This window comes from Microtus oregoni, unplaced genomic scaffold, assembly GCF_018167655.1.
Source record: "Microtus oregoni isolate MIOR12 unplaced genomic scaffold, Mior012 000005F_ref0000423, whole genome shotgun sequence".
Lineage (NCBI taxonomy): Eukaryota > Metazoa > Chordata > Mammalia > Rodentia > Cricetidae > Microtus > Microtus oregoni.
Genome location: NW_024543064.1, coordinates 45,616,598 through 46,104,184, shown reverse-complemented (window position 1 = coordinate 46,104,184; position 487,587 = coordinate 45,616,598). Strand labels below are relative to the sequence as shown.

The 487,587-nt window shown below is 42.3% G+C and overlaps 7 protein-coding genes, 1 non-coding gene and 1 pseudogene across 43 annotated transcripts; 5 read left to right on the top strand and 4 right to left on the bottom strand.

The window, feature by feature from the left end:
• The first annotated feature begins 24,959 nt into the window (after nt 1-24,959).
• Sgip1 (SH3GL interacting endocytic adaptor 1) lies at nt 24,960-221,486 on the top strand. Of its 26 annotated transcripts, XM_041651236.1 has the most exons (27): nt 24,960-25,098; nt 25,978-26,100; nt 113,111-113,174; nt 120,730-120,754; nt 121,740-121,823; nt 123,541-123,612; nt 127,247-127,303; nt 129,380-129,434; nt 130,250-130,425; nt 152,131-152,142; nt 156,578-156,589; nt 159,855-159,879; nt 160,812-160,863; nt 162,715-162,800; nt 163,430-163,522; nt 166,980-167,054; nt 169,179-169,676; nt 176,277-176,401; nt 177,358-177,484; nt 183,612-183,671; nt 204,260-204,371; nt 209,297-209,452; nt 211,496-211,628; nt 213,263-213,465; nt 213,954-214,018; nt 217,509-217,673; nt 219,760-221,486. In XM_041651236.1, exons 2-27 carry the CDS (start codon nt 26,091-26,093, stop codon nt 219,780-219,782), a joined length of 2,565 nt encoding a protein of 854 aa, XP_041507170.1. In that variant the 5' UTR covers nt 24,960-25,098; nt 25,978-26,090; the 3' UTR covers nt 219,783-221,486. The 26 variants fall into 26 exon arrangements, with proteins under 26 accessions (XP_041507170.1, XP_041507173.1, XP_041507172.1 ...); XM_041651239.1 differs by lacking the exon at nt 24,960-25,098 and having other exon boundaries at nt 25,720-26,100; nt 121,743-121,823; nt 123,544-123,612; XM_041651238.1 differs by lacking the exon at nt 24,960-25,098 and having other exon boundaries at nt 25,720-26,100; nt 121,743-121,823.
• Nucleotides 149,708-149,814, top strand: LOC121448994. Its single transcript, XR_005974454.1, has one exon. It is a non-coding gene; the product is annotated as a U6 spliceosomal RNA (small nuclear RNA).
• A 6,523-nt stretch (nt 221,487-228,009) lies between the features above and the next one.
• Dynlt5 (dynein light chain Tctex-type family member 5) lies at nt 228,010-250,954 on the top strand. Its single transcript, XM_041652954.1, has 5 exons — nt 228,010-228,226; nt 229,739-229,875; nt 242,096-242,187; nt 248,489-248,613; nt 250,244-250,954. The coding sequence occupies exons 1-5, from the start codon at nt 228,032-228,034 to the stop codon at nt 250,445-250,447; spliced, it is 753 nt and encodes a 250-aa protein (XP_041508888.1). The 5' UTR covers nt 228,010-228,031; the 3' UTR covers nt 250,448-250,954.
• Nucleotides 250,955-262,134: 11,180 nt separating this feature from the next.
• Nucleotides 262,135-265,351, bottom strand: Insl5 (insulin like 5). The gene is made up of 3 exons (XM_041651280.1): nt 265,332-265,351; nt 265,044-265,219; nt 262,135-262,358 (listed from the first exon to the last, which is right to left on the bottom strand). Exons 2-3 carry the CDS (start codon nt 265,216-265,218, stop codon nt 262,135-262,137), a joined length of 399 nt encoding a protein of 132 aa, XP_041507214.1. The 5' UTR covers nt 265,219; nt 265,332-265,351.
• A 6,975-nt stretch (nt 265,352-272,326) lies between these two features.
• On the bottom strand, nt 272,327-343,582 carry Dnai4 (dynein axonemal intermediate chain 4). Of its 3 annotated transcripts, XM_041652906.1 has the most exons (17): nt 343,073-343,582; nt 326,301-326,478; nt 319,642-319,826; nt 318,127-318,239; nt 313,682-313,838; nt 310,960-311,099; nt 304,225-304,356; nt 297,675-297,869; nt 295,996-296,225; nt 292,872-292,958; nt 291,152-291,303; nt 289,322-289,479; nt 288,880-289,001; nt 281,562-281,660; nt 280,865-281,091; nt 278,229-278,385; nt 272,327-273,567 (listed from the first exon to the last, which is right to left on the bottom strand). In XM_041652906.1, exons 1-17 carry the CDS (start codon nt 343,117-343,119, stop codon nt 273,517-273,519), a joined length of 2,430 nt encoding a protein of 809 aa, XP_041508840.1. In that variant the 5' UTR covers nt 343,120-343,582; the 3' UTR covers nt 272,327-273,516. The 3 variants fall into 3 exon arrangements, 2 of the variants coding, with proteins under 2 accessions (XP_041508840.1, XP_041508841.1); XM_041652907.1 differs by lacking the exon at nt 326,301-326,478 and having other exon boundaries at nt 343,073-343,581; XR_005974385.1 differs by lacking the exons at nt 272,327-273,567; nt 278,229-278,385; nt 280,865-281,091; nt 281,562-281,660; nt 291,152-291,303 and having other exon boundaries at nt 288,881-289,001.
• On the top strand, nt 283,044-283,692 carry LOC121448728 (annotated as a pseudogene).
• On the top strand, nt 343,353-396,562 carry Mier1 (MIER1 transcriptional regulator). Of its 9 annotated transcripts, none has more exons than XM_041652909.1 (16): nt 343,353-343,479; nt 344,499-344,599; nt 347,411-347,445; nt 357,546-357,570; nt 357,699-357,735; nt 361,805-361,950; nt 373,985-374,146; nt 374,739-374,871; nt 376,178-376,242; nt 378,686-378,758; nt 382,802-382,953; nt 383,564-383,645; nt 384,801-384,895; nt 387,951-388,078; nt 392,192-392,331; nt 393,158-396,562. In XM_041652909.1, exons 1-16 carry the CDS (start codon nt 343,419-343,421, stop codon nt 393,484-393,486), a joined length of 1,764 nt encoding a protein of 587 aa, XP_041508843.1. In that variant the 5' UTR covers nt 343,353-343,418; the 3' UTR covers nt 393,487-396,562. The 9 variants fall into 9 exon arrangements, with proteins under 9 accessions (XP_041508843.1, XP_041508842.1, XP_041508844.1 ...); XM_041652908.1 differs by having other exon boundaries at nt 347,372-347,445; XM_041652911.1 differs by lacking the exon at nt 343,353-343,479 and adding an exon at nt 343,713-343,780 and having other exon boundaries at nt 347,369-347,445.
• Nucleotides 396,563-404,738: 8,176 nt separating this feature from the next.
• On the bottom strand, nt 404,739-447,477 carry Slc35d1 (solute carrier family 35 member D1). Its single transcript, XM_041652472.1, has 12 exons — nt 446,784-447,477; nt 446,167-446,200; nt 445,979-446,065; nt 445,248-445,315; nt 443,334-443,405; nt 442,312-442,380; nt 439,545-439,647; nt 435,711-435,803; nt 421,629-421,696; nt 420,196-420,274; nt 417,058-417,140; nt 404,739-406,993 (listed from the first exon to the last, which is right to left on the bottom strand). Exons 1-12 carry the CDS (start codon nt 446,984-446,986, stop codon nt 406,885-406,887), a joined length of 1,068 nt encoding a protein of 355 aa, XP_041508406.1. The 5' UTR covers nt 446,987-447,477; the 3' UTR covers nt 404,739-406,884.
• A 12,599-nt stretch (nt 447,478-460,076) lies between these two features.
• Nucleotides 460,077-469,145, bottom strand: CUNH1orf141 (chromosome unknown C1orf141 homolog). Its single transcript, XM_041651148.1, is given in 4 exon segments — nt 460,077-460,847; nt 463,248-463,437; nt 464,782-464,851; nt 469,013-469,145. Coding segments are annotated over 4 exon segments (969 nt in total). The 3' UTR covers nt 460,077-460,271.
• Between the last annotated feature and the right edge of the window lie 18,442 nt (nt 469,146-487,587).

Genomic DNA, 487,587 nt, shown 5'->3' with positions numbered 1-487,587 from the left:
CTCTTTAGGGCTCCCAGATGTCCATGCTGTTTGTTTCCCTGAGCTAACAGGCAATGCTAGGAGTAAAAGATGCCTGGGAGTGGGTTGAGAGATTGTGCTAGACATCAGCCAGTGATGAGAGGACCGTGAACACGGCAAAGGAATCTGAGGGTGGGGACTTGATTATGTCATAGATATGTGCAGTGCCTCAGCCAGATGTGAGGACACGGATGGAGAAGATGTATAAGTGCCTGTGTAAATAGACACAATACAATCAAAATCACAGCGAACGATTATCTTATCCTGCTTAGAACTGGTATGACCAAAAAGACAAAACTTTATTAAGCATAAGTACCCAGAGAAAGGATAACTCTTACATGCTGTTGGTATGAATATAAATTAGTATAACCAATATTGAAAACATTATAGAAATTTGACAAAAAAAACCTCATAGACTACCATGGAGACCTGCAATTCTACTACGAGATATGGATCTACAGGAAATGAAATCCCTGGCTCAGGAGGATGCTTCCCCTCCCACATTTATTACAGCAGTGTTTCTAGCAAAAATATGTGATCATGCTGTCCATGAATGCATGGATAGAGAGAATGAGTATATTTACACAATGAAATATTGCTCAGCCACAGGAAAAATGAAAATTTGTCATTTGCAGGTACATGGGTGGAAATGGGAATAATTGTGTTGTGCGAAGTAAAGCAGGCACACAAAGACAAACGCCATATGCTTGCACTCATCGGTGGAAATGAGATGGTCTTGTGAAAGAATAGAGTGGAATGCTGCTCACTAAAGACTCAGAAGGGCGGGGCTGAGGGATGGAAGAAGTTAAATAAGGGAACTAATGCATAATAGGGAGGAATTATTTCATGTTCCTCTGTAGCACAGTAGGATTATTATTAGGTAAATTACCTATGATATGTTTCAAGATGCCTAAGATGGTATATGAAATTCCCAACATGTAAGTCTGGTTAATAGTTAAGAAGACGGTAGTGCTGTTCTGATTCCGTCAACACTCATTCAATTTTCACCCATGCATGCTGATGTGTGATGGATCCCAAAAGATGTGCAAACATCCCATTTACATGTAAGATAGAAAAAATAAAAATACACAATTATTAGTGATATTATAGGGCATTGCTAGACCCTGAGGTACATATCAGAAAATACTCAAAATGTACATATTTTGGCTGGTCGGTGGTGGCACACACCTTTAATCCCAGTAGTTGGGAGGCAGAGGTAAGTGGATCTCTGTGAATATGAGGCCAACCTATAGGTGTACAGAATGAGTTCCAGATCAGACAGGGCTGTTACACAGACAAACCCTGTCTGAAAAAAAAAAGAAAAAAAATCAAAAGACAGTGTACATATTTCATAGAAACCGTTAAAACCTTTACCTTAAAAGATTTTCAAGTTCATGAGTAGGGATTAGAAAATGGGGTTAAGAGAGTTTGGGGGAGGTTTTGTTTTTTAAATACTTGAGCTGTTAACTGAAAACACCCTTTCTTTTTGATTGTTTTTATTGAGCTATATATTTTCTCCATTTCCCCCACTTCATCTTCCCTCCCCTTCTACACCTCCCATGGTCCCCATGATCCCAAGAAAACACCCTTTCAATACACCGGATGGTATAAAACATTGTGCTTTGTACCCAGTGCTTTCCAAGATGGAACGCAATTCCCTATCCCCTTCTCTTGAACTTAAAAACCTTTTAAAGAAATAACAAGAAAAGTGTCCAGTATCATTACACCCCTGTTACACACCGAGAACTGCTTATGCCCCCATATGCCTACTGGATGAATGGCTTCCTTTACTGGATGTTCCTGTTTTATAATTTATTGTTTTCCCCTTTCTCGGGATAGACCTAGGTAGGATAAACCAAGGATCTAGACAGAGCAGAGAAGCAGGTGCTGCAACTACATGAGCTCCAGCAACTCTCTCTCTCCCCATCTCTCTCTTACACACACACACACACACACACACACACACACACACCCTTCTCCCATGCTTATACACACTCACATATATATATATATACCCATTCTCTCTGTCTGTCTGTCGGTCTGCCTGTCTCTCTCTTACCCTCTCTTTCACACACACACACACACACACACACAATTTTCTTATTGTCTCAATTTCTTCGCTTTAAACTCAGATCAGTTTATTCTATCACCAGAGTTTCAAATTCACAGAGATAATCTGATTTTATTCCTCAAGTAATCCTATAGGGAAATTATTTTCACTCTTGTTTTATAGAAGAGGAATATGAAACTGACAAAGGTTATTTCATCAACATTGAGCAACCTGCAAGCCCAGACTCAGGGTTGAAAATAGAAAAAGATGGATAGCAACAATAGCTTGTAGGAAAAACGCAGGCATCAATATAGTTCCTGAGACTGGCCACAGGAATAAAATAATGAGAACTTTGCTAACCTTGAATCCAAAGAAGGATTCCTGCTTTGACCTACAGACTTTGATTGCTATTGCTTAGATAAAAATGCCAATCACCAAAGTTAAAATCAAATGTACAATATTTGACCACACAGAGAAGTTACACTAAAAACCTTGACACCATTCTCTGGGGTAAGACTGTTTTATTATCCAGTGAGGTGACCCGTCTGTGGTCATCCAGCAAGACAGTCACTGAAGTGGCACTGGAACAGACCTCTCCTGCTGGTGCAGGTCGTGTTTTTCCTGGGTATCCTGCTCTCTGCCTTGCAAGAGATGGTATGATGCTATCCGGTGACACCCACATCAAATATTTACTGAGCGCCTATTGTGTGTCAGGTCCTGTGATGAAATGATAAACAAAAGATGTAGTGGTAAATAAAAACAGCAGCCTCTCCTGAGACTCACAGCTTAGCAGGAGTTAGAGACATCAACGAATTAAGTAAATGTATGATGATATGATGACTCGCTCTAGCAGGCAGTATCAAAACTGCACGGTGTTGTTCTGAGAACATAGTCAATCTAACCCAGTGGTGGATAGCCTCTATTCATTCTCGCCAGAATTCATTCTCATTTGTTTTAACGATAGCTGCTCCATTTGAGGGAAAATGGAATATCAAATTAGTTTTAATTTGCATTTTTCCTGATGGCTTAGAATGTTGGACACATTTATTATTGCTTATTATTTATGTCAATGTGTGTGTATTGTGTGTGAGAGAGAGAGAGACAGAGAGAGAGAGATCTTCTGGACCTGGAGATAATAGGCAATTGTGAGCTACTCAGCATGGGTGTTGAGCGTCAAACTCAAGTTCTCTAAAAGAATTTTAAGTACTCCTAACCTCTGAGCAATCTCTCCAAATTTATGAATACATTAAGAATGCTTACTGGTAACTTCTATATCTTATTTTGAAATTTTTATTCAGTTCTTAGCCTGAATTTTCTTTCCATTTCTTTCTCTTTCTTTCTTTCTTTCTTTCTTTCTTTCCTCTCTCTCTCTCTCTCTCTCTCTCTCTCTCTCTTTCTTTGTCTCTGGACACAGTTTTCCCTCCCTCTTCTCCTAGTCCCTTCTCTCTCTTCTCCTCTCACCCAAATCTACTCCTTCTCCATTTCCCTTCAAAAGAGAACAGACCTCACAAGGATGTCAATCAAACATAGGATAACAAGTTACAATAAGACTAGGCACATACCCTCATATCAGGGCTGGATGAGGCAACCAAGTAGGAGGAAAAAGTTCCCAAAAGCAGACAAAAGAGTCAGAGATAGTCCCCATTCCCAGTGTTAGAAGTCCCACAAAAACACCAAGCTATAAAACCCATAACATATACAGCTAGGTCAGACCCATACAAGCTTCCTGGTGCTTGATTCAGTCTCTGTGACCCCCTATGAGCCCTCCTTAGTTGATTCTGTGGGCCATGTTCTTGTGGTGTCCTTGAGCCCTCTGACTCCTACAATCCTTCCCCCCCTCTTCTGGAAGATTCCCCAAAATCTACCCAGTGTTCGACTAAGGGTCTCTGCTCCCATCACTTGCTGGATGAAGCCTCTATGATGACTATTATGTTAGGCTCTGATCTACTAGTATGGCAGAATATCATCAGGAATCATTTCACTGACTTTTTTTTTTTGTCAGTCGTGTTTGGTTCTATTCTAAGTCTCTAGGCTATCCAGTCTCTGGTTCGTGGCCCTCCAGGCAGTATCAGACTGTCGCATGGGTCTCAAGTTGGACCAAATGGCTGTTCCCACAAGTTCTGTGTCACCTTCACCCCAGCACATCTTGTAGGTAAGACCAATTGTAGATCAGAGGTTTTATGGCTGGGTTGGTGTCCCAGTCCCTCCACTGGAAGCCTTACCTGGTTACAGAAGTTGGCCGGTTCAGGCTCCATAGCCCCCCTTACTAGGAGTCTTCTCTAGGGTCGCTTTTGTACATTGCAAGGAATTTTCATCGCTCTAGGTTTGGGGTACATATCTAAACAGAAAATTCTCAACAGAAGAATATCAGGTGGGTGAGAAACACTTAAAGAAACGTTAACAGCCTTGGCAGTTAGGTAAATGCGAATCAGAACTACTTTGAGATTCCATCTTACACCTGTCAGAATGGCTAAGATCAATACCAAAAGTGACAGATCGTACTGGCAAGGATGTGGAACAAGGAAACACTCCTTCATTGCCGGTGGTAATGCAAACTTGAACAGTCACTTTGGAAATCAATATGGTGGTTTCTCAAAAAATTAGGAATTGACATAACTCAAGACCCAACTATAACACTCCAGGATATATACCCAAAATACATTCCGTCCTACCACAAGAATACTTGCTCAGCTATGTTCATAGTAGCCTTTTTCTGCATCTATTGAAACAATGATGTGATTTCTGTCCTGGAATTCATTTATGTGATTTTTATATTTATTGACTTATCTGTGTCAAATATTTTACTTATTGATTTATCTGTGTCAAGTCATCCTAAATATCAAAAATGAAACCAACATTGTCACTGCATGTAATCTTTTTGGTGTTTCTTAAATGTTATTTGCAAGTATTTTATTGAGAATTTTTGTGTCTATGTGCATAAAAGTAATAGGTTGATCATTTGCCATCTTGTTCTATTTCCTGGTTTTGGTACCAAGGCAACACTAGATTCAAACACACACACACACACACACACACACACACACACACATCGAGTTTGGAAACATTTATTTCTTTTCTTTTATATAGAATAATTTGAGGAGAATTTGATGCTAGTTCTTTTTCAAAGGCCTTGTAGAATTTTTCAGTGAGTCTGTCTGTTCCTCTGGGCTCCCTCCCCCCCCTCTCTTGTTTGCTTATTTGTTTTGGCTTTTTATGACAGGATTTCTCTGTGTAGCTTTGGAGACTGTCCTAGAACTTGCTCTGTAGACCAGGATGGCCTTGGTATTCGCTCTGTAGACCAGGATGGCCTCGAACTCATGGAGATCTGTCTGCCTCTGCTTCCTGAGTGCTGGGATTACAGGCGTCTTCACCACCACCCACTCTGGACTTTTTTTAGTCATGGGATATTGTTGTGGGTAGCAAGAAAGCCTTGAGTGAGTGAAGTCCTGGGAGAATGTGCATTGTGTGACATGGGTGTGGCTATGTCAAGAACCATAGCCTCAGACCCAGCCAAGTAAGGCTCAGGGGGATGGCAAAGTCTTCCTGTGATGTGTGTGTTGATGCTCATAGTGTGCTCAGAAAACTGAGAAAAGCAAATATGAGTAGATAAATACTTCTTTTCCCAGCATGAGCATGGCAGTTTCCCAGGGAAGACCAGCCAACTGTCTTGAGCCAGGGTCAGGGGCAGGTCACGATTTGTTCTTACTGGGACAAACATTTATGGACATGTGTACAAATATTCTTTCTTATTTGAGTGGTTCTGCTAGAACCATCATCTGTGGAGTTCCAGAACTCCTTATTTGCTGTGTGATTGTTCCGTGCAGGTATTGTCTCCAGTGAAGAAAACTAATTTACCATGAATCAATGTTAAGTTAGCCTCATTCCCTCAGTGTTCTCTTGGCTTGACATATTTCCCACCATCCCTGAGCAGCTTCCCTGCTCTCACCCTGCACAGCCTTCTGGACGCACGAGGCTTACAGAAAACATCAACATCAGGATGACGCCTGTTCTCTGAATTATCAATTAGTCTATTGTTATTGAAACATTATTTCACCCACATACAGATGCATGGATTTGGGAATCTCAGTGTGAAAATGAAATAGCTCATCTCATTCTATACCTAAAAACCCATCAAAAACAATTTTTATACTGAGAGAAGCAGGCTTCTCCAGGGAAGAGACCCACAATAGACTGACAATCCCAAATAATCAGTCATAAACACATTATACATATAAGCAATAAATACCAAATGAACTCTGAAGACTGTACTTATAAATATGTGGGTCATAACTCTCAATAAGAAGCCATGAATTTGAGGAGTCGGGAGACATAAGAGGAATTGGAAGGGGACAGGTGGAAACATTCTAAACACAGTACCCATGTATGATATTCTCAAAAAATAAGAGAAATACATTTTTAAAAATTTAATTCTCATTCTTGCCATTTTGGCTTATTGCTTTTTGTATGTTTGTTGGCTGGATGCCTGGCCAGGTTTCTGGTTGACTGACTATCTGTCTTTCTTGCTTGAAACAAAGTCTTGCTATCTTTGAAACTGGCTTCAAAGTTTTGATCTTCCTGCCTCCCGACTACTGGGGTTACACTTATACACCACCAAACCTTTTCACATCCATGAATATGAAATAATTACTTTGAATAAAATGCCACATTGCCCTCTGACTACCAAGAGTAGTTCATGCCAACAAATCACCTGCAAAATAAGGAGAGTCATTTCATTATAGAAGGAAATTCATTTTCTCCTGAAAAATGGGAGTTAAGGAATTCAGACTAGAACTTTAAATATTCAATTGAATACATTTTAATATCTCCGTATGGCGAGCAAAGAGGGAAAGCTAGAGAAATCTAATACAGACAGGACTGCTGATGAGCAGGGGCCTCCAGGAAGGAGATTTGCTAGGCAAAGAACTCAGGCAAATAAGCCTACTTTCGGAGGGCAAGCAACCAAGAGCGGTATAAGAAAGATGAAAATTCTGTAACCAAATCATCAGGTGCCAATAATGACTGCGTTCATTGTCTTTATTGTTTTGGCTTGCATTTCCATACATTAGCGGATTATTCTTTTCTTTTTCCTATCTTCCATCTCATGTCGCCTAATACTTTATAATTATATGTCTCTCACATATTTATTATTCACATCAAAGGATTTCAAAGGCACAAATGTAACATAGCTAAAGAGAGATAGAAATTATCTAGACATCCTACAAACAATGTGTGGGACTTAGTGTCTCTTCCTTGGGACAAGGGGGTGTCTAAATCTTTTATTGTTAAATGTCGGTTGCATTGTGTGAAGGAAAAGCACGATGTTATTTCTGTGATTATTATTCATGAGTTAAATATTGTCAAAAGAAATGGAGTAAATGCCAAAATTCCAAAGAGAGCTAGATTGCTGTTAACTTGACAGCAGCTTGATACTCATTTCCCTTTGTACCAGGGAAATGTGTTCCTAAAATCTCTTTCCCTGCATGGCTCTGGGTTAGAGTTTTCCGATACGAATTACTCAAGTGAGATGTGAAAGATAGGTGTTAAATAATTGAGGTTCGAGGAAGCTGGTGCTGTGTCCTATGCTAAGCGATCCCATACCGCCTCACAGGCTCTTTCCTAGCAGCGGCATTGGTTTGAACACTTTCCCCTAAAGACGTTCATTCTCTTCGCGGTCCTTGGTTTCCTCGCTGCAGCCATTTCCCAATTCTCCGATCTCCGGCCTCCAAATTATTTCCTCCACTCTCTCCATATTTGCATGTGCCCTATTTTCTTTATAAAGTCTTCGGCTCTCTCCATCTCTGCACGAGGCCCATTGTCTTTCAAGGCATGCCCTCTACTCGATGTGGAAGGTTCTGTTATCTTGAGCCAATCCCGTCTAATACAGTGTGTGGCCATCTGTTGCCGATTTATTTCAGTCCCCACAACCTCTGTGGATGTTGTGTCCAGCAATGCAAACCTAGAGGCAGAAAATGGGTGTGGGTGTGGGAAACTGCCTGGTAAGGGCAAAGTGAGTGTCTGAAAAGCAGACCGTATGAAGATGTTAGCAAAACAATGAACAGTAGATCAAGCACAGAGACCAGGATAAACGGAAGGTGGAAGGTGACGCTCCAGAATCCAGGGGCTGCCCACGAACTACAGAGCTTCCTACAAAAGAACAACTCCAGGCTTTACCTGCTGTTTGGAGTGAGCACAACCCCTCACATTCTTTACAGTGTTTCTCAAGTTAGACTCTCACTATAGGCACAGCTGAGGTTGCAGACGAAAGAGATCTAAATTGGTGGATTTAAATGGGGGTAAAATACACTCCCATCTATTACAGCCTAGAACTCTCAGGAGGGAAAAGCTTCTCACCAATAGGAAATTAACACACTGAACTATAGTCAGCAGATGCTGTAATGAAATCAGCACTCCATAGGTTACTTTAGATCACAAAAAGAAACAGTCAGTTCCCATCCAGTCCTCAAGTTTAATAATGTACACACCCAGCTGAACGTGCAGCGTTCCACTCCGTAGGATTGGCATCCCTGTGGCTGTTTTTCAAGCAACCTTGAAAGCGATTGATTCCATCAGCAAGACTCTTCTCCCACTCTGGTTTACAGAAGTCGTGATGTGGTTTAATCGTCACCTGTGCAAATGATAGGATTAGGGAACCTTGTGCCGGGCCCCTTTGGTGGCAGATCATTTCACTCTTCTTGTGTGCCAGCCTTGAGCCCTCCCGAACCTTAACTTTCAGTGGATAGGTGGCATGACTAATATTGTTACATCACGGTCACGCCTTGATCCATTTCATTAACAACTCTCAGAAATATGGTTCCCATATCAATGGTGGTAGGTTCCGCTGTGAGTTGGACTGGATATCCTTGTTCTTCTGAACCACAGTTACTCAATTTCCACGAAGCAGTTTCAGGGCTAATTCATTAATTCAGTTTTATCTGATCAACACATCCGCCTGTATGTATGTCACCCCCACACTGCATGTGAACATACGCATATGTGTGTCAGACTTAATTATAGCACACACTTCAAGGCTCTCTACTCCCAGCAGTGCCCCTCCTAATGGGATCTGTTGACAAGGCCCCTTCTGGGCTCTTGCTGACAGGGACAAGGCGCTTATGGCTTTTAAATGGAAAGGATTTGCTAACTAAAGCTTCCACCCAAGCCTTCACCCCTCCTTTTCAGAGGTCAGAGCGCTAAGGTTCTCGGTAGCTATGGCAATCCCAAGGTGAACTCAAAGAATATTGACATTCTAAGAGCTGATGGCTTGACACTGATCTAGTTAAACTCAGTTAGGAAATTAAGCTTATGAAATTATGTTTTCAAAATGAAAATGCAGAGTGAGAAGGCCTTTGTATTTTTTTTTCACAGCTAAGAAATTAGAAATTGTGTGTGCTTTCGAGGTCTATCATCACAGACTGATTATCTCCTAACCTAGACCCCAGCATCCCAGTGACACTGTATTTGTCAAGAGCCACGGAACTTTGTTTTCCTAGGTTTGTTCCGTGCAGCCTAAGCTCCTTAGCCAATAGGACTCATTGCATGTTCAACTGTCTTTAACTGTACTTCTGAAATTTTTACTTTTATTTTTTTGGACCTAGAGCATAATTTAAATTTTAATGGTCATTTTTTTAAAAGTGCAAATACTTGTGGAAAATACTACTCTAAGGTGGGGCTCCCCTTTTCAGACCCCATTCCTAAAAGGAATGCTTTGTCTACCGAAATCCTGATTGCTGTCCTTCCATTCATATCTATATTTTAGGGGAGTGTGGTTGGTGTTTTTGTGTTTGTTTTTTTCTTGGATTTTCTTTTTAGGTTACCGGTGAACAGGCGCCACGTCTTTTTATACATACTAAGAACTGCCTCCCACTGAGCTACACTATCAGCCCCCACCAGTGTCCCTGAACTAAGCTGACCCTTGATTCTCATTTTGGTTAGCAAGCTTTTAAAAAAGAGAGAGAACTTCAGGTTTGGTAGAAACTCTTTCGGAATCAATGGTCTTGGGTGGCTTCGGTCCCGTTCTCGTTCTCTGACCCACTTTCTGGTGCTGTCTGAACTGTGAGTTTGGAGAGCTCTTTCAGAATAAACGCTCTGGGATGGCATCCATCCCATCCTCACCCCCGACCCACCTCTAGTGCTGTCTGATCGCATCTTCTTGTTTTTGCCTTTCTTTTAGCTTCTGTATTTCATTTGTTTTTGAGTTGTTTACAGGTTCCAGTGTTACTGCATCTTAGACTCCAGCACTTCCTGGGGTGGGCTAATTTATTTAGTTTTTTTTTAAGTGACAGAAGAAGAGTCTGTGTTTATCTGAGCAGCATGAGGGACACAATGTCACTCAGTACAGTTTCAATGCATGTATGCCTTCTAAAATCCACGCTGAGATTCAATTTTCCCAAGCAGTAGTATTGAGAAAGATTATATCATACAGGCTCCTCCCTCATAAATAGGATTAAGGGCTTTAAAGTAGGCTTCACGCAGCATTTAAGCCATTCACCCGTCATTCCCTCCCATCCTATAATGGCGTCTTCTAAGGGGTCATCATAAAAACATAGCAGCCCTTGGCAGATACTGAGCCTGCTGTTGGTCCTGGACTGCTCAGGCTCCAGCTGTGAGAGGTGAATTTCTGTTGTTATGAATTATACCTGTGGTATTTCATCTCAACAGCCCAAGCAGATGACATTCCTCTAACCAAGAGTAATAAGAAGAACAGGCGCCCGTCAGTAAAGCTGGCTGCTTCTCTTCCGTGACAGTTTCATTATCTCCTGCACACAGGCTTTTCCAAGCAGAGGATATTTAAAGAACTGTAAAGACTTCCGTTTGATTTCCCCCGAAAGGCTGGGGAAATTCCAGGAGGAATAGAAATAATCCCACAAAATTATCCCTTTCATTGAATCTCAAAAGCCAGACCTAAATGGGTGGAGCTTTGCCTGGGGAAAACAAGAACAAAACCCATAAAGAACTATGATAAGCATGATTTTTTTTTTAAAAAAAAAAAGAAGTATTATTTTTTTACTGGATTTATATAACAAAATAAAGCACAGCCTATCTGTTTATAAAACAACTATTGTACACATAAATATATGTAATATATAGCATATATATTTGTGTAGGAAATAACTAAGAATTAGAATGTATGGTCCTTTCTTGTAGATTTTGTAGAGTAAAAGAGACTATGAAAAAACATCCTGCATCCTGACTTGACCCCAGGACCAGGGCTTGAAATTCCACCAATCCCTGAATTTGCTCCAGAATCACGCCACAAAATTCCACCAATCTTAAGCCACACTGGAAAACTCTGTCCCCGCCCCAAAGAGACACTATATAAGCTCTGTATCCTGCTCAGTTCACTGCTGCTTTTCACCCTAGAGACAGCCACCCTTCTGGATGCTTCCTTCCCAATAAATCTCTTTAATGAGGTTTGTTGTGCTGTGGGACTTTCACTGTAGCAGAGCCTAGCTGTCAGGATTTTCTCAGGAACTGGAGCGGAGCAGAGCTGTAACACTTTCACTAGGGAAACTTTCCCCTGGTGGAACAGAGCTGTAACAATTCTCCAGAGCAGAGCAATGCTAAACTTCTCTGGGAAAATCCTCCCCTACCCAAGCAGTTGTTACCCTTGTGCTGGGGAGATCCTGCCCTGCCCCAGCAGAATTGTTACACTTGCGCTGGGGAGACCCTCCCCAGCCCCAACAGAGTTGTTACACTTGCACTGGGGAGACCTTCCCTTGGAGCACAGCTGTTAAACTGCTATACTTACAGGAACTTTGTGGTAGTCTATGGCTCCTGACTGCCAGGATAGCTTTCCATCTGAGCTGCAACGCTTACAGGTTTCTTTTTCATTACATGCCTCCATGGAAAAATGGTTTCTGGCATGTAACCGGCTCTCAGACCTTAGCACAAGCGCTGCCATGACAGAAGTACCATTCAGGCCTTGCAACCCAGCATGCAGGCAGCACCACCTGCCAAAATGAGAACAAAGGCCTAATGTATCCAAGTCCATAGTTCTGGGGAAGTCCCTCAATGTACTAACCTGGCTTCCTGGCTTCAACTTCTGGATAACTGTTCTTGCTAACTAGGGTGTGCCAACTCAGGATGTGGTTTTCACATTTAAAAGCTCACCCTGAGAAAAGGATTGGAAACTGCACTTGGGTCCTGAACACCCAGCATAGTCATTGACCTGCTAATAAAGACTTTCTATTGGCTTGAACCTGTGGCTGAGTGGTCTTCTGTGGTGACTACCCCACAGCAATTCTCTACCAGTGCTGACTTTAGTCAGAATGGCAGATCAAGAGAGAGTTGCCTAACCCTAATTTGGATCAGTAATCCTTTGTATCCTAAGCCATGGCACTACCTGGCCAGAAAAAAGTTCTCTGACAATCAAAAAATTCAAGTAGGACATCAGGATCCTTTTTTTCCCATCAGGTACTCGGGTAAACATGACCACGGGGCATGGAGTAATCGAGAGATGACTTGGGCTGTGTAATGGTTAATTTTCTGTGTCAACTTAACTAGGTTAAGTTACACACAGACAGTTGGTAAAACATTATTTCTGGGTATGCTGATGGTAGGGATGTTTCTAGAGGACACTGGCATTTGAATCAGAGTAAAAACAGACACATCCTCACACTGTGGGAGGTGGCGTTAAATCCCTCAAGGGCCTAAATGCAACCAAAAGGCAGACGGAGGGTTCAATCTTTCTATCTTTCTCTTTACTCAAGTGGAGCATGAGTATTCTGCTGCCATTGGACACTGACTTCCTTGTCTTAGGGCTTTTGGGCTTATAGCAAACCATCACCAGCTTTGGGGGCCTCTAGATTACATGTTGTAGGTCCTAGGACTTCTCTTCCCACAGAATCATGCCTCATGTTCCTTCTTTCCACATGCATCTCTGTAGATCTGTATAACTATATCTCAACCTGTTTGGTTCTTTTTCTCTAGAGGACACCGATCTAGGATGTATATTTGAAAAACTGATCTAGTTAGTGCAATAGGAATGAAGGAAAGGTACTTGTGTTTCCATCCAGGTGAGGTGAGTGTCATGAGAAAATGACCCTGAATTAATCTATGGAGCTACTGAGGGCAAGTTTAGAGGGGATAACAGAAGGAAACGATCCTCCCTCTTTCCTTACTACACATTTGTAATGATCAGCTTCTAAGACTTGGAGAGGTGACTATAGGGGAAAAACTATGAAATACAAAGAAAATGCTTCAAGAATCAAAGTCTGTAGAAAACTATCTAAAATACATTAACTCTACACATGGTTTGTGTGGACCGGAGGCGGGTTGGTAAATAGATAAGGAACATATGTGGTGTGAAATGTTAAATAGAAGCAAAGACAAGATTCACAAGGTGTTTATCCATTGGGTGACTAAGATACGTAAGGTCCTGGCACTGAGAAAGCCAAGGAGCTGAAAGGTAGGTGTCCTGATTAGAGAAGAGATGTCCCAGTCACTGGTGAAAGGGGAAGTGGGCCATGGGAGGGAGCTGTGAGCTAGCTGCTGAGGTCACAGAGGGAAGTCTGACAAGAAACAGTGAGAGGCAGGGGAGAAAACCAGCTCTGGGACAGCAGAAGGGCGGGACTCTGGAATACTTTTGATTGGCTGCGGATGATTGGCACGGAAGCTAAGGTGGGAAACAAAATGGCGCCGGCCCCTTTATTTGGCCAACTGAGGGTGGGTCAAAATGGGGGTTCAGAAATTACGAGTGACTACCAGGAGGCTGGCTTTGGAGGAGAGGGGAAAAATCAATGGAAAGCCAGCACTGACAGTAGGCAAGTGTGTGACGGTGAGCAGGTGTGCAAAGGGTTATTAGAACGGTTGTCAAAACCGGAGAGGAAAAGGAGAATGGGAAAGGGAGAAGGGCTGAACAGGGACAGGCTTGAAAGAGTAGAGCATGGTGGAATGTTCCTGCAATCCCAGACTCCGGAGGCTGAGGCAGTGGGAGGACTGCAAGTGGCAGGTCAATTTGGGCAGCAGAAATGCTGTATCCAAAAATAAAAAATAAAATAAAAATAAACCACTGGAAGAATATTTAAAGCATATTTCTATCTCTTGTGCTAAAGGGCGGCTTAAGCTGCAGCTCTCCGGGAAGACTATAGTGTGTGCCTCCTTCACACACTGAGATGCCTTAGCTTGGGAGATCTGCAGGCAGTCTGCCCTTCCAGGATTACTTGCTTGCTCATTCGCCTCCCTATGCTACACGCTTCTTGAAGGGCTCATTTTTTCCCACCTTTGTGTCCCCAAAACTTTATGCCACAGGCTTGCAGAAGTCATTCTTGTTTGCATAATTTTATGTCTATACTACAGTTCCTAGCATTTTACTATATCTTCTCCCTGTCCTTACATGTAATTCAGCTAACCTTGCCAATCCTACAGTTTTACATGTCTATTCACTGGACAAAGCAATGGGTTTCATAATGACGAACTTGTTCAAATGTATCATGTGCTTTGCTCATATTCACCCCCATCACCCTCTCCTGACCCATTTCTCATACATGTACATGCACAATCATAATACATTTTAAAATAAATCATTACATTTTCCTTAACCAAATGTAGAGAAACATTGCTATTCCTGCATATTATAAGCATAAAATAATAATGAGATATTTTATATTCTGTTTGCTTTGTACTCTCTTCAAACCCAGAGTGTATTTTATATTTGCATCCTTCAGATTAAGCACTTTCCATGTAGCCAAGAGACTGCCATATGGTACAGGGAACTTCTAGATCTAGAATGAAGTTAGTCCTTGCTTGTCAGCGGCTTCCTCACGTGAAGGCTTCGGTTTGCATCACCTTCCACTAGCTCTGTTTAGGACATACATTAAATAAATTATTTATGAAAGCATGTGCTCATATCTTGTAATAAAAAACTCTTGAAAAAAATTAATTCTTCTATAAAAGAGACTCCAGGGACCCTCAACCCTTCCACAATGTGAGGACACATGAAATGGCACTACCTATGAGCAAACCAGAAAGCTCTCTCCAGACACACTCCTGGCACTGTGATTTTAAAATTCCAGCCTCTAGAACTGTAAGAAATCAGTGTATAAACCACTCAGCATGTGGTATTTGGCAATGGCAATGACATGGACTACACATGAGGTGAGAACTGCAAACATGACATGGGCTGCACATCAGGTGTGTACTGCAAACATGACATGGGCTGCACATCGGGTGTGAACTGCAAACATGACATGGACTACACATGAGGTGAGAACTGCAAACATGACATGGGCTGCACATCAGGTGTGAACTGCAAACATGACATGGGCTGCACATCGGGTGTGAACTGCAAACATGACATGGACTACACATGAGGTGTGTACTGCAAACATGACATGGGCTGCACATCGGGTGTGAACTGCAAACATGACATGGACTACACATGAGGTGTGTACTGCAAACATGACATGGACTGCACATCGGGTGTGAACTGCAAACATGACATGGACTACACATGAGGTGAGAACTGCAAACATGACATGGGCTGCACATCAGGTGTGTACTGCAAACATGACATGGGCTGCACATGAGGTGTGTACTGCAAACATGACATGGACTGCACATCGGGTGTGAACTGCAAACATGACATGGACTACACATGAGGTGAGAACTGCAAACATGACATAGGCTGCACATCAGGTGTGTACTGCAAACATGACATGGACTACACATGAGGTGTGTACTGCAAACATGACATGGACTGCACATCGGGTGTGAACTGCAAACATGACATGGGCTGCACATCGGGTGTGTACTGCATGACATGGAGTGCACATCGGGTGTGAACTGCAAACATGACATGGACTGCACATCGGGTGTGAACTGCAAACATGACATGGACTGCACATCGGGTGTGTACTGCATGACATGGGCTGCACATCGGGTGTGAACTGCAAACATGACATGGACTGTACATCGGGTGTGAACTGCAAGCATGACATGGGCTGCACATGAGGTGTGAACTGCAAACATGACATGGACTGCACATCGGGTGTGTACTGCATGACATGGGCTGCACATCGGGTGTGAACTGCAAACATGACATGGACTACACATGAGGTGTGTACTGCAAACATGACTATGGACAGTGCAGTGAATGCTTAGCTAGCTCACGTTTGTAACTTAATGAAGACCAGACAGATCTCTGTCCAGAGGTAAGATAAGAAGAGCTGTGTATTAACCTCCTGTGATCAGGTCTTCTTTGCAAGTGGAAGGAAAATCTAGATATTCTACAGCATATTTGTGGCATCCAGGTCTAGAACATTCTGTTGTCTGTGAGTTAGTCACATAAATCCATCTGCAAGTTTTTTAAATCTTATTTTTCTTAGAACTTTAATATATTTAATAAGTGCCATAGTAAAGAATTAGGTAATTACCTTTTCAAAATCTTTCTTTTCTGTAGCATGATGGTAAGTTTTATCAACTAGACACAGCCTAGACTCGCATGGGAAAGAAGTCTTTATATTGACTTGACCTGTGGAAATGTCTGTGGGGATTGTCTTGTTATTTGATATAGGAAGATCTAGACCACTATGGGCTATACTATTCCTTAGGCTGTGTGTGTGTGTGTGTGTGTGTGTGTGTGTGTGTGTGTGTGTGATGAACAATAGAAGAGAAGAGAAGGCTTCTGGGAGCAAACAAAGGATTTGTGCATTGCTTCTCACTCTGCAATGGACCATGACTGTGCCGATTTAAGCTCCTGTCTTGATGTCCCCACAATAATGAACATAAAATTGAAAGCTCAGGGAGCCCTTTCTTCCCTAAGCTGCTTTTCATAGGGGTGTTTTATGACAGTAGCAGTAATGAAACCAGGACAAGTAGTTTAATATTGTTAATTGCACTAGTAGATAATGCTGAGTTATTTTTATTATTCAGAGAATAGAATACATCGTGATATATTATGTCATGTTTTATGGATTATGTTGGCTGATAACTTATTTAAAATTTTTGCAATAGTGTTCATAAACAAGGAAAGTTATGGTCTAGTTTTATCAATTTTGTCACAATTCATAATTTACAAAGTGAATTTTTAAGATTTTCTTCTGTTGCCTAAATTCTTGAACTGTTAAAAGCTGCATCTGAGTCCACCATTCAGGGCAGTGGCTACCCCGAGTGCCATGGCAACCATGTGACTGTGGATCTATGCTCTAAGTACACTGACCCTATTGGTGTTCAATCCTGGTATCTGTCAAATCACTGAATATGCTAAAGTATTTTAAAGTGTTTAATAAGTATTATATGTTACTTACATGAATTCTTTCTGGTCCTTGTTTTGCTCATCATATCAATCCACTTTTCCTGCTTTATTTTCACTTTTTTAAATACATTTTTCACTCAATATATTCTTATTACAGTTTCTCTTCCCTCAGTTCCTTCCAGATCCTCCCTACCTCCCCATATCTTCACATATCCAACTTCATGTCCCTTTCTCTTCTGTCTCTCTCTCTCTGCATCTCTCTCTCAAGGACAGACAAAAAAAACAAACAAACCATAATTTTAAAAGGAAAAGCACAAGAAACTTATATACAAAAAACATAAAAACACAAAATCAGAAACCATAAAAATTACATATATGTGTGTGTGCATATATATAAATATATAAATATATGTGTGTGTGTGTGTGTGTGTGTGTGTGTGTGTGTGTGTATCTGTCTCCAGCGGGGCTGCATGGCTTCTCCTTGACTGTGCTTTCTTTCTCCCAGCATTCAGTTTAGTTTTCCCTGCTTAGCTCTACTCTACCCTATCATAGGCCCCAAACAGCTTCTTTGTTAACCAACGGTATTCACAGCATACAGAGGGGAATCCCACATCACAATAGACCTATTGTGTCTCTGTCTCATTCTTCGGTAACATCTATCCCCTCTGGCTCTTCTTTCTGTCTCCTCTTCTGCATAGTTTTCTGAGCTCCAAGGAAAGAAGTTTGATAAAGAAATTCCACCTAGGACTGAGTGTTCCAAGGTCTCTTACCCTCTGCACATTGTCCAGTGGTGGGTCTTAGTACTATTTCCCATCTACTGAAGGAAGAAGCTAAGACGCTGATCTATGGGTATAGCAGAATATTATTGAGAATCATTTTATTGCTATGTTCCTTTAACATAAGACTAGTATTTGGGTTTCCCCTATTCCATTGGCCTATCTATTCTCAGGTTCTTGGCTATCCTAGTGGTGTCAGGTGTCGGTTCTGTCTCATGGGGTGGCCTTAAGTCCAATCAGATGGTAGTTGTTTACTCATACAACATGTGTGCCACTATTGCACCAAGGTATCATGGAGGCAAGTGAAAATTGTAACTTGCAGGGTTTATAGCTGGCTTGATGGCTACCTTAGTCCTCTGGTAGCATGCAGAGTACCTTCTTGAATGAAGACTAGTCAATAGAGGTGAAGACACCAGTTTGACTTCTCCATGGTTAATGAAATATGTGTTGTCTTTGGCAGCAGGGCCTTATCCTCAGTTAGTGGAGAGCAATCAACAGCCTTGGCAACAGCCTGAGTTGGTTGGGGGTTTCCATGGGGCCCCTTTGGCAACAGCTCAATGAGATGTGACACATTCCTGGCACTGGAAGTCACCTGGTAGTGAAAGATGTCTAGTTGGGGCTTTCTCCCCTCTGTTATGTAGTGATTTCATTTAGATTTCTCTCATATACACATTTTAAGAATCTTCTACTGTAGTAAGCAGGTTTTCATATCACTCCTCAGATGACTCTTGGTGTTAGCTGCCCTTTCCATCCATTGTCCTCTCTTCTTTCCCTCTCCCATTTAATCCTCCCATTCCAGTCTCCCCTCTAAGTCCCCATAACTACTCTATTTCCTCTTCCTTGGCGGTCCTCCCTCCAGCCATCATCCTTTTCTCTACATATTATCTTTGTGATTATAAGGATTATAATATGCCTAGTAAAGGCATAAAAGCCAACACCCACACATAAGAGATACATACTATATTTGTACTTTTGGGTCTGAGTTACTTTACTCAGGATGATTTTTTTTTCTAGCTCCATCCATTTACCTATAAATTTCATGATATTTTTCCTTCCTTCCTTCCTTCCTTCCTTCCTTCCTTTTTGGTTTTTTGAGACAGAGTGTCTCTGTAGCTTTGGAGCCTGTCCTAAAACTAGCTCTTGTAGACCAGGCTGGCCTCAAAATCACAGAGATCTACCTGCCTCTGCATCCCGAGTGCTGGGATTAAGGACACGTGCCCCCACCGCCCAGCTCATGATTTAATTTTTTAACAGTCAAATAATATTCCATTGTTCAAATGTACTACATTTTCTTTCTCCATTCATCTGTTGATGGACATTTAAGTTATTTCCGATTTCTGACTATTGTGACTATAGCAGTTGCTGTATCCTCAGAACTATATCAAAATTTAAAAATTGATTTTTAAAAATTATCTTTCCCGTTTCCTTTGTTATCAGATAATTTCCACTGCTTTGGTGTACCTTAGCTGTATTTCAAAATGTAGGTCTTTATTAAGCAGTACAAGTAAATTAATATAAATTTATTCAGCACTCACAGAGGTATGTATACCTGGCTCTCTGGAGAGGAATGGTCCATTGAGCATGCCATGTCTTTAGACTAAGTGGCCAGTAAGTATGGAAAAGTTCAGTGCTCTGTCTGCATGTAGTGTGAGCATACCCATATAGTTCTCAAGTCTGCTGTATGAGGTCAGTGTGCCTTCTGTGAGGCTCTGTGACTGAGTCCTTTTGTACTTGACACACTGAGCAATGCCTGTGGGACAAGTTGCTTTGTTACATGGCATCTCGCTCACATCTGTTCTGAAAATAGCATCCATTCTTCCTTTGACACCCTGTCTGTCCCTCCTGTAACATGAGGGTTTCATATTCAGGGTTGTTTGCCATTGAAACTTGCCTTACTCTATCTTCCCCAAGGTTAGTCTCAATGCTGGACATGGGAGTAAGCCAAAGATAGTGTTAGTCTTACATAAATTCACCACGAGGTTTCATCAACATGGCTCCATGGATGGGTCCAGAGAGTGAACAATGATGGAAGCCAAGTCAATCAGAGTCCTTCCCTGGATGGAGATATAAAGGGGGGTGGAGAGAGAGAGAGAGAGAGAGAGAGAGAGAGAGAGAGAGAGAACTGAGTAGTTCCTTTACTGATTCTGTAATCTGGAAACTATACCATAATTTAAAATAGATACTTTTTAAAGATATATTTGGTCCTTTAGTACTTGGTTCTGGGAACAGTATCACGACATGTCTTGATTCTAGTTTCCCTGCAGCTGCTCTTCCTGTAGTTTGCAAAGCTACACAGATAAATTCCTTTTGTCTATTTTATTAATAATTCAAGTTGTAATTGCTTTATTCTGAATGGAGAATAGTATATGCATACATGTATGTACAATATACATACACACAGAGGTGTTCTATATGCTCATATGTGGATATGTTAAAAACAAACAACAAACCCAGCAGGATCTCCACAAATCTCTTCTGCTTTCCTCTCCAAGCAGACACATGAGTCTCTCAACATGGTGACTCACAGAACTGGGTCTCCTCAGGTGACAATGCTGACCCCAGTACTTGGAAAACATTTCCACCTTTACCGTCGTTGACTGCCTCCCAGGAGAGAGTAGAATGGAAAGAGTCAAGTGTTCTACTAAGATGAGCACCTTGAAGATGTACACATGTAGACCTGGACATCTTTGAATACTTTCTCCTTGGGTTAACATTTCTAACTCCTTCATGACTCACGTCTCATTCTTTTTTTTTTTGTACTTTTTAATTATTTTATTTTATTTTTTTTTTTGTCTGCATGTAGGTCTGTATGAGAGTGTTGGATCCTGGAGTTACAGATAGTTGCGAGTTTCCACGTGGGTGCTGGGAAATGAACCTGGGTCCTCTGGAAGAGCAGTCAGTGTTCTTAACCACAGAGCCATCTCTCCAGCCCTGTTGCTTTCTTTCTTTTTTTTTAAATTAGGAACAAATAATCCCCTAAAATACTAAAATTAAAAAGGAATAAAGAAACCTAACTCTTGAGAATGTGATAGGTATATGACTTCTTTAATTTATTTATTCATTCATTCATTTTGAGAGTGGGTCTTACTGTGTAGCCTTGGCTGGCCTTGAACTCACAGCTCCAGCCTCCTCTGTCTCTGGAGTACTGGAATCAAAGACACACCTATCACCCCAATTGGAATCTGGGACCTGGTTCTAAATCACAGAAAACTAATGAAGTATCACAATACGCACCTTATTTCAGCAAGAGAATGCAGTATCTAGTGACATCAGCACTTACGTTATTGATCTTTGACTCACTAAAAACATTCTGTGAGCCTAGTGTGACCCTGGTCTGTCTTCATCATCCGGGACAGGGCTCCCAGGCAGTGCTTGCGTTCTGATGCTGGCCAGCAGTTGAGCCCATATTTTCCAAGAACTTTTGGCTGCAATTTCAGATTTGTAAGAAACATCCTATCATTTCAGCAGCAAGAAATTCTTCTTTGGGGCTTGTCATCAAGGAGAAAGATATCACCCAAAGAGAGGAAATTCAGGCATAATCTAAAATGCTACTTATGTTCTTGAGCAAAATCTTGTTTCCCAAAAAAAAAGAAAGAAAGAAAGAAAAGAAAAGAAAAAATCTAGGAGGAAAAACAATTGAGGTATTAGATCTTTTCTGACAACATATTTGAGTAAATTTTCAATGTGAAACACAACTTTGTTCCTTGGATGTTCTTATAATTGGTAATAACATTGTCTTTTTAAAAAGGGCACAAGACAAGCAGCTGATAAAGCTGTAGAGAAGTGTATCTGGCCTCAGGACTGACCTGACCACTTTTGCTACACACCTTTGTGTTGGTCCTTCTAGGGCAATTGTATCTACAATTTTGTTTTTCTTATAAACATAACAAAGCTGTTGACCAAATATTCTGAATCAACATCTATTAAAAGAAGATATATAAATATCCAGGAAACAAATGAAAGATGCTCAATCCAAGTAATTATGAGGGAAATACAAAACCACTTAAAATTGTCTGTGAACAATAAGACAAAAGCACAATAGATGTTGATGAAGGGCAGAGGAAGGAGATCTCTTGCACTCTGATAGTGAAAATGCAATTACAAAAATGTTGCAAAGCTTGCTCAACTTTGACAGAGGACCGCCACAGTAGTTCTGCCACTGGGTATACATCCACAAAGAAGGAAACTAATATGTTAAAGAGACCTCCCCACCTACCAGGGCATTACTTTATTATTTACATATGGAATCAGCCTAAGAGCCCATCAACAAATGAGCAGATAAGGAAAATGTGTATACATATACAATGAATTATTCAGTAATAAAAATGAACTTCAGCTACTTTCTTATAACTTTCTTGCAGGGCATTAGATTAAGTGACATACGTCAGGCTTATACAGAAAGATAAACCGCACATATTTTCATAAAATGCAGAAGCTAAGCATTTGATTTGACTGATGTAGAGAGGAGAATAGTGTTATTGGCAACTGGAACGTGTTAAGGGTACAAATGAAGGGAAGATGGTTAACAGGTGCGTGTGGGAGCAGTTGATAAGAGTAACTTCTAGCAGTCTGTGATGCAGTCAAGCCATTGTGGTTGGTCATAGCTGTCTACTTCTAAACAGCTAGTAGGAAAGATCTTTAATCTCTCTCTCTCTCTCTCTCTCTCTCTCTCTCTCTCTCTCTCTCACACACACACACACACACACACAGATTTCTTGAGGTGGCAGATGTGTGAGTTACCTTGATCCAATCACTAAACATGTTAGATAAGTACTTACATGTTACATCATGCTTCATATGCTTCATAAGTATGCACAATGTTTCTATTTGCATTAAAACGTTCAAACTATATTCTGAACAAGAATCTTTGAGCTTGCTTTCTGTCTTATTGAGCTTGCTACAACCCTAAAACCAAGCTGGTGTGAGCTGTAGTGAGTGTGAGCGGTCTGCTCAGCTCCCTGGAGCCAGGGCTAGCTGCAGAGACTGATAAGCTCCGTCATTATCTGCCACTTTGCTCCACCTCCTGCATTTCCTGCTCCCACTCACCTCCAGATGCTACCTGACCATCCACATTCAGAGTTCCTTATTTTTTTTTTTTTGTTTTTGTTTTTGTTTTTCGAGACAGGGTTTCTCTGTGGCTTTGGAGCCTGTCCTGGAACTAGCTCTGTAGACCAGGCTGGTCTCGAACCTTATTTTTTATAGCTTCCACCCCAAGTTCATTCCATTTCTTTTCATCAACTCTCCTAAACTTCCATCCTTTTCGGATTTTCCCCAATGAATCTTGTTTGCCTCTACTTTCTCTTCGGCTGCTTTCAGGTATCTCTATCCAGCAAACTGGCCCTCTGCCTTGCCTAATCTTTCACCGCTGGTCTCAGGGCGCATGGCTCTCCCTTCGCCTACAATTCTCTGGCTGCGACCTCTGATACATGCACCAGCCCTTCAAGGGTCAATGACACCAATTCTGCAAAGCTAACATGGGGGACTTACAAGGCTCCAGACACAACACTAACCCTTCTGGTGACCCCAACCATAAAATCATTGCTTTTCAACCATTTTCATCGCTACTTCATAACTGTAATTTTGCTACTGTTATGACTCGCAGATGTAAATATCTGTGTTTTCCGATGGTCTTAGGTGAGCCCCGTGAAAGGGTCGCTCACCCACAAGTGGGGGGGGCCTTGACCCACAGGTTGAGAGCTGCTGGTTTATAGGCTTGTGAACTTGGTATTATTACAATCTCCATTTTATAGGTAAGAAACCAATGCCCAGAGTTGCATGACTGGCCTAGGTTTCCAGACCTCAGTGAAAAAGACACACAATTCCATCTCATTATGTTTAACACCAGTATGCACGCTGGTTCTTAGCCTTCACTAGAATAATTTGCTAAACACACACACACACACACACACACACACACACACACAGCCTTTATGCAATAACGCCCTGCAGTTTTTAGAGCACATCAAGTTGTTCTGAAGGCATGTTTTATTTTGTAATCTCCTTCCTTTTAAAACCCTCCTGCCTCATAGACACGGAAAAAGTCACGAGCAAGAACGTCTCTCCAGAGACTTTACTTTTGAAATGCAGAGGTCATTGAAATATGTGTCCTCCAGGGGAAACAATGATTATTTTTCAATTAAGAAAATCTTGTAAGTGGCTAAGAAACTGAGTTGCTTTTTGATTTTGACTAATTTGCTTCTTGCTTGGCCTCCTCTAGATGTGTTCTTTATTTTTTCACGGCCACCAGTATCCCATCTTCCCTTGGAAGGAATCCGGACTGTGTGGGTAATATTGACTGAAGGTGTTATAAACGCTCAGCGCTGTTGCTGTTGGAGACTCAGACCCGATCTTCAATAAGGGAATTCTTGTAACCCCAATCCTGCTATTCCCTGTTTTAAAAAGACCTAGCCTTCCGTCCCTCTTCATCTTTTTCTCCCTCCTTCTCATAGGCCTCCTCTACTCGATACCATTTATTTATGCTTGGCTGTCTGGTCTTGTTAAACCTAGGATCACAGAACAACGTGCCTGGGAGTCCCTTTGAAGGACTCACGGGTCTCTGGAGAGCAATCAGGTGACAGACCCTCAACTCAACCAGACATTGTGTCTGAACCGTTCCAGGGCAGGCGGATCCCATCCCAGCAAGTTGCCAAGCCCCGGGCTCCACCCATTCTTCCAGCGCAACCTGGAACGGTTGCCACCCTCTGGATTTCCTCCGGGGTTGAACGTCTGGGCTCCGAGGCGACTCAAGATCGCAGGAGGCGCGTCTCTCCTAAAACCCTGTAGTGGGGGCTGCATTTGGCAGCTGTAGCCAAGGCTGTGAGAGAGGCCCCTCACCTGGGGCCTGTGGCGGCCCAGCTCGGAGGGAGGACTCGGTGGCGGCGGGGGTGGCGGTGGGACCCGCAGCCCGGGGTCGCGGCTGCAGAGCCCAGAGCGTGGGAGGAGACAGCGGTCTTATGCCTGCGGTGGCCAAGGCTTATGCTTCTGCCTTCAGCCCCCACTCCCGCCTCTCGCCCCAGAAATGAGCTGGCGCATCGCCGGTTTGATTCCAGAGCCCGGATCGGGTGGGTTCTTTTGTTTCTTTGTTTTAATGACAGTTCCCAGCCCTTGGGCATGTCATGCGCAATTAATTTCCTGCCTCTTTTCAAGGCAGCTGGGGTGATTTTTTTTTTTTTCTGCATCATCCTTTGGGGGATGGTTGTTTATGATGTGACGTCAGCGGATTGATTTTTCTCTCGTGAATGAGAGGGAGAGACACACAGAGAGACAGAGAGACATAGACAGGGAGACGGGGCGCGGGGACAGGGGTGGAAGGAGAGAGAAAGCACCAGCCAGCCACAGATGACAGATGTGCGCAGAAGCCAGATGCTGACATTTCAAATTCCTTCAGGTCAAAATGAGGTTGGAATGGAAATGTAAAAGTGCGTTGCCAAGACCTGAAATTACTGAGAAGTTTTTTTCTTTAAAAAATAAATAAAAGAGAAAATCAAACAAACAAAAAAATTCCCTGGGCATCTCAGCTTCCTGGGCTCCTTTCTCTTTGGCGTCCCCAGTCACGGTGGCACACAGATCATCGGGCACCCCGGAGCCGCAATAGGCTTGCGGGGACCACGAGGAGGGGCGGGGGAAGTGCGTCACCAGGTGGGGAAGGGGCTGTGTTTTTGGAGAGGAGCGGGAGGCGGTGGGGGTGGCCAGGAATGGGGACGGGAAATGGGTTCCGTGCGCTCTCCGGGGGTATTGTGTCAGGAGATGCAGGCTGGCTACCATGTGACGCGGTCCAGAGCTGAAGGGATTGGCCGAGGCAGTGCAGGCGGTGCAGCTCGCCGGCTTGCTGTTCTCTGCCTTTCTCTCTCAGCATCTTCCTGGGAGCTTGTAGGTGAAGCAGCACCAGCAGCATCCATGGCCTGTCTTTCGGGTTAACACTGTCTCCTTTGGCTTGGCAGTAAGCAGAGCAGACCTCAGCAGCGGCATTGTGAGGACTTAGCTGGGACCTGGAAGCGTATCCTCCTGTGTTTTTTCTGACTCCTTGGAAATTAAGGAATGCAATTCTGCCACCATGATGGAAGGTAGGATTCCCACTGCTGTGGTTGGCTGACTCCAGGCATGATTTGGATAGACCAGTATGGAAGAATGCATGCAGCCGGTGACTGTGTCTAGAACCCGGCTGCCAGGGTTTTTGCGAGCAGCTAAGACAGCTTGATTGCCACCGGCCAGGGTTTAGACTAATGGAATCAAACCACAGGGATTCTGCCTAGCTCAGAGCTCCACAGCTCCCAGCTCCTTTGAAAGAGAAAAACCTAAGTGTTTGCAGGGAGCTGAGACAGCTAGGAAGATGCTCAAAGGCCAAACAAGTTGGAGCAAAAAAGATAAGGATTTGTGTGTGTGTGTGTGTGTGTGTGTGTGTGTGTGTGTGTGTGTGTTAGGTTCCTGAAAGCACACTGGTTAAATCTTTGCAATGGAAACTTGTTTTCAGAAATTGACATTAGACAGGAGAGGTCATGGGCCGAGTTTTCCACATGCTGTCGTTTTCAGTGAACTGTTTCTGTATCTCAGAAGATATTTTTATCTCTGGGGTTTGCATTATGATATTGGAGCAAGGGGTGCAACAAATTTGGTTCATAAACTGGAGTTTTCTGGGGGCTGTCATTACAGCATGAGGGCTCTAAGAAAAACACCTGGGCCTCTTGGCTCCTTCATCAGGATCATACCAGTTCAGAAAGGAGAGGGCCCTTAGCTAAACATCAAATGGTTATTTGCTGAGTATCTTAGTACATTTAACATTAAGTGTAAGGAGAGATATTTTCCTTGGGAGATGCTATTTAAACTAGGTATTATTCTACTAACTTGCCCTTTCTCGCCTGAGATAGTGACAGCCAATATCACCTCAGCAAAAGCAACAAATTGGTCAGAAAAGAATCACGGAGCTCTCTATGCTGGCTTCGATTTTCTGTTTTCTTACTACAGGATGGTGCAAAACTCCTGGCCTTTCCTAAGATGACAGGCAGAAATGTTGCACCCAGGCTGGGTTTTATAATACAGAATCCAGTGCATAATGGCTCTCAAATAAGCCATTGAGATGACAAGAGAGGCCACATTTAAGTCAAGGTCCTTCCTACCAGTTGTGGCTGGGCAGTGGACCTTAGAAATTCACTAAACTGGAATAAAAAGAAGATGGTTTCAGTAAAACCTGCAATGTAGCCTGTACTCATTTGGGGGAAATGAATCTCTCTCTCTCTCTCTCTCTCTCTCTCTCTCTCTCTCTCTCTTTCTCTCATATCATGTCAAATGTTATTAGTGTGATTTGAGGGAGTGAAGAATTCTGGGGCAGAAGCTCGCAGATTTGGGGAAGTGGCCTTAAAAGGAGTCAGGATATCATTCTGTTTAGAGCCTGCTCTCATTTTCAGAGAGCTAAGTGATAATTGTTAAGACTAAGGTTAAATCAGTTTTGGTTAATTCAAAATGAATTTAATCTTTGAATAGCAAAGCAAGACAAGCAGAAAGAATACAACTTACGTAGTTTTCAATTCAAAGCCCATATGACTTACCTTCATCGGAAAAAAATAACCTTGTCTATAGGAGTACCATGTTTTTTTCAGCTAAATTTTATGTGGGGTCTGCTAACATGCATCTGCGTACATTCCAATTCAATTCTAGCCTTCCATAGGGAACTGGAGGACCTGTCCTTTTACTCTCGCCTTGAAACTATCCCATGAGTTATCTGGGGCTGGGAGTGTGTCCTGCTGCTCATTAGTGCTTCTCCTGGTAATCAGGTCTGTTGTACCATCCGGAACGCCAGCTCGAAGCTCTGAGCTACAGCTGAGCTGAGCTGCAGAAACTGAAAGGGGAACTCTAACAAAGACTGGTTTTGGAGCCGAAGTAGCACCACGGCTAGCTTGTCAAATTTATCTCATGGAGGATGCTATCTTCGCACTGGTTGGGATCAGAGGTGAAACTCTGGGTACAGTTGTTTCTATTGAGCCTTTGGGGGAGCAAGTAGATGAGTGTGTCCCCTGCTTTCAAATTTCATGTGAAACCAATAAATGCTCTCTACCCATAATTCCTATCTCAATGGTCTCCTATTAATTGTTCAGTGACCTTGGAAAAAACTGGTAGGAACCTTAACCAGAAACCTATTGGCCTGTCAGTGGCCTTCCAACCACGTTGCCAGTCCTTTTTAGCCATGTCTGTGTAGATTTCTGGTGCTGCATCCCAGAACCCCTTCTCTAAACTGCTCTTACTCTGAAGATGTGATTTGGCAGTTATGTCCACTGAACTCGCCTCAACAGGAAGCCAGGCTGTTGCACACACCACAATCACCTTGGAAAGCGAAGGAGCCCCCAAAAGGTGCCCGGAATGCTGCCGTGGCATCTGTCTGCTAAAATGCTGGGGTGTCCTGTGGGTCTTGCACCACCGAACGTCTACGCAGTCTGTTCTCAACCAGTTCCTGTGTGCCACATACACACAGCCACTCTTGCATATGCAGTCATGCACATAAACACAGTGCTAAAGAGGGGAGGCGGTCGCTTCTCCTTCTGTGCGCGTCTGCGTGTGCATCGCTATCCTGCTGCAGTGTTCCTGTCCACTGCTTTGAGGAAGCTTGCAGGGTAACTTTTCCGTCCCTCCTCTGTTTTGTGGGAAACAAGAATAAATACGTATTTAGTCATAGCTCATGGTTCCGATTCATGCGTGCGTCTCTCTGGAACAGGATGTAGGCTTCCTTCACCCAATGTCTTTTGGAAGGCCTGGTCTTAGATGAGGAATGGTACCACCTCCCTCTTGTTCTAATACTGCCAGAGGCAGCATCGTAACTGCAGGCTCTGTTTACAGCTCAGCAGCAGTGTGTGTCTCCGTGGCTCTATTTCAATATCTTTGAAGAGACTTGAGTTGTTGCTTCCTGAATTCTCTGGTTTTTGCCAGCGGTGGGTCTTGAGTTGTTTCTTTGTTGAGGGAAACTGCATGATGCTGCTCGGATGCAGTGTGGGAGTGAGGGACGAGGTGGTAAGCAGGGGACACTAGAGCTATGGGTCTGTGCAGTGGTGATGCTAAAATGCAGTCAGTGTGCTTATGGCAGCAAGTCAGGTGCTACTCTTTGATAGGTTATTATTAAAAATCTTAAATGGGATTAAATAAAGTCTTTCCTAAGAGAACTGAAAGTAAGCTACAGTCCGTTGAAATCTTTTTATTTCTGAGGCCGGCTGTTAAGTACGTTTCTTGTCCCATGCAGAACTAATAAGTGTTCTATGTTTCGAATTCCATCTTCAGGCTCCTAGGTGCTGCTATATTCAAAACATCATCTTCCCCGTGCCAATGGGTTCATTCTGTAGGACGGCTTTGAAAGGAAAAAGCATGCTTGTGAGGATTTAGTTTCAATTCAAGGTGATGAGTATGTTTTAATTTATTTGCTACTCACAGGCATGTCTGCATAGGTGCCTCCTTAATCGAACATTTTATGATACGTTTTCCAGATTTAAAAAAAAAATTAAAAAGAAGGCATTGTCACAGGAAAAAAAATACCCACGGTAGAGGAATTTGAACTCAAGTCCGTTTAACAAAACTCATGATTTCAGCTTCTAAGAACTTTTTCCTTTTTCCTTTGTAGAGGAACAGGCATGTCTGCCACCCTGAAAAACAAGCCTTTGTTTCTGCAGTTGCATATTCTGTTCCTCTCTACTTAAAATATGACTGCTGGCAGAACCTTTTCATTCCTGATTAGTGCTTTTTATGCCCCAAATGATTACTTAGATGATTTTTGTCCAGTTTGAAATTAGCTGAACATCTGTTGCTGCAATAAACCTGTAAACTCTAGAAATGGAATTTTCTATTTGGAAAATTCTTTGATATGATAATAAAAAAGAAAGGGAACAAAGCCTTTTGAAGAAGAGTGCTCATTTTATAGTTAGCTCATAGGTTTTAGAGAGAGCGCCTCAAATGCTACTGATTCCCCTCCCTTAAACGGTGAGGTTACTTCAATAAATCTAAGCGTGCATCTGAGATTCTAATACTAACTCCGTCATTTACGTAACTTCTCTCCACCTTCAGGTGCAAGTTGGGAAGAGACTGTTAGTTCTTCTCCAACCCCACTGGGCAGCTTCAAATCTCTGAAAAGAGTGTGTAGTCATAGACGAGTCCACCAGCAGCGATTAGCCCAGCTTCTGACTGAATGCTAAATCCTTGCCATGAACACGACAGCTATCACAGCGACAGAGCAGAAGAGAGTGATGGCCTTCAATGTGTTTTTAATTTCAAGTATTGCTTTTGGATATTGCTCTGAGTCTTCCCACTTGGCTTATCTACGTCAATTATTAGCACAGGAAACTTAATTAGAAGAAAATGAGGAGCTAGAGACAAAATTTGAAGGCATTTCCAGAAACTATTTCACATATGAAGCTTTAGAGACTTGTGAAAATACTGTCGGTTTTCAATTATGTTCAGTTTGACTTTCTAGTTCCATTCTTGTGACTCTCCCTTTCTTAATTCCACTTTCTATTGGAACCACCGTCCAGTTGAAAGGTCATTCCATAAATTCCCAAATGGAATGAAGACAGGGAGAGATTTTACTGAGATGGCTAGAAAGGAATTGGAGATCATATTTAATGGGGTATGGTGTGTTTTAACTTCTCTGTCTTAGAACCCTATATTGAAAGTGGTCATATGAAGAGGTGGTCATGGACAGAAAGGAAGAGGAAGCGTGTTGAAGACAGGGTCCCCTGGGGAGGAAGCAGGGGTGGGCAAAGGCATTGGGACTAGTCTGTTTGTGCACTGACCATTCATATTACAATAGGTGCAGCAAAGCTTACTTGCCAATGGAACAGCTACTAAAGAGGTACTATAGATATGGAAGGAATGAGACTCTATTCTTGGAATCTGAATATTAGTTCATTGCTTCTGTAGGATACTAGAAATATTCTATATTTAAAAATACTTATTTATAATAGATAAAACATCTATATTTAAATACCTTATATCATGAACTTCCTTGTTTGAAATTTCCATCCCTTCCATTTCTCTTTGAATCCAGTCGGCATGAGCTTGTATGCTGTAGCCTGCTGTCTTCTTCAGGTTCAGCTAGTACTTCATTAACATTGATAATCATCCTAAATGCCTCTTAGTATTTAGAATAGACTTTTTTCTCCATTCTAGCTCTTGCTTTGCAAAAATCATTTTTCATAGCTTGTAGAATAACTAATTCCCTTAGGATTTCTGCAAAACCTTCACTCCTCATCAGGATTTCCCTTTTGTTCTTGTTATCCCCAAATGCCAAACACACTTTTTGGGCCACAAAGTCCCAACGCTGAAGTTAGGACTTGAAGGAAATCTCTTAAAGACAGATATCTGGTCTACCACGTTCACCTCTGTAGCTTTCATACCTAGTGGAGGCCTAATACGTTTATTCATATATATATTATATGAATATAATATATATGAATATATATATATATTCATATATATCCCTTAGAACTACATACTGTACATGGTACATGTAAAAAATAAATGATCAAATTTATGTTCTCACTAGAGACACGAAACTTACAAACACAGCACAATTAGGAAGTTAGACAGTCTTATAAAGTACTAAAAGAGGTAATTTATTTGAGACTATGCACTGAGCTTTAATCATTTGGGTAATTCATTCCAAAGAAATGAGTCCATGATAGAAGGAGACACATTGTGCTACACCTATACAAATAAATTTTGATCAATACACTGGATGCCTCCCTGATATTTGTGCTTTCCCTTCTTTCATTTTCCCTCTACCATTCCCTTCCTGTGTTCTTCTTCCTCTTTTCTGCTTTAATACCAAGCCTGGCTATGATGGAAACTAGCTTAAAATGGATAGATAAGTATCAGTAAGTATACATTTGAGCAATGTGCTGGTCTTTGCAATGATAGCATCATAGAATATGAGGTTTTGCAGATGCCAATTTATTCCTAAATAGAGAATTTTTCTATATTAGGAGTTTAGTGTATTCACCGAACTTCTGGAGTTTGGGCTTTTGCATATAGAGAGTTTGGTTCCAGAAGTCATACTTGAGTGTGAATCTAAGTGCTGGGACTGCTTGGCTGGATGCCTTGAGGAAATCGCTTTACATTCTAGGCTGTGTTTCCTCTTGACAGAATGGGATGATTGATCCATCCTATATCTAGAGTGCCCAGCTCTAAGAACCCATTGCCACTGCTGAATGATTGGAGTCTCCCACATTTTCTCCCTCCAAGATTGAACTTCAAGGCTAGACTCTTCTTTCTCCAAACTCAAGAGTGTATGCCTGGCACACAGTGAACTCAAATGCATTATTATAATACTTTTCTGTTGTTTTTCTGTACGCATGCCACAGGTTAGGTTTGCATCTTTGCTGTACTAGAAGACAAAAGCATCTATGTACCTGTCACCTATAGAGCCTAATATAGAACTATTTCTTTATCCATTAAGATTATGTATAGAACTAGTAAAAACATAGAGAACAAGTGTCTGGAGGACAAAGCCGTGAATGAGACATCTCTATCACACCTCTTCCCTCAAGAGTCAAGGAATATCACAAAGCCGTGAATGGGATATCTCTATCACACCTCTTACCTTAAGAGTCAAGGAATATCACAGAAGAGGAGGCAGAAAGAGACAGCGGTTAGGGAGTACCTGAACACAACTGTGTCTCCTGGACATGACAAGACCAATACATGGATGGATACACAGCAGCTATGGTTGCCTGTTGTTATAGTTTGAATAAGAGTGGCCCCTATAGACTCATACATGTGTATGCCTAATCTCCAGGGAGTGGAACTGTTTGAAAGGAATAGAAAGGTTAGGAGGTGTGTCCTTGTTGGAGGATGTGTGTCCTTGTTAGAAGAGGTGTGTCCTTGTTGGAGGAGGTGTGTCCTTGTTGGAGGAGGTGTGTCCTTGTTGGAGGAGGTGTGTCCTTGTTGGAGGAGGTGTGTCCTTGTTGGAGGAGGTGTGTCCTTGTTGGTGGAGGTGTGTCCTTGTTGGTGGAGGTGTGTCCTTGTTGGAGGATGTGTGTCTTTGTTGGAAGAGGTGTGTCCTTGTTGGAGTAGGTGTGTCCTTGTTGGAAGAGGTGTGTCCTTGTTGGAGGAGGTGTGTCCTTGTTGGTGGAGGTGTGTCCTTGTTGGAGGAGGTGTGTCCTTGTTGGAAGAGGTGTGTCCTTGTTGGAGGAGGTGTGTCCTTGTTGGAAGAGGTGTGTCCTTGTTGGTGAAGGTGTGTCCTTGTCGGAGGAGGTGTGTCCTTGTTGGAGGAGGTGTGTCCTTGTTGGAGGAGGTGTGTCCTTGTTGGTGGAGGTGTGTCCTTGTTGGTGGAGGTGTGTCCTTGTTGGAGGATGTGTGTCTTTGTTGGAAGAGGTGTGTCCTTGTTGGAGTAGGTGTGTCCTTGTTGGAAGAGGTGTGTCCTTGTTGGAGGAGGTGTGTCCTTGTTGGTGGAGGTGTGTCCTTGTTGGAGGAGGTGTGTCCTTGTTGGAAGAGGTGTGTCCTTGTTGGAGGAGGTGTGTCCTTGTTGGAAGAGGTGTGTCCTTGTTGGTGAAGGTGTGTCCTTGTCGGAGGAGGTGTGTCCTTGTCGGAGGAGGTGTGTCCTTGTTGGAGGAGGTGTGTTACTAGGAGTGGACTTTGAGGTTTCTCAAAGTCTTTCTGCCAGTGGATCAGGATATAACTCTCAGGTACTGCTCTAGCACCATGCATACTGAATTGCTTCCTGCCATGTTGATAAAGGACTGCCCCTCTGAACTATAAACAAACTCATAATTAAATTCTTTCTTTTATAGTAATTGCCATCATCATGGTGTCTCTTCACAGCAGTAGAACACTAACTGAGACAGCTGTGTAAAATCTGCACAAGATTAAGCCAATCAACATTTCCATACGTACGACTGTTGGATTTGTAGGAGGCTAGGTCAATCATCAGGTCAATACACTGAAGGCCTGATAACAGTGCCTCTTGAACTTATTCTTCCCACACTTTTAAGTAATCGGATGTATGTCATGTTCTTGTCTTCATTCATCGTTCCAAATCCACGGAGCTGAACATTCAGCTAAGCTTGAACCTATCCAATAAAGAGAGGTTATGCTCTATGATAAGAGTCTTTCAGACCCAGGATCGCTTGTCAAATGATGAGCTCTCAGTTGTGTCTCAAAGGCCTTTGCATAAGGGGGTAAGAAGGTGAGAAGCCACTACCCTTCACTGAGGAGTTACTGACAGTTCATAACTGCTAGGGGAAGGGAGTCGGGTTTCTTTAGGGGTGTGGTCCTTGGTTGGTAGACCATGCTCCAGTAGATGTCCCCACATCTGTGAGTATATAGACAGCACGATTTGGACTCATTGAGTTATTAAAATGATTTCTGTGTTTTGTTTAAGAGGATATGATGTTGTGAGTGGGGGGGGGTTGGAAATGGATGTGAAAGGAATTAGTGGGAGAAGCACTGAATGAATATGATCAAAATTCATTGTATGCTTGTATGAAATTCTGGAAGAATTAATAAAATTATTTTATTCTTCAAGCAATTCACTCAAATGAGCATATGGTTTACAACTTAGGTATTGGATGCGTACTAGTTGCCAGGCAACTTGTTCAAGGTGCAGTGCATTCATTGGTGAATGACACAACCCAAAATTTCTCCAGGTCCACTTGGAGCTTTCCTGTTAGTCTCAGATACTATACTTACACTAAAAACAAGAGGGGAAAGGAGCCAGCTATAGTCACTGTCTTTAGAAACCTGGAGTCTGGCATCATGCCTTGTGAGACACTACCTTCTCACACACATTGCAATCCCACAGCCTCTGTGTGTGGGAAAAAGAGCACCTGTAACCATCCTTATTACAAACAGGAACCGGGGCTCAGTGAGATGAAGAGGCTTTGCTAAGCAGAACAACTACGGGCATCATTAGCTAGATTTTGGCTTCCAGTCAAGAACTCTTTCTGTGTCTGATGGTGTGACTGGGAAGTCTGGGCCTCCAACATGCAAGCAGCAGGCTGGTGAGACTCAGTGTGGCATTTCCTCCCAACTAAGGAAGTTGGTTTTGTCACCTAGCTTTGGTCCTTGGAACCAGTCATCAGCTTGAAGAAGGCCCCTAACTTAGCAGCGTGCTCTGTTCCTTTCAGTAGCACTCATTGTCTTCCCTGGACTTGATGGTGACAAGGGTCACACTGTGGTGTCACTCTTCCCGGGGACTCTAAACTTTCACAGCTTGCATTCTACAAAACATTTTATAGAAAACCTGCTTCTCACCATGAACAAAAGCCCCTTTCTCCCTTAGCGGGACAGCTCAGTTTTCGCTGGCATCTTGTGAAAGCTTGGGCTATTATCATGAACATATGATAGTGTGCACCATCATTTGAAGGTTAAACCAAAACTGGTCCAGCCTCGTTTTATAGCTGAGGAAACCAACGCCAACTGCGGCAACTTATCCAAGGGTCTTTATTCTCTCTGGAAGATAAATGAAAGTTCATTTTAGTCATGATTCCGAAAATGTGGATAGACAAAGACGAGGAACCCATGGTGTCTTTCAGGTTCAAAGGTGCTGAGGCTGGTTGGGCGACTGCCAAAAGACACACAAATGAATGTGTCCCTGGGGTCATCGTTCTACTGAGCACACATACAATGTGGCCATTTATAGCGCTTTCCTCTGTGAGCTTATGCACCTGCTGTCAGCGCCTGTGAAAAAAATGGCAAGCCTTGAACCCCCACCAGCTGTGTGACCTTGAGTGAGTGCTGGCACTGCCCCGTACATGAGGTAGGAGCAGAGCTGGTCCCCACCTCCCAGAGTCATTTTTGAAAACAAGCTGAGATGATGAATATGAAAATATCCGAAAGAGGCTGGTGCGCATGCACTGTTTCTCTGGGCTCTACCCCTGAGGTTACTAGTTGATTTTCAGAGGCTTAATGCTATTTCTTGCCACTCTTCCTGTCATAGAGAAGGTGGCCTCACTGCCTCTGCAGACAGGCCTTATACATTTCTCCCTACCCACTTCTAATTTATTAGCATTTTCTAACATCCTTTATTCTGTGTCTCCATGATAGGCAGCTCTGATCTTGACTATGGCCGGCATCCTTAATCAATCCCAACAGTCTTTCTCTCTGGCTTCAACAACTATCTTGACATCTTCTTCCAGGACACTTGTGTGAATTGGTTGGAGCCAGCACATGTGTTTCCTCCCATGGCCAGTTTCCCGGAGTAAAAATAGAATGACAAAAACCAGAATGCGGGTGGTCTAGCCGTGCATTCCCACCCCACAGATGCTCACAGTGAGTTACTGAAAAGGAGATGAAAAATTACCCATAGCACGAACTACAGCAACAATGGCAAGAAACGGTCTAATCCTTCAAGCAGGGGAAGTTCTTGCTTTCGTGCTGTGACTTTAACCTTCAAGTCTCTCAGCTTCTCTTGTCCCTCGTGCAGGTGGTGGAGGTACACACCTAGTCACTAAACTCGTGTGAGTGCTTGGAGTCCTTCCTGATTCCTGTCCCCACCCTCTCATTCCCAATGGGTTCTCAGAGTTGTAGATAACCCTTCCAGTCTTCCGGTCCCCCCACTAACTCATCTGACCAGACTTAACCATGTTACCTCCAGTGTAGCCGGTCATGATGATTAGAAATCAGACCCTCCCTTCCTTTCTTAGCTGGCTTCTTGTGAAATAAGATGCTCCGTGTGAAGCTGCCCCTCGCTGCTCTGCCTGCGCAACACAGAACCTTTTGTTATTTTCTTTCCTTTACACACCGTTCTCCCCTTCCATTTATAGTAATAAATCCAAGTTGGTCCTGTGCAATCAAGGCCACACAAAAGTGCCCTCTTTACATACGAGAGTCCCCTTCTCCTTGCTGATGAGAGATTTCTTTTCAGCTACCAAGGCCACGGAGCGTGCTGGAGACTGCTGACTTTGGTCAGACTGACCTATGTCAAATCTCAAGTCAGTGACCTTGGGAAGAGAGCGTGCAGATCTGTTTCCCCATCAAGAATATGAAATTCGTGGTTGTAGTTATTTAACATGAAAAGTTTTAAGAATTAAGTCAGAAAGTATACTTTACTAAGAGAGACCAGACCAAACCATTGGAAAGAAGGAGGGGAGGAAGAAACGGAAGGAAAGAGTCAGGCGGGGAGGGAGGTGTTGGTTTCAGATTGGCTGATAAGGTTTGTGGAGACTGGCAGAATAATTCTGGGTCAGGCAAGGGTCAGTGCTGCTATAGCCTTTGTGCCCAATGTTGAGAGCCCAGCAAGTTTTAGACGCTGTTCTCTGTGGGCACAAACTTTTATACCAGTCCCGTTCTTCATATAAAAATGAAAGACTGTCTTGGCTAAAACCTGCCTCGCTCATTTTGATTTTCCCAGCGTGGGGTATATGTCAGCACTCAGGTAGTATCCGATGAATGAACGAGCACTGGGGAGGAACTGCAGACTTTAGCAGAAGCAGCACCTAGCGTGTAGTTATTCTCAGAGTCAAAGGACTTAGCCTATGCAAGGCATTTAAAAGATCCCGGGGGCCATAGTAAAGGCTCAGTGTCTGTGAGCAGTGACTCTGTTGGGTTTTGAGAGGCTTCTGTATCGTTTCGAGATGTCAAGTACTGGTTTGGATTGTGTCCTCTCTGCAGCTCTAACATGCCCTCTGCCATGGAGGATCCTTCAGGCTGAGAAACACACTCTGATCCTAGCAGCATGCAGGACTGTCTCACCCATGTCTGTCCAATGCTTCAAATAGTTTGCCTCTGGTTTTGAGTAACAAGTTTTCACTGTTTGAACATTTGAATAAAGACAACATCAAATCACCAAAAAAAAAATCACTATTATGAAATGTCAACCATTGATACAGCTTACCAAGTGTGGACATGAGCTCCGGAGACAGACAACCTGAGGTCCCGTAACTCTCAATGAGTCCTTCTGCAAAATGGTAAAGTAAGCCAACTACGTAAAACTTTGGGAAAATGAAATGGAATGGTAAACAATCTGCTCTTGGCACAGTATGTAACATACTAAGTACAGGCTCCATAAAGCATAGTGCTTCACTGCTTTCTGATCAAAATATATTTCTGTGTCAAATTCTAAATATACGTGTATATGTGCATACCTGCATATGCATACATTTGTGTGCATATATACATATGACATTTTCTCAATTAATTTGACTATAACCACTATTCTAGGCAATGTCTACATTTGGAAAGACAATGAGTTATAGAAGTGACTTCTCAAATTCAGATTCTCACATTTCCACGTTTATGGGAACTTTTTCAGGTTATTTAACTTTTCGATGTCATGGTTTCTTCTTCTGCTCAAGATAATCTCTACCTGAAAATTATTGTAAGGATTATATTAATTCAATATTTAACAGGTATTATTATTATTATTATTATGTTCCACACATGATCTTGAAGTAGTTTCCAAAAACATCCTTGTTCTTGTTGGTTGTTGATAAGTTACATCATTGATGAGTTATGTCATTGTTCCCCTGTCATGAGACACTTAGATGGTCAGCAGAAGCTTAATTTTTTTTTTTTTGTGATTGAGTTAAAATTGCTCATGCCAACAAGTTGTGTATTGCAATATGAATTTGTGGGTCTTGCTCAGTGGCCGATCAAGGTGAAGGGATAAAAGTTCTATATCGTGTTCTGCTCCTGGCTTTGCCCAGTGGGTTTAGAGAAGCCAGTTCCTGTGGAAAGAGAAAGAAGTAGAAAGAGAGTTTTGTTCCGGTTAAAAACTACTCTGTCTGTTTTGCGTTGCTCTTCATTAGTTGTGACATGAGTCCGAGTGTACTGACACTCCCTCTGCTGTCTGCGCATCTCGGGTGTGTGGCCACATCTCTGTGTTCTCATCCGTATCTTGATGACTATTCTGAGCATCCCTGACTTTGCCACCTGAACATTCGGAGAAAAGTACAAAATATATGGAAAATATTATGAAATGTGAAATATTTTAGAGACAAAATATAGCCTTGAGGGTACAATTTTCTATCATATATTGGAGGCTTTGTTTTCCATTAAAGGCTTAGGTTCGATATTAATAATTCTTAAGCTGTAATGAGTTTTAAGGTCTCTAATGAACCCTAGCTACTGGCAACCTTTCCCACATCCCCTGCCTCTTGGGCCTACAAACAGTCTTCATTTTTGGATACCAGGGGTTGTGAACCTTCCTATTGTGTTGAATAATTTATTAGATTGAGGGAGGCTATATATAACATTGCTAAGCAGGATAAAAATATTATTTCTAATAATGGCTGTTTAGTGAGACAGTTTCAAATACAGTTGGAAGTGTGTGCAAATAAAATGTACCTTGGCCCCGTTCCAAAGCCCAACACAGTTCTGAGTTCTACTTCAGGCTACAGGTAGAGCGGATTCAGTCTAATCTACTCACTCAGGATGCCAGATCCAATTATTCAAACTGGATTTCTTTCCCTGACTCTTCTCTTGCCTTCTCCTTCATGGTAGCCCACTTCAGTGTGGCTCACTGAAGACGGAGCTCAGTGGGATGCGTGTGATCCTTCAGTCGGGAATGTGTTCACCACACAAACATGAGGACCAGGGTTTGATCCCCAGGACCCAGACAAAAGCTGTGTTTGTCCTCTCAGCTCTCGATGTGTAGCATGCAAATCCTGGGGCGCCAACTTAACTGAAGTGGGGAGCACCCAGGCAGTGAGAGCACCTGTTCTCGTACACCAAAGTAAATGCTATATGAGGAACGCTACCCACGGTTGCTCTCCGGCCTCCACATACATGCATAGTGCAGCCACACACATGAACCTGCATACACATGAGCCTATGCATACGCACACATACAAAATGTTTCTTTTCACACTCCTGATCAGCTTTTGGTTTAGGTCCATTCACAGTGTCTTGGAGACAGTGAATAGCCACAGGTCTAGATGAGAAGTGTCCAGGATGCACAGATACACAAGATAAACAATAAGAAGACAGTTTAGCAAAACAAGTAAACAGAAACTTAACTTCAGGTGATGCAGACAAAACTCAATAAAACCCAACAGAATCCCATGCTGGGTGGTTGGGGAAGGACTCTTGGGCAGATGTGCACCAGCTGAGATGGCTCCATGGCATGACCTGTGAAGATCCAGGAAGGGACTATTTGGGAATTGAGAACAACAGACATGAGGGACTGGGCCCTCCGAAAATCAATGAGCAGAAAAGGAAGCCAGTCAGGACAGGGAGAGACAGGCTGGAAGATTGAGGTCAGGCCAGGCTTGGCGAGCAGTGGGAATGGATCTGGAATTTATTCTGAGGCAATGGAAAGCCACTGGCAGGGCTTAAGGAGAAGGTCATGATCTCATTTGCATCTTTAAACAATTACTTTTGATGTAGGATGGACTCCACCAGCTGCAGATGGCATCCTGGTTCTCTCTCTCCCTCCCCTTCCTCTTTCTTCCTTTCTAAAGGGTTTGTCTTCAATTTATGTTTGATAATAAATACCCCTACTTTATGTCTATTTGTAGGAAAGCTGGAAGAAATCGAAAGGATTCTGGCATCCCTTTCCCAGTCACTCACTGGCACCAGACAAGGTCTGGAGGGTGAAGGGAAGATTTAGTTCAGCCATTGAATAAGCTTTTTCTAGCCCAAATGTTTCTGGCATTGGGCATTTTCAGAGTCATGCTGACAGGTGAGAAAGAGCTGAAGATAACAGAGATTAAATATGCCATGTACATTTCTCATGTGCCCGTTCTTAAATGGCTTTGATGTCTTCCAGTCCTTTGATGGTCATTTCGATGGCAAATTGGTGAGATCATGGTTTCCATCACTGAACCTCTGTTCCTTGACCAGATCAGGTAGACAGAATAGCTTAAGATTTCTTGCTGTCATCAGAGACTGACCTCCCCATTTTCACTCTTCTCCAAAAGCAGTTCCATCGAAACCTCTGGTGTACCCTCTGGATGCCATCGGCTGAGATCCCTGCTGGACCTTTAGGTGCCCTCTTCTCCACCTCCTGTCTCCCCAGCTGTGCGCTGACCCATGCTGTCGAATGCATTCATATCCCACAGGGAATTGCATCCGACTCCCTCAAGACAGAAGTTGCTCCTTTCCCAGCCTCCTTTGTGCTAATTTCTCTAGTTTTCTTCTTCAATGACTTACATGGTAGAGCAGCTAAGGACCCAAGCTTGGCAATCAGTCAAATCCTGGCTCTGTGGCTTGCTGGCTATATGCCTCCAGGCGAGTCAAAACCTGTTCTCACACACGTGTGCATGCACACACAAGCACACTGCTGCTTTACTTAGCTTGCCGAGCTGTGCCAGACTCACAAGATTACCAGCAAGTGTCCACTATAGTTCCAAACACAGATGCTAGGTGTGTCTGATGAACAAGCATCGTGAGGCACACCTAGGGGAGTTTGCAGTTCTAGGACCCTGGCGCTAGATTAGTACCGATAAACTCAATGACTGTGAGCAAGAACTCCAGTCTCAGGTTTTTTACCTTATGGGTTGCTGCAGCATTTTGTGCTAACATAAACTTCTTAACAAAGCAAGGGGGAGGGCTTCAGGTACATTTGGTGATGTCTTTTTCAGTATTGGCTGCAATTCTCCAGTTGCGGATCTAACAATTATTGGGTGCATCTTCTTGTTTTGGTTGTAATAGAATTTTTATTGTATAGCATTCCATAAGAAATATAGTCATCATATAACATGAAAAATAAAGTCATTTTTGCTGTGTATTTGAAACATCTTACAGTTTGTGATGATAATATATCAATAGTTTTATTGTAGCTAAGGCTTAACTCCACGTTTCTTTCAAGATTTACTTTATTTTGTAGGTATGTGTGTTTATTCTGCATGTATATGCGCCATGCACACCTTTCCTGGGAAATGGGGCTGTGATCTGCTGGGAACTGAACCCAGTTCCTCTGCCAGCACAGCGAGCACCCTTAACCATTCAGTCATTTCCTCGGTGCCTTAACCCCACTCTGGATATTAATATTCTTAACACACGCTCCTTTTCCCACAACTACAATAGGAGGCGCATTTTAAAAATGTGTAAAAATATGCAGCTCTCTCCAACTTTATTTATAACAGCAGTTATGCTGTTTATTTAGCAGTAAAGAAAACACAACTCCCAGCGTTCCCTTTTACCTGTGTGCTATGTTTGTGAATTCATTAGCTGAACAGAAAAAAAAAAAATCAGTAGCATTGAATTCCACCTATAATGCCCATGTCCTTGAAAGGAAACCAAAGTCAAAACCTCCGTAGCCTCTGCGAGGGAAATTTCCCCCTCCAGAGATGACTCCCACTCAAGCCTGGTAGTAATCGCTCTCATCAGTGCACCAGGCCCTTTGTGAACATCTGCGCCCATGTGGTTTACCCAGCTCCCATAATAGCGCAATAACGGCTGGGTTTCATCGCTTTGATAAATAAGGAAACGGAGGCTTCAAGTCCCTTGCACAGCTAGGGAGTGGCATCTCTGGGATGTGATCTTTGACTTGTGTATACTGCAAGACATCCCTGTAGGCTGCCCTCCGGTGTCAGTCTTGCTGCCGCTGTTGTCCCTTGTCATGAGTCCTTGCTCATGGACCTCTGTCTCACCGTTCATCACCTGCCTGAGCTCTTGAGCCTGCCTGTTTTGCTGGCTGTGGTGTTTGGAGAGCCTTTGAGATGACAGTGTCTGGCAGCATCATCTTTCCCAGGACTGTGTTAGCTTTGCTACCTCCACCCACTCCCTCCTTCTTTACTATGCCGAGTGTCCCCCCCTCTTTTCTCTCTTCTGGCTTTTCCTCTGTTCTCTGACCTGGTTTGCATTGTGTAACCACTCCCTGCCTGTGCTAATGTTCTGTGGTCTCCACCCTTGCTGCTTGGCTTTAAGTTGGACCCCACTTAATGTGTTACCCAACTAGCTTAACTCTCTGTCACTACTTCATGTTTTCTTGGTTTTAAAAATCAACCTGGCAAAAACTTATGTCAGTTCAGAGATTGTTGGCAGGGAGACGATGACTTGATTTGTGTAAAGAGTTTAGCTGAGTGCCTGGCCCACAGTGGTGCCCAACTTATCCATCTTCTTTGCTTTGATGTTTTGATGTCATTTGAATGATGACTAGCCATTTATATTAGAAAATCCATTGTTAGGTTGAAGGAGCAATCCAGCCACTGCAAGGAAAATCTGTCTCCCAAGAAGAAAACATAAATCCTCCTTCAAGGTACTTCCCATTTCTTAGTTTCCCATCTTCCCTTGGCCACAGTGGAATGAGTTGGCTGGCCACCACTAGGACCTCAGAGGCCTGCACATCACCCAAGTTTGGTTTCACTCTGGCCCACATTCACAACACAAAAGTACAACCTACTTGCTTGGCTCTGGACGGCCCAAATCTGTGGTCCTAGGAAGCCAGGTAGAGATTGAGGACAAGGGGTGCCCTTCACACAGACGTCTTCCCACTCCTCTTCTCCCAGGCTGAGTTTCTTCATCTCTAAGATGACAGGATTGGCTATCATGGTTATGAAGTTGGGAGCCCTGGAAGTTGGCCCCTGAGTCTAGCAGCTCTGCTGTTGCTTAACTCCTGAGCATCCATCTTGTGCAGGGACAAGGCTCATTTACTCACTGCGGCTTGGCTTGTGCTGCAGCCGTCTGCAGCTCTGGCACCGAGTCACACTGCAGCCTACATTATCGCTCTTCTTGTAGCAAGCAACCATGCCTTATCCCATTACTACAAAGCAAATTCTCCAAGGAATTCCATGGTGCTCCAGGAATCTTCTGGAAGTTGCTTAATGTACGTGGCCTTATCCTGAACATTAAAAAAAGAAAGAAAACCTTCAGAAGAAAAGATGCTCCATGGAGTCCCAATGAGGCATAGTCCAGTAAGAGAGAGAAGAAATCCAACAGTCGTTGAGCTTTGTGGAGTCAAATGGGAATCCTTTCTCGGTGGCTCAGGGTCAGACCCTATGGCTTATGAGAATGTTCTATGGTGATAGTTCCATCTTCATCTCTGTTTACCTTTAACTGAGGAAGCCTGAGAGTCTATCTAAAGCCAAGTTACTGCTTTAACTAACTCAGCTGGTTAGGGTACTAAAGCACATTTTTTTTCCTTTTCCCTTACGTGATAAATCACCACGTACTATCTGTTCTCTCTTGAAAATGCCTCTTTCTGCTTCTGTCATCCCCACCGTAGAACTGGACCTGATGGCACTCCTAGGATCCTGAAATTGATTCTAAGGTGTCCATACTCCCAGACTCCTGTGTGTGTGTGTCCCTTTGTGTATATACCAATATATTTCCCACTCTTGTCTGAGTTCACAGTTATCTCTAGGCTTCCACGAACAAAAGCCATTTAGAGCAGGGGTTTTCAACCCATGGAGGTTGAGCGACCCTTTCACGGGGGTTATATATCAGATATCCTACATATCAGATATTTACATTAGGATTCATAACAGTAGCAACATTACAGTTGTGAGGTAGCAATGAAATAATTTTAGAATTGCAGGTCACATGAAGAGTTGTATTAGAGTGTCAAAGAATTAGGAAGGTTGAGAACCACTGACCTAGAGTCAACTTTCTGTCTCCTCACGGCTGCCATCCTCACGTTATCTCTTTACCAAGATGTTTGTTTGTACAAACGTCTTGATCTAATTTTCTGACACCCTTAAAGGCCCAGCTGAACTTCAGAAAAGAGCAGATGGCTCAGTGGTTAAGAGCATTGCCTGCTCTTCCAAAGGTCCTGAGTTCAATTCCCAGCAACCACATGGTGGCTCACAACCATCTGTAATGAGGTCTGGTGCCCTCTTCTGGCCTTCAGGCATACAGACAGAATATTGTATACATAATAAATAAATAAATAAATAAATAAATAAATAAATAAATAAAATAAATAAAAGAGCCCTGTCCCTCTTGTTTGCCAAGTGCCAAGGCCCGACCACAATTCCCGGCTCACAGGAGTGCTATGTAACTATGTGACTGTCAGGACTTCATTTCACCCCAGCCGGCATTCAGTATGGGATTCTAAGTGCCAGCATCAGCTCTGCAGGCTGAGTAGTTCCAGGGGGTGGCTTTGTTTTCATCTCCTTATGGGGCGCTAATATCAATGGCACAGAAGAAGTTTCCACAGGGGATGGATGCTAGCTGCGGCCACTTTCCTTTGGGATGAAAGGGCAGATGTATGGAGCCCAATCTAAACGTCCCAGCCATACTTCATTTATTGACCTGCTAGTTATAAGGTAGGTGATACTTTTTCCCATTTTACTGCTGAGAAACTGAGGCCCAGAAAGATTAAATTTTTGTTCAAAATATGAGCACTACAACATGGCTGACGCCAGAACATAAACCCAGAGATTGTGGCTATGCCATGTACCTTTCTAGAGTGCGGTAAAGCATAGGCCGTTTTCAAGCGTCCCAAGCCTTGCGGACAGCTCCAAACTCTGCTTCTGCAGCCAATGGGGCAGTTTTACCTTGTCCAGAATTCACAGCCCTTCAGAGTCATCTCCTGTTTGCTCAGTTTCTGGTGTCTGCCTAGCTGTCTACAGAAGGGTCTGTTCTTGTGTTTTAGCACTAAGGGATGAGAACTACACCCTAGCTAGAGCCCCTATCTTTCCACAGAAGGGAGCCATCCAGCCATGAGAAGCCACATGGCCGGGAGCAAGATGAGCTTTCTCTGAGAAAGTTCTGTTTCTAGGGGCTTCTCTGGCATGCCATCCCACGAAGCTCTTCACTGTGAGCCTCTGGTCAGCTGAATAAAAATGAAGTGGCCATTTGTGTTCCCCCACGGATTGAGCTGGCTTGACCTAATGTAGGTTCAAACTCACAAAAGCACAGACAGGCTCGCTTCCAGGCTTGCAATGGAGCTAGAGGAGGTAGGCTGTGTGCCCAGCTTCTTGCAAAGTATGGCCTTGGATCTGTGTCACTGGTACCCTTTAAAACAGAGGTGTCAGAGTCTCCCACGCCCATACCAAGTTAGGGAATTATTTGTGCAGACGCCCCGCTTCTGATGCCAACTGGATCTTGTCCAAAGGAATGTGTGGAGCAGGGTACCCTTCTCAAAGGCTGAGCGTATCCATCATGAGTAAGATGCTTTGTCAAATGAGATGTCTCAACTGTCCCCTTCTTGGTTATTCAAGCTTAACATTTTGCCCCATGAAAAGGCTTTCTTAGGTGAGCCTAGACCTTGAACATCTGAATGTCATGTATTGAAAGGAATGTCGGGTCAAAGCAAGTTTGTACTCCATTATTGTATGTTAAGGACTAAGTGTACTCCTTTCTTGCTATTGACCAGTCAATGTGTAGATTCCCCAGGACTCCTCTGGTACATGTTCGGTCCACACATCTCTCAGTGATGCAGGGTTCACTTAGAGGCAGAGCATGGTGACATGGTATCTCCATCTCATCATGCTCCGCTGCCCTCTGGGGTGGCAGTGAAAACTGAGGTTTCTCCTCTGACTGTCAAGCGTGAACGCTACTTCTTCATCAGTGGCGTAGCTTCTAAGTTTTCGTACAGATGGTAATGACATGGGGTTTATGGAACTGTCGAACTCCATATTCAGGGCAGACTTAGATAATCAATCATCTTCACTGCTCAAACGTAGCCGCACCAGAATCTTCTGTGAAGGTAAATTGACTTTATGCCCGCAGTTGTGAAGATGGCTCACTGTTGCTGGGTTCTGTGATCCTCTTTTTAATCTGAGCCTGATAGTGAATGCAGGCTCACCCATTCCCTCCTAGGTAATTTTGATTTCTTAGACAGAACTTGCTAGGCATTCCCTAAAAACGTCAGGGAAGTGGGCCACTGTGTTTTGTCTGCTTGCCTTTGGCAATGGGACTGAATTAGATATTTTGGAAAAAAAAATGGGTGAAGAAAAAAAAAGAATAAGGTCCAAAGTTCACCCAGGATAAAATAACCACGTGATAAACCAATGTCCACACAGGCAGAATAATGTGCCAACTAGAAGCTAGCTATTGGCAGCAAAAGTCAGACTATATCCAGTTTTTACTTATGAATTGGTAAAAGTTAGACTAATTAGAAAAAAATTACTAATGACCTGTGAAAGATAGATTTTTGTGGATTCAATATCAAGTAAGTAACATATTTGGCTCTGTCTGCCACAACTATCTACATCCCCCATATATGCCTGAAGTGCATGTTTGCCCACTGGAACATGTAGATCTGAAGATCCCCTTTATTCTGATTTACATCTTTAAAATTGTCCATCAACCTCACCTGTGGTAGAATTTGAATGAAGTGAATGACTATTGAGTGTGTTGGCTTCTCCGCTGACTTGGACCATGCATCAGTCTAAGACTTGGATCAAGGATGACTCTTTTAAAATGATGAGAAGTTTTCTAAACTAGAGGCAGGCAGCTATCTTTATCTCCGTTCTCCTTTTGCTTTGAGAGAAGAGCCGATTCGGGGGTCACATGAGCCTGTGAGGTTACACAAAAGCCCATACTTAGAGCAGCCCCATGTGTGCTTTAATCCTCAACAATTATCTTCTTAAAAGTCTAAGTCAGGGCTGGGGAGATGGATCAGTAGATACAGCACATTCCAGGCAAGCATGAGGACTGAAGTTTAGCCTCCCCCACCCCAGAGCCCAAGTACAAACAGGATGCGGTGTGGTGCGTCCTGCAATCCAGGCTTGCTTATGGCGAAATGGGAGATAGAGAGATAATCCCCAGAGGCCGGTGGCCAGATACCCTGTCGAACACAAGACACCCTGTCTAAACAGACTGGAAAATGAAGACACTTGGGCTTCAGGTGACTAGTCTCAAATTCCTACATGGTTTTAGAGTCAAAAGGGACCCAAAGGAAAGCGACCAGAGCATATCAGTGGCTTCGAAGGCCCTCCCATAAGAACTGAGGATGGAGAGGCAGAGCAATTTGAGCAAAGTGGAACGATGCCCATGAGGTATCTGGGAACTTGTATTGCTGAACCCCTTGTCCTCGTTGCACTTCCAGGGTCTAAATGTCCTAGGAAAATGCTTGCACACACTATTAATGTGTGCAAGATATGAGTGCCAACCAACATTGTCAAGATGCAGTGTCTCATGGCTTCATCTAGAGAGAAGCTGCAGGTTCTGTATTACTCGTAAGTTCACACTCAAGGCTGATGATGCGGATGCTTCGTGGTTCACACTTGGAGTACTAAGGCAATAGACTTGCTCGCTCTCTGATACTGAGGCAGATCCTGAATTCCTGTTTCATTTTGGCTTAGGCAGCACTACTGCCTTTCCTAGAAGCAGTTTGACCTCTCCTGTTTGCCTCACATTTATACCGACAGACGGCTGTACATAAGCATGCGTCCCTGTGTGTTATAACTTTGAATGTTCAGAACTGGCTTCAATCTGCTTGGAATAATGAGATGTATTATCTAACGCAACCAAAGGAACAGAGGGACTCAGATGGAGGCTTCAAGAGCCGTGAAGCGCACAGCTCTGCAATGTTATCAAAACCACTGCTTTCTTTTTCTCCCTTTTCTGCTGTCTTTGGCACTGTCGTATGTCCAAGATCATCCTAGCCATCACCTTCCTGTTAAACACCATCAGAGGCAGAAAGAGCCGTGTCTTTGGTTTCTGTTTAGGATCTAGATACTCATTTCGAAGCGCATCACTTCTCAGAGCTCCATGCGAAGGACACGAGTCTGTTCTACACCCATTCACTTCATCAGGAGAATGGGATGACTGTAACTATCTCAGTTCAAAGATAATCAGGGTGAGCACTGATGGTCCTTTCCTTACCTGCCTGTTGCCCAGCCTCTGGAAGACACCAGTTTACTCTCAACTTTGCCTGAGTCACTTCCTTTGATTCTAGGGAATGAGGGCATCTAGTACCTGTGTTCAGTTCACATTGTTAAAGAGATGATCTCCAGTTCCATCTATGCTGACACAGATGATGGGATTTCATTCTTCTTTATTTTTTAGTTGAATAGTATCCTATGGTACTTATGTCTTTATCCATTTACAACTGATGGAGAACAGTTGTATTCATTTCCTGGATACTGTCATTATATAGACTTGCAGATTTCACTTCCTTTGAATATATACCCAGTAATAGGATTGTTGAATCATATAGTAGTTCTAGTTTTAATTTTTTTGAAGAACCTCCATATTGTGTCCTATAATCCCGGTGGTACTATTGCCACGGCCCACTTGCAAGGACTCTGGTTTCTTCGCATCTTCTACAGTGTTTGTTACCATTCGTCTTTTGATAATACCTATTCTACCTGGAGTGGCATGCCATCCTGCTGTGGTGTTGTATTTCTCTGGCAATTAATTATCCCCTTTATTCTTTGGTTTCCTTATCTGTGAAATGAGGCTAAGAATAGCAATGCCTCTGTTTGCTGTTGTGAATACTGAATGTGTAGATAAACAGGGGAGCGCTTAGCATATAGTTAGTGCTCTATAAGTGTTCACCCATGTTTGTTTTATGTTTCTCATGACACGAAGACAATCATTACACACATTTCCTGTAGTCCCCAAAATAATCATGAACGATTACACAGTATTGTTAGCCTAATGGCTAATAACAGCTAAGAGTAATTGAACACTATGTTCTAGCCTTTGTCTTGGCTGCCTCCAGGGACAATCTCATAGGAGCTACCCAATAAATCAATTAATATGATTCTTCCACTTCTACAGGTGAGAAAATGGACGCACACAGAAGCCAATAAGTTTGCAATAACTGTTCTCAATGCAATTCGGAGAGGGACAGTTAGCACTCATCTCCTGAGTCACAGATTCAATCACATACTGCCCTCAATAGGAGAGTGGATAAACTCCCTGTTACTGAGTTGTTTGCTCCTGGGTTCCCAACCTCCATCTTGGCCAGCAAGCATTGCACTAAAACTTTGTCAGCAAGGCTGGAGAGATGGCTCAGCAGTTAAGAGCACTGGCTACTCTTTTGGATGATCAAGGTTTGATTCCCAGCACTCACATGGTGGGTCACATCCATAGCTCCAGTTCCTGGGGATCCAACACCTTCTTCTGGCCTCCATGGTGGTCAGGCATGCATGGAGTGCATAAAGGCGGGCAAAATAATGATGGACATCAAATAAACATTAATGAGTCTCAAAGAAAATTGAAATAAAAATCCTCTCTCAGAATAGACTTGGGAATGTAGGAGTAAATGACCACGAAAACACAACAGAACCTAAGAAATTAGGAAATTTGTTTTAAAGGATATTAATAATTGCAAGTAGGATTTAAAGTCTCTAAAGCACATTCATTTTTAATTGAACAAATTTGAGGCATTAATTGTCCTGCAAATCTATTCACTTGTAGATGAAAAGCAACACCCCAGTAAGATGCCTCACAATGGAATGGAGACACTCAGCCCCACGAATTGTCTCATCTTGCCCCTCTGTCCTGGTCTTTGACATGTCAAAGATTTACATAGCAGAGCTGTTTTATTCAAATGAAGCATCAGGGGCCATCCCATTGAATAAAATAGATACATATTTTTTGATGACTCAGTTCTGCTTTCAGCTTTACAGTAAACCTGCCATGAACATCGCTAGCTAAGTGCATTGGACTTGGGCTGTCGGGATTGCTCAGCAGCTGGTGGAGGTGTTGTAATGAGCCTGGGATGTTTCCCAGAACCCACCTGGTGGAAGGAGAGAAGTGATTCTCACAGGTTGTCCTCTGGCCTACACACAGGTGCTGTGGCATGTATAGTCTCTCCCCCCCTGCCCCCCAAAAAATAAACAACAAAAAGAGTGAAAGTGATATTTTAAAAGGCAAAGAAAACTCTGCCAGGCTTCAAATTTGCCCCCAGCTTTGCATTTGGCTATCTGCTCCTGATAAAACCTTGGGTCCCAGAGAGCAGTAGCTACTATCCTACACAGCTCTCTGATAGCGGTTAAGTGTGAAGGTTTCTCATGACCCCAGAAGCTCAGTCCTGCGCTAGCTGGCACAGTGTTGTGCCAGCCTGTCCATGCTAAGCCCTCAGACACGAGGCAGACACGAGGTACAGCAGAGATAGCCGTGAGCAGGACAACTGACAACTTAGACTCTGTGCCGGTGACAGTTTGCAATTGTCGCTACATTTTCCCAAGCGCGGTAGATATTACAAGAAATTTCAAAGCAAGTACATGGTCTACACAAGGGTTTCAAGGGGATAGGATTTATCTCCCTGAAATGGAGAAAAAAAAATTGTATTTGGTAAGAATTTTAGAGGAGATGGACAGCAGGAGGTCAGGCTCCTCAGCCTGAGCAGTCACCCAGTCACCGTTGGTGACCTGAAAGTCCAGTCAGGGCTCCAAGAAGGACAAACGCTTTGGCAGTGAGGAGGCCTGAATAGGTTCGGATCCACTTGCAACAGCAAATTCCAGCTTGACATTTGTTTTATTGTTTTCTTTTTGCTTTGATTAAAGGTATCTTAGGTCTTTTTAGATGTGGAAAACCAGCCCAAAGTGTGAACAAGGATAATGGGGGAGGGCAGTGAGAAAAAACTAATTAACTTGCTTTAGAAAATGAAGGATTTAAAAATCCAGGACTTGCTAGAAAGAAATGAGCTTTTAAAGGGAGCAGGGATCCAGGAGAGGGCGAGAGGCCGAAGGATGAGAGCTGGTTGGTCATGGTTGTCTGTGGTTATCTGCAGTTTTCTAGAACACTACAGTTCCAGATTCAATCTCAGAGTCTCTGCAGCCATTCCTTGTCTGCTAAATGCTGTTTCCCCAAGTAACACTTCCATATCTGGCATTTGTGGGAAATTGAAAGGGGGGAAAGGGCATTCATTCTGAAACATCAGCCTAATGGGGAAAACAAGAAAAAAAAAATCAGGACTTAATATAAATAGACAGTCTAACTAAACAAGAAGAAAAAGATCCTGGACCAGGGGACAGGGAGTGGAGGAGCATGGGGAGTACATCCTCAGGCTGGGCTGCCCAGTTCTGCTCCAGCTCTTCCTGCCAGGTAAGGCCCAATGCCTGTGCTGCCTCTGGGGTCATTTAGGGGAATATACCTTGTTGTAGCAGAAGGGGACTTTAGTGGCCCATCCCAAACCTTCTTTAACATGTTTGGTCAGCAGACCAGAGGGTGGGCAACTGAAAGAACAAGCCCTCCTGGTCCTGCCTCCCGTTTTTTACAGCTGCTCTGACTTTGCCAGGGAGGAGCTAGCCTGCAGGGTGTTTGGGAAAATCCTAGTGATTTAGTGGTCTCCAGTGGGCCCACTGGCTGAGCAGCTGGGAAACTGTGAATCACATTGGATGGAATGCTCTGTTTACTTCCTCTCCCCAGGGCTAAAGGGGAGCAAAGTTTGTTCTCCCCCTGCCCTGCTGGAAGTGGTAAATAATACGCTGGGTTTCAGAAGAATTTAAAGAGCATTTAAAATACTGGATTTTTTTTTTTTTTTCAGAAGAGGTGAGGAAAAGCAGGAACATCTTCTCTCTAACTTTAGTGCTAATCAGTACTTGCTGTCACTACATTGCCACATGAGGTCTGTTCTGGGGCAGCCAGAAAAGGAAGCCCATGCAGAGACTGGGACCAGAGACTGTAGTAACTCGGAAAACTGGCAGACAGCTGACTTCCTGGGCAGAAGCCTTGGTTTAAATAAAATTAAAGTCAAATCCAATAAACAGAAACTGATAAACCTAGAACTGCTCAGATTGACAATATCTTCGCTGTTTCTTGTGGTCATAGTCATGCAGGCACCTTGAGACAGATCCCTAAGGACATCATTGGGAAACAAAGCATTGCTCCTGACTGGCTCTAACAATGGCGACATTCAGGTTCTCTCCCCAGCTGCTAATAGAGGCATGTCTGGGCTTGTTCTTTCTGTAGCTTGCAGAAGTAGTTGAATGCTTTAGGGACTTAAGCCTCACCTGACTAGGATCTGCTTAGAAACAGAGATCAACAGCGTGAGCTGGAGCAGGCCATGGCTATTGGGTTGGGTATGTAGGATGGTCACTAAGGCTGAATTAAGGAATCCGTGTCTGATCTAAAGAAATGTACACGGCATGCAAGACAGGTGTCCAGGACACCCATTTAGTTACCAAAGTGACCTGGGAAAGGCATGTGTGAGGAGTCCTCTGCTGTGTGTGGTAGTGTCCTATACAAACCTAGATGCACATCCTGCCGCACACGAGAGCTGGATGAGGAAGACTCCCCATATGACCTATTGGTGATGCTGTGCACAAAACAATGCAAGATTAAAACAGACACAGGGAAGAGGGTGACATCAAGAGACTCCGTAAACACGAGATATATGATGCTGTTGACAATGAGACACTGCATCCTGCAAAGTGTTGGTGGCAAATGGAGTATGGTAAATACATAAGCCAGCAGCATGACATTTCTTAAGTGTGACATCCTGTGTGTGGCTGTGTCTGGGATGTGCACATACTGCTGGCAACACAATAGGCTTGTTCATCCCAGCATATCACAAACATAGGAGTGATGGGCTGTGTGTGGTATGGTATTATAATGGTATGATGTCAGCAGGCAACAGGAATTTTCTGGCTCCTTTACCACCTAACAGACCACCATCATCATATACGAAGTGTATAATTGTCCAAAGCCTCATTTTGTGACTTCAGATTATAATATTTATAATTCTATAATATTAATATATCTTATATTGGTTACAGATACACCCTTGGAATCCTAAAAATAAAAAAATAAAAAAAGCAATGCAAGTGGAAAATTGTAACATGAAGGGGCCTGCTTGTTGGGGTTTATGTCCTGCCCAGTTCCCCACAGCCAGCAAGCCCCGAAGAAAATCACACAAAGATCTCTATAAGTTATAAAACTGATTGGCCTATTAGCTCAGGCTACATATTAGCTCTTGTAACTTATATTAACCTATTGTTCTTATCTATGCTAGCCACATGGCTTGGTACCTTTCACAGCCGGGCAGGTCACATGTTGCTTCTTCAGTGGTCTGGGCTGAAATGGAGGAATGGGCTTCCTTCTTCCCAGAATTCTCCTGTTCTATTTCCTGTCTGGTTTACCTGCCTATACTTCCTGTCCGGCCAATCAGCATTTATTTAAAACATGATTGACAGAATACAGACTATTCTCCCACACCAGAAAACCATGCTGCATCCATTAATTACGTTTCATAAACACATTATGGAAGGAAGTATTGGGTTGGTAGGGGACTAGCTCTGAAGGATGGCATGCTTAGGCATCATACAATCTGCTAGCTGTGGGACAGTGGCCAGAAATGAAGCTTCTTATATCACACAATGTAAAGTTCCCCTGAGGACAGCCAGAGCTGGGCATGGAAATGATGCAGCGGTGAACACATTTCCAAAGACGAGCAAAGTCTGAGGCTGCTCTAAAAGATTGTTCTGGGAAGAATGTGCCAAAATGTGGGCCTAGAATTCTGAGACGTAAAGTATGTGACAGTGTCATTCCAAAAGTTTGAGGGCTCCAGCTCTTCTGAATTGAAGAAATCGTTTGATTAATTAGGGTTCAACACGCTGCTGGCCCCACCCCTTCTAGGCTCTGTGTAGGTACCAGGCAATGGATCTAGGAAGTATCAGCTTTGTCTCTACAGAAGGTAAAGTCTAGTCTGCCAAGAAACGTGTTTACCAGTCCTGTCGTATTGAACTGCTGGGAGGAAGCCGAGAGTGAGAGGTGCCAAGGGGGACCAATGAGAGTTCTAAGCTGTGCTCTAGTCCTGTTTGCGAGTCCACTAAGGCAAAAATTATTTTAAGTAATTTGATCTTGATTGTTATAGCTTCAACCCAGATTAGTCTTTCTGTTGGCTTGTTTTTCAATACAGGGTTGCTCCATGTGTCCCTTCCCATTCTTGAACTCACTCTGTAGACCAGGCTGGCCTTGAACTCACAAAGATCCTCCCCACCTCCCAAGTGCTGGGATTAAAGGCTTGTGACACCACCACCCAGCAACAAGTCTTTTTACTAAGACAGACTCATTTTAATGTCTCCATTCTGAAAAGAAAGCAGTCAGCTAAAATAAATGAATAAATAAATAAATGGAACAAAATCTTGGACTGAAAGTCAGTGTGGTGCCTCTAATTCCAACACTTGAAAATCTCAAGCAGGCCAGCCTGAGCTACACAGTGAATTTCAGGCTAGCCTGGACTACAGTGTGAGACCCCCATCTTCCCATCTTAGCAATATCAACAAACCCAAATACAAAATGAAATGGTGAGGAAGGGAAACAGGGAGGGAGATATTGGAACAAACAGAAACAGTCTTAGTTTTAAGATGACAGTGAGTGATTGCTGTGGTTATGAGTGGCCCACCTCAGCACACTCTTGCCGATTCCCTTGCCATTTGAATCTTGGGATCTCTTCAAAGATCAGTGTGAATAATGAGGAATCATTGTCCCTTGGGAGCCATCGGCTTTTTTAGATGATTCTCATTGCGCTTGCCATTCTGATTTCAGAGACATCTGGAGTAGCAACCATATATTGGAAAATAAAATATCACACTTTCATGTTTGCTCCAAAGCCATCTCTTTTTCCAGAGAAATAAATCCACTTGTTTCTGAGAGAAGAAGTATTTCAGATTTTAGAGTAAGAATGTCTGTGCTAGCCTAGAGCAGAATCTATAGCATTATTATAAAATAACATTATTTCAAAGAAAGAACACTGTTTGGCCTGTTGTAGCCCTAACCACACCTGGTAGTAGCTTGGTTTTCACCTGTGGGATTGTGATAATATTGATGATAAGATAGTTATGAAAACACTGTTCAAAATAGGTAGTGTCTTATTGTTTTTTGCCTTCCTAGGATACATTAAATCTTTTAAAAAATATTAGCATTCAGAATTCCACCACCGAAACTAGCTGATTCCGTGTATAGCGTAGAGCATGTGTTACAAAACTGGCTAAGTAGGACAGTCCATGGTACCTGTAAGAATAAAACACCCATAGCAATTGACTCAGAAGAGCATGTATACTCAGGTTGGCCTAATAAGAATGAATTTTGGAAGTTGTTTGGGAGCTATCAGAATGAGGTACCTGTCATTTTCAAGAATGTACACCTGGAAGGGTGTGAGTCTGAGGCTATACTCTTTGTAGAGGATGCTTGAAAATGAAGACACAAAAACAGGTGATTCAATTTCTTCTACAGTTTGTATACCTTTTATTTTGTTTTCTTGTCTTATTGCATTAGCAAATACTTCTAGTACAAAGTTCGAAGGGAGGGTGAGCAGAACCATCCTTGCCTTGTATCTGATCTTAGTAGAAAACTTGGAGTGTGTTACCACTAAGCAAAGTGGCTTGTTGACTGTGGGGTTTGTTTGTTTGTCTGTCTATCTATCTATCTATCTATCTATCTATCTATCTATCTATCTTATTGTTTTTATTGAGTTATATATTTTTCTCTGCTCCTCTTCCTCCTTCCCCACTCCCCTTTTGCCTTCTCCCATTATCCCCATGTCCCAGTTTACTCAGGAGATCTTGTCTTTTTCTACTTCCCATGTGGATCAAATCCATGTTTTGTAGATAGCCTCCATTGAGTTAAGGGGATGTGCTTTTAGTCCTAGTTTACTGGAGCTTGTTTTTCATGAATAAGCATTGGATTTTGATAGCTGTTCTTTCCAGATCTATTAATTTGATCCTGTGAGTTTTGTGTGCGGTGGTAATATTGTCTCAGTTTCTTACATACTTGGTATAAATTCCATGTGGAATTCTTTCTATACAGGGTCTGATTACATTTGCTATATTATTGAGGACTTTTGTTTGTTTGTTTTTCAAGACAGGGTTTCTCTGTCGCTTTGAAGCCTGTCCTGGAACTTGTTCTGTAGGCCAGACTGGCCTTGAACGCACAGAGTTCTTTGAGTGGCCTGTCTCTGCCTCTCAAGTGCTGGGATGGGCTTTTCATTGAGGATTTTTCAATTCTGTGTTTGTGAGAAATATTGATTTGTAGAGGTCTTTCTTATAAAGTCCTTGTCTGGGTTATTTGGTTGATTATAACCTTACAAATTAATTGAGAATCATTCATCTACTTCTATTTTGTGAAATAGATGGTAAAGAATCAATATGGTTTCTTTCTTAACTGTTCAGTAGATTTTATTAGTGAGTCTGTTTGGGCAATGATGTATTCTTTTTTAAAAGTTAATAATTGCCAGATCAATTTCTTTAAAATATACATACCTGTCCAGATTATCTTTATCTTCTTACTTGAGGGTTGGCATGTTACACGTTTGGCAGGACCAAGAGATTAATCCATTTCATCTTGGATATCAGAATTTGGAGCACAGTTATTCACGCTGTTCCTTTTTCACCCTTAAATCTGCCCAAGATGTTCTGTTTTACACTTGCGAATTTCGCAATTTATATTATCACCTTTTTTCTTATCCCTGTCATGGGATTACTTTTTAAACTTTTTAACTTTATTTTATTTTATCTTTTTAAAACCCTAGCTTTGGTTTTGTTGGTAGACTGTTTTCAGTGTTCCTGACCTCACCATGTGAAATTCTACCATTGGTCAAACATAGCTCCTCCCATTTTTATCATTCTAGGAACTTCCTGAAACTCCTCTTGGAGACATCCCCCTACTCCCCCCAAAAAAGCCACAAATGTTTTGTAAAATTGATTCTTTACCCCTATAATCCAAGCATGTCTTCCAAGGAGTAAAGTTAGATTCATTTGGGATTTTTTTTTCTTTTTCTTTTTCTTTTCTTTTCTTTCTTTTTTTCTAACCATTCTTAGACTGTATTGTTTGTGAAATTTATTCTAATGTTAAGCATTTGCCTAAGGAATTCACCATTGATTATCACTAGGGACAAACCAAATTTGAAGGAAAGTCTTTGTTGTCTCCCTAGCTATTTGATCTCTAGTAACTGTGTGAACACCCAACTGGTCCTCTGCCTTAGAATTCCCAACATCATATATCCAGCCACTCAAAAAAGCATTAATTTGTATATTTAACAAATATCTATTGCATATGTACTCTATACTAAGCATTGTATTAAGCATTAGGGACTCAGAATTAAGCAAAAATACCTATTTATCTACTGTTATAGAGCCTGCATTGTAGTCTTGTGACCTCATCACCTGCTAACTCACCTGGACCCTTATCATCCATGAAAACTTCTGGTAAATTTCCAATCTTTCCATAATTCCATTCCAGAATTAGTATAATTTATTAATAAAATATTCCTTATGCCCCTTTAAATAGGATATTATACTTGAAGCTTATATAGTTATTCATTCATTACTTTAGCAGTTCCGTCAACAAAACTCATCATCACACTTGCTAAGCAAGCAAAGCACTCTACCACGGACCAGCAACCTCAGGCCCTCAGGATTATTTTTGGATCTGAATCTGCCATTTTCCTACTATTCCTACCAGCTTTCCCATCTTTTTCTTCTCTCTTGCACTTCTGCAGTGCCCCCACCCACTGCTGCCTTGCATTGCCACAGTTAATCGTAACCAGGCCTGGGGTCTTGTCTTCTTGAAAACAACTCATGTCAGTCTTGGCATCACTGGGGACAAGTTAACTCAATGACAACCAGACTCGTGAGTCAGCTAGTCAGTATCTCTCTACAGAATACAATATAAAATATGCAAGGCCACCTAAGAAGCAGTCTTACCTTAAAAAAATAAATTGAGGGCTGGAGAAGATGGCTCAAGTTAAGAGCACTTGTTGCTCTTGTAAATGACCCAGGTTTGGTATATAGGTCCACATTTGGCAGCACATGACCTCCTGGTCCAGCTCTAGGTTACCTGATGCTTTCCGGCCTCCTCAGTCACTAGGATCATATGTGGTACACATCTATCATGTAAGCCAAACATTCTTAAATAAATAGATATTTAAAATTTTTAACTGAATCTATATTTTGGCCTTTTAGAGTAAACTACTCACTTAAAGGAAATAGAGACAAGCAAATGACACCAACAAGAAAGCAAACAGACAAAGGTGGCAGGCTGTTACACAGTTCCCATGGAATATACCAGGTGTTCTCAGTAAAGAGGAAGATAGAAGAAGGTTAAGAAAGGATAGCCTAAATTAAGATTTTCAGGACTTGTTACAACCTCATGCAACATGGACTGTAGTGAGGTCCTGAGCTGAGCAAGCATACTATAAGCCAGGTGAAATTCAAGACAATTGAAAGCAGGCCTGCCTGGTTAGATGATGCCAATAAAGTAGTGTTTGGTGTGAAAATAGGTCATGTTATGCAAACATCTGTCTGTGTCTAGAGGTCTAGGATCATGCGAGATGAGCTGAGAGGTTCCGTGTGGTCTGTGTACATATGAAATGTCACACGGACCCTATTGCTTTGCACAGTTATATACGTTAGTGAAAAGTTTAGCAAATAGAAACAAAGCAACTAATCAACGTAGGGAAATCTAGACAACTGTTGGGCCGCTGATTTGTACATATCCATTTTCTGTTATCCTTTTCCGTGGTATGTGTTCTATTTTAAAAGCTGTTCACTCATGTAATACTGTTTAAATCTGTTTCTAGTTTATAAGTTTAAATTAGCTGATGGGCTCACCACGCTGGTTGCTTTATAGATAGGCCCCATACTGCTTGTCACCCTCCTGCCTTATCCATGAATCTTCCTTATTGGAAAAACCCTCCTCTAAACGTGACCCATTTTCTAAACCCACCTCGTCCTTTGAGACTTCAGTCCCAGGAGAATCCCATTCCCCTAGGCACACATGCTAGAAAAGCAACAGCAAGTTGACTCGGCCATTAAAGATTTAATAATTTCAGAACAGCTGACATTTATCTTTAGAAAAATATCGAGGAGTGACTCCTTTAATGAACACTTTCCCCTGACCCAGCAATCCTTAATTTCTATTTAATTCCTTTGTGTTGATATGTTTGTATTAGATTTAATTCCCTGACTTCCTCCCCACGTGTGTTTTTACAGAGGTTCCTCCCAGGCTATTTGGTTACAGGGAATTAGTTTTTCCTTAACTCATGAATTAAAGATTTGAAACCATGTGTGAGATTTCTTTCCCCCTCCCCCACCCCCCATCCCCACTCCTGGAGACTTTGTATAGATCACTCTGACAGTGGTTTCAAGTTTTCTCAAGGTGTTCAGTGGCACTACCTATGTGTGGTGAGATCTGGAAAACTGTAACCCCCAAACCTTGAGTGTGAGACGATCCGTGGGCATTTAGCACGAGTGGAAAGTAACAGCCTGGGTGGGTGACGTTGAAAACTGATGGATGAGCCAGGCTGTGGTTGGTGACGCACACCTTTAATCCCAGTGCGCGGGAGGCAGAGGCTTCAGTAACTGTCTTCTTCAGTGTGGCTGTTTCAAAGTATAAGACATTTTACAGAAACTGAAGCATATCATGAAAGGTTACCCAGGAGATATTAATTCGCGACTGAATCAGTGTCCTGTGATGGATCCGTTAGATAGAATCTTATTCCCAACCCAAGCGAAGGAAGCATGGATGTAGGCTGCAAGGTGGGTCTGCCTTGAAAATGTGTCAAGTGCAAGAAGCTCCTCACAAAAGCCCACGTATTACATCATCTCATTTACAGAAAATGTACAGAGCAGGCAAACCTATAAAAGCAGAAGTAAGTTAGCACTGGGGACATGGAGAGAGACTGCCAATGGTTTTCTTGGAGTGATAAAAATGTTCTAGATTTACTTACACGGAGGCAGTGGTGGCACAGCTCTGTTGGTCTACTGGGAACCATTGATTTACAAACACTAATGATATATCCCAATAAAAACGGCTTATTTTTAAGCTTAGGCCTGTAGATTTTAGGACAACGCTAGCTAACGTAAAAACAAAACCTACATCTTTAGATGACTTTCCCCTTAATTTGATGTTTCTTCCTTCACACAATGAAGGCATTGCTAGAGTCAGGAGCCCCCCAGAGAGGCATCTGCAAACCCTTTCTACTTACTTCTAAAACCTCAGAGTTCTCTATGTTTAGAATGCCTATGAGGCCTCTGCCTTCATTTGGAAGGGAGAGAGAGAGAGAGAATCAAGAGACATCTCCATTTCTCTGCCTTGCCCAACGTGGGAGCAAACTTCTCAAGTGCCACTCTGCTGCATGGCACATCTAATTGAAAGACATTTGGAAATGGAACTGGGTCATATTCAGGAAGAAGAGACTCTTTCAGACAGTGACTAGCCAGTTCCTGCCATTGTGTTCTCACCTTGCACCTCCCCACCCCCCTCGCCCTTCGGCCCCTCTTCCTGCCTCCCTTGCAGGTGCTTATTCTTAGTGGTTTGTCTTAATCATCACCCAATAGCATTCTATATTTTGTGTATTCTAACCTTTATATATGGCGCACACACACATGCACACACACACATGTACATGCATATGTGCACAATGTGTATATGTGGTGTTTGATTGTCAGTGCCTTTGCTCAAAAAATGTATTTAGTGATTATATTTTTCGGTTCTTCAGGAATGCAAGGTTTTATCTTCTTTCATAAGCTGTGACCCTGGTCATTTAGTGTTGAATTTCCTTACAGTGAACATAGATCTAGCTCCGTACTTCCAAGTGTGGGCAGGTGTGGACTTTTAGAGCTAAGGATTTTTTTTTTTTTGAGATGTCTTTAAGAGAAGAGTTTATAGAGTTGCTACCCACAGAGCATTTGGGAAGTATGTGATCTCCATAGTTCTGATCGTACAATAGTACTCTAGGTTTCATCATGGATCTGGTGGGAATGAGAGGAAAGCGTTTTCCAGGAATTCTGAACGAGTTGCAGAGATAAGGACAGAACTCACTCCAAGCCATATGTGAATTCCCCTTAAGATTGCTACTTAAAAAATAACTTTTTAATAATAAATTAACTGTTGATCCTCACTACAATCCATAGAATGCATTTGCAACACCGCATTTCCTTTGGCCAAGGTTTCTCCTTTTCTAATTATCTGACTTTACATTTATACCCAAGTTGGATATTGCATTTACTTATATAGGCACCCAGTTCCAACTTGGTCTTCTATTTAGTTGTGAATGTGTCCCCAGAGCCTATCTACTGGTTGTGTTTAGAAATGAGCCTTTTGTGATTTTGGTTACTGGGGAGGGGAGAGTAGTCACTGACAAATCCCCCATGCTCCTGTAAGTGACCCTACTCAAACTCACCAGTACTTCAGAAAAACAATGAGCCATTTAAAATTAATGGGCAAATCTAGGCACGATGACACATGCCTGTGATACCACTCCTCAGGAGACTGAGGCAGGAGGATTGTCTGTTTTCAGACTTCCTGCACCATGTGGCATATCCCATCTCAAAACAAAACAAAAATGAATGAAAAGATCTTCAAAAGTTTAAAATTGGGCCCAAATACGCCTAGCATAAATTTGACTGTAATAATGTTGATACCGTGAAGCACACACGCATTCACATTCTGAACATGGCTCAAGGTGTGTTCTCCTGCGAGTCAGGTGAGTCACGGGTTCAGTTTTCACAAATCAGTAAGGTCTGGGCCGATTGCTCATGCCCCTTCTTTCTTCTGTGTGCACTAGATAGCCAGCGTCAGATGTCTGTGTACTTTATGGTAAGATCACATCCTGGGCTTTTTCTCTCCCCACAGCTAGACTCTGGAAAACTTCATGGTAAATAACATATATATGTATATGTGTAGAATGCATTCAGAAGCCTCAAATCCTTTTAGGGCCTTGGAAATTCACTTGCCTCCATTTTCAGTGTCTTGCGCCACCAAACCCAGGCTTCAGGGTCAGTTCCAACACTACATAGGAGCAATATGCATCGTGTTCAGTTTGCATGGCCTCTCTTCCTAAGATCATGTCGGGAGTGGAGCTGGAAATGAAGGTACAGAGGGGCTACATGGCCACTATTTGCTTACATTTTGTATCAGAAGGTCTGGAAGTTAACATTCACAGTAGCAATACGGAGATGGTGCTTGGGATAGTCCTTCAGGAACCACAAAGACGGCACTGTTAACAAAGAAAATGTCCTGTTTTGCAATTGCAGTTTTCTGCTTGTAAAACCAATGCTAGTACCGTAGTCATCAAGTTGGAATCAGTGAAGATCAGAGCAGATGGAGAAGAAAGAAGAAACCTTTCTCTATTGGGGGAAATGAAGGGATAACTCAGGCACTTCCCGCTGCTAAGCCCAGGCAATTTTAATCCCAATATAATGCGGGACTTCTGGTGTCAGCACTTTAAAATCTGGCTCCCCATTTAAAAGCTGTGTGAAACTATTTTGTCTATACTAATGAAGCCTCGGGGTCCTTGTCTATAAAATAGAAACCATAGTGTAGGACTACAGTCAAGATTTAAAGAGAGTAAAACCAATAGACACAGTAAACCACCCAGAATTGCAACCGATCCAGGAACTGCAATTCTCATGAGCCTCTAATACATATACACCCTAGATATTTCAGCCCAACCTCTTCTGCCTTTGCTAACATTGCTCCTAAAATCCCACTGTTGAAATCATTTTTTGTTGCGTTTCCTCCCCTCTGGCTTTCTGGCATTTCCTCTCCACCTCCGTAGGTTAGTTGCATGATGACCGCAGGGCAAGCTATTCTGGGAGTGTCCCTTTAGAGTAACTGTGTGGCACGTGAAGTTTGGGATCCACAGATCATTCCCCGCAGACTGCGGAACAGACAAGGAGGGAATTGTCTTGTTTTGCCTTCCAGCTGAGGGCCGCAGCATCGGCTGTGTTGTGCCTGCCGCTGGAGAGTCCAGCTGTGGTGAGGGAGCAGACCCGGGGCTGCTCCAGGTTTGTTGCTTGAGAAGGGCCTCTGGCAGCGAGCTGGGCATGCTCTAGTATCTTGAATACACAAGCTACCTGTTACAGGCTGGGGTAGCTTTCCCGCCGCAGGTAAAGCTCAAGTTGCTACTGAGACCATATCCTCCTCCTATCTCTGCTGATTAAATGCTTTGCCCATGCTTCAAGGTCCATTTCAACTATCAGTTCCTCATGCAGGCTTTCTTCATCCCTCTTGGTCTCCCTCCCCCCTCTGGTTATGGCGTGTGCTAGTAGAGAGGACTTGTATCCTTGAGCCTCCTTGACTGATCTGGCCATGTATCCGGGGGCCTCCCGCACATCAAAGAGCGCCTTGAAAATACCGGTGGCCCCTAGTCTGACTCAGATAATGTCTTTTGAATTGCTTGTTTCTTGAGGTGATGACCACTCTCTGGTTTCAATACAATATAATCTGATGCATAAACTGACTGTTAATTTTATCTATCCTGGCTTCTGGTTGTGACCACAACCACACAGGTCATGTGTAAACAAGGTACACAGAGGAAAGAGGCTGTAGAGCATGTCACCTGATGCTTATGACTTTCATTCATGTGTACTATCGTGAAAATATCCTTATTCTTCACCCTAGGTGAGAGTCCAGAGGCTTGTTTTTCCACGTGATCAGAGGATTAAAAATTTGAATTTGATGAGCTAATTCACTTAGCAGTGTGAAAAAACAATACCAGTGCAGGTGTGTGAGTACGTGTGTGTGTGTGTGTGTGTGTGTGTGTGTGTATGTGCTTGCAACCATGTGCACACATACACTCATGCATCCTCTGCATGTGCACCCTAAGGAGAACAAGGAGAACGAGAGATGTAATGAAATTGGCTCATTCTTAGGTTATACTGTGAAACTTCCTTTTCTTTCTTTCTTTTTCTGTTTTTAAACTTTCCCTTTGTGGTGATTTGAATTGGAATGCCTCCCATAGACTCTTATATGTAAATGCTTGGCCCATAGGGAAGGCCACTATTAGGAGGTGTGGCCTTGTTGGAAAAAGTATGTCACTGTGGGGGCGGGCCTAGAGGTCTCATTTGTGCTCAGTCTACGGCCAGGGTGACACACAAAGGCTATGGACCAAGAAGTAACACTCCTAGCTCTTTCTCCAGCACCATGTCTGCCTGTAGGCCATATGCGTTCCACACTGATGAGGGACTAAACCCCTGAAACCGTAAGCCAGTCCCAATGGAATGTTTTTCTATATAAGATTTGCCCTGGTCGTGGTGTCTCTTCACAGCAATAGAAACCCTTACATCATCCCCTTGATGAAGTCAGTATTCCAGACCAGTTTTTGAGGTTGAATTCTATGACATATTTACCCTCTCAGACCCACCCACTCTAACCAGGCATAATGGCTCACCACCTGTAATCCCAGCTCTCGGTAGACTGAAGCAGGAGAATTGCCATGAGTCTGGGGTCATCCTGGGTTTTGGAGTGAGACTGTCACAAAAAGTTCTAAACAATGCCATGGCACCACTTGTAAACTAGTGTGCCCTTCAGCAGGGTGCCAGGTCTTGAGGCAGCATGTGTCTTGTTGTCCATCAATGTTCTATTACCACACGTAAATCCCTGATGTGGGATTCCCCTCTGTATGCTGTGAATGTGTTTGGTGAATGAATAAAGAAGCTGCTTGGGCCTGCCACAGGGCAGACTAAAGTAAGGCCAGAATTCCAAGCAGAGATAGAGGAGAAAGTAGGTGATGTCAGAGAGAAGCCATGTAGCCACCAGAGGAGAAACATGCCCACGCGCCAGTACCAGTAACCACGAGCCTTGTGGTAAAATATAAAATAGTAAAACTGGGTTAATTAAAGATGTAAGACCTAGCTAAAAATATGCTTAAGCTATTGGCCAAACAATATTGCAATTAATATAGTTTTGTGTGATTATTTCGGGTCTAGGCGGCCAGGAAATGAACAAGCACTCTCTGCCAACAAATTCTTGTCATCTGCGGGGTACTGAGATGGGGAAACCCAGTGTGTGTGACCTGGATGATCTTCTCAGTCACTCAGGAGCTCCTACCCCTGAACCCATCTTGGGATGTGCTCCTTTAAAAGGCCTGCCTCCTCAATGAGGCTAATGAGCAACTGATGCAGAAACCAATGGGCTAAAAAGCTCAGGTCTTCCTGGTAGAAGTCGACTGACTGCTCAGGAAAACCAGAGGGAAGAGCAGATAACCCTCAACTGCAGGTTCTCACATACCCGGATCCAGGTCTGCCCCAGTTATGAATCATCTCATAAAGTGCTCATATGCAGATTCCTCCCCCAGGTGATGCACGGTTCTGACTTGCTTTTTTTCCTTCATAAATTGGTATTGATGCAAAAGGCATAAGCTGACTTGCTTAGAAACCTCACAGTCTCCTGTATGAGCCCAGCGACAAAGGCCAAACTCCACGCCATTAGCTGTACAAAATGACAGAGTGAGTGGCCCCGGGTAGTTGGTGGTGGTGAGGGGGGCCTTGAGCAGAGAGTGGAGAGAACCAGGAGAGGCTTCTTTGGGGAAGATGAAACCAATGATGCAGATACATCTGGAACAGGTGTTTTCTGTTCATTTGGAGGAAAAGCCAATGAAGGAAAACCTCGGGGAAAATGACTTCACTGGCGTATTTGGAGGTTTGAAGTTGTATGTTTGCTTCTGACAGGATTAGCTAAGGGTCTGTTGTGGCTGTTTATTTTCTTTAAAAAGCAAAGTAAAAAGAAGGGACTATGCTGTGCTCCATCCCAGTCCCTACAGTGCTCCTCCCCAAGAAGCACAGTGCTCAGCTCACCCACTTACCCTACTGCAGACATTAGTGCCTGGGGTTGCGCACCAGGTGCGTGGTGACAGATGTTAGTGCCTGGGATGTGCACTAGGTGCGTGGTGACAGATGTTAGTGCCTGGGATGTGCACTAGGTGCGTGGTGACAGATGTTAGTGCCTGGGGTTGCGCACCAGGTGCGTGGTGACAGATGTTAGTGCCTGGGATGTGCACAGGGTGCGTGGTGACAGATGTTAGTGCCTGGGGTTGTGCACCAGGTGCGTGGCGACAGATGTTAGTGCCTGGGATGTGCACTAGGTGCGTGGTGACAGCATTAGATGGTGAACAAAGAGGGCCTAGTACCAGATGCTTCTGAGGTCACATAAGAGGACAGAAATAAGCGCTTCATGGGCCAGAAAATGACATTTAGATTAGATTGCGAAAGGAGATGCCTCCTATGAGCCTCTCCTAGAGCATCCTTCTGGAAGTCTGTGTACGTGGCTAGGCTCCTGTCAACGCCACGCTCTTTTGCACACGTGAAACCACAACTCTGCTGAAGTCCAAAGCCACACTTGTTCTGACCTCGCTGGCTACTTGTAGTGCTCACGCCATTCTTTCTTTTTAATCTGCCCCGTCTTGGCTCACAGCACCTGGTCAGACGGAAATAAAGAATCCTTGTTCATGCTTCCAATATAGCCTCCCCTCAATAAAGTTTTATTGACTCCTAGGAACCTTTTTTTTTTCTATACTCTTCCCCAGTACAACAGGCCATTCTGTCCTTGCCCCTATATGGATGTTGTCACTATAGTTCCTTTTTGTTTGAGACATCTCGGACTTCTCCATGTCTCTTGTTTTGCACCCAGTCAACCAACTATCCTAGGACCTCTTGTGTCAGAGTATATACCAAATACATTCACCCCCCTACCCTGCCCAAGGCTTCACCCTTTTAAAACACAGTCTGTCCTTTGCTGGTTACTAACTCCCTAATCTTCTCTGTTTCCATCTATAGCCCAGCTTCTATCATTGCAGGCAAATGCATGACCTTTGTTAGGCTCATCATTTTTACATGATGGCCAGCCCATGCCCAGCTCCCTTGAAAATAGGTTTCCAGCTCACTGAAGAGGAGCTGGTGTGGCTTACACAGCCCAAGACCGTCTGTTGCGGACTCCTTTTTGTCCTGACCACAACCACATGTGGGTTACTGCCATTTCCTGGACCTTTAAGCGTGTTTCTGTCTGAGATGCTCTTAATTCTTGCTCTTCTAACTCGCCTGAGTCCCTGTTTCCCCAAAATGGTACTCACCTCCCACTCCACTTCCTTCCAGTCTCTGCTCAGAGGTCTCACCTGGTGATACACTTGAAACAGTAACCGCTTTTCTAATGCCCTTATTCCACCTGGAGCCGCACTTTTTCTGTCCACACTACTTCTTTCCTCCCGACACAACACATATTATTTTATCCATGTATCATTTCTCCTCTCATATACACCAAAAATCCTGCTTGCCACGGTGTCTTTAATATTCAGCGTAGTGCTTGCATAATTGGCTGACTGAATAAAATTACCCAGTGTTGCTATAGACTGCAGTCCCTTCTTTATATACTTGTTTGTGCTTAATTATATAGAAATTCCACTTAGTCATTTTACTTCCAGTGCCTCGAACGTAATAGGTACTTGGTAAATATTTAGATTCTGTCTTGTTAGGGTTTCTACGGCTGTGATTAAACACCATGAGCAAAGCAACTTGGGGGGTGGGGTGGGGTGGGAGGGTTTATTTCAGCTTACAGTTCCACATCACAGTCCATCACTGAAGGAAGTCAGGGCAGGAACCAGAGGGCAGGAACTGAAATAATGCTGTTTACTGGTCCCTCATAGCTGGCTCAGCCTGCCTTATAATATTACCAGTCCTGAGATGAGACTGGTGGCAGTGAGCTGCCTTTCACCCATTGCCAATTATCAATGAAGAAAATGTCCTATTGGCTTGCCCCGAGGCCAGTCTGGTGGGTGACAGTTTCTCAATTGAGATTTCCTCTTCGCAGATAAACCTAGCTTGTGTCAAACTGACATAAAACTAAACATAACAGATGGGTAGAAAACTACATACTACACAATGTTTGACAATCTCTAGCAAATTAAGTATCTGTATGCATATAGGCTAAAATCACAGTGGCTAGGACATCTATAAAAATGAACTGCTATAACCAATGTTTGACTGTTTCTAAATGTTTTGTTAGAATGTGGTTATTTCTTCATTTATGGGGTTCTATCAGTCTGAACATTTTTTTTAAATCCCACCATAAATACCAAAAGCATAAGAAAATAAATCCATGGGAAATTTGGAGAAATTTGATTTTTCTATTTAAAAAAATCATCATGAAGGGTTGCATCTTCTCTACAACTTAAAATGCTTTACCTGTCTCATCCTCAGCATTGCCCAAGGGGAGTTATGATGTGTTCCTCAGAAAAGGTCCAGTTGTAGGAGTTTTATCTTGTGTTTCTTGCCAATGAGTGCATATATCAGTAATGAATAATGTTAAATTTAAGTTTAGCATTGACTTACTTAACACTTCAGCATGAAAAACTACTGGAGACGTTATAAAATTTATCCAACAAGGGAGATTAGAATTTGCTTCACAAAGAATCAGTGTAGCCTGCCTCGGAAGCTGCTGAATGAGTACCCAAAGGAGGTGCATCACTGAAGTATTGCGTGTGTGTGTGTGTGTGTGTGTGTGTGTGTATGTGTGTGTGTGTGGTGGGGGAGGGCCAGGAGATAGGGAGTGGGAGGCCACAGTAGAAACATAGAAACAGAGCTGATGACTCACTCGCTCTGGTAGTGGGGAATTATAAGCCTCCAAATGGAAGAACATTGAACCGTGTCCCAGAGAGTGTCATGAGTGATTCTAAATCTCTTACATCACACAAAGAAGGAGTAACTGGCAGGTTGGTGTTGGCAGCAGGGTCAGAATCCAGGTCTCCCAACCTCCATTGAATGCTCTTTCCAGTCTACAGCCCTTAGAGCCGGTAATGAGGTTGTGCGTTAAGTGGAAACCTGGGAAAAGGTCATCTTGATTTTAAGAGGGTTCATAAATGCTTAATGAGGGTAAACAAACTCGAAGAGTTATGGGATAATATAGAACACTTACTGTGTGATGTTGCCTTTGGAAATGGGCAGCTTTGCAGAAAGGTACTTTAGCTCAGGGGAAAGGGAACAAAGATAGGCCCTACGGTTGCACCTCCTTCCCAGGACACTCCGGATGACAGGGGCTCAGGTCCCAGGCTGCCATGTGAATGGAGAGGCATTGCTTTCTGGTGATCTGAGGGAAGGTATTCAACTCCAAATGCTTGATTAACTGAGGGGAAGCACGCTTCACAGGCCAGAGATATAAAGGGCTTTGGCAGTTTATGTCTCTGTAAAAGCAATTAGCTCTTTCCAGTCAAAAACTAGAAGAGAGTAGAGACATCAGTTCATAGATGTGGCTGAAAATAATGACCCATCTTCCATAATCTAAGGGTATCTTAATATGATTTAGTCACAAAGTCTCATTCTTAAACCTTTTGATCCCTCTTAACGGTGTTAGCAGATGAACTAGGAAAAAAATCAATATAGCATGTTTATCTATCTATCTTACATACGTGTCCATGATGCATCTCACAGATCACATGCAACCACATAACGGAGCACAGCTATGTAGACCAAAGGGCAATCTTGGGCTTCATTCCTTCTCATGTACTGTGCACTTTGTGTTTTGAGACGGTCTGGGGCTAACCTGATTAGACCAGGCTAGCTGGCCAGCCAGCAGTAACCTGCCTGTGTCTGCTTCCCCAGTGCTGTGATTACAACCGCACAAAGCTACACCTGGCTTTTTAATATTGATTCTAGCATTGATCGTGTGTCCTCACATTTATACATCAAGCACTTTACCAAGTGAGCCATCACCTCCAGCCTGCATTGAAGAATGACTAATAAAAGTTCGGAGACTGATATTGGGATTCAGTCTGAATACCCAAAAAGCAAAGCAGCCAGCCACTGGCTCTTACCTCGACCTCAGTCCCAAAACAGCGATCCTGCTTTCAGGAATCTTAGAATGAGACTGTGTCTAAAAGCTTTGTCTCCCATTTTATAATCCTCTCTAGGGCTGGGATTAAAGGTGTGAGCCACTGGGATGAAAGGCATGCACTGCCCCGTTTCTATGGCACCTAGTGGGATGAAAGGTGTGTGTTACCACTGCCTGGTCTGTAAGGCTGACCAGTGGGGCTGTTTTACTCGCTGGTCTTCAGGCAAGCTTTATTTATTAAAACACAAATGAAATGTCACTACACTGCATCGTGTTTTGTGTACCTTGAGTGCATGATTCTCTATCATAAGTTTGTAGATGATTGACATACTTACAAGAAAATACAATTTAAATTTTGATTTATAAAAAATACAAATTGCCTAATATTAGTTAACATTAACTGTTGAAAGTGGAAGTCACAAAATAATCCTGCACCAGTTCAGAATTATGAATAATAAAGGATTATTTATTTAGGGGAAACTTACAGATCACTATCCTAGATCACAGTCCTCTGCAGGGACAGGAACAGTCTTGCAGCGGGAAGCAAGAGCTGGGAGCAAGAGAGCAAGCACACGCTTTACAGATGCATTTACAGTATAAGAGGCCACACCCAAGAGGGCTGGTATCTTAAAGACTATGGCTGAAGGAGCAGAAAGAGTCAGCATGAGGCAGCCTAGAGACACCTAATTAAAGGAGTCTTAACTGACTTTCTTTCCCAGGTTGGTCCATGGACAATCTCCGATGGACTGTTGTGGTTACCTTAACTGATGTAGGCGGGTCCAGCCCACTGTGGGCAGCACCATCCCTAGGCAGGTGGTCCTAGGCTATCCTAGAAAGGTAGCCAAGCCTGAGTTTGTATACAAGCAAGCGAGAGAGTGAGACAGCCAGCAGGCAGCATCCTCTGTGGTTCCTGCCTCACTTCTTCAGCTTCTGTGAGTTCCCTTGTTAGAGGTAACACTGCACAGGACAATAGCAGTCCTGCCTTTAGACTCCTGCTTGAGTTCTGCTGTGACTCTCTCGGGGAGGCACTGCGATCTGAGAGCGTAAGATGAAATGAACCATTCCCTTGAGTTTCCTCTTACTGCTCTGGTCGGAGCGTTTTATCACAGCAGCAGACAGGAAACTAGACAACCAGAGTAATTTTACACACACATAGTTGCACATGTCCTTAACACAACAAATGTCTGACGCATTTGACTCCCAAATACCTGAATTAGTTCGCCCTTTAGACACTGCCTCAAAGTTGTCTATCAAAAAGACAAGACTTCAGGATGCAAGTCCCCCCTAAAGAAAGCAGCCAGCTGTGATCACCTGCTAGAAAAGCCCGAGTGGTCCTGATGAAACCAGAGGATGGATTTTCAAGTGCTGGGCCATGAGCCCTTTTATAGTATAGAAAAGGAAGGCAGATGTATCCAGAACCGTCAGTTAGACTGAGATCTATTAACTGTTTGCACCTGGATTCTTTAAAGAGATTATTTACACATTCAAATTAAGCATTTTTGCTGAGTCCTGGGGACTAGGCCTCAGCAATCCCCTTACATGGAGCTCCTTAGTTGGTTCGTATGCTCACTCAGGTTTCGCAAACACTGGGGTTGACTATTTACTTCATAAGTGGCCTTTACTGTGAAAAAATTGACAGTCCTAAGCTCTATTTTCATAAATGAAGGCCAAAGCTTCTCAATTCATATTTAACCACATTTAAGCACAATTCTCTGAGCTCAAATAGATGTCACTGTGTTCCCTGGCGCTATGTCAGCTGTGTTCAGGGCTCTATCCTCTGGTTAAGCCATTGATTCTCAACCTTCCTAATACTGCGACTCTTTAATACAGTTCCTCATGTTGTGGTGACCCCAACCATAAAATTATCTTGTTACTACTTTATAACTGTAATTTTGTTACTGTTATGAACTGTAATGTAAATATCTGATATGCAGGATATCTGATATGGGACCCCTATGAAAGGGTCATTCACTTTAGGCCTTTTCCTTCCTGCTCTTTGTTTAATGTCTGCTAAATATTTCTCCGTTACATAGTCCTATACTTGTATGGCTGGTTTATATTGGGGTATTATCAGTAGGAAGAGAAGAATTTTCTTTAACCCCCTAATATACTGGTCAATAAGTCTTCATCACATGCCTTATCTCTAGTTAGTGATGTATTTTGGGGGAAAGTTGACTTGAAAGCCTTTCTTGGGATGAGTGGAACCTTTTGTGGAAGAGGAGTCTAAGCCTTAGAGGGATCCCAAGCTCTGCGTTTGAGATAAACCATTGAGTAGAATGAATAGGGCCCAATTTAGTCGCTGTTAAAGTATTTCCAAATTGAAGTGAAACTGTGGGTGGCATCTGTTTCTACTTAGACGATAAGATTTCCGAATTTATGAATTAAGTGTTAGTATCTTCATTTCTTCAATGCCTAACATGTGGTGCAGGCAGTAAAAGAGGAAGGAAAGTTTGTTAACATCAAGCTTAGATTTTGGAGGGAACATCTGCTGAGCAGATGTAGTTTGGACCGCCCACTGCCCAGACAAATTAACCTACGTTCCTTAAAGAGATGCACATCTCTGAATAATCAAGGTAGAAAAATTTCAGAGGGTAATTGTCGTCTCCGAAGCATGCAACAATTTCTGCTGCAACCTCTGTTAAAATTCTTTGAGTCCATATTATCTACCCAGATCCTATTTGATTCCCGTAGTGCTAAGCAGTTTTGTGGCTTGCAAGGTAAAACAAGCATATTTAAACTAATCTTTTTCCATGACAAAGAACCACTCAAGTCTATGCATTACACATCACCTTCCTTCATCGGGTTGTTCTGCAGGGTTTGCATATTGGTACGTGTCTAGCAATGTCTGAGATGTGATAGTAAGTTTGCAGCAAGATATGTAATAAATTTAACAGACAATAGCATCGGGACAATGAATGGGGATTGGTAGTTGCGTGTAGTAATATTTCATTTATATTTTAATAAATAAAGCTTGCCTGAAGATCAGAGAGTAAAACAGCCCCCACTGGTCTGCCTGACAGGCCATGTAGTGGTGGCACGCACCTTTAATCCCAGTAGCCACACTAGCTCGCCATAGAAACCAGGTGTTATTTATTGGTGCATGCCTATTATCCCAGCACTAGAGAGGAATACAAGACTGGAGGAGACAACTCTCAGACACAGTCTCATTCTGAGGATTCCTGGACAATTGCCAGTGGCTGACTGTTTTGCTTTTCAGATTGAACCCCAATATCCATCTCTGGGTTTTTATTACTCATGTTACAGTTGCCTGACTTTCTGGAGGATGTAAACCAACTTCTATTCACCCCAGATATAGTATAGATGGACAGTACCAAAAGAACAGTTATGTGTAAGTCTAGCTTGGTGAACCAGCGAGTTTACTGAGTTTACTTACAGCGTCATGAGTTAGGGTTCACTTTCAGGCAGCTACATCACCAGAGTCCACACAAGTGTGGGTAACGACTCAGAAGCCACACACCTAGACTTCCCCACCAACTTGTAGCTCCGCTACAGAGGCTCTCCTAGAACAACTGATGTACTGTGGGGAGAGACCTCTTGAGCCGGTGGGTTTCTTAAGTTCTCTGGGTCTTATGAGACTTTCTTCCCTTTGGGATGGAATGATTTAATTTGTAGAAAACAGTAATAAAAATTGAAGGTGGAGTTCAGTGGTAAAGCACTGGCCTACCATATGCTAAGGCTCTGAATTCCATCCCCAGCACACCAGAACACACACACACACACACACACACACATACACACACACACAGAGAGAGAGAGAGAGAGAGATCTGAAAATAGGAGAGAAACTAATTGGAAAGACAGGATTCATTAGAAAGGAAGCATGATAAAAAGTAATGAGTAAATATGATCAAAATACGTTGCATACATATATAAAGTTATATGAAACATGCATACATGTATAAAGCTGTAAAAGTAACAACAAAAACAAACAATAGCAGTAGGTAAAAAGCCTTTCTTCCCTGGAGCCCAGTTTCCACGCTCATGGGTATTTGAGCAAATCTGACAGATGACTGTATATAGGTGGAGTCCTTGCTTGTGAAGCTGTTTGCCTTATTTTTACATTTTTTCCCAGTGTTTCACATCATTGTAACTGAAGGTTTTTCTCCCACCCACCATCTCCTGAATGGCTTATTTTGGTTTGCTTAGTTGACGGCTAAGGTTTATCACTAACTAGCTCTTACATCTTAAATTAACCCATTCCTATTAATCTATGTATTGTCACGTGGCCGTGCTGTTACCTTGCATCTTGCTTCTTGGGCGGCTGCTGGCCTCTCCCAGACTCTGCCTTCTTTTTTCCTGTATCTTTGCTTGGATTTCCCGCCTGGCTCTATTCTGACTGGCTATTGGACAAATCAGCTTCTTTATTAACCAATGGTAGTAAAAGAGATTCACAGCACACGGAGGGGCATTCCACATCACATCACTGTTGGCTGATGACCAGGCTTACCGCTCCCCCAGTCCACCAAACAAGAGTAAGAAGTGCTGTAAATTTGATTTCTTTCCCTTGCAGTGAGTCCAGGCAGTATTATCAGGAAGCCTTCCCAGAACTACTAAGGGATGATTTTGTATTTTCTCTGCTGGCCCCTCCTTGTTCGTCATGGCATGCACGCCCTGTCCTCTGTTGCTTCTTGCATTCTTGGCAGCAGTTTTGTTTGTTTTCTTCTGCTTTGTTTCCCTTGTCTGTCTGCTAGAACCTTCCGGTAATTTCCAGGCAAACTCTGCATGAGCGAGACTCTGATACCCTACCTGTCCCCACAGCATCTTTGACACTTTCCCTCGTGATCCCTAAGACTACCTTTGTGATGTGAGCTGTCATAATCCTTCAGTTGTGGGAAATGGATCTAGAAAAATCGTTATGTTAATGTGGACCCCTGGCCCAAATGTCTGCCTGCTTCTACCTAAAGATTGCTGAATTTATGAACCAGATATTAGTATCTACATTTCTTCTATACCTAACATTTAGTGCAGATAGTAGGTGGAAGTAACTACCCTTGTGTGTGATGCTGTGTCCAGAAGAATTAGAAGGATCACGAAGTTTCCCATGGGTACCCAAAGAGTGGCATACACTGGAGAACTCTCAGTCTACTTAGTAATGTCTCCAAGAGTCGGACTAATGTTGCTCATGTCGAGAGAAGGCTAGCCCCTCCCTGTTCCTCTGTTTGCAGTTTCATCGATATTTGCTTCACGTATTTTGCAGCTCTCCTGTGTATAGCATTTCAGTGGCTGTTGCCCCTTTTGTGATTGCAGTTTTCTCTGTACCCAAAGTTATCACTTCCCCAGGTGCCAACCTTATCTCACGGCCACACAGTCTCTCCTGCTCGCCTTGGCTTCACATTTGCATAACGCGTTTTCCCATCTTTTTCATTTCAACCTGCACAATTATATCTGAAGTCGGCTTCTTATCTACAGCATGCAAATTGGTCATATCTTTAGCCACTTGGTCAATTTCCATTTTTATCATACATATTTAGCTCACTTACAGTTAATTATGCTCTTGATGTGTCACGGTATAAATATTGTCATTTTTGGTTGGTTTCTGGTTCTTTTTCCCATCTTCATGGGGGCTATTGCTTGAACATTGTTTTAGAATTCTGTTATTAGGTATATCTCTTTATATCATTTTCCAGTGGTCTCTTTAGCTATTATACTTTATTGCATAACTTGCCATAGCATGCTGGTGCTATCGTTTTGACACTCTAAGGGAAGTGTGAAAATTTTATACTCTGTTATGTTCTTTTACCCTCTCTAGTTTATAACAGAGTTGTTCTAAATATTTCTTAGATATAGCGTTATAACCACATAAAAGAGTATTATAAGTTTGCTTAATTGTAATCTGTATTGTTATATATTACATATCATAATATACTATTGCAGGCTATACTGCTCTGTTATAAGAAGTAATTTATGAAACTCGAGAGAAGATGGAAAGCGTTGAGTATGTATTAATATTTTTGCTTGTCATGATTTTTATTCCCTGCTGAAGCTCCCTGTTTTCTCTTCTACCATTCTTGGGAAACTATTAGTTGTTCTTTAGGAAGTAAAGGGTTAAAGTCTCAGAGCAGTGGTTTCCTTCCACCATGCAACGGTTTAGTTCTCCTTTATTTCTGAATGCCAGTTTCCCTGAGTGCTACATTCTGGGCTGACAGAGAACGTTGGTGGTGGTTATTTGGTGTTAGCACTGAAATCTATTTTTGCCACCTTCCTCTGGTTTCCATGATGTCTGGTGAGAGATGTGCTCTAATTAGAACTGTTTTCCCACCTAGGCAAGATGTCATGTATGTCTAGTTTCATGGACTTACTTTCGCATGTTCTTATAATTATTAGCTTTAGGAAATTCAGTTATGATGCGTGGGTATTGTTGTGGATTTAAGATGTTCCCTTTATAATTTTCTCAGATTCTTGAGTTGACAGTTTCTCATCAGATTTAGGAAGTGTAACTATTTCTCTGAGTACCTTTCCAGCCATGCCTTCTGTGTTTCTGAGACCCCAGTGTCACTACATAGGAGACCTCTTTGGTTATAGCCACATGCATCCTGTATGGTTGCGTTCATGTTTCTCCTGTCTTTGGGCTCTTTTTTTTTTCCACTCAGATTCAGGTGTTTCTATTCTTCCATTGTCTGGTTCTCTGATCCCTTGTTGCCATTGAGCCTTCACTGAGTTTTTATTGAAGTTACTGTGTCTTTAGATGAGGTCACCCGTATTCTCCCCCATTCCCTGCCTTGTCTGTATCACTTCCTTTGCGGCTCTAGATAAGTTGAAAACTTCCATCCAAAAGAGATCAGAATCTTCATTCAGATCAGATCTGACTGCTTCATTCTTGAACAGCTGGGCTCCTACATTCCTAGAGCTCATGTGTATGTTCCAGAACACTCCTAACTCCAGTTGGATTTCATCTTCTCCAGCGAGTCTCCTTTTGATAGTGAGACAACCATCCTGAGTAATTAACTATATAACATCTGCATGAAGTAAGCCCTGTTCTTGCTCCTTTGTTAATCTTCTTCAAAAAGTAAGGGAGGGGGATAGCTAGAAGTGGGAGAAGGGGGAAAAGAGCCCTGTAAAGCTTCATAATACTCATCCCTGAATTTTCTCCCAATAAAGGCAAATAATTTACTTAACCTTCACCAAGAAGCCCCAAAACTCATACTTCTTATTTTGTATCTGTTTTCTTAAAACAATAATAGCAACAAAACATTGGAACATCACTTCATCTGTATTAGACTTGAACTCAAATTAAATCTGCTGAAGTATTTGTGGCTTTCATTCTTTATTCGTTATTTAGATTTCCACTCTGTTTACTTCCAAAAACCCTCATTTATTTTTTATTAGAAAGTATGTTAGTTATTATCACTAAAAAACCTGGAAATATGGATAGATATAGCTTTGTATCCTGCCTTCACTCATTCTCCTGCATCATTTCTGCCCGCACAAGGGGACCCTCTCTATCTCTGAACTGTTGAGGAAAGTAGGGCCATGGTGTTTCAGTGTTCAAAGAAAAGACAGGTAATAATATTTGTCAATATTTGACTATAAATCCTCTAAGGTAGAGGTGTGTTCAGTCCAATAGTATGTTGTGCTTTGATTTTTATGGTAAAAGTACTAGTTAAGAGAGACAACTTTTGCTCTTTTGAGTTAACATTGCTTGCTTTATACGGTAGTCAAGTTTCTGAGTCTGAACCCTCCAAGTGCAGTTCCACCTCCACAAGTTTTCATTACTTTGTCATTAACATTTTTATATTCTTTCATAATTTTATACACAAATATGATGTATTATACTGTATTCACCTCCCATTTCCATTCTTCTTCCAAATGCCCTAGACTCCCAGAACATCTCCTTCCAATTTTGTCTTCTAATGATTTCTTATAAGCCACTGAGTACAATTAGTGCCTACAGTTTTTCACATAGGTGTGGGTCCATTCACGGGAACATAGGCAGCCTACTGTAGACCATGCAACTGAAGAAAATTGACACCACCGCCCCCCCCCCCAGGAACCATCACCTGCTGAAAGTCCCATGGTTAGCGGTGGGACCTCGTGAACCTTCTATCCATGGTGGGGCGTTGACAGGCTTGCTTTTGTACAGATTTTACATAGGCAACCACAGCTGCTGTGAGATCATGGGTGCAATGGTCCTTCATGTCCAGAAGACACTATATTACAGGGGTCCTCCCCAACCTCTAGATTTACTGCTTTGATATCACATTTAGTTTGTACCCGATTCTTTGCAGACTGTTGCATTCGATTTTGAGTTGAATATTTTCATAGATTGAACAAACCTTTATTATAAATCCTTGGGGGGTTTTAAATAGCAGGAGCCATATTGTCTTTTTAGTTCTAGAATTTTATGAGTAAAATTTGGTAGAAAGATATGGTGGTTTGAAAGAAAATGGACCCCATATGGGGGCATATTAGGAGGTGTGGCCTTGTTGGAGTTGATAGAGCCTTACTGAAGAAAGTGTGTCACTGTGGAGGTGGACTTTGAGGTCTCATATATGCTCAAGTTGTGCCCAGTGTCTCTGTTCGTTTCTTGTTGCCTGCCAGTCAAGAGGTAGGACTCTCAGCTCCAGCACCATGTCTGTCTGCATACTGCTATGTCCCACCACGATGATAATGGACCAAACCTCTGAAATTGTAAGCAAGTCCATTAAATGTTTTCCTTTCTAAGATTTGCCATGGTCATGGTGTCTCTTCAGAGCAATACAAACCCTAACTAAAACAAAAGGTGATAGATGAGGGAGGGAGAGGGAGGGAAGGAGGAAGGAACAAAAGAGAGAGGGGGGAGAAGGACCGAGAGAGAAGAGGGGGAGGGGGAGGAAAGAAAGGAGGAAATGAAGAGAAAGAGGAAAAGAGAGTATCTTATGACCTACCACAAACAGCAGAAGCGAACCTCCCTTCCTAACTTTAAGTTACTCCCGTGGTGAAACACAGAGTCCCTTGAGTGAACATTAAATTCTCTCGTGGTCTCTTCTACAGGGAAGCATGATGACATTCATTTTCTTCCCAGAGTCCTTGTAGCTAGATGAGATCTTTTTTTCAGAGTTTGTGGTTCAAAAGATGTGAAAGGTTCAGGAATTTCTGCTGCAGAGATTAGAGCCTGCCTATTTTAGACTTTCTGTTTTTCTTAAACCATTTGGACACATACATCTTCTCTGCCCTTAACCCCAATTTCTCTTGTTTTTGTAAAACCAAGAAAAACACATTATTTAAACACTGGACAAGAATAGTCATGAATTCCCCAAGGTTTGTGGCCCCTGCCCTGGTGGTGGGATTCCATGCTTCCTCAATATCTAGATTCCACAGCATACCTACATGGAAACCCAAAGCCCATGGTAAACACTCCCCTGATTAATGCTGCATCCTTTGGGTATAATGGCCATCAACTCCCTGCGGCTCAGTAAATAAGAACATTTGATAACATTCCTCAATCATAATATGTAAACAGACATATTATGGCTATGTGTCTGTGTGAGTGTATATGATGTGTGTGCCAATGCCTAAGGAGGCCAAAGGTTTCAAATCCCCTGGAGCTAGAGTTACAAGATGCCTCAGTGAATGCTGGGAACAAAACTCAGGTTCTCTGAAAGAACAGCAAGTGTTCTTGTTTACTCGAGAACCGTATCTTCAGCTCCTGCAGAGATTTTTCTAGCTGAATTGTGTTTAGAGGTCTGGCTATTTAACCTATGCCTGGCTATAAAATTCCAGCTTCTCCCCCTGTATATCCATGTCATACTCAATCCTTTAGACTTGGCTTGAGCCTCATAAACTGGACTGAACAATCATCCAACATCTTATTTATAGACCATGATGTGCTGTTTGTCACATGATAGTGTGCCGTGTATTCCAACTTTGCTTCATCTGAGTATGTCACCTCCTCATCAAGATTTTAAGTTCCTTATGGGAGTGGCTAGATTAAAACTACAAGGGATCTTAAGTACCAAAAAGGTCTTGGTGTCCCCTGCCCCTGTGGCAATTTAGAACAGAATAATGTTGTTGAACCCAATAAAGATGAGAAATTCTAGAAAGATTTTCCCATATTTGTTCTTGAAGTACCATTCTTTAAAAAAAAAAAAATGCTAAGATGGCTACTGCTAAACCCTTATTTGCTTGAAAGTAAAAATAGGCATCCGTACACATTCCAAGGAATAATTAGAATGTGCCCGCATCTGTCTCATTGGTTAAAGGAATTTTAAAGTTAACATCTGTAAGATTCGGAGACACATTAGGGGTAACTCATGTTTGAATTATTGGCTTTATAATGTGGGCTCTATATATCAGAACTCCTTGCACTCTGAAGCATATTCTGTTTCTACAGTTAAATGGCAATAATCCAATTGTCTCATTTTTGCAAATGCCACACAACAAATGCTTCTAAATTAGGGAGAGAGAGAAAAATGCTAAGTGTTTCAGGGGGAAATTTTATATGCTCTCATAGTAAAATCAAAATCTTACGTGTCTAATGACTTTTCTCTAAAGTCGAGCTCTGGTTCCACGATCTCAAGAGGAAGAGGAGGTCCCATCCCTCCATCTCAGAACCTCCCTGTATTCTGGACTTGGTACCAAAGCCCTGAAGCATCTTATTGAGACCTTTTCCCAAGTATGTTACCCTTTTCATTATAAGAAATCTTGGTTCAACTTGTTAACAAAATATTCTTGGACAATTAAATATTTAGGGTAAAAATCCATAAGATGTTTTGGGTGCAGAAAAATCTGCAAAAATGATAGGCAATGGGCACAGAGAACTCCCACCCCATTCTAACCGCTGCCCTCCGTTGCTGTCTCTCCGGTTTTGGTTGTTTGTTTTTAATAGATGCTATTTTTAGAGTTTTGTTTCAGGACAAAGTTGATCATAAGAACACATATCTCTTGCCTCCTTTTCCTTTCTACTTGTGACTTCTTCTATTATCAAACTCCTGAACCACACAAGGAAGCTGCTGGGTCTGATGAGCCTGTATGACTTGATCACTTCCGAAATTTGTCATTTCCATTACAACTTACTAGTACCATACATTCTGTGGGTTTTGACAAATGGATGATACTGGTCCACAACATAGAGCCATGAAGAATCATTTTACCACCTGAGAAACATAGCGTGTGCCCCTACTTCCTTTCTTTTTCCCTGGAAGTCATGATCATTACAGCCTCTCCAAGCTTGGCCTTTTCTAGGCTGTTCTAAGGCTGTAGCTGTGTGTTATGTCTCCTTCTCAGACTGGCTTCTTTTACTGAATTATGTGCACTGATGCTTTCCTCATATTTTCATGACATAATATCTCTTTTGCTTTCTTTAACATTTTCTGATGTACCACAGTCTTGATCTGTTTGCCTACAAAAGAACATTATGGTTGTTTTGTGAAGACAGATTGGGGCAATATTAATAAAGCTGCTATAACTATCCATGTGCATGTTGCATGTGGATATAACTTACTCAATGAATATTATTAATTTTAATATTACTTGTAATATTAATAATAGAGTATGTAAAATAATACCTTGTACCAAAGAAAAAAACAGATATTCTGATTCATATTATGAGATTCTTATTGCATCACCTTTTATGATATGAAATAAAAAATAAAATAGTTATGATTTTCTGATTGCAAGAATGTATCCTTCTTTCCTCAGAGTACAATGCAATTTCTTAAATATGAAGTTCCTTTAAAACCATCATATCTAGAAGTGAAGATCATTTATGGGATGATTTAATGGGAACAAAGATCTTTAGGGGGAAATAGAAATTATACCCATCAAGAACACCTAAATCTCATTCCTTAGAATTATTTTCTCTTACTCTTCATGGGCCCCATGAAGAAACTTGTTCCAGTTCATGTTGTAAATGTGGCTGTTTCCTCACCTCATTCATGTGCAAACATAGCCCAACACTTCTTTCTCAGAGATTCTGATTGGCGATGAGCCTGTGCTGGAGTTCCTTAGTACAGCTGAGGAAGGGCAGCTCACAGCTCCGAGGCGGCTTCAGAAAGCTCTCTGGCTCTCTGCTTCTCAGGTCCATCCTGGAACCTTGGACAGTTGGACATCTGTTGTTGTCACTACCCAGAGATGAGTGGCCTTGAGGAACAGGGAGGGGCTACGTACCCAAAGTCGTCAGCGCCTGTATAAAGTTGCTGCTGATCGCCTTACAGTGAGAAAGGAAGAGCCAGGAAGAAGAACAGATTATAGAGATAGACACCAGAGATTTCCATTTCCTAGTCTAATAAGTTCCTGAATTTCTCTAAGCCTCAGCCCTCGTTTATAAAATGGGACCCTGCTTCCCAGGCAGCTGCAGAGGGTCCCGGGAGCATCCCTGAAGTGATGTGTAAAGAGTTACTGCACTCTTCTTCTTGCTCACCGAGCCCTTGGCTATTGGAGGAAGGGTGGCTTTCACCTCCCTTGGTCAGTGCTTCCTGCTTTCAGAAAGAGACACTGTCCTTATACTTGCTGTTGAGAGACGAGCTCCCAGCTTAAGTCCTGCTGTTCCACCACCAGATAATTCCAGTCAATGCTCTTCTGCTCGGTTACTGGAAGTTTCTTGCCCCAACAGAGCTCAGAGAGGTCAGTTAGCCTTGTCTCTCTAAACAACTATGTTCGGTTTGGCTTTCTGTTTTTTCATTCCAGACTAATCCTTCACTTTGCCCATGGATGTGGCCTTTCTTTAGCTCCATCCACCCCACTAAGGACAGACACCTGGCACGGATACCTGCGGCAGACTTGAGGGTTCAGCTAGCTTCTGATGCTGCTGAGCCTGAACTCACCCTCCAAATTTTCTCCATTGCTGCCCTTGGGGCAGCCCCTGCCAGTCACCCCTAATCTGTACTGGAAGCAAGATGGATTTGCCGTCCTGGGAACAGGCCAAGATGACATCAGTGCCCGCTACTTTTAGCTCAAAGCCCGTTATTTCTCATCATGGTGTGCTGCTTCACCAGCCGAAGGTATTTTAAGGATGCCTTGCCAACCCTGCAGAGCATCACAGATGTCTCATGGTGAGCATCCCATTAGCAAACTCCTGGATTCCGCACTCAGGGATTGTGTGGATGGAGTCTGTACTTTGGGTGTTTCCACTCACTGGCTTCCTTAACCCCTTCAGAGGGTTTACAATAAGTAGGATTGGATAAACAAGCTCTGTGTGGGAGAGCGCGCAGTGACAGAGAGGGGTTACTGGTCCAACCACCCTGCACACACCTCATGGGACTGATACTGTGTTGAGGAAGCCAATCTAGGAGTTAGAGAGATGACCCTGAGTAGAAGCCCTTGGTCTGTAAACATGAGGACCTCAGTTCAAATCCCAGCATCCCCGGAAAAAACTGTGAGCATCTATGTGACCCCAGCATTGGGCATAGAGACCGGCAAATTCCCCAGGACCAAACCTACCCAAACAGGAAGAGGCCCTGACTCAAGGCAATACAGTGAACACCAATAAAAGACACTGAGGTTCTCCTCTGCCTCAAAGGCCGATCTTAGAAGGTTATTATTTCTGACATGGCAGCTCTTAGAGGCGGAGGGAGGTCCAGTGGCTCCCGAGCCGTTATCATAAGGGGAGCAGGAAGGTGCTTGTAGTCACTGAAGGGTGCCCAAGAGGTTTTGCAATGGAACTCCTGTATGATTTGACTCTTGGGGTTCATGAATATGTTGTAAACTGTATTTTAAAAATACAAATGGGCTGGAGAGACAACCGAGCAGTAAGGGGAAATTGCTGCTTTCGCAGGTGACCTGGGTTCCGTTCACAACCGTCTATAATCCCAAGTCTGGGGATCTCATGTCCTCTTCTGACTTCTGATGATAGCAGATACACCACAGTACACACATGCAATTAAGAAAATAATTTATACATAGAAAATTAAAATTTTTCAGGAAGTTTCAAATATCAAGTAAAAATACAAGCATGCATTGAAATATGCAAAATCTGACTAGAAGGGTAGATTGTGGAGATGCCAAGGTTTTGGTTGTAATTCTGTGCTGCATCTATAATAAGATGCTAGAATGGAGTTAGAAGGCTGGATAAGGTCTCTGCTACTTTTATTTTCTTTCTTTTTCTGTGACTATTGGTTATTTTTTTGTTAGAGCATTTCATGCATTTATATAATGGATTATAGCATTTTAGCCCCATTATCTTTCCTCCCCTCCCTCTCCCTCTGGGGCCCTTTTCTACCAAGTCTCCCTCTTCCTTTTATGCCTTCTCTTTGTGTGGCCACTGTGTTTCTTGCCTGATGTACACAGGAGGTGATCTGTTGGAGAGCTGGCAACTTTTCCGTGATGACACCGCTATAGAAAATGAACTTCCCCCTCCCCCAAACATCAGCAATTAAAAATAGATCCTCAAAGAGCGATGAAACCTCATGGCCTCTTCTGCTACCAATGGTGAAATACCTGTAGACCCGGTCCTGTGTAGACAGCTGCGGTGGCTTCATGAGTGAACCAGCCGCATCATGTTTGGAGGAGGTCTCATGGCCTCACACCTCAGGTTCTTTGGGTCTTCCATTCTTTCTGCTCCTTCTTTTAAGGTGTCCCTGAGCCTTGGAGGGGTGGGACAGATGTCTCATTAGGGGTGGGCATGCTCTACCCGTCACAGATTCTTTGATCAGTTTATAGGTTTCAGGTTTCTGTGTTAACTCTGACCCACTGAAAGGACCCAATACTAGTCTATGGTATAAACATGAGTCTTTAGAAGGCAGTTTGACAAGGTCTAGGTTACATCTAATGACTGTTCCAAACAAGTCTTCAAGCCCTTCAGTGAGTGTTGAGAGTGGTAACTGTGTTTTACAGAAGTTGTGTCTCAAAGTCTTTTTAGAACATCTGGAGATGTTGCTCCGCTCTTCAACTTTTACATGACTATGTCCTTAAAATTACCTGCATTTCTCTTTTCTTTCCCCCAAGATGTATTTATCCCTTCAAATGGCCCATGTCATCTACACTGTAGAAAAATATTGTCGTTCCAACACTGTTAGCCCAAGAACCTTATTTAAAACATGAAAGAAATTTCTAGTTTTTTTCTATTTTTAATATGAAACTAAAATAAGCCAGTAAAAACATGAGTTATGGCTCTTTATTTTCCCGTTGGAAATGGGAAAAGAGGGTGCTTAGCAGATGTAGCAAACATGGAACAACTGTACTGCCCGTCAGTGCCCAGCCCCTTGCGGAGGTCAGCTGTTGATCCTGGCATATGGTTTTCTGGAGAGCCCGGATGCTCCCTCTGAATCCTTCCTACCGCTCTCCGCAGGTCTGCAAGGCCACCACCAACAGTGAGTTACCACTGACACAAGATGGAGCCCCGAGCTCAGCACTGGTGCTGTCCTTCTCCAGCCCATCATGTGGGGTTCTCTGGCACACCCCATCAGCTGCCCTGGATGCTAAATTCTACTCGTTCACATTTTGGTCTTCTCCTGTCTTTTTCATTTAATTATATCATTCCTTAAAAAAAGAAAAAGGAGTGCCAGATGTATCCATGAACTCCAGATGTGACGGAGTTCAAATTATTTATAGACCAAGAAGCGGAAAGCGATAGAGCCGTAGCTTGGTGGTAGAACACAGAGATAGTATGGGAAAGGCCTAGGTGCAATGTCCAACACTACAAAAATAGGAGGAAGAAAAGAGGAAGAGGAAATAAAAGCAAGAAAAGAAGGGGGATGTGGTATAGAAAAGCAGCACAATCAATCCTGTGGAGGAAATCAAACCCAAGGCAAGCTTACGTTTAAAGCTCCCTGTTATTTCTCTAAGAGTCAGCATGTACTGGCAACCTAAGTGCAGAAGCTCATCAGATTTTTTGTTTGTTTGTTCTTTATTGAATATTTTTATTTATTTTACCTACCAACCAGTTTCCCCTTCCTCCTCTCCTCCTGTTCCCTCCTGCTCATTAGTTTCTTACAGTGCTGTCTCAGGTGACTGTCAACCTGGAAAAAGAGATGGGTATTTGTTTTTTCGAGACAGGGTTTCTCTGTAGCTTTAGCTGTCCTGGAACTCACTCTATAAACCAGGCTGGCCTCAGAATCACAGAGGTTCTCCTGCCTCTATCTCCCAAGTGCTGATATGAAAGGTGTGTGCCACCAAATCTGGCTAAGAGTTAGGTTTTTAAAATTGGTTTTCTTTGCTTTTACATTCAGAGAACATAAGTAAAAGGGATAAGAACTAGGAAAAAATAGAATGATTTATTTATCTGAAAATATTTATTTCCTCTCCGGACTATGGTCTGATCAAAAGCCAGACCTTCCAAGCTGTGGACAAGTTTAACCACATTTTCTTAAATGATTTCACATCCTAGCAGTCTGGGCTTTGAATGCTCACTGATGACCTGCGCACACCACAGAAACCAACATGGAAGTGAAAAGGCAGGAGGCAGAGTCCAGCAAGCGAATGCATCCTTCATTAAGAGTGCTTGGTCACAAATACAAAAGGTGGTTTTTCTTTCAGCTAGCATGTGTCATATTTTTCAATCAATTACTCAGCTCTTAGGACCCTATATAGTCACCAAGTCACTTGGTCCTCAGTGTCCAGTGAGCAGGAAGGACAATTAGGTATTTCCATTTCCCGTACACATCTCTTAGGCCCAGGGCTCTGAGGTGGCTAAGGCGCCCATATTACTGCCTGTACTCTTTAAGAAAAGTCCATAAGATGGGAAGGATCAATGTGTGCGTGTGTGTTCGTGTTGTGGTGCATGTGTGTGCACATGTGTATGGGGGGGGGGGCAGAGGTCAACCTCAGATTTTTGTCCTCAGCAAATATCCACTCTTCTTTATTTATTTCTTATAAGTATGGGTGTTTTGCCTGCAGGTATGTCTTTGCACCATGTGCATGTATCATGATGGCATCAGATCTCCTGGGGCTACAGTTATAGTTGTAAGCTGCTTTGTAGGTGCTCTGAAACTGCTAAGCCATCTCTATGTATTATTATTATTATTATCATCATCATCATCATCATCATCATCATCATCATCATCACTATTATAGGCAGTCTCACTAGGAAGCCTTGCCTGGCCTAGAACTTGATATGTAGACCACCTGATCTTGAACTCAGAGATCCCCCTGCATCGGCATCCCAGGTGCTGAGAATTAAAGACGTGCACTATCACCACCTGGCTCCACCCTATTTTTTGAAACAAGGTCTCTTGCTGGAACTTTGGGCTCCTAGGTTAGGCTAGACTGGCAGGCAGGTAAGGCTCAGGAATCCCCAGTCTCTCTTTCCCCGGCACAGGTACAGGCTGCCATGCCAGCCGTTTTGTGGATCCTGGGGATTGAATTCATAGCCTCACGCGTGCTGGCAAGTACTCTCTCTACTGAGTCATCCCCCCATCCCAATCAGCCTGATTTTACTCTCTCAGAAACAGACTTGGGGGTTTGGGTGACTAATCCAAGTCCTCACCCCTGGCAAGTGGCTGAGGCTTCAGCGGCTGGCTGCTGAAGAACTCACAGACCGTTGGGACTCGGAACTATGATAAATGGTGGCATCTTGGTGCCCCTCCCCGCACTCCCCCTGTGAAGCCATGCTTTCTCCAAATCGTTCGTCTTCTTTCAGTCTGAATTCGCAACAGGAAAAGGCAGGCTACCTACCCTCTGCATCCTAGCTCAGGAATGCGTGACTGGCTTCCGCGGTGACCCTCCAGATTCTGAGAGTATGAGAGGAAGGCACGGGGTAATACGGTAATAACGCATGGGCGGTCTGTATGGAACCTCAGGCAGTATTAAGACCCCTTCCGGCCCCATAACCAAGGAGATTCCCAAGGCCTCACAGAGAACGGCTCCTACAGTTTCCTGACTGAGCCTGCCTCTCGGGGAACTGGATACTTGAGATCTATTTTCAAGCTAGAGCAAGCTCCAATTTAACACTGCAGAGAGTCTGGATTTTCCCTTTAGCCCACACAGAGACGATCCTTGCACCATCTTCTTATCCTTCTGGGACAGATGCTGATAAATCCTGCACGTTAAAATCTGAAGTGCAAGCAAAACGCTGATAGAAGCTTTCCAAGACTTCTTGACTTCCATGGGAAGGAGCGTTTAAAACACAACTTCTCCCAGCTGTGGGCGGTTTTCCTCTGTGTTCAGTGTTCGTTCAGGTATTTTAACACATATCCTCATGAGAAGCACACTAAACAGTTGGTCTCTGTGCCTTTAGGCTCATCTTAATAAGCTAGAAATTCAACTTTTAAAAAGCTTCAATATGAAACTGTCCTTCTGGCTCACCTTTAAACTAAAATGTATCTCACATTGGTACTTTCTGTGATTTTAACCAATACTTCCAATATTTATGGACTATGCATGGCCAGTTATTCTGTTGGAAACTGAAAACCCAGAGAGCAAAGAGGCCCTCTCCTCCACTCAGAGGGATGCTGCCATCTGCTTGTGTTGTCTCAGGGATCAGGCATTTGCAAGCTCCTGAGGGTCTCAGTGGGAAGGGTTGATGATTAAGCTTCACCCTGACCATTAAGGATGTTTTCCAGGGGAAGTAGAAGGAAGCAGAAACTGGAAAAGCATGCTGGGAAGGATGGGGGAGGTATGAGGGATGCAGGTATAACCACATGGCCCAGGGAGAGTAGCAGAAGCAGCCAGTGGTTAGAAGCAGCTATGGCAAGAGATGCTTTCCAGGTCAAGAATAGGGACACACTTTACCGAGACAGAACTGGCCAGTTCAGGCAGAGGCATGGCATGTTCATGTATGCACAGTTGAAAAACATCTTTTGGCTTGGAGCAGGTGCAAAGCCCAAACCAGGAAAGACCCCAGTGGGAAATACCATTGATTGTCACCTTGTCACTGAATAGGATGGAATAACTAGCTGGATGGATAGTAGATTCTTATGATAAATTGTATATCAGAGAAAAGCTGTGCAAATAGTTTAAACATCATTGAACACATTCTTTGAAGTGCAGTCTTGACCAGCCCCACCAGATCTCTAACGGCTGCCTAATCGCTGCCCCCTTTGATGCTGTGTACGTGTGAGAAAAATGCACAAGACACCAGGGTTTAAGAGCTGAATAAACACACTGAACAGTATTAAGTGCACCTTTAGGCTCAGCCCTCCACAGCTGTCTCACCCTGAGGACCACACACACATTAGATCCAGAGTCTGGATGCTCAGAGGCCATTCTTTTATGTTCTTTCCAGCGACCATTGAAAGCCTCTCACCTTGTGTTGCCTCATCTATAAGATGTCAGTAATAATCCCACTTCATAGAATGGTGAGAGTCAGTACCTGATAATATTTCATCTGAATTTAATGTATAGTTATTTTCAATGTTGTGCGCATCATAGTGGCTTCGCAAGGCAGTTGGTTCTCGTCTTGTGCTTGCAAGGAGGAAATGCAGACTGTGTGATCATTCTGTGCCATCTTTTCTTCTGTAGGACTTTCAGGAAGATGACAGGCTTCCGGTGTGAATGAGCAAATGGCTCCCCCTCTTAGGCTCCCACCCTGTAAATACTATCGTCCTCCAGGCTTGCTCTTTCCTTGACTCTCAAGAGGAACATGGCTTAGAGGAGTGTTGTTTAACTTCTTCCTGTTGAACCTGGACTTAACCTCTCAAGGCCTTAGTTTCTTTATTTCTTAACTGGGGAATTATCCCTTACGGTGCCAAACTGAAAAAGTAAAGCAGCGTTTCTCAGTTAGTACATGGTTCACTTTCCCTGTAAATGGCACCTTTGTGATACAGTGTGTTCAGCACCCCTGAATAATTCCTTCATGTGTTGACAAAGGTGACCTGGGTGCCCTGTGAATAGCAGACTCGGTAGAACACAGACACAAGCTAGAACTTGGCTTTGGGCCTTTTACACCCACCGGATCTCTGGCAGCAACCGTGTTCTCAGGGGGAACTTAGCACCCCTAATGATTCCTCAAAGCGTCAAAGCTCAGGTGCTGAGAGGGAACCAGGCCCTAGACTTGACTCACATGACCTCAGCCTCCAAAGCACTGTGTCTGAAATGTGCCCCACAAGCTGTGTGTTTAAACATTACATCCCCAGATAATGGTGTGATGTGGGTTGTTATAGAGCCTCTGAGACACGGTGCCTAGCCGGCAGAAGTGAGTCACCCAGAGTGAGTCTATGAGAGTATAGCCAAATGATTCTGGTTGAGCTGCCTCTGCCACTGCTGCTGCCCCTTCTCCTTCTCCTGTTCCTTCTTCTCTACCTCCTCCTTTTTTTCCTCCTCCTCTTTTTTTTTCTGAGAAAGGGTTTCTCTGTGTAGCCCTGGCTGTTCTAGAACTCATTCTGTAGATCAGGATGACTTTGAACCCACAGAAATCTGCCTGTTTCTGCCTCCTGGGCCCTGGGATTGAAGGCATGCACCACCACCACCCAACATTTGGTGGCACTGTTTCTACTTCTTGATCAGCCAAGATGTGCACAGCCACTTCCCTGCACACACTTGCCAACTCAGACTGAGCAGCTCCTTCTGTCTTGTTTTCTCCATCTTGAAAGACTGACTAAAGTCTCCTGAGACTGTGAGCCAAAGTAAATACCTCCTACTTAAAATTGCTTCCGTCAAGTGTTTTTCATGGCAATGACAGGAGTAACTAATACACCGAGCCGTGGAGCAACTCCATCAGCATCATTTGGGGAACTTTCTGATGTAAAATGCCTGACCTCAGAGCTATAAACACTTAAAGGTGAGACACTGGAACACAGAAACTTCGACAGCTCCATGCATGATCTATACATCATAGAACAGAGAGTAGTGTTTGGTCCACTCTCATTGATATGAATACTACTACTACTACTACTACTACTACTACTACTACTACTATTAATATTAATAATAGTATATGAAGAGGCAGGTGATGGTACTAGAAATTTTCCAGAACCCAGGCATAGGAGAGTTCCTAGGACGCTTTAGAAGCATGACCAAAGGAAGCCCGCCGGGAGCTACTGATCTCTCTGAAATAGTATGCTGGGTTCTAATTGTTACCTGCAAGAAATAGTGGTCTTTGTGTGTATATTGCCAACTCCCCTTTACAAACATGTGTCAGAAAGAGACATGAGCAAGTTTACTTCACAGCTTATGAAGTAGGTGAAGGCTAAATGGATCAGGCTTCTTAGGTGAGAAACGAGAAGCTGCTGAATTTGGACAAGGGTTTATCTCTGAAGGAGAGAAGTAAACAGAATGTTTTGCCTTTCAAGAGAGGATCACAGGATTTTACAGGTTGCTTATGAGATAGAAGTGTTTTGTTCATTTGTATTATTTGTCAAGATTTTCAACAAAGTGTGATATATATGTTTTAATATAGTAATTCATAATCTTTACAGGCTTTGTCTATAAAATTCCATAGTTAGTGTGAGAGTAAGTTTGGACACTGTGGTTAGTGGCGTATGAGTGGCATCTCAGTCTTAAGAATGAGCAAGGAAAATTTAAAACTGATTGAAAGAAGATACACTGACATGATCTGTAGGGCTTTTGGATATGTACAGTCTGTGTATAATATAGAAGAACTAGCCAATCACCTTGCGCTACCCTGGACCTAACTGAAAAGAACCTTCATCACGAGCTTACTCTGGGGCTGAGCAGGTAGCTCAGAGGTGGACCACTTGCCTAGCATGGCTGAAGCTGTGGGTTCCATCCCCAGCACAAGGGTAGAGGGAAAAAGAAAAAAGGAGCTTGTTGTAAACTTTTAGAGCAGGAGAGTCTAATCTTTCATGGCAAAATATATCTGTGGAGAGATTTAGAAATGAAGGCCAAGTTAAACAGTAAAAAGAGCAATAAGGATTGTTATGACCTGTATCTAAAACCCCCAGGTCAGTTTGGGACCATGATGATATGGGGACTCAGAGTCTGCCGGACATTTGTGTTTCCCTCACCTCCCTTTTATTCCATACTGACCATAGAGTCAGCAACTCTGTAACATGAGTGAGAGCCACTGTAAAATAGCTTATGAATCCCCTTCACAAGTGCTGTATTGTTTGACCTTCTCAGTATCCTGGTAAGGTAATAGATTCTGTGTCCGGAGAATAACTCTAAGCTAAATCCAAGCTGTCAGAAAAAAAAAAAAAAACACAGTATTGAGTATAAAGGGACATTTTACTGCTAATCAAACTTGCTAAGACCATCCACCTTATTCCTTGGGTCTATTCCCAGCATTGTAACCTGTATGTCATATGTAATGTATTATTTTATGTAAGAAACCACCAGGCTCCAGAAGCCACAGAGTCTGAAATAATTAATGCTGGAGCAGCCTACCTTTCCATCCCGAGCATCCTAGACAATGGGACTCCTCTACTGGAGAGCAGGGTCGACAGCGTGGGTTAGAGCGTTTGAACTTCCCAAAATATCCAAAGTGAACTGCTTTATATGGTTTAATGTGAAAAAAAGTCCTAGATCCAGGCGCCTAAACCTGATTCTGAGCCCTTACTCTACAGCTGCCTGTTGTGTGACTTCGCAAGACCATGAGTTCAAATCCTTCTCCAAGAAATGAAGGGAAAGAATGCTGTTGCATAGAATGACTGAAAGGGCAAACTGTGTGATGGGGTAGACATCCACTGCATAAGTTATTAGCACTGTGTAACTATGTGGCCGACTTCACGGGCAGGGGTGGGTGTACCGTTTGTCTGTATGACCTGCCTGGCCAGTCCAGCCCTTAACTTCCAGCCACCCGTGGTTCTCCTCACTCCATCAACGCAACAGAGTCCCCTTTCTACCATGTCTCCTACACAATTATTGAACCCCCTTGTTTTCTGTCTGTTTTTATAGTACTGTCTATTTCAGGACACCCATAAGAACTCTTGACTGGATGATGTCAAGGTTCTCGAAACCTAGTTTTCACTCTTTACCCCATCTTCCCTGCTAAATACAAATCTAACTGGGGAAATCCTTCTTTGAAACCTTGGATGCACTTCCCAGGAACCTACAGGCAGAAGTCTGCATCACTACGATGGCATAAAGAGTCCCTTGACTTCTAATCTTTACCAAATTTTGCCGTATCACCTGTCGCTGTCTCCTTGTATTTTAATACAAAATAGCGAAGTGTTTTTCATTTCCCACATACGTCATCCAGTTCGCTGTGTGTGTGACTTTGGAAGACATCATCTGGGTAGACTTCAAAAGCATCCTCCTCCAATAACCTGTAACTCTCTGTCAATGATCCGAGCCCCATGTGTGGGGTCCAGGAGCTTAGGGCATTGAGCCAGGCAGGTGTCTTACCCACAGGGAAGAGAGAGGGTAGAGATGGACAGTTGCCAGGGAAAACCAAAGAGATGTAACATTCCGCTGGCACCTCCACAAAGAATCGTCACGTGTCACTGTTTTTGACTCAAAAGTGCTTGAATTTAAGGAAACTTATCACAGCCATTTCGCCGGGCTGGGTCTGGGGGGGGGGGGGGCAATCAGTGTAGATATAGGTGGGAAAAAAAGGACTGTGAGCTGACATATCCCAGAACTCTTAGAAAATAGAGTCCAACAACAATTCCCAACCCCTTTCTAGCCAAACTCAAGCTGATATTCTTGTCAGGGCAGTTTGTAATGGGTTCATATTTTTATCTAAAAGGAAACACAGGTGAAGGCTAATTTGGTGACTGAGGATAAACAGGAAGAGGATATGAAAATTTGCTGCCTGACACCACTGCCTGTCTCCGTGGTTCAATTAGCTGTGTTTTAGCAGAGGATGACATGCGTCAGAGTGTGTCTGGGTGCTTTCCATTGCTTTCTGCCTCGAGCCCATGTGACTCCAGTGTTGGAATCCCCCTAAATATTTTAGGTGGTGTAAGTCACCTTTTTCCTCCCTCCATGCAGATTCTTCATCTCAACATGCTTTGGGACCTCTCAGATATAATTAATTTCAAGATATGAGAACTATAGAGTTAGAGGCCAGCCTTTTGTCATAAAGCAACTTCCAAAGTTATTATCCAAGTCTGACATAGTGGCATACGCCTCTAATCCCAGCACTTGGGAGACTGAGGCAGGATTGCCATGAGTTCAAGGGCAGCCTGGACTACAAAGAAAGAACTCAACCACCACCCACCCTGACACACACTGTTAAGAATATTTCTTAGCAGAACCTCTCCGCCAATGTAAATAATTCCAATCAGACCAAATAAAAGATGCCCATGTTGAATGCATTGCTCCTGGGTGGTAGCCGGAAAGCATGGTGAGGGAAAGAGAGAGAGAAGGAGAGACCACGCCAAACCCGGCTACCATGTGTTTATTCTCTGGGGGGGCAGTTTAAGTAGCCTGTGGGAGTGGCTTGGATGATTAACTCTAACTTAGTGCATCCATTATTGACACCACATACTGTGTGTGTTAAGCCTGACTCAGACTCTGATTCCTTCAAGGTGTGAAGTCACTCGGTGACTATTTGATAAAGAGTCACCAGATGCTTGGTGCATCTGGGTCATCTCTGCCTTGATGGTTTGCTATGTGTTGTTACATGGTAGGCAAACGATGCATGGCTGTAGAATGAGGGACTTGGCATGACACTCACAGATCCATTTAGGAAGACTGTAAACTCCCTGGACTTAATATACACACATTGGCAAATATTCATTCATGCCTGTACTTCCTGAGGACAGAATGAATGATTTGTATTAAATCCTGAAGGGAGTGTGTGACCGAAAAGAGAATCAGAGCCACTGCTCCTTGGATGGACCTTGTCTGTTGTAGTGTAGAGACCACTTTCATGAGTGCGTCTTTCCTGAAATTTCAAGACAGACACCATCCAAATGACAGGACTGGACTCCTGCATTCGTATCTCTGAACTTTAATATTGGCATGCTGGGATCTGGGCTCTATAATAGACATTCCGAAATGCCTCTTAAAAGTTGGTAAGGCTCATTAGAGTTTGGAATCTGCTCCTAACCATAAACTCACCTCATTGGTCTCTAATACTTCAAAGCAAGTACTGCCGTTCCTGCAAATGACTAGCCCCAAGACACTGAGCTACCATGGTCTGGAGTTTCCTCCTGTGTTATTCAGGAAATTGTGCTTGTTATTTATGACTAGAACTTGCTGAATACTAGATAGTGCCCTTAGGCAGGTGGAAAACCTTGAGCTATTGGAAACATGGCCCCCTGCAATTGGGCGTTTGGTGAGTGTCATGGTGGCACCATTGTGCTGAGGGGTTTATGCTGGACACTGATGACAAGTGAAATTGGAAGGAAGAATCCAAAAGTCACTGTCACTGGAAAAAAAAAAATTCAGATGCTAAAGACCTGCAGTGACATCCTTTTTCCACTAGGGGACGCTTTTGCAAAGATGCCTTTTGGCCTCTTCTGTGCTTTAAGAGGAGAAGCCAGCCTGAAAGGTTAGCACTTGGTAAAAAGAGGATTTTTATATTCTTTGTCCATTTCAACCACTGACAGTTCTTGCTGTACTTTCATTTCCTTCTAAATTCAAATTTCTTTCTCTATAATAATTAGCAAGAAAATAAAACAGAGAAGATGGGGCCAGGAGCACTCTGGGGGTGTCAGCAGGGAGCAAGCAGACAGTTCAGTTCCTGTATGGTTGGGGTGTTGTGTACCCCAGCACTTTCTCCAGCCACTTGGCAAAAAGAACGTTAAGTGCTTCACACAGGCCTTAGGCCTTGAAGACTTCAATCTTCTGCAAAGTGGGTGCTATGATTTTTAATATGATGATGCATGAAAACAGTGGGGTGTGTCTGTAATAACTTAAAGGTTACGTGTTCTGTTTATAGTAACTCATTTTATTGTTTTTAGAGTACTTCTTGTACATAGGAATTGCATGTGTTGTGTTACATGGAGACATTTTCATACATGCATACATTGTACTGTGAGCATTCTTTGTTCACAGAAGTTAGTTCTGAAAAACTGAGATCCTTTTAAGGGTTCATTAGCCATAATAGAATTTCTAAAAGGCAAAGTGCATGCCACTAGCCCCTCCTTTCCACAGGTTCTGCATCTGGGGGTCAACCAACCACACATGAAAAATATGAAAGATGGCAATATAGTAACAAAAATAATGTTAATCAAAAACGGTATAATGACTATACACGTTGCACTTACATTATAGTGGATCCTCTAAGTCATTCAGAGATGATTCAGACTGTGCAGGAAGGTGTAGTAAGTTAAAGCTGATACACTATTTTAACAAGGCACTTGGGTGGGCATCTGTGAATTTTGATAGCTAAAGGGGATACTGGACCCAATCCACACAGACACTAAGGATGACTGTAAAGTTGTGTGTGTGTGTGTGTGTGTATGAAGTGTGTACATAGATAAGCTTTTATTAAGCTAAAGTCATCAAACAGTTATCAAACAGGAGAACTGTATGCATTATTTTTGTGCCACCAACTCAAACACTTGACAGAAACTTAAAGGCGGGATATTTATTCTGGCTCACAGTTTCAGAGGAATTCAGTCCATTAGAGTTACAAGGCAGAAGAGTTCCATCAGTCAAGACAATAATAGCATGTTCACAGGGCGGTCCATGGGAAACAGAAAGCAAGCTGGAACCAGAAGTGGGCGTGACCTGCGAAGACCAACCCCTAATGACCTACTTCTGTCTTTCAAAGGCTCCACAGCCTTCAAACTAGCACCACCACAAACTGGGGAGCAAGGACACAGAATATGAGCATGTGGGGGCATCCCAGAATCAAACTGTAACAACAGCTTGAGCCTTGTTTCTTCTTTGCTTTTGTCTTTTTGAGGTGGGGTCTCCCCATGTAGCCTTGTTGGGCCTGGGGCTCGCTCTCTCCACAAGACTAGCCTGACATCTGTGAAAATCCTCCTGTCTCGACCCACAGAGTGTTGGGGTAAAGTGTTGATGAGCACCACCATGCCCAGCTATCACCTTTGATGGTGAAGAAAGTCAGTTTCCTAAGTGTCGAACAACGCTCTTTATGTTTATCCTTATTTAGAACAATGGTTCTCAGTCTATGGCTTGCAGCCCCTTTGGGGGTTGAACAACCCTTTCACAGGGGTTGTATCTGAGATACCCTGCATACCAGATATTTACATTACAATTCATAACAGTAGCAACATTATAGTTCAGAAATAGCTACAAAAATCGTTTGGTGGTTGGGTCACCACAACCTTAGGAATTGTAGTAAAGAGTCACAGCATTAGGAAGGTTGAGAACCACTGGTTTGGGATATTAATTTATGCCCTAGGAGATAATTCACAGAGATTAGGGAGACAGCTGCTACACTCTGGGCTGGCGCAGGAGGGCATCAAAGCCTCTGATTGTCTAAGGTATGCAATGTGCCCCTTCCTCTTTGGCAGCTGCTAACCCACACATATTTCACTTTGCCCCTTTGCACCATTCTGATTCAGGGCTGCATTTAGAGTCTGCAAAGGGAGATTGACAAGTACAGAAAAACCAAGGGCAGGCTATGTGTCCTTAAAGAAAGGACCTGGTAGGAGTCTGATAAAGAAAATATAACCAAATTACTGAGACAGAGTTCAGCTATAATGGTACTAGCGTCACTGGAGTTATGATTCATGTTGTGGGGATAATGCTATTTGGCTAAATTGGGGTTCTGCCTGCTCTGCCACACATCTCAAAAGTAATGAGATATATTTAGCTTAGAAATAGACATAAAAACAGTACTAAAACCAAAACAAAACCTATCAGTATAGAGTTCTAGAGAAGACAAATATGTTGTGTTCTTTCTCTTCACCAGCCAGAAACGTTTTTCACTTTTCTGTACGTACTGATCATGCACACATGTTTGATGATGGAACATGATAAACACAGGATAAACCCGTCCAATGAGATGAGTGTGTGTAGATGCATGGCTTTCTAAGTGAGGGCCTTCTGCTCCAATCTCACTGGACTTGCTCATGCCCTACCAAGCCACACTTTGGCCTCTGTGCCAACATTCTATATATGGACTGCCTATAGATTGTGCCATAATATTTCACCTTTCTAGTGTTTTCTTGAGAAGTCCATTTCCAAGAACTTAAAACTGTCACTTGGGGTATGGATAAAATTTTCTAGGGAAAAGATTCAGTAAGCCATGCTACAAATGTGTGATGCTTTTAATTCCAGAAAGGATTTTTTTTCCTACTTTCAATTTTATATTCAGACTTGATTTCTAGAAAATATCGATTGTGATGAGCTATTTATGTTGCTCTGCTTGCTACATGCAAGAATAATTTGCTCTTTGTTGCCAACCCATGAGAAGAGATCTATCTTATGGATTTTACTTGGAGAGAGCAGGGCACAGGATCTACATGATAGAGAGCTGAAGACTGTGACTTGTGGTTTTTCATGTGAACATTTGTGGTCATAGAGACAGTCATCAGGATTGGTAGGACCTGAAAGCTAGCATTTCCCAGCAGCAAAAGCCAGATGGAACATGAGCACGTGGTTTGTGAGGGGGAATGGAACTCTCTCCTCTCTGCAGTTTAATGGAGAAAGACACTTTGCTGTTGGAGCCGAGTTGCTTTGTGTGTGTGTGTACCTCTGTAGGTTACTATTAATGAAAATAATAAAAATCACACAAATAAATGTTGACTTTACTCAGGCAGTTCTCTATAGATACCAATATAGCTTCTCATTTACTACTGTAGTCATTTGTTGTATATATTTTACAGTTACAGAAACTTAATTCTTAATAAATGAATTTAAAAGAAAATATCACACAGCTAGTCTGTGACAAAGCTAGAATCAGAAGCCAGATCTGATTGCAAGAGTGTAACAAAGGTGAGGAATTTGAGTTTAAGAGCTCTGATGGGATTCACAAGAAGGATTGCATGAGACTGCCACAAGTAACAATGTTACACATCCTGTCTCAACTGAAACGCTCTTATGAGCTAAGAAATGCTCCAATATTCAGTGTTTCAGTGGGGACTTGTGCTTCTTCATAAATATAGATCAGAATTCAAATGCTTGTTTTCAAATAATTGTGTATCACAGTACTCTGCTTTTTGATGAACTAGTAAACATTAGTGTCTTTCTCATCATAATGGCCACCATACAAATGAATTCCTGTAGCTTTTTGGTCCTAAAAAAGCTTTTTGGTCCTCCCTTACCAGTGGAGGGAATTGTTGAAGGTGGCTGCTTGTTCATCCTGGCTGCCCAGAACCAAAATAACCAAACAGAAACTATGCTAATTAAAACACTGCTCAGCCCATTAGCTGTAGCTTCTTAGTGGCTATCTCTTATACTATTTTAACCCATTTCTATTAATATGTATACCACCACATGGCAGTGGCTTACCAGCAAAGATTCGGCATGTCTGACTCTGGCGGCTTCATGGTGGCTCTCTCTGACTCTGCCTTCACCCTCCCAACATTGTTTAGTTTTCCCCACCTAGCTTTATTCCCCTAAAGCTCTGCTATAGGCCCAAAGCAGTTCCTTTATTAACCAATGAAAGCAACACATAGACAGAAGGACCTCCTCCACCATTTCCCCTTTTCTGTTTAAACAAAAAGGAAGGCTTTAACTGTAACATAGCAAAATTACATATAACAAAGCAGGTACCAGGCAAGAACTAAAATTACAATATTTATATCTACTTTATCTTTTATCATAACTAAGGAAAACTATAACTATAAATTTTTCAACTCCATCAAAGACTCCAGAAGGATTTACCTAAATAAACGGAGTGTATTGTAAGCAACTTCCAAAAAATCCTAGAATTGACAGAGACATCTCGCTACCTTGACAGTCACCCAAAGTTCTTCTGTACCATGGGGGCATCCATCTTTAGCCTACAGGCCCATAGCATCCAGAAGACTTTTCCATGAAGCAGGCAATTTCAAAGACAATTCTACCTATATTGGCAGTTTGTCTGTCACATTTTTCTGTGTCCTGTAGAATGTGTGGCAGACTCTTTCATGTAGCAGGAACCATGAAGGATTGTCTCACGTTTAGGAAAGTTCAGCAGTCATTTCTCTGTGGGTCCTGCATGTCCAGTTAAGTAGTTCAGGCAAGAGCAGTTTCTTACCCAAATGGCTAACCAACTCTATAAGGAGCCTCTTTGATGCCCATATTCCTCTTGAAGTAGATTGGTGCTGCCAGAAATAGGTGTGTCTCACTGTCATGAAAAATCTTAAGTTCTCGAAAAACCAAAAAAAAAAAAAAGAAAAATCTTAAGTTCTTAGACATTTTAAATGCCATATTCTGAAGATCCCTGAAAGATTTGAAGAATACCTATCTAACTGAAATATACCTCTATACATCTAGAAAATCTAACTAACATGACTACAAGCTTGACTAATATAGATGATTATCTATTAACCTATATTTCTTAATTATACAATACATTTTAAATGAACTACACAATCTTAATATCTTAATCAAGAGCAGAAATATACATATAACAAGATTGACCTTAAATTTTTGTTAATAAACCAAGATCTATACCAATACAAATCTCTATAGCATATCTCCCTTTAAATGTAAACAAACATTTATAGACAATAATTGGGAATATAGGCATGGTCATTTCTCTCCAAACTGCTTTCTGCTGTTTATTGTGCAAAATACTTTCTTTGTGGGGGGCGTTCATAGCAACCTTTCAGGGGGTCTTGTTCCATCATACCATATTGGTCTGGAAGCAATCCACAGGTTCTCATCTTCTGTGAAAACAAAGAAAAACCTTTTTTTCCAAAGTAACATATTCTTTAGACTCAAATTTTGGAATCAAGATACCTTTATGTTGGTTTAACTTAGCAGTCCATACAATGAAATGTCTTTCTGTACTCAGCTCCTTCACAGTCACAAAATTCAAAGATAACACAATAATATACATAATCCAGACTCTCTGTGAATTTTCCGTCTTTACGTGGCTTATTTTTCTTTAATCCTTTTAATCTATGACTGACTGTACTCTGTCTCTTTAAAGACTTTACCCCTTTTTTTAAAAAATAAAGCACTAACTTTATTTTATGAATTCCCATATACTCTTTCTTCTCTCTTTCAAGCCTATCTACATTTATCTAACACTATGATTTATCTGGATTTGTCTTTATTGCATATCTGTAATTATTTTCTGACCAGAAGCACTTCTTAAAATGCTAAGCACTCAAGAATCTAAACTGCGATATTACTAGGCTACATATGGTACTTCTTGCTTGCCATGCCCACTCCAACATGGTGGAGCTGCTCACTGCTTCCGAGAGCCACACACACTGCCCCACTTCTAGGCACACAGCCAGTCCAATTGCCATTAAGCAAGCTGTAGCACACTTCTCACAAACCCCATCCAAATACTTGGTCTCCTGAAAGAGCCAGTGGTTGCGTTGGCAGCACGTCCCAGAAAGCCTGCATTTCAAAACGGCATGGCTTTTTTTCTGCTGCTGAGTCAGGAAAACCTCTCTTAAAGGAGCTACAGCAGGCTTCCAGAAAACAGCACGAAACTGTGTTAAACTCTAATATATATATAGTCTCGAATTCCTTTTCAAGCCCTCTCAGCTTTTTACATGGATTTAGTTGGCCATGTGGGCACCAATTTCTTGAAGGAGACCATTTGTTCATCCCGGCTGCCCAGAACCAAAATAACCACACAGAAATTATATTAATTAAAACACTGCTCAGCCCATTAGCTGTAGCTTCTTATTAGTTAACTCTTATATTAATTTAACCCATTTCTATTAATATGTATATCACCACATGGCAGTGGCTTACCAGCAAAGATGCAGCATGTCTGGCAGCTCCATGGCATCTCTCTCTGACTCTGCCTTCTTCCTCCCAGCATTTCATTTAGTTTTCCCCACCCAGCTCTGTTCCCCTACAGCTCTGCTATAGGCCCAAAGCAGTTTCTTTATTAACCAATGAAAGCAACACATAGACAGAAGGACCTCCTACACTAGGGAATAAACATATTTTTGATACATTTTCCCTCTAAAGCTTTCAAAGACTTCCCTTTACATTTAAATTATAACACCCCAATCTCTACCCCCAAGAATTTTTGCCACAACCCCATCTCATATTACTCTCCAACACCATGCAGTTGTGTGTAGCTCTTACATGAAAAGTCAATCACAAGGTGCTAAAGTGAGGGGAAGCCACCCATTGACAAAGGGTGCTGAGGATTAAGAAACTGAGCTCTTATCTAAGTCACAGTTAGTAGAAGATGCTGCCACCAAGCTTAGAAGAGTCTCTGGTACATGATAGATGTCCCCCACAGGTCCTTTTTCCATCAGCCACTTAGAAGGTGGAGAGATCTTCAGATAATGATTACCCATACTCCGCACTTATATTACTATGCACACATACATACACACACACATGGATATAGGATCAGATAATCATTGATAGTATAACATGCATGTATTTCAATATTTATAATGCAAGATTTATACATAAAGAATATTTCACCCAAGAAAATGCTAAAGAGATAGAGTAATAAATATGAATGCCTATGAAAAAAGGTTCCATTTCCTTGGAAGACCACAAGAAAACAGGTTTTCATTGTAACTTCATGGGCTTATGGCATCCAACAGGAATAGCTTCTTGACAATTGGCATTTTATGTGGTTCCTGGAAAGATGGGACTGTCCACTTAGCCCACACAGGGAAGTGACCAACATGAAGATACCGCCATAGGCCCTCTTCGTGAACCAATGAGTTTTATTGAGTTTAGTTATCAGAATATGAGTGAGAGGTTACTTACAGGAGCAGAAATGACTCACTGACAGCTACACCCCTAAAGCTCACCCCAGCATGGGTGACAGCTCACAAAAGCTGGAGACCAGGAACACACTGTCTAACCTGCAGACACCTAGCATGTTGGAGGGCATCCAGCTGGTCTGAGTCTCTTTCAGGTCACCCATCTACTGCCTGCTTCTTCTGGAATGCTAGGCCGGCTTATGCTTCTTCCAGGCACCTGGGCTTGTCTGAGAGTGACTGTCACAACCATTACTGCTTATATTCTCTTGGAAAGGGAGGAGCCTAGAGAATCTGATCAGTTTCAGGGACTTCCTAAAGCTATTTTGAGTTATTTACTTCCTGTCTCATACCTTCAGAATGGAGTGTGTCATACTCCCTTAGAACATCCTGCTGTATCTCCTGTTGTAAACATCCTGTCCTAAAATATCCCATTGCTTCACTTCCCTTTTACATCCTTCCAGAAGGTTCAGAACTTTCAGAAATTTCCATCCAAGATGAAAGGACAGTGGGAAACTTTTGCACACATGGGATTTGTTACCAAAGGAGGGGGAGATAGAGGAAAATGATCTTTTCGTTATTAGTCTTTAAAACAGGGTCAGTCCACATGTGTACCTGGAAATCTTTAAGGCCTCCCAAGATAGCTTAATTGTATAGTCTCTCTCTCTCTCTCTCTCTCTCTCTCTCTCTCTCTCTTTCTCTCTCTCTCTCTCTCCCTCTCTCTCTCTCTGTGTGTGTATGTGTGTATGTATGTATGTGTGCAAGTGGACATGTATGTGCAGGTACACTAGATAGCAACCTCAAGTGTCATTTCTTAAGAACCATCTACCCCGTTTGGGGGCCTTGTTTGTTTTTGAGACAGTTCTCACCTAGGGCTCACTGCTTAGTCTAGAACAACTAACCATCTACCATCCTGAGGTATTATGCCATGCTGGGGATTGAACCCGTGACCTCACACTTGTACAGCAGACACTCAGCCATCTCTCTCCCCAGTCCTATTTAATTCCTTTTCAAATGTTTTTGTTTGTTTTTTTACCGCTGTGCATATTTATCTGGCAGCTGATCTTCTTAAAGAATTGTTCCATGCTCTTAGGTTTCTAATTTGTAAGCTAATCCCATTTCCTTTCAGAAGTTAGCTTCATACATCCTAAATAACTCTGGCCAGTAGCCCAGGATGTTTGGAATGTGTTAGCATCTCATCCCACATTTCCCTTTGCTTTCAGCTTCCTTCTGGGTAAGACAGACTTAACCACTTTTAACTGACCTCTGAGAAATTTATTTCCAAGCATAAAGTTGTAAATATGATGATCCATCTTATATCTACCAAAGGGCCTCCTTCCACTCTAGATGAAATGCCCATGGGCTACGGCTTACAGAATCCTTTTCCATTGGTGTCCAGTTTGCTTTCTTTTCGATTCTCTTTTTTTTTTTAACTTGCACAAAGTTGGCTTTCGCTTTTTCAAAAGGAGAGATTTGAGGAGTTATAATTCAATGAGTTTTTCTGTTTGTGCCTTGAAACCAGAATTTATCCAGGCAAAGCCTTAGGGATCAGTGCTGCCTCCGTGTCGCATGTCACAGATGGGTTGGGAGGGTTTGCAGGGACCGAGGAGAATCGACGAATGTGAAGGGACAGAGACAGACAAAAGAAACTGCTTTGTTCCTCAAGGCTCTAGTGGGCGGAGTCATATAAAGTGAGTATCTGAAGTGTTGCTCTCCAAGAGCCTGTGTCTGATGAAAAGCTAGAAGCAGGAAATGCCATATGCCTGGCACAGTGCCTCTTGGTCTGTGGGAGTAACACTTGATGGCTTGAAGGTCACAGTGCGAGGACTGGTTGATGAATAAAAGTTGCAATCAAGGCTGGAGACTTCATCCATGCTGTGTTTTCTAGCTCATCCAGGAATACACATTCCTTAACGTTTTTCCCACTCGTTGTTTATGCTGACTGTTAACGGGGCTGCATCACTTGAGAGTGAGTTTTGATTTGTTATGATTGTTGTGACCAAGGCAAGGTTGAGACTTTTAAAATTTAGATTGTTTTCAAATGGTTGTTGCTTTTAAAAATTATTTCCAGAGAAATAAAGCTACAGAGCTCCTGGCAGTAGTAAATCAGGTGTTGAATTGCCCGTGTATCGTCATTTAGCATACCTGAGTTGTTTAACAACTATCAACATGTCAAGATAGGAAAGAGAAATAAACACTCAGAAGTGGTGTCCAGTACAGTGCAATCTCTACACAGATTTCTTACAGCACTGAAAACTTCCAAAAACCCTTTGCGATTCTTAGCTGAGATGGAGACTCAGAGATTCAGCAGCCTGTTCCCAAAGGCAGCAAGGGTGAGTGTTGAACCTAAGTCAGGACTGGCAGCTCCCACTTCCTTCCCAGCTAAGCGTGCTGCTGGTGGGTCTCGGTGCTGTCCTGACAGCGTATCAGAAGTTGTCCGCCTGCTTCCAATCCTGATCACCCACCTCCCCAGTTCCATTAACCCTGGCACAGCAAATCTGACCTTTGGTCTCAAATGTTTTCTGTGACTTCTCTAACATGTCCTTCTATGTCACTAAAAGATCAAATATTTCTCTCTGGGGAAAAAGCCTTTTTAGCCACTTGAAGTTCTTCGTTGCCTTTGGGATTCTCCATTTCGGTGTCTCACTGTGCATTTCCAGATACCGACCTTGAACCTGCTGTTTGTTCTTGTCTGTCGGATAGTCATTGGGGTCTTTCCCAATGGGCTTAGCTCAGAATGCCATGTCAACAGGCTTTGCACTACTAAGTACAGAGTTCCCTGGGACGTCCTTTGATCACTGAAATGTCAAACTAGAACATTCAGACCAGAGAAGACATGCCTACCAAACTTTGAAAAATTCCTTTGGTTAAAGATGCAAATGTATAGATATAACTGACGGCCACAAGCTGGTACACTCAAGCTGGCAAGTTGAACACTGGCCTCAACTCCTGCTGCCTCCCAATATTCACTTTTAATAAACACTTCCCATGTCCTAGGTAATAAGTAAGCCCTGGGAATCAGAAATAACAAAACATCATAGGAAAGACTATCTTAAATGACCTGAAGAATTGGGGTAATATTTTTGGGAGGCGAAAACAGTCTGAATTGAAACAGTGCTTTTACTTAAAACAGAAGGGAGGGCTGGGAATTTAACTCCATGAAAGAGAACTTCCCTACCCTGTCTGAGGATTTACATGGAATTCCCAACCTTAGAGGAGATGCTGATGTGCAAGGCCCCTGAATTCTTCCTGAGACACAGTAGCCACCACAATGAATACACATTGCCATGCTGAGGTTGCCATCTGCATGAGGCATCATGCCCAGGGCAATTAAATTTGCCTGTTTTCTATTACTGAGACTAAATGCTTGGCCTGGGTTCATGCAGAAAATAAGTAATTCCATTACATGTGATTCACCTTGAAGCAACCCTCGACATTGATGAAGACTCCAGCTGAAAATTCCCATTCGTTACAGAAATAACCATGTTAGCCAACCTTTATTAGCTTCCCTCTCTTTACCGGGAAACACACAGATATTTCAACATGAAAATATAGTCTTCATGTTTAATTAATGCACGGCTCAACTTTCCTAGAAATGTCTTTCTATTACAAAAAAAAAATCACACTGGAGGGGACATTATTTTTGATAAGAGGGCAAAAATAGTTGTAAAGGCTAAGAAAGATTTTCCTAGGACAAGAGGAGCAAGGACTCAGTCTGACAGGGAGGTCTTTAGAATAAAGTTTCTCCTCATGCCTCCCATCCAGGGTGGAGAAGACTCGGAGATGAAAACAGACAGTGCAGGTCTTTGATTCTCTCTCCAATAAGCCCCCAGGATCCACCCATCTTCACCTCCTCAGCTAGGGTCCCAAGTGCATGCCCGGCTGGCTTGTTCTGTTTTCCTTGTTACTTGTTTTTGTCTTTGTTTTTGGTTTGGGTTTTAGTTTTTTCCCCCCATGGGTTCTAGAGATTGAATTTAGGTCCTCTCTTTACCAGCTCCCCTAGTGTATCCTCTTATAGCAAGAAGGTTCTCGTCTGTTTTAAGTTGTTCAGATTGTTTGTTTTAATTAGGTGGCAGGCGCTTCAGAAAAAAAAAAAAAACACCAATCAGCACAATAATTTCTGTTTCAAATTCAATTTTACAAAGCATTTAAAGAAAGGACTCACTTGTTTTTAATCTGTAATCCATCGAAAGGAATGTGTTTAAGGATAAAGGAGGTGACTCGATCTCTGGCTGTTGTAGGTAGTCTGAGGGGGAGAGTAGGAAGGGGTTCCCGGCCCCTGACCCGTGGATGGTGCAAATGCTGATCCACATGACAGTGCGCCCACCGCAAGACACACAGAGTCTTCTCTTCCACCCAGGCTGGGCAAAGCAAGTTTTAAAATGGCTCCTATCTGCACCTGTTGTGCCGAAGAGCCACGACCTGGGAAGAGACCTGTGCAAAGACTAATCCTTCAGACAATCTTAACGTTCACACCCGTGTTAGTGTCATCTTCAGAAGGACACTAGAGAATGGATGACTTAGATGACACCGAGCTAGTGGTTACTAATCCTCACAGGAGAAAGACTTTGACAACAGACCATGCAGGCATCGGGACTGAACTTGAACAAGATGGAGGGCAACATCACCCTGCGCCCCTAATGTGGAGAACATCTGCTATGTATCTAAAAGGTTGGAAGAAGCTGCTGACATGGACTCCGGAGACACAGAAACTTACCAACGTTGGACATGACACAGATACCAGTAGACAGTGTAGCTCAGTACATGATGTAACTCTAGGACAGCTCAGCAAATGATGGGCACAAGAGCTACAGGGACTCCTGCAAGACAAGGGACAGTTAGAATGTCTGCTCATTTTATGGTGTCTCGTCTAAGTGGTAAGTCCTGCAGGGGGTGTCTCTGTGCGACCAGGACAATGGTCAAGAGAGTCTCAGTAACTCATCCGATTACGTGTCTTTTTGATCAGCACTTCCTAAGACTCTGCACAGAAGAAACCAAAACAGCACCACGCCCCCTCCCCTCCCCGTTAGTGTTGGAGGCTTCATTGTGGTTGTTGTAATACAAGAGCACTGCCTGGCAGTGAACAGGCATGAGGTGGAGAGCCAAGTCCCAGTGAGTCTTTGGTGCAGAAAACGGTGCAAGGAAAGCAAGCAGGAAAGCACAAAGAAATAGAGGGCATGCAAGGTCTTGACCCAAAGGTGGAACAAATCATTCCGTTCCAACAGTAATGATGAGATGAGCCCCAAGCCAGGTGAGCCAGGTTAACTTCACGCTAGAAAACAGAGAAAGACCCTCACGCATGATGAAACTGACCTTGGCACATATGAATGGCGCTGAAGTTCTAGAAGGAAAGAAGCCTACAAATCTGAGCCTTGGGAGGAAGGTTTGGTGCACACAGACCAGTGCAAGAAGCAGAAGGAGCCACCGAAACAAGAGCCCCTGAAGAACCCTCCAAAGATACAACACAGTATGAGGAAGGGACATCCGTTAAAGTCCCAGTTCAGAATCAGACAGATCCAGCACCATCAGACGCTTCATAGCAGAGTTGCTGGGTTCTGCTACAGGAGGAAGGACTGATAGCAATCCTGATAGCCCTGGAGAGCAGAGCGGCCCACCTTGTCTGTAAAGGCAAGGGACCAGGAACTTGAGATCAAATTAGTAGTAAGACTGTTAGAAATACAACTAATACCAAGACTAAGCCCCCATCCTAAGTACCTGGCCTTTATCTCAGCAGGAACCATCAGCCAGAGACTCTGCTTGCAGTGACAGAGATGACAGTCAGGAGGACCCAGACCATATCCCAGGTGCAGGTTGTCAGGCAGGAGCTACACTGAAGCTACGCTGGTGATGGTTGCTTTGTTATTACCACATTCCAAATTCCCCTGTGAATATAAAAGAAATGATTTTATTTTGGATCCTTTGACCAGTTAAAAGGCTACCAGTAAAGATGGGTTATAAAGCCTATGCAACTTCATGGCCCCAACGTTTCCATGGATTCTCCTGTCTCTGCCTCCTAGATGAACAGTACTGTGTCTGGCTTTACGTTGAGTTCTGGTGATTCAGACGCCTCATAACTGCAAAGCAAGGGCTTTATCCACCGAGCCACGTCCACAGCCCATACAAAATACTTTGGAATTTTTGCCACATATAGAGAACTATAAAATGCCAGGTAATGTTTTTCCAAACATTCAGATGTGGGAATTTGCATCAATACCAATGCTCATTATAGTGAAAATGTTGGTTCAGATCAGTTTCTAGCTTGTCACAAAAACTGTTCATCACCACACTGTTGACAGATATCACACAGAAGTGAAACCAAGGCTTTCTGAGACTTTCCTTTCCTTGCATTTGAAAGGTCTCCTCTTAAAGACCATTGAGCAAATGGTTTTAAGCCAGCCCTGTCCTTCACTCGGGTGGAGTTCTAATAGTGTGGTATTTACCCTCAGAGCTTCTGAGACCAGATCAAAGGAGCTAGCAGCTGAGTAAAGTGTTTCTGGAAGCTTCACATATACCTGACAATGGAAAGTGCCTGTTCTCTGCAAATTTTCCTGGAAACAGGGACAGAGTGGAGGTCACAAATCTGTCACTGCTTCCAGAAGTGTTCCTTTTGTTATCACAACATAACATTGTTGTTATCTATGGGGGAGTATCACAATTGAACTTTTTTTGAAAAAAAAATCACCAAAAATTATTTCAGAACATTTTAAATAAAGGTATGATATTGAGTTGTTTGGCATATGCAGTTATTTAGGCCTGAAACTTCTGAGACATTGTACTTTGTTTCTTTCACGTTTTTCCCCCTCTCTCATTGCAAAATAGCCTGGCTTGAACTCTTACGTTTCTTTTCTGTTGAACTAAAATGCATATAACATCCAGTTTTCTGCTTGGGCCATTTTAGCACACATAATTTCTTAGAACAAACACCACTCCATCTATGACTGTAGGGGCTGAGATGGGGGTGGACAAGTGTGTGCATAATCTGTTCTCTTCTTCCACCTGAGCAGGGGTTCTGGGCAAGGAAGTCAGTAGGTAGAGGAATTTGCCTTGTGCCCTGTTTTCTTTGCATACTCCTCCTCTTCTCGAGTCTCTCCACTTGGCATGGAGGGGCCACTCGTTAATGCTTAGTTAACAGTTGACTGCTTCCTGAAATGTCACATACTTATATGTTCCTTTCTCTATTCGGTGTATACATATATTCTGTGTGTTAGAAACAGGACAGTCAGTGACACTAACGGTCCAGGTTGGCATAGGATTATAAGAGTGTGTGATTCCTTCTCTTACCATCGCTTGTTATAAACCCACGACTAAAACCCAAAGAGCAGAAGCAACAGCAAGCTCTGCAGCCAGAAACGATGCTGGGATAAAACTCTACGTCCCCCAAGTCTGCGCCGGTGCACTTTTTCCTGGAAAACAGATAACTTGGGACCATCATGACCTACATAGGTTCCTATGGGCTGCTGCTCAAATGAGTTAATGGGATGTAACAGTTCTGTTTCTGATACAGGAATCTGAAGGTTGTGGGTGCCGCCTGATCTGTTTGCAAGGGCATGCCATCTCCTATAGGTAGAGTTACCAGAGTAAAGAACTTGAGCATGTGACTTAGTGAGGGTTTGTGCTGTGCTCCTGAAGTCACCAGCAGTGACTCATGGGTACTGCAGTCATCATGAACCTAAAGCTAAACTGGAAGCAGCAAGAAGCTGAAGCCTGGGGTAAGGGGTAAGAAGAAAATGATGGTTATGTAACTGTGGCATTTGTTCCTGTGGGGGAATAAGACAGAGTGGAGAGGGGAGAGGGATTTTAACAAAGAAAAATGAAACAGAATGGGGTGGGGGCCAAGCGTTCCTAAATATTGTGAATAGTTTGAAATGTCAGCCAGTTCCCTTGTAAACTCATTATGTGACAAGGAATGGGGAAGAGTTTTGTGTGGGGAATGAGTTTTAAAAAGAGCATTGACATTTTAAAGACCAAAACATCTTAAATAGAATGAATATTAAATGCAAAAATCGAGCTGCGCTGAGACATTTTGGAAACTATATTTGAGTAGCATCCTTAGAGACAGCTAATGAGTGACTCAGAGTCTCGGCTGACTCACGGGCCTTGAGAAAGACGATAGCAAATGCCCGATCCTGTCTACTTCTCTGCTTGTTCTTCCTGCCAGACAAATCTTGCAGCTTCAGTGGCCATATTTTGGCTTGGTTGGTTGGTTGGTTGGTTGGGGTTTTTCATTTTGTTATTTTAGAGGAAGGGCCTCACTCTGTAGTCCAGGCTGGCTTCAGATTTCCACCAATCCCCCGTCTCAGCCTCTCAACTGCTGAGATAATGGGGATAAGCCACCCTGCCCAGCAATATCAGGTTTGTGGTTGGCTTCTCTCTCTCTCAACACAGCTTTCCCTACAGTTCAGATTGCATAAGCATCTGCTATAGGAAGACAGCACTTGCCAACATAAGAAAGCCAGCCACATGTGATCTGCAGACTGCATAGGAGACGGGAACACATAGGACATGGGGTGTTGTAAGGGGAGATGCCCGGCTAACTTAACCCCCAAAATAACCACACAAAAATTGTATTAATTAAAACACTGCCTGGCCCATTATCTCTAGCCTCTTATTGGTTAACTCTTACATCTTGATTAACCCATTTCTGTTAAATCTGTGTATCACCACGTGACTGTGGCTTACTGGCAAGATTCTAACCTACGTCCATCTCAGGCCAGAGATTCATGGCGTCTGCCTGTCTCTGCTTTCTTCCTCCCAGAATTCTGTTCTGTCCTCCCAGCCTACCTCAACTCTGCCCTATCAAAAGGCCAAGGCAGTTTCTTTATTCAACCAATGAAAGAAACACAAATACAGAAGAATCTCCTACACCAATGGGGACTGCGTAGGACATGGGAGGTCTCCACGGGTCCTTGACAAGCAAGAATGGAAGACCCAGACTGGGCTTAGTTCATAAGCATGGAAGAAAAGGGCCTTCTGGCCACACTGCTGTCTGCAGGGTGCTTTCTTGGAACATAACTTTAATCAGCAAATGTCACCTGATACCTCTGTAAAATGGGCGGGCAGAGGGGAGGGGCCACACATGCAAACTGGGCGGCCCTGGCTTCTAGGCTAGGAAGGCTCACGATCATCAGAGAATCTGAAATAGCTGATGAGCGGCATCATTGATATATTAACATGTACAAGAGCATCAATCAGATTGATAGGTCCTATCAGTGTATGACTTTGGGGCCCGCCCTTCACGGATGAATTGGAACTTGGAGTATTGGCAACATAAGCAGTGCTGGAGATGAAGATCCTGAGGAAGAGATGCTGGAGTCCCAGTGTGGGGTGTGCTCAGGGACTAGTTAATAGTCCAGCCTTCCCCATGCTAACGATGAGATGGAAGTGCAGTACAGAGAGACGGGGAGAGGGGTGTGCACGGCTCTCCTGGTATGGCTCATCTCTCCGCCTTTTAGGATTACCACGTCTCAAGTACAGATCCACCCTGGAAATGGCTATTCTAAAGCTGTGATTCAGTTTCTTGGCAAAGTCTTGATCTTCCCGATACATAGTCGTCATCTAAGAAAAGCCTGTGATCTTTCCCAGTTACCGCATCCTTATGTTGCCTATGAGTCTAAGAGCTTCCCCTGCCGCGGCCTTCACAGACACCTGTGGGAGCTTCAATAGTGAATCATATTCGCATATTCGCATGCCTAGACATCTGCGGACGCTGCTCTCTGAATACGCAAATTTAACAGCTTTGTGCAGCAACTTTCCCTTTTCATTTCAGGACTGGAGATTAAACCCCTGTGCCTTGCGACTCCTTGGGGGTCAAATGACCCATTCACAGGGGTCATCTAAGACCATCAGAAAACACAAGTATTTACATGACGATTCATAATGGTAGCCAGTGGCAGCCATGGAGTAGCGATGAAAATAATTTTATGGTTGGTGGTCACCACAACACGAGAAACTGTATTAAAGGACCTCAGTTTTAGGAAGGTTGAGAACCACTGCTCCAGGGCCTGGTCTGTGCTAGGCAGGTGCTCAACCACTGAGTCATACCCCTAATACCCGTAGTCTTTTTTTTTTTACCTTTTTTTTTTTTTTTTTTTTTTTATCTTTGAGACATGGTTTCACAAAGGTGCCCAAACTGGTCTTGAAATCACTCAGTAGCAAAGAAGGGGCATTGACTTTGAAGTCCCCGGCCTCTGGCTCTGGAGTCATGTGTGCAGTAGAGTTCACCAGGCCTGGCTGCCCCTTCCGGGATACAATAATCACCTGTGCTGCCGACTGCTTTCTGACCCTTTGCCATCTTCCCACAGGACTGAAAAAACGTACAAGGAAGGCCTTTGGAATACGGAAGAAAGAGAAAGACACTGACTCTACGTAAGTACTTTAGAGTCTACCTCTCTGGGCGAGCTTTGGGCTAAGACCCTGCTGTATCTGGTGCTTAATGAGTGACCCAAAGTCTCTTGATAGCATGTATTTGTTTTTCTGCGCTTTCCCCACTTCCATGTCAACTGCCAGTGTTCAGCACAAATACTTCTTAGACCTGTGCTTTTGAAGGGTTGAGATTTTTCGTTGTGTGTTCATTTTTTTTTACCATGTACTTTTTTTCATATCTAACCTGTTACTTCACGCAGAGAGGCAGAAGATGTGGCTATTACATTTGTCGAGGCTAAAAACACCTAGTGCACTTCTGGATTTATCAGCATGCCCTGACCCAAGAGAACAACGTGATCACTGGTAAAGGCAGGTTCTCTCTAGCCCAACCCACAAGTGTGCCCTCGGTGGCACCCAAAGCTCACTCTTGAGGTTCTAGGATTGGGCAGGCAGAACTGTAAAACCAACAGAATGGACAGGAACCTCAGTAAGAAACCAATGCCCCAAACAACTGTGGACGCTTTGATGCAGTTGAATGGTCATACTCAAGAAAATGAATTCCCTGCGTGCCCCTGAAGAGTTAGTAATGGAACATGTTCATCCCCCTGTGTTCTTATTTAACCGTAGTGAATGTTCATTCAGAGCTGGCCTGGACACAAAATCTTAGATGCGTTTTCAAGTTGTACAAGTAACATCACACATGTGGTTCAGTTGCCAAGAACATAGGATCGCAGCCCTTTCTCGGTGTGAGGAAAGAACCGGGGACCAGCTACTGTTGGCTGAAAAAAAAAAAAAAATGCAGGTCTGGGCTGGCCTGCCCTGTATCAAAATGGAATCCCAGGAAGATCCTTCTTCACCCAGCATGCCTGAAACAGAACAACCAGGAAAATAACAATTGTGCCCACAGCTGAAAGAAATGAATTATTTTCATCTTTAGCTGTTTTATTTAATCAGCCACATTTTCACTAAATATGAATCTTATCATAGGGCACTTAGCATCTTCTCATGTCCTTCCATGCAAGAATATATAACTCAATCAATGAAGACTTGCACAAATTAAGAAGTCTTTCCTACGACTAAACGAGGCAACATGGAACGTGCCTACCAGGCTCCTTCCCATTTAATGTCAGCTGTTTCTAGTCTCACTGGTATAGGCTGATAGTAATTAAAATGGCAATTAATTCAGATGGAATTTGATGAAAAGTTGAAGGTAAGAAAGTGCACATTCGGCCTGATGCTTCATGGCAGGAGGGCCTTGAGTCCGGACCCCTAAAAGATGAGACAGTGTCTTTCACACAAAGGCAGCAGCAAAAGTAAAAGCAGGGAGGTGGGAAATCTGGCAGGCACTCAGGACAGGGCAAATGGACAGAGAGTGTGCGTGTGAGCCAGAGACAAAGATGGAAGTAGAGGAGGTCAACTAGGAAAGGCCTTAAATTCTACGCCTTCTATCCTTGGCAGTGCCTCACCTTGAACCCCTGAAATGTAAGCCAAGGATGTGAAGAATTGAGAACGATTATCTTTCTGTCTAGTTGCTAGATGTCTTCATAGTTGGTGTTTCTTCTTTTGGTGATTATATTTACTGCCATCCTGGAGGGGTTTCTAACTTATTAAGTTAAGAATATTTTTCTGAGCATCAAATAACTTGCCTCGTTTCTTGATAAATTTGCCATTTTCTAAATTCTAACCACCAAAATAAATGCCTCCCTCTCTTTGAATACCTGTCTTCTTGCCCCCCAGTTCAGCCAAGAGTCTTAAGACCTTGGAAGTTATGCCGTCCTTTATGTGGGCCTCAGTTTCCTCCCCTGTGGCAGTGAGCTTTCTATTAGGTGAAGTCCACGTTCCCTAGGAGGCCAGACACTGAACGCGTGAGGCTGTCAGCCACGTGGGCCGACAGCTCCATTGGGTCATGTGTTATGTGGGGCATTGTAGGAAGCATCTTAGAGGAACAACACAGCAGAAGCCAAGCGTGTTGCTGTGAAGCCCTCTCCATAGCTGTACCAGGGACTTGGGATGTCTGAGAAAGGATCTCTCTTGGGGGGGGGGGGGGGGTAAATGAGCCTCAGGGCAGGCTAGGCTAATTTGCATGTAGCCAAATCACTTCTTTTCCATCACCAAGTCTATAGAAGTAAGTTATTCCTCATGCCTTCGCCTCGGATGCCCCGTGTCTCCTGCGGTCTTCTAACGAGGCATTACTTTATAGATTCCCAAGTGCCTTTCCTTAACTTCTCATCTGATTGCCAAATTACTTACAGGAGAGCAAATTAAGTGTAAACTGGTCCCCCCCAACAGTAACGGTTAACGGACACATTGTTTCAGGAAAGCTTTTGTTTCTTGTGAACCCCTGCTCTCTAATTGGGTCACGCATCATTCTTGGAAAAGGAATCATAAACACGAAGGGGTTAGCAAGAGCGCTTTGCCAGTTTGCTTTAGCTAATGCCTATGTCAGCCTGCAACCATTGAGACCTGGTTGATGCGATCCTTTTTCAGGAAGCTTTTCCAGGATGGTTGCAACTGGTGCAGGGTTGCTAAGCAACCCAGCTAGCATGGCAGCCAGCATCGACTTCAGCTGATTGAACCTTCTCAGAGAGAGTGGGTTTAAGAACCAGAGCTTCCTGATTTGATCATCATTACAGGGGCTGATAGAGAGGGGAAGGGAGGGAGTCTGTGCTAAGTGGCAGAATATTCAGCTGCACCAGTGTCCTTCATTCTCACATAATTCAATAAGTTTGGTGACAATATCTCACTTCTAAAGATGAGAACTCTATGCCAGGTGGGGTTAGCAACTTGCTGAAGGCCATGAAGAAACAAAGCCGAGAAGAGAACCATGCTCTGAAAAAAGGTAGAGTTGAGAAAGACTGTGACCCAGACAGAGAGTCAAAGAGAAATGGCAGTCGGGACAAGAAACAAACCTTTAAAACTAGAGGTCACACATCCATTTTGAATGACAAGGTTTAAAATAGAACTCATCCAATACAATGGATCTGTCACTTTAAAAAAAGGAAAAACTTATTAAAATGAAATACAGGTCCAAGACGTTGGTTTTCCTACAGATTGCTAAATAAATTTGGCATTGTGCAAAAATTGTGAATTCACAGCTGCCTCTGTGTGACCCGGTGAAGGAGACGAATCCGTCAATTCCTGAGAGAGAAGGAACAGAGGAACATCAGAAATACACAGAGGGAGCCATGGGGCAGCTGGAGTACGGACTGAAAGAAAGCATAGCACCGCATAGGAAGACGCAAGACATGATGAGATCCCCATGGGGAAGCGACCTGGAGCAGCCACCAACCAGCACCCAGACCTATAGAACTGCTGCTACTCACCTGGGGTCAGTAACACACCGCAAGGTGCTGGTCCCTGCTTGACAGCCTCCTGGGACTGGCAAGTTGGAGAGAGAAAGGATGGGAAGCAAAGTCATGGCCAAAATCTCAATAGACTATGCCTGGAGAGAGTCCAGGTCAGTGCTGCCTATGAGAGAGCCATCGGAAGTGTGGAATGGACGCCTAAGACTGAAATCAGGAGCAGATGGATAGAGAGCAGGAGCAAGGAACTCAGGACCGCGAGGGGTGCACCCACACACTGAGACATGGGGATGTTCTATCGGGAACTCACCAAGGCCAGCTGGCCTGGGTCTGAAAAAGCATGGGATAAAACCGGACTCGCTGAACATAGCGGACAATGAGGACTACTGAAAACTCAAGAACAATGGCAATGGGTTTCTGATCCTACTGCACGTACTGGCTCTGTGGGAGCCCAGGCAGTTTGGATGCTCACCTTACTAGACCTGGACAGAGGTGGGTGGTCCTTGGACTTCCCACAGAGCAGGGAACCCTGATTGCTCTTCGGGCTGATGAGGGAGGGGGACTTGATCGGGGGAGGGGAAGGAAATGGGAGGCGGTGGCGGGGAGGAGGCAGAAATCTTAAATAAATAAATAAATAAATAAATAAATAAATAAATAAATAAAAGACTGAAATCTCCCACAAGCACCGCAGGTGACTGGCCTGAGCACAAACCGGAAAGCAGCACCGCCACCTCCGCCAAGGTGAGCCACAGTGTGGGAACACAAGAAGGCGGAGCCAGGCAGTCTTGCCCAGCATTCTCAGGCATTCCATCAGGGGAAAGGCTGGATCCTCAAGGGAAGATAATGCCCAGCAGAGGCAAACACAAGCCTGGGCACGCCCTCCATGGCCTGTACTCATGCCCCTCCTGGATGCCCCAATGGAAAGTAGGCTCCCCTCAGCACACCAGAAAGAGGGAACTCCAACAGGAAGCGGTGTCCAGCACAGAAGCTGCCTCAGGAAGGGAGGACACTGAATTTGTTTGAATCACTGAGAATAGCAACCCACTCCCCGCTGCAGAGCTGGCTACAAGGAAGAGCTATCAACGGGGTGGGGGCCGCCATGTCATCCCGCCCAGGAAGAAGCACACACTGCGGATAGATTTCCTATTTCATTTTATTTTTCCTTGTTTTACTGTAATTCACATTTCCTTCCGTTCTTTAGTTTCTTTTAGTCTAAATCCTGCCTGAACAGGCTTTTGTATCTGTTCTCTTTTTCTGCGTCTCTTCTTCAGCATTCTCTTAATTGCTCCCCACACGTCTAGTCCACATGCTGTTGCTCTCTCTCCTGCTCACTCCTTCCACATCTTCCCTTTGACTTCCTGTTAGTTCTTGTAACCTTAAAATACTAGAAACTGCAAGCATCCTAGGGTCCCTGTCTCGGGACCTTATTGGGGACCCAACTGCTCTGGTTTTTAGTTTATTTTGTTTTTTACTCTATGAATACCAAGACTGCTGTAAACAGTCACTTCTGTATATGCAGTTTGCTTCCCCCCAAAAGTAGTCATGAGGGGGAATGCAAGCCGAAACAGGTGGCTCAGAAGACGCCCATAAACTACAGCCAAGAAGCCACAAAGGGCAAAGCAAACCCTGGAGTACCAAGAGCCCAGCAGATGTACAGAAGAGATCAAGGAAACAGAACGCGTGTGAGAAATCAAGCCGCTCTAACATAACTCCTCAGAGGCAGACAACAAGGTCTGGGCAGCTAATGTCAGAAGATTCTAGGCTCTTACTGTTTAACAGGAGCAGTTGCCACATAGAGGCCTCAGACAGCAAATAAGTGAAGAAAGAAAATCTTCTGCCTGCATAGACACACACACACCACACTAAATATCATATATATCACATAATATCAAATATTATATATATATATATATATATATATATATATATATATATATATATATATTCTACTAACCCCTAAAAGGCAAACACAACAAACTCTCATACTGCTTCTCTCATCGGCGACTCTTTAAAAACCAGGGAAGCATGGAATGATAGTTTCAAATCCCAAAAGTAAATCAGTGCCCATGAGATTGCTATATCAAGCAAAGCATCCTTCTAAAACTGATGGGGAAGTAAGGACATTTGAAGACCAGCCCCACTGAGGCAATTCATGACATCTATGCCAGCACCAAAGAAGAAGCTCAAAGCACTGTAATGCAAAGGGTGAGGAAAGATAGTCCCAACCCCAGGGGGACAGGAAAGAATAAAGTTGAGCATAGAAGTAGAGGGAAGAGGACTCCTTCACCACCCCTATCCAGGAAACCAGCAAGCCCCTAATCCCAACAGGAGAGAAAGAAAAGAACACCTAACAATCCAACACACCAGAAAATCATCCACAATATGACTGGAATTTCTAGACATTTCTCAGTAATGACATTTCTGTAAATAGCATCAACTTGACTGGCCAGAGCTGGAGAGACAGCTCAGCAGTTAAGAGCACTGACTGTTTTTTCCAGAGGACCCAGGTTCAGTTCCCAGCACCCACATGGAGATTCACGACCATCTGTAACTCCAGTTCCAAGGGATTCAAAACCATCATCTGCCTTCCACAGGCACTAGGCGTGCACATGGAACCAAAGGGCTCCTATACATAAAATAAAAATAAATAAATCTCTCAGAACAAAACCAGATCAAATCTTCTAGTTCTTGCTAATCGTGTAACTTTTAAGTTCCTTACTGTGAATTAAAGCCGCGTTCCCACGTAATAACAGTGGCTACCCTCTGGCTTCCCCCTCTGCCTTAGTGACATTTCAAAAACAGCAGTGACCAAGGCAACTTGCAAAAGAGCTATGGTTTCCAAGAGTTAGTGTTCGTGAAGGCAGAGCAAAGGTGGCAGGAGCAGGAAACTGTGGGTTTACGTCTTGAACCAAAAGCAAGAGGCAGAGAGAGCACTGGGGCGGGAGTACACCTCAAAGCCCCGCCCTCAGTGATGAGCTTCCTTTGGCAAGAACATCTCCTAAAGCTACCCCAAGAGCTCCACTAAATATTCAAACACCCGGGACTATGGGGAGGCATCTCATTCAAACCCCTACACCTCCCCTCACTTGTCAGTCCTGTGTTCTGCTGTAACAAAAACAACTTGCTTACACTGTTCTACCGTGCAGTGTAGCTGTGAGCAGACAGTTTGTGTTCCCGGTGAAGAAATGTCCGTGGGTGAGGAACAGCACTTTTGAATCCTCAGCAGCTGCCAGGAACTAGTACTTTTTCACTTTTTGTGCCAATCAGGTTAGATAAGGGAGCCCAAGGGGACAGAACATAGAAATGGTGACGTCTGAACCTCCAGATGCCCCTCACTCTGAAGCCCTTGCTCTAGGAGCACCCCAGCATGACACCACCATAGAACCGCTGTTCTGGAATTCAGCAGCAGAGGGCGTCACTTAGCACAATTCCCACCTCCACCTCCTGTCCTATCCCTGAAAGATAATACAGAAGTACAGAAGGAGATACAGGTTCTCAAATTGGTTGAAAACTACCAGGAAAAAAAAAAAAAGCTTTACCTCATGAAAGACATCAGGATCATAGCTAAAGGAGTATACATCTGCCTGTAGATAGATAGATAGATAGATGATAGATAGATAGATAGATAGATAGATGATAGATAGATAGATAGATAGATAGATAGATAGATAGATAGATAGATGATAGATAGATGATAGATAGATCGATCCTTTAAGTGGAGCCAGCAAGAATGGCCGAAGAAATTGGAAAGCTGCCTAAGCAGCTGAGTGAGTATACTCTTGCAGAGAACTAAATTCAGTCCCAGCACTAATGTCAGGTGGCTTACAACTAACTGTCTGTAACTTCAGGTCCTGGGGACCCGACCCTCTCTCTGGCCTCTACGAGCACCTGCGTTCACATTTGCACATGCCCCCAGACAGGCATGCACTTATGCACGTAATTTAAAATAAAATAAATCTTTCAAAAAAGAATGGATGGACCAGACTCTGATGAGATATGTGAGTCATGGTCCAGCACTGCCAGTTTGTGCCTTTGGAGTTCAGTTCTGGATGAGGGTTTCCCTCCTGACACACCTGTGCCTACCCCACACTCAGAGGTCGCTCAGCTTGGGAGTTTTTGTTTCATCTGCTGGGTTTACTGCAGAGGGAACACAGGGCGGCGGAAGATAACGGCTAAGAGTTCTTACTGTGTTCTGTCGTCACTGCAGCAGGAATGGTTCGTTTTCGTAATAGCTATCCATTTCTTTTCTGTTACAGAGGCTCCCCAGATCGAGATGGGATGGTAAGTATTTCAATGACCCTTATCAGCAGGATCTCACCTCAGTATCTGCTATACTTAGGTATCCCAAAGGCCAGTTTCTCCCGCCTCCTTTTTACCTCCCTCCTGCCCTCTCCCTTGCAGGAATTCTCAAAAACCCAACTATTTTCATTCTCTCTAGTAAACATACATGAGAAATCAGTGTGGTCCTCATCCAGTTAGACTTTATTGCGCTTACCTAAAACCCAGCGCCAGAGCCCACAAGCAGACTAGCACAAAGATGGCAGATCCAAAGCCAGAGAGCTAGCTACTACAGGGGCTGCGCTCACTAACTGCTGTTTCATCTCCAGCTCAGTGATATAAAGCTCATTATGGGAGAAAGTTCTCCAGTGGCACCACCGTTGTAGAGGAACTGCTTCCCAATAGAACTTTCCCCTTGAGGAGCTGGGCTGCAAATACATTTCCTATATTAAATTCAGAAATAGGGAGTGGTCTTGAAACTTCATGTGCCTGAAATTTACCGCCTGGAGGAGAAAAAATGCACCCACTGGTTTTCAATTTAGCAGGAAGTGTCTCCTAGCCGGCTGCCAGATTTTTTGGTTTTTAAAGAGGTCCAGGGTATGCCAGCTCGGAACGGTCCACGTCCGAGTCTACCCTGGCTTCTGAAATGACTTTCCCTTCCCATCTAATCAGCTGCCTATTCAGAAGGTTCTAAACAACAGCTGTCATCGAGGAGGAATGGACACACATTAAACTCCCTGGGGCAGAGTGAGAGCTAAAATAAACCCGCGGTTAAAAATATATATTTTGAAAACTGTTCCGTATGCAGTGTACCTAATGGGGCGCTAATTGCAGCCACAGCGGGAGTTTTTCTCCTGCACTTGACTTAGGAGGTTTCGGCTTTGGGGTACCTTTTGCGTTCATGTGATTCTCGCTATGAAATGCTTCTGAAAACGTAGAATGAAATTGGTCAGACTTTGGGGCCCTCTATAATCCAGGCTCTATCCAGCAGGGGAACAAAAAGGCCCAGAAGACCCAGCTTCTCCTCACCTCTTGCTTCTGGCTCAGAGCCCTCTCCTTAACTTTGTCTCAGGTACTCTCTGCTTCTGTGTCTTCTCTGCTTCGGGCTGGGTCCTCTCCCCGGGTCCTTCTGTCTTTCTGCCCACACCTTCACCAGGCTCCATCATCTCCTCGGCCTTTCCTGGATGCTACTCCTGGCTTTTCTCATTCTCACACTCTCTGTCTTGTCTTTTTTTTTTTTCTTTCTCCGACCCCCTGCTCATTGTCTCTGAGGCCCTGTTGCTGCCTACCTCTCTGGTCTCTGTTCTTCTGAGGAGCCCCAGCTTACACATCTACTGGATTCTGTACCATGGTACCTGTTGTTGAAGACGACCATGTACAATTCTCTGCAGACATGGGCCCAATGCCATGTAGGTCTCCTCGAGCCTTCCTCGAGCCATCCCAAGTCCTGTAAAAATCACTTAATTATCAGTTGTGTCATCCCCATTGTTAGTTAGAAATGCCATAAATATGTGTTGATAAGAAAGAGGAATTATTTAATTTCATTTCTTCCAGAAATAACACAAGATCTATTCTGGAAAAAGGCCACATTCAATTCAAAATAAGTGCATTTTCTCAACAACACGGTGAAAAAATGGAAATTACTAGCCAGAGGCAAGTTCTTTGGAAAATGTTCAAATTTCTCCCAAACACTTGGCCACCAAATTCTGAAGCCCAATGCTGTGGGCTAAAGTGAATATCTCTGTTATTGGTCTGTAGATGTCTCAGCCTGAATTTTTTTTTTCTGAACTCAAAATGAGTTTTTTAAGACCTTGGATCTATGGACTGAAACCACTTGGATCTGTTTGAGGCCCCTTGCAAGCCACCGCCTGCCATTTTGAGGCCCAGGGTTTGTGTTGACACTTTCACTCATATGAATCTACAAGCTACAGGTGCTGTCAGCAATAAAGAAGTTGGTACCCAAAAAGTCCATGCCAACACTTCAATGTAGCGATCCTTAATTTCAGTTCCTCAGCGCCTGATGGAGCCCATCACTGATGAGGCTGCATGGCCGGGCTGCATGGTATGAAGGTGGATGTGTTTTGCTACTCACCGGCTAAATGTACACCCATCCATCATGGGCAGACCTGTTTGTCACAATGTCTAGACCTCAGGTAACTGTGTGTGAGAACCCATTCTAACCCAGAGACAAACTCTAATTGGTCCTGAACTTTCCCTAAGGAGTTCCGATTCTCCACAAATATGCTGGGGTACCAGGGTCAGAGTCCCAGGCTGTGAGAGCTGTTCTGCTCGTCTCTAAACATGCAGACAGGAAAGGACACGGGTCTGGAACTGTCCTCTATGTGCCCTGTGGGTCTTTGTTGGCCTTTCAAAAGGCTTCAACAAGCGGAAAAGAGAGGAGCTACGTGTTCCATTCGTAGATTAGCGATGCAATCAGAAATGGCCCAGTCCCTTTCCGTATCGTCTAGGTGTCTGTTCTGTATTCGTAGGCTAAGTGCCCTCTGAACAAGGACCCAAATGGCCCCTGGTGCCCTGGCTCTCTCCCAGCATCTCCCTTTCTCTCTTGGCTTAGCCAAAGTGGCCTGCTGAATAGAGCCTCCTTTAGGGGGCCCCAAAGTCTGCTCTTTGCTTACAGAGCCCTGCCATGCTGGGCAGGCTGCACAATTTGGTCTAGAGGTTGTCTCGACTGTGATATGTTTGCTGACTCCATGTGATTCTTTATATATGTCTCGAAGAAGAAACAGATATCCTTTAACAACTTTTTTCTACATGAACACAATCAATTCCAGCAGCCCAGCCCACACGAGCCACCCTACCATAGCAAAGCAGAGTGTGCGCGGGAAGGAGGCAAGAAAGCGTCGGTAAGGACACAGATTTTAGTTTAAAATTTCCGAGGGGTTGTAGAAACAGTGAGTAAAATCTCCACCTCGAATCTGGAAAGCCCGATAGCACTACTTATTCACCAAGGTAACTGCAAATTACTACCCAGGCGTGGGTTTCAAATCAACCCTAACGACTTCATGTGCGGATTGATGTCTAGCTTCTCTTTTAAAGAAAGAGCAAGCCTCAAGGCTTGCATCGTCTTTTGTCTTAGACAAAGGACAGGGATTTCAGTGTCTCAGATTTTTAAAAGAATTTGTTGTCTGTAAAGATGACTTTGATTGTAATATAAATGTCAACATGAAATTTGAGTTGGATTGATCTTGGTAAAGTTAAGTACCATCTTTAGCAATAATATCAGGAGTTTGGCAGGACCGTCCCTTGTGGAAACTGGTAATCTTAACCAAAAAATCTAGAGTCAAGGATGCTGAATTTGGGTCAGACTTTGCATTAACTCCAACTATGGAGCTCTAAAAAGCTATTTAACTAAAATTCAGCCCCTTGGTCTCACCTGGTTTCAAATATTGACTAGCTACTCCTATTTAGTAACTGTGAAAGGAGCAACCCAGAGGGTGTTTTCCTCTTTACAGTGGCCAGTGCTGTCTTGTAAGATTGTTTCCAACGTGATTTACATCTACTTAGGAGAAGAGAAGATAATATTTTGACAGTACATCACATATTTTTAAGATCATTGTGTAGCTGTAAACTGACCTCACATAAAACAGGGCCATTCCCAGTGGAAACATAGAACTGTTGAATGTATAATTGAGAAAGATCATGATTGCAAACATTGATCTAGCTCAGTGGTTCTCAGCCTTCCTAAGACTGTGACACTTTAATACAGTTCCTCATGTGATGGTGACCCCCAATCAAAAAATTATTTTGCTACTTCATAACTGTAATTTTGCTACTGTTGTGAATCATAATGTAAATATCTGATATGCAGGATATCTGATATGGGGGCCCTGTGAAAGAGTTGTTTGATCCCCCTCCATGGGTCAGGGACCCACAGGGTGAGAACCGCTGGTCTAGCTCACCGCGTTATCTGAAGGTGGTCAGATAGCTAAAGTGAAATGCCTATTAAAACAAGATGATCTCCGTTCAGTACAAAAATTCAGGTTATAAAAGTTATACTAGATAGATAGAGAATTTTAGAAAAGAGAAACCATAGGGGGAAAGTATATCACTCAGATTCCACGAAGTAAAAATAATCAGTGTTTAGGTTTCCGTGGAAGCTGGGGCTCACTGCAGCCTTATGTTCGGCTGTCCAGTGTGTCCTCACCACGTCCCTCCCAGCTTTGAAGTCTTCTGCTGAAAACTGGGACAGCCAACCAGCTCTGAGCTGTGCCTGGTTCAGTCTCTAAAGACAAGAATGACTTCCCCTTGTGCTTAACCAGAAGAGTCCCAGTTAAAACCTGGCTGACCTTTAACGTGGTCGTGTTCACATGTGAAACAAAAGGTATTTGTTGGAGTAAATGAGCATGAAGGAGAACAAATCGCCAGTCTCTGTTATAGAGTTTCATGGGTACATGTGTGTACATGCACGCCGTGTGTGTGTGTGTGTGTGTGTGTGTGTGTGTGTGTGTGTCTGGAGTGCTGAGTATCTGACAAAAAGAATGTATTGTTACAATCTGTTGTTTGAATTAAGTATTTGTTTTTAAAATGCTTGTCATAAAATAAACAAAATTTTGAGGGTTTTCTTTTCCTTTGTTTCAATCTTCCATTGGTGTCCATAGAAACAAGGAAATATTTACTAGACCCAAATATAGAAATTTAGTATATTCTTTATGCAAGTGTTGGATATATGTTGTCAAGAAAAAAATATATCTATACTAACACATACATATATATGTATATATATATATATTTATCTGAACATGTAGAATATCTTGAATTTGAGGAACTTTAACCACAGAGAGTATTATCAGAGAAGAAAGCTGTAGAACTAGACAAACCGTGAATTCATTAATTTACCTAATTTCTTCGAGTTTATAATAACAATACTTTGTATGGAGGAATTTAGAAACTAGAAAGCAGATTGATGGCATTGTCACACTGATAACAATATCCATGGGTTTGTGTCTCTGGAGTCAGTTTAGTTTATTTGATTCCCTATTATTATAAGTCAGATTTTCTGTTGAACTTGGTTATATATGCTTTCTAAGGAGTTGAATCATCTTGCAGTAAAAACATACACAGACCGATTGGTGAAGCAGGAAGTACATCTATAAAAATAGGAGGCAGGAGAGATTATTGACACACTAAGTTGACCATGTTTTCAACAGTGGCATTGTAGTGGACAGGCAGAGCTCATGAGACAGGTTTGAGAGGCCTTTGACATACTGTGCAGACCGCCACTGAAGCTCAAACCTCGCGATGGCAGTCCTGTGGGAAGACCGAAATGATGCCTGCATAGAAGTCATCTTTGTGATAAATGGGGAGGTGATTTGCTCAGCGTAGGCCCCACGTTCCTGGTGGCAGTGATATTCAGTAGCAAGGGGAAAGCACATCACTTATGCCTCATGAACTATGCCCCTCACTGAGCCATGGCTTGTTCTTAGAATGCCCAGGCAACATTCCGTAAGTGTTAATGGATATTGATGGTTCTGGGTTTTCTATTAATCCTCTGTGCATATGCGAAGAGCTCCCTCCTGTTTGTCAACTTGGATTGCAGGCTACACTGTAATGCAAGTGGCCCTGTCCTCCAACCCTATGACTCACCAGACGTGTGGTTCCAAAGTCTGCTCGATGACATAGCGTCATTCTGTGTGCTAAGTGCAAGACCTTTTGTCGCTAACCTCGTTTGTGCTTTTGTCCGACAAAATAGAGATGCTTATTAATATTTTCCCAGAGGGCAACACATCCTCAGTCAAGTACTTGTGTTCCTATGTCACAATTCTACTGTGAGCCAAAATAAAACTCAGATAAGAAGCAGACCCATGCTCATTTCCTATCTTCTTGCAATCGCGTGTGCGAGTGGAGGCACGGGACACACGAAAAGAGAGGCCCGTTAATCTTCAAATTCTGTTTTCATAATCTGCTAAGAGGGGTCACTTGGGAAGAATAGCACCATGATTTCCAGTGACCAGGAGCTGAATGAACTCATCTAAAGACGATTCCATTTATATTTTATCAATTGAGTCAGTGGTAAAAAAAAAAAAAAAAAAGTAATTACTGACTCGGCTGAATGTTCAGGTATGTCGGAATTATTTATATGTCAGCAACACAGATGTCAAAGGTTATCCTTTAAAATTCCTATGTATGATTTTAATTCTCAAGATCTAGAAAATTCAACCCTCCAAGTCCGTCACGGGTAAAATCTGGACGGCTACCTATGCGTGCCCCCATGCCTGGTTTGCAGTCTTGTGAAATATGCACAGAGACTTCTCATTCAGCGCCATGGCAACTACTTCACCACCCAGTTACACCAATGCGCTTTTTACCATAGGATGCTCCAACCTTTCTTTCCAGTTCTGGATTTTGATAGCTCATTCTAAGTACAGATAAGACTTAGGCGATTTTCTCCTGTGGTGTCGGTTTTGTTTTGTTTGTTTGTTTGTTTGTTTGTTTCATTCAAATATGTCTCTTCTAAATTTATTTTCAAATTTATTACAGAAAAAAAGCAATGGGGCACCAAATGGATTTTATGCAGAAATTGATTGGGAAAGATATGTAAGTATGAGCATGTTTACAACCATTGGAATAAATTGATATTGTATGCACTTAGATACCTAAGAGGACATAGAAATACGTGTAAAACTACATTTCTTTTAGAAGTGTCTGCCGTGTTTAAGATGCAGTGAGTCATAGCACTAAAGTCTATCAAACCTGGCTACGATACCTGGCCCTCTAGGTACTCGCTGTTATGTGACCCATAATAGTCAGTGCAGCACCTGTCTGGTGCCGCTGTTGTGAGGACCCTGGGCTAATTGCTTGCACGTCCCAGGAACGTACCAAGCCCACAGCTGTATCCAAAAATACTTCTTCTCAGGTCAAATCTAGGTGATTCTCTTTGTAAGCAGCTTTGAATGTGGAGGCTAGTAAGTTAACTGCTGAGCCTGGATCACATGCTCACAGCTGTGGGGTATGAACTTTTCCCAGGTCACGTGATAGTCGGTTGATTCTCAGGGAGTGGAGGTAGATCCCGGCTGCGATCTAAAGTTCCCCCATAATTCCATTCACCATTCCCGTACACCTCACTAACCACAGCCGAGCGGTCAGGTCATTCAGCCTGGATGACCCGCAGATTTCTGATCATATGTATATGTATGTATACAGTGTAGGTCATTTTTGCCTCAGAGAGCTCACACTGCTGCACCCCAACCCACCCTTAGCAGGGTAGCCCACACTGTCCTTCCTTCGTCTTGGCTGAGGATACAGTCTCAAACCACATGGCGTCCAGGACCGAGTCAGACTGATGCGGACACGCTATCTGATGGTGCTCAGTTTACTTTCGAGTTATTGAGCTCAGTATTGCCATGTGGAGTTTTCATGTCCCTCAATGAGACTGTGTCACACGTTAATAATAGGAGCTAAGACATGAAATATGAACCTCACTACGCCCACTGTTGCTCTGTTTTGTTTTCTGTTTGTTTTTCTTTTCCAACTTTTTCCCTAAGAGTTAGCTTTTTGCAGTTAGATTCATCTCGCAGTCTTATCTGCCGGGGCTGGAGGGAGAACCTTTAGCTCTTCTTGAAACTTTTCTCCTCTTTCTCCTTCTGCCACCAAGAACTTACCATCAGTCCCTCCAAATGTCCTTGGTTCATCCATTCCACCACCAAAACTCGAGGCACACACAGCCTTAGCAATCGTGCCTGAGTTGATACACATATTTTAAATGAGTCATCCTTTCTCCTGACTCCAGTTGCCTTAGCAGTCAGTCTGTCCCCAGCCTGTTCAACTGTAAGAAACTTCAGTAGCCCTAGCAAGACTAAACCCCCACCCTGGCACACAGTCACTGTTGCCCAGACATCAGCCCCATCCCCACGGTATAGCCATCATCCTTGTTACTGTAGCCTTTGTCGCCTGAGTTCACAATGTCTGTTCCTGCCGTGGTATCTCACCCCAGGCTCTTCTCACCACTGTGGAGAGACCCCCACCTGCATCTCTATCCGCACTGAAAGGCTCCAGTAGCCCCCCATTTTTCTTATAAACTAAGCTAACTGTCCCCTCATTTTTAACACCTAACATTGCTATCTTGTGTTATTTTTCTTTATAATTTTTGCCTGGGAGAATGTGTTTTCATTTCCCTGAGGGCAAATAGTTTGCCTTTCAGTAGCCCACATTGCTTGGCACTGTCTGTGGCTTAGGGAAGACCTGATAAACGCACTGGAAATACTTTCTTCTGCCAACAGCAGATTGAGGTCCTTCCAATATCCTTGGAGAAAGATTTAAGCATAGACTGCCTAGCATTCACTTCCAAGAGCTAAATCCTCAGCCCCTTAAAGTAAGAGATTTGTCTATATTCTTAAGTAGAATATTCTAGAAGGAAAACAATTTCTCCATCATTTGAGGAAAATAACCACCTAACATACATAACATACATTTTTAACTTTTTTTTTTTTTTTTGGAAATTTGAAACAGGAGTACTGTATTTACATCATGTCCACCCTTGTCTCTCCGGCCTCCAGACTTTCATGTGTCCCCAACTTCCTCTCAATTATTCTTTTAATATTACTGTTACATGTATGTATGTGCATGTGTATACATGTATTCACACACATATGTATGTGCATTTGTGTCTTACAGAACTCTCCTGAGCTGGATGAAGAAGGTTACAGCATCAGACCTGAAGAACCAGGCTATATCCTTTCTTTTTAAATTTTTTTAATTTATATTGTCTCAGGAACCAGGAAGCTAAATTCAGGTCTCGCAAAGGTAATGAACTAACCAAAGCTATTATTCTTAGCCTCACAGGTGACTAGCCTAGAGGCCAGCCCGAGGGCTAATGAGTGTGCACAGGCCATGATCTGGTCAAGAAACAGAGAGAAAGCACTGGGATAGAGGAAAATGTGCAGTAAAGCAGCCCTCACACTTGTGACCCTGGCTTGTCTGCTGAACCCCAATATGACAGTGTCATTTACAGTGAATGGCAAAGAGCCTTCTCCATCCGACACTCCCCTGAAAGGCTCAAGCAGCCTTGTCTTACTCTGGCCAACTCCAAAGCACTTAAGACTATTGGTGCCCCTTAAAGTAGCCTTCCAGTGTGTGGAGACAGGGAAGTTTATGAGTTACTGTCTGTGCTCTGGGTGTGAGGCACAACGTTCGCCTGTCACAAAAAAGAAAAAGAAAAAAAAGAATGAAGGAGAGAGAGAGAGAAGAAAAAAGGAGAGAGAGGGAGGAAGGGAGGAAAGAAAGGAAGGAAGGAGAAAGAAAGAAAGAAAGAAAGAAAGAAAGAAAGAAGAAAGAAAATGTAGGATCTTGACCAGTACTCCTCAGAGTCCATGGTCCTTGGTCAGGTTTGTGAATAACCCTAACCTTTTCCTCCGATTCTGTTTTGCTTTGGTTTCCTGCCATCTGAGGTTCCTTTGGCTGTGTCTACCTGTAGCCATTCTTGTCTTGTCCTCACCAATGCCTCTCAGCAGAAGAAAGAGCTAAGTGTCCTTAACTGTGTTCTACCTACCAAAGGAAAGCACTTTTATTCTTCAAGCGAATCCGAAGAGGAAGAAGAATCACACAAGAAGTTCAACATCAAGATTAAACCATTGCAGTCGAAGGACGTCCTCAAGAACGCTGCCACGGTAGATGAGCTGAAGGCTTCCATAGGCAACATTGCGCTCTCCCCATCACCTGTGGTGAGTGGAGTCCTTGTGTTAAGCTTTGGTGAGGTTGGCGGAGAGCTGGGTTCTGCCACAGGTGCTACGGGCCTCCTGTGTCCAGTCTGGTGAGCTCTCAAGCCCCCGGGGGACTCACTCTTGCTCTCTTCTATTTCGGTTCCTGTGCCTTCCAAACTAGTAAACGAGCAGGGAATGGTGTCTTCTTTTGTTCTCTAATAATCATCGGAAAAAGAAAAAAAAATAAGAAAAAGATATTCCACACTTCTAAAAGAGACTTAATTTTAAAAGAATGTGAATTTCACAGGTTAAGGAGCAATGCTTTAAAAACACATCTTGGTTTCTGTCTTCATGAAAATACACAAAAGCCAAGAAAATTGCTTTTAAAAAATATTTCCCCTTGAGATGCTCCAAAATCATAGTAAATAAATAAAATCTCACTAGATTTCTCAAACTCAGATTCTTCATTATATTTTGTCCTCAAATTGTTTTAAATACTCTCGGAATTTAGAATCCTCATGCACAGCCCTTGCCTTATTTATATCATGTTAATTGGTCTTCCCCCATGATCCGGGCTTCCAGTTCCCATTCCTGCACTTCCTCAGTTGCTGAGTTCTGAGTGCTAATATTTTAAGTATTTTCTCCCTGGGGTTTGAAAAATGCCAACACTGTCTTCTAAGAATAGCTGTGAACACAGATGCAAGCTCACTAATAAGATTCTCTTGGCTTCTCCAGGGACCATCCCCCTCAATGGGCTAGTTAGTAAATGCTAACCACTTTCTAGGGGCTTCTAGAAATATCTCAACTAACCTCTGTAAAGCTATTGTAATTGTTTATCTTTTGAGAATAAAATTTTGCCCTCATGGGATAAAAAAAAAATTAAAGCAAAACTTAACAGTGGAATTTATCCCATATGTTGGCGACAATTAAAATGATTTCTAGTAGTAACCCACACGTTGCAAATGACTTCCCAGTATTTTTTCAGCGTATCTTCACCTGCTACCTTAACAAAAGCATGAAATGCCATTTCTTTCTCCTCTTCAACGGAAGGCACAGATTTTAAACTCACGTGCTGGCCTTTGATTTGTCGTCATGGGCGCCTTAGGTAAAACACCCCCTTTCCAGCTGACATCTTTCTTGCTTATCACCTTTCGCTTACTGAGTCACTGTGGTTCTTTCTCAATTGAAGAAAAATCTATTCAAATGTCAGAAACAAGTTTCTGTCCCCTTCTCTGTAGGGCATAATAAATTGAGTGGGTCTTTGGGAGTTGCACAAGAAGGGAAGAGGCAAGTCTACCTGATTAAGTGGATGACTGCACAGGGAAGTGGGCTTTCTATACGGATCCCAGAGCCATAGCTTAAAGTTCACTGAATCTAGGCCAGGGGGGATCCACTGTAAAATGGATGTGTGTCCAAATCACTTGGTGCATCTACTCCTCCAACCTGCTGCTGAGGCACAGTGAGAAAAGTGTCTGGAAGCCGGAAGCTTCCTCAGAAGCTACCTTTCAGGTAAGCGGCTCCCACCAGGTGGTTAAGGCTCAGAAAAGAGGTCCTAGAAACAGAGGAAAAGCAGATGCACACACACTGAGACCACAGTTTGGAGTTACATGGCTCCGCTCACAGGTTGGAGGGCTACTCTCCTGGCCTCATCCCACAGCCCAATTTGTTCCCTTTGCCATGGAATTTTCTTTCATAAGGGACACTCCTATGTATTTGTAATTTTGGTATTTAGACTAGGAATGAGCTCTTGTCACTCTTTTAGGGACAGTTTTCTAGTTGGGTTTTCTTTTCTACCACCAGCCCCAAATAATAACCCAGAGATTAATTATTAATTCTGAAAGCTTGGCCTCAGTTTAGGCTGTACCTACTAGTTCTTATAACTTAAATTAATCCATTTACATTCATCTACATTTTGCCTCGTTTTTTTTTTGTTTGTTTTTTACTTTTCTTTCATTCTGTTTGTCTGACTCCCTCCATGTCTCATTGGCATCACTCTCACATCCTAGAATTATCCCAAGTTTTTTCCTTCTCCTGCCTAGCTATTGGCCATTCAGCTTTCTATTACAGCAATCACAGCAACACATCTTAACATGGTGTACAAATATCCCACATTTCCCCTTTGTCTAAATAAAAAGGAAGGAGTTTACCTCTTTTTTAAAATTAATTTTTTTAAAAAAACCCTATCTTTTTTCATTTACATACCAACCCCAGTTCCCACTCCTTCCCCGCCTCCTGCACTCTCCCCATCTATCCTCAGAGAGGGAAAGTCTTCCCATGGGATGCCAACAAAGTCTAGCACATTGCTTTGAGGCAGGACCAATTGAGACTAGCAATTGTTTTTTAGTCTAAAAATAGATTCAATAATCTATGCTTTTTCCTATCACACCCATATCCCCCTTTTTTCTTTTCAGAAAGAGATCCTTGAATCCAATATTCTTTTTTTAATGTTTTCCCTGACCATGACCAGCAATAATTTGTAACCAATGCCCCTAAATGATGATAAACATTCATAATCCATTGAACAACCAAGGTACATCCCACCCTACCTCTTGCAAATGTGGGTATCATGTTATTAAATTGCTTCCTGCTATCTGGGGGCAACGGCATCTTTAGGCGACCCTAAGGAGATGGAGATAATGGTCGAGTCTTCGGAAACCTAGCTCTAACATTTGCTGTCCAGTCTTTGTGTGATGGGAAAGTATTGAGCTTATCTGAAGTTTTGGCTGCATAGTCTGTGAAACTGGACCATCTCAGCTAGCAGCTTTGAAGCTGTTCTGAATGCAGATTTTTGAGGAAACTGCAACAGAGGCATTCTGAGAGGCTGGATCGCCTGACTACTTCCCTTCATTGGTGTCTGGTCCTTTTTTTCCCGAAACACCTAAACTTTTAAAGGTAACATATATATCTGCATTAACACAAGGACAGAATGTGCAGCGTGCACAAGTCAGTTATGGATAATTTTTTGTTTTATGTTGGACAAGGTAAAATGCATCTATCAACTTTATAAGTCAGTTTGGACTGTATAACCAAATTATAAATTCTCATCCATGTCATATGAAAAGATGGCATGTAATAATCAGTCATAAGGACTCCGTAGCCAACAAAATTTAATCATGGCTTACCCAGTCTCAGAGCTGCTCCCATGCAGAGGGATCAGCATATACATCACCTGCCCTGTAGGCTGTCTTGGCTTCTTTTTTCATGTCTGTAGCCAAGATTTTTCAGGAGGCCTCCCCCAATTAAATCTGATCTTTAGTAATTTTGAGGAGAGCCATAACTTTTTGTTTCCGTGGGAAAAGGCCATAAACTTTTCCACAACACAATATATTTTATTTACACTTTGAATTTAATATGTTCTTATTAAAATAGATAGGGTGGTTTAAGTCAGCAGTTTCCATAATCCAATGTCCCTCGGTAGCTATTGCTTTTTGTACATTAGTGTTAAAAAGATGAAAGTCGAGAAAGCACCATAGGCTCCAGACAGCCTATCGATACTTCCCGTCTTTATACAGCTTTTTCCTTTTATATTGCTTTGCTCTTTCTTTAAAGGCTTTACATTTATTATTTTTAAACTATTTATTATTTTCTATGGCTTGACTATACCCATTTTCCTTTCTTTCCTTAGCATCTAAGCCCATGTTTAAACATACTGTACTGGTTTTAGAAGCTTTCTGGGTCTGGGCTTGGCTTTACTACATGCCTGCAACATTCTATGACCCCATGACAAATCTTAACCTGCCACGCCAGCCACCCCACAGGTCAGCTTTGCACGTGGCTCTGGGTCATGGCACTGTCAGCTGACTCTAGCGGGCAGCGACTGGGAGCCATGCCTCTGTATGCCAAGCACTGGCCACCTGAGAGACCAGAAAGCCATGTCTGACTCTATGTTTGTGTGTTTGGGACTTTTTTTTAAAGCCCTCTCAGGTCCTATATGGAAATATGTGCACTCACATTGGACTTCAGATGTAGTCAATCTTTCTTTTCCACTGACAGCCCCAAATAAAGATACAGAGACTTGTTATCAATTATGAAATCTCAGCCTTAACTTTAGGCTTGTCCCACTAGCTCTTGCAACTTAAATGAATCGATTTGTATTAATCTACATTTTGCCTTGTGGCTTTTTTTTTTAACCTTTCTTTCATTCTATATGTCTTGTTGGCATCTCTCTCACACACCTAGAATTATACTGAGTTCCTCTTTCTTTCCTGGAAGTCCCACCTATCTCTCCCGCCTAGCTATTGGCCGTTCAGCTTTTCATTACACCCATCACAGCAACACGTCTTCACACAGTGTGCAAATATCCCACAAAACAATTCTGAATGTGCATAAAGATAAAGGCTGAACCTGAGTGGTTTTAGAATCCATACCCTCTTCCAGATACTCCAGGAAGTCATAGGTCATATATCGCATTTCATGAAAATCAGATGAATAAAAATAACTTTGTAAGATCCAGACGGTGTCGTGATGGAGTGACCCATGAGCCTGCTACAGCTTTGGAGGTTTCCAGTGAAGCAGTCAGAAATCTGTACACCAGAGCTTTCTCCCAGTGTCAGAGAAGACAGACTGCCTAAATCAGTCAGTGCTACGCCAAAATCTCCCACTAAGGCTCTGTCTGGTATGTTACAAAAGCATCAAGCCTGGCATTAATAGGAAAAGATGGGGTTCTAAATGGGTCATAAAAGGTCTTCAAACCATTGAAGTTCTGATTTCTATTCATTTTAAGATTTTTATGTATTTTGTTTGCTTGTTTATTCTATTTATTTTATTTATTCATTATATTGTGTGAGTGTTTTGCCTGCGTGTGTGTTTCTACACCACATGCATACAGTGCCCCCAGAAGTCTAAAGAGGGATCAGACATTTTGGGACTGGAGTTACAGTTGCTTTGAGTCACCCTGTGGATGCTGGGAATTGAACTTGGGCCCTCTGGAAGAGCAGCTGGTACTCTTAACCACTGAGCCATCTCTCCAGTCCCAATTTTGATATTTTTTTTAATTAAAAGTTGTATTTCACCTTTTCGCTCATCTCTGAATCTGAGTTCCTTAAATATAGCCCACTTGATCTCTTTTCTTGGGAGTTTGTTTTATTCTGCTTATTTCTCCTCTACAAACTACCTAGCCAACTAGTTCAGAAAATAAGCAAAATAAAATAAGCAATATTATTGTGTGCAGATACATTGCACACTTCTCTGAAAGCCTTTCTTCTCAAAGCTTAAGCAACAAAGACAATTAGAGGTTTCTAAACAGAAAACTTTTTTAACGTTTTAAATTATGAAATAAAGTGACAGGTTTCCTTGTGTATTTTCAGACATTCGTATCCAAGTACTTTCTTGCTCATTCTCCCTCTCTCTCCTGTTCCTGTCTTGGTGGTCTCATTTCTTTCCCCAAATAGTTCTCTCCACTGTCTTCATGCCGTATGAGTTCCACCCACCACTTCAATCAATGCTCTTTTACGATCTCCCTGTCCTTTTCAATGGTTCCTTTTTTTTTACTTTTACAATCTACATGCACACACACACACATGCATACACACATGCACACATGCTCACACATGCACACACAAAACTGTTGTTTACATATGAGAGAAAGCATTGAGCATTTATCTTAGTCTTGGATTATTTTGCTTTACCAAAATGATCTTTTAGCTCTGTCAATTTTCCTGTGAATGCCATGATACCATTTACTGTTATGCTTGAATAAAGCTTCAATTATGTGTGTGTCCCACACTATCTTTGTGCACTGACAGTCATCTACGCTGGCTCCATTTCTTAGCTCTTGTGAACAGTGCGGCAGTACAGGTGTACAAATGTCTCGTGGTATGCTTGGAGTCCCACAAGAATACATCCAGGAGTCATCAAGCTGGGCAAGATGGTAGTTCTGATTTGGTTTGGTTAGGTTTGGTTTTTGAGGGACCTCCACATTGACTTCCAGAACAACTACAGCAGTTACATTCCCAGCAGTATCGTGTAAGAGTTCCTCTTTCCTCAGATAGCTATTTGTCTTTTGACCGGGGTTGAGATGGCGTCAATATTTTAGTTTTTAAACTTTCACAGCTTACTTATTTTTTTTACAATTTCATACAAACATTACGCACACACATACACACACACACACACAAAAACCTTTGACCAAAGTCTCTTTTACTATCCCACCGGCCCCCCTCACCCACCAAACCCTTCTTCTCAAGTTTGCTTCCTATTCTGTGTCTTCTTTGTGTGTGATGCACTGCATCTAATTACGGTTGCCTGCACAAACATGAGAAAAAGTTACTTGCCTGAGTGGTGCAATGGACTACTGGCTACAGGACTGAGGAGAACGGCTCCCACTTCCCTGTGCAACACTTAATTGTACTTAGCTCCTTTGGGAGGACAGGACCTTCTGGCCCCCTTGCCCGTCCATGATGGGATACTTGATGGACTTAGTCTTGTGTAGTTCAAGTGAAACAATTAAGGAACGTCCAGAAGACAACACTTTACGGCAGCACTTCCCATCCTCTGGCTCTTAGAATTCCTTCTTCTCCCTCTTCTACAATGTCCTTAGAGCCTTTGAGAACTGACCCCATTTAGACCTGAGCACTCAAAAGTCAGGTGATCTCTGCACTAACATTCACTCATTGCGAACAGAAGTCTCTAAGGCAAAGGCTGAGAGCATCACTGATCTGGGGGTTTAAACATAAATGTGTAGAGAACAGTTTGACACCATGTCTATTTAACTAAACTGCAGAGTGAGGCTCCCCTCTAAGGACCCACGATGACCCCAGCCATGACCACATTTACAGTACCAGGTATAACATCCTCCTGTAGCTTAGGCCTAAAATTTGATCAAAAACCAACCTACATGGCAAGAGACGCCCACTGGCATGACGATCATTAGGGTAACCAACCATTAGCTTCCAAATGGAACCTTTAGATTCTATATATTATTCCCCCACCTGAGGCATAGTTAGCATAAATTTTTATCCCATTCTGTAGGCTGTCTCTCCAGTCTGGTAAATTCCATTTGCTTGATGGATTGATTTCCATCCTTTTGACTCCTGTGGGGGTCCCTGCTAGTGAGGTATGCCTCTGGGAAACAATAAAAAATTAAACAACTCATACATTTTAATCCAGTTAGCTAATATGTATCTCTGTACTGAATGAGTTGGGGTCATTTATATTTAAGATTAATATTGGGAGATGTTTGCTAGTGTCTATAATTTCATTGGTTGTTTTTATTGTTTGGATTATTTTTTCTTCTTTCTTTTCTCCCTTGCTAGTGTAGAAGCTCACTGTTTTCCTGTGCTGGAATTGATAGATTTCCCTCCAACTGCTCCTTTATTGAGCTTTTCCTCTCCTGAGATTTATCCTTTCTTGTGCTCTTGGAGTTGAAACTCTCCTCTGTGTATAGCATTCCTTTAAGAATGTTCGCAGTGCTGGCTTGATGATTACAAACTGCCTTGTTTTCTCTTCCTCTCTGTATTTCTCCACCAGTTTTATAAGATTTCATTGCTGTGTTTAGCAGCCTTAGTTAACAGTTACTTTTGAGGCATGAAATAATCATCCTATCCTTTCCTGGATCAGGGTTGTTGTTAAAACAACTGGAGTTTCCTGGTTTTTTTGTTTTGTTTTGTTTTATATTTGCCTTTGTAGGTGTGTGTGTTTTTTTTTTCCTTACAAGATTTCTTTGCTGGTTTGATAATTTGTCTATAACTTTTATGAAGTTTTGATAATTTTACTATAATGTGTTATAGAGAAGTTCTTCCCCCATCATACAGCTTTGGGGTTCGACATGCTTCTTGTGTTTAGATGTCCATGTCTTTTTTCACTATAATTTCATTGAACAGACTTTCCATCTCTTCATTTTTACCTCAGCTCCATCCACCCCACAGACTGCCAGGTGACGAGATAGTGAGGTCATAATTTCTTTTTCTTGGTGGCATCTCAGTGTAATTATCTGACTTACCGCCCATTCTCTGTCTGGTAGAGTCTACTGGAGATACTTCCCAGTGTGCTCTTTGTTTGCTTCACTGTGTTTTTAATCTTTATCTTTTTTTTTTCAAAATCCCATTTTCCTTGTAGAATTTCTTTCACACTGCTGATTTTAATATGTTGCCGATTTTTCCTCCTCCATTTTGCCAACCCTTTTCTCTAAGTTGCTGATTTCACCTTCCTGGCTTCATCTTCTTGAATTCGAGTCTTTGCATACATCCTCTTTGAGACCAGTGACCACTATACTAGTCAACCTTCAGGACTATCATCTGATATTTTACCTAGTTCAGTATCTTCAAGTTTCGTAGTTGAAGAGATAGGATCTTTTGAAGGAGCTGTGTTGTTTTGCATTTTCTGTTTCTTGTTCTGGACTGTAGCTTGTTCATCTCTTGGCTTAGATTTCTGTCCATTTTATCTGTGGATATTCTTATTAAGAAGCTTGCTTTTGAAGGCTCAGTCCTGGGTGCAACCCAGAGAGGGAAAGAAACTGCTGTAATAACAGCAGCATAAAACCATGCAAGATATGGAAATATGCACAAATCAATTAGAATCCACTAATATATCAATAATAATACAAAAATTTAAAAACTAATACTAAGCATTCTCTAACAGTAAATATTATTTAGGATAAATGTGGAAATACTGAATGAGATAAAAGAAGGATACGGGGAAAGGAAAAATAGAACAGCAAGCTTAAATAAGGGGAGAGTGGAGAGAATAAGAGAAAGGAATTAGAAAAATGTTAAAGAAAAAGAAAAAACAACAACAAAATTTTTCAATAATAAGAAAAATTGTAAGCAAAATAAGCAAATATAAGAGGAATAAAAATATAGATGTATGAAGCTGGGTAGAGTGGCACATGCCCGTCATCTCAGCACTCGGAGGCAGAGGCAGGTGGATCTCTGAGAGTGTGAGGCCAGCCTGGCCTACAGAGTGAGCTCCTGTAGTAATAAGGGCGGCGGCGGGGCTGCGTTCCCAGCACCCCGGCCAGCTCCAGGACAGCTAGTTACACAGCGAGATGCCTTCTTGAAAAAGATGATGAAAAACAACAACAACAAAAAAAAAAACCCAAAAAACCACAAAAAAAAAAAAAGACTTACTTTCAATCCCCAGAACCTGAAGGTAAAAGGATAGCACTGACTCCCCATGGTTATTTTCTGACTTCATATTCATGCCACTGTGCATACACACACACACACACACACACACACACACACACACACACACCAGTAGCAAAACAGAAGTTGAACCTGAAAGTATATATTAAAAGACAGGGAGATGCTTAATGGGCAAGAAACAGAGAGGAATGAGATGCTGAGCTCTCAAAACATTGAAACTATTATAGGCTAGGGATGCAGGCTTCGTGTGAACACATGGCCCCAAGACTTTTCTGTGCTTCACACTGGTATTAAGCCTGTACCGGACAAGTGTCTGGTTCCACAACCACCTTCCCTTTTCCACACACCAGGGTCCTTTGCAAAGTGTCGGCAAGCTGGACACTTTCTCCCATCATTCCAAGACTTCCCAAAATAATACAGGCTCCCTGACTTGTGATGGGTCCCTTTTCTTAAACTCCCTGGGTAAAATGTTTATAAACAATAGGGACCCTGTCTAGATGGTACCCAGCTGTCATGGCATCATACAGAGTGGAATGGGCTTCCTCTCCTCTGCTGAACTCCGTTTTGGAATCACTCCCTCACTGAAACCTGTGAGTAGTTTTGGGATTGGGGGTAGGACTGCCAGCCTCTCTTCCCAGGGCAGCCTGGGCTACCTTTTAAGAGCCTTCTGCTTCCCCTCCTCCACTGGGGAACACAGCAAACTGATGCTGTCCCGAGCTTAGCTTCTATTCCCCACGTACCTGCTTTTCAGCTATCTTCACCTATGCTCCCAATGCCTTTGTGAATTTCCAAATCTTTTTCTCTTTGGAACAGGGTCTATTTTTTTCCTTCACAGACTCTTCTCAAGCAGGTTACAGGGAAGTAGCTTCTAATCTGCTGCCAGGCCTGGGAATCTGACAAAAACTAGAGTTTTAATGAGTAGTAAAATTCTTCTGTATCATTGAACACATACTGTATTTTTAATCCAGATTTCATCGTGTCCCTGGATTTTTATGTAAAATAGAAAATGTGATAAAGGGCAATCCAGGAATTAACTCCCAGGTGAGTGGTATTAATTCCCCTTCTTTTCCTGATACAATACCGTAACAGAGTCAGGCAGCCAATGAAAATCACCCATGCTTGTTTTGGATCTCACCTCTGTATAAGGTAGAGCACTGGGGTTGAGCTGCTTCAGCAGAGATAAAAGTAACAAGGCTTTAACAATAGAGAGGCTTTATCTCTCTCCTACATTAATGTCAAACATGCTAGACAGCACAGAAGGCTAGAGAGTTCTTCTCCCAAGCATCACTCAAAAGCCCAGGAACTTTGCGCATCATTGCTCTGCTTTCCTGGGTTGTTGCTACCTGACACCAAGCCCTTCCCTATTTAGATTTTGAGATGGAGTGGAAAGAAAATGGAAAGCACATGTTTCCCTTTAAAGATTTGACTCAGATAGTTCTCACATCATTACCACGAGATTCTGGTAACAATTCACTCCCAGGGCAGCTCTTGCTGCAAAGGAAGTCTGAGAAATGCAGTCTTCTCTTGGAAAGACATATGGCCGACTAAAGTTTGGGTTCAATTGCTAGAAGACAGGTTAACAAAGGCTAATCAGAAGAACATTAGCAGCTTCTGCCACTGTATCATAAGTGGTCCCAGAATATTTGGGAGGAGTCTGCTAGGAACCAAATGAAAGGGTAGAAAGTTCTTTCAAACATGACTCATCATCAGTTTTGAAAGACCAGTAAAGCTGTACTGCATGTTGGCTACTGTCAAGCTGAATAGAAATAAGACTCCACTCAGGCATCCTGTGTGGTCGGAATGCACCCCTCCAGCAACAGGAGTAACTCCTCTGTCTTCATTGCTTTGGGGCCATTTTATTTGAGGATAAGGTCTCACTGTGTATCTCTAACTGGCACGGAACCTACTATGTAGACCGAGCTTGCCTCAAACTAGTGAAGACTGCCCTCTTCTCCCTCCAGAATACTGTGATCAAAAGTATGACCACTATTCCTGGTCAAAGGAATACTCACTACTTCTTAGACCAGGGTATTTCATTGTTGAGCTTGTGTTATGATTTTTATCCTTGATTATGGTTGTACAAATATGTCCCTCCTTTTGCCAACTGACCTTGAGTTAAACACTTGAAGGATGCTGTGGACAGAGAGAGATGAATGATTTTGGGCATCCCTCAACAAACAGCCTGCGCTGAGCTCTGGAGACTGGGTGATGCTTTCGTGTTATGTGTTTGGCTGAGGAGAAACTGCTCTACCGCAGTATCATCTGGTACTCTTCTTAGGAGCCATGGCAAGACATGACCTTGATCAGCTCAGCTCTCTGCAGCAGAGGCAAATATTGAGGTATGCAGAGTTGTGAAGGTTGACTCAAAGTTGGTGCAAGCCACCCTTCTTCAGGAGAATGCATGACACATTTTGGTGTCCACCCCAAATCTCCTGCCTTTGACACCGAGCCTTATGAATCATTGTCATTCAATAAATACTTGTGAGTCAGCCAAAGTTAATGGGATCAGGCCAAGGATAGAGCAGTGTGGGATGCTGCAGCCCCTGCTTCTACACTCATCCACAGCTTATCCTCTCGTTCAAGCAACAATAATTCACCCAGCTGTGCCCTCATGCTGCCCCTCACCTACTTCCTTCACCCCCGTTAGAAGTCATCAAACAGAGCTGTATTTGGGAGACCTTAAGTGTCCAAAAGCCCTGGGAGAAGGAGACAGGTGGGAGTAGTTACCATGGCACCCAAGGCCTTTATTTCCATGTGCCTTCTAGAAAGTCTTCTGTGTAAACACTTGGCTTGAGACTGTGGGTCACTAGTGGGCACTGCAGTGGAAGCAAAAGAAGGCATGGATTTGGGCTGGGCTGGCCACTGTGTCTTCCTGTGTCTCTTGATATGAGCCCTAGGACTGTTACGGAGGGCATATGTACTCACCTGTTAAGCCAAGATGGTAATTAAGCCCTGCAGTTGTTTGGATGCTGACTTTATAGGCCTCTATCAGGGGCAAGTCTTATTTGGCATTCCGTTGTCCACGCTTAGTGGGAGGAGCTCGTTAATCATGAATAAATGACTGGCACACACAGACCCCTGGGGAGCAGCCATTGGTTTCCTTGTCAATATTCTACATTTTTCGTTTTGTTTCTCTCCCTTTTGAGAGCTGTGCTAAGCTTCCACATTTCCAATCCTGCCCCCAACAGCATGCTGTGCCTCCGTGCCCTGACCTATGTATGAGGCATTTATAGCTCCTGCCTACCTTGAACTTCCCTTCTTCAACAAATCTGATTTGACATCTAGAGGAACTTTTAAGTCCAATTTCTCTATTCTGGACAGATGAGATTGATTTTTCTTTCAACACACATAAAAACCGCACTTGCCACTGAGGGGGGAGAAGAGACGACCTACCTGAACTCAGGCAAGGTCTTCAAACACACAGTGGGGCAGTAGCTGCCCTGCCCTTTCCATTCCTCCCAAAAACAGACATGTGGGACAGCCCTGTGCAAACTCAGAGCGGATGAACACTTCCATTACAGTATATTACAAAGAGATGGCTTTGTTCTTTCTTTTAAGGACTTATTTATATTTTATGTGCTATGGTATTTTGCCTGCATGTCAGTGTAAGGGTGTTGGGTCCCCTGGAACTGGAGTTACAGTCGTGAGCCACCGCGTGGGCATGGGAATTGAACCTGGATCCTCTGGAAGAGCAGCCAGTGCTCTTAACCGCTGAGCCATCTCTCCAGCCCAATGCTTTTGTTTTTAAAGAGTAAAATAACATTGAACTTTAAGATCCCTTTCCAAACCATGGCAAAAAGCAGGGTTCAATATACAATGGAATTTTACTGAGTGTGGCTTTCTGTAAGGAAACTCGAGGAAAACGAATATAGACTTATTGTAATATTATCACAGTTGCTCAAATGAGTCACCTCTCTGCTAGTGATCCTGGAAGGTTCCAAATCTGAGTTTTGTTTCTTCACCCGTAAGCACAACAATTCTCATACTCCCTCTGGGGCTGCTCGGTGAGATGCATGAGTTGAGGGCTAATGAACACTCAGACTGCACATAACATTTGAGACAATCTCGATGCCATTAGAACTCTCTGCAGAGCCTAGAGCATGTTTTTAAAAATATCATGAATACTGATATTTAGATGGTACAAAACCTTGAAAGCACATAACATTCGAGACAATCTCAATGTCATTAGAACTCTCTGCAGAGCCTAGAGCATGTTTTAAAGAATATCATGAATACTGTTATTTAGATGGTCCAAAAACTCAAAAGTCATTTAGACCCACATTCAATAATTAATTAGCCTCAGCATCAAACTGGGGAAACATATTCAGAACTTTGCCTTACAGAGATTCAAGAAGCCTTACTAAATTGTTTCAAGTATGGTCCTTCTTCAAGAAGCTGTACTGGCGATTGACGCCCACCTGGAAAATAAACATTCTTACTCTTCAAGTTACTTCACTAGATAGTACCACTGTGCTGCTGTAGACACACACTGACATTCCCCCTTCTCCATACCACCTTCCCTCCCTGTGGTTTTCTGAAACTGTGGTCTGTCTCCCTCCCTCCTCCCAGGGTCTCTGGTGGGGAAGTCTCTTTCCTTCTGGAATGCACAGGGTGCAGCTTTAGCCATGCTCAGTAGACACTGGGAGACCGGTGGCTTCTGTGCAACATGAGAGCTTTGCCTTTCTCGTGTGTTTCTAAATTTACATTTGGTCTTCAAGGATCCAGGACTCAGGGCAGGTTTGCCCTGAGGAGGGTTGTTTTTATACATGTTTAGTTCTGTAGAAGGAGCGGCAGGCTATGGGCAGTGTTCCTGCCATGCAGCTCCCGGCCGCCTAGCTAGCTTATACCCCAAAATAACAACACACAAACTGTATTCATATAAACACTGCCTTGCCCATTATATCTAGCCTCTTCTTGGCTAACTCTCATATCTTGCTTAACCCATTTCTAATAATCTGTGTAGCACCACGAGGTGATGTCTTACCTGGAAAGATTCAGCATGTCTGACCTGCGTCCATCTTGGGCTGGAGCTTCATGGCTTCTGCCTCACTTCCCTTCTTCCCAGCATTCTGTTCTGTTTACTCTGCCTATCTAAGCTGATGTCCTATTGAAGGCCAGGCAGTCTCTTTATTAACCAATGAAATTAACACATAGACAGAAGACCCACCTACATCATAGCAATTCAGGGATTCCCCCACCCTCCAGGATTGAGACAAAACTTAGTTCACATTCCGACTCATACATGCCTTGCTCACCCCTGTGATCTTGGCCTCATCATCATTATGGGAAACACTGCTATAAGAGCAGATTGGATGTATAGCTCTACCCCAAACTGCATCTCCAGCTCATCCTTTTGAAGACTAAGAGCAAGCAAGAAGAGCACAGGCCATGAGTCTATGTCCTGGCCAAGTTATTTAACTCTAGGTTTCAGTTCTTCAGTCTGCAAAATGGGAACAGTAGTACTGACTTTCTTAGAGTTGAGGTCAGAGTTGACAGGAGGGGATGAGAAATGTCCCGGTGCACCTAAGGAGCCAGCTGGGCTCCCTGGGAAGTGGCTCTCCTCAACATCACTTTCCTTCTCCTTCCATTGAGAGACTAGTGGGAGGCAGGAGGAAATAAAAATAGCAAAGAAGGATTTGTGTGAAGTCAAGAAGAGGGCTCGTCAAATAGTTGAAAATAGGAGGCGGTTAAGTATAGGTTTGTACCTCCTCCTCCTCGTACCTTGAAAATTCAGTGATATGAAGAGTTAATGCATTACTGAGTGTAATTTGCTTTTTGAGTTTGGTCTTGTTCTTGGACACGTGCAATCCGTAATGGAGTGATTTATTCAGAAAGTATGAGTTGAGGGAGATAGCTTTGAACTGTAGACAGTCTGGTGTTGATGGCTGATTCCAGGTGGCCCACCCACCTTCCGCCCCCAAATTACCCTGCCAGAGAGCAAACTCCACAAATTTGCTGCTGCTTGGTAACACCACCCCCTTGCCTGTCCTCACTTTGGCAGAAGGTTCAGCACCCTATTGAGTTTAGGAGAAAACACAGAGTCATTAGTGGGGGAGGAGAAGCCCAGGCTCCTGCACACCAGGAGAGACTAAATACCGCGTGGTTCTAAGTGTCGTATAGACCTCGTGCGTGCAGGAAGCTGGATAGTCAATGCTCAGCTGTACCAGCTCATCTTACGGTCTTCTCAGTTTGGATTGGTTTAGACTGGGGCTAGCAAACATGGGGTACTATTGCTTCTACTGTCACTTCCAAACCTCTGCAGACATTGCAGAAGATCCCAGAGGTAGTTTGAGAATCTCCCTCTACATGGGGCTCCTAGAGCAGCCTAACAGACATAAGACAGGATTGTTCTTAAACGTCTTCTCCACATTTTAATAAACCACCAACTGGCCATAGAAGACAGTCTATGTCTAAAATGTGTTGGTTCTTTCCTTCATTACTAATTTTTTTTTCTTCTGAAAAATTCTGTGACTTCCATTCCCTGCCCCTTTTCACAGTGTCATTTCCCAAGCCACCATTCCTACCTTATGTTGATAAGGAGAAATCCTTGCATTGCTTTGTGTTTTGGTCTGAAGCATGAGGGAGGGATTTGGTATTCATCCTCACGCTCCTTAGTCAGTACATCCCCAGAGAACGCTGGTTGCACTGTCCGAATACGAGATCTTGTTTCCCTACACAGGGCTAACAGCTTTTCCTTGTAGAACTCCAGATTCTTCCACTTTGTTCCACTGACCGAGGCAAGCTAACCTGTTTCATCATGGTGAAGATGACCACTGACACATATTGACATAGAAGCATCTTAGACCAGGTGCACCAAGACTAGCAAAGTCTGGAGTGATATGCTTTGAATTAGGTCAATTGCAATTTTTTAAAAGGCTGAATTTTCTATCTTTCAAATTTTTCTTGGCTATGTCAGTCCTCCCTCTGTGGGGTCTGGAATCTGAGTTCATTTTAGTCGCGAATGGCCATAATCAGAGCACAGTGAACTCCAGAGAAGCAATGTGTAAAGTAACTTCTAGAGGGACACATCACTTGCTAACAGTTCTGGCAACTGTCCCTGCTCTCAGAGGAGGTAGGTTTAAGTCTCCCGCAAGGAGCCATTACCTCCAGAGCATGATGCATTGACTGACACACATAGTACATGTACTGAGTTTTCTAGAGAAACAGAAATGATAGACAGGATATATATTACAAAGAGCAACGTGTTAGTTTAGCGTTATGGGGAGGGGGTAGTCCAGCAATGGGTCTTTGCATGCTGGAGAGGACAAAAAACTCAGATGCCTCATCGATCCCAGTCTGGCCCTGAAGGCCTGGAGGGTTCCTTGAGAGTCATCAATGGCAGTGGATGCCAGCAACAGCAGTAGCAACAGTTAGATGGATGCACTCTCCAGCACGCAGCAAGGGCAGCCAAGCCAGCAAAAGCACCATTGTTTTCCCTCAGACGTCTTAACATCTCGGCTGCCCTTTGGAGGGAGAGTAGCCCCACTGCACCCCCAGTTAAGCCTGCTAGAAATTCCCTGCCAGACCCACTCAGAGGCATGTGTCGTTGTTGAGTCCAGACCTAACCAAGTTGACCACAGGAACCATCACAGAGCGTGCTCATTGATTGACTGGGTAAGTGGATAGTCCCACTACCAGAAATTATGTAGAACTTGGCATCTAGCCATAACATCATGCGACTTGTTTTGTTTTGAAAAAACAAATTTATGATTTCCAGTCCCACGTTTCTTTCCCAGTTTGTGCCATCCACGTTTCTGTCTCCACTTATGAAATGATGGCAGCGGGCATTCCTGGTGCCCTGACAGGTTCTGCAATTTTTCATCAAAGCTTGCCCATGTGTTTCCTTCCTTGAGACTTCTTCCTTTTAGGGCTTTTCTGCTCCAAGCCTGAATGCTGCAGTAGGAAATCTGTTTTCTCTTCTGAAGCCTCAGGTTTTCTGTTTGTGATCCTTAACACTGAGCCTTCGAGCATCTGGATTTTTGTTTTGTTTTGTTTTGTTTTTTTGAGTCCAGGTTTCTCTTTGCAGCCCTGGCAGTACTGGAACTCACTTTGTAGACCAGGCTGGCCTCAAACTCACAGAGATCCGCCTGCCTCTGTCTCCCGAGGGCTGAGATTAAGGGTGTGTGCCACCACTGCCAGCTTTGGAATTTACTTTCTTAAACCACAACAGTTTGTTTTATTTTTATAAAGTTTCTATAACATGTGCAAATGTATAAGATTCAGATAATAATGAAAAACCAAGTACCCATTGTTTATCCTGTGGGGCTATATGCTAGTGCCAAAAAAATCAACTGTGGCAGATGTGTTATTTTTAGATACAGGGTTTTGCTACGTAACCAAGACTGGAGTTGTGTAGCCCAAGACAGCCTCAAATCCACAGCCTTCCTTTGCTCCTGAATGCTAGGATTTAGACACGTGCCATCACAGCCACCAGGAAGTGTAATTTTCCATTGCTTTAGGAAGAAAAAAAAACAAGCATAGGGTATAACTTGCTCAAGTTGTATCAAAAGTAGGGCCACGTGTGCAGGCCTGAGCTACATGTCCCACTGTGGACAGCACAGACAGAAGGCAAGACGCACTGATCTTGTTTTGTCTATTTAAATAAAGTCCCTTGCCCACTGCTTACCCTGCTTGGAACCTGCTTTTGTATTTTCTAACATGGAGAACCAAAACAGGCTGCCCAAGAGCAATACCAAGTGGGAACATGTGTTACACCAGCGGGCTGTGTTTTCTGGCGTTGTTTGCTGCGTTAGTCTTTGTCTCTTGTTAGCCAAGGGCAACGGTTACTAAACACTCAGACCTGAGAGTCCATACATGACAGCTAGATGTCCATCACACTGGGACAGAGTGAAGCCTCTTACCAACAGCCTTGTGACCCTCAGAGCCAGATCCCACCCCCCACCACACACACACACTGGCTCCCAGCCCCCATTGTTACCATTCATCACACTTCTTCCTGTCTCCCTGTGACCTCTTCCCCAGATGGCTGTACTGTGTGCTTCTTTACCAGCTTTGGGTGTCAGCTCAAGTCACCTTGACCATGTTATTGAAATCATAAAGCACCCTAACTTCTTATTCCCAAGTGCCCTTATTTGCTCTGCCTTTTAAAAATGTGTTCCTCTTCTGAATATGAGTACCCTGTTTATTTGTTGTATTCATTAACTGCTTATTTTTTGTATTTATTATTTTGTCCCTCTTCTTTCCAAACCCTCAAGTCAGCTCATTGCAACGCTCCTGTTTCGTTGTTCACCAGTGTGCCTGGTCTAATGTCAGGTCTTTACCGAGTGCTCATTAGATGTCTATTAATGGCCAACTAAACCAAAACCTTTTCTATTTGCTACTTAAAGATACCCAACTGGTCACAAATAATAAGAAACGATTGATTTAAGCCAGACAGTAGTGGTGCAGTGCACACCTTTAATCCTAGCGCTTGGGGGGAAGGGAGAAGCAGGTGGATCTTTGTGAGTTTGAGACTAACCTGGTTCCAAAGTGAGTCCTAGGACAGCCAGGACTGTTACACGCACACACACACACACACACACACACACACACACACACACACACAAAACCTCTCTCTCAAAAAAAAAGGAAAAGAAAAAGAAAGAAATGGTTAGTTTAAAGTATAATCCCATTATTTAAAAGATTCATAATTCAGCCACCTTATTTTTAAAGCTAAGCACTTTGCAAAATCTTAAAAGGCCTGTGAGTTTAGATTTGACTCTGGAATATTCCATCCTGCTTGTGGTTTTTGATGCCCCACTGATCTTAAAATTGAGCTACCTGTTAGAAAAGCTTGCAAGTCAGGAATTGGATTTTCTTGGTCTATGGTACAAGAAAATTTCTGTTCCTTTGGGTTTTCTCCAATCTAAAAATTCACCTACTTTACCTCTATTTACGTGTGAGCCTATAACATACATCTCTCTCTGAGTATTCTTGCTTGCTATTTTTCATAGTTAAAACTTAGTGTCTGTGAGTTCGAGGCCAGCCTGGTCTACAGAGCTAGTTCCAAGACAGCTAAGGCTGCTAGTCAGAGAAATGATCTTAGGGGGAAAAACACACACACACACACACAAAAAAAAAAAAACCCTCATATAAATTTGATGTTATTTTATTTTAAACCAAGAGGTGTCTTAATTTCTTTTTTTTAACCCTGAACAGAATTTTCATAATTTATTTTTTTAACATACTTAAGAAACTCTTACATTAAGAGATGTTAAGTGGTGCTCGCTTCGGCAGCACATATACTAAACTTGGAACGATACAGAGAAGATTAGCATGACCCCTGCGCAAGGATGACACGCAAATTCGTGAAGCATTCCATATTTAAAAAAAAAGAGAGAGAGAGATGTTAAATGGCGCTAATGAGCGCTGACACCGCAAACCAACATGTTGACCGAAGGGGATTTAATCCATCTTATGTCCTGGGATGAGGAGGCATAGGAAGAACAGAGAAACCCATGTCATTTTGTTTCCATGTTTCCTCTCCTCATTTTCATTAAGCAAAACGCATTTGTTTCTAGAAACGACTGATAAATATGTCTTACAAAAAGAATGTAATCCCCTGCTGAAAGATTACTAGTAGAAGTTCACACTGTGACACTTGTCGCCCTGCTAGGGGAGGCAGAATGATTTACATTATCCTTGCCTTTAGGTATTTGGCTACACTGTTCTCCATCTCGATGCTAATCAGGGCGTGAACAATGGTTTCGTCTAGTTAGGGGACTTGGGTCCACCTTGGACCAAGTTTTTTGAAGTTAGATAGTCTGGGCTAGCCAGTATCAGGAAAAGCAATTACCTGTGCCATGTTCCAGGTTCAAGGCCCAGAGTGACTAGCCGAAAGGCATAGAGCAAAGATGGGCTAATTTGAGTCCATGGAAGGCGTGTGCCTCTTCCACAGCCGTGAGCCCTCTGTGGCTTCCTACTTTAACCCCACAGGTGTGTCTGTCTGTAGATGGAGAAGCCACACCCATCCTCTTCATCTGCCTGTATTTCTCACCACCTGTCTGTATCTGAAAATGGCACCAATGATAGACTCCCCTGGCCCCTAGCCCTTGGCTATTAGGAAGCATTTGTGTTTGCTGTAAGAGAAAGTCCCCCAGGATATGTGGTCCTATAATTAATCCTTCATTAATGTGTGTAAATCCAGACACCTCCAGAGTCTGGAGTCCCTAATAGGTGTTAGCATCCATGGTCACTAATGGCAGAGAAATGAACATTCAAGGAGGAGCTACGTGAAATACTGGAAAAACTGGTAAAGGCGCCATCTCAAATAAGGCCACTTATCTTGGCTATTCACGATTCTGCCTTGCTTAGAGAATAATTCTTATTTTCATATCTCAGAAGATACTGTGCCTCAAACATCTGCATAATGTTTGAAAGGATGCAAAAATGGATTTCATAAGCATGAGGGCAAACTAGACACAGCAGTGTGTTCGGGGCTAGAGGCTGTGAACATGTAGCCACTACTGGGAGTCCATTGAGGAGAGATAGCGGATGATACAGAACAACACAGGAACTGTGATGCTTACTGCCTGGATCTTCTTGTGTTGCCCGAGGCTAACAAATTCCAAGCAAATAGAAAGTGGTTGATTGTTGTTATTTTGAAGAAAGGAATGTGCTGTCATCAAACAAGATAAAGTGTGTGTGTGTGTGTGTGTGTGTGTGTGTGTGTGTGTGTAAGAGAGAGAGAGACTGGGAACCTTGGAAAAGGCTACATGGAAAAAAAGTTCTTCTAGCCTTGAAGAAGGGTTTGACTGGCTGAGAGGGAGAAGCCATTGAGGCTGCTGAGCAGAGAGAGAAAGCAGGAAAGCCTTGAGTGTGTGCCACACTCAAAAGGTATCAAGAAGGGTGTGCTGATAATATCAGACCTCCCAGGCAAACAACGGAGAAGAGGTGGGGGCCTGAACTCCTCTGTAGACCAGTCGGGGAGGCATTGTTCCAGAGTGGAGCTCACGTTCTGTTCTCTAAACAGTCACGGGTGGGGGGTGGGGGCGGCAGGGGCATGGAAGGACTTTTTTTCTTGGGAGGTGATTCTGGGGAGAGAATAAAGGAGAGCTGAAGAGACACAGCTGCAAGTTTGGAAGTAAAATCACAAGTTAGAAGAACACATCAAAAGTTCAGGGAGTACTGCTGTTTGCGAGAGATGATGGGTCTTTGCTAAGAGTTGCTGGGGAAATGAGCAGAAGAAAATGAAAGATAGGAGCAGAGACGAGCTGGCTGGAACCAGGAGGAACTGGGAAGAGACACCATCAGCTTCCATAGTGAGATTAGTTTCTGGAAGAGTCTCCAGTTGTTGCGTAATGACCATGCATAGCTGTAATGAATTAATGCCATTTTCCAGTTACTTCTAACATCCTGTTCTTAAGATATGAATCTGTTTGATCATTGTGAGTCACTGAAAAGATAGCTTAAAATGTGTTTGGATGGAACCGTGGAGCCATGACTCTGCCCCTCAGAATCCTGAACTGAAGACAGTAATGCAGGTGTGACCTTGTCAGACACAAACAGAAAGCGTTTGCGGAAACATTGCCTTGGTGGGCTGCTTTGATTGAGGTCCTTCGGAGTCTCCAATGCCTCTTCTTGAAAATACCTGTCACCTCTCTCATTTTCTCTCTGTTTTTCTTCCCCATGCCTTCGCTTTTAGAGGAAAAGTCCGGTAAGAGAAAACATATCCTGATGCTTTGGGCAAATTATTATGGATTTCATTCCCTCCATCTCAGTATCTAACGCCTGTTTAACATCAAAACCAAGTTTCCAATGCTAAGACCAAACTTTGTGAGCCAGGACAAGGTCACATGATGCCACTGGGGACAAGGAAGTCGGTTGTTAAGAGATTTCTTACCCATTATTACGGACTACAAGGGGGTTTTGTAGAGAGTTACAGGCATACAGCTCAGTACTTTCCAGCCAAGGTTTCATTGCTTACGGCTTCCACTTTGACTGGCCACGCTACCTCTGCATACCATGGACATTTAATTTTGTTTTCCTGGACGGCCTGAGAAGGAGAGGGGTGTTCAGCAGTGGATTTCAGATTAGTCTGTTTTTAGTCATTTTTATTGTTTCAGTAATTCAAAATACCCCCTCCTGGGGTTGCTGGGGATTGGAAAGAGGGATCTTTTTATAAAGTAGATACCACAGGCAGCATAATGGCTCAGTGGGTTGCAAGGGCTTGCTGCCAAGCCCAATGACCTGAGTTTGAATCCTGGGAACCACATGAAGGAAGGAAAAAACTGACTCCCACAAGTTAATCCTCTGACTTCCACACACACCATGGCATGTATGCACCTGCATGCAGACACACAAAATGAACATAATCAAGTCTACCTCACCTTCTGAGTGCTGCTTGCTAGTGCTGTGGACAAATTTTATCGAAAGCACAATCTGATACGATGTAATTACACCTTTATCTTCGAACAACATAGATGTCAAAACAAAAACTTCTTTTTAAAAAAGAAAAGAAAAAGCAGGAAGAGAAGTTTGTTCCCTTGTTTTGGTTGCCTGAAATATTGGGAACATGTTCCTAGCGTGCCTGGCCAAGACTGACGACGGTAATGCTAGTACAAAATACAAACACATTTTTTTCACATCAGCCCACAGTTAGAAGTTGGTTTATTCCACCGAGCTCAACTAGGGGGCTGCTGGAAGCATGTGCTTACCTTGTGCACCGGCTCTGTCTCTACTTCACGAGGAAACTGCCTCGAAATTCCTATGTTAGGAAGGAGGAATGGGGGACACAAAAGAATAAAAATGAGTCCAAATAATAAAATTTGCCAAAATGTGGCCAAGGTTTTGTTTCCAAAATTACAATCAGTCGAGAACAATCATAAGTGTGCGTTCTGTTGCTGTTCAACTGAGCCTCTGTGAACGTACGCGAGGCCACAGTCATGAGGTGGGCTGTGCACATCACAGCGCCAGAGCTCTCGGGAGTCTTTCCTTCCATACAGTCTCCTGGACCCTAGATTATCCTCTGAGCTAAGCAAAGTTGGCCGATTCTCATTAAAATCTGCCGGTGGCCTTTCAAAACTCTCCAGTGCTCATTGGTTCTCCTAGGAGGAGATGTTTCTGGCCTTACCGCAAGGTTACTTGGGTTTTCTCTTTCGCTGTGTTTCTGAGATATCGTGTAACTCAGATTCCTAAGCCAGCTCCGCTATGAATAAAACCGTGCTTACTAGCAGGGTCTTTGTTTCATCTCCCAAGTGGGATTGCAGAAGATTGTCTAACTGGATTCAACAGCTAACTGGCAGAGCTGACCTGTGGTTCACAAGAACCAACTGAAATATTGATACCTAACAAGGGTGAGGAAAACAGAGGCCTGCCGAGCACTTTATCCTGACTCTAACTCATTTAAAAGCCTGTCAGTCTGCTGGCCATGATTGTAGTAACAACTTACTGTTGATACAATCTAATTCCTAGAAAAGCATGTAACACGTGAGGACTGGAGACACGGCTCACTTGGTTAAATGCTTGCTTACCAACATAAGGACCTCCGTTAGATCCCCAGAACTCACATTAAAAAAAATTATTTTTTTAATCCACGCATGGTTGAATTCCCATGTAGTCACAGTGCTGACCTCAAAAAAAAAATCAAAATAAAGATTATCTCAAAGAGAAAATAAAATTGATCTTCAGAGCCTTCTCTAGGACACATCAGATGACCAAGGGGTTTAAATAATTAATGTTAATTAAGGAGAATTCACTCTGTGTGATACAGAGGCCTGCAATCAGGGACACATTAGCTACCTGCGGGCTCCAGGCAACTGAAGGGATGTTTTGTTTTGGCTTTTTTTGTTGTTGTTGTTGTGCAGTTATAATTTTGGCCCATATTTAAGAACGAGACCAATTAATTCACCTTTTTTTTAATCGAGTTACCCATTCCTCTCTAAAGAGGGGGCAACCATGAGGCCACCTCCTCACACTATAGGTCCAGTGGCCAGTGCAGCAGAGCGTGGTGAAGTTCAAGTGACCTCCTCCTACCCCAAGAGCATCTAAACAGGTGTCTCTGCTTCTAGAAAAGACCAGTTCCAGATCCTAAATTCATTTTCATCTTCGATGAAAATTCTGTAACTCATAAAACACAAACAGAATGCTAAGTGGTGTTTGAAATGGGAGGGGAAATGACAGAGAATGGAGTAAAGATAATTTTTCTCTTGCAATGCACGGATTGCACCGAGAGCCTCAGACAAGAAATCAACAGGTGAAGGCCTCACCCCCCACCCCAGCTGATGAAGGCTTTGCTAACCTTTCTGTCCTGCGCACATCTTTAAGGGTGGTGATAGGCATAAATCCGCTCCACTTGACTTCTAGAATTCTCTTGCTTCTAAAGATTTCAGGAGCTCTTCTTCACAGACTCGAAGTCGGCTGCATGTGTACGTGGCACAGCTTCGCGTCTTTTGGGTTCTTGTTAATCAGCCTGCGACTGTGTGAATTTGGATGGCTAGTCCTTGATGAAAAAAAATGGCAAATGAAGTTTCTCAAATGTTACCACAGGAGCTTGCCCTTTGCTAGAAAAATATAAGCATGAGCTAATTACTAAAATATGGATTTTTTAAACTCATAGAAAATTAAAATATGACTTAATTTGAGTGGTTTAATACATTTGGTAATATTTTGAAGGTGTTTTAATTTTAAGTAGAGCAAGTCTTAAGTTCAAGGGACTACCTCTGTCTGGCTGCAGTCTGCATTTTATTTTGTGTGATATATCATAATCTCATATTGGGCAAGAATGCCACTTATACTGCCTTATTTATAATATTTTGAATTTTTGTCATGTAACCTCCCTATTTCCCTATTTAAATAATTTTCATCTGGTCACTAAACAATATTGTGGCCCAAATAGTCATATATAAAAGTGATATTTTTTTCTTAAAACAGTATGATAATGTCAGCTCAAAGATACATACTGTTGTTCTATTACTAAAGTTGCATCCACACAAAGACAGGTTTATAAAAAAGGTGGAGTGAGCATGTAGTGGTACCCGCAATTAATAAAGTCTAAACGGGGTCTAGAGGCATCCTTTACAAGCCTAGTCCTGGAATTGGCCACGTCTAGACGATAGCCCCTGCCTCAGCCACGACTCCCTTCAGGGGTCTTCCCCCAGGGTCATTCTTGAAACCACAGAACCAGAGATCTAAAACCTGTTCCCGGTTCTGCTGACTCACTAACTGGGTCTCAGATCTCACTTTGAACTAAATGTTCCCGGTGGCCTCGCAGACAGAAAGGCCACAAGCTTTTGTTCCCACGATCAGTTTATCTTTGCCTGAACCCCTGCCTGTCCCCGTGTTTGAGCTCCTAGAGTTTACTTAGAAAGTCTTCTACTTTCTAAGGAGTCTTAAAAGCAACATTTTGCATAGCTACATCTGTGTCCTTTCTGGTACAGCTGAAAGATCCCAGAGGAGACTGTTGGGGCACACTGATGGCAGCTGTCGCCCAGGCTGGGGAAGTAAAGAAAGAAGTCGTGTCTGCATGGTGTATCCCCAGTTATCATCTGGTCCACAAGTGTTTATGGTTGCCAGACAGTTTTCACAGTTTCTATGTGTGTTTATCAGGGGTTATCCACAAGAAGGTTGCCCAAATCACCAAAGTCAGGTTTAAAAAAACTACCCCCTGAAATATACATTCTGAGAACAATGAAGAGAAAAATCCAAAGGGTGGGTTCTACTAATAGTAATACATGGCATCACTGGTGCTGGTGCATGCTCTTGTCTAAGGAAACAGACGTGTCCAGACTATCTACATACTATCTACATAGCCTACAAGTCCCCTCCCCAAATATTCTGGGAGAAAACTGCTTTTGACAAGACGTTATAACAAATCACCAATAAGGCTTCTGTGCATTGCTGCCTCGTTCTTACGGGCAAATACATAAAGCTCCGCCCCATTAGCAAAGCCGTGTATATGTCTCTCTCTGGGGTTTTCCCAAGTCTTCCGGGGCTTTAGGAGCCCTACTCAGGTGCCTACCGCCTTGCTCTGACCTGGTGATTTGGGGTGTATGTTGGTAGCTGTTTGGAAGCCTTCTGTTACCCACGCCTGTTGACTGATCCATCGTTCTCTGACTAGGTGTCTGTTCTCTCTTCCTTTTTGCTGACCACAGAGGCGCAGCCCGGTAAGAACTCTCAATATTTTAAACCTTAAACACGTGTAGAGAAAGGGAGGTAGCAAGACTGGTTTCTTATTACCGTGATGATCAATCACCCAGTGTCCAAGCAGCAGACGAATTGCGTTCACTGGTGGGAAGCTTCTGGCTGTCTAAACGGGAAGACATAGCTTAGAATTATCAGAGCATTTCTCTGTCACTGAATTAATGTTGCATAGTGTATATCTGCCGTGTGACAAAGGGGGTTGTGTGTGTGTCCAAGGACCAAAGTGTGGCTAACACAAAGTTAACAGCAAAGTGATGATGGTGTTGATGATGGTGACGACGATGATGAAGAAGAGGAGGTAGAGAAGTGTCTTCAGAAATAATAATAATTAACAACAATAATAATGTGGGGTTAGAGAGATGGCTCAGTGGTTAGGAGCACATAAAGAACTTTAGTTAGGTTCCCAAAACACACACTAGGCAGCTCATAGCTTCCTTTAACTCCAGCCCCAGGGAATCTGCCCTTTCCTTGACTCTGCAGGTACCTGCATTCACATACACAAACCCACACAGACACACAAACGTAATTTTAAAATAAAGTAATAAATTTAAGATAATAAAATAATATAAATGTAAATATTAATAAAACCGAAGAGAGGTATTTTTAAACGACATCACTTTTAAGCCCAAATTCAAAATACACCCTTGTTCCATAACTTACATTGGTCAGTACACACTGATTCATACTCAAAATTCACTCTGAGAAAGGGAGGTGCACTCCCAGGCTGTTCCATCATTCTAAATCCTGTCGCTTTAGACAGCTTTGACAAGCTATTCGTCCTGCTAGTCCACATTTTCCAAAGGGAATTAGTTTCCTCAGGTCGGAGAATCTGAAGAATTTAAAGTGTTACAGCAGTCTCTTGCTGTTTGGATAATGGCATCTACCTAATCAGTCCCTTCGAGAGGGTATGGCTGCCATGCTGGTGTGCGCATTTAATCCAGACACTAGGGAGAGTCTAAGGCAGGAGAGAAAGAGGAGGGAGAGAGAGCAAAGCTCTTTGAAATGTTTCTAAGCTTGTGCCAATCAAGAGTCATTACCACCCCACCCAAGTGACAAGCTGCTGGTCTTCTATTTAAACTGTGAGATGGCCTCTCCAGAGACAGCTAACCAGAGTATGATGATTCTGACCCAACTGTCAGGTGATTTCTCAGATTGTGACAACTCATGAGGAACGAATTCATTAATCAAAATGACAAGTAATTCACTACTCTATATATGTGCATGCATATATATATATACATATGTATATATATATATATATATATATATATATATTCAGCAATAACTAATAGAATGAAAAGAAGGTCACTTGAGGCTTCAGTCAATGGGCTTCCTTCCTGGATGTGGCCTCTGTGGTGACAGCACCTCACCCCACTTGTCATGCTATAGCCTCAGGTCCTCAGGGGCGGCTGTGCTACACACTCAGCTGACAGGGAGAGCCTCTTTCCTGTTTGGCTGGCTTGTTGCTGTGGGCCTTTTGAATCTATTCCTTAGTGATTGCTTTATTCTTTCCCATTTCCAAGCAAAGCAAGCTTTCCTGTCTGGCTGGCACTTACCTCACCCATTCCTGAGGTGTATGTGATGCTGTTGCAGGAGCTTCCTTGCTGCCTTCCAGTCAGTGATAACTGTGTGCGGAAGGAAGGGACGCACGTGGTACTTGGCGGACACCGAAGAGGTGTTATCGCTTCCTCGGATATTACGATTTTAGTAAAGTGAGCAGTGTAGATAGATCTAGAGGGCTTCGGTTTAGGCTCTGGTATCTTCTGTCTGCTTTATTGCAGTTCTCACAGTTCAAAGTGGGGCCCTGATCCCTCAATCAGCTCATGAATCTTGGAATCCAGTAGTTGCTTGAGTCCCTGTGTCTCTTCCTGCGTGCCCTAAAATAGTTCTCATGACTGAGGGCCCACAGTCCAGGGAAACATTTCATCTCTGCTTTAACAAGCCGTTCTCTGTCATCTGTCTATATATCTCCTATACCCAAACTCCCACAATGAGCAAAGCAGACTGAAGTCAGCGTATTTATTTTATTACTAATAATGTGATCATTCTCTATCCGGCACATAGGGTAAGAACAAACAAATTGCCTTTTCCAGGCAAAACAAGCTAGAAGATGTAATCTGTGCAACTGAGCCACCCACCAAGAAACATCTGACGGGGCTGCTCTGGCTCAAACTGTTCCTCTCATAAATGGATTCAAACTGGGGCTGAAAAATTCCGACTTGCCAGTTCTAGGAAAGATGAAGTACAACCCATCAGTCTTCTGCGGGTTGCTCGACAAAGCCCTGCACTGGTAGCGTTACTATGGCGAGAACACAGAACAGCAGCTATCCTGCCCCACAGTGAGAAAGGGTGGTACTGAGCGCCTCTTGGACCCCTTCCTTGTACCACTGCCCCCCCACACACACACTTTCAACTAAGGCAAGACGCCCTGCCTCATGATACCACCCTCCTGGCTTCTTGCTTTTCTAGAAGAATCCATGCTCAGAGCCTTCCCCAGCTTCTGACTTCCAGTTACGACTTTGAATTGAGTTGCTTTTCCTATTATCTGAGTAAGTTTGTACCGAGAAAGATGCCAGCCCTAGTAGTGACCTGCATGGATCATTCCTGCCAGGGCTGTTTGGGTTCTTCCAGAGACTTTGCAGAGATGACTCCTGATTGGCAACCTGGTGTCAGCAGGGGGCAGAAACCAAAGGGGAAGAGGGGAAGGGAGGCTGGAGCCTCTGGAATCCCTGTGTAAACGTTCCTGTAGGTAGGACAGGAGGAGACATCAACACTCCCCACGTACACCCTTTAAGTCCTATCTGTTCTGCTGTTTCTGCCAAGCATTTCAGGATCCCATCTGACTAGGGGCAGATCGTACTCATACATTCGAAAATTTTCAAATACCAAACATTTGAAAATTTGAATTTTCAGAAAGGTTTGGAGTCTTACATGCTAGAGTTCAAGAGGTTGTAACAGACCAATCTGTGTCCTTACTAAAGCCACCCAGGTAAGGAGCTTGCTCATTCCGGTGACTCTCCTTCTTCTCTGTCACCTTAGAGGAGCATGAGAAGCTAATGTGTGTGTGTCAACCTACAGGCTCCAACTTCAATGTGATTCTGAGTCAAATTTCCTTTTCCCAAACTGGGGTATCATTGAGTTCAGTTTAATTGAAATGACAGAAATAATACATATTGTGCATAACATATCTGTGGTCTTAAGCCTTATAGTGTTTATTTCTAATTCTAGGGTGCAATTAAAAGGAACTTATCCAGTAAGTATATCTTAGCTCCCAGCAATAGAGTATGGTTTGGCAGAAGGAAGAGTTCCTTGGATCTTGGAGCATAGTAGCATTCAAATTGCACAGTCTGGGAATTTATTCATAAGGCTTTCGAAACAAAACATTTACAGCAAAGATTTCTTATTATGATGGAGGGTATCGGTTCTGAATAATTAATGCTTAAATTCTCCAAACAAGTCTATTTTTAGAAAAAACACCAGGGTTTTCTTCCTGTGTTTGTCAGCTCTTGCTGTATCTTTAAGCTTAGAAGTGAATGTAATCAAATGCGTTTGATTAGACACACTGTAGCTAGCGGTGGGGAGAGAGGAGGCATGTCCAGGAGGAACTAAAGGCAGACAGAAATTACCCATTCTTACATTATTGGATATATAATGTTCAGTCCACCGAAGTAATATGACATAAGCGATCATATATAAGGCCTGATACCCCTCCTGCCACATAAAATGTACTCTAGGAAAATCTAAATTCCTTAAGTTGCACCATTTTTCTTGCCATTTCAAAAAAAAAAAAAGGCATGCTGACAGCTGGGTCGGCGTACTATGGACGTATGGCTTGGATTATTATCCCCCATGGTAACTGAGAACAAGAACGCATTCAGGCAATGGGCATTTGAAGAACGGTAGGCTGTTCCTCTGAGCTCTACAGTATACAAATCTTCCATTGTTGGCTTGTTTATGGTTTTTCTTTGGGTAATGAAGTTTTACAAATGCCAGAGAAATCCTGCCACAGATGACAGCTATATGCCTGTCACACTGCCAGGGGAGAGGGTTTGTTTTGAAGTTTTCACGTTAAGTTGCTTATTGATGAGGCTTAAATCTCTAAGTGTTTCCACACATAGCTCATATGTCACCCCAGAAGGGACTGGTAAAGATATGCCTACAAAGGTCTTTTGTCCTGTGTGTCAGGTGAAGAAGTCGCAAGGCCCAGGCGTTCCACCCCAACTCCAGAACTTACAAGGTGAGCATGGAAGATACCGGTTGCGTTTTACTCATCATGAACTCTTAACTGTTCCACAAATATCCTCCAGGCCTCAGTGGATGAAGGGCCTAACATGTGTGTGAGTTCATATATCTACAGCATGGGCCCAAACTGCTGTCACTTCTCACACATGCAGCTCAAAGGGGAACATTGGGTAAATTCCTGCATTTGTCTATGGCAGAATGTGCGCTCTACTTACTCACGGATCTAGAGTTATGTATAAAGAGGCTTTCTGATTTCTGGAATGTTCAGCTAAGATACATCTTATTGCCCTAAAAAAGAGAAGTCGGATAGATGGATATACTTTCATGATACATTCCAACTTCCCAACCAAGGGACCACTTCTATTTTGTTCTTACTCGCCCCCTCTGTCACAAATTGTTGTGTTTCACAGTGGCTTCTTTGAGTGTAGTATTGCACAAATAGTTACTGCTTCCCAAAGTGATAGTTACATCTCTTTAAAATTTGAATTATTTGTCTTCTCATCCTCCACTTGCTCCTCCCCTTTCCTATCCAGCCCTCACCTGCATGACATGCACACAGAAAGCATCAGGCTCCCAGGTGGGAGTCAGGTCTGGAAGGAATGGAGACAAAAAACAATAATAAAATAATAATCATCCATCTAGATACGTGGTCAGGAGGAGAGATGAGCTACCTCAATACCCTTTAAGATATACCGGGTTGGGACATCACTAGCTTATTAAGTAGAAAGGAGCAAGATAAAATTAGCAACTGAGTGGCCCAGTTGTTTTTTATTCCAATACAACTTCCTGGGCACCAGTTAAATAGCTCTGTGCTTGACTTTCGATAAACTGCATTAATTACAACAAGAAATATGGTGATGTCTTGTTTGGGTTTCTTTTTTTTTTTTTTTTTTTTTTTGGTTTTTCGAGACAGAGTTTCTCTGTGGTTTTGGAGCCTGTCCTGGAACTAGCTCTTGTAGACCAGGCTGTCTTGTTTGGGTTTCTATTCCTATGATAAAATACCATGACCAAACACAACTCAAGGAGGAAAAGGTTTTTAAGTCTCAGGTCCCAGTCTACCATCTTAGGAAGTCAAGGCAGGAACCTGCAGGCAGGAACTTAAGCAGAAGCCATGGGAAGTGCTGCTTACTGGCTTACTCCTTGTGACTCACTCAGCCTGCTGGACACAAGACCACCAGTCCAGGGATGGAACCACCCCCAATGGGCTGGGCCCTCACATCAATCATCAAGAAAATGCTCCCAACACACTTGCCTTCGGGCCAATCTTATACAGACATTTTCTCAATTAAGATTCTTTCTTCCCAGATGACCCCAGCTTCTGTCAAGTTGACATAGAAACTAGCCAGGACAGGTAATGACAAGTATAGATTTTTTTTAGGCCAGACATGTTGGCACACACCTGTAGTCCCAGTACACAGGGGGCAAAGGCATAAGGATCATGAATTTTAAGATAGCCCGGGCTTTATAAGAAGCTGTCTCAAAACCATAAAAAGTAAATATGTATAGTTTTTTTGAGTTTGTGTGACAGAAAGGTACCTTGTAATAAACTGTCATCTCTAATATGTCACTTCTGAGAGTAGAGACTTACCATTGTGTTTCTGTTGGAACTGCACCTAGGCCTCTGGTAGACATCAAGGTCTTATCTCCCGCCATGAGCCTTTTCAACATGGCATCTCCATGTGATCCCTTCTACGCCCAACAGAAGCCTTGCACACACGTGTGCATGCCTAAGTACACAAGTGCATATGCTCATTTAACCGAGGAAAGTATTTGAAATTTTGTGTATGGTTTCGAGCGTTCATCTTTGATCCTTCTCTCTCTCTATCTGCCTAAATGCATGTTTTAGCAAGAAGCCTCCAGATGACACGCTGTCCCTCGCTCCTCTCTTTGGTCCACCGTTAGAATCAGCTTTTGATGAGCAGAAGACAGAAGGTAGGAAACTCTATGTCTATAGCATGGCTTTGGAGTTACTTCTGTCAAGTGAATGGATGTAACTGTGTCTTGGGAACCTGAAGACAAAACACCCATACACATTAAATAAAATGATTACTTTTTAAAAATTTTTTCTGGTTCTCTTAAAATGTTCAGGAAGCATCTTTAGAATAATCATTCCTCTCTGTGATGGAGTGAAAGGTTAAGAGATTGCACAACCTTTAAGAATAGGAACCGCAGCACAGAATCCAGATGTTTTCAGAACTGAAGCATATGTGTAGAAGTCTTTAAATATACTGGCGAGCAACAAAACATGTTCACAAAGTAATTCCTAAAATGTCTGAATGGTACAGAAATAGTGACAGTATGCATAGTGGCATCCAGAGTGCCCTTAGGTAACCAACTAGGAAGAAAGTGTGGGCTCGCCTTTAATTTAGATCCAGGTACCTACACAGACACCCTTTTGCTCCCCCACACACCATGCTTCTGGTTCTGTTCTCAGCACACTCCCAAATTAAACTTCCAGGGTGACACAAGGCATGGCGGTCATGTAGGGAAGTTCAACTTTAATCAAAGTTCTAAATTCCTGTTTGAACTTACCCTGAAATTTTCTGTTTTTATGTTTCCAGTTCTTTTAGATCAACCTGAGATATGGGGTTCAGGTCAACCAGTTAACCCAAGCATGGAGTCTCCGAAGCTAGCAAGACCGTTTCCCACTGGAAGTAAGTGATGTGTCTGACTCATTTTACTCTCTGTCTGCATAGTAAAATTTTAGGTAACAGTTAGAATGCCTAGATAGATAATGTTTGAATTTAAAAAGAGACATTCTTATCCCACAGGCTAGATCAGGTTACCTAAGCTGGGGTGAAATAAAATAAAATCGTGTTGTGAGCTTTGAGGCAGCCCCTCTTCTGACATCTTACATGATCTTTTGTTCATCCATCCCTCACATATGACTATGTATAAGTCAGCAGAAGCTGAGCTGAAAGCACTGGGCAGCCACGCAACACAAGTACTGAGCAAGTCCGGCTGGGTCTCTACTAGTCCCAATGAACGCCTGAGATTACACGGGACGGAAATGACCCATAGACAGTAAAGACGACCTGGAAAGCAAGACAGGCTCTCTAGCAGAGAGATGGACACTGCAAGGAAACCAAGATAAATGTGTACAATGATGCTGGTTTCAGCCAAGGCGACTGGAGAGGGTCCTAAAAGGCCTCGGAAATCCTTCGCCTCTGGTGCATTGAACTAGCTGGGCTGATTAGGTTAGTCAAGCCAGTCACCCATGGATTTATGAAGTCTCCATCCATAGATGCCTATAGCCAGATGTGCATAGAAGGTACGCCTTAAAATACTCATGGAAGGAATGGATTTGAAGAGAAGATATTTGGGGAGTGAACGAGCATGGAGGGTCTTTTATTAAACACTGAGACTCACCAGCAAATACTCTCTCCATCCCAGCATCCCTGGGGCTTTGCTGTTGGTGTCTAAAACTGACCATAGTAATTAGCCCAACGGATTCAGAACTAAAGGCTCAAAGGCTATGTGTCGGGAATGTTGTCATGATAAGAGCATGTGATCCAGCCTTTGTAAAAATATTTTCCTCAAACACAGGGAGTTCAAGCAAGAGTCAGTAGCTTTTCTTCAAGTTCTGAACTTGGAATAGTGTTACAGAAACAGTTTGAACCACAGAAGGTCTGAGTGCTTCTCCATGTGACTGAAATATAAAGTCAATTTTTTAAAAAGCCTCTTTTTTGGACACCTTTCTATACAGATCTAAGCTATACAAATTATTCCTAGAAAATTCTTCTTATTAAATGGCAAGAAAATAAATGAAAGTCATATTTGTGGAGATAGAGTTGGAACTTTAGGGCAAACTGTAGATGCTATGTGTCCACTTATCATAGCTGAGGCTGCTGTTTAACCCCTGGACATCCTATAGTTATGCTTGCTTTCTGGTTGTAGTGGAAATTCACCTCTTTTGTTAGTCCTTATGGTATTATTTTATGATATCTAGTGGTTATTATCTCAACTTTTTTTTACAGAGGTGAGGTGATGAGTTACAATCGAAACCTCTGATTGGTTCTGAACTTGTAAGGAAAAGGATCTACTTGGGGAATAGTTTTCAACAGCTCGTAGCTAAGATTAAGGACCACTTATGAGGCTGGAGAGATGACTCAGTAGTTTAGAGCACTGGCTGCTCTTGTAGAGGACCTGAGATTGGTTTCCAGCACCCACATGGTAGCTCACCACCGTCTATAATTCCAACTCCATAGGATTAGAAGACACCCTCCTGCCAATGTCATGGGCATTCACATGTTGACCATACATGAAGGCAAACACTTATACACATAAAATATAAAATAAAATGATTTTAAAGAATTATTTATCCATGAGTTTTAAGATAGGAAGTCATATGATTATATGTGTGAGTGTGTGTGTACATGCATGTATGCATGTGCCTGTGCCTCTGTGTGTGTGTGTGTGTGTGTGTGTGTGTGTGTGTGTGTGTGTGTTAGGAGTGGAGAGGTGAGGAATGTCAGGAAGACACTCTTCCTGGGTTGTCAGGGGCTCTCTAGCCTTGGGCCCACCTGGCTCATTCTGATCTTAGGCTATGAAATATGGGCTCACACTCAGGCTCACAGTGAGGGAGGACTTATGGCAGCTGTGTGAACTCTTGAATCTACGAGACATGGCAGGTGAGAAAATACCATACATTTAAAGAAAAAATAGAATTTATTTATTGGAATAATAATTCCAAATTTCATCAATAAAATGAGAAACCCTATCCATACGAACAAATTTTTTGGTAGGGGACAAAATACTTTTTAGCTTAGGATTTTATTTCCTAAGAATGTTTGTTGGGAATGTTTATTCTTTAACCCATCACTTCACTTCTGACGTCCTAAGACATTCTGTCTTAGGGTTTCTGTTGCTGTGAAGAGACACCTTGACCACAGCAACTCTTGAAAACATAAACATTTAATTAATGTGGTGGCTTATAGTGACAGAGGTTTAGTCCATTACATTGTGGAAGCTGGAAGTATGGTGGCATGCAGGCAGACATGGTGCTAGAAAAAAACTCTACATCTTGATCCAAAGGCAACAGGAAGTTGACTGAGATCCTGGGCCACTGGGCATATCTTGAAATAGGAGACAGTGACACACTTCCTCCAACAAGGCTCCACTTACTCTAACAAAGCCACACCTACCAGTAATGCTATTCCCCATGAAATTGGTGGGGTGGCCAATTACACCCAATACATGCTATGAGTTTAAAAGCATTGTATTGCAAAATCTGTCCAGATACAATATAAGCAACATCATCCAGACTAGTTTTAAAACCCCTTCCTGTATCCCTCTCAGGACCATTGCTGTTTCCATGGTTACACCCTGGACTGGAGCTATGTTAGCAGGATTCATGATCAACCACTGTTACTCCAGAATACAGCCAATGTTTATTCAACAGGGTACCCCTTGCTCCTAGTAAATGAATTGAATTTAGCTGCGGCTTGATGATTGTTGGATAAATAAAATGTTGATTTTATTGCTATCTGACCTTTTGCAAAACTCCAACGGTCATAAGATGGAGGACTCTGAATGCATCTGTCTCTTGGAGTCCTAGTTAGAGTTGTCATTGCTGTGATGAAACACTATGACCACAGACAATTTGGGGACCAAAGGGTTTATTTCGCTTACATATCACAATCCATTGAGAGAAGCCAAGGCAAGAACTCAAACAGGGAAGGAACCTAGAGGCAGGAGCTGTTGCAGACACCATGAAGGAGTACTGCTTGCTGGCTTGCTTTGCGTGCCTTGCTCAGCCTGCTTTCTTATAGCACCAAGGACTGCCAGCTCAGGGTGGCCCCACCCACAATGGACTGGGCCCTCATACATCAAATTGCTAATTTTGAAAAGGCCCTACAGGCTTGCTTGTAACCCTATCTTACAGAAGCATTTTCTCAAATGAGGTTCCCTCCTGTTCAGTGACTCTAGCTTGTATCAAGATGACATAAAATTAGCCAGCACACTTGGCACTGCAATTTTAAACATGTAGACCACGGCTAGCCCATAACCGAGACTAGGTGTGTGAAGAAAAGCCCAAATCATGCTTCTTTTGGTTTTGTCATAGAATTCAGGAAGAATGCGATCACTGACACAATGCTTCTCTCTTTGCAGCGCCCCCACCTCTGCCTCCAAAATCTGTACCAGCCACCCCACCTCGAACAGGCTCCCCCTTAACAGTGGCAACAGGTAAACTAGATTTTTGCAGTTCTGAGATGATGTGGCAAACAGACCCATGGCCTTGGACGACAGCATGCCCCTGAGGCATTGGGAAGCGTAGGCTGTGCTCAGGTGCCCAGGGCTCGTGTTGGGTTTCAATGTCACGGTCACTTACTGTGCTGACTTGCCATAAGGTACACCCCCAGGTTTCACAGAGACATATAGTTTTTTTAAAAAATGTAATTTTATATGATGGGGGCTGCATTGATTATAAAGTAGAATAAAGTAGCCACAAAAATGAAAAGCCGTCTATTTAACTCAATCCCTCACTTTGTGGGCTCTCATTTGAATGACTTGAAACTGAGTAGTCTCGAAGTGCAATTCGTATCTTCCAAGAGCCAGTAGCCTGTCTGGTAGAACTAAGATTGATTGCTTAGGGTATATAAGCTTAAGTAGGTTCCAGAATGAGCAGTAAACTGTTGGGGGGATTGTTTTCCCCAGCGGTCATTCAAATACTTAATCATTTCACTGCAAAGGCTGTGATAATAATTATAAAATATGGCAAGAAATTGCTCTAAACTATTTTAGACATATCATTTCTGAGACAGAGCTTTTCCTTCCTATTACAATCAATACTATGCATTCATGCAATTTATAATCTGCCAGGTCTTCATGGACAAGTAATTCAAAGTGGTCATAGTGATTTTTTTTAAACCTGAGTCCTAGAATGTGGCTTTTGGAACCCTGTAGCAGCTTTAGGCCTGGCTGTTCCTGCAGCCTGGTGAGGCTGACAGAGACAGAATGGGGTATTTACCAGAAAAACAGAAAGTTGGGCCCAGTGGTTTATGAAATCTATACTGACTCAAGCCCAAATAGAGGGTCGTTGAAAGCATCATCAGTAAGGTATTTGCAGGTTCATTTGTTTGGAGACCCTGTGCCTCATGAATTATATTAGGTGCAAGGAAATCTATAAGCAATAAAATCATAAATTGTTGCCAGCCGTGCAAAAGGCTACCCCATTTATCGGTGGCTTTGCTACCTTGGAAATTATCTCCTTTCCAATCAGAACTATGGAAATACCAAGCCATTTTTTATAGCCCAGGAGTCACTTACAAGTAAGGTGAGGTGTGGGCGTGCTCTCCAGATATTTAGGTAGCAGTTTCTAATTTGAATAACCTGATTGTTGCTTTAAAACAAAAAAAGGACCATTTTCCAAATTGCAATTATCAAATATTTTATACTTCACTAAAGGATTCAGTTTTTTAATTTTCTCTCTTATTATTGATGTGTAGAAAAGAATCCACTGCTTATGTAAGCAAAACAAAATTCTCTGTATCATGCTTCAGAAAGAAATACATTGTAGTCACTACTAGTGCATTAACAAACAATCTCTGCTTTGTGAGAAAGGGAAACTCTAAAGATGCTTTCATGATTTTCCTCCTGTTACACAGGTATCCATGCAACATGCCCGATCAGAAGCAAATGCCTTGCTGTGTCCCCTGTGTGTGTTGTGTATGGAGTGTGCTGTGTTTGTACACATTTATGTGGGCTTATCTTCTTAATAATCTTTCTGTGTTTCTGGTGTATTTAAAGTAAATCTATAGCTAAATGTGATGTCCTTTTTTTTTTTTTTTTCAATTACCAGAGACTATCACTAGATTTTACCAAACTTTCTGTTTGGCATCCTAGACTGGAGAGGCTCTGTAAAGATTGGGCTAGCTTTCAGGGCTCAAATCTTGGGCTCTGTTAAGTGTATTCAGCAGCCCAGGTTTTCAGGACCGCCCTCCCCTGGAGCAGTTGCACTTCCAGAGCCTGAAGTGACCCTGATACTCCCGTTTCAAGATGATCAGTGCTGCTCCACTTGAGAGCAGAACTGTGCTCAGATTTTTAAACAAGAGTGAGGTGCTCTACCGCAGTCTCCTTCCATAGGAGTAACGTGAGCATAGAAATATGAGTCACTTATTGAAGTGAGTCCCTACCCTCTCCCTCCAGTGTTTAGCTCTGTAAAGGTCTTTCCGCATCATGAAGAATGCCCACTGGGGCATCTTACATGGTACAATATGCCTGCTAAGCTTTGCCACCACCCTCCTTCTAGCCCGATACAAGTAACAGTAAGAGTTAATAAAAATTTAAAATCAACTACTTTAACCACAGGAAATGACCAGGCAGCCACAGAGGCCAAAATTGAGAAACTACCATCCATCAGTGACCTGGACAGCATTTTTGGCCCGGTGCTGTCCCCCAAGTCCGTTGCCGTTAACACTGAAGAGAAGTGGGTCCATTTCTCTGATGCTTCCCCGGAACATGTTACTCCAGAGTTGACTCCAAGGGAAAAGGTGGTGACCCCACCAGCCGCATCAGACATCCCAGCTGACTCCCCAGCTCCAGGCCCACCTGGCCCCCCAGGCTCCGCAGGTCCCCCAGGGCCTCCTGGTCCTCGCAATGTACCATCTCCGCTCAATTTAGAAGAAGTCCAGAAGAAAGTCGCGGAGCAGACCTTCATTAAAGATGATTACTTAGAAACGCTCTCCTCTCCTAAAGAGTGTGGGTTGGGACAGAGAGCAACTCCACCTCCCCCACCACCACCCACCTACAGGACTGTGGTTTCGTCCCCCGGACCTGGCTCGGGCAGTGGTACGGGGACCACCAGTGGTATGTCTCACTGTTTGAGTGTGCTTGGTGTGCTGGGGAATGGCCGTGGCTGCTGCGCTGTGAGCAACACCCTCCTCCTGCCTGGCAAGTGGCTGTAGGGCTTCCGCCATTCCTCCTCTGGTCTGGTGTCCTGTGGCCCTGTGGCATGTTCTAGTCCATTGAATGCTCCAGTCATAGTCCAAGTGTGTGGATGTGTCTTGTCCTGCACTCCCAGCCCTAGGAGTGCCCTGACTTGTACCCTAGAGTTAGGAGGTACAGGGGTGGGGCTCTTTGTTCCTTATAAAGAAGGCTGTGACGTTGTTGTCTAGAATTCGGGAAAGTTGTAGAAGGATAGATGTCATAGCAAGTAGATTGCAGGTTAAATGTCTGAATTCTTTCCTTTTCTTCCCTACCCCCTCCGAGATATCTCACCAGGGCCCTATGGTTTATACATCAAAGTGTGGGGGAGGATATCCTGAGGTTTGAAAGGGAGCTACTTGAGAACAACCATTGGATGAGTGATCACTGGTACCTGGGTCACCTGATCAGGTCTCTGATCTCGTGTCAGACACTCGTCAGGCCACCATGCCACCTCTAGGTACGGTGATAGGCAGTGGGACTTAGGATGCAAACGCTCCTGTTGAATTTTTTTCATCTTTATTTGAAGCTGAATTTTGTGTTTTCTAATTATACAAAAGTAGGAACATTTGCCACTCATGCCAAGGAACTACTAAGGTTTTTCCAAAACCCTTTACTCCACCTTTGCTCAGTCACCTGGTCAGAGGCTCAGTGTCCTTTTCCTCTGCATGCGGGTTCAGTCTCAATATCTTCCAGGAGGTCGTGAGTGCCACGTTGATATTTGCTTGGAAAGAGGCCACCAAGTTTGAGGGACTTAGATCTAGAAAGTCACCGAGAAGAAAGGCATTTGCCTCCGCCCTAACCCTGTCGCTGCTGCCTCTTTACAGAGTGACTTCCAAAGCTTGCACTATGTAGGCAAATGCATCTGTGCTATAAAGGGAATGATCCTGATGACATCAGCACGGGCTGGGTTAACTGTGTGCTTAGCCCAGTGGCCCTACAAAGGAAAACAATCAATACTTAAGTTTGGGGAGCAGAGCAGTAAACAGAACCAGCCAGCGTCTTGCCATAAGAACCTTGAGAGCTTTTATTTTCCAATAATAGAACAACTAAATACATTACTTCAACCTTGCGACAGCCACCTGTCTTCAGTACTAAAATGTCCCCACTTTACAGAGGAAAAGAACTGTTTAGACAGTTAGCGGTTGCAGACTTGGCATTTAAACACTCAGATTGCATCCTGCCCTGAGCTGTACCTCTGATCACTACGTCCTTCAGGTACTTCTGAAAAGTTTGGTCACAAAAGAGACTGAACTCACCTCACTACTGACATCCCCTTGTATACCACACAGTGCTGGGCACTCTCCAGAGTGTTCTTAAAAGACCCAACTCTGCTTCTCTCTCCCATCCTAGAAGGCTAAAGCGGCTGCTCCCATACAATGTAACCTTGTAAGGGCTTGTCTGGGATAGAAGCTGTGTGCTTACCTAGAAAGAAAGTAAGCAACCTCCGACATCAACCCTGAGGATGCTAGCTGTCAGCTTCAATGAGGGGTGTGCCTCCATCCTTCCCTGATGTGCTCCTGATGTGCTCTCATTCCCGGGCTAGGTTCTTAGGGTTCTGAAAGGGAAGTCCAAGAAGTCGTCACCAGCAGCCCATGGTGGGCCATCATGCACTTCTCGAAGCAGACATCCACAGCCAGAGAAAATAGGGCGCCTTTGATCTTCACCTGTGTTCTCCCCGACCTGTCACCTGCCATATTTAAGTTAGCTGGCCACTGATCTGGTGAGGGACGGCCAGCTCCTCTTTCTGTTCGGGAATCTTTGAGAGTCTGGTTACTATTTCAGTGTGCAGGTTTCGTGTCCTTATTTGAACTTGATTGTCAAATGTTACCAACAGACACTGTTAATTCTTATGAAGTAACCTATAGAAAACTGCATTCAGCTGCATTGAGGGGTTAGATTTGTAAGTAGGAGACTGAACTTGACTAATGAAGCCCATGAATAAATAAAGTTTTATACTATCATCCCCTGAATTAAGTCCCGGTTAATGTGTGACTTCATCTTGTATTGGTGCCATATAGACAAACTGCCCCAAATGAAAATTTGGGATCTCAACCATACGGATGTTTGAATGCTGCTCTTCATGAGTCTTGGCCTGGTAGGACCAGCTTTTCCTAGACATCTCAGAGCATGTGTGAACATTCCCACTGTACACACAGCATGGGTGGCTGCCGCTGCGACCAGTGGCCCCACCCACAGCATGACTCAGAAGAGCTGCTTGCTGCTGAAACAGTTGGAACCTAAGAATTAGTGACTCTGGCTTCTATAAAGCAAAAAGTTCCCAAGCCTCAGCTAGAGCATGACTTCACTGGAAGGCAGGCATTAGTTCTTGGTTTCTGTAGACTATGTGCCCGGGCACAGGAGAAACGTGTTGCTAGCCTGCGCCAAGTGTAGATTCCAGGGAAGGAAGAGAGTTAGGTTCAGAGTGACATGTTCCAGCTCAGGGAACTGACACATGACACAGTGCTCAACTATATTAAACAACACACACACACACACACACACACACACACACACTCACACACACACACACACACTGACTTTGAACAACCTGGGCTTGTCTCTTGGTTCGAGCTACTGTAGCTATGATGAAACACCATAGCTGAAAGCAATTTAGTGAGGACAGGGTTTATTTGGCTTACATATCCTGAGGGAAAGAACTCAAGCCGGCAGGAACCTGATGCAGAGGCCATGGAGGAGAGCTACTCGCTGGCTTACTCCTCATGGCTTGTTCAGCCTGCTTTCTTATAGGACATAATACCACCAGTTCAGTGTGGTACCACCCACAGTGGGCTGAGCTGTCTCACATCAGTTACAAATAAAGGAGATGCTCTCCAGACCTTCCCAAGCCCAGTCTTATGAAGGCATTTTTCTCAGTTGATGTCCCCTCCTCTCAGATGACTGTATCTTGTGTCAAGATTACATGAAAATAATCAGAAGAGGTTGAAATGAGTACATTGATTGCTGACCTTAAGGAAAGGGTGATTAGCTTCATCTGACAGACGAAAGACCAAAGCTCAAAGAGCTAACTTGGCCCTGGTCACAAATCTTATGAGTAGCTGATGTCTGGATTTCTGTTCTGCCCTGTTCCCGCAATTGTTAAGTCCCAAAGAAATCACACAGAGGTCTATATTAGTTATAAACTGATTGGCCCATTAGCTCAGGCTTCTTATTAACTCTTAGAACTTATATTAGCCCATTATTCTTGTCTATGTTAGCCACATGGCTCAGAACCTTTTTCAGCAAGGCAGTCACATCTTGCTTGCTCTGTGGCTGGGCCAGAACTGCAGAGGAATGGGCTTCCTTCTTCCCAGAATTCTCCTGTTCTCATTGACCCACCTCTACTTCCTGTCTGGTTGTTCTGCCTATACTTCCTGCCTGGCTACTGGCCAATCAGCGTTTATTTAAAATATAATTGATAGAATACATTTCTACTCTGCTGCCTCCACTGCCTGCAACCCTATCCACAAACGGAAGGGCCAAAGCCAGTACACTGCAGGTTGAGAACAGTAAATGGGCCAAGAGCAAGCCCAGGTTGTCATTGCCTGGAGCTCACAATTTAAGCCTTAAACAGTGTTTCCCAGGGTATTTCATACCATCCTTCTTGAGGGTAAAATGAAAGGATGATTGAAAATCAGAGAGAATAGGGATATATAAATATGACCTTGCACCCATTACACCTGAAACCAGTGAGAAATGTCACAAAAGCATGCGGAGCATTGGTTTAGTTGTTAGGTGCTCACCAGGCCCTGCACATCCCCTGTTGCACCTTGTGGTTCTGTCCAACAGGGGTTCATCAATAATCAATGGGTCTTTTGTTTTTTTTATTTGGTTAGGGTTTGGTTTTTTTTTTTTTTTTTGGTTTGGGTTTTTGATTTTTTTTTTTTTGTTTTTGTTTTTATTGTTTGTTTGTTTTGTTTTGTTTTGTTTTTCAAGATAGAGTTTCTCTGTGTAACAGCCCTGGCTGTCCTGGAACTCACTGTGTAGACAAGACTGGCATTGAACTCACAGAGATCCACCTACCTCTGCCTCCCAAGTGCTGGGATTAAAGGCATTACCACTACCACCAGGCCATGTCTTTTAATATCTATGCATCCCTTGACTATCTGTCTAAATAATCTATTACTTCCATTACTTTGATAAGAATAGTATGATGTAAGAAAGAAGTCTATAAAGGAAAAGGAAAATAACTCACTTTTCAGCTAATAGCATTTTCTATTACTTTAGCTATACCTGCATCACAAGGCAGCTGTTGGCACCCTCTTTGGTATCAATTGCTTTGTATTATACAGCATCTTAGTGTTAAGCAAGTTCAGAAGCACGTTCAGTTTGGGTTGTTATCAGTACCTTTGCATGGTAGAGAGAGTTTCCGAGAGATAAAAGATCCCACTCACAGCTGAGTAAGGGAAATTGGGAGCAAAATTCAGTCTTTCACCCAGTCATATTGCCCTGGAGACTGTCCTTAGTCCAAGTATTCCTGGAAGAGGGGTCTTGAATTTCTCTTCTAAAGCTGGTGTTAGCCTGAGCTCGATTCAGAGGATAATAGGTACATGAACAAACATTTTGGAACACTCCTACAGCAAAATAGTCCTAAAGCTGAGTGAAACACCCCTGTGACCCCTCCAAAAATAATCCCATGAAACCTTCCTGACAAAACTGCACTGTTTAAGAATATATTTCCTATCTCTATACTCACAAGTCTGTCTTCTAAAAGTATGCTGTGTATAACATCTACTTAATACTCAAAAGAATCTTTGTAGTGGGCCTGTCAATCATACTTTGTTTTTAAAAAGAACGTTAACCAAATACTAAGGACATTTAGATTACAAAAGACGTACACATGCTGGAATAAAAACAGATTGTATACAAGTTGTGGCAGTCCATAGTCTATCTGAAGCTTCAGGAGATGTATATGCTTTGGGCTTAGCAAACCATTTGTGCTCTGTGATCATGGACAACTAAAAGAATGTCCATCTTCACTGAGGTTCAAGCAGGGTCTACTCTCAAGACTAAGCATGAGGATGATGCCACACAGGGAAAGTACTAGCTTAGATCCTGGCTCGGTAAAACAACGTAAGAGTAGAACAAAAGAAAGAATGCAGTTGGTACTAGCAGAGGCAAATGAGGGTATCAGGGAGGGGCAGTAATGGCGTCTTTACACTTAGGAGGTACAAACAGTGTCAGGACCCACTCAAGATTTCATTCTTCAAACAAGAGAAGCCAAGTGCACCCTCAGAGACTCTCTTAAGATGATACATGGTTCTGAGATGGGTTTTACCCTTCAGAGTCAAAGTTCTCCTGAGAATCTCAAAATCTGGACTGAGGTGCCAGTCTCGGACTCTAGTGGTCTTGGTTTTGGGTTTTGGTGCGTAAAGGAAGTAGCTTGAGGGGCGGGGATATGGAGATGGGGATGGATGGGTATAAAGACAGCTGGTAAGATGGGGGATGTGGAGGTGGCAGGGTGCGCAGGAACTGGTAGGATGGGGAATGTGGAAGCAGGGACATGTGGAGATAGTGAGTAGGGGGGGGGGTGTTTGGAGGCAGCTTGGGGATGGTTGTGGAGGCAGGAAAGTGTTTTTCTGAAGCATGATTTTCCAGCCTGCTGTTTCTAACCAAGTGAACAAGAACTGCCTGGACATGGATTTCGCCTCCTAAGGTTCAAGGCCAGGTAGTTCTCCATGCATCCCGGACTTATGACTGAGGACAGACAGGTCCCTGAGCACTGAGCTCAGTGTGCATGCCAGCCTCTGTGTACCATCTGTGTTCCATATGCTTGTCATGGACAGCCAGAAAAGTAAATCCAAAAAGCTTTTGCAAAACCACCCGAGAGACCATCAGTAACAAACCCTACCTTAGCAGGCTCCCAAGAACACTCCTTTTGAAGGAAGCCCTCGCTGTGTTTCTGTCATGAAGACCCAACACACAAAGGACTCCTGGCCTGTAGTGCCACGTCCTTTGCTTATACTGCCTATTCAAGATAGGAATGAAGTTAGCGCTCCTGGGTTGACATACAGTCAACAGCATAATTCTCTTCCCTGGGTTTAAAAAAAAAAAAATCTAGCATAGAACAAGCATTCATCTTTCTTCAAGTTTTAACTTTCATCTTCATCTTGGACATAAATTCTGGACATAAATTAAAAATAAAAAATATATATTTAAGTCCCATGTGTACATTGTCAAAAAGAACCACTCCTACTGCCCGGCCAAGAGTCCCCCAAATTCACCTCCCCTCAAGGATTTACCTTTCATTGGATGTCACATGACAGCAAGGTGATAGCTTCAGCTTCCGCCATCAACCATAATCCAGCTGAGTACCTTTTTTCTTTATTGAAAGAAAAAGAAAATGCTCTGTGCAAACGGAGGCTTAGGTAAAGCCACTGCAAAGAAAAAGAAAAATTCGCATCCGTGTCAGGCATTGCTGGGCGCTGACGCATTCTGGACCCCCGTGCTTCCCGCTGCCTCTAAGCCCAACCTGTTTTCCAGGTGCATCGTCTCCTGCGCGGCCAGCCACCCCCTTAGTTCCTTGCAGTACCACTCCACCTCCGCCTCCTCCCCGGCCTCCATCCCGGCCAAAGCTACCGCCAGGAAAACCTGGAGTCGGCGATGTGGTATGTCTCTCCCTGCCTTAGCACGCTCAGAACAAGATCCCCAAGTCCCCTAATACGGGCCATCTCTACTTCAGGTCTAAGCATCACAGCACAAGTGACCATCACGGGGGGCGGGGGGGGGGGGGTGCAGCTGAAGGAAAAGTCGCTGTCATGTGAGGATGCCTTTCCACCCTCAGATTTTCCCCCAGCTTTCAAGCTAAGGTCTAAAAATGGTGGGAAGAAAAACTCTTGTTTCTGACCCCCAGAAGCCTGATAGATCAGCAGCAGAAATTCAGCGATTCAAATACAGAGAGTGGTGGCCTCTAAGTGAACTACCAATACTTCCTTGGATCTTACTGTAAGATTGAGGTGTGGGAATAGTCTTCTCAGTGGGTTGATTCGGAGGCATGTGGCAGAAGTAAATCTCAGTGACCCTTGTTCAACAGCCACTGAATAAATGTCGTCATAACACTCAGGTTCTGTCTTGAAACCTCTCTGCGGAGGCATACAACAGTGTCGTTCCTGAGAGGCGTGAAATGACTGGTCTAAGCCAGAGTGCCTCCTGAGCTCACGAGCTGTGGTTGATGGCTGCTCTTACCCCAGCATACTGGCTGTGTTTTAAGTGCAGGCCAGTTCCAGGAAATTGGTATCATGGCCATCAAGAACCTGAGTTTTTGTATCTGGGGCTAAGGACCAAGAAAGGTGAGGAAACCAAAGCTGGCAAGATGGCTCAGCCGTGTAGGCCCTTGCTGCCAAAATCTGATTTCAACCTCTGTGGCCCTTCTAGTAAAAAGTTGTCATTTGACCCTCCTGTGCACTTCATGGCATGTATACACACACACACACACACACACACACACACACACACACACACGCGCGCGCACAGACGCAAAGTAAATAAAATGTAACAAGTGTTTGAAAATGCTGAACCAGCGTATCATGGCTGAGTCTAACCTTCATCTTTCTTCCCCCTGCAGGCCAGACCGTTTAGTCCACCCATCCACTCTTCCAGTCCTCCTCCGATAGCTCCCTTAGCCCGGGCTGAGAGCACTTCTTCAATATCGTCCACCAATTCCTTGAGTGCAGCTACCACTCCCACCGTTGGTAAAATGCTCTCTCTCTTTCCATGTGTCTGTGGCTGTTGACTGGCTATCCTTTACGATCTGAGCTTCCCGGCCCTGTTTCTGGTCGTAACTGTGTTTGCTGTGTGTTTGCTACGATCACCTGGTTCTTCTCTTGAAAGCACTTTCTCGGCTAAGGAGGCCACGCTCTAGCCGTACAAAGTCACTGTCTCCAGAATGGGGAAACACGTGTGTCTTGTAGGGATTTTCTTACACTGCCCCACGCAGAGCGACTCACAAAAGAAGTCACCAAAGAAGGTGCTAGTATTTGGATATTTCTTATAATGAAAAGCATTCTCTTTTGAGAGAAAATGTTTAGATCAGAAATAATTTTTTTTTAAAAAAATTGGAATGTTCACTGTTTTGAAACTTTAGATTCTTTGTCATTTTTAGTTGTCTGAGGTTGACAAATATACGCACTGGCAATGAGATACGTGAGAATTTTTTTAACCTTTATTTTTCTAGTGCTTTTCTGTCCTATGAGGTCCATTTTGCCTGGAGAGGAAAGCAATCTTTTTCAGTAGATGCCCCTGTACCTCTCTGTGCACCCGGTGATGAAAGTGAAGGTTGAGAATGGCCCCTCAGAGGGTGGCTCACCACCATCACCTCCGGTCCTCAACCACGGCCTCTCTCCTTTACTGCATGCTGCCTGACCTGGAACGTTCCCGGCACACTTTCCCTGTATCACCTCAGTCCCCTGTTCTCCCGTGCTGTAAACCAGCTGGCCCATTCTGCACTGCTTGGGAGAATCAGTCACTCGGCTCAATCAGTTCCTGCTACCACTTATGGAAGAGCACACCACAGACTCACCCATCTGAGAAGTAGCTTTAAAAAAATCCAAAAGCTTTCCTAGAAAACCACTGCCCATTTTCTCCAGAACAAGTGAAGCTGTGCCTCTAAGAACCATAAAGGGAACTTTTTAGCTTTATCGTATATTCTATAATTTAAGCCATGCCATCTTCCTCCTCCTCCTCCTCCTCTTCCTCCTCCTCCTTCTTTTCTCTCTCTCTCTCTCTCTCTCTCTCTCTCTCTCTCACACACACACACACACACACACACCTTCAATGTGGGTTAAGTTAATAAACTAAAAATGTAGCCCCTTTCCCAATTTCATGTGATTTTTTTTTCCTTTTGGTTTTTCAAGACAGTCACATGTACCTCCAGCTCATGTAACTTCTTAATAGACATATTTTTTAACGTTGTTTATATAGCCATTTCTATTCTTTTCCTGTATTGATTAGAATAATTTGAGACTTCCTGGTTTTTGGTGCATATTAATGTTAGCTCATTCCTCTCTGGTTCTTTGTTTTTGATGTTTTGCAGTAGCTAGCCCTTTTCGCCCTCTGTCTCTTTAATCTCCTTGATTTGGGCAGTCACTTGCTCAAATCATGTGCTAGTGTTAAGCCTCCTCAAGATCATTTATTCCACACACTCCGTTTGACTTGCTTTGCTGGATGAAGAAGGAGGCGTGAGATGTGTAACTGGAGGTTTCTCTCCCACTCGCCAGTTCCCAAGTTAACCACACTGAAGCTTAATATTAGTTACAAACTGTTTGACCTATTAGCCAGGCTTATTAATGGCTAGCTCTTACAATTTACATTAGCCCATTTTTATTAATCTATATTTTCCCACGAGGCTCGTGGATTGTTACTTCACATCTTGCTTCCCTGGAAGCTGCTGGCATCTCCCAAACTCTACCTTCTTTCCCCCTATATTTGTTTGGATTTCCCACCTGGCTCTATTCTTCCTGGCTATTGGCTAAATCAGCTTCTTTATTAACCAATGACAATAAAACATATTCATAAGATTCAGAAGGGCATCCCACATCAGAACTGTCGCTCAAAAAATGACAACACCATGCCTCAGATGGGCCATCCAGCATTTTCTTTCAGCTCGCTGTGACTCAAGGAGAAAACACACACAGAACCTCCAATTACAACCAGAAACATTGATCCTCATCATTCCTACTGTGTGTTCATTCAAGATGAACCACGGAGGACTTGAAAAAAGATGATAGACCCCTATAGGAAGCTAGTCATAATGCCTCCTGCAGAGGAGCACCCCCATCTGCTCCGTTAGGTTCTGCTGTTTTGGTTTGGGTTCATCTGCCCACTGAAGTCCTCACCACCTGGTCACATAACCACCATTTCTCTCTGAAGTCACTCTGCTTCTGCATGACCAGCCCAGCCTTGTGTGTTGTTGTCCCTGCTTTTCTCCAAAGGCTCTGCCTTGCCTAAAATGACAACTCACTGGAAACAGGTGGACTGGGGAAGGCTGAAAATTCACAGCAAACTCCCTCCCACCTCCACAACACTTTCCTGCCATTCCCTGTGCCCTCTGTGTTGTTCTTGGAGCAATTCCATGGGAACTGATGAGCCAATCTCAAAGTCAGACATGAACTAAAAATTTTTAAAGTGAATCTGTGCCACATTTAGTAGTGCACCTCGTGAGGCCGAGGCAGGGCAGATCACAAGCTCCTGGGTTACACAGACCCTTTCTCCAAAAATAAAATAACAGCAAGTCAAAACTCTCTACACAATAATTCATATAAGAAAACACCCATAAAGAACTTTAAGTATGAATAACTTCACAAGAGTTGTGAGTCTAGAGAGCCCAATACAGCATGAGAAGATAGAAATTTCTATATATCCTTACCCTCAAATAATGAAGAGTTCTCAGATAGCTATATATTTTTTTAACGTAAGAATTCCTCAATTTTTGAGAACACCATGAATTTATATATGAGAAAGACCGACAAAAGGCTTCCACATGCGTCAGGGTACACTTTTTTTTCTTTTTCCCATACTGCCCGTGCTACCCTCTAATTCTAGACCGCTGAGAATGTGAGAAGATGCACATCTCGAACAAAGGGAGGGAACCCAGTGACGGCTTCTGTGCTAGAGAATGCCCACGGCACCCGCACTGTGCAGTTCAGGGGAGGGGGACGTCTATCACTACTAATGGAGCACAGAAAGTGTTTGAAGTCCTAAGAATCAGATGGGAAGTAGCGGAAGAGATAATGGGGCCTTATCTCTCCTTGCAAGTCCTCACTTTAGTACTTGCTTCGTATCTCAGTGACCATGAGAAGTGTCCTGTTTGTTTGTTTCTTTGCTTGTTTGGATGATGGCAAGGCAGGCATTCTCAGCTCCCCTGTTAGCTCTAATCCTTCCCTGGTAATTGTGCTTTCTGATTTGCATCTTTCATGTGGCAGGAATCTGTAGCAAGTGAAAAGCAACCATCTCTGGGTAACAAAGTTAGTGTCAGATGGACACTGATGTTTTCTTCGGTCCGTAACTTGAGTCCAAGTGACTCGTTCTAAAGCAGCGCAACATGCAATATTTCCTCCAATGTGGGTAGCAATTCTAAATTCTATTAACTTTCGGGGGGGGGCGGATTATATGCATGCCCAGTTAGCCTGCATAGAAACGAAAGATGCTATAATTTGTGAAATGTCTGTATCTACTATGCCCATTCAACGGAACACTAAATTATTATTACTAAATTATTCCACCCTCGAGGAAGCTGTAAGTACAGTTAAGTACTGACAAATAACATTCAAAACCTGGGGCTGGAGAGATGATTAAATGGTTAAGAGCACCACGGAATCCAGCACCCTCTACTGGCCTTTGAGGACACCAGCATGTGTGCACAAACATACATGGCAAGCAAAACACCCAATCATATGAAAATATATTGATTAAAGAGTTGATTAATTTGTTTAGAAGTGCTAGTACTAAGCAAACTTAGTTCATCAGGTGGTGCATGACTATAATATGAACTCCAGGGAATCCAGTGCCTTCTTCCAGCACAGACATACTCCCCCACAGTGCACAGACTCACACACATACAAACTCATATGCGTACTCATACATACACAGACAGACACACACACACACACTCATATGCGTACTCATACATACACAGACAGACAGACACACACACACACTTACATGCGTACTCATACATACACAGACAGACACACACACACATACACACTCATATGCGTACTCATACATACACAGACAGACACACACACACTCATATGCGTACTCATACATACACAGACATACACACATACACTCATATGCGTACTCATACATACACAGACACACACACACACACACACACACACACACATTTTTTCCTTAAATCTTAGAATGCCAATAACTGAAAAAGGAAAGTTTCCCTGTCATATACCCTAAGCCTAGCCATCCGGTTATTAGAATGACTTTCAAAGCATCTGTTTATGAAACATTTATTGGATCCTAGTTTCAGTACTTAACTTCTTTACTATGAGTCTAGGTTTCTCCAGCAGGAATTTTATTTGACTATCTATGAAGGTTGTGCTAGCACCTTTAAAAACGGGAGCACTATTTTCTAATCACACAGCGTAAAAAAAAAAAAAACAGTTCCTTGTATTTGTTGTTTGGTGAGGAGACAGAGTAAAGATCAGAAATAGTTAAGGATCGGTGTCTCAGATCATAAAGCTGTGGCCAATTTCCAAAGACCACCATCTAGCCACAGTTGGAGCCATGGTCAAAGATATTAGTATGATCACACTGTTCAAAATCAGTGATCTTTTTCAAAGGCAGGTACACGTTAGTTAAAATGGCACCCTGAGTGCAGGAACCCTGGATTTATACTGCTGTTTTGTGGACAGGTTAAAAGCTAACGTTTTTCTTCCCGGGGGAATATATATGCCGGGTGATCTTATTGAACTGTCATAGCTATACTGAGGTTCGTGTTGATGGACATTTGTCTGACCCCTTGGGAACTGCAGTGGAGTGAAGTATTCTCACACAAGAAAAGCTGAGCCTTTCATGGCTCCCTGAGAAGGTGGGAGGGTCTAACTCCTTCTCTGTAACTGACTCCCACCACATTGACAGATGCTAAACCCTGACATTTTTTTTTCCTTTTTGGTTCAGTTTCTCTTCATAGAATCATCTCAAGTAAGCTCATCACTTCCCATATCTTCACCTGAATCCCAGTGTCTTAAATTCTTTCCTTTTTCCGTGAAAATCATTTTCGCCTCGGTCAGTAAACTGTGCTTCTCTCGGCTTCATTTGGAATTTGTATTTGTGCTTTTGTTTTCCATTCGTTTACGTTTCTTTGGTTTGTAGTGTCGGAAGATGATGTTTTTTATGACAAACTGCCCTCGTTTGAAAGGCGCTGTGACATGCCTGCAGGTACGGTGCTAGCTGAGCGCTATCTAGATACGTAGAGTTGTTCCAAATCCAAGCCATTTTCCATCTGAATGCTCGAAGCTTCACGGACATGCTCCTCACCTCATGAGTCTCAGATGCACCCTGGACATTGCCTGTCCATCGTGGGACTCATGTCACTGAACCGATTTTAAGTGGACATACTTATAGAGCAGCTGGTTGCATGACAGTTTCTTAGAGAAAAGGCTCCTCCGAGCAGGTGAGATGTCATGGCTGTGCCAAGTTCAGAGGGAGAAATCATTTAAGTGCCCAGAATCTGCTGACTACTTTCTAATGTAAAACTTGCTGAAGCACCATTGGAAATCTTTCTTCTCTTTGGTACAGATGTAAAGGGCGTGTTGTGGCTGGACACCTAAGGTGATGCCAGCACAGGGATGGGAGATCACTGACATCGTCTGTGAACTTTAAATCGATATGCAATGCCATGCTGTTGTCATTGAAAAGCTAAGCAAATGTTGCCTATAAACCTCAACCCCAGGTTGTGCCAATAAGCAAGGGGGTGACCTTGAAGACAAAAAAGGATCCAGCAATTGCTGAATGGCAGTTTTTTGCCCAAATTAATGCAGTTAAACTATGCTAACACCCCTGCATGGCCAGGAAGACATCTGCTCCGTGCATACAAGTGCCTAGCCTCAAGCTACCTCCACGCGTGTCCATCCCTCCAGTCTCCATAGCTTTGATTCTGCCTTGTTTGCTCAATTAAAACAGAGACAAAACGAAAGACTCCAGACTCCCAGGCTTCCCTGTTTCCTGCACGCTAACGGCATGCAGTGCCTCCTCTGCCCTTCCCCGTAGTGAGATTAATGACCTGCTCTGTAACTCACATCGTGTCCTTCTCTCTCCCTCTCCTTAACCTTCCCCATCCCGCTTCAACTCCTGGCCAAACAGAGAATGAACAGCCTTCCCTCGTTTGGTTTGACAGAGGAAAGTTTTATTTGACTTTTGAAGGTAAGTAGTGCATAGCATACCAGATTCTAATTTCTAGTCTCCTCTTCCTTCGCTGTTTTTTATTCTCATTGAAAAAATTCCCAGCCTTCCTCAAACTTCTGGTTTTGCTTTCTCCATTAAAAAATGCTATGGCTACTTGGAAAGCATCAAGTACTAAAGAAAAGCGTTTCATGAATTTGGTTGGTATCTCTTCTCCAATTTTTCATGTTGAACAAACTAAAGCTGATTTGCAGAAAACATTGGTTACTTAATTAACGATGGCCAATTAAAAGCAGAACAAAACAGAACCTTCTTTGGCTAAGGAACTTGACTCTGTCAACCAGGCTCTTGCCTAATCCTTTTGCAAATGTGTTGTGGCAAACTTGAGCATAGGTGGGATTGGGATTACATTTAGCCTAATTTAGAAAACCTGACGTCCCAGAGGGAGAATCCAGTCCTGGGAACTGTAAATGTGTGTGCTTGCGTGTGTAAATGCTCCTTGGGGTTGGGGGGGGGGGTGGTCAAAGAAACAGGAGAAGAGGCAAGGAGCATGAGGGGAAAGTTTGCTCTGCTTTCCCGGGAACTACAACCGTAATGACTGCAGTAAAATGGGCAACTACTGTTGAACTTGCCATTCCAGAAGGTTAAGAGAAATGCATAAAAATAATGTCCAGTTTTGAGGCTCGATATTTGACATTTGTTATACTCTCCCTTAAGGGTTAACACTCTTCTGTTCTGTGTGTAACTTCTAACTCATCTTCACAGGCCACACATCTGAGTAAATGGCACACTTAAACTACCAGTGGGAGAGGAGAATTAAGTACTTTACCTAATCAGTCATTTTATGCATAGATATTAATCATATAAGGTCCTACACTGTACAGTTTTAAATAGTGAAAGTTATTCCGGGGTCAAAAGCTATATATAAAAGTGACACACACACACACACATACGCACACACACACACTCATGTTTGTGTGCGTGTGTGTATGCATGTGATTTTTCTCTCCCTAGAGTTAAATACCAATATTGAACTTGTCTTTGTGTTTCAAGACAACAGGAACTTGAGTGTGCATTGTAAAAATCAGAATGGCTGAAAAATAAAACAGTATGAAATATAACGGCAAAATTCACCCAACAATGAATTTTCCTTATAAGACAGAAGCCTTTAATGCTTGCACAGGTGCAGCAAACATGGTCTGACCTCAAGCCTTTCTGAAGTCCTGAAGTTTTTTCCTGGTGTGACATAAAACAGATGCTAGGTGATTCTCCTGAGAGGAGGCCTTTTCCCACGTGACTTTATCACCTGAGGACCTTAGTTTAGTAGTAAGAAATGTGCTAAGCCCACAAACTTTTGACTGCCTAAATTTTCTCTTCCAATCAGCAGAAGTGAAAGGGTCCAGGTGAGACTTCTGGACCGTTTCTCTCCTGTAATCCCAGCATGCCAAGTCTGCTGATGCTCTTGAAGCCAGTCAGGGCTAATAGCAAGCTCCATGCTGGAGAGAACCTGTCCCAAACCATCCAGACAAAATACATCCAGGCTGCTTCTTACTGATGGGTGCATCCGTAGAGCATCAGAAGCTGCTGCCCTGGGATGGGTTGGAAGTCCTAAAGCACAGCCCCAACCTGTACCTGCCGAGGCTCTAACTCTGGTTCATCTCAGTCAGTAACAAAGTCTGCACTCAGCTAATCAAGCCAGGAAACGAATGAACATACTAGCGCATCATATGTATAGAGCAGTCTGGAGGGTCTTTACCTAGGGAAACCTGCAAAGGCTGCGAAAACTGTCCTCTGTTGTCCTGATACAATGATGTAGAAATGTCTGCATCGTAGAACTCCTGGAGACTATGGCCTCCCCTCAACATTTGTGCTCCAAATGGACAGTCATTCAATGCCTTCTGTTGAATAGCATCTGAACAGAGTGTCTAGGACGCTCATGTTTGTTCACACTTCTTCTTACTAATTATTCTTTTCTTCAGTGCTTCATCCAGAGAGTGAAGAGCATGAAGGTTCTCGTGTCCAGATCTTCACTTGTTCTAAGCAGATTTTCATTTATTTACTGACTTCTGAATAATGTTTTCTGTAGTGTTTATAACTTCATTGTTCATTTTCTGTTCTTCATAATGATTAGGATCTGATAGTCACTCAGCCAACATTTAAGTCATTGACCAGTAACCATGAAGTAACCAGTGAAGATTGATAAGTAAGTTGAGTTTGACATGACATGAAGTACCTCACACTTACTAACAAATGGGGTACTAAGCCTTAGATCAGGGTCCTAAATTACAAGACTCCCAATGCTTCTAAAAATATCTTTTGTAAGTATTTTATTTAAAAAATTAATGTGTTTTACATTGGGCTTATTAGGAACATGATTCAAATGTTAGTGACTTTTTTGTGGTTTGGGTTTTTTTGAGACAGAGTTTCTCTTCTCTGAGACAGGGTTTCTTGCTAGTGACTTTTTAAGTCAACCAGAAGAAAATCCTGGGACTGAGACTAGGATTCGGCCGGTAAAGACTTACCACACAAGTATGAGGACCTAACAGTCACCTCAAAATCTAGGCATTACAGTTCACACTGTAATCCAGCACTGTAGGGGTGGAAACAGGAGGGTCTAAGGACTCAGTGGCCAGCCAGTCTTGCCAAATGGTGAGCTCCAGGTTCAGAAAAGACCCTACCTCTAAAATAAGATGCAGAGCAATTGAGGAATATGCCCAGCATTGACCACTAGCCCATGTGAATGCACACCCATACACGTGGGCACACTCCTGCATGGACATTCACGTGCACATGAGTGCACACACACACACACACACACACACACACACGTCTGCCTTCAGCATCAAGCATCCTCAGGTGGAAGGGAATGGTATTTCCGTGACAAATAGGGGTGCCTAATAGATATTTCAATTCCGTAGTGCCTTTTAATGTCAAGATGTTTCCAAAAACGTACTGCCTCTCTCCTTGGATGACTTCTTAGACTACAAAACCATCTTGCATCTGGGGTGGAAATCAAACAGCAGCAAAACCCTTGCTGCCATGAGTTTCCCTGTGTCTCGGACCATCTCAGTCACCAGTGTCACGTATCCTCTGTGACCCTGCATGCTCCTCTTCCTCCTGTTGGCGGGCATCTTCAGCACCCCTTCCCTACATTTCAGCCTCTCTGTTAGACTCATTTCCCTAACTGCACCCCAGCTCTCTTCAAGGACCAACATTTCTCAGAGGCTGTCTCCACAGAATGTTCTTCGCTTTCCTGTGGCCATGTGTCACGTGAGAGCCAGCTTTAAATTCTCAGGGTTCTGCTCTGCCGGTCAAAACCTCCTGACTCTAGACAGCACTGATCGATCATCTATCTAATCTTTCCACCGGCTTCCCTCCTTATTGCCATTGATCACTGACCTCCAGGCCTCCCTCTGCATTGATCTATAGACTCCAAGTACCAGCAACTTCCTTTTAATCACGCTCACTTTCAAGCGCCATCCCTCACAGGTTCTTCATCCAACTCTCTAGGGCATCTCAGGCTGCCTCGGCCTCCACTTGTTTCCTCTGCTCTACTCAGAATCACTGCCTTGGAATCAGTGCCTGCAGACAGGGTTCATTCAGCTTAGCTATTTCATAACTAAAACTTGCTGTGCGTCTTACATACTAGAAACGGTTAAGCGATGATTCTCTCATTCAACAACATCCATTGAAGGCTGTGCTGGCCACTCCACACTAGCAAAGAAAAAAAAAAATATCCCTGTGGCCACAGAGCTTACGTTCTAGCACGCAGGGCTAAAAATGGGGAAATAAGCAGCCTATATAGTGTGGAGATGGTAGTGAGTTCTGTAAGAAGAATTAGACTTGGTGGAGGCTGGAGCATACTGGGAGAAGTAAGGCAATAAATTGTGAGTACAGGAAACCTGAGCGCTCTACACAAGTCACTGCTGAAGAAAATGAGATTTGGGGGGACGGCTCTCCAGAGCCTTACAGCCAGGCAGAGTACGGTTGTAAAACCGTGTGGAAGACACCCTGCCTCACTCCCTCAGCCCACCCTAGACACAGTCTCATCTTCAGGGCAGGGTTTTCTCTCCCCCTCAGCCCTCTGACTCTGTCACTCCCAGACACAGCTTCTCTGCGCCTTATTGAAACCTCCTCTCCCACTCTCCCCACTCTGACTCCACCCACCAGCCCAGTCGTCCAGTCGGGTTCTTTTCTCTACCCTGATTAGACCCCAGAGAGTAAATATATATTTCTGGAAGGACGTTGGTCATCTCTGGAATAAAAGACTTTCTTTTCTCTCTGGACTTATGTTGACTCTGTGAAAAGGTACGCTGAATGTCTCACCAATGCAAGCAGGCTTTCTAATGTCCCTAATTGCATGTAGATAACACTCAGCTCCCCCGCCCCCTCGCTTCTCTCTCCTGTCTGTTTGTCTGTCTGTCTCTGTCTCTCTCGTGGTTCTTGGGACTGAACTTATAGCTTCTTACCCACTAGGCAAGCAATCTGTCTCTGAGCTACACCCCAACCTCACTCACTCCCTTTTATTTGCCCTGATTTGTAATAAAATACTCTAAGAGTTTGGGAAGGCTGATTAACTCACTTGGAAGTCATTAAAGAAAGGAAAATTGAAAGGTGTGGACAGTGTTCTGGGAAATAATTGCCTTGCTTAATTCCCAGTGTTCTTCAGGTGGGAGGGGCCCTCTGATTGTGCCACTTAACTCAGGCCCTTTTCCATCAATAACACATTAAGATTAATGAGTACTTGCTCTGAAAACCTCACAGCATCTAGCTATCGGGATGGTGAAACAATGCAGGAGCAGAAGAAGTAGCAATTCAAGTCCGTCTTCTCCCTTCTGTGCATACGAATTGTACAACCTTTTCAAATAGTAACGGAAGCCCACAAAGCATTTGTTTCTTTGTTTCAACACACTAAATCTATCTAAAAGATTAAAGTGCAATTGGAATCTGCAAAACATGCTACCAGGGAAATCTGCCGAGGATTTAGTTCCCGTTTTCTCTTCATAGTCAACGAGTTGCCTGGGTCTGGAAATCCCTCGGCATGAGCATGTGGATGTTTGGATGTTGGCTTGGTTTCCTGGTCTTTGAAGGCATCGCCCTACCTCACTCATGTTTACTGTAACACAGACATCCTGCAGACAGAATGGCTGGGCAGCAGGGTGTGTCCCATTCATCTTGTTGGAATAAGATGTCCAGGCCAAATGTGTATGAGGGCTCCTCAGCAGACATGAAGGTCCAGAGCTCATGTCAGAATCTCTCTGACTAAATGCTTGTGGAAAAGCTTAATGAGTGGTAGCTTCTACACCAGTCAGGCCATACCTGGATAGTGAAATAGTGAGTTATTTATCATATTATTATTATTACCATCATCACCATCATCATCATATCTAGGTACTTCTGCCTTTTCCGGTAATGGGGCTGCAGGACTTCATGGGTAACCCATATCACAGTTCACTTCTGAGCTAACACTCCAGTACCACAGCTCAGGTTGTTCACGCCACCTGTAGTGGCGCTCTTACTATTCACATCTCAAACCGTGATTAGAGGTGCGGGAATTTGGATGCTTTCCTCAAGATAACACAACGTCAGCAATTAAATCCTTTTACAAGGGAATTATTGTGAAGTCAGTGGAGTGATGCTTCCAGCAGCCCTGCAAAACCTCCCCATCTTGAGCACCTACTGTCACTTAGTCTTCAAAATGCAAAGGATAAACAGTTTGGTTTAAGAAAAAACAAACAAAATCAACCTTTTTGGCATATTAAAGTACTATATCACCTGAAAAAGATTTCAATGATTCAAACGTTGAGATTACCTTCAAACTGGGAGAGAAGACTTAAGAGAAGTGGCCAAATCTGGTGTTTTTCTTCTCTCTAATTGATCTGTTAGTTCTTTGGTGGTAGCTAAGCCAGGATCTTCTTGTCTCCATCAGATTCAGTCCCGTGGTGTGCTTTCCTCCTTTGAGGACCATGGTGGTCCCAAGCGCAGGTCCCTGGACTGTGTCGTGCTCCAAAGAAACGGAGCCCAAGTCTGCAACTGGAAATATGCCGAAGGCAAAGGAGACCTCAGCTTTAGGGCAGATTGAAACTTTCATTCCTCAGAGAGGAGACGAGACGAACCTGAGTGGGCGCCACTCATCCCTCTTGCCTGGATGCAGAAGTCAGTTGTAGGGTAGGATGAACACAAAGCGATAAGCCCTAGACGAAGGGTTCCTTCATGGAGACAGCCTTGAAACCTGAAGCTTGAGTTAAACACTTCCCTAGGGCAGGAAGAAACAGCCCATGATTAACAGATCAAAAAAGCTAAAGATTTGCTAACGTGTTTCTTGCCTCCATGGCTCATCTTGGATGTAAATCCCTCTGGTGGAATTATGACGATCCAACAAAATGGTGTCTGCTTTCTAGAAACGCCAACAGGAATTGCAGCACTTCCGCTAAGGCACACCATGGCAAATGCGTGGGTAACTGTGAAACTCTAGAAAAGCACAGGGATTAACTGGAAAGAATCTGGAACATCTTCTTGGAGGAAAAGGGGCTCGCCCCAGCTGACATTGAAGAAGCAGGATTCGGAAAGCCGAGTGTTCTAGTTTGTAAGAGTAACTTGAGCAGGAGTGGGATGAGGATCACCTTGCTTGTACTCCGCGATGATAAACCCTGGGTGAGTGACGAATGTCTGAGGAGATGGGCCAAGTAAATCAAGACCATATTCTGAAGCACTTTGCATACTTGGAGGAGGAATTTGAAATGCAAGGGCCTGCACAAGGTGAATTTTAAAGACTTATTGAGGGGCAGGGTGGTCTCAGCATCTTTAACATGGAGACTTAGAATCAGGGAGACGTTAGGTAGACAGTCCAGGAAACAGGAATGAATTGACTTGATGCTACTTTGAAGATCTCAAAGACAGCATTTAAGCAGTAACATTCTGTACCTAAACGGATAGCAAGGAGGGAAAGTTGACTCCACCTTCAAACACAAAGAGCCTTTGACAGTCATACCCCTGACTCTGCACAGGCTCATTTGTTCTCAGAAGCTAAGCAGGGTCCGACCTGTTTAGTACTTGGATGGGAGATCCAGGGAGAAGTCTGTTGTTAATCAGGAGGCAGAAATCTCCAACGGTGATATGTTCAGGAAGAAGGATCGAAGTTCCTGTGCACCATCCATAAAGAATAAGTCCGAGAGGAAATGTAAAACTGGAGGCAAGCCAGGCAGTGATGGCACACACCTTTAACCCCAGGACTTGCGAGGCAGAGGCAAGTGGATCTCTGTGAGTTCGAGGCTAGCCTGATCTACAGAGTGAGTTCCAGGCTCCAAAGCTACACACTTGAACCCTGTTTCAACTCCCTGCCCCCAAAAGAGTCTGGGGCAGTCTGTTGAGAATGAAAGGCTCTGCATCCATGTACAGGAAGTTTTAGCTTTGGGATATGCCTGCACTCAGCAGTCAAAATGGAAGTTGCTCCATTGCGTTTTTTTTTTTTTTTTTTTTTTAACCATGATTAATTTTGAATGGGTCACTCAACAGCTATGTTTTCATAGAAACTATTTAAGGGCCTAGATGACTTGCCGTCTTCTCTGCTATTTTTCATACCCGTGGCAATGTTTGTTGGATGGACGCAGTGACATTCCAAATGCAACAGTCTGACCACTAGAAAGGAAAACTGCAGAAGACAAACACCAGCTTCTCAATGGCTATCATGGGAAATACAAGTTCACATAGTGATTATGGGCTGTTCCTTCCTCTTCCAACCTGCTGAGCCTTGATGTCTTCAGCACTCTCTCGAATGTGTATCCTTTCTGTTAAATCATCTTACTTTGTTTCTGCTTTTCCTTTCTGACTCTCACACATGAAAACTCCAAGTTGTGCATGAGACTAAAGCCCACGGCAAATAAAAATGAAATGATTCACAGAAGCCTTAAAAATAATTGAGTATCAAATTGTGTACCTCTTTCTTTATTGTAAGGAAGTTATTTTTACATGCTACTTCATTTTTCTTTTCCATGTAGCGGGAACTCTGGAGAAAAAAAATTAAGTCCACTACCTACCCCATAATAATCTTAGGAATATAAAAGTCGTGTTTAAGGAATTGACTGTCAGAAAAGGTTGTCAATAATATAAAATTTGGCTAACATACTCTCTAAGAGAGATTCAGCATGTAAATGCCTCTAGCTTGTTCACAATTTTGTCCGTGAACGGAGTCAGGATTCTCTTACATGTTTTATGTAGGTTCTCAAAATTAATCATAATGGCTATGTTTGTGCGGAGATTTGTCGTGTTTAATAACTGTAATAGGGAGGCGTCAGGTAGGGAAAGCAGTGATCGAATTTATAGCACTTGGCTTTTGTACCGTACATCTGTTACCAACATGATGATACCTGTGCTCAATCAGCCAGTGGTTATCTACTGAGTGCCTGCTGGGTGCACAGGTACTGAGACAGCTATTGGGCTACAGTAGTCAGTAGCAAAAGCGTATCCCTGCCTTCACAGTGCACAGAGGTCAGGCATCAAATGGACAGTGGTACTAACGTGTAAAGAATATTGTCATGAAGGAGATAGCGTGGCTTGGAGGTGCCCATCAGTGTCCTGGCCTCTTTCCTCCACTAACCTAAGAGGGCAATGGAGGAGATAGGAGTGATTTAAATCTAGATAGTTGTCATTGAATACTATTAATTGTTGCTGTGTTAGCATTCTGATATGTAGTCATATACCATATGTAGATGTTGCTGTAACTAAGTTGGCTTTATCCTAGATATTAGAAAGGAAAACTCCATTAATTTGTATCAGTGTATTCTGCAACACATATTTACATATGCATATGTATAGCTACAAGTATAAGGGAGAAGTGAAATGGGAGTATTTCATATCTGAAAGAGGGCTGTGTGTGTGTGTGTGTGTGTGTGTGTGTGTGTGTGCATACACTGTTTAAGCTCTGTAATAACTCTTCAGGATTGGAGCTACCACCTCAGCACAATGTGTTATAGCCTAAGTCTTGCATTTCTTTTCTGGAAACTGAATAATAACAGCACCTTTCTCAGGACGCTGTAGTCAGGATCAAAACCCAGTCATGGGTTCACTGTTAATGCAAAGCATTCAGTAAATACTGGTTTTTACTACCATTGTCCAACCTCGCGTGTCCCTGGCTTGTGACATAGCTGTCTCAGTGTCAACCTTGCTTGCTCTCAAGAAGTTTCTAGCACTTCAGTCTTCTACACAAATCATGCCACAACATGATTTGTCATGAGTTGCTACCTGGCTTCCTTTCCCATATACAACAATACATGGGAATTATCCCTTGTACATAACATCACCTTCCTCTGCAGCCACCTCCACCAAAACCAGTCCTTAAAGCTGCCTTGAAACTAATACTCTAGCTGGTGGCACATTCCTGGGTTAAAGCTCCTGAAAGACATGCAAGAAAACAGCTTGCATCTTGTTAGTTTGTAAATCATGGCTTTTAGCAGATTTGACAAGTAATTACCAACCTCCCCAGAAGAAAATGAAAGAATTGTAGGAAATTGTAGGAAACCACTTCCCTCTTAATGAACCTGAGCCTGCTTCAGATAATGGCAGGCCAATAATAGCTTTGATTGTTGCTATGAGTCTTTTAGGAAGGGCTAACCACAGTTTAAGGGCTGGGGTGTGCCTCAGCGGTTGACTGCATGCCTTGCTTGTTTGAGGCACAGCACTACAAAAGAAAAGGGGAGAAAAACCTTCTTTATGACCCTCTAGCTGCCCTAGAAGTGATATTAATAATAAGAAGGGACACTAGGGATATGAAGAGATGTAGAGGCTTTGAGAATCTTCTTTTTCAAATCCTTCCATGTATCTGGGCTTTAGATACATTTAACTAGCATTACCTCAAAACTAACTTCAGACTGATGGTTATGAATGGTCCATTCAATAAGTAAAGTGAAACACAAACATAATTATTCTTTATAATAATTATTAACATAAACATTTTAAAATATGGGGAAGATCATCATAACCAGCAGGCATGTACTACCAGTTATGCACTAATTCATTAAGTCCAAGATTTCTTTGGCATCCTCAACTTAAGGCATTTTAAGTCATCTCTGTTAGAATTTCATCACTGTGCATGGGGCAGTCATCTCTGCATAGGCTCTCAGTGGATGGGACATGGGATAGAATTGTTTTCCAGTTCTGCTGTCTGCTTAGGAGAGTCACCAGGACACAGGAAACACAGAAGGAGTGGGGCTACTTCTCTTGTTGGCAGGCAGTAGTTATACAGGTACTGTGTGTCTTCACAGTTATGTCTCTTTGTCTGATGTTCAGCATGAAGATCCCAAGCCTTTGTTTACCTAAACGCTAAGGGAGAAGCTTGAAACACACCTCTGGGAATGCACAAAGGTCACTCTGGGGAAGTCTGGCAGGGAGAAGAGCAGGGGGTCATCTCTGAAGGATGTTTCCATGAACTTGCCAGTTGTTGAGAGGCCAGGAAGAAGAAGGCCATTAGTAATGGCTCCTCCTATCCATAGACTTCACTTTTCTTGAACACAGCTTATTGCCAATGAAACTGGCCGTTCCAACAGTGGTCTTTCAGGGATTCCACCAGGTCCAGGCAGCTCTCTTCCTCTTTCTCCCTTCCTCCGAGTCAGTCCCCATTGGGAAAATAACCTTCAATAGGGCTCAAAATTGCCTGCATCCATTTCTGAACTGTCAGGAACCATGCAAGAGATACAAATTAGAAATATAGAGGCGTCGGTGTAAAATTCCCAAATAGTTCCCACTGTGTTTAGGCATCACTTCCCGGGCACTATAGAAAACTTGGAGAAGCAAACACGTAAGAAAAGTGAAAGTCGTCTGTGATCTAATGACCACGGTCACCATGATCACGTTGCTGCGCTTTGGTTCTGAGGCCTTCCATGTGAGCGCCTGGGCATCCATGGCTTGCGTCTATGATCCCACCCTGCATGACTCTGTGCCCTCCCTCCTCTTGGAACGTATCCTCTGGGCCATTACAAAGCACTTGAAAATAGCTCAAAGTTTGCTTTCTTGTGATCATTATATTGATTTAAACACTTTACATGTAAAAACTGAAAGATATCGAAAAGCGACGAACGAAAAATTTCACCCCAAAATCACACTTTTCAGAGATTGATACAGGTAACATTTAAAAAATTTTGTTGGAAACCTTTAAAGAAACAGTGATTTGGTTTTGTTAAACATATTTATAATCTTGACTTTGTATGCTGTTTTGCATAGATAGTTTAATTTTACAATACATAAAAACTCCAGGATTTTATCTATATTTTTCCGAGTTTATTTCTAAGCTTCTGCAAAACAAACAGCTTCCCTGAAAACCAGTCAGAAGTTTTTGAGCGTTAGCATTTTCATACCTGGGCATTATTCCATAATGTGTATCAGTCCGCCTATCTGTCCCACCTTTCAAGATTATAGGATTGAAATTCCAAAGAAGTGCACAGCCACATACATGAGCTAGTCTTCCACGGCAATTAATTTTTCACATTCTTACTACAGCAAAGCACAACATTTATTTTTCTTTTCCAAGCATATTTGAGGGAAATAAAATCCCAATGTAGTAAAATTCAATCAGGCACATTAAGGGAAATTAATTTTAGTAACTCAGCTGAAGAGACTATGAGAGAAGCCCATAACTTCTTTCTGCGGTCAAGTGCCCACTTACAGGCAATAATGGTGGGGACAAGTGTTCTGTGGGAAGGTTCTCCTTGTTTGCTTCTTTTATCAATTACAAGATGCATACTGTTAAAATGTTTAAACAGGTATGTTTTTGATACTAAGGAAAATATTACAGAGATTTTTAGGCAAGTTTAATAAACTGTAGCTCTGTAAACCTCCCAGTAGCCTTTAAACTGGTTGCATTTAGTGACTACATCCACGTACGCATACATAGAAACCTAACCCTTCTTCCACAAATGACAGCAGTTCATTACAAAGACTATACCCAGAATCATATTGACATTAAAAAAAAAGAAGGGAAGCAACAACTTTAAAAGTAAACACAAAGTGACTAAGCCAAACCTACCACCATTTTTTAGGAGGAAAATATAACTCCCATCAAAACACAGATGTGGTTGCCCCTATGACAGGTTTGGTGTCTCTTCCTGTCCACTGTGGTGGTCGTAAACCACTTCCAAATGGAGGCCAAAAACGTCATTAAATAACAATAAAAATTCTTGATTTTTTTACTTTCCTTTGATACTTGATTTAAAAAAAAATCTATCACATTTTACGACAGAGTTTAAATTGGCGTTTTATTTAAAAGGGGCACTGCAGTATGGTTTGTGAAGTGTATCCCCTTCTCAAGCTTGGCTTATTTCATAGCGTCTTCAGAATCTGTATCTACTACTTACCCCTCACTCTAGGAACTCAGCCCAGAGCGATCCTGACCATTGCGTGTTATTAGTCTTCAAGTTCAAGTTCACCCCTACCCCCCATCATTCTTTCAGTGTTTTGCTTCTGCTCTGGAGAAACCATGAATGAAGCCATCTAACTGGACAAGTTCTGATGTCATCCCCTTGCTGCCTCTCCAGCCATATACACAATCACTTTAACGGTTTTGTGATATATAGTGTACACGCACCTGTCCTTTGTCAACGTCTGTTTAGATTGCTGCCTTTCTGCAACATTGCACAGTCAGTAGCTTGAAATCTTAGGGACTTGTCTTCTCCTGTTAGGCACTGAGTCTTTCTGTGTCTTCCATATGCTGGGTCATTCCCCGCTGCCTCTTAGCTAGGTCTAAGGGTCATTTGCCTCCAACCTGAAGCAGGCCTGGTGGAATGACCATTGTCCTTTCCCATGATGCCATTGAAGGACGCAGACTCTGTTGTATCTCCTATGACATCATGGTACTTCCCCTGCGCCTGTGTTGTCAGGATAAGACTAGGTCATCAGCCAGCAATTTAGTGCAAAAGTCGAGGGCCATCCTCACATCTAGAGGCTCTGGTTTTGATCCCCTGTACTGCCTACAATAGAGTGGAAGCAGAGGCACACAGACCTGTAATCCCAGACACCCCAGAGGTGGAATTTTGAAGGATGATTCATCCAAATCCATCCTCCACATCAGCCACCTTGAGGCCCACCTGGGCTAAATTTATCCCATCTCAAAGAGTCAGTCACTATGCTGAGCCTGTTTACCCATTCAAAGCATATAAAAAAGCATAAATCTATGTTGGCATTTAGAATTAGAAGTTAATGGCAGATATAAGAGCTACAACAAACATTGCACTACCTTGTGCGCTAATCGCAATATAATGATTGTAGTGTTAAATGCTTCTCTCCTTTCATGCATTGCTTCATTGGAATTTTAGTTACTATTGCATCCCTTCTATGGTAAATTCCACAAAGGAAGACCCATGCCTTGTGCATTCCTGTGCATCACAATAATAATTTCAGACACTCACATCTGAATGAAAGGTCTTGATTATTCAAATTATCTGTCTGTTCATTTTAATAAAGCAAGCATGCACTCAAACAACTTTTATAGCCCCTATGTCATACAAATACTACACCAAGCAACTTGAACCAATACACTGGGCACCTACTAAGCTATGCCAAGGTAAACATGTATGCATAGAAATAGTCAAAATAAAACCAGCTGAGCTGAAGGATGAAAGGAATCTGCAAATTCCCCTTGTACCAAAACCTCCAAACCTCCCTCATCTTCTATCTAAAGGTCTATTCTAATTCAAAGACTGAACCTGTTCAATAGTCTTAACCAATGTTCACAATGATAGCAATCAAGGCAGCAAAAGCACAGTGCTCTTCAAAGTGTACACCACATTGAAAGCTTCGAAAATCAGGATAACTTGTTAGTATACTATTGTTGTTGATGCTGTCTTGAAGATGAGGAAACTGAGTCCCAGAGAAATTGAATACCTTGTCTCTAGTGGAAACCGAGACTTCACACCCAGGTGCTTTGACTGTGGAGCCCAAACCTCCTGTTAATCTCCTGATCACTCGGCAGTTCATCTTGCGGTCAGCTAAGCTTTTCAATGTGCCGTGGCTGTACACTCTTATTGTGCGCATGAGTGCTTAGGTTTTCATTTGGTTGTGTCTTATATTTACATATTTGGATCCCTACCTCTACCTTGTGCACAGCAGAGTCTCTGTATGACACTACTTACAAGGCATCTGTACTCTGTTAAAAAGTTATTCTCAGGGGCTGGAGAGATGGCTCTTCCAGAGGACCCTGGTTCAATTCTGATCACCCACATGGCAACTAACAACTGTTTGTAACTCCAAGACCTGACATTCTCACACAGACATACACACAGTCAAAACACCAATGCACATAAAATTATATATATATATAATATATATATATAATATATATATACCTTTCTTTTTTTAAGGTTGTTACCATGAGAATAACTTTCTTTTTTAATATATATATTAATATATATATTTTAATATATATTATTTAATATTTTTTAATATATATTAAAAAAGAAAGTTATTCTCATGGTAACAACCTTAAATATCTACAAGCTACCTAATACTATAGAACAGAAAGCCAAGAGTGCATTGTCTGCCCGGCTTCCAAAGGAAGTACAGTTAGCTGAGTTCTCTATAGTCACAACGTGTAACATGGTGGTCTGCTTGTTGGAGTTTTTGTCCTGCCCAGTTCCCACAGCCGTTTAGCCCCAAAAGAATCACACAGAGATTCTGCATTAGTTATTACTGATAGGCCCCTTAACTCAGGCTTCTTATTAACTCTTGTAACTTATATTAACCCATTATTCTTATCTATGTTAGCCACTTGGCTCAGTACCTTTTCCAGTAGGGCAGGTCATATCCTGCTTCTTAGGTAGTCTGGGCAGGACTGGGGAGGGAGCTTCCTTCTTCCCAGAATACTCCTGTTCTCATCACCCTGCCTCTACTTCCTGTCTGGTTGACCCGTCTATACTTCCTGCCTGGCCAATCAGCATTTATTTAAAACATGATTGACAGAATACAGACAATTCTCCTGTACCAACAACACTATTTTCTTGTAGATTTTTTTATCTTAAAAAAATCTGCTCCCAGTCAGGTGGTGGTGGTGGACATCTTTAATCCCAGGATTTGGGAGGCAGAGGCAGGCAGATCTCTGTGAGTTCGAAGTCAGCCTGATCTACAAGTTCCAGGACAGGCTCCAAAAGCTACAGAGAAACCCTGTCTCAAAAAAAAAAAAAATCTGAACCCTTGAGCATTTCAGATATTTTTCAAGTTTCAAATCTCTTCTTCGTTCTCTCAGGCTGTGTTTGGATGCTCTCCCTGTCACTGAAATTACCCTAGTTTTAGTCAGTAGTCTTCCTAAACAAAAACCCTGAGGTGTTACTGGAGACACAGAAACATTTACTTATGATCAACCACATTGAGCAAACCTCCAAGTGATATTACCCTGGCCCTCTTCACAATTAAAAATGATCTTCATTTAGTTTGGTTGTACTACTCTATAAGAACATGTTTTTCTTATCTTCAGGAAATTGTGAAAAGGGAAAAGATCAAATAATATACAGATAAATTTAGATTATGAACTAGAAATGGCCTAATGCTTGACAAAGGTTTGTAATGTAGTAAATAGATAGAAGAAATGATATATGGACCAGACTGTAATGACAAAAAATATGTAAAATATAAATATAAACTATAAATATAAAATATAAATGATATATGGACCAGACTGTAATGACAAAAAATATGAAAAATATAAAGCAAAATGCAAAATGCTCTATTCGTTGCAAAGTACAACCCTATGAGGGAATTAGAATTGTAAATTGTAGATCTGTAAAGGTAAACGGGTTCTCTGTAAATATTGATCTCATGGCCTTATTGATTAAATCCACAGGGATAATTACTGCCTCTACTGGTCAGTACACGACACAGCAAGGGCAGAAATATGGGGGACAGTAGGAGTCAGGTGACAGAGAGAGAGAGAGAGGGAGAGAGAGAGAGAGAGAGGGGGAGAGAGAGAGAGAGAGAGAGAGAGAGGAGAGAGCTAAATTAGAGGTTAATACTGAAGTGTCCGATGCTCCCTCACAAGCTATAGCACAAAGCACACTCTAGACAAACGGCAGTAAAACCATCATTTCTAACGATATGCATTGATATAGCCCAAACTACCTGAGATCTTAAGAACCCAACCTCAGAAAATCAAATCAAATAACTAAGTCCCCCAGTTGATTTTATTTTATACATATATATGTTCATCTACTTAGCTAGGTTTTTTCCCAAAATCACAATTATTTCAAGGTTTTGTTTTGTTTTGAATTTTGAGACAGGTCAGAGTGTAGCCAGGCTGCCCACATCTTGCCGTCCTCTTGGTTTAGCCTCCTGGTTGCTACTATTATAGATATGCACCAGATTGTTTGGCAATTTTCAATGTTAACATGGAGGAATTTCTTAATTACTTTTGCTGTTTTTTCTCAGTTGTTCCAGGTCAGTATTCCAAACTTTTAAAAAAATTCTCAAGCACATCGAAAAGCCTGTCTTATTCAGTTTACCTCCATCTTGTCTTAATTCCACTAATCATCATCAAAATAGCTAATTTGATGCTGTTACGGACCAAGCACTACTCTAAATGTTATACTTCTTTTTAACCCTCAGAATAGGCCTACAGAATGCTTATGATTGTATCATTACTGCCAAAAATAGTTTAGGCAAGCATCAGAGAAAGAAGCAATCCCAGGCTGATTGCCAACTCCCATTGACCCAGTGCCAACCCCCATTCTCGCAGCCACTACCCAGTGTCACGTTCTAATCCCTGCACTGATGCCACCTTCATCAGCACCACCACCTCTCATAATTCTGATAATGAATGTCTCATCTGTGGACAGAGCCCTGGACCACTTACTAGAGAGTTCTTTCTCAGTAAACATTAACCATTGATTCAGGCTCATGCACTGTCTGACTCATATAGGAGCCAGTTCACGTTAAAAGACCACTAGCTACATAAACCACACCACTTTATTCACAAAATAGCATGTCTATCGAAATGTTTTGCAGTTCTGAAAAATAAAGTGCCCATGATATTCTCTTTATCTGCTAGTGTCTGCATTCCTCGCCAATTATTTTCTTTTTAAGGCATGTCCTTGGGCTGGAGAGAGAGCTCAGTTGGTAAAGTGCTTGGCTACATATGCTTACAAACCTGAGTTTGGTCCTCAGTGCCCAGGTAAAAGCCAGGCATGCCTCCCTATGCCTCTGTAATTCTGATACAGATGGTGAAGGCAGGTGGATCCCAGGGCTCGGTGCCTGGATAATTTAGTCGAAACAGTGAGCTCCGGGTTAAGTAAAGAAACTCTGTCTCAGAAAATGAAGCAGAAAATTGGACTAAAGAAGCTGACATGCCAGTGTCAACCTCTGGTCTCCACATGCACAGACAAGTACACACACCCACACCTACACACACACACACACACACACGTGCGCGCACACACACATTTCAGACAAGTTTCCTCCTACACCTTATCATCTTTCTCATTAAAGTATGCACTACACTATAGCTAGTGTGTTCTAAATGTGGAACCTTCCCTTTATCAGATAGCTCATGGGTCTCTCATTTTCTAGGGAACTGTTCTAATCTCAGTTCCAGAAATCCCCAAAACCTTAAGAAATCAATACTTCTACTTTAGATTATATAAATATTGTATATATGTGCATTTCTCAAGATTTTCATATATATTCTCAAAAGAGAGTATCTGTTTTCACATATAAAATTTCCCAAAATAGTTGTATAAAATGCTTCCTCACTTAATTCCTAACCATCCATTCACTTTTGTTTGGTTTTGTTTTTTTTCTCTCATACCATTCTTTTAAAGCATTTGTTGACTTACTCTATTTGGCTATAAACTTTCTGTTTTAGTACCTCACCAAACTCCCAAGTTCCGGTCACGTGGGAATTATGACCTTGCCGTCATGGTAACAGCCTAACCCCTCTCCACTCACCCACTTGTTGCCATCAGCTGGGGAAGCCATTGTCCTCCAGGATCACTCTATAAATGTCTGAGCTAATGAGGAAACAGAGGAATTGAGCAACACTATTATCAAATTGTGTCTTCTGTTCACTGTTTCATTTTTCACAGACGTGTGTAAACATCGCCTTTCTTGGGCTAACAGTGGGTGATGGCACAGGTTCCTAAGGAAAGGTTGGTATAACCTTGGTTCTGTTTGAGAAAGAGTGGAGCTGCACAAAAGTAACTCATTCCTAATTCCTTTCTTTAAAAGTCAGCAACCCCATAGTTTAAGATATGCACACTCCTATTGACTTCAATTGTTTTCTTGCCCAATATGACCCCTAATTACCCAAGGGAACAAGATAATATAGTCCTCAGAACCTAAATTTTGAATCCACACATTCTTCAGTATCAATCTTAAAATTCTTCATTATCAACTAGGCAAGACTGAGAATATTTTTTGATAATTGATATTTTTAATATTCTTTGACAATGAGTTCTATGTCGATTGGTTACTGTTACTGTGACCAAATATTTAAGGTATTCACCTTAGGGGCTAGAGAGATGGCTCAGTGGTTAAGAGCACAAGCTGCTTCTTCCAGAGGACCCAGTTCAATTCCCAACTCCCACAGGGCAGCTCACAAATGTCTGAAACTCCAGCTTCATGGGATCTGACACCCTCACACAGACATACATGCAGGCAAAACACCAATACACATAAAATAAAAATAAATAAATTTTTATAAAAGATATTCAACTTAAAGAAAAGTTTATTTGGAGTCGTCACAGGTTCTTGGGCCTGTGTCCTAGGCTATGGTGGTATAGTATATAATGTCAGAAATGTATATATAATAGAGGAGACATGTCTCCCTCACGGGGACCAGAAAGCAAAGAGTTATACAGGAAAGGGTTAAAGTCCCCATATCTCCTTCAAGAGCGTACTGCCTAAGTCTTAAATTCTTTCCATGTGACCCCCATAACCTAGATGTTCCACCACCTCCTAGCAGCGCTGCAGACTGGAAGTCATGCGTGTAACACATAGGTGGTCTGCTAAGTGAATATCATGCTTATTACTTACGTAGGGCACATACTAATGGTGAGTAAACAATGACGGCAAAGGTCAGTGCTGGTGTGAATGGTAATGGTGGTGGTGGTGGGTATGCTGTTGAGTATGAGAACAGCAATAACTGCACACTGAACTCCAGGGGAACAGAGACCATGTCTAACTCATCTTGAGCATCCTCAACATCTACACTAGGGCATGATACAGGATACTAACAAAGAGATGTTAAATTGGTGACCTACATGGGTTGGTGAGATGACTCAGTGGTTAAACGCACTGGCTGCTCTTCCAGAGGTCCTGAGTTCAATCCCAGCCATCACATGGGTGGCTCACAACCATCCATAATAGAATCTGATGCCCTCTTCCGACCTACATGTCAGGTGTACATGCAGAGCACTCGTATGTAAAATATAAATAAAATTTTTACAAAAATGATGACCTATTACCAAGTACAAGATAGTAAGAACTGAATTAAGATAGAAAAGGCTGGGGGTGGGGTAGTGTGATGAACTAGAATGAACAGGAAAGGTTATGTTGAGGAGGAAGACATATAAAGGATGGGTTACCCCAATGCGTGTAACGTATGCCAGAAGAGAAGAGGAATAAACGTCTTTGTTTGATAGAAAGGTGATGCAGCAAGCATGGGACATAGATTCCATGTTCAGTACCAAGCCTAGAAACTAATAACCAAAGCAGCAAACGAAACTCTATGCTTTTGAAGCTCCATGTTGCAGCAACTCTTTGTAGTTAAGTCTTTCTTGCAGACAAACCACGCAGCGTGATAATAAAAATTACAGGCTTTACAGGAAAGCAAATCTAAATTTGGATTCTTGTTTTCACTGCTTCAATAAATGTATCATCTTGGATACGGCCCTTCAAACTTTGGCTTCCTCTTCTGTAAAATGTGACTCTCCCTGCCTATCCTGCAGGCTGAGGGGAAGGTAGGGTGAAGCACTTCGCGGGAGGCATGCCTTGCCTCTGCTGGCACACAGTAGGTGTGCAATGAACACAGAGATACTGATCGAGGTGATCAAGTGAGCAGCGCCTTCTTTTGTCAGTGCCAAGTCAACAGCGTAGCTTTGGTAGCATTTGTTTTAGGCAAGGAGCTTGACCTTGCTAAACCGAGAGCAACTGGGCTTTTTAAAATGGAAATGACAAAAAAAAAAAGGGCAGAAAAGAGCCGTGAGCTGTGTGACACCACATGACTCATCTCTTCCTAATGAAGGAATGCAGGGTTTCAGGCTGACTACTTGATTGGGTTGGAAGGCTCTAGCGGGGAAATAGGAAAGTCTCTCCTTTAACCACCTGTTGCACAAGTACAAACTGTCATGCAAATACTGCCCTATGCTTTATGCAGGACATGTAGAAACCCCTATGGCTTTGTTCTTTTCTTGGATTTTTCTCCCATAGCCAAGTAGCTGAATCGATGTCAAGTGTTTGTCTATAAACCGGCCAAATATTTCCTTTTAAATACTTGTGCTGTGTTGAACACACAGCTACTGTGTGATCGTGGTTTTTTTTGGGAAAAGACCCTGCCCCCAGTCCTTTAGCGAGCTCTAGTTCAATGTGCCCGTGCCTTTTACGTAAGTCACAAATAAATGGAAGCATTCCATCTCCTACAGGTTCTTCCAGGGGACCCAGTCCTCTGACTATGGGGGCTCAGGACACCCTCCCAGTTGCTGCAGCATTCACAGAAACCGTCAACGCCTACTTCAAAGGAGCAGACCCGAGCAAGTAAGCCTGGGTGGGATAAGGACCCCTATCCTCTTGAAAACCTGTCCTGTCTAGTGGGTGGGGGTGGGGGGGGACACTCTAAACATAACCATCCTACCTGCTGAGAAGGAGTTCTGTGGATCAGATCCATAAATTCTACAAATTCTCTGAAATCACTTTAAAGACACCACCACATCTTATCTGTGCATTTTCCCCCCACAGAGAAATATACAGTTTTCCACACTCAGTAACAAAGGGAATCCTGACTCCGAACCACTGACAGGAACCATTAATCCACCCGGCACACCAAACACCCGCAGCACACTACTGTCAAGTGTATCCACTGATGTCATTATGGGCCTGAGTTCCAGCAATAAACAGAAGAAAACCTAAGTGAGGGATGAAGTGCTCTTGGTTCTTTTTTCACTCGCAAGAATGGGGCTTAGAAAATCTTACAATGTAGAATGAGAGGAATGAGAACTAACTGATATGCTTACAGACTGTATTACAGATCTTTTTCAGCAGGAAGAGTTAAGTATCATTGGAGCAACACACTTTAGGTGGCAATTCGCATGACAAAGTTTGAGTCCTCTATCCCCTTCAGAAACCCTGTTTCCAAAAGTCTAGCTCTACTAATGCTATTCTGGAAAACCAATAGAGTTAGTAGCTCCAGCCCAAAGCATCCTACCCAGTCACCGGGTCTTTCATTCTTCCTCACCGTCATGGCTCCCTCAACAACAGCCAGGCTTCATTCCAGGTCTATAATAGTATAGAGAAACAAATACTGAGCCCAGGGTTGATCCAGAGAGGCACGACATGAGAGAAAGAGAAGGAGTGGGGAAAGAGGCTCGTATGGAACACATAAACACTGTCAGCTGAAGCTGATGAACCCTTATTACATACATGTTAGTCCTGTAGGCTTGCTAGAACAAAGAATGTGTACAACTGCCTGTTATGTGAGTTACAAGAACCACCCACCACTGGCTGATCAATGCCTTGAACACTGAGGCTGATAAGAACTGAGAAAAACAGAAGCATACTGAGAAAAACAGAAGCATATGTACTTAAAAAATTAGTAGGAATATGGAGAGAACACACACTATGGTGGAAATCAGGGGAGAATCGGGCGCTGGGTCCTAGTCTGCTTGCTTCCTGACTGCCTTTCATTCCTTCACTTACTGATGTATTTAGAGATGTAACTGACCTTCCTAGCTTCCACCTTGGCACCTCTGCAGTCCTTCCCCGTCATAGCACATCACTCCTAGGTGCTCTGTGCTCTGTTGGTGGAGAGCTTCCAGCCACACCCAGCTGCCCTCTCTCTGGTCTAGCCTGGCTTACTCCCTCCTGCCTTGTCTACATCCCTCCTCCTTCAGTTCTCTCCACTTAAGCCACGTTAGCCTGTAGCTTTCTCTCTTTTATGACCCATTCTACCACTCGGTCTCTCTCTCTGTCTCTCTCTGTCTCTATCTGTCTCTGTCTATCTCTCCCTCTGTCTCTGTCTCTGTCTCTGTCTCTGTCTCTCTCTGTCTCTCTCTCTCTCTCTCTCTCTCTCTCTTTTCTCCCATGCACCTGAGCAGTTTGTCCCCTCACTTTGGTTCCTCAGCAAATTTATCAAACAGAACTTCTCACCCAGTCTGTAGAAAGCAGCACCCCTCCCCTTCCACCCTTGCCAACCTCCATACATGGCTTCCTCCTCCTCCATAGCCCTAACACCTCATACATGCATTTTTCCCTGTTGTCCATTGTCTGTCTTTCCCTGTCCACTGACACGGAAGCTCCAACAGCTGGATTTTAATCCTTTCTCCATCGTGGTGTCTTCGGCACCAGAGCAAGGCTCAAAGTGCTCAAGAGGTAGTAGCTAAAGGACTCCGACTGACTCCCTCACCTGAGTTCTACAGAACGTTACTCCGCACTGACCATTGTACCAGACATGAGGCACACAGGCAAAGACATCTGGGATGGGAAATAATACTTGTGTGTGGAAATAACCCAAAGTCTGGTGGAAGAGATGTAAATAGGATGCAGTGGAAGACAAGAAGTCCTTAATATTTTGACCACACAATTTCCTTCAAAAGGGGGAGGGGGGCAAAGTAAGGAGGCTGAATGATGACGATAGGAAAGAAAGGGCCATTTGAACTGAGTGATGTAATGGGGGGGAAGATTTTTCATAGTACACAATCCCAAGTAGGTTGATTAATTAAGCATCCCAAGCTCCTGCACTCAGAGCAGGCTCACAAAAGGGCCGTGTGCTCAGTGCCCACAGCACAGTACGGTCACGTGGGAGAAATGCTCTTCTCTTGCCCTCCACCAGTTCAGATGCACACAGCTCTTGCCGAGAGCTGGCTGCCGCTGATTCTGTAGCCTAGCTAGAGAAGCCATGGCTGCCTGTGGCAAAGGGAGGACCCAATTTGTAAGTCACAGGCCTCTTGATGTGGAAATGTCTTCTTTCTTTATAAATGCTTCATTTGTGAGGATTTACGTGGCTCCGGGCTTAATTCAGAAATTGGTTTTTAATTCCATTTCACATTATTATAAGTTTCCAAAGGCCAGGTTCACATGACACACTGACATTCACATCAAATGCTGAGAGGAACAGTCACTAAGGTAAAAAACGTTTTCCTTGAGAAAGAAAACCACATCCGACAAACATGGAATTTAGTAATCCATAAGTACAATAGTTTTAAATTTTCATTTTGTGAGAATGGGGACTATTAGATAAGCTCCTTCCACTGTCTCTTCAGCGCCCTCTACTGACAAACTTTACCTGATGCTGTAAGCAAAGGAAAATATATACTAAGTCTCCAAGAGTAGGAAGTAGAGAGTGGGTTGGAATTGAAAGCTTGGAAATAGAGTTTATGCTGAAATTGATGCTGTGGTTCTGTATTCTGTTTGGACCCAGTCCTGAAACAACTTTGCAAAAGAACAAAGTTGGGAGCTATGGTAAAGCCACTTATGCCAATCCTGGTCATCCGAGCCCCATCTCCCAGGAAACCGTGTGGTGAAAGAACAGAAGCAACTCCTGAAAGTTGTCCTCTGACCACCACGTCTTAGGGGCTCCATGCTCCATAGTTCACGCACGTGCGCACGCGCACACACACGATTAATAATTGATTAATTAAACCTTTTAAAAGATCTTAAGATTCATAGACATTCTTTAAAATCAAGGAAAAACAAGACCTCATTGCCCATCAAATAGTTAAAGCTAAGATGGATTCTGCTCAGTGATGGTGAGAATGTGGAAATGCTGAGAGATTCACACAGCTGTATTTTCCATATTAGAAAACACTTGGGGAGAAAAAAGAAGAAAGGAAAAGGGAGGAGAGGAAGGAGGAAAAGAAAGAATAAGGAGAGAGAGAGAGAGAGAGAGAGAGAGAGAGAGAGTGTGTCATGGCAGAGAAAGAAACAAAGACAGGTGGGCTGTTTCATTAAAAGAGAAAGGTGCTGGGAAGAGATGGTGCATGCCTTTAAGCCTAGCACTCGGGTTGCAGAGGCAAGTGTATCTCTGTGAGCTCAAGGCCAGCCTGGTTTACAGAGCTGGTGCCTGGACAGGCTCCAAAGCTACACAGAGAAACCCTGTCTCGAAAAACAAACAAAAAGTGAAAGATATCCCCAACACATGACCCAGTGATCCCTCATACCTAGCAAGAAAGAATTAGAGCCACACCCACTCAAGGACCTATTTGCATACATTGATTACATCTTTGTAACAGATGAAGGTGGGAAAGGACTCTCATATGCCTTAGTGGCTGAATTGGTTTATTCTTTCAGAAAATGATATCTCCATTCCTCAAACTAGAGATAAATGGACTACTGATGCATGAATTACAGGGACAAATCTGAAGATAGTTCTTCCAGGGAACACAGTCTGACCCCGCCCCAAGCACACACCTCTTAGATTATATTATAGGAAGAGCAACACAATGCAAAGTGATAGAAGCACATAGCAGGTACCCTGGATCGAGGACTGTAAAACTAGGCCAAAGGGATTACAGAAAGTCAGAAAGACATGTTTGGGGACAATGGAAACATGGGGCTTGGTTATGTATTGATTTTATATCATACAAATGTGTAGAATTTAAAAGTAGCTACACTTTATCATATTCACACCTACATGAAGCCTTGAAAAAAATGATGATTCTTCTAAACTATCATCTTACCATGTTTTAATTTCTATGACTAATTTAGTTGTGACAAAATAGTCAAAATAATGGACTACAGAACTAATAAATTAAGATGTAAGAACTTTACCTTGGAGAACAGAAAAGACACTGATCACACTATTCAAAGAACTGAAGTAAGTCCCAGTGAGGTATAATGATGAAATGCAGGTGGTTATCTCCAAATAAGCAAAAACACAAGACTAAATGGTTCGATTTGTGAAGCCCACCAATATTCTTTGTGCTGGCCTTCCACACTCCAAAATACGTTCAACAAAATAGCCAACCACTCTGGGGCCAGCAAGGTGGCTTAACTGGGAAATGCTCTTGCCTCCAAGATGGATGACCGGACTGAGCTCCAGCCCTAGGCCCCACCTGGTGGAAGGAGAGAACCCACTCCCCCAGGTTGTTCTCTTACTACCCCAGATGCATGCACATGCACGCACATACTGTTCAGTACATTTTAGGCCAGTTTTTTCTTTATGATTTTTTTTTAGTAGAGGGGTACTTGTTACTCCTCAAAACAGATAATCAAAATGATAAATTCAAACTTCTAGTTCTTGAAATTGCCACCCGTTGTAGAAACATATATTTCCTTACAACTAAAACTTTTTAAAAAACGAAAACAATTCTCAAATTCTCAGGTGATTTGGTGGTTGGGAGCATAATTGTAGCTGCTTTGTCTTTAACTCCAGGTGTTTTACACCGGCCTCTTCTATTCCTCCACCGCCAGCATCCCGCACACTGACCCTGTCTCTTCTCTCTCCTCTCATGTGCTTGGTGTTCCAGGTGCATTGTCAAGATTACGGGAGAGATGGTCTTGTCCTTCCCCGCCGGCATCACCAGACACTTTGCCAACAACCCATCCCCAGCCGCTCTGACTTTTCGGGTGATAAATTCCAGCAGGTTAGAGCACGTCCTGCCGAACCCCCAACTTCTCTGCTGGTAAATATGATTCTGCATACAATTTTAAAGAGATGATTAGCTTAGTACCCTGTGTCTGCATAAGGAGAGTTCCATTGCAAGAATAGCGCCGTGACTGATTCCCCCACAGTGCAGATGTGCACGTAGATTTGACACCCAGACAGTTGCTTTGTGTGCTAGCTGTCAAGTTTTCTGTATGTGGTGCTGTGTGCGAATATGTAATTCCGTGTGCATTTGTGTGTTTTAGTGGCCAACTTCTAAAGGGGTTAAAGAGGCATTTAAGGAAAGTCCATATTGGGGACAACGTAGACATGCCTGTTTCACTTGTTATAATAAACAGTAAAGAAGAACAGTAGGTGATGAGCCCAATAATAGAAAATTTTCTTATGATATGAACACCATTTTAAGTGAAATAATATGGGACCTGTGGGCTAGCTATTCTTCCACATAAATTTGCAAACCTTTTCAGTGAGGCCCACAATTTTACTATAATGGCCATTGTTGGCACAGCTCACACCAGGGAAGGGCATGTGGATTTGTTCCCGTAAATGCACACTTTCTCATTTCAAATCTGAAATGATGTCTGTATTAGGCACGGATGTGCATGTGTTGCTGGCTTACGGTGGGGGTGACAAAAGGAGTTGTTCTTGGCCGCTTCTTCTCCATCACAAAAGTGTGGGTATTCTGCCTAGAAGTCTCTCTCTGAAGTGCCCACAGTCTTCCTTTTCAGCATGTTTCCTTGAGTTAGTCCCAACACCATGTCCCCGGACTTTCGCAGTAACAATTGTTTCCCTCCCTGGCTCCAATCTGGCCCTGCTCCAATCTGGCCCGGCTTCAGTACGCATTTACAACCACTGACCTTGAGGAGACTGCTCTTTGCTCACAACTGACCAGTGGCATCACATGACACACGCCCCAGAATCTCAACTTGTCACCGTTGGTTTTGAGCATCTACCCAAATCTATGTGTCTGTTCTCCTCATTAATCCCTACCTATCAAAAACGAGTGAAGTTCTGCCCCACATCAGGGCTTGGCATGAGCGTCGCCACCTTGTAATACTACCTTCCCCTTCTTCCTATGGCTCTCAGCTCCTCTGTCTCCCCTGTTCCTCCCCTCCAGCCGCACTGACCATCTCCATAGGCAGTTATGTCTCATTGTCATTCTCCTGGAAACTCGCCATCCTTTCCATGAAAATTTTTCGATCTATTTGTTTGTTCATTTGCCACCCTGTCCCCATGAGATAGCACCACCCAGAGGGCATGTCACCCGGCTTGTGCTTCATCATGAATGAAGAAGCAGCTGCAATGTAGATCAGGCGAGTGGTCCTTAAACAGACTGCTGACACTAGCTATCAGGGATGCTAAGCTTTTCAGTGAGCCAAGACTCTGCTGTCCCACAATAAGAAACTGTGACTACCACCATAAACTCCAAGGCCATCTTGTTTGTGAATTGAGGTTTTTATTTAGATGCTCTTGGATGCTGACAATGAAGCGTGGTGGTGGTGGCTACATCCTTTTCAGTTAGTTAAGCCAAATCTTGACATTTTTGTTTTGTTTTGTTTTCATTTCTGGATAAGCTCCTTCACTGTGTACCTGACGCTGGCTTTGAACTCGTGATCCTCTTGCCTTGGCCTACTCAAAGCTAGGATTACGTGTGTGCACCTCTGAGTCTTTTAACTGGTTAATTTCTGAAAGTTATTACAAGTCAGTTCAAAGGAAAATCTATTTACTCCCCCTTAATTGCATTGGCTGATTAGGTAGATGTGCTACTGAGTATGGATGAGGAACTAGTTATCACTTCAAAGCAACCAGATGTTATTCGGCTGGGTTAGTAGACAGGAGCTCATGGGACTGTTTGGCAGCAGAGCAGAGCCTCCTTGTGGGAACTGGGAGGCTTACCGGACACCACACCATGCACCGTGTTAAAACCCCCCTTGGGATGCTCTCAAGAGTCCGGATTGTCAAAGGAGATGGAGATATCAGAGACCATCTTCTAAAATGCTTGTACAGAAGATGGTGTCAATGAGATGCTACTTAATCACTGATTTTCCTTCAATCTTCATAGTGATAATACACAAAATGATGCCAACACCAAGGAATTCTGGGTAAACATGCCAAATTTGATGACTCACCTAAAGAAAGTCTCTGAACAAAAACCCCAGGCTACATATTATAATGTGGACATGCTCAAATATCAGGTAAGCCTATGGTACGGTCAGGGTTATCCTACTTCACATTCTAAAGGGCCTACTATTTTATAAAAGCAACATTTTTTTAAAGCAACATTTTTTAATATTATTGAAGTGCTGTAGTTATAAAAACCTTAAGCCTTAAAGAACCATGTGGGGACTAATGAGAATATTAATCAAATACCCATAAATACAAAGTGAGGTGTTTTAGCTTTAAACTATAGAAACATGCCCCCTAAAAAGGAACTTGAAAACACACATGCACACTTAATCAAGATTGTAAGTGTTAGAGCTGGAAAAATATGTCAGAGGTTAAAAGCTGTCGAAAGCACTTATTGCTCTTGCAGAAGACATGGCTTCATTTCCCAGTCCCCAAGTTGCTGCTCACAACTCCGTGGTGGCCCGTAAGTCCAGCTCCAGGGGACCTGAGGCCATGTTTTGGCCTCTGCTGGCTCCTGCATGCATGTGGTGTACGTAAATTCACACATGCACACACATATATACATAAAAATAATAAATAAATCTATTTTAAATATGATAGATTATTAATAAGTTACATCAGCATAATCATGGTCAGATCACAAGTGTTCTAAGACTTTTAATTTGAAGGGATTAGGTATAAATAACCTGGATTTTTTTCTACTGCGACAGCTTCATGAACTAGCTCTAATGAAGCCTTTGCTAGTAAATAATTCAGTGATGAACCCACAGGGTCCAAGCCCTAGCCAGAGAGCTATTAGCAATTGACAGGTGCTGAGGGAGTAAGGAGGTGAATTCTGCACTACAGACCAGGAACTCAAACAGGTATCACCGTCTTAAGAGAATATCTTGCTTCTTAATCACAGTCAAACCGGACCTTTTCTTGTCCTAGCTCGTTCACTACTGACTCTAACCAGACTGCAGACACTGTCGTTCTTCCAAGCAGAGGATCTGGATTCAGGTCCTGATGTTGACAAACCTCAAAGGAATAAGGACAATGTCCAGCATTGTCTGCCTGATTGGTTTGTTGTGAAAAGCAAACATGACATGCATATTAACAGTTAACCTGTTCAGGAGTCACTTTCTAGCTATAAGCTAGACACAGTGCTGTTTTTCCTCGAACCTTCCTGACAACCTAGGAGTCACGCTGTTTGTTATAATCCCCATTTAGCAGGTGAGAAAGTAGCCGAGGTTGAGTGAGGTTACACCTAACTTGTCTAAGACCAATCACCAATCAGTTTGTTAAGTGGCAGGACTAGAACTCACATCCAAGAGTGTCCAGTCTCCTGGCCTCAGCCCTTAACCAATAAGCTGCCTCACCTCCCTAAGGACAGAAAATGCACTGTGAACTCTGAGGTGCTGTAGGGATTTCCACAGCTGACCTTGTATATGTGATTACAACCTTAATAGTTTCCTATTAAGTTAATAGTTTTTTATTAAGCACTTAATAGTTTCCTATTTAAACTATTAAACCTTAATAGTTTCCTATTAAGCACTCCCACCCGGAGCCTGAACTTCATCAGTTTCCCCTGGAACCCTGTAAACAGCACAAATAATACTACAACATGTTTATAAGCCCAGTCCAGTGGGGCCAATCACGGTCTCTGGTTTGGTTTGATTGACAGTTGAAACTCACGCCTTCTCTCTCCTATCCTTTGGGAAAGGTGTCTGCCCAGGGCATTCAGTCCACACCTCTGAACTTGGCAGTAAACTGGCGATGTGAGCCTGCGAGTACTGACCTGCGCATAGATTATAAATACAACACGGACGCCATGACCACCGCAGTGGCCCTTAACAACGTGCAGTTCCTGGTCCCCATAGACGGAGGAGTGACCAAGCTCCAGGCTGTGCTTCCTCCAGCGGTCTGGTAAAAACAAAAACAAAAAAACTTCCTCCCTCTCTGCTCCTTAAAAGGGCTTCTTCTCCTTAAGGGACTGAAGAGTTTTAGCACCAGGGTTTTTACTGTGGGAAGGGACCTCAGCAAATCTGGGGGGAGGGGAGACGGGGGCAGGAGTTGGGGGACCAGTCTTTCCACTAGCAACAGCAAAATAAAGAATACTTATTTAAAATTAATGTGAACTAACCAATGACTACAATGGAAAATACCTAAGCTAGGTGATTAACAAACACTTCATATCTGTTTTCTGTTCTAAACACTGTATCTCTCTCTATTTTTCTCATGTTTCTGTGGCTGGTTAGATAAGGGGAAAGAAGAACATTTATGTATGTAGGGGTATATATGAGGTTAGGAAGAGCTACACATCTCGAGGCCCATTTTATTTTAATTAACACTATCTGGAAATGTCGCATCTCCTTGGTATGTAAAAAAAAAAAAGCTATTTGTTTTATTTTCAGGAATGCTGAGCAACAAAGAATATTATGGAAAATTCCTGATATCTCCCAGAAGTCAGAAAATGGAGGTAACGTAATCACAGGCTTAAATCTGAGATAACCTACAGGTGTCGGCCAACTATGAACCCAAATCCTTGTAGTCCTAGAAAGAAGCAGAATGTTTGTTTAGTTGTCAACATCCATGAAATCAAGGGGCTTTTAGTGAACCTTCCTCTTTGGTGTCATGCCGGGACCTCACCTGACATAGACTGTCCTTGTGGCAGAGGAGAGCCCTTCAGGAGACATGTGTCTATCCTGTGTCAGAGTCTATGTAGATGTCTTTTTTCCTCTCATGTTAATGGCGAGTTAAAAAGGATGGAGCCATCCTTGGGGCATGTCGCAAATTTTAAAGTACCATTCTACTGACCCATTTCAACCAGTCACTCATTGTAGGCAGGGACTGCTCATTTGTTTACCTACTGCTCAGACACCAATAATCACACGAAAACTGTATTATAGTTTATATATATATATAAATACATATTAATTACAACAATATATATTAATTACAACACTGTTTGGCCAAAAGTTCAGGCTTATTACTAACTAACTCTTACATCCTAAATCAACCCATTTCTATTAATCTATGTATCTCCATGATGTTGTAGCCTACCAGTAAGATTTTCTAGCATCTCATTTAGCAGCTACATGGTGTCTCCTTGACTCCTTCTACTCTCTCTATATATCTCTGGATTTTCTGCCTGTCTTTACTCTGCTAAGCCATTAGTCAAAATAACTTCTTTATTAACCAATGGTAATAAAACAGCATGCAGAGAGGAATCCCTCATCATCTGTCCTTTTCTGTCTAATTCAAAAAGGAAGGTTTTAACTTTAACATAGTAAAATTACATATAACAAAATAGGTATCAAGCAAGAATTACAGTTACAATATTTAGTCATCTATCCTATCTTTGTGAATCTAAAGATTCACAAATTATTATTATCTAATCTAATCTAATAATTATTATTATCTAATCTTCAACTCCATCAAAGACCCCAAAAGGACATAAAATTACCTAAGTAAACAGGATGTGCATTGTAAGCAACTTCCAAAACTATAGAATTGACAGAGACATAATGCTGCCTGCACAGTCACCCAAAGTTCTTCTGTAACATCGGGGCATCCATCTTCAGCCTACAGGCCCATAGTGTCTGGCAGACTTTTCCATGAAGCAGGAAATTTGAAGATCTGTTCTGCCTTGTAATGGCAAAGTTCATCAGTTACTTTCTTCTGTGTCCTGCAGAATGTCTGGCAGTTTCTTTTGTGAAGCAGGAACCCTGAAGGACCATCCCATCTTTTGGAATGTTCAGCAGTCACTTTTCTGTAGGTCCTGCATGTCCAGTTCATACTGAATACCATCAAGCAGTCCAGGCAAGAGCAGTTTCTTGCCCAAATGACTAGCCTTGTCATGTTGAAGGCAAATTCCATAAGGAGTTTCTTTAATGCCCATCACCCTCTCTGAAGTAATTGGTGCTGCCAGAAGCAGACATGTCTCACTGTTGAGAAAAATCTAAGTTCTTAAAACATTTTAAATTCCATATTATATATATCTTTGAAAGACTTGAAGAATACCTGTTCATCTGAAATATATCTCTGTACATCTAGAAAACCTAACTAACATGAATAAAATTTAATTATTATAGATGACTATCTATTAACCTGTATTTCTTAATTATATATTACATTTTAAATGAGCTGGATGAGCATAATACCTTAAAGAATAGTAGAAATATACATATACACAGTATAACAAAATCAACCTTAAATTTGTATCAATAGACCAGAATCCATACCAATGTAAAGTAATCATCTCTATATCATATCTCCCCCTCTTTTTTTAGAAAGACATTGACTGTGACCATTTAACCGTTTATAACCAACCCCCTTTAAATAAAAATAAACATTCATAAACAGTTATTTTAGGAATTTGGGAGTTGATCTCTCCAAACTGCTTCCTGCTGTTTGTTGGGTAAAGTGTTTTTAGGGGTTCTTGGAGACACTTCAGGGGGTCTTCTTCCATCAAACCACATTAGCCTGGAAGAAATCCATAGGTTCTCATCTTCTGTGAAATCAAAAGCAGAACCTCTTTTCCAAAGCAACATATCCTTAGACTCAAATTTTGAAGTCAAGATACCTTTATGTTGGTGTAGCTTAGCATCCCTCTGAATCAAATGTCTCTCTGCAGTCAAAAAATTCAAAGAAAACACAATAATATGTATAACCCAGGCTCTCGGTGTATTTTTTTTTTATCTTTTCATGGCTTATTTTTTTTTACTCCTTTAATCTGACTGAGTGTACTCTTTCATATTACTTTTACTGTCTTTATGACTTTGCTTTATTTTATAACTGTCTATACTCTTTCTCCTCTCTCTCCCAAGCCTACATACATTTTTAAAACACAATAAGACCCATTTAAAGGTCTATTTCTGTCTGAATCTGTCTTTATTGCATATTTGTAATCATTTTCTGACTAGGAGTGCTTTTTTAAAAAAATGCTACGTGAGTGTGGCTAGGACCAACTCCACAGCCCTGCCTGTTTGTTCTGCCCAGTCCAACATAGCATATTCACTGCCAGCTCCGTGAGCCCATGCACACCACCCTATCTCCAAGGACACAAGCAGGTATATGCTGCCATTAAGTAATTTGTAACATGCTTCTCACAAACCCCATTTAAGTGCAGAACCTCCTGAAAGAGCCAGAATTCCTTCTGCCAGCATGTACCAAGAAGCCATCTCTTAAAATAAAGCCATGCATTTTTTTTTGCCACTAACAGAGTCAGGAAGAATTTTTTTATTTTTAAAGGAACTGTGCTTCTGCTTGCCGCCAGCAAACAGAATCTATCTGAAAAAAAAAATGCAGCTACCAAGAAGCTATGCTTAACTCTGTTGTTTTGTGTCTAGAATTCCTTCCCAAGCTCTCTTCAGTTTAATGTGGATGTAGTTGCCCCATGCTGGTGCCATTTGTAATCGGAGACCGCTCTTTCATTTCCCAGCCACTCAGCCCCAAAGTAATCACTCAGAAACTATATTAATTATAATATTGCCTGGCCAATAGCTTAGGCTTCTTATTGGCTGGCTCTTATATCTTGAATTAGCCCATTTCTATTAATCTGTGTGTCACCATAAGGCTGTTAGATTTTCCAGTATCTTTCTTCTTTAGTAGCTACATGGCTCCTCCGTGACTCCACCTACTCTCTTTATATATATATATATATATATATATATATATATATAGAGAGAGAGAGAGAGAGAGAGAGAGATGTTCAGATTTCCCTCCAAAATAGCTTCTAATATTATTAACTAGTGGTTATAAAAATAATTTACAGCATACAGAGGGGAACCCCACATCAACTCATAATACCCAAGGATGCTTTTACTCACCATCATTTTGTAACTGAAGAATATATACTGCTTTCTAGGCTGTCCAGTTTTGCACAGTTGATTTCAAATGCAATTTCAAAGTTATGTGCAAAGTGGCGCTGCCCATCTCTATCTTGCAATAATGCTCTTCTTTTAAAGGCGTAGGTTCTCTACTGGCAAGGTTTCAGTTATCCGAAGGCCCAAGCAAACCTTCCCCATTGGTTGTGCAGTTCACGAGTGAAGGAAGCACACTGTCTGGCTGTGACATCGAGCTTGTTGGAGCAGGGTACCGGTTTTCACTCATCAAGAAGAGGTTTGCCGCAGGTAAATGGGTAGCTTTGGTTTCGCTGGCAGAAATTGTGCTGCCACCCCTCCTCAAGCAGGAACCAAGTGTTGTTTCTCCTGCTTCCTCATTTCTATCCCTACCTCCCATTCGAAAGCAGACTGATATTTGAATGAAGTACAGATGAACTGGCAATCCAAGTGGGAAGGCTCTGACTGGGTATGCTGGGTCCGTGTCTTATGTTGGACTGAACTGTCATCCCTCATGATTGATCTGTATATTAAAGTCAGGGGGATAAGTCCTGCTGCTGTGTTGTCAACAAGGTGGACACACGTGGGTTTGACTCTCTCTCCTACCTGAAAATGTATCTTGTTTAAACAGGAGAAAGAGCATGAAAATGTGTGGCATGCTGTTGTAATAGGAGTGGCGGGGCTGCGTCCCTGGCACCCGGCCGCCCGCACGACTAGCTTATGCCCCGAAATAATTACACAGAAACTGTATTCTTTTAAACACTGCCTGGCCCATTAGTTCCAACCTCTTATTGGCTAGCTCTTACATATTGATGTAACCCATTTCTAATAATCTGTGTAGCCCACGAGGTGGCTTACCAGGGAAGATCTTAACCTGCGTCTGTCTGGAGTGGGAGAATCATGGCAACTCCTGACTCAGCTTCTTTTTCCCAGCATTCTGTTCTGTCTACTCTGCCTACCTAATTTTCTGTCCTATCAGAGGCCAAGCAGTTTCTTTATTACTTAACCAATGAAACAACAGATAGAAAGATGACCCTCCTCCATCAGCATACCTAAAGCATGGCAGCATTAGATTCCTTGGAAGGTTTTTGTTCAACATCTGGACTTTCTGAATTTTAGAATTGTCTGGCTAAACTGAGGTCTTGGAATATCTGCTTTTTGACTTTAAAAGCAACCTTTAATGTATCTGTGGCCAGATGGCTCAGTGCTTAAAAGCACTTGACACACTAGCTTGGGGACCTGGATTAGGTCTCAAAAATCCCCTTATTACAGGGGAAAGGACAAAACCAACTTGAAACAGCTGTCCTCTGAGCTCCACACACATGCCACCCCACGTGCTCATACATACACACACATCATATATGCACACACAGTGATTTTTTTAAAAAATAAGAATATGTGTTAGTTTTGAGCTGGTGAGATAGTTCAGTGGATAAAGGTACTTGCTATAAAGCCTGATAACCTGAATTTGACTCCTTGGAATCAGACGATAAAAGAAAAAAACAACTCCTACAAGTTGTCTCTAACTCGCACATATCTGCCAAAGTACAAATGTTCACATATAGGCCGGGCGGTGGTGGCGCACACCTTTAATCCCAGCACTCGGGAGGCAGAGGCAGGCGGATCTCTGTGAGTTCGAGGCCAGCCTGGTCTACAAGAGCTAGTTCCAGGACAGGAACCAAAAGCTATGGAGAAACCCTGTCTCGAAAAATACACACACACACACACACACACACACACACACACACACACACACAAATGTTCACATATATACTCTCACTCTCTCCAAGAGAAGAGGGAGAGGGAGATGATAGAAGGAGGAGGAGAAAGAAAGAAGAAAGAAGGAAGAAGAAGGAGAAAAAGAAAAGGTCTAGTCTACAGACATAATCTGTTGGCCTAGGAATTGAGTGTGGCACAAACAAATGATGCTCTTATGGAGGTGATTGCCCTTGTCAGTGGCTTGCTGGGGTAAAGCCAGAGCCGTCCACATGTGAACCAAGCATGTTACCATTCCCCGCTTTTTTTCCCTCTGAGTCCTGGTTTTTACACCTGCAGTTCTGATGCAGTTATTAATTATATCCCTTTCACTCTCAAGTGAACTAAGTCAGAAATCAATATGAAGAACTTCCCATATTCAGGGACAAATCCCTGACCCACCTGGGCAGGATGCAGAATGCTCAGCAAACTGTCTGTCCACAGAAGTAGAAGGGGTGAGTATGGATGTGGGAAACTAGGAAACCTGAAAACCTCACCACTTTGTAGGAGTATAGAACCCCAAACATGCAGTGTTTGGCTCCAAGGGGTTGGGCAGGAGGAAAAAGGTCATCTCACCCTTGAGTTTGTGGATAACGTTTTGATCTGTGGTTTTGTTTTGCAGGAAAATACTTGGCAGATAACTAATAAAATCTCATGCAAGGACTTGGAAGACCCATGTCCTGGAGAACTGTTGTATGAGAGACGGGTTTTAATCTGGTTTGATGAAAACCAACCGATATCTATACTTGGGGTCCAGCAACTGGAAGGTCCTGGCTTTCAGCAGTGATTTCCCACACACAGTCCTATGATGATCAGTTCTACAGTATTTACTTCTAGGTGTAATATTGTTAACGGTTTTAAAATGTAATTATTGTATTTGTAAACTGTACCTTCATTCCAGTCAGGCACTTAGACACTTGAGTTTTAGTATTTTCCATTCCTGAAGCGGGTGTAATTTAAATTGTGGTATGTAAATTTAATAGTAGTCCTGTGGAACGGCACAGTGCTTACAGAGATAGAATGCATTTTGTCAATATATAAAATTTAAATATAATGTTGATAGTTATCATAAAGGGGGTGCCACACATCAAGAACCTTAAATGGAACCAGAAAAAAAAACTTACTTTTCTTCACTCCTTACTATGTTTTCCTCTAGTGCTAAAGAAAACTTCTAGCTTCAGTTTAGTGGGTTAAACTCAGAAACTATTTCAGAAAAATAAAATTCTAAAGTTACAGCATATTCAAAGAGAAGCATTAATTACCACTTTTTAAAAAAGCTTTTTTTTCAAACTGCAAATTTCATAAAAATGCAAACTGTGTAAACAGGGCCTCTTATTTTTATAACTTGTGTAAAAAAGGGAAAAGCAATTCATATTTAAAGTTTAAGTATATTAAATTCTATCCGAGAGTGCAGAGGATGTTGGAATTTTACCTGACCCCATGCCCCCGTCTCTGCAGTTTAGCAGATGTGGAGATTGCTAAACCATCAGATTAAAGCCAACATAATTTTTAAAGTTTCAAGACTTTCTGTAGCTGAACTGGTTAATACTTTTGCACAATTGCTCAGAGCAGAGGGGCTTGTCTCTTCCAGCATCCAGGAGTACCCCGTTCCTTCTTTACTCACAAGAATCAAAACATTGAGAATATGGACCTTAGAGGGAAAAAAAAAGTTGCCTGTTTTGGTCCAAAAAGAGAATTTTAAGCTTATTATTTACATCTTTGGGGAAGGAAGAAATAAGCTTTATATATGAAATTCTATTAATCTTGTTGTCCTATGAATATTTTTGAATGATTTTAAGATTCATTGTATAAAACTATGAATCTTTGCTGTTCTTGGGGAATGGGAAGCACCGGGCAGTTGCCTTGAAGCTCCATAAATACCACAGTTCTGGGACTGGGGTAGGGAGGATGCCCCACAAGACGGGATCGGAGCATTGTCCTGTGAGGTCTAAAGATTAAGTCTTCCAGGAAGCCACCAGTTATTTCAACAGAACAGTTCCTGTTCCAGGCTATCGTGCAATTGAGTTGGGGTGTTCACTGCTGAATTTCATTTTGTATTCACTCAAATTTGACAAAGATCTTCAGCTCCCTTCAATTCTAAAATCAGATTAAATTTTTTAAGTCTTACTTCAACCATGAGATTTCAATTGGCAGCTGTTTCTGGCGAGCTCCGTAGATTAATCTATGTTCTCTTCAGTCATGCTTGCTACCAGAAGAATGTCCAGTCCAAGATGATCCATTTTACCTGGGAATAATTCAACTATTTTAAAAAAAAAAAAAAAAGGCTCTTCCCCAAAGCAGCCTGGCTTTGAAGGTTTTTTTTTTTTTTATTGGTCTTTTTTTTTTTTTGAACAAACTAATTTGTTCACAATAAGTTTGGTTTTGAAACAAAAATAGAGAAATAAAATGTAAAACTTAAATCTTATGGAACATGGGGAAATGAAAATTTAAGCCAATGGAGGGTAAGGAGCAGGAAAATGAAACCTATCTACAATGTGATTATAAAATGTTTTTAAGTAGTCAATTCATGGAAAAACATTGAATATTAACAAGAAAGCATATTAAAAATGTGTAAATATTACTGTTTCTCATGTCTTTCTCTTTATATCTTATTTTATATCGCTTTAGAATGAATTGCTCCTTAAATACATGGTGTTTCTTCCCAAAGAATAATTTTATGGATATCATAAAAATATATTTAAAAGATAGAGATTTGAGTAGTCTCTAACATTATTCAAATGTTTCCAGGAATCAAATTCAAAACTGTGAAGAAATCCTGTAATCCCTTAATTGACTTTGGCAAAATGGAATGACAGTTGGTGATCTCAAAATTAAGGCTTGAATATTCCGAGCTTCAGTGGGGAACGGGTGGTTCCTTCCAGTACAGAAACTGGGTCAAGTAGCCTATGCCCACACCACGAATGGACTGGTGTTCCGACTGGTTTTAATCATGCAGGCTTCCATCTCCTGTCAGAGCTGTATCTGCAGCACTGTGGGATAAGAATTCATGTTCTGAGATGGGGTCCTCATCAAGGCAAGGTTTCCGTTAACAGTATTCATGGCGTCAGGTTCCCTTCTGTCCAAAGAAAGTGGGTTAGCGGGTAACAGATGGTTTGCAGGACAGTGAGCTGAATTAAGAGCAAGTTCTGGTTAGCCACAGAGCTGTTTCCTAAAAGCGCTTGTTCTTAAGCTAATAGGAAGTGTAAATGTTTTATTTTGGCCACGTAGAAAGTCTGTTTTTCCTCTTCAGAGAAATCCCCTATTTTTATGAAATTTTAAAAAAAATAAATTCTTGTTTACATTGGTCTGAATTTTATCATAATTGGCCTTGCAGTTACTAATCTAAAACTCCGTGTGATACACCCACGGCTCAAATGACCATTCCCTGTGTAATATTTGGGACACAGTTTACCTCTAAAGAAAGACTGTCCATGTGCAGAGGGTTCCGAGTGACAGGAAGGTCAAAGGGAGACAGTAGTGCTTTTTGCTGTTCTGTAAACGTCTTCTCACTCCCAGTCTGCAAAGCCTGAGAGCCGTAGCTACGCACATTTCCACTTTGAAGTCTGTCTCCTTCTGGAGGGATCAAACCTACCTTAGTTCTGCCACTACTGTCCGCTGTGCGGGCTCAGAGGAGTCCCTGCCCCCTTCTCACCTGTAGTCTGCGACGGGATCCGTAGGTCGCTTTCAAGCTTTTCGTAATGGAACTTTTATTTTTCTAATAAAACTGTGCCTGAAATCCTAGAAAGCAGAATGTTGCCGAGCATTGAGGGGCGGGCTCCCCTCCAAACACTGAAACATAGACACGATACCTAAAGGATTCCAAAGTACCTTCCGACTCTAGGGACTGGCCGTTCCGCTTTACCCACCTTTCAAGAAATAAGAACGTGCGCATTCACAGTGGTTCATGGCCACGCAATAAAAATAGTTGTGCAGCGAGTGCGCCGCAGCTGCCAGTCCCTGCAGATAATGCTTTGTTCAACCTCTAAAAAAAAGGTAAAGATGCTTTTCAATCCTTGTTTTCCCAGTGGCGGTATTGAGGTTTAGCCACAGGACCCAAAGAACCCCAACTGTCCTAAGCGACAGAATGAGTACCTTGCTGTTTCATTTGGTTAATTTGGGGAGAATAATCGAGTTGGATGTCAAAATAAAGGCACTGTGAAAAGTTTGCATTAAAAGAATTACAGGTGGGCCTGATAAGATGTTATTTCAAAAGAACTGATGTCTCTCAGAGGATGCTATGTGGGACCCCTTACTTCCAAACAGTAGTAGAGAAACGATTTCAGTTGCGGCCCTGTTTCAGAACCTAGACAGACTGCAAGTCTTTATAAATCTCTAGGGATGTTACTTGGGATATGTTTATTGATAAGCATTCAAAATCTGAGCATCATGACCCTGATAGATCTCTAGGGCTCACATAATAACAGACTTAAATATTAATTTCAAAGATAAATGTCATTTTCCTAGTGTTTTCTCTCAATTCAGTCTAATAATAGCTACTAGGGACTCTGGGGCGCTGGCCTGGAAACTGACTTATTTCCTAGACTCTTGGCTTCCTAAGCATAGATGAGCCTCTTCCAAAAATAATTGTATCAATTTTTCCTATGTTTTGCCTTTTCTCAAAGCAATCACAGGTTGTCAATGAATGTTAAATGATAGTAAAATATGCAAATATCCACTTGAGAGGTAGGTGTGTGTGTGTGTGATGTGTGTGTGTGTGTGTGTGTGTGTGTGTGTGTGTGTTACAGCTTTCTTTTCCTCCACAGAGGATGCATTTTACAAAATCACGGTCAGTGAAAATGTATACAGTTTGTCATGGGATATTTTCTGTTTGGCAGCTTCTAAACGCCAGAAGCAAAATTTATAGTAATATCAAAGTAGGCTCAGAATACAGCTTAGAAACTTAATATACGGGAGTGTGGTGTTCTCGTGAAGCCCCCAGATGTTCTCACTAACCAAGGAGTCAAATTGTTGGCATAAATAGACAGCTGAGGCCAAGTGACACCTGATGCTCCTCTCTACCATGCTCATGTATCTCTTGAGCTTCGCTGGGCCTTCCTTACTCCTTTGGCTTTCTGTTTGTGTTGTGTTGGCTTTGTTTGTTCCTTTGGCAAACAATGGAGAAAGCCATTCTCTCTCGCTTATGAATTAAATACGACTTCTCTCATATTTTGTGTTAATCCATACAATCAAGAGAAGCGAGACAGGCATGCACCCTCTACAACTCCTTATGTTAAAAAAGGAAACATACAGAAAGCACTGACCTTTCTCGCCTATCACTACTCGGGGACTGTGTTATCTTCCGCAAGGCTGAATTACACCGTTAGGATCCAATTGAAGTAAAGTCCTTTGTGAAGGACTCTCAGGTTTTGTTTAGTTGAGATGATGAGTCAGGCTGGCCTTTCTGATTGATCCCCAGGTTTAGTTTCTGCTTTCTGTCCTAAGCAGACAGTGCTGCACAAAAAGAAGAGGCTTGTTGACATGTGTCATGGGTATAATAATCTAGTCTCCAGATTTAACTTCTGATTTCCTTCTCTTATTCCTGGAGCACATTGCCTGTGCTAAATACACCTTTAGCCTCGTTAGAGAAAAGAGATTTCAGCGCAAAGCCAATACAGATGAAAGTAACCCCTATTGCTGTTGTAAAGAAAAAGAAGTACAGTACATTAGGAGCGCATTCATTGGTGTTTTCCAAACCGTGTGGCTTGCGAGCCCAAGCAAGCTTTCATTGTGTTGTGAAACACACCGTCCTTTGCCACTATTCAGATATGAGCAATAACTGTCACAGTTCATGGAACTTAGTATGTCACTGAACTGGGAAGAGGGTGTTATTATTTATAAGGATACCTTGAGGAACTTCAGGAAACTTTCCTTTTAATTCTAGTTCACAGCTCCCCTGGATGACGTGTAAGTCAAATATTATAAGAAGGAAGGGTAGGCTAAGCTTGTAGCTTTAAGGGAATTTTGGCCGCTGGACATGAATCTGTGCTCGCTAGAATCATTCAGTGAATTTTAACTTTATTGTCTAAAGAACTCTTAACCCAACATGGAAATATTTTAATTTTTTAAAGACCTGAGTCTGTGATCAACACTTCAAGCCCCTATTTGTTGAAAAGATTTCAGATTCTTGAAGTCATTAACACTAGTGAAGAATCTTCAGTTATATTTGACTAAACAGCTTCAAGAAGCCAAATCATGTCTGAGCGATGTTGATAGTATTTTTACATGAATTTTAGAATTCTGTGAAACCACTTTTATTAAGGCCAAGAGCAATGTACTGCTTTCTCAGCACAGTCAGAGGGCTAACCCTGAGTGTCAGGTTTTGTTTCGCCTTTTGCTTTTTTTTGAAACTAATTTTCTAACATAAAGTCAAATTATAAAATGTTCCTTTATTTGAACTTGCTTGTACTAGACAGAAAAGACATTTACATCTTTTGAATGCAATCCAGCCTTTTGTCCATTCAGATCTCAGAAAAGACATTTACATCTTTTGAATGCAATCCAGCCTTTTGTCCATTCAGATCTCTGTGAGTTTCCTGCTTCATAGACTGAGTATATCATCCATATATTAGCACCATCTGACTCATTGAACTTCCATTAACTTATTGACACCGTTTCTGGCAAAATGAATGCTGGATGTCATTTATTCATCATCACCTTAAGCTATTTTAAATAATATGCCAAATGACTATCTCAGAAGATCCAAAACCTGGTATTTTTCTTAGGAGTCCCTCGGATGACAGTTCTTAAAGCTGCATTGATTCCAAGGACTGGTGTTTGATTACTGCTTTTTAAAATGAATATACATGAAAGAGATCGGGGCCTCTCTCTCTCTCTCTCTCTCTCTCTCTCTCTCTCTCTCTCTCCCCTGCCCACCCATTCCCCTGCATCCTTCTCCCACCCACCCCACCCCACCCTGCCCCTTATCTCCGCCAAAGGGAACTGGGAAATTGATGTTGATGCTTATTTTGGAAACCAGCAGGCGATATGTTGGTGGCCCACTAGTCTTACCTATCACAGAGCTACCCTGCATGCCAGGCAGGTATTCCTAGGGTGATTTCTGGCTGCTTGAACACCGGTGCGTTTCAAGTGAAAAGACTCCTCATTGGTTTACCACGTGTACAGGGCAAAGCCTGTTGGTCAGCTTGAATCATCATCCCCACTAAGAGGCGGTGTAAGCCGTGGGTGTTTTACTCTTCTTTAACAATCAGAAACCAGGAAAGGCATCGCAGAGAATTCTTGCTGTGTTTCTATCTATAATGCAATCCATTCAGTCAGTGAAGAAGATGTTTCTCAATGTGTACTAAGACCTGGTAGTGGCCTTTATTTCAAGCTATCTGTGATCCATGTAGCAAAAGTACACTGACTCTCTTTATACTTCTGTACTGAATATATCATCACGCAAAACATCTTGGACATAAAATAGTTACAGAAGAAACTGTGCGTTCAAATACTCAAGGTGTATTGTAAATTGAGTCGACAAGTCAATGTCTCGTCTTTTTCCCTCCCTGTTCAGTCCACCCGTGTTCCCTGACCCTTACTGCCTAATCTGCAGTCCAGCTCTAATGCTTCCTGTGTGCCCACGCCGACAAAGCAGCTGAGTCTTGCTCCCTCCGAGGACAGCTGGGAGCTCTCTCTCTACTGGGCAAGGGTGGCAGGAATGTGGCTGGACAGATTGAAAATAATCATGATACCATCTTTAAGTCACTCGCCTTATGAGTTAGTAAAAGTGTGGATATCACTTTTTGTAACCAGTGATTTTTATAACTGTTCTTTCCTCCATAATTCTTCTAGTCACCCAGCTCACAAAATCTTGAATATGCAATTACTCATCATGATGTATTACTGCAAATAGGGTTCCCATTTCAAACTACAGTTTAATGTAAGTTGTTATCGAAATGTGACTTTTTTTTTCCTGGAAAATAAATTAAAAATATGAAAATAAACTGACCTGTGAACCTTTTATTTCCTGTATCTTAAAATTTTGGCTACATTCTTGGAAAACATAATTAGATAATTAAGGGAGGGGTTGGTGGACCCACTGTCTGGCAAAGTCAAGGGCTTTCTAGTGGGAGGAATGCAGTTTCATGATTTGACTAGAGACCTAAGCAGGTTACATCATAGTTCTCAATATATCCTCACAAAAATAAAACAGAATAACGGGGTCTCTACATCATGGGATCTTTAAGCAGCTTAAATGGGGTACCGGCTATTGATCACAGAATAGATCTACCTCGTTGGTAGTAGTCAAGAAGTAATTTCCTGCTCTTTGTGAAAATGTGGGTAGGGATGGCCTTGAGGGCTCTTTGAACACTAGGCTGGAATCTGGCTGCTCAGCTTCCATCCTGGCTTCTGAGGACCAGGAGAACGTTTGTCAAGGACCCCACTGTAGCCTGTGCTGTGGGTGGCCTCTGCTTTCTTCAATGAGTATCCACTATGGCAGCGAGAATAGCAGGTGGTCCCCTGACCCCAAACAGCCTGCACTCCAAACTTCCTCAGCTTCAGGAGTCTAGTCTTATTAAGCTTTAGTAGTTCCTTGTCCACGGAGGAAGTGAGGGAGGGCAGCCTGCTCCTGTAACAGCAGGGTTTAAAGACCCTATGCTCCCTTACACCCCAGGTGTGCCGATTAACATCAGTTTTTGGGTCACTAATTCTGAGAGCAATCATTTCATGGCATAGTTGTTGGGGCAACGAAATAAAAGTGAGCCGCTGCGCAGCATCTGTCAGCATCTGGGAGAGAGGGGGTCAGAAGTATCTTCATGTCTCGATGTTATGTCCGGGAAAACTTCGGTATTTCCCACTGGCGCCCCTGACATCCGGGGACGCAGCTTCACAGTCAGATCGTGGCAATCCCACAAGGCGGGGCTGGGAAGGCTCCGGGAGACAGTGATAATGGGATGCCTAAGTCAAAAGCGGCTCAAAGGCCCACCAAGCCGGGGAGGGGCGGCCTGGGCAGTGTTTGGGGAGGTCACCCTGGAGACGGCCTGGGATCCCAGGGGAACTGCAAGACTAAGCAGCAGCCCGGCTTCTGCAGCTCCACTGAGGACGTTCCCAGGTCCCGGCGGTCAGGCCTGCCACCCAGCACACAGCAGGTCAGTGCAGGTGCTTGGGGGGTAGAAGGTTCAGGAAAGGAGGCTCGGAAGGGAGCGGCTTACATAACGGCGATCTCTGCTCCCAGCTCCACAAAATCAGAAAAAGTGACCTCAAGCCTGGCTTCAAAGGGTGATGATGCTCAACTTATCTACCAAGCGCTGGTCGTCAGCAATCTCCCCTACTCGCTGCATCGCTGATAGTTCTTAATTCCATCCGGGGTCTCTCTAGAGAGGGTGTGCCTGCCAGCAGAGTTGAGAATAGCTAATTCTCCGGAATTAGCAAGCGTGGGCGGCACCTAACTCCTGTTAGGAGTGCAGTTCTTAGTTCTTCTGGAAGGGAAGAATCAGTGGAGTCACGTTTTAAGCAAAGCAAATACTCCAAAGAGAGACGGGCTCAGGCTGTTCAAGGGGTGGGAGCCGCGCAGTGGGCTCTTCATAGTGGAATTTAAGGTTTATGAATATTTATGAGCTAGATGGCATATTCATGGTATAAGGCAAACATTTTTTTCTCTCTCCAAAATTACAGTAAACCAGATCTTTTTTTTTAGAGAATTTCTTCCTATGATTTCTTTTTTGTTTGTTTGTTTTTGTTTGTTTGTTTTTCAAGACAGGGTTTCTCTGTAGCTTTGTTGCCTATCCTGGAACTCCCTCTGCAGACCAGTTGGCCTCAAACTCACAGATATCCACCTGCCTCTACCTCTGGAGTGCTAGGATTAAGGGTGTGTGCCACCACCACTCAGCACTTCTTATGATTTCTAGATAAAGCTCCCACAAAACAACAAGACCAAGTCTTGTGTGTCCGCCTTCATTAGTGCGCACGTGTATGATGTACCCTGATGAGGAAATAAAGAGAATTCTGACCATCAGAGACTCAGCTACCCAAATGCGGTGCTAACTCGCCTCTGGTTCCTTTCTGAGACTGCTTTAGGCCCATGATTGATCTCATAGCTCTCTCTGTTAAGACTTTTTTTAAGTTGAGGTTTTACACTGAAGGGTCCGGCCAGGTTTTACAGCAAACTGGTAGCCTACAATCAACTCTCTGTAGAACTGGGTTCTTCCAGTTATGCCTCTCCAGTTTGTCTACTTCATCCAAGCACACACCTGCCCACCACATCTCCCTCCACAGCCAAAATGGCAAAGCTTAACTCAGAAACGTGTATCAAGATCAGATACAGAGCAGTAATAAAAATATTGACGTGGGGTACAAGACAGCATCTTTCTACAGACACCCATCTTTCCGCGGTAACTTTCTCCCTATCCATCAGTTAAGCATCCTGACTATAGAGTAACGTCTGTTTGTGTGAATTAGGTACACTGTGGCTTAAAAAAAAAATATCCTATTCCCAGCTGTATAGGCACAACAAAGTCGCCTACACTGCAGATTCCTGCTCTCAGAAAACCTCCGTCCCCATGTGAAAGGGTCACACTAGCAGCTGGGTCCTCCACCTGGGATGATGTTAAGCTAGAGAAACTAAATGATTTTCATATCTTTCTTTTGTTTTTTTTTCACAGTATTTTTTCCTAGAGCGTGTTATGATGTCAGCCTTGGCTAAAGAGAAAATGTTTTTTGCACTGAAGAAAAGAGGGAGTGTATGCTCCCTAAGTAATCATGAGTCCCAACAGAAGGAAGGTCGTTGGCGCTCTAAACAGTGAGTACCTGGGTGTCCGGTGCCTTTGACTCCGAGGAATGTTTACCAACAGACAAAACATGTTCCTAGGAATGGAAGTGGATGTGGGGAGGGTATAGGGAAGCACAGTGCTCCCTTGGTCTTCGATGCCATTATTTAAGGTGGGGAAGGAGGCTTACATGGATCCTAGCAGCATGTTTACTGCTTTGAAAATTTCCCCTTGCCCTGCAAAAACCAAACCAAAACAAAACAAAAAAGAAAAAACCACCTGCACTGCAGACCAGCTCCAGCTGCCCTCACAAGTCCCTTAATTTCCCCTCAATATTTTAAAACTTCACAGTTTGCCCATTTTGTAATTGTATGTACATATACAACGCAACTATTTAATACAAATGTTGTACTGTTTTCGGTCTTTGTCCACATCCTCTTAAATGGCCATGTAATATTTATGAATTTGTGATCAGGATCAGGTTATCATTTGCAAACTATTGGACATTTTCAAATTGTTTTCTCTTTTTTCTTTTTTCACTGTATGATAATTCTCTACTTGGTTCTCAACAGTATAGTTAGCGACTCAAAGGTCATAAATACTTTTTGGCTCTTTTGTAGCATTTGCACTCCTAAAAAAAATGAATCCATCTTTAATATTCCCACGGCATTCCATTTTGGCCATCACAGCAAGGAGACAAAACAGATTACCTGAGGCAGTGGTCAATCAACTTCCAGGATGCCCCATCTTTCCATGGCTGGGAAGCGCTAACACTTTGCAGAACAGACCAAAATGAATGAGGGATGTGGAAACTGAAGCTTTTGGTGGCCAGAGTGATTCCATTTACACCTATAGTTACCATTTCCCTTTCAGGCCTACACGTCCGTAGGCTGCAAACACAATCTCTTTCGCATCAGCCTGAGTCAGAAGGAAGGGCAATGCAGGGATCAGTTCCTACTTCTGATCCCCAGCTGTGCTGTTGCCAGCCTTCTCCCGTGAACCCTCTCTGTCCGCTGAGGGCCGGGCACTGGTGACTAACCCCAGAGCCTCTTGCATACTAGGTAAGCATCTGCCACTGAGCTACACCCCAGCCCTCCTTTTTATGCTTTAGTTTGAGACAGGGTTGCTCAGTCATCCAGAACGGCCGTGGGCCCTCTCTGTTCCAACAGTGAGCTTTAAACATTCCACACCCTGCTCCATCACCCAAGCTGCTGGTGCTACAGACCCAAGTCACCAAGGCAGCAGCATGCTCTTTTTACAATATGTTTAAAAATAATTGCCACCTATATGCAGTTTACTTGTTTATTGAGAGCACTTAAGAATTTGATAGGATGTCCCTATGGCTTTAAAAGTGTATGCCCTCATTCAAAAACCAAATTTGCTTGCCCACATACACTGACCTTTTCCAAGACAAAGGGGAAAGTTATCTAAAAAGACTCATTGATATTTATTTACTTGAGGACAGGGAGTTGGCATACCATGACATGTATGTGGCAGTCAAGGGACAACATTCAAGATGTGGTTCTCTCCTTCTACGAGTATTTTGGGATCCCGCTCAGGTCATCAGGCATATCACTAAGGGCGTTTAGCCACTGAACCAACTCATAGCCCTGGTTTGCTCTTTACAAACCACAATTCTTATGATATTGGTGATTCTCTCTCATACGAGTCTTCAGCAGAAAGGTTATGAAATCTTAGTGGTCCTCACATGGAGACATGATTTGGCACTCACAGTGTGTCTGCAAAGGAAGCACCTTTTTCTTGAAAATTATTTCGAAACCATTTTTTTTTTTCAAAATCTAAATGCTGGTATTATAATCATCTCCTGAAGGGCACTCAGGACCTGAACATCATCTCATTTAGTCTCCTGCGTTGATCCTGCTTGGCCTCCTCATTCTTGCTATATTTCTGTGAAATAGCTGAGACCCTCAGGTCAGGGATACAGTCCCAAAGCCAGAGTAGGTCTCAAGGGGCCACAGATGCCTGCCAGCTCTCACGGCACCGTCTTCCCCGCTCTGGTCTGCATGCTGCCCTCTGGCCATACCCCCCCCCCCCCCCCCCCCCCCCGCTCCTTCAGCGTTCTATCTGGCTCCAGCCAGTGCTGACTGGAACCCCACTCCTTGTATGAAATGCTCTTCTTCTTTCTGCCTTCTTTTCTTTTCCTTCCTCCTCTTCAGGAAGCTGACTAAATACCTAAGCTTGACCACACCCTCCTTCAGACTAAAATGGAGGCTCTTTCTGTCTCTCATGCTGGTTCCCCCTTCCTTTGTGGTGAGTTTTTAATCTAGCTCCTTCAATGCACTATGAATTCACTTGTCTTTGTAGCAGTAAATGCATTAAGAAGGAAGGCAAAGAAAAAATAGAGTAGGGGTTAGAGAAGTTGGCTAAGAGAACTGATTGTTTTTCCAGAGGTCCTGAGTTCAATTCCCAGCAACAACATGGTGGATCACAACCATCAGTAATAAGATCTGGCGCCCTCTTCTGGTCTGCAGGCATACATGGAGACAGAACACTGTATACATAATAAATAAACAAATCTTTAAAAAAAAAATAGGAGTGAAGGTAGACCTATTTGAGAATGTGGTGTACAACTAGCATAGATTTGCCCTTTCATCTTGAATTTTATGTCTTCAGTCCTCTCCATTGGGACTGATGCTTAACTATCATTCTGGGAATAATAAAAAATTGAAGGGCCTCCTGTGTTGTGAAAAAAATATTAATATATATTCAATGTAATCATAATCATATGTTTTTAGAACTGAATCTTTTGTGTTCAAGTTATGTTCTATAATATTTTTTTAAGTTTCATTAAAGAAAAAAAGAAGTATCATTTTATAAGATGGTGTCTTTGCTGCCCAGATTGTTCATAAAGTCATTAATTATCAGAGCAGCTTGGATCAAGAAGGATCCCACTACATACAGCTGTAATATGAAGCCTCTTAAGCTGAGCCTCCTCTTTCTACCCCCCTAAAACACATGTTGGCATGTGGCTTTCCATGAACAGCTGTCATCCACCCCATTGGAAAATCTGAACTTGGCTTTTGGTGTAGACTATTTATAAGAAGAGAATACCAGCAAACACTTATGGAACCTTTATGATCAGCCCCCAGTCTGCTTCCTGGAAGCTTTGTCAGAGGCTGGGAAGCAATGGCCAAGGACCAAGTACAGTCTGAAACACTGCTGGGTATGGCTTCCTAGCTAGGAGTACTTCCTCCATAGCTAAAATCAAAATCTAAAGGAGCACGGTTTTGTGGCATGCAAATATTGGTAGAAACCCCAATTCCATGCTCCATAAATCCAGTTTTTAGATCATGGCTTGCCTCCTCCATGCAGTGTCTCCAGAGGCTTAGGGACCACAGCAACAGAGACAAGCTACAGCAACAAAACGCTTAAGGCCCCCAAACCCCAAAGTTCCCACTGTTTGACCTCTTCCAGAAAGGTTTGTCAATGTCTCCTCTCCTAAACAGGTGTGGGCACCATCCTCCTTTTCAGATAAAGAAATGGCAACTCGAGTAAGTTGAGACTCTAAAACCTCAGAATTAGCAAATAGAAAAAAAGACGTTGATTAGCCAAATATTTTCATTGCACAGAAAGTGGCAATCTGTGTGTAATTTACATGGATGCTCCGGTCCCCTTTGTTCATCAGAACCTTGCATTTCCTACTCATAAGTCCAGGCAGACATTCACAATGGTGGTTTACTTGCTGGAGACTCACCCTCTGGCAGACATTGGGCAGCATTTGAACAAATGTTCTCATCTCCTATCCTTAAGGTGAAAATGGAAACCCTGTGGTCGAGTTACCTTCTCTAACTAATGTGATATGCTATCCAGGCATATTCATTCAGAAACTGGTACAGTTCTACTGTAGGTTTGGATGAATGTTGGAAACTACAGAGTTTTTCTCTTGCCTCAAACCTAAGTTCCCATGATTCACGGAACAAAAACGGTGTGGCCCCACCTTCTCCACCAAAATGCATTGAGGTTATCAACCACACTGACTTCCTTAAGTTATTCATCCAGGATACAGTGAGCCTCTAGCACGTCTGCTGTTGTATCACACACATCAGGCATAGAGGAGTAGCGAAGGGATGGAACATAGAGAACTCTGTCGTTCCAGCCAGCAGAGAGTTACTTGGGAATGGCTCCATAGCAGCTAGGTAGATCAGTGAAAGATCCAGTTGGAAAGCATTGCCCCCATGGGCTTTGTAAAAGCCTTCTTGGGCAGACAGTGGACAAATAATTTTACATGGAATGAATTTATTCTAAAATTACAACCCACGAACCTTCACATCAGAAGTGAGGTCAGGCTATCCTTTCTTTTGACCCCTGAGGGGAAACGCTGGAAGACAGAAAACCAAAGGGGGAGTATGTGGCATAAAGCCTTGTGCATCAAGCTGAGAAACAGCTTCGTCCCAGAGAGAGAGAGAGAGAGAGAGAGAGAGAGAGAGATAAAGCTGGAATGTCATGTTTCTTAGTGAAACACAATGGCCTCCCTGTGCCTTTTGTGGGAAACCATGGATTAAATAGAGAAGACTCTATTTTACCCTAATTTATAAATGGGGAAATGATAAATGATTTCTTTAAAGCAGGCTAGCCTGTAAGTCACTATTTAGACCAGGCTGACCTCAAATTTGCAGTGATCCTCACACCTCTCTGCCTTCTTAGCTGAGAGAAGAGACATGCATCACCATGGCCTTGGACGTTTGAGGGTTTGAGTTCTTGTGTCTGACGTTGTTTTAGGAGAAGACTCTCTCACTGCAAGGAGGGAGATGAAGCTGATCTGGTACCTTCTACACTTACACGGATTTACTCCAGATGGAAGGTGGAGAATGGAAAGCTATAAAGCACACAGAAGAAGCGCAGGAGAACCTCTCTGTTCTAGAAGGATGTCCATCACACACACACACACACACACACACACACACACACACACACACACACGTGCTTCCTGGAATCCCTAATCCACTTCAGCCTCCTGAGTGTTTGGATTAGAGTTTTCCACTTCCACACCTAGCAGAAAATTATCTTAAAGGAAATCCCAACATAAATACCTAATCCAGAAGAAAACTAAAACGTTTTTCATAAATAGAACTTCAATAAAGTGTCATATTTTAACAAACTCCATAGTAATAGAGTTCGTAGCCTGTTAGAGTTTGCTTATTGTGTGTTAACAAGAAAAAAAGGAAGCCAGTTTTAAACAGAGTCAAAGGACACGACGGTGTCCAGAGGAAAGCTCAAAGGACACAAGGAGAGCAGGAAGAGATGCCCAGAGCACAAGGGAAACCAGAGATGTGTAACTGAGAACAAGGTGCCCTTCTGTGCCTGTCCTGACAGCAAAACACTGAGAGAGGGGATGCCAGACAATGCTGAGGCAAGAGAGAATAAAAATGGACCTGGCTACTCAGCACACACATCATATGGGCAGCAATAATAAAGTAAAATAAAAAAAAATGTAAGTTCTATAGACACAAGAATCTTAATTGCCTTTTATATCTCCTGGTAGGACATCTCAAAGACAGACCTGGGCACAAAACCGTCCTTCAGTAGCTATTTTGATCAGTGTGTGAACATTACTACTGCACTACGTGAATTCTTGAACAAGTACATCCTTTTGCTTTCAAACAAGCTGGACTCACGAGTCTGTGCCTACATTAAGTCCAGGGTGACTTGTACGACGACTTTACAACTTATAGAAAGTGTTTCTCTGAGTGCTTAGTACAAAGCAAGCTTTATTTTAGCCTCCTTCTTAAAAGTCGGTTTGCATCTCTTCCAAAGATGAAAAGGGAGGGAGAGGAAGGAAAGAAGACCGAGAAGAGAGGAGAGCCATTGTTTCCTCTGCGTGGGACATCTGTGATGGCCACACCCCTCATTGATGACTTCACAGTGAGGTGTGGTAGCCAGGGCTCAGATGCTCCCAGAATCACCCCTGGCTCCTGACTGCAGTGTGACTTTGAAACCATGCTGCATCCAGGGCCTGCAGGAGAATTCCATCATCTAGCCTTGTCCATCACCTCCCTTCCTCTCAGATGAGCACTGGGCCTCAGCTTCAAGATCCGGTCCTAGCCTTTTGCCCACACTCACCGTGGTTCCTGTTCTGTCCATCACCACTCCAGATTTCCTTTCATCTGGCCAGGGCTAGGCTTTGCTCAGGAGGTAGGTGTAGTCTTTGTCCTTCAAAACCACTCCTAGTCTTGAAAAATACATCCCATGAGACTATACCCCTGCTGATCTCTTATTTCCCTAATTTATGAAAAATTCCAACTTCTGTTTCCACTATAACCTTTCTCTTTCTAAAAAGATGAACCAAATGGGATAAAATGTCATAAAACTGCATAATTTCCACAAAATTAATGTTTCTGAACAAGAAACACCATCTATTGCTAGAAAAAGAATTGGCCTGCTTTTGGTCTTAAACATAATCAGAAAAGAAAAAAAAAAAAGAATCCACAGATGTTCTTAGTCCCCAGTGAAGCAGTTTATGTGTGTATTTTACATTACTCTGTACATCATGTTTCTCCAGCACAGGAGTCTTTCTTTTGTGTTATTATCACTCTGGACTCTTTCTGGCACATTGTAGCAATAAATTCTTGTTAAAAGACTTTAAAAAGCTCACAGAGCCTATAGCCTTCTGTTCTCTGTGCACTGTGAAGTTTTTCCACTGGGCGGCAGCACATGACTTTGATGGCAAGCTCCCACCCTTCCTGAAGGCGCTGTTGAGGGGCATGGGTTTCCACCAGTAATAACTCATAAGCTTATACTTGTTCTCAACTGCAGCTCTTACATCAAGAGACCTGTCTATAATTCTGTCCTCAAAAGTAGCCCATCCACTTCCAAACACTGACTGGATTTTTACACATTTTCATTAAAAAATATTTTTGATGCAAAGGCACACATCTTTTCTCTTTTCCTGCCAGAAATTCCAATTTTTAGATCAGATTTCCAGCACATGCCTGATGCCAGAACTTGAGGACCAAAGATGTAAGGATCACAGAGAAGTGGAGGCCAATCTAGTCCACCTAGAAAATCCCAAGCCAATCAGTACTACATAGCAAGATCCTGTCTCAATTAATTTATTGTTAATAAGATAAAACTGACTGTAGCATTCTCTGGGCAATGAGACTGTGTGTCAGGAAGGATTATCACGGCCAATTTGAATCACAGAACTGGACCTCATCCACTTGTAGCGCTGGGACATGTAGTCGGTATAATTATTGTGTCTACACCTCCCATTGAAAGTTTAAATGCACTAATGAGCAAGTCACGTGATTGTCTTTAGCAATTCAAGTAGCCTGAGTGGAGCTGCCGATCAACATAGAATCTGTCCACTCGTGTGTAAGCTGGTGTTCTGGACATTGACAGCTCCTTGCTTTTAAAATATAGGAGCTCTTTGATTTCTAAAACCTTACCACAGGGCTGGAAGACAATTTGGTGGGTAAGAACCAGGGGCTGCTCTTTCAAAGGACCAGGTTTGATTCCCAGTACCCACATGGCGGCTCACAGTTACAGTCTGTAACTCCAGTTCCAAGTGACCCAACACTCTTTGTTGGCCTGTGTGGGCAGTAAGAATGCATATGGCTCACAGACATACATCCAGACAAAACAATTCTCCATAAAACAAAAATAAAAAGAAAGAAAGAAAAGAAAAGAAAAATACACCTAGCTCACGTTCTAGTTTAATTTTTTAATGATTTATTTATTTTATTTTATTTGCATTGGTGCTTTGCCTGCATTATGTCTGTGTGAGGGTATCGGAGTTACAGACGGTGGTGAGCTGCCATGTGGGGGCTGCAAATTGAAGCTGGGTCCTCTGGAAGAGTCGTCAATGCTTTTAACCACTAAGCCTCACTCCGGACCCTGTTTAATGGTTCTTGCTCACACTGCAAGCATTGTTGATATCTTATTCTCCTCCTCAAGTCTCCACTCAAGTGCCAAATATATTGTTTTAATATTTTCCTCATTCTCTTTCCTTTCTCCATTTCCAACCCATCGCACGCTGATGTACAAACTATCAGCCCTTGATTCTTTACCATGAATAAAGTACTAACTTAGCTTCAGGGAGGCCCTGCCTCCTATCCTATCTGTTGCTCTGATAAACCCCATCGTCAAGGCCTCTTAGAGAAGGAAGGGTTTATTTGAGCTTATGGTTCCAGAGGAATAAGTGCCCATCATGGCAGAAAGGCATAGCAGGAAGCAGGAGGCGTGGCAGCTAGAGCAGAGTGCTGAGAGCTCAACTCATGAACCACAAGGACAAAACAGAGAGGACAAAGCGTGAGTATGTGTGGCCTTACGTTCGCAGAGTTCATCGCCAGTGACATACTTTCTCTACCAAGGCTGTATCTCCTTAACTTCTCTAGAACAGTACCAGCTACCAACTGGGGAACCAAGAGTTCAAATGCCTGAGGCATTCTCATTCAAGGCACTACAATCTTCATACTGGAAAACAAATATAAAAATAGTGTCCAAAAATAAAAATTCAGGCTGGAGAAATGACTCAGTGGTTAAGATCATGTACTGGTCTACCAGAAGAGCCCACAGACAGACACACACACACACACACACACACACACACACACGTGCGCACAGATGCACAGACCACGCACACAGACACACACACAGAGGGTGCACAGACCATGCACACAGATACACACACACAAATGCACAGACCAACACACACACAGACACACACATGCACAGAGACACACAGACATACTTTCAAATAATAATAAAGTTTCTTAAAATGCCTCACGAAAGTGTAGTCCACTGGAGTCATGGTCAGTCTGAAGATGTAGAAAGCAATAGGTTCCCCAAACCTTTTAGCCAAAATATCCAGGCTTCCAGTAAAACACCTACAATCTTTTCAAGGCTTTATGGCCTTAGCAAAAATGACTGCAAGTTCTCTTTCACACAGCTTCCTGCCTTGTGCAATAGACTCTGTTCAACAAGAGACTGTATCTGTTACATCTAATGTCTGTTTAAAAACGAATACAAAGCAGTGCCCTAACAAACTAGACGTACATGTTTTCCTATAGAAAAGCCCAGTGGGGCAGTTTAGAGATCCAGGCTCCCATTGCTCTGATCCACAATCTACAAGGTCAAGAAGCTGCTGCGACCCTAACACCAAACACAATTTAGTAACAAGGGAGACTGAAGATAGACTCCTATTGGTTAACTCAAAATGTGTTGATTTGGAGTTCTGATGTTGTTTTGTTTTGAGAAATCTTTCTCAAATTTCTACCCAGACAGTTGCGGTTCTTCACAGTGGTTCTCAAGCCACAGAACCCCAGCAGCACAGAAAGGGACTGAGGATTTGCTTTTCATTTAGACAGAAATCTTCCCACAGTTTAGGGCTCTGATACCCAGAAAGGAGAGGAACAATGCTGAAAAGAAAATGGCAGTCCCTGCCACATGGTAATTATAGATTCCCGTACAGTAATGGGATATTGGGAGCAACTTAAATGGCCTGGGGAAGTAACAGTTAAGCAAAATATTTGTATATTAAGCTGATATTTAAAATATGGCTGCATATTTGTTACTGAGGATGGAAATGTTCTAGGATACAGTTTCAAGCAAAAAAAGAAGGAAAGAAAGAAAAAGAAAGAAAAGAAAGAGAGAGAAAGAAAGAAAGAAAGACATTGCATATGTAATATCATATACCCAAGAACTTTTTTTAACATAAGTGTTTATCCAAGCACTGGAGTTAGTAACATGAAACTTTACTCTCCCCGTTTTTATGTGCTTTCCATGTTTTACAATGTGCATACAGCATTTACATGATGACTGTGCAGACAAAGACCCTGGGGGCTTGGGAGAAGCCCAGCAGGTAGAGCCCTCACCACACATGCCTGAGGACTGGAGTTTGGATTCTCAGAACCCATAAAAGTCGGATGGACATGAGGACTACCTTGTAAGACCAGGGGACTGGCAGGGAGGACAAAGACAGGAGACCCCCACAGCAAGCTACCTAGCCAAACTAGACGAATCAGGAAGCTCAGGGTTCAGCCAGAGAGCCTGCCTAAATAAGTAAGGGGGAGAGGATCAAGGAAGATGCCAGATATCAACCTCAGGCTTCTACATGCTTCTGTGTACACTTGCACATACACACACACTCATACGCGCACACACTCATATGCACACACACTCATCACACACATACACACACACACACGTCCAAAACAAACAAAAACCATCTTCAATAATTCAAAAACAGACCAGGCTGTAAAACTTGCAAACTATACATCAGACTTCAGCCCTTGGGTTTTGTGAGCTGCCCCGTAGACACCATCTTCATGGCAGTAACATAAAGTGCACAGATGACTAGTCTTCAGTAACACGGAGACAAACGATGATGAAAATGATGGTTCCCTTTGAACTTTAAACCCCACGAATTTGAGCTGTGCATCGGCTCTGTTTCCTGGGAATTTTTAGTGTGACCCTTGTAGAAGACAGAGGAGCCTCAGCCAAAGCTTCCTGCATGTTGTGCACACACACATATCTGAACTGCAGCCATTCATTAGCCCCAGTAGTTCCCGCCCCTTTCTCGTTCTGTCTGGGGTAATCACACATTAGACTTTTCTACTGGACGATAAATGGAAGGTTTGAAATCGAAGTCTGCCTTTTCTACACTTGTGACAGTAAGCCCTCGGCCTCCCTTCTTTTCTCTCTAAAATGGACAGAATGGTGACCTCTCTACACTATCAAAGGACACCGAAAGAGGAAATGAAATCGCTGCTAGGGGTTGTGTTGCCAGATTGAAAGCAGCATGCACAATACTAGGCACGCAGACTTACTACCAAATCCCAAGCTTATGCCGCAGGGGTGTGTTTCTCAGGCAGAGGCTGCCTGTCATCTTTGGGCCTGCCCACAGCACCTGTAACCACAATGGCCTAACAGGTTGGTTGCTACTTTAAACGGCTGCAGAAAAAAAAAAGCAGGTGTTAGAAGGAAGAAAACGGGATTGCCACCACAAAGATGCATTGTGACAAAGGCAGCCAAAATGTCATCATGTTCTTGGACTTTGTGAGTGGGCTTTAATTTGTCCCATAAACTGTACTGTACTGAATGATTTTTCAAAATAGACTAAGTGTGATTTCTTTGAAATGTCAGTTCATAGATTTCACTAGTTCCAAACATCTGCAAACTAAGCACTTTAAACTTCTCACAGGCAGAAAAGAAAAACCCAATAATTAAAAACAAATAAGCGAGGCATGGTGTTTGCACGCTTTTAACCCTAACACCCAGAAGGCAGAGGCAGATGGATCTCTGTGAGCTTAAGTGCAGCCTAATCTACATAGTTCAAGGCCAGCCAGGGCTACTTGGTGAGACCCTATCTCAAAAAACAAACAAAACCCAAATAACTCTTTCTTATTCAATGAGAGCCAAAATATAGCCTTTAAGTGGAGAAACAGTCACTCTGAACACACATTCACACCCACAGATACAAGCGTACGTGCGCGTGTGCACACACGCACACAGAGCAGAGGGGCAGAGAGGCAGAAGGGGCATATCATTGCCTTTGAAATGGCATCTGTCTTAACCTCCATCTTCACAGGTGGAGGGAATTTGGGGTAGAGCTCTGTAGGTTCGTTAGTCCCACTTGGTTTTCTCTGAGCTAGGTTGAATTACAGAGTGCCCATTGGGGGGCTCCTCCTTGCTTGGGTTTCTCACTCAGCACCTGGATCAGCTCAAATTGCCTTGGAGATCCATTCTTCACTCTGAAAAGGCGGCTGACACTGATTGACTCTTACAGTTTGGGTGACTTGCGGTTTCTCTCACCGTATAGATAGATGAGTTTCCCATTTCTTTTTTTATTCTGACGGGATTTGGTGGAACGTATCACAATGAGCTTTGTATAATACCCTTTGTCTGTACGGATTTGTTTCCCAACACTGTAAGCTGCTTTTTGTACCCCCAAGTGCCATTTGTGAGCTGTGTTTACTGTGGGATAGGCTTTTGAGTCTGTTAGGGACTCCACTGGTGATGGCTTTTAGAACCCTCCAAAGACACAAATCAGCCCAGGAGCACCTGCTCCGGATGCCACCATGACCCTGAGACTCCATCCCAGTAACTTCTCTACATTTTAGTGTTCCCATCTCTAATGTGGTTCCGACTTTAAATATGTCATCGGGCTATTTCTGTAGGCTTTATTGGGAACTTTCAGCGAATTTTGTATATGGAAGCATACGCCTTTAAATCAATATTATGTCTTGTTAACATTGAGATGATGCTAATTACTGTTTCCCTTTTTGCTTTCAGTTCCGTCAGCACCGTGTCTCACGTGGATGAGCCCAGCCCGCGTGATGAAGCCTCTCGCCTCACAGTTCGCATGGAAAACACCTACCAGCTAGGTGTGCTGCTCACCTGCTAAACTTCTAATTCAGTGACCTATGCCACTTTCGTCGGAGTCTGGTATAGGTCTTCAGGCCTAGATAAGTGACCTTAATTTGAGAGAGTTGGTGGTACATTAGAGTTACAGTCTTGCTTTCTAAAATCGAAGCAACACTTCCTTTAAGATTCAAAAAGAATGGAAAACAAAAAGTGGGGTTTCCTAAACCTCAAATGAATCTCTGAATGCCATAAATGTATAATAGAATAATATATGATTCAATTCAAGCTCGCTGAGTATTTCCGGATGGAATACGCACGTGAGTGTGAAAGTGATGTACGTTGATGTTTATCCTTCAAAACCAACCGTTTTGTTGACTGTGGAGGACAAAAAATACCCCAGTGCAGAGGCAGATGACTGTGGTCCCCTGTTGATGGAGATGTTTATCTGCTGCCATTGAGGTTTGGGGTCTTTGAAAACCAAGATTGTCACAGCTGCCCTATGCTCCCAGGTGGAGTCCACACAAGTGTCTTTTCCCACTCTCATTTCTTCACAGACCTACTTGTTTGCTTTAAGTGTGTGCCTGCCTGTGATTATCTGAATTCATACATAATTACTGCCCTACATAAATTCCATAGAGACTTACCAAGGAGCAAGAAAGGACTCTGTGGGCCAGGGTAATTCCACCTGTGGCCTAGTAGCCCCAGGAAAATTATAACCCATCACTCTACCCGGCTAGGCCTTATAGCCAGTTTTCTTCAATAGTTCCAATACTATCGGAGTGAGTAACTCAGCCGCCCCTTTCATCCCTCTCCTCGGCCACACTCTTGGTTCATTTTGAGAAGCTGTAATTACTTAGACGAAAGGAGGACAAACACTCTGTAACTTTAGATGCATCTACACAATGGCAATGTCATTGTACTGGCTGACACCCCCACTCCAATTCTGCAGGCTCCCGCATTAGTCCGGTAGTATTTCACACTGCTCGCGGTGGACAGTATATGTTCCTACCATCCAGATCACTTTAGTGGCATACCTAACTCCAAATCCTGGCCCTTAGCCCTTTCAGTCAGCAACCTGAGTTTGGGTCAAGTTTTCTCCAACTTGCAACCAAAGCTTCTATCTTTTGTTTTGTTTTGGGAGGTGTTTGGTTTGGTTTGGTTTGGTTTTATGAGATGGGTTTTCTCTGTGTATCTCTGACTGTCCTGAAACTTGTCCTATAGACCAGGGTGTCCTCAGACTCGGGGAACTATATCTCTGCCTCCTGAGTGTTGGGACTAAAGGTGTGGTCCACCATCGCCTGGTTAATCAACCAGAGGTTCTTAATCATGGCAGTCTGTGACTTTGAGTCACTGTGTGCTGAAGAAAAGTCTGGAATGCCTTTGCAACAAGATAAAGCAGTTTAAATGCAAATGCCTATGTTTCTTTGATTTTTTTGTTTGTTTGGGGTTTTTTTTTGTTTTTGTTTTTGTTTGTTATACAACTTCTTCAGCCAAACAAAAGTTTCAGAAGTGCTGACCTTCCAGTAAAGGTGACCAGCCGTCACTCTTACCCCCATTCTTGTGGCCAGAACTCTATCAAATTGATAGAAGATCTTTACTGAAGGCCCGTGAGTATGATTCACAGGCAAAATAAACCCAAAAGAAAGTACAATTGGAAATACAGTTTAATTGTTAGTAGAGCTGACTGGCTGCTTTGAAAAGCAGATTTAATCTAACACAGAAGACTTTCATCGTCGAGGCTGGAAAGATGGCTCAGTGGCTAAGAGGTCACCACCACCACTATCATTGTCCACGTCTTCTAAACACATCTTAAGTTACGGTGTGTTTGTCCTTTTATCAAAATGATTACAGCTGTCATAAATGAAGTAAAACATGAATATAGTCCATGAGGGGAAAAAAGAATAGGAAAGGGAAGCTGTGCTTCTTAGAGAAAGCACCACTTACCTTTGCTCCCTAACCGCAGAGAGGAGAGAGAGGAAGAAAATCACAGGCTGCAGTGCCCGACCTGAGCTTGAACGCAGGTTTCAAGGATGCCCAGGAAGGTGATAGTTAAGCAAAACATTCTGGGATCTTGGCTGCTTTGTGCTTAAATCACATGATGGTCTGCTTCCCATTCACTAAAACTGTTGCTAAAAGGGATGGCTAGGGCCTTCCCAGGGAAAACTAAGCACGAAGACCTCTTGTTTGATTCAATGTGACTCCCACAAATTATGGACTAGGTTTTGTACCCGGCTTTTGTAGGTGCTCAGGTTAAAAGTAGGTAGCAGATTTTTTAGAGATGGCGACTGTGAGTATCACAATGAAGAGCTTTCAGTTTCTTTTTTATGACAGGATACTGGACGAAAACACTGTAAGAAAGAAAGGGTTTGGTTGGCCCGTGGTTTAAGGGTCCAGTTCATGATGAGGAAGCAGTAGGGGGCTGCTTGTTCACATCTGGGCAGATCAGGTAGAAAAAGAGGTAACTACGGGTGCTCTGGCGGATCTTTACTGTTCCCCTTTTTATTAAGTCTGGGACAGTAGCCAATGGGGCGGGGCCATTCATTCAGCTGGTCATCTTCTCCCCTCTGTTCACCTCCTCCAGGAACACCTTCAGAGACATGCCTAGAGATGCGCTTACCTGGTGAGCCCAAACCCAGGAAAGTTGGCACTGAAGAGTACTTGCCACAGTACCCAACTTTTCCACCACACACAGAGACAGCAAATGAAGCCAACATAATGGAAAATATTGATTGGTGAGGGAAGGAGGAGGCAGGTGAGAATGAGGGAGAGAGAGAGGGGGAAGAAGGAAGGAAAAGAGGGAGGGAGAGAAAGAGGGAAAGAAAAACTCTTGGGCTCAGCTTCTGTGAGGCTCTCAAACCTCTGGTATCAAGTTTTCTCTGCAGCAACCTGTTAATCTCTCAGGGTCCTTCCTGTGTAGGACCAGCAAGTCTCCTACTTATATCCTCTGCCATCTCCCAGCCTTCACATTCTGACAAATCCTCTTTTACCCTTCCTTCAGGAAACAACCTCAACCACTACCTAGGGAGTGCTTTATGACTTGGCACGCCCTGTCCTAGCTATTTGAAATCTATTTTATCTCCTTAAGTCCTAGCACAAGATAATGTAAAGTAACTCTTGGTTTTGTTTTGGTCTGAGATAGCTCAGGCTGGCCTCAAACTCACCGCATTACCAAGGGCACCTCAAAGTCCTGATTCTCCAGCCTGCACCTCCCAAGTATGGGATGACAGGCTTGTGCCACCACGCCAAACTTAGAGTAATTCTTGTTATCCCGGTTGGGGGAAGTTGTGGGACAATTTGTTGCTTTCGTTATTCTCCCTTGAATCTAGTTTTTTGTTGTTTGTTTGTTTATTTTTTAAGTTATGTTCTCTTTTTTTTTTAGATCTTTTGAAATCTAAAACCTTTTCCTCAAGGGAAAAAAATTGCCTCAAAATGAAGAGGACAGGGTTTGTTGATGGCATTCATTCTCATTGAAAGTAGCTTGGGGCGTTTATCTTGCTCTGTCCCTTTGCGTGTCAGGGGCTCCATCTGAGCACAGTGACAGAGGATTCTGGACATAAAGGGAAAAGACCATTAGGTTATAAAGAATGAGTTTTCGTTACTGTGTAGAAAAAAATTGTTTTAAAGGTGGAATTGTGTTTGTGAGCTAAAAGGATGTGCCATGCTCAGAAAGGATTTGGTACAGCAGCCCCTAGGAACTGGGCTCCAAGCATCACAGATGCTCTTTCTTTGGCTGATGTGTGCCAACTTCCTTCTCCCACTGTTGCCTTCCTTCCAGCCTGGAGATGCCCTATGGCGGTTCCTAAAGGTTAGAAATTATTGCTTTGCTACAAGCAAGACACCGGTTTGTTTTTACGCCTACTTCTGCTATGAAATAAAACGTTTAAGGAAGTGCTTTGGCCGGGCCTACAGCTCTGTCACCCCTGAGCCAATCACCTATGCTCCGCACGTGGGCTGCAGGGGGCAGTGATAGAGCCTCCTGCTCCATGACTACAAGGGGGAGAGGATGCATTTAGAGGGGCAGATGCTGCTCCCATGGTGGGGGGCAGCACTGTGCTGACCAATATATCTGCACTAGAAGAATTTTCCATTTTCTGAATGTAGCGATGAGGACAGGTAGGTTAATGCAAGGCAGCGCAGGTTCCCTGGGAATAATACTGGTCAAGGAAGATCATATGAGATGAGTGCTTGGCAGGAGGAGTGGGAATGAGAAAGGATGGAGTATAATCCATTTAATTTAGTGCAGATTAGTGGTAAGATTCTTTTCTAGCTCTTGTAGACCAGGCTGACTGCGAACTCACAGAGATCAGCCTGCCTCTGCCTCCTAGGTGCTGGGATTAAAGGCGTGCGCCGCCATGTCTGGCTTTCCTGCCCTGATTTAAATTGAACTAAACAATTCTTATATCATCAAAATAAACATTCTCTTTAATGAGCCTCAGGAGACTGACCTCAATGCACTACAGTCATAGCCCTAGACGTCTCTCGAGTATAAGCCAAGGAACCTTCAGGAGGAATGAAAGCGGTGTGAGACCTGGGGATTTACCTCCCTGGTGCCGCGCCATGGCCTCATCTCAGACTGGTTACAACTCTCAGCCAAGGGGCGTAGTGCTCTTAAGGGAGTCTCCATGCAACCCTCCTGGGATCTAATCTGAGCTCCCTGCTGGATTGCTCAGGCCTGGGGTGGCATGCTTCCACTGGTAGAGAAGAATGACCCTATCGCTTGTGACTTCCCTGTCTCTCTCAGATGTCCCAGAAGAGAATTTAATTTCTTGGAATTAAATTTGCTTGGAATTGTCCTAACTCTGGTATACTTTTCCCCTTAGCCTCTACCTGACGTAGGAACATGCATAAATACTAACAGATAATGTTAACTGCTGAAAGAGGATTGGATAGCGTTCTTGATTCAAACGCTTCCTCCTTATTCATTCAACAATAATCCAGCCTCTACCTACCAAGCCAGAGCACGTGTGTATGCCACGTAGTTGTCTGGGCAGAAACCAGAAGGATAATGTACCTAATTCCTGGAATACCAGGGTGAAGCTCACTTATCTGAAGCTTTGATCTGAATATGGCTGAAATGTGGTTGCGAATATAAATTTTAAACCCCGATAAATCTGGGCATCCATTCCTAGTTCTGTTACTCTGGGATTCTGGGCTTCCCCCTCCATTTTCTCATCTGTGGGACAGATATAACCGTGAGAGTCCTTTCAAAGATCTCTGGAAGATATCACAAGGTAAACCCATGCTTGTCACAGTCCCTGGCACAGAGAATATGGTCATCAAAAAGTAACCGTTATTTGTGCAGTGATTATTATCTAGAAATTGTTTGAGTCCACTAGAACCAAAAATTATCCCTAAGCATTGAATTAGACTCTCAGGGGGATAAACCCGTCTTGCTTACATTTCTTTAAAATTTTTGAAGAGTTTATTATTTTTATTACATCGATTTCTGTGTATACATTTGTGCACACAAACACACAATTGTGTGGTAGGTAGTCATGTGGAGGCCAGGAGACATTTGGAAGTAGGCTCTTTCTTTCCACCTTGTGAATCTCAGAGATTAAACTCAAACCATCAGACTTGTCCTTCTAAGCCATCTCCCTGACCCCGATCTGGCCTCTGTTTCCCTTGGAGAGAATTGCAGGTATACCTTACCTGCTTTCAGGTGGATTAGGATCCAGAGGACCCGTGTGTCTGGAATAAATGAGAGATGTTTGGTACCTCAGGTGAGAAACTACCTATTTCTTAACTGAGCAGATGGGGAATGGTGGTCCATTTGGAAGAGTAGACAAGGGTAAAGACACATGAGCATCTTTCCATGACAGATGGAGCCCACCAGGTAGGAGCAGCATGCACATGGAGAGCTATGGGGGCTGGAACAAGAGCTCAGGACTGGGAGACACACAACTCTAGACCCCATAAGGAAAAGGTCATCTTACGATCTGGGTTTTTCCAAGCAAGTTCTCTGGCTGCAGATGATGGACCAGAGCAATGTGGGTGGGGTGTAAACACTGAGGGACTGGTTAGAAGGTGTTGAGGCTTTGAAGTAAGAAGCCACTAGCACTGGCAATTGATGAGGAAGAGCTCACGGTACGAGGCGCCAACAGAACTCACTGCACTCCTTAGGGGGCCTGGTAAATTCAGAACTAACTACCCGCTCAGTCTCTCAGAAAAGCCTGACCTGAATTCAGACCTCTAACCTCCTTAGCTGGACTTCACCCAGGTTACTAAAGGCCTTCGTGTTTCAGTATTCTTTTGTGAACCCATCGGGTAGATGGATATGGTTAGAAATGACTTCTAAAGAAATTCCATGTCTATGTCCAGGTCCCACCAGGCATTTTCCTGTGGCGGCTGTCAATCGCATTTTGAAAGATGTACTAACTGCCTACCTACAAGAAGCAGAATATGATCCAGAGTTCTGCAGACAGATGACTAAGACAGTTTCGGAGGTACAGTGCACTTGGCCCAATGTTCGCTAGAACCACAATATTTCCTTTTTTCTTTGTGCTGAAGGGATTGGATTTGAGATCAGTCAAATGGTATACTTCGATTTTATGAAAATAGGTATTAGATCATACACTACATATGCAAATAGGTACATGTGTATGTGGTAAGCGTTTGTCTAAAACCATCATTATGTATGTAATTTGTAGCAAATTTATTGCTGTACAAAACTGTTTCACTTGTTTTTTTAAAAAAAATTATATTTTAATTTATTTGTGCATGTGTTTAAGAGAAAGACAAAGAGAGAGAGAGAGAGAGAGAGAGAGAGAGAGAGAGAGAGAGAGGTGTGTGTGCAACGGCTGAAGCGACAGAAGAGGGCTTCAGATCTCCTAGAGCTGAAGCTACAAGCAGTTACAACTGCCTGGTATGAGTGTTGGGAACCAAACTGCAAGAGCAGAAAGTGCTCTTAACTGCAGAGCCATATCTCCAGCTCCATGCAACCTAAAAAAAAATCATCCTGTATGTTTGTATGATGTGTGTGTATGGTATGTGTGCATGTTTGCGTGTGTGACTTTGGGCAGGGACATGCCACTGCACACAGAGAGCTCAGAGGACAATCTTGGGTGTAAGTATTCACTTCCCACTTTGTTTGAGAAAAGGCCTTTCTGTTGTTCAGCACAGCATAAGACGAGTCAGCCAGGATGGTCCTGTCTCTGCCCCCATGTCCCTGTAGCTATGCTGTAATCCTCAATGCCCACTGCTATCCCTGAATTTCGCTTGGGTCTTGAGGACTTGAACTCAGGTCCTTATACTTGCACAAGTGCTTCACCATTGAGCCCTCACCTCAGCCAAAAACTGTCTCACTTTTAGAACTTATTTTTGGAAAATAAACATTTTTGCAATGGTGTCTCCTTGCCACAGCAACTTCTTTGAACGCTACCAATTATACATATTGTGGTCTTTAACTATATTTCTAGTTTTATCAACGACAGTGCATTTTATGATAGTTTCTTCTACTTCAGTTTTTATAACAAACTCTGGGATAAATGCTCAATTCAGTTATGTTGCAGGAGCTTTCACAGTATGTTTCCCTCACTAGATCTGAAAACACAAAGTAACCCTGGTTACAACGTTCCTTAAAGAGAGGCCATCTTTTAGTATAGATTTTCATCGGGTGTGACAGTCCCTTGAATTCAGTTCAACGGAAGACTAGCTTCCTGTGTATCTCAGAAAAGGTCAGCTTATCGCTAATGTTGTCATTTTGTTTCTGACTTCCTGGTCCCATGAGGACAGTACTTGAAAGAAAGTTGACTTACGGTTCTGTGAGATATGGAAAGTGTCTACAATGCACCATGCTGTTGGCTTTAAACAATTTTTCTTTCACGTTTTTGAAGTTAGCCTACCTACAAAGTGATGAGCGTCATTATGGCTTTTTCACACACGTGTGTCCTCACACGCCCCTCTCTCATTGTGCTCCCCGTCCTCCTTGCCTTCCTCCTCTTGGTCCCCTCCATCCTTCCCAAAGTATCCTTATATGTTAAACAATTTTGAAAGCTTATGTGACTAAACACCCCCTTTTCTTCTTCTTTCTTTTTTTTCTTTTTCTCTCTTTCTTTTTTTTTAAACAATTTCTAGGTTATTAAAGCCAAGGTCAAAGAATTGATGATTCCCCGGTATAAACTAATTGTGACCGTTTACATAGGACAACAAGATGGTCAGGGCATCCTTATCGGCAGCAGATGCCTCTGGAATCCTAAAAGTGATACCGTTTCATCCTACGCACTCAGAAATTCTACTCTCTTTGCTCTGGCAAATGTCTATGCGGTTTACTTTGAGTGACCGACACGAGGCTTGCATTCCCGGTGTTTTCAAATCGTGAAGCAGGCTGTCAGTCTCTCTCCACGAAAGTTCTACTAGCAACACCTGTGAGAAGGAAACAAGATGAACGATTCAAACAACTGGAAGCTTCCATCACTCCTGCGAGGACTGGTGGAGGGGAGGGCAGCCCAAGAAAGAACCTTGTTTCTCCAAAACCGCAGTTGAGTGTGGTTCACATAAACATGGATGTTGACTATTACTTTGGGTACTAATTCTTTTGATTTCTCTTTTAGTTGGAGAGATAGAATTCTCTAGATTGCTTTTTTGATAAATTTCTAGAAATATATGGTGGCATTCTGGGTATATATCATATTGGACAGGATAATTTAACATGGCACACACAAAAAAAATGATGAATGTTAATATACTTCAGTACTGCATATAAAATAATATGGTTTTCATTTTACATTTAATAAATTGAGCAGCATTCATTAACTGCAATTACCGTTACATGTACCTGACAGTTGAAAGTGCCGAAGAAGAATTAATGATTTCATAATAATTACCATAGTCCCACGGGGCCACAAACTAAATCTAGAAGCTCTTGTGGGTTGCCTGCACTTTACAAAATTGCAGGAGAGCCGAACATTGGCTCTTCAATAATGGAAACTATAAAGTGGAATACAGGCTTTTAAGGACACTAAAGTAGACATTATGCTATTAAATATACATGATGCTTAATAGTAAATGTGTCTGTAGTGCCTAAGATCATGCATTGGAAAGAGACACTACCCTTAAATACACACTGCTCATGTGACTCTGAGTACCTTTTTCTGGCCTAACCTTTACCCAGGATTCAAAGCTGGCAGCTTAACAACTAAACCATGTGCGTTTGCCATTTTGTTCCTATGAATCTAGCACGGAAGTGAGCCAGTGGGGTTTCTGAATGTATGGGCATTGACGTTTACAGGGCTGCTATAGCTCTTCTGCCAGCTAATGCCCCTTGTAGCACGGATCGTTTATTTTTATGGCGCTTTCAAGTCTTTGTGTGCATGAGAAATGACGCTGTGGCCTCGCTCCGGGATGGTAAGTCATCTGCCTAGAGGACATTTGTTAAAGGTCAGACACAAATTGCTCACAGGTGGAGAGAATTAGCAGCGCTGCCCTCTTATGGGGGAAATTACGTGTAATTCGTATCAGAAAGATTTTAACAAATGGAAAACCCAGTCAATGTGTCACAATTTGAAAATGTTTTGATGTCTTCTTTTTCCCTAAAACCAAAGGTAGCTTTAAAATGCATTCCGGAGCTTGTTCTGATAATGCTTTAGTGCGGGGTCTGTGTAGAATAATGACCACCAGGACTTGCCTGTCTGCAAACACCAGTTTGGAATCTGGATTTGATTATGTTTCTTTCTCAGTCAAAGGCCATGAAATCACACGGCAGCTTGGTACGAATGAGTCAAACAAAGAAACAGCTTGGCCATATAGAAAGTCTGCTGCCAACAGGACTTCCTTTCAGGGTTCTAATTTCTCGTTATTACAATAATTTCTCACCGCCCATTCCAGGTTGTTTAGGCAACTAAAACCTTAAACGACAAAGGCCGTTAAAAAAAAAAAAAAAAAAAAAAAAACCAGAACAGGTGGTTTGCAGGCCTCTTGCCGTGTGTTGTAACTGACGTTAGGGCAGTGACGGCCTCTGGCAGTCACGGCAGCCCAGGATAACAGGGCAAGAACTCGCCCAGAATAATTAATTTTCAGGGGAGCGTTAGTCACCACGCAAAGCCTCAAGATGGGAAAGTTTCAAAGAAACACAACTGTAAGTTTGAAGAAGTTGTTTTATTTGGAAACAGCCAAGCTTCCCCTCTGTGAATGATGGCCTTCCAACTCACTCACAACAGGACCCCCTGTCTTCTTTTCAGCAAGCACAGCTCTCACCTTCCCCCAGGTCCTTCTCTGTCCATCTCCTTCCATCCACTCCCCTCCTGGACCACTCTGTTAATCTCTTGACTAGTCCCCAGTTTTTACAGTCTTTTTTTTTCTCTCCTTACCTGTTTGAAGATACAGAGTGCCCAGACCACCTAACAATGACATCTTATTCTTTACCTATAACCAAGACTCCTGTGCACTGTGCTACCTAACTCCCAACTGTGCAGAAAATAGCAATGCAGAGCTCAACCTGGAGGACTAGAGTCCTACAACATGATAACAGGATGCATCTGTAGCCTTCGAACTCCAGAAGTGGAGACAGGAAGATTACCGTGTGATTACAACATGTTATCACAAGAAAGTTCTGGAACTTCTTTACCCAATGAAGGAACCTGATTAGGGAAGGCTTTGTGAAAGGAAATGACGGCTTCCTCCAGACTGTGATGGAGACGAGGAGAATGTCAAAAGATGGAAGGCTTGAGGAAGAAATTTACCAGGGATAAGAGGTCACACAAAGATCACAGGGTGCATGGCAGCTATCTGGTAAGGAAGAACACTCGAACTACAAGGAGACATTAGCAGCTTTTCTCTAAGTGCATAGCATTAGGAAGCTATGTCATAAGGGACGTTGCAGGAACAAGGTCTACGTGATTAGGAGGCTAAAGCAATGCCCAGAATGGTTGAAGTTTCAAGTCCTGGGTGCCTGGATGGCTTAGGTCTCAACTCAGTTGTCCCAGGCACCTTAGACACATTACCGGTTTTACAAAGCAGCAGTATTTCCTTGATGCAGTAATGACAATGCCGGTGCCACGGCAGGCACAGGGTTTTGTAAAATTAACGCATGCTTGCTGAACGACTCACAGTTTAATGTCCAAGAGAAGGGCTTGTGGTCGCAGCAGAAAGCCTGAGCGCCTGGAGCAAAATGCATGCTCCTGTTCGCAGGAATAAGACATCAGGGGAAAGAGGTGGAGAAGTAAAACACTGAGTTTGAGTCTGCACGCTAGGTTAAGTTGATCATGGGACATTTGGGCCACAGGCAGCTGAAAGCTGAGCCAGGACATCAAGGGAAGAGATTTAGACTTGGCAGCCATCCAAAATGAGAGCTCACTTCTCCCTTCTGCCTTATAAAATATACATCAGCCAGCAAGTATACTCAGTACTAAACAACCAATAACCGGCTCTAGAAACCCAGCCAGAAACCACCTCCCAAATCAATGGGGTTCTATCAGTTATATACTGCCTTCCTGCCTTCCTCCTTCCCCTCTTTTAATCTTTCTTCTTTCTTTCTTTCTTTCTTTCTTTCTTTTTTCTTTTTCTTCATTAAGACAGTTTCCTATATTATCCCTTTCTGTTGTCAGAAATCAGGAAACGTAAAGTTTCTCTTAAAAAATAAGCTAGCATCTCAGTGTGTCTTGTTGCCCGTGGTCACGGCTAATTGGGAAACCTCAGAAAGCACATAGTAGGAAGTGAGAGACAACATATTCAGAACATAGTAGGAGGTCAGAGTCCAACAGCTCGTGGGTTCAGAAATGAAACACTAAATGAAAAGTTTCATTTTCACTAAAAGTGAAATCAGTGAATTCATTTTTTAAGTCTGGAGAATTGGTGTATGGAAGTCAATACATTTTTTAAAATGTCAATAAATCAGACATTTATAACTTAACAGTCTTAACGAATGAGCACTTTCTCTCTTGGGAGAATCAATTGACCTGTCTTTCTGGGAGTTATAAAAAATAGGTAAGAAAACTCGACATCAAACGGTTCTTTGGTTTTCTTCTTCCTGAGTCTTTCTGAAGTTCTCACAGTCAGCAGTCTGGTCCTCACCCACCAGTCTGGGGCTTTCATGAAAGCTGAAAGTGCTCTCCCAAGCAGGATGTGCAGACGGCTCAACCTGCATGGCATCTCAGCGCTTTCCAAGTCCTGTCTGCTGAAGGGAAGAGACAGTTCTCTCTCTCCCTCTCCCTCACTCCTTGCTTCCCTCCCTTCTCCCTGCCCCCCCCCCTCCTTTTCAAGCATAGGTTTGAAGATCTATGACTTCTAACCCTTAACAGTTAGGCACCAAACTGTTGGCAAGCACCTAACACCTTCAGCCTGTTTCCTGAAAAGTAAAATAGGCCATGATTGTGTTCTCATGAAGGCTGGACAGACAGTGTATATAAAACAGCCAAGCCAGAGCTGAAGATATAGCTCAATGGTTAAGAGTGTTGCCTACTCCACACTCCAGGTGACCTGAGTTTGATTCCCAGCACGCCCATGGCAGATAACAGCTGTCTGTAACCACAGTTCTCAGGGATCCAGGGCCTTCTTCTGGTATCCTCAGGCACCAGGCACCCATGGTGCACAGACACACATGCAAGCAAAACACATAAAACATTTTTTTTTAATTTTTAACAAAAAAGATAGTTGAGTCAATCAGGGTGTCATAGGGCACACCTGTAATCCCAAAAATTTGGGAGGTAGAGGCAGGAGGATTGGGAATTCAAGACCAGCCACAGTTATACCAGAATTTGAAACCAACTGGGCTATGTAAGACCCTTCCTCAAATAGTAGTAGTAGTAGTAATAGTAACATAATAATAATAATAACAACAACAACAGATAGTGATAATGATAATAATTAAGCAAATAAAAAAATCTACCTTATTAAAGAAACTTCCTCTCGATCTCTAATTATTACAATATGTGTTTGCTAAAGCAGATCTGGGTGTGTTGGACAAGCCTCTAACCCCAGTACTCTAGGACTGAAGCTGGAGAATCTGGAGTCCCAGGCTAGCTTTAGCTACATAATTAGACCCTGTCTCAAAGCACCAAGGGCTGGGGATATCACCAGTCACTGTAGAACACTTGCTTAGTAAGCCCAAGGCCCGCAGTTTAATACTTCGCACTGCAAAGAGGAAAAAGAAAGAAAGGTGGGGTTGAGCACCTTTTTTCGGCAGTTTCTTCTCATCACTATAATATACCCATTTTTCCAAAATTTCAAACAGTTTTCTTTCAAAGCTACATTCTTCAAGACATTATCAGTTCCCAACTTCTGCCTCCACTGTGGCTCTCTCCTTGTGCCATGCAGACAGCTGGAGCTTGCATCAGGACCGTTCCTGGTTCCTGACAGCGATGCTGAGGACTGCCCACTCCTTGCTGCCTTCAATCCCATTTGGATTTGTGAGTTCATTCACAAATGAGCACAAACCTCCAGAGGGTGAACTGAGATCTAAGTTAATCTCTCTCAAGTCTGCAGTAGCTTTCGGCTTCTCTCCTTGGCACCTCAACTGTGCTATACTCATTATTCCTTTAAATGCAGGCTCTAACTTGAAGCCTGGGATTTTCCATCTACCACCAACCCATTTCCCTACCTACCAAGGCAAGAAACCGGTATAACCAGTATGGGGAGACCCAGGCTTCCCTTTGCACCTGAGATAATAACCGGCAGATGCTGTTTCCAACAAATGACGACAGTGGATCATCCAACTACATAGTCAGTCTGATTTTGCTTAGCGGATGTTGGGAAATCACTTTATAAATTTATATGGGATAAATCATTCTGAAACTAAAGAAAAAATAAAATATATTTGTCAACTAATTACACAAATACATTCTCTTTAGTTCACTTTACTTTGATAATATAGATTTAAAGTGGTCTCAAAGCCTAGCTAAAGTGCTTGGTTGCATCTCCATGTACAAACACAAGTGAAAAACACATAAGGATCCATTCCCTTAATGAAGCAGAGAATTTAAGATGAAACATTTCCTAATCCTTACGATGGGGCTAACTCAGTCTGAGATTAGACTCATCTAAGGATAGTGTGTGTGTGTGTGTGTGTGTGTGTGTGTGTGTGTGTGTTGATTCCTAATGACTTATCATTATACCCCTAGATAGATCAGTGCATCTCTCAATCCCCACCACCCACCGAAGAAACTTGTGCAGTAGATGGCAGTTGTTACAGAGACACACAGCTGGTCAAGGTGTGGAGAATGACAGACTTTGGAATGCTCCGTCCTTAATGGAACATCTATATCATATTGGAAGCCCAAGAATGTGAACCTATTCCACCTTTCTGAAGGCCAGAGAGCTTGAGCTTGTTCAAAGTTGTAGACAACAACTCTGGCTACACACCCTGACCTAGGGTGTGGTTACATGGTGCTGTAGACACTAAAATGGCCCATAGAGGTGTATCCTCTCCACCTTGACCAAATGTGGGAGAATTCAAGCGTACTTCTGCTCCTTCTTTTGAATTAGGAGGTTTAACCTAGGGAGTGCCTGCCTTTAGAATACTTGGTTTAGGGCGGGTTCACTGCCTAAACAACAGAATGTTTTTCTCATGAATTAATGGCTTGAAGTCTCAAAGTATTGAAGCAAGTAACTGCTCTAGTTATCCCTTATATCATGTTAAAGCATCTTTTGCCTCCCCCCCCCCCGACTTTTGTAGCGGAGTATAAAAGTGTATGGCCAATTAAATAGAGGTGAGCTCAGAAGTCAGAACTCAGTATGCAGGAGACTTAATGGCCCTCCCAATATTATCCTATGTCTCTGTGATTCTTTCTTATCTCTGTTCCTCCTACCTAGCACCTCTAATCCTCACGCCCCTACCATGGAACATACGAACCCACTGCAACTAGGGTCGCGGCAGAAGTCACCCCATAAAGGTGGCTCCTGACAATCACATTTCCTCCTAAAGTTCAGGGGTCATTGTAGAAGAAGGGGTGGAAAGAGGGCCCAAGGCAGAGGAGCAAATGACTGTAAGGAAACAGAGCTCTCAGGACACAGCAAGGCCGCTGCAGGTGTGAACTCACGGCACTTGACATACAGTGCCCAAGGCTTTCAAAAGCTCAGGCCAAACAAAAGACCAGCATGAACATGGTATGTGAGCAGAAATTCCTACCCTTAAAAAATATTGGCACTTAATAGTTTTTAGGAGAGGGAGAATAATTTTTTTTAAAGGTACTAACCGTGTTACCAATGTGGTTGGGGTCAAAGCTTATGCTTGGACAGTCCCTGTGAGCCGGGCTCAATCTCCCCCCATTCCCAAAATTCCACCTAAAGAGACAAGTGACAGTGAAGGCAGGGTAAGAAGATTGCTCAGTGTGGCCACGTCAGGAAGAGGGCAAATGGAGTCCAGCGACCCCCAAGTCCATCTGGGGGTACTCGAGGTGTAGTGTTAAAAGGGGGGGGCTAGAGGGATACATATGAAGCAGCCTGGCCCATCAGCTGAGCCCTGATCTTTTGTCAAAACTGTGAAGCCTTCCTTGGAGGAGAGTGTTGCCTCTAACAGCCGGGCTAGAGACAACCCCTTCCTTCAGCAAGCCTTCCTGGGGAAATGCTAATTCTTTGGCATCCATTGTTTCAAGACTCTGCTAGCCAGTGTGGGAACAAATAATTTCTCTTTAAAATAGCGTCTCTCCAGCCAGGATGCAACTGTACTGACCTATATGTAGTTGGAATTTTCTTTGGGCCCCCAACCAAATAAAACCATGGAGACTTATTATTGATGGCCTTGTCTCGCTGGCTCTTCTAGCTTAATTTAACTGGTTCCTATTCATTCATGTCAAAAGGGCTTTTTACCTTCCTTTCATTCTGTGGTCTTACTTTGCTGCCTCCTCTATGTCTGGCTGCCTGGTCCCTGGCATCTCCCTGTCATCTCCTTTACTTTCTTCATTTAGAGCCTAAATCCTTCCTCTTACTTACTCACCCTGCCTGGAAGTCCCGCCTATACCTCCTCCCTTGCTATTGGTCATTCAGATTTTTAGTAGACCAATCAGGTGCCTTAAGGAGGCGAAGTAACACATCAACACATCTTTACACAATTAAACAAATGCAACACATTTTTGCATAGTTAAACAAATATTCCACAACACCTACATTTAATTCAGAATGCAACATTTGTATTTATACTTTGATCACATTCACCCTGTACCACTTCCTACTTGAACTTCTCCTGGACTCTGCCCCTCCCTAACTTCACATCCTTGTTCCTCTTTTTTTTTTTTTTTTTTTAATAACCCACTGAATCTACTGCGCTGTCCATATGTACATGGGGAGGCGGGCCTCCACTAGAGCATGGTCAACCCTTCAGAGGCCACTTCCATAAGGAAAATGGATTGTTCCTCCCTTAGCATCCCTCAACTGTCAGTAGCTCCTCAGCTAGGGGTGGAGCCTCCCTAGTCCCTTCCCCCATCCATGCTGGAATGCTGGCTGGCTTGATTTTGTACAAGGTTCTGTGAATGCAATGGTTCTAACATGTCCAGAAAACACTGTTTTGCTCCTTTAGTGTTTATAGTCTTTCACGGTGGTGTCTCTGAGTCTGGAAGAGAGGGGATAGGATTTAGATGGCTGAGCACTCTGTAGGTTTACTCTGTGTGTCTGAAGCAGCAGCCACCCAGTGCACAAAGATGCTCCTCTGGTAAGTACTAAGTCAGCTCTAACCTGTGGATATGTAGATACTTACTTAGAAGTTGCTTGAGATAATGGTAGTAGGTTCACCCCTACAACCTATGTGCTCCTTTGCCACCAGTTCTTGGCCGGATAGAATAATGGGTAGAGAGGGGAATAACTAACAGTGAGTACATTTGAAAAGATGTATGGAAACCTATTTTATTAGCTTTCTGAATACATGTGTATTTGTGCGCGCGCGCACGCGTGTGTGTGTGTGTGTGTGTGTTTTAAATATATAGTAAGTTGAATTTACCCTACACAGGAGATAATGTTCCTCTCAGAAGTCATAGGTTCCAAATAAAAAGCCCAGTGTCAGGTGTGGGCTATTCCCTTTGAGTTGCTGGTTGGAGTGGGAGTGGGGCAGTCCCAGAGACCACCCAAAACAATACAGGCTATTGTCATTGATGTTAGTTGCTGGAGGATTCTGAATGAGACATCTCCCCTAGTCTTGGGCATTTGAACCTTGGTCCCAGGTGGTGCGGCATGACTGGAGGAGGTATGTCACTAGGAATGGGCTTTGAGGTGTCAAAAACCTGACATCAGTCCTTCCCGGTTCACTCTCAGCTTTCTGTTTGGGGCTCAAGATGTGAGCTCAGAGCTGTTTCTGCCATCATGACTGCCATATACTGCCAAGATTTGTGCCATAGGCCTCTTAGCTCTCTGGAAACAGAAGCCCAAGTAAACACTTTCTTCTTTAAAATGCCTTGGTCATGGGTTTTTTTGTTTTTGTTTTTTTAAATCACGACAGCAGAAAAGCAACTAATACAGTTGCCCACCCAAACTGAAGAGTAAGGATCTATTGCCAAAGAGAGCACACTCTCTGGTCTCAGCTTTCGCAGCCCCAGAAGGTGCTGGGTGTGGGGGAGGGGAAGATTAATCAATAGTCTTACCCAGCTAAGGCTTCTGTGGGCTCTAATAATGACTGAGTGGCAAGCTGTGTAATGGAGGTAACTAACAGCTTTCTGAGTAGATTTAAGGCCCACTTCAGAGGAGGAAATTTATGCCTGATAGAGTTAATCAGTTGGACAAATTTCTGGAAGACTATACTGCTTATAAAGCCTCTAGCCAAAGCAACTTCTTCTTAGGGACTTTGCCTATCCAGGTGACTGACAGGGTTGTTTGGATTCACTTTCTTTTGCAATGATAGCTGTATCCATATTCTTTAAGGAAACACCTTGTAGATTGTAGTCTTGAGATTTGTTTTTATTTTATGTGCCTAAGTGTCTGCCTGCATGTATGTCTGTATACCATGCACATGCCTGATGCCCACAGAGGCCAGAAGAGAGCATTGGATCCCATAGAACTGGAGTTACAGATGATTGTGAGCTGCCATGTGGGCGCAGGAATTGAACCTGGGACCTCTTGGAGGACAGCCAGTATTCTTAACTACTGACCCATCTCTCCAGTCCCTCGATCATAGGCTTATAAGGTTTAGGAAGGTCTCAATGAAAGTTCTTCCAGATGGTTCAGAATGACATCTCCATCAAGGATGGGGACTAGGATTTAGATCCCATTCTTTTGATCAATAAACAGAGTGTTAAAATTTCATTTTGGTTTTTACAAGCTTTTTGTTAAGACGAAAGTCGCCATCTTCAAAAGCCTCCTTACCTACTGATACCTAACTTACTACCTAGTAAAACTGACTTTGAAAAAGCTAGGACTGCCTAATGGTAATAGGAATTTTGAACATTAGCAGGCTTGGCGATACTGTCACCTTGATCCACACTAAGCAGTTTGCTGCATGTCTGGAAACACCATCTACCCACTCAGCTGTGCAGATTTAGACACATGTCTCTTGTGAAAGTTGACAGTGAAGTACCATCCACTCCCTACAGGTTTCCTGCAGCTGATGTGTGATGGTAATGTTTCAGAACCACACACAGTGAACACTCAACAGGTAGCTCGTACCATTCACAGACAGTATAAATAAGAGCAGCATTAGGCTGAAACGATTCCATTATTACAACCCACCAGGGTCGGCAACCAGCGTGAGAGATGAAAAAGTTTCTCCTTTTATCTAGGAAGAGAGCCAATTGTGTAACAATGGCTTCACCAGCTAGGGCTTGATTTCTCAAGTGCTAGGGTAAGAATGGAAAGTGCTTTTATCTCTGCAAGACAGGGGCAAAATAAAGGTAGCCTAGGCTACAAGGAGAACTTTGCTCAGATATCCCTTTTTTTTTCTGATCGTCGTCTCTTTCATGTGATCATCTTCAGCCCCCCTCTCTGTCCTGCTCTCCTGCCACAGATGCCACTAAGAGCTGTGATCCCAGAAACCTCTGGGAGGAGCTTCAGGGGGATGATCAATCTTCCAAGGCTTCACCCATGCTTATGAGATGCATAGATCCTGCCTAGGAGATAGCAAAATGTATCTCCCATCTTACCCATTGCTGGAAGGCAAGGCTTTGGATCCCATATAGCAAGAGCTGGCTAGATTGGGGCTGGGCAGATGGCTCAGCCAACTGTTTCCCAGAATCCACATGGTGGTTCTCAACTATTTGTAACTCTAGTTCCTGGGCCTTCACAGCTCAGATGCTAAAGAATGTAAGATTGCAAGGGGGCATGCCCATTCTTTTTAGTGGCACATGGCTTTTATTTTCATTTGGTTTTAAAGATTTGTTTGTGTGTACATATGTTCTTCCTTCATGTCTGTCTGTGCGGTACATGCCTGCCTGGTGACTGAGGAGGCAAGCTCTACTCTGTTGCCCAGGCATGGCATAGGGGCCACTCTACGGAGCGCTGCAGCTGATGAGGGGCCAGGCCAGCTCTCCCACCCGCCTCAGGCTTTGATGGGCAGAGTGAAGAGGGCATCTCTTCCTCACCCCTGCCACCACATGACAGTTGAGTAATGGGGACAGCTCTGCCATACTCAAACTTCAGGGCTGGCTCCCCCACACCTTTACCAACTGGAGTTGACTCTATTATGCTGCTCAGGTGAGGTGCGGGGCCTGCTGCTCTCCCAAGTGTTGCGGCTGTTGGTGGTGGGCAGGGGCCGCTCTTCCGCCCTTATGATCTCGGGCCCGCTCTCCCAGCTGCCTCAGGTGTGGATGGGCAGGGTGGGTAGCTATCACAATCTTGGAAGCGAAAAGCATCACAGTGAACTTTGATTCATGCATTTTATTGCGGTCTTGCACAGCACTTAAAATTTCAAAGCAAAAGTTAAAATTCAGAAAGAAGAGTAGATTGACCTTGGCAAAGGGGGAAGAGAGACATCTCTTAGCTTTAAGCCATAATAGACAGACCTTTTAGAAAAGGATTGTCTACCCCCTAAACCATGACTGTAGTGATAGATGCTGGGACTCGGTGGTAGGATACCAATTAGATACATGCTGAAGCTCGCCCGTGGGTATAGGCACTTCCTAACAGAGTGTACTGAGCTCAGTCATGGAGCAGCCTTCCGTGCAGCACAGATCTTGTTTGGACATCACCGAGTACTTCTTCCACTGCCAAAACCTTTCAATGGGCATCTGTGGATCCTGAACAAGCTCCTGGCCTGAGAAATCCATCTCGGGAAGCTTGTGCTCAAGAGTTTCCTTGGATGTCTCCTGTCTGTCTGGGAGATGAAAGTGGCTTCTTGGCTGGGCTATAAGAAAAGAAAGGCACCATACTACCTGAAAGAACCCTGACAAAGAAAGCACCTAAGGCCCGCCCTTCAGGAGGAGCTGGCTTGGGAATGCTCTTTATTTTACAGAGGTTGACAGGCATCAGTCTCAGTTGGCTAGCAGTAACTGCTGTCAGCCGCCTCTGCTCCATGACCAGCAGTTTCCAAAGATGCTAGTTATAATTAACAAGAAGCTATCTAATTAGCCAGAGGAGATGACATTAATTAGCTAGGAGCAGAACAACAACAGTAACAAAAACTCTGAGTAAGCCTTGCAGGGCTGATCAATGGAATTTCCATTCCATATCTGAAAGTGAAACATGGGCCACATTGTTTAATCTAAATGTTGTTCCCAATGTCTGTCCTCCAGTCCGTCTGGCTTTTGATCTAGTTCAGACTCAATGGAACAACACTGGGAACAAAAACCACACGAGTGAATGTTCGGTGGCCAACTAGAAATTGATCAGATAAATAGTGTGAGGGAAACACGATGGAGACCTGTGGAAGGTTTGAGTGCTATGGTTTCAGTGACTTCCAAAGAAGATGGGGCCAGTGAGATGCCTCAGTGGGTAAGGGTGCTTGCAGTCCAACAATGAAGGCCTGGACCCAAATTTCATCCCCAGAATCCACATACAGATGTAAGGACAAAACTGACTCCACAAAGTTGTCCTCTGACCGCCATCTATGTATTGTGGTATATGTGCCTGTTCACAGATGTCGTAGATACACACAGACACACGCACTCACGTAACAATACTAAAAAAAATAAAATCTAGAAAAGAGAAATGTATAAAACATTCATTCCATGGCTCTGTATATTTCAGAGCCACTGTAAAACATTTTCCTACTATATCTTGATGTGCTGTTTCAAAAATCAGCGATAACTCCTCTTTTAAAGTTTAAAAACACATATTTCTGATCAGGCCTGTAGGAACCTTGGTATTAAAGTGGTAAGAACAAGTTTATCACATCTTAAGGAATCATCCCGATAAATAGGAATATTTGCTAATCCTTCACATATTCTTAACCATATTCACTGTTGTTAGTCCTTCACTAAAGGCTTCTTGTTTAGCAAGTCCTTTTAAGACAAGCTGGAACCTTTAGCACCATCCTTGTGGCTGCAGCATTTACATGTCATTAATTTCCGAAGACTTTATTAGAAAACAAAAGCAATGAAAGCCATTATTCAAGCAGAGCCACGAGGAGGGCATAGAAAGAGCAGTGTTTCATGGTCTCACTTAGAAGAGAGATCTGGAAAGCCGAGGCCAGAGGAGCAATAGAACGGCGGCTGTCTGAGGATGACTTAGGTGTCCGGGGATCGAGAGAAGGGAGCCACGGAATACAGAGTTAGTTCCAAGGAGCCAGGAAGAATACGAACAAGAGATCGCCTATACAATGTGGCAGCTGTGATCAATGGAACATGAGCATTCCTGAAGTTTCTAAGAAGAGCACAAATCTTCAGTGTTCTCACCACACACACACACACACACACACACACACACACACAAAAGTGTAGGTAATGTGTGTGCAAATTAGGCCTGCTCTAGTCTTTGTGCAGCGTCAACATGGTATATATGTGATAAATCCATTTTTGTTGATTTAAAAATATAGAACAGTAGAAGCTTAAATAAATTTTACCTCACGGTTTTAAATTTTTATTTTTATTATTTTTAATTTTGTGTGTAAGTGTGTGTGTGTTTGTGTGTGTGTGTATACACATGAATGCAGGTGCCCAGTGGGAGACAAGGAGCCAAACCCCCAGCAGCTGGAGATACAGAGAGTTGTGAGCTGCCTGACATGGACCACTGAGTCATGTCTCCAGCCTTTTACCTCATAATTCATTACAAGATTAACAGAAAGAATTCCAGTCAATCTCCTAAGTTATTTGATTTGAAAACCGAAGTTTGGTGAAGCCCACACATCACTGCTGGGAGAGCAGACTGACGACGGGCACTCTGGGAATTCTGACCACACATTTCCTATGGCTCACAATCCCCCCAACTCCCCAGCCCCCGCCACTTCTTAAACTTGACAGAGGCCGCTCCACCTTCTCCATGATGTAAGTAACCATTGAAGCCTTCTGGTCACTTGGGGCACCACGGTATGTAATGGCAATGACTGCGGCTTTTGAAGCACATAGAAGACCTGGCTTGTTATCTGGTCCCGCTGCTGAGTGGCTGGACAGTTTCCTTATTGATAAATGATAAACGGTGGGAGCATTACTTCATACGATTCTCAGAGGAAAGCGGAGGCCCCTGAAACTGCCTGGTACTTTATAAGTGCTCTGTTGAGTGGAGTCCATCCTTTCACCCTTGTTTGCCACTTACCTGAATTCCAACTTAACGCACTCCGTAATCATCCGTGTGCGGATATCTATCTGGCCTCTCTATAGCCTTCACTGCTCAGCTCATGGAAGCTACGCTTGCTGAAGTTCCATGCAATGAAATTATTACAAGCAGAAGACTAAAGAAGAGCAGTGCAATGCTTTCTGAACAGTAGCGTGTTTACCTTTTCCCAGGCCGAATTCAGAGGTGTATTTTGATGATTAACCACATACATTGATATACAAGCAGATCCGTATTTCTTAGAGAAATAGCCACTAAAATAACTGGGGAGGGTTTAAAAAGAGAGATCTGGGGGGAAAGTGAGGTGCGCGAGTTGAATTACCTCGCTGAGTTGGGGGCGCCTCCTCCAGGTGCCTCCTGCATTGAGAGCTGGCACAGATGTAGATGACTGTTCTTACGTAGTCGAGGCCACAGAGCTTCACCGTCTCCCTGCTCCTTGCTTGCACCGCAGTCAACAGGACGGAGAAGAGGAACAGAGCGAGAGTGGGACCCCTCATGCTGCCAGAGAACGTGAGAATTGGTGCAGTCAGCAGCACCCAGTGAATGCTTGAAGTTACCTCACCCTCTTGGGCCATTTATGCTAAGCCCCTGGACGCTCGATTGCTCGGACCTTATTTTAACAGTATTTACTAAGCACGTAGGTGACAGTGTGGAGGGCTAGCGATGTGCTTTTATGGTTATTGCTGGGTACTCAGTCATCCAAACACCTCCCTTCGTATTGCTGCATCTTCTTGGGAGTTACTGTGCAAATACGAGGCTTTGAGAAGCAGGAAGGTATAAGTTTCAGGGCCCACTTTTCATTTACTGACTGACAAAGCGCAAGCTTTAAACTCTGAAAGTCAATAGTGGTGTCCCTCTAGCATGGGAGATGACATCTGATGAAAGTTTCCAGGGAGTGGATGTGGTTTCTATGGTGATGCAGTAGGAAATCACACGGTGATGCAGTCTGCCACATGCCCTGGGTTTGATTTCTGGCTTTCCTCTCACCAGATCTAAAATTTAAAGAAACTTCTTTAAGTGCCCTTTAAAAAAATGCCGGTGACTGTCTCACTGCGTCACAGAGGTGATGAGATAATGAGTGACCACTTTACATGTTCGCAGTTCTGAGTTTCCTCACCGACATCTTACTTCAGCCTCAGGATAGACTAGGAAAGATAGCTTATCTTCAGAACTCAGAATTTCTATAGCTAGAATGTTCCTTGATGTCCTTAACATATGGGTTGGATATGCCTCTCTCAGCATACATTTCTATTATCATAAAGCCAACTTTATATTCCCAGACAGCTAAGCAATGAAATACCTCTTTTGGTAAGCCAGCTGAAGCCCTCATTTAAGCTGTGTGCCCAGAGCCTTCTGAGATCGAGCATCTCAGTTCCGGTTTTTATCCCTGAGACTGGCCTGCAGCCATGCCTGTGAAGACTTGCTAAACCAAAGACTTTAGTAAAGGACTAACAATGTTTCTGTCTTAGTGGGATGATGCTTTGAGATGTGATAAACTTGTTCTTACCACTCTAACACCAAGGTTCAAACAGACCTTATCAGAAATACAAGTGTTTTTAAATTAAAAGAGGAGTTGTCACTGGTTTTCGAAACAGCCCATCAAGATATAGTAGAAGAATGCTTTCAAGTAGCTCTGAAATTCATATCACTCTTTCCACGTATTTTGAGGTTTGATTAGAGAGAACCACCAAGGTAAAAATGTCCCATTTTGTGACCAGTCAGTTGGCTATTTATCATGTTCCTGGAGCATTTAATCCTTTTTCCTTGTTGGTTGACTCGTTAAGTGGGTGCTTCGATTTACTCTGCATTTATCTTTTTTGTTGTTGTTTTGCTTTGTTGTCGTTTGTTTTGTTTTTCAAGACAGGGCTTCTTTTTTCTCTTTCTAACAGCCATAACTGTCTTGAAACTCTCTTTGTAGACCAGGATAGCCTCCAACTCAGAGAGATCTGCTTGCCTCTATCTCCCAAGTGTGAGGCTCAAAGACATGCACCTCCACACCTGGTCGCAATTGTCTTTTCACGTCTCCTAGTCCATACAGACTGCAGTAACAAAACACCAGAGGTTGTAAAGTTTATAAACATAGAAATGTATTTCGTGTAGTTCTGGAAGCTGAGAACGACAAGGGCCAGGTAGTAGCATGGTCAGATTGGGGAAGTCCCTCTTCTGGGCTGTAGATAATTGATTTCACACTGGGCTCTCACACAGCAGGCGGGACACACCAGCTCTCTGGGGTCTCTTCTAAGAACAAGGGCTCTGCCCTTGTGGTCTCACCCCTCCCAAGGCTTCTCCTAAGCATACACCTTGAGCGCTGTCATTTCAAAATGTGGCTTTTCTTATAAGGAGCACAACTGTTCCAGCCACATCGGCGGCCTAACGGCACCTTTTCTCTCAGCACGTCCTGCACCGGTATGCAATATTAATCTCCCTGAGAGGGACTATGACCTTAAGATCTTTTTAAGAAGACGCATGGCCTAGAGACCCTTGAAGGAAACTGGGACCTCAGGGTCTGCCCTTTTCCAATAATTAATAGGATGACAGGAAGAAAGATAGGAATGAATGAAGAGAAAGACGGCAGTGGTAGAAAGCTCAGGTAGATCTAAGATTCTTCAGCTCTGCCTTTCCCCTCCCTCCCCTCATCCCTACTCTCCTCTTCTTCCCTCTCTTCCCCTCCTCCACTCCCCTTCCCTCCCCCTTTACTCTCCCTTCCCCTCCTCCCTATTCTCCCCTCTTCCCCTCCTCCACACTTCTCTCCCCTCCCCTCCTTTTCCTTCCCCTCCTCTCCTCTTCATGACCCTCACATTCCTGTTGTTGAGATCTAGCTGCTAAGCCAGCCCAGCACAGAGGAGAGCAGCCTGCTCCCTCCACAGAGCATGAGATGTGCACAGGAAAGATGTCCTTATCATATAAAATCATAGAGCACAAGAAAGATGTCCTTATCATATAAAATCATAGAGCACAAGAAAGATGTCCTTATCATATAAAATCATAGAGCACAAGAAAGATGTCCTTATCATATAAAATCATAGAGCTTTACGGGTTATTGGTTGTGACAGCATAACCTGGTTTATCCTGATGAACATAATTACCTTATAGTTACAACATCTTTGCAGATAGAGAGAATGTTTATAATAACCCAAAGAGTTTACTTAAAATGTTTTAAAACTTATATATGTGGGGGTGTTTCATCTGCGTGGACGTCTGTGTGTCATATGTGTCCTAGGAGGCCAGAAGAAGGCGGATCCTACAGCCACTACCTCGGTCCTCTGGAAGAACAGCCAGTGATCTTAATAGCTGAGCCATCTCTCCAGCCCCATGAATTATTATTGTCATTAACAATAGGAATTATCACATACTCAATGCATTGATTATAGGGAGGCCTATGAGCTATGGTTAATAACCAGCTTGGCAAACTGAAGTACAAATGTATGGATGCTTTTGAGATTGAGATCTACACAGAAAATCTATCCATGAAAACCTGTCCCAGTAAAATCAACATGTTCTAATCCGATGCAAGGGGCATTGCTAATTTATTATTTGTTGAACGTGGTAAATTATGCTAAGTGCTAATTGACTATTTATGCTAACTCATTAACTCATTTCCACTTCAAGAGAATAGTTAGAGGGAATTTACATAATGCTGCATGCTTGTATACCCACAAAAGCCAAATTTTGAAATCCTAATCTTTAATGAAATAATATTAAAAGAAGGTAGCTTTGGAAGGTCTACAACTAACATAAACCAAAACCAAAATTAACAGTCGCACAGTGGATTTGTTAGATGTGTGGTTTACCTCTGCATGGTTTGTCTGGAAGTTCAGCTATGGAGCACTTGAATGGGGTTTGTGGGCCCAGGTGCTTGTATGCCCACTTGGGAAAGTAGCTGAGACCATGCCCACAGGTCAGCACAGTGGGATCAGGACTGCTAGGAGTGCACAGGCAGGATAACATGGCAGATTCCTGAAGCCATACACAGAGATATTTCCAGGCCACGCAATGCTCTGCATGGCATATCCAGCTATTACTCAGATATAAAGGGTTTATGTGCTACATGCTCATTCTCAGAGTTAAAGTGCTGAGCGTGGCTCCTACCTGGTGGTTCCAGTGCTGGCAGTAATGGTACCTCCACCATTTTAAAAGCGAAAAGAGGTGGAGCCAGCATCCAGAGCTGCTGCACCCAAACTGCTTACCATTTTAAAAGCTCTTCAAGACAGAAAAGAATTTCAGATACACAATAGGACAGATTCAGACATAAAAGACCTCTAAATGAGTCACAGTGTTGGATACATGTACGAAGGCTTGGGAGAGAGAAGAAAAAGAATATACACAGTTATAAGAAGTAATTTTTTTTTTTAAAAAAGGAAGTCTTTAAAAAGACAGAGTATAGACAATTATAGATTAAAAGGAGTAAACAAAGAATAAGCCACGTAAAGATGGAAAATTCACAGAGAGTCTGGATTATATATATTATTGTGTTTTCTTTGAATTTTTTGACTATGAAGGAGCTAAGTACAGAGAGACGTTTCATTATATGGGCTGTTAAGCTAAACCAGCATGTATATTATAAAGGTATCATGACTTCCAAATATGGGTCTAAGGATGTGTTACTTTGGAAAAGAGGTTCTTCTTTTGTTTCCACAGAGGATGAGAACCTGTGGAATCCTTCCAGACTGATATGATTTGATGGACCAAACCCCCCTGAAAGCTTGCCATGAACACCCCCCAAAAATTACTTCACACACCTGCTGACTGAGATGAACCTAGCACACAGAATATACCATGAAAGACCTGATTAATAGCATCTCCAATCAGCAGGCAGTAGTCAAGAGAACTATACCCAAACTCTCTAATATTGTTTATATATGTTTGTTTACATTTAAAGGGAGCTATTCTATAGAGATTTGCATTGGTATGGATTTTGGTTTATTGATACAAATTTAATGTCAATTTTGTTATACTGTGTATATGTCTTTCTGATCTTGATTAAGATATTGTGTTTATACAGCTCATTTAAAAATATAATATATAATCATCTATAATAGTCAAGCTTGTAGTCATGTTAATTAGGTTTTCTAGATAATAGAGATATGTTTCATTTAGGTATTCTTCAAATCTTTCAAAGACCTTCAGAGTATGGCATTTAAAATGTTTTAAGAACTTAGGGATTTTCATGACTGTGAGACACGTCTGCTCCTGAAAGCAGCAAGCTGCTTCAAGAGGAAGATGGGCATCGAAGAGGCTCCTTACAGAATTGGTTAGCCATTTGGGCAAAAAAGTGCTTTTTCCTGGACTGCTTGATGAACTGGACATGCAGTCCCTACAGAGATATGACTGCTGAGCTTGCCCAAAGGTGAGACAATCCTTTGGGGTTCCTGAAAGAATCTTCTAGACATTCTGCAGGACACAGAAGAAAATGACCGACAAACTGACAATATAGGCAGGACTGTCTTTGAAATTTCCTGCTTCATGGAAAAGTCTGGTGGATATGTACTTGTAGGCTGAATATGGATGCTCCAACAGTACAGAAGAACTTTGGGTGACTGTCCAGGCAGCGAGATTTCTCTGTAAAGTCTAGAGTTTTGGAAGTTGCTTACAATATACTTCCTGTTTACTTAGGCAATATTATATCCTTCTGGAGTCTTTAATGGAGTTGAAAAATTTATAGTAATAGTGTTCCTTAGTTATGATAAAAAATAAAGTAGATATAAATATTGTAACTGTACGTCTTACTTGATATATGTTTTGTATATGTAATTTTACTCTGTTAAAGTTAAAACCTTCCTTTTTATTTAGACAAAAAAAGGGGAGGTGATGTGGGATTCCCCTCTGTATGCTGTGAAACCATTGGTTAATAAAGGAACTGCTTTGGGCCTATAGCAGAGCTATAGGGGAACAAAGCTAGGTGGGGAAAACTAAACTGAACTCTGGGAAAAAGAAGCGCAAAGTCAGGGAGAAGCCATGTAGTCCCACCAGAGATGGATGCCAGAACTTTAGGCAGTAAGCCACAGCCACATGGTAATACACAGTTTAATAGAAATGGGTTAGTTTAGGATATGTGTTAGCCAGAAATATGCTTAGGCTATTGGCTAACCAGTATTGCAAACAATATGGTTTCTGTGAGATTATTTTGGGGCTGAGTAGTCGGGAAACAAACAAGTGGCCTTATTGCAACATTTTTTTTTCCAATTTTAAAAAAGAAATGGTTATTTTTCTAAGATTCATAACAATGTTTTAAATGTCAGGCTTAGTGGACATACTGCATTTTCTGTTCCATCTAGAAGCTGGTCTCATATAAATGTCAGCCTTTTAGTTTTACTCCCAATGAGTTTGCCACATAAAAGCTAATATGCTAGTAAACAGTCTACAAGTTTGGAGGAAACTTGAAACAAAGTCCTCAATAAACAGATCACTGAGGTAGGTCACCAGGAGAGCATGCATCTCCTGCAGGAGCAAGCACACCATAGCACAAAGGGTAAAGATGTTCTCAGGAGACCAGGCTCTGAGTGATCAGAATGAGCCTTGCACCCTTCTCCTTGTATTTACATTGCATTAATGTAAATTAGATATATTACATTAGATAAACCTTGTTTCTCCAACTGCTGGTGGGAACACAATCACACAAAGTAATGACAATCTTCATCAAAAAAGAAGACAGGAAAAAAAACCCAAAAAGTGACCATGGATTTGTTATTACTTTTTATTGAAGGGGAAAATGGATTTTACTGTAATAAAATGGAAGAAAGCTGCAGCTATGTTCATGAACATTCCAAATTGACTCTGTGTTCTCTATAAATTATACAGTTCAAATGTTTTATCAACTCTGATCCTAAAGTATTTTCTTAGGGTTCTGAGGAAATTCAAGCTTTTGAACCATATTGTGATAAGGATCTGCAAGAAGGAAGTTATATTTCTTCATCCTTATATTCAAAAGGTATTTCTCACATTCCCAACAGAAGGGGTAGTGTGGTGAGCCCAGCACACAGTCCTTCTCTTCAAGAAGCTCACGGTCTAGCAGGGAAGGAGGCACTAAGCAACTGATCTTGCCAACTTTTACCATACCAGGCATGAATCCCAGTTTAGAAATACAGTTATCTACCCATGAAAGGAAAGAACTAACTTGGGTAAGCTGTCCTCTTGCCTTCACATAAAGTACCCTACCCACTGCACATCACAAAACAAAAACAAATGCAAAATTTTTTAAGAAGAAACTTAGTTATCTAAGAAATATAATGTTATTTTCTATATTTTGTAGCAGGCTTTTACTTTTGGGTCACCAACCAGCCCCAGTCCTGACATGGAGAATTATTAGTTTTGAATGGTTGACTTTAGCTTAGCTCTTTTAACTTAAATTAACCTGATTCTCTTTATCTACATTTTGCCTAACACAAAGGAAAGTCAAAAGTCACCCCTAATCTACAGATGTAAGAGCATCATTTCCGCCCACGTGATAGAGGGGAGAGAGTGAAGCAGAGGAGGTCCAGTTCCTTACGTCAGTTCTCCAATGTCCAAAATGACATCTTTATTTTTCAGCCAGGTTTTATTAAACAAGAGAAAAAATATAATTTTTTAAAAACCATTACAATAAAAAGGAATACATTTTTTCAATTAAATCAAGTTTTTATTTTTTTTCTTACTCAAAGTAACACAGTTTAATCTTCCAGAAAGACAGCCACAATGACTTAGACCAGCAGAAAACCATCTAATTTTTATGACCTGACCTAAACTCAAGAACCACCTAAAAACTTCCTTGCTTTTGTTTAATGCATGGTTGCCAAACTCTGGAAATGGCGAGGCGATGGTTGCTTGTCGTCAGAACTTATCTTCTCACTGTTATGGACTCTTATCGCCAGCATAGACATTCACGACCTCCAGAGCCTCTGTGAGCTTCACAAACCTCATCTCCTTTCTCCACTCACAACACTTTACTGAGCAGGCTGCCATGCCCTGAATACTTACTTGTTAAGGACCTACATGGACCACCTCTTGGCAGTCTGTGCAGTGTGTGTCAGTGGATGGGTGTGGAGGGTTCTCTACCCTTTCTACCCAATCTCTCCCTAGACCTCTTTAGACAACTCCTGACACAATGTATAGGTCAGAGACCGTCTGTTTTCTTGCAGAGACAACGCAAGTCTGGGCTGAAACTTCATGGCAGATGATTCAGGACTTTCAGAGGAAGGTAAAGACATATTTCAGATGAGCGCTGCCCTCTGACGAGAGAGTAGGATGCTGGCTAGCTGGACAATGGGATGCTGATATTTGCTGCTCCATCCCCTAGCTTGTCAAGTGGTCTGACAAAGCTCTCTAGTTTCAGGGCTCGGATTTAGGAGGACAGCAACGATGTTCCAAGTCAGGTGTGAGAACTCACCGTGCTCATAGAAGTGGCCGTGCGGCTGTAAATCATAAAAGCAGAGCTTGGGAAGCAGGTTTGATAGTTGCTGGAATTTTACCTTCTAATGACTGAAGATTAAGTAATTCTAAAAATAGCTAAGTTTTTTTTAAAAAATCACTTTTTAAGCTATTTAGACATTTTACAGGCATATGTATTTGCTAATAGATACTTCAAATATGACCAAGAAGTGTAGCAGAAATATCTTTAGAAAATTAAAAAAAATCCCAACAAAAACCTTAAGCTTATTTTATATTATAAACTAATCACATTTCTGAAATAGAAGCTAATTTAATTTAAATGGAAGGTATAGACCCCATATTGCTCTTTTAAAACTAAAAATCTTATGGTATATAATGTTATTCCCTTTTCCTAAAACAAGAATAAAATGCAACAGAATCCAAATGATAGATTATACTGATTGGTTTGTCTTGGACCCAAGCAGAACGTTTATTACATCTCCCTGAAAAGAAAAGAAAAACCCATAATTACAATACAATAAAATTCAATCTGAACAGTAAATCTGCCTTTAAAATGCCATTTGAAATTTGAAAGTTAGATATATACACATTTAATGGGCATCCATTGAGACTGGAAAAGAGGAACAAACAGGGGAAGGTTTAAATAATGACACTTGCTTCCTGGTATATACCTGCTTTGCCAGTAAAGGCTCTTTTAATGAAGTTGGACAAACAATTTTACAAGGATTTGATGGAAGGGCAGCGTTAGCGCCTCCGTGCCTAAGCCTGAGCTTGCTCCCCTGCATTCCCAGTTCTTTCCTGACCTGGCAATAGTTGTCTTAGAGACAGGCTTCTTGATTTTCATGTAGGTTTGTACCAAAAATCACAAGATGACTACAGACAAGAGGATAAAAACCAAAGATGAGAAGAACATAAGAATTTAGAGTGAAAGACAAGAAGACCAAAGAAGACCAAGTTCCCCCTACCACAAGGGAAAAGGGAGCCTGAGAAAATCGGCATCTGAAGATTATGGGAGATGGGAATGCCAACCGCATCTAAACGCTAAAGACCAAGGAGCCCCTGTATCTCAGAAGTCAGTTCCAGTCCTCTGTCCTGCACCGCACCCACTGCCTTTAGTGCTTCCTCAGCCTACAGCACCCAAGTCCAATGCAACAACATAACACCTGGCCATTTCTTACAGCCTCCAATGTAACAATGTAACACCTGGCCATTTCTTACAGCCTCCAATGTAACAGTGTAACACCTGGCCATTTCTTACAGCCTCCAATGTAACAATGTAACACCTGGCCATTTCTTACAGCATGTAATGCAACAAAATAAAGCCTGGCCATTTCTAACCTTAATGTGCTTTCCAAAGCTGTCCTTCCTGCTTCTGTCTCTCACTTGGGTTAATGAAAGCGATCAGTCCTGCAGCTTGCTCTGTGATGATCCTTGGTGCCTAAGACAGGCCCTGTCATTTGGTGCACTCAGTAGGTATCTTATCAATCCAAGAGTGCCTTCAGTATCTTTCAACAGTACTCTATAATATTACATATCATATTTTTAAGCTCCATTTTAAACATCCCACCTTTTAAAGACTATATATATATCCCAAAAAGAGAAAAATATGGCAAATATCTGTATACCAAGCCATAGTGGCCAATGAAGTATTCAAGGGTAATCTCTACAGTCTAGTCATGGAAGAGATTTCTTCCTACAAGGCCCACTGCACTGACTTCCACTGAATTCTAAACCATAACTCTTTAAAGCAAAACTTAAATGCCTAGTGGTTGACCTTTATCACAGCAAGAGAAGTGTTGGTGCTTCCACGATCATGACAGATAAGGGATGGAACATCCTGTCTATAGTTAGCTATACTACAGAGTTATGATTGCAAACCTGGACCAGGTCCCACGCTCATGTCACACAGGAACCTAATACTTCTGTTAGTCATTAAGCAAGACAAGCATTGCTTTGGCAATAATTCCTGTGTTTCCCTTGCCAGCTGTGGCTAATAAATATTTCTCTATTCTCTTAACATCCTGACTATACTTACTTTAGTTTTTTAGTTCTCAAGATGTGAGTCATGGCATTTGTTTAAATTACCCTAACCAGAGTCCCTTTGCTGGGCCAGGGCTGGAGCCAACCATTTGTCATGTATTATCTGATGACTATTGCCCCTAGACTCCTCCAGTAAACACCAAAATGTAAGAAATCATTCCATTTAAAACTCTCAGAACCCCCAAATCAAAATCCTTCTACTGGAAAGTCACAAACAGTAACTGGCAACGAGAGAAAGAACATGTGGTCCAAAAACCTGTACCAATTCATTGAACTCTGCTCTAGCACTCTACACACAAGGGCTGCATGGTAGCTTTCTTTGTTTACAAAATACATATCCACCCAAATCAACAAATACAGACTGGAGAGATGGCTCAGAGGGGAAGAGCATTTGCTGTGCAAGCATGGGGACCTGAGTTCAAATCCCCAGAACCTCATAAGAGGCTGGGCATTGCCCTCTGTCTGAGTGCCTGCAACCCCAGCACTGTGGGTGGGTGGAGACAGGAGGATCTGTGGGAGCTGCTTATTGCCAATCTAGATCCAGCTTTAGTGAGAGTGAGTCTCTCAGGTGATATTGCAGCTAATGTCCTCCCCTAGTGTCTGCACAAACATAGAAGTATGCATGATGACACATACATGTAACACACACACACACATTCAACAAAGGCCTCTTTGTCTTGTTTTTTTTTTTTTAATAAAAGAAACAATGTTGTAACAGGAAGGCCGCTTGTTGGTTCCCGGCCACCTGGATAGCTTAGACCCCAAATAATCACACAGAAACTGTATTAATTAAATCACTGTTTGGTCCATTAGCTCTAGCTTCTTATTGGTTAACTCTTACATATTAATAACCCATTTCTAGTAATCTGTGTATCACCACACAGCTGTGGTTTACCAGCAAAGTTCCAAACATCTGTTGTCTCTGGTGTTTCCATGGCTTCTCTCTGACTCTGCCCTTCTTTCTCCAAGAATACTGCCTAGATTTCCCTGCCTAGTTCTGTTCTTCCCTGCCATAGGCTCAAAACAGTTCTTTATTCATTAACCAATAAAAGCAACACATAGACACAAGGACCTCCCACACCAGAATGTTCCTACAAAAGAAAAAGTAAATGAGTGTGTAGGTGCAATGTCATGCTGACTGTGTGGAAGTGAGAGGACAACTTTGTGGAGTCAGTATCATCCCTACCATGCCCCTTCCATCTTTACATGGATTAAAGGAATTGAATTCAGGTCACCAGGCTTGCACAGCAAACACTTTGATTTACTGAGCGCTTTGGCAGCTCTGAAGTTCTTTTTGTATGCCTTCCTATCCTTATGAGTCACTTCCCAGGAGCAGCCTTAGACATCTGGCACACCATTTACAAAATGGAGTACTATACAGTGGGGGAAAAATAGTGACATCTTGAAATTTGCAGGTAAATGGGTGGATCTAGAAAACATACTGAGTAAGGCAACCCAAACCCAGAAAGACAAATACCATATGTACTCACTCATAAGTGCCTCTTAGACATAAAACAAAGAAAACCAGCCTATAATTCATAGTCCCAGAGAACCTAGACAACCCAGGGGACCCTAAGAGAGACATACATGGATCTAATCTACATGGGAAGTAGAAAAAGACAAGATCTCCTGAGTAAATTGGGAGCGTGGGACCATGGGAGAGGACAGAAGGGGAGGAGGGAGAAAGGGAAAGGAAGGGAGAAAAATATATAATTCAATAAAAACAATAAAACAGAAAGCTGATTTATGTAATGTTTAAGCGTTTTATTTTGAAAAAAATCCTATCATCCTGTTGACTAATATTAACACCAGCTCTATTAGTTTTGATAGTGGCTTTTGGATCCAGATCTATTTTTTCCCTTCTAGTACTGGAAATGGAAGACAGGAATTCATATGGGCTAAACATAAACTACTATTCAGCTACACCCTCAGTCCCAACAAATTGAATTAGGAACAAAAGGAATTTGACTTAAAGAAAGAGTCTCCTTCTGCCTCTCTCTATTTTCTGTTGTCATTCTTGGTGGCTTTTAGAAGGACTTTACACATGTAAACTACTTTCGTGAAGTGATTTCAGTATCTGTGCCATAAGGGCTTCACATTAAAATCTCCAGGGGAAAAATGGCTTTATGAATTCATGTGGTTCTCCCAAAACTTTGCTATAAAATCCAGACTAAAACCCCCTTCTTGCTGGGGAAAAAAAAAACATTTGGATAAAATTTGTAAATGCAAATTTGTATTGAATGTGAAAACTAAATAAACTCCCAGCATGCTGTGATTGGGTTGAGCTCTCTCATCTTAAAAAAAAAAGAAAGAAAGAGAGAGAGAGAGAGGGAGTGAGGGAGGGAAAGAGGGAGGAAGGAAGGAAGAAACCTGGTACATATCTTTCCTATAAATGAAACCAAGAGCTCTCCAAACCTTTGACATACTCTTGGTTGAAACTAATAGAGAAAAATTTTGATGTCACTTGATATAATACCTTGATAAGAATTACTTCATTTTATTACTGGGGCTATAACTGCTTTCCAAAACTATGAAGGAGGGGTAGGTAGGTTATGCTCACAGAAATAGTACTAAACCTTTTGACATTCTCATATTAGGATATTTACCAGATTATTATTTGAAATAACCAAAACAAAGAAAAACTGAAAATCTATCATAAAAATAATGTGCATTGAGGATACTGAGCTTTTCTGTCAAAATTCGGCAACATAATGCTCACATTTGAATAGCCGCATAGGGTGAAGCACCGGAAACCAATTCTCACTTCCAGAACAGTAGACAATCTCTGAAGACATTTATTTCAGCCTCACCTACTGTCCAAGCCCTGGTTGCACAGTAGGCATGACATCAAGCTCCTCCCGATGGTGTTTAAGGTCATCTGTGGGGCCATCATATCCTCACTATTTATTGTCTATAACTAAGGAACTGAGACTGACTGAGGACAAGCTTGGATACCATGTACAGTAAAAGCAGAGACACTTGGGACCCCCTCATTACCCCACACACCTCCTATGTGTCACTAAATGTACATCCATGCCATGCTACAAAGTTACAACACAACAGAGTCACAAAAGGACCTAAAAATTTTGCATCCAAGTCTTACCCGGCCATTGTCCAAAGCAGTAGGCATATTTCTCAGTTCATAGACTGCAACCTGCCCATCACTGTCTCCCACGAGAAGGCAATCTGTCTGCTTGGCAAAGAGAACGGTTGTGAACTTGATTCCAGGGTTAGCAACATTCACAATCAGAGGATCCAAACTGTAATGAAATAGTTTATCTGAAAATTTATGTGTCACATGAAAATGTTCTTTTAAAAGATACAAACTGAGGGAAGTTTGATTTTTAAAAAATATGATGTAACAAACCAAAAATCTCCTAAAGTGTTCCCAAATTTTGAATAACATTTGCTCCTAATCAAAAACTTCATTCTTTAAACAAGCAAGTTACAACCAGGAAAATTTAATTCATACCTGTAGCACAAATTTTAATTGATCTTAAGAAATAAAAACCCATCTACAATTGGTGATACCAAAGAAGCTAAGTAAGAAGGTGAACCAAAGGAAAAGCATATAGTTGTCCTCTTGGCTATGGGAAGTAGACAAAATTGCCGGGGAGAAAATTGAGATCTTGGGGGTGGGGTGGGATGGGGGTAAGGGGAGATGGGGAGAGAGGGGGGAGAGGGGGAGAATGGGGGGAGCTTGGGGAAGGGGGAGGATTGGGATGAAGGAAGGTTGGATGGGGGAGCATGGAAGCATGGTTCTTAGTTAAGGGAGCCACCTTAGGGTTGGCAAGAGACTTGAACCTAGAGTGGCTCCCAGATGCCCAAGCCGAGGTCCCCAGTTAGTTCCTTGGGCAGCTGAGGATGGGGAACCTGAAATGACCCTATCCTATAGCAATACTGACGAATATCTTGCATATCATCATAGAACCTTCATCTGGTGATGGATGGAGACAGAGACAGAGACCCACAATGGAGCACTGGACTGAGCTCCCAAGGTCCCGATGAGGAGCAGAAGGAGGGAGAACATGAGCAAAGAAGTCGGGACCACAAGGGGAGCACCCACCCACTGAGACAGTGGAGCTGATCTATTGGGAGCTCACCAAGGCCAGTTGAACTGTGACTGAAAAAGCATGGGATAAAACTGGACTCTCTGAGCATGGCGAACAATGAGGGCTGATGAGAACCCAAGGACAATGGCACGGGGTTTTGAACCTACGTAATGTGCTGGCTTTGTGGGAGCCTAGCCAGTTTGGATGTTCACCTTCCTAGAAATGGACGGAGGGGGGAGGACCTAGGACTTACCACAGGGCAGGGAAATCTGACTGCTCTTTGGGCTGGAGAGGGAGGGGGAGAGGAGTGGGGGGAGGGGGAGAAGGGTGGGAGGAGGGGGAGAAGGGTGGGAGGAGGGGGAGGGAAATGGGAGGCTGGGAGGAGGAGGAAATTTGGTTTTTTTTCTTTTCTCAATAAAAAAAAAAAAGAAAAAAAAAGAAATAAAAACCCAGAATCAGATATGGAGGTTAATGCTGAAGACTGGAGAAGCAGAGTAGCCAGCCACTAGGGAGTTTTTTATTCTACCAATGCTCAGACTGAAAGGGGCAATCCTGTCTCTAGGAAACGACTGAGCTCCTGTCTCCTCCCACCGTATATTCTTCTCTCCGCTCAGTCATATTCCTTCCTGACGCCATCCCCCCTAGTGCTGGGAATAGGACTCCCGAGGATTGGGATTAAAGGTGTGAGCCACCACTGCCTGGCTCTGTTTCTCTTAGACTGGATCAATTTCGTGCATCCCAGGGTGACCCTGAACTCCCAGAGCTCCATCTGCCTCTGTCTTCTGAGTGCTGGGATTGAAAGTGTGTGCCACTACTGCCTGGCCTCGATGGTTAACTAGTAGCTTAGCTCTGCACTTTCATTTTCAGGCAAGCTTTACTTGTTAGATTACAAACAAAACATCACTACACCTAACTTAAATGTGAAGAGATAAACGAGTTTTTGTGCTAGTTATTTGTGTGTAGACTTATACTATGGACCATATACAGTGATTTTACTCATCTGCCATCACTCAAAGTTTTTGTTTTCTCTGTCTCTGTGTCTGTCTGTCTATCTCTATGTCTCTCTCTCTTTCTCTCTGACTCTGTGTGTGTGTGTGTGTGTGTGTGTGTGTGTGTGTCTCAGCTCTCAGTTGTGACTAACATTACAACTAGAATTTAAACAAAACTCCCTTCCACATTATAGGTATGCTTCATCAAACTGAGAAAAGACTATGAAGTGCAGTACAGCCCTGCCTGTGAAATGCCTTAGTGTGCAGCAGGCACGGCCCTGCCACAGGCCACCATAATTACCTCTTGCGGAAGAATATTTGGTTCTACATGAACTGCTGAAGCGTAAGGCTACCTTCAATAGGCATGGTTCTTAGTCTTGGTCATGAAAACATCCGACCTGTATCCTTCAAAAAGGAAAAGCAGCTGCATTCTTCTGTTTCCAGAGAAGCATTGCCCTGGAAACTATACTTTTACCAGGAAAATGAAAATCAAGGGATGGAACATTCAAATAGCCACTCTATTATGTATGTTATTTATTCAAGAGGAAATCATTCTATAATATCACAGCCGAGTTGTGACTGGCACTGCTTGAGCCACAGCATGCTCTACCTGGTGACAAAGCTACAGGAGAGATCTTTTGATTTGAACTGCTTGTGTTGCTGGAGACATCACTCAAAGCATAGCATTCAATACGCACGTGCTGATTTGAAGGTCCCAAATTTCTACTCTGCTCTCATTTGCAGCAGCAAAAATATAAGCGGATTTTGGAGACCAGGCGACATCATAAACAACGTAAGTAGTTGGGTAAAAACTCAAATACGGCTTGAGAGTCTCCTGACGCCAGATCATGACACCCCAGTCTGCAGAGCAGCTCAAGAAGACGTCAGGACAGAATGGGTTCCACGTGACTTTATACACTGGACCCTGGGAATGCAAAAATGTCATGCATAGGAAAAAGAATATTTAAATCTTATATTTTTAAATTTGGCCAATAAGTTAGAAGTTAATTAAGATTTCTGGAAGCTACAAACACCCCTGAGCACTACATAGGAACTGCTTTAGCTGAAAGCAAAGCTATGAATTTGATCTTCCTTTAATTATTCAATATAAAAACACACTTGGGAAAATGGAGAGTAACTATTAACAGGTATTACAGCCTTCTGAAAGGACATCAGATAACGTAATGAAAAACAAACAAGTTTGGATGTATGATCATAAAGAAACAGAGAATCAATATGAGCGAGAAACAATGTTTTTTTGGGATCAGCCCATGCACTTAGTCAAGGGGCAACTAACCCACAGTTGTAAACTTATTGCATCTATTAAACACATCATATGTGCCTTTCAGAAATACCAGCAGATACAGTTTCCAAATCTACAAGAATTAAGCTGACCTTGTGTCCACTATATGTCTCTAGGTATTGCTCATTGTATGAACAGGAACACTTGTGAATAAGGCCTTCTTCTGTGCCAGCCAGATATATATTTGTGTCCTACAACACAAGGCATGTCAGACATTAAATACAAGATCTGCCAGTTTAACATGTAGTAAACCCACTCAATAACCAAAAGAAAATACTATCTCAGATATAAAATTTTTGTCCTTCTTTTATGGTTTCACAATGACCACCTCAAAGTAGGGGGATTTTGTAAAAGTACAAATATGTTAGCTTATACGGTGAGAGAACTTACATGTTTCGCAAAATAGTCACTATAAGGTGAAAAGAAAAGCCATATACGAGATATTTGGACCATATGCAATAGGCTCTAGAAGGCATAAAGGGTTTGTATGAACAAACCAAAAACACCAAATGCTTAAAAAAAAAAAAACATTTCTTCAAAGACGGTAAGTTTTTCAAGATGGCAAGTGGGCATCCAACTACAAGAGGTATTTAAAACCCTAAATAGACATGACCAATAAGCAATCTTTTCACAGGACATTTCAAAACTGCAAAAGAAAAATTCTAAACACATGTAAATGACAACAGATCATAATAACATCACACTTCCCAAAAGAAACTGTAAAGGCCAGGGAAAACATGTTGGTGTTTCTCAGGGCCTAAAATAGGTAACTGTGGAACAACATGACTACTATAAGCAGCTGTTATGAATATGAAATTCCCTCCAAAGGTTCATAGAGCAGAACATTTGGTTCCCTGGCTGGTTTGGGTATTTGTGGAAGCTTTATGATGGTGAGACTTGCTGAAGGAGTAAGTCATGGGGAGTTGGGCTCTGAGGTGTAATCACACACCCATGTCAGGCCAAAGAGCTCTGTTTTCATGATCCACTGAGATGTAAACAAGCTGTTGCATGCCCCTCCGCCATGACAGGAACTTCGACTAGTCTGGATGACGTCATGTCTTTCCTACCATGAAACCATGAGCAGAATCGTCTGTCTGCACTTACGGTGTTTATGTGAGGCATTGGGTCATGGTGATGAGAAAAATTAAATAATAAACCATCCAAGTTATCTTTTAAAGTGTCTTTGAAGAGTGGTCTAAATTACATTAACTTAGGAAGGAGCCCCAACAAAAACTATGAGCAGCATCCCATGGGCTGAGGTCCCGGAATAAAGGAAAACGAGGATGTTACGGGGATGTTAACTAGCTTTCATGCCCTCTCTGTTTCTGGATGTCCCATTGCTCTGACTTCCCCACCGTGATGGACTGGATCCCTTCATTCTTTGAGTTGCCTTTTTTCAGGTATTTTCATCACAACCATGAGAAAAATAAAAAGAATCAGAAGATGCTAATTAGTAAAAGCAGATTTGAAAACGGAGACAACAAAGCCATTGCAGTACATTGAGACAGCGCCGGGGCAAGCGAGAGCCGGACGGGCACTGGGCGACTCTGTGCCTCGCGGAAGAAAATCAACTAAACATGGGCAAAGGAGATCCTAAGAAGCCGAGAGGCAAAATGTCCTCGTATGCATTCTTTGTGCAAACCTGTTGGGAGGAACACAAGAAGAAGCACCCGGATGCTTCTGTCAACTTCTCAGAGTTCTCCAAGAAGTGCTCAGAAAGGTGGAAGACCATGCCTGCTAAAGAAAAGGGGGAATTTGAAGACTTGGCCAAGGCTGACAAGGCTCGTTATGAAAGAGAAATGAAAACCTACATCCCCCCCAAAGGGGAGACCAAAAAGAAGTTCAAGGATTCCAATGTACCCAAGAGGCCTCCTTCGGCCTTCTTCTTGTTCTGTTCTGAGTATCGCCCCAAAATCAAAGGAGAACACCCTGGCTATCCATGGGGATGTTGCAAAGAAACTGGGAGCGATGTGGAACAACACTGCTGCAGATGACAAGCAGCCCTATGAAAAGAAGGCTGCCAAGCTGAAGGAGAAGTACGAAAAGGATATTGCTGCTTACAGAGCTAAAGGAAGACCCTATGCAGTGAAAAGGGGAGTGGTCAAGGCGGAAAAGAGCAAGAAAAAGAAGGAAGAGGAAGATGATGAGGAAGACGAAGAGGATGAAGAGGAGGAGGAAGAAGAGAAAGACGAAGATGAGGAAGAAGATGATGATGATGAATAAGTTGGTTCTAACGCAGTTTTTTTTCTTGTCTATAAAGCAATTAACTCCCCTGTACACAACTCACTCCTTTTAAAGAAAAAAATTAAAATGTAAGGCTGTGTAAGGTTTTTTTTTAAACTGTACAGTGTCTTTTTCTGTATAGTTAACACACTACTGAATGTGTCTTTAGATAGCCCTGTCCTAGTGGTATTTTCAATAGCCACTAACCTTGCCTGGTACAGTCTGGGGGTTGTAAATTGGCATGGAAATTTAAAGCAGGTTCTTGTTGGTGCACAGCACAAATTAGTTATATATGGGGACGGTAGTTTTTTTTTTTCATCTTCAGTTGTCTCTGATGCAGTTTATACGAAGATAATTATTGTTCTGTTAACTGAATACCACTCTGTAATTGCAAAAAAAATTGCAGCTGTTTTGTTGACATTCTGAATGCTTCTAAGTAAATACAATTTTTTTTATTAAAAAAAAAAAAGAAAGCTCTTTCTCTTCCGGTCGCAGGCGCTTCGGGAGCCTCCGATTACCGTCCAGCCATGGCCAAGTCCAAGAACCACACCACACACAACCAGTCCCGGAAATGGCACAGAAACGGCATCAAGAAACCCCGGTCACAAAGATACGAATCTCTCAAGGGGGTTGACCCCAAGTTCCTGAGGAACATGCGCTTTGCCAAGAAGCACAACAAGAAAGGCCTGAAGAAGATGCAGGCAAATAATGCAAAGGCCATGAGCGCACGTGCGGAGGCCATCAAGGCCCTGGTGAAGCCCCAGGTGGTGAAGCCCAAGGTGCCAAAGGGCCCCACCCGCAAACTCACCCGTCTGGCTTTAATTGCTCACCCCAAGCTTGGGAAGTGGATTAGAAGCTACATGGCCAGGGGTCGTAGGCTCCAAAAAACAAAGCCCAAGGTTCAAGCCAAGGCAGAGGCCTCAGCTGCAGCTCAGGCTCCCAAAGGTGCCCAGGCCCCTGTGAAGGCCCCATAAAAAAGGTCGCAGTCTGCCAGTGTGAAGACAGATGGACTGGTGTGAACACCTACACAGTATTTGCAGATGTTCAGGACCTTATGCTGTTTTTACAAATAAACTTGAGGCAAGTTCTGTTAAAAAAAAAAAAAAAAAGAAAAGAAAAGAAAACGGAGACAACATATACCAGCAAAATTTGAAGAACCAACACACAGTAGACCTTAAAAGACCCTTCACTAAATTGGAATATCTGAAGAAATGAATGGATTTCTACATACATATAATCAACCAAGATGAGATTAACAATCTAGATGAATCTATAACAAGTAACAAAACTGAAGCAGTAGTGAAAAACACATCTCTCAGCTAAGAAAGACAGATTCAGATGGATTCACTGCTGAATTCCACCACACTCTTCAATAAGAAGAGCCAATACTTCTTGCACTATTTGGTAGAATAGGAAAAGATATAATGAGTCAAATTTTTTTTAATGAAGCCAGTATTACCTTGATATCAAAAGCAGATAGACACAACAGAAGAAGAAAATTACAGACAAGTTTTCCTGATAAACATAGATACAAAATTGTAGCATTATTTCTGGTTGGTCTTAATAATAAAAACCCAGATTCAGATGTAGGGGTTAATGCTGAAGATCAGAGAAGCAGAGAGAGCAGCCACTAGAGAGTTCTTTTACCTCTGCCAATGCCCAGACCAGATCCTGTCCTCAGACTGCATCTCCAGACTCTGTCTGTCTCCACCAAACCTCAGACTGCACTGAGTTTCTGTCTCCTTCTGCCTTATATTCCAATCTCACCCAGCCATATCACTCCTGCCTCTACCTCACTAGTGCTGGGATTAAAGGCATTTGGATCCCAAGTGCTGGGATCACCTTTGTGTGAGCTCTGTTTCTTTTAGAGAGATTCAATCTTGTGTAGCCCAGAGTGGCCTTAAACTAACAGAGATTCGTCTGCCTCTGTCTTTTAAATCCTGGGATTAAAGGTGTGTGCCACCATTCCGTGCCTCTAGTGGTTTAGCTCTGCACTCTGATCTTCAAGCAAGCTTTATTGTTAAAACATAAACAATATGCCACTACAAAAAACTCTTAGTAGGATATCTGCAAACTGAACTAAACACATCAAAAAGATCATTTATTATGATCAAGTTGGCTTCATTTCAGAGATATAGATATGGTTCAACAAAGCCATTCAAAAGTGAACTATATCACATAAATGAACTTTAGAACAGAAACAACATTATTATTTCCATATATATATAGAAAGGGTTTTAGACAAAATCCAGCAACTTATGATGAAAACCCCAAAGAGAGTAAGAATAGAAGGTACATCTGTCATGGGAAAAGATCTTCACCAACCTCACATCAGACAAAGATCTGATCTCTAAAATACACAAAGAGCTAAAGAAATTGGTAATCAAAAGAACAAATAATCCAATAAAAAAAAAATGGAGTAAAGACCTAAGCAGAGAACTCTCAACAGAGGAATCTAAAATGGCTGAAAGACACTTAAGGAAATGCTCAACATCCTTAGTCATCAGAGAAATGCAAATCAAAACAACTCTGAGATTCCATCTTACACCTGTAAGAATGGCCAAGATCAAAAACACTGATGACAACTTATGCTGGAGAGGTTGTGGGGAAAAGGGAACACTTCTGCATTGCTGGTGGGAATGCAAGCTGGTACAACCCCTTTGGATGTCAGTGTAGCGATTTCTCAGAAAATTAGGAAACAACCTTCCTCAAGACCCAGTAATACCACTTTTGGGTATATATCCAAAGGATGCTCAATTGTGCCACAAGGACATGTGTTCAACTATGTTCACAGCCAGATCTGGAAACAACCTAAATGCCCCCGAGCAAAGAATAGATAAGGAAAATGTGATACATTTACACAATGGAGTACTACACAGTAGAAAAAATAAAAACATCTTGAATTTTGCAGGCAAATGGATGGAGCTTGAAAACATTATTTTGAGTGAGGTAACCCAGACACAGAAAGACAGTTATCACATGTACTCACTCATGGGTGGTTTTTAAACATAAAGCAAAGAAAACCAGCCTACAAACTACAGTCCTAGAGAACTTAGACAACAATGAGGACAATAAGAGATACTTAAATAGATCTAACCTACATGGGAAGTAGAAAAAGACAAGATCTCCTAAGTAAATTGGGAGCATGGCGACTGTGGGAGAAGGTTGAAGGGGAAGGGAGAGGCAGTGAGGGGAGCAGAGAAAAATGTAGAGCACAGTAAAATCAAAAAAAAAGAAAAAAGAAAAAAAAAGAGAAAGACTTCAGTGCAATTCAAGCCCATAGTTATGCTTCCTATAAACTGTCCTAAAAGGACCAATGGAACTCTTTGGTAGTAAAAAGCTATGTGGCTGCAAAGGGAGGGCTTAAGGAGATAATTTTCATTAAAAACAAATATTAAAGGTTAGTGTGTGTGTGTGTGTGTGTGTGTGTGTGTGTGTGTGTAAAAACAGAAAGCATTTCCACCCAAATCAGGAACGAGCAAGGGTGCCCACACTTTCTTAGCTTGGGTAACAAGACAAGAAACAGAAATAAAAGTGATACAAATTGGATATGAAGAAGTCAAAGCATCCTTATTTACAGATGATATGATTCTATACGTATCATCTGTAAAGACTATAAAGACATTACTGGAAGCACTTAGATCTTACACACACTTTCAGGACGTGGTACTCTAGAAAGTTAACAGAAAATAGCAGCCTTCCTACATATGGGTAACAAAGATGCTTAGGAAGAAGTTGGGGGAACAATGTCACTCAAAGGGTTGGTTCTTTAAAAAAATGACATTGACAAATCCCCTATAAAATTAACCAAAAAAAAAGACAGAGAAGTAAAAAAAAAAAAATGGAGATTAAAAAAGGAGACAATACAACAGTTTCCAGTGAAATCCAGAGGACCCTCAGGTAACAGAAAACATGTTCAAAAAAAAAAACCTATATAACCTGTAGGAGGTTGATGAAGACCAGCCTGAGCTACCTGAGACTCTGTCTCCACCTTTCCTCCCACACTATAGAAATGTGCACAGACCTACGACAGGAAAATAGAAGCGTGATGATTTGGACAGAAGCAGGCCAATGAAAGAAAAAGCATACAGAGGTGCAGTAGGGATGGATATGAGGGAAATATATATATATGAAAATGTCAAAACAAAGTTTATTTTATGATCATTGAAAATGTTCATTTAAGTAGGGCAGTAGTGGAGCAAACCTTTAATCCCAGCACCCAGGAGGCAGAGGCAGAAGGATCTCTGTGAGTTCGAGGCCAGCCTGGTCTACAGAGAGAGTTCCAGGACAGGCTCTACGGCTACATAGAGAAAGCATGTCTTTAAAAACCAGAAAAAAATGTTAATTTTAACATCTGTATATGGCAGAAAAACGGACAGTCACAAATCAATTACTTATATTATTAAAAGTCAGTAAAGCAAGAGGCATTTAAAACCAATATAAACAGAAGAAAGGAAAATACTAAGATCAAAGTGGAAACCAATCACACAGAAAATAGAAAAATGGTATTAACATAAATTACATCAAAATCTTGTGTGGAGGTCAGAGGAAAGGTCACCTTTGCTTCTGCTATACATTGTGCTCTAAGCCAGCTGGCCCATGAGTTTCTGGCTGATTCTAAGCCTCTGCTTCCCATTTTACTGCAGGAGTGTTGGGTTTACAGATGCATGCTATCGTATACAGTTTTTCTCCGGAGCCATCTCTCTGGCCCACAAGGTTTCATTCGAATGAGGCAGGTGGTAGTATTACTAAAAAGACGATAAACATGCAGGACTCGTTTTCTTAGAGGTCTGCCATAGTGTTTGAGTCTTCTGATTCCCAAGTTCCTCTAGAAGAGCGGAATCTCATTAACTGCTCCGATGTCATCAAGGGAAGTCTTCATAATCCCCATCCTGAGAGGTAACTCACCTTAAAACGTAGAGCGGCGTATTCTAGAGTTAACTTACATAAATATGAGAGCGTAGCCGAGTGGCCAGGAAGGTGAGCAGAGGCATGCGTATTAGGCCTGTGGCTATCAAGAGAATCAGTTCTGCCACAGCTCTTCTCTCCCATTCTGCCTCACATGGGCAGCCATATCTACACTGGGGTGTGTGTGCGTGCGCGCGTGTGTGTATAATTCACAAACTGCACCTCCGTATTTGGAAACTATAACAGATAATGGTAGAAAGTAGGTTGAAACAAACTTACCTTGGGGTGGAAAGCGAAGCACATGCCGGGAGCCTGTCGAGAGATCAGAGCCTCGCCCTTCTTTTCTTTCTCTGTTCCCTTTTTGCTGCTCGTAACAGTAGTTCGCCTCAGCCGCATCAAATCTGCATGGAAAGAAATGTGCGCGCGCATATGTTTGCGTGTGTATACATACAAATGGATATGAATACATGCACAGTTTGCTATTCAACTGCACGAGAAAGCACACTTAGCATCACGCCTGTCTCTTTTGAAAATCAGCTGTATGCATATGGTTCGATAAAAAATGGGACAAAACAAATCTGGATGCTCAGACCGCGATGACCAGCTCCGGGTTTTCCACCTACCCACCAAGACAAACTCTGTCACTTTTCCCACAGAAAGACTTCTCATCTGGAACCTTTAGTTCAGAATCTGAGAAAATGGGCTCTCCTCTGGTTTTTACCATGACAATCCAGTCCTTTTCGAATAATCCACTTGGAGACCCTTCCATCAGCTGATATCGACACCAAGATCTCTCTCTTGTCATCCCCCGTGGTTCCTCTGTCTTGTTCTATCCACTGCAGTTGCCAAACCGGTCCCAGATGTTTCTGAGGTGACTCGCTAAAACAAGCAAAAATGCCAAATACAAATCATTTAAATCAGTTGGAAGACCTTGGCGTATAAGTAATAAGAACAATACCCCAAATGACCGTTCTTCTATTCATGTAACGACTCTTCTGTTGTTCAAACCCATACTTCAATTATTTTGCATTTGTATTCATCTTGTGGGGCTGGGGTGGGATGGGGGGTGTTGCATGTAGCCCAGGGCACATGTGCAGGGGTCAGACAATAGTGCTGGAGTCCACTCTCTCTTCCCTGACAGGAGTCCCAGGGATGAAATCCATCTCAGGTCATCACGTTCTGTGAAAAATGTCCTTAACTGCAGAGCTATCTCATTGGCTCCTTTTATTTTATTTTTTAAATTTATTTATTTAGTTATTTCCTTACTTGTGTACTCAAGAACCAAACTTCTGAATAGTTAATCACTTTAATATTTTACATGGTGTTTCTTATGTCTTTCAAAAAGAAATTTTTACTGACCTATAATTATATTTTAAAAAAAAAATAAAAAGAAATATAAAAGAAAAGATTTTCTTCTTGGGATCTATATTTTTTGCTTTATATATTCACTCTTTAGACATGTTGAATAAGTAACTTTATTTTTATAGTTTCTTTTCCATTATTCAAATCAATTAGTTTTTGGACTGTTATTCAAATAGACAATCCCCGCTACATATTTCATTCTTCTCCCTATACTTTTAGGATTACCCACTGTTTTGCTTCTGAGATTTCACTTTTTTAAAAAACTGAAACTATCTCTCAGATTACTGACCTTTTCTAGCTGATGAATAGAGAGCTCTATTCCTATTATTTATTCCCTTGACTATTTTATATAAACTTTCCAATACAATAAATAGCTTTGAACTTACAGTAAAAGATGGCTTTGGAGATTTGGTTAAACAAACATGGGCCCTTTTCCTAGAAGCAAGCAGCAGGGTCCATGCTGGCAAACCTATGCAAATAACTGCAGTAGTAAGAGCCTCTGCCTTGATGACTACAGCTAGTCTCAGCTAAGCTTACTCTGACTCTGCTGCAAATAATATATCACATCTTAGCCACTCTGAAATTTGGTCTAAAGAAAACAAAATAAAAACAACCACCTAACTCGTTTAAAACTAGCTCTTTTTTTAAACCTGCCTGTATTCTTCTCATCACCCATTAACTGGTTCGTTCCTTCTCAGACATGCCCTGCTGGCACATGCTAAATATTTCATGACATAATGAGAATCCAGAGGAAAGCACCTCCCCGCCCCCACTCTCACTGAGATGGCACAGGAGCTCAGAAAGATCCACCAGTCCGTCTCCTCAGCAACAGTCTGTGTAGCACGATAAGCCGTAAGATTAAGGCGTGTGGGGTATGCACAAGAAGAGAATGAAGTTTCTTAGAGGAGATAATAGAAAGCAATTGGTTAAGAATATCCAGAAACCGCTAAGCCAAGATAAGTGTGTTGGTGAGGCAGGGAGAGGAGAGGATGGGGGAGGCAGTGAGGGTGACAGACTCCAGCTGGAGACAACAGGAGGACGCATTAGGCATTTTGAAAATAATGGTATTATAGCCTCAGAAGGAACAGAATATTCACTTCAAAGTAAAAACAGTCACTCGTATAACTGGTCCTGGGGGAGAGAATAAGCACGCCTGCCGCCTTTGCTCATCTGGTTGGTGCACTCTCACCTGCTGTCCAGAACTGGGGTGTTACTGCTGCTCTGCACGTTGTAAATCGCAACTGTGCCGTTGTGGTAGCCAACTGCTAGCAGATTAGGTGAGCCAATGGAAAAGTCCACAGACGTAACTCCATACGAACTCTGATAAATGCGCTCTGGCCACTGGGGGGGGGGGGAATGGTCTCTTTACTTTGTGGGCATTTTTACAGAGCACATGAAGGTAGCCTGTGATGGCGGCTGAGGATATCTTCTGCTGGCGGGGAGTGTGAGAAGTTAGTCTAGTTCAGTTACTCTAGGCCATAGCTTCTACCAAACATGAACACAAATCTTCAAACACTTATTTCCTTAACTTACTATAAAGCCTTAGTCCTCGATGGCTTTATGAATGCATTATGGACTTCTGCATAAGTTGTCCCATTTTGGTACTCCTCCATCAAGGATGAGTGTGACCAGCACATATTTCACTCCCGATAGAAACACACAATGACCTGCAAACAGATCGTGCATCTTCTGCCGTTTGCTTTAGAACCCTGGATTGTTTCATGATTTCTACAAAGCACATAGAAAAAAAAATCTTCCCAAACTCTCTAAGCTACTTCTTTTTACAACTCTGTCATGGCTGAACTAAATCCTTTCCTCTGTCTAATCCCTATGTGAAAAGGAGACAAGCTCCTGATGACAATTCTGCCAATCCTCCCATATTACGACAGCGTATTCCTCTGTGTGTTAACCCAGCAGCCTCATGGAACCCGGCTACTCACAATAACTTTAATCATTGTGGATGCTCTTTTACCCTCCACGTTTGCAGCTTCACATTTTACTTCTGAGTTAAATTAAATGAAAGTTATACAGCAACAGATGGAGCAGGGCTATTTAGTTAAAAGCCTATTGTCACTGTCATTCTTTCTCCTTATAAAATTCATACTGTTATATTATATTCTGTTATTAAGCTAGAAATCTGGGTCGCTAGATATCTAGATTGACTGTTAGGATTGCCCACTGGCTTGACTCTGAGATTTAATAGATGTTTCTGAGAAAACGTGATTATTTCTCAGATTACTAGCTCTTTTTCTAAGAGCTGAGTGGAGGGTTCTATTCCTATTATTGACCCCCTTGGTTACATGTTTTGTGTTGCAGGGGTCTTCAGGTACAGACTCCTTTATACTTAGCTGTGATAACATGGTAAATAAAAGATGCTGGGAATGTATTGTGTGGAGCCATAAGTGATTTCCCTTCACCCCATGTAAAATAAAAACAAATTGGACTTATTGTGGATTTAAGCTATAGGGAACAATGAGGACCAGGGAGGTGGCTCTGTTGGGAAAGCCCTTGCCTTTTCAAGCCTGAATTCCAGTTCCAGAAGCCATGGAGAAACTGGGCTCTGGAGGCATGTGCTTTTAATTCCAGCAGAGACAAGGGAATCGCAGGCTAGCTGGCCAGCCTGTCTCATCTACTAGACGAGTTCCAAGTCAGTGAGAACCTCTGAGTCACAAACAGAAGGTGGATGGGACTGAGAAAATAATCTCTAGGGCTGTGCACTCTAACCTACACACACACACAAGTGCATGCACACCTTGGCTCTTATACATGTGAACACACACAAGAAGATGGAAAGTTTTGACTGATAAAATAGTCTGGACTTTGCTGGATTACTACACACAGGCCTACAATGTACAAAACCCTGTCAATATTTAATGAGATAAAAATATTCTTGTTCCTATTTGGGTTACCATGGGGTTCTTTATTGACCAGCAGCAAGCCATTCCTCTTTTTTGCTCTTTAAATCCAAAGTTTCCATAGCCAACAGCCAAAAGGTCCTGAAAACCAGAAAAAAAGACACTTCAAGGGATGGCAGGAAATAGTAACAAATGTATAAAAATACCTACTAATGAACTATTTAAAAATATTGGTAAAATAGAGGGCTAGGGCTGGAAATGTGGGGCTAGGACTGCAGCTCAGTGGTGGAGTGTTTGCTTAGTGTGTGCAGAGCTCTGAGTTCAAACTACACTAAGTATCTACTCCAAAGATAGATGTTGTGGAATATTATTTTAAGATGTCTTACATTTGTTGATGTTGTGGAACATTTGTTTAAGGATGCAAAAACGTGTTACACTCTTATACGTTACATTTGTTTAACTGTGTGAAACTGTGTTACTGTGCCTGTCTAAAACACCTACTTGGTCTAATAAAGAGCTAAATGGCCAATAGCAAGGCAGGATAAAGGATAGGCGGGGCTGTCAGGCAAAGAGAATAAATAGGCAAAAAAGAGGGATTGGAAAACAAGAGAAGATCAAGGAGTGAGAAAAGAAGGAGCCAGCCACCCAGCTACCCAGCCATCCAGCCACCCACCCAGCCAGCCAGCCACCCAGCCACCCAGCCACCCACCCAGCCACCCAGCCACCCACCCACCCACCCAGCCACCCAGTCACACAGCCACCCAGCCACCCAGCCACCCACCCAGCCACCCACCCAGCCACCCACCCACCCAGCCACCCAGCCACCCACCCACCCACCCAGCCACCCAGTCACACAGCCACCCAGCCACCCAGCCACCCAGCCACCCAGCCACCCAGCCACCCCAGCCACCCAGCCACCCAGCCACCCACCCAGCCACCCAGCCACCCACCCAGCCACCCAGCCACCCACCCACCCACCCAGCCACCCAGTCACACAGCCACCCAGCCACCCAGCCACCCACCCAGCCACCCACCCACCCACCCAGCCACCCAGTCACACAGCCACCCAGCCACCCACCCAGCCACCCAGCCACCCACCCAGCCACCCAGCCACCCACCCAGCCACCCAGCCACCCACCCAGCCACCCAGCCACCCACCCACCCACCCACCCACCCAGTCACACAGCCACCCAGCCACCCAGCCACCCAGCCACCCAGCCACCCTGCCACCCAGCCACCCAGCCACCCAGCCACCCAGCCACCCAGCCACCCTGCCACCCAGCCACCCAGCCACCCAGCCACCCAGCCACCCAGCCACCCAGCTACCCACCCAGCCACCCAGCCAGCCACCAAGTAGAGTGAAAGTAAGATTACAGAAACAAAAAAAGAAAAAAAAGCCCAGAGGCAAAAGGTAGATGGGATAATTCAAGTTTAGGAAAGTTGGCTAGAAACAAGCCAAGCTAAAGCCGGGCATTCATAAGTAAGAATAAGCTTCTGTGTGTGATTATTTTGGGAGTTTAGTAGTGGGCCCCTCAAAGAACATAAGAGCAAAGAGCCAAAAAAGTAAGAAAACAACCAACTACAGATACATTCACTCCTGAAGTTATATTTGGAATTACTAGTTGGGGAATATCTTCAGAAGCATTTTATAAAACCTGGGAGAACATTAGACTTGTTACCCTGTAAACATCTGCCTTTAACAACAAAGAAACCAGTCCCTAGCTCAGTGGTTCTCGCCCTTCCTAGTACGGTGACCCCCTGTAGTTCAGTTTCTCCTGCTGCAGTGACCCCAACCACAAAATCTATTTTTGTTGCTACTTCATAACTGGAAGTTTGCTATAGTTAAGAAATGTAATTCAAATATGTGTTTTCTGATGGTCTTTGGGGGTGGTGACCCACAGGTTTAGAATCTAGTTTGTCTGCCTCAAGATTGCTTTGGGAACTCTACCAGCTATCTGCATTTGAATTCTGGCTGCTTCGTTTCCTGTTTGGGTGAGGTTAGAGAAATTATTGTCTCTGTGACTCTCACTCCCCATCAACATAGTGGAGGATCTTATTCAAACAGAAAAGTTAGTACGAGGCTACAGATCGGCACTATGGAGTGCTCTTCCAGAGGACCTGAGTTCAGACCCCCAACACCCACACTGTGCTCACAAGCACCTCTAACTCCAGCTCCAGGGGATTGGTTTGCCTTTGGCTTCTTAGGGCACTGCATTCAAGTGAACATGTTCACACACAAACACATTTACGCATAATTTAAAAGAGTAAATATAAAATATTTTTTAAAAACTTTAAGCATTTCCTGGCAAACATGAAGTGCTGCATAATTTTAACAGTATTAATAGCAGTGTTGCTGAGTAATCCCATTTTTATGCGTTGGCATGGTCACTGTTTTAAGCACACCCTTCCAAATATGACTGCTTGAGGAGATGAAAAATGTAGGTATATGAATTTTGGTACAGGTTAAAATAAGTCAACCACACACTATTTTTTAGTATATGTCATGTCGTCTGACATGGACTTGGAGGGTACCATGAGCCAAGCACACTCTTAAAATAAAGATGGTAAACTGAGCAGTAGTGGCGCACACCTTTAATCCCAGAACTAGGAAGGCAGAGGCAGGCAAATCTCCGTGAGTTCGAGGCCAGCCTGGTCTACAAGATCTAGTTCCAGGACAAGATCCAAAACTACAGAGAAACCCTGTCTCAAAAAAACAAAATAAGATAAAGATGGTAATGTTTTTATATGTAAGGAGAAAAATAACTATTTGCATTTTCTCCTTTTTTAAACATAAACTTCATTCAGAGACATTTTAAAAATAGGTGTTACAGCCAGGTTAAATCCTTTGTCCATGGCTGAATAAAAACAAAGAAACAAGCAACAACCCTTCATTCTAGAATTTGCCAGTGAGGACCAGCAAGACGGCTCAGTGAGTAGAAGTGTCTGCCGCACAGATGATGACCTGAGTTCAGGGCCCAGACCCCCTCCCCCACCCCCATGACAGATGCAATGGCTCACGTTGTAATTCCAGAGGTGGAGACAGTACAATCATTTGCAGATTCACTGGCCAGCTACACACACACACACACACACACACACACACACACACAAATGAAAATTTACAAAAGACCGTCTTTTAAACACTCGGCTGGAATTGTTAGAGCATCTGGGAACTTACTGGATTTGCTTTATTCCAGGCGAGGCTGCTCACATTAAGGCCTTTAGTTAAGTCACAGGCGAAAGACCAGAGCCGCTCCAGATTGGCTGGTATTGTTGACTGCTCTGTGGCTATCTCTAGTTCCAGTTCCAGATCCATTTCCATTTCTTCTTCATCCTCCTTACTCTCCTCCTCTGTTTCCTCGAGATTTTCTTCTTCCTTAACTTCTTCCAACTCTCCAGGTTCACGTTCTAAAGTTAAATCAAACAGAGATAGCATTGCTCTCTAGACCAAAGAATCTGAATAGGTTCCCTGTCACTGATGCTTACAGCACCACTGGATCTGCTGGATACACAGCCAGAGGGATGGGACACCTGAATGGTAAGTCAGATCGACTGAAGCATTCTGAGAGCAGACTTTCTGGTCCCTCAGAGAACGGGCCAGAGCAGCACATCAAAATGCTGCTACCTTGAAAATATAAAGCAAGCTTTGTGCTTTTTTTGTTAGGAAGGGGCCAACAATTTTACATTAGGGAGTATACAGCTCAAGTCTGGGGAGATGGCTTAGTGAGTAAGAGTGCTTGTTCTGCAAACATAAGGACCCAAGTGTGAATTTCTGGAACGCAAGAAAAAAGCTGAACATGATCACACATGCTCATAACCCTAGGATTGTGGGGCAGAGATACGCAGATCCTAGAAGAACTTAAGAGAAAAGCTGAATATGGTCACACATGCTCATAACTCTAGGATTGTGGGGCAGAGATACGCAGATCCTAGAAGCTCACTGGCTGGACAGCCTATCCAAAAACAGAGGAACTTCTGATTGAGTCTCAAGGCGATAAGGCAGAGGGCGAATCCCTTCTTCCTTAAGGTTCCTTTCTCAGGTATTTTGTTATGCAACTAGACAAGTAATCCTGGTATGAAGCTACAACCAGAACAGCACTGGAATTTAAATCACCACCTTTATAATAATTTATAATAATTATAATATTTTGTAATAATACTATTTATAATAATTCACTGTTTTTCTCCAAGGTCCATCTTCTTTCTAAATAAGCCAAATATACGAGGGGAACAAAAAATGTCCTGGGAGCTGGGAGCCCATCTGCCTGCCTATTTAAAGTTCTTGGCGGTAGCGCTTGCCTGAAAGGCTGAATTCATCTCCAGAAAAAAAAAAAAAACAAACCTACTCAGTGGACTGGAACCTGTACAGGGACCTGGGTTCCAGACCCAGAAAGTAGAAAACTGAAAATAAATTTGCAAATAGCTAAAATCAAATATTCTGTGAACATATTATAGGGGATTTGTAGTGGTGAGGATGGGATGAATGTCCCTGTCGCTAACATTAGGAAGCAGAACTAAAACAGTTGAAATCTGAGACTTAATGGCATTGCAAAGGAAAACCAAACATGAAAAATACTATTTAAAAAAAAGTGCTTAATTTGATGCAGGAACAAGGAGAGAATAAGGACAAAGATGTTTTTGAAGTTTTAATTTGAGGGACAACACTCCTGTGGATTCCCTAGTCTGGACTTTGGTGCTACCCACATGCATGATAGGTAGTTAATAAGTGGCTAAAATTACATAAATGCATTCATTATTAAGTGATAACTAGAGTGGAAATTACATTTAGAAATATGTTTTAGGACAATTAATTTTTTAAATTATTTGAGTTTGATTGTGATTACTTTTAAAAGGTACCTTTTAAAACAGGGAGTTGGCGGTAGGCTGCAAGCTTCTGCTGAAATACATTTTCCATTAAAACCCTTTCCATGAAAAATAAGTCTTGTTGAAGCTTCTCAGATTTTAATATGGCCTCTGAATGGTCTTCTTCATCTTCGTGAATTTTAGCCAGAATTACATTTTCTATATCCATGAGGGAGCTAGTTTCACTATCTGTAAACAGAAATACAACTCACTTACAAAAGACCCACACAGTAGTGGGTGGTTCATGTATTTTAAAGATTTTTTAAATTATTTCTTATAATTTCTGTCTTCTTTCCATTTCCAACCCCTTCATTAGTCATTTTTTGAATCTTTCATGCACAAAGAAAGTGCAATGCATGCATTTAACTCATTGTGTAACTCTTATCCATCAAAAGACACATTGTTTTTCAGAGGGTAAGCAATATTAACCTTAAGGTAACATGCAGATATAGAAAGCATGAGGGCTCAGATGCATTTTCTTATAAACACAGTAATCTGAAGTGGGGGCCCTATTCCCACGATGCCACCTAACGCCGCTATCTCCCCCAAAGTTCACTTGCAGACAACATGAACATAGACATTTCTGAATTAGATTCCCAGCAGGTGAACTTTGGGGGCACCCTCAAATCACAGCAGCCATTCTCTCTACTTGATTGTTCCCACTGAAAGAAAATGATTATCAGTCTTCAGACGAAGGCTGGACTTGACTGTTTTTGTGTGAATACTGTTCTAATTCTCTATTAGTTTTGTGGCAGCTATAAAAACCACATGGCTTAAAGAATGCAATTTGATTATCTTAAAACTCTCTGTTAGAGGATGTTGTGTCATTAAACTAAAAACAAGTTGATGATATCATATTCTTTTTTAGAGGCTCTTGAGAAATTGTTTTCCTGGCTTCTCTGTCTTTTTAAGAGTTACCCCAAACATTTGCTCAATCTTCAATGACAGCAACATTGAGCCTCTCAGACCTTCTTCTGTTATTATACCTGCTCTCAATTGACAGTTGACTACGTGTAGTGATATTTTGTTTGAGTTTCAACAAATAAAGCTTGCCTGAAGATCAGAGTACAGAGCTAATCCACTAAAGGACAGAGAGTGGTGGCTCACACCTTTAATCCCAGCACTAGGGAGACAGAGGCAAAGGGATCTCTCTTCGTTCAAGGCCACCCTGGCTACCCAAGATCGAATCTGTTTGAAAGAGAAACAGAGCTCACACAAATGTAATTCCAGCACTAGGTAGGTGGAGGCAGGATGTGGCTGGGTGGAGAGAGGAATATAAGGCAGGAGACAGGAGCTCAGTGTAGCCTGAGGTTTGGTGGAGACAGATGCAGCCTGGAGATGCAGTCTCAGGACAGGAACGCCCCTTTGTTTTGAGCATTGGTAGAAGTAAAAGAACTCTCTAGTGGCTGACTGCTTTGCTTCTCTGATCTTCAGCATTAACCCTTATATCTGACTCTGGGTTGTTTTTTTTTTTTATTATTAAGACCAACTGGAATTCATGCTACAACTAAGGTTCTGGCCCTTTTAGTACAATGTGTTTAGATCGGGCAAACAAATTATGAAGGATAATTTTCCAATCTAAAGACAAATCTGTAATCATGTCTAAAAAGAAACTTTTCCTTCATTAAAAGATAGTATAGTCACAGATTTGGGGGGGACTGTGGAGGCTAACCTTGGTTGTTAAGTTGACTGAATATGGAGTCAACAAAAACATACACGGTTGGGCATTCCTGTGAGTTCCTCAGTCAGATTATCTGAAGCAGGAACACCCACCCTAAATGTGAGTGACGCCTTCTGGAGGATGCCCACATAAAAGGACATTAAAGAAGGAAACTTTCCTTCTTTGGGCCTACTTGCCCTCGTACTTGTTGGCACACTCATCCATCCTGCTGCTGTGGCATTTCTTCATGACATTAGAACCAACTTCTTTGTGACGCCAATGTAAAGTGGAGATCAGCTGGACTCATCCAGTACCAGATTAGGACTGTCGGGACTTGCAGCCTCTGAGACTGAATGACTAAAGCAGTCTCAGTCTTTCCAGTATGAGACTATTGGTGGACCATACCTGGTAAGTCAATCTAATAAGCCCTATCCCTATCTTTATCTCTAGATCGTGATGATTGGAGTGAGAACAGTCCCCATGAGTTCATATGTTTGAATACTTGGTCTCCGGATGGTGGAACTGTTTGGGAAGGATTGAGAGTTGTGGCCTTGTTGGAGGATGTTTGTCAGTGTTGGGGGAGGGGGTGAGGTTTCAAAAGAATGGTGACATCATCAGTATGCTCTCTCTGTCTCCTGCTTGTGGATGAAGATGTGAACTCTCAACTCTTCCTACCACCATGACTTTGCTCTGCCATCAAGGATTCTAGCCCTGTAAAACCAAAAGCCCAATTAAATGCTTTATTTTATATGTACATGAACACGGTGGTCATGGTGTTTTATCGTAGCAGCAAAAAAGTAACTGATCCATCAATTCTGAAAAAAAAAAAAGACAGGGAGAAGAAAGTATACAAAAGACAAACAGAAAGAGCCCTGGAGAGGAGAAGAGAAGTAAGATTATTCGGGGTCCTTGAAACCCAAAGAAAGGCACAGTGGTGAAGGAAGCCTGTTGAGAGGGTCAAGGAGCAGCTTTAACAAAGCTGTTTGAGGCAACTTGTCAACTGTAGCAGTTATCCTGCAGAACTGGGGGAAAGTGCAAAGGCCAAGGGACAGCCTGGCTTCCATCCTCCCCAAATGAGGCTTTGACATCATGTGTGGTATCAGAGAAGCTATAGTAGAGGACCAGAACATTCACCTCTACCACATAGGAGAATACCAGACATGCACAGCTGGGGAGCCCAGGATTTCTCAGACACCAGGCATTAACAGGTTTTCCCATCTCCCGACTGAAGCTGACAGAGCCAGGAATCAGAACTTTTATGATCGTCTAGCAATAATTGCAGTAGTCTCTGTCCTGTGATGACAGTGATCCTGTATGTGGCTGAGTGGGTGATGAGGCAATCCTATCTGCTGTAGCCACAGAAGAACGAAGGAAGCTGGGGTGCTCAGCACAGCTCAGCAGTCACATCCCTTAGGCGCCACAGGAAAGTCAGGTAAACAACACAAAAAGCCTGATCTATTGAGTCTGGTGCATGCATATCATCCCAGCTCTCAGGAGGCTGGGGGAGACAAGTGAGTCTAGAACACCTCCGTCACAGAGCGAGTCCCTATCTAAAAAACTCTGGGCTTCTGCCACCAATCGGCAGTCCTGAGACAAAGACTCCCACTCCCTGGATAACTCACTGTTGAAGCCCGGTAATATGGAAGCTTTATATCTAGATTTCAATTGAAAATCACTCCCTGTACCAAGAACAAAGAAAATCTCAACTTGAATTGAAAAGATGATAATCAGCAGACACAAAAACCAAACTGAGAGGGACAGTAGAATTATCTAACAAATAATTTACATGGATCATTATAAAAATACTTTTTATAAACATCCTTTAAAAGTATTATCAAAGGAATAGAACACCTAAATGAAAAAGAAGAAGAATGAAAGGGATTATAGGATTGAAAATCATACTCAGAATTTACAATTTCAATTAACGGTTCAATAACAGAATCAAAATAAAAATACTTTTTATAAACATCCTTTAAAAGTATTATCAAAGGAATAGAACACCTAAATGAAAAAGAAGAAGAATGAAAGGGATTATAGGATTGAAAATCATACTCAGAATTTACAATTTCAATTAACGGTTCAATAACAGAATCAAAAGGAGAAAGAAAAATGTATCAGTGAACTCAAAGGAAGAATAACGAGCAACCAACTTTGGTATAGGGGTATTTTTTTTTTTGAGACAGGGTCTCTCTCTATGTAATCTTGGCTGTCCTCAAACTCATTATGTAGACCAGCCTGGGCTCGAACTCACAGAGATCTGACTAGCTCTGGCACTGAGTGCTGGGATTAAAGGTGTATGCCACTACATCCAGCTCATTTAATACAGCAAAAAACTGATCTTAAAAACAAGTGACAAGATGGCTCAGTGGTGAAGAATGCATACTGCTCTTATAAAAGACCAAACGCAATTCCCAGCTCCCGCATCTGGCAACTCCTAACCACCTGTGACTCTGACTTGAGGGACGCTGATGTCCTCCCTCTGGCCTCCTCCTACTCAGCACTCAGGTGCACAGGCCCCACTGCCATACATACACATGGTTTCAAATAAAAATAGTATTCAAACTCAGGAGAATAACCATAAGTAAAAACATAAAATAAAACTACTCTGAAAAAAAAATAATGAATAAAGCCTCGGGGCCCTATGAGATTATAATATTCAGGTGATTATTATTTCAGAAGGAGAGAAAAGTGTCACATGAACATAGCGGACAATGAGGAATACTGAGAATTCAAGAACAATTGCAGTGGGTTTTTGATCCTACTGCACGTACTGGCTTTGTGGGAGCCTAGGCAGTTTGGATGCTCACCTTACGAGACCTGGATAGAGGTGGGCAGTCCTTGGGCTTCCCACAGGTCAGGGAACCCTGATTGCTCTTGGAGCAGATGAGGGAGGGGGACTTGATCGGGGGAGGGGGAGGGAAATGGGAAGCGGTTGTGGGGACGAGGCAGAAATCCTTAATAAATAAATAAATTTAAAAAAAAAGAAAAGAAAAGAAAAAGAGCCTGAAAACAGCGCTGAAAATACAAAGAACTGAGCAAAGAACAAAAAGAAAGTGAAGAAACTGAGTGAGCCTTGAGGAGGAAATCTAAAGATAGCCACCAAAGACTTACCATATTTGTACTACTGAAAACAGAAGACAAAAATAAAAAAAATAAAACAGGAGGATAAAAAAATGATGAGAGCAGTGAAGGTGAAAGATATTTATAGAAAGGATTATTTGTGTATCAACATACTTTTCATTAGAAACAAGAGATTGCAGAAAACTTTGCGTTTGTTCTCTGAATGATGGATGAAAAGAACTTTCACACAGAATTCTGTAGTAAAAACATCCAATAGAAACCAGGAGACGATGAGGCTCAGTGTGTAAAGTGTTGCCACGAAGGCATGAGGACTTGCGCTCAGTGTGGATAAGCTGGGGACAGGCAGGGCCCGGCGGCACACATCTTGAATCCTGCACTCAGGTGGGTCTCTGAGACCAGCATGGGTTACATAGTGAGACCTCGCCTAAGGAAGCAGCAGCGACAGCAGCAGCAGCTGGCTACAGTGGTTCTCGCTCCTAATCTAGGAGAGACGGTTTCCTACAGCTTACTGGCAAGACAGTGGAGCCAAATTGTTGGGTCCAAGACCAGTAGGAAACTCTGGCTCAAAAAATAAAGTGGATAGCACTTGAAGAATGACAACTTCAGCCGTCCTTTGATCTCTACATGTATACATGAGTAAATACATGCACAACTGCACATACATAATACACATAAACACACAAAGTCTGTAACACAAATATATTTTTCTTCTGAGATATTTGTGATTGAAGAATTAATTACATTGTCTTATGAAGTTCTAAATATCTAAATGTCTTCCTTGATATCTAGAAGAAATACGCAAGGCAAACGCTATAAACCAAAGAAGATGTGCTCATGCCTATAATCCCAGGGCTCAGGAGGCAAACGCAGGGAGATAACAGCAAGTTCCAGGCCAGCTTAGTGTTCACAGGTTCCAGGCAGGCCAGGGCACATGATAAAATCTTGCCTCAAGAGAACCAAAACCAACCACCAAAGGCAGAAGTCGAACGGGTAACATGTTGACGCCAGTGGAATTTGGTAAGTTATGCGTATGTAATGCCATATGCAGACAAGTAACCAACTGAACAGAAATACAAAGATAAGCTGGGGAACAGACGGGCACATACAGATGTAAGCTAAAAGGTAACTAAAAAAGGAATAACAACCAAAAGATAGTAAAAATCAATCAATAAATAAAATGAAACAAAACCAGAAAGCAAATAATAAAAGACGCAATGTTCTAATATTCTAACTTAAAGGCAGCTAGCCGGAGTGTCCAGCAGCAAGCAGTAACAAGATTGTCTCAAACAGGCTGGAAGGTGAGGACCCACACCCAAGTTTGTCTTCTGACCTCTGTTCACACTGGTGTAATGTACACTCACATATAAACTTGCACACTTACACAAATCTGCGCATATACATATGTGTGAAAAAAAGTTTAGAAAGAGAGAGAAACGGAAAAAAATGCACTAGAGAAAAACTTAAAAATAAGGCCTGGCATGGTGGCAAATGCCTTTTATCCCAGAGGAAGGAGGATCTCTGTGAATTGGAGGTAGGCCGGGTGCACATAGAAAGTTACAGGCCCCGGTCTGAAACAGCAACAAACTCCTGACAGGCATCCAAGACAAAAACAAAATGAAAAAAACAAAACCTTAATTTCATGCTTGGAATCCAGGAAACTGAAAGCACCGGCAGAATCCCCAAGAAAAGCTGTACTTTCCATGTTCTGTGCACAGGGAAACTTGGGACCTGCAGCAGCTGAGTGGAGACAGCCTGCAAACCCTGCAACCGACGGAAGCACCTCACCTCTGCCCATGTACTTACCATCTAGGTTCTCGTCCTGGTCTTTAGCAAGTAAATTTCCTTTACTTCCAGCCACGGATGACGGTTTTGCTGACAGCAAAGCTTCGGGAGCATTGAAAGAATCATACAAATCCCAGGCAGTGGCCATTATGCCTGGACAGGCAGAAAAGGCAAAGGATTTCAAAACAAATTCTAATATTACAGCTTTGTATGTAACTGGTCGTAGAAAAAAATCTAAAATTATTTTCTATTAAAAGCACGTTAATTTTAATGACATTGGCAGGAAAACAACAGAAATAGTTCACGAGGCCACCACAGGAGATCCTGAGCCACTTCATTATTAGCTTCTAGATATGCCTTCATGTTTTAGGGATAGCCCAGGTTACCCTCACTCTCATCTGACCTCTTTCTCTCCATCTTTCCTACCCAGGCTTAAGAAGAATCACCTCATCAGCCTGTCACTGCAAGGCTGTCATGGGATATGGAGCTGGGCAACACCCAGACAATATTTTTGCACACAACAGCTTATATTTTACAGATCCGCTCGTGGGAAGCATCTCATTCCTTTTTACTCAGTAAAGTTCCCTATACAACTAAAAACATTGTACTTGTTAGGACAATGACATTGTCAAAAACCTTAATTGCATTTATTCAAATCATCAAATATAGCAATGGTGACCAAATACAAACTGAGAGCATCATTTATCTTTAAATAATAATTTCAAAAGCCCCCATCCTCTTTTACTAACAATTTACTGCTTATGTAGTGATATATTATCGCTGGGTACTACATTCCTACCACTGACCCTACTAACTTTCCGTTAATGGTGTGGAGTTTTTGTTTTTAGGAATGATGTTTTAGTAAAGAACTTTTCCTTTAAAACTCAAGATGGAATCTGGGCCTAGTAAATGTAGCCATTTCTACTAGAACCATACAATATAAAACCAAGGCTCTCAGCAAAAAGGAAGACGAGAAGGAGGAGGAGGGGAGGCAGAAGGGGAATAGGAGGACAGGGGAAGTTTTGTTTTTGAGGTAGGATGCCATGTAGATAGGCTGGTCTCAGATTAGCTATGTGGACAAAGATAACTGATTCCTTGGTCCTCTCATTTTTGCCTTTCCAGTGCTAGAGTTACAACGATCCATTGCCATGCCAAAAGTGGGTTGTTTTTAATGTGTGAGTACATGTGTATACGTGTTAATGTGTGTGTGGGGGCAGGTGTGGGAGAGCTGGCTCCACTCCTTGCCTGAGGGGGCTGGTTCCAGCATCCTAACTGAGGAGCTTAGCTACCACCCAGGCTCACATCCTAGGCCTTCGGATAGCCCATCCTAAACACCCACCCCATCTATGACCTCCTGGAGCACTTGAACATAACTATAGCTGCAGGATCTTTATGTCTCCGAGTAATAGCAGGATAGAGGAGTTTCGGTGAAGATCCAGTATTGATAGTGTACCAGGAGCCAGAAGCCCTGGATCTAAGCAACAACTCATTGTGATAAGCATTTGCGGATGGGGCTGATTGGACAAAAGGGTATAATGCATGGCACACTGCAGCTCCCAATGCCACTAGGACGAATGAAGAGGTGTTGGAGAGGTGGGAAAAAAGGGAAGAGCGAGGTGGGATTTTTTTTTTGTTTTTAATTAATTTTGAGGGGGTGGGTACTTCTTTTGAGGAGAGATGCTGTAGGGTGAGGGGTGGATATGGAGGGACTAGGGGATGAACGGGATTTGGGTGCATGATGTGAAATTCCCAACGAATCAATAAAGAATTATGTTATTTTAAAAAATCTGAGCTGGGTGATGGTTGTGCATGCCTTTAAACCCAGAACATGGGAGGCAGAGGTACGCGAATCTCTGTGAGTTCAAGGTCAGCCTAGTCTACAGACCGAGTCCTAGAACAGGCTCCAAAACTACACAGAGAAACCCTGTTTCTAAAAACAAAACCAAAACAAAACAAAACAAAAACAAATCTTCAACCTAGTGGATTTGCTAATTCTTCCCTTCTGAGTGCAGTATATACAATTCACATGTGTGCCTGGTACAGCCAGAGAAGCAGAGCCTCTTCCGATGGAGAAGGATCAGAATGCACACTGTCTGAAACTGAGCAGAGCCAACAGCACACCCAAAAGCGGCTAAGTGTTAATTCCATCTCCTGACCTTTCCTTTCAAACGAGTCCCTTCTTTTTGCCTGGAAAAGAGGCCACAGAGTGAAAATTTAACTGCAATTCCTCCATTTGCACAAAGGGTGGAGTAAGTTAGTAAGGAGATGAAGGGGTAATTTACAGCATCCTCAAATCACTCAAGACAACATCTTATAAAGAGGCTCAAGAATTACATGAAGAACAGTAAAGGCAGATGGAATTGCTGATTCACACCTACAATCCTAGCCCACAGAGGCAGAGGCAGTAGGACCGTTGAGAAAGAGACCACCCTGTGTGATATACCAAGCATGAGGCTAGCTTGAGCTATACAACAAATTCAATAGCCTAGGCAACATAGCAAGGTTCTTTCTCTGGTTTAAGAAAAAACAAAAGTCACAGAGCAGAAGCCTGGTAGTGAAAGTGGTTGAGCTATCATTGAGTTACTGGGATAAATGTCACTTGATCATAATGTACAGTCCACTTCATGCAGGGTTGGATTGAGCTTGCTAGTATTATTAGGGGTATTTTTATATTCAAAACCATTTTTTTTTTGGAAGAGAGGATGGAAGATTAGCATTAAGTCTTCTATTTAAAAAAAAAAAACTGTTAGAATTCACCTGAGGAACCATGGACCCTGGCGTTCTCTCTGAGAAAAGGCTTAGGATTGCTAGATCAATCTCTTTACTTTTGGTAGATCGAGTCAGATTTTCTACTACCCCTTGAGTCAGATCAGGCCACTTGTGTCTGTACAGGAATTCTTCCATTTCGTTTAGCTATCTATGCTGGCATACCGTAGTTTACAATATTCTATCACAGCACTGGTTGAGGATCCACAGTCACACCTGCACTTTGATAACCGAGTCTCCTCTTTTTCAGTAATCAGTACAGCAAGTTGGCTGATTTCATTCACGTTTCCAGAGCACCAGCTTCTGGTCTTTATCTAGTTCACTTTTCTCTATTTCGCTTGTTCTGTTACTTCTGTCCTTCTACTAGAGTTGGATTCAAACTTCTTCAGTATCCTGAGCTGCAAAATTAGCTTATTAATTTGAGCTCTTTCTTCTTTCTGAATTGTCTAGCTATTCCTCCTTAAGCAGTGCTTTGAAACATTCCATACATTTTGGTACACTGGGTTTTCATTTTTCAAAACATTTGAATTTTCATTTGGGATAGAATATTGTGCACATTTTTGTTATGTCCAGTTTGTTTCTTGTCTTGTGGATGTGATGCACAGCCCTCACATGTGCTACGCAAGACTCTACCACGGAACTACAGCCCAACACTCTCTATGTGGTTTATGCATCTGTCTGGCTCTTCTGCTCATTACTGGAAAGGCATGTTAAAGCATTATTGCGAGACTAATGCTCGCCTCACCTGAGTCCACTCTTGCTGCTTATTTAGATCTCTCATCTTACGTTTACAACTGTTAGTTTTCCTCGGGGATTGAGCTATTGATTACTACACAGTGTTCTTTGGTACTTATGAGGATTTCCCGAAGTCTTCATCTGATTAGTAAAGCTGTCTCCATTTTCTCTTCCATGCATACTTAGCTTCTCACAGCGCTCTTATATTCAGCCAACATTTTTCAACTGTACAGCATAATTAATTTATATTTAAAGTAATAACTAATGTGGAATTGTTGGTTTTTAAGAAACATCTTGATATTTGTATTCTCTCTACCTTGTTTCTCAACTCCTCAGTGACTATTCTATGTATAACTGATCTTTTGACAGTGTCTCATTTTTACTCCGTTCTTATCTTCCTTTCCCTAACTTGTAGGATGTATATTTTTGTTGTCATCATTTTTTTTGTATGTTGGCACCATTTAAGGATTATAACCAAATTTTGAAAATTAAACCTATTCTTAATTTAATAACTTTGTAAATCACATACTAAAACTTTCCTTTTATATAATTCTGCCCCACCACTTGTTTTTGAAAATTATATTCTTTGCATATTGTAAGTCCATTAACAACCTAAACACTGTTTTATCAATATCTCTAAAATTTAATATTTATTTTTATGTCATGAATGTTTTATCTGCATGTATCTATGCATTCAGTGCCCACAAAGGCCAAAAGAAGGCGTTGGATCCTCTGGAGCTGGAGTTACAGATGGGTGTAAACCACTATGTAGGTGTGGGAATGGAACCCAAATCCTCTGGAAGAGCATCAAGTGCTCTTGACTACTGAGCCACCTCTCCAGGCCCTCTGCATCTCTTTTAAACTCTACTGTAAAATGGGCAATTAAAAACAAAAGTTACCGGCTTCTGCCCTTGCCTGTGTGTTCTTTGTACTGCTCTTCAGTTTCCTCTCAGCGTCTTCGGGTTCCTGTCTCCTGTCCCCCCGTTTTCTGCCTAAAGGACTCTAATTTCTGCATTCATTTAAAGCAGCTCTGCCATCAATAAATCCTGTGAGCCTTTGAAGACTCAGAAGTATCTTACTTCCTTCGCTTCTAAAGGATCTGGCATTTTTATTTGACAGCGCTTCTTTTGCTTTCGAATTTTAAATGTCATGGTGCTAACGTCTGCTGATGGAGGAAGGTCATTGGTTAAGTAATAAAGAAACTGCTTGGCCCCATAGGTTAAAACATAGGTGGGAGGAGTAAACAGAACAGAATGCTGGGAGAAAGAAGCTGAGTCAAGGAGTCGCCATGATTCTCCCACTCCAGACAGACGCAGGTTAAGATCTTCTCTGGTAAGCCACCTCGTGGGCTACACACATTATTAGAAATGGGCTAGTCCAGGTGTGAGAGTTAGCCGAGGAGAGGCTAGACAGAAATGGGCCAAGCAGTGTTTAAATGAATACAGTTTGTGTGTTGTTATTTCAGGGCATAAGCTAGCCATGTGGGCAGCCGGGTGCCGGGGACGCAGCCCCGCTGCTCCTATTAAAACAGTCTGCCCTCCATGGTTTCCAGTGCAAAATTTAGTATTAAAAATTAGACTGTGTGTGATAAATCATTTTTATATTATGACTTTCAAAATCCTCACTCTGTGTTCTGACTGACTATGCATGTGTCTTTGTGTAGATGTCTTTTCGGAGTTCTTCTCAGAGCAGACCCTTAGCAAGTTTAGAGAGACCTGTTCCTCTGCTCCTGGTGCTCCTCCTCACAGTCCCATTGCATCCACACATGTGTGCTAACTGTCTCACGGGTTTCCATTAGCGTAGTGTTCTTCCTTCCTGTTCCTCAGACTGAATCTTTTGCAATGATCTATCATCAAGAATTATTACCCCGTCTTCTTTCCTAACTGTTCTGTTGCAAACTATAGGGCACAGTCTCATTTCCATTGTTATACACAATGAGATGACCCTGAACTCTTGATCCTCATGCTGGCCCATCCTGGGAACGGAGACCTTACAGGAATGCAGCGTCACACTTCACTTACGCGGTGCTGTGGATCAAATCCAGGGTTTCATGCTAATGAGAATCTGTACTTCCTGTCATCAGGCTACTAGGGAAGGAACACCAGCAGGATACCCAGGTACACCCACACTTCACCCAGGCAAGGATACCCAGGTACGCCCACACTTCACCCAGGCAAGGATACGCGGGTACACCCACACTTCACCCAGGCAAGGATACCCAGGTACACCCACACTTCACCCAGGCAAGGATACCCAGGTACGCCCACACTTCACCCAGGCAAGGATACCCAGGTACGCCCACACTTCACCCAGGCAAGGATACCCAGGTACGCCCACACTTCACCCAGGCAAGGATACCCAGGTATGCCCACACTTCACCCAGGCAAGCCACACCTCTGCTCTGAGGTAGGAACGAGGGAAAGCTCGAGGAGACTGGAGCATTTGTTCTTCCTCTTTCAAGTAAAAGGAAGTCTCAGGGGTGAGCAATAAATATCCCCACCTAGAAGACACATGAACGGTCCTTTACAACAAAACAAAACTACACTTGTTTTTACTAGAGGTTTGCATTTTCAATCTTTAGTAAACCCTGTCTCGAAAAACCAAAAAAAAAAAAAAAAAGAAGAAGAAGAATCTAGCTCCCAGCTATATTCAGTAATAACTGCAATCAGATTATGCATGCTCTTTCTCCTCGTTTGTCCTCTGCCCACATCCCATGGGCTTCTGCAGTATCCTCAGGAACGTTAATCTGTAAACACTGAGAGGTAGTAAGGCGAGTGTTTCAGAGCACGGATTCTAAGACCTGTGTGGGTCACCAACTGAGGTGACTCCTCTGTGCTGATTGCTCAGCAAGGAAATGGAGACTACGGTTCGAACCCACTTTACAGCGATATGGTGGTCATTGAACCACTTATGATGGGAAGAAGGGAAGAACTGTGTGGACTATACAGACGGATGTACTGGTAGTAAACTATATCATAAAATCATTTTCTGTAAATTGTATAAATAATTGAAGAGCGCAGAGTTCTGATACAAGGTGAATAAAAACTAGTCTGAACAATTATGTTACTCAGATACTTTATATCATTATTTCCCGTCACCTTGTCAAATTCTGAACATTAGAAATCAACAGTACCTAGTACTGAGATCTAGGCAAATCTATTTCCATTATTTACTTATATAGTTTAACATGTGTTGACTGACAGAGTCCAGGAACAGATATAGCAACGGTTTGCCAAGAGGAATAAGACAAATTACCTTTGTCTTCCATTATGATCTTTTCACACTGGACATCTTTATTCTTTGGTGCGCCATTAAATGTTTGCATCATCCGTTCGGCATACAGGTCATTGCCTAATCTATTTCTACAAAGGACTTCATAATTCTTATTCTTCTGTCTGCAAAAAAAGCAAAAAGTAGCTGGTGGATTAAAAACTAGCATGAACATACATCATCACCTTTCTCCACTGCACGGTGTCGAGTTCTTTCACTAGTACAGAGTGTAACAAATGTCAAGTGAGCATCAACACCTCCGTAGGAAAATACGTCATGTCAAGTGAGCGTCAACACGGAAAATACGTCATGTCAAGTGAGCGTCAACACCTCCGTAGAAAAATACGTCACTACCTCACCACCGAAGGGCTGTTTCGCGCTGGGCTCCCCAGCGTCCACACTACTGTCAGAGTTTACTAATGTTCAGAGAGTTTAGGGACTTTAAATAGGGACATCGAAAGCTACAAACTCGTTCAAAGTATTACTGTTGCAGCATTGTGCGCATGCTGTGTTCATAACCGGTTAGTTGTATTTTTACATTTTTATTTTTCTGAAACAGGGTTTCTCTGTGTAGCCCCAGATATCCTAGAACTCACACTTGTAGACCAGGCTGGCCTTGAACTCACAGAGATTCATTTGCTTTTGCCTTCCCAGTGCTGGGATAAAAGGCTTGAGGCCACCACTGCTCAGTCTAGTTATAAGTTTGTTTTTTTTTTTTGGTTTTTTTGAGACAGGGTTTCTCTGTGGCTTTGGAGCCTGTCCTGGAACTAGCTCTGTAGACCAGGCTGGTCTCTAACTCACAGAGATCCGCCTGCCTCTGCCTCCCGAGTGCTGGGATTAAAGGCGTGCGCCACCATCACCCGGCTTATAAGTATTTTTAAATTCACATTTTAATTTTATTAATCTAGGAAATATTTCTAATCTCCCAGTGTATATATGAATGCCTTAGGTGGGATGACTCATTTTTCCTTTCAATGTAGTCAAAGAATTTAGTGTAATTCTACTTTGAAATTTTAATTTAAAATGATTATGCCCCTCCCTTTATTATGAAGTGATCTTTTTCTAAGTATTCTGTCTGCTTTTTTGAAGGTTCTGAATTTTTTTCCTACATTTTCTTGTACTTAAAAAAAATCTTCTTTGGGGGTGTAGAGATGGCTCAGTGGTTAAGAGTATCTACTGTTCTTCCAGAGGGCTGGGAGTTGGGCTCCCAGGATCCATACTGGGAAGCTTGGTACCACATGTAACTTCAGCTCTAGAAAATGTGACGCCCTTTTCTGGCCTCTCCTAGCACCTACATGCATAACAGAGTGAGCTAGCTTCCTCCCTCTCTCTCTCCCTCTCTTCCTCTCTCCCTCTCTCCTATCTTTCTCCCTCTCTCTCTCCCTCTCTCTCTCTTTCTCTCCCTCCCTCCCTTCCCCCCCTACCCACACACACTTAAATAAAGATAAACCTTGAAAAAACCCTCTTCTCTTCACATCTGGTTTTCAGGAGTGTCAGCACAATGCCCCGAGGCTATTACAGTTGATTTCATTTTTGCTTCTATACAAGAGTCTGTTAGTAGCTCAGGAAAGCCTCCCGACTCTGGTCCTCTGTGATTTGCTGTGTACATGTCTGCAACACTGACAAGCTAGACCATTATTTTTATAATCATTGTCTCTTTACATTTTATTTCCTGTAGTTATTTAGACCTATTTTTCAGCCATTTAATCTTTACTCAATTACATTTAAACCAATGTTTGCTTTTTGACAATAAAGTTTTATCCAAATATGTCATTCAGAGCTTAATGTAAATGTTTTAACCATCTTGATTGCTGAAACACTTCACAACGACTTTGTATTTTGTATCTAATCATACCATGGCTCTAACACCCTCAGGGTCTGAATTTAGGATCTGTTGCTTATCCTTTAATAATGGTTCATCTTTTATTGATTTGGTATATTTTTATCAAATTCAACCTGAGGGAATCATTTTTAGCTTCATTATTATTGTTGTATGTGTGTCAGTTATTAAATGTATGTGTGATATATGCACATGTATGTGTGGGTACATACATAGAGATGTATGGGTATGTACATGTACCTAGAGACCAGAGGAGAATGTTGAGTGTCCTCTCACTCTTCTAATCCCTTGAGATAAAGTCTCACTGACCCTGGAGTTGGGCCAGCAGCCAGCAAATCCCTGCAATCCTTCTGTCTCCACCCCCCCACCCCTACTCCCTTCCCACACCAACCACACAGGTCTCTTATGTGGGCACTTGGGACCCTAATTTAGGTCCTCATGCTTTGTATATATGCATATACTGTTTTTATTAAATTACAGGAAGGAACACATATATCTTCTACCTCAAACATTTATTCTTTGTGCTGAGCCCAATATCCTCTCTTCTAGCTATTTTGCAGCATACATTGACTGATCCTACAGCTGTGACAGGGCTCTAGGACTCAGTCCTGGTAACTAGAACTTTGGACCTGCTGACCACTGCCCTTTCTTCTTCAAAAGTTCACATAGTTACACAGGCTATGCTAAAGATAAGGGCTTTTCCTATAGAAAAATGTCATGTGATATAAACATGTCCATATAAGATCATAGAGCACATGTGTAATTTCAAGGGCACATTTCTAGAAATCTCCAAGGACTCTTCAAAAGAACCTCTAATTCAGCGTCCGAGCTATATAGAAGCAACATAGACGATGGAGCTATACATACACTATTTTCTCCGCTTCTTCGGATTCTACTGAGTATATGACTGTCGGCAGGTCAAAAAATTTCAGTGTTTTCGTCTCCGTGAGAATGATCTCTATGTTCTTCTCCAGCTCTTCCTTTGTTAAAGATGTCTCAGGTGTGGTTCTCAGAACTCGCACATCTAAAATACACGCCATAGTAAGATCACCCTGGAACTGCTCGTGTGCACACTTCCTAATTGCTAAGACACCATGATCACACACACATGGCGAGTGTGCACACTGCCTACTCACTCAGACACAATGACAACACATACAACATGTGCACACTGCCTGGTCACTAAGACACAATGATGACACACACACAGCAAGTGTCTTTATACAGCAGTCTCTTTAACTTCTGTGAAAGCATCTGGAGAAGCCAGCTCTGTTCTGCTGCTGCAGGCATTAATCCCAGCCTAGTCTCACACCTCTGGTCACAGTTCCATGGGAAATCCTGTTACAATTACCCTGTACTATTATTACGAGGGTAGCTGTTGGTACTACTGAGAAAGAATACAGGGGCATGTGTATGAGGAAAGTCACCTGACCCTTTGAGGCCTCAGCAACCTTACTACTTACTTTGTTTGTTCTTTTTTTTTTTTTTTTTAAACAGGCCTCCTCTAATCATCTTCAACAGGAGATAAAAGATTCAATGGGTCTCATTGATTACAGGTGTAAAATGGTCCCAATTTTCACACAAATAAATAATATGTTTTAAAAAGATGGGTCAAATCTTTCGAATAGTGAAAGGCTCAATATCACTAAGGACAGAATTTCAGAGCTGAGAAAGGGTTATATTCCAGGGCTGGGAATGGGTTATCGGTAAGAAACAGCCTTGATGCGGCATATAACTCAGGGTTCAATAGGTTTGGGGACATGAGACAGGACCTCCCTATGTAGCCCAGGCTGGACTCAGACCTGCAGCCTTCTGTCTCCACCTCCAGTGTACGGGCATTACAGGCACGCATCATACCAAGCTTCAGTGTATCTTCTTAACAAGAGAGGAGAGAGTGGGATGCAGAAGACTGACACGGGTAAAGTTTGACTTATTTTAAGGCAAGAAAGTAAGAGTTTAACACCTCCCAGAGACAAAGACTCAGTCCCCTCTTTATGCTCATGAACTGAGGGGGAAAATCTCCTAAACCTCCTAAATCTCCTAAAAATCTGAAATAAAGTACAAGTATCTTTTAAAAAACAACCAACATCTAGATTGGTTACATATAGTAACACATTCTCATTCATGCATGAAATTCTAATAAATGTATTTTAAGAAACTATGGAAATGTTGTGCTGCCCTACATGAAGAATTGACCAGAACACGGTCTATGTTGTAGTTACAATGGCATAAAATAAAGGTCAGGAAAGAGGAAATATTTAATAGTTAGCCCTTCTTAATGATTTTTTAAGAAAAAGGTCCTTGTAATAGATTTTAAAATAAAGACACGATTTAAATAAGTAAATCTGGTTAAGAGAGGATAAGCAAAAAGAAGTAAAGGAATTGCCCACACAGACAGTGTTGAGGTAAGTGTTGCTCAGATTTCCTACAGCATCAATGAAGAAAATAAGCAGGAGTAATTGTCTCATGCTCCACAGGAACAGGGAATTTCGAGACTGAAAAGAACAGGCTTGGGCCAGGTGCCTTTAATCCCAGCACTCAAGAGGCAGAGGCAGGCAGATCTCTGTGAGTTCGAGGCCAGACTGGTCTACAAAAGCTAGCTCCAGGAAAGGCTCCAAAGCCAAAGAGAAACCCTGTCTCGAAAAACCAAAAAAAAAAAAAAGAAGAACAGGCTCTTGATCCTCTGAGTACTCTTTTAGACCATCCATCGGATGCTGGCTAATGGCTTGGCTGTATATGAAGTAGCCTGGCAGCACAGACGTAGTTCTAAAAACAACCTCACATGAGATACACCACATATATAAAGTCTAATGCAACAATATCAGTTATGTATTAGAGCTGGGGAAAATACATCTTCTTAATGGCAGAGGAACACACTATCCAGACAAAACCACAGAACAGCAAATAGGCTTTTGTGCAGGTCTATCATCTTCTGAATGTTGCCTGAATTTGTTCCATATTAAAAAAAAATGAGTTCTAGCAGCACTATGTACCTACAGAATCTATTTCATGCATCAAAATTACCAGCTCCAGACAATAGATGAAGACTACACTTGCGTCTCTACCTAGAAACCTATCAATGCACTTTTTGCTCTCAGCGATGGAGGAAGCACATCTTTCTCCACCCCTGATGTTCAAGAGATCTCCAGTTGTGTATTGCAAACATGGCTTCCTTTTCACATCTTCACACAGGAAGCCCCTGGAGAGGGACAGGAAGGACTCTGTAGCAGTCTACAGTATTTAGTGAATGGGTAAGACATGGTCACCCTTGGGGCTTCAAAAGCACTTTCACTCATAACGCAGTATTTTGTTTCCAGTCCATCTGCCCTTACCCCGTGTTCTTCAATTAATTGAGACATAGGGAAGGAAAAAGATCTATTCTCTGGTCACATTAAGAGACCTCAGTAAGGAGCAGTTCAGGAAGCCTTCCTTGAGCTGGTGTTTAGCTACAATGAGTCTAGTGTCATTACAATCAGACTGAGATACAAAATAGTGCTTCTCTCTCTTCGCAAATGCGCATGTGCTAACCACGGGAACTTTATGAGTTCATGTAAAAGGACCTACTACTCATTTATCTCCGTGCTGAGCAAGTGCCAGTCTGTGCCTAACATGCTGCTCCATCATACAAACGCCAAGCATTTCCAAGCCCAGCCTCCTTTTGGCTCCGAAAAGTGTTACATGTGTCAGAACACCCAGAAGGCTTGTGCAAGATTTCAAGATAGTTTAGAGTAATTCTTTTTTTCATTTTAGAGTAGTTCGAGGTGTAGAACATCTGTAAAAATGCTAGAGCTTGTGTAGACCTGCACTCAGTAGCCCCCACTGTGAACATTCCTATCGTGTGCCTAGAGCAGCTAATGGGCCAACAGTGATACTTCACCATCTGAAGCCCAGGTTTTATTCCAGGATGCTTCATTTTTAATGCCATCTAAACACTCATAATTTATTCCAAAATATCAGCCCAGACACCACATTTGATCATCCTGTCCCTTAGGTTTTCCTAGACTGTGGCAGTTTCCTGTGTTAGAAGGCTGAGTATTGGTCATGCATGTAGAACAGGCTTCCATTTAGGACTGCCTGAAGCGGGACACAGGTTACAGGTTTCTGGAAGGCAACAGAGGAAGGAGCTAGACTGACAGCGCATCAAGACTATCAGTACAGCTTCTTGCTGACGTCATCACCTCTTAGCTGAGACTGGTCTCTGTTTTCATACACTGGTCTGGTGAAAGCCATGATGCAAAGTCCATATTAAAGAGGATAGAAACTCTACATTGAAGCAAAAATATCCACATAAGTATTTAGAATTCTCTACAGAAGTCTATCTGCTCTACCCTTTACCATATATCTAAGTATGGGCTCCTGGATATTGTCAATGAGTTATAAGCCAGCATTATACTTTCTGATGTTGAACTTGTCTACCTTTGGCTAATGGAACACTAATGGCTGCTGTGTCCCTGTCATTCTTTTTTTTGGGGGGGGGAGGTGGAGGAAAGGCAGGGTTTGTGCAAGTATTTTTTTAACTTTCTACTTCATCTTATATATACCCAAGGCTCAGAAATCAACTACTTCTCCAAAGGGCCCTATTTCTTTTAATGAAGAACAGTATGCAAAGCTAATAGTGAAACAAATGTTTTATAAACAGACCCTTATTTACACAAAGAATATGATTACTTATTTGGCAACTCAGGACAAAACAAGATGAGGGGCTGGAAAGATGCTCAGTGGTCACTACTACTCAGATGAACTGAGGTTCAGTTCCTAGCATGTGCATGAAGACGCATGATAGTCTGTAGCTCTAGTTCCAGAGAATCTGATGGCCTCCCCTGGCCTCCCCAGGTACTGCACACACATGCACACATACACAGGCAAATACACATACGCATGCACACATACACAGGCAAAACACCCATACACATAAAACAAGCACTTAAAAAGAACTTCTAAGTGTTGACTTGTATATACATGTACAGGAAAAAATGAGAGTTTCTTTTTAGGTCTCTCTCTCTCTCTCTCTCTCTCTCTCACACACACACACACACACACATAACACACATACACAAAGGAAAGGAAGTATCGTTAAAGACTAAACTCAGGGTCTTTGATGTAGGCAAATGGTCCCCCACTGAGACAGGTCCTCAGCTGCTTTTTATCTACTCTCAGTCACAATTAGAAATTAATCTTAAAATAGTATAAAAGCTGTGCCAAAATAACCTAGTATTCACAAACATTACAAACAATGACAATTTCCGTGTGGGGAGTTAAACCACTGAAAATACATTAGAGCTGTAAGATTGAAAGAATATTGCTTTTATTACCTGTAAAACTAGCCAGTCTCTCCCTCTTGTAAGCTGGTTCTTCTAGATCCTCCGACATTGATTCCGTTGTGGACACACTTGACTTTGACACTGTGCTGCTCCCCATGACTGACCTTTGAAAGTTATTAACACATTTGGTCAATGTCCTTATGAGAAGCCAAAAGTGTAAACTAGACTATATCAACAGATGGGCAAGTAAAACATACTAGTCATATAAACAACATAAATCATTATATCTTTTAAATCTTCAGTTGATTTTTCATGTCCTTTAAAAAGTGAAAGTATATTTTAGAATAACATATCAGATCTACACCGAGGACGTCAGTGTTCCCAATGTATATTTTGAATGGCTATCTAAAATATAGCTCCCTCTCAGACTCCATTTTCACTATCTCTTCATCATTTTGTTGCTGGGTGTTTTAGCACCTCCATCCTAGGAGTCTGTTTAGGGCCTCAGCCAAGAATATTCTTCTCTTTGCTTCTGCACATTCCTCATAACTCGGCTCAAAAGTTCAATTTTACAAAAGTCCCCTCGAAAGGTAACAAGACACAGCTACACTGTAGAGTGCTTTCCTCCTCGGGAAAGGTAACCTGAGACACAGCTACACTGTACAAACGGAAGTCTTCCCTACAAGAGAGGATGGGGGAAGCTCTTGAGACTAGGGAGGTTAAAAAAAGGTCATGTCTGGAAAAAAACCAGTAACTTAGAAGAGTCTTAAAGGTCCCTCCCCAGAGTAAAGGAGTAAAGAAGTCTTGGGAGGAGACTGAGTGGCTGAGCCACAGGGAGGAGGGGCACGAGGGTGGGGTGCAGACTGTGGGGCTGTGGCATTGCCTACAAGCTGTGCAGAGCTCAGGGGTGTGGCTTGTGGTTACTACGTGGGATCTGCTTTTCCGAGACACAGAGTTTCTCTGAGTCATCCCAGTTCCTGACTCTTGTTAGTAATGCCAATAAAGACTCACGTTCCACCACACTGGGCTTTCATGCGATCATTAGTTTGGTCAGTCATGGGTTTCCTTTAAAATTTTAAACAAACAATCATAACATTACTCTGTAACATCTTACATTTAGGCTTTCAATTGTTTACAAAGGGGTCAACTTTACTGGAAGAGCCCTTGTTTCTTATCTGGCGTCCCATGTGGCTCGTGTGTGAATTGAATGTAGGGTCTAGAGCGGTGTGTGTGACTGCACTGTATTCTAAATGGCAGCAATAAAACCCTAAAGAAACTGGGCCAAAATATTTAGTTGCGATTTGTGCCAGCTGTGAAGCTAGTCCTTTGTTTCAGAAACCTTGGGCAATCTCAGGCAAACATCTACACACTTTTCACGATGTTTTAGAATTTGTGGGAAATCTTCAGTCAAGCTCCAAACACGAATATAATTAAAACACAAAAGCTAGAACACTAGGATTTATCGATTGAAGTCAGAAAAGTGGAAACATATATTCTGTACGTATGCAATAGAATCAGAAGAACAACATAAATGAAATCAAAAGAACTGGGGCCAGGATACTTCACCTTGTGAACTGCCCGAACATACTAGGGTTAACTGTATTTTGATACAGACTGTATGAAGAAATAAAATCTGATGAAAGTGATCCTTCTTGTGACATCAAGAGTTTGTTGGGCTTTGCTGTTCCCAGGTGTGGATCTGGATGGTAGAGAGGTCGGGGAGTAACATCAACGCCTCTTGCATCAAACACCTGTAGAAAATGGTTATTTAAACTGAATATCCAGACAAGAAAACAGAAATACGTATAGCAGAAAAATATTAAGTATAATAATGTTCTTAGAACAAGATGAACATGAAAACTTGAATAATACGAAATTTTATGCTTGAAGTTTAACTAGGCAAAATAAAAACAATCTTAACTCCTGTACCTACATACAAGTAATAAACACAGAGATATGATGTGAAAATGGTAACTGATCTCTGTAGCTAATCATTATATACAGAAAGCTGGATGGTATGGCCAGTCACTTGATATGGCTTCTTTTGTTTTTTGTTGTTGTTTTGTTTCAAGACAAGAGTTTTTCTGTAGCTTTGGGAACCTGTCCTGGAACTAGCTCTGGTAGACCAGGCTGGCCTTGAACTCACAGAGATCCGCCTGCCTCTGCCTCCTGAGTGCTGGGATTAAAGGCGTGCGCCACCACTGCCGGGCTGATGTGGCTTCTTGATGTAATCAAATGTGACAGAAGCATACAGAAGCTGATGGTGTGACAGCAAACTTTTTAATTAATTACTTATTTAATACGTTTATATTTGGTTTTTCAAGACAGTTTCTTTGTGTAGTCTTGGCTTTCCCGAAACTTGCCCTCTACACTGGGCTGGCCTTGAACTCAGGGATCCTCCTGTCTCTGTCTCCTGAGTGCTGGGATTAAAGCTATTTGCCCATGCCCAGCTACAGAAAACTTTTTTATAGTAAGTTTTTTTTAAAGCAATACTATACTCTAATGACAATACACAACAATCAGAAAAATAGAATACTTTATTCATATTGTTAATATTTTGGTCGATCTAATATCATAAGCATAGGCATGAATAAAAACATGGTTCCAAGGGGAGCCTGCTAACGCAAGAGGAACCTGAGAACCTCAGCTCAGCACAGCTGCGTCAGCAATTCACTCCACAGGTACTGTGGAGTCTGAACGAGAGTGGCCCCAAGGGGCTCAGGTTTGAATGCATGTCTCCCAGTTGGTGGAGCTGTTGGGAAGGATTAGGAGGTGTGGCCCTGTTGGAGGAGGTGCATCACTGGGCGTAGAGTTAAGATTTTAAAAGACTCCCATGATTCCCAGTACTTGCTCTTTGTCTCATGGTTGTGGATCAAGATGTGAGCTCTAAGCTGCTCCTTCACTCTGCCACCATGGACTCTGACCCTCTGAAATCGTAAACCTAAATAGAGGTTTGTCTCATAAGTTGCCTTGGTCATGGTGTTTTATCAAAGCAAGAGACAAGTAACTAAATATTAAACTTCTATTTCCTATTTTAATTAGTTTGCTTCCAGTCTCATGTATATATGTCTCCTGATGGTTTTGCTTTTGTTTGTATATTGCTCAGGTCTTAGGATTATTGTTGATGTTTCCATCCAGCTTACTCTAAGACACTCTTTACTATGCTCTCCAGGATGCTGAATATACCCTTCCACTTCCTTCTCTCCATCATGCTAATACATTCTTTCCTATGCCCTCAGGACACTGAATATACCTTCTTCTTCCTTCTCTCATCCTATCCTCTTCCCCTTTACTTCTTAATTATAACCCTCCACAATTTAGCAATGTCTAAAATCTGTGGGCCCTAATAATCTCTCAACTTCGTCTTCTAATTACTTTACCTACCTCATTCTGATTTTCCTTTTCCAAACCTGATTAATATTTAATCATGAGTATATGTCATATTATCCTTGGTTATTTATCCTCCAATGGTTATTGAAATCAAAGGTGCCAATGTGACTAACTGGCTAGTACGATGTTTGCGTTGTGGGACGACCAAGCAGCCATGACTGCTCTTGTAGTTAATATTCTAGTCAGGGAATGTACAGTGCTTTACACCAAGCACTCAGCTCCTGGACCAAGGAATTATTTGCTGAACTACACACTCACCAGTATCACATCCAAGTTCCACGTGAACATAGCAAATACTTTAATTGAAAAGAAGGTGGCTGATTACGTATATTATGTAAATCCCAATGAAGCAACCAACACAACAGAACTCATCCAAAGTTATGAATTCTATAGTAAAGGCATTTAATAAGAGTGAGACAGGTGAAATAAATCCCAGTCGGGGAACTTCAAAGAAAGTGCATATGTTCAAATAAGGAAATAAGTTCCTGATTGAGAGCATAAACAGATAGATGAAATAAGGAAGGCGCTGCAAAAGATGAAATAGGACTTCAACAAGAGCCGGAAATACTGAGACGAAACCAATCTAAAATTGTGGAAATGAAAACTGTAAGACAGATGAAAAAGTCTGTTGGAAGGCTCATCAATAGAATGGACAAGGAGATGACAGACCAGCCGACCTTGAACTGACGGAACTAGAGGGACGGATCAGCTGGGAGGCACGACACAACAGTGACAGTTCTGAGATAAATGGGACAGTCAGAAACAGCAAATGCATGGATGGCAGGCACAGTAGAAGAATCTAGTTCCAAAATCATAGGAAACACTTTTTAAAGGATCAACAGAAGCAACTTCAGTCAAGAAGGAGACGCCAGCACAGACACTGGAGGCTAAGCCACCAAACAGAACAGGTCAGAGTCTCCCCTTATGACATCATAATTAAAACACTAAATACACAAAAGCATATGGAAGGCAGGCACTGAAAGTACTTTAAAAGCAGCAGGAGAGAAACTCCCAGTCATACACTAGGGCAGGCTCATCAGACTGACAACAGGCCATTCGGCTAAAAGCTAAAGGCCAGAAGGGCAGAGACAGATTTACTACAAGTTCTGAAACAGAACATATCCAAGAAAAGCGGTGGTCCTCAATCTGTGGGTTGCAACCCCTTTGGGGGTCAAATGACCCTTTCACAGGGGTCACAAAGCAGATATCCTGTATATCAAATATTTGCATTACAATAAATAACAGTAATAAAATTATAAATATGAAGTAGCAGCAAAAATAATTTTGTGGTTGGGGTCACCACAACGTGAAGAACTGTACTAAAGGGTCACAGCACTAGGAAAGCTGAGAGCCACTGCAACAAAGACTAACTTAGTTGGAGGAAAAAAAATGAAAACTTCCCATAAAAATAAAACAGATTAAAGGAGTTTATGACCACCATGCCAGTTCTACAAAATACATGTAGTCCTGGGCAATGGTGGCACATCCCTTTAACCCCAGCCTTCACAGAGGCAGGCGCATCTCTGTGAGGCCAGCATAGTCTACAGAGTGAGTTCCAGGACAGCCAGGAGTACACAGAGAAACTTTATCTCAAAAACCAAATAAATAAATAATAATAATACATGAGGAATCTTTTGGACTGAAGAGAAAAACAAATCCATCAACAAGGCCATGCTAGACTAATACTTAAGTGTGGGGGGAAAACAAACACAGCGGGACCTAAACATTATGCAATCAACAAAATGACAGGAAGAGTGTACGACTGTTAATGACTTCAATTCCTCCAATCAGATGACACAGACTAGCAGACTGGCTCAAAGAGCAACTGTGCATTTGTTGCCTCCAATAATTCACCTAAGCGCGCACACACACACACACACACACACACACACACACACACCTACCTTAGGATGAAAGGGAGAAGGTGTTGAAAGAACAAAAACCTAGGAAACAAACAGGTGTTGCTGTTCTGAAAGATTTCAAACCCAAACTCCTGAGAGGGCATATAAACAGCCACTGTGTACCAAGGGAACAAGCCACCAGGAGGCCATTATAATTCTAAACATAGACCCGCTGAACACAGGGGCACCTGGTGTAGGAAGTCCTTCTGTCTATGTGTTGCTTTTATTGGTTAATGAGTAAATCAGTTTCGGCCAGTAGCTTAGCAGAATAGGGCAAGGCAGGAGCTCCCAGCAGATCGAGCAGGAGAGAGCAGGCAGAGTCAGAGACGCCATGGAGCTGCCAGAGGGAAAAGACGAGAGTTGCCAGCTGGAACCTTGCACGTAGACCATGACCCTCGTGGTAAAATATAAAATAATGGAAATTGGTTCATTCTAGATGTAAGGGCTAGCTAGCAATATGCTTAAGCTATTGGCCAAACAGTATTGCAAATAATAAAGTTTCTGAATGATTATTTTGTGGTCTGGGTAGCTGGAAACGAACATGCGGCTTCTGCCTACAGGCACCCACCTTCATAAAACAAAAACTAATCAATACAAAGCCACAATTAATTCTGGTACAAGAGTCATGGGTGACTTCAATGCCCCGTCTCCACCAACTGACAGGTGTTCTCCCGAAAATAAACAGAGAAAGTACTGGTTCTTTGAAAAGATGAACAAGATTTGTCAAATCCTCAGCTAAACTAATCAAAACAAAAAGAGAAACCCAAACAAAATTAGAGATGAAAAGGGAACAATTACAATAGATACCAATGAAATTTGAAGCAGAAGCATGTTTTAGCTTGAAAACACCTTGACCACTATACTGGAAAACTAGAAGGAAATGGATGAGTTGTAGATATACGACTTCACATTCACAATCCATTTCCTTCTTCCTGTTCATAGCTCTGTGAAGTATCTTTAATAGTTTATTTTTATTTCCATAAAATATACTCACACAAAGTATGCATGGAGCTTACAACCTAGTGAATTCTCTAGCCAAACAGCACTGTTGTATTCAATACAAAAATTCAACAGACTTAGGGCAGAAATTTACCAGAAGTTTCTTTCAGAAGAACTAGTATCTTCCATACAAAGTAGTAATTACTTACCTTGACATCACATACTAGCTTAGCCTGTAAGCTTTACTTAGATGAAGCCATATAAAAAATCATCTTTAATACTTGTTCACTATTATGCACGCAAGATTCATTTGCATTACTGACTACAGCCACAGATCATTCATTCCATTATTACATAGTATTCCACTGTGTGACTGTATCATGTTTTATTTATCTATCACCGGCATTTGTGTATTTTCCAGTTTGCTTCTTTCTTTTCCTTCCTTCCTTCCTTCCTTCCTTCCTTCCTTTCTTCTTTCTTTGAGACAGGTTTTCTCTGTGTAGCCCTGGTTGTCCTGGAACCCACTCCTCTGTAGACTGTCAGTCTGGATCTCAAAGAGCTCTGCCTGTTTCTGCCTCCCAAGTGCTGAGATTAAAGGTGTGCCCCACCACTGCCCAGCTGTTCTGGCTTTCCAATAGTGCTGCTGGACTAGTGAAAGAGCATGGTGGGTACAGGTACTCTTTGTCATGCCGATGCTCTGGAGTGGACCCTGAGGATCCACATGGTAGAAGAGGAAAACAGACCCTTGCAAGCTGTCCTCTGACCTTCATTATGTGTGCCCTGGCTCACATATGCACACATACATGCAGCAAGTAAAAGCCATCAAACAGTGTTGCTATAAATATCATTGCAAAGGATATGCTGACCTTTTTGAATCTTTGTTGGAACTCTGGGTAGAGAGGATGTGCATGCTCACTTTTAAGATGAGCTTCAACGTGATTCCATCAGCAGAAACAAAAGGTCTAATTTCTCCAGGTTTTTGAAAACACTTGGTATTTCTCATGTGAGTTAAGGAAACTCCCTTTATTTTTGAAATGTTGCAGTCATATATTACATTATAGCTGGCACCCTTTGTCCAGCAATGTTTTATTTTCCCAGTGTAGCTATGTAAAGTTGTTCGTTCATTACCTGTGGTTATAAAGTAATGCACACAACTATTACACAGTATTTTATCAGTTTACTTTTAATAGATATGATGAACTGCTTCCAGGTTTGGGCTCAGTGAATGTGCTTCAGTAAACATTTGTGTAGAGAGAGGTGTCTTCTGATACATTCCCAGGCGTCTGCAGATTCCCAGCAGCTGAGCCACAACATTTTTTTTTTTTTTTTTTTGGACGAGGGGAGCCATCTCTGGGTTGTCCTCTGACCATCACACATTCACCCTGGCACACACTGGAACTCAAGGACAATTTTACTGGTGTTTGAGAGAAAAACAACAGTCCAGTCAAGTTGTAACTCTTGACAGCTGCCAAGAGGAAGGAGATTACAGAGTTATTTAGAAATAAACTCAGGGGCTGGACAGCTGGTTCAGAGAGGTTAAGAGCATGTACTACTGTTCCAGAGTTTAGTCCCCAGAACCCACATCAGGCAGCTCACAACTGCCCATAATTCTAGCTCCTGAAAATGTGATGCCCTCTTTGGGAGGCACCCACACTCATGTGTACATACCTCCACACACATAACTTTAAATAAATAAACCTTTTTAAAAGCCCACAACATTCAGAATTCCAAAAAAAAAAAAAAAAGTCACCTGTGGGGCCAGCAGGATGTCTCTGGGGATAATAAGGGTGCTTGCCACTAAGTCTGATGGTCTGAGTTTGATCTCAAGAACCCACAAAGTGGGAGAAACAGCTCTTCCAAGTTGTCTTCTGACCTCCACACATGTGCCAGGGTGTACACACATGCTCACACACGTGAACATACATGCTCACTCGCGTGTACACACAAATTAAATAATTAAACATAACAAAAATACTTTGGAAAAAAGAAAGTTACCTGTACTGTCTTAGTGCCAGAAATATTCAGTTTTTCTACCGACTTTATCTCAGGAACAGAAACCATCGTTCTTGACATGCCAATTCTGCTTTGAGTGGCGCCAGCATAGCCTTTCCCTGAACTTGCTTTTGATGGGCTACTAAAGCTAATAGACTTCCTTGTTTGTGAGCTGGGACTCCTGTACAAGGAAAACAAATGACAGAAGACCCAGAATTGAAAAGAAAATTCAAATTATAGCAAAAGTATACTTTCATTTAGAAGTATAAAGAAGCTAAACAAGTACCACGCAGCAATTGCTACCTACACACTAGTCTATGTAAGCACATTTCTGGAGCTGAGATGTACAATCATTTCTGAAGCAACTCTACAGGGTTAGAACTAACACCACTTTATGTAAAAAGACACCGGGCCATTAGGATGGTTCTGTGGGTAAAGGTGACTGTGGCACAAGCCTGGTGACATGAGTTCAATCCCCCAAGCCCATAGATACGGAGACAGAAGTGCCATTCAGAATCCTGCCATCTAACCTAGAGTAGGTGGTGCAGCAGGAACAGTTAGAGACAAAACAAGAGAGAGACAAGTCCCCAAAGCTGTCCTCTGACCCCCACACGTATGGCCACTCTCGTTTATGTGCCAATTCATACTCACACACAATAAAATATGAAAATACATTTTAAAAATTATATAAAGATGCAGAGGCTTAAAGGAAAGCATGAGATATGAGATTTGATTCAAACAGAAAGATGCAAAAGCCATACTGACTTCTTGTCTGGGTCTTAGTTTTCTTGTTCATAAAACAGGCCCCACAGGTCATTATGAGGACTTCACAAATTTAGCTTGGGAAGTACCTACCACATGATAAATGCTTGCCAGTGTACAGTGGTGTACAGTGGAGGGAAGCAGGCAAAGTTAAACATGAGCAATAAAGCCGGGGAAAAGTACCCCATTTCTTTTTGAACAAATTACACAATTTTAAATTAGGAAATTAGAGTAAAATATTTAAATTATGGAAGGACTGTATTATCATGCTACTGGATTTAGTTCACAGATTCCCAAGTTAGGCCCAACCTCTACACTTTACCATTCTAATTCTTTGTATTGAAAATTTCTATGACGTTTAATTAGATTCTAAAAAGCAAATACATTTTCAAAGGAAGCAATTTTGTCTTTTTTATTTAAAAAAGCAAAACTGGACAGTGATTGATGTAGGTTTCTTGCTTTACTTCTTTTAATAACCATTTAACACACTATATGGTTTTTAGACTGTTATTTTGCACTCTTCTACAGAGAGTAAGCATATTCAACATGGGAAATTTACCTTCTCCATCATATCCCCAGTGCCTAGCACACTGGCTTATTATATGCATTAAATAAATATTTAAAGTGCCCTACCCTGGATGCCTTTTTTTCCTTCTAAAGAAAGAACTTTACCACCCAAATCAGTAATAAAAATACAAGTCCTATAAAAACTGCTTTGTAACATCTCTACTATCTTTAAAATCTTCTCTTGTTTCCTGTAGATGCCTCTGAACTCATCCTTACACATTTCCCCTTTCCACAACAGCTGCCATTCTATGGAGGCTGGAGAGACGGCTCATTGGCTAAAAGCACTTACTGTTCTTGCAGGACCAGAACTCAGTTCCTAGCACCCACACGGTAGTTCATAACTACCTATAACTCTAGTTCAAGGAAACACAGTGCTCTCCTCTTCTGACATACACAGGAACATACTATGTCATCACACTGAGGTCAACAAAACTGATTTATTAAGCATCTGCAATGGAAAGAGATGAACTTACAAATACAGAAAAGGGCAGATGCCATCCCTGATCCCACGTTGTCTCTCCAATGTCCTGGGTCTCCCCTCATGTTAAGCAAGAACCAGAGCAAGAGACTGAACATGCTTTCTTTTGCATCTTATCAGTAGACATGTAGTAAGACCTCAGACCATGCCCAAAGAGCCAGAGTCCCCCAAAAGTTAATTGGCTGAGTGGGTGCCCACAACAATTCCCCCTTTTGTCTAAATAAGAGGGTTTTAAACCTAATAAAAAGTATATACAATAATAACAAATATTATGTATTGTCCAGGAGGAAGAAAAGGCAAAAACTTACATAAAAATAGAACTACAACCAACATGAACAACATCAAGCAAGAAACACATGCTAAATGTCCAGTCTAAGGAAATTAGCAAATAAGAGAGGTTATTTCAATAGATGTCCTATCCTGAGGAATCTAAGTCTGGTACTTAAAAATGTCTTATCTAAGTTATGAGAGGAAAGTAGCTGTGACTCTCTAGTCTTCAACCCCATCAAAGACCTAAGAAGAAAAATAATATTACCTGAGTAAGCAGGAAGTGCAAGCAAGCAACTTCCAAAAGGTGCAAGAAATGACAGAAACAGCTGGCTACCTGGACAGTCACTCAAAGTCTCATTTTCATTATTGGGGCAACCAACTTCAGCTAAGGCCTAAGAGTATCTGGCAGATCATTTTCAGAAACAGGAAATTTCAAGACTGTTCTGCCCTGTCTTGGAAAGTTTCAACAGTCACTTCGCTTGTGTTCTGCTTGTGCCATTTGGAAAGCGTGTATACTGTCAGCAGTGGAGGCAAGGGCAGTCCTTTGCCCAAAGGCCAGCTCTGCCAAGAAGACAACAAACTCCAAGTGGAGTGTCTGTGGTGTCCAACATTCTCTCGGGAATAGGTCGGTGCTGCCAGGAGCAATTGTGTCTCATGTCACCGGAATCCTGAGTTATTTAAATGCCGTATTCTACAGTTCTTTGATGTATTTTAAGACTACCTATCTATGCAGAGTACATCTCTGAGCATCCAGAGAATCTGACAAACATAACTAAAGGTATGACGAACATGGGTGGACTATTAACCTGTAATTCTTAAATAACCTGTGTATCTGAAAGACTTGGGCTCTATATAAGAACGTAAACAATCTTTAAGCAGGTGTGCAGCACAAGACAATGACCTCGAGATTGTATCAATATAAAAATATCTTCATCAGAGGGAAAAATGTATAGTGCAGTATGACAAAGATGTACTTAAATTGCATCAATATACAAAATACCTTAAGCAGAGGTAGAAATATACACACATACAGTACGACAAAATAAATAACTTTACATTTGTGTACAAATACTGTAAAGAGAAATAGGAGCATAAACAATATAACAAATACAATTTGAATTTGTATCAATATACAAATTGGCTTAGACAGAAAATTATAATAAAAAGATAATTTTACATAGGTATCAATATACAAGAATCTATACCAATGTATTTTGTCTACAATAATTCACAAGTAGGTCATTAATCTACCTATATCCCATCCATTCCTCTATTTTTCTTTTCCAAAAAGACATTTCTGAGCCTAAACTTCATATTCAACCTCCAACCCTATACTAACCCCTAACAGATGACAGTTATTCATAACCCTAAGAAGACAAAATCTGTTGGGAGAGGGACATTGTTTTGCAGAATTACTTCCAGCTGTCAGGGTACGATGGCATTTCTATGGGATCCTGTGAAAGCTAAAATGAATGTAAGTCTCAAGAGTACTGTCTGTAACAACTGTAGACAGTCTCTGAGTAGTTGGTAGGTTTTTTTTTAAGTTCTTATTTGAAGTTTTAGCCAGAGTGTTGTAAGAAGGTGCACCATCTCAGCTGGCCAAGTTGGAATCATCCTGAGCAGTTTGTAACCCAAAACCAATCTTTGAGTGGTGTTTATCAGGTCAATGACATCCAAGGAACCAGGGAAAATCGTTGTTGTAGGACCCAATCTTCTTTCTGGATACTTCACAGATTACTGTAGGGAAATTTATTGTTCACTGTGGAGAATTTAAATATTATTAATATTAAAATGGAAAGTTAAAATGTTTGATATTTCCTCATCTTAAGAAAGGTACTGAAGAGATGAAAAATAGGTATTGGGAGAAGTAGAAATTGGAGGGGGGAAGATAAGAGAGTATTGACAACAACAGTTCGTAGATTTTTGGTTTTCTTCTGTCTCATACCAGGTGGCTCTTCCGATATGAGACAGAAACTGAATTTTTCTTTTGACCACAAGCACACACGCATACATGCACACACATGAGCACAAAATAAATGTTTGAAAAGTTGTTGCCATTCCATCTAACACTAAATTTTATCCATATTCTAGAATCTAGCACTGTTTTTCCGTAATTCTTAAGACTCCTCTATCTTATTCTGCCATGAACATAACTCTGTTGTGGTTTCTTCTGTACTTAAAATCTTTTCCTTTAACTATGATGTCCTCTACCTACTATAGCCTTTTTTCATTTTATAGCCTGATTTCCTAAAATATTGATAGGTTAGACTTTTTGTAGTGCTAGGGTCTGAAAGCAGAGCCTCACGCCCTACCAAATGCCCTACCACTAAGTTCCTTCCCCAACCCTGTCCACTTCTTTATTCCTTTTGCATGCTCCACACTCTCCTACTGCATAGAGACAACCTGAATTACAATAATATATTCTCTCAAATTACTGACTCCAAGACTTTTTAATATACATCTTTGTAATACCCACTGGTTGACCAGAACCTGGGAAGTGGAGGCAGAAGGAATAGGAGAAATAGCTAACTGGGTTCAAGATTAGCCTGGACTACATGTGACCCTGTCTCAAAATATCAAAATCAAAAATTTTTAACTGTTCAGTTTTATGAGACAACAGTTTCCTACTGTTCAACATGTTTATGTCCCAAAGAAGTAACAAAACCTGTGGCCACTTCAAATTTTCATTCATTTTATACACACTGAATTTTTTTTTAGCATGTTCAATTAAAATCCACATGTGTATACTTGTAAATGTGTTTTGGTAATATATCAAAAGGCTGGATAAAAACATGATGCTTTATAAACATGGGTTCTCTGAACTTCTTAAAATCTATTAAGATGGTATTTTGGGGTCTATTAAGTGATTCAAAAACCTTTAAAATCCTTTGTTTATTTTAAACAGTATTCATTGGAGTCTTAAGATAAGTTTCATTAAGCTACATATTTTAATGTTAAGATACAGACTTCAATAGATTTCTTTCCAAAACAGGTTCTAAAGGAGAAAGGATTTGATTTGTGTAATAATCGTGGGTAATGTAAAAAACAATAGGACACAAAATCACTATATAGTAAAACATACTTTGGGTACCTAAGTGATGTATCTTAAAGCCTTTTTATTAGGTAAATGCTATGAATTAATTCTTCAGAAATATTTTCAATATACAAATGATAAAGTTTTTGAAAACTGTTATACACATTAAATGAATTTACATCTTTAAATCTCTAATTCTCATAGTGAATTAGAGATATCGTTACAACAAACAGTGACATCCACGATGTACATTTTTTTCAAGGTTTTCTGTGAAATTTGAGCTAAAGGGAGAAGAAGTACCCCCTTTGCCCACCGATAAGCTGAGGACAGAACCCAGTGCCTTGGACTTGCTACTGAGCTAAATCCCTGACCACCCAAGTCCTCTGATAAACAAGGTGCTGGCACCTGCTTTAAAACTCTATCGATAACTAGGCCACACTCTTGTTTGGAAGAACCCGGCTGTCATCTTTACACTAGGAATCACACTTCTTAGAAGTACAGATTTGAAATTAGTAGTCAATACTATGGGAGACATAGTCAAGGGTAGTCACCAGGCCCCTAAGAATTACAAATGATTATCTAAATCAGCAAGTCTCAGCCTTCCTAATGCTGTGACTCGAATACAGTTCCTCATGTTGTGGTGACCCCCAACCATAAAATTATTTTTATTGTTACTTCATAACTGTAATCTGCTATTATGAATCATAATGTAAATATAGGATATGCAGGATATCTGAATTGTGACCCCTGTGAGAGGACTGTTCAACCCTCAAAGAAGTCACAGCCCACAGGTTGAGAACTGCTGATCTAAATGAAAGCCGTAAGATCTGGTTCTCAAATCCATCTTTATGTATGATTATGTATGTGCTACCCATGTGTGCTTATTGTCCTCATCATTTACTTGATGGCAAATTAGTTTCTAATTTTTTAAATAAATTATAGCTGCTAAAAAATCTCAAATGCCTTTCTGCTTATGGCATGGCCAGAGTTAGAGTAAAGGCAAGGAGCAAAAAGGGAGATTTAACCAAGATGGTTATGCTAAGGGGTAAAATTGATCAGCTCTAGTTGGGACTTCCTGATTTTCCTGTCAAGTTTGGTTTCCCAGCTTTTCCAAGGGATAATAGTCTCAAAAAAGACTTGAGACTTGCTATCAAAGCACAGGCGGATGGCTTCTCTCTCCCTCTGCTTTCAGCTCTCCCTAAGTAACAGGCATGCAGCTAGCTGGAAAATAAGGAAAGATGCCTCAAACTTAACTTGTTCTGGTTGTCTTATGAGACCAATAAAAAGTAAACAATTTTAAACAAAAAGTTTCTAAGTATCTGTTACAACAGGATTTAAACCTCTAAAAAAAAAATGGGCTAAATTGTTGGCACAAGAATCATGTGTTGGCAGTCCTGAACTGAATCTGTGTCAAGCCCCCTTGCCGCATTAAATACATTTACCTTAAAGGAAATAAGACAGAGAAATCAAGTAAGTCAGTAGCCTTAATTTAGCCTTAATTTTTGATTAAGGCTAAAGACACAGGAAAACGCTTTCTTGTGAGAAAGTACTGAGTGATGATTTTGTCTTAAAGTGATGGTATTTCAAAATGCAAATGGACAGCCCCAGAACACTAGTGGGTTACAGAAAGGTTCATAGAAAATGAACACACTTATAACTAAGCTGTTATAGTTAAAGGATATTAAATAACCACATGCTTGGTTTTGTTACATTAAGAGTTTAAGCACTGTCTTAGTCATGATCTCAGAAAAGATCTGATTTAGAACAGAAATAATTTTTATTTTCCTTTTACTAAAAGAGACATTTAAAATTTGTGATTAGATTTTTGTTTTCCCATTGGGTAAGGCTTTCACTTGCTGTATAAGCATTGCCTTAACAGTAAGTATAATTCTTTTTAAAAGAATCATCCCCTCTTGAGGGAGTCCTGCTAAATTACATAGTGATCATGGAATTCAATTCAATGAACCAACATTTTAATCTATTTATAAAATTGTCTATTAAGTAAACGAATGACACTAATTCTTCAAATTAATTAAAGCTTTGGGTCTCATCCAAGATCTATCCATTTTGGAAAACATCCATTTTTTTCATTATAAAGTAAGTACTTATGTCCTATAAAAAATTAAGTAAAAACTATATGAACTATTCCTATAAAAGGATAACAAGCTGTTAAAGGAGATTTGGAAATATGGTAACTAAAAAAAATTTTAAATGGCTATAGAATTTTTCCTAAGATGAAGAAAAGCAAATGACTTTATCAATGGAAAGATCTAAGATTCCACTCTGCTTGGAGAAAAAAACTACCAGGTACTTCATGTTTTAGGAATTAAATTTGTACTTCTCATATCAAACTTCTGGGCATACATCCACATGGACCTCAGGAAAACAGGGTGATACTCACCTTCGGGTGCATTAACAAATGAGTATTTCAAATAAGCGACAATTTCCCTCATTAAGAAATTATTCATTGTGTGTGTATATGCACACCATGGCATGCCTGCAGAGATCAGGGCACAACTTACCACAGCTGGTTCTCTTCCCATCACGTAGGGTCCCCGGGAGTGAACTCAGTCCATCAGGCTAGCAGCACGCCTCTTTCTTTACCCTCCAAGTCTTCTCACAGGCCCATCTTTTGAAGTGCTCTCTCTATCTCTCGCTCAGATTTATTTTATGAGTGTTGGGCTCCACGTATATATGTGTACCTCATGTGTGCCTTCTACCCACAGAGATCAGAAGAAAGATCAAGAGCATATCAGAGTTTCTGATGGACGGCTGTGAGCCACCAGGTGGGTGCTGGGAACTGAGCCCAGGTCCACTGCAGGAGTAACATGCACTCTTAACTTCCTAGTCATCTCTCCAGCCCCACTTTCTGTATTTTTTAAAATCCCTTTATGAATAAATATTTTAGTAAATGTTTAAGATATTCAATATTTTGCTTGATAGTCTATCTTGCTTTTTCTTTCTTTCGCTTATTTATTTATTTTTTTTTTTTGAGTCAGGGTCTGTGTAGCCTTAGCTATCCTAGAGCACACGCTGTAGATCAGGCTGGCCTCGAACTCCCAGAGATTCATCTGCGTCTGACTCCTGAGTGCTGGGATTAAAGGATTGTGCTACTACCACCAGCTGCTTGATAGTCTTAAATGATGAGAATAATGCTAACTTCAGCTTTAATGAAGTTACCACAAGGATATGTCCTTTCATTATCATGTTTTTGTTATGATTGCCTCCTCGTGCCTTCCATTAATAGTTGAACCAGGACTCATGTTTAAACAGTGCAAGTGATGGGGAGGACCAGGCCTGAACCAGGGTCAGTGATGTTCTCAGACCTCATCAGAGATGTTTCTTCATGCAATAGATGGCAGTTAACTAAGAAGTTCATAATTGGTCCAAGTGCAGAGATTAGGTGACTGTCTAGTGCTCAGCCACAACTTGGATATCTGTATCACATAGCAACCCCAAGACTCAGAGACTCAATTGGAAGTGGAAAGACTGTAAGAGCCAGAGACAGGGGAGAGAGGAGCCAAACTGTGCCTTCTAGACATCACAGGACTGCTGCACTCATAAACTTAGAGCAGCTATAGCTGCCTGCAAAAGAGCAAACTAGTCAACAGTCTAGCTGAGATGCTATGGGCAGTTGGCTTCATTTGTATATACATGAGGGTCGGTTTTCTTTAAGTATGTGGCTCCTATACCAACTGTAATCTGTGGATGGCCCCAAATCCAGAAATGTATGAACAGTACAAATTAGACTTAATAGGTCATTAAATTAAAAACTAAAAAGACATAAAGTTGAGGGGAACAGGGAGGCTGAACTGGGAAGGAGAAGAGTGAGGTGAGTGTGATCAAAATACACTCCATCAAGTTCTTAAAGAATAAAAACATTTATTGGAGAAGAATTCAGGTATTCTTGTACACACCATAAATACAAATGAACACATATACAAATTTGGTACTCTCAGAGTGACTGACAGAGTTGATAGAACTTGAGTGATGCTTATAAACTCAAAAACTTTAGATCTATTATTTTGTAATTCAATTCTTACTAAAACTCCAAGACACATATATGAAGCTGTATTAGAAAAATGCCAAACTAATCCCATAGTTTGTAGGTACTTATCAATTGAACCAAGTTTTTCCCTATCTGGAAACTGAGTAAAGATATATACTTCACAGAACTAGAGTGAGTACTTTTAACTTTATTTTTATTTTTTATTAAATCCTTCTCATTTTAATTGTTTGGATTGGATGTGCTAGACTTTTTCTCTATTTCCCTTTTTCCCTCCTCCCTACCCTCTCAGCCTCCCCCTTGCCCTCCATGGTCCCAATTTACTCAGGAATTCTTGTCTTTTTTCCCCCTTCCTAGGAAATCCCATGTCTGTCTGTCTTAGGTTCCTCTTTGTCACCTAGATTCTCTGGGGTTGTGGCCTGCAGGCTGGTTGTCCTTTGCTTTATGTCTATTAATTACTTAAGAGTGAGTACATATTATTTTTGTCTTTCTGGGTCTGGGTTCCCTCACTCAGGATGGCTTTTTCTAGTACTGCCCATTTGCCTGCAAATTTCAAGATGTCATTATTTTTTACCGCTGAGCATCCGTCCTTCGGTTGAGAGCAGCTAGACTGTTTCTAGGCTCTGAATATTATCAATAATGCTACTGTGAACATAGCTGAGCAAATGTCCTTGTGGAGTGAGTGTGCATTCTTTGGTATATGCCAACAAGACAAAATGACAGTCTATAGAATGGGAAAAGATCAGAGCCTGCAAGGGATTGGGAAGGAGCCAAGAAAGGTTTGTTCTGTCTGCTGGGGAAGATGTGTTTTGCTAGAAGGAGCCTAGAAGTCTGATCCACTTCAGGGGTCTTGTTTGTTCTCTCCTGCTCAGTTGTATTTATCACTGACAGAGAAGTATTGTTCACCTTGCCTGAGGATGAGTGAGGTAAATCAAAGATCCCGCCTAGGCCTCAACACCCGTTCCAAGTCTAGCGATCTTACTTCTACATAAACTTGGACACACACTCACTCCCTTGCCTCCCTGTGTGATAATTGGGTCATGGTGTCCATGAGTCATTTAAGCAAGATGAAGCTACAAATCTTCAAGAAGCTGTTGATGGCTAAGAAGCTCCTGCCGGACTCTCAGCATCACCTGGCAGCAGCTGAGCAGAGCCAATTGGTCAGAGAGGGTTCATTTCTTAGTAGAGTCCCTTCCTGGAGCACTGGCCTGGAATGTGGCTCATGAAATCCTATAGAAAATGAACCAGAGAAGGATTTGTTCCCTGCTACTGAAAGAGTTAAAGGACATTCTTCCTACCTTGGAACCAAAGGACTCCCATCTAAGGAAAACACCGCTGAGTCTGACAAAAGAAGACTGTGGTAAAATACAGGAGTACAGACAGCACGTGATGGGAAAGAGCCTCCCTGTGTGGGACAGCACCGTCTGGCCTGGATGCACATCAATATGAGAAACCACAAGGCAATCTTGCCATGTCTCTTTCTACCCAGGAGTCACAACCTAAGATGGTGGTCATCCATGGAATTCCTGGTATCGAACAAACCACGCTGGCTAGAAAGACGATGCTGATGTGGGCGCACAACGAGTTCTACCGCACAAATTCAAGTTTGCTTTGTTTCCACTGCCGGGAACAGAACTGGGTGGGAGAGCGCAGCTTCTCGGAGCTGATTGAGGGCCAAGGGCTTAGGTCTCAGGCTCTTGTCTAAGATTTTATCCAGACAGATCAACTTCTGCTCCTGTTGGACAGCTTTGAGGAGCTCACATCTTCCCTCATCACAAGACCAGCTGATCTGGTGGAAGACTGGAACCAGATGTTGCCTGGGTCTGTTCTCCTGAGCTGCATGTAAAAACAAAAAGGATGCTTCCAGAAGCCACACTCCTGACCATGGTGAGACCGACCTCCTGGAGAGGAGTTGAACTCTTAGTCAAGCGTCTCTCCCATGTCACCATGACTGGATTTAGGAGGACTGAAACACTCAACTATCTCAGGTTGTATTTCAGAGGCAAAATGATAGGGAATCAAGTTGTGGATTTTGCCATGAAAAACACCATTCTATGGTCCATGTATTGGGTTCCTGTGGTGTGCTGGATAGTGTGCCATTGTCTAAGAAAACTAATGCAGAAAATGGTAAATCTCACAAAGACTTGCCAAATGCAACATCTCTGTGTGTGTTGTACCTGGCTACCCTGTTCCCAACCACATGTAAGACACTTTCCGGTGGTAATTACCAAAAGCAATTGGAAGGTGTGTGCCGTCTGGCTGCCCAGGGTGGATGGGACCTGAAGAGTGTTTGATAAGACGGACTTTCAGCATGTCAAGGTGGATGAGGCCACCATAGACGCTTTCCCTCAAGTGAACATTCTTCGAAAGCTAGAAGACCAAAGAGACCATTATGTGTTTGACTTATTTATCTTCCAGGATTTTTTTGGTGCCCTGTTTTATGTTCTCCTTTTCCCCTAAAGAATTGTATATTATCACCCACTGAGCCAAGTGAACATGCAGAATCTGATCGCAATGTCGAGAGCCAGTGAAAGCTGTGACTCAGATGGGGCTTTTCGTATTTGGTCTTTTAAATGAAGCGTGTGCTGGCATCGAGATGAGGTCCTTCCAGTGCAGATTGGCCTTGGGTAACAAGTTGAAGGCCATAAGCATGATAACCCATTGAATGACTATGGATGCTATGACTGCTCTCAGCTCTTCCCCTGCCTGACCAAAATTGCAGAGAAGAGCTTTGTCTGCAGTGCCCTGGAAAGCTACCAGAAAGTCTTTTTGAAACTCAGGAGCCTGAAGGACCTTCAGCTATCTGCGTTTTGTCTTAGGCACTGTTGAGGTTTGAAGAAAGTAGAACTGACTCTGTCGAGAGCCTTCCACCAGGAGCTTCAGCCCGACTCAGCAGATCCTTCCCAGGGCACTCAGCTGAGAGAATAAGATCGTCTTCAGCTGGTGGCAAGATAACTGCTCCGTGTTTGAAACAAATAAAGATCTGGAAGTGCTGTCGGTGACTGACAGCATCCTGGAGGCCCTGTTCATACAGGAGTCACCACTGCCCTGAAGAAGCCCTAGTGTAAAGTGCAAAGGTTACAGTTGAAGCCCTGTCAGGCCACCTTTAGAGACTGGATTCAGCTTACCAGCAGTCTTCAAAGGAACACGTACCTGAAGATTCTGTTATTGAGAGCAAGCTCCTTAGATATTTTGGGGGTGAAGTACCTGCTGCAGAGTTACCTCAGGGAACTGATGCTGGAGAATTGTAACCTCACTGAGGCCTCTTGTGAAGAAATCACCTTCTCTCTCAGGCACAGGAAGATGCTGACCCACCTGAGCCTGGCAGAGAACGACTTGAAGGATGTAGGATGGAGGCATATCTGGAATGCTCCGGGCCATTTCATGTGTCCTTTGCAAAGACTGGTGCTGAGGCAGTGTTCTTTGACTTCAGCATGCTGTAAATATATGATGTCATCTTTCAAGAACAATCAAAGTCTGCCAAGTCTGGCCCTGAATTTCAACAGGCTGATGGACAATGGGGTCATCCTACTCTGTAGAGCTCTGGCAGATGCCAACTGCCACTTGTTGGTTCTGGAGCTGGCACAGTGTTGGTTCACCTCTGCCTCATGCCATGCTCTGACATCCATGCTCTGTAGCCACCTGGACCTGAGCAAGCACATTGTCGGAATCAATGGCATGCTTACCTTGGCCCTGGTGTTCTTCAGCCAGAGGTGGGCAGAAGAGGTCATGCTGAAGAAGAAATCAAATGATAGTGTGGACGTGTACACAAGACTACAGGGCCCAGAGGTAGAGAATGGCCATCTGAAGATCGGGGAAGACTGGAACTCTTGATGCCTTGAGATGCCATGAGGGAAGTGAATGCATTCAGAGACCCTCGGGACACGTTCTTTCTAAGTAAAAACAGAAGCAGTGCCTGGTTTGCAGGTCCTTCTTTGTCTGGAGCAGCCCAGTTTGTGCTGGGGTGTGGTGTGGGCGTGGCCTCCACAGCCCTCCCTGGGTCAGGGGCTATCACTATTTTCATAAGCAGATCAGACACTTAAATGGGACCAGGTGGTTAAGAGGGTTGGGAAATGCCTGTTTTACCTGCTGGGGTGCAGGTAAATTAAACACGTGTGTGCAATATAAAAAAATGTAAAAATAAAAAAAAAATCTTCCCAAACTCCACATCTGTCAGAGGGACTGATCTCCATATTACACAAAGGACTCAAGAAACTATACATCAAAATACCAAATAATCCGATAAAAAAATGAGGTGGAAAGCTAAACAGAGATTTCTCAACAGAGGAATAATATCAAATGACCAAAAAACACTTAAGAAAATGTTCAACATCCTTAGTCATGGGAGAAATGCAAATCAAATCAACTCTGAAATTCCATCTTACACCTAACAGAATGATCAAGATCAAAAACACTGATGACAACTTATGCTGGAGAGGATACAGAATAAGGGGACCACTCCTCCACTGCTGGTGGGAGTGCAAACTTGTACAGCCACTTTGGAAATCAGTATGGCAGTTTCTCAGAAAATTGGGTATCAGTTTACCTCAAGACCAGCAACACCACTCTTGGACATATAGTTTTTACTTCTGAGGCATAGTAATGAGCTGCTGTGGACATGTTGAGGTATTACAGGTGACAGCTGCCTGCTGGAGCTATCTGCCAGTAGTTGGAAGAATGCAGAGTAATGTGGATTTCAAGGGGAAAGTAAAGGCAGCAATGCTAAGTGACAGATGTGCACAGAGATGCCATTTTAGGTAAGCACCCACAGATTCAAGTGACCAGTAAGGTTCAGGGTAAGAAAATTAAGAAATTACACCAAATTTATGATTTTACCTAATTTTTTTCCTCTTTCTTCCTTTTTTTTTTTTTTTTTTTTTGAGGCAGGGAGGGACTCATAATGTAGCTCTGGCTATTTTGGACAAGGCTGGAGTTGAATTTTCAAAGATCCATTTAGCTCTCAAATGCTGGGATTAAAGGTATATGCCACAATGCCCAGCAAGTATGACTTTTTAAAAAAAAAACTATAATTAAAAATTTTAAAAATTAAAAAAAAAATCTGTAACATTAAAAAGAAGCCAAAATCTCCAGTCCAAGCTGGCCTCAAACTCCCCATAAAGATGAGGATGACCCTCAAAGCTTCCTGCGTTTAGCTCCCAAGTGCTGGAATTACTAGTGAGCATCATTACGCCTGGTTTATGTGGTGCTGGGGACCAAGGCCAGGACCTCACACACACTAAGCAAGTACTTCACCAATTGGGCTACCCGCCCCAACTTTTTAGCACCTTCTGCAGTGAGACACTGGTTGTAGAACCTTTGGTGGTTTCCACACCACAATGAAGACAAGAATTAAAGAACAAATAGACTTACTTCCGGTTTCCACTCCAACATGTAAAGACCTTGAAAGTCATAACTTCTCATCTCACAGAAAGACTGAAACTACCCTTTCTTTTCAGTTCCATCAGACAATGGAGATCACAGGGCTAACAAGTACTCTGAAAACTGGAAATGCAGAGAAAGAGATCACAGTTGAAGAGAACGGACCTTGGAGCCAACCGGAGGTCAGAGAACGTAAATGACAATTGCCTGGTTACTGAAGAATAAGCAGACTTCAGCTTAAAGGATAAAACCTTCTGGGAGCCAGCTCACTTCCATTTGACCTCCATAAGCCCAGCAAGTGGATGGAAAGTAATGTTCTTAAAACACCTGGAAAATCCTCTTCTTAGCAGATACCTATCCTTACAGAATTCCATGTTACCAGATCTGGGGGGTTCATAGCTCCCAACATTAAGATCCAGAATAAACCATTTCTTATCCCCTTTGAAATGAAAAGTCACGGATGTTCTTATGTTTGTTTTGAATTAACAAGTGTTACATCATTTTAAGTTACATAACTTAATTTCACTTTAACATCTCTTTAAAGCCAAAAAAGAAACTGGGCAAGAAAACCCAGTAGTGTATGCCTTTACTCATTTGTTCAGTTAACAAATGTGTGTTAAAGACAGTCTTCGTTCTAGGTAATAAAAGTCTACAGCAGCACACAAAAATAAAAATCTTTATTTATGGGGATAAACTTTTTATGAAACACATAGTAAGGGAGAGGTTGATCCTGGGAAATAAAGTATTATTTTACTATGGAGACATCTGACAGAAACGAGTGAATCCTGAGATTATCTCACATAAACTTTCAAAGGACAGCTAATTCCCAGGGCCAGAAATGGGAATGAAATGTTCGTGGTGTGTGTGGGGATCGGGGGTGTTACTGGACTGGCAGAATCCAAAGCCAGATCCCGTGGGGGCTTGGAAGAACGGGAGCACTTATGCAGAGGACAAGGGAAGAGTTGGGGAAGTTCTAAGTGGATGTACAAACTATCACACGGAGGCTGTTGGCCGTCAGCTATTCCAACATAGAAATGACGTGGACGAAAGTGTTAGGTTTAGATAGCACAGCTACTTCAAAAAGTAAAATGGCCCTCATCCCACAGCAGCATGCGGAACTACAAGGGCTGTACTTCACTCAAACGGGAATGACTGTATCCTGGAAACAAAGGGGAATGAAATGCAACATGGAAGAGGAATTTTGAGCAGTCGGTTCCTTTCTAGGTGTAGCTGCTTCATTTGTCAGTTTCTTGAGAGAGATCTTGAAGGGAGACGAAAACTTGTGAGTCGCGAGTACACATGACTTTGAAAGGCACAGGGCAACAACCTGACCCCACAACATATATTTAGGTAAGGGACAGATGGGTAGATTGGTAAACCATAAGCCTTTAATCCCAGCCCTTTTCAGTCCAGTTCCCTGCCAGCCAGGGCTACACAGTGAGCCCATATCTCTAAATATGCACAAGAACAGACACACAGACATAAAGATAAAAGCAGAAAGCTAGCTACGAACCTAACGAAGAGTAGGGAATCAGTGGTCCCGGCAGCTAACTGAAGCATTTCAAACTCAGTAAGTGGTCACTTAGATCAGAGCTGGTGATGGTCAGTTAATCACAAAAGTGTAAACTGACCGTCGCGGACTATCGGAAAGCATTTTAGTGAAGGGGATGATGGCATAAAGGCGGAGTACTACAATCAGGGCGAACATAAGGTTCTCTCCCAGGAACTCTCAGTGAGTTCAAACAACAAACGATTAACCGGGCAGAGCACTGAAGAAAAGATGTGGCTGGTTTGAGAAGATGACCCAATGGCTGAAATGTGCGACCATGAATTGGGCAACATTTTAGTGGACCTTCGAGGAAGCACTTTCAAGCTCTACGTCACGGGAGTCCGCCTCTGTGCTTTTCTTCTGGCTTAGCGGAATGTTGTAAGTGGTTAAGAGTCTTAAGACAAGCTGACAGGAGATGAAAAAAAAAATCCTCGGCTGGCAAACATATTAAAATTAGCTTTGGTTGCTCAGAGAAACCAAGGAGCACGAGCACAGCAAGAAGGCTTGAAGTTGAAAGACCAAAGGAAAGACTACAAGCAAAAGCACTTGGAAGCAAAGGAGGCAGGGGCCGAGCACCGCAAAGGAGCTTCTATAAAGACCGAACGAGGCCAAAGGAGCCGGAGCCGCCTGGGGGCTCCGCGAGATCGAATGCGTTGGGAACCCCTCTCCAAACCGAGGGGCTGCCTCCGGGATCTAGAAGAATGGACCACGGATCTAGTGCGGAACTTACGCGGCAAAGCTGGCCTGCTTGCGGGTGGTCGTCGGAGAGCCGAACATGGTGGCGACCCGCAGACTAGGGCTCGGCGCCCCTTCCCTAGCGGTTCTGCTGTGCCCGGACCCCAACCGCCCGCCTCAGCGGCTTGGGAATGTTTGCCGGGCGTCATGGCGACCGAGGAGACCGGCTTAAGAAGCGGCCGCGCGGTTGGCTGGCCGCTCGAGGTGGAGGAGGAGGGCGGAGGCGGAGGGGAGGGCAGAGGGTTGGTGGAGCTGGAGGAAGCTCGGGCGACGACTCGGAGGAGGCGGGCGGCCCAGGCCCTAGGCCCCTCCCAGGTTGTGAGTCTCCCGGCTGCAGGCGGATGGATGGGGCGTCTCCAGGCGGCGGCGGCAGCAGCGGAGGCGGCGGCAGCGGCGGTGGCTGTAAGTGCAGCCTCCACAAACCATCCTCCTCATCCTTCCACCGGGAACCGAAGCTCCAGAGGCGCCCGCAGTCCCCTTTCCTCCGCTTCCCCTCCCCCACGGCAGTGCGCCGCCCGGAAGACCCCTGACTTCCGGGGCGGGGCTGCCTGAGTGTCTGCGGGGCGGGCTGGCAGCTCGGAGGCACTGCCGCCCGGTGCGCACGCGCAGCTGCCGCCCCTCCCCTGCCCGGTCTTTCGGCCCTCGCGGTGGCGGCGGCGCGTATCTTCGCTGCTTCCGAGGCACGCCGGGTCTACGCTGCGGAGTGAGTTCGCCGGGCGGGCAGGCCAGCTTCCGCCCTTTTCGGTCGGCCCTCGCTCCGCGGCAGGGGTGTGGCTTCCTAGCCACTCCCCCGTGGCTCCACCTCTGTGCCTCTGATTTTCCCCAGCTGTCCCAGCCAGTTGAGGGCTCTCTGGCAGAGCATCCCCTGAGGTGGTGGGCTCGACCTGGGTCAGCCTGCCATTGTCGGAGGGATCCAGTGGGCGAGAGACTTGGAGACGGCATTGCTGGGAACGAGCCGCGCATGGTGCCTGTCTCCCCGCGAGTGGCCTTATTCTTCTAGTTTGTGATGTAGAGGCTCCTGGCCTGACGCCCATCTCTGGTCCTTGCTTGCTGTGTGACCTTGGGCAAGTCACTCCCTCCTTCCCGGGCTTCAGTTTTCTTAGATTAAATCTCCTCAATGTTTGTAATTTTGCAGAAGATTTTATGCAATTTTAAGACTGGCTAGGCTTCTGAGTCCGCTTAACTGAGATGACCCGAAATTGACCCTTTCATACATCTTGGGTGAAATACGGAAACCTAATTATTGGTCTCCTTTTAAATCTTTAGCATTGCTTACAAATTGCCGGACTCGATTTTTTCTTTTTGGTGAAACCAGGTTGACCTGGTTATCAGGCATCCTTTTGAAAATGTGAGACGGGGTGAGCTTGTGGCAACACTGTTTCTCTCTCGTCCCAACTGAGGCTTTCTTTCCTTTAATCCAGATGGTGTGGTGGCTCGATTCTCCCAGTGCCTGGCTGAGTTTCGGACGTGGTTAAGAACCAACTGGTTGAGGTTCAATGCAGACAAGACGGATGTGATGCTGGTAGGCAGGGGCACAATTGGAGACGAAGGGAGGGCAAAAGGGAACTCCCTCATGTCATAGGAACATTATGATTACTGTCTGTTCTGGTGTTGTAGGACTGCTAATGGCCAACCCTTTCAATACTTTGGGGTGAGATAAAACAAACATCAGCAGCATTAAGAATTATAAACACAAGTTTGTAACATAAAGATAAAATGGGGCCTCTGAATGAAACTGTAGGGAGAAATTATGAAAGGAACCGAATCTGTTCTTTGAAGAGCCAATTTTTTAATACATTTTAGGATGGCATTCATAAGAGAACTAACGAAAAGATAATTGCAGTTGCATAGTTGTGGAGCTTCCAGATGTACTGTGCTGCTGTGCTCGGCAACCTGCATTCTGCCTGCTAAAGTCAAGAGAGATCCAACCTGTCTCAGATGTCACTTGAGACAAATTTTGCTTGCAGGTAGCCTATCATCACATGTACTGTGGAGGCTATCATTCCTAGATAAAAGTTTTGGGAAATAGTTTAGGAAATAGTCTCCAAAGAGGACTTGTGGACTTTGAACATTTTAAGATCGTAGGTTATGCTATGGTCATCTGTCTCAGTCAGAATTGTTACAGATATTTTCTGAGTGTGCTCTGAGAGTTACTTTTTGAATTGCAAAGACAGATGTGCTTACATAGCAGAAATAATACTAGTTTTTGAGTCAGGTGTTGGTGCTGAAAACAAGGTTATACAATCTTAGGTAAATGTAAGTTGTCAAAGTAGATTTTGTTGATTGAGGGACTGATTGAAGTATAATTACGAACCTAAGTATATTTATTAGCAACTAAATATCTCTGGAGAGTGTGTGCGTGTTTGTGAAACCATGCATGCCGGTGCAACATGCATGCATTCATACATATGCCTCTCACAGCTACTATTGTTGTTTATAACTTTATCTTAAAAATTTTGAGCTTGAACCCAGGTCCTCACATGCTAGGCAAGTATTTTACCACTGAGCTATATCCCTAACCCTCATTTAACTTTTGCATGGAGAATTCAGAAATTGGCATTAAAAAGAGATGTTACCGGATAGAATAGTTGTGAGTAGCTTAATGTGATAAAAATTCAAGTTAATTTTCATCAAATGAAGGAGACTCTTTAGGTTGATTTAGGCCTTATATGGTGGTTTTTGTTTGTTTTGAGACAGAATACAAAAACTTTGTATTAGAGTTGGAATCACCTACATTATTTTTACATTAAGCAGTTTAATTTAGATTTCTAACAGTTACCATTTTGGATGTTACATTAATAAATTCTAATGATTTTGATCAGGTTATTGGTGAATTTTCTTACTCATTTTACTCTGCCGTGTCCTGCTTTCAGATATATGTTTTTGTTAGCCCAAGTATAAATTGAGGGTTTGCATTTGAGTACAAAGAAGAGGTTTTTTTTGGGGGGGGGGTTATAGAGTGCTGAAGAACTAGGGGTGATGGGTGATAGCGAGGGAGCAGCTTCTGGCCTTTCAGACAGGGAAGAATCAGCCAAGCATTTGAACTGTTTCTGAAAGGAGCAACCTCTTCAAGAGGTACAGTGAACTTCTGAAAGTCTGTAAACACAGGCAGAGAAGTGTGGAATGAGGAACTCCCTGGCAGATCCTACTTTAGGCAAGGAAGATAAAGCCCATGCAACAGGAAGATATCTGTAGTGAGTTCTCCTACCTCTGACACCAGAGGAGTCAGTCAGTCAGTGTCTCCTGAAAGACGTAGCTTTCCTGAAGGTGGTACCTGAGGCTGGGAACAATGGGATTGTCAACAGGAGGAAATGCAAGGGTACTGCTTGCAGTGGTAATGTGTTGTGTACTACCTATAGTATTAGAGACATTTCTCCTTTTCTCCAGAATGTCTAGAAAACACCACACTCTAATTTCCAAGAGGAAATTTGTAGAGGGAATTTCCCCCATAAAAGATAATGTCATTTCTTATCTATAGTAGAGGCTGTGTTACTATCTACCTTCAAACTTAGTTAGAATTTTTAAAGTGATTTTCCCCCTGGTGTTTTGTATGAAATGTTTCCTTTTAATGTTACCATAATAAAGATATGCCAAGCTGCAAAAAAAAAAGATAATTTAAAGTTAATAATATTGATTGGCAATATCAGTTAACTTAAAGGCAATTAACAGTAAGATAAGTGCCTATTCAGAATGTTGCAGAGTTGATTTTCTGACTTTGAGGACTTGCTCCATAGCTTAAGGAATCTGAGTCTGTTCTTTACCACCATTCAGATTTTTGTTGATTGATATTTTAACTGAAGAGTCAAAGACTCAATGAACTAAAGCAGGTTATCCCTTTGTACTAAATATCAACAATAGTCCAGTTTTCCTTTTAGTGGCCAGCCAAAATCCATGTGTATTAGCTGTCATATTTTAGTGCACAGTCCTCCTTTATCACCGTGGTATAGCCACCTCTAAGACCTTCATTCTTTTTACCTGTGCCCACCACTGGCCCACACATGTTCATTGTTCTTTGCCTTTAGCGGTTTTCATTAGTGAGAACTATTTGGATAGGAACTGACATTTTAAAAAAGTTCAAAGAATTTAATAAAACTATGTATACATATATACACATGTATATAATTACCTTGCTAAAATATGTATTTCCCTCCAGGAATTTGTGGGGGGAGGAAGCTTATGATCTTTATAATAAAGTGAAATCACTGTACAGTGCAGTTAATGGTAAGAATTGTTTGTAGATTTGGGAACCTTAAAGTTTTCCTTTCTCTTCTTTCCCTTGCTTTTCTTTCAGTAGAAAATGTGCATCAGATGTTTATGTTTAATTGGTTTACAGACTGTCTCTGGATTCTTTTCCTGTCAAATTACAAGGTAATGTCCTTTCACTTAGCAGCTACTTCATATACCTGTAAATGCAGTTGATTCATGCACAAATTGTTATTGGGCTTAAGACTTGCAGGTTCATGGACAGTGTTTAGAAATGGGACAAGACTTGGTGGAATCTAGAATTTTAAGGAAATAGAAATAATTTAAGAAATCAGCATCCCTATATTGCATTTTAAGTATGAAGCTTAAGAAAGTTATGTGTGTACACATGTATTGTTAATCATGGTGTATTACTTAGAGGTAATGAGTATCATTTAACTGATTTGGGTAGTCATTTTGAAGCTTCATTAAGAATCCTTAATTGTGTATGAAAAAAGCTGGCCTTCTGAAAAAACTTTTTAAACTTCTGGTTTAGTAAAATATCTTACTGCCCATTTTAATATCAGCCATAAATCTATTTTAGTCAGCATTTACTTTAGGAAATTGTAATAAATCATTGGCCCTGGCCATTATCAGTGTGGAGCGCAAGGCCGGTTAGCAACCCTAGGCCAGTTCATTAAAACAAACTTTTAGCTTGCAGGTATTTTAGGTATTGCAAGTAATTAGGTTGTGTCTCCATGCAGTCAAATAGACATAGCCTTCGAAGAGCAGCTTTTCATTACATTTGAAACTTTCGTGTAGTTGTGCAAAAATTCATCTGATGCAGACCTGTGTTGCTGTAGCATCGCAAAAAGTGAGGAAAATGTGAGGTTGGAGGATGCATACTTTACCTCTGCTCTTCATCTTTGCATTCTGCCAATTTGGGCAGCAGGGCTTTTCTTGTCGGGAATTACCAAGGGAAGTATTTGTCAGAGCGCGCTTCGTGACACTGCTGTTGTGTCCGGGAACAAATGTTTTCTAGCTAACACACTTCGGAAGTGACCGACGTGTAGTATAGGAGGTATTTTTCGCGTACTGCAAGAGTGCCCGGCGGGGCCCTCTCCCGGACCTCTCGCGCTCTGCCCCTGTACGGAGTGGCGGCTCTCGGGCCCGCCTCTCGCGCGCTCCCTGGGGACGGCAGCCGCGGGGCCGCGCGCTCCCTGCTTGGCGCGCGTCCGCCGGCCTCTCCCCTCCCGTCCCGCCGAGCGGGGCGCCGCGAGGGGGCGGAGCGGGGTGTGGTGGCGCGCTCGGGCGGCTCCTGCGCGTTCCCGCCGAGGCGGCGGCGGAGACAGCGGCGGGAGCCCCGCGGCCCAGGCGCACATCCGGGTTCTGGCCGCGACCCGCCGCGGCGATGTGACCCGGTGGCGCGGCCAACATGGCGGAGGTAAGAACGAGCGCCCCTCCCCGGCGGGGTCTCGGCGGAGGGCTGCGGGCGGGAGGCGCGGGCCTGCCCGGGCCGGGCCTGTGGCGCCGCTGCCCACCTGTTGTCCGGCCGGCCTCCCGCCTGGGCTCCGCGGAACTTAGTTGGGCGGAGAGGCTCCGTCGGACTTGGGGCAGTCGGGAGGCTGCTGCTGCGTGAGGAGCGGGCGAGGGCGCCCGTCCGGAAGCCGCCCGTGGCGCAACTTCGCCGGCCGGCCCGCCCGCGCGGCCCGCGGACTCCAGCCTGCTCCCGCGAACTTTCTTCCCTCCGAGCCTAGACGGCGCTGCGCCCTCCCGCCCGCCTGTCGGCCCGCGCTGCTGACCTGCGGTCTGGGTGGGGGGAGAGCAAGCTGACCCACTGCCTTTGGTTAACGTAGCATAGGTGAGCAGGAGAATTTAACCCAGTAGTCCCTATGCTGATTCAAACTGGGGGGGATGGGGGGGCAGAACCCCCAGGTTTCTTTTCCACCCTTCTGAAGGGGCTGTTTGGTTTTGTTTTTGGTTTTGTTTTTTAAGGAAAAGAAAAAAAAACTTCCAAATCAAAGTTTCAAAGCTGCCTATTATTTATTTTCCCATCATTTTTCTTTTTTTGGAGGAAGCTTTTCTTGTTTCTCTTGTCCCCCCCCCCCCCCCGATTTGCTATAGGATAGAACCCAAGGGTCTTGAGCAAAGCAGACAAGCAAGCAAACTGAGCCACATCCCTTCCCAGCCTTCGTTTCATTTCTAGTAAACAAGTTCCTGGTTCGCACTCAGATTGGTAGGCAAACAAGTTTGTTTAGGAGTAATTAGGCCTTCGAATGTACTATAGGAAATTTTAACATCGTGTCTGGTTTTAAGCCTTTAAACATCCGTTGTCTAGTTTGCCTTGTTTAATTTTTATCTGTGAATGTCATTATAATTTATATCCCCGGAGTTCACATTGTTATTTTTGGTCTTTTTTGGATCTCTATTGAAGCAAATCGGGTAACTACTTGATTAATAAGGCGAAACAATTGCCAAACATTTCCATATTTTTATGTCAAAGGCATTAAAAAATAGCTTTAGGAAGTAAGTGATTTTATTTACCACTTAGCTCTCAGTGTTCAACTCCTTCATTTGCTAAATGAAGTGGCTAGTGATTACTTTTGTTAATACATAATATCCTTAAATCTTAAAATAGAGAAACATAAGATGGTAGACCTTTCCTGTACCAGTCAAGCTTCCTGGAATCATTTTTAGGGTGTTAACTTGTGCTTCTATTATAGAATTGCCTTTATGAAGAAAGAAGAAATTTTTGTTTGTTTGTTTGTTTGTTTTTCGAGACAGGGTTTCTCTCTGTGTAACAGCCCTGTCTGTCCTGGAACTCACTCAGTAGACCAGGCTGACCTCGAACTCACAGAGATCCACCTACCTCTAAAAGGGCGTGCCTCGTCACCTGGCTGAAAGAGAGATTTTTTACAGTAGTAGGACTGCTTGCTGCCCTTATTGAAAATACTTAATTTTACTGACTTACAGCAAGAATGCATTATGTCTGTTTTCATTTTACCTGTTCATAGTTAAAGGATTGCAAAACATGAATTTAGTGACCACAGTAATTTTATTTCACTTAAATGTTCCTGGGTTTGATCCACTAGCCTGAGTCTGTTCCTGGACTTCCCTCCTGGTGGGGTCTGACTCCTGTGCTCAGAGGAGGTAGACTATGTAGCTGGATTGTCAAGCATCTTGTCAAGATGACCGTCCCTGGATTCCCCTCTGCTGAAAACCCACTAGTCTGCACAGCGGGAACACACTGCTGTACTGTGGCCCAAAGTTTATATTGTTGTGTAGTCCTATCCCACAGCAAGCTATTGAAAGTAGCTTTGTGTACAAAAATATTGAAGCGTCAGTTGACTTCCTGCACAGCGAGAACGTTATTTTGTTACATTAGCTTTTTTTTTTTTTTTTTTTTTTTTTTTTTTTTTATATTTTTCGAGACAGGGTTTCTCCATAGCTTTTTGGTTCCTGTCCTGGCGCTAGCTCTTGTAGACCAGGCTGGCCTCGAACTCACAGAGATCCGCCTGCCTCTGCCTCCCGAGTGCTGGGATTAAAGGCGTGCGCCACCACCGCCCGGCACATTAGCACATTTTGTTTTAGAAATGAAAGGGAGAGGTGTGCTGAAACTGGCTATTTCTTGTTTTCTACTTGAAGCCACTCTTAGGTATTTCATTCTGTGGAGATGGAATTCTTAGGATTTGCAGGAACACATGAATGGTTTAATTTCTAGAACTTGACTTTTGTTCTTGATGCATTTGTTTAGTGAACTGGAATATCTGTTATAGTCTTTGAGTGTTTATAGGTTCTCTTTGCTTTGCTGTGTAGGATAGAACCCAAGGGTCTCATGAACGTAGAGGAATGTAGGAACTTTATGTGTCACTGAAAATATCCCAAAATAGGTGAAGTAACAAACTTATAATTTTCCTTGTCTTAATTTTTTAATAATTGGGGTTTATTTTTTAAAGAACAGTTAATTTTGGAAAATAAGTTTGGTTAAAAATGTTTTTATTTCTGTATAGACTTAATAGGTTTTTTTTTATGATGTATGCAGTAAAGAAATTGCATACTGAACTACAGTGCTTTTGAATAAGAAAAACTGAGAACAGTATGCATTGACTTGGTAACTATGGGGGAATTGAAGCTAGCTCCACACAGAAATTTAAGCATTCTGCTTGTAGATTTACGTTGTTCTTTCCTATTTCAGGGAATGATCTTGACATTTTTTCCAGAAAAATACTTGATTTGTAACTGTAAGTGGCATTAAATACAATTGTAATATGTAATAGTTGGGGTTTTAATATACTGATCTGGCCATCTCTTGAGTTTATAATAGAAAGTATATGTTTAGTGGTTCTTCAATTGTGGACACGTGAAACTGTATTTCGTGTACACAGAAGGATTAGTATATGTTCTCCTTCTTAGTTCTTTTCGATAGTATCTCCCAGTGCTTATCATTTCTTATGATTCCTTACATGGGCTTACTAAAGGAGGCTCTCCTGTTACACGAAAAGGAAGGAAATTACAGAGTAGTCACAGTTCTATAAAGTCAGTGAGAGAGAAAAAATAAGAGGAAGGAATAGTTAGTTGATCCTTAGGGCTTTATAAGGAATGTGGTGCAGGGACCTTTGTGAACAAAGAATTTTGTTATTTACTTCAGAGTATGTAAACATACAGGGCTCCACCCCCATACCCCCATTTTTCCAGACAGGGTTTCTCTGTAGCTTTGGAGCCTGTCCTGGAATTCCCTCTGTAGACCAGACTGGCCTTAAACTCACAGAGATCTGTCTGTCTCTGCCTCCCAAGTGTTGGGATTAAAGGTCACCACTGCCTGACCATACAGGGATTCTTAAGGGGAAAAAACAGCCACGTACAATTTAAGATCTATTTTTTTTCACCTGAGCCTTTCTTCTATAACAAAATATTTAAATAGACTTGCTTGATGTATTAGTTTAAATATTTCCAATAATGATACATTTATTTACTATTATATCCATCCATTTCTCAACATAGTCCTTGTTTAGCATTATTTGAGATTGCTTGGATTTTGGTTTGTGGTTTGTTTTTTAAGGAAACTGGATTGTGTTGTTTATCTTCAGTGTTAGTTTCTCCTAACAGCAGTGAATTTAAACTGTAAACAGTTCTCTATAGTGGTGATGTTTTATTTTCTTTGCTTATTATTTATTTCTCAAAGCTGTCCAGAATAGTCGGGAACTCCAGTGCTGCATGAAAGTCTTGAAATGTTTCATTTGTGTGGACTAAGTCAACACACTTGATAACCTAGGTGGGGGAATAACGGATGTGAATTCATTTAAAGTTATGTTGGTGAAACTAATCTATTTCCCATATAATTTAGATGCATACACTGCCAGTGAAGCATAGTCTGTCTTCATAGAAATAAATCGCCATGTAAAAATTTCTTGCTTGATGTTCAGAACAAATCTCATGTTTTTAAAGGATTAACAAATGGCCCCAGAATTCATACCAGAGACTAAACTTGCTTGGATTTTTCTATGGCTATGTAATTGTTAAAGTGTGTGTGTGTGTGTTTCTAAAGCAGCTTTATGTCTATTGAGCTTGCCTTTTCCTATAGTCATGTTTTTTTTTTAAAAAAAAATCAAGTCAGAAGACAATATTAAGCTTACCTATCTTTAACTGCATTTGGGGTAATTCGTAATGAAAGTAAGCCTAGGTTTTAAAGGAACTTAAAGAAATTGAAGGCTTTTCACCATAGAGAAAATGAAACTGATCAGCACTTATGCACTTTGTCCTACATAACATAATTAGTTTGTGTAGCTCAGTCAAGTCCCAGACTTGTGCGTTCCTGGTAGAATTAATGCCATTCTACCTTGGGAAATATTGCTGCTGTAGTAAATTTCCTAATTTCAGTCTCAGGTAGTCTGGAGACTAACAGCATTTCTGAGAGTAAAGACGGGTTGAACTGATCCACATGTGTATGGGAGAGGGTGGAGTGGGGAGCCTTTGACACGGTGTGCCTGCAGTATGCATATGCATCCTGGAATAGTAATGGCAGCATGTAAGAAATGATGATAGAATTGGTTTGAGGGGGGAAGTCATTTCTTTTTACTGAAGATCTAGTAAATACTTTGGACACATTAATTTTTGTGAAAAAAAATAGTATTCTAGTTTGTTTTTTTTCCCCCTAGAGTTTGTCTTGACTCTCACAAATTAGGGTTTTCTGTTTTAGAGAGGTGCTAACAAGAATTGAAGGCAGTGAGGCACTGAGGTTAGAACAGCGACTTAACCAGCTATCGAGCATGGTGGTGTACAAGAGCAGTTTAACAGCTGCGTTTACTTCAGCCTGCTTTTTCCTTTGTCTTCTGCCTAGTTAGTTTTCTCTCCCACATAACATGTATATACCAAAAATTAAACTAACTTTTAAGGATTATAATTAAGAAATAGTAAAAAAAAAAAAAACCAAAAACACACTAGGTTTTTTGTTTTCTTTTTCTTTTTTCTTTTTTTTAGGTTTTTAAGACAGGGTTTCTCTGTGTAGCCCTGGCTGGCCTTGAACTCTGGTCCGCAGATCTGCCTTCCTCTATCTGCCAAGTGTTAGTTTTAAACAGCACTAGTGTTTTGTTTTCAGAAATTAAGAGATTTATGGTCCTCATTTTCTCTTTAAAAAATGAATAATATGTGAAAACAATTGAAAATTCCAGCAATACAGAAAACCATAAAATGGGAAAACCCTCTGCTTACCGACTCATTCTCTGAATATAGGTGTTATTATTTTTATTAAACTCTGTTTCTTAGTCTTCTTATAACTGAAACATACAGTCTGTTTCATCGTTATGTTACAGACTCGTGGTATTGTTTCTTGGAAGACGCATGTATCATTTCTAAAATTTCCATCTAACTCTTCTCTTTAAACAAGCTACAATAATAAATAACACACATACATATTGATATACACCTATATGTGTAATAGTAGGCTATGTTGATGTTGGTTAAAGATCTGAATTGTTGAAGTCATTCATATTTTTAACAATACTGTGAGTATTTTAAGAATATTTTATTCCTCTAACTTTCTGTTTATGTTCATAAAAATAGATATTGTTAAAAAATAAGTGCTTGATTTACTTGTAGTTTTGTTTCACCTTTCTCCTTTTTTCTAACTGACTGTAATATTAAAAGGTAAAATATCCAAGCTCCTTTGGAGTAGATTGTTAAGTCAAGACTAGTTCCTAAAGAAACATAACTATTCAACAAGAAAAATAATCAGTTTGTTTTTCTATTTGAGGCATGGTTTGAGTTGGTAAGAAAGATTTTAGGAATAGAGAGTAGCGAGGAAGGACGGAAAAGAGAGGTTTGTCTTTGTCTTAGCGTGTGAGGTGTAGTGGAGCCTTGAGTGAGAGGCTTCTTCAGCCGTCTTCATCCCGCCACGAAACCTTCATCTTTTCAGTGCACAGCCTGAGTTTGCTATTGTGTGAAACAAATGCAAAGAGTAGGTGTTGATACTACATATATGATTAAAATAAAGTAACTCCATTTGAGAGTTGTAGCACTGTAAATAGAAATTGTGTTCTTGTGTGTCTATAAAAATGCTTTCATTCTATATTGAAACTCCTGTATGGTGATAATAAACACAACTTGATCTTGAATTTTATTTTTGTCATTTGAATAAAAGTAGTAGTCACAGTAAGAACTTTTAAAATGCTTGTTTCCAGTGGATAATCTTGATTTGATTGGATGCAATTAAGTTACAATAAACTAATCTCATCCTTTCCTCCTAAACTGATAAAATTTTATTTGTGACATAAACCACTAAAAATAGACACTTAGCATGTCCTGTCCCGCTCCAGCTTGTGAATGTTACCTTCCATCTAGCTCAGCATGTCTAACAGGATATTAGCTCTCTTTGAACATTGAGCAATGTGTTCAGAGGAGTGCCTCTGCTTAACAATGCTGCCAGTCCTCTAAACACAGGCTTCTTACGGAATAGTAAGTATTTGGGGCCTTTTTAGAACTTCAAGCTGGCAACTATTTGCTGCTAATACTCACCAGTGTTGTATTGTTATTTACTGCTGGTGAAAGGCCTGTCATAAACTGAAGTACACAGCTTCCATATTCAGTATCCTATTATTGATAATAGCTAATGCCTTTAAACTTGTTCCTGTCCAGAGTAGTTATTTTCAGTCAAAAGATGCCCTCCCCCATTTTTTAAACACAGGGTCTTACTATGTATTTCTGGCTGGTCATAGCACTCACTCCGTAGACCAGACCAGCCTCAGCTCTTCCTGCCTCCCGAGTACTAGGATTAAAAGTGTGCCAACAAACTTTCAGAAAACTTTTTCTTCTTTAATCAGAAGACTATGAAACATTGTGATGTTAAAAAAAAAAAACAGTTATGTTCAGGAACTGTTTCTCTTTGAGTCCTAATCCATAAGAAATTGTGATTGTTGTTTATGTCATGTATATTTGCTTCAGACCTTTACTTAAAAAGGAAAAGGAGTATCATGAAGCTTGTCTGTAGTACTTATCAACTTGGCAACAAATGAAGTCATTGAATGATGTAATTGTCCAAAGGTTAGACTTACAGTTGGAATTACGATTTTAAAATGTTGATTTGCTGGATAATAGCTATAGTGTCTACCTACACCCATTTCACGTCAGAACTGTGTGTTCTGCCCTTTTTATGGTTATAGTATTATTTCCATGGCATCCTACTGTCCAACTTCTCATCAGAGAAACCAACTAAACAATTCTATTAACTGTTCTGGCATGATAACTTTAAAATAATGGTGGTATGGTATAGGAAATAGATAATACTATGTGTAGTCGGAGGCTGCTTGTTCGTTCCCGGCTGCCCAGACCTGAAATAATCACACAGAAATTGTATTAATTAAACATTTCTTGGCTAGTCACTTAGGCTGTTGCTAGCTAGTTCTCATATCTTAAGTGAACCCATTTCTATCATTTTGTATTTTACCACAAGGCTTGTGGTTTACCTCCGTACTGGTGCGAGGGTGGCTTTCTCCTCCAGTGGCTGCTGTGTTCCTGACTCTGTTTTTTGTTTTCTGGGGTTTTTTTTTTTGGGGGGTGTTTGGTTTTTGGTTTGTTTTTTGTTGTTGTTTGTTTGTTTTTTGTTTTTTTTTTTGTGGTGGTGGTATTGTTAGAAAACCATGCTGAAGGGATAAACTGTTCTCTTACTAAAATTTAGAGGTAGAAATTGAACCACTGAAAAAGTGTGCTTCAAAGGAAGCCAACATAGGTCACTACTGGAATCTGGAACGCTGCCCTTAGAACAGTACCATGATGTAGGCAAGTTTCAAAATGGAATATAAATGCCTCGTAGAGATCTGTCTTAGAGTCCATGGCTTTGAAAATCAACCACATTCTCCCCCCCCCCCCATTTTTAATTGTCTTACTTCTTGGCCCTGTTGTGTTTAGCAGGAGAAATAATCTTAGAGTATGCTTTTCTTTTGTTAGTGACTTTTTTCTTCTCAGAACATCCGTGGTTAGCTCTGGCTGAACTGGCATTTTAAGTTCTCCCAAGTTACTGAATTTGTCTAGAAGGAATTTATGTTTGAAGATGACTTGTTACAATTGTAAATTAGCTGAATTGAGATAAAAACAACCACACTGTCAAGTGGCAATATTAGTAAAAGTAGTTGCTACCAATTTTATCTTTATATTTTTCCATTTATGGTTGTCAATGAGTGGTACAGTGATACCTGTAAGTTCTGCACTTAGTTGGGATGCTGAGGCAGGAGATGATGAGATCAAAGCCATCCTGGATTTTAGAAAGATCTTGTTCTTCTAGAGGGTGAGGTGGGGGATATAGCTGTTGGTAGAATACTTGCCTAGCGTGTACTTGTTTGAAGCTCTGGGTTCAGTCCCTAGTATTGTGGTTGGGGGAATGTAATTGTTTCTATCTCTTGTTTCACAATTTGGTTTTTGTTTTGTTTTGGGGCTTTAAAAAACCACTGGTAACAAATTTTGTATATGGTTATTTCAATATAAGTGAGATAAGAACTATTTCTGGAGATTTTAAGATCTAAAACTATACCTCTCTTGTCTTGTTTTTAAGGACTGTATTTGTTTTTAAAATCAGAATTAATTTCATATTACTATTTTTGCTTCTAAATCCAAGAGGGTTTTAGATTTTTCTTTGGGCTTTAGCATAATAGAAGGGAAAGATTATATAAAAAAATTTGTTTTGTGTTAGACATTAGAACTTGTTGTAAGTTTTTGGTGTCACTAGTCATTGAATGCTTCTTAAAATGCTTATGAAGGTACATTACACAAAATGTTAATTTATTTTCTTTTCCCTTTAGCCATCTGTTGAGTCTTCAAGTCCAGGTAAGTATTTTTTGTGCTTTTATAATCCTATTTGACTGTTTGTCCTATTAGTCGGCATAAATGCTAGAGGAGCTAGACTGGCATCTGACTTGCTTTTCTTCTGAACGCTTCTATTTTTGGGGAAAAAGAAATGGATGAAATGTTTGACTGCCCCTGAAAGCCCAGGTGAGGCTGCTGCATTCCTTCCTAACTGTCTGGGCTTTCTTTCTCCTCTCCTCTTTGTCCCTCTTTCCTCTTGTTTCTCTTCTACTCTTCTCAATTGCTTTATGTATTTCTTATAGTTTTAAATTGTTGTTTAATTGAAAACGTATATGAAATAATGCTTTTGAAAACGAGTAAGCTTACAGATACTCAGAACATTTTATTTGATAAAAAATTGTTAATATATTTACCAGTGAAGGACATAGTAAAATAAGTCAACCATTCAGCAGGGGAGTAGGCATCAGAAACAAAAGGAATTTATTTGTAGATTGATTTGAGTAGGATAGGTTGTATATACTCTTAACTGTTCATCCTGCATTTTTATATTTTTTCTTCAATACTGCACATAATTTTTTGTTCCTCGGGAATCCTCTAAGGTTTGTTTTGTTTGGAAATATCTCACACATTGAATATTTAGCAAAGTTTAGCATCACATTGCTGGATTTTGCTTATTGAAACTATTGCCATTTATATTGTAATTTTATTTTGGGGGGTTTCATTTTTTTTGTGGGATGGTCCTTCTCCACCCCACCCCCTTCTCCCTGGAAAGAGTTTCTCTGTGCAGCCCTGCATGTCTTGGACTTGCTTTGTAGACCAGGCTGGTCAGGGATCCACCTGCTTCTGCTTCCCAAGTGCTGGTTAAATGCACCACCACCTAGCTTGTACTGTAAATTTTTTTTGTGTGTGTGATTAACATGAATAGTCTTTTTTAATAATCCAGGAAGCTTTCCGTGGACATAACTTGTTCTGTTCTAGAGATTGGATTAAAGTACTAGATAACTTGAGTATTGACTTTACAGTTACTCTTATCAGTTAAAGAGAGTTTGTCTTCTTTTTCCAGTATGCCAAAGTATATTGGTCTTTGTAACTTTTTTCTTTTAACTTTGTGGTTTATAAATTATTTCAGGATAGTAGGAGTTAGCAGTTACATGAAATCACAAAAGTGTAATCACTGTATTGTTTATAGGGTATAGAAATATTTCCAGTATTTTTTTTCTTTGAAAACTTCAGAAATAAATTTGCAGAAAAAAAGAAAATGGATTCCTTGTGTTTTTGCGTGTAAGGTTGCACATTCACTAAGCTTTAGAGTTTCTTTCAAGGCATTCATCAATAAGTATATAAATATCAGGGCCTGTGGCAGAAGGAGCATTTGTTGCTATGCAGTTATAGAGAGTTACTAAAGTTGATAGAATTAAGGATAAAGGACTCATGTAAAAAAATACTGTTTAACTGTCAAAGGCTGCACTTCATAGCTAGCAGTCATAGTCACATAACTTTGCTAAATGACTCATCTATAGACTCAGTCAGCATCATCCAATGTGCAGGCACAGTACAAAACCCTTATATGTGAGAGGGAGGTTTTTTAAGTGACTAACTAGGTATACATGATACATTATAGTCTAAAGTTATCTTTGTTCCTTTAAAAAAGATGATCCAAAAGTAGATGACAGAGTAGTGATTATCTTAACTCCCTAGCAAGATACTTAACTTTTACAAAGCAAAAAGATGTACTTGTTATTGAGCTTCCCCTCCAGGAAACGGTCCTAATAATGGGTCTACAATCTGGCAGACAGTAATGTGATGGTTACTTTCTACTTTTGCAAATAAGGTAGTAAGAACCCATATAAAACAAACACTAGTTTAAGGCAAGAAAATAGTTGAAATTGCAAGTCTATATGTGGCAAAGGAGTTGGAATTAGAAGAGCAGCTCCTTTACGCTTTGGTATTTAATGTAGTGGGGGAGTGAGATGACAGGTCTTTAAGTAGAACTATCTGCAAATGATGGCCAAAAACTAAAAGATCTCGGGTAAGTAATATGACATTCATGATTTGGTGCTGTGTGCAGTAAGTTTGGAAGTGTTTAAGTGGATAAGAGTATAACGATGAGTAGTTAAAATTTAGCAGAATTATTTTTGGCAATACCTATACTCAATAAGAACTATGTTAGGTTTAATAATGTTCAAAGAGAGGGATGGTGATAAAATCTTTTTGTTGTATGTATGGATGTTTTGCTTGTGTGTATGTATATACTGTACACATGCTTGGAGCTTATGGAGCTCAGAAGAAGAATCCCCTAGAGCTTAAGTTAAAGGGGTTGGGAGCTACCAGGTGAGTGTTCGAAACTGAACCCAGCTCCTCTGCAAGAGTAACTCGTCCTCTTAACCCTGAGCCCTCTCTCTAGCTCCAGTAATACAGGATATTTGTTTATGTTTTTGAGTTGTTCCGTCTACAAACATCAGTAAAAGTGTAGCATAGTTTGTGAGACTCCTTCACTGTTGACTGTTAAGTGTCTCATAAGAAAAGTTTCAGGAAACTAAAGGGATGATAAAACTAAAAATCCAAGTTAATGGTCCTTATCTGTGTCCTCACGGGAACCCTCCTGCCCAGTAGTTCAACTGCTACTGTAACACCAGTAAATTAGGATAGTCTGTTATAAAAAATTAAGACAGGATGCTTTTCTATTTTTTATATAAATCATTTTGAAACTTGCATAATTATTATTACTCTTTTTCACTAAAATCTAGTATAAAATAGATTATATTTGGTGTTTATATTTCTTTAATATCATTTTTAAATACTTCTCAAACAGAATTTTGTCTTTCAGGTGTTTTGCCACCTATCAGGGCTTGCACATATTTTAGTAAACTCAGGCTCTCCATAAGTGTTCTTTGAGACAAGATACTTAGAGGACTTTTAAGAAGTTTGGAGCACAAGATTTGAAATTACAGTTAGGACTCCGTTCCATCTTTGCTGTATTTAGAACTGGTACTTACGTCCTTAAGCCTTGACTCTTTCTCTTCCCTCCCCCTTTTAATGGAGTGATAATACTTCATACCACTGCGTGAGGATTGAAATAATGTTTGTCAAATGATCGAGCTTATTATTTGGCACACATTTAAAAGGGGGATTCTTCTGAATATTGTGGAAATTGACTAAAGAACCTGAATCATCGGTATGCCCTGGTTTCTTTATTTTACCCACTGATTCTCTTACATAGTTTGAAATAAGGGGATTGTTAGTGCAACCCTTACAATAAACTGATATTTTTTTTAAAGTAGTTTTTTCAATGTTAAATGACATACTTGTCTATAAGTAAGCAGTGCTTTTACAAACTGAAGTGTTGGTTTGGCAGTAATCAAAACGTGGGAAATATCTACAGAACACCCACATTCCTAGCTTTTGCATTCTGTTTGATGGTAACCCTATTGAATCTAGTAATATCCCCCCAACCGAGGCTAAATATTGATTAGGATACATCAGTTCCTTTGAGTTTCTTGTATTGCCTTTGATAAAAAATTTATATATCTTCTTAATACATTTTACTCCTATTACCCCTGAGCTATTTCAGATTAGCTATATAAGTTGAAGATAATTGCTCAAACATTAGAATATTTTTTTAAAGCAGTGCCGATAGTACACGTATATTTTCACTAGATGGGCGAGTGTTGTTTAACAGCAAATGTACATTCTGATAAATTCAGGTGGCTGAGCAAGTATCATAGAGCATAGCATACCTCTGCAAACTTACCACATGCCTGTATGGTGTAGCCTCTGTAATATATACAGCCTGTCATTGACCTAAAAAAATCACTCTGTGGTATATGACTGTTCAGACTATGAGGTACCAGAGAGACTCTCAAGCATTAATTGGGTGCTTAAAAATTGTTTTTCCCCCTCCACAAAAAAAGACCACTTTTACTTAACAAAGCTCTTTTTTTTTCCCCTTATAACTTGAGTTTCCTGTTCAGAAGATTACAGCAAAATTTTTAAGTTACAAATATTCTACCCCCGTTTCACAGTGTAACTGATCATATAGAAGTGAGCCATGGCAAACAGTTCCTTGCAAGAGCTTTGGGAGTGGGGATGAGTAAAGATAGTAATTTTCTAAAGCAAAACATTTATTGTGTCTATCTTTTTCCTGGTCCTTTTAAACATACATTCAGCCTCAAATAAGCAATGCATATATACTAAAATAACATTGATAAGATGCACTTAATTTGGTTTACCATACGTCTGGAAATGTTCTTTATAGGAGGCTCAGCAACATCAGAGGACCATGAGTTTGATCCATCAGCTGACATGCTGGTTCATGATTTTGATGATGAGCGCACATTAGAAGAAGAAGAAATGATGGAAGGAGAGACAAACTTCAGTTCTGAAATAGAGGATCTTACAAGGGTAATTGACCGATACTAGCGGTGAAGTGGTGTAGCATGTGGAGAGGGGGACACTGGAGACTTTGGTGCTCTGTCAATGCTGGAAAATTTAAATACCCAAACCATAGGTGGGGTATATAACATTTGAAATTGAGGCTAAACAGATTATTGTGTAAAATAATGGAATTCAGTAGTAATTTTTGGTAAAGCATCTTATCTTTCAGAAATGGGACATGAAAGGATTTTAAATTTTCTCTTGGGGAAACCCCCCTCTACTCCCCTAGTTACTGCATTTTTTATTTACCCTCTTCAAAGCCTGAATGTCCTAAATGTCATCATTTTCTTTGTGATTAAAGTTCTAGATTGTGTCTGCCTCTTGCTATCAGGGTTACCTTTGACCTTTCTATACTCATTGATCCTTCTCGTTCTTGGGAACTTTTTTCATTGGTATTGAACAGAGCTTAGCATTCTTGATCCCCAGTCTACTTTTCCCTGTACTCGTTTTCTCTTCAGTGTCCTCTGCACATTCTTTACCCAGACTTCTAAGTGTTTGTTCTTGGTTATCGCTGCCAGACCTCCTGTTCTCTTCTTGCTTACTATAAAGGTCAGCTACATCAAAATGTGCTCTAGACTTAATGAGTAAAGCCAGTCTCCCAGAGGTGGGCTCCCAGTCTGTATCTTCACTAAGCAGGGTTGAACCACCTGCCTACCAACTCTGAAAACTGCCAAGCTGTGTGTTCTAATCTATTTCATGGTCTCTGCTCAGTTTTTCTTAGTTCATATTTCTGATTGATCTCTTTCATCTCATTCTCCAACTTGACATTTTCCTTAAACATTTTGGCAACTATCTCTAAAATTGTGAACACTCAAAACAATACTTAATATTCCTTCCTTACATGTTTCTTCTCTGTTTATAAAAATTGTCACTTTAAATTATTTACATTGTTGCCTAAGTCTGAACCAGGGAGAGTGTTACTGTGTTACAAATATTGAGTTTCTACATAAGCCTGTTATTGCTCACCACTGAAATATCTCTTAACTAGTTCTTGTTCCATATCTACCTCAGTAAGTATTTTTTTTCTATTCTAGACTATTAGACCACTTCCTATTTGGTTTCCCCATTTCATGTTTTACTGTATTTCTTCTAATATATTCCCATGCAGCATCTATAATGACCATTCTAAAGTCCAAACCCTTTTATTTCAACCTCGGATATAACTCCTAAAGAAATCTAGACTCTTGGGGGCTGGAGAGATGGCTCAGAGGTTAAGAGCATTGCCTGCTCTTCCAAAGGTCCTGAGTTCAATTCCCAGCAACCACATGGTGGCTCATAACCATCTGTAATGGGGTCTGGTTCCCTCTTCTGGCCTGAAGGCATACACACAGGCAGAATATTGTATACATAATAAATAAATAAATAAATTTAAAAAAAAAAAGAAATCTAGACTCTTTAATCTTGCTGCAAGACCAACTGCTTGATAGGACCTTTTCCATTTACCACGAAAAGCCTGTTAGACACTGTGCCTTACCAACTGCCTTTGTTCTTGGATTAGCTAGTTTGTTCCTGCTTTGAGGTGTATTTGGCAATCTGGGATTCGCTGCTGCCTTCTCTAGATTTAGTGTTGCCATTTATATATGCTAATTAGTTTTTAAAAAAATAAACAAAAATGCTATATCTGATTTGGTATGGTTTAGTTTTATTTCCCTATCACAGTTCATGTGCATTTGTATATATGTATATATAATAATACCTATAACATTCATTAATTTCTTAAAGGGATCTAGTATTCTCTAATAAAACTTACGTGTATGACCTGATTAGCTCCATGATAAAGGAAATATGAAAGACACAGTGCTGTGTTTATAGAGAAAATAAATGTTATTATTCTTTTATAGTAATTATCTGTGTTTCAGAATTTAGTTAGGGATTTGAAAGAGCCCTGATACTATTTAGTTCAATATTTCTCGGGTCCTGTTTGGGATCCCTTAACTACTAAAACTAGCATTATCCACAGTGCCTTAGCAAATTTTTTTAACTTTGACCAGAGAACTGATTTTTTTTTTTTTTTTTTGAGAATTTATTTAGGCAGCAACATTGTATTTTGGTTTTCACAGCCTTTAAAAAAAAGTCCTTGTTATACTTGGGGTCAGAAACAGTTTTTTGAAGTAAGAAGCTAGTCAGTCATTGCTTACTTTTCTTTAGGGAATGGTAATTGAAAGTTGCAGAGATTAGAGAAAGGAAGAAAATAGTGTAACTAATGCTGTATGTCTTCATCTCAAGCAATCTTATACCCTCCCAGAATCTCCTCTGACTTTCCACATAGAGCAAAGTCTTAGGCTTCTGGATCTCCATATCTAAAACTTTTGGATCCTGAAAACTTTATAGGTATGAACCAAGGCCAGTTTAACTTACTGATTGCTCATCTGCTTTAAAGGAGCAAGACGGTGGTGAAGTTCATGGTGGTGCTTTTCATTTGGAGCTTTCATTGTCTGAAGTCTGTCTTGTTTGTTTTTATGTAATTGTGGACAATCATAAATTAATAATTTAACAAGTGCATTTCATTTTAGCCTCTGTTTGAGCTCTTTCAGATCAGAATCAACTGAATTAGCTCAAAGATAAATATTTAAATATTAGAATACTTGGAAAGTAGTTTTACTTTTATTCAACTTGAATTGTAAACTTTTTATTGCTATGGGCTTTAATATGTGCAGCTATTGCCATATTATCATTCTTTTTTCTCTCTTCCCTCTCTTTCTGTCCCTTTCCCCCTCTTTCCCCTCCCTCCCTTCATCTCTCTCACCCTCCCTTCCTCCCTTCCTCTCCCTCTCCCTCCCCTCCCCCCCTTCCCCAGAACTGGATTTACAGTTGTGAGCCATGTGGGTGCTGGGAATTGAGTCTGGAAACTGGGTTTTTTGGGAGAACATCAGTGCTCTTAACCACTGCGCTATCTTTCCAGCCCCATATAAGTCTTACATTTAAATATTTTGATACAGTTAGATGAATTAATTAGAATTTACTGTGGAATACTAATAAGGATGTTAAAGTCATGCACACAGTTTATGAAGTTATGTGTTTGCTGTGAATTACCAGTACTGAAATCTAACCCTTTTCCATTGCTCTGTTAAAACTCACAAGACCAACCATGGGCACAGTTGTAGCACTACATTCAGAAGAAACATTAGTATCAACTACATCTATATATATTTCAATGCATTGTAGAAGAAAAAGACTCTTACTAGTAATATCTTTTCTTAATACACACTGTAAAGCACTGAACACATTCCCAGGAAAGCACTACAACCTAGGTCTAGGGATTGAGGTGGCTCCTGAGAAAGCCTGCATTGACCTCTTGAGTGCTTACCCTTACCTTTTTGTAAAAGCTGTTTCCCAATTTCTTATTTTTGTCACTTCTCTGAATTCTCTTTCTAGAAAAATAAAATGTATGATGGGTTGAGTTTTTTTGTTTGTTTTTGTTTTGCAGCATATATGATTAAAAATGACAACATGACCACTTCTAGGTATGGTTGAGGGGATAGTTTTTATTGTAAATATGAGGGAAAGAACAGCCAGAGGCATCTGGAAGAGTTCACACTGAACATGAGCATGGCCAGCAGAAGAGACCTGTCCATGAGAGGAGAGAGAAGGGGAGATGTGAGAGAGGAAAGGAAAGAAGGGCAGAAAGGACCGGGAGCCAAGAGAAGAGGACCAAGAGAGTACTTGACTGAGATGTCTGGGTTATCTGGGAATCACAAACTGGGGGAAGGGAAAGCAACCCTCAGGCTTGAAGGGGCTTTAAGGTTGGTAGGGAATGAGAAGTACTTTGTATGCTAATAAGCACCATAGTTAGCCATTTGTTCTGAGCTTCTTTGGGACCTGATGGTATACATAGGCTGAATTATAAAAGAAACCCCAACATGGAAGTTGTAAAAGAAGTTTACTGACTTTATTTCTTTGTAGTTTGTCTTCTAGTCAATGACTAGCCCTAAGTGATTAGTTACCTTAGAAACTGTCTTTGATCTAGATATGGTCCCTGAGGACTTACCTCCTCTCTTCATGAGCCTGTATTGCTGAGTCATTTTGGTCCAGTAGATGATACGAAGAGTAAGCCATCCACCAAATGGCTCTGCTGTGAAAGCTTGCATCTGCCACATTCATGAGAGAAGAGTCATCTCTTCTGCAACCAGAATGTTGATGCTACTCTGATCTTTTTGTTTGTTTGTTTTTGTTTTTCCAGACAGGGTTTCTCTGTGGCTTTGGAGCCTGTCCTGGAACTAGCTCTCTAGACCAGGCTGGTCTCGAACTCACAGAGATCTGCCTGTCTCTGCCTCCCGAGTGCTGGGATTAAAGGCGTGCGCCACCATCGCCCGGCTTTCTTTTTTTTTTAATTAATTTATTAATTGAAGATTTCTGCCTCCTCCCCGCCACCGCCTCCCATTTCCCTTCCCCTCCCCCGATCAAGTCCCCCTCCCTCATCAGCTCGAAGAGCAATCAGGGTTCCCTGACCTGTGGGAAGTCCAAGGACCGCCCACCTCCATCCAGGTCTAGTAAGTTGAGCATCCAAACTGCCTAGGCTCCCCCAAAGCCAGTACGTGCAGTAGGATCAAAAACCCATTGCCATTGTTCTTGAGTTCTCAGTAGTCCTCATTGTCCACTATGTTCAGCAAGTCCGGTTTTATCCCATGCTTTTTAAAGACCCAGGCCAACTGGCCTTGGTGGGTTCCCGATAGAACATCCCCATTGTCTCAGTGTCTGGGTGCACCCCTCTCAGTCCTGAGTTCTTGCTCGTTCTCTCTCTCCTTCTGCTCCTGATTTGGACTTTGAGATTTCAGTCCGGTGCTCCAATGTGGGTCTCTGTCTCCTTTCATCGCCTGATGAAGGTTAATATTCAGGAGGATGCGTATATGTTTTTCTTTGGGTTTACCTTCTTATTTAGCTTCTCTAGGATGGCGAATTAGGGGCACAATGTCCTTTATTTATGGCTAGAAACCAAATATGAGTGAGTACATCCCATGTTCCTCTTTTTGGGTCTGGCTTACCTCACTCAGGATAGTGTTTTCTATTTCCATCCATTTGTATGCAAAATTCAAGAAGTCCTTGTTTTTTACTGCTGAGTAGTACTCTAATATGTATATATTCCACACTTTCTTCATCCATTCTTCCATTGAAGGGCATCTAGGTTGTTTCCAGGTTCTGGCTATTACAAACAATGCTGCTATGAACATAGTTGAGCATATACTTTTGTTGTATGATAGGGCCTCTCTTAGGTATATTCCCAAGAGTGGTATTGCTGGGTCCAGGGGTAGGTTGATCCCGAATTTCCTGAGAAACCGCCACACTGCTTTCCAGAGTGGTTGCACAAGTTTGCATTCCCACCAGCAATGGATGAGTGTACCCCTTTCTCCACAACCTCTCCAGCAAAGGCTATCATTGGTGTTTTTGATTTTAGCCATTCTGACAGGTGTAAGATGGTATCTTAAGGTTGTCTTGATTTGCATTTCCCTGATCACTAAGGAAGTTGAGCATGACCTTAAGTGTCTTTTGGCCATTTGAACTTCTTCTGTTGAGAATTCTCTGTTCAGCTCACTGCCCCATTTTATAATTGGGTTGATTAGCCTTTTACTGTCTAGTTTCTTCAGTTCTTTATATATTTTGGAGATCAGACCTTTGTCAGTTGCAGGGTTGGTGAAGATCTTCTCCCAGTAAGTGGGTTGCTTTTTTGTCTTCGTGAAGTGTCCTTTGCTTTACAGAAGCTTCTCAGTTTCAGGAGGTCCCATTTATTCAATGAGGCCCTTAATGTCTGTGCTGCTGGGATTATACGTAGGAAGTGGTCTCCTGTGCCCTTGTGTTGTAGAGTACTTCCCACTTTCTCTTCTATCAGGTTCAGTGTGTTCAGACTGATCTTGAGGTCTTTAATCCATTTGGACTTGAGTTTTGTGCATTTTGATAGATATGGATCTATTTTCATTCTTCCACAGATTGACATCCAGTTTTGCCAGCACAATTTGTTGAAGATGCTCTCTTTTATACTATTGTGTGTCAGTGTTTGATGACTTTATATCTTCCTCTCTTGACTTTAATCCAGAGACAGTGTTTGTCTTTTTTTTTTTTTTTGATTGTGTCTTGGTATTTTGCCTGCATGTGTGTCTTTATACCATGTGTGCCTGGTATCTGTGGAGGGAGGCCAAAAAAGGGTGTCAGATCCTGTGGAACTGCAGTTACAGACAGTTGTGAGCTTCTGTGTGGGTGTTTGGAACCAAATCCTGCTCTTCTGCAAGAACAGCAAGTATTCTTAACCACTGAACCATCTCTCCAGCTCTTGTTTGTCTTTTAAATAACCCGCTCTTTTAAAGTTCAGCCAATGTCCAGTTAGCTTACACAGATATGACTGCCCCACTTTTTATTATCGTGTTTATGCATCTTACTTCCCAAAGCACATTATAATGTACCTGTTTTTATTCACCTTGTGTCTGTCCTTATCCCTCTTAGTCTTATCTACTCAGCCCTTATCTCATCTTGCATCAGGATGGTGAACATTTAACCTGAGTCAGATTTTAAGGAAGAAAGTATATGTGATTAAATAAGCAAGCTAATGAGTTAGGTAACCTGGGTTCTTAATTTAACTTTACTATTCCATAAGCATATAACTTGATTAACATTGTTAAACTTCTATCCTTCCAAAGATAATATCAAGCGCTTGACACAATGTCTGGCACATTTTAAACTACTATATAAATCTTAGTTGTATCATTCCTGCAGTTCTCAAAGCTGCAGCACAGCTGTGAGCATGTGCTATATGCCCCATAGCTTTTGCTTCTGTCCTTTTTCTATATCCTTACTCCTAGATGGAGGATAAAATGCAGCTATTTCAGTACGATGTTTCAGTGTTAGTTGAATGATCCCTTAATACCTGGTAGAATATAGACTTTGGTAATGAAAACTAGAAATTCTCTAGACTAGTTGACGGGTAGACTCTCATTCACTTATGTCTACTGGCCAAGTTTTAATCATCCTTTAGTCTTTTTCTCTGAAATCACTATTGTTGATAACATTAGAATCTCTGAGAGTACAAAGACAGAACTGTGTCTGGAATCAACATAGTGAATTCACAGAGTATTGTGCATAGCATGGGATTAAGGGCAGGAAAAAATATCTATGATTTGAGGCTCAAATGATACCTTAATTTCTGATTGTGGTTTTTCAAGATAGGGTTTCTCTTTGGAACAACCCTAAAGCTCTCCGGAACTAACTCTTGTATCCAGGCTGGCCTCGAGCTCACAGAGATCCACCTACCTCTGCCTCCCACGTGCTCGGATTAAAGGCGTACTCCACCACTGCCCAGTTTTAATTTCTGATTTTTAAAATGATTTGGCTTCTTTTTTCAAATTAACTTTTCATCATGTTATTCCTACATTATGTGAGATACTCCCTGCATTTTTGTTTAGCTGATTCTGATGAAATACTAGAAATAAATTGAGAAACTTTTATTTATTACATTTTTGATTTTAATAAAGAAAGCCTGCCTAAAGATCAGAAGGGCAACGCTAAGCCACTACGGTCAGGCAGTGGTGGCACACACCTTTAATCCCAGGATTTGGGAGACAGAGGCAGATGGATCTCTGTGAGTTCAAGGCCACCCTGGGCTACACAAGATCAATGCAGAAACAACTCCAGGTCTTGGTGGCTTACTCCTTTAATCCCCATACTAGGGAGACACATGCCTTTAATTCCGGCACTAGAGAGAATATAAAATATGAGGAGCGAGGCTTAGTATGCTTAGTCTGTTTAGTTTGTGGTCACCCAGTCTTGGTAGAGGTGAGACTTCTCTTGCGACTTCACTGCTTTGCTTTTCTGGTTTTCAGTATGAACTCGATTATCTGACTCTGGGTTTTTATTATTAATAATTTTATTATTATTATGCTACAGGAAGCTGAATGTTTTTATCCATGTCTGCCTGGTACTAATGAGGAATTCCAGTTGCAGACCAAGGAGATTGTAGACAGCACTTTGAGCATTCTCAGTTTTGTTCTTGTGAGGTAAGGGAATGAGAGCATTACCTATGGCCAGATACTCCTGTTCCCTGTTAACCTAAATGTAGTAATAAGGGTGGTGGGGCTGCGTCCCCAGCACCCCAGCCGCCCGCACGGCTAGCTTTACCCGAAATAACAACACACAAACTGTATTCATTTAAACACTGCTTGGCCCTTTAGCTCTAGCACTTACAGGCTAATTCTCACATCCCGATCAACCCATCTCTAATAATCTGTGAGAACCGGTCTTACCGGGAAGATTCTAGCCTAGTCCATCCTGGGTTGGAGCTTCATCCCGGGAGGGGGGCATGGCATCTCTCTGAGGCGTCTGCCCCCGAGAGGAGAGCTGTGGAGTCTGACCTCACTTCCTCTTCCTCCCAGCATTTTGTTCTGTTTACTCCACCCACAGGGCCAAGCAGTTTCTTTATTGCTTAACCAGTGAAATCAACAGATTGATATATGACACTCCCACATCACCTAAACCCAGAGACCTAGCAAATCTGTAAACTCCTTGGTCTTTCTAAAAATGTCATTGGCCTGAGGGATAGTACAGTGTTAGGGGTGCACTTACTGTGTAAGAATAAGGATCGTAGTTTGTATTCCTGCACCCATGTAAAGAAACAGCCACTGTTTAGCTGGAGTGTCAGGAATAAGTTGAAGTGGGTCCCTTAATACCTGGTAATACCTGGTAGAACATAGACCATGATAATGTCATGTTCTCTGATATGGGTGACTGATAGACCCTAGTACAATAATATCATGATAGAGTAGGACCACCCAAAGGCCTCTGGCCTCTGGGCTCTGCATGCACCACACATCACTCTCACCCCCGCCCTCACACACAGATGAGGTCTACCAATCCGTTGTTAGGAATGCTGTGTCCCCCTCCCCCGCACGTGCACACAAGATATCAGAGATAGTCATTTAAGAAATTTAGTTAGCAGAAATTAAGTGTAAAAACAAAAAAACAGAATACCCACTATGTCTGTGATTAATCTGTTACTGATCTTTTCATAACTTACATCTTTTTGAAATATTGGTAGGGGGAAAAGTCTTCTCTTACTATGGAAAGCATGCCTGCTTTTTTTTCTTAACCATTTATCATTTGACTCCAGTGGCTGGCTTTCTCTGTGTGCTAGTTTTATCACTGGTTCTTCTAGTGGATTCTGTTTGTGAGGTATTGAGGAGGCCACTTTGTATTGTCTCTGCCCTTTCTGGTATTGGAAGTGTTACTAGATTTTTGAGAAATAATATTTTATGAAGTGACTTGCACTTCTTATCCGTGTTACATGAGGAAAAACAGTCCATGTTTTAACCACTCTTGTTTTTTCCAAGTGAAATTCCTTTTTATACAGTTAATGTCATCTATCCTTCTGTAAGCTAGCTGAGCTTCTTGTCATGTTAGTGAAAGATTTTTAATACAGTGTTTAAGCTTTATTTTCTCCCATTGGAAAGGCTGATTTGCTAATATCTTATTATACACCCATGAAATTAGTGTCCTTTGAGATTGTCTCATACTAATGTAAGAACATTTATTTGAATTTTTTTTTAAAATTGCAGATTAGAAGCCTGGCAGTGGTGGCACACACCTTGAATCCCAGCACTCAGGAGGCAGGTGGATCTGAGTTTGAGGCCAGCCTAGTCTACAGAGTGAATTCCAGGACAGGCAGGGCTACACAGAGAAACCCTACCTCAAAAACAAAAACCAAAAAAAACCAATAGAGATTAGAGATCCCTCATCTAAGACATTAGGTCAGAGACAGACTAGGGTAAGACCAGCATCCTATTCTTCAAGCTGACCTAATAAATAAGACAGATGATCAACAGTCAAGACTGTTGTTCAATATGTTGTAGAGTGGACCAAGTACTGTGGTCTAGTCAGAAAATGATTTCAAAATAGAGTATAGCGATTTAAATGAACTCTGTTAAATTGCCACTTAACACTCATCCATTATCCCAAAAAATGAACTAAAAATGAAGCGAGCTGTTTATGAATTCTTACAGCTGATAAGAATAATAGTTGCAAACTGCCATGTTAGTGGGGTTTTTTTTTCCATTTTGACTCATAACTTTAGTGGCCCTTACTCATTAACTTCAGTTGCTGAACCTGTTACTTATTTGGTATGCCTATTGGGTTTAAGGAAAATTACATGAGCTGGAATTAGAAGGTCCAGGGGTCAAAGTTTTTAAAACAGCACGTGCCGTGTCTCTGCTTTGCTTCCTTAATACGAAAATAAAAGCAGATATCACCATCTGATATTGTTCAAGATGTGAGGAGATTGTGTGTTTCTGAATGCTCTCACTCTTAGAGAACATGAAATCAAAAGTACCCAGCTCAGATGCTTGACCATCAGGAGATGCTGTGGGGAGGCTACTGTGTGTGGAAATAGCCCTTTTTCTATCCTTACTGTTTCTGGGTCTTGGTATCAAAGTTCTGTTCTTTTTGAGTACTGACTCTTAGTCTTAAATTTCAGTGTCCTTGGTACACTTCAGATTTCTGTGGACCAATTCTTTAAATACCTCAAATATGGTTTTGGTTATTTATACTTTAAAAATAACACAGCATGGCTGTCAATTAAGTGTCTCAGCTAACATGGTGATGCCTTGCTGGATATAGCCATTGTTTGTCAAACTATAGAGTCTACAGATTACTTCAGAACTGAACTGTCTTCTAAAGTAGGGTAACAAGTTGATTTACAATGTGTAGTACAAGTATCAAATGTCATTTTCTTCCTATGAGGTATTTATAGATTATTAATTACTAGATTTTTTTTTCCTTTTAAAAAAAGTTATATGCATGTGTGTGTCTGTTGGGTGTGTGCCTGTGGGTGCAGGTGCCCAAGAAGGGCAGAGGTGTCACATCCCCTGTAACTGGAGTTATAGGTATTGTGAGCTACCCACATAGACTCTGAGAGAGGGGCAATAAACTTTGTGTTATCAACTTACATTACACATTCCATTGTATATGCAAAAATATGTTTGATATGTGAGTTAGACTTCTGTTGATCAGTATAGCACATAATGATGGAAAACAATAAAATACATTGTTCTATTTAAAGAGCACCATTTTTGTAGATTCTGAATTGACATGTTTTTCCTCAGAATATATATGTATATTTGTTTGTATGTATAATATGTTGAGATAAATTGGGTTAAACTTTGATTTTTTTTATAATTAGAATTTCATTATTTCTAATGCTTGACATCACTTGATTAGTGGTTGCCTTCTGCAGAAAATGGTCTTATTTTCCCAAGTAAGGCTATTTCTTCATTTTATTCATAGTGGATATGTCTTTTGGAGGAACTGAAGAAGGTTTGGCTAAAGCCTCATACACTAATAAAATCATTGGCCTTTAGATTCAGATGATGAAAATCTGATTGTATAGTAGTGTAACTTGTGTAATTTTGAAAAAGAAAATTCTTTAATGTCTGTGCCCATGTTTCTCATCTATGTGATGGGATTATTAATACAATAGTTCTCTAGACAATCAATGCAGATGTTATTTTATATGTAAATTGAAGATTACTTTAGAAAAATATAGATGACTTTGTAATCTAGTATCATTCTTTGTGTAATTGCTGTTGTTCCTGCAGTGTTCTGAGTAGGGAATTTAATCTTCCTTTCTGGGTTTTTTGAATTATATGACATGCTCTTTTCTAATTATTCTCCCTTTTTTGTTCATTTTATTTTATTTATTGTTTTCTAATTCTCTTTGCCTCAAATTATTTATGGTACTATTTGTAATAATCCATATATAAAGGCTAACTGTGGTATGTAGATTTGAATTATTGTAAAAATTGTGATTGATTTCAGGCTATTAAATATATGAACAAGTTAAAGTTGGTCAGTTTATAGGAATAAAAGATTGGCATTTCAGTTCTTATAGTTTGAAAATGCTAAACATATTAGACACAAAACCACACAATGCTCCAAAGAAAAAAGAAGTGTTAATTTACAGATTTGTGGATTAAAACATGAAAATATGAAATCATTGATTTCAAAAATTGACTTCTTTTGGTGTACTCAGGAAGGCGACATGCCAATCCACGAGCTTCTCAGCCTCTATGGTTATGACAGCACTGTTCGCTTACCTGAAGAAGATGAGGAGGAAGAGGAAGAGGAGGAGGAAGGTGAAGATGATGAAGATGCTGATAATGATGACAACAGTGGCTGTAGTGGGGAAAATAAAGTAAGTTAGTGCTAGCTCATTGTTTTTTTATCTTATATGTAGAACATTTTTGGTCCAAAATCCCTGTTGTATTTGTGAAACCACAAATAGTAAGTACTAAGCTCTAAATATAAGTTGTACAGTAAGATTAAATTTCAAAAATAAAAATATAGAAATGTGTGATATGAAAATTGAAAATCCCTTGTAATTCACTCCAGTGAGATAATTTTGCTCTATGTCATTCTAGATTTCTTTTAGCTTTTTCTAAATTGTACAAACTTGAAAAAAAATGCTGTTACTTTTAAATAATAATATATTGTTTGGCAGTTCTATGTTCATTTTTTAAAATTATTAGATACAAGAGGACCATACTGCTTTCTTAATTTTGCACCCAGTATAACTCAATGCCTTTACCAAAACTCGCACTGCTAAGTACCCTTTACTAAACTCTAAGTGACGTTCTAAGGTTTCACCCTAGTTCCAAGTGCTAACCCAGGAAATCACATTGTGTTTGGTGGGTGTATTATGATCTTATAGTTACCTTTAAAACACAATTTGACTATTGGCCTACAATAGCATTGTTCATATTGTAAGTACATTTCTTATTTTATAGGAGGAGAATACAAAGGATTCATCGGGTCAGGAGGATGAAACTCAGTCTTCCAATGATGATCCCTCACAGTCTGCTACTTCCCAAGATGCTCAGGAAATAATTCGCCCACGTCGATGTAAATATTTTGATACAAGTATGTATTATCATTGGTATAGTTAAAGTGTAATGTTTACTGCTAAAATACCTAAAATTCTAATATGGTTTTATTGATACTTGAATTCACTTATTCTGAAATTGCTTTCAAAGGCAAATGGATTTTGTTAGGAGTTACTAGAGTATCAAAATGAAGGCCCTGTTCTTAATGCATGTATCACAGCATTGACTGCTTTATACACAGCCTTTTATCTTGTGTAGTCTTGGAAGTTTTTGTTTGATTCTGAACCATCTTTGGTGTATACTCATGTGTCACTCAGCAACAGGGATACATTCTGAGAAATAGGTTATCAAGTTTCTTGGTTGTGTGACTAATGTGGACACAGCACCTCGAGATGGCAGGACCACCATCATAAATGAATTGAGTCTGTTGACCAAAGACGACATCAGGCAGTACATAGCTATATATTTGTAGTGTTGTCTTCTCTAATCTTATTGCTCCTGGGTGTAAAAACAGTGGTCAATTCTTGGGGTGTGAACACATGCTAATATAATTCACCAGTTTCCACTGTGGAGGGATGTCATGTGGAGGTTAGAGAACAAGGGTCAACTTTCTCCTTCTAAATTACTGTGGTTTCTGAGAGTCAAACTCTGGTAGATTCCTTATATGGCTGAGGATGACCTTGAATTTCTAATCTTAATGTCTCCACCCCCCAAATGCTGGGATTGTAGGCTTGTGCCACTATTCCTCTCCTCATGCAGTGCTAGGGGTTGGACACAGTGTTTAGTGCATGTCAGGCAAGCAGTCTACCAAGCCCTGTAAGTCATCCTCATTTGAATGAACATAACCAAGCAGCAGCTTGCCTGGTGTGAACAAAGTAGAAATTGGGGAGAATAAAGGTTTTCAAAATGTACCCATCCTGCTAATTCTTCCCCTACAGTTTTGCTCCAAATTTCCCAGTTTTATAAGTAAAACTCTTTGGACAGCATTGCTTTGTCTGAATCGTTGTCTACTATGTGAAAACTCGCTATTGTGTAACTTACTTTGTAACTAGACATTAGTAAAGATGATGTTGACACTAATCCTGAAGTTGTCGTGTCCTTATAAAATCATTTCCTGAGAAGAAAGTTGACCAGGAGATTTAGTTTTTCTTTTATTTGGGGAATTTTTTTGGTCGTTATTGTCTTGTATTAAATATAGTGTTCATTATTTCATTTTAAATATGAAAAATATGCTAAATCAGCAGACCTTTTGGCATGTCTAAATATTTGATGGTATGTATAAAAATACGATGTACAGATATGGATAAGTCCATTTTATAGTATCATTCTTTTATGTATTGTAGATAGTGAAATAGAGGAAGAATCTGAAGAAGATGAAGATTATATTCCATCAGAAGACTGGAAAAAGGTATTTTCCCAAAACTTATAGTAATATTCTAAAAGCAAAAAAATATTTTGTAATGAATCATTTGTATTGAAAAAGTCAGTGTTTTAGCCTTTTTTTGTGACGGTTAAGCATTTTGTAAGTATTTGTTCATGCTCTTTATTAATATATCCAACTAACAGATACATTTATCTTTTTATAAAATGATAGTGTGGGTAGAATGGGACTTTACTGAGTGTATTGATACTTAAACTAATGTTAGAAATCCAAATTTCTAATCTTCTAGTCCTAAAGTAATAAATGTTGATGGTCCAGGTTGGGCTGCTCTACAAACATACAATTAGTTTTAAGATAAACTTGCAACATTAGGTTCTCTTTCCTTAAAACATTACATAGCATTATTTATTTAACCATACAGTTAAATTTTATAGGGCTTAATTTTATACTATTGCATAGGAGTTGAACCTCTTAAAAAAATCATAGTACACACTGTGTTAAAGCAAATCATTTCTGTAGGAGGATGTTTTCGTTAGTGAAAGATGATTATCTGACCTTTCCTCGTTAAAAAATAACACCCTCTGAGTTTTTTTTTTTCCTTCGTCTTCTATTCCTGGATTTGTTTTCATTATTTCATGCATATGGGTGTTTTGCCTGCATGTATATTTGTTCCTGTTGGAACATAGAAGCACAAAGATCAACTTTGACTACCTTCAGGAGATTGTTGTTTTCCTTATAGAAGGAGGAACTAGAATATGATGTGATATTTCATTTGTATTTTGATAAATAAATAAAAGCTTTCCTGAAGATCAGAGAGTAAAACAGCCGCTTTTGTCAGCCTTACAGGCCAGGCGGTGCTGATACACACCTTTAATCCCAGTAGCCACACTAGTTTGCCTTAGATACCAGTTGGCACACTCCTAGAATCCCAGCACTAGAGAGGACTATAAAGTAGGAGGAGGCAGCTCTCAGTCAGTCTCATTCTGAGATTCCTGGAAACAGGATCGCTGTTTTGGACTGAGGTCGGGGCTTTTTTGCTTTTCTGACCTTCAGATAAGTGCTATTTTTTTTTAAAATACAAATGAAATTTCACTACAGGAATGAGTCATCAGAGATTGAGCCATTACCTTCTTTACCCTCTACCCTATTGTATGCAATGCTTTCCCATCTGGACGGGTGCCAGAGTGTGTAGTGTAGATGATTAGCTGAAGGGGGAATGCATGTATGAATCTATAGGGAGTCATTATCCATTCTGGGATGGTGAGAGGTGAGTGAATAAAGTGAAAAGAGGCATAGGGATTGGCAGCAGAGGTATTCTGTAGTGGACACCATTAAGAAAATGCTGAACAGTGCGGAAGAAGTTGTGATGGTCTTTTTGAAAACTGACCATGAGAAAGTCTGGTTTTCCCTGGTGGTGGAACATTGGCTTTATTGGATTGAGCATGTCCATGAAGCAATAACATAAAACAAAGAAGTTACTAGCAGTAGAGAGGAAGCTTTCAAACCCCAAGTCATTCCTGTAGCATGTTCCTACCTTTGGGGAGTGAGTGTTTGTTTTTGTTTTTTTGAGACAGGGTTTCTCTGTGTGGTCCTAGCTGTTCTGGAACTCACTCTGTAGACCACACTGGCCTTGAACTCAGAGGGATCCTCCTGCCTCTGCCTTCTGAGAGCTGGGTTAAAGGGGTTTGCCACACTGCTTGGCTACACGTTTATACCTTTAATGTCCATGTTTTCACTTGAATATATCAGATCCATCTGTGATGGTCCCCATTTCATGTGAAACCTCAGTGGTGATCTCCAGTTGCCTTTCTCAAGAGACAGTTTCATGCCTTTTGTGGGAAGGGGGTCTTTTTTATTTTTTATTAAAGAAAGTCAGGCACTAACCTCAAGAAAAAAGACTTGGTTTGGAAGTGAGTCCACTTAGTTCCTGCCACATTTTTTATAGACCTTTTATGTTTTTCCCCCTTTTCTTAAAGCTTTGTTTCTCAGACTTCAGTGTGAGTTAGGATTGCCTTTGCTAAGCACTGAGCTCTGTCACTAGAATTTCCACTCAGTAAGTATAAGTTGGGACCTAAAGACTTCAATTTCTAACAGTTTCCCTAGTGGTGCTAATGCTGCCATTCCAAAGAAACATAAGTGTAGATACTCTAAAAACACCAAAAGTTGATTTTCTGGTTTTTAGTTTTTTTTTTAATTATTTTAACTAGCGGACCAAAACTCATTGTTACTAATTTTTTCCAGATCTTGTATATATTGTTTACGTTACATCTCATCCATTATTATTAATATTTTCCATCCAGTCCTGTGTAAGCTCCTAGCTATTATTAACTCATTCATCCTCACAATTCTGCCATGAGGTAGGTAATTGGTTTTATGACAGAGAGCAGAGTGAGTGTACCCAAGAAGATAGTGAAGCTAGACATGAACATAAAATGTGTATCACTAGATCTTTTTGTTTTGTTTAAAATAGGAAATCATGGTGGGCTCCATGTTTCAAGCTGAGATTCCAGTTGGCGTTTGTAGATACAAAGAAAATGAAAAAGGTGAGTTATAGTAATGTTACATACCTGAGCTTTTGATGTGATGGACTGATTTTGGAGCGGTGGTGTATGTTCATGTCTAGGTACACTCACCTGTTTGTGCTCATGTGGAGGCCAGAGGTCATTTTTGAGCTCCTTCCCCTGTTGGCTTTTCACCTTGAGACACAGGGTCTGTTTGGCTAGACTGGCTGGCCAGGGGGCATCTTTCTATTCCTCCTAGTGCCTGGATTACAGATGCTCATTGCTACTCTGGATTTCACACAGGGTGCTGGGATCTAAACCTGTGTTCTCAGGCTTGTGCAGCAGGCACTTTACCCTCTGAGCCATTCACTAGCCATGGCCTGTTAATTAACATATATGATATGGTAAGGACACTGCAACCTACTAAATAACGCTAATAAAAGAAGTGCGTCCGTCAGAGCTGGTCACTGTAAAAGAAGGACAGTGATTGGTCCTTTCTAAAATGACTACTGGAAGCTCTTGCCTTAAACTTCACACAGTCCTGTAACTAGAGAACAAGAAGAAATGAAGACCTCATTGTCTTTTGGAGCTCCAGCAAGTTTTGGAATAAGGCCCCTATTGACTCAGCTCGAGTCACATGCCTGGCCAGAAAAATACCACTTTTCAGAGAGATAGGTGGAAATTTATCTTTGCCTTGGCCCATAATTTATTTGTTAGTGGCTTTAGTATCTGTCCCCTTCAGACCATATGAGAATTTTGGCTTTGGTTTTCAGTAAGTGGTTATCAATATACAGCTTTAATGAGATGCAACTTGCATACCATACTCTATAGAAGTGATTATAGGCCTGTGCCTCCTTTCCCTTGTTTTATGCACTATGGAGGATCCAGCCCAGGGCTTTATCATACTAGAAAAGTACTCTGCCAGCTGAGCCCAGGGTCCAGCAAAAGGCTGTTTCTGAGCAGGTGTTAGCCAGATAAAAAGCATCCTTTGTTAAAAGGTCACAGAACATTTATTTATTTTTTTTTAGAGTTTGCTTTGAGGTTGGGTATTGCACTCTGTAGCCCAGCTAGGCTTTTATAGTGGTGTATTATTTGTGTTTAATAAATAAAGCTTGTCTGAAGACCAGAGGGCAAAGCAGCCCTACTGTAAGCCATACAGGCCAGAGAATGGTAGCACACACATTTAATCTTAGGACTCAGGAGGAGACAGAGGAAGAGTTCAATGCCACCCTGGGCTATACAAGATTGAATCTGTCTAAAAGAAACAGCTCACACAAAGGTGGTCCCAGCACTTGGAATCACAGGTCTTTAATCCCAACACCAGGGATTTGGAGACAGGAGCAATGTGGCTGGGCAGAGTTGAGAATATAAAGGGGAAGAGATGGGAACTCAGTGGAGTGTGAAGTGGAGAACATTGCAGAATCTCCCTTTTGTCTGACCTTTGGTAGAGGTAACCTCTCTCTAGTGGCTTGGCTACTTTACTTCTTCAGCTTGAACTCCAATATCTGTCTCTGGGTTTTTATTATTTATGCTACAGGGTTTGAGGCCTTCCCCCCCTCCCCCCCAAGTTAGTGATCACTAGTACAAGGGGCTGCTTTGGGTTTTGTTGTTGTTGTTGATGTTTTGTTTGTTTTTTTAGGCAGAGTCTTACTGTTCCAGATATTCTAAACTCCTGGATTCAGGCAGCCCTGCTGTTTGTTTCCTAATGCCTAAGATTATAGGCATACTGCTACAGTACCTGGTTTTAGTTCCGATGTGACAAAAATGGGGACGTGAGCAGATGTAGTCTGCCTTTAGGACAGGTTGAATAGCCTTTATCCAGAACACTTGATTTTCTGATTAGGAATGCTCATCCTGTAGCAGTTCACTTAGCTGTGTGTTAGAAGGCTATGTGAATGTGATGTTTTGAAAATACGTCAGTGTCTGTGGTGAGCTCCAGTGTTGTTTGACACTGCTGATGTCATAACTTTTCATAGCTAAGATATACTGATTCCATCACATTCTTTCTTGGACATTAAAAATGGAATAAAATTGGCAATGTATAAGTATACATTTATTCATTAGGAACTATTTTTCTAGATTACAGAGGTTTGTGGCATTATAACTAGCTCTCAGCATCTTGTGTCAAATTTTTGTTTTTTCCTCAAATCAGAATATATAGCCATCTCCTAATTCTTTTATATAGTCCTTGCCAACTATGTATAATAGAGTATGCAAGATGGTTTTGGTGGTTTTTATTGCTTATATAACACGTTCGATTTGGTTCCTCTGAATTTTTCTAAGTCTATTGCAGTGTGAGTGCCTAGTTAAGTATGGCCCGCTAACCAACCTCATCAGATTCATCTAGGGTGAAGTAGCAATCTGGGGTCTTGTTTAATAACTGCTGAGTCTGTCTTTGATAAGATGCCATACGCTTTCCTCCTCCACCCTTTGCTCATACACTAGTGCACTGCTCTCTGAACTCCTGCTAATTTACATTTGTGTGCATGTTGTCTATACAGTGTCAGTTAGAGAGACTTCTGTTGCTCTCACTCCATGCTCGTTACCGACTATACTATAATTGTCTAAACTGCAGTGTTATTCTGAGGTCCCTGACGGAATTAAAACTATCTGTTCATCCTTAAAGGAGACTGACTTTGTCATTTGGCGCCACCTGGTGATGGTCCTCTACCCAGTTTGAGGATTTGCAGAATATTATCAGTGATTCCAGAAATGTCTTGTGGGTAATTTGTGCTATCCCATAGGTTTAAATGAGGTATGGAGAACGCTGGGATTCAGACACCCACCCCTTCATTTCCTCTGAGACACCTTTAAAACTTAAGAGTGAAGAGTTGGTTCCCTTCACAGAACAGCCTGAGCAGGAAACAGAAATTAGTACTATGTCCAAATTCACTTAGCAAGGGCATCGACATTTCAGTTCGAGTGTTTATTATGCTAACAGAATAAAGAATGACAAAAGGATATTTTTCTACATATTGTCCTTTGAGATCCATTTCAGAGAAGAGTATATATTGTGAGAACCAGGAAAAGGTAGGAAGTTTTTAAAAATGCATGTATATGAATGGAGGAAGAAAGTAATTTATGTGAAGACAGTTGATGCATTGCCTAATAGACAGGAGATTGAGTAGCTACTACTCCTTTTCTCAATACAAGGAATTTTGAAAGTCATCAAGTAATTTCCTTTCTACTGAAGTTTAAGTCTTTTGAGGCCTTACAAACTTTTTTCAACTGGATTTCCTCACTGCCTCCTGTCATACCTCTCCACCTTCCATCCAAACTTCTCAAAAGCTTTTGCTTTATTTCACTTCCCACTAACCTTCCCAGCCTCAGCTTCAGTCCTTACATCCTCATGTCCTTGTTAGTAGACCCAGCAGACCTCTTCTCAACCCTGGTCACCCTGGGATGTAACCAGGTTTGGAAATCGCTCTTGGAAGCACTTGTCATGTCTCCTGAACTGTCACATTTCTGGCTCTTTGAGGCTGTTGCTTCTTAATTTTATGGGGTTTCAGTGTTATTTGAACTCTCATAAGGCACTGTCTTAAGGTTATATTCCTTTTTTTAAAAAAATTTTGGTGGGATTTAGACTATTATTACATTGGAAATTATGTTGAAACTTTTCAAAGGTTGTAACTTATGTGAAAATGATTATAGCACATGTGCAGACACATAAGAAAAAACGCATAAGACAGGAAAACAGAGGTCCAAGCCTGATGACCTTAGTTTGATCTCTGGTGTTTACACGTTAAACACTGACTCCCAGCAGGTGGTGGTAGCTGCACACACCCTCAATCCCAGCTCTCTGGAGGCAGGTGAATCTCTTGAGTTTGAAGCCAGTGGCATACAGAGCAAGTTCCAGGATAATCAGGGCTATACAGAGAAACCCTGTCTTAAAAAAATAAATACGAAAGAAGAGCTGACTCCTGTGAGTGGTCCTCTGACCTCCACATGTGTGGTGTGGCACGTGCACAGCACACCAAAGAAAACAAACATAGTTAAACATGCTTGAGTTATTTGTTTACTGTTACGTCTCTATACAAATAATGTCGTTTTGGCAGTTTTGATTAATGTTTTGTTTATGACTTTAGTATATGAAAACGATGATCAGCTTCTGTGGGACCCAGAATATTTGCCAGAAGATAAAGTGATTGTATTTCTTAAGGATGCATCTAGAAGAACAGGTGATGAGAAAGGTGTAGAAGCAATTCCTGAAGGATCTCACATAAAAGACAACGAACAGGTACAGTAGTCAGGAAAAATTACTTGGGTTTTCCTCATAAATGACAGTCCTCCATTACTCAGTATGGGTACTCTGTCTACCTGAACTCCTTTTCTGTAAATTGGAATCAGCACAAGGTCTTCTGTTGGTCAGCTTACGTCACTAGTGTGACGTAAACAGAAATTTATGTATACTTTTCGTAGTGCTTTTTGTATTTGATGAAGTTGGCACCTTCATCACAGATAATTCCATTGTGTATATGGTCAGGCTAATACCTACTTTGAACCTTCTATAACAGCATTTTTTAAAACCTTGTTTGTCATTGTTTTTCTTTCTCAATTTGTTTGAAATTACATTGGGAATCTCAGAAGGCTACAAAGAATTACAGCTTTAACAAAATGATATTTTATGAGATTGATACCTGTTGCTGGAATACTCTGGTCACCAGGTTACATAACCTATGTTGTACATAGTGAGAGGATAGAAGATTAGGATTGAACTCATCTTTTTTTCCTTGGTGCTCTGTATGTTGCTTTCACTAAAATTGGACCAGAAAGCATAGAAATAAACAGATGATTCAGAAAAATGTTGGTAGTCTGTGAGTCTTACATAGAAACCTTTTCTTTTTTAGGCTTTATATGAATTGGTTAAATGCAGTTTTGATACAGAAGAAGCCTTGAGAAGATTGAGATTTAATGTCAAAGCAGCTCGAGGTAAGCATATGCTAGACTTGGTTTCATGACTTCGCTGAAATTTTAAATTTAAGCTGTTTACCTAAATATGTCTTCGGCTTAATAATTGCAGTCTTTCAGTAGATATTGCAGCGCATAAATGTCACTCAAATTGTTACAGGGAATGAGATTATAAAGCTCATATTTAAAGATTTTCTTCTTTGAGCTTTATAGTAGTCCTATGAGCTATGTAAAATAACACTTAAACTGCCTAACTTTAAAATTGTGAGACTGTGCTGGTGAGGTGGCTCAATGGGCAAAGTGGTTGTTACTAAAACTGAAAACAACCTAGTTTGATAGCTGGAAACCATGTAAGGGTAGAAGGAAAAAAACAGTTCTATAAAGTTGTGCTTTCGTGTACATAACCCGTACACAAAACACTAAAATGTGTCTGAAGCAGGTGTAATTCATAAACAATAAAGCTGTAGTTGAAACCCAAGTTTTTCCTGATATACTCTAAATTTGGCTCCTCCACTGCACTGAAAGTACTATGTGTATCTATAGGTAGGACAGTGATGGGTCATTTGTTTACTTGGCATCAGTCTGAGGGCTCTTTAGCTCTGAGCACCTATCCACATGAGTCTCAGTCATCATGGTCTTGTGAGTGTGGTGGGGAGGCTGAAAAATAGTTGCTGATCTTCAGAGGAGAATTAGAGGATATTGTTAAGGCCTATTGTAGCTGGATATAATCTAATTAAGGTGAGAATTTGAGGGGAAACTTTGGAGAACAAAATATTTTTGCTGATGAATAAACAAGGAAAGAGGATGAGGTAGGGGGCAGAACATACTTTCATGCAGAATCCAAAGTAAGGAAGAACTTAGCAAGCTGAAGGCTTGGACCGAGGACTGAGGAGAGCTGAGAAGTGGCTCATAGTCGAAGCATTACAAGTTGGAAGCCTGGCTGGAACTATAGCAAGACCTTGTCTCCACAACAGAGAAGGAATAAGTGGCCCAAATTTGAGATTAGAGAGTTAAGGACCAATTTTTATCAAATTGGGCATTTTTATCACTATCTTTTGCAATACCAACTTTAGCACTCAAGGGCAAGTTAATTTTTTTTGCCAGAAGTTACATTTTTTTATTTCAATATCTTTATTGTATATTTAATAGTTTGCTTTTATCCCCTCATTTTGTCAGAGGAATTATCTGTGTGGACAGAGGAAGAGTGTAGAAATTTTGAACAAGGACTTAAGGCCTATGGAAAAGATTTTCATCTGATCCAGGCTAATAAAGTAAGTAATAATTTATTTAGAGTTTTTGTAAAATTGTAATCTTTTGGTTTACAACTACTTAGAATAAACATAGATAGACTGTCTGACATATTTGCCAGGTGATTTTTCTTTTCTTTTTTTTTTAATTAAAAGATAATTTTTTTGTTTTGCATACCAGCTCCAGTTCTCTCTCCTTCCCCTCCTCCCACATTCACTCCTCAAAGCGAATAAGGCCTCCTTGGAGAGTCAGCAAAATCTGGCAAACCAAGTTGAGGCGGGACCATGCCCCTGCTCCCGTATCAAGGCTGAGCATGGTATCTCATTCACCATTAAGGATAAGTCCTGGTCCCACTCCCAGGGACCCTACAGATTGCCCAAACCACAGATTTAGAGGGTCCCATTCAGGTTTCCAGAGTCTGTGAACTCCCTTTGCTCATATGATCCCTCCTCTCTCTTCAGCTGCACTCCAGGAGCTCAGCCCAGTGCTTGGCTGTGGGTCTCTGCATCTGCTTCCATCAGTTACTGGATGGAGGTTCTATGATGACAATTAGGGTAGTCATCAGTCTGACTACAGGAGAAAGCCAGTTCAGGCCCCCTCTCCACTATTGCTAGGAGTCTTAGCTGGGATCTTCCTTCCTTGTGGATTCCTGGGAAAGGATTATACATCTTTTAAACAATGTGTTTTTATTCATTCTTTGAGAATTTTATACAATATATTTTTATCATAATTCTGTCCCCTCCTCTAAGTCTTCCCAAATCCTATCCAACCAATTTTATGTTCTTGCCCTCTTTTTAAGTACATGCGCACACATCCCAGCGGTGAAAACACAGCACCAATGGAGTCTCAGTTTGTCTTAGCTGACTGCTACCGATTGTGGGGCCTTCCTCTGAGTGTGGTTAATAGAACCTGTCACTCCATTGAAGAAAACATTTTGCCTCCCTGCAGCTATCCATTGTAAATACCTCTTTAAAGTTTTTTTAAATCTTAAAATATTCTTAACATCCAATTTACAGTGAAAATAATGATGATATGTATGAATGTGCTGTAGTGTGCATGTCAAAGGGCAGCTCTGGAGCCGGTCTCCTTTCCCTTCTAGAGTCAGTCTCTGTCACGCTCCCCCATGGTGCATTGGGATTGAACTCTGTCAGGCAAGCACCTTAGCCTGCTGAACCATCTTACTGCCTTAAATCTTAAATATTTTTTATGGTTACCTAAGTCCTAAATGATCTTAAATCATATTCTTAAATGATGTTTTTCAGAGGTATCTATCACAATAGCCTTAGATGATGGTTTGCTGTCCTATAAATATCATTCATACAGTATATATCCTGAAGAACTAAATAATAACTTTCAGACTTGATCATTTAATTCTTTTCAAGGTTTTTTTTTTATTATACTTATTCATGAGTGTGGGAGGGGGCATGTGAGTGCACAGTGCACATGCAGTAGTCAGAGGATAATTTTGTGTAGTGGTTCGTGTCCTCAGCAAGTACCTTTACCTGAGACATATTGTCAACCTTTGGGTTTTTGTTTTGATTGTTTTGACATAGAGTCGCACTGTTTAGCTCTGACTGTCTTGGGCTGGAGAGATGGCTCAGCAGTTAAGAGCATTGCCTGTTTTTCCAAAGGTCCTGAGTTCAATTCACCAGCAACCACATGGTGACTTACAACCATCTGTAATGAGATTTGGTGCTCTCTTGAGGAAGAAACCTGGTCAGTTGTCATCATCAGGTTGGACCATGAAACCCAATATGGACAAGTTCAACAGAACTGCCATATACGGGCTGCCCATGCATACTTTAGCATTGCCAGAGTATAAATTTCATTTCAATTTTTCCAAATTCAGTATTGGAACTTACTAGGACCAGGCTGACGTCAAACTCCCAGATCGGCCTGCCTCTGATTCCCAAGTGCTAGAATTGAGGTATGTGCCACCACACCTGGTGTTTTTTTTTTTTTTTTTAACAACAGAATTCTCATAGGATTTTAAATAGTAACCTACCATTTTACATAATAAGGAAAAAATGGAGTACCATTGTGGGGAGATTACAATAAAGTCTCAGCATAAATATAAAAACTCATGAACATTACTTTTCATGAATGTGATGAGCTGGACCTTATATTTTCAAATCTGGTACAGTACTGAGTATTTGGTATTTATTGGCCACTTTAGAGTTCATTATATAATCTATATAATTAATCCACTGCAAAAATTTTCTCTCATTTTGCAAGTGCTTTCTTTACTCTGCTGATAGTTTCATTTGCAGTGCAGAGCTTTTAGTTTCAAGCAGTCCCCTTTTTCAATTCTTAGATTTGTTTCTTATCTTGGTAGAGCCCTTTATAGAAGGTCTTCACCTGCACCTATACATTCAGAAGTTGCCGGGGTTTTGTTTTTGTTTAACCTCTGGCAGTTTCAGAGGTTCAGATTTTACATTAAGGCCTTTGACATTTTGAATTGATTTTTCTACAAGATTCAGATCTGATTTCATGCTTCATTGTGGTAAATTATTTATTAAAAAATTTAAATTTATATTCGCTAGTCTATGAGTAAAAAGTATTTGTTCTTTGGATTCATTTTAACCTAATTGTCACTCCTATTTGCATTAGAGAAATGCTTGTTTTATTGTAAAATATTAGAAAGGTGGTATCCTTGAACTAAAAAAGCAGAATGATGAATGTCATATAGTTATTGTTGTGTTATTTTTCTCAGTGGATTTAGAAAGAATAGTTTTTTACCTCATTGTCGCTGAGGAAGTCAAGGCAGGAACTACAGCAGCACCCGTGAAGGAACACTGCTTGCTGTCTTATTCTTCATGGCTTGCCCAGTTTGCTTTCTTAGATAACTCAGAACCACCTGCCCAGGGTTAGCACCATTTATATCAGTCAAGAAAATATCCCACAGACTGGTCAGTAGGCTAGTCTGATGGAGGCGTTTTCTTAGTTGAGTCCCTCTTTCCAGTGGCTGTAGCTTGTGTCAAGTTGATGTAAAACTATCCAGTATAGACTTGAGAAGTTTTTCTTGAAGAGGCCCTGTTAAGGAGACTATTCTAAAAAACAAGTGTTTGTTTCTTGCAGGTGCGAACAAGATCAGTTGGTGAATGTGTAGCATTCTATTACATGTGGAAAAAGTCTGAGCGCTATGATTTCTTTGCTCAGCAAACAAGGTTTGGAAAAAAGAAATACAATCTTCATCCTGGTGTGACGTGAGTTTTCTAAACTTTCTTGGATTTTTCTTAAAAGGTTTTTGAATTTTCTAGTTCTTCAGAATATAGTTTCAGTTCCTTTCCATACATTGTCTCTTGATATGTAAGACCTGCAGACTTTGTTAACTTATTAAAACTGTAAGCCACTATATATGTCAAGACAGCAAGCATTAAACCAAGGTTTAGAGTGTGGATTTTCATTAGGTATTCTGAAAATGGAAAAGGACAGTGTGTTAATATTACATTTAATTTTAATCATTTTTCTTTGAGGCAAAATCTTGCTCTGTGTTTCCGGCTGGCCTCATTCTTAGCAATTTTGTCAGCCTCCAAGTGCTTGATTGTTATGTGTGCACCATGGCCACAACTGATTTGGTTTAACCTTTGAAAACAGTAAAAGTAGCACCAAGACAAACTTGTGAAAACTGTTGGGCTGTATAACCAGTAGAGGGTCATTAAAAATGAAGGAAAATTAAATTTTCCCTTGTGTAATCTGTTTTGATCTTTGGAAGTAAAACAAGATTTAAATGTAGATGTTCTTAAGAGTGGAGGAAGGGCACTGAAATATTGCCAGGTTAAATTGTATCCTCTTGTTTGTTAATCATAACTTTTCCTAGTTGTCCTGAATTTAATATGACATATTATAGAAGTCATGCGGAACACTAACAATACAACTCTAGTGCTCTGATGAGACATTGTGGTAGCTCTACTCACACTATGCATGATGTGTCTTACCTGCCTAAATACAGTCCTGACACATGAAATTCTGTTAGCTGCATTCAAGCTGAGGTGATGAGGTCAGGTGCACTAGTAAAGGTGTCTTCAGCTGCTTTACAAAGATGTACTTGTTGCGTGTGTCTGATTATATTTTTAAACTCCTAGGCCATAGTGTTTCTTTGTTACGGTCATTTGTAGGTAGATGTCTTTCCTGAGTACTTCCTCAGACCAGGCATTCTAAAACCCAAAGCAAAATAGCTAAAAATGTTTAAGGGAGAGCTGGGCTTAGAGCTGAGTGTTAGAGTGCTTGCTGAGTGAAGGCCCTGGGTTCATCTCCAACACTACTCCTGAGCAAGGGAGTCAATGAGGATGATCCACCTTTGTCTCAAGACAGTAAACTCCTTACACCTCCTGTTCTCCACTTACTCAGAAATGGTGATCATTAGAATGGAATTTCATATAAAGGAGCATTGCAAACTTTGTAATTAAAAATTATCATTGCTTATAAGTTAAACCCCTTACCAAATTTACTATTTTTTTCTGGATTATTCAGTGGTACCATTTCATTTCAGAAACAATGTTTAGGTATGATGAAGATATCATTATCAGCATAAGAATACACAACACTTGCTGTGCTAGGTCAGACTCTTGCTCATCCAGTTTTCTTTTTCAGAAAGCCTTAGCAGAGGACTGAGATGAGGCTTTTGTTGGCCCTGTGATGTCCAGTGCAGTAGGGTAGGCAGCGATGGTTCTCAATTAGTCCCTTATAGTTTTTGAAGGTGTTTAATATCTTAATTTCTCCTAAGGTTAAGTTTTCTGTAGGTGGACAAGTCATAGTTAATATAACCCACACTTTGTATTTTCTTTTTTTTGATTTTTCAAGACAGGGTTTCTCTGTAGCTTTGGAGCCTTGGTATGAGTTATACCAGTCCCATGTCAGAATTGAATGAAGCCACAAATGTTTTCCCCTTGGGACCATTACCATAGTTTTGTGGGATTTACTTTTTTTTTTTTTTTGATTTTTTGAAACAGGGTTTCTCTGTAGCTTTTGGAGCCTGTCCTGGAACTAACTCTTGTAGACCAGGCTGGCCTCTAATTCACAGAGATCTGCCTGCCTCTGCCTCCCGAGTGCTGGGATTAAAGGCATGCGCCACCACCGCCCAGCTGGGATTTACTTTTTATTCCTTTGTGCTTCTTTGAACTTTGTCTGCCTGTCTGCCTAATTTTTCATTCTTTTTTTCTTTAAAAAAAAAAAAAGCATTTTCTTTACAGGGGTATTATACCTTCTATAAAAAGCAGTGACCAGCTGGGTGTAGTATCTCTCACCTGTAATCTCAGCATTCAGGAAGCTAAGATGGAAGGCTATCCATGAGTTTGAATCTAGTCTGCTGTGCAGTTTCAGGCCAGCTGAGGCTGCATAGCAAGACACTATCTTTCAAAATGAATGATAAAAATTGAAAAGAACAGTGAGAAATATTTCTGACCTCCTTGCATTTTCTACTAATGGTTCTATCTTAAGTGGTTGTATAAAACATATGTATTTCCTTAAAGCAGTGGTTTCTCAACCTTCCTAATGCTGGGACCTTTTAATATAGTTCCTCATGTTGTGGTGATCACAACCATAAAAATATTTTCATTGCTACTTCATAACTGTAACTTTGCTACTGTTAGGAATCGTTATGTAAATATCCGTGTTTTCCAGTGGTCTTAAGACAATCCTTATTTATGAAAGGGTTGTTCAACACCCCCCAGGGGTTGTAGCCCACAGGTTGAGAACCACTGCCTTAAACACTGAATTTTCTTCTGCCTTGTCTTTAGGTACACGTTAGACTAAGTGCATCATTTAAGAGGCCTTATGTTTCCTGTTTTGTTACTTTCCATTGTTCCCCTTCCTGCCCACAGCCTCTGAGAGCTCCACTACGGGGACCCTAGTTACCACCTGGAGGGATTGAGAGCCACATTCAAATAGGAGATATTGCTATTCTGAATAGTACTTAAAAATCCAGTTAACCTGAATCACTCCAGCAATTTTCTGATTTGTCTACCTGACTTCCTTTCTAAGGTTTTCGGATTTCATTAATATAAAATAAATATGGTGGTTATTATTTTTCATAGTATCATTGCCATATTCAGGTTTTTGAATTTGATGTCTTTTCATTTAGCTTTCTTTTGAATGGCTTTTTAACATCCTCCAGTGTTCATTCCCACTAAACTCTGTTTCTAATAATCCCTTCTCCTGCAGTGTCTATTCTTTTGCTGTAGCCTCTGAAGTCCCTTTTGTAGTCATCTTCCCTGTTTCTATTCTAGTATGCTTCAGGTTGGCTTTTCAGTTGTTTCCTAATGACAGTGTAGAGCATAGAACAATAAGATTCTAAAAGCCATTACATTTGTAATGTCAAGAATGTTACGTTGATTGTTGTCTGGTCACAGTATGTTTCTGTGATACATACTTGTTTTGTGTTTGCAACAGAGGACAACCTCAGGTTTTGTTCTTGAGGAAGTACCCAAGTTTTTTTTAGGGCAGGGTCTTTTCTTGGAACTTAATACTTACCATGACTGTCTGACTTGGTAGTGATCTGCAGGGATCCAGCATCTCTGCTGCCCAGTCCTGCAATTACAGGTGTATGATCATGTTTCAGTTGGACTTTACAGAAACAGCAGCCAACCCACAGACCACACACAGTCTGCCAGTTTTATGCTTAATACAATAACCTGGGATTTATCTGCATTTCATTATAAAATAACTACCCTCAAACAAGTATTTAGCCCAGATCATCTAACCTCAGCCCAGTGTCAATGTCAAGATCCTCAACTATAGTTCAGGAAGTATTAATAAAGTTGTAAATAAGCCTATCTATAGCAAGATGCTGATACCAGCAAATATGTCCAGGGCTCAACCCATTATGGTACAAATCTGGCAGAAAGCTGAGCTATACAGCGGCTGACATGGATCATCCTTTATGTTAGGTTTCAGTTGCACCTTCAGGGGTTGTCTTTAAGAATCTGAAAACCATTTAGAAACCAGTTCAGCAATCACTTTGTACCCCTGATGACATCATCCTCACCTCTTTGCTTACATGCACTCCAGCTTTAGTTAAGCCATGTTGAGCCTGTCTCTGCTCATTTGAAAGCCTTAAACCAAAAAAGAAAGTCTTAAAGCTTGCCATGGACTTTACATTTCCTTAGCTTAGCACCTTCAACACCTCCCTACAAATTCATAGGGAAAGAGCTTCCACAGTCATTGTTTGGATCCTGGTACAGTAGTAAGGCATTGTCATGAGAGTAAGTGACCGTCAGAACATGTGTTAACAGTGGAATGTACATTTAACTTCAGCTAATTTGAATCATCACCATTTTATTTAAGGAAATAATTGTTGTGTTATTTAACTTAATCTTAAGGGATTACATGGATCGTCTTCTGGATGAAAGTGAAAGTGCTGCTTCTAGCCGAGCACCATCTCCTCCCCCTACTGCCTCCAATAGTAGTAACAGCCAGTCGGAGAAAGAAGATGGCACTGTCAGCAATAGTAATCAGAATGGTAAGCAACTAAGAAGTATATTTAGGTCAAGGGAATTTGCTATAAACTCTAAAGGCTGCAAGTATAAACAGTGTGAAACATCAGCACACATACATCAAACATACACTATAGGGTAATTGGAAAGAGTTATTAGTGACGTCATAAACTGAAATTCATGAAGCCATCTACACAGGGACCATTGCTTTCAATAAATTTATGTTCAGCAGCATCTTCTTACCTGAATGGGATAATGCCTAGGTGTAAGTAGTGCTTTAACTTTTAGACAAACTCAGGTACTTTTATCAGGAACACTTACTTTTCAGGTAGTTTGGGAACTTGTAACATGAGCTATTTCAAAACAAAAAGTAGGTAATAACATATTTTTTTCATTTTAGTGTATGTTTGCTTTGTATGCATATATATCTGTGTACCATGTGTTTGAAACCTGAGGACGCTGGGAGAGGGTGTTAGATCTCCTGAGATAGAGTTATAGGTGGTTGTGAACCTCCATGTGGATTCTGGGAACTGAACCCAGAATGAACTCTAATCATATCAAGCATTCTTGACTACTGAGCCATCTCTCCAGCCCTGTTATGCTTTTAATATACATCAGATTCTGGTCTTTGTCCTTAAAATCTGTTTAGTTCAACTTCACATCAGCTGTATAACATAGACTTGACTAAGGTGTAGCCTGTGAAGACTTGGTTGGCATCCGCTGGTAAACAGTAAAGCCACACTTCACCATGAGTCTGTTAACATCTGATGCCTTCTTTGTTCCTTGGTGAAGACACTCTTGTAGCAGCTATTTTAGACGAGTTGATGAGTTGATCTTTCTGTCCGGATGTAGGTGTGTCATCTAATGGACCAGGTGAAATACTAAACAAAGAAGAAGTGAAAGTTGAAGGCTTACATGCTAATGGACCAACAGGTGGAAATAAGAAACCACTTCATACAGATATGGACACTAATGGTTATGAAGCAGATAACCTGACCACTGACCCAAAACTTGCCCATATGACTGCAAGAAATGAAAATGATTTTGATGAAAAAAATGAGAGACCTGCCAAAAGGCGACGGATAAACAGCAATGGGAAGGAAAGTCCGGGTTCATCTGAGTTTTTCCAAGAAGCAGTTTTGCATGGAAAATTTGAGGAACACGAAAACACAAACGACTAAGTCCTAGGCCTTTGATACTTTCTTTGCAGTAAATTCTGGTGTGACTACAATTTTCAGGGTTGGTGGGTGACCTTTAGAAAGCTGATTTCCTTGAAGCAGTTGGTTAAATCTTGACATTTGAATTGAGTCCTAACTTCAAGAAATAGGATTCATAATTCCACCTTTTGCAAGTTCTTTCACTTCACCTTTAAGGATATAAAACATTGGTAACTTTGAATGACCCAAAGACTTAACCTGTACCTTCTCACTTGAGATACTAATCATAAATTTGACTAAAAGTTAATTTTTTCTTTTTTTTTTGATGAGGAAGAATAGCGGGGAAAAAAATCAAGTTTGTGTTTCTGCTCAACACCAATATTTTGACTATCTAGAAATGTCTTTACAACAGACATTTTTCTCTCCATACAAATTGAACTAAGGAAACCCTCATGAATCCTGAAGGTTATGCTAGCATGATTTTTATATGTAGAAGTTTAAAAATAAACCAAGTCAGGTTTGTATTTGTAAAATTGTTGACATCAATGATGTCTTTCCATATTCTTATCTGGGCTTAAGAAATACATTCTGTATTTTTCCAGATTCTTTGTAGCCTTTGAAAGATTTTTACAGTACATATGTCTTGACTGAGCTGTCCTTTCTTAATACAAAAAGCTTGTATAATTTTCTTAACTTGTACAGTTGGTAAACTTTTATGAGAGGAACTGATATTCTGAGTCTGTCAGCTTTCATTTTATTTTGCTAAGATTTTTCTAATGAATTTTTAAGTGTGTGTAGTTAACAAGTCATGTTTCTTATCCAGGTGGTAAAAGCATTCATAAAGAATTATGAACATATTTTTTTTCAAACTTCTACTATGGACAAATAATTTGGGACTTCTGAAGTTAAGCATGATACTCAGATTGCAAGTTTGTTTGCATTTACTATAATTTTTAAGATTATTTTTAAGGAAAACAAAGACTGACTGTCAGCTTCAGTGCACAAATGCTCCGTGCTGAATAGAATCTGTGCAGTTACTCTCAGGCACTGTAGCACTGCCCACTGTTTTCATGACGTCAGCAGAAAGGAAAGGTCCGCTGATGAGATTGTCACTTCTGGCTACAGCTGTTGACAAGTAGCAATATTGATTTTTATGAGAAGATAATGGCTTTAAGAATTTTCAGACCTTTCCAGTTACAACCAGTTTTGTCAGATTTGATACTGTTTTTCCAAAATGAAACAGATACAAAATAATGGTTGTTCTGTGTGATTTTTCTTTTAAAGGGATTATCTGTGTGCACTAACCTTGTAAGGATGGGTGCCATTTTATTCTTAGTATAAAATTCTTATGAAATGTAGTTTTATACAGCTGATAAACCAATCTATCTCTAAACTGTTTTTTGTCTTTTTTTTTTTTTAAGTAAAGGATTATTAGCTACCTTTTGTCACACAGACACATCTCCAAATGCTGCTTCAGTTTGTTCCCAACCATCAATTCAAGAGCCAATGCTTTTAAAGACAGATCTGTGGTCCTTTTACCGACTCAGTTGTCTGATGCAGCTTGGGTAAAGGTTTGCACTGAGAATGACCGTCCAGGCCTCATCCCCCAGAGTGTTCTTATATTTGTTCAGACTGCTTCCCGTCACCAGTGGGAACAACCTTTTCTTTCCCCCAGTCAGTATTGGAAGCCACTTTGACAACACATCATTTAATATGCATTTGCTGTTTTTACATAAATATCCCAATAAATCAGTTTCTGATGGAAGTGCTGAGAATCATGAGGATTTTTTGTTTGTTTTACTGAAAAAAATAATTTATCCAGAATGGCAGTAGGTCAAGTAGCTTTAGCAGACAGCCATGGCCCCTGTCTCCGTGCCCACCCCCACCCACCCATTTCTCTCTCTCTCTTTTCCCCTCCCTCTGTCCCTCCTTCTCCCTCTCTCTCTCTCTCTCTCTCTCTCTCTCTCTCTCTCCTTTCTCCCCTTTTTTAAGACATAGTCTCAGTGTGTAGCTCAGGGTGACCTGGAACTTACAATCCTCCTACCTCAGCCCCCATATTGAGATCGGAGGTGTTTCCCACCACACCCAGAAAATAGAAATCTATTTCTAAAGCAGATTTTATTAAATGAGTCCAAGCCATCCTAGCTCTTTGTCACAGATGGTCTATAGGAATGTTTTAAAAGAACAGTGATGTGCTTCTCAATCATTGCAATATTGGAGGTGTCATGTCTAGGTTTTTAAAGATCATCTGGTATGCAAGTTTGTGGAGTTGTTGAAACTTGTTACAGGAACATTTTAAGGAAATTCTCAGGCATGGCAAATGTGCCAGATATATAAATGTTAATAAATCTTCCTTTTCTTTTTAAAGTATACATAATGAAAGACATTCCACTAATATGTGATGCTCAGCTTTTCCCAAATACTTTATTGTGTTCTGTGTTTCTACAGGGATTTCACCCTTCGTTTGTCAATGCAGCCACTGTAACTTGAGAAGTCATTGCACTATGTAAACATCTTGACAATATCATGAATCTGATTTGCTTAAGATTTAGTATATTTCATAACTCTTGGGCTCTTAGTTAAGATGAGAAAAGCCTTCATTATGGGCAGGGGGTGTCGCTCAGTTGGTTGAATGCTTGCACCAGCATGCATGAAGCCTTGGGTTCCAGCCCCAGTACCATATAAGCTGGGTGTGGTGGTGAATGCCTGTAACCCCAGCACTTGGGAGGTGGAGGCAAAAGAATTCAGATGTTCAAGGCCATCCTCAACTACTTAGTGAGTTTGAGGCCAGGCTGACACACTCTCAAAAGGAAAAGTCTGTGATGGTAGTTATTGAGGTCCTAGCAAAGCACTGTCGTTTTTATTTGGAATATATAATATTTTACGATGTATTCTCAATAAGGTTCAGAATCTGTAACTCAGTTCAGCAAAATCTGTTGAGCTTTAAAATGCATTTGAAGTAATATTTAAGTAGGCATTTAAAATTATGAATTAGATGTTTTTAAATTTCTGCATAATAATTTTGCACTGTAAAATATGTCCCTTCTCCCATTTCCTTCTGCCATTCTGATATGCTCATTAAAGTATTTTTGTAAGCATACTTGTATGATGTGATGTAGATGTTTTGTTGAGTTTCATTGTGTCTTAATTTCGGCTTTTAGTCTCTCTGGGTACTCACAGTGCAGATGTGCACCACCCCGGTTGCCTCCACGCCCATGCTCAGTGCTTTCTGCTTTGACTTACCTGACATTGGATGATTATTTTCTGCCTCTTCTTTAAACTTTTTTTTATAGACAGGGTCTGTTTTTGTTTTGGAATGAGGGTCTGTTATATAGCCATGGCTGCTGTCCTTGGAGATCTGCCTGCCTCTGCCTCCCAAGCACTGGGATCAAGGCTATGTGCCCAGGCCACTTAGACACGTAGCCCAAACTGGCTTTGATCTTTTGTCTCAAGTGATGGAACTTAAAATGTGTACCACTATACCTGGGAAGGGGGTATATTTCTGTCTTCTATTCTCCCCAGCAAGGCTTTATTCCCAAGATTTCCATTATCCTTTCTTCTGAACTATACAATTTAAAATAATTAGTGCTATCTTTTTCAATGAAGTTATACCATATATTTTGCAAAATAAAACTTATTTTGTCACAATACTTACTATTTTATGGGCAAGTAATTGTAGTAGGAGGCTGCTTGTTCGTCCCCGCCACCCAGAACCAAAATTACCAAACAGAAACTATTAAATTAAATCACCGCTTGGCCCATTAGCTCTAGCTTCTTATTGCCTAACTCTTACATCTTAATTTAGCCTGTCTCTATTAATCTGTGTATCTCCACGTGGCTGTGGCTTACAGGGTAGTTCTGGCGTCTGTCTCCAGCAGGGGCTACATGGCTTCTCCCTGACTCTGCCTTCTTTCTCCCAGCATTCAGTTTAGTTTTCCCTGCCTACCTCTATTCCCTACACAGGCCCAAGGCAGTCCTTTAATAACCAGTGATATTCACAGCATACAGAGGGGAATCCCACTTCAGGTAATCACTTGAAATACCTGAGTGTTGGTCCCCTTTCATAGGCAGCAGTTAGTACTGACCAGCATGCCTGTGTGTGACAGTCATCAGTGTCAACCAGACAGGCTTTCCCAATGTCATCCATAGTTACTGAAGTGGCGTTGTCAAAATCTACAGCATATGGGAAGAGTGACTTCAGATTTTAATTTTTTTTTCTGAAAATGATTTTTTTTCCCTCTATTTCTCAATACTGGTCACTTGGAAAAATCTACCATAAAAATCCACAGTGTTCTTCAAAATCCATCTTATATAGGATTACCTACCCAAGTAACTGCTGATCCCATGTATTTTATAATCTGAATTGACTTCTACCACACCCCCAGTGTAGGATATATAGATATATTTAATTTTTTGTTTTTTTATTAATAAGAAATAACAGATTCAAAGGTTATCTATTAGAACTATAGTTCGAGCTCCTAGGTAGAACAGGGATTGGATCAAAGTTCAAGGTCTTTGCATGCCTACACAGCAAGTTTGATACCAACTTGGGCTAAATGAGACAGTATTAAATTCTCTACATACACCTATGTATGTATACACCATCTGGTGCAGAACACTGAAGCTGTGTAATCTAGAACCTTTTATTCTAGTGACTTGACAGTACCTTTGTCTTCCCCTGTAATCTAGAACCTTTCATTCTAGTGACTTGACAGTACCTTTTTCTTCCCCTTGGGTCCAGCTGGGATTTGACACAATGAAAAATGTGTCAGTCATTCTGAGTGTGCCCTTTTAAATTTGTTTTATTTTTTTAATTTATATATTATGTATACAGTGTTCTGCCGGCATGTCGGCCTGCACACAAGAAGAGGGCACCAGATCTCATTACAGATGGCAGTGAGCCACCATGTGGTTGCTGGGAATTGAACTCAGTACCTTTGGGAAAGCAGTCAGTGCTCTTAACCTCTGGGCCATCTCTCCAGCCCTTCTTAAATTTGTTGTAATAGCTTACTAATCTCTGAACACATACATTGTAAGTGATGGGGATTTGCTGGGGTGGTTGATGTTCTGAGATTTCCAACCTCTTGAGTGTGATGTTTGTGGTATACAGTATCCATTCTGGTGTTAAAAGATAGCTGCTGGTATCTTAGAAAACAGAATGTAAGTGTGCTTGGGCTATGTCTGCAAAGTTTCTTAACAATTGTGCAAATGCCGAACACAATGAAACAGCTCGATTCTGTCAGAATTGCCTGTGACTGAAAAGAGCTGGAGACACCACTTTTACGGTTTCCTGGACTCCCAGTGAAGATGGTGGCATCTTCAGTGTTGTGTGCTCCCATGACTTAAGTATTCTGCCGAGGCCTGCAGGGAGGTGTGGCAAGGAGAAACATTTGACAAGCAGTGAAGTGAATGTCATCATAGCCCAAGTCACATGGGCTCCACAGACGGTCTGAATCCATTTGTGGCTTGAATACAGAGAAATTGTATGCCTTGGTAATGTTCATTTCCTCCTGAGATAACAGTTTTTTGCTGAGAAGGGGCTGTACTAGAAGCTGGGGAAGCTTCTGAGGCAGTGTCAGCTGGTGGCCATGCTAAGGTGCTCAGTGAGTAGATCATGGAGTGGACAGAGAAAGCAAACCGTCCTCAGAGAAGCCACTCAATGTAGTAATAAGAGTGGCGGGGGGGGGGGGTGGGGGCTGCGTCCCCAGCACCCCGGCTGCCTGCTCCCCGGCTGCCTGCTCGGCTAGCTTATGCCCCGAAATAACAACACACAAACTGTATTCATTTAAACACTGCTTGGCCCATTCTCTTCTAGGCTAATTCTCACATATTAATTTAGCCCATTTCTAATCATCTGTGTGTAGCACCCCAAGGTGCGCTTACCGGGAAGATTCTAGCCTATGTCCACCCTGGGTCGGAGCTTCATCCCGGGAGCGGGGCATAGCGTCTCTGCTCCAGTGAGCAGAGCTGTCGAGTCTGAGCTCACTTCCTCTTCCTCCCAGCGTTCTGTTCTGTTTACTCCACCTACCTATGTCCAAACCAATAAAATGGGCCAAGGCAGTTCCTTTATTAGCCAATGACCTTCCTCCATCAACTCAAAGCCTGACCTTGCCTTCCCTTATCTTCACACACACCTCATACTTTATTTCTGTGCATACCAGAGAACAGTCAGATTTTATTCAGAAACCTATCTCAAAGACAGCCGTTTTTATAACACCAGTCTTTCCCATCCCAATTCAGCCACATTTCAAGGCGTCCCTTGATCTGGATACCTTGATAATATGTGAAAAGCAGGACCCTGAAGCTGTCTCCCGGTAACATAAGGATCGTTTGTAGTGGGACTGATGTCACAAGGCTGTGAGGTCACTGGGTAAAGACAGGTTTCTAATCTTACCTAAAACCCTCCAGCCAGCATTCCAGAGAGGAAGAAGGTATTTTTCAGAATATTGGGAGCACATTCATGAAAACAGAACCCATGGTCAAAACATTTAGGTCCACATTAAGATGCACTTATAGGTAAGTTTCAGGCTAGACTTTCTTGCCAAATGAGTTAAAATTTTGATTTTCAGAGCCCTGTGGATTTCAGAATTAGGAATTTGTAGTTAGCTCCAGGTTTTTGCTAAACACTCACATGGCAATTGGTCCCAACTGTCCTTATTTTCTAAGAAAAGCAAGTGAAAACAGCTAGCTGGTGGCTTCGTCATGCACTCTCTTGCATCATGCACTCTCTTGCCCTTCTATAGTCAGCAGGAAGCCAAAATCTAAGTGCTGGGCAAGGAGAGCTTGTCCCGGTCCAGAGAGACCCCCTAGAGTGGTGGTTCTCAACATTCCTGACATGACCCTATAATACAGTTCTCGTGGTGACCCCAACCTTAAAATTACTTCGTTGCTCTTTCATAACTGCAATTTTGCTACTGTTATGAGTAGCAGTGTAAATATCTGATAATCAGTATATCTAATATGCTACCCCAAAGGGGTTGCAACCCACAGGCTGAGAACCACAGTCTTAGAGCCTTATATGCAGACCTGTCCCTTTTTAGGAAGGAAAACCTAAGGCCCAGTGTAGAAGGAACTGCGGGCCTGCTTTTCGTCCTGCCTGGCTCCCGCACGGCTAGCTTTACACCCAAAATAACAACACACAAATTGTATTCTTTTAAACACTGCCTGGCCCATTATATCTAGCCTCTTCTTGGCTAACTCTCATATCTTCCTTAACCCATATTTAATAATCTGTGTGGCACCACAACGTGGTGTCTTACCAGGAAGATTCTAGTGTACGTCCATCTTGGGCTGGAGCTTCATCGCTTCTGCCCTGGAGAGAAGCAGCATGGCGTCTGCCTAACTTCCCTTCTTCCCAGCATTCTGTTCTGTCTACCTACCTAATTTTCTGACCTATCAGGCCAAGCAGTTCTTTATTGATTAACCAATGAAACAACAGATTGACAAATGACCTTCCCACATCAACCCAGTATGCAAAAAGAGAACCTTGTCCAGGGCTCTGCAACCTTACACCAAGCAGCTTAGGGCTAGACCCTTCTGTGCTGTGGAACCCTACACACTGTGAATATGCATCCTCATCCTCATTGGTTGATAAATAAAACTGCTTTGGCCTATGGCAGGGCAGGATAGAGTCAGGTGGGAAATCTAAGCAGAGATACAGGGGAAGAAAGGCCGACTCTGGGAGACACCAGCAGTCTCTGGAGGAAGCAAGAGGTGAGCTAAAAAGCCACAAGCCTCATGGTGAGATATAAACTAATAGAAATGAGTTAATTTAAACGTAAGAGCCAGCCAGTAATAAGCAGTCATCAGCCAAACAATTATAATATTAAGCTTCAAATGATTATTTTATAAGCACCTGCGGGGACTGACTGGCGGGAAAGAAACCGGTCCAGGGGGACCAGGTGAGACAGAGAAAAGCATCACCTCGGTCCTTTCCATTCGCAACACTGTATAGTTTATATGGGTTTATGACAGGCATAGTAGACCTCAGAGGCCAGAGTCTCAGGTTTCTGTTAGCTACCCTTTGGCCAGTTGTATTTCTGGGTAAGCAGGCTGATATTCACAGGGTGTGGCTTCCTTCTGAGTCCATTGGAGACAGTGCAAATCATGGCAAAGATCGCCAGTAGAGAAGCCCACTGCAGATCATTCTGATCACTGAGCTGTGGCTTCTGGGGGCACTGGGCCACACTCAATATAAACTGGGCTTCGCATTTCTGCCCAGTTTCCACACCACATGGAGAAACAGACACCTTGAGAAGTTAGATATTCGCTTCCCCGTCGGGCGCATTTTACGTTCAGGGAAGATGTGCATCCAGAGGATGGAAGTGTACAGACGGTCTACCTTCTAGCTCTAAGTGGGAGTTTTAGAAAAGGGAAATTCCTGGAAAACCAAGATGGAAGCCAGTGGAAGCCTGCATGGAGCAAGAATGTGAACCTTGACCTAGCAAATCAAGAATGGCTCCCTGGGGTGAAAGATGACTGGACAGCAGGCGGTGAGACAGGAGTAGTAAAACTATTAGCCAGGAATTTGGAGTCTGATGCTGTGTCTTCCAGAACACTCTAGTCAAATTGCTGAGCAGCAGGAAAAGGGTGTTATTTCCCACAGGGAAATCCCCTGGAACTCAGTTACACATTTCGGCATCACGCCTGCCTTCTTCCAGGCTACTTGACCATAACCTCACAAGCTGTTGAAGCAGGCTTCATCACCTGTGAATTCTACCTTGTAAAATCATCAAAAAATCCACGTTTTCTTCCTTGGGTGCCTTCACACTGGCTCCATCCTGTCAGTTCTCACACGTACACTGGCTTTGTCAGTTTGTCCCCTGAAGTTCATCTGGCCCCTCCCCAGGTCCTTGTAAGCTGCAGTGCTAGCTGCCCTCGGGTAGCTTGGCCAGCTTAATGACACTGGTAGCCATCAGGCCACGTCTTCCTGGCAGATGACTTTTGATTTCAATGTCCCAGCGCCAGGCTATGACTGTGGTGGCTGCGTCCACCGTCCCCTCTCACAGACCCTGGGATTTGTCACCTGAGTCCTGCAGCTGATGCAAATGCTGCAGCTGATGTCGACCTTCCAAAATATGCACTAAAAATTAAATTTTTTCAAAACTAAAAGTTAAAATTAAAAGTGATCACTATCTAGAATCATTTGCTCAACGAATATTTATCGTGCGCTTATAGTGTGACTGGCATAGGCTGGGAACTAAACAGATCAGAATCTCTGCCTTCATAAAACTTAAATATGATTGAAGACAGTGATATGGAACTGAGTATCAAGAGCCTCTTCCCGTGTTCACCCCGACACAGTCTCTTTCTCTTTCCCCCCGCTGTCACACACACACACACACACACACACACACACACACACACACACACGCTGGTAAGGAACCACAGGGATGACATCATGTGCTATAGTACCAAGGGAAGACATGTTCCACATAAGATATGAAGTACAGAGGCTATGGTTATGGTTCCTATTGCTGGAAAGAGACACCATGACCACAGCAACTCTTGTAAAGAAAAACATTTAACTAGGGTGGCTTACAGTTTAGAGGTTCAGTCCATCATCATCATGGTGGGACATGGAGGTATGTAGGCAGACGTGGTGCTGGAGAGGAAGCTGAGGGTTCTATATCTTGCAGGCAAACAGGAAGTTGTCTGAGACTATGGGTGGTATCTTGAGCATGTATGAGACTGCCAAAGCCCAACTCCAAAGTGACACACTTCCTCCAACAAGAACACACCTATTCCAGCAAGGCCACACTTCCCAATGGTGCCACTCCCTTTGGGGGCCACTTTCTTTTAAACCACCACAGAAGCCCGGGAATTCTAGAGAGCTATCTCCTCCGGTGTTTTCCCAAATCCTAGTTTTAAACAATCAGGTCAAAGCTGGAGAGATGGCTGAGAGGGTAAGAGCGCTTACAGTCAACCCCGAGAACTTAAGTGTAATCACCAGGTCGCCGGGTGGTGGGAGGAGGGGACCAGCTGTCGCAAGTTGTCTTCTCACCTCCAACCCATGGCACACATACGCATGCACGAACACACAAACCAATAAATTTTAAGAATTAGTTTCAAATACCAGTTTTCTAAAGGTACTGTGCTGTATATCTTTTTTTTTTTTTTTTCCAAATTGATATAAGCTAAGCTCAAGTGAGGAAACAGCTCTAACACAGTGGCCCATCGGGCAGTCTGTGGAACTTTTTCTCAAATAATGGTTGATGTGGGAGGGTCCAGATACTGTGGGTGGTGCCAACTTTTGGCAGATGGTCCTGGGTCCTATAAGAAGACAGGCTTTGGGAACCCCTGAAATGTGCTGACAACCCCTGATGATATGGCTTCATGGATGGATGATGGATGGATGGGGTCCTACCTCTGGGAACCCCTGAGACGTGCTGATAATCCCTCAATCAAGGCTTCCCTCTTAAGTGACTCTCAGCTGTAGCAGGCCGACTAGGACAATATCCAAAGGACTGAAAGCAGAATCTTGACATGAAGAGCCATGCTCACAGCAGCGCGGCTCACAGGAGCCCCACCCACATGACCCATCAATGGTCTGTGCTTGTGTGCACACCAGAGCAGCAGCACCCTTCAAGGAAAGCCTGATGTGCAGCACAGAGGACACGCGGTGCGAAATAAACCAGTCCCAAAGACAAAGACTGCAAATCTCTCTTGCAGTAGCCTAGTCAAACTTGGAGAAACAGGGATGAGAGGAAGGGGAAATGGAGGCCTCTGGCCAATGATCATAGCTTCAGTTTAGTGAAGGAACCTGGGGACGACTGCACAGGAAGGTGGACAGGCTCTGTATACCTGCAGAAAGTTACAATGGTAACTTCTTAAAAAATATCTCAATATGCACCGACCTCTACAAACCTTAATGTACTTCCATCTCTGTTGAGTCTGCTGTGCCAAAGCGGCTGTCCTGCTAAGTGCATTCACTCAGGGAGCATTACCTAGTAAAAGTACTCAACACACACACACACACACACACACACACACAGAGAGAGAGAGAGAGAGAGAGAGAGAGAGAGAGAGAAAACCCCAACTCATCAAGCAGATCAAACGTCCTGAAGACAGGTTAGCACTTTTCTCCTCCAGTTCATCACAGGCATGTCAAAGACACTGACCACGTAATCATCACAGGTACTATTTTTGCAAAGTGTTAGTACTGAACACTGTCCCCACGTCTAACTGCAAGCACCTGCATGCATGTCACCTTCTTAAGTGTGAGCAGACACCTAGCTCTCAACTGCTCTTGACGCAGGAAAGAATTCTAATACACATTTTCCAGAAAAAGTATTTATTTGACATCATTAAAAAAATATTTAGGCACATGATTTTTTTTCATGTTTATGTCACCTGATTTACATACCTCAATGCTCAGGACCTTTTAAAAACACTAAGGAAATTGGTGAATAAAATCTATATTGAAGAAACATTGTGAGAGGCGGACACCTGTGGGCAAGTCAGTCATCAGCCCGAGAAGGGAACATCTGTGAACAAATAATCTCTACAAACATTTCTGTGAGACAGTAAAATCTAACCAGTAGATTTCTTCTTTAAAAATATTTTCAAAATAAAGTTTAAAAAACATAACACTAGAGTCTCTCATCATTCCACAAGGTGAGACGCGAACAGGAAGAATAGACGGCAGGCTTGGAAGAGTGATGGCAACAAGGACCACCGACAGCTGCCCGAGGTTGAGGAAGCAGTCCAGTGTGTTTAGTTCTGAGGCGAGGGAGGAAGGCCTGGAAGCTACCTTAGGGTGACAGCTGAGTCTTCACTGAACCTCCATTCTGAAATGCAACTACCTCCCACTGAGATAGAAAATAGTTCTCGCTTTTTCAAATTTGCCATCAGAATATGAAAATACTTCTCTTCTTAAAAAGCAGAATCACAGTGGCTGTAATTATATGGAGAGCATTTTGTTTTGTGTTTTCAAAAGGAAAGAGGACTGAGACTGTCTCCCCAGGGAAGGGAAACTCCACACAGCCTGTTCATGGGCACAACCAGCACCACACAGGTTGCAAGAAGAGCATCCACAAGAGAGGGCTCAGGGGAGGCAGTTCTGGGAGCTGCATGGCTCATCTGAGCTAGAAGATGACCCAAGGACCAAGTCCTCTGAAATGGAAACACTGTTCTTTTGGGGTAGACCTAAAATGAGCATCCGCCCAAAACTGTGCAGGCAGAGGCCTCGCCTACAAATCACCGCATTCTCTCATCTGCGTCCTTTCCGCTAAGGTCAGACCTCTGGCCGAACACCTGTGAGTGCCAGACTATATCCTGTTTATGTGTCCACATGCTGGTCACAAACCGTTCACTCACCAGAGAAGCCCCAAGACAAAAAGCAGAGGGGCCCAGCCTAAGCCCTCGGTGTGCCCCTGAACCGACCAAGAGAGAGAACCACTAGTACTCTGTGGAGACCCCGCCTCAGCTTTACTGACCAAAACCTCTCACAGATTCCGGATACAAGGCTGCAGAAAACTTGCAAATGTGCTTTTTTATATATAATTTATATTCAAGGTGCAGCCTACAAATAAAATTTTTAAATAGAGGGAAAAAATACCACAACTCTCCTATTCCCCAATGAGGCACAAAAATTATAGACTACAGCTCTTCAGTGCCTCCCCGGGGCTCCGGATTCTCTGGGAAGTAGGCTGGGCCGGTGCTTCTAACGTCACAGGCCTGCAGTTCTGGAGGCTGAAGTGACCGGCGCACAGTCCCAGTTTTCGAGCTGGACAGAGAACCACGTTCTCCATCTTACATTCAGTCTATGGCGGGAGCGAGCTTTTCTCGCCACCACCAGCTCAGTCTCTGAACCACCAGCTCAGTTCAGTGCCCAACAGGTATGCGCGATGCACCCCTGGTGAGTGAAGAACTGAGTAACAACCGGCTTCCTCCACCCCTTGCTTGTCTCCTACTGAACAAAGAGGAACCAGACATTCCAAGGCACACTCTGCTCACCCCACACAATCCAGGGAAGTAAAACTCTTCAGAAAAGCCTCGTGGGGTTTTTAGTGCCAAAGTTCTCACCTTTGGCAAACGTAGTGATACTATGAACATAAGGTAATTAAAAAAGAAAGAAGTTCAGATCCTCTGCTGCATTCCCAGCTAACCTGCCCCCGGAGACAGCCCAGAAGGCAGCTCTTGCTGGAACACATTGTATATCCTGCCAGGGTCACCTGGATAGCAAGCTATAGGGCACATGTCAAAATACTTGATGCTTCACTGTCGGAGAGAAGAAAAATAAATTAAACCCACCCAGCACATTTTCCAGTCTGATATAAATTAATTCAAACATAGTTCACATACAGTCAATAAATTTTCAAAGGCAACAATCAATCCTAGGGTCATACAATTGCAAAGGAATATTACTCCCCAGTCAGGACGCCTCAGTGTCTTCAGGGTACACAAGCGGGGACCATCAGGTCATACTGCTCCTTTCCCCTTGGTGTCCAGCTTGTTACTGGTCTCTGACTGTTTGCTCAGCTGCTCCTCCGTGAAAGTGATGTAAGAGTACACTAGGCTTCCAGCAATACTGCAAGACAGACAGCCATCATGAGGGAGGGAAAGGAGAAGCGAGGGCTGAGTCAAGTCCCTTGTAATGGGGAAAAGTCTGATTAAAATTTAAGTGCTCTGCTGTGAAAAATTACTATATAAATCCACATGATGGAATACTACACACCCATTAAAATGCTATGAAACGAAGCAGGCAATGACATCTTAAATGAGAAAAAATGCACAAAACATTAAATGGTGGTCACCTCTATATGAACCACAGCACCATGGATATGAGCTGCAGTTTGTACTGGAAGAGAGATCTGGGAGACAGACCAGGACCATTCCCTGCGCTGCAGCGGGCTGCTAAGGTGCTAGGTGGCTCCTCTCTAGTTAGAAGCGAGCTCGCAGCCTATGGCAGCTGGTTACTAGCATGCCTCACCTGCTGCTCGTGTACCGCACACCAGAGTGCGTCCATGGAGACGATGAGCTCTGTTATTTCTCTGAGGGGACTTCACACCTTCCTGCCTCCAAAACTAAGCTGTAAGCTGGAGGGGGGTCACAAACAGCATGCCTGCCTGACTCCCACTTGAGGCTGCCAGTACTCATTCCACTGGGTCACCAGCCAGCTGACAGCCTGGGCTGGACTCTCCCCTTAAACTTATCCTGCCCTGGATCTGGCCTGGCCCCCATCTTCATCCTGGCCACAAGGCTCATTGGCATGTTGCTCATTTAAAACTCATTCTGTTTTCCTCTGGGCTTTGACGTCGCAGCCAGGCCAGCTGTAAAGGGTGAAAGCTGCCAGCCTCAGGCTCCCATGAGGAAGGAACTGAAGTTAGGAGCTAATACATCACTACCCACTCTGAGCCCTCCCTCCATCCACACTATACCAACCTTCCTTTAGTCTAACCTCCCTAGCACGATTCCTGCAGACCACCTCCCGAGTGCTGGGATTAATGGTGTGTGCCACCACTGCCCGTGTGCTCGGGAGGCAGAGGCAGGAAGATCTCCATCAGTTCCAGCCTAGTCTGACCTACAAAACAAGTTCCAGGACAGCCAGGGCTGTTACACAGAGAAACCCTGTCTTGAAAAACTACGAGGAGGAGGAGGAGGAGGAGGAGGAGGAGGAGGAGGAGGAGGAGGAGGAGAAGGAGGCAGCCACTGTGCATCTAGGTTTATCTGGAAGATTAAATGAGATTACATGTGCTGAGAAATATAATTATGGGCTGGGGTTGTAGCTCAGTGGCAGAGTGCTTGCCTAGCATAAGGGAGGCTTTGTGCTTAATCCCACTACAAATAAAAATAAAATCCATGGTAATACACATGTGTGTACACACACACACACACAGAGAGAGAGAGAGAGAGAGAGAGAGAGAGAGAGAGAGAGAGAGAACACTATAACACAGCGGTCAAGAGGAGATACTCCTGTTCTCCTACTTTCCTATTACCCTGATACAGAGGAGAGGTAGAGTCCTAAGTACCTTAGCCTACTCATGACACTATAAAGTACTGTAGACCAGACAGCATATGAACAACAGACATCAGCTTCTCCCAGTTCTGGAGCTGGGCAGTGTGGCGCAGAGGTGGAATGTGTATGCGAGCCTTCTCACTAGGTCCTTGAATGAAGGAGGCAACAGGGGTCCCTCTCTTTGTTAGGGACACCAATCTCAAGAAAGCTTCATCTCCAAACTCTACCACCCTCTTTCCTACACCCCTGACCTTGGGAGTCAGAACTAGAACACGAACATTGGGGGACACAGTATCTAGTCCACAGCAAGGGACAACGGAAAATTGCTGCAGCCTGTCCAAGGGAGCCTTCAGGTCTTCCACCTGGATTTGATCATCACCAAGTACTGTATTTACAGAAATGCCAACTCATGGAACTAAATATCCGTCAACAACATGTATGTGCATATTAAAACTAAGAACCAATCATTATACAAGCCTTTCTAAAAACTTGAACATAAATATTATAGACACAAGTATTACTAATCCAGAGACCTGCTGTGATAGACACAGTTGGGGGATGAGGATGATGATGGTTGTGAGGGAGGAACAGGAGGAGGAGGAGCAGCAGCAGGAGAAGCAGCAGCCATACTTTCGTACAGACACAGGGGTCAGTCTGGCCTGAAACTGCACACCCACCTCTCCCAAGTCTGACCCTGTGGAACTGAAATGGTAGCACCTGGGCTGATAAACCTCTGATCACAACCCGTGGTTTCTAAATTTACCGCATGCTGGGAGTGGAGCTCAGCGGGTAGCCAGCCTCGCACATCAGAGGCTTGGTCCCCACAGCCCTCTACAGTGGGACAGTAGATGCCTATTGTCTAAGTAGTAAGTAAAAGCACACAGGCCTGCAACCCCCCACACTGCAAAGCTGGAAACGGGAGGGTCTGAACTTCAAGTTCACCTCATCAGCTGGAGGCCCATCTGGGATACATTAGACTCCGTCAGAAAACAACAAAAGGGGCTGGAGAGATGGTTCAGTGGTAAGGAACATTTACTCTTGTTGAAGAGCTGAGCTCCGTTCCTATCACCCACAAGGTGGCTCTTAACAGTCTACAACAGTTCTGGGGGATCCAGTGCCTCTTTTGACCTTCACAGGCTCCTGCACATACATGGTGCACATATATACATTCAGACACAGACACAGACAAACATACACACACAAAATAAATATGTATTTGTTAAAAAGAAAAGGTACCTCCAAGACACACAGTTACAGCCATGTTCACTACCTTCCAACAAGGTCTATAAAATCCAGTGTAGCAATCCCATGGCAGGAAAAGAATCCTACAGTCACCGCTGCCTCCATGTTATTTACAACGGACATGTTAGTGTGTGTAAGTCTAGGCAGGCGGCTCTGCATTCCGTAAGACAAATATGCCAATCCACTTAAAACCTATGACTCAAGAATTCGATTTCTGCTATTTCCAAACAAGCACAGTCCCTGACAAACCACTGACTCCAGGTGCAGTCCTCCCACAGAAGCAAGACCACTCTAAGCTCCCCCAGAGCAAAACCAAAACAAAACAGAAAAAACTAAGTCACATGATATGACACTCAAATTCCACCAACATCCTTCCCTTTCCCCAAAATAATTTTGTACTGACCAAACAGTCCTCCCTAGTCTACTCCTCTAACTAGCTGAACGCCATCTCCTTCACTGCTCGTCCCTGCTATGTACGGAGGCCCCGCGCTGGAAAACTTCAGGTCATTTTGCTTGCTCTTCTCTCTCAAGTCAGGGGCTCACTCCCTCCATTCCTGGTCTGAACAGGAAATGCAGTCACAACCCTTCCTAGTCGGCTTTTCCCTGCCTCGTTCTTTCCATGACTTTCTCTCCAGCTAGCAGAGCAAGCATCTCTACAACAAGGAAAATTCCAGAAAGACAAGGCTTCCGGTTCATTCCAGAAGCTCTAGCTTAGCTGCCTCAGCCAGGCTCTGAGCATATGCTTGTTTATAAACAAATCCATCTTCCTGGCCAGATTAGACACCCCGAAGAGGAAACTCCTCTCTGGCTTGGCCTTGTCTGTGTGAGCACCTGCTTTATTTAGTCTAAGGATCAAACAGATCCAACAGCCCAGTCTACCTTACCTGAGAGCGGGGCTGAGAGAACAAGGACGACACAGCAGCAGACAGACGGCGGCGAGCAGAGCAGAACGCAAGGCTAGCTGCTGCCTCCCAGGTATCTGTTTATGTCCTACCTATACCAAAATAAGTGTTGGTCTTCGCACACACTTCAAAAATAGAAATGTATTAGTCACAGAAGAGTCTGGCTAGGCTATGAACCATCCCATCTGCCTAGGAGATTTGGGACACTGCCCAGGAATAAATTTAGAAGAAAAAAAAAAAAAACAAGATCCCCAAACCCTGTAGAGATGACTGTGGCATCCACACCCTTGACAAGGACATCACTTGCTTTATTAACATGCCAGACAAATGCTTTTTCCGGATCAGAATTCCGGTGAGGCTCCTTGTGCCTTCTTGGGTTTTGAAGAAACAGGTAAAGGAAAAGGAGGACAGCGTGAGTGCCTGTTTGGCATCTCCTACCACTCCTGGCTGTCGGCTAGGAAGAGGCTTCTAAGAGAATGAGTGTTCGGTTCTGTTGTTTGCTTAAGTATCCTTGACACTTAGGACTAAAGCCTTTCTGTCACTTTCTCTCTTGTATCTGACTCCCTCCTTTCCTCTCCCTTCAAGAAAATTTAAATCTGAGTAGATTCCCACTAAAACTAGGAAAGCAACTTGATGAGCTTTCCAAACCTGTGGGAAACTTCTTCAAATTTCCAAGTCTTCTACAAAGTGACCTCCATTACAGGACACACTAGGCTGATTAAAGTCACTGAGGAGCCGAAACAAATGGTACAGACAACTTCAAGTAAAAGCCCACATTTTAAAAATGAGAAGCTAAGGTTCTGAAGAGAGAACAGTAGGTAGCTAGTAGCAGCATCAGAACATAGGACTTTGCTATACTTCAGTCCTGCTCTCCCTTCTTCCCACGGAGATATTATCAGAGCTAGCTGGCTTCTCTGCAATTTGTTCAAAAGTCCAAGCTACACCAATGAGAAACCATACATATAATATATATCCATCCACAAAGAGCCTGGCAGGTGTGACCTCAGCAGCCACTAAAGGAATACAAATATGTCTTTCTCTTTCTCCAAATCAGAGTCACCAAATAAAGGGAAGCTCAGGCTTCTACTCCCGAAGACTGGATCAGACAGATCCTTAAGAAGGGAAACACTCAGGAGAAACACCCTGGCTCTAAAAACCACACACAATTTTAAGGAAAGAAGCAAAGGATCCAAATGAGAGCACAACAGATTCAGGTGCTGGGCAAAGTTAGTGGAACCATGTCCTGGGAAGCAATTCCATAGCTGAAGCACACTGTATCATAGAGTTCGCAGAGTCTAGCCTGGACACACGGGCCATAGAAAATGGCTCTTAAACCTCTGCAAAAGGTTCCAGGTTCACATTACCAAGATACATATTATGAAAACAGAATTAATGTACTTACCTATTGACTATTACTAAACGAACAGTACTGGGGTTAAGAATGCGGAATGGAAGATGAACTGCAGCCAGGCACTCAGCATCTAGACAACTAGGGGCAAAGTCCTTAGTGTCTCTATGAAACGGGACACTCACAGGAGCCATTACAAAGGACAGGGCCTTGCACAACTGCACAAACCGAGCATGAAAATACTGGCAATTTTTTGTTGTTATCACTATGGCTGGATGCCTCTTATGGGTTAGGAACAAAATACATGACAAAATTAAGATAAGCAATTTTCTGCCCTCAAAAGCTGGTAATCTAAGTGGCAAAAACCTACACATGTGACCCACGGGGCTACACTAGCTTATTCGATCATTCACTGAACTTGTAACTGAAGACTCTGGAATCTAGCCCTCTGGGTTACAGTCCTCGAGCTGTGACTCACTTGTATGCCACTGGCTCACTCTAGACCACTCTTCTATGAGGGGACCTACCATGCTACATAGAATCGCTGGTACAGAGAAGCAGGCTCAGTACCTGTCTTCAAAATGCATTAAGTTCCTTTCTCAGCCTCCCTTATAAAGCTGAAATAATGAAGAAAAAAATCCCAAACAAACAAATAAAAAATACCTATAAAATAGTGTTATGAGAATGTAAGCAAATGATTGAAAGGACTTTATTTTTAATTAAAAGCATGGAAGCAATTGAATATGTATATTTACAGAACACATTAAAAAGCACCTTATTCCAGACTTTATTATAAATAAAAATGAATTGAAAAAAAGGCTTTATGAGCAATTATGAAGCCTGAAACAAAGCCACCTAGAACACAAGAAAAAACCTTTCTAGACTTGAGTCAGGAAAAGACTTCTCAGATTCAGCAATAAAAGTACCACACACAGAAGAAAACATCACTAACTTGTTCTGCATCGAAATCTAAAAATTTTGTTCTTCAAAACATACTATTAATAAAAAGGTAAGTCCCAAGTTAGAATATGCTATATTTCCAGAACTCTTAAACTCATGAGAAGAAAGGACCCTAGTGTTTCAGATGGGCAAATATCTGGCTTGTCAATTCACTAAAGAAAACAGGCAGATGGTATGTCAGCACCAAAGAGATGCTCAAATAATTAACCCTGGGAGAAACAAGATCACAGAGAGACTGCAGGACAGCGCTGGACGAGAGGCTGAACAGAAAGTGAAACAGGCAGCTCGCAAGGCCAGGGTGAGGAGCACCAAACTCCACACACTGCTGCTGGCTATGCAAAGGAGTCCCGACGTCATTTCGGGAAGGAAAGAAGGATGGCAATATTCTCATATTCTCTCTCTCTCTCTCTCTCTCTCTCCAAAAAATCCCATATGTTAGACATACACTCTAGCACCGAGTCACACCCTAGCCTGAAGTTTCTTATTAAAGTTAAACGTGTTACTAATACAACCCAGGGAATCTAAGTATTTATCCCACTGCAATGAAAACCTATGTTCATACACAGACTTCTAGGCAAGTATTTATGGAAGGTAATCCATAATCGTATAATAGCTTTCACTGGAAACGGCCCAACTGCTTTCAAATGTTGAAAGATGTAAATATATCCATCCAACAGTGTGCCCAGCAGTAAAAGTGTATGAGGTGTTGATGCATGCAAAAACAGCTGGAAAGCACATGAGAGAGCTGGGCTTGAAAGGGAAACACAACACACATCATTCATGCAGCATTCTGGAAGCTCTGCGGGTAGAAATCTCTGTCAGGATCTGGGGGCGGATAGAAGTAATCACATACAAAAGGGTAACAGATTAAAAGCATTTGTCAAAACTGACAGCACTCCACAGTGGAAAGAATAAATTATTATATTTAATTATTTAATCACGTGTTAATTTTTAATGACAGAAAAAGATGCATTCCAGAGAGCTGAGGAATTCTAGCCATCCTGGCTGTAAGATTATGGTGTCACTACTCGGGAAGGCAACCTTCTTCAGTCTGAGCCGTGGGGCCAGAGCCCAGACTCTGATGGATGGATACACAGGAGCAAGTTCTGTGTTCCTGCTGCTTCCCTACCCTGCCTGCTGCTTCTCTTTTGGGAGGGGCCCTTGGCTGAAGACTGAGGAATGGGACACTGGAAAAAAGCGTTCAGAGAATATCCAGATAGCCTCTCAACTGTACTCCAATGAAAACGTAACACCTCCTTGAATCATAGGATCAGAGCTGAACGGTACCTGGATGGCTACGAAGAATGCCCCGTGCTTCCTGCACTTGAACCAGGCCAGAGATGCAGACATTCAACTTTCCTTTGGGGTGGGGATTTGGAATAGGGTTTCATGTGGCTAAGACTGTGGCGACTTGCTATGTAGCAGGATGAGTTCCTGTTCCTCCTGCGTTCATCCCACTAGCCCTACATCACGGCTGTGAGCCATCATGCCTGACTCTCGAGCCTTTAGAGTACAACTAAGAAATGAAGCAGAGTGCAGGGAGCCAGATTTGCTCAGCCTTAATCAAACACACATTCTTCAGAAATATAGTTCCGCCAGTGGTTTCCTTTAGAGTGCGGTCTGTTAAGGGGAACTGAAATCGCTTCTAAAGAAGTGAAATCTACTCAATAGTTCCTGTAGTTTGGCTTTTGCATTAAAAAGTCAATATCCACAACTTCCGTCTTTGCATACTAACAAGTCAAAGAGAATAGCAACTAAAATATAAAGACAAGTTCATTTTTAAAGAAAAAGTAAAAAAAAGAAAAACCTAAGCAACATTCCTTTCCTTGCCAAAAGCTGTAATGAAAATAACATCTGAACAGGAGTTGGGGTGCCCAGATTTGAACCTTATTGGGTTCTGTCACTCTAACCCAACAGTAAGCTAGTTTATCCCTAACACACAAGAACACTCGAACTCAGAAGTATCAATAACTCCGAGACAAACAAAAGTCGTCATCCACTCTAACTCCACACCCCTTCAAGAAGCAACCTCCAGGAACCGTTGGAGTGGTGGTTTGAAAGAATGGCTGTGTGGGTTCAGGAGTGTTTGGTTCCTCGCTAGAGAGTCCTGGGAAGGATTAGCAGATGTGCTCTCCTTGGAGTAGGTGTGTAGGAGGTACGATGCTGGAAGTGGGTTGTGAGGTTTCAAAGCCCATGCCAAGCCCAGCGTACCTGTCTGTCTGTTTCTCCCCTCCTCCCCTCCTCCCTCCCTGGGTCTGGAATAAGTCAGGTAGAGGTGGCAAGCAGGCTACTAAGGAGACAAGACTAACATCAGGACAGAGGTCTGGCCCAAAACTAAGCTGGATAATTTGTAGGCATATAAATAATACTTAAGACCACCAAATTCAAATCCTAGAACTAAAAGACAGCTTTGACACAGCGTCAATCGACCCTTCACTGATGGTGGCAAACAAAGTTAGAAGAAAGGTACGATGCTGGTGGGAGGCTAACTGATACACTATGGAAATCAGTGTGCACAGCTCTCCAAGAGCTACAGCCAGATCTGCCGCATGACTCAGCTGTCCCTGCGCAGATGCTGGAAGAACTACATACTGCTACAGAGACACCTGCGTACCCATGCTCACTGCTGCTCGTTCACAATGGCTAGGTTCTGGATTCTGATCAGATGTCTACTGCAGAGACACCTGCGCACCCATGCTCACTGCTGCTCTAGTCACCAGCTGACGACTGAATGATGGAAAGGTGATACAGACATATAATGGAGTTTTGTTCAGCTGTAAAGAAGAATGACATCATGAAATGTGCAGTTAAATAGATGAAAAGGAAAAAATACATTAAGTGATGCAACCAGGCACAGAAAACCAAATGCTGCATATTCTTCTTCACATGTGGGTTTTAGCTTCGAATCTCTAATTTTGTATTTATCTTGGAGTATCTGTAGAAGGAGGCCACCGGGAGGGAGGAGCCTTGAGTGAGGAGGTTAGGAAAGGGTAATGTGGGAGCAGAGGGAGGGAACAGTGGTTCTGGAAAAGCTTAAACAAGGAAGGGGTGTGATGAAGAGTGTATGGAAAAGCTATATGGAAACATACTATCTTGTAGCCAAATCTAAAAATGTACTTATTACAAGACAGAGTTTGAAGGGTGATTTTCTGTATGACTGGAAAAAGCTGTTCCCAGAAGCCAAGAGTTATTAAACAAAATCTCTAGTGCCAGGTTTAAGATGCCTCTTTAAACCATTTGGATATGGAAGATCCCAGAGGACCCAAACACAATACCAGCCCTTGCCATCCCTCTTAGGTGCCCACCATAACTAAATGATAAGACCTATTGCTTGAAGACACCAGATACCCTGAATGCAGAATAGACATAAATCTAACAGGAACTGAGCAGGAAGAGTCCTCTCTGCTAGGCAGCTTCCATAGTTCTAGAAGGGACTGTGTGTAAGGAGAAAAGGGACCAGTGATCTTACCCAGCTGTGACGTGCACAGTCTCCTCGACCAGCCTCCAGAGAGCTGTGTCCACTTGTGCAATTGTGGCACTACTGTTTGAATGGGTAGTGGCACTGTTGTTAGAACTGCCCTCTTTGGTCGGATTTGAGACTAACTTCACAGGAGGGAATTCATGCTTGTATTGTAAACCTCATCAAAAACTCATGGCAAGAAAAATCACGGAGGACATCAGATTCCCAGGAAGTGGAGTTATAAATGGTGTGAGCTGTCATGTGGGTGCTGGAAATTGAAACTGGGTCCTATAGAGGAGTAGCCAGTGCTTTTCATTGCTGAGCTACCTCTTCAGGCCCTCAAAATTAATATAGTTTTTAAAGTAATGACACACCTACGGTCAAATACTCACAACTGTAATAGAACTGTTGGATTTTAGCCCTGAATTTCTTGAGAACATTACCTGATCAAGTTCAATAAGCAAATAACAACTCCTGGATGAAGGGAAGAAGTTCAACTCTAAATCTTACACATTGAATATGGAACCATTTCCTTCTGCTTCTTTAAGATGTTAGCTAGAGACATGAAAATATATTTACCACATTGCAGGCACTCCACAAGTTTATTTTATAAGCAGACATATTTATAATTGAATAAACAGTCCAATTCTATGCTGTGACACTATTTGAGGACCTAAATCCCAATTGTCACTGTACTTACACTTAGTTCAATATTTTTACTTACCTGATATTTAGGCCAATAAAATTTGTCCACGTGAAAATATAATCTCCACCAAAGAACATTCCAATATAAGTTATTAATATATTCTAAAAGAAAATAGTGATATATTGTTATGTAAGTCTAAATGAGCTTTTGAAATCTACATGTGATTCAAGTACAAAATGTATAAACACACAGTACCAACACAGGTCTACCATCTTATTCCAGCAAGAGCAGGAATAAGGGACCTCTAACATGAGCCTCTCCCCAGCTGTTTCTTCAAAAGATGAACACTCACAACACGGAGAACACTACGCATTGTCAAACTTGCACTGCCTCCTGCTGTGGCCAACATGATTTTTTTTCTCCCATCAGGCTGACTGCTAACTTGTGAGGGGAGAGTAAAGAAGGTTGCTTAACTGCAAGGATTTTCCTTCTTTTAAAAATAAAAAGAAAGATGGAGATTTGACCAACACAGAATGTCTTTTGAGGACTTTTCCTTGATATCTTAAACACACACACATGCGAAGTAAGATCAGGCACAGTGGTCCACACCTTTAATCCTAGCACTCGAGAGGCAGAGGCAGAAGGACCTCTGCGACTTTGAAGCCAGCCTGGTTTACATAGCAAACTCCAGGACAAACAGGGCAATATAAAGAGATCCCATCTCAAAAGGCAAAACTAAACAAAAAATATGTAAGGTGTCATTTTAAAGTATTATACTTAAGATCACTTCTCCTGGACCAGTCAGATGACTCAGCAGGTTTCTTATGACCGATGTCCAATCCTTAGAACCCAGATGGTAGGAGGAGAGAACTGACTTCCTAAAAGTTGTCCTCTGCCCTCTACGGGTGCCCCGTGACATGTGCATGCATGTGTGTGCGCACGCACACATGCATATACATGCACACACAGAGTTTTAAAAAATTACTTCTACTAGATAGATGGTACCAACTGATAAAGACACCACACACTTTGGACATAGGACTCAGAGAATCAGAGCTGGATCTAACTTGAAAGTCTTCCCACAGTACCGGGAAGAGGAAAGCAAACAATAATCCTACCCAGTCGTGGCACATACGAACCACAAGGACCAGCATGACAAGATCTCAGAGGTTTCAATAGTGGCACCCGTATCTTGGCAGTAACCAACAGCTGCTAATTATATTTAAGGCCCACTTGTTAGGAGGAAAATTTCAACCCCTGCCCCCTGTACCCCAGACAAAGAACTAAAGGCAATAATATTCCCCAGGGATGAATCCACCAATGTGTTATCCAATACCTGGGACATATATGTAACAGTAAGTAGACTGATAGGGTTGTATTTATGTGTATACTTATGTGTGAGCCATTATTCTATCAGTTTGACAGGGTGCAAGGTGGACGAAAGGAATCTAGAGAAGAAAGGAAAATGTGAAAATGATATACTTTAATTTCAAAATAATTAAAAATAAATATAAAAATAAAAGGCAAATTTTTTTTTAATTCTCTTCTCTGACTCCCAAGTACAAATATAGTTTGGGTCCTTAATTATCCTTAATTATCTTACGCTGCCTAATCTTTCCTTCCTGTCATGGAATAAGTCAATCCCTATTTCCTCACCTCCTCCCCTTCTCAGTGAGTAAAGAGCCATGAGCTGTGAATGTCACATTCTTAGTGCCTGGACTCGCTGTGTGTTCAAGGCTAGGACTGGAGGGCGCAGCTCAGTGGGAGAGCACTTCCCTGGCATGTGCCAGGCCCCTAGGGTTGATCCCCAGCATGGGGTGGGTACAAAATACATTAAACCCAACTTTAAAACTGTCTTTATAATGAAATGTCCTTTGGGAGGGCATTCAAGAACCAATCATGTCAAACTCTGATTCCATGATGGGGAGCTCGAGATGTTTGGGAGTTTTAACCACTGCAGTTTCTCAAAAGGTCAATGCCCATTCCATTGAGGGTGCAGAGAAAAATCTAAAGATAGCTAAGACCTCCCCTCTGCATTCCCTTCCCTCACTGCTGACTGACAAGGGCATCAGAGTGGCAACTGCCTTCCTTTTCCAAAATGATCACAGACCCCCTCTCTTGGTATACTCTTCCAGAAAGCCCACGTCCTGATGGCAGAGGAATCTGGGCATCTGGAGCATTCTTAAAACTGAAGAACTAGAATCACTAAGTCTGATAAATGAGGTCCCAGGTTTCAATGAGCATTAGCTCAACACTATAGTTAGTTTGGCTTTCCTGCTTGGAGACAAATGATTCTTCCTGAAATAAAGGGGAATGGGAGGAAAGGCAGCACTGGAAACGCCAGGCACAGCTTTTAAAAAGCAGGCCATTTGAGGGCTGGCTCAGATACAGGAAATGCCCCTGTATTCGCTTCTGGCAGGCTTCACCTCCCAAAGAAAGGCTGGAAGCACAGCTCTCACTGGGGCTGAAGGGCTAGGTCTACTACTCTGGCGGGAAGCCGTCTACTGCTCTTTCTTCTTCTGCAATAACTAATGTGTTTCACCTTCCCACACTCCCCAGAGCTAAGCCACCTCCAAGTAAAAGCTATACTGTTTTTAAGTTCTTATAAACTAGTTTAGAAATCACCACCACGAAGTGCCAAGCTAGTAAGCTGGCACACAGGAATAAAGCTATGAGACTTAAGGTTACCGGCAGATTCTCTCTAAATTTACTTTATTATTATTGTGTATGTGATAGGGGAAGGACGCATGCAGTCAGAGGCCAATTCCATGGAGTCAGTTCTCTCCTTCCACTTTGACATGAATTCTAAGAAGCGAACGCAGGTCATCAGGCTCACACAGCAAGCGCTTTTACCTGCTGAGCCATATTATTGGCCACATAGCCAAATTTTAATTTAAAACAATTCAAGACAGTTTTTGCTTCTTTATTTTGGGAAGCATTCATCTCACAGAATGCAGATAGAAGCCAACACAAGAGTCAGTTCTCACCTTGTACACGTGGGTCCCCACAGTATGCAGGGAGAGGTCAGAGGACAACATAAGATCAGTTCCCACCTTGTACACGTGGGTTTTAGAGATTTGTGCCCAGGCTGTCAAGTTCAGTGGGAAGCATCTTTACCAACTAAGCCATCCCACTGGCCCCTAGAGTTTTAAGTTAGAGGAACATTTTTAAATAAAGCAGATTCCAAAAAGAAACAGCACTGTTATTTCATCTCACCTTAATGCAGCCAACTATTGTTGTGGTAAGAGCGGAATTGTACTGCGTGCAGAGCACTGTAGCATACATCAAGATAAACCTAGGCAGAGAGGAAAGGGTCTGTTACAGGCTAGCACTGACTTTCCCACAATCCCTCACAGGCGAGAGCTTGCTTTCCCACAATCCTTCACAGGAGAGAGCTTGCTTTCTCACAATCCTTCACAGGAGAGAGCTTGATTTCCCACAATCCCTCACAGGCGAGAGCTTGCTTTCCCACAATCCTTCACAGGAAAGAGCTTGCTTTCCCACAGTTCTTCATAGGAGAGAGCTTGCTTTCCCACAATCCTTCACAAGCTACAGCTTGCTTTCCCACAATCCTTCACAGGAGAGAGCTTGCTTTTTCACAATCCCTCACAGGCGAGAGCTTGCTGTCCCACAATCCTTCACAGGCTAGAGTTTGCTTTCCCACAATCCTTCACAGGCTAGAACTTGCTTTCCCATAATCCCTCCCAGGCTAGAATCCTTCCCAGGCTAGAGCTTACTGTCCTACAATCCTTCACCAGGAGAGCCACCCAGCGCCAGCCATGCGGGCTCTGAGCAACAGAGACCTCTCTGTGCCTCACTCGCCTCAGCTTCAGATCTTTGAAGCTGCATTCAAGAGAAACACGTGTCTATTTTCTGACATGGTGTTCTTCCTCCTACCAAAACCATGCCCATCTTTACAGTGATGAGGATTCCTTGGAGAACATCCTTCCTGCTAACGATGCAAGCTACACAGGATGCTCGCGCTCATAGGCCTTTGCCAGCTGCGCACTTACCACTAGGATAAAATGACCCTAGGACCAGGATGAAGGCAAGATAGTTTATCAATAGTGGAAGAAAAGCAAATGAGAATATAAGAGGGGGTGGCAGGTCTGCTGGACAACTGCCCGGCAGCATTTGTAATACCCAGACCACTAAAACTTCAGAACACTGTCTCACTGTGTAGATGTTCAGGCAGGAGGTACAACCAAATTGGCGAGCTAAGGAAAACACACCTGAAAGATGCAGAGACCCTCTTCCCTTCCACACAGAAGTAGGGTAGCTCCAAATCTAAATGCCACCACTGTCAACCACTAACCATGCAAACTTAGATGATTACTTAAGTTCTGAGTCTTCTTTCTTATAGGTGAGGGACAATGATTTCCATCAGACATCAATGTTGAAGAAAATAAAATGATGCAAATGGAAATATAATAGCTGTTATCAGACAGTAGGATGGTGGAAAAATATACATTTCATTTCTCCATCCATCCTTGTGTGGCTTGGGATCAGTTCAGCATATTCCCAGATCTAGAAGGTGACACACTCAGGAAACTGAACAAGACTCTCAGAAACAAGGGAGAAGAACTCAAACAACTTCCTGAAGCCTGCTTCTCTAGGAAATGATGCGCTAAGAATGTATAAAGGCTTACCCCATCACACAGGAGAGGGTGAACTGCAGAAGGAACAGGGTGTCTGTCCAGCCCTCAAACTCCATCGCCTGCAACACACAAGGAAGCGCTGGGTTATGGAGCAGGCCCTCCCAACAGCTCTATCATTGGCTGGAGTCCTTTGGTTCATCTGTCACCTCCCTGCTTCATCACTCCAAGGACTCAGAGTGGTACCCAGGAGTTTCAAATTTTGGGGGAAGGAAAGGCCGTTTATTTCTAAAGGGAATGGTCCTCAGTAGATGGTCCCACACCCATGAGTACATGGGCAAGACAAATGGGACTTAGTCAGTTATTTCTTTAAAAATGGCAAGGAATATGAAGTGGAACTCTCCAGGTAGATTGGAGAAGTGACTCAATGGTTAAGAACACTTGCTGGTTCAATTCCCAATCCCCTCCAGGGAATCTGACAATCTCCTGCGGCCATTGAAAGCTCCTCCACACACAGCATACGCACACGCACACACACACACACACACACACACACACACAAATACACATAAATAAAACTAAATAAAATTTAAAAATAAATTAGGGAAAGTGTGAGGTGAATATAGTCAAAATAAATCGTATGTATATATGAAATTCTCAAAGAATTAAAATATTATAAAAAAGAATTGAAGATATGAGTACTTGAACCAGTTTTCAGGTCTACATCTTCCTAAACTGAAATGTAGGAGACTTTGAGCTTCCCCTTCTTGGCACTAGGAAACTGATCTTTCCTTAGAGATCCAAGTCACACCTGTCTAAGTGTGCATTCTTGCAGGGAGCGGCTGTCAACCCAAGGCTTTCCTGACCCTCCTGGAGTGCAGAAATGCTCAAGTGCACCTTAAATTACATGTGCAGCGGAAGCTGGTCTGGAGAACATTAGTCAAAACAGCTCTCCTCCTTGGAAGCTCTTGTTCTGCTGGGTTTGGTGCTTATTTGTTTTAAGACAAAACATAAAGAACCCAAAAAAGAAGACAGGATCTTCTTCCATCAGAGGAGGGATAAGTAACCTGTTCAGCTTCAACACTCCCTGAATCCAACTAAACCTCAGTTTCTGGTTCCCACAAAACGAGGCTCTTCCTGTTCACAAAACACAAGATGGATTTTCATCTCTGTGAGTCTGGGCCTGGAATGCCCTCCCCGTCCAAACTGACTCTTGTTCACAGAGCAGGCTAAACTTAAGGCTCCTTCTGCAGCAGCCGCTGATGAGGCAGGCACTTCAGTAGTGCCTCAGGACTTCCTCCCCTCCATGGCTCCTGCCCTCAGCTGTCTTTCTCCACTGTGTTCTCAGACGGTGAGCTGCCAAGGGACGACCCACTTTTCACCTAATCATATTCCTAGCTCAGCAATTATTCAGCTTATTCATGATTTTTTTCTTTTTGGGGTATATCATGTAAAAATAAAAAAACACCAACTTGAAGTAATAATAAAAATAATAATCAACGAATATAAAGTGCATAATCATTACTACAGACAAGATAAGGACAACACTACACCCAACCCAAATGCTCATCACAGTCGAGTATCTCACTTGTTCTAGCCCTTGGAGACCTCTGAAGTGTTTCTCTAGTAGAACAGGCCTGGAGACCTCTGAAGTGTTTCTCTAGAACAGGCCTGGAGACCTCTGAAGTGTTTCTCTAGTAGAACAGGCCTGGAGACCTCTGAAGTGTTTCTCTAGAACAGGCCTGGAGACCTCTGAAGTGTTTCTCTAGTAGAACAGGCCTGGAGACCTCTGAAGTGTTTCTCTAGTAGAATAGGCCTGGAGACCTCTGAAGTGTTTCTCTAGTAGAACAGGCCTGGCAGAAATGAGGACACTCTCAACCTGACTATCGGATGATTGAAACAATGGGCCCAAAGAAATGGAAATCTCCCCAATAATCTCATGCTGGTTCTGATTCCCAGCACCCTCAAGGCAGCTCAAAACCGTCTATAACTCCGGTCCCCAGCGATCCAGTGCTGTCTTCTGGCTGGAGTTCAATACTACGACAGCTTTTCTGTCCAACAACAGAGCAATTACATACAATAAGCTCTTCCGAGTCTTCCTCCTTGCTCTGGCATAACGCTGTCATCCGGGTCCTGCGAACACTGTTGTGCACTCACTTGTACACTCAGCCATAACAGCATCCTGCCCTGTGAACTGTACACGGTCTGCAGAGTCACTTCTCGGCAGACTTTCTTTTGCACTGTTCCCACGTAATTTATTCTTAAAAATAAAGTTGCAATGAATCTCTGAGCAACACCTGTGGCCACATTTTCATTCATCTTATATAAAACCTGGAACGTGAGGTTAACGGTTCTTTTAATGAGCTTATCTTTATTTTATAAGAAACTGCCAAATTATGTTCCACATTAGCTACACAATTTCAGGTTCTCACTAGCACCGTTTGGGGTTCTCACTGCTCTGCATTCTGGCCCACTTAGATCTAACTATTTCATGTCGATCTACCAAGCAGTAAGGGGTCTCTTGTCCTCTCATTCTGTATTTCTCTATTGACTAACAAGTGAGTATTTTCATGTGCTTACTTAATATTAATATTTCTTCTTTGATGAAACACCTGCCCAGAGTTTTGCTCTGTGTGTGTGAGACATACGAACCTGAGTGCACAGTTGCACAAGCCTGTGTGTGTGCATGCGGCCATGCAGGTCAGAGCAAGACCTCAGACGCCGCGCTCTCACTCCCTACCTAACTGCTTTGAAACCAGGTCTCTCACTGAGCCATGGAAGCTCCGTTCTGGCTAGGCTGCCTACCCAGTGAGTTACACCAGTCCTCATTCGCTAGTGCTGGAGTTATCGTATACATAGCCTTGCCTGGCCTTTTTGTTTTGTTTTGTTTTGTTTTTAAATCTGGATGTTGGGGATCCAAACTCAGGTTCTCATGCTTGCAGAACAAGCACTCTTACCCACTGAGCCATCTCCCCAGCTTGTCCATAAATTACATTTACTTATTTGGGGGAAGAGAATGCAGATGCCATGTGTTGGGGGGTCAGAGGAAACTTTAGAAAAGTTGTTTTTTTACTTCCACTATGTTGATTCCAAAGATCCAACTCAGGTCACTGGGCTTGTTGGCAAGTACTTTTACCCTCTAATTTATCTCTACAGCCCCTTCAAAATCTTGTCTTTCAATGACTGAGTTCTACAAGCTTTTAGGGACAGTCTTAGTAAATACCCTTAATTATACATAAGCCACATACATGAGTACAGGAGCCACCTGTGATTATAAAATAACCGGTATCACATTCATGAGTTCCGTATCTTCCTATCTGTGGCTGTGAACTTCTGACACCTCGGGGCACTGTGCTAAGGATGGTATATCCATGTTTGCCATTGATGAAAGTAAACCAATGCAGTCACTGGCTGATATTTATGGAGGTAGGGGGTGCTTCAGCACAAATCATGCTATTTGAATTCCACAACTGTGTCAGATGGAGAATCAAGGTCTTATTATCCCCAGAAGACAACACTTGACTAACAGCAGGTCAGAGAGTTAATATATAGGCCTGAGTTTGCATAGTCTACGCTTTAAGGCTCTCTTTTTATGGAACACTAGATTTTATTCCAGTAATGAATATTCAGAAGGAGACACACAATTCTTCTGGGATCCCTGCCCCCTTCCCTACGTATTTGGCTTGCCTCTGGAGAAAGTTAGTCAGCCTTCTGGATTCTGACTTTAGCACAGGAATAGATCTTTGGCTCTAACGATGCAAGTAGCAGGCACTTGAAAACACAGCTGCAGGATAAATATGACCCAACCAGAGCCTACAACACACACGGCTGCTCCTGTGCCACAAGAGGGCATCGAAATAAGAAAAGCAATAAAAGCTACTCCTTATTACATGTTTTAACTATGCACCAAACTCAGCAATGTCAAGCACATAGTTATCCTGCAGAGGTGTGTGTCTTGCCCTATAGCCTGATCATCCCATCTACACTGAGCAAGAAAGAACGCCAGGGAAGCTGTAAGAGACTGGAAAGGAAAGAAGTAAGCCCTTAAGGGCTATTCTGCATTTCCTGCTGGTTTTAGGGTCAAAGCTTCCAAAATCTTCTTATCTCAAACACAGGTTTTAATAACAACAAATGGATCACGCTTGCCTTGGGCCAGAATGCATGCAGTCATTGACTGGCTTTGCCCACGTCAGCTCTCCTCACTCAAGCAGACCAGAATAAGGCCCTCCAAACAAAAGATGATTCTTTAAGAGAAGCCAGCCAGCTCATTTCTCTCTCTCTCTCTCTCTCTCTCTCTCTCTCTCTCTCTCTCTCTCTGCATCCCTGGCTGTCCCAGAACTCTATGTAGACCAGCCTGGTCTAGAACTCAAGAGATCTGTCTTCCTCTGCTTCCCAAGTAATGAGATAAAGGGCACGTGACACCACTCTTAGCTAATTTTTTACTTAATTTTAAAAAGTAATTTGTAAATACTGCTTAATTTTGTCAAGGGTAATTCCAGGAAAAAAGCTCTGTCTGCAAAGACTGGTGCCCTAATTCCAACGGCAGTGACAGGCAAGGTTGGAAAGCTGTGGTCCAGAGGTTCATTACCTTACCTGGGCTACTCTAGGGAAGCTGCGATCCAAAGGTTCATCACCTTACCTGGGCTACTCTAGGAAAGCTGCAGTCCAGAGGTTCATCACCTTACCTGGGCCACTCTAGGAAAGCTGCAGTCCAGAGGTTCATCACCTTACCTGGGCCACTCTAGGAAAGCTGTGGTCCAGAGGTTCATCACCTTACCTGGGCTACTCTAGGAAAGCTGCGGTCCAAAGGTTCATCACCTTACCTGGGCCACTCTAGGAAAGCTGCGGTCCAGAGGTTCATCACCTTATCTGGGCTACTCTAGGAAAGCTGTGGTCCAAAGGTTCATCACCTTACCTGGGCCACTCTAGGAAAGCTGTGATCCAGAGGTTCATCACCTTACTAGGCCCCTGAAGAGCTATTCCTTGCTCACCTCTGTGTAAGAACTAACATTATGTGGCTATTAAATAAAAACATGTTGGAGTCTATTCATTAACATCCACCAACCCAAAAGCTAAGGGTGCCATCAGACAACATCAGATAAACAAACTTCCCCCATTTGATTGTAACTGCCTCCCTGAGGTACCCACCAATATGCTTTAAACTTGCCTTGATTTATGGCTTCCTTTGTTCTGTAAAACCATAAAACTTCATGACACGGCTTCCACAAGAAACATTATATTTGGGGTAACATAAAAAATGTGTTCCTGGGCTCTGGTCACTGGTCACTGGAATCTGGCTCTAGAGTAAGCTACTTTTTATTCACCTTAAAGTGAGAGCTTGTTTGTGCACCAATAAACATCTAACTTGGTAAAAACTACATTCCTTGAGGGATAACTTCAAGAGCCACAAAATCATAGAGATGCCTGCTACTGCTAAGGAGCTACCCATGGAGAACAAGAGGGGCAGAGGACAGACACGATCAACATACACTGTGGTCACAGAGCAAACAGAACACACAAATAAGCACCATATATTTAACAAGAATTGTGAGCATGATACCATGTCCCTTTGAAAACTACGGAGGAAAAAGCTTGAGTCCTTACCCAGAAGTAAGCTGCCAGGAAACTTGTCAAGACAGAGGATAACGGCAGTACAAATCTTCTCCACAGTTCTCTCCCTGTCTTAGGAAAGTGAGGCCAAGGGCGGCGCCCTGGCTACCCGCCTACTCCACACCACACTCTACCATCTGCCACAAGCTCTCTCCCTCTTCTCCTGCCTTAGATGGAAAATGAGAGCCCAGACTGGTCACTACTTACTCTCTCCCTCTTCTCCTGCCTTAGATGGAAAATGAGAGCCCAGACTGGTCACTACTTACTCTCTCCCTCTTCTCCTGCCTTAGATGGAAAATGAGAGCCCAGACTGGTCACTACTTACTCTCTGCCCTCGGACTCTAACACCTATAACTTATGTATGGTGGGAAAATTCGACCCACCTCACCTACTGAGTCATGGCTCCTATTTTTAAAAAGCACAGCCTCAAAGGCAAGAATAGGTAGAGAACATGCAAGCTGAGAAAGACACACCCATATGTATGTGAAGAATCTCTGATCCAACACATTTGTTTTACAAGGAGAACACCAAAGCCTAGAAATGAGGGATTTGTTTCTACAAGAAAAAATACTACAGGATCTCAAAAAAAAAAAAAAAAAAAAAAAAAAAAAAACAAGAACAACAACAACAACAAAAAACCCTGTGTGGTCCTCAGAGAAAGCCTGAAAAACTTAGTATTTCAAATAGAATAAGTGAGGATCCTACCTAAAAGGCTTCATTACTTATTAATGAAGTAATGGTTAGTAATTACTTAGACCTGGACAGCAACTTTTCCTTCAACTCCTCTGAGCAGCACTCAAGCAGCAACACAATGAAGACACCATGCAACACACGGGCTACAGCAGTGGACACCACACAACACACGGGCTACAGCAGTGGACACCGTACAACACACGGGCTACAGCAGTGGACACCACACAACACACGGGCTACAGCAGAGGACACCACACAACACACGGGCTACAGCAGAGGACACCACACAACACACGGGCTACAGCAGTGGACACCACACAACACACGGGCTACAGCAGTGGACACCGTACAACACACGGGCTACAGCAGTGGACACCGTACAACACACGGGCTACAGCAGTGGACACCGTACAACACACGGGCTACAGCAGAGGACACTGTACAACACACGGGCTACAGCAGTGGACACCGTACAACACACAGGCTACAGCAGCGGACACCGTACAGGACACCATACAATGCATGGTTATGTGGCCTTGTGAGGTCCACAGCAGGGGTCTGCTCTTCCACAGGTACCTGAGAACATCCAGCTGAGAGTGCTGCCAGGAAGCCAAGCCCAGCACTTGCCACTCTCAATGCTGGCTTTGGGCTGCAGCATTCCCTTTTGGAGGCAGCGGCTCAGAGCATAACCACATCTATCCTGATGCTCAGAGCGTAAACACATCTATCCTGATGCTTTAGAAAATCGCTAGTTTCGGGTTGAGGAGGGAGGGGGACTTGATTGAGGGAGGGGGAGGAAAATGGGAGGCGGTGGCGGGGAAGAGACAGAAATCTTTAATAAATAAATAAATTTAAAAAAAAAAAGAAAATCGCTAGTTAAATGATACTCATACTTATTTGACCTAAGTTACTAGATTTTTTTTTTTAATAAACAGCAAGGTGATTTCTGTATAACACAAAGGGTCTCATATAGTCCAGGCTAGTCTTAAATTCACTATGTACCCAAGGATGATCTTGAACTCCTGGTACTCCTGCTTCCACAGTGGCTGGCCTTTGCAAGATTTGGGTGGTTGATTGCTGACTGGCTGGCTGGTTCTGAGATAGTCTCACACTGCTGGCAAGGCTGGCCTTAAACTCAGCCCCACCTCCTGTCTCAGCCTCCCAAGTTCTGAGATTACAGGTAAAAACCAAAACTGACTATGTTTTGTTTTTTTGTTGTTGTTTTGTGTTTGATGAGTATTTTGTAAGATGCATCTTTTCTAGAATTAAGTATAACGATTCTTTCTAGTATCCCAAGATTTTGCAAATAAAAAAGGAGAAGGAGGGAGGAAGGGGAGGAACACATAGCCTTGTACAACTATGCGTTCCCTGGGATGAGTTTTTGGTTGGATTCTGTCTTGTAATTTATATGGAGCCTTAGGGTGTCTGAGCCTCCAATTCTTACTTAAATTCCATGCCCGCAGCATCATGGGCTGTCTCCACTCCTGCCTCTATGGGACTGGCCTTTCAGAGCTCTCTCCCTAGATTCCTGGTGAGAAAAGCAAGTCTCCCTGCCTGACTGGACTTTGCTGCCTGGTCTTATTAGTGAGTAATAAGAATAATTCAGTTTGTTCTGCCTGCCCTAATTATTTTTAAATTTAAGATGTATGACAGAACACTTATGTTTTTTTTTAATAGTTCAATTTATAAAGTATAGTTTTTAAGTACTTCTGCATGGTTCCATAATAGAAAAAATATACTTACCCTGTTCCCACACACACATGCATAACAAGTTTTTGGCTACTTTATTGGTTTCTATTTTTCCAGAGTTTCTTTATTTAAATAGCTGAAGAAAATGTGACCATCCTTGCACTATGTGGCTCTGGAGTCTAATGGTGAGAGCAGTTAACAGTCCTGACTCTCTCAGACACTGGGCTCACACTAGCTAACATGAACCTAGCATCCACACCAGCGTGCCTTTTGCTCCAGAAAGGGTTCTACCTAGGGAGTATTTTATCTGCCTAACTCATTTCCCATGCGACAAGGCAGAGAGAGAGCACAGAGGGGACTCAGACAAAGTCAAGCAATGAAAACCAGTGGGGCCAGAGGCTGTCAGTCCTGCATTCTTCACATTTCTCTGGGAGGGAACAGAGACCCAAGTTCTCTTTGGCCCTAGTTTCTTTGTTCAGGAAAAGTAGAGTTTCCCCAGGTCTCTGTCCATCTTCTGACCATGGATCTGCTCCCGCAGCCAGCCTGTGTTCACGGTGAGTTCTACCTGGAATGCACCTTCAGGTCCCTCCCCTCACCTCAGTAAGGGCACCCTTACCTTTCCTGGCTTTTATCACTTCAGACAGTGCTAAGCTCCTCACAGCTCCAAACCTGCTTTTGCTCCTGCCCAGGTTACTCTCCAGAGACATATAAACTATTTCTCAGCCCATTTACTTAAGAGTCTGCTCAGGTGAGCCTTACAAAATTATTTTCCCTAGCCACCGTTTTCAAAATAGCACGGCCCCCTCGTTCCCTTTGATAGGTTTCTCTTCACAGCTCGCCCACGTGACTCCGCACCATATGTCTCACCTACTGGAATCTGCACTCCACGCAGGCAGGTACATGGTCTTTCTTTTCACAACACATAAGCACTTAATCGTCATGGAATAGAAACACTATGGCTGTGCACAAGTAAGAAAACGACATGGTGTGGGCTCTGCTCCAGCGTTACTCTTTCACCTGCACCGAGCTGCTTCTCGCACTGTCCTGTAAGCGGGCCCTCGTGGAAGTCCCAAATGGAGCAGAAATAGAGCAGGTGCAGCAGATGGCTGGGAGAGTCACATGCAATCAGACACAGAAGCCAGAGCACAGCAGGCACCAGAGAGGTTCTATTCTAAACAACACCACTGTGCATCCTTGAGAATCCCCCTCACTTCTGCAAACTGGATAACAACCCTCCTCAGGGTATATAACACGGACCGAGGAAACTTATTTATGAAGCATCCTGTCAGGTACAATGCATCCATACCCTACAGGTAAAGTATGGCTTCCAGCCAGAAGAAGGCTCCAACTGTTTATTTGCAAACAGCCTTAAAGATAAAGTGTCATAAACACGAATACACACACACACACACACATTTATTCACACACACACGGAAAGTACACCTACAAAAGAAACAAGCTGACAATGAGCCCAACTTACTGAACACCTAAAATCTGCAGTACATCCCAGACTTTATCGTGAACCCCTTAAACAAGGCTTCAGACAAATGTGATGAGCAACATGACAGTCAATGTCTTGTAGTATACTTTGGGTCCTAAGGATGCCTTATCATATAGGCTCTGCCTACCAATATGTTCTATGTTACTGCTCTGATCATGTCTCTAAAACAAGTCTCCAAGCAGGTGAGCATTTCTTGGTGCATTTGGTGAGTAAGAAAACCAAGAACTAGGCAGGTGTGGTTTTATATGCCCTTAAGCCCAGTACTTAGGAGGTAGAGGCAAGAGAACTGCTCTCAGTTCAAGGCCGGCCTTACGTTCACACCAAGTTCTGGGTTATCCAGGCCTACATATCAAGATAAGGGGAGGTGGCTGATGAGGGAGGAAGGCTAAGCACGAGCTTTACCTGAGTAGTAAATACTGCTATTCAGCTCATACCTGAACAGATATGAGACTTTCTGACAGACACGCACATTGGTTCTAGATCCTACACCACCTCAGATTCACACCGGATACCTTTCCTCTGTGGTAAATCCTAACCTAGATTTCTTACACATTTTAAGAGACGTTAACACAGAATTCTTTTAACACAGGAAAGATGCTCGGAAATAAATGATATAGTGACTTGTCTCAAAGATACATGGGAATGTAAGAACTCCAAGTTAGGATCATGTCCTAAAAGTTCAAATTTAATTCCTACCACAACACCGTTACTTACATCATCCATGTTCTTCTTTCATTTATAGCTGACTGTACATGGAACAATCTACCACTAACCCCAACAAAAAGACAGGATTAACCTACTTCCATCCCTAGATTACTCCCCACTCTGCTCCCCGAGAACCTATACCCGTGTATAGTTCTGCCGTGAGTGGGTCTGCTCTCCAGAAAGAGTACATGCTCTTCAAAGGTAAGTTCAACACAGCGAGACAGATAACACTTAACTATATGACAATATCAGAACAAGAATAGCTGGTAAGCAGAGGGTTTTACAGAAAACAGCATGGCCAGTGTCTATTTATACTCCAATGTTTCATAAAAGCTGTATCAATTAATAGTAAAAGTGAAACTAAACAAACATGAAATGCAAAACACAAGGGCCTAACTGCAAAGCACTGGGTTCCACTTTTATACTCAACTTTATCATCACAATTTGAAAACCTTGAGGTGAACTGACACTCATCAAAATCAGTGTTCTAATATATATGCTCTGATCATTAGAAAAATCAAACAGAAAACAGAATATACAAATGTGCTGCCCTAAGCAGAAGAGGAGAGGCAAACAGACCGAGTCCTCCTGTAGATGGTAAAGTGACTGTTCATCTTACAAGTAAACATGCTTAGCCAAATTAGAACATTCAAATTACATGTGCACTACTGAACTTTGATTTATGTGGGTTTCTTTGTTTCTGTTTTTTTTTTTTTTTCCTTCTTATAGAGACAGAGTTTCTCTGTGTAGTACTAGCTGTCCTGGAACTGGCTCTATAGACCAGGCTGATCTCGAACTCAGAGATTTGTCTGCCTCTGCCTCCTGAGTCCTGGGATTAAAGTGCTACAGAACTTTGGAATACACACAAGTTGTTGTCATTTTGGAATGAAGATATACCTCCTTTGACTAATAGCTCCTAATAGCTACAAGGTGTTTGTCAACACCTCATGGAAATCAAATCTTTGCTAAGTCCTTAGAGTACACAAGTGTGTTAATCCTTACAGCTGTCTCAAGTACACACTGGCCTTGAGACTGGCGCCATCTGTCCTGTCCTGAGCACCCATGACACCTTTGTTCTGAAGGCTCCAGAGCCTGCTAGAAGGAAGCAGACTCTACAGATCAGGCCTTCGGAAGGAACTTATCTGCCAACACTGTGACTTTAGGTAAGTTTTTTTTAATGTCCTGAACCTCTTTTCTTTTTTTTTTTTTGGTTTTTCGAGACAGGGTTTCTCTGTGGTTTTGGAGCCTGTCCTGGAACTAGCTCTTGTAGACCAGGCTGGTCTCGAACTCACAGAGATCCGCCTGCCTCTGCCTCCCGAGTGCTGGGATTAAAGGCGTGCGCCACCACCGCCCGGCCTGAACCTCTTTTCACATTAACAAAATAGGGATCATTTAACCTTTCTACAGCTATTAAGAAAGTTGGATTATAGTTCATGTAAGTGACCAGTACATAATAAGGATTCAGGAAATGTTCATTTCTCATCCCATTTTCTTCAAAGCCACAGAATAGTTATTTAACACCATTAGTCAAAGCAACAGCAATTTCTACTCTGGGACCATGTTTAGGCTTGCCAGTAGCCAGGCCGCAGTTCATTAAAACATCTATTCATATACAGCTCTTTAAAAGATTGGTCTTAAAAAAAAAGTTCCATAGGTTGCCAAAATTCTGTCTCAGCTTCAAGAATTTATGAGTAGTATTTCACAATCTTCTGTTCAAGTTTCCATTGATACATGGTCTGATGCCCGAAGAAAGCATAACCAACATATTTATTCTGAAGCCAAGGTTCAAGAGACAGAATTCTGGGACAGATATTATTGGCAGAATTTTGCATTTCCATTTGGTTTGCAAAATTTTGTGATTTCTAACAATACCAGTTTTTCTATACATATGGGCATATTCTACAGAAAAATTCTCTAGGATTGATTTTGTTATTCTATTTGGGGCTTATTTAAGCAAATTTTTGCATAAAATTGGTAAACTACTATATGAGATGCTCTTTATCTGGTCATGGCACCATGCAATACCAAGTACCTCCTAATGGCAATGGGAAACCAAGGTAGGATTTAAGCAAGGACAACACCTGTCAAAGAAACAGAACTCTTGAGTGTCAAAGAGGTTTAATACTTCAGAACATTTTATTTTTCAGGGACAGTTTGCATTCATTCCTATTTTACATATTAATGAAAATGTAAACATTCCTCCCTCCAAGTCTCAGGAAATAGCATGAAGGAGGGGTAGATAAAATCTAAGAGCCAGAGGCTGGGGAGGGAGGCTGTGAAGCTCTCTGGACGTGTGGCCATTGTGACAATCAGCATAGAGCAGCTGTGGTTACCTACATATGGCCATTGTGATAATCAACACAGCAGCTGTGGCTACCTGCATATGGTCATTGTGACAATCAGCACAGAGCAGCTGTGGTTACCTACATATGGCCATTGTGATAATCAGCACAGAGCAGCTGTGGTTACCTACATATGGCCATTGTGATAATCAGCACAGAGCAGCTGTGGTTACCTACATATGGCCATTGTGATAATCAGCACAGAGCAGCTGTGGTTACCTACATATGGCCATTGTGATAATCAGCACAGAGCAGCTGTGGTTACCTACATATGGCCATTGTGATAATCAGCACAGAGCAGCTGTGGTTACCTACATACAGCCATTGTGATAATCAGCACACAGCAGCTGTGGCTACCTGCATACAGCCATTGTGACAATCAGCACAGAGCAGCTGTGGTTACCTGCATACAGCCATTGTGACAATCAGCACAGAGCAGCTGTGGTTACCTACATATGGTCATTGTGACAATCAGCACAGAGCAGCTGTGGTTACCTACATACAGCCATTGTGACAATCAGCACAGAGCAGCTGTGGTTACCTACATACAGCCATTGTGACAATCAGCACAGAGCAGCTGTGGTTACCTACATATGGCCATTGTGACAATCAGCACAGAGCAGCTGTGGTTACCTGCATACAGCCACTGTGACAATCAGCACAGAGCAGCTGTGGTTACCTGCATACAGCCATTGTGACAATCAGCACAGAGCAGCTGTGGTTACCTGCATACAGCCATTGTGATAATCAGCACAGAGCAGCTGTAGTTACCTACATACAGCCATTGTGATAATCAGCACACAGCAGCTGTGGCTACCTGCATATGGCCATTGTGATAATCAACACAGAGAAGCTGTGGTTACCTACATATGGCCATTGTGACAATCAGCACAGAGCAGCTGTAGTTACCTACATATGGCCATTGTGATAATCAACACAGCAGCTGTGGCTACCTGCATATGGCCATTGTGATAACCAGACACAGCAGCTGTAGCTACATATTCCAATCTGCACATAAGCAGGCCCTTCAAGAGTCCATCATGGATGAGGGAGGAGTTGAAAAAGTCTCACCTCTCCCTGAAACCTGTAGTTAATAGCTACAGGAAGGAAGGCATTTTCTTCAGAAATGTAGCCATGGAGTAATTACCCAATAAATAACCTCTAACCCATGCTTCTACATGAACACCTAATTATTCTCAATGGAACATGAACACACACACACACACACACATACACGAAAACAGGGGATCTTGTTTGAAAGAAGGGGTTAGGCAGGTGTGGGAGGGGGGATAATAGAGGAAAATGGAAAGATGTATATGATCAAAACGTTATACGTGTACAAAATCAATTAATCAACAATGTTTTTCATGTAAACTTTTCTTTTCTGTCCTGGCACAGAGACCTACTCTGAGCCGTCTTAATATTTAAAATGTTTATGCCAAGAAGGCAGGTTAGCATGACATCAGCACACTAGAGATCTAAAGAGTAAATTCTCAGTTTGTGGTCACTTAATAAGCACATCTCTTTCTAACAACCCAAAAGTTTATATTTTGATTATAAACAGTAAATAAATAACCCGTAATTACAAAGTCCTACCTTTTGTGCATCTCCTGTGAAATAGGCAATGGCCAGGGTGGGAAGGATCATGAACAGTGCATTGTAATAGAGCAGACCGTACTTTCCAAGCTCCTAGGTAGTAAACAATTAGTTATTTCAGTTGGATCCAGCAGTTAGGTATCTTTACACACATAGATTACTAATCCAATTACATATGTATATTATGTTGGATGGTTTTTAAAGTTAAAAAGCGTCTTAACTTGAATAATCACATTCAAGCCTGAAATTCAGACCCAGATCTTTATGCCATAGAACTCAAGCTGGCTTGCCCATTATTACAAGCAGTCCTGAAGTTACAGTTCTGATTTACTAAAACCCATGTGACCGTACTGACCCTAGGTTAAAGCAAATAATAATAATGGATAAGTCATAACGGTAAGTATCACTGCAAAGCTGTGTGTGCCTCTTTGTGTAGTACCAGGTAAAGATCAACAGCCTTACACAACAGGAGCCCATGAGCCAAAACGTGAACCAGCCTGGATCAGAGGGTGTGCAGGATGCAGGCACAGATATGCACCAACCACATACCTGACAAGTGACAAGACACAAACACCCGCTCCCTCATCGCTCCCTTCACATTCTGACGATTCTGAATGTCATTCTCCCTTAGGACACTGCAAGTGTATCAGATGCCACTACACTGTACCGGACAGCCTTGAACTCACGATTGTCTTAGATCAGCCTTCCGAGTGCTGGGGTTACAAAGCTGCTAACACAGCCAGACTCTAGAAGGGTTTATTTGTTTTGGTTTCTGGAGACAGTCTCATATATCTCTGGCTGATTTCTGCTGTGGGATATTCTGAAACTCCCGAGGCTGCCATTAAAGTTTAGTTTGAATCAGAAGGCAGAGCTAACTACTCACAAACCAAAGTTAGCCATACAGGTTTCTCGGAGGACCTAGAGACACAGAGAGTGGTAGGATGGGGCTTAGAAAGATTCGAGCCCCCTTTAGATAGAGGAAGGAGAGAGGGAGGAAGTCACGGATCGCCTCACCACTTCTCGGAACATTCAGGTTCTTTCCCCTATATTTAACTCCTAAGTTTTTATTGATAAATAATAATTAGATAAAAAACTTCAACTGTAGTCCAACGCAGGGCATGAGATCACGAGGCAGCAGCTCACCACCAGTTTTGCTGGCAGAGTAACCACTGCAGCTGGCTATCCCTCCCTTCCCCTCAGGCCCTGTGTGCGAGTCTGGAGTTTTCCTGTTGCAGCCACTCTATAGCAGCTTCCACCTGCCACCCCTTCCTGGCCCCAAACACCACAGGTGGCTGGGCCCCAAATACCACTGAGTTAGCCACCCATTGCCAGCAGTCTCTGTCATTCAGGTGGCCCAGTGCCATGTAGGATTCTTCTGCATGTCCCCTTGTATTCGCTTTTCAGGTAGCTCACCTCCACCCACTGTGGGTTGCAGGCTTCTCCTGGACCCCTTCCTTAGACCACTGCCACACCAGGTTGACAGCCTTGAAACCCACTCAAGATTTTACTGCTGCTGCCACCGCCACACACTCTCAGCCCACAGCTACCTACACACGAGCAGCAGAAGCTGCCCTCAGTCAGGCAGTACACTCCCTGTGATCTCTGCCCTTTCCTGTCCTTGTCAGCAAATGAGATGCCTGGGAATTCTTAAGGGGGAAATGAGTTTGGGTTTTTTGTTACGTTGTTAAGAGTTTTTACCCATATTAAGAATAGAACTGGGCAGTGGAGGTGCACACCTTTAATCCCAGCACTTGGGAAGAAAGGCACGCAGATCTCTGTGAGTTCAAGGCCAGTCTGGTTTACAGAGCTAGTTCCAGGAGAGTTAGGGCTATTATACAGAGAAGCCCTGTCTTGAAAAATCAAAATAAATGAATAAATAAAAAGAATGGGGAGCAATATAATGCAGGGAGTTAGGCCTCTGTATGGTTCCACGATGGATGGCTTAAAACTGGAAAAATTAAGTGAAGGGAAAATAATGTAGCTGGTATTGACATAATGGCAATTATGTTTTATTGCCATTGGTTAATAAAGAAGCTGCTTTCATCCAATGGCTTAACAGAGTAAAGCCAGGGTGAAAGAGATATAGAGAGAGCAGAGAGAGAGTAGGTGGAGTTAGAGAGAAGCCATGTAGCCACCAGAGGAGAAAGACATGAGCCGCCAGCTAGAACCTTGCCTATAGGCCACGAGCCTCGTGGTAAAATATAAAATAATAGAAATGGGTTAATTTAAGATATAAGAGCTAGCTAGGAATATGCTTAAGTTATTGGCCAAACAGTATTGTAATTAAAATAGTTTCAGTGTGATTATTAACGAGCAGCCTCTGTCGATACCTTTATTTTTTCCTAGGTTCTGTAAAACAGCAGATGAGCTAACGTTAAAATCAGGGTGAGGCTAAACTGCCATTCTCTTTCCTCTTTTTAAAAAGGATGAAGAATTGTTACTAGTAACTTCAACTAAAATACAACCACATAGCCACGTAGATATCAAAGTGGATAAGTGGAGGAGGAAAAGCAGGCATTGTAAAGAAAGTGATAGCCACAAATCTGTAGTGTCTTCAGTGTGTGTGTGTGTGTGTAACCTATAGGGACAGCCACATAGCCTCACAATCTATACTCTTCTTTTCTGGGGCAGAGGAAAATCCTGGCCAATGGGAAACCACCAACTCAAAACCAGAACAATCAGGAATCCAGTAGGATCACCATGATCAGGTGGGACATTTGTTTCTGCTTGTCATCTGAGCTCCAAAAAGTACTTGAAGTAATTCTCAGAAATACTATACACAAAAGAGAGCAGACAAGGAGGCAAGTGGATGACTTGTCTTACTAAGATAAGATATAAGCAGGAACACACATAGATTGCAAGATTCAGTTATGAGATGAGCATGTATCAGATGCTCAGAAAAAACAAGGGTGACATCTCAGATGAATATCAATGAGAGTCCTCACAAGGCCCACTAAGAAATGAAAAACAACCCGTTACTAAGATCTCTGTGACAAAGAAAGTCGAAATCCAGATAACTGTTTTCTTATAGTAACTTAACCCTACAATGCAGCACACAAAACAGGGTTCAAATACTTGCCTTTCTGGGGGTGATGTAAAACCACAGCTGAATGTGTCTGTATATAAAGCAGACAGTGACCAAGCAGACAGTACTGTGGAAAGCCCCTGTGTGCACACTACCAATGTAAGACAGAAAGTTGAGGGTACACACCTGAGGTCTGGACCAGGAAGGCAGTGCTCTCAGAGAGCAAGCCCAGGGCTCCCTAGCCTTCAAAGGCATCCTTGTTTCCTAGCCTTTCCCAGCACTCCCTTCCTCCACAGGTGCCCACACTCCCCTCTATTTCTTTTAGGTCCCTCACCAAGTCTTCTAGAATACAACCACAATCATGAATATATTTTCTCTGTGGAATTTCTTATTTCTCCTATCTCATTCTAAGTTGATATTCTCATACACTTCTTTCTAGAAAAGCCAGCATTACAACCTAATTTAATTTAAAGATATTTCATCATCTTTTTTTTTTCTTCTTTTTGTGATAGTGTTTCACTCTGTAGCCTAGGCTGGTGTCGTTCTGCAGCCTAGGCAGGCTTTGAACACGGGGCTATCCACCTGCCTCAGTTTCCTGAATGCTGAGATTCCAGGCATGTGCCACAGTGCCTGGCAAACACAAATTTATTATATTAGGATGAACATATACCTTATTATATTAGCATGAACACATTTACCTTCAGAGAGCTCCTGTGCCCTTCCCCAGCCCTGCTAAGTATGTTTCTTTATTCCATACTTTCCCCACCATGGGCGAGCATCCAATGAAGAAGCTGTAGACTGCTACTTACTTTCGAATCTAACTTCTGTTTCACATATGCGCCATTTGCTGCTGTCAGGACATCATTGATTAAGATAAAAACATATCCTTCCAGATCAAACGCCAAGTCAGAGCTGCAGAACATAAGCAACACTTTAAGATCACCTTTAAAAATAATACAGTTCATTTTAAACAGGCCTGAGCTAAAGTGCTTGCAGGAACACATTCTTGTGTAGGTAGACCTTATGCTTTTTATCAGCTACCAGCATTTCCTAAGACCTGGCCTTATTTGGCAATTTTATGAGAAACATCCATGCTTACACATGTCACCACAAAGGGCCAATCATTGAGCCAGCCATGGTGGCACACATCTGTCACACAGCACTTAGGAGGCTGAAGCAGAAGTAAAACAAGCTAAGGCCAGTGTGGGTGACAGATCGAGCTCCAGGACAACCTGAAAGACATTTTTAAGACCCTATCTCAAAACAAACTTCACATGCACAAGTAATAATCATTTTGGTTCACTGTAAACTGCTCTAAGGTCAGACAAGAAGCAACCAAACATCATGATCTAATCTATAAAAGCAGAAAGCACTGGTTTCAAAGACAGGAAGTCAAAGGAAAGGGCTGTGAACAGGTCATGTTTTTTATTTTCCTCAGAGATTCACATAAAAGACAGGACTAGCTTGTCACTGGGTGGGATTTCTGAAACATGAGTGATAGTTCTGATATCAAACCACAAGAGTGGATTAGCAAGGACTAAGAACTGAAGTGCTTAAGTAATTGCTCTGTGAAGTGACAGGGTGCCGCTGGTGAGATCAAGGGGACAAAGCTCCTACACCTTAGTAGAGTGCTTTCCACAAGAACTCAGTAGAGATAAACCATCAATGGAAATCTAGCAGTATACCTGCAGTGGATTCTGACACCCTCAAGCTCTATGGCTCTGTCAAGACACTACACACTTGTGCTGAACTAGTAAAGGAGCCCTCGAGGCCACCGCAACATCAGGGCAAAGGGAGATGCAAGGAGGTCTGACTGTTTAGTACAATTTTGGCTCTCACTGGCATCAGGAAAATACTTTAGAGTACACAGAGTTTAGTGTAGCTTCTCTAAGAAGATAGTGGGTGGTTATTAGTGAACTTTTCTCATAGGAGGCAAAGCAACACAGAGGGAAAAGGAGTTAGCTCTAAGTTCCAGTAATTGATGATGTTGTCTTGTTTTTTTTCTCCTAAGAATGGAATTTCAGGGGACAGCAAGCTGGCTCATCTGGTACAGGCACTTGCCACCAACCCTGATAATCTCAGTCCTATTCCCGAAACCCACATGGTGAAAGGCAAGAACCGAGTGCTACAAGCTGTCCTCTGGCCTCCACACGTGCACCCTGTGGCATCTGTTCACACACACAAAATAAATAAAACACGATCCATTTTATTTAAAAAAAAGAGTGGGATTTTGCTTGGAGAGTGAATGCAGAATAGAACCTGATGTCTACATCCCCCACATACACTTAGCCCCATCCAGGCACACGCTGGAAATGTAACGAAGAGCTGAAGAACAGAGGGCTCCAAAGGAAAGCCAGTGTGTAGCATTAGCAAATCTCCCTGAACACCCCAAGCTGAGCACCTAGACACCTTCAGTTTTCAGTCTGGCGGTGCACATGTATTTTCCCCACGCCTACCTGTCTTCCCTCCTGCCTGCCTGCATCTGTATTCAATATGTACTCACCAAATTGGGCTCTTTCATATTTTTCTCACCTTAAAAGTGTATCTTTTCCTCTGTCTTCCTTCATTTACTTTAAAGCGAAAACCTTTATAAAACTGCAGAAAGCTACAGCAGTATGATAGGGTGTCCACGTCATGACATTTGTGATATGTCCTCAGAAAGACCAAATGAAGCAACACTTCCATGCCTTTTCCACAAGGGAAGAGGATTCGTCGCCCTTCGCCTCATCTCACAGAAGGGTGGATATTCAAAGGGAAAGGGCTAATGGTCTAAAATCACAGACTGATTTAGACAGACTTGGTTTCTACCCTGCTGCTTACTAGCTGTAATCCTTGAGAGTTCCAGAAAAGATCCTTCTACTATAAAACAGGAAAATCAGACCCCTCAGAACGGAAAAGAATACATAAGTGTGTCAATGTGCCATGTGGTGATGGAGGAAGGTCATTGGTTAAATAAAAAGAAACTGCTTGGCCCTCATTGGTTAGAAGATAGGTGGGAGGAGTAAACAGAACAGAACGCTGGGAGGAAGAGGAAGTGAGCTCAGACTCCACAGCTCTCCTCTCCAGAGCAGACACCCCAGAGAGACGCCATGCTCCCGCTCTCCCGGGCAGACGCACGCGATGAAGCAAGCTGCCAGGTTAGACATGCTGAATCTTTCCTGGTAAGACCGGTGCTCACAGATTATTAGAGATGGGTTGATCGGGATGTGAGAATTAGCCTGTAAGGGCTAGAGCTAAAGGGCCAAGCAGTGTTTAAATGAATACAGTTTGTGTGTTGTTAGTTCGGAGCATAAGCTAGCCATGTGGGCAGCCGGGGTGCTGGGGACGCAGCCCCGCCGCCCATATTACTACAGTGTGGCGTGTGTATGTGATCGGCAAGCAGAAGACAACATCCAATCCTAAGTTATATAAATTGACTTTAGGAATCCCCCAAATCGCCATTTCTCTAGTTTTAATCTAACACAGCACAAAAGATTTAATAGTGGAAGTCTTTTCAGTAGTTTTTAAAGATACTTAAGATATAATATTAATAACCATTGATAATTAAAACACAGGCTCTATTGGCCCACCTCTTACCTGGCAGCTACAAAGGCTCCGATAATCATTGCAAATACAGTCATCTTAATACCCCAAGAGAAAGTCTTCCTGCAAAATAATTTAAAATATACAAACATGTGACTTTATCCATGTAGACTCATTTTACATCAGTGACAAAACAAAGGGAACCTTTTTTCAAAAAAGACAAATACAATCACATTCCCATTCTGAGTATTTCCAAGAAACTAGGTATTTAAAAGATGGGACAAAACTCTTTTGTTATAGAAAAAACTATACCCAGTTCTCTCTTATTCTTACCATTTGCTCATTGTCACTGAGTTGGGATTTTTATGTCAAAGTTTTTTTTTTTTTTGGATTTTCAAGACAGGGTTTCTCCGTAGCTTTTTTGGTTCCTGTCCTGGAACTAGCTCTTGTAGACCAGGCTGGCCTTGAACTCACAGAGATCCGCCTGCCTCTGCCTCCCAAGTGCTGGGATTAAAAGCGTGTGCCACCACAGCCCAGCTATGTCAAAGTTTTTGAAGTAGAAAGATGTCACACACATTTGCAGTAAAAGTAGCCAAGACATGAACATTACTTAAAACCTATACCTAGGATTCGAACTTAGCTTTACCCAATGGCAGCAGCCGACACAAAATTCTAGACAGCATATCCCATGTTTGGGAGTTTTCTAACTGCGGTCTGTTACCTTTCCAACTACATTAATTCCATAGCAAGGTAATGAGCCTGTTTAAGTTTTCAAGACTTAAAGTAGCCAGATGGTGGTGCACGCCTTTAATCCCAGCACTCAGGAGGCCGAGTTAGGTAGATCTCTGTGAGTTCGAGGAATATATGGGGCTGGAGAGATGGCTCAGGAGTTAAAATTCCTAGCACCCACATTAGGCTACTCACAATTGCCTATAACTTCAGCTCTGGGGAACACTCAACACTTCCACCTGGCCTCCCACAACCACACACAGGAGTGTACACACACACACACACACACACGGAAATAACAGTATCAGTCTCGGGAACAAGGACAAAGTATTACAAATACAGCTTACTTGAGTAGAGCTCCCTCAGCGAACATTGTAAACAGAATGGAGAACCGTCTCAGAACTGTAAACATGGGCAAGCTGCAGAAGAAAAGCAAGCAGGTAAAATAAGGCTTACAAGAGTGCAACTGTAAATCACAATTCTACGAATCAGTAGTTCTAAACGACGCTAATCTCTTTCTGACTGTATGCAAGTTCCCTGCTGATTAACTTTATTTGCCTGGAGAAATACTTTTTTTTATTTAAAAGCCTTTAAAACATGAACTACAAAATGGTAAAGCCAGGCATCTATTATCACAGGCTAATAACACAGGCTTTCAAGTTTCACTCTGATAATTATGTAAATAGCCCGACTCCAGGCATATTAGTCTTTAATATTTCTTTCTGTTTATTTGTTTCTTTTTCACTGAACTAACTTCCCTTCTTGCTCTCCAGATCACTAAGAAAATGTCTATGAAAACCATACTATTTGTACGGATGTTCCTCTGAATTCCTAGAGCAGTGTGCTTGCATTAATCAAACATGCAGCCTCTTACAATATAAGAATTTCTGACAATATCTCACTCTAAAATGCTTTCTGTTTGTCTGCCAATCAAAGGCAGAGTGTGACTGCATGGATGGATGACAATGGGTTTTTTTTTTTTTAAAAAAAAAAAAGCAAATCTTATACAAGCAACACCCTGCTGTAGGCCTGTATTTCTTTCTAAGTCGGTAATGAGATGGAAAAGGATTCCCTCCCCATGACAAATTTGACTTCGTAGGAACTCTCCCCAGAGATATTCTGGTCATTTTGTCTCAGGGTTCTTGGTTTAAAAAAAGCAAAAAGGAGAATACAAAACTTCTTAGGCACTGATCCTCCTAGATCTCCATACTGTTTCTGTGCTAAGATTTTACTTCTGACTTTACACACGTGTGTGGGAATGTGCATGCCAGTGAAGGTGTCTGAAGAGGTGAGCAGAGAGGGGCGGATCTCATGGGGGCTGCCTGGTAAATGCTGGGAACTGAACCTGGGTCCTCTGGAGGAGTCGCCAGTGTTCCCAACCACTGAGCCATCTCTCCAGCCCCTCTCCATACTGTGTATACTCATTTAAGTCAGGGCTCCATTCAGTTCACGTAAAACTATTTCCCCTGGTGTATTTTAACACACACACACACACACACACACACACACACACACACACCACCGCAAAGTCAGAAGCCAAGAGCAAGGAGGTATGGGGGGGGGGGATGTGCAGCGCTGTCCCATGGAGCAGAGCTATTGCTTCTTTTTAAAAGTGAACGGCTCTTCTCCGGTTACACAGTCACAGTTGACCTAGTCATCATGTTTATGTCAAGATTTCATCTGACTTTAGCCACCTCGTGTGAAAAGGAAACCTGTGGAAATTCTTATGTCCATCGTCTGATTTGCTGTGTGTAATACACCTAAAATGCACAGTGTTTATGAACTGTGTTATAGAAGTGAAATCCTAAACCACACATGAGGGCAGCATGCTGGAGGCGAGACAAGAGGAGGACCACAAGTTCAAGGCCAGTCAGTGTTTCATGGTGTGTGCCAGGTCATCCATGGCTACAGAGTAAGAGCCTATCTGGAAAATAAATATATAATAAAATCCTGTAAGTCTGGCATAAATCCTTGTCCATGGCAGTTCTGCAAAAATAAGAAAATCTACTGCACCACTGACAGCATTTGAGCACTTCTAACACAAAAGTGAGAAGGCAAACAAAACAAAATTCGTTCCTTAACTTCAAATCAACAGCTCTGAAACAAAAACTTTGGTTTCAAACTTCATCATTTGATGGCGGAGGCTTCCTGGTGTTTGTGCCGTCTCCCCCCAACAATCACGACACATTCATAGGACAGTGGTGTTTAACTTTAAGATTATCTTATTTTAACCCCACTAGAAAAAATAAAGTTAGCCATACTTCAGTTTCTTTGTGCTGAACAGTCCCGTGATTTGGTTCCCAAAATATAGTAGAGGTAGTGGAAACGTCTGGAAAAGTGAAAAGGGTAACAAATCTCAATAATAAAGGCAGCGACAACAAAAATCCTTTCAAACAGACCGGTTCTGTTTATACAGTTAAATTCTTTCCACTTGAAACAAGATTAGGTCTCATACACAGTGCTGACCCCCACGAAACACCCAAACAACATCAACTACCCTTTGATACACAACACTGCCCACAGAAGGGAGAGGGAGATGGCAGGAAGAAAGGACACAGAAATATAAACATGACCGACCATGTGAGGCAGAAACATCACTTGCTCCAAAATATGACAGTGTATGCGTCTGAGACTCCAGTGTTCAGGGAACGAGAGAGAGAATTTAGGTTTCACACGGAGTCTCGCAGAAACATAAAGAAGGGTACAAAAACACCCCTCCTCCAAGGGAAAAAAAGTAATAATAAGAGCATCGTGGCTAAAGTGGACAGATCAAAACAGAAGGCTTTCCCAAAAATCTTCGTTCTCATGAGAGGGTAGCACTGGTCCAGCATACACGGTTACTATATTCTTTAGCTCAGCTAGATGCACTAGTGGACCGGGGTTGGGGCTAGTTTTTTTTAAAGATGCAAGGCGCTGATTTTTTTTTACCCCACTTAAGCCACAGAATGGCTCCTTTTTATAAAATAAAGTATTCCTTCTTTCTCCCTTTTACCTTTCGAGGTACATTTCTGTCAAAGTCGGGAAACTTCACTACCCTGAGTGCCTTTCCCACCCAGAGAACGGCTACCGTGGCCACCATCTGCAAACAGAGAACACACACAGATGCACTGTTCTGCATATAAAGACGCACAGAGAAGTTCTGACAACACAGACCACAGAATGCCCAAGATTCCAACTAACCTGGCCAAGTCCAACACATAGCGAGGACGGAAATCTACAAAAAGGGTAAAGAAAAAAAGGGGGGGGGGTTTAAAAAAAACGGCCAGAAAGCCCCTCAAGGCACAGTGAATTCAACTTTCACACTGACAACCTTAAAACACATTTTGATTCAACCCACACCAATGCCTGCCCTTCATCCAAATTGAAAAAAAAAAAAAAAAAGATTTTGTAGCCTAGGGCGGCCACTTGTCTCATCTTGTCCCGTTTTACAATTTCCCTTGGCTTCCTGCAACGGATTTTTTCCAGAAAGTTAAGGCAGAGATCTCGTCAACAGTTTTAAATCTTTTAAGTAAAATCTAGGGGAACACACACACACATCCACACACAAACTTCTACCCCGGAGTCCCAGTGACAGTGGCGACGGCGGGCGCGTGGGCGTGCGGCCGCGCTGGTCCCCAGACTGTCAGCCGCGCGGGTCGCCCGTCCTTGGACACCGACCTCGCTGTCCCCCCCACCCACCCTGCCCGCCGCCGCGGAGGAGGAGCGCGGCCGAGGGCATCCTTGGCTGGGCTCGAACCCCCGTCCCCGTCCGCCCGTCCGCCCGGCGCGCCTCAGTCGCCGCCCGCCAGCCCGGCCACCTGTAGTTGGTAAGCACGCTCTTGTTGACCACCACGATGAGGAAGGAGCTCACGCCGTAGAAGCCGGCGGCCAGCAGCTTCAGGAACACCGTCAGCGTTTCGGCCGGCGCCATCCCCAGCTCCTCCTCATCTCTGTGTGTGGAGGATTTCGCGGGGGCTTCTCCTTTAACCGGAGCATGCTGACGTCTGTGAACTTCCGCCATGGCGGCGGCGGCGGCAGCGGCGGCGGCGCGGGCCTGCGAGCTCTCGGGCCGGCTGGGCGGCGGGGGGTCTGGGCCCTGGCGGTGCGCAGGAGCGCGGGCCTGGCGGTGCGGGGCGCGGAGGAGCGCGGGCCTGGCGGTGCGGGACGCCGAGGAGCGCGGGCCTCGGGAGCGGGCCTGGCCCAGGATGCGGGGCGGGAACCCTGAGCGCGGAGCCCCCTCGGTGCGGGCCTAGCGTGGCGGCGGAGGTGCCCGGGGAAGCCGGCGGCTCGCGGCAGGGCTGCGCGGGTTGTGCTGGCCACAGCTCCCCGCACTGCCGCCGCCCGTCCCCGCCCAGGGGTTGGGACACTGGGGTTCACACCCTTGGGGACTTTGCCCTGGCATGATACCTCCCGGGGTCAGGGAAGGGCCGCGCCTGGTTCAGCGGGGCTGGTGCTGGATGGGAGCGGGAGACCGGGCAGGGGCTCCGGGAGCAGCTGGGACACCACACGGGGGACCACTGTGCCCGGGGCGGCGGAGCATAGTGCTGCGCCTGCGCACGACTGAACGCTGGGTCCCCCTGCGGGGGGCAAGCGGTTGTGCGGGTGGCGAGGCTGCTTGCAGGCCCGGAGGTCTCTCCCCTTCTCTTAACATGAGAAGTGATGCCCATTGCATCCTCACCTATTTTGAATGCGCTTTTTGGTCTCTCCTGCAGGTGGTCGAAGTTCACAAAAAATATCAAATGTGGTTCAACAGTAAACAAAGATTTCATTCCACAAAACCTGAGACTTCTCTCACACTTTTGACACTTTCTGCAAAACCTGAGACGGCTCACACAGAAACCTTCTTTTCTGTTGTTGTTTGTTTGTGTGAGTTGATGAAGCCAAAATAGGCGTGGGTGGGTGGAAGGGGAAGGGTTGCAATAAGCCACTCGTGGACCCGTAAAAAAAAAAGTGAAAGGTGCTTGGAGCCTAAAAGGTTTGCTCCCCCATTGGAGGACTCTTTAAATCATCCCCTGTGCTCTTGGACCATTAGATGATCCCTCTGCTCCTTCCTCTCATCGTTTCCCTAAACCCCTTACAGTTTTCTTCGCAGGGTGCCATCACAGAACCCAAGAATACCAGTTTAAGCAAGGAAATTACTTGACTACATTTAGTAATTAGAAAGAAAAATTTTAAATTATCTCCCAAAATTCTCTATCATTTCAAGTTTTTTCTTTTTTCTTTTCTTTTTTTCTTTCTTTTCCTTCCTTCTTTCTTTCTTTCTTTCTTTCTTTTTAAACTGTGGTTTAAAACAACAGTTAATCATCTTACTCCTTGGGTGTGCAACCATCACCACGCACCCTCCCTGGAATAGTCGCCATCTCATATGGAAACTCGTCTGGTAACTGATCATTGCTCATTCTCCACTCTCCCCCTCAAAACCAAGTAACCTGCATTTTGCTCTCAGTCTCTATGGATTTGACTATTTATGCAACCTCATATATTTTCCCTTTCATGACTGGCTCATGCCAGTTACATAATATGTTCAAGGTGTATCCACACTGTAATGTCTATCAGAACTGGAAAAGCTGGCAGCCAGCGTGGTGTTCTTAACTCTTGGCAGCAGTTTCTGCCCACACCTCCAGAGACGCTGCTTTCCCCCTTTCCTGAGCTGTGGCTCACGCCTCTCTTTCTTCACTTCCGTTTTTAACGCCCCTAGCTTGTCTCCTTGAATATTACTTTTCCTTCTGTATTTGGGCAAAACGTTACCTGTGCTCTGGGTGTTCCATCACGTCTTTCCTCTCGCTCTGTGCCCTTCCCATCCCATAGACGGCTTTTAGAAGATGTCTTACTCTGCCCATGCGACACCATAATGTATTACCTGGGCCTGGGCCCTTTACAGAGAACAAACGTTCCTGACGGTTTTGGAGGATAAGAAATCCAAAATCAAAGCACTAACCCGCCATCTGTATCTGTTAAGCTGAACTCTCTGGTTCTAAGATGGTGCCTTCTTCGCAGGTCAGTCCCCTAAGGTGAAAAGCACTGATCACAGAGACAGAAGGACAAAGACCAGTGAAAGCTATTGTCTAAGGCATGACTGCTCTCCTGGGGACAGAACCTTCCTGACCTAATCTTCTAACAGCCTGACTTCCTGATTCAGTTATATTGGCGGTTGTTTCCATATACTGCAATTACTTAAAATGAAAATAAATCTAAAAGTATGGAGCTAGGCAGCAGTGTCTTCCTTTGTCTAATCGTATTTACAAAAATCAACAAATACTTATGAAGGTCTCTCGCAGGCCAAGGTCTGACCTGGGTTTTCTCACTACTGCTAATGACTAAGGTGCAATGGGCCTTCAGTCAAAGGCCGTGGTGTTCAGGGAGTGAGACAGTCTCCCTTGGTGCTCAGGGAGGTACAGTGTGGCCATAGTCAGGGAAGCTTTCTCTCCTATAGCATGTGTAATTCGAATATGGGGGATTTTAATGATTCATACCTGTTTTTTTTTTAATGTTTATTATGTATACAATATTCTGTCTGTATGTATGTTTGCAGGCCAGAAGAAGGCACCAGACCTCATTACAGGTGGTTGTGAGCCACCATGTGGTTGCCGAGAATTGAACTCAGGACCTTTGGAAGAGCAGGCAATGCTCTTAACCACTGAGCCATCTCTCCGGCCCCTCATACCTGTTTTTTAACTTCAGTATTTAATTACAGAAGCACATATGGGGATTTGTACATTTGATATAGTAATCTCTCAATGCTGAAATGTGTAAAGAAGTTCGATGGGATTGCAAAGGTTACGTTGAGTCCGTTCATTGAGACACGAATCTGCTCTGTTTCCAAAGATCAGTTTGTGGTTTGATAAATTTTAGACCTTTCTGGGTTGAATTACTGCCAGAAAAATCTTTGTAATTATTGCTATTTAAAATTTATTTCTACTTATGCGTATGCATGTGTTTGGATGAGCACGTGTATGCAGACACCCATGGAGCTGGAGTTACAAGTAGCTGCGAGCCCCCTGATGTGAGTTCTGGAAGCCATAATCCAGTCCTCTGCAAAAGCAACAAGTGTTCTTAACAGATGGACCATCTCCCCAGCCCCAGATCTCTGTAGTTAAATCACTTTTTAAAATGAAAACATTGCTGTCAGCCATGCTGTTTCTCCATCAAAGAAAACCAATTCCATATTTTCTAAGTGTAACTCACGTGTTTTCCCCACACTTCCTCCTTTCCTTGACTCTTCCTATATTTAGGTCTCTTTTATTAAAAATTTATTTATTCTTTTATATGCATTGTGCTTGGCTGCATGTATGTCTGCACACCGTGTGCATGCCTGGTGTCCTGGGAGGCCAGAGAAGGGATCCCTTGGGACTGGAGTTACAGAGGGTTGTGAGCCACTATATGGGTTCTGGAAATCAGCACCAAGTGCTGCTAAGCCTGAGGCATTTCTCTCCAGTCCCTTTTTAGGCCTGTTTTTCATGGTCACATCTCTCTTACCAGTTTCTGGTTTTGCTGTGAGCTCATGTCAGTGACCTTCTGGAACAGCCTACCTTAAAGTCACGAAACAAACTTCATATAGATTTGCTATTTGAACAATGCTTTTAAAATTGAGAGTGTCAACAAGCACAGGAAAGGTGTGGCTTTTCTGTGTGGTGCTTTGCCCTTGTCTGGCTTGGCTGGAAGGAGTGAGCTTAATGACTCCCGATGGGGATCTGGAGTAGGCAGGGTAAAACCTCCTATCAGCAGGAAATCTGGCTGGGAGGGCATGTCACGAAGTCCATGGGTTCCCTAGCCTGCTTGTGACTCTGAATGCTTGGTCCAGGTCTGTCCAGCACATCCTCTGAGCCCATAGACTGAACAGTACAGGTAATAAAGCAGATACCAATTCGAGCCCCTAAATGCAGATAGCTCGTGCCTGAAAAATCTCTGTCCTTATTCTGATTTTAAATGTAAGGATCATACAAAAGTGTAGTATTTGGGCCAAATGAACTTATGTCTAGAGTAATGTTGACACGGTGTTGCACCAGAACCTACCCTTGCGTACTACTTGTCTGAGTGCCCCCCTTTATTTTATTCTTGCCAGCTTATTGCTGTAGTTGTAGATGTATATGTGTATTGCCCCACCTGCCCCACCTCTTCTTCTTAGCAGAGAAAATTCACAATAAAAGTTTTCTTCAGAGTGACTTAGGCAGTAAATAGGATTTACAGTAAATATTGTCCCCCAGGCTTTAAGGATACCCAAGTTTAATTCTCCCCTTTGTTACTGAAATAAAAAACCCTCCTGTTCCTATCACACCTGCAGCCGATCTGGGCACCTGACTCCAGGAGAAAACCGAGCTGCTGCTGGTCTTTAAATATCTGAAAGGCCTCCAGGCAGAAGAGAGGCGTGAAAAACTGAACAAAGCAGAAACAAAACATTGCCAAGGCTTAGAAAAGAGAGTTGTGTCCTTTCCATGGAATAAATAGACTACCGGATTAAGGCTGCACCCATGAAACCAGTAGGAACGTGCACCTTGGAGTATTCAGGGGAGTTTAGCTTGTCGAAAACTAGTGATAATGCAAAAGAAATTCACTTATAGAGACACTGGTTTTCCTGGGTAGAAAACATAACTTCAGAGTGTCACCTTATAGCCTTACAGGGTCTTTCTTCTCTGACTTGTGTTAACATGTTCAGTTCAGTGTTCTTTGGACTATATAAGTCAGTGTTTGTATTCTCTTTCAAACTAATTCCAACCTCTCTCTTTATTAAAAGGTGGGTTAAATAAAACTGATAGAATAATTTTGTTTTTTTCCTTTATCTATCTATCTATTTATTTATTTATCTGTCTATCTATTTATTTATTTAGTGTTTTGCCTACATGTATGCCTGAATGCCAGAAGAGGGCACCAGATCTCATTATAGATGGCCATGAGCCACCATGCAGTTGCTGGGAATTGAACTCAGGACCTCTGAAAGAACAGTCAGTGCTCTTAACCTCTGAGTCATCTCTGAGTCATCTCTCCAGCCCTGTTTTTTCCTTTATCGAAGATAGATTTTTTTCATACAATATATTCTGATGACAGCTATCCCTCCCCCTACTCCTCCCACTTCCTCTGCACCTCCCTTTCCATCCAGAGCCACACCCTTTCTGCCTTAGAAAACAAACAGGCATCTAAGGAGTAATACTAAGATAAAACAAAACAAATCAGAATAGGACAAAACAGAAAAAAAGAGCCAAAGAAAAAGCACAAGAAACACATATAGATGCAGAGGCAACATTTGCACACACAGGAATTCCATACAAACCCCAAACCTGAGACCATACTATACATATAAAGGACCTATAAGGTTTTTGGTTTTTATTTTGTTTTTGTTTGGTTTGTGTATGTGTGTGTGTTTAAAGCACTGACTCAACATTAGACAACAAGAACCTCCAAAGATGCTGCTTAGTTCTTTTTGTTGGCCATCTACTTCTGGGATATGGCCTGCCCTTGAGTGGTTTATTTCTCCTCCCTTTCTCTCCCCTCCCCTTCTACCGTCTCCCATGGTCCCCATGCTCCCAATTTACTCAGGAGATCTTGTCTTTTTCTACTTCCCATGTACATTATATCCATGTATATCTCTTTAAGGGTCCTCATTGTTGTCTAGGTTCTCTGGGATTGCGAATTGTAGGCTGTTTGCTCCTTGCTTTATGCCTAAAAGCCATTTATGAATGAGTACATGTGATATTTTTCATTCTGGATCTGGGTTACCTCACTCAATATGATGTTTTCTAAATCCATCCATTTGCCTGCAAATTTCAAGATGTTGTGTTTTTTTTTTTGTTTTGTTTTGTTTTGTTTTTTGTAACCATGAAAGGTACCTCATTCTTTAGGATAAGGACATTTTCTCCAGTGATTTTGTTGAAAATATTTTCTTTGCCTTTGACCTGAGTTTCTTCTCCTTTCTCTATTCCATCAATTTCCTTAATGTGTGTGTATTAATTTCCTATATAAGGACCTCTATTATACTCATAAGGACTATTTTGAAGTGCTTTTCTTGTGTTTCAGCTATGCTGCATTTTTCAGGGCCAGTTGAAGTAGGGCTGCTGAGCGCCAGTGGAGATGTATTGTCCTATTGTTTGTGTTTTTATGCTGGCATCTAGATATCTGTATTTGGGATGATTGTAATTCTAGGTGCTGATATTTGATCTTTTCTTTGTTGGTGGGAATTCCTTGCTTTCTGTTGCTCTCTCTGTTTCTTAGGAGAATGTGGTGGCTGTGTGTAGGGGGCGTGTTCGCTTCGGGCTAATGTTTACCTATAAATGAGCTTGCTTGCCAACCTCACCTCTGCTTTCCTGGTCTCCACTGGAACGGTGGTTCTGTAAGTCTATTTCTCCATTAAAGCTATATATATTTTTTTACAATCTGTCTGCATTTGTTTACGCCGTTACAGCTGTGTGTTGCTTAGTATAGAATGCCTCTGAGATCCTGCCAGGCATGGCCACTGGGGGTTCTGGGTAGAATGTGTTTCTAGGTATTGGGGGCTGACACTTAGGAATGGGGATGAGCTGGAAGGGATTAGCAAAATAAGAAATGAGGAAAATTTTATCACCTTTTTTGTGCAATCATCATTTATGATATCTTACAGTTTGCATTATATGTATTTTATTAATGTCCTTAACAGGTTAATGTTTTAAAGACTTGCTCCCTAACTGGTGGAAGAGGTTGTAGAAACTTTATGAGATGAAGCCTATTTGGAAAAATTAGCAGAGAGATGGGTCCTTGGGACTTTATCTTATCCCAAACTTCTACTTTTGGTTTCTTTGCCACACACTCCTGCTCAACAGCATGAGGCCAAGTGACCATGAACAGGGTCCTTTGAAACCACATGCTGAAGTAAATTTTCCCCCCTTCAAACTGTTCTCTCAGTGTTGACTGAGATTTCTGTCCCACCTGGTCCCACAGCCATTCAGTCCCAAAGAAACACACAGAAGTCTACATTAATTATAAACTGGTTGGCCTATTAGCTCAGGCTTCCTAGTAACTCTTATATCTTACATCTTAACCCATAATTCTTGTCTGTGTTAGTCACATGACTTGGCAACTTTTATCAGTGAGGTATTCTCATCTTGTTTCCTCTGTGTCTGGATGACGACTGCAAACTGATCTTTTCCTCTTCCCAGAATTCTCCTGTTCTCATCGCCCTGCCTCTACTTCCTGCCTGGTGGCCCCACCTATACTTCCTACCTGGCTACTGGCCAATCAACATTTTATTAAAACAATACAAGACCATTGTCCCACAGCAACCCCCCCCCCTTTTTTTAAACAAGAACTCTGAATCTAATCTTTGTTTAGCTTTTTTTCAAGACTATTATCTATGTTGGGCACCAATTTGTTGTATGAGGCGCTTATTCATTTCCTTGCTGCCCAGACTCCCCAAATAACCACACAGAAACTGTATTAAATTACTAGTTGGCTCATTAGCTCTAATTTTTTATTGGCTAGCTCTTACATCTTAATTTAACCCATTTCCATTATTTTATATTCTATCATGAGGCTCATGGTCTACCACCAAGGTTCTAGCTGGCAGTTCATGTCTTTCCCCTCTAGTGTCTCCATGGCTTCTCTGACTCCACCTCCTTCCTCCCAGCATTCAATTTAGTTTTCCCCACCTACCTCTGTTCTGCCCTGCTATAGGTACAAAGCAGTTTATTAATCAATGGTAATCACAGCATATAGAGGGGTATCCCACAACATCTCAGACATTATTAATACATGGCTAGTCAGGGCTATCCTTATCACTGCCTCCTATCCCAGGGATTTGTGCCCCACCCCCCATTTTTAAGAGGCTGTTTCAATTCTATGTCTTTTTTGTTTTTCTTAGGCCATGTTGGGCAATTGTATGAATTTGACATCCAAAAGACTGAAAACATAACCTGATCATTATTTTACACCTAAGCCAAGATCATGATGTGTCAAGATGGGATGTTATTTTCTTAGGTGGTTTAGGGAAACCTAGATCTCCTTGTCATAGTCCTTAATGACCACAGGGGCGTAGGTGAATAAGATGAAGGTCTTGCCTACTGTTAGCTGGTGCTGCAGAAATGTTAGAAAAAGTGTAGACAAATTGGATTTAACTTAGCTTCTTTGACCATATGGTAACTTATGAATTTGGCAGCTCTCAGAGCCAGAAAGGGCTCAGGTAGTTTTACTTGGCACTGTGAGCAGTGGATTATTATAGGATGAAGACATGAGATAGAGAGCCCACATGATTGGCTACAAGTAGGCATCTGTCTTTGGGGGCCATGGTGTTGTGGGCCCTTTGCCTGATTTGGGTATGTTACTGTAAGTTGTATATTTGTGATTGCTTAAATTTGGCTGCTTATGACTGGCTAAAACTCGGACACATTGTATTTCCCAAGTAGGCTGTGGTTTATTTATATACTAAGCCAACCTATCATTTATTAGGTAGGAACTAAAACTATGAAGAAAGCCTGAGGCTAACAGTCTCTTGCTTGTTTAATTAAAAGAAGTAAGCTGGGACTGGTGAGATGGTTGAGCAGGTAAAATCTAGTCACACTACCCTACTTACCTGAGTCTGACCCCCCAGAAGGCAAGTTAAAGTGGGAAGAGATAATGGACCTCAGAAAGTTTCCTCTGATCTCTACACATGCTCCACAGCATGTATGTACCACCCAGGCACTCACGAACACACACACGTAATAGTAATAATATTAGCCATAATAATACATTTAAAATAAAGAAATAGGCAAATAAGTCCATTGATGAGGTATCTGAAGGAAATTTTTCTTATAGGCTTAGTGTTCCCTTTAAGTTCTCCTGGGACTCAATGAGATCAGGATTTTTTTCTGTGGAAATGAATGCAGCTTCCATGAGAGTGACTCACAAACCACAGCACCAGCCATCCCGACACCAGCCAGCCCATACCATCGCCTTCAATGCAGGCTTCCCTTGCAGGCCATGCTCAGATCTTAGAATGAGAATAAGAAGCCAACTCTGCATGACATACCCTGCAGCTGTTGACTTAAAAGATGACAGATTTCAAATGAACATAGAAGAGAATGGGGCAGGATTTAAGTTCCACCTTCTCAGTACCCAGTGCTCCCAGATAGGAAGCTTCTTTAACTGAGTTCTCGAGTGTTGCAAGGGAGAGGCCACTTGTTTGTCCCAGCCACCAGGCTAGCTTACACCTGAAATAACCACACAGAAACTGTATTCATTAAAACACTGCTTGGCCCATTAGCTCTAGTTTCTTATTGGCTAATTCTTAAATCTTAATTTAACCAATTTCTATTAATCTGTGTATCACCACATGCCAGTGGCTTACTGGGAAAGATTCAGCATGTCTGACTCTGGCGGCTCCATGGCAGCTCTCTGGCTCTGCTTTCTTCCTCCCAGAATTCAGTTCTGTCTTCTCCACCTAGCTAAGTTCTGCCCTTATCAGGCCAAGGCAGTTTCTTTGTTCATTAACCAATGAAAGAAGCACAAAGACAGAAGAACCTCCTACACCACTCGAGGAAATATGTTTGCATTTTTTGTTTTTGTTTTTTTGTAGCAAGTTTTCTTGTTGGACTATCTTTGAACCACCAGTCAGTAAATAATGTCTCTGAGACTTATTATTATGAAAGTTTGACCCTAAAGTCAAGGCTTTTTTCCAGCTAGCTCTTAATTTAATTAATTCATATTTTTTTCATCTATGTTCTGCCACGTGTCTCAATTGCCTCTTCTTAGTACACCACACCCAACTTGCTCTGAGTCTTCTGTCAAAATCATGTGCCTAGATTCCTCCTCCCAGTTTTTCTCTTTCTACCTGGAAGTCCAGCCTATTTTTTCCTGCCAAGCTATTGGCCATTTAGCTCTTTATTAAACCAATCAGAAGGAGCCTTAGGCAGAGAGACACCTTTATAGTGTAACCAAATAACTTGCAACAATTTTTGAGCTCTGATCTTACTCTGCAGCCCAGGCTGGTTTTGAACTCATGATGATCCTGCCTTAGCCTACCAAGGGCTAGGATTAAAGGAGTACATCCACATACATGCAAAAATGTCATTCTTATGTTTAAGACCTTCTTTTTTTAGAGGACAGGGATGTTAGAAAGTCTCTTCTGATGTATTCTGGACTGGCCTCCTACTCACTATATGCATAGTGGTTTGGATAGGAGGTGCCTCCCTTAGTCTTGGGCATTTGAACATTTGCTCCACAGTCAGTGCCTTTGATTGAGGAGGCTTAGGCATTGTGACCTTGTTCCCCCTTATTGGGGCAAATATGTCACTGGGGATAGGCTTTAACAGTAAAAAGCCTTGCCTGTTTCTAGTTTGCTCTCTCAGCTTACTGCTTGTAGTGGTTAAAGGTCTGAGTTCTTAGCTTCCTGTTCCTACCTCCATGCCTGCCACTTGCTGTCATGGCTTCTTGCCATGATGGACTCTTATTCCTCTGGAGCCATAAACCCAATTTAACTTTTCCATAACTTGTTCTTAGTTATTGTCCTTATTAGATATGTTTATCAACCATACATAAGCCAGGGTCACTGGGAAAGAGGAACTTCTATGGAGAAAATGCCTCCCTTAAGTTGCCCTCTTGGCAAGTCTATGGGGCCAGTTTTCTTGATTAATGAGTGATGTGGGAGGGCCCAGCCCATGGTGAATGGTGACATCCCTGGGCAGGTGGTCCTGGGCTGGGTAAGAAAGAAAGCTGAACAGGCCATTAGGAACAAGTCATGTCCCTCTATGGTCTCTGCTTCAGTTCCCATCTGCAGGTGCCTGCTTGAGATCCTGCCTTGACATCCTCCATGGTGGACTACCACAATAAGCTGAAATAAACCCATTGTTTCCTTAGTTGCTTTTGGACGTGTGTGTTTATCAGCACTAGAAATTTAAGTAGGGTGAGCATGGTGCTTTCTCACAGCAACGGAAAACAAATACGGTTTTTTTTTTAAATTTTTTTTTATTGAGAAAAGGAGAAAAAAACATAAACAAAAAACAAGTTTCCACCTCCTCCCAGCCTCCCATTTCCCTCCCCCTCCTCCCACCCTTCTCCCCCTCCTCCCACCCTTCTCCCCCTCCCCCCACTCCTCTCCCACTCCCTCTCCAGTCCACAGAGCAGTCTGGGTTCCCTGCCCTGTGGTAAGTCCTAGGTCCGCCCCCCTCCGTCCATATCTAGGAAGGTGAACATCCAAACTGGCTAGGCTCCCACAAAGCCAGCACATTAAGTAGGATCAAAACCCCGTGCCATTGTCCTTGGCGTCTCATCAGCCCTCATTGTTCGCCATGTTCAGAGAGACAGGTTTTATCCCATGGTTTTTCGGTCACAGTCCAGCTGGCCTTGGTGAGCTCCCAGTAGATCAGCTCCACTGTCTCAGTGGGTGGGTGCACCCCTCGTGGTCCCGACTTCTTTGCTCATGTTCTCCCTCCTTCTGCTCCTCATTGGGACCTTGGGAGCTCAGTCTAGTGCTCCAGTGTGGGTCTCTGTCTCTATCTCCATCCATCACCAGATGAAGGTTCTATGATGATATGCAAGATATGGTTTTGAACTTATGCCAGGCTTTTTCTCCCTCAGTACTGATATTGAACCTAGGCCTTCTTCATGCTAGGTCAGAGATCTAGAATGAGTTACATGGTCAGTGTTTAGTGTCTTTCTAAAGGATACAGCCCACATACACCCATAGGAACTACCAAAAAGACTAGCTACTCGCTCCCCATCCCCACTCAGTTCTTTAGCCTAAAGTCTGAATACTATAGTTAGGTTTAGCATTTAACTTAGAAAAAAATGTTATGAACTAGCTTAAGGGAAAGTGGGATAGAAAGAATGTTATCAAATCCTACCATGCTCAAGATACTAGGCATTGCTTTAGTTGATCTGGAGACAATCTTGTCTTAAACCCCAACTTGAGTGAGAACACAGTAAATTGAGACTTAGGTACTTTCACACGGTCATTCCTATCTGCCCTAAGTCCTACATGCCGTTTTCTCATGCTGAGTATGCACATTGTGCCCTTACTAGGTATATGTTCTGTTTATTGATTTTCTCGTTGGTGCTTTCAAAGAGTTTGTTTTCTCTTCTGACCCAGCATGGGGGTTGGTGAAAGTGTGTGTGTGGGGGGAGAGTATTCTGCTTTATAGCAAACTGGAAAGCCAAGAAGATTGGCGTAATGGAGACAGTGAGAAAGAGTGAGGGAGGGGTGGGTGTGAAAAAGATGACTTGAGGGCCTTGGTACCCAGGTTCCTGCTCTGCCTGGTCTGCAGCTGAGCCACTGCCCTCCAACTTGTTAATGGGATGCTTCTGATCTGACCTGCTTGTCCTCCAGTTCTAATCAACACTGGCAGATTCTTCTCTTACCTAGTGTTTCCTTTTAGTTATTGGAAATATAAATTATTACTTATTTTCACTTCCAATTCTATGTGATACAGTTATAAGTTAAACAGTCTTTTGTGGGTTGACCTTAGAATTTATCACTACCAGCTTTTTTTTTTTTTTTTTGCATGCTGAGACTTGAACAAAGGATTTTCTGCATTCTAGAAATGTGTTGTAGTCTAAAGCCTAGCCATTTGCCTTTGAAGACTGTTTCTGAGTGAGAAGTACTTGGGGCCCCCAAGGAAATGTACTCCAAATGAACTTGGGAGTAATTTAGTTCAAGACGAGTTCTGTCTTTATGCTGTTTGAGTCAACAAGGAAGAGCAAAAGTCCCATGAAACAATGTGTTTTAGATGACGCAACAGGTGACAGAATCTGCTGCCACAATTGCCTCATGGATGGACCTTTCTCGTTTAAGTTATTCCACAACTCCAAAAGGAAGCCCCTGTAATGCTTGGAAAACACGATGCAGTAATGGTGTTCCAAACAGCGCTAGCGGGTTTTATGAAATTTTTTAATCACATACACTCCTTATGTGGCACTGTTTCCCCCTGAGTCTCTAAGATGCTGACCTACAATTGACTTCATATTCTGCAAATTAATGTTACATCTGTCTTGACAATCAATCACTTGTTTGTTGATGTTTTTTGACTTCCTACAGCAACTGTTTCATCAATCCATGCCGTAGCTGGTACCGAATGAGAATGTCTTATAGCCAACAGGGATGTCTGATAAGTCTAATTGAAATAATCCATGAGCGAGAAATGGCTCAACCATTAAAAGCTAGGCTGACAACAAAAACTAAGTCATAAATGAATCTCTCTTGTTGCTAATTCTCTAATTCCATCCTATGTTAGCTAACGATGTTGACTGATCCTAAACAGACCACTGCCGATTTGTGTACTTCATCCATCAGAACACTAATAATCAGTTAAGAATTTCTGTGATCTTGGAACTTGGTTCTTGTTTTGAAATATTGCAGCATAAACGATTCTTCATGAGCCATTGACTTTCCAGCTTAGCAGGTCGTCTAGTGGGCTTATGTTGTTTAGTTTACGTATTTCAAGTATATTCTCCAGAGGCTTCAAGTCATACTTAATAGGTAAGGTAGTGAATTTGCGTGTGCGTGGTGGTCTTACTTTGGAAAACTGTCTTTGAAATCCACCTGTCTTAGCGCTCTTTTCTTCAAGAGCATCTTTATCAAAGGAACCCACAATTTTTTTGGTTAAGATAGAAAAGGTTCGGGATAAATTATAAAGTGTGTCCGGAGGTCTCTTTTTGGAAGCCAGACTGTCATGCTTCTTCTTTCGTTTCTCCTTTATACTCTTGTGCACCCGTTCCGTGGAGAAGACGTGCAGATCTTTGTAATGTACTACAGCTTTAGTTTTTTGAGGCTTAGAAACAGCACTGGGTTTCTCATAAAACATAGCTTTAAACATTTCACAGTTTTTTTCTAGAACAACATTCTTTGTTGCATGCGTCATAAGATAGGGAATGAACCTTTTCGTCAGGAACAGCTTCATTATATACGCTTTGTCATGGAAAATTATCGGATTTGTGTGACTTTCTTTCTGTATAGAAAAACAAAAACAAAATCAAAACACTGAGTCATGAGCCTATTGAGGCAAGGCTATATATGTATTTTAAACATGAAAATAAATTTGTAAAATATTTTAAATAACTCTGTTGAGGTACATGACATCAACAAGAATATCATTCAAATACATTTAAAAAGGTGCTTTTCTTTGACACACTTCCTTCTCAAAATCTGAAGCCTTGGCCTTCTTAAGTTCTTTCTGAAATAAGATGAGTTTGTAGAAGTAAGTTCTTAATTCTTGGAGCATTGTGAATTGAGAGAAGAAAGTTAGTAGGAAGGAGCACTGTGGGCATTTCTTAAATGTCCATGCTCTAGAAATAAAAGGAATATACCCCCGAAAATGGGTTGAGTCAAAGAGAAGAGATTTAAGTGAATATAAGCCCAAATGACCATGTATGGGCTATTCTAATTTTAAAAATTTGAATTTTGTCTATTATTGGGATATTTACAATTGTACCTTAGAACTTACTACAGTATTTGGTAAAAGTGTTTAGTATATATTTGAATAAAGTAGCCAAAATAATAGCTAGATAGAAAAGTAGAACATGCTTTACTATTGTAATAGCAAAATCTATAAAAAGTATTCTTTAAATTACTACCCCCACATTGGCATAAATAATTTTCACAGTTCTTAATTCTTTCTGTAGATAAAAATCAATTCCATGGAAACTAGTAAAATATACGTATTACTAATATTTGCTTTGCAAATCTTAAGTCAATAATTTCTACATTAAAAAATAAATAATAGAGATTTAATTCTCACAGCTTTGAAGGGCACAAAGTCCAGACTCGAAGATGGAATGGGTTTGGTGCCTGGTCTGTCCTTTATAGTTGGCACTGTCTCAGTGTCCTTGCCCGGGAGAAGATACAAAGGTAGAAACAGCCCGATCAGTTCCCTGGAGTCCTTTGCAAGCATACAGACCCATTCCTGAGAGCCGTGTGATCACTTCATAAAAACCTTTCTTCTTGTGACTATTACACTAGGTCTTATGACTCAACTTATAGATTTGGGCAACAGAGACATTCAGATCACATCAGCAGCCATCCTAGGGATGGGGCACTCTGCCTCTTTACCTGGTCGCTGGGAAAGGCAACTGTGCTTACTGATTTCTTAGGTGAGAAAGACTTAGGATGAGAAGAAGTCACGGGGCAAGGGGGAGGGGGGGTGCAGAGATAGGCAGAGAGAGCGGATGGTGGTGGGCAATGCCGGCACAAAGGATTGATTAGGTACCATTACAGGATGTGCGGACTGGGAGATGGATTGGAAGGGGACTGTCAACGGAGGCAGAGCTTTTCTCTTCCATATTACACTTGGACATTGGCTCTGTCTTGAGCCCAGAGTTACACCATGCAGAAGGAGTGAAGTCACCGCTGATTCCTCAGCTGAGGTCCCCTAGCCATTGAGTAGGTCAGTGTCTCATGCTGGTTACAGCTGGGAGCTCTCTAGGTAGAATAAACTAAAACAGAAACAGGGCAGGAACCAGGGGCAGGGAAGCGGAATGAGCCCTGGACAGCAAGCCAGGAGGGGGTCTTCCCAGGACGAAAGCAGAAATTAGAGGGATGCTGTCCAAGTCTCCTTAGCATGAAATGGACCGCAATGACTGTAATTCCCCAAAAGATAACCAGAGAATCAGTTTACTGTCCTTTGGTGATAAAAATCTTACCAACTAGCCACAATTGTGCCCTTTGCGTTAGTTTTAGTTTATCCAGCACTGTAGGGAATTCCCACCATACAATACATTTATTATATACTAATTCATTACCATACTGATTTATTACATTAGTATTCAGTTCTCAACTTTCCCAATGCTGCAACTCTTTAATGCAGTTCCTCATGTTGTGGTGACTCCCCCCCCCCAGCCATAGCATTATGTCATTGCTACTTCATAACTGTAATTTTGCTCTTGTTATGAATCATCATGTCAACATTTGATATGCAGGCTATCTGATATACGACCCCAAAAGAGTCACAGCCCACAGGTTGAGAATTGCTGCTGGAAGCCCATGGGTGGTCAGATAGAAACTATTTTCACCAGCCTCCCTGGAATTAGAGTATGGGACTTAGGCTCTGCCAATCAGATCACCTCTAAGAGTCTTCAGTTTAGAAGGAGTTGCTTTGAAAAGCTAGGGTTTGTGGGGGTGAAAAACTAGTCTACTTAGGATTGCAGACACTATAGAGCTCTTAGAAAGCATCCCCCCTCCATCATCCAAGTTGTTAACTGTGTGTATGACCTGTGGCTGTACCACAGACTCAACAAAACCGAGTGGGCTATATTTGGATGACCCTATCAAGATGGTTTTCAAGTCACATTGTCTTTCTAGCCTTCCCTGAGGCTTGGGGTATTGATTTTTACTGAATAGTAGTAGATGTTACCGTGGAATAAAGCACAGTCTCTGTTGGACCAAGGTCAATTATCTTGATGGTGGGATTTTTCAGTACATCCTCAAAGTGCAAGGGGAGTAAGATGTTCTGCTTTACTGGACGAGGAGATCTTGCTTGGTTATCTCTGACTGACTCGTTTTCTTTTGCAGTAAAATCATTTACCAGTGGATGATCGGTTCTCCTGAAAAAAAAACAAACAAACATAGTTTAGGAAGCAGTTTGTGGAGTGTTAATTTCAACTTATCAGTTCTCACTCTCTATAGAAGTTACTGTCAACAGCTCCCTGATCCAGTTGATATTAATCAACCTGATAAGCCCTCCCCCAGCCCCGCCTGGTTTGTGGGAGAAGCAGCAGGAGTGGATGAAGTCCTAAGTACCTGTTGATTTTGAGTGGGGAGCATGCTGGGGATGGGGAGACTGAATAGAGCACTATAGAAAGAGGTGGCGGACCCAGCCGTTGCTGTTTTTTTTTTTTTTCTTTTTTTTTTCTTTTTTTTTTTTAGCAGTTTAGTTAGGAGGATGCAACAGTGTGAACAGGCACAAAAACAGTAAGAGAGTTTGCATCTCTGGTCTCCTTTGATTTACATGGGAAATAGCCTTGCCATTATAGGCTTTTGAGGCGACCCATAAGACACATTTGGCAAACAGGAAGTAGATAGCCTTATTCCCAGAGGGCAAGGATGGAGGAGGTGACAGCAAGCCTGTCCTGCCTGTGGGTCCTCAGAGTGCACCCTGATCAACTTCCTGGAGAGCCAACCATGAGCTCATGCCCCACAGATAGATAGTCAGCAGCATGAGGGATCTGGCTCTGCCCCTGGTCCAGTACCTTCTTTTCCCTTTCCCAAAATCCATCAAGGCCCTCACTCCTGTCTACTCTGCAGATACAGTCTTGGCAAGAAACATAAGGGTGAACTAAGGCCAAAGAGCCTGTCTGTCATTGCTCCAAAGTTGCAAGTGGGACTTTTGCTCCATTGTGCAGAGACATTGATGAGAAGAATCTAGATGTTATACAAAAAACAAACCACTTTTTCACCTCCATGTGGAAGTATGACTAAATTTGTGCCTACTGCAGAAACAAAGTTATATTCTCTGTGCTTGACTTGACTGCTCAGGTCCAGGTGTGGTGCCCGTTAGCTGACCAGCCTGGGACCCCTACTTTGATGGTGCTCAGGTCCAGGTGGGGTGCCCGTTAGCTGACCAGCCTGGGACCCCTACTTTGATGGTGCTCAGGTCCAGGTGGGGTGCCCATTAGCTGACCAGCCTGGGACCCCTACTTTGATGGTGCTCAGGTCCAGGTGGGGTGCCCATTAGCTGACCAGCCTGGGACCCCTACTTTGATGGTGCTCAGGTCCAGGTGGGGTGCCCGTTAGCTGACCAGCCTGGGACCCCTACTTTGATGGTGCTATGAGAGCAAATGTTAGTAATAAGCCAGGAAAAAAAATCATTCTGTATTACACAAGGCAGAACTTGTTTTACTAGGGTCATCACTGAACAGTGTAATATTAACATTTTAAAGATAAATTACCCTTCTTTAATAGAATCTGCTGAGTGGTCTGTAGAATACATGGACTTCATAGCTCTGTTTCCATTTTTATCTGAAATCACAGATTTTCATAAAAGTTATGTAAGCATTATGCTACCTAGAAAATGTCTGTATGAAGCATCTTATAGTTTAAAATAACAGGACGTCTGATGTAATGGAAAATCTGTAGTAGCTTGCTCACGCTTCTTTTTTTGTGAGTTTGTGTGTGTGTTATGTGAGTGACCGTGGAGGCCAGAGATACCAGATCCCCTTGGAACTGGAGTCACAGATAATTGTGAGTTGTCTGATGTGGGTGCTGGCAATCAAAATCAAACCAGGAAGTGTTCTTACCACTGAGCCATAGATGAAAAGGCTTCAGTGTTCCGCTAAGACAGTTGCAAACGGAAAAGTAACCCTAGAGAGTTTCTGTGGAGAAAAAGGTTTTGTTGTTGTTGTTTTGTTTTTATGTTTTGGATACAGGGCCTCATGTGGCCAATGTTGGTCGTAAATTCCCTATGTAGCCGAGGATAGCATTGAACTCTACTCCCCAAGTGTTAGAATCACAGATATGCACAAGCATATTCGATTTTATGCAGCACAGGGGAACCCAGGGCTTCACACAGGCTAGGCAAATGCTTTACTAAGTGAGCTGTATCTCCAAGCTCAAACATGTTAATATGGAGAGAAGTCACTTTAGCAGATAGCAAATAGGTCTTACCACCTGACACGAGGAAGTCTTCAAGGCCAAGTTCTTCCAGATATATCTCGTGGCCACTCCAAAATTTTATTGCCTCTTTAAATGATCCCAGGTACATACTGTCCTAGTCACTGTTCTATTGCTGTAAAGAGACACCATGACCAAGACAACTCATAAAAGAGAGCATGTAGTTGTGGGGATCTTGTTACAGTTTCAGGGGGCTAGTCCATAATGATGGCAGGAGCAGACAGGCATAGTGTTGGAGCTGAAGCCGAGAGCTTTACACCCTGATCTGCAGACAGCAGGCAGAGACACTGGTACTGGTGTAGGGTTTTGAAACCTCAAACCCTACCCCCAGTGACACACCAACTCCAACAAAGCCATACCTCCTAATCTGTCCAGACAATTCATCAGCTGGGGACTTAGTATGCAAATATGTTGTGGTCATTCTCAATCAAACCACCACATTCCACTCCCTGGCTCCCATAGACTGGTAGCCATATCATAATGTAAAATGCATAGAGTCCAACCTTAAAAGTCCCCTTAATCTTTCAGTCTCAAGACTGCTTAAAAGTCCAAAGTCTTTTCTGCAACTCAAGGCAATCTCTTAACTGTAACCCTCTGTAAAATTAAAATTGAAAAGCAGCTCACATACTTCCAAGATGCAGTGGCATAAAATAGGCATTACCATTCCAAAAAGGAGGAAAAGGGGCATAATGAGAAAATACTGGGCCAAAGAAAGACTGAAAGCAACAGGGCAAACTGCAAATTCTGCATCTCCGTATCTGACGTCAAAGCGCCCTTCAGATCTCCAACCCCTTTCAGCTTTGCTGACTGCGACACACTTCCTTCATTTCAGCTGGTTCCACAGCCAGTCTGCAGCTTTCCTCAGCAAGTATCTCACAGCTCTGGCATCTCCAATATCGTGGGGTCTCCAGTGCAATCCAGGTTTCACCCACGCAGCTCCATGCAATGGCCGTTCCGGGCCTCCAAGCATGCAGGGGCTGCCCTGCCAGACACCTTGACTCAGTGGCTTTCCTTAACAGTGGTGGAAGATTGTGTCACCCCTATACCCTTGATTTTTAAGCCAGAACCATTTGACTGAAGCTGCCAACTTCTTTTGCTTGCTGGGGCTGGAACCTGGGACACCTCACTCAGCCCCCAGGATTTACATTTGCATAAACTTGGACCTGTTGATGGTTTCTAGACCAAGGGAAATCTTCAGGCTGATTCTTTTTACAGCAGCAGGATTAGTTGGGTGGTGTTTGCTGTAAGGGTATGTCTCTCTTTATTCTTTTTTGAATCAGGTCTTTCTTTGAACTTTTCATCTCCTTGAGCATAGGACCTGGCTCCAGTATTACATTTCCTGCTGTTCTTTTTTCTACTCAAACCATATATTTTGTATTTCTTTTTGTCCAGCTTGCACGTTTTCATTGTAGATCTACGTAAGAGTGATCACTAATAATCACACAATACAGTCAATATATTTGCTCTCTTAAAATCTCCTCTGCTGGTGCCATCAGTCCAAAACTCTTCAATTTAGCTTCCAGAAGATATTTTAGACAAAGGCAAAAGTAATCACATTCTTTGCCAAAATGACACAATAATGGTCTCCAATATTATTCCCCTTAGAAACCTCTTGAGCTGGACTGCCATAATCCATATATCTCTCAGTAATACTTTCTCCCTTGCTCCTACTAGGATGGCCCATCAAGCCCTGCTTAAAGAATTCAACTACTTTTCTAGCCTAAAGTCCCAAAGTCTTCCATATTCCTACAAACAATTGTGTGTTCAGGTTGTCACAGCAATATCCTTGGTACCAACTATTCTACTGCTGTGAAGACACCATGACCAAGGCAGCTCTTACAAAAGAAAGCCTATAATTGGGGCTTGTTTACAGTTCCAGAGGGCTAGTTCATGACCAAAGCAGGAAGCATACAGGCATGGCTCTGGAACAGTAGCCAGTAACTGAGAGTCCTACATCCTGATCCAGAAGCAACAAGCAGAGAGAGACAGAGACAGACAGAGAAGCAGAGAGACAGAGACCCACCCACACAGAGGCGGGCATGCCTAGCATGGGCTTTTGAAACCTCAAAGTCCACCCCAGTGATAGACCTCCTTCACCAAGGCCACACTTCCTAATGCTTCCCAAATAGTTCATCAACGGGAATAAGCGGGCAAATATATGAGCCTGTGGGGGCCTTTCTCATCTAAACCACCACACTTACTGTTAGTGAGACACCCTGCTTTTTCTTGTCGTTAAGTAATTTCATTTTAGTGACAATGTATTCATTTAAAACTAAAGCTTATATCAAGACTCCAAAGATGGCCTTTTGGCAGGTGGGGGCGGAGTCACCAGACCTCTTTATTTGCTCTTCTTCCCCATCTGGCCACACTGGATATATCTTCTCTTTCTGCATGTTTAGTGACAAGTTAATCACAGATGGAAAGGAGAGATCAAAAGGAAAGATTCCACGTAGCTGCTGGCTGGCGTGACTTTCTCCTGGGGAGTTTTCCTTATATTCCCACTGCAACCAGCAGCAGATTTTTTTTTGGGGGGGGGGCTTCTCTTTGACAAAGTAGAGAAATGAACAACTGGATTTTGTTTTAGACTTGAGAAAGTTTGACTTTTAATACATTTTCCCCGATCTTTGTACCCTGGACTTTGCCTTCACCTTAGTTTTGGGGCTCCATTAAGCTAAGTCTGTCTGAGCCACTTTGGTGACTGGCTTGGTTTTTCTGATCTGTTTTGATTTTGTTGGGCTCTATGTATGCCAGGCTCTGTCAGCTTGAAACAGTTTTGAGGCTGTGCGGTGCCATTGGTTCTGCTGAGTCATGAAAGACCGAGAGACAAGGCCTCTATTGTGGTTTGTGTAATGACAAATAATATGTTTTGGGTATGTGAGATGGCTCCAAAGGGAAAGGCACTTGCTGCCAAGTCCCATGACCTGAGTTTGATACCCAGAACCCACATGATAAAAGGAAAGAATCAAGTCCCTCGTGTTGTCCTCTGATTTCTAAACATGCGAAAGTAGGTTGCATGGACATGCATATATATGTGTACACACAACATTAAATATGAGTGTGTTTCAAATGTTTAAGTTTTGACTATCTTTGTACTCCCTAGGGAGAATTTTACCTGACCAGTCTTTTATAAACTTGGATTTCTAAGCAGTGATGAAGATAGGAGATGGAAGCAGGTTAGGCATATTGGGAGCAAGGACCCTAAAAGCAAGCAGTTTTAATTCTTGTCCATGGCCAGAAGCAGACGTCTTTGGTTCTGTCCTGGCTGGATGCCAGTAGTGCCAGACTGGAGCTGATAATTTGTAAATGGACTTGAAATAAGCAGACTATGGACTAAGGAATTCAGACTTTGCCTGTTTTTCTAGTAGTAATAGATGTTACAAAATAAGGGCATATTATGTCTGTACTACTAAACGGTGCTATTCCTTGGTCATATATATTCTTAATGTTCATAATGTACATTATCTGCTGTTATTTTTTCTCTCTTTTGATATAAACATGTAATTTGTGTACTTGTAAATCAAGTACAGACTTTCTCCTTCTTACTAGCATTGGATTGGTTGGTGCGTGTAGGACACAGGATTGAAGACTCTGATGATCTTTTACACTGGTTCCTCGGCTCAGACAGTAGGACATGAAAGGGCATTGCATATTCTGCCTAAAGATCAGGAAAAAAAAAAAAGACAACCTCTTAGAAATTTTCTTTCTGCATGGCGCTTTATCATTCAGGTTATTTGTTTGTCTTATTTTTGGAACCAGAGTCTTATGAACTCCAGGCTGACTTTAAGCTATTTTGATTCTCCCGACTTCAGCTCTCGAGTACTCAGATTACAGGTATGGGCCAGCACAGCTGGTTTATAGTATGGTGAGAATCAAAATTAGGGAACTGTGTGTGCCAGTTACAGCTCCCATCCTCAATTCTTTACATTTGGAATATCAAGCTAGGATAACTACCAACTATTTTGTTCTTAAAATACTAGCTGTTTTTCAATGCTGGCCATTAAACTAGGGCTTCATGGATGCTAGGCAGGTGTTTCACCATTGAGCTTACACTTCAGAGCTGAGTCCTTTCAAATTGGTATTTTATGCAATCCCCTAAAGTGAATGTTTTTTTCATCACATTTTATGAATAAGGGGGAAAAAAAAACTCCAGGGAACTGAAAAGATTTGCTGAGGTTTGTGTTTACTAATGACTATTTCCCTTGTTTATAAATTACTATATTCCCTTCCAATGAAACTTGGATTTTAAATTCATAATAAACGTTTTTCTAAATGTAAGTGAAGTTCAAACCCAGGAAAGCAGCCAGCTCTGTTTTAACAGAAAAATCCACACAGAGTGGGACCAACAGAGAAGAGGACAAGAAGGTGGAGCGAGAGTGCAGGGCACTGCACATCCTTCTCTGGCCTCTGCCCATTTGGACACAGATGCTTAGAACCCTCCAAACATGTGCATATATCACACACATGAACACCACATGTATGAACATCATGAGACAAGAGCAAAACATACTTCGAGTTAAAGGCACAGAGAAGGTTTTTCTGGAAAGAAATCGAGCACACAGAAGGTACTCTCAATGATCGATGTATGAGCTTACTTAAAATGTTTCTGCACAGCAAACTGTCCAGAGTGAAGAGGTGATCTTCAGAATGGAAAGAAATATTTGCTAACTATACATCAGACAGGGATCTGATGTATAAAATTCATAAATGACCAGAGTAAACACCAAGATATTCAAAAACAGAAATATAAGTGGCCAATAAATATTTGAAAAGGGTGTTCAATATTCTTAGTTATCACTTTAGTAAAATTAAAATCTCCTTAATGCCCCATCTTGCTGGTAAGACCTTATTGCTGAAGACAACACTTAACATACATAACTCATTGGACATGAAGAGGTTGCACTGGTACCTAACAAGAGACTTCACCCCCACTGAATAGTGTTTACCGCACTGGAAGGTATTCTGCATGCTTCCCGAGAAGAAAGGTAAACACCACGCTACTCTAAGCTCTTTCATCCTCAATAGTGACCTGATCACATGATACATTGGTGCATTAGTGACACAAAAGCTGTGGGAGCAACCAACCACTATCTGCTTGTATTTTAGGCTGCTCCATGAGATGGAACCCATACCTAATGCCACCTAGTGGCTAAAACCTGAGATTAGGTAGCTGGGGGATGGGGAGAGACAAATCCCATTGTTCTGCTAAAGAAATGCAGTAATAAAATGGCTCCCAATGACCTACTGCTATATTCATAGGTCAGCACCTTGCTCAGCCATGGTCAGACAAGCTTCCTCCTGCAGTAGATGAGAATGAACACAGAGACCCACAACTGGACGGTGTGCAGAGTGAGAGACCTCAGAACACTCAACGGGAAATGGGATGTCTCCATCAAATCTGTCCCCTCAGGTTCTTTGCCCCAGAGGCAATCTATAGATTCAATGCAATCCCCATTAAAATCCCAACACAATTCTTCACAGACCTTGAAAGAACAAAACTCAACTTTATATGGAAAAACAAGAAACCCAGGATAGCCAAAACAACCCTGTACAATAAAGGCACTGCTGGAGGCATCACCATCCCTGACTTCAAGCTCTATTACAGAGCTACAGTAATGAAAACAGCTTGGTATTGGCATAAAAACAGAGATGTTGACCAATGGAATCAAATTGAAGACCTGGATATTAACCCACACATCCATGAACACCTGATTTTTGACAAAGAAGCAAAAAAGATACAATGGAAGAAAGAAAGCATCTTCAACAAATGGTGCTGGCATAACTGGATGTCAACCTGTGGAAGAATGAAAATAGATCAATATCTGTCACCATGCACAAAATTCAAGTCCAGATGGATTAAATACCTCAATATAAATCCGACCACACTGAACCTAATAGAGGAGAAAGTGGGAAGTAGCCTTCAATGCATAGGCACAGGAGACCACTTCCTAAATATAACCCCAGTAGCACAGACAATAAGAGCATCAATAAATAAGTGGGACCTCCTGAAACTGAGAAGCTTCTGTAAAGCAAAGGACACAGTCAATAAGACAAAAAAGCAGCCTACTGAACGGGAAAAAATCTTCATCAACTCCACATCAGACAAAGGATTGATCTCTAAAATATATAAAGAACTCAAGAAAAATAGAAATTAAAATTCTAAATAACCCAATTAAAAAGTGATGTACTGAACTAAACAGAGAATTCTCAACAGAAGAATTTCAAATGGCCAAAAGATACTTAAGGAAATGTTCTTTGTCCTTAGCTATCAGGGAAATGCAAATCCAAACAACCTTGAGATACCATCTTACACATGTCAGAATGGCTAAGATCAAAAACACTAATGATAACTTATGCTGGAGAGATTGTGGAGCAAGGGGAACACTCATCCATTGTTGGTGGGAATGCAAACTTGTGCAACCACTTTGGAAATCAGTGTGGCAGTTCCTCAGAAAACTGGGAATCTACCTACCTCAGGATCCAGCAGTTCCACTCTTGGGAACATATCCAAAAGATGCTCAATCACATTACAAGAGCATTTGTTCAACTATGTTCATAGCAGCATTATTTGTAATAGCCAGGACCTGGAAACAACCCAGATGCCCCTTAACTGAAGAATGGATAAAGTGTGGCACATCTACACATTAAAGTACTACTCAGCAGTAAAAATATAATGACATCTTGAATTTTGCATGCAAATGAACAGAATTAGAAAACATCATCCTGAGTGAGATAACCCAGACTCAAAAGAAAACGAATATGGTGTGTACTCACTCGTAAGTGGATGCTAGTCATAAACAAAGGGCAACTAGCTCAGGATTCTAGAGAAACTAAGTAATAAGGTGAACCCAAAGAAAAACATATATAGACCCATCTGGAAATTGGAATCAGAAAAAAATTTGGGCGCAGGGGCTAGGGGAGGAGAAGGGGGGTGGAGGACAACTTGAGGGAATAGGATGGTCGAGATGGAGGAAGAACAGATATGAGAGCAAGGAAAGAGATTGAGGGAGCCATTATGGAGTTAGCAAGAAACCTGGCTCTAGTAAAATGCCCAAGAACCCACAGGGATAAACCCAGCGGAGACCCTAAGCAATAGAGGAGAGGGTGTCTGAACTGACCTTACCCTGTAGTCAGACTGATGATTATCTTAAATATCACCATAGAACCTTTGTCCAACAACAGATGGGAACAGAAGCAATGACCCACATTGGAGCACTGACTGAGCTCCCAAGATCCAGTTGAAGAGTGGAGGGAGTGAGAGTATGAGCAAGGAAGTCAAGACCACGAGTGGGTCATCCACTGAGAGAGTTTGCTTGAGCTAACAGGAGCACACCAACTCCAACTGGACTGGGAATGAACGAGCATGGGAACAACGAAGCCCCCCTGAAGGGGGTGGACAGCTGGGGCAGACTGAGGGACCACTGATAGTGACACTGGGATGTGTCTCTACTTGCATATACCGGCTTCATGGTATCCTATTCTATTTGGATGTAAACTTTGCTCAACCTAGACATAGTAGGGAGGGTCTTGGACTTTCCACACGGCGGGGTGCATGGCACTCCCTTAGGGTTGGAGGGGTGAGGGGAGGGTCTGTGAAGGGAGAGGGAGAGGATAGGGAGGAGGGGAGAGAGTGGAAATTTGGATTGGTATTTTTTTAAGTAATAAAAAAGGAAAAAAATAAAAGGAAAAAAAAAACAAAAATTAGCCAATAAAGCTGACAGAGAAATCAAGAAAGCAACTGTATTTATGATATCTACCTATCTCTCTCTATATATCTTTCTAACTATCATCTCCTAGCAATTTAATCAAGAAGATGAAAGGGAAAACATATGTACATGGTTTGGAAAAATTCCTAATGTTAAACTGTACATCCTGTCCAGGGCAATCTACAGATTCATCCTTATTTATCTTCCAGTCACGTCCTCAAGAGGTATATATAAAAACCCAAAAACTTATGGAATCACCAAAAGCCCCAAATGGCCAAAGAAATCCTTAAGAAAGAGAAAAAACTGGAAAAAGTAAAACACCTAAGTCCAAAACATATCACCAAGCATGCCATAGCCACAACTTTGGAGGTCAACATAGGAGGACCTTGAGCCTAGACTGGACTGCACGAAGAGCTTCTGTGCAGCTCCTTACCCAAGGTCCACTTAGCAAAGAGCCAGGACCTGGTCCCCAGGACACAAAAAAGGGAAGCTCAAGCTCTATTCTACAGCACAGGGAGATGAAATGGTTATACATTTCACAATAGCTAGCCCAGAGCATTTGGGATGTTTTTCAACACAGAGAAGTAAATGTGTGAGGTGATGGATATACTAATTATCCTGATTTGATAATTGCATATTACATGTGCACATAAAAATATACATGCATAACTAAATGTAGTTATTGTGTGCCAGTTAAGACTTTTTCAAAGAACCAGGCCCAAAGAGATAGATGGATAAGTTATTTCAAACTTTCATGCAGTAAAAACAAAACAAAACTCAAAAAGAACTCAAATCAATTAACTTAAAAAAAAACTTTTTCAGTTGTTTAAATAATCTGGCATAGTCTTAACATCAAAGCCTGAAAAGAATCTATGTGCTAATCTCTTCATGTTGGGATTTTTTATAAATATTTTTATAATTTTATAATAAAATGATAATTAACACTATACAAACCAGTACTTCAAATGAAGTTTTAGAATGCAAGATCTCTAAGAGATATGTTATTATAATTCATTTCCCAGTGAGCTAAAATGGATGGAAAACAATGTCAATTTTTTTTTGTAACTGTTTCATGCTTACATGTTTGAGAAAGGGTCTTCCTATGTGGCCCTTTGATGTTGCAATTCTCTTGCCTCTTCTGGAATGACAGGCATGTACCACTATGTCAGGTCCAATATTGCCTTAATAGCAACAAAACCATAAATAGCTTTTGATAAATCTAACAGCTATCATGAATAAAACCATAATAAATCCACACAAAAGAGTCATTTTAGCATAATTTTAAACTGTACGACTGTAAAACCAACAGCTCGTATGACAGCTGAGGTAATCAATACACTAGTCTATGAAATGGCAAGAGGGATTGACACTCTGCTGGGGCTGATGGCACAGGCCTGTGATCCTAGCTCCTTCTGAGACCGAGGCTGGAGGATCACAAGTGTGACGCTACCCTGGGCCACCATTTCACTCATTTTGTTTGCCTCAGAACAAGAAGTGAGAAGAGGCTGGTGTGTGTGTGTGTGTGTGTGTGTGTGTGTGTGTGTGTCTAGATCAGTGTTAGAGCACTGTCTAGCATGTGCAAGGCCATAAATTCCCTCTCCAACTTCATACCAATAAAAAAGGAGAAACAAAAGAAAGAAAAAAAAGGAGAAACAAAAGAAAGAAAAAAAGGAAAAAAGCAACAACTATCACTATTATTTATGAATTTTTAGGAAGCACAGAGTAATGAACTAGGAATAATGATGGAATCTGTACACACCCCCACACACACACACCCCCACACACACACACAGAGAGAGAGAGAGAGAGAGAGAGAGAGAGAGAGAGAGAGAGAGGAAAACAAACCAAAACTACCTTTGGGCAATCCTGACTCACCATGATTAAGCATTCTCTTATCAGAACTACCTTGTCTCAGATAAAAATACACGCATGCACACACACACACACACACACACACACACACACACACGAATGCGAGCACACACCACACAGGAGAGTAGAAGAAAGTTGTGACAAAGAGAAACCACTGAAACTTGGGACAACTGATTTGCAGGGGTGAACTAGCTATTTAAAGAGGTTTAACTTGACTGCAGGCTGCAACTGGCACTGCGGGGACATAGAGCAAAGCCACTGGCCAGAACAAGACAGAGGACAAAGTTCAGGCCACCCAGAGTTGCTGTTAGTCAAGGGGGAAGGGCTAGAAAGAAGGGTGCTACCAGGAGGCTTTTTGGCCACGTCTCCGGTTGACCCCAGATCCCTGCAATTTAGGGAAACCTGAGTGACCAGCTAAGATGGACTCAACTAAGCTAGAATATGGACTGCTCCTCGAGAGAAAAGTGTTTTTTGCATCAGGTGGACTGCTGGGATGTTGTTTTTTTGAAGGATGAAAATCGAGTGTCATAAATACAACAGTCATGACATCCAAAGTAAGCCGAAGTTGATGTACAGAGAACCAGGAAAAGGAAGTCTCAAAAGAAACAAAGCCAAGTGAGCACAGCCCTAAAGTGACCCAGATGTTCAACTAGATATTTAAAATTAATTTTGTGTGTAAAATGAGTTTCATTTAAACACTCTCATATGTATATAACATTGTATTTTGATCTGTTAATTTCTCCATTACACTGTCTTGCCCCTTCTCCTCTCCTTTCATTGACCCTCTTCGCCAAAATCTTAAAAAAAAAAGGAAATGATGGAGCTAAAGAAAAAAATCTAATACTTGAATTTAAAGACATCTCTGGCTAACTTAAACAGAGACATAGATGGAGATAGAGAGTAGACGGAGTCAAAGAGACACCATGTAGCCACCACAAGAGACAGACACTGGATGCCAGCAGAACCTTAGTGGCAGGCCACAGAAATGTGGCAATACACAGGTTAATAGAAATCGCTAATTTAAGATATAAGAGCTAGCTACAAGTATGCTTAAGCTATTGACCAAATAGTATTGTAATAATACAGTTTCAGTGTGATTATTTCAGGTCTGGGTGGCTGGAAAACAGTCTCCACCTACAATCACAGTGTTGGATAAATATACATAGGCTTGGGGGAGCAAGAAAAAGAGTATAGACAGTTATAAAAGAAATAGATTTAAAAAATAAAACAAAGTCTTTAAAGAGACAATAAAAGTAATATAAAAGAGTACAGACAATCAGATTAATGGAGTAAAAAAATAAACCATGTAAAAATGGAATATACATAGAGAGTCTGTATTATGTATATTATTGTGTTTTTAAAATAATTTATTTAACTTTATTTTATGTGCATTGGTGTGAAGGTGTCAGATCACCTGGAACTGGAGTTACAGACAGCTATGAGCTGCCATGTGGGTGCTGGGAATTGAACCCTGATCTTCTAGAAGAGCAGCCAGTGCTCTTAACCACTAAGCCATTTCTCCAGTTCCAATTATTGTGTTTTCTTTGAGTTTTTTTGACTGCAGAGAGAAATTTGATTCTGGGTGTGCTAAACTAAACCAACATAAATGTATCCTGACTTCAAAATTTGGATATAAGGGTATGTTACTTTAAAAAAGAGGTTCTGTTTTTGTTTCCACAGAAGATAAGAACCTGTGGATTCCTTCCAGGCTAATGTGGTTTTAAAAGGCCCCCTGAAAGGTCTTCAGGAACCCTAAAAATACTTCACCCAACAAACAGCAGGAAGCAGTTTAGAGAGAACAATGCCCGAATTCCCAAAATGACTGTTTATAAATGTTTGTTTTCATTTAAAGGGGGTTGACCATAAATGGTTAAATGGTCACAGTCAATGTCTTTCTAGAAAGGGGAGGGGGATATCATATTGAGATGAATAATTTGCATTGGTATGGATCTTGATCTATTGATACATATTTAAGGTTGATTTTGTTATACTGTGTATATGTAGTTCTGCTCTTGTTTAAGATATTATGCCTGTGCAGGTCATTTAAAAATGTTATGTGTAATTAAGCAATACAGATTAATAGATAGTCATCTATAATAGTCAAACTGAGGTCATGTTAGGTTTTCTAGATATACAGAGATATATTTCAGTTAGATAGATAATCTTGAATACTTTAAAGACTTGCAGAATATGGCATTTAAAATGTCTTAAGAACTTAGACTTTTCATGACAATGAGACACATCTCCTGGCAGCACCAATTTACTTCAAGAGGAAGATGGGCATCGAAAAGGCTCCTCACAGAGTTTGTTAGCCATTTAAGCAAGAAACTGCTCTTGCCTGGACTGCTTGGTGGAATGTTGTTTTTAACTGGACATGTAGAACCCACAGAAAAATAACTACTGAACTTGTCTAAAGAAAGTGAGACAATCCTTCAGGGTTCCTGCTTCAGAGAAAAAACTGCCAGATATTCTGCAGGACACAGAAGAAAGCAACTGATGACCTCTGATATTATAAGACAGAATGGATCTTCAAATTGCCTGTCTAATGGAAAAGTCCAATACCATGGGCCTGTAGGCTGAACGTGGATGTCCCAGTGTTACAGAAGAACTTTGAGAGACTGTCCAAGCAACAAGATGTCTCTGTCAATTCTAGAACTTCGGAATTTGCTTAAAATTAATTTCCTGTTTACTTAGGAAATAGTATATTCTTCTGGGGCCTTTGAAGAATTGAAGACAGTTATAAATTAGATATAAATATTGTAACTGTAATTCTTATTTGATTACTCTTTTTTATATGTAATTTTATTATGTTAAAGTTAAAACCTTCCCTTTTCTTTAGACAGAAAACTGGAGATGATGTGAAATTCTCCTCTGTGTTCTGTGAATATGTTTTATTACCATTGGTTAATAAGGAAGCTGTTTTGGCCAATGGCTTTGCAGAGTAAAGCCAGGGAGTACAGAGTCAGAGAGACGCCATGTAGCTGCAGAAGGAGAATGACACCAGAACAGAACTTTACCTGGTAAACCACAACCTCATGGAGATACATAGGTGAATAGAAATGGCTTAATTCAAGGTGTAAGAACTAGCTAGAAATAAGCCCGAGTCTTTGGCTGAACAGTGTTGTAATTAATATAGTTTCTTTGTGATTGTTTGGGTTTAAGCAGTCAGGAAATGAATAAGCAGTCTCTGTTTACACTTTAAGTTTATAAAACACATAATTAGGGAATTGTAGAACATTAGACAATGTTATGAGGAGTCAAAGTGAAAAGAACCATGGGTAGTCAAACTGCTGAGATGCAGACAGCAAGAGAAGATCTTGAAAGCAACACGAGAAATAAGATATGAGACCAACAACTCAAACCCTGCGACCAGTCAGGAGAGAACATGGGAATCAGAAACTGGGAGCCAAAGGACTCTGGCACATTAACATGGGGAAAGGGAAAATATCATCCATATATAAGTCTCTGGCACATTAACATGGGGAAAGGGAAAATATCATCCATATATAAGTCAGAGTTTTCTGTCAAGTAAACAAAAACACAGACAATTGATGATCTCACAGCAGCAAAACCCAAAGAAGGAAAAAAACACACAAAATAACATCACCAAAAATGAAAACTAAAATAACAGGAAATAGCTGGGCGGTGGTGGTGCACGCCTTTAATCCCAGCACTCGGGAGGCAGAGGCAGAAGCAGAGGCAGAGGCAGGGGGATCTCTGTGAGTTCGAGACCAGCCTGGGCTACAAGAGCTAGTTCCAGGACAGGCTCCAAAGCTACAGAGAAAACCCTGTCTCGAAAAACCAAACCAAACCAAAACCCCAGAAAATAGCAATCACTGATCATTAATATCCCTTAATATAAAAGGACTCAACTCACCTATAAAGAGCCACAGATTAGATTAAAAAACAGAATCCATCCTTCTGCTGCATACAAGAAACACACCTCAACCTCAAAGACAGACATCTCCTCAGAGTAAAGGGTTGGGAAAAAAAATTTCTAATCAAATGGATCTAAGAAACAAGCTGATGTAGGTATCCTAATATCTCTAATAAAATAGACTTCAAACTAAAATCAATCAAAAGAGATAAAGAAGGACATTTCATATTAGTCACAGGAAAAATCCATCAAGAGAAATCTCAATACTATACTTCTATGCTCCAAATACAATGTATTTACATATGTAAAAGAAACATATCTAAAGTTTAAGTCACACATTAAACCCCACACACTAATAGTGGGAGACTTCACTACTCCACTTTCACCACTGGACAGGTCTGTCAGGCAAAAACTTAACAGAGAAATAAGAAAACTAACAGATGTTATGACTCAAATGGACTTAACAGACATCTATAGAACATTAAAGAATAAACCTTCTCAGCACCTCAGGGAACCTTCTCAAAAATTGACCACATACTAGGTAACAAAATAAACCTCAATAGACACAAAAAAAATGGAACAACTAACCAGGAGATCAACAAAAAAAATAAAACAATAGACTGAACCACTACCCATTATAATAATTACATTAAATTTTAGTAAACTAATCATTCTAATTAAAAGCAACGCTTAGGCAAATTAAAGCAATGCTGTCTCAGTTGGGTTTTTTTTTTTCTCTGATGAAATATCCTGACCAAAAGCATACTGGGGAGGAAAGGGTTTATTCCACCCTACAGTTCCACAGCACAGTGCGGTGCGTCTGTCTCTGAGGGAAGTCAAGGCAGGAGCATGTTTACAGGCTTAACACATGGTCTGACATTGAAAGTACAATGTTCAAGTGACAGGCCCCAGATAGTTAGTACTTATACGAGGCTGTATTTTATAAATATTTAAGCACTCTTAAATATACAACCTCAACAAGTTTTAATAGAAGTCCAGGCTTAAAATGCCATGGAATATGTTCTCTGATTAAAAATAGAATTAAATTAGATATTAAATGTTATGTATCTGGAAAAAATTTAGATATGTGGAAATTCTAGAATACCTCTCAATGAAAAAAATTCTAGGGTAAAATAAAACATTCTCTTCAAAGTAAATAACAGTGAAAATATAGTAATCAGAATTAATGTAATTTTACTAAACATTACAATTATTTATCTAAACAAAAAACCCCAAGGAATTATCATCTTAGCACATTCTGAGTCACTTTAAAGCACCTCAAGGGCTGGAGAGAGGACTCAGTGGTTAAGAGTGCTTGCTGCTCTTGCAGGGGACCTCAGTTCCCAGCACTCGGATTTGGTGGGTCACAACTGCCCATCCACACGTCTCTGGAGGGCCTCCCAGCCTCTTCTGGACTCCACGGGGACCCATACTTATATGTTTGAGGTTAAGTCATGGTCCACTGAGCCCAAAATAGAATTGCTTGAAGTAAAATTGCCACACCAAGCTGCTGTGGTTTGAATAGGAAGTGCTCTCAGGGGCTCAGCCTTCAGCCTGGCTGCTGGTGCTGTTTGGGGGTCTGTGGGATCTTCAGGAGTTTGAGCTTCACTGGAGGAAGTGGAAGCTTCATGGTAATGCTCTATGTCTTGAGAGTAGACTCAACGAGAGCAGTCAGTCTCCTGTACTGCTGTCATGCCTTCCTTGTCCTGTGTCTCTTACTGGGAGACACCAAGTATCTCTGGAACGTAAGCCAGAGTAAACCCCTTTGCCTTAAGTTGGTTTAGTCATGGTGGTTTATGATAGCAACAGGCAAAGAAACTGAAACATTAGGTACATCCTCAAGTCTATGCAGAGTAATACCGGTAAGAGAAGGTCCTGGCAAATTTTCACTTAAAATTTTGTATATTTTAACTAAGATGGCTAGTAAATTATGATGATGAGCAAATTGTGATGGTATACAATTTCTGGGAGATTTTTACTAAGTGGGGATTTAAGCATATACATAAGAATAAACCTATAACCTAGGGCATAGATACTAATGCTTTTTTTTAATTTTAAAATTTAGGAATGTGAAACAAAAATAATAGGTAGATGGCTGGAGGCACAGCCCAGTGGTTGAAGATTTGCATAGAACACATGAAGCTCTAAGTTTAACATAATTCCAGTGCTGCCCCCCAAAGGCTAAAATATAATACGTAGTAATGATCATGACTAAGCATGCATAGCTTCATGTTTCTTTCTCCAGGTCAGCTAATAGCAAATCAATACAGACTTAAAAGACTCTAGTTTACCCTTGCTGATTCTCTGGATCAACTCATCTCTCTAGTTCCCTAGGTGTGACCTGCCAAATAGTGGCCAGGGGCATGCTCAGTGTCGGAAGAGGGCAAGCGTAAAGAATGCAGGAGAAGCCCCCTCAATGACTGGTTGATTGGAAACCAGTTCTTGGCAGTTACTGTAATTGTATCCTCTAACCATAGCTCCAAAAATTGCCTGAGCTACACATGAAAAGATCAACAGGTTTATGTATTTATGCTTTTAAGTAAATATTTAAATTAAATGTGCATAGCTTTAGCATATGCATAATTTTGTGTTGTCTTCATACACAAGACTACATCATATCAGATTAAACTGCTTTACACTCATACCTTTGGGTTCTAAACTTCACTTGGATTGTGACACATAAAAACAAAGTTATTTGAACTAGTTTAAATGGCTACAAAAGAGTCACAAACACACAAATCACACCCACCTCTGTTTTATCCTTAAGAAAATGAAGAAATCTGGGACTCAGCTTTAGATTTTCTTCTTTTGGTCCTAAGGGAATCCAAACACACAAAAAATGATTTAAAAAATCACTTCTAATTTCTCCACTACTAGTAAATATTTTAACATAAGATTTTTATTGATTCTTTGGGAATTTCACCATGCACTAGGAATATTCAGTTCCCAGTCATTCCAAGTCCCACCCCACCCTGAGATCTCCCGCCCCCAAAATGAAAAAGAATAAAAATTACAAAAATAGAGAAAAGATCCAAGTCCTATTTGTGTTATCTAAGGACTCACTGGAGCAGGGTCAAAGTCTCAAGTGGCCTGTTCCTTAAATAGAACTGACTCATTACTCTCCCGCACCCCTACCAGAAGCCTTCAGTTGTGGGGAGCTAACCTCAGCTTCCTTATTACACTTTTTAAGAGTTCTTTGAAGGCTTCCTGTTTAGGCTGCCACTTTCAGTGGTGGGGGGCAGTGGGAGAGTTGGGGAGGTAGGGGTTGTCACAGAATCCTTCCAGGTCCCTCTTTCTCAACTGTGTGTCTTCAGTCATTGATATCACTGCAAAAGTGGCTTCCCTGCTATTTATAGACAGGGGGATCATGGATAATGAGCTTCCACATGGCTTCTGGTGACAGTACAGACCATGAACCTGGCCCCTGACAAGGCCCTTGGAGGCAGCCTGAGCCAAGGACATCTACATGGCTTCAGGCAGCAACAAAAACCAGGAACATCTGTTGACTTTCGGCGGCAATATGGGCCATGGGCATCAACACAGACCCTGGCTTCAATAAGACCCTGGACCCAGACATGGCCCTGGGCAGCAGCACGGACTTGGACATCCCCATGGTTTCAGGTGGTAACCACCGGTCACCCACCTCAGCCTGGTCCTTCCTCATTGTTGTCGCGTCTCTAGTTCTGCCTCTTTCCACAGAGCACATACCCTCTGTATTTCCATCTTACCCACCACTCCATCACACATCGTTCATCTTCCACTGCCTGTCCTACTAGTACATTTTTTAGACATATACTTTAATAATCTTATATGCTTACATATGCAATATTTTTGTATTTGTAGAAAGAAATCCATTTCAAAATGTGTCAAGTTCTTCATCTCATTTATTTATTGATTTCTATAGATATGTATGTGCACGGGCGCATGCATGACAGAGCATGTGCAGACATCAGAGGACCACCTGTGGGAATCTGTTGTCCTTTTCCACCAGGTGGATCCCAGGGATTCAACTCAGGTCATCAGGCTTGGCAGCAAGCACCTTTGCCAACCTCTGAAATTATTTCCTTTAAAAGTGAGGGTTTTAAATGATAGAATATACTTTTCAAATATTTATTTGTTATGCAACACTATTTTATTTTCTTGGAAAAGAACTTTCTAAATAAAATAGAAGCATGCATATTATTCAAAATAACACTTAAGTTGTAAAATAATCTTTAATAAAACATTGGAAAAGAAAAGTATTCTCTTTGACCCGTATTTCCTTTTCTCTAATTATGTATGCTATTTGTTTATATTATTACATAATAGATTTTCTTAATATAAGCATAGTATATGGGACAAATATCTGAGCTTTGGTTTTAAATAATGCTGCAACTCAAACCAAATGCATTTATGTAAGTTATATTATCTTGAGAAGTTAACCTCTTTGACCTTTCTGTCTCATCTGTTAGCTCCAAATATTAGCAATTATCATACATGTATGCTTTGAGGACTAAATAATATAATAGATAAATCAAACAATATGGAGTCTGGTTATTTATTCAGCTGATATAGAGTAGGCTAGAAGAGTAGGTGCTAGGCCCTGAATTGGGATCACTCAATAGCACTGCATACATCTTAACGGATAACAGAAGACTCCAAGTGACTGAAAAGAGAATGTGTTCGGACAGAGGGGAAATCCAGTTGTGCTGAAAGGAGGCTGGTGAAGAGGCAGCGGCTTAAGAGACAGTGAATGAAGTCCATCCTGTTGGCGAAGTTCAGAACACTCAGTGTCTTTGTAGGGAGAGCACATTTCCAAGTAAAGGAGGTGAGAAGCCAGTGAAGAGGCTTTAGAAAGGGATGCTAATCCCTTTTCAAAGACCACTGAGACTGCACAAAAGCAAATGGTTTAGAAACCTCTGTGGTCACAATGGAAAGTCAGGCAGTGAGCAATAGCTCTCTTTTAGAAGGTAACTAAGATATTAGGATGAAGTATTTTTTTTTCTGATAAAAAATGCAAGTTTTGTTATTGTCTTGTTTGATTTTAATCAAGAAGTTTTGTTCTTTGACAATTTTGTGAGTACGAGGCACAAGCCAGTAAGCAGCATTCTTCCATGACCTCTGCCTTAATTCCTGCCTCAGGTTCCTGCCCTGGCTACTCTCCATGATGGACTGTCAGCTGAAAAGCCGAGCTAAATGGACACGTTCCTCCCTGCATTCATCACTTTTCTCTTGCTGTGATAAAGCACCAAGACCAAGGCAACTCATAGAAGGAAATGTTTATTTGGGCCTATGATTCCAGAGGGATACGAGTACTCGGTGCTGAGCAAAGGTATGACAAGAAACAGTAGACGTGGTGACAAGATCAGGAAGCTGATTTCACATCTTGAACGCCAAGCATGAAGCAGTGACAGCAAACTGGAAATAGCATGAATCTTTAAACTCTCAAAGCCCGCATACTGGCATACTTCCTCCAACAAGACTGCACCTCTTAAACGTCCCCCCAAACAACGCCACCAAGTGGTAGTCAAGAGTTCAAATGCATGAGCTGTGGGGGATGTTCTCATTTAAGCCAGCACACTCCCCCCAGTTTCTTTCCATCATGGTGTTTTATCACAGCAAACTAGGGCACCTAGACTCAGAAAGGGTAGCTATTATACAAGAGTTCAGTGCTGTTGACATCTTGGTTACACGTAACTGGGAAGACGGAGAGGATGAAAGAACTCACACCAGGAAACAAGCTAGTATTTAAATAAGCAAAAGGTGATTGGATCAGGATGGCAGCAGAAATGGTGAAAATCCTGAACTCAAGATGAATTAGCATAGAGAGGTTTCGCTGGGCTTTGGGAGTGGGGAGAAAAGGAAATCAGGGGTGACTCTGAAGCTTCACATTTGCATTGCTTCTCTGTCCAGTGTTCTGTGTTGAGAATGCTGGAGGAGGAGGGGGAAAAGGATGCTTAGCACGTGTGGTGGGGACAGGGAATCCTAAGTCTTGCCCTACTCATTGGATTCAAGATGCCTGTGTGAGGTCTGAGATGGCAGAGAGGTATCTGACATTCAGACTCTTATGCATCAAAGTTAGAAAGAGTATAATAGTATTTCTATGGTACGTTTGAAGTGTGTGTATGTGTGTGTGTGTGTACGTGCATGCGCATGTGCATGCACGTGCGAGTGAATGAGAGAGAGAGAGAGAGAGAGAGAGAGAGAGAGAGAGAGAGAGAAAGGAGGGGAAGTGCAAAAGGTGATGGGGAGAGACGCATCAAGGCTGACCCCCCACCCTCACCGGAAAGAGAGACCTAAAGTTTAACATTTATTTATCTTTAACTTGTATGACTGTTTTACAATGTATGTGTACTGTGAATGAGCCTGGGGCCAGTAGAGGCCAAAGATGGCATTGGTTCTCCTGTAACTGATGGAGACAGATGGCTGTGAACTGCCATGTGGGTTTGGGGAACCAAGCCTTGGTCTTCTGCAAGAGCATCAAGTATTTTTAATTCCTGATCCATCTCTCCAGTTCCAGACCCAAACTTTGGCATAATTGGTTATCTTTGTTGTGCTTCCCTGGGGAAGGCAAATTTTCTAGTTTACCATATCACCAGCTAAGTAAAGAGCACTTTAAGAGTTAAATTCCTGCCCCTGTTTGTTGGCTTCTGTGTTGACAGACACCTTTAACCTCCAGTGTTCTTGTTACACTCGGCTCACAGAGATATACCTTTAGGACCCTCAGTAAGTCATTCAGTTGCCTTAGAGAACCCAAAGCCTGCCTAAGACCAGAGGTCCTGGAGTTCTGAGGTGGAAACTCTTCCAAACATTCAACAAGTGATTCTACTCAGGGATTTCCCATTTCCTGGCTCTGGTGCTTTCTTGATGTGGGATTCACCTCTGTATGCTGTGAATACTATTGGCTAATAAAAAAGCTGTCTTGAGCCTGTGATAGGGTAGAGTAGAGCTAGGCATGGAAAACTAAACTGAATGCTGGGAGAAAGAAGGCGGATTCAGAGAGAAGCCATGTTGTCCCACCTGAGACAGACATTGGAACTTTACCTGGTAGTAAACTACAGCCTCATGGCGATACACAGATTAATGAAGATGGGCTAATTTAAGGTATGAGTTAGCCAGAAATATGCTTAAGCTATTGATCAAATAGTATTTCAAGTAATATGGTTTCTGTGTGATTATTTTGGGAGTCTGGGCGGCCGGGAAATGAACAAGTGACCTCCTATTACACTTTCTGTCACCTTTATGTAGCAAAATAACTGTGGTACCTTCCACTTTGACGTCCATCATAAGGCTTGTCTGGCTTCTGCCTTAAAAGTGCTTTCTGTTGTGTTTCTATTTTTCCTAGGTTACGGTTTGTTTTGCCACTGAAGGTTCTTTTCTATCCTGTTCTGTCTGGGTATTTCAGAACTTAGACTGTTAAAATGGGTGACATAGCCCCCATTCCTCCTGACAGTTCCTTGGGATCTGCTAGCCTCAGGCCATGAGAAAGGAATCAGGCTATATGGGACGATAGCCCTCGTAAAGAATGGTTCAGCCCCAGCCTGGCTGTCAGCTTCACCTGCAGAAACAATATGCCCAGGTACTAAAAGCAACTCAAATATTTAGTCAAACCTCAAACACCAGCTGTAACTTCCGAGTATCTACCCAAGCATGTGTGTATGCACATATATCTGCTTCCCAGGCCCTCTAAGGACACTTAACCTTCATCCCATAGAAAGGCTGGGGCCCCTCTCTGATCCAGTAAAGCATCCTCAGCCTGTTGATGGGGTCTGTCTGCTTCTCTGTCTGTTTTCTGACATAGGGAGATACTAGAGATATATCCCAGGAGGCCTTAAGAAGAGAGGTACCAAAGCAAAAGCATCTAAACCTGGCTTAGTGGGTTTAGGGCTGACAAGAATCATATGCATTTTCAGAATAGAGCTGTCATGCACACTGGAAATGCACTGATATGGACCCTCGGACCACACAAAATCATCACGACGGTGACTATAACCTGTATTTCACAGAGGGCTTGATGGGAGAATTTACAAAGCACTGGAGTTTAACACGAAATTCTCTTGGCTGGCAGACATTGCCTAGAGTGTATGGAGGCAAGGCCATGAAAGGGAAATGAGCGTCTGCCGTGGAGCTAGGTCACTGGAAACTTGAGTGTTCCAGGGAGAAAGAGATGCTAGAAGCTGGAAGTCCTAGCTGCCCTGGAACCTGGTTCTGAGGAAGATGGAGGAGGCCTGGGATTTACGGCTCAGACAGCCAATTATAGTAACTCCCCCAGAGTCTCAGGTAAAACTCAAAGAGACATGATATCCTTTGACTTTGCTGGTGGATATTGGGGTTAGTTAGTAATAGATCATCTGATCACAAAAGCCCCCCCCCCCCCCCAAAAAAAAAAACCAGGATGGCGAGCAATCCTGATCAACTGTGGTTTCTGATATCTCTGGAATGTAAAAGAGACAGGGCTCGATTCTGATGCTTTTGGTGGTGGTGGTGGTGGTGGTGGTGGTGGTGGTGGTGGTGGTGGTGGTGGTTGTGGTGGTGGTGGTGGTGGTAGTGTGTGTTCTCTTAAACTGGGTCTTACTTACTCCGATCTTGACTCTGCAGCAAAGGCTGGTCTTGAATTCTCAATCCTACAGTCCCTACCCCTCAAGCATTGGGAT

Excerpts from the sequence above, each read along its gene's own strand:
- Sgip1 (XM_041651236.1), top strand. Across the intron at positions 127,304-129,379 it reads AAATTGATTGGGAAAGATAT|AACTCTCCTGAGCTGGATGA; the intron begins GTAAGTATGAGC and ends TGTGTCTTACAG. Across the intron at positions 176,402-177,357 it reads AACCTGGAGTCGGCGATGTG|GCCAGACCGTTTAGTCCACC; the intron begins GTATGTCTCTCC and ends TTCCCCCTGCAG.
- Dynlt5 (XM_041652954.1), top strand. The coding sequence starts at position 228,032 with ATGCCTAAGTCAAAAGCGGCTCAAAGGCCCACCAAGCCGGGGAGGGGC. Across the intron at positions 228,227-229,738 it reads TGCCACCCAGCACACAGCAG|TATTTTTTCCTAGAGCGTGT; the intron begins GTCAGTGCAGGT and ends TTTTTTTCACAG. Across the intron at positions 242,188-248,488 it reads GGAAAACACCTACCAGCTAG|GTCCCACCAGGCATTTTCCT; the intron begins GTGTGCTGCTCA and ends GTCTATGTCCAG.
- Insl5 (XM_041651280.1), bottom strand. The coding sequence starts at position 265,218 with ATGAGGGGTCCCACTCTCGCTCTGTTCCTCTTCTCCGTCCTGTTGACT. Across the intron at positions 262,359-265,043 it reads GGCGCCCCCAACTCAGCGAG|CCCAGCCAAGAAGCCACTTT; the intron begins GTAATTCAACTC and ends CTTTTCTTATAG.
- Dnai4 (XM_041652906.1), bottom strand. The coding sequence starts at position 343,119 with ATGTTCGGCTCTCCGACGACCACCCGCAAGCAGGCCAGCTTTGCCGC. Across the intron at positions 318,240-319,641 it reads ATGTTCGGGCAGTTCACAAG|GTCAGTCATGGGGAGCAGCA; the intron begins GTGAAGTATCCT and ends TAACTTTCAAAG. Across the intron at positions 313,839-318,126 it reads GAGACTGGCTAGTTTTACAG|ATGTGCGAGTTCTGAGAACC; the intron begins GTAATAAAAGCA and ends CGTGTATTTTAG.
- Mier1 (XM_041652908.1), top strand. The coding sequence starts at position 343,419 with ATGGATGGGGCGTCTCCAGGCGGCGGCGGCAGCAGCGGAGGCGGCGGC. Across the intron at positions 344,600-347,371 it reads ACAAGACGGATGTGATGCTG|AAAATGTGCATCAGATGTTT; the intron begins GTAGGCAGGGGC and ends TTCTTTCAGTAG. Across the intron at positions 374,872-376,177 it reads ATGTAAATATTTTGATACAA|ATAGTGAAATAGAGGAAGAA; the intron begins GTATGTATTATC and ends TATGTATTGTAG.
- Slc35d1 (XM_041652472.1), bottom strand. The coding sequence starts at position 446,986 with ATGGCGGAAGTTCACAGACGTCAGCATGCTCCGGTTAAAGGAGAAGCC. Across the intron at positions 442,381-443,333 it reads GCTGAGGGAGCTCTACTCAA|GAAGACTTTCTCTTGGGGTA; the intron begins GTAAGCTGTATT and ends ATTATTTTGCAG. Across the intron at positions 406,994-417,057 it reads TTTATTGGCCTAAATATCAG|TATTGCTGGAAGCCTAGTGT; the intron begins GTAAGTAAAAAT and ends TCTGTCTTGCAG.